Here is a 561140-nt window from a genome sequence, read left to right as displayed (position 1 = left end):
ATATAATTGGGATCTATTTAGTATTGTTTCTAAACTGGGTGTTTCAAAATAACTCACCTTTTCAAGGGAAGTCTTTTTTTTTTTTTTAAACAATTCACAATATATTTCAGTTGGAATTTCAGATGGTATTTCTCTTACCAACACATCACAATATCCATGCCAAATTGATCGACGAAATTATAGTAGATCATTATTTTTAGCAATCTGTAAACACTGACAGCCCAAACAACAAATATTTGTGGAGGAGGAGTTATTCCATCTTTATGCTAAAATACCTAAAATATTATAATCAAATAAGAACATTTTTCTGGTTTTCTTTTAAAAGCTATTTTGGGGGTGTCTGGCTGGCTCAGTTGATAGAGCATGTGATTCTTGATCTCAGAGTTTTGAGTTCAAGCCACATGTTGGGTGTAGAGATTACTATAGAATAAAATCTTAAAAAGAAAAAAAAGCTATTCTGAAAGATGCATCTTATTAAAACTCAAATAGTAGAAGTGCACCTTAAGAAAACTTGATATATGAAAAAAATTTTAAGATAAAATTAGGGACTTTAAGAGTTTGCAGTTATTTCTCCAGTGGAATTTAAAATAGGATTTGAGGGGTGCCTGGGTGGCTCAGTGGATTAAGCCTCTGCCTTCGGCTTGGGTCTCAGGGTCCTGGCATGGAGCCCTGCATTGGGCTCTCTGCTCAGTGGGGAGATTGCTCCCCCCTGTCTCTCTGCATGCCATCCTACTTGTGATTTCTATCTGTGTCAAATAAATAAATACAATCTCTAAAAATAAAATAGGATTCAATTGGGGCACTTGGGTGGCTCAGTTGGTTGCGTGTCCGACTCTTGATTTCAACTCGGGTCATGATCTCAGGGTCATGAGATTGAGCCCCCCACTGAGCCCTGCACACAGTGGGGAGTCTGCTTGGGATTCTCTTCTCCCTCTGTTTCTCCCTGACTCAGACACTCTCTCTCTCAAATAAGTAAAACTTTAAAATAAATAGGATTTTACTTATAAACAATTTTTCAGCACACTTTGTATGTTGGACATATCAGTGAGGTACTTCAAATCCTGGATTATGGTTAATTGAATTATATAAATGGTATTTCTTTCCCCTCACCCTTACTTTCTTCTTCCATATTACCCACAGCTAACATGATGTAAATTCTTTCTTCTATTCACTTCTGTTAACAGTGGTAAAATGAAATTTCTCACTGTTATTTTTTACATAAACATTTTTAAACTTCAGTGGCAGAACTAAGTTTTATTTGTATAAAAGTAGAATCCCCTCTTTAAGACACATAGCATGCCTCTGTGTTCATTTATGCAGTTTAGTCATAAATGGTCCAGGTTAGATGAGCAATCTCAGCAAATGCCTTATGTTGTGAACTGTCAACTGTAATAACTCTTAACATCATGATACATAGATTTGTTCTGTCTCACAACAAAAACAAAACTTCTAAACTCTTAAGGTTAAGATAAAAATCTCAATCTTAACTGTATAGTATCAAAACATTTACACCATTCCCCAACACTGCATGTCATTTGCAAATACTTAGTATCAAAACTACCTAGAATTAGAAATATTAAATTTCAGTAAAGCTAGATTACTACAATTCTTTGCAATTTGAGCAGAACTTTAGTTTATAATGTGTTTTCACATGTATCATCTCACATGATCATCAGAGCGCTGGGTGGTGTTGCCAATGAGGAGCCTAAGTCTCAAAGTCAATTAATTTGCTCAAGTTCACAGCTAAAAAGTTCCAGGACAGGACTTACGTATGCCTTGGTTTTCTGATTCACGCCAAAAGTTATTAACTTGCATGCTGTCTTTAAAATCATTACCCATCAAAGCCTAAATACACAGATCCTAAATTCAAAAATGAAAATCATGATGGATATATTTTCAACAAATAAGGACATTCTCCTTCATAATCATAGTACAACCATCAAAATCAGGAAAGTGACATTGATACCTCACTGCCATTTAATCTCAGACCCCAATGACGTCCTTTCAGCAAAAGGATCCAGTCCAGAATCACACGTTTCATTTAGTTTCATGTCGCTTTTGTCTCCCTCAGGCCAGAACAGGTTCCCAGTCTTCCCTTGACTTTCACGACCTTGATACTTTTGAAGATTACAAGTCAGATATTTGGCAGAATGTCCCTCAGTTTGATTTGTTTGATGATGAATTCCTCATGATTAGATTCAGGCTACATATTTTTGGCGATTATTGTGGGAATATTGCTGTGTTCCTCTATCTGGTAGAGCACAATCTGATTTTGTCCCATATTGATGTTAACTTCAATCACCCAAATAAGGTGGTGTCTGCCAGGCTTTCCACTGTCAAATTTCTTTTTTTATTAGTGTTTTGTAGGGAATGTTTCTCTGAGGTTGTGCAAATATCCCCTTCCTCCTCTTTTATTCATTTATTTTTTATGGATTCCTATTTCGTTCAGTGGACTATAATCATTAATTTTGATGCTCAAATCATCCCATATTTAGTCAGTGAGAGTCTTGGCAAGCTGTCCCTTTGACATGCCCCCATCTGTTAGAACACGTCCTTACTTTCTGAAGTAAAATGTTCAAGGATCATTTTGTACTTTCCCTGACACAGCCTTCCCTCCAGGAAGCCCTGGTTCCTTTTAGTGAATAATGTATTTAGAAACCAAAATTTAAGGGGTAGGTATGATCATTGCTACTGGGCTGTCACTGATCCCAAGTCCTCTCATTGGACAGAACAAAAGTATATGTGTGTGTGCGCACATCTGCACGTGCACGCGCACACCCACACACACACACTTGCATCCATAATTATTTCTCCATCTCTACTGTGAAAACTGAGTTCATACTAGTATCTCCAATTCTAACCCAACACTACAAAGTTCTCTCTAGTTTTCTGTCTATATACGTATAACCCCTCCTAGGACAATGAGAAACTTGACTTCCATTATCCTGAATACATTTACCTATTTGATCAGTGTCCCTGAAATGTGAGCAATATTTTACAGCTGCTGGTTTCCTTATCCCACTTGGGTCTGACACCTCATGCTGGGATTGTTTCCTGAGCGAATGCCCTTCTCACCTTGCTCAGGCTGACCACCTGTGTTGCGCAGTCACACCACCACTCTAGGGAGGCCTTCTCCACCACACCTGGGCTCAACGTCTTTCATAGGCCTCCTCTTTGCATGATTACCGCCCCCTCCTCATTTGGGCTGATAGAGTGTAGGCTTCTCCTATGTAATTCTTTTCTTCACTAAAAATTAGGTGTGTTTTAAACACTCAGTTAACACTGGGTGGTTTTAGTGACACCCAGCTCTGGGCCATGACAGCTTTTACCCCGCAAAGCACCACTTAATGGACTGAATTGCTAGGGAAGGGATGATCAGAAGGGGAGAGGATCAGGTTACATTCATAATTATAATTATAGCCTTAAAAAGCCATCATATTTTCTTAAGGGCAAAGTGAGGAAGGGGATTAGTAGTATAATGGGATGGGCAGAGCTTGGACAAAGAAAGCATCTTTCAAGGGAGAAACTTAAGTGTATTTTTTAAACTCTTTTTCCCAACCCACCATCTTTCCTGATAACTATTCCTTATTTCTTCTTTTAGGCTTTGTCTTCTTAACACAATGAACAAGAATCTGACACATTTGGCACATACCCCTCAATCTGCTAAATGCATGAAAATATATTGTATTTCATGTCATTCATCTGGCCTAGTTTCCCTCCATCTGAAGTATGAGTGATGCCATATATTTTTCCAAAAGCAAAGAAGTCCCCTGCCCCAATGCAAAGAACAACCAGATGGGATTGAGAAGACAAGCGCTCAAGTCCTTTCTCAGCAACTACCAAACTAAGTAACCTTACATAAGTCACTCAACTTCACTGGTCCCATCTCCTCACGGTAGTAGTAATATAACTGATGACAAATACTGGTATTTACTGGGTGCTTACTAATGTTAGGCACAACATTGCATGCCTTATTTTAAGCAATTCTCACATCAATCTTATGAAGGACACACTTCTATTTTTTATTTTCTAAGATTTAATTTTAAGTAATCTCCAGACCCCACATGGGGCTCAAATTTACTACCCTGAGATTAAGAGCTGCATGCTCCACTGACTGAGCCAGCCAGGTGCCCCCAAAGACACTTTTATTAGCCCCATTTTACAAATGAGACTGAAGCTTAGAGAACTTAATTTGTCCAAGGTTATGCAGCTAGTTTAGTAGACCCTAGAGCTCTAAGTCTCAGCTCTTAAACATGATGTCATAGTGCATTAAAAACATTTTAAATTGGAGGGGTTACATTAGATGATCTCTAAAGTCATTCCAGTCTAAAAATTCTGATTTTAAGAAATGCTTAAGGGGGGGCACCTGGGTGGCTCAGTGGTTAAGCCGCTGCCTTCGGCTCAGGTCATGATCTCAGGGTCCTGGGATCGAGTCCCACGTTGGGCTCTCTGCTCAGCAGGGAGCCTGTTTCCCTTCCTCTCTCTCTGCCTGCCTCTCTGCCTACTTGTGATTTCTCTCTGTCAAATAAATAAATAAAATCTTAAAAAAAAAAAAAAGAAATGCTTAAGGGATATTAAGATAAAAGAAACAAACTTTGCATTATAGTAGGCAGTAGGCATATAAAGTTGAGATTGGATCTTTGCCCTCCAAAAACATACTGTCATATTATAACACATAGAACGCAAAGGAAACAGGGGTGCTACTGAAACGGTTATTAAGAGAGGCTTTATGGAGGCAATATCACTTTAGTTCAGTTTTAAAAATAAGTTAGGTAGAAACATATGTGGCATTCTAGGCAAAGTCAAGTCTGTAGAAGTCATGGTTATCATGAAACACACTATGTATTTGATATGACTGCAGTGAGAATCAACAAGGGGAGGGAGTGTTGCTCGGTGGGGAATCTTTTTCTCCCTCCAAGTAAATAAATAAAATCCTTTTTGTTTTTAGGATTTTATTTGAGAGAGAGGGCAAAAGAAGGGGGAGGGGCAGAAGGGAGAGGGAGAAGCAGACTACCTACTGAGGGGAGCCTGATGCAGGATTCGATCCCAGGACCCCGAGATCATGATCTGAGCTAAAGGCAGATGCTTAGGCGCCCAAATAAATGAAATCTAAATCCCCCTCCCCCCAAAAAACCACACATCACCAACAAATCTAATGAATTTCTTACTCATACTAGCCCAAATCATACTTCTCAAATAACCACTGCCCTATGCGTAAGCCATTCTATTAATCAACATCTCTGTAGATTCTTCCTGTAGAAATGACTAAGATTAACCAGGATGGCCAATGTTGTTACTCTGATACATGTATTAGAAATTTTAAGATTATAAAAATGTTGTGGGATATATTACATATAGAGAATCTATAAAACATATTTACAATGAAAAGAACAGCCAAGTAATTACCACCCAAGTCAAGAAAAGGGTAAAATGAATGCCAGAGAGACAAAAACATCCATGTATCTGGAGATCAAAACAACATCTGTATTTAATTTGTAGTTTGTCCCTGAATTATGTCAAATTTTGTTGATAAAAGTAATATATAGCTTTAAAGCATCCAAACTGCTTTGTGAAAAGTCTCTAAACTACTGGGGGAAAGAAATCAAGTTTCTTATCAGATCTGACTCATCTCTCCCTCCTTGACTGTTATCTTACATACTATGGTTAAACTAATCTAATCTATGGCTCTACTTATAGCAACTGCAACAAAGGGACCATATTCCCTACAGAGGTTGAAGATTTTTAGCCTGTCACTCATGGTCTTCCATCATTTCACCTTAACGTTTTCATAGTTACGATAGGACTCCCCTTGTGTACACGTATTCAGTGCTTTTTTAACTGTTTGTTACTGATCTATTTTATTTTTATTTAAAGATTTTATTTGAGAGAGAAAGAGAGTGAGCACACACACACAGGCAGAGAAAGCAAAAGATTCCCGGCTGAGCACAGAGCCTGACTTGGAGCTCAATCCCAGGACCCTAAGCTGAAGGCAGACACTTAACTGAAAACCACCCAGGTGCCCCATCACTGGTCTTTTTAAATTATTAGGATGCAACTGATGTTTAATGTGTCAGTCAAGAGATATGGGCATTAGATTTCTTGTTAGTTTCCCTTCTTGGATTTAAAGGTTTAATAAAATGATTTATGAATGCTGAATTTGATCCTTAATATGTCTTTTCTAAAAGTCTTTTTTTTTTTAAAGAGAGAGAGCAGGGGGAAGGGCAGAGAGGGCGAATCTTAAGCAGGCTCCACATCCAGCACAGGAGCCTGACGTGGGGTTTGATCTCACAACCCTGAGATCATAACCTGAGCTGAAATCAAGTCAGACACTTAACCACTGACCCACGCAGGTACCCCCAAATGTTAAGTTTATTAAGTATATAAAGTAAGACAGGCTCTTAAATCGGCTACCTGAATCTCCTCCATCTTTTCACCCTTACCTAAAACTGACTGAAATAACATAACCAATTAACTTGACAGGGTTTCGGAATTAAAGTGATTTTTTTTTTTTAAAGATATATTTACTTGACAGAGAGACAGCGAGAGAGGGATCACAAACAGGGAGAGTAGAAGAGGGAGAAGCAGGCTTCCCGCTGAGCAGACAGCCGGATGCAGGGCTCGATGCCAGGATCCTGGGACCATGACCTGAGCCGAACGCAGACAGACGCTTAATTTAACAAGTGAGTCACCCAGGCGCCCCAATTAAAGTGATTTTTAAAAATTTTTAAAAAAGAGGAATTGCGGCATAAATGAGTGACATACTTTAAAAATAAACTATGTGCGTGAATTAAATGTACAAACACATCACTATTTTTATTTGCATTTAAGCCAAATGCGCTGTGAGATAGTTACTTAGGATATCTGATCCATATTTTATCCATTAACACAAATTTCGGAATGTAAAGTATAACAACAGTTTCTACTTTATTGTTCAAATCCACATATTTTTATCCAGAATACAGTATTTATAAAATACCTCCTGCAACAAAACCAACATTATTAGGGGGTTGTTTAAATTATTTTTTAATGGCTATAGTAGAGCCTACTGTCCTCATTAAGTAACTATAGGGATTTAACATTCTTTAAGTTGCTTGAATACAAACAAGAATGTGGTACTGATAATTAAATATGTATCAATTCATTCAAACATTCAAGATAAAAGGACTGATTTCTTTACTTAAACCAAAAATGAATTTTGAAAATATATTTAAAAATGCCGTCCCAACCACTGTTAACACACTCCTTTATGCCTTCACAAAGTATGGTCCAGGAGTTACGATTTTTGTGCTTCCACAGTTCTTTCTATTTGGGCAGTTATCAGTCATCTTCTTTCTCAATATATGTCTTTGCATTAACCCGTGCCATTTGCCTGGCCAGGTACCTGTCTCTAGCCGACATTACAGTTTCTGCATTGCTTCGCTTTGCAAACTTGTTCCCCACCTCAGGTGGTCTCTCTTGTTCTTTGCCCATCTCTTGGCTTCCCTCTGTGAGTCTGTGTTTTGCTCCTAGGGATGTTTCAGAACTGGAAGGTTTCTCTGGGTTTCTTTCTTTGTCCTTTTCCATATTTCTCATTTTACTGGATCCTTCCCGGTCAAGAAACCTATCCTTTGCCCTAGAATTTGGGCTGCTTTCTTTTTTGTTTCGGCTTCTTTCTGAAGATTGAACACTCACTTCCCGTTGTTCTCTATCTCTGTACTTATCGCTGTTTTCATATCTTTCTTTCCTTGTTTTCATATGTTCTTCCTTTTCTTTGCTTTTCTCTTCCTTCTCTCCTCCTCTCTCACTGTGTCGGTTGTGATCATTTCGTTGTCTATCTTTGTCTTGTTCTCTTGGGGAGTATTTCTCCCTGTCTTTCTCCCTTTTCCAATCTCTGTCACTTCTTTCTCTTTGGTCTCTTCCCCTCAGTTTATCTTCATATTCATGCCTCTTCCAGTGAGAATCTCTATGTTTGGCCTCTCTGTGCCTGTGAGACTCCTTCTTTTCTTTTCGGTAATCATGATCAGTGTAATAGTTTTCATGATCCTTGGATTGTCTCTCTTGGTGCTGATCTTCCCTTTTCTCATGAACTCTTGACTTGGACCTTTTTGTGTGGCATTTGGTACCATGCTCTCTTTCTTCACTAGAAGACCGTGAGTGCACTTGATTTCTCTGATGCTTGGAGTCACTCTCGGAGGTCTCTGTGACCTTTTTCCTTCTGCAGTTCACTTTATTATTTTCTTCCATTTCATCATTCTCCCTATTAGCATCAAAGTCACTGTCTGCATCTGGGTTTTCCTCTGCTTGTACAACAGTTTGGACACTGCTTTTCTCATGTGGTATTCTGTTCTCTGAACTTACTTCATCCGAATAACCTCTTGATTTCTCTTCCTTTATCCCAGATCTTAAAACAGATAATATAACACAAAATGCCAAACATTATCACTTTAGTAAGCACATGAAGTGGTCACGTAATTTTTCTCAATACTTAAACCAATATAACTACTAAATGCAAAAAGGTGCTATTTACCCTGTAAACATCTACAAACTAGTATTTTCCAACCATTCAGAGTATTTTCAGAAAAAGTTAGAAGTAAACAGAGCAAATTAGCCTTTCTGTATTGGACCACTAGAACCTTCAAGCATAAGTCTGTGTAAGGTCTTCATTTTTGTTCAGCATGATAAAGAATAATTGGGAATAGTAAGATATATTCCGGATCTAAGTGCTATTTTCACAACATGAAGTTCAAGTTGTAGCTTCGACAGATTCTTATTCCTCTCTTTTCAAAAAATTCAAGAATAGTCCTTGAAATAGCTGAAGATATTTCACAGCAAAATGGTAGCAAAATCTAACTCTAAATATCACTACATAATTTCTTATGATTAAAAAGGCATGAGCATCCTAATATAACCTCTGGCACCTATCACAACAAAATAGGAATACATGAATTCATCGGATTACAATAAAAACCACCAAAAATTATTTACATCACCTACATTTTCCCAACTGGTAAATGTGGCTAATTTATTTACATTAGCCACACATTTATTCTTACTGATTACATAGTAATAGTACTAACAGAACTGTGGTTCTCTGGGAATTGCTGGCAGAACTGTCTTGGCTAAAGGATTATTTAATAGCTAGGAATCCCATTATTAGACTCTGAGAAAAGTACAACTATAAAATGACATTATGGAATTTCATGGCTGGCCTCACAACTATTCCAGAAGAAACTCTAATAGAAATTCTAATTTTCTACTCAAAAATCTCTCTTCAAATACACTTCCTTAGACTCCTAATTTTCATCAGTTTTGTAATCAAACCCAGAATTTGGCAGGGGGAGGGAAGGTGGAGTATAAATCTAATTCTGGCTCTTCAGCCCTAATTCTATTCTTTCCTTTTCCTAGCAACACAGACTTAGATCCTCTAATCTCAATGTTTCTGTTCCAAAAAACCATTTACTCAGGTACAAGCTTGGGACAAATTCTCCCTTTTAACTTCAGCTTTATACTTATGATAGTCATTTCACCATTCCTACGATACCTTATGATTTTATCAAAAAACCCCTCCAATCCTTATTTTCTATGCCAATGCTAATGGGCGTATCTACAGAATGGTAATGTTCACATCTGCTCCATCTAATATGGTTGCCACTACCCAAATGTGGCAACTGAGTATTTGTAATGTAGCTACATATTAGGTAGTACATTTCTAGCCCTTGATAAGTGAATCTTCTGTTTTATAAAGGCCAAGTTCTATTTACGAAAATAAACCACTTCCCTTATATACTATTTGAATATACATGTAGGATTACTGCAGAACAGAAATAAGTAATCTGTGGGTTTTTAATTAAGAAAGTATAAATCCCTAACAATTTCATTAGGTCAGGTTTGGCTGACAACACAATATGCAATACTGCATTCCTTTATCTTTCAGAGGGTTAAAGTGATCCCATAATCACAGATCATGAATGGAATCTTTCGTCTACTATTCCATACGTCGCGTCTTACCTGGCTTCACGAAAGCTGCATGTAGGTACTTCCTCTTCACCAACTGCTTGATTTAACAGGTGTCTATAAAATCCACTGAGATCTTTCTGCTTGGTCACATCCAAACGTGCTAAGAGGAGGCAAGCAAAGTGAGAGAAATATATTCAACAAGGCATAACATAGTTCAGTTTTTCAGATACAGAGAAGGTAACACACATAGTGTATAAACTACTCTCTAGATCTAGTTAGCAAACTATAGCCTGCAGGCCAAATGTGGCTTACTATTTTTATAAATAAAATTTTATTGGAATGTAGACTTGTTCACTTATTGTTCAAGGTTGCTTTTGCATTAGAAAGGCAGAATTGAGTAGCTCCAGCAGAGATCATATGGTACACAAAGCCTAAAATATTTACTTATCTAGTCCTTCACAGAAAATCTGCCAACTGATATTCTATATAAACACATAATACATGCTTAGAATATTATAGATTTTATTTTCTTCTATTTAAAATTGATGAGCATCTGCTAATTAAGCTATTTATAAGTATACAATGCACTTAGGTCTTGAGAAATGACCATGAGCACAAAATACTGAAGTAAAGCATTAAGACATTCTCTGGCTCCTGCACATCTTTGTTCTTTCTTGAATTAACGTTACTATTTTTCTAAATGCCTACCCAGTTTCCCGAGTGATGTTACTTCAAGTTTTCTAAACCCAGAAAATATATAACTAGGATTTAAATCTTGGTTTATAGTGCTTCTGACAAATATTGTGGTATTATGACTTGTAATAAAGGTTTTTACATTTGGAATTATTTTCTAAGGCAATGACTTGTAATGGCTATAGTTTTCAGCAACAAAACGAGAGATATGAATTCCAGTAGAAGTAACAGTTACTAAAAGTACAGCTAAGTTTTTAATCATCTTTTCTCCATTTTATAATATCACAGACTATCGTATCTACACCTTGAATTCATATAAATGAGTACCACAACATCTAGAATCTAGAAGTTCAGGGACAGAGCAAATGGCGAAACCACAGGGCAGAATTCTGCTGCTTCTGTTTCCTTCTCCCCTCCTCCCTCTTCCAGTTCACCTTCGAGTGCAGCAGCCCTTTTTTCTCTTTCTTCCTCTTCAGCTCTCTCTTGAAGTTTTTTCTTATAGGCAGATGTCACAAATGCCTCCTTATCATCAAACTCTCCCTTTTCCATTTCTCGTTCTCTCTGTATTTTCTTTTCCATTCTCTTTTCCTGTTCCTTTTTTCTGATCTCAACTGCTTTTAGTAAGTTGTGAATATATTTGGGCTAGAGGAAAAAATAAGATAATTCAGGGAAGAATCAAAGATAAAAATTAAGAATATTCTGTTTTTATCATGAATTTATTAAGATAACAATGGCTAGTCCAAATAAGTGGGACTGTCATCCTCTCAAAAAATATAAATTTATTAGCAAGACTGAAACTAAAATTCTTTTCAATAAAAATTTAAGTGTAAAGACAAATTATTAAAAATGCTATTTTACTTTTTTAAAAATCTCAAACTAATTTTTCCACTATGTTTCACCCTTTTTACAGGTATTGTCTCAATACTTCAACAGAAAGTAAATCAGAAAGGTTCTTACTAGTTTTTCACATTAGTTGAAATATGGTTATTTAAAAGAATAGATGGGGGTGCCTGAGTGGCTCAGTCAGCTCAGGTCTTGATCTCGTGATTGTAAGTTCAAGCCCACCAATGGGCTCTACATGGAGCCTATTTTTAAAAAAAGCTGTTGGGGCGCCTGGGTGGCTCAGTGGGTTGGGCCGCTGCCTTCGGCTCAGGTCATGATCTCGGAGTCCTGGGATCAAGTCCTGCATTGGGCTCTCTGCTCAGCAGGGAGCCTGCTTCCTCCTGTCTCTCTGCCTGCCTCTCCGCCTGCTTGTGATCTCTCTCTGTCAAATAAATAAATAAAATCTTTAAAAAAAAAAAAAAAAGCTGCAATTTTACACCACCACCCTACTCGTACTACTATAAAATGTAAAGATCTTTAACAATCAGTCTGTGCTTGTGAAAGAAATAGAATGTTAGAAAATTTGGACTCGGGGAGCCTGGGTGGCTCAGTGGGTTAAGCCTCTGCCTTCGGCTCAGGTCATGGTCTCAGGGTCCTGGGATCGAGCCCCGCATCGGGCTCTCTGCTTGGCGGAGAGCCTGCTTCCCTTCCTCTCTCTCTCTGCCTGCCTCTCTGCCTACTTGTGATCTCTGTCTGTCAAATAACTAAATAAAATCTTTAAAAAAAAAAAAAAAAAAAAGAAAATTTGGACTTATATTAAGACCCCGCTCTCAATCATTTTTTTGAAACTAAAAATATGCTATGTGCAGATGATTCAGCTGTCAGCCTGAAAGCAATAAAGAAATGAGAAGATGATAAAACACAAAATATGAACAGGAAGAGTTACTAAACAAAGACTTTCTAAGGAAAAATTTCAAAAATTTATTTGTGGGGCACCTGCGTGGCTCAGGTGTTAAGCGTCTGCCTTCAGCTCAGATCACGATCCCAGGGTCCTGGGATGGAGCCCTGCCATCATGCTGCCTGCTCAAAGGGAAGCCTGCTTCTCCCTCTCCCACTCACCCCGCTTGTGTTCCCTCTCTCACTGTGTCTCTCTCTGTCAAATAAATAAATAAAATATTTAAAAACAAGACAAAACATAAAACTCTGTTTAAAAAAAGTTTATTTGTGAAGGTGATAAAACAAAAAATCAAAACTTAACTGTTTTTATTGTTAGATAATTTACTCGTTCTTATTAGGATACCAAATGTAGGGCTTCTTGAGTTCTAAATCAAATCTATGTTATCAGGAACTAGGGGCTCTTCACACTTCAAATACCCTTATAAAAGGTTTTCCTTAGGGGCGCCTGGGTGGCTCAGTGGGTTAAGCCTCTGCCTTCGGCTCAGGTCGTGATCCCAGGGTCCTGGGATTGAGCCCCGCATCAGGCTCTCTGCTCCATGGAGAGCCTGCTTCCTCCTCTCTCTCTGCCTGCCTCTCTGCTACTTGTGATCTCTGTCTGTTAAATAAATAAATCTTAAAAAAAAAAAAAGGTTTTCCTTAGATCATTCCTCATGCTAAGGAAGATTAGATATAAAATGCAGGTCAAGGGGTACCTGGGTGGCTCAGTCAGTTAAGTGTCCGACTCTTGATTTTGGCTTGGGTCATGATCTCAGGGTTTAGTGAGATCAAGTCCCACGTCAGGCTCCACAGTCAGTGGGGAGTCTGCTTGAGATTCTCTCCCTCTACCCTCCCCCCACTTGTACATTCATGCTCTGACTGTCTCTAAAACAATTAAATAAATCTTTGAGGTCAAAGAAATTTGTATTTTCAGCTACAAACCTTCCGGTCTTTTCCCAAAAGCAATTTGGGATTATTTTCTTCCCTTTTCTTCTGCATTTCATCATAAATACTGTCATATTCATATACAGTAGAATCTTCTGCAAGGGCCTTCTGGATTTCTAGTTTGGTCTAAAACAAACAAACAAACAAACATGTCTAAAAAAATATGAGCCGGCTGAAACATACCATAAAAATTCTTGGTTAACTTTTCTGAGAGAGGATCATGAATCAGATATATATTACAAAATTCAATTACATTTTAGACTAAAAATATAAACATCAGTCTGGAGCCAGGCTGCCTGGATTTGAATCCTGGCTCTGTAACTTATAGGCTACTCTGAGTAAGTTTGTGTAAAATCTTTTCTTGCCTCAGTTTTCATCTAAAAAAATTAGGAAAATAATTGTATCCACCTTCTAAGTTGTATTATCTGCTTTATATAGCTCATTCATATATGATTTTTAAAAACAAGCAACAAACACCTCAAACCAAGAGCAGTGAAATTCTGAACTTGGCTTCACAATATTTATTTACCAATGACCTAATGCAAATATTATAGCTAAGGATGACATTTAATAGGTTTTCCAGTGAAACAGGGAGTCGGATAATAACCATCGGTTCTGTGCACTTGAAGACCAGATAAAAGAACAGAAGGAAAAAAATTGTTGTCTGGCTATTAAAATAACCCATTCCTTAAAAGGAATCTGAATCAGCAAAGAAGTTACACTCTCACTCTTCGCAGATGATGTGATACGCTCTGTGGAAAACCCGAAAGACTCCACACCAAAATTGTTAGAACTCATATAGGAATTTGGCAAAGTGGCAGGGTATAAAATGAATGCAAAGAAATAGCTGCATTTTTATACACTTAAAGTAAGAGAAAAAGAGAAAAGGAATCAACTCCATTTACAACTGCACCAAAAACTGTAAGATACCTAGGAATAAACCTAGCAAAAGAGGCAAAGGATCTGAAAACTACGGAGCCCTCATGAAAGCTACTGAGGAAGACATAAAGAAATGGAAAAACATTCCATGCTGATGGACTGGAAGAACAAATATTGTTTAAAAGTCAATGCTACCTAGAGCAACTATACATTCAATGCAATCTCTATCAAGATAACAACCAGCATTTTTCACAGAGCTGGAACACACAATGCTAAAATTTATATGCAACCAGAAAAGACCTTGTATAATAGTCAAAGGAATGATGAAAAAGAAAACCAAAGCTGGTGGTATCACAACTCTGGACTTCAGACTACTACAAGGCTGTAATCATCAAGACAGTATGGTACTGGCACAAAAACAGACACACAGAATGGAACACAATAGAGAACCCAGAAATAGATCCTCAACTCTATGGCCAACTAATCTTCGACAAAGCAGGAAAGAATGTCCAATGGAAAACAGACAGTCTCTTCAACAAATGGTGTTGGGAAAATTGGACAGCCACATGCAGAAGAATGAAACTGGACCATTTTCTTACACCACACATAAAAACAGACTCAAAATGAATGAAAGACCTCAATGTGAGACAGGAATCCATCAAAATCATTGAGGAGAACACAGGCAGCAACCTCTCTGACTTCAACTACAGCAACTTCTTGCTAGACATGCTGCCAAAGGCAAGGGAAGTAAGGGCAAAAATGAACTACTGGGACTCCAGCAAGATAAAAAGCTTTTGCACAGCAAAGGAAACAGTCAACAAAACCAAAAGGCAACCTACAAAATGGGAGAAGGTATTTGCAAATGACATGTGAGATAAAGGGCTAGTCTCCAAAATCTATAAAGAACTTACCAAACTCAACACCCAAAGAATAAATAATCCAGTCAAGAAATGGGCAGAAGACATGAAAAGACATTTTCTCCAAAGAAGACATACAAGTGGCCAAAACATTAAAAAAATGCTCAACATCACTCAGCATCAGGGAAATACAAATCAAGACCACAATGAGATATCACCTCACACTAGTCAGAATGGCTAAAATTAACAAGGCAGGAAATGACAGATGTTGGCGAGGATGCGGAGAAAGGGGAACCCTCCTACACTGCTGGTGGGAATGCAAGCTGCTGCAGCCACTCTGGAAAACAGCATGGAGGTTCCTCAAAAAGTTGAAAATAGAGCTACCCTATGACCTAGCAACTGCACTACTGGGTATTTACTCCAAAGATACAAATGTAATGATCTGAAGGGGCACGTGCACCCCAAAGTTTATAGCAGCAATGTCCACAATCGCCAAACTATGGAAAGAGTCCAGATAGCCACTGAAATCTTGCCATTTACAACGACATGGATGGAACTAGAGGGAATTATGTTAAGTGAAATAAGTCAGAGAAAGAATTATATGACTTCACTCATATGTGGAATTGAAGGGACACCTGGGTGGTTCAGTCAGTTCAGCACCTGCCTTCAGCTCAGGTCATGATCCCAGGGTACTGGAATGGAGCCCTGAGTTGGGATCTCTGCTCAACTGGGAGTCATCTTCTTCCTCTCCCTCTGCCCCTCCCGCTACGTGTGCTCTCTCTCTCTCTCTCACTCTGCTCTCTCTCAACTGATAAAATCTTAAAAAAAAAAAAAAAAATACATGGGGGGTGCCTGGGTGGCTCAGTGGGTTGAGCCTCTGCCTTCGGCTTAGGTCATGATCTTGGGGTCCTGGGATCAAGCCCCACATCGGGCTCCCTACTTGGTGGGGAGCCTGCTTCCCTCTCTCTCTCTGCCTGACTCCCTGCCTATTTGTGATCTCTGTCAAATAAATGGATAAAATCTTTTTTAAAAAATGTGAAATTTAAGAAACTAAACAGAGAAGCATGGGGGAAGGGAGGGAAAAATAACACAAGACGAAATCACGGAGGAAGACAAACCATAAGAGACTCTTAGTTCAAACTATGGAAAGAACCTAGATGTCCATCAACAGATGAATGAATAAAGAGATGTGGTATATATATATACAACAGAATACTATGCAGCCATCAAAAGAAATGAAATCTTGCCATTTGCGATGATGTGGATGGAACTAGAGGGTATTATGCTTAGTGAAATAAGTCAATCAGAGAAAAAGACAATTATATGATCTCCCTGATATGAGGAAGTTGAGAGGCAACACGGGGGGCTGGGAGGTAGGAAAAGAATAAATAAAACAAGATGGGATCTGGAGGGAGACAAACCATAAGAGACTCTTAATGTCACAAAACAAACTGAGGGTGGCCGGGGGGAGGGGGTAGATAGAGGGTGGTGGGGTTATGGACATTGGGGAGGGTATGTGCTATGGTGAGTGCTGCGAAGTGTGTAAACCTGGTGATTCACAGACCTGTACACCTGGGGCTAATAATACATTATATGTTTATTTAAAAAATTATAAAAAATAAAAATAAAATAAAAAATAAATCAATTTTAGAAATGTGTGCATTAAATCATTTGAGACTGTTGAGTTACACGTTATATTCCAGTATGAAACAGATATTATCTTAACATTACTAAACTACGTAATTCTGTGCCCATTCTCCAGGGTGGTAGTAAACATAATGGCTAAAAGCGTGCACTTTGCAACTGTACTGCTTGGGTTGAACTACGAGACCTCATAAAAGTCACATAAATCCTTTGCCTTCATGTCCTCAACTACAAAATGAAGACTGTAAGAGTATCTATCTTACATAATTATTTTAAGAAATTAATTCTTAAAAAGTAGTTGCCATCTGGGTATTCTATAAGATTAAGGAATCTTGGGACGCCTGGGTGGCTCAGTGGGTTAAAGCCTCTGCCTTCAGCTCAGGTCATGATCCCAGGGTCCTGGGATCGAGCCCCACGTCAGGCTCTCTGCTCAGCCAGGAGCCTGCTTCTTCCGCTCTCTTTCTCTGCCTGCCTCTCTGCCTACTTTTGAGGTCTGTCAAATAAATAAATAAATAATCTTAAAAAAAAAAAAGATTAAGGAATCTTAATCTGACCTCCACCTCAGAAACCAATAATACATTATATGTTAATTAAATGAAATTAAATTTTAAAAATTTAAAAATTAAAATAAAAATTATTTTTGTTATGTAGCATTTCAAATAGAAAAAAATAGCATATACACACACCCACACAATAAAATGAACACTTAAGAATGTGTCACCCAGCTTAAGAACTAGAATATTACAAATATCTTCAAAGTTATCTATGTGTTCCTCCATGAATCCCTGTGCCTATTACAGAATTAAATAATATTCAAAATTGAATGCTTATTTTCTCCCCCCTCTTCCCCCATATATGTATATGGCTCTAAATAATGTACTGTATGATGTGCTATTGTTATCAGCTTTATATAAATTGTATCAGCTTCATTAAAAAAAAGTAGTTGCCATAAAATCTGGCACATTAGAAAGTGTTTAACAAATTTATCCTTATGCAGGATTCAAGGTAGATAAGGGAGAAACAGATGTCAAAAGTTAAAGAAAATGTGGAGGGGGGAAAAATTAAAATTAAAAAGAAAGGGTACCATGACATTGTTTAGTTTCATTATGTTCTACAGCAGCTAAATCTAAGATACAATGGGCGTAGTAGAAAAATCAGCAGACCTTCAGGCCTAGTTCTGTAACTAGTTGTGTGATCATGAGGGGTAATTCATCCTTTTGAAGTTTCAGATTTCTTAATCAGGACCATGGGCAGGTTTGTGAGAATTTTAAAAATGTAATGTGTGTACAAAAAAGTGCTTGCAAATATGACCAGAGCACTATACAAATATAAAGTATGAGGCAAATCTATTGAAAATTATCAGATATTCCCCATTCTTAGTAGATGAACTTCAAATATAAAATTATGAAACCACTTTGGTGTGAAGAGACTTTTTTTAAGCAAGTAGGCTCTCTAGTAAGAATTATTAAACCATATAATCCATTGTTAAGACTACTGAGTCATCTGAAAAGAGAAATGGGTTTAATCTACAACACAGCAATGAAGAGTTAATTCTTCATTGTGCTTTCTCCTTGAAAATTTATCACAAAAAACTGAAATATATGTAAATCAAGAAACATCTTAAACATTTTCAGAAAAGAAGGGTCAAGATAAAATTATTTCTTTACACACAACTACTCTGCTCAGTCTTAGGACATAGATGCCAAAACTCATACTGAAATACTTATCTCACCAAACACATTTAATTCACTCAGCCACCTTACCTGTTTCATTGCTTGTTTCTTAGCAGCTTCCCTCTGAAGGCTTTCACTCACGGAGGTCTATAAAACATAAAAATGTTGTCACTGTTTAATACAATTTAAAACTTCTTTTCCAGTATTCTGTTGGCAACTAGTTTCTTACTTATACGAAAAAACAGAAAAGTATTAGGAAAAAAATATTATAATTAAATTAACATTTTCAAGGTCTTTTACCAAAACCTAAGGAAACAAATGAGTTTTCTGGTAAATCAAGAGCATAGTCTGTAAGGTGTAAGAGAAAATAGAATGGTACGGGAAACAATAAGGCAACATGGCTTTTTATTTCCAACTTCACCACTAAAGCACTCAGTCTCTATGGATTTCAATTATTTTGTGTGCACATGTGAATGTGAGTGTGTGAGTGTGTATGTATTGACTGGGTGGGAAAGCACTGGTTCCTTCCATCATATTTAATGGTATGATTCCCAGCAACAAAAAGCACGTTTTTTTAATTAAAAAAAAAAAAAAAGCACGTTTTTTAAAAAAACATTCACCATTATATATAGTATATCAAGTTCTTAGTATATGCTTAAGGCTTGGGGCAGTCAGAACTATCTGGGGTTATAATCATTCAATAAATATGTACTAAGGCATTGTTCTAGTTCCTCTAGATAGTAGGGAAAATAAGAACAGTCTCTATCCCTGAGAGATAAATGGCCTGAGAGGGAAGACAAGTAACTAAACAGATAATTATAATATAGATGTGATAAGCTATATAATAAAGGAATTAAAAAAAAAGGGCTGTGGGAGCAAAGAATCAAGACGGCCTTCCTAAAAGAGATATGACATTAGACTCAATCAAAAAAATTTAAGACAAGGCAAGAGGTGTTTAGGAAGTGGTAACCACAAGGGCAAAAGTAAATATTCACAGCTAAGAAAAAAATATATAATTAAGCTACTTAAAAAATGCTTTCTCTTAGAAGTATAGGGTTTTGTAAATATACTAACACTGAAAAGTATACTTTAAAAGGGTGAATTTTATGTTATATGAATTTTATCTTAAATTAAGTCTGCTGATGAATTTATCTTTTATTGAAAAATATAATCCTCAGCCGTAGGACTATAGTTCTCTAGCCTATTGATATTTGCTGCTTTCAGCTGTACAGTATGAACTGGTGCTTCCTTTATTTTCCATGGCAACAAACCGAACAAAATAAATAAACCCAATTCTAGTTCCCTATGACCATGGAGATAAAGTTAATTTACAAAGGCCATACAAGTAATAGAACACATACTTAATCAATTAAAGGAAGTGGATAGGCAAAGAACTAAGGACATTTTAGGTGACAGTAAATGGACTACAACTAGACAAAAAGATACTGATTACAAAAACAACAAGAGCTAACATTTATTGAGCCAGGTGGTATGCTAAGTGTATTACTTGTATATTATATGTATTACTCATTTAATACAAATTCCTGTCATGTGATAAATTTCTCATTAGAATATCAATTTTAAACATTAAAATATTAAATACTTTAATAAGCATATCTCATGAATTCTTTCCAATCTATTTTTAATGTCTCAGTCTTTCTAATCAGCATAAATTAAGTATTTTTTGATCACTGACTTAGTAATGTTTTAAGGACTGACTAGAAAAGTCCCCAAACATTAGACTTCTACTTGTTTTTATTATTTTTTCCTATCTCTCCTCTAGTCAGTCATAGTTTACCTGCTGTCACTTTCAAATTGGTTGTTTCAACCTAAACTACTGAACTTAGAAAAATAAAACACAACAAGTACCTTTTAGACTCATATAATACAGAATAAACAGATTGGGAAGGGCCTTTCCAATGTAAAGTATATACACTTTGAGACATAAGTGGTTTTGTCTCCTTGTTTATAAATGTTTTGAAGGATGATGTCTGTCTGTGTGACCTTTGAAAAAATCAGTTATTACTTACAGGGTGATAACATAATGGAGGGAGTAATTTTACAAATTCTATTCAAGGACTTGTATTCCCGGAATTCTAACAGCATCATTAGTGGATAAAGAGGTAGTGGATAAAGAGGTGAACCTAAGCTGAAAAAGGAAGATTACCTCCTTTTGAAGCTCATTTGATTCTCAGTTTTCTAACTAAAGGAACTCTGACAATGACTATTAAAGTTTTCGGGGTGCCTGGGTGGCTCAGTGTGTTGGGCCTCTGCCTTTAGCTTGGGTTATGGTCTCGGGGTCCTGGGATCGAGCCCCATGTCGGGCTCTCTGCTTGGCAGGGAGCCTTCTTCCCCCTCTCTCTGCCTGCCTCTCTGCCTACTTGTGATCTCTCTGTCAAATAAATAAATAAAACCTTTAAAAAAAAAAAAAGGTTAAAGTCTTCACTAAAATCCCAACAAATTGAAAATATTTGGGCACCTGGGTGGTTTAGTGGGTTAAGTGTCTGCCTTCAGCTCATGTCACGATCCCAGGGTCAGTGGGGAACCTGCTTCTTACTCTCCCTCTGTCCCCCTCCCCTTTTGTGCTTGCTGTGTCTCTTGCATACACTCTCTCTCATATAAATACATAAAATCTTTAAAAAAATTGAAAATATTTTAAGTTGAAATGCATTTAATACACCTAACCTACCCAACATCATATCTTAGCCCAACCTACCCTAAACATGTTCAGATCACTCACATTAGCTACAGTGGAGCAAAATTATCTAACACAAAGCCTACTTTGTAATATAGGGCTGAATATCTAATGTAATTTATTGAATACTGTACTGAAAGTTAGTAACAGAATGGTTAAATGGCCACAGAATAGTAGTAAGTGAATGGAGTGTTCACCCGCATGATCACATGGCTGACTGAGATGTGTTTCGCCACCAGTGCCCTGCATCATGACAAGAGAGTACTGCATGTCACTAACCCAGGGAAAGATGGGAATTCAAAATTTGAAGTACAATTTCTACTGAATGCTATCACTTCTGCACTTACTGTAAAGCTGAAAAATCCTAGGTCAAAGTATTCTAGGTCGGGGACCATCTATGGTTTCTATAAAAAGGAAGGAGGAGCGCCTGACTGGCTCAGCTGGTACTGCATGCAGCTCGTGACCTTAGGATCATGAGTTCAAGCCCCAGGTATCACAAAACACTTTAGTTCTTGCCACAAAATATTCTAGCCTACAAATGGCCTAAGGAAAAATAGCTGTTACATAATATGATTAAGGATGAATGTGAGTGACCTAACCATAAAATAAGTCATTAACTGATTACTTTCAAAATTAGCAGGCCTGCAGACTTATCAGAAAGAAAAGAGAAAGGACCCAAATACATAAAATCATGAATGAAAGAGAAGAAATCACAACCAACACCCAAGAAATACAAACAATTTTAAGAACATATTATGAGCAACTATATGCCAGCAAATTTGATAATCTGGAAGAAATGGATGCATTCCTAGAGACATATAAACTACCAAAACTGAACCAGAATGAAATAGAAAACCTGAACAGACCCATAACCAGTAAGGAGATTGAAGCAGTCATCAAAAATCTCCCAACAAACAAGAGCCCAGAGCCAGACGGCTTCCCAGGGGAATTCTACCAAGCATTTAAAAAAATATATTTAATTTATTTATTTGATAGAGATCACAAGTAGGTAGAGAGGCAGGCAGAAGGAGAGAAGCAGGCTCCCTGGTGAGCAGAGAGCCCGATGTGGGTCTTGATCCCAGGACCCTGGGATCATTACTTGAGCCAAAGGCAGAGGCTTTAACCCACTGAGCCACCCAGGCGCCCCATCTACCAATCATTTAAAGAAGAATTAATTCCTATTCTCCCGAAACTGTTCCAAAAAATAGAAATGAAAGGAAAACTTCCAAAATCATTTTATGAGGCCAGCATTACCTTGATCCCAAAACCAGAAAAAGACCCCATCAAAAAAGAGAATTACAGACCAATATCCTTAATAAACACTGATACGAAAATTCTCACAAAAATACTAGCTAATAGGATCTGACAGTACATTAAAAGGATTATTCACCATGACCAAGTGGGATTTATTCCAGGGCTGCAAAGTTGGTTCAACATCTGCAAATCAATCAATGTGATACAACACATTAATAAAAGAAAGAACAAGAACCATATGATACTCTCAATAGATGCTGAAAAAGCATCTGACAAAGGACAACATCCTTTCTTGATCAAAACTCTTCAAAGTGTAGGGACAGAGGGTACATACCTCAATATCATCAAAGCCATCTATTAAAAAACCCACTGCGAATATCATTCTTAATGGAGAAAAACTGAGAGCTTTTCTGCCTAAGGTAAGAAACACGGCAGGGATGTCCATGATCACCACTGCCATTCAACACAGTACTAGAAGTCCAAGCCTCAGCAATCAGACAACAAAAAGAAATTAAAGGCATCCAAATCGGCAAAGAAGAAGTCAAACTCTCACTCTTTGCAGATGATATGATACTTCATGTGGAAAACCCAAAAGACTCCACTCCAAATCTGCTAGAACTTGTACAGGAATTCAGTAAAGTGTCAGGATACAAAATCAATGCACAGCAATCAGTTGCATTTCTTTACACCAACAAGACAGAAAAAAGAGAAATTAAGGAGTCTGTCCCATTTACAATTGCACCCCAAACCATAAGATACCTAGGAATAAACCTAATAAAGAGGCAAAGAACTGGTACTCAGAAAACTATAAAGTACTCATAAAAGAAACTGAGGAAACACAAAGAAATGGAAAAATATTCCATGCTTATGGACTGGAAGAACAAATATTGTGAAAATGTCTATGCCACCTAAAGCAATCTACACGTTTAATGCAATCCCTATCAAAATACCACCCAGTTTTTTCAAAGAAATGGAACAAATAATCCTAAAATTTATATGGAACCCGAAAAGATGTCGAATAGCCAGAGGAATGTTAAAAAAGAAAGCCAAAGTTGGCGGCATCACCATTCCAGACTTCAAGCTCTAGCACAAAGCTGTCATCATCAAGACAGTATGGTACTGGCTCAAAAACAGACACATAGATCAGTGGAACAGAATAGAGAGCCCAGAAATAGATACTCAACTCTATGGTCAACTAATCTTCCACGAAGCAGGAAAGAATGTCCAATGGAAAAGAGAGTCTCTTCAACAAATGATGTTGGGAAAATTGTGGACAGCCACATGCAGAAAAATGAAACTGGACCATTTCCTTACACCACACACAAAAATAGACTCCAAATGGATGAAAGACTTTAATGTGAGACAGGAATCCACCAAAATCCACAGGCAGCAACCTCTTCCACCTCAGATGCAGCAAATTCTTCCTAGAAACATCGCCAAAGGTAAGAGAAGCATGGGCAAAAAGTGAACTGTTGGGACTTCATCAAGATCAAAAGCTTTTGCACAGCAAAGGAAACAGTCAACAAAACCAAAAGACAACCTACAGAATGGGAGAAGATATTTGCAAACAACATATCAGATAAAGGGCTAGTATCCAAAATCTTTGAAAAACTTATCAAACTCAACACCCAAAGAACAAATAATCCAATCAAGAAATGGGCAGAGGACATGAACAGACATTTCTGCAAAGAAGACATCCAGATGGCCAACAGACACATGAAAAAGTGCTCCACCTCACTCAGCATCAGGGAAATACAAATCAAAACCACAATGAGATACCACCTCATGCCAGTCCGAATGGTTACAATTAACAAGTCAGGAAATGACAGATGCTGGCAAGGATGAGGAGAAAGGGGAACCCTCCTACACTGTTGGTGGGAATAAAAGCTGGTACAGCCACTCTGGAAAACAGCATGGAGGTTCCTCAAAAAGTTGAAAATAGAGCTACCCTATGACCCAGCAATCGCACTACTGGGTATTTACCCTAAAGATACGAATGTAGTGATCCGAAGGAGCATGTGCATCCGAATGTTTATAGCAGCAATGTCTACAATAGCCAAACTATGGAAAGAACCTAGATGTCCACCAACAGATGAATGGATAAAGAAGATGTGGTATATACAATGGAATACTATGCAGCCATCAAAAGAAATGAAATCTTGCCATTTGAGATGATGTGGATGGAACTAGAGAGTATTATGCTGAGCAAAATAAGTCAATCAGAGAAAGACAATTATCATATGATCTCCCTGATATGAGGAAGTTGAGAGGCAAAGTGCGGGGTTTAGGGGGTAGGGAAGGAAAAAATAAAACAAGATGGGATTGGGAGGGAGACGAACCATAAGAAATTCTTAATCTCACAAAACAAACTGAGGGTTGCTGGATGGAGGCGGGTAGGGAGAGGGTGGTTTGTTATGGACATTGGGGAGGGTATGTGCTATGGTGAGTGCTGTGAAGTGTGTAAACCTGGCGATTCACAGACCTGTACCCCTAGGGCTAATAATACATTTTATGTTGATAAAAAATTTAAAAAATTTAATTAAAAAATGGTTAAAAAAATTAGCAAACCTGCAATTATTCTAATTTTATGTTTGAAGACCAGTTGTTCACAAAATAATAGAAGGGAGTATTTATTAAAAGTGCCTTCTAATAAAACTACAAATTATTATTAGTTTCAAATGTAGGAAGATAAAAATTACTCCCTGTAAGGGCCTTCACCCCCCCCTTTTTTTAAAAGAGAGAGTGCAAAGAGACCAAGCTCGAGTGTAGCAGGGAAGGGCAGAGGGAGGAAAGGGAGAGAAAAAGACTCTTAAGATTTCAAGTAGTCTCCACACCCAGCGCAAAGCCCTACCAGGAACTTGATCTCACCACCCTGAGATCATGACCTGAGCCAAAACCAAGAGTCAGACGCTTAACTGACTGAGCCACCCAGGTGACCTGGGCCTATACCTTAAAGAAAACACAATTCAAGTTATCCATTGGCTCTTATGTAAGCATTCCAACTGCTAAAAGTGCAAGAACTGCTATTGTACTACACGAATCTTTCAAAAATAGGTTTTGTACCAAAAACCTCAGGGAAATAACCTTTTATAAAACCTGAAGTAGTAGTTCCTTGCAGATATTTCAACTTGATTCAACAAACATGTTCTGAGAGCCTACTATTGTACAGCACTCAAAGTGGGAACAGAGCCATATCTGATCAACATCTTAATTTTTTATGTCTAATCTAAGAGTTGGTAGGTTTCTTTTAGCTTAATTTCCAAATAAGAAATCAACATGAAGAGATAAAATGCCAGGTCCATTTTAGAGATACTAATTATAACAATACCCTCTCTCCACACACACACATGGTTATCAAGTATATAAACTGCAGAAGTAGGAAAAACACCGTGACTGGCTATTCTTAGTCTTTACTACCTCCCCTGGTTGTTTGTTTTGTGTAGAGAATAAGAATTAGTTAACTGGGTACCTGGGTGGCTCAGTCGGATTAAATGGCTGCTTTCAGCTCAGGTCAGGATCCCAGGGCCCTGGGATGGAGCCCTGCATCAGTGGGGGGTCTGCTTCTCCCTCTCCCTCTACCCCAACCACCAACCTGTTCTCTCTCTTGCCCTACACTCTCTCACAGATAAATAAAATCTAAAAATAAAAAAAATTATTTAATCTAATGTTTTATTGGGATACAGTTGGACAAACATGATCTAATTAAAAGGGAAATGGTTTTTAAAACCTTCACAATTAGTTCAGATAAATGCAAGAGAAACCACATGATTTTGCATTTCTTACATCACTATGCATGTTTGGATGGGTTGACTCCTGGGCTTTTGATAACTGCTAGAAGAGAAATAGCTTTATATGTATTACTAGAGCTCCTTTACTAATACATGGAATAGAGTTTAATGACACCAGGAAAAAAATAAGATACTGGACCATTAATTTATATTACTGAATTACCTTTTTTTAGTCACAAAAATTTTCTTTACAAAATGAAACAAAATTTTTTTAAAAAATAAAAATTCAGAAAAGGGTTTTGAATATTCTTTTTTTTTTGCAGAAATCAATCTTTTCCCATAACTAATAAGTCACAAATTAAAAAAAAAAATCATATACAGCCTTCTTTATTAAATAAGACATTTACCTATCCACTTATCCAAAACAGTTCTCAACTAAAGAAAAAACAGTTAAAGAATCAGTCCTTCCTCAAATGGGTTATGGCTATAATTTTTGGTTGTGCTCTGAGAACTCAGAAATGAAAAATTCCTGTTCTTTATTATTTTTCTTAACTTAGCAACAGATCATTTACTAAAGGTCCTACAACTCAGCAGTCTCTATTATGAGCTTTGTTTGTCCACATTCACATGATTCTCATTTAAGTACAAAGCTTGTTTAAGAGCTGCCAAAAATACACAAAATTTTTATTATATAAGCTCAGAATGAAAAAATGGACATGGCTATAAACAGAAAAATTTAGAAAATATAAATGACCATTAACTATATGAAAAAATATTCAATCTTACCAATAATTAAGGAGATGAAAATGAAAATAGTAACTTTTATCATTAATCAAATTGGTACAGATTTTTAAAGTTATATCATCCAATACTGGCAAGGTAATGAGTACACACTCCTATGCTGTGAAAGTGTGAAATGGTTCCAATTTGGCAAAATGTATTAAAAGCCTGAAAAAATATGTTTCTTTTGAACCAGTAATTATTCCACTTTCAGGAGTTTGTTGTATAGATTAAAAAAAAAAAAGACATACAAAAAGATTTAGGACCTATTATAGTCACTGTATTATATAATGGGATATCCATTCACATTAGTGAAAAACTTGAAGCAACCTTTCAACATCAGATCAGTTAAGTGAGCTGTATACTCTTCAACACCAAGTTCTGCAGCCATTTAAAAGCCTGTTTTCAACAACATTTAATGGTATGGGCAAACTTTAATGCTATATCCATGTTAGTCCATGTTCACTACTAATCATCCCCTCTCATACTATGGCCACACTGCTTCTTGTGTCTTTGACCTTGATTAAAACCTTCCCATGATGTCCTCTATAATCCCTGGATTCTCATCCTCTTTGATGAACCTTTATTTCCTTGACTGAAACTGTCTCTTCCCCAAAGATACCCTTTCTTCTGAGGCTGCTCATGGCTTACATACTTCACATTAGGAAGACACTGTGTCTCCTCCTGATTCTAGTGTCATACACTGTGGGTAAAAGTAAAACCTCTACTCCTTTGAAGTTCTTGCTTTATATATAACTGTTACCTTTATCCCTTTTTACTCTCAATTTATGAATCCTTTACTACTGTCTCTGACACCTTGATCTCAGTTTTCCTCTCTGCTTTATATCATGCCATCATCATCACAGATAATCCGTACAACATACTGATGTGACATTGTTTTCCTCAGGTCCAGTTATGATGGTTTCCTCTCCAAGTAGCTACCCTATCACTCTGTGACTGCTCCAGCTCTGAAACTATAAATCTGGACAACCAACCCAACAACAACCACTACTTTCCCACCAAATTTCACTGTATAGAAGATATACATTATTTCATATATTTATATTGATGAAATCAGGATACACTTCATACAGCAGGCATCATCTAACCACTGTTGAGCAAGAGGTATTCTTAGTAGTTGGTTCTACCTGCATGTGTGTAAATACTAAAACAGCATCAGCACCAAAACCTGCAGAATGAATATCATCAAGTGTTGGTAACATAACATTTCTTAAAATTATGCAATTACATAGAGATAATTTACTCTGGAGTCCCACTTGGGCTTACTACTTAACATGCCTAGTTCATTACCTACAAATACCCTCCTTATGACCATACTTAAGCTTGACGTCAGAAAGAATGATAAATTTAGAAAAATGCAGTCATCAATGAATCTGAGTGAAGAAATAAGTTCAAAAAAGACTGATTGATCATGACTCCCTCATATGCATTCCTTGGAAAATCTGAACAAAATGAGTGAGAATTTACTACAATCAAGAAAACAAACAAACAAACAAAAAAACCTCCAGATTTGAAAAAGTTTTAGGAACCCTTAACTAATTATTTTTATTCACATTTTGCTTTTTAATATATGTGTAAGAGTAACGAGAGGTAAAAATTTACATACTATTAAGTCTAAAAGAACTTTCAATATTGTATAGTAAATATATAATTAAAATTCTAACTTGTAAGAATATTATAGTTTAATTGGTAGTGTTTTGTTAATGATGCATAAAGTAACAGTGCAACTTACAATGCTTCTGACTTCAACAGAATATATAGCTCTCTTGCTCATTTATTTCCACTATCTTTTCTTTGCTCTTACAGGTGCCACTAATCCCTTGATTTTTCTATTTTTTATTAATCTTTTTTAAAAAATTTATTTGACAGAGAGAGAGAGATCACAAGTAGGCAGAGAGGCAGGCGGGGTGGGGGGGAAGCAGGCTCCCCACCGAGCAGAGAGCCCAATGTGGGGCTTGATCCCAGGACCCTGGGATCATGACCCAAGCCAAAGACAGAGGCTTTGCCCCACTAAGCCACCCAGGCGCCCCTATTTTTTAATTAATCTTTAAAGTAGTGAATCTTCCACTACTCTTGCCAATAATCTAAACCCCCATTGCCCATCTTTTCTACCTATTTGATAAACATGAGTCCTGAATCCATGCAACCACCTGCTTTTTATAGTAGGCAGCTAAACACTCCTAGAAAATATTATTTCTTAGCTTCCAACTGTAACTGGGTCCTAATGGTATTTACCAAATCTCCTCTTTTACTAATCAAGTCTCTCTTTTTTCTCTACCAACTATATTCAGGTCTCCTCTCTTTGTAAACCTCCTACACCCTGTCAACTTTCCCTACACATGACATTACCACTACCTTTAAAAGTTATTATGAAAAATTATCTACAAAAAGGATAAAAAAAAATAACATAGTACCTGTGAATTCATTACTCAGACTAAGAAATGGAACATTATCAATAGAGATGAAGTCAATATATATCCGTCCCTAAGTCTCATCTTCCACCCTTTCCACCCTAAATTTTGTTTATATAATCTCCTTGCTTTTTGTTAGTTTTGCTACATATGTATTAAAGGACTTCCGGACATGGCCACCCCAAAATATGCTCCATGGGCATACTGATTATTTTGAACTGAAGACACTTGAAAATTCCCATGTGAAAGGTGCCTTCCCAATACCAGAAGGAAGAAACAAACTTATCACTGAACATAGGGAGTCAAGGCCAAGAGAAATCGAAACACACCTTGTTAAAATAGCTATCTTCCTTAGTCTACACATATATTTTACTTTCCCACAATTTCTGCTGTTCAACCTAGTATATAAGCACTTAGGTCTAGTCACTTCTTTGGGTCTTCATTATTCTAGCAAGGGCTCCCATGTAAATATAAAATGAGCTTTGCTTTTCTCCTGTTATTTCGTCTTAAGTCACTCCCAGCCAGAGACTCTGTGATGATGGAGGAACAGTTTACCTCCCTTATTTTATGTCTCTAAATGATGTTAATTTTGCATGATCTGAACTTTTATACATACTTCCGCTAATGAATATTTATTTGGGTTATTTCCTTTTCTTTTTTCCCCAAAGAAAGCAGCTATAAACATCGTCCCTAAGTCCTGATACACATGTGTAACCATTTAGAACTGCTATGTTGCAGAACATTGACCTTTAACTTCACTAAATACTGACAAACTGTTCTCCAAAGTGGTCTAATTTCTATTCCCACCTACAGTGTATAAATTTCCATTACTTAATTCTTGTGGACATTTTATATAGTCCATACTTTGCTGTATTTTTTTCTAAGATTTTATTTATTTGACAGAGAGAGCGCAAGAGCACAAGCAGGAGTGGCAGCAGCAGGAGAGGAAGAAGCAAGCAGGCTCCCCACCAAGCGGGGAGCCCAATGCAGGGCTCAGTCAGCACCCTGGGATCACAACCTGAGCCGAAGGCAGACACTCCACCATCTGAGCCACCCAGGTGCTCCTTTTCTATATTTTCTAAATGGTCTAAAGGAATATGTATTTTTTATATACGCAGGAGGTTACTATAATTAAGTAAGCAGAAATTATTCTAATTTACTAAGTAACAAATTTATTAAGTAACTTTAAGATCCTACTCAGAACTGAAAGTAAATTATGCTTAGTATCTTGACCGGCTGTGGAATATAAAGTGCCACCTGCCTTTGTGTGGTCAAAGTTTCTAATTCTACACCTTCAGTCAGTTAGTACTTAATGTTTCCAGGTCACTCCATGCCAACCTTCAAAGAACTAAACAAATTAAACTAATGCCTTTATTTTTTTTAAAGATTTTATTTATTTATTTGACAGAGAGAGAGATCGCAAGTAGGCAGAGAGGCAGGCAGAGAGAGAGTGAGAGGGGGAAGCAGGCTCCCTGCGGAGCAGAGAGCCCAATGCAGGACTCGATCCCAGGACCCTGGGACCATGACCTGAGCTGAAGGCAGAGGCTTTAACCCACTGAGCCACCCAGGCACCCAAACTAATACCTTTATTTAACTAAAGAACAATTAACACCCAACTTAAAGCATTTATTCATTCACTGATGTACTTATTGGGCATATGCCATGTGCAATACACTATTCAAGGTACTGGCCAAAAAACAATAAACAAAAACCTTTGCCGTCAATGAACTTATAAGGGAACAAAAACAGACAAGTAAAATATATGTCAGATGTATTGCACTCTATGCAAAAAAACAATCAAGGAAAGGTACAGAGACTAAGGAGCAGACTGAATTTAAAATAAGACATTCAAGGAAGGTCTCAATGAGAAAGTGTCATTTGCACCAGGACCTGCAAACAGTTAAGAAAACAAGTCACAATGAGATATAGAGAACACTTTTTCAGGCACAGAGAATAGACAAGGGCATGGCTAACATGTCCAAGGAAGTGGCCATGGATCAAACAGAGTGAATGGAGAAATTTACTGCAGGTATTCAGAGGGGAAATCATGGTCTGAGAGAGTCAAAGTATCTATGGGGGAGGAAGATCTAAGCTAAATTTAGAAAGAAAGGTAACAGGAAAAAAGTTGTATTATACAAAGGAAACCCGATAAAAAAATACAGTGACGTAGGGGTGCCTAGGTGGCTCAGCATCTGACTCTTGATTTCAGCTGGGCCACACGAGGTCATGGGATCAAGCCCCACACAGGGCTTGGGCTCTGTGTGCAGTCTGCTTGGGATTCTGTCTCTCCCTCTTCCCTTCCCCAACTCATGCACTCTCTCTCAAAATAAATGGAGTCTTAAAAAAAAAAATACAATGACATAAACATGGCAAGAAGGAAGAGATCAATATGATTAAAAGCAAATGACTTCTGTATGGGTGCTAAGAACTAAAACTCAACTCAGACTACATTATGTAAAATAGAACCCTAAATGTGATGTGAAGACAAAAAAGAATTAACTTTTTTAAACTTAATAAAAAAGTCATTTAGAAAAATGATCTGCAATCAATGTAATATGGATAACAGGGAATTAGACAAAGGGCACTGAGGTTTTAAGACTATGGCACATGGGAATGGATAAATGGGATAAACTAGGTGATGCTCTAAAAGAAACAGAACTTGGAAGCAGATGGACTGAAGGAATGCAGAAAACAGGACCAAACATGGTATTAAGGTTTCTAAGCTTGGAGACTGCGGAAATAGTAATCAGAGGTAGAATCATACATGGCCTGCAGAGATCATTTCATCCAGAGCTGTGTTTTTATTTATTATTATTTTTTAAAGATTTATTTATTTGTTTTGATTTATTTATTTATTTGACAGACAGAGATCACAAGTAGGCAGAGAGGCAGGCAGAGAGAGAGGAGGAAGCAGGCTCCCCGCTGAGCAGAGAGCCCGATGCGGGGCTCGATCCCAGGACCCTGGGACCATGACCCGAGCTGAAGGCAGAGGCTTTAACCCAGGTGTCCCCAGAGCTATGTTTTTAGAATGATTACAAATTGGACAAAAAAATCATACTTATCCAAAAGATATGAATGTACATTTTTGAAATCTTATGACAATAATTCTTCATTGAGAACTCAATCTCATATATAGAACATGAGCCTCATAATTTCACTTCCTTAAAGTAAGTGGAGAACTTTCTGATTTATTGTACATTTTTTTCTAATATCTAAACATTTAGGTTTTGAAGAATAGGCAAAGAACCTAAAAATGTATTCACCTGAAACAATTCCTTAGGAAGGCAAGTTTTAAATCCATACAAATATGATAGACTATTTAATAAAATGATGCAGAAACAACTATCTTTTGAACGAAATATTAAAACTGATTTCTTAACGTACCTCTTTCCTTTTAGCAAACACCAAAACACATTCTAGGCATTATTAAACATTTAAATGTAAACACAGGTTGCAGAAACACAAGTTGAAAAGAATAAAATGTTTTATTAAAAAGTAAAATGACAACATAGCCATACAAAGGACTTACAGCAACTAGGACTCTCATATATCAGTAGTGGAAATGTAAAATGGTGCACCAACTTTGGAAAAGAATTTAGCAGTTTCTTAGAGTTAAATATACACCTACCACGCAATTCAGCCATTCCATGCCTAAGTATTCATCCAAGAGAAATGAAAGTATAGACTGTACACAAATGTTCACAGCCATTTTACTTTTAATAGCCAAAAACTGGAAACAATCCAAATAACAACAGGTGAACAGATAAACTGTAGTATACTTATACAACAGAATACTACTCGGCAACTAGAAAGAGTGGACTACTGAAACACACAGTGTGAATTAATCTCAAAGTAATTATGCTGAAAGAAGCCACCCACACCCCTCAACCAAAGTATATATTGCACGATTCCATTTATATAAATTCCTCAAAATGAAAACTATAGTTGTAGAATTTAGATCAGTAGTTGCCTAGGGGTTGTAGAGGGGATCAGAAGGGGCAAGAGGGAGGAACTACAAAGGGACATAAAGAAATTTTGCAGTGTGATGGATATGTTATCTTTATTGCAGTGATAGTTCATGGTATATACTTATGTCAAAATTTAGCAAACTGTGTATTGTAAATAGGTGCATGTATACATCAATTATACCTCAATAAAGGGTGTTTTCAAAAAGGAAAATAACATCAGGCCCTACACAAAAAACTGTAGACTTTTATCTGTGGTGGGTAATTTTAAATAAAAAACTATGTAATAATAACAATTTAAAAATAAAATGAGCTGTGGCTATTACAACTCAAAAATCTGGAAGAGGAAGAAGAGAGGATTTGAACCAGTGACAGGGCTGACCAGTGTTTTAGAAAATCAGTTGCAACACAGCCACAATGAATCACCTCAGGAAAAACAAAAGGGCATATTTAGAAATTAAAGCCAAGAACCAAAATATGTCAAACCAACTACATATAAGGACAGGTACAGAGCAAATTCAGAGACAGGAATCTAGTAGCAGAGGCAAATTATTATGCAACAGATGAACAGAGAGAGACAAGCTAAAGAGCATGGTCCAAGTATACAAAGCAAATCATTCCTGGAATGCATAAAAACACTAAGATATGAGGCTGATTTTAAGAACAGAAAGCAGGGTAGCCCACATCATACGAAGCTAGAAAATGTGTAGCCAAAAACAGGCCATAGTCAAATAGACTGCAGAACGAACAAAAGCTGTGCACAGGAAAAGGAGCCCACAAAAAAATTCTTCTCAAAGTACGGCGGGCTGTTCCATCTGGCTTTTTTCCCTGGTTGCTCAAAGAGAAATGTCCTTAATTCCAACAAAACACTCTTAGTAGCTTCTGAAATTTTAACTTCTCTCAGAAGTGAAGATATTTTAGTTTTAACCTGAATTATATATAAATTCACTTTCATAAAGTATTGAAAAGAGCTCCTTGAAAGCAGAGATCTTATCTTATTCAAACTTCTATCAGTGGTGCCCAGTACAATGTCTTCTACATATCCGATTCTTAAATAATGATACTTAAAAGTTCTGAACAAGGACCATCAAAAAAAAAAAAAATGTGCACTGAAATCTACATTATTCTTTTTCTGAATTAACATTTAATATTCCTAGACCGGCGGCACCTGGGTGGTGGCTCAGTCGGTTAAGCTTCAATCTTTGGCTCAAGTTGTGATCTCAGAGTCCTGGGATGGAGCCCTACATCAGGCTCCCCGCTCAGGTCCCTCCACCTCTGGCTGCTGGTCCCCCTGCTTGTACTGTCTCTCTCTCTAATAAATAAATAAATGAAAACAAATTATTTCTAGACCAGTTTCCTTCCATTGCCTAGGACCTCCCTTTGTTCCTTTCCTACTGTCAAGAGCATATGTGACCCTTAAATGGAAAACAACTAGTAAAAACTTAAATTAATAATTAGAGATAGTTAGAACAATTAATTTGAGGCAAAAAAAAAATCTCATCCAATCAAAAGCCGAATGTGCATAATTTTTTAAATTAGTCGTACTCAGGTTACATTCTTGATAAGATATTAAGACAAGCTCCCCTTGAAATTGTTCTACAAGTGAGAGGTTGGATATAAGAAACAAACAAAAAAGTGGTGAAAAATCTCTCGGAAAACAAATGCTGGCTTGTCTGGACAGAGGGAGGGAAGAGTAGCAACCCAGAGCTGAAGAGTATATGGCACACAACTGGGGGGCTGGATGATGGCGAGCTTTTCCAAAATGTCTCTCTCCAATCACCTTAGGCAAAAAAGCACAAGTGCTCTGAGGTAATCTCAGAGCAGCACTCCAGTTTAGGTGGGGTGGCAACCCCAATGTTCTCTCTGTTCGCTGAGCAAAATTCCACGGAACCTTGGTCTCAATAAAGAGCAAATCTCTGATGGAGTTAATAGGAAGGGTTTCTTGATGGATGATGCAACTGGGAAGTCCAGATATCCTATGATCCAAAATACCGTAGGCTCTCTGCTCTGGGGTTCTTCTTCCTTTCTCCAGACAACCTGACCACTCCTTTCAAACACAGTACCAGCTAACTTAATGTGGCTGAAAATCTCAATGGAAAATGTGTTCATGGAAAAAAATCAATCCATCAATCAAGCAAGAAAGCACTGAAGTATAAAAACTATCAAAATCTTTTTAAAGATTAAAAACAAATATGTTATATGTTAATTGAATTTAAATAATAAAAATTTTTAAAAAGATTAAAACAAAAAACTGTATACACATTAAAAAAAAAAACAAAATTAATGAGTTAGTTAGACTATAAATTTTATATGACCATAATACACATCCTCAGATATGAGAGGATGTGGGTTAATATGAAGTAGAAATCGTTTTTAAAAAAGAAACCATCTGAGGGGCACCTGAGTGGCTCAGTCAGTTAAGCATCTGCCTTAGGCTTGGGTCATGATCTGGCCCATGTAGAAGTCTCTGCCCGGTGGGGAGTCTGCTTCTCCCCTTCCCTCTGCCTGCTGCTCCTCCTGCTTATGCTCTCTCATTCTTGGTCGAATAAATGAATAAAATCTTTAAAAAAATAATACATAAATAAATAAAATAAAGGTGATTTGAGATTTAATTAAAAAAAGAAGTAATTTGAGATAATGTATATAGAAAACAGTTAAAATGAAAATATCAAGAGATGGGTGAATGGATTAATGGGTATAGCTGAAAAATGATTTAGTGAGTTGGAATTATTAGGCTAAGAAACACTTCTGAAACATTAAGAGGAAGGGATAAGAAAGATTTTTTAAAGGTACAAAGACATGATAGAGTATTAACTTTGTAAAAACAGAAGATACAGAAGATGTATAAATTAAACTGATTCCCAGAAGTATATGAATGACTGAGAATTTTCTAGAATTAAAAAAATGTCAAATTGAACAGCTTATGAGTGCCAGAGGATAAATAAAACACACACATATACATAAACAACACCTTGATACAATAAAATTTAAGAGAATCAAAGATAAAAAAAAAATTCTAAGAGCTTCTAACAAGAAGAGTAGTTTACCTAGAAAGGAATAAGATCAAAATGACATCAGATACCTCATTAGAAACACAAGATTTAAAGTAATTCTTAAAATTACTATGCAGAGTAATTTTAAAATGTTGACAGAATTTTGAACCAAAAAGTTTATATCCAGATAAACTATCATCAAAAGTAAAGCTATCTTAAGCATACAAAGTCTTAGAATATTTCCTACATTAAAGGCCTTCTTTGAAAATACTCATTAAAGGAACCATTCCCAACAAGAATGATGTTATAAAAGATACATGAAAGTGAATAAATACAGGCACCTGGGTGGCTCACTTGGTTAAGCGTCTGCCCTTGGCTCAGGTCATGATCCCAAAGTCCTAGGACTGAGCTTAGCATTGGGCTCCCTGCTCAGTGTGGAGCCTGCTTCTCCCCACCCCCGCCTCGCAATGTTTGTGCTCTGTCAAATAAAATCTTAAAAAAAAAAAAGTGAACAAATAATTTAGTAAAACTTACTATTACCTTCAAAAAGGAACAAAACATATAACCAAAACAATCTAGAGCCAAAAATCTAGGGAAGCTCTGTATAACAGAACTTTCTGGGATAACTAAAGTGTTCTACTTTTATCTGTGTTGTCCAATATGGTAGCCATTAGTCGCATGTGGCTATGGATAACATGAATATGGCTAGTGTGACTGAGGAACTTTTAAATTTTAAGCTTAAAGTTAAAATTCTCTACAACTAGTGGGTGTTATATCAGATAGCACAGATCTTAGCATGTTCCAATAAAACTTTACTTAAAAACAGATTGCTGGCACATAGGCCATAGTTTGCCAACATCTCATGTACTAGGTGATATAAATATAGTATGAGAAAAGGAGGCCAAAGTTTGCCACAGTACTTGCTAAAGGGAGGATGGTGATGTAGATAAAAATACTTAAAAAAAAAAAAAACCAAACAAACATAAATGAAAGTCTGGACTTATCTGGGCAATGACCAAAAATTTTTTTTTTTTTAAATTTTTTATTACTGAAGAACAGTTGACACAGAACATTGTTTTAGGTGCAGAACAGTGATTCAACAATTCTGTATGTTACACTACACTCACCCTACTAAGTGTAGTTACCACCTGTTACCATACAATGACCAAAATTCTAACTAAAACAGAGCAAAATGTGGAGCTTTCAAATTGGGAAAAACAAACAAACAAAAAACCCACAACCCAAAAACGAAAATTCAATCTATTAAATAAAAAATATAAAATAACGTGACAGGAAAGTTCTAATACAATGTTCCAATATATACATGTAAATGAGTTACACTCACTGATCTAAAGAAAGATTCTTAATATTGGATTTTTATTTTTTTATTTATTTTTTATTTATTTATTTATTTATTTTTTATTTTTTTTAAGATTTTATTTATTTATTTGACAGAGATCACAAGCAGGCAGAGAGGCAGGCAGAGAGAGAGGAGGAAGCAGGCTCCCCGCTGAGCAGAGAGCCCGACGCGGGGCTCGATCCCAGGACCCTGAGATCATGACCCGAGCCGAAGGCAGCGGCCCAACCCACTGCCTTCGGCTTAGGTCATGGTCTCAGGGTCCTGGGACAGAGGCCCACACCGGGCTGTCTGCTGAGCAGAGAGCCTGCTTCCCCGTCTCTGCCTGCCTCTCTGCCTACTTGTGATTTCTGTCAAAAAAATAAATAGAAAAATTAAAAAAAAAAAAAAGATGTAGGAATAGGAGATCAATAGGGATAGCCTAAGTCCAAAAAGGTACAGAAATGCTGAAAATAAATGGCTGGGAAATACGAAGGACAACTGTGAACCAAGAGCTTCACAGTAATTAGAAAATTTAAAAAAACAAAGCACAGAATAGAAAGCAAAAACAAATATAAAGGGGCGCCTGGGTGGCTCAGTGGGTTAAATAAGCCTCTGCCTTCGGCTCAGGTCATGATCTTGGGTCCTGGGATCGAGTCCCGCATCAGGCTCTCTGCTCTAGGGAGCCTGCTTCCTCCTCTGTCTCTGCCTGCCTCTCTGCCTACTTGTGGTCTCTCTCTGTCAAATAAATAAATAAAATCTTTAAAAAAATATATAAAGGAGAAGTAGGGTACTGTATTATATACTAAAGGAAAAACAGATTAAGAACTGGCAAACATAAACATTTATGCTTTTACAATGAATAAAACACCAAGACAATTCAACGGGGGAAAGAATAGTCTTCTCAATACATAGTGCTGGAACAACTAACTAGATACCTACATGCAAAAGAATGAAGTTGGGCACTTACCTCACACCATATAGAAAAAACTCAAATGGATCATAATGTAAAAGTAAGCACTAAAACTACAAAACTTAGAAAACACAGGAATAAATCTTTGTGATCACGGTTACACACTACACGACAAAATTTGTAACTTACCAATCGAAGAGTACAAGCGACAATTGAAAAAAAGGCACAAATTACATTTCAACAAAATTAAAAATAACTGTATTTCAGAGGACAGCATCAAGAAAGTGAAAACCCACTGAATAGAAGAAAATATTTGGAAATCATATATATGGTAAGGGATTTGTATCCTGAATAAATAATTCTTACAATTCAACAATAAAGACTAAAACCAATTTAAAAATGAACAATGGACTTGCAAACTTGGATAGACAATTCTCCGAAGATATATAAATGGCCAACAAGCACTTGAGAAGATGCTCAGTATCATTAAGTCATTACAGAAATACAAATCAAAACCACAATGAGATGTCATTTCACATCCAGCAGAATGACTAAAATAAAAAATAATAAGTGTTGATGAGACATGGAGAAACCGGAATCCTTAAATGTTGCTGGTAGAACTGTAAAATGGTGTAGCAACTTTGGAAAATAGTCTGGTAGTACTTCAAAAGGTAAACACAGAGCCACATAAAACCCAGCAGTTCCATTCCTAGTTATATACTCAAGAAAAACGAAAACAGGGGCGCCTGGGTGGCTCAGTGGGTTAAGCCGCTGCCTTCAGCTCAGGTCATGATCTCAGGGTCCTGGGATCGAGTCCCGCATCAGGCTCTCTGCTCAGCAGGGAGCCTGCTTCCCTCTCTCTCTCTCTCTCTCTGCCTGCCTCTCTGTCTACTTGTGATCTCTCTCTCTGTCAAATAAATAAATAAATAAAATCTTAAAAAAAAAAAAAGAAAACATCTCTATACAAAAATCCTATACATGAATGTTCATAGCAGCATTATTCTTAATAACCAAAAAGTGGAAACAACCCAAATGCCCATCAAGATGAATGGATAAACGAAATATGGTATGTATATCCATACAATAGAGTATCATTTGGCCATAAGAAGGAATGAAGTATTGATAAAGGCTACAACACAGATGAACCTGAAAGCATTATGTTATGCGAAAGAAGCCATGTTTTGTGACTACAACAGGCCACATATTATATGATTCCACTTACTTGAAACCCACTGAATAAGAGACAGAAAGTCAATAAGTAGTTTCCAGGGTTTGGGGAAAGGGGAGAAAGGAGAGTGACTGCTAATGGGCACAAGTGTCTTTTTGGGTTTTTTTAAAAAGACTGTTCTGGGGCGCCTGGGTGGCTCAGTGGGTTAAGCCGCTGCCTTCGGCTCAGGTCATGATCTCAGGGTCCTGGGATCGAGCCCCGCATCGGGTTCTCTGCTCGGCAGGGAGCCTGCTTCCTCCTCTCTCTCTCTGCCTGCCTCTCTGCCTACTTGTGATCTCTCTGTCAAATAAATAAATAAAATCTTTAAAAAAAAAAAAAAAAGACTGTTCTAAAATTAGGTAATAATAATAATGCACAACTCTGTGAATATATTAAAAACCATTGCATTTTATGGCATGTGAATTTCTTTGCAATACTGTTACAAACACATACACACGAAGCAACAACAATTTTATAGAGACATCAACAATTTTAGATGGCAATTTTAACTTACTCTTCTCTGAAACTAACAGAACAGGAAAAGATTAATTACAGAAAATACAAGTAAGTTCAAACTAACAAATATATAGACAACTCACATACTGTGAAAAATAAACATGCTTTTCAAAGACATAAGAAGCAAAAACTGTGCTGGCCACAAAGCAAACACCATATAATCGATGTTCTTTTGTTTTAACAATAAAACTAGAAATCCGTAACAACAACAAAAGCAACCAAAAACAAACAAATAAACAAACAAAAAACAACCTCCACCCATATGTCTAGAAACTCAAAAAACATAGTTCTAAATCCTCAGGTCAAAGAAGAAATTATAAAGGAAATTACAGGATAATTAGACAAGTACAACAATAAAAATACTATGTAACAAAGTTTGTGAGACAACTAAAACAATATTAAAAAAAACTAGATTTATGTGCTAATATAAGAAATATCGAAGTTCAACTCAAGTTGAAAAAGTATCTATAGAATAACTCAAAAGAACAAAGGAAACAAAGATATGGGCAGAAATCAAACAGAGTAGAAATAAAATGGAAAGATGAATAAAATCAAATGCTGATTCTTTGAAAAGATTAGTAAGCACACAAACTTCTGGCAAGATCATCAAGAAAAGTGAAGAGATACAGGTGATGATAGATGAGATTTAAAAGTACTATAATGGGGGCGCCTGGGTGGCTCAGTGGGTTAAAGCCTCTGCCTTCGGCTCAGGTCATGATACCAGGGTCCTGGGATTGAGCCCCACATCAGGTTCTCAGTGGGGAGCCTGCTTCCTTCTCTCTCTGCCTGCCTCTCTGCCTACTTGTCATCTCTGTCTGTCAAATAAATAAATAAAATCTGAAAAAAAAAAGTTTAAAAGTACTATCATAATGCTATAATATTTACATTTACAATATTACATTACAAAAGGTCATAAATACTTAAATAAAATCTTAAAAAAAAAAAAACAAACCTGTACAGACCAATAACCACAAAGACATCCTCTCCCAAACAGCCATAAACCCTGATAGTTATAGAAGCTAAATTCTCCTAAAATTTTCAAGGAGCAAATAATTCATTTTCTACAATTTGTTACAGATAATAGGATACAAAGAGAAATACCTAAAATGCTTTATACGGCTGACATCATTTTGATTTCAAAACTAGATAGTAGTAAGAAAAGAACAGATAGCTGTTTGTGTTTTCTTAGAATTTTTGTCTATTTGGCATCCATCCACCAGAAGGCCAATAACATTAACTGTATGTTCTTATTTCCTGTATTCTTGATGCTCTGGCATTTGTGACCTCACTGACTAGGGAGAAACTACCTCTCCCAGGGTTGGCCAATTCCTCAGAGATAGCAAAGGTTAGTCCAAGAATGTATTTTTCTTATGTAAACTGAAGAGCCCAAACTTCAAATCATCTCCTTTACCTGGCTGTTATACTTCAGGAGGCATTATTCCTCTGCCCTAAGCACTAAAGGTCAGATATTAGCAACTGGAGAGCACCTCTTTAAGTCCAGAGCCTGCCAACATTATTCAAACTAGCCAATTCTAGTGTTTCCCCCTTCCTTGCCTTACCCCTTGCTCTTGCTTTTGCTTCCTGACTACATCTGGTACTTCCCATGTCCTTGAGTAGAGTAGCATGCTCCCTTCTCTTGTGAACAGTAATAATCTTTCAATGCACTCTCTCCATGTCAATGTCACCCCCATAAATTAAAATCTGCAGGCACATTTTCAGATAATAACTAAAGGCCCATTTCATTTATGAACATAGATGTCTGAAAATCCTAAATGAAGAATTAGTGAATTGAATCTGTTAGTATATTAAAAATAACACATACTGTTCAAAAACAATTAACACAAAAAAATCAAGAATGGGGGCGCCTGGGTGGCGCCTTGGGCTCAGGTCATGATTCCAGGGTCCTGGGATTGAGCCCTACATTGGGCTCCCCGCTTGGCAGGAAGCCTGCTTCTCCCTCTCCCATTCTCTCTGCTTGTGTTTCCTCTCTCACTGTCTCTCTCTCTCTGTCAAATAAATTTAAAAAAATCTTTAAGAAAAAAAAAAGAAATTCAAGAATGGTTTAATATTTGAAAATCTATCAATGTAATCACATTATGGACTACAGGAGAAAATGACTATTTCAATAGATTCAGAAAAGGCATCTGATAGTTTTAATGATTTATTAAAAAATTGACAGTAAAGTATGAACAGAAGGAAAAATTCCTTAACTTGATAAAGTCTACATACTAAAAGCTAATATACATCAAACTTAATGGAAAACTTCAGAATCATTTCATTTAAGATATAGATAAGAAAAGATGCCCATTGAGGCTTTGTTCAACATATTACTGGAGAATATGGCTAATATAATAAAATGGGGGGAAGGGGGAAAAAACCACGGAATAAGGATTAGAAGAGATGAAGGAGATGATGTAGACAAATTATCATCATAAATGAGTTTAGAAAGACCGCCAGATACAATAAATCAACTTAAAAAAATCAATAGTGTTGCTCTGTACCAGAATAGTCATATGGAAAATAAAGTACCACTCAAAATAGTTATATGGAATATCTAGGAATTAACTTGAAGATAAGGCAGAGAACATTAATGGTGAAAAATCACCTCACAAAAAAGTCTAAATGAATGAAGAATTATACCACATTTACAGGTAGTTCCTTAAAGATTAATCTATAAATCCAAGACAGTTCCAGTATAAATCAGGAAGGTTTTGTTCTAGTTTTCAAGAAATTTCACAAACTTATTCTAAAATGTCTATGTAAGAATAAACACCTAAAAATAATTCAATCAAATTTAAAGAGAAGTATAAAGGGACTCACCCTACTAAATAGTATGATTTACTACTAAAACATAATAATAAAAAACTATATAACTGCCATAGCAACAAACAATAAACAAGAGAGCTTAGCAGATTCATGAATATATGGTAACTTGACATGATAAAAATGGCCAATAAATCAGAAGGAAAAGCATGCATTATCTACAGATGGTACTGGCAAACACCCATGCCATTCTAAGAAAAATAATGTTGGATCCCTACCTCACAACATGTATAAAGGTGAACTCAACATGACCTATATATAAAAGGTATTACAAAGCCAATAGTAGAGAGGAGAATATCTTGGAGAATAGCTTCAGAGCAGCGAATATCTAGACAAGACCTCTAAAGCACAAACTATATAGGGGGAAATTGATTTGACTACATTTAAGAGAGAATTTATGCTCCATAAAGGACACATTATAGTCAACTCTAAGCTTAATAACAAGTTAGCACTCAAATATTGGACTTAAGTTTAGGTATCTCTTAAATAACTGTTTCATGAGGCAATTCAGTTTGGCAAGACCACTGTTTAGTACACATGGTCATTCAGAAACCTAAGCTCTTTCTGGCTTGTTGCTCTGCCATTTGCTAGGGTATGGAGAAAGTTAGGTCATGGCCTAAAATAACAAACCTATCCATCTTCCAATTTATAACAAGGAAAAAAAGAAGCCCACATCATTTGTTTTGAGCTATTGAAGTAGAAATGCACATAACACTTTTGCCCATATCTGATTGCCCATAGTCACATGGCCTCAATTTAGCTAATGATAAAGTTAAAAAATGTAACCCCTGGGGCGCCTGGGTGGCTCAGTGGGTTAGGGTCTCTGCCTTCAGCTCAGGTCATGATCCCAGGGTCCTGGGATTGAGCCCCGCATCGGCTCCCTGCTCAGCAGAGAGCCTGCTTCCTCCTCTCTCTCTCTCTGCCTGCCTCTCTGCCTACTTGTGATCTCTATCAAATAAATAAATAAGTAATCTTTAAAAATGTAATCCCTAATTGAGCAGCTATGTGTCCAGCTTAAACTGTCTGTAAAGGTAAGAACAGATTTTGGTGAATTATTAGCAGTCTTCACCATAAGGACACAAAAAAAGTAACAGAATTATGTCTAAAACCAACAAGGGATTAGTATCTAAAATATATAAGGAACTCTTACAAATCATAAAAAAATAGAGACAGAAATACAACAGAGAAGTGGTCAGTAGACATGAATGAGAAACTTGAAGAATAAGGAATGCCTAACAAACACATGAAGAGATAACTCAGCTTCATAATAATCAATGAGGTACAAAATAAACAACTAAGAATTGGAAAAACTATAAGGTATTGATGAGTAAATGGAGAAATAGCGACCACCAATAAAATGAAATTGGATGTAAACTGGTATATGTATTCCAGAAACCAATTTGCCATGCTCTCTCTAATCCTAATCTTCTTCCTTAGTGAAAAATTTATTTATATACTCCCCAGTTCAGAAATCTCACTCCTGGATATATTCCCCAAAGAAACTCTTTTGTGGGACAGGCATGAGAATGTTTTTTTCCTTACAATATTGTTGTGGTAGGAGGAACAGAGGGTAATTTAAATGTTTATTTCTTTTTTTTTTTTTTTTTTTTTTTTTTTTAAGATTTTATTTATTTATTTATTTGACAGAGAGAGATCACAAATAGATGGAGAGGCAGGCAGAGAGAGAGAGGGAAGCAGGATCTCTGCCGAGCAGAGAACCCAATGTGGGACTCGATCCCAGGACCCTGAGATCATGACCTCAGCCGAAGGCAGCGGCTCAACCCACTGAGCCACCCAGGCGCCCCTAAATGTTTATTTCTTAAGGGAATAGGATCAGATAAAGTTGACACACACACACACACACACACATATATATATATACTGTAGTTAGAATGAACTAGCAGTGTTGACTTAAAAAGATCTGTAATACAATGGTATTTACATATATAAAACATACTCAAAACAACACAATATAAAAGGACACATCCTCAAGCATACCTATCAAATCAGGGTATGTTTAAAGGGGAATGGGAGAGGGGATTAGGGATGAAGAGGAAAACTAATAAAACAGGAAAAGAGCCTTGTCAGGCTGATAATGTAATTGTACCCCGAAATGAGGACTATGACTAAATTCCCTGCATGTTTAAAAAGTTTACTGCGTAAGTAACAGTTCCTTCCCTTGCCAAAGAGATATCTCAGTACCAGAAAGACAAACACACACAGACATAAAAATATGAAAGATGTGGGGCGCCTGGGTGGCTCAGTGGGTTAAGCCGCTGCCTTCAGCTCAGGTCATGATCCCAGGTCCTGGGTTCGAGCCCCACATTAGGCTTTCTGCTCAGCAGGGAGCCTGCTTCCTCCTCTCTCTCTGCCTGCCTCTCTGCCTACTTGTGATTTCTCTCTGTCAAATAAATAAATAAAATCTTTAAAAAAAAATATGAAAGATGCAGTTCTGAAATAATCTTGTTTTGTATGACAATTTCTCTATGATGAAAAGACATAGCAAGAAGTGGGAGAAGCATAAAAGGAGTGTTTAAAGGAGTGTAATTTTAGACTGCTCATAAAAAAAGGTATAGTTCTTTAACACTGTGCCAGATACAGATTTAAGGAAAACAAACTCAGAACATGGTTTTTAATATCCTATGCTGCATCAAAGAGTTGGAGAAAACATTTTATAAGATTTAGTGAAAACATATTTACTATAATTAATGACCTCTTCCTATTATTGCTTGACTCACTAATAAAAGGAAAACTACAATTTATTCCACTTAGAAACACAAACTTATTTTCCAAAGGGACATCATTAACTATGTTGGTAATAACTAGCACACTTATAATCAAGTCAAAGTTGTGGGGCGCCTGGGTGGCTCAGTCGTTAAGCGTCTGCCTTCGGCTGGGGTTCATGATCCCAGGATCCTGGGATACAGCCTGGCATTGGCTCCCTGCTCAGCAGGAAGCCTGCTTCTCCCTCTCCCACTCCCCCTGCTTGTGTTCCCTCCCTCGCTGTGTCTCTGTCAAATAAATAAAATTTAAAAAGTCAAGGTCTTGTTGTCCCCACACAGGCCGATTTTAATGAAATACACTTGGCAATTTTTTTTGAAAGACAAGCAACAGTTTGGCACCTAATATATAATCACAATGACCAAGTCAGGTGTACAGCATCCCCAGTACAGACTTTATTAGAGTTCAGTTCTAAACACACAATCTCTTGACACTGAAGATGTAGTTCTTGCAGATAAAGCCCAAAGGCAGGAAATGAATCTTCTCCCAAAAGCTGCTTCTTATCTTTAAAGTAACCTCAAATTATTACTAAACTAATAAAGTAATTTTGTTCCAGAAAGTGATCTGATCTATTTTATTTTCAGCTTTTGATAAATCCAAGAATGAGATGGAGGATTATTACTTTTTGTCTCACTATACACACTGAAACACAACATGAAAATAAAGGAAAACAAATTTTAAATGATTTTTTTATGGTCAAGTTGGAATAGGCAATAGCAAAGCCTGCCAATAGATGAGGAAGATGGGTATGGTTTCAGAAAAATAAAAAGCTAATTTTGTTATTTAACAGCATATTTGGAAGTAAAGCCTTTATTATCTTCTAATTAGAAACTGTTAAAAAATGAGTAAAAAAGGTACAATAAGATTGCAAACAATCAAACATAATTCAAAAATATAACTACGGTTATTACTACCTTCTGAATGGAATTTTTTTCTAATACAATGGCCCTTACCTAATGGCCACAACCCAGCATGAAGATCAAGATTCTATTAAAAAAGCAGGCTACCAAAATTATGACTGTCAAACACAACCTAACATGGAGATAGCACAAGAAAATTTCAGATGACCAATGATTAATGATGATTTAGTTTTACTGCACACACAGAAGATACCAGTTTCATTGTAGCAATCTGGGCACCATTCATTACACTTCCATTCTATGCCATGCACTATAGTAGGCATTTAATATCATAGCAATACAGGTACTATTTATTACACAGCTACTCTATGCCCCACACTGTATTAGGTACACTCTCTAATCCTTAAAATAAACTTTTAGATCATATTATAAAATAGAAGGTTTGCTGTTGTTTTTAATGTGGAACTGAAACTGAGAGATTAAACAATCTGCCCAAGATCTTAAGCTAGGAAAACAATGCAAGCTTCTGGTTTAAGGTGGCAAATTAATACATGCTGCAGCCTCCTTCTCCTGCTTCTCCTCCTCCTAATCCAAACCCTCAAAATGACAGGAAATCCACAATTATGCCAGAAAACAAGAAGGTGTACTTTTAATATACTGGAAACCTGAGGAAGATATAAGGCAAGAAACCAAACTGCCCATAGAGACTGAATGCTAGAAAAGGTGGGAACAGTTCCCAGGGAGCTACAAATTCTGAGGTAAGGGAGAGAAAATAGGAAAAGACAGAAGACAGATTAACTGCAGTTTCTGCATTAAAAGCAGCAATACGGGTAGATCTCTATATACCTCCTTTTTTGGAAAAGGCAAATAACAGAGATTTCATTTCTGCCCTTAGTTGGAAAGGGTGAACACAGAAACTTGAGTAAGCCTGGTAAAATTTTAGAATATCAAGGATAAATAAAGAGAAAAATCCTAAAACATATGAGAAAGGAAGTTGAGAAAGTGGATTACTCACAAAGAATTAGATAGACACCACACACTTCTATTTGCGAAGAGTGGATATAAAAATAAAACAAAGTATGATACTTTAAAAAGTTTCTATATGTAACCAAACTATCTTTTTTTTTTTAAAGATTTTATTTATTTATTTATCAGAGAAAGAGAGAGCGCACAAGCAGGCAGAGCGGCAGGCAGAGGCAGAAAGAGAAGCGGGACTTGATCCCAGGACCCTGGTATTACGACCTGAGTCGAAGGCAGAGGCTTAACTGACTGCGCCACCTAGGCGTCCCCCAAACTATCTTTCAAGTGTGAAGGCAAAATAAAGACATATGCAAGTCTGCAAGGATTCAATTATTACCCACAGATATACTCAAAAAGAATTACTTGAGAATATTCTTAACGCAAGTACAAGCAGCATGAAGTAACCAACATCAAAGAAACCAATAAATTCTAAATGATTCTTGCATTAAAAAAGAGATTCAAAACAAAAGTTATGAACTACTTTTTTAAAAAAAGTGAGGTCGGGGCGCCTGGGTGGCTCAGCGGGTTAAAGCCACTGCCTTCGGCTCAGGTCATAATCCCAGGGTGCTGGGATCGAGCCCCACATCCGGCTCTCTGCTGAGCGGGGAGCCTGCTTCCCCTTCCTCTCTCTCTGCCTGCCTCTCTGCCTAATTGTGATCTCTATCTGTCAAATTAAATAAATAAAATCTTAAAAAAGAAAAAAATGAGGCCACTAAAAAAACAAAGCTTATGACATGCAACGCAGAACTGTGGAAACATTTATAGCCATTAACAAGTTTCTTAGGAAAGAAAAAAGACTTCTCAGTAGAATTTAAAAGAAAACAAATTAAGAATAAAGAAAGGTTACAAGGGGACCCGGGGCTGGCTCAGTCAGTAGAGAGTGTTAATTCTTGACCTCAGGGTTTTAAGTTCAAGCCCCATGCTGGGTGTAGAGGTTACTCAGAAATAAAATCTTTAAAAAAAAAAAAAAAAAAAAAAAAAAAAGATTACAAGGTAATAATAAAGAAAAAAGTAATATAATAGAAAACTAAAAGAGTAGATGACCAGTAATCAAAAAGCTGATTCTTCAAAATGTAGTAAGTGATCTAGGCAAACTTTTGTCAGGTCTGACCAAGAAAAAGGAGAGAAAACAAACTCAGGAATAAAAATGAGACAGAATTACAAATTCAGAAGAGATTTTTAGAAAACATTTTAACTACTATAGAAATTCTCTACAAATATGATTTGAATCCTGGGGGGAAAAATGAGTGATTATTTCAGAAAATATAAATGGCCAACATTAGCTGAAAAGTAGAAATCTGAATAGTTAAGAACAAAATGCAACATATCACTTTGCAGTTTAAAGGAACATATTTTCTCTGTTAACTGAGGCAGAGATTCTTAAATAGTTTGGTCTCAGGACCTTTTTAAATACTTTTAAAAATTACTGAGGACCCAGGACTTTTGCTTCTATGGGTCATCCTATCAATATTTACCATATTAGATATTAAAACAAAATTTTATTATTTTTTTTTAAATTTTTTAAAGATTTTATTTATTTGACAGAGAGAGACCACAAGTAGGCAGAGAGGCAGGCAAAGAGAGAGAGGGAAGCAGGCTCCCCGCTGAGCAGAGAGCCCGATGCGGGGCTTGATCCCAGGACCCTGAGATCATGACCCGAGCTCAAGGCAGAGGCTTTAACCCACTGAGCCACCCAGGCGCCCACAAAATTTTATTATTAAGTCACTGAAAAACAACTATAAATTCATTCATGCTAACAACACTCTTATTAAAATAAATGTACTTTACAAATACATTTAGTAAGAGGAGTAGCATGTTTTATATTTTGGTGCATCTCTTTAACAGAAGATTGCTCAAATTTGCTGTGTTCAATTTGTTGCAATTCATCTGTAATGCAGCCTCTGGAAAACCCCACTGTACACTTTTGAGAAAGACAACAGTAAAAACAAATAAAGTCTTGTTATTATGAAAACAGTCTGACTTTGCAGACCTCATGAAAGGATCGTGGGGATCCCTAGGAGATTCCATATTACAACTTAAAAAGTGCTGGAGAGTGTGATGATTGCACAATGTGAATGTACCTAATGCCACACCTATAAACGGTTAAAAGAGAAATTTTATGTTATGTATATTTTGCCACAACAAAAAAATAGCAAACAAAACCCAGCTGCACATATAAAAGAATAAATACATCAAGACCAAGACATTTATTCTAGTAAAGCATGGTTTCACTTTAGAAAAATCTATCAATGTAATTCACCATAGTAATAGATGTTGAGAAAATGTGGTAAAATTCAATCCAAATGCCTAATAAAAATTTTTAGCATTCTAGATTGGTCAACTTCCACTAATTTATCCTGTGTTAACAAACAACATCAAAATCTCATGGCTTATAGCATAAAGATTTATTTCTTGCTCATGCTATGTGTCCATTACAGATGACTTGTAGGCCCATACTGTCTTCATTCCAGGTTGAAGGTAGTCTCTATCTGCAACAAGCTGTTCATATGGCAGAGCGGAAAAGCAACAGCTAAATCATGAGATGGCTCTGAAAGCTTCTGCTCTAATATAGCTTATCAGTTTCACTCACATTCCACTGGTTATACAAGTCTCATGGATAAGCTTAGTATCAAGAGCAGAAAGTGTATTCTCTCACACGGAGGATTATCTGATAGAGAATTCCGTAGAGATGGACCCAGTAGGCAGGATTACCCACTAATTGTAAACAAGAAGATTTAGAAATGATACACCTACAATAGAGGGCAACTTCTCCAATTTGAAAAAGGGTATTTACCATGAACCTAGAGCACACATAACTTTTGCAATATATCAGAAATAAACACTGAGAAAAATATAACAATAAATTTAAAAGATCCCAACCAAGCATATGAGCTATGAAGTCAATTAACTATGTGATCTTAGGCAGGTTAAACTCTCTGCCCATTTACTTCCTCAACTGTAAAACAAAGATGACAACATCCTATTTCAAATGATTCTACAACATATTTTTTCATATTTTAATGTCTTAGAGATTGGTGACATCTTAAAAATAACAGTTATCACCCAGGAGGCAATAATGATGTGCCAAATGAAAACCTTTCACTGACACTTTCTGATACCATCAAGAAAGCATCACTAACAAAGCATCTTAGGTTTAACAAAACATGATAATATTTAGTGGTACTGTGATGATTACATGAACTAATTAATATACAACACTTAGGGCAATGGCTAACAGCAAGTACTCAATAAATACTATTTTTCCTCATTCTTTGTCCTACTATATATCAAACCCAATTATAATGCTAAAGTAACTGAAATAAAACTGCACTGGAACAGGATTAGAGAAAGAAATTAATGGAATAGAACAGTCTAGAGAAACAGATCCACATATTTATGGGAATTTAAAATACAATAAATGAGCCATTTTACATCACTGGGAAAGGCACAGAGCGGCAGTTCTCAGTTCTATTACCAATACCCTTCTTTTATAGGGCCCTTTTATCTATATTGAAATGAAACACACAGAAAATAAACTTTCTACACACAATTTTTAAAAATTATATACACATTCCTTCTTTTTCATGAAGTTTTGGATACAAACATATATACACCCATAAAGAACTATAAAGAATAAAGGAAAGTAACTTATAATGGAATATAAACTCTATTTATATATGTAAATGCATAAGCACATCAGAAGACAGGATCAAAGTATCATTCTACCATGTAGACTCACTGTAATCACCATTAATGTTACAAATACAAATGCTGACTACAGAACTAATGACACAAATACCACCAAGTGACACTGGTGACAGTGACTGGATTTTCTTAAACGGTGAACCCTTTGTAAAAGTTCTCCCCACCCTCCATCCCCAGTAAAATTCTAAACAAAATAAGATATAATCTTCCCTCCATCTACAAGGCTGTCAAATTAGAGGAAATTTCAGCATACATTTTGCTATGCAAAAATAATACTTTCTAAAAGTATTTAAATTTTTATTTTATTAAAATCTATTTAATAAAAATGTACAAACCATATTTTGTGTTTATGTGCAAAAAGAACTTCAGTCTAGCCTCATAAAATTATAGTTTTTCATCTATATAAAGGTTCAGAGGGATCTTACCTATATGGATGGGGTCATGAGATACAGAGTATCTACATTCTCTGGCCCACATCAAAAACTGGTGTCAGTAATACTCTCAAAAACTTCAATAAGCAGGGGCGCCTGGGTGGGTTAAGCCGCTGCCTTCGGCTCAGGTCATGATCTCAGAGTCCTGGGATCGAGCCCCGCATCGGGCTCTCTGCTCGGCAGGGAGCCTGCTTCCTCCTCTCTCTCTGCCTGCCTCTCTGCCTGCTTGTGATCTCTCTCTATGAAATAAATAAATAAATAAATAAAATAAAATCTTTAAAAAAAAAAAAAACTTCAATAAGCAAAAGTCACTCCAAAAACTTCCTAATGCCCCTCTTCAAGTAGTGACTCCTCCACTGAAAACCCTTGGAATAGACTCTTCAAAAAAAAAATATTCTAGGGGCGCCTGGGTGGCTCAGTGGGTTAAAGCCTCTGCCTTCGGCTCTGGTCATGATCCCAGGGTCCTGGGATCCAGCCCTGCACGGGGGGTGGGGGGGTGGGGAGGGTGGTGTCGGGGGGTGTCTCTGCTCAGCAGGGAGCCTGCTTCCTCCTCTCTCTCTGCCTGCCTCTCTGCATACTTGTGATATCTGTCTGTCAAATAAATAAAATCTCTAAAAAAAAAAAATTCTCGACAACTGGATACCAACTTTGTTGACAATTAATAGCCCCATCTACTCAATATATTCCTAAGTCACCGCAAGACAGAGCTGTGTAATTTCATATGGTAAAAACCATGTCTTAACATAACTTCTATTTGTGTTCCTTTCCCAACTAGTAAACAGGATGGAGTCTTTGAAGTCTGTCTTATCTCTGGCCAGTCTCCCAACTAACCCTTTTTCTGTTGCTTCTGAAATCCATTCTCTCTTACTTTGAAAATTCCATTATAAACAACCTACCTCTCAAAGGGAGTACATTATAATGTTTAAAAGCATAGACTCTGGAATCAGGCAGATCTTCTAATTTCAAAATTCTTATTATTACCTAGGTACTCTGTGTGATACAGACCAATTTACTCTTTGACACCTTAGCTATATAAACTCTTCTTTTCCTTTAGCGTCTTCCCTTCCAGCTTAAACATGCATAAATCATTGCTACCCTAAGAAAACAACAAAAAGGAAGATTCCACCAACTCCACTATTATTCCTTAAAGTTATCATCTCTATCTCTTCTCTCTCTTTCCTGTCAAATTTCTTCAAAATAAGACCATCAAATTAAATCGAAGGAGTTACTGGGTGTGGTGCATAAACAATGAATCTTGGAACACTGAAAAAAATAAAATAAAATAAAAAATCAATTGATCAATCAAATGAGTTAAGAGTTAGATAATAAAACAATAAAAGGGATGGGAAGGGAGACTGCAGAGCTAAGAAAAGTTATTGAGAACTGAAACAATTATTAGAGATAATAAATAAAACAGCAAAAACCAGAAAAGACATAACTGAAATACTCACAAAGGTTTAAGATAATAATGGTTAATTCAGAGAAAAAAGACAAAAATTGAGTTTTCCCCAAATATCTGTTTAACTCTCTTATCCTACCTGGCTTTACTTTTTCTTGGTTCTTGTCACCTTCTAAATTAACATGTAATTTACTTATCTGTTAGAGTAACTATTACCTCTCTTCGTCCCACAAGAATGTAAGCTCCACGCCGGCCATGGCTTTGTTTTGTTCACTGGCACAGAACAGGAATCACTAAATATTTGTTGAGTGAAATAAAGAATAAATGCACAATGATATGAAAGATGATCCTCCAAAAAAGCCTAGTAAATGGATCAGAAAAAGTATAGATACGATGACAGCAAATTTCTGTGCAATGAAGAAAAAATTAGGTATTTAGATAAAAAGCAACAATTCATTCCAAGAAAAAAATTATTCAAAATAATTTGCACCAAAACACACTAAACTTAAAAGAATAAAAATAAAATATCCACTATTTGTCCAAGCCAATAAAAAAGTAAGTCATCTAGAAGACTTAAAAAAAAAATACAGTATTATACTTCCTCTCAATGACTAGTATCTATAAGGTTTTGAAATAAATCGTTATTCTAGAAGTAGTACACCTATTCAAATAGATATTTAGGTAATAAAAGCAATAAGCAATTATTCCTTAATAATTAAGAACTTCAGAAACAATGCCCTTATGAGCACATGCTAAAAAACTACTCAACAATGAAATTAAGCCGAAGACCTCAGAAATGGAAAGCACTGGTAAAAAGACTACTGAGTGCACCAAATCAGATTTAAAAACAAATCAAATATTCTAGGAATAAGGGGATGGCGATGGATTAACTTCAAAAAACTAAACAAATAATAAATTTATGCCGATGGATGTTAAAAAGATTAAAATTTAATACTTATTTATAATAATTCTTAGTACCAAAACCTTACAGCTCAAACATCACATTTAATTTTAAAACTTTATAAGCAACTCCCATTAAAGTCAGATGTGTAACAAGAATGTTTCTATCATTGTTTTCTATTTAGCACTATACTGTAGTTTTCATAGAATGCAGTAACGGCACACACATAATCACAGAAGAATAAGACATATCAATGAAAAGAACTAAAAAGAGACAAACTCAAAAGAAGTCATCAAGCTATAGATCTATACAGGAACTAGAATTAAATCAACAAAAAAACCAGAAGCTGTCACAGGTACTAGTAATCATAACTCACAAAAAATTCCCTTACACAACAGCAACAAAGGCTATAAAAGTACCTAGATAAATCAAAGATGTGTGTGACCTCAATTGAAGAAATTTTCAGACTGGACTCAAGGACATATAAAATACCTGAACAAATAAAGACATATGCCATCTTCATAAATGAAGACTAAAATACCAGACTATCAATTCTCTTCTAAGCTGACCTATAAAACCAATTCAAGTCCAATCAAAATTCCTCATTTTTTCAATATGTACCTGAAAGTGATACTAAAATTCACTTGCATGACCTAAGGTAATTATTTATTTATTTATTTATTTATTTATTTGAAAGAGAGAGAGCATGAGCTGGGGGAAGGGGTAAAGGCAGGTCGATCCCAAGACTCTGAGATCATGACCTGAGCTGAAAATGTTCAATTGGCTGAGCAACCCAGGCGCCCCAACCTAAGGCAATTTTAAAGAATCAAATAGGGCAGGGTAGTGGAAAAGAGGATGAAAAGAATAGTAAGATAATTGATGACTTTGTAGGTCAAAAATAAGATTTCTAGTCTCCATCCTAGGAGCAATGGGAAGTCAATAGTGTTTATAAAACCAGTACGAGGACTCTATCTGGAGTGTGCAAAAATGTACTGGAGACACTTAAAAGATAACCTGGGAAGTCACTCAAAATGGCAAAGCATGGACCAATAAAACTTCTCTTTTTCATACTGGCAAAAAATTGTCAGAATCAGTTTTTTTTAGAACTCTGGAAATTAACTAATGGCTTAAAGCTTTAAGTCTAGGGAGCATTTATTCAAGAACAGCTGAATCTCAGTAAGAACTCTGTGACATTTTTAACTTTCCAGATTTCCATCATCCCCTCCCTAGTGCCACGGTAGTCTAAAAACAACAGCCCACAATCATGGCAGAATCCAGCAATCTAGCAGCCACTAGAGAAGGCAGAATGGGGTTAGAGATCCTTCAAAACCCCTATCCCAGAGAATTACTGGATGTGTCTGGTGGTTCCCTTAAGACACACCACTCACAGGGCTGCCTTTATTTGACTTGACAGAGTGCCAAAGTAAAACAGACTTTTCCCTGGGGGTGTCTGTCAAAAACAATCATAGACAACTGCTGAACATCAGGGCTGCCTGTGGCAGTGCATAACAGTTTTAAAGGGGAAAACAACAGGCTAACCAAAAAGCTTAAAAAGAAAAGTTGAGAAATAAGATATTCAAGAAGAAGCTTTGAAAGCTTCCCATATCCAGGGGATCATGAAGTCCACATGCATATAAGACATTTGTGCCAGATCAGGAAAGACCTGAAACAGTCCTAAGCTCTCACAACTGACCCTGAGGCTCTTCAGAAGCAAAAAGTAAACGCTAAGGCAAAGTTGTAAAATGCCTAGTGGTGTACTGTAGACATACCCAACATGCATACAGAGCCCCCTTGGCAGACTGGAGACTTATTAGTTACAAGTATTTAAAGAAATCTCTATCAAATCATTAGCTAACCACTAAGCTAACCAAGCAACAACTCTAGTGGCCATACACAACAAAAAAATACATAAACTTCAAGAATTACTTCAGAAAAGTCACTACATAAAAAACAAAAACAGCAAAAAAACCCCAATAAACCTTGGAAAGACGAAAGACTCTGGTTTCCAGAGTTGCCACATTACAGTATTTTAAACTTCAGATCCCAACCAAAAATTAAGAGCCATGCAAAGAAACAAGTACAATCTACACACAGAATGTGTTCCAAGAATTAAAGGAAACTACATCTAAAGAACTAAAATCTGAGAACAATGCCTCACCAAAGAGAGAATACCAATAAAGAGACAGGAATTATAAAACAAAAAACTCTTAAGTTGGAAAATAAAATAATGCTTATGAATTATATTTCAGATCAAAGACTTTTTAAAAATCACCCATGTGCCAAAGTAAGTAAATTTGGCTAAAAATGCATAGATTTAAACATAGTATTCATAAATTAACTTTACACAACTACAAGGACTCATGATTAACCCATCATTTCCTTCCTAAAAAAGATAAAAAATTCCTACTTCATCTCATCCATTATCTGGGTTCTCTCAACTACTTCTTTAATGTTCTCATTCTATTGGAAGATGAAATAAGAATAGAAAATTCTCAGGGCACCTGGCTGGCTCAGTCAGTAGAGCATGTGACTCTTGATTTAAGCCCATACTGGGGGTAGAGCTTACTTAAAAACTAAGTAAGTACAGAATTTTCTTGTGATCTCTCCCACTGGTAGCAGAATTCTATCATTTAATACTGTCTTCTCTCCTCCTGCATTGTTTTTTACAAGATCCTATTTATTTATTTGAGAAAGAGACAGAGATAGCTATAGAGAAGCAAGAGAGAGCACAAGTGGGGAGGAGAGGGAGAAGTAAGGAGCCTAAGAGGGGGCTTGATCACAGGACCCTGGGATCATGACTTGAGCCAAAGGCAGATGCTTAACCAACTGAGCTACCCAGGTGCTCCGTCTTCTTCCATTTTCTTATGCTTCTGTTTCACTCGTGTATAGCAAGTCTAGGGATGCATTTTTAGCAAAACTGCACAACTACTTTAAATCCCTCATTGCCTATACTGCTGCTAAATATATTCAGTATCATGAATTCATCAGGAATTCATTTTAATAGTATGAGAAAAGTGTAAAAAAAAATTCTTAGTGATCATTAAAATAATATAAATTTTCTGCCAGTTCTATACATAATATGCTGTTATATTTATATAAAACTGTCCTTTTAACTGTATCAGACTATATCCAGAAAAACAGAAAATTGTATGATTATAACTGATGAAAAACCACAACTGAAACTTTATTGGTTCAGATGTACTACTATGTTGAGATGGATTAATATTTTAACTTTTTCTTACCATTAGCAAACCAAACCGGCTTTCAACTAAAATAGGATTAGTTTCTTCATTAGGAAAAACAGACCTATGAAGACTACTTCACTAGAAAATGCTTTTAAAAGACTGGAATTAAAGTGGAGAAAGATTAAAAAACAGTGAAAACACTGAAGTATATCATGTAACCCAGTTACTAATGTTTCTAACTTCAAGAATATACAATTATGGTTACCTTTTTTTTTTTTTTTTAAAGCACTCATTTCCTTCTATTCTTCAAAATTACAAAAATAATTTTTTTAAAAAGCCACAATGGGGTGCCTGGGTGGTTCAGTTGTTGGGCATCTGCCTTTGGCTCAGGTCATGATCCTGGGGTCCTAGGATCAAGCCCCACATTGGGCTTCCTGCTCTGCGGGAAACCTGCTCCTCCCTCTCCCATTCCCCCTGCTTATGTTCCCTCTCTGTCTCTCTCTGTCAAATAAATAAAAAATCCTTTAAAAATAAATAAATAGGGGTGCCTGGGTGGCTCAGTGGGTTGAAGCCTCTGCCTTCGGCTCGGGTCATGGTCTCATGATCCTGGGATCGGGCCCCGCGTCCGGCTCTCTGCTCGGCGGGGAGCCTGCTTCCTTCTTCTCTCTCTCTCTCTGCCTGCCTCTCGGCCTGCTTGTGATCTCTGACACATATTTATGAATAAATAAAATCTTTGATGAAAATAAATAAATAAATAAATAAATACCACACACTATCATCCAAAAAAATAACGGGTTTCATTTCTTTTTCTTTTCTTTCTTCTTAAAAAAATTTTTTATTTATTTGAGAGAGAGACAGAACATGAGCAGGGGGGAGGAGAGAAAAGAAGGTGAAGCAGACTCCCTGCTGAGCAGGGAGCCCAATGATGCACGGCTTGATCCCAAGCACCAACTGAGCCACCCAGGCGCCCCTCATTTATTTTTCTGTCTATACATACACATATAGCTTTCTATGATCATACATATTCAGTTTGGTATTCTGCTTATTTCACCTTACTTTATGCTTTTAAGTAGTTCCAGTACTGTCTCATTATGTCTTCTGTTGGATAAAATGTGTTATTTCCTTTTATATCTTACCATGATTTGAAATCTAAGTATCTTATGGAAAATGCTTATCAAATTCACCATTAATTTTTCTTAAAAAATATTTTTTCAGGGCGCCTGGGTGGCTCAGTGGGTTAAGCCGCTGCCTTCGGCTCAGGTCATGATCTCAGGGTCCTGGGATCGAGGCCCGCATCGGGCTCTCTGCTCAGCAGGGAGCCTGCTTCCCTCTCTCTCTCTCTGCCTGCCTCTCCATCTACTTGTGTCTCTCTCTGTCAAATAAATAAATAAAATCTTTAAAAAAAAAAAAAAAAAATATTATTTCAATTATAAAACTATTGTGGGAAATTTGGAAAATACATAAAAATATAAAAAACCACCACTCATCAGTACACTACACAAAGACAACTAATATTAATATCCTGAAATGCTTACAAAACCAAAAGGCAACTAACAGAATGGGAGAAGATATTTGCAAATAACATATCAGATAAAGGGCTAGTATCCAAAATCTATAAAGAACTTGTCACACTCAACACCCAAAGAACAAATAATCCAATCAAGAAATGGGCAGAAGACATGAACAGACATTTTCTCCAAAGAAGACATACAAATGGCCAACAGACACATGAAAAATTGCTCAACATCACTCAGCATCAAGGGAAATACAAATCAAAACACAGTGAGATACCACCTCACACCAGTCAGAATGGCTAAAATTAACAAGTCAGGAAACAAAAGATGTTGGCGAGGATGCAGAGAAAGGGGAACCCTCCCACCCTTTTGATGGGAATGCAAGCTGCTGCAATCACTCTGGAAAACAGTATGGAGGTTCCTCAAGAAGTTGAAAATAGAGCTACCCTATGACCCAGCAATTGCACTACTGGGTATTTACCCTAAAGATACAAATGTAGTGAAACAAAGGGGTACTCGCACCCCAATGTTTATAACAGCAATGTCCACAATACCTAAACTATGGACATCTAGAGTCTAGATGTCCATCAACAGATGAATGGATAAAGAAGATGTGGTAGGGGTGCCTGGGTGGCTCAGTGGGTTAAGCCTCTGCCTTTGGCTCAGGTCATGATCTCAGAGTCCTGGGACTGAGCCTTGCATCAGGCTCTCTGCTCAGCAGGGAGCCTGCTTCCCTTCCTCTCTCTGCCTTCCTCTCTGCCTACTTGTGATCTCTGTCAAATAAATAAAATCTTTACCAAAAAAAGAAAAGATGTGGTACACACACACACACACACACACACACACACACACACAATGGAATATTATGCAGCCATCAAAAAGGGAAATCTTGCCATCTGCAAAGACATGGATGGAACTAGAGTGTATTATACTAAGTGAAATAAGTTAATCAGAGAAAGATAATTACCATATGATCTCACTGATATGTGGAATTTGGGAAACAAGGCAGAAGATCATGGGGAAGAGAGGAAAAAATGAAAAGGGATAAAACCAGAGGGAAACAAACTGAGGGTTGCTGGAGTGGAGGTGGGTCGGAGGGATGTGGTGGCTGGGTGATGGACACTGGAGAGCGTATGTGCTATGGTAAGTGCTTTGAATTGTGTAAGACTGCTGAATCATAGACCTATACCCCTGAAACAAATTAATAAAAAATTTAATAAAAGTTAAGAAAAAAATTCTGAAATGCTTTACTTTCTTTTTTCCTTTGATTTTATCTATAACAATTTTGTATATATATAGCACCACACTTAATCATACTTTTACTATGGAAGGGTGGACCAGTTCTAAGTTTTTGCTATCATAAGCAAAGATTTTTAAATATCCATAAATCATAACACAAATTTCTGATAATTTCTTCAAGAGAGAATTTTAGAAGGGAAAATAAAGGCAGCTTGTCTTTGATACAAAATCAAGCTTTTAAATGTTTCTCACTTCAAGAATATTCAATTATGGATATCTTTTTTAAACATTCATTTCCTTCTATTCTTCAAAATTACAATAATAATATGTATAATTTTTTTCAAAAATAAAATAACCACATGCTGTCATCCAAAAAAATAACAGGTTTCATTTATTTATTTATTTGTTTATTTTTTTTTTAAGGGTTAACTTGACTTTTAAAGTTGACACAGGGCGCCTGGGTGGCTCAGTGGGTTAAAGCCTCTGCCTTCAGCTCAGCTCACAATCTCAGGGTCCTAGGATCGAGGCCCGCATCGGGCTCTCTGCTCAGCGGGGAGCCTGCTTCCCCCGCTCTCTCTGCCTGCTTGTGATCTCTCCCTGTCAAATAAATAAGTAAAATCTTAAAAAATAAATAAATAAAATAAAGTTGACACAAATTTGCAAAACTGCTTTCCAAAAAGGGGCATCAATTTACACTAACACAAGTGTGAGCACCCACTTCGCCAAAACCTTGCCATTACCATTTTTTTAATAGATTTTTATTTATTTGACAGAGAGATACAGAGAGAGCACAAGTAGAGCAGCAGGCAGAAGGAGAGGGAGAAGCAGGCCTTCCTGCTTATTGGCAGGGTATACGCTCCCTGCATATTGGGCAGGGAGCCCAATAAGGGGCTCAATCCCAGGACCCTGGGATCATGACCCAAGCCGAGGGCAGACGCTTAACGGACTGAGCCACCCAGGCACCCACCCATTACAGTTTTCTTTCTTTCTTTCTTTCCTTTTTTTTTTTTTTAAGGTTCTATTTATTTATTTGAGAGAGAGAGACAGAGCACAAGTAGGCAGAGAGACAGGCAGAGGGAGAGGGGGGAAGCAGGCTCCCCACTGAGCAGAGAGCCCGATGCCAGATGGATCCCAGGACCCTGAGATCATGACCTGAGCCAAAGGCAGAGGCTTTAACCCACTGAGCCACCCAGGCGCCCCATTACATTTTTAAAAGTATTTGCTAATATAGTAAAAAACAGCAGCTTACTGTTGTCCCAATTTACATTTCTTACTTATACTATGATGAAATATCTTTAGTGTGTATCAGATATTTCTCTTTCTTCTATATTTGTCTATAAATGTGTTTTCCTCATTTTTCTGAAGTATTAGTGTTTTTTTTTTTTAAAGATTTTATTTATTTATTTGAGAGAGAGACAGTGAGAGAGAGCATGAGCGAGGAGAAGGTCAGAGGGAGAAGCAGACTCCCCATGGAGCTGGGAGCCCGATGCGGGACTCGATCCCGGGACTCCGGGATCATGACCCGAGCCGAAGGCAGTCGTCCAACCAACTGAGCCACCCAGGCGTCCCATGTATTAGTGTTTTTATAAATGCTTTACATCTTATGAAAATGAATGCTTAACCTATGAAAGGATTATACCATGGCTTCTGAGAGACTCAAAGTACAAGTTATTGTTATCATCCACCACTTTCTGACATTTTTGATACATTTATGAAAAACTAAGTTAATAAACATTTGCTATCCAGTTTAACTTAATACTTCTGTGAAGAGATCAAAGAGTTCTGTATCTTCATCCAACCTGAAAATTGTTGCTTTTGGATAAAGACACAAACTGCAACAACTTTCAGGTTGTACCGATCATACTTCTTCATGGCATTATGAATTACTGTGCAAAAAAGGATCCTACAAGAATACTGCCTAGAAATAAGTATTTCAATTGCCAAGATTAAAAGGAAAAGTCACTGTGCTCTGCAAAATGAGCAAGTATTTAGTAGTAAGAAATATCTAAAAGGAAGTTTCTTGTTTAACCTGTCATGCAACACCTATTTTAGTCAATGACCATCCTGTAACATTTGCGAAATACTACTGGTTATCACAAGTGCTTCTGAGAACTGTGTAGACCAAGGGTCAGCAAGTTATAGCCAAATCCAGCCACCTCTCCTTTTGTAAATGAAGTTTTATTAGAATATGTTAATTAGTCATGATCATTCATTTACATATTGTCTAATGGCTGCTTTCACACGAGAGCAAAGTTCAATAGTTGGCCTGGCAAAGCCCAAACACCTACTGCCTGGCTCTTTACAATACAGACAACTAAAACATCCAAGTAAATAATTTTACTTTATAGTGCATGTATCAGCATAGATATCCAGATCCTAACTCATGGAGCTCATAAGCTGGTAGAGTGACAAGACTTGTATGCAAAGAACTTACATCACAAGGTATAAAAAGCTAAATGCTAAGAAAAGGAGAGTAAGAGAAAATGGATAAGATTGCTTCCACTGGCGGGGGACCTGGGTGGCTTAGTCGTTAAGTGTCTGCCTTCAGCTCAGGTCATTATCCTAGGGTCCTGGGATCGAGCCCCGCGTTGGGGTGCCTACTCAGCGAGGAGCCTGCTTCTCCCTCTCTCACTCCCCCTGCTTGTGTTCCTTCTCTCTGTCAAATAAGTAAATAAAATCATTAAAAAAAAAAAAAAAAGATTGCTTCCACTGGGGAAAATGAAGGAAGCACTTTTGCAATGGGTTTTGAAGGATGGAAAGACTTCTAGTGTGATGAAAAGCAGAGTTGCAAAAAAACTACACTCTGCACAGAGATGCACAGTTAGGGAACAAATGCTAGTAAGCATTTTGAAGCCAAAGCTAGTGAAGGCTTTCAATGTCAGGACTAGCAGTTTAGATTTTAAATATAATTAGGCTCAAAAGCAAGATAGTTACAAGTGAATAGAACTGTGCTTTAAAAGGATCAATCTGGGGGCACCTGGGTTGCTCAGTGGGTTAAGCCACTGCCTTCGGCTCAGGTCATGATCTCAGGGTCCTGGGATCGAGCCCCGCATCGGGCTCTCTGCTCAACAGGGAGCCTGCTTCCTCCTCTCTCTCTGCCTGCTTGTGATCTCTGTCTGTCAAATAAATAAATAAAGTCTTAAAAAAAAAAAAAAAAAGGATCAATCTGTCCATAGTATTTCAAATCAATTTAAGGAGACAGGTGATAAGGAAACTAGTTACAAAGCTATTAAAATAATCTAAGTGAGGAAGGTGGTGGCAATGACACTGGAAGAGGATACACTTGGAAAAATGGAATAAACACATTACTATCACAGCAAAACCACTCAAACACTTATGATCAGACAACACCATCTGGAAACAATATTAATCTCTTACTCATACACAGTAAAAACTCCCATCTCCTCTGCCTCTGAACAAACTAATTATTCCTAATTAGTTCTGATAATTTCAAAAGAGGAACCACTTAAATACCACTTTCCCACGTTTAAACTAACTCAATACAAACACATATTAAAATTGAAGTCATTTGCTAGGGCCGTCTGCCGGACCTCTGGAAGGAAAGTCTGATCTTAAATTTGGGTTCTTAAATGCTTCTGAATCCTGTAAATAACAATGGATTTGCTTTGCAGCAGCTCTTCTCCAGGTATATAATGCCCTCTTTTGGAAGAAAACCATAAAATATCTTTCTCTATATTTTCCAAAGCACTATAACTTTATTGTTGCTTAAATTGTTAAATTTTAAGTAAGAATTCTGGTATTCAGACCTCAAATATTTAAATATACTTAACAAAGAAATTTACTTCTCAATGCTGGAATTCATCAGACTCATCTTTTTATTGATAAGATGTTATAATGAAAAACTTTTATATTTGTTCACTAAGAACAAAGCTGCAGCTTTCTTGTCAGTTGGCTTCTGGCTGAGCTCTACCAATGGAAAACAAAGATGATATACTGGAAGGTGGGAGAAAGGGAAAAAACCAAGTATTCCTCTCTGCCTTTTTCTCTACCTACCTAAGACATTAATCTCCACAGTGGCTTCAGCTCCTTCTTAAAGACTCTAGTTCCCAGGTAACCCTAGCCCTTGGCTTCCAGGACCTATATGCTACCTGTATCCTTCCCTTTATCATTACTTGCTCTTACTGCTGCTGATCTCTGAGTTGCTTCACCATCCTCTTTTTGGTTTCTTAAGTCTTTTATTACTTATGTACCCAATTCTCTGCAAGAAATCCCCCTAGGAAAAAGAAGGGAAGAAGGAAGGGAAGGAGGGATAGACGGAGAAAAGAAGAGCAAACTGGCCTAGCCCTAGCTTTTCTGGTTCTAGTATACCCACTGCCCACCAGCCTCATTTCACAATGCAAAAGGAAGAGCAACAATGTACGTAAACTTTCTAGACCGCTTGTGTACACCCATCCTTCTCAAATATTTCGCTTTGTATTACATGAAACTACAGAATAGGCATGTCCATGACTGATGACTTTAAAAAAAAAAATATATATATATATATATTTTTTTTTTTAAAACAAATGACAAGGGTGCAGTCAATTCAATGGAGAACAGTCTTCCACAAATGATGTTGGGACAACTGGATACCCTATGCAAATAATAAAGTAGAACCCCTACCTCACACCCTATACAAAAATTAACTCAAAATGGATCACAGACCTAAATTTAAGAAGTGGAACTACAATACAGGCATAAATCTTTGTGACACAGGATTAAGGAGCGATTTCTTAGGTTAAGACACAAAAGTGTATAAACCTACTAAGAAAACTAAATTGGACTTTCTCAAAACTGAACTTTTGTGTTTTAAAGGATACTACCAAGAAAGTGAAAAGACAACCCACAGAATGGGAGAAAATATTAATAAACTGTATCTAATAAGGGACTTGTATCTAGAATATATAAAGAAATTTTACAACTCGTAAAAGCACAAATACTCCAATTTTAAAATAGGTAAATGATATGAACAGACATTTCTCCAAACATGATAAATAAATGGCCAGTATCACTGGCCATCGGGGAAATGCAAATCAAAATCATAATGTGATAGTTGTTCGGGGCGTAATGTAGGGAAGTAGACTGCATCTGGAGCCAATTTTTTCAACAGAAGGAAAGCAAAAAGCAAAGAAGTATCAAATACGTTCAATTACCTACCTATGCCTTATAAAATAATAAAAACTGAAAGAGAAGCTATCTTTCTGCCAGAACAAAGGAAGTACCAGATTAACAGACTGAAAAGTCTTTAGAAATACAGAAAATGACTCAAGTATTAGATAAGCATATACATGGGGTTGTTTCTGCTATAAGCTGTGGATTTCACAGGAAAACACTGTTTTGGCTGCTAAAATAAAAAATAACTCATATTAGATATTATTGTGGTACTACCAATGGTACTTTCAAGAACTACCATAATTATACCTGAGCAATTACATTTAGCAGACAATTAATAACCACAAAAGTAGTCTTAGAAGAAACTACTTCGCTAATAAAAATTTCTAGGCAATTGGTGACATCTTAATAGCTCATTTTCAGGGATCTTTACACTAACAATTTGTCACATCAGTATTAGCTCTCTAAAACAACTTTGTGTAACTGCTTAGAAATAACTGAAATTCACAACTTTAAAAAATCTTAGATTATCCATGTACCACTCATGAAAAAAAAAAAAAATCAGTGAGAAGTCTTTCTTTAAATATTCCTTTTGATAATTCTATAAATTATTTTATTATTCTGTAAATACCTAAGGCAAGAAAAGACATCAAATTCACAAGTTCAATTTAAAAAATTACATTTCTAACAATGCAATAGAAAAACATAGGTTCCCTTACCTCATCATCATCATCAGAATCATTTCCAAACACTGATGGTTTTTGCAAAACAGGGTGCAACTGCTGTGCTTTCTTTGGCAAAATAAGCCCATACCTGCATTTTTTTTTTGAAATAGAAATTACACCATTATACTTAAATGTTAAAAAATAATACATCCACTACCTCTTCCAGATGAAGCTACCAAGTCAAAACATGTCAAATAGCTTATGAACACATAAGATTTTTTCTGCTTTTCAGTGATCTCAAAATTCTAATGTCCATTAAGATTTTCTAAGTATTGCTTTTAAGCAATTATTTGCAGGTAAAGACCAAATTCAAATACCATATTAATCAAAGAGAATTAATTGAAGACTTCAGAAATGTTTTAGACGGTGAAGTAACAGTAATGTTTTAGAAAGAACACGTTAGTGGAAAGTTCAGTTTATGCCCACTAAAAATTAGAAAACACTCTAAATTATCCATGTGGTCGAACAAAAAAATATCTAGTCTTGTTTTGTTTTTCCCTACTGGATACTTACATAGTTTTAAATAAGTTATTGGATAATGTCACCCACGAGAAATTTTTAAAGATTACATTAACTGAGAAACCCAAGTAGCCATGGACAGATGCCCATTACACTCTATCGAACTCATGAGCATCTAAGAGAACCATGCCATCAGATCCAACTCATTTAGCTTCTCACGTTTTGGCCTTTAAAATGCCGAGATCACGGGAAGTAAGGATTATACATCAAAGGTAAAACTTCCAAGAACACACAATATTTGTCTCTCTTGCGGCAATGTATACCCCAATTCCCTATATGCCTACCCTTTTCTGAGGCTTCTCTGCACAACATTCCTAAAACAAGAAGGAAGGGCGGGAATCAGGACTTGAGCAGCCAAGGAGAACAAGGCCCTCTAAGGAAGCCAGGAATGGTCTCTCTTCTCATTGCCCATGAAAGCATCCAACCAGGGAGAAACTCAAGCGCGGGGTAGGAAGCAAGACTGAGGGGCCTCAGACCGAGCTTTTGGAAAATAGAAAAGTCTCGCTCTCTGCCCCTCAGCCTAACTTCCTTTATTTCCTCACAAGTTTCTCCCTCAAACTTCGGGCTTCCATCCTGGAAAATGTGTGGGGGAGGGGAATATGTTCCTCAGGATCTCTCGCTTCTCCCCGTCTCTATCCCTGACGGCACAAGCCCCTTCACTTCCAGCGCACTTTTTCTCCTCGGCCAAAGACAAAGTCGCCGTGATTTTCCATTCCCAGCCTGACCCTAACTCCCGGATCACTCACTGCCTGCCCGGAATCGCCATCTTGCTCTCGTCTCCGCTGAACGTGGCCGACGCCGACGTCACGCAGACGCAGACGCAGACGCAGACGCCGACGTCCTCATGTAAACTCTCGCGCGGATTTGGAAGGTCTGAACCGCTTGGATCCGCTGAGAGCCCGGCTTTTGAGCTGCTTACGCGCTGTAGGGGACCCAGTCCTACGGTCTTCGTCTTTGTTTGGAAACCAACTGGCTGTCTCGAAGTTAATGCGAGGAAAGGAATGACAATTCTAGGCCAGTAGCTCCCAAAGTGTGGAGCGTCACCCGGGAATTCGTTAAGAATGTAAATTCTCTGGCCCTTTCCCGGACCTACGGCATCAAATGCATCCCCATCCGGGATGCGGCCCAGCCATCTGAATTTTAACGAACCCTCCAGGGAACTGTGATAATCACTCAAGTTTGAAAAACACTGCCCTAAGGCTATCGATTTTTTTTTTTTTCCCCGCCGCGGTATTCAATGTGAGTATACCTGGCCCAGGGTAACTTGACAGAAGATAAAAACCTATACGTGAATACTGGGCATATGCTCATTGGACGAAATGATTCATAACATGGTGGTAATGCTGGGTATAGAAATCAAAATCATATAGGATCTATGTACATTTTTAAATCCAGTCACACTCCGTCTGTTCATTCACTAGCACTTGGCCCATTCCAAACTAGTCTTACAGCAGCCAAAGATACCTTTTCAATTACTGATAGAAGGATGTTAAAATCTCCAACTATAATTGTGGATCTATTTCTCCTTTTAATTCTCTTGTGTTTTGAAGTTCTGTTATTAGGTATATAAACATTTAGGATTGTTAGGTCTTCTTGCATTGATCTCTATACCGTTAAGAAATGACTCTTTTATTTCTCTCAATGTACTTTATCTGATATTTATACAGTCCGCTTTGTTAGCATAGTACATCTTTTTCCATTCTTTTACTTTTAACTTATTTTAATCTATTTGTGTCTTAATATTCAAAGTGGATCTCATGTTGATAGTATATTTTTGGGTCTTGCTTTTTTTGTCTAATAGGATGATTTCTTTTATTAGGGTATTTAGAACATTTTCTTTAAAGCGATTAGGAATATGGTTGCAGTTTTTCTATTTCCCCATCTGTTCTTTGTTCTCTAACCCTCCCTGCTTTTTTTTGCCCTCTTTTGGATTAATCAAGTAATTTTTATGATTGAGCTTAAGATTTTTATGATGCAAACTCTTTGTTGGCTTACTGGCCATACTTAATTTTTTAGGTGTTGCTTTGGAGTTTCTCATATACACCTTTAATTTATCTCAGTCCGTCTTTAATGATGACTATACTTTCCTATGTATAATTTAAAAAACCTTACAAAAGTATTTTCCTCTTAGACTTTGTGTTACTGTTTTCACACATTTTATTGCTACCTGTGTTATAAACATATAAATTATTTTTGCTTTAAGCAATTATCTTTCAAAAACATTTTAAAATAAGAAAAATATTATGTTTAATAACATATTTACCATTTATGTGTAGGTGGGATTTCTTCATAGTATAGCCATTCTTTTTTTTTTTTTTTTTTTTTAAGTGGGAAGGGTCTAGTGGAGGGAAAGCAAGAGACTCTTAAGTAGGCTACACAACCCAGTGCAGTGAAGCCCATTATGGTTTCAATTTCACCCTGAGATCATGACCTGAGCCAATATCAAGAGTCAGACGCTTAACTGACTGGGCCCCCCAGGCATTCTTTTTCAAACAGCTTTGTTGGGATATGGTTTGTAATACATTCAGGGAGTTGTGCTAGCATCACCGCAATCAATTTTAGAATGCTTTTAATGCCCAAGAAAGAAAGCATGTATCTATCAGTCAGTCATGTTACCCTATACCCTTTGACCCTAGGTAACCAGTAATCTACTTCTGTCTCTTTGGAATTGTAGTATTAATCTATTTTTGCTCCATGTACCTTGAAACTCTGTTGTTAGATGTATAAATGCTTAAGATTGTTATGACTTCTTAATTAATGGAGACCTATTTTTCATTATGAAATGACCTTCTTTATCATGGTAATATTCTTTACCCTGAAATCTACTTCGGGTGCTATTATTCTGGTCACTCCGCCACTCTTTTGACATTAACTACTAGGAAAATCAAAAGATGTTCAGAAAAGGAAAATAGTTGTAATTTACTACATGGCTAAGCCCTAAATAGCATACATAATCACAATAATGCAAACGCTGAAGATCAACATATTCTAATTTAAATTACAATGTAATATATTGGAAAGAATGGAGGAATGGGAAATGTTTATGTGTTTGTGTGTGTGTGGACACACATGCTGGGGAAGAAGCTAAATCTTTGTAATGCAAACTGGGAGGCTAATAAATATTGCTTAAGTCAGGAAAAAAAAAGTGTAGCCACACAGTTTGTTATTTCACACTGTGGAGGTACATGTCAAAACAAAAGCCAAAATAGAAGTTGGGAAACTTTTATAATTTTATTTATTCTTTTTTTTTTTAGATTTTATTTATTTATTTAACAGACAGCGATCACTAGTAGGCAGAGAGGCAGGCAGAGAGAGAGGAGGAAGCAGGCCCCCTGCTGAGCAGAGAGTCCGATATGGGTCTCGATCCCAGGACCCTGGGATCATGATCTGAGCCAAAGGCAGAGGCTTAACTCACTGAGCCACCCAGGCACCCCAGAGGTTGGGAAACTTTTTATGCCAAGGGTCAGATAGTAAGTATTTTGGTTTTGTGGGTCTTAGGGTCTTAGTACCTGTGGCAGGTATTCAGTTATGCCCTTGTAGTGCAAAGGCAGTCATAAACAATTGGGCATGGCCTTTCCTTCCCTCCACCTTACCTTTCCCTTTCCCCTTCCACGCCCCCCCCTTCCTTCCTTCCTTCCTTCCTTCTTATCTAGCTATCTATTAAATAAACTCTACGCTACATGTGGGGCTTGAACTCGGGACCCTGAGAACAAGAGTCACTTGGTCCACTGACTGAGCTAGCCAGGCACCCCTGGGCATGGCTTTTCTAATAAAACTTTATTGTAATAGGCAACTGGCCGGATTTAGCCTGTGGGCTGTGTATTAATTCCTGAGCTAAAGGAATTGAAAATAGTCGACTCAGAAATAAGAAAAATAGGGGTGAAGAGGGACTGAGAAAGGCTCTGGTCTTAAAAGTTATAATAGGATGACTCTTTAAACAATAAGTATCTGTTATTTTGCTTAAAATAAAAAAGAATCAATAAAGGGTAAAAATAAAGCCCCCCTGCCAAGACTGTCTGCCTCTTGCTTAAAGAGACTGAATGCAGAATTAGTTACACAAAATTACCCAGCTCAATATGCTATATATAATGTGAGCTTTTGAATTGCTGTATTGAATCCTGTATTCTCCCCTTGCCTTTGGGATGTTGCAGTGAAGCAATTGTGAGATTTTTCCCAAAGGTAGAACACTGACTTCTCAGATGCAGTGTTTCAGAGAGTTCAAGTTCTTCAAACCCTTGGCAGAGTTTGCAGCAATGGTGGTACCTGTAGCAGTGAATCAGAGACACAGAGAAGCCTCCTAACGTTTTGAACCCAAGTTTGGGAACTTTAATTGAAGGTGCTGAAAGGACAGAAGCAGGGTAAAGCCAATAAGAGATGGTATCATCACTACCATACTCCTGTTACACAACAAAGAATTCTGACTTAGACTTTCAGAAATAAGACCTCAAGAATAAAGCAGTTGACTAGAATTGGATCCAGGGTAACTGCAGGGTCCTTAGCACCCAAGATAATGGATGTTCCTTTTAATCTTTTGACATTAATGTTACTTATGTTACTTCCTTACTCTTTCAGTCTCTGCTGCTTTTTGTACCCTCTCTGCCTTTTTGTGCATTCTTGTCCCAAACCAAACTACCCATTCTCTAAACTTGTTCTCTGCCAACAATTTCTGCTAATTTTTACTGTCTGGAAGGCAGTTTGCTTTAATTGTTTAGGGCCTGGTATGACACTTTTTGGTCTCTCCTAATACTTACCCCCCTTCTAGCCACTGCTCCTATTACTGTTTCCCAGTTTGGTTTATCCATGGTTTAGTTACTTTCAATATTAGACCATTTCACAAATTGGTTTCCCTTTGAAACCAATTTGTGGTTGAAACCAATTGCCTTTGAATTACGGTCAACCCTAATTCAAAAAGCTGTGGCTGGAGAGTCAGGGCCACAGAGAACAAGATATGGCCACCAAGATGTGCCTTACTAGTTGTGGTTTATGGGCAAGACAGTCTAAGGCCAGGCAGTAAACTGAGGGACGGTAAGATAGAGTTATGGAGCTAATGACTAGGAGACAGAACACCCTCTGAGGATAATTACCATGTCTATGGACAAAGAAATAGGCAATATTTAATTTATTGATATTATCTATTAAGAGAAGTCTTTATAATAAAATCATATGGAGGAGAGTAAGAACACAGAGTTAATGATGTAGAGTGGGGTAAGGTGGGAGTAGCATTACATAAACCTCACATGAGAAGAATGAAAATTCCCTAAATTACCTGCAAAGATCTTTGGAGTCAGTGGATTGGAGATGTCTATGGAAGTTAAGGGTAGCTGGTAGCTTAATCATACTTAGATTAATGGGGAATGGGAAGTCAATCATAAGAAACCACATACTGTGTGATTCCATGCATATAAAATGTCTGGAATAAGCAAACCCATAGAGAAAGGAATATGAATATTTGCCTAGGGCTTGAGTGGAGGAAAATGGAGAGTGACTACTAATGAGTATGGGGTTTCTTAAGGGGGTGATGAAAATGCTCTTAAATTGATTTTGTAATGGTTGCAAGTTCTGTGAATACACTAAAAACCATTGCACTGAACATGTTAAGGGGGGGCATTTTATCTAAGTTGTATTTCAATAAAGCTGTTAAAAGAGGCAACAGGAACTTTTCTAAGATTCCTGAAAGAGTTTCTAAGATTCTAAGAATCTTAGAATTTCTAAGATTTCTAGATTCCTGATTTCATTGTCCTGAAAACTGATTGTTGTTCCTAGACCAAGGAAAGCCATAATTAAAAAGGAAAATGGTCCAGACAAACAGTCTCTCCTTTGCTGTCCTGGCCGCTCCTCCCTTGCAGTATATTTAATAAAGTTCTAGCTCCTTTGTTTCACCTTGGGGGAATTCTTTCATTGCCTGCACCACGAGCCTCCACCCAATCTGGAAGCCCCACATTTTGTGGCCCAAATGGAGAACCTCTGCCAGGTTGAGAGTCTTCCCAGATTGTTTTGGAATTTCTTGGGACTTTCCCTCAGTGGACCAACTCTAGTGCTCCTTGGGGGGACTGACAGCCTTGGCGAAGGTTACTCCTTAGTGAGGCTCTGAAGCCCCCGGGGGAACCCACCAGACTGTCCTTGCTGAAAGGGTGAGGGATTTCCCCTCTTGTCCTTGGGAAGGATCCTTCTCTCGCTTTCCTTTCTCTTTTTGGCTCTTCCACAGTCAAACACTAGTATTCCTCAGACAACTGAATATCTCTGGCCAGGACAGCTCCCCAGTTTGGTCTAAAGGTCTGAGGGCAGAGAGGTCAAACTGCCTGTGCCTGTGAGGGCGAAGGACCCCTTTCCTCTCCCCTCCCACTCCATCCCCCTGAGGTCTCTGTTCCTAACATGTGTGCAGTAAAAACTTGTCTAGGGGAAATCTGTACACATTATAGACTGGGCTGGGACCCTTTCCTGATACTGGCTGACTCAGCTGCCTTTGCTTCTTTTGCCCTCCACCCCCTTTTACCTTTGTTCTCTTGGATCCAGCTGCCATTCTGATCTACAGGCAAAATACGCTCCTATGTGCCTGAGTAAATCCAACAATTATATATACAAATAATGATTCCAGCCCATGCCATTGGAGGGTCCCCTCCCTCTAAATCCCATGGACCTAGCCACCAGGGAATCTCACTCAAATCTCGTATCAGCACAATATAATACCATGCTCTGGTCTATAACTGCATAGAAACTCTGATGGCCCCACAAGCTTAGGTAGGGAAAGCATGTTTCTCCCGATCCAGCGTGAAGCTGCTACTGAAGATGAGTCTTCCACTCAAATGCCAAAGACTTGTCATCATTGATCTGTCGGCGGGGGGGAATGTCGAGGCTGCTTATAGGCAACAGGCTTGAGGAATGGAAACCCAAGAAAGCCAAAAGGGCCCACAGTGACCACTGGGCTGAATGCAAACAGGCTCATTAAGCCACTCACCTCAAGACAGCCATAAGCCTTAGCTGACCAATGGGCTACTTAAACTGGACACAGTTACCAAAAAGGAAGACTCCATATGTTCTCATACTCCCATATGCCCCCCCCACTGATTTAGCCCCTGCCACTATGTCCTGGTAGACAGTCTCTCCTTGCTCACTGCTCCCTTATAGTGTATTCAATGAACTTCCATCCCCTTTAATTAAAAAAAAAGAAGAAAGAAAAAAGAAGAAGAAAGAAAGAAGAAAATGGCCTGCATGGTTGACACCATACAGTGTCCTCATTACCTATAAGCTATAGGAAAGAGCGCCAACAAAAAATCTAATCAAGTCTAACCTTCTGAAATTATATATATATATATATGTATATATATATATATACCACTGTAGGTAATTCAATCTATTCAAATGATTCAAATCAGCCTATCCAATAAATATATTTAAATATAAATCTATATCTAAATTTTGTCAAGTATGAATAACATCCTCTTTGCTAAAAAAGTAAGCTTCTGGTGTTATAGGATAGTATGTTACTTGAAAGATTATTAAATAAATCCAATTAGTCTTTCTTGTTGGTTGCTTTATTTTATTTTATTTTATTTTATTTTTTTTTTTGTCAGAGAGAGAGGGAGAGAGAGCGAGCACAGGCAGACAGAATGGCAGGCAGAGGCAGAGGGAGAAGCAGGCTCCCCGCCGAGCAAGGAGCCCGATGCGGGACTCGATCCCAGGACGCTGGGATCATGACCTGAGCCGAAGGCAGCTGCTTAACCAACTGAGCCACCCAGGAGTCCCATTTTAATTTTATTTTTTTTCAAAGATTTTATTTATTTATTTGACAGAGACACAGCGAGAGAGGGAACACAAGCAGGGGGAGCAGGAGAGGGAGAAGCAGGCTTCCCACAGAGCAGGGAGCCCAATGTGGGGCTCAATCCCAGGACCTTGAGCTGAAGGCAGACACTTAACAACTGAGCCAGCCAGGCACCCCAGTTGCTTAATTTTAAAGTAGTTTCCAAAAGACTGATAACATGGTCATTAGCCTGGTAAAGGTTGTCAAGTGTTAGTGACATATCTGAGGTGCTGGCAAAAATTAGGAAAGATGAATGCTAGGGCCCCCTGCTTACGAGCTATTTTGACCTAAGCAACTCACTCTTTGAGCCTATGTCCTAACTTATAAAGTAGAGATAATGATATTAGACTGATATTAGACTGACTACCTTACAGGATCAAATGAACTGTGTGTGAAAATACTTCAAACAAGTTAAAATCCAGGCAAATGTATATCTGTTCTCAGTTAAGCTAGATGCCATTTAGTTTGCTTAATTCCCATGATAATGGTTAAGAAGGTAGCATTCTGCAAAAATGTTCTCTCTTCACTGCCTAAAATGCCATTTGTATGCACAGTGGACTTGCCAAGCTTGTTCTGAAGCCATCAGGATATGTGGCTATCAGTTTAATATCTTTAAGAACACTGTTCCTAGAAATGTCGTTGCAAATGCCCTGAAAAGCCCTCTTCCAAATATGAAATAGGCTTACAGGTTAAAACTGGGCATCCAGGAGATGAGGACTGGTAATAACACTGCCATCTTATCAGAAAAGGTTAAGAAGGGACCTCCAATCTCAAATTATAAGATGTTTGGAACACATCACATTTTGTCAACCAAATAAAGAAAATGAAGTTTAATTTCCCAAATTTTTATTAAAAAGGGACTCTCATCAGATATCTTATTGCAAAGATGAGATCTCACAAAAGAGCAGCAAAGTTTGCTGTAATAAGCTTAAAATAAGTATAAATTCTTTTTGCAGTTCTTGAACTTGAGAGGTTTTTGTTATTAAAAAATAAAAAGAAAGGTGTTTGCTTTTTTCCATGAGTCATGGACATCTTCCCACAAGAATTTCTATTCATTGGAATAACCTGTCAAAATGAGTGGGGAGGAGGAGTCGGAGACGGAGAGGGAAAAGTGGGGGCGCTCACTTAAGTCTCTGAAAAATTAGAAAAACAATTCTCAGTTAATTTCTTAAAATCTTTATTATCTGGTAATAAATGTAAAAACTGCCATTTCCCCCTTAAATCTCAGTCTTTACTTTGTACCTTAAAAGAATGAAAATAATTCTACCCAATTAGCCACAATAGTGCCATGGCAGTTGCAAAGTTAAAACTAAAAAGAAACTTTTAAGCATATTCCATACATTTGGTTACAGCTACCTTGACTGGATATTTTTTAGATCAAATTTCTCCTTAGGTAGCATTTTCGTTTTAGAAAGTGCTGAGGTAACTGTCTAGGAGCAGAATATGTCTATGTGGCACTCCTTTCCAATTGAAAATATTTTAGAGTTAACAAAACTGAACATGACAAAAATATCCCAAGTACAGTACTAATTCATTAGCATTTCCCTGGCACGTTTCCCTTCGGCATCTTTGCATACACACAGGAGTCAGTCTTGGAGGGCAAGGGGGGAACAAGGGCACTACTTGGTTTTTTGTTTAGCTCCATGAGAGCTAAACAGATGTGTGTCCAGTGGTAGAAATATTCGATGACAGTATTACCAAATTCCCATACTTCGATTCGAGAATGATCTGTACCAAGAAAAAAAAAAGTTAGTGTGGATAGTTTTGCACTTTTGTTATTAAAATATAATTTTCAGTATAATGAGGAAAGTTCGTCAGATATGCTTTGAGTCAAAACCATAGCGGAATTTTGTTTATGCAATTATCAGAAAACAGATAAATGAATTTTGGTATATAGAGCGTTGTGGATAAATCTCAAAAACATATTATCACAAAAAGTAAGTTGTAAAATAATGTGTTCTTGGGGGCACCTGGGTGGCTCAGTCAGTTAAGCGTCTGCCTTCGGCTTCGTTCCTGATCCTGGGGTCCTAGGATCCAGCCCCACATGAGCTCCCTGCTCAGTGGGAAGTCTGCTTCTCCTTCTCCCTCTGCCCCTCTTCCCTGTACATTCTCTCCCTCAAATAAATAAACAAAATCTTTTTTTAAAATGTTCTTTTGGATACAATTAAAACACAATTTAAAACCCTGTAAAATAATATTATATTGTTTATGGATTCATAAACACGTAGTCAAAGCAAGAAATCATGCATAAAACTGATAAACATCAAATTTGTAATAGTGTTATCTCTAGAGAGGAAGAAAGGAGAATGAGATCAAGGAGAGGTAGAAAGTCTCAACAGTTTCTGTAATGTTTTATTTCTTTAAAAGTGTCTGACTCATACATAATATTAAGATTGAATATAGCATACGGCTCTGTAACCTCTATAAATTTCTAACTTCTTCTTCTTCTTCTTTTTTAAGTAAACTTTACACCCAACACGGGGCTCAGACTCACAACCCTGAGGTCAAGAGTCGTGTGCTCTTTGGGCTGAGCCAGCCAGTACTCCTCTAACTTCTATGTTTAAAATATTTCCTAATTAAAATATATTTTAGAATATGTAATGACTGCACAACATGATGTTTCATTTGTTAAACTGTAAACTATTAAACTACCAGATATAAAAGTTACTTTTCTCCAGGAGTCAATCACTAATATTCAGACAGAATGACCCAAATAAAAAAATACTGTGCTTTAAAAGTTGAACAGATCTGGGTTCCAGTCGTGGCTCTATACCAGCTAGTTCTGTGACTTTGAGCCGTCCACTTAATTGCTGGTTTCATCTTCCATAAAACAGGGATGATACCTCAGAACTGTTAAAAGTATTAATGAGAAAACATATGCAACAATCTGTTACAGAGTAGTTGCTAAAAAATATTAATTGCCTTCCTTCTTTCGGGTGACTCTCATCCTCAGCTCGATGTTTTATTCATTTTTGTTACTCCTATTGTCTGCCACAGTGCCTAACTCAATAATGTTTGCTAATTTGAGTTGAATAAACCATTAAATGATACTTATACTTGAATAAGAGTTTTAAAATATCATCTTCTATCCAATGGCTCATTAACAACAATGACAATTATGTCCCTCCTGGGTATCTATTAGGATGACAGAACATGTTTTATTTCCCTGTATTCTATCCTTTCTCTCTATGAAGGAACAAGATTCCCTGAATTAGATGTACCCTTTCTATTGTTTTGAAGTTTTGACCATGACAAAAGGTACAATATGAGACATGTAAGGCACATAAAAGGCGGGAAATATTCACGTCTCCATTTTATTTTATTTTATTTTTATTTATTTAAAACATAGGGGTCCAATTTTCAAAAATTCTTTTAACACTCACAGAAACACCGTCTTTCCTCTAAATTGTAATTGTTCAAGAAATGTTGAGACAACAAGAAATTACAGAAAAATTAAGTTAGGTTTTTCAAATGTTAAAAGTCTTTTCAGATAATAGCTCAGTATCATAAATGACAATTATGAATAAAAACAAAAACAGTTGCTGGTCATGAGAGCACATTAAAAATACCTGATCCATCTCAAGTTATGGGCAATACTAGACCAATGAACACACGTACTTAAAATACTGAGGTGCATTTGTTATAATTGATCCCTTTTTGTATTAATTAGCTTCCTGGAACCTTTACAAAGTAATGCTATAGGCTGCAAAAATTACTTTGATGATCTTAATGTTCCAATGTCATGAATCTAAAGTTTATCTCAGGTTTCATTCCTAAAATCAATCTTAACTCATTTTCTGAGCTATCAGCTCTGCTGCATCCATCAGTTTTTATTCTGCCCTTCCCAAATCCCCATTAAGAGCCGTGTTCCACAGATGCCTGTCACAGTGTTCTTATCTGAACATCCAAATGAAACAGACCCCTATCTGCAGCCATTATTAAGCTAGTCAGCCATCTCCACGGTGATTCCAGGACATGAGGATGGGGAGGGAGGCCTCTCCCTTTCACAAGCCCCTTTTGCTTATTTCCTGTCTTTTTGTTACCGGGAACAGAAGCTCTGGACCTATCTGGGCTGTGGTTCCTGTTTGCCCGCGTTTTCCAATGAGAGATTGATGTGTTAACAACTGGCTGTAACGATTTCTCTAATGAAGCCTCCTTGGCTCTGGAGGGGGTTTCCATTGACAACGGTTGAGCGCTATTGCCCTCTTGTGGTGGAGAGATGCCAGTTTATGCAGCTTGGCCGGCGACAGGGTGCACGGACGTGGTAACTCATTCAAGCAGATACACTACTTTTGTTTCTTTCCTAACCATAAGAAATTCTACATATATTTTTTGCGTTGCCTTGGTGAAGGTTGTAGTAGATTACCTGAAGACATCTCAGCTAAAAGAATGGCTGGGTCAACCTTTGAACCCGTTCATGAACCTATCAACTCAGAAACATTTGATGGTATTTTTGTAGGTTTTAGTTTAATCAAACTTACACAAGGAATTGATTTTGCTGAAGACATCGGGATGTTCTAGGGTAGTTCTAATTCAAACTCCCTTTATGGATCACTGCTTTCACACAAGATGAGTTAAATCCTTTGGGGGAATTACAATTAGAAAAATGGGTGAAGCAAAAATAATGATGTATTTAAGCATCGAGTTCCAAAGTTAAAGTGTAACTGCTCCTTTCAACTAGTAACCCAAGATTAGCAGTATTTCTTGAATGTTCCTCACCTTATTATCAGTTCTTAGTTTTCGTTCCTTTCTTTCTATTGTTTTGTATACCCTATCCCACCTTTTAACATTACTGCCATATGCAATGAGCTGAATGTCCAGGCCACGCTGTATACTTAAAAGGGCATGTGTGTGCATATTTCAGTTTTTATGTGGGTCAGAAAACTCATATTTGACATGGTAGTCGGGCACTTAATATGTCATTGTTAATTTAACATGGTCTGATATGCTGCTTCCAGCTTATCAGGAAGGACTCACTGGTAAATGGGGAGGTAAAAATACACGTTTTCTTGAATTATCTGAAGTTGGGTAGAATTTTGTTCCACGCGGAACACTGAGTTCTTACAGGTGTATTAGTTTAAAAATTTCTGTATGGTATATCACATTGTATTGGCTTGTTTTCATGATACAGCTATAAATCAAGTGTGGAGAATTGAAATCAATGCAATTTGCCATACAAACATTCGTAGTTTAATGCAGTGGCCTCTGAACTCTTTTGACTATGTGCCTCCATTAGTAACAAAGTTTGAGCATGAGCCCCGATATATATTTGTTTATGTTATTTATTTTGAAATATTTAAAAACAAAACATGTTAGTTAGGCAATGGTGGGATAAAATAATACAAATAAAAGTTCCACGATATTTTTCTTACACCCAAAGGTACAGGTATCAGTTATTTGCTCCTTCTGTTTTCTCCTTTTTGTCTGGAGCTTTGTGGAGAAAGCTTACAGAGGTCTCTATATTCAGTAAACATTCTCATGCTTTCCCCGTTTTCACTCTGGTATTCTCCATCTCGACTGTGTCTGATGTCCCCCAGCCCAGAGACCTACCGTGTTACCCTCTCTGAGAAACAAATTTCTAGTGTTGGAGAGAGGAAGTTGTCCAATGGTGTGTTGTAGAGATGAGATGCAGAGACCAAAACGCTAAAACAGAAAGAAAGGACAAACGACAGGGAAAAGAAAACTTCCAGAAAGAATTATCATTAATGCCCTCAGAGAGAGAAGATGTTGCACTCATGAAACATGAACAAGATGTTGTGTAAAGGAAGTATTTAGAGAACCAAGGCTCTTAGACCTTAAAACATGCAGAAACAAGAATTCAACAAGACTTGAAGATCAGGTTGACAGAATGTCTCGGCAAGTGAAACAAAGGGACAAAAGATGGAAAATAGGAGAGAAAATATAGGGAGTTGAGAGACTTCATCTAGGAGAGCCAATGTCTGAATAATAGGAGTTCCGAAGAAGGAACACAGAAAAGGGGGGGCAGGGTCACCACCACCTTCTGGGTCACCTTTATGTAAATGAGAAAAAGACACCTAGCATGGATGAATGCACTCTGTGAGCCCGGCTTGGTAAACAGAAAAAGGTGTGGAAAGAAAAGGATGCCCCTCCTCTAAGCAGACATAGTCTTAAGCTAAGGCACACATTTGAGAAAATGGAATCCTGGTTAGATTTCAGCCCCCAGCCACCTCCTCAGCAGGGCACCTTTGTGCAGTGCGCAGAGGGCACAGCCTTCGGTTGCAACAGGGATGCCATGGGAAAAATCACACGGAACTTAAGGACCTGAGTGTCACAAGAGAAAAGCCCCAGTGAATGCTCAGAGCAATGGATGCAAACAGCCGCATATCAAAGCATAGTCTTATGAAATTTCAGTCTTGAGGGGGAAGGGGAGTGATTCTCCAGCTTCTAGAAAGAAACAAAACAAAACAAAAACAAAGAGGTCACATGCACAGTGTCAGGTTTCAGAAAGACTTTAGACATCTCAAGGCAATCTTGGATGTTTTCAAGTTTCTTCAGACAATGTAGCTACTTCCTCCAGAAGTTAAACAGAGAGTTTCCATATGACTCAGCAATTCCACTCCTCATACACCCAAGAGAACTAAAAGCACACACTCCCACAAAACAAATGGTTATAGCAGCATTATATACACAATAGCTAGAAAGTAGGAACCACCCATATGTCCATCAACTGATAAATGGATGAATAAAATTTGGTATAACCATATAATAGAATATTACTCAGCCATAGAAAAGGAATAAAGTACTGATACATAGACCAAAGATGAACCCTGAAACATTATGCTAAGTGAAAGAATCCAGATACAAAAGGCAACCTATTGTATGACTCCGTTTATATGCAATGACTAGCTAAAAAAGGCAAATCTTAGAGACAGAAAGTAGACTAGTGGTTTCTAGGGGCTGCGGTAGAGAAGGGCCAGGGACAGTAACTGCTAATGGATTCTGGGTTTCTTTTTTTGGAGCAGTGAAAATATTCTAAAATTAGATAGTGGTGATAGTTGCAAAGCCTTGTGAATATACTAATAATTACTGAGTGGTACACTATAAGTTGTTGAAATTTGTGCTCTGTGAATTATAATCTCCATTTCTCAAGAAAGAAAAGGAGGCACTGCCTTTAAGATTATGTTCCCTGGCAAACTACAAATCAAATATGAGGGCTGAATAAAAACATTTTCAGACATGAAAGGGCTCAAAAAAAATTTTTTTTTTAATTTTTTTTTATTTTTTTCAGCATAACAGTATTCATTATTTTTGCACCACACCCAGTGCTCCATGCAATCCGTGCCCTCTACAATACCCACCACCTGGTGCCCCCAACCTCCCACCCCCCACCCCTTCAAAATTCTCAGATCGTTTTTCAGAGTCCATAGTCTCTCATGGTTCATCTCCAAAGGGCTCAAAAAATTTACCATTCACCTACGCTTTCTCAGAAAACTACTGGGGATCTGCTGCCTCTGAACAAGACAAAGTAAACTCCTATGATAGCAACAGAATGAATTTCAGGAAGGCAGCCGAGTAGCAGATTTGGGGTGGAGGAAGATCCTAGATAGAGAATTATGATCTCTAGAATGGATGTCTTGAAGAAAGAAAAAAAAAGGAACTAAAAAAGTCATCTGATAAAACTTTTCCCCAAATTTCCCTTTTGGGAAGTTAGATGGAAAGACATGTGGATGGGGTAGGAATTATCAAGAAATACCAAGACAATTCAGCAATTATACATATATATATGCTAATTATTTAATTCAGGATAAACAAAAAGTGAAAAAGGAGCATCCAAATATGTTATGGTGTTCAGCTATAGATAATATTTGCATAGGCAAAAATCATGTCAACACTGCATTTTGATTTAACCTCAAATGGTAATATAATTACTTGGGAAGATAGGATAAGAGAATGGTAGTACAACAGAACTAAATTTTCATCTGTAATAAGAGGAAGTCAATTGACAAGGTTGAAACTGTTGAATGAAAAGATAGCAATATTGTATAATATTAGAAATAAAGAAATGTGCCAGTGTCCGAAGAAACAGTCAAAAGTAGGTGGCGGGGGGGGGGGGGGGGGCGGGTGGCACCTGGGTGGCTCAGTGGTTAAGCGTCTGCCTTCAGCTCAGGTCATGATCCCAGGGTCCTGGGATCGAGCCCCACGTTGGGCTCCCAGCACAGGAAGCCTGCCTCTCCCTCTCCCACTCCCTGTGCTTGTTTGTGTTCCCTCTCTCTCTCCCTCTCTATCTCTCTGTCAAATAAATAAATAAAATCTTAAAACAGTGCGCCTGGGTGGTTCAGTGGGTTAAGCCTCTGCCTTCGGCTCAGGTCATGATCTCAGGGTCCTGGGATCGAACCCCGCATCAGGCTCTCTGCTCAACAGGGAGCCTGCTTCCCCCTCTCTCTCTGCCTGCCTCTCTGTCTACTGTGATCTCTCTCTCTCTGTTAAATACATAAATAAAATCTTAAAAAAAAAAAAGAAACAAAAGGGTCAGAAAGAATTGCCTCTGGTGAGGGGAACTGGGGACAGTGAGAAAAGAGAAGAGGGATGAGCTAGTTGTTGGAAGGCTTTTAGTTCTTTTTGACTTTTTAAAAATACCTTAATAAAAATATAATTTTTCTAATCCTTCATGATAAAAGATTATTTAATATCCACTAAAATGAAAAAAATGTGTCAAGGAAATCTTGCAAATTACATATGCCTTAAATAGAAAAGTGTTCTCATTAAACTGATTTTTAGCAGGCTTTATCAGATATTAAAGCATTAGTGATGGTAGCTAGACAAATAAAACCAGGTTGTTTCTCTAAATTCGATGACTATTGTTGGAAAACTTTAAAATTTAAAATCAAAAGGAATGGTAAGGAGCAGAAAGAGAATTCATTATTTGACTTTTTTTCTCCTTTCTTCTTTCCCCCTCGAGGACTTGGACTGGAAATGGAAGGGGTCTGCATGCATAGGAAATGGGTCAAGCATCAAGGCCCCAAGCCTTTACTGAACCACAAGATAGTTTCCCACACAGTGTGTGAATGAATACTTGTCCAATATCTTCACTAATAGGGCCCTTTAAGAGGGTTGGTTTTTTTTTTTTTTCCAGGACAAAAGGAATCTATTCTGAAACTGAATGAGATGTTTCCTCCTCTAGAGCCTGACATCTAGGAGCATTTCATAAAAGGCACACTCCAGGCTCTCTGTTAAACTCAGGTCTACTGTGATTGCAGCTTTCTTCCTACAGGTAGGAAAACATCAAAGCCCAGCAGGAATCACCATCCAAGAAACTAGGTCTAAGAAGGTAGTAGAGAACTGCAAATCCAAACCAGTGATAGTCTACAGAGGATCCAAATTAATAGGACAAAGCAATGTTCTTGGTATCTTTTTATCCAGTTCACTTTGACTCGTTTAAAAGAACCAGGCACGGGGCGCCTGGGTGGCTCAGTCAGTTAAGCATCTGCCTTTGGTTCAGGTCATGATCCTGGGGTCCTGGGATTGAGCCCCGCATCAGGCTTCCTGCTCAGTGGGGAGCCTGCTTCTCCCCCTCCCTGCCGTTCCCCCTGCTTGTGCTCTCTGTCTCTCTCTCTGCAAATAAATAAAAATCTTTTAAAAAATGAAAAGAACATGGCACATCCTCACAGTTGGGATTCAGTTCAGTGCTGTATTCATATTGATTATTTCTGGAAAGTGGGAGAATCTTGTGGAACACTCCTGTCTCATCTTCAGCCGTGGGGAATGGAGACATGTTCCACTCTTGTCATGGAGGGAGCTAGAGAGTAGCACTTCGGGAAAGATCACCTGGGGAAGGTGAATCTTGAAGACAGAGTTAATCAGGGCTGCGAGTCCGGCAGTCCTTTCTTCTGATGGTGGGATATCTCCCTCCATTGCTGTCTTTGGAGGATCATTGTGGTGAGTTTCTTTATAGATGGTAATGACACTGAGGCTCTGGCTGCTTTGACATAGGAGGAGCTCTAGGGCTCTTGTAGGGTAAGTGAAGGATTGGGGAATTCCTGCAGAGACCAGTGCCTGTGGACTTAAAGACCCTTGGATTTAGACATGGGGGAGAAGTATGGCCAGAAATACAGGCTCGAGACCAAAGTGATTCTGGTCACACTTGAAATGAGAGACAGTGTTTTTGCTTCTAGATCTGAGAACGTTTCCTGGTAGACAATGTCTGTCCAAACCCCCAGGGAAGGGAACATGGGAAAGGTATGGGAAAAAAGGTACAGAAAAAGCTGGCAAGGTTGGCAGCAGAGGTTCAAAGTAGAGTGAGGAGAATAGATCAGGTCAGGTCAGGTCAGGTCATGGGTCTTCAGGTAGAAGAGGCCAACTTCTGGGAGTGCTTTTGATGCATTATTGCACGCACAGCTGTCTGGGTCCTGGTCCATTGGTCACCTGAGTCACCAGGATCCCTATAGGCAAGTATGTCAGCAACATTCATGTGCAATGGCACAGCCTTGGGAAGCCAAGCCTGCTGGACAAAATTGCTCAATGCTCCTCCATAGATGATTGCCTCAATCTAAAGGTGGGATTCTACTGCCCGGAACTCCACCAGAATATAAAACACCCCTTTCTAGAAACGCAAATCAAAACCATAATGAGATATCATATCACCCCTGTTAGAATGGCTATGATCTGAAAGACAAGAAGTAACAAATATTGATGACAATGGGGGGAAAATAGAACCCTTGTACGTGGTTGGTGGGAATGTAAATTGGTAGAGCCACTATAAAAAACAGTGTACGTTCCTCAAAATATTAAAAATAGAATCACCATAGGATCCAGCAATTTTGCTTTTGGGTATATAACCAAAGGAAATGAAATCACTACCTCAAAGGGAATCTGCACCTCCGTTTTGTTTTTTGCAGCATTACTCACAAAAGCCAAGACATGTAAACAACCAAAGTGTCCGTCAATGGATGGATGAAGAAAACATGGTGTCCATATAAGCCATGGAATATTATTCAGTCATAAAAAGGAGGAAGTCCTGTCATTTGCAACAACATGGATGGGCCTGGAAGTCATTATGCTAAGCGAAATAAGCCAGACAGAGAAAGGCAAGTGCTGTATGATCTCACTCCTATGTGGAATCTGAAAGAACTGAACTCATAGAAACAGAGAGTGGATTGGTGGTCACCCGAAACGGGGGTTAGGCGTTGGGGGAAATGTGTGAAGATGGTCAAAAGGCACAGACTTCTGGTTATAAGATAAATAAATTCTGGGAATGTAACGTAGAGCCTTGTGATTATAGTTAACAATATTATACTGTATATTTGAAAGTTGCTAAGAGAGTAGTAGATCCTAAAAGTTCTCCTCACAAGAAACAAATCTCGTAACTATATGAGGGGATGGTTGTTAATTAAACCTATCGTGGTGACCATTTCAAATCATTATGTTGTACACCTTAAACTAATATCATGTATATGTCACTGTATCTCAATAAATCTAGGACCAAAAATTAAAAAATAATAAGTAAATGTGTAATGTTTTCTAAACATTAAAAATATATATTCCTTTCTAGAACTAGGATGTAGTAGAGTGAAAGTTGGCAGCAGAAGTCCTAAGAAAGTGTGGACACATCACCAGCCCCGATTTTACCTTCTTGGCAAAAATCCTTAGTTTGAAAGGTGTGGTGGGTTAGGAGCTATGTTAATAGTCCCTCTGCAAGATAGGCCAAAGGGACAGATACTGTTGGTATTTCCTGCTGAGTAGGGCTCTTGAATGGGGCCCGAGTTAACACTGCTAGAAGGCTCAGATACATTTTGAGCAACAAATTGCCCTTCCAGAAGGTTCCTGTTTTTCCTGTACAAACAGAAAGTTACCCCAATACGTTCCCCTTCCTTTCCTCAAATGGAGAGCTTAGAATTTCCTGATACAATTGCATCTGAAGGAGAGGGGGTTGGTATCTGGGTGGCCTGTGAGCTTTCTTGATTGCTGCAGAGACCATGACAACACTCAAGCTTTGGCCCAGGTGGTAGGGGAACCTCGGGGTGCGGGGGGGAGGGGGGGCTATTGAGTTGTGACTGAATCCACTTCTGTCAACTGCAGTTGGAGTTCCTGCCACCTGAGGACACTGTTGGAAAAGAGAAAGTGGTGGGAGCCTTGCCGATCCAGGCTGCTTGGGAATTGGCCAGCACAATTTAAAAGTGGGGTCAGGCAAAGGAGGCGGAAATTTGCATGTTTTCTCGAACAAAGGAGCGAAAATGAGTAATGAGAGGTGGTTCTGATAGGTAAGTCGGAGGTAGAACCTGCCTTGGGATGACGTCACAGAATGTTTCTGGGGATGAGGTGATTAAGGGCAGGACACAAATCCTGAACACACTTGCAAAATGGAGGGTGGAAGGGCTTGCTCCATATCCCCAGCCCCGATTCGACAGAAGGACTAGATTGTTCAGTTATGAGTGCCTGCGTCCTCGCCCAAGAATAGGAAACATCAGTCGGAGAGGACACAAGTGAGCCCAGCAGCAGGGTGTGGCTCTCAGCTGAGGGGCGGGTGCGTTCAGGGCGACCAAAGTGGAGCAGGGGGCTCAGGGAGAATGTCAGTTGGACCAACGGGTCTCACGTGGAGGGGGAGGGTGTTCTGGGGCTCATGGTGGAGACTGTATCTACTTTAAAGGCATTGACCTAGAGAATATTTCTTCTGGATTTTAAGTCTTTAGTGAATTGTGAGCAAACAAAGATGGAACGAGTAGAGACAGAGATCCAGTAAACAAGTATTAGTTTTTGTTGTGGCTGATATTACTGTTTCCCTTGAATAGCACCTTACAAGGAGCGATCCGTGTGACATCTGTGAATTAATTCAGAGGCTCCCGAGAATCAGCACAGAGTCCTGAAGGTACAGTAGGAATCACTCCAAATAGAAATTCTAATCTTTATTCATTTCACTCATGGTCCCCAAGAACTCATGTTAACTTTTCTCTGGACGTCATCTTCTCTCCTCTTCCCAGCACTCCCAAACTTCAGACAGTACCTTGCCTTCCTAGACCAGAAGATCTCTCTCCCTTCTCTGTCTGCCCCCGCTCACTGCTATTCCTTCCCCTGCCACAACCACCTCGAGGACTGTGGTGTCTTCCTCTGGGTTGCCTTTCCTGACCTTTTCTCCTCAGAGTCTCTCTGGTTCTGAGCCTCTTGACCTCGTATACATCCCAGAAGTCTAGAAACCCGTCTTAGTCCAGAGTCTCCATAGACAGTAGGAAAGGGGGAAGGGAAGGAAAGGGACAGGTTTAGCCATCACTTTCTACAGAGCCATTTTCCCAACTGATGATTAGTTTTTGCTAAGAAACAAAAAAAAGAAACAAATTTTAAATTTATTCCTTATTGGTCCATTCACACAAACGGCCTGAGATCTTTAGGGAGATGACATACACCCGTGGAGGAATGTATGCTTGTATAGGTATATTTACTCTTTAAAAAATTTTTTTTAAATTCTGGTATGGTTAACATACTGTATTATTTTAGTTTCAGGTGTACAGTATAATGATTCCACAATTCTATATATTACTCAGTGCTCATCATAAGGGTTCTCTTAATCCCTTCACTTATTTCACTCTGGATATTTACTCTTTTTTAAAAAAATTTTATTTATTTGAGAGAGAGAAGAGAGAGAGAGCACCGAGGGAGAGGGAGTAGCAGGCTCTCCACTCAGCAGGAAGCCCAATTTGGGGCTTGATCCCAGGACCCTGAGATCATGACCTGGGCTGAAGGCAGATGCTTAACCATCTGAGCCACCCAGGCACCCCTGGATTTTACTCTTATATGTGACCTGTTCTCTCTGGCCAAAGAGCTCATCACATTCTCCAGCTTGGGAGTCTCCCTACTCTTGATTCCTGCTGATTCTCCTTCTCCAAAAAGTCTGTTAGTAGTCTACAAAGAGTCATGATCTGTTCTTTTCTTTGGTTCTTCAATGAAACCCAAAGATAGTAATAGCTTTTCTTAATGTGCTTGTTTTCCATCCTCACTGAAGCCCCTATTCATTTCTGTTTGTTTTTTTAATAAATAATGCACATGTAGTCAATAAGTGGGAGATGGGTGTGATTCGGAATTCTCAAATGTGTGGCATGAACAGTCACTTTGGGGAATGTGGTCAATTATAGACAAGTGTCTTTAAGAGGACTACAATCAGAACTGTTTTTCCTAAAAATTGTATTTATAAGCCGCTTACTTAATTGTAATAAAAAAATCTGAATATCCAAATTGCAACTACGTTTTATCGCTGTTAGATTTGGACCACAATTAAGTGTAAACTTACCTCTGATAAGTTCACTGATGAGTTGTAAATTAACCTGCACATTTTTAGCAGTCGGGTCAAAGTCACAGATATTCACGACTAGGTAACTCTTAACATACTATGAATAAAAGAACAAAAGTCATGGGAGCACCAGCAAGTAAAAGGAGGGCACCCAATTCACCAGTTTACAGAATTCCATGTACGTAAATTTTAAAACAGGCAAAACTAATCTATGGTGTTGGAAGTCAGGAATCTGGTCTGGTCACTCTGGAGTGTATGTGTGTGTGTGTGTGTGTGTGTGTGTGGCAGGTGAGGGAGGGGAGAGGGTACAAAGGAAGGCTTCTGGGATGCTGCTGATGTTATTTCTTGATCTAGATGCTGGTTACAAATGTTCACATTATAAATTCTTGCATTTGTACATTTAGAATTTGTGCGATCTTGATTGGTAGACCTAAGCTTGCGTGGGTTCTTCTTCGATAAAAAAGAGTGTTTAAAGACAGAAGAAAACAGCTTACCCGTTTACACTTTTCCCAATCTCTGAAGTCACCTGATGATTCCAACTCTGGATGAATGAACAAGATCACGGCTGTCAGGAGGTCATGCACCAGCTTCACGCCGGCTTCCAGCTCCTGGGCCTTGCTCTCTGACAGAGACGAGGACTCTGGTGGGAGATTATAATCATAGAGCAGCAGTGACACAAAGTCGAGGGAGGTGAGCAGGCGGAGGCTTTCCTGCAGCTCTTGTAGCATGATCCGGAAGAAGAGAATCCCTGCCCGCGGGACTTCTCCTACATTTTCAATCTCTGAAACAATATCCCGCATGGTTGGTTAGCCCATAGGGTAGTTTTTCACAGCATTCTGAGCACAATACAGTAAACTTCTCCCCCCCCCCCCCCAGGAAAAAGAAGACCATATTCTATGGTTCTAAACAATCTGAGTTTCTCTAGTGATGAAATCAAAACGTGGAAATGGAATGACACCTGGTGAAGCTCACAGGAAGGGGCTTTGAGTAAAGGTAAAAACTGAGGTGTGAGGGTTGGACCTTAGTTTGAATGCCTACTCTCCCTCTTATTAGTTCTGTCTCTCTGAACCCCCTCTTCCTCGCTGTGAGCATGGGGCTGATCCCTACTTCCCTGGTGACCTGTGGGAATTAAATGAGATGATGTATGTAGTAAAAGCACTTAGTGGATAAGTACAGAGTGGATGCTCGAAAGACATGAATTTTCTTCTTTTTTTCTACTTAACCTACCCTGTCTAATGGCAAGAAACCTCTCAGATTAATCCCACATAACATTACTCTATTTATTCTAGGTAGCCAAAGGTTTCCATGCTTCCTTCTTCCCTCCATGATGCCCAAACTGCTTTTGTGTTGAGTAGCCTAGAGGGTATGGAATCACAAGCACTAGGGTCTAGTTTTAGTTCTGCCTCTAGCTTGCAATTGGGCCATGACTTTCATGGATGTTAGCTTCTTTATATGTAAAACAAAATGCTTCATCTAACTAATACTGTGCGAGATAATGGACAGAGCCCCCAAAGTGGGGTGCAAATCCAGGCTTCTCCACTTGTTAACTGTGTGATTTGGTGCAAGTTGTTTTGTTTCTCTGAATTTTACTTTCCTCACTGATAAAATGAGTTATCACCATTCACCCAAGAGTTATGGCAAGGACTAATGGAAATTACATACGTAAAGTGCTTGCTCCATAATGGGGCATTTAATAAATGCTAGTTCTACTTTGCCTTTATGAGTCCTCCCAGTTTGAAACCATATGATTCCAGCCAAGAAAATGAGATTTCTTACCCTTTGCTCTAATTTATAGACCAACTCATTAGCCCAAGACTGCATGAGGGAATTCCTTTCACATAGAAAGGGCCGTGTACTATAACAGTTCCTTTTAGGAAATGTACTGCAATCTGTGATTTCCCCCCACATTTATTAAACCCAGGAATTCAGATTGTTGTCCCATTGACAATACCTAGGACATAGTTTTTCTTTATTTCTCCAGATATTTCGCCCAGTATTTCGTAACAGGCAGCTTGGACCACCTTCATCATTTTCTGTAGATCTTTAAATTCCCGATACAACAACATTTTTCTCCTGCCAATGTTAAAATCAAGAACTCCCAGAGCTTTTCCTGTTCTCTCACGGAGTGGAATTATGATGTGGTTTTCTCCACAGACAGAGGCCAAAACAACTTCGGAACTGTCTGTACACTTGAAGAGGAAGTCTCTGAAACCCAAACCAAACGAGCCTAAGATCATAAAGCATCAGCCTGCTCACAACATTCCATCCGAACACACGTTGTAGCTCTCTTTCCTGCCAACCGTGCTCCCGCCACGCCAGGCCTTGTTTGACCTGCCTGCATGGCTCCACCCCGAGACTGCGCACAGCTCTCTCCCCCAGCTCGCGCAGCGCATCGGACACACAAGCCTCCTTGACCGAGAAGTATGAAGTCACTCTCCATCGTGAGGCTCTGCTCCGTTGTCTTTGCTACACATATACTTACCTGAAGGTATTTGGTTTTTGTTTATATACTGTCCCCTAAGTGTCGGTTGGATGGCGGACGGAATGAGGGCTGTGTTAGGTCAGGTTCCCTAGAAGCTGAGCCTGAGACAGGAATGCTTATGCAAAGGATGGACTGAGGGAGTGCTTTCTGGAGAAAGCTGTCAAGGTCTGAGAAAAGTAAAACATGGAAGGAGGAGAGACTAATTAAGGACGTGAAGGCTAATTTGCAAGGACGTGGATGGAACTGGAGGGTATGATGCTGAGTGAAAGAAGTTGGTCAGAGAAAGACGATCATCGTAGGATTTCATTCATATGTGGAATTTAAGAAACAAAACAGAGGAGCATAGAGGAGGGGAGGGAAAAATAAAAATAAAATAAAAGGAGATGACATCAGAGAGGGAGACAAACCGTAAGAGACTCTTAACCATGGGGAACAAATTTAGGGTTGCTGGAGGGGAGGGGGGTGTGGGATGGGGTGACTGGGTGATGGGCATTAAGGAGGGCACGTGATGTAAAGAGCACTGGGTGTCATATCAACTGATGAATCAGTGAATTCTACCTCTGAAACTAATAATACACTATGTGTTAATTAAATTAAATTAAATTAAATTAAATTAAAAAAGAATGTGAAGGCTAGTCTCAGTCTCATCTCAAGGGGAGCTCTGGAAGGCAAATTGTGCCAAAGAATTTGCCCCACCTTGAGGCAAGGGAGAGGTCTTTTACCAGTCATTGGCTCTAAGATGCTTTGGGTGTGTGTTTACATAACTCTGAGGTGCACCTAGTGAGGCTCCCATCACTCAAGGGCTCTCCTCCAGAGAAGGTTCCAGTTTGAGTCACTATCAGCTGTACCTGTAGCAGCTGGCAAGAGGTTCATTAGGGCTCTGGGTAGGGCATCAATGGAACTGCTCCCTCCAGAGGCCTGAGATGCTCGTTGAAACATAGTAGCTGCTTCCCTCTGTAGTGAGGTATAGACACATTTCTTCTCTCACCTTCCCAATCTTTTTTTTTTTAAATTTTATTTATTTATTTGAGAGAGAGGGAAGGCACCGAGGGAAAGGGAGAAGCAGACTCCCCGTTGAGCAGAGAGCACCATGCAGGACTTGATCCCAGGACCCCGAGATCATGACCTGAGCCGGAGGCAGACACTTAACCGACTAGCCACCCGGGTGCCCTCCCCCTTCCCAATCTACATTGATATTAAGATGTCATTCTTCTGAGGTATCTGAAAAATGTTGGTGCTTTGCATAGCCTCAAAAGGCATATTTATGGTTCATAATAGTAATCCCATAATGCCAGGTAAGATTACGTCCTTTTTTTTTTTTTTTTTGCTGTTACCACCCCTTCCTGTTGCTGAGCTACCACTTTTGTCCTAATGATAACCACAGTAGTGACGCATCACCCTAAACTTTCTAGGCACAACCATAAAGCTGATTGGTCAACAAAGTTCCTCCAAAGACACCTGTTCTAAGTTATGCAGAGGAATCAAAGGTTATGAGTCTGGGGGTTAAAAAGACTCTCCTAAAACTTTTTTTAATATATATATATATATATATATACATATATATTTTTTAAAGATTCCTTTTATTTATTTGACAGAGAGAGAGAGAGATCACAGGTAGGCAGAGAGGCAGGCAGAGAGAGGGGGAAGCAGGCTCCCCGCCGAGCAGAGAGCCCGATGTGGGGCTTGATCCCAGGACCCTGAGATCATGACCTGAGCCGAAGGCAGAGGCTTAACCCACTGAGCCACCCAGGCGCCCCTCTCCTAAAACTTTTGACCACAGCAAGGAATAACTATGTGGAAAAGAGATTAAACCTGAGTGAACAGTCAGGTATGAGGCCAAATTAAGATTTAATTAAATCTTGTATTTAAATCTTATAATTAAAACATGTATTTAAGTGTCAAGTCAGCCTCCTAGACGGAGCTAGATTACTTTCCACTCAGCTGCACTGACTTCTAACAAGCAGCTTGTCCTTTTGCAATATGTGTGTCCATCATTAAGATCTGTTTTGCACCTGTCCACAGTTTGTGCACCCTGCATCCCCCAGGTGAAAGGCATTCAAAGGAATCTGGACTGGGTACTTATTAAAGACCATATCCTCTTTTTTAAATAAAAAACACACGTTCACAGGCTTGTTAACATTAAGATGATGAGCTTTGATAAGTGATGTGGGTGTGTTTTTTCACAATCCTGGGGTTTTTGTTGAATTCCATGTTTATAAGAAAAGCGTAGAAAATAAAACACTATCATGCTTAAAAACAGGCAATATAAAATGCCAGTGAAATCTGTTTTCAAAAGGACTGGAAGGGAAAGGAGTTAACACATCCCACGCAGACAGGAATTTTTCCTTGAAAACCCAATTAGAATAGTATTCAGGTGTATACTAATAATAGGCAAATGCTGTGTCTCTCAGAGCTACTAACATGCTATGGGGATGTGTTTTGGCAGAAAGATAAAACAGACATGAAGATATCTTTCATACCTGAAGATGCATGTCTTCCTGAAGATTGTAGGCGGGTTCCTGTGGATTTCTGTTAGACTCAGGTGCCCAGTAACCATCATATTGCGTAAAACATAGTCTGAATCCTTGAAAAGAGGAGGAGATTTCAAACACGGAGAGGAATCATTAGACCTCATTTCCCATTAAAGGTTTTGGGAACAGAAAAACAGGAAAAAAATTGGGAAACTTTAGGTGATCTCTGGCTTGAAGTAACGGGACACCTTACTTAGTACCTTAAGAATGAGGCATTCATGAGAGAAAATTTTCAAATTACAACATTTTTTTAGATGCACAAACTTTTTTTATAATTGTGATAAAACCATATTTTTAATGTGAAGAGTGCATTATAAAACATTTGGAAAATACAGAAAAGTCCAAGGAAAATAAGAACAGTAAAAAATATTCTCCCCTGAGGTCTTTGTCTTTACCATCTCATCAAAACTACCTTGGTCAAGGTCACTAGTGACTCCCTTATTGTGAAATCCATCGATCAAACCCTAATCATCATCTTCTGCTGTAGCAGCATGTGACTCAGTGAACAATTTCCTTCTTGACATGCTTTATTCACTTGGTCTTTGGGACACCACTTGTCCCAAAGTGGGGACTCCTGGTTCTCCCCCAAATCACTTTTCTATTTCTTGCTGCTTCTTTGTCTTCCTCACCTCTAAGAGGTTTTTGAACTATAGATTATAACCTAACTATGGGTTATGAAAATATTTTAATGCCTCCCTTTTTTTTAAGAGAGAGAGAAAGCATGCGTGCAAGTAGGGAGGGGCAGAAGGAGAATGAGAGACTCTTAAGCAGCCCCCCTCCATCATGGGGGCTCCATCTCACGACCCTGAGATCATGACCTGATTCAAAATCAAGAGTTGGATGGTTAACTGACTGATTCACCCAGACACTCCATTTTAGTGCCTTTAAAAAACAGCTTTATTGGAGTATCACAGATATACAAAAAACTGCACATATTTGATGGATACAATTTGATGAGTTTGGAATGAGTCGTGACCAACTTTTTTTGGTAGAGATTATTTATAAGAAAGTAAGATTAACATATCCTGTAAAATATACTAAACTGTAGAAAAGATGAATTCAACTGGAAGAAATAAAAAGGTTTGTTTTTGTTTTTTGACAGAGAGAGAGCACAAGCAGGGGGAAAAGCAGGCTCCCCACTGAGCAGGGAGCCCAACATGGGGCTCGATCCCAGGACCCTGAGATCATGAGCCAAAGGCAGACACTTAACCGACTGGGTCACCCAGGAGCCCCTAAAAAGCGTTTTTTATGTCCACCTTTAAAAAATCCTTTGATTAAAAGGGAAACTGTGATAACAAGATCCATAGGGACAGCATGATGAATGGTGCTCTGGGGAACAACCGCTTCGTAGTGTGGAGCTTCCTCTTGTCATGACCTCAAGTGTTCACCCAAACAGTTTAGATGAAAAATGTTCTCAACAGAGAATCTGGAAAGGTTCTCTGATGTTGGCAATTCAGCATCTAACTTTTCCTAATTTATGTCTTCCATGACTCGTTATTGGGTGTTATATACACTAGACTAAGAGGATTTTTTAGAATCTCACTGTGACTATGTTCCTAAGTTTAAATCTTTAGTCCAAACTAGACAATTCCTCTCCTGTTTCCACCTCTTCCTCCCAAATTGTGTCAGTTCAGCCACTTCTGTTAAGACTGGGAACATAATACGATAATAAGGGCTTCATAAAGAATATGCCTCATAATAAGCTTTTAATTTACTTTTACTTGGACCAAGAAACTACAAATTCATCAAGTGCCTCAGTATTATTCAGTAGTGAGATACCCACTCTAGTCAAGATTTTCTAGGAAACTGTTTAGAGAAAAGGGCTGCGATGGTAGTATCCCCCATTTTCTTTCTTCTGCTACTGGCTTGTTATTTTTTTCCTCCTTACTTTTCCAATACAGGTTTGCCCCACTCTCTGAAAGTAGGAAACCTTTCATGAGCTAAAACAATGTAAAGTGAAGAAGCAGTTACTATTAATTTATACAGAAACATTTTTGAGCATTCCTGGACTCCCCAAATAACCTCTCTTAGGCCTTTCTGATACCTTACAACGCATCTTGCTAATGGATGCACAGAATAAATTGAGATAAAGCACAGATGCTCACAAACACAGTTCAAAGGTGTGGCGGCTAGATGCTGAGATGCTGAGTGTGGGTGGGGGTGGAGAGAGGCTAATGGGGCCTCTCTTCCGCTCTGGGGGCTCACTGCAAAACAAACGCTGGACCCTATTTTCACTTTTTACCTTTTTCATAAAAGCAAAAATTCTCATTGGATTTCTGTGAGTCAGAAAAAAACAGATACTAATGAGGGTCTTTTGTAAAAGAGAAGTGCCCAAACATGAACTTTTGGAAAGTGGGTATCCTACCATCTATTCATTCTCACCTCACGCATTACATATTATTTTGTATTTATCCTCTTGTGCTTTTTTTCTCTTTTGACAAACTTTTTTTTTAAAGATTTATTTATTTGACAGAGATCACAAGTAGGCAGAGAGAGAGAGGAGGAAGCAGGCTCCCTAACTGAGCAAAGAGCCCGATGCGGGACTCGATCCCAGGACCCTGAGATCATGACCTGAGCCAAAGGCAGAGGCTTAAATCACTGAGCCACCCAGGCGTCCGACAAACATTTTTTTTTTTTAAAGAATGAGCTAAAATAGAAGAGAAAGTATCCAAAAACATCACATAGTTAAGGTAGGTATTGTTTTGTAAAACTTCTATTTTAAGAGTGTACCCCTGTGTGTGTATGTGTTTGTCAAGGGTCAGGATACAAAAGGCAAAATATTTTTCATACAGTAGGTCAAAGTCAATTTAATTTTGAGCTACAATGATTCCAAACACTTGACTGTCTCAGGGCTTGGACTTCAGGCTTTTTTTTTTTTTTTTTCCTAGTCTCACTTATTCCCTTGGTTATTCTATCTTGTCTCATGGTTTTGGGGTTTTTTGGGTTTTTTTTTTTTTTTTTGGTTATTATGTTAAAATATACCTAGCATAATATTAGCACTTAAACCATTTAAAAGTGTACAATTTGGTGGCACGAAATACATTCATGATGTTGTATAACCCAATCCCATGTTTTGTTTTGTTTTTTTAAGAATTTATTTGTCAAAGTGAGAGAGAGGAAGAGAGAGGTTGAGCACAAGCAGGGGAACATCAGGCAGAGGGAGAAGCAAGTTCCCTTCTGAGCAGGGAGGCTGATGTGGGACTTGATCCCTGAACTCTGGGATCATGACCTGAGCCCAAGGCAGATGCTTAACCGGCTGAGCCACCCAGGTATCCCTCATGGTTTTAAACACTATTTATTTGCTAGGCTGGATTTCTTCCCAAACACTAGTTCATATATTCAACTATCTATTTAATATCTCCACTTAGAGTCTAAAAGGCATTTCAAATTATAGTTTAAAAATCTTTTTCAATTTAGTAGATAAAAGCTAACTTTTACTTAACTTTGTATTTATTTCATTATAAGAATGGAACATTTTTTCCATGTTTATTGAGCAGGCTTTAAAAAAAACTTTTTTTTTAAGATTTTATTTATTTGAGAAAGCACAAGCTGGGGGAGTGGGCAGAGAGAGAAGGAGAAGCAGGCTCCCCGCTGAGCAGGGAGCCCAGGACTCCATCCCAGGACCCTGAGCCAAAGGCAGACACTCAACCAATGGAACCACCCAACTGCACCACTCCAATTTTTTTTTAGTAGACTTGTATTTTGCTAATTTTTCTTTCAGATTTTTTTAAAAATCTTACTGATTTGTGTAGAACACTGTTATCCCTTTGCTAAATATGTGGCAATTTCCCCCTCGCTTTATTTAAAAAAACTTATTTTGTCTATAATTTCGGTGCAAGAAGTTCTACCTTATTATGTCATCAATGTAGCAGCCTGGATTTAATCGTTTCAACCTGTGGTGTGGGTTTAGCCATTCTTCCCCAGATCAAGACTGTAAATTCCCTCTCATTCCTCCTTCTCTCAGCTATGCTCATACACTTATTTATTTCTCCAGATGAAAATTAAAATCATTTGGTCAATTAAAATCATTTTGGGGCATTTGAGTTTTGGGACCAATTTAACTCATCGACATGAGCTGCTATGTTGTGAGTATAATAAGCAGGGGAGAAACGTATTTGGTGCGTCTGTCTGCTTCCAGACCATTCAGTTAGTCTTTAAGAACTAACATGCTGGGGCACCTGGGTGGCTCAGTCATTAAGCACCTGCGTTCAGCTCAGGTCGTGATCCCGGGGGTCCTGGGATCGAGCCCCACGTCGAGCTTCCTGCTCCGCGGGGAAGCCTGCTTCTCCCTCTCCCACTCCCCCTGCTTGTATTCCCCTCTCGCTGTCTTTCTCTGTCAAATAAATGAAGCCTTAAAAAAAAAAAAAAAAAGAGGAGAGGAGTCAAGATGGCGGAGAAGTAGCAGGCTGAGACTACTTCGGGTAGCGGGAGATCAGCTAAATAGCTTATCTAAAGATTGCAAACACCTACAAATCCAACGGGAGATTGAAGAGAAGAAGAACAGCAATTCCAGAAACAGAAAATCAACCACTTTCTGCAAGGTAGGACTGGCGGAGAAGTGAATCCAAAGCGACGGGAAGATAGACCGCGGGGGGAGGGGCCGGCTCCCGGCGAGCGGCAGAGCAACGGAGCAAAATCAGGACTTTTAAAAGTCTGTTCCGCTGAGGGACATCGCTCCAGAGGCTTAACTGGGGTGAAGCCCAGGCGGGGTCAGCGCGGCCTCAGGTCCCGCAGGGTCGCAGAAGGATCGGGGGTGTCTCAGTGTCGCAGAGCTTACCGGTATTAGAACGGGGAAGCCGGCTGCAGAGACAGAGCCGAGGAGTGACTCTCAGCTCAGGGTTGCCTTGAACCGGTCGCAGGCTCGGTCAGCTCGGAGCACGGCCGGAGGCCAGGGTGACGGGAGTCATTTGGCGCTGTTCTCTGAGGGCGCACTGAGGAGTGGGGCCCCGGGCTCTCGGCTCCTCCGGGCCGGAGACCGGGAGGCCGCCATCTTTATTCCTGTCCTCTGGACTCTACGGAAAGCGCTCAGGGAACAAAAGCTCCCGAAAGCGAACCCGAGCGGATGACTCAGCGCGGCCCCGGGTAAGGGCGGTGCAACTCCGCCTGGGGCAAAGACGCTTGAGAATCACTACAACGGGCCCCTCCCCCAGAAGATCAACGGGAAACCCAGCCAGGACCAAGTTCACCTACCAAGGAGAACGGCGGAATTCCAGAGGAGAAGAAAGCAAAGCACGGAACTCATGGCTTTCTCCCCATGATTTTTTAGCCTTGCAGTTAATTTAATTTTTTTTTTCTTTTTCAATTTTTTTTTCTTTTTCTCTTCTTCTGCTAAATTTTTTTTAACTTTTACCGTTTTCTTTTTTAACGTTTTTTAAATAGTTTATCTAATATATATATATTTTTTCCTCTTTTTATATTTTTTCTTTATCAGCTTTCTTTTTTTTAATAGTTTTTTTTTCTTTCTTTCTGAACCCCTTTTTATCCCCTTTCTCCCCCATCACAATTCAGGATCTCTTCTGATTTGGCTAAAGCATATTTTCCTGGGGTTGTTGCCACCGTTTTAGTATTTTACTTGCTCCTTCATAAACTCTTATCTGGACAAAATGACAAGGCGGAAAAATTCACAACAAAAAAAAGAACAAGAGGCAATACCAAAGGCTAGGGACCTAATCAATACAGACATTGGTAATATGTCAGATATAGAGTTCAGAATGATGATTCTCAAGGTTCTAGCCAGGCTTGAAAAAGGCATGGAAGATATTAAAGCAACCCTCTCGGGAGATATAAAAGCCCTTTCTGGAGAAATAAAAGAACTAAAATCGAACCAAGTTGAAATCAAAAAAGCTATTAATGAGGTGCAATCAAAAATGGAGGCTCTCACTGCTAGGATAAATGAGGCAGAAGAAAGAATTAGCGATATAGAAGACCAAATGACAGAGAATAAAGAAGCTGAGCAAAAGAGGGACAAACAGCTACTGGACCACGAGGGGAGAATTCGAGAGATAAGTGACACCATAAGACGAAACAACATTAGAATAATTGGGATTCCAGAAGAAGAGGAAACAGAGAGGGGAGCAGAAGGTATATTGGAGAGAATTATTGGAGAGAATTTACCCAATATGGCAAAGGGAACAAGCATCAAAATCCAGGAGGTTCAGAGAACCCCCCCTCAAAATCAATAAGAATAGGTCCACACCCCGTCCCCTAATAGTAAAATTGACAAGTCTTAGTGACAAAGAAAAGATCCTGAAAGCAGCCTGGGAAAAGAAGTCTGTAACGTACAATGGTAAAAATATTAGATTGGCAGCAGACTTATCCACAGAGACCTGGCAGGCCAGAAAGAGCTGGCATGATATATTCAGAGTACTAAATGAGAAAAACATGCAGCCAAGAATACTATATCCAGCTAGGCTATCATTGAAAATAGAAGGAGAGATTAAAAGCTTCCAGGACAAACAAAAACTGAAAGAATTTGCAAATACCAAACCAGCTCTACAGGAAATATTGAAAGGGGTCCTCTAAGCAAAGAGAGACCCTAAAAGTAGTAGATCAGAAAGAAACAGAGACAATATACAATAACAGTCACCTTACAGGCAATACAATGGCACTAAATTCATATCTCTCAATACTTACCCTGAATGTTAATGGGCTAAATGCCCCAATCAAAAGACACAGGGTATCAGAATGGATAAAAAAACAAAAACCATCTATATGTTGCCTACAAGAAACTCATCTTACACCCGAAGACACCTCCAGGTTTAAAGTGAGGGGGTGGAAAAGAATTTACCATGCTAATGGACATCAGAAGAAAGCAGGAGTGGCAATCCTTATATCAGATCAATTAGATTTTAAGCCAAAGATTATAATAAGAGATGAGGAAGGACACTATATCATACTCAAAGGAACTGTCCAACAAGAAGATCTAACAATTTTAAATATCTATGCCCCTAACGTGGGAGCAGCCAACTATATAAACCAATTAATAACAAAATCAAAGAAACACATCGACAAGAATACAATCATAGTAGGGGATTTTAACACTCCCCTCACTGAAATGGACAGATCATCCAAGCAAAAGATCAACAAGGAAATCAAGGCCTTAAATGACACACTGGACCAGATGGATATCACAGATATATTCAGAACATTTCACCCCAAAGCAACAGAATACATATTCTTCTCTAGTGCACATGGAACATTCTCCAGAATAGATCACATCCTCGGTCCTAAATCAGGTCTCAACCGGTATCAAAAGATTGGGATCATTCCCTGCATATTTTCAGACCACAATGCTCTAAAGCTAGAACTCAATAACAAGAGGAAATTTGGAAAGAACCCAAATACATGGAGACTAAACAGCATCCTTCTAAAGAATGAATGGGTCAACCAGGAAATTAAAGAAGAATTGAAAAAATTCATGGAAACAAATGATAATGAAAACACAACAGTTCAGAATCTGTGGGACACAACAAAGGCAGTCCTGAGAGGAAAATATATAGCGGTACAAGCCTTTCTCAAGAAACAAGAAAGGTCTCAGGTACACAACCTAACCCTACACCTAAAGGAGCTGGAGAAAGAACAAGAAAGAAACCCTAAACCCAGCAGGAGAAGAGAAATCATAAAGATCAGAGCAGAAATCAATGAAATAGAAACCAAAAAAACAATAGAACAAATCAACGAAACTAGGAGCTGGTTCTTTGAAAGAATTAATAAGATTGATAAACCCCTGGCCAGAGTTATCAAAAAGAAAAGAGAGAGGACCCAAATAAATAAAATCATGAATGAAAGAGGAGAGATCACAACGAACACCAAAGAAATACAGACAATTATAAGAACATACTATGAGCAACTCTACGCCAACAAATTTGACAACCTGGAAGAAATGGATGCATTCCTAGAGACATATAAACTACCACAACTGAACCAGGAAGAAATAGAAAGCCTGAACAGACCCATAACCAGTAAGGAGATTGAAACAGTCATCAAAAATCTCCAAACAAACAAAAGCCCAGGGCCAGACGGCTTCCCGGGGGAATTCTACCAAACATTTAAAGAAGAACTAATTCCTATTCTCCTGAAACTGTTCCAAAAAATAGCAATAGAAGGAAAACTTCCAAACTCATTTTATGAGGCCAGCATCACCTTGATCCCAAAACCAGACAAGGATCCCAACAAAAAAGAGAACTACAGACCAATATCCTTGATGAACACAGATGCAAAAATTCTCGCCAAAATACTAGCCAATAGGATTCAACAGTACGTTAAAAGGATTATTCACCACGACCAAGTGGGATTTATTCCAGGGCTGCAAGGCTGGTTCAACATCCGCAAATCAATCAATGTGATACAACACATTAATAAAAGAAAGAACAAGAACCATATGATACTCTCCATAGATGCTGAAAAAGCATTTGACAAAGTACAGCATCCCTTCCTGATCAAAACTCTTCAAAGTGTAGGGATAGACGGCACATACCTCAATATTATCAAAGCCATCTATGAAAAACCCACCGCAAATATCATTCTCAATGGAGAAAAACTGAAAGCTTTCCCGCTAAGGTCAGGAACACGGCAGGGATGTCCGTTATCACCACTGCTATTCAACATAGTACTATAAGTCCTAGCCTCAGCAATCAGACAACAAAAGGAAATTAAAGGCATCCAAATCGGCAAAGAAGAAGTCAAACTATCACTCTTCGCAGATGATATGATACTCTATGTGGAAAACCCAAAAGACTCCACTCCAAAACTGCTAGAACTTGTACAGGAATTCAGTAAAGTGTCAGGATATAAAATCAATGCACAGAAATCAGTTGCATTTCTCTACACCAACAACAAGACAGAAGAAAGAGAAATTAAGGAGTCCATCCCATTTACAATTGCACCCAAAACTATAAGATACCTAGGAATAAACTTAACCAAAGAGACTAAGAATCTATACTCAGAAAACTATAAAGTACTCATGAAAGAAATTGAGGAAGACACAAAGAAATGGAAAAATGTTCCATGCTCCTGGATTGGAAGAATAAATATTGTGAAAATGTCTATGCTACCTAAAGCAATCTACACATTTAATGCAATTCCTATCAAAGTACCATCCATTTTTTTCAAAGAAATGGAACAAATAATCCTCAAATTTATATGGAACCAGAAAAGACCTCGAATAGCCAAAGGAATATTGAAAAAGAAAGCCAAAGTGGGTGGCATCACAATTCCGGACTTCAAGCTCTATTACAAAGCTGTCATCCTCAAGACAGCATGGTACTGGCACAAAAACAGACACATAGATCAATGGAACAGAATAGAGAGCCCAGAAATGGACCCTCAACTCTATGGTCAACTCATCTTCGACAAAGCAGGAAAGAATGTCCAATGGAACAAAGACAGCCTCTTCAATAAATGTTGTTGGGAAAATTGGACAGCCACATGCAGAAAAATGAAATTGGATCATTTCCTTACACCACACACGAAAATAGACTCAAAATGGATGAAGGATCTCAATGTGAGAAAGGAATCCATCAAAATCCTCGAGGAGAACACAGGCAGCAACCTCTTCGACGTCAGCCGCAGCAACATCTTCCTAGGAACATCACCAAAGGCAAGGGAAGCAAGGGCAAAAATGAACTTTTGGGATTTTATCAAGATCAAAAGCTTTTGCACAGCAAAGGAAACAGTGAACAAAACCAAAAGACAACTGACAGAATGGGAGAAGATATTTGCAAATGACATATCAGATAAAGGGCTAGTGTCCAAAATCTATAAAGAACTTAGCAAACTCAACACCCAAAGAACAAATAATCCAATCAAGAAATGGGCAGAGGACATGAACAGACATTTCTGCAAAGAAGACATCCAGATGGCCAACAGACACATGAAAAAGTGCTCCATATCACTCAGCATCAGGGAAATACAAATCAAAACCACCATGAGATATCACCTCACACCAGTCAGAATGGCTAAAATGAACAAGTCAGGAAATGACAGATGCTGGCGAGGATGCGGAGAAAGGGGAACCCTCCTACACTGTTGGTGGGAATGCAAGCTGGTGCAACCACTCTGGAAAACAGCATGGAGGTTCCTCAAAATGTTGAAAATAGAACTACCCTATGACCCTGCAATTGCACTGCTGGGTATTTACCCTAAAGATACAAACATAGTGATCCGAAGGGGCACATGCACCCGAATGTTTATAGCAGCAATGTCTACAATAGCCAAACTATGGAAAGAACCTAGATGTCCATCAACAGACGAATGGATAAAGAAGATGTGGTATATATACACAATGGAATACTATGCAGCCATCAAAAGAAATGAAATCTTGCCATTTGCGATGACGTGGATGGAACTAGAGGGTATCATGCTTAGTGAAATAAGTCAATCGGAGAAAGACAACTATCATATGATCTCCCTGATATGAGGGAGAGGAGATGCAACATGGGGGGTCGAGGGGGTAGGAGAAGAATAAATGAAACAAGATGGGATTGGGAGGGAGACAAACCATAAGTGACTCTTAATCTCACAAAACAAACTGAGGGTTGATGGGGGGAGGGGGTTGGGAGAGGGGGTGGGGTTATGGATATCGGGGAGGGTATGTGCTATGGTGAGTGTTGTGAAGTGTGTAAACCTGGCGATTCGCAGACCTGTACCCCTGGGGATAAAAATATATGTTTATGAAGCTGTAAAAAAAAAAAAAGAAAGAAAGGATGAATCCCCAAGTTTTGTAGCAACATGGACGGGACTGGAAGAGATTATGCTGAGTGAAATAAGTCAAGCAGAGAGAGTCAATTATCATATGGTTTCACTTATTTGTGGAGCATAACAAATAGCATGGAGGACAAGGGGAGATGGAGAGGAGAAGGGAGTTGAGGGAAATTGGAAGGGGAGGTGAACCACGAGAGACTATGGACTCTGAAAAACGATCTGAGAATTTTGAAGGGGTGGGGGGTGGGAGGTTGGGGGCACCAGGTGGTGGGTATTGTAGAGGGCACGGATTGCATGGAGCACTGGGTGTGGTGCAAAAATAATGAATACTGTTATGCTGAAAAAAATAAAATAATTATAAAATCATTTTGGGATTTTTCTTGGAGTTTTGTTAAATTTGTGAATAATTTTTGGAAGACATTCTATGTTTAAAAAGTGGCATTCTTATTTTAAAAAATCATATGATTTTCTGTTTTGTTAAAAAAAAAACTGGGGTGCCTGAGTGGCTCAGTGGGTTAAATCCTCTGCCTTCGGCTCAGGTCATGATCTCAGGATCCTGGGATCGAGCCCCTCGTTGGGCTCTCTGCTCAGCGGGGAGCCTGCTTCCTCCTCTCTCTCTGCCTGCCTCTCTGCCTACTTGTGATCTGTCTGTCCAATAAATAAATAAAATCTTTAAAAAAAAACAAAAACAAAAAAACTTAGGTTCCTTGGCAATGTTTGTAGCTTGTTTCATGTAGGACCTAAAGGTGACACAGGGTGAAGTGGGGAGAATGTCCTGGGCAGAGTAACAGCATTTTTGAAACTGAGATAGAAAAAACTTGCTTTCTGTCATGTATGATAAGATGTGAAACATGACTTGTGGTAAGGTGTTTTTCTTCCTCCTGATGGTCTCTTCCTCCTTGCCTCTCATTCAAGCAGAAAGTCCATATTGCTTTAGAAAAGAAATGTGATGAAGTAGAAAGCAGCAATCACTGACTAATCTCTGGCATTTGCTTGTTTTCAAAAAGCCTAGTGATAGGACTGCAGATAACAAATGGGGCACACACATTAGCCATTTGTTCCTCTCAAGACCTCAGGGAAATAAGAGACTGAGGTCTTGGTTTCCCTGGTGGCTATTAGGTGGGGACTGCCCCTAGTTCCCACAGACCTTTATACATAGCCCCGCACATCTCAGAACCAGCAACAGGTGTCCTACCCTTCCCCCAATGCCATCTCTCTGGTTCCTTTTCCAAACTTGCATCTCTCAGGGACCAAAGCCAGACAAGGTTCTGTACTTTTAAGGACTTAGGTGATTACATTGGGACCACCTGGGTAATCCAGGATCATTTCTCTATCTCAAGACCTTTCATCTGAATCCCATCTACAAAGTCCCTCTTGCACTACAGTAACACATTCCCAGGTTCCAGAAATTGGGAAATGGATATCTTTGGGGGGGTAGCCATTATTCTGTTGATTACAGTTACCTATTTAACAAGTTTGGGACTGCAAAGAAATAGTAAAGCATAGGTGCTTTGGGGTTTATTATTTTTAAATAATAATCCTTATTATTGATAATAAATTGCACAAGTGTTACACCTAAGATAATTTGAATTTCCTCAGTGGTCCTCTTCTTCCCCACCTTGGGGAGGGTCTTCTTCACCTCTATAACATGAATCAGAAGGATAGTGACTCTGGTGATCTTGTCCACATCATTGTGACCATGGAAACTACATGCCCCGAGAGGCCATGCTTTTTGTTGACTGCTGTGGATGATTTTAACTTTTCTTCATGGTGCCCTAGCTATCATTTCCCTTGAGGCCCTAACAGGGCTCTTCTTAAGTGTGGACACTGGCCAAGTCAAATCCTCCCCAGATCCCACACTATGACTGTGGCCTATCAGACCTGGTGGTCTGCCCCAATACTAAATGGTCTTCAGCCTTCACCCCCACACACTGGGGTGGGGGAATACTTGGAGCTTCCCTTTCCTACCCCACCCCTGGAAGCAGCACCCATAACTGGGAGTTCTCCACCTCTGCACTCTGGTTTGTTCCACCAGAGAGCTCTGTGATTCTGCTCTTTGGCTGAGGCCTCATCAGCTTGGTCCAGCCACTCAGAGAAGAAAGGAGCCTGGAGAGAAGGGGAGAGGCACATGTGGGGGGCCAGCCAGGAGACTGAGAGACAACCAAGTTGCTGCCACCACATGATCAGGCAACATACTGGACTCTTTAGCCTTCTTAAAAGGAAGGTGCCTTTCCATCCATTCTCACCACATGCAAAATCCTAACATTAAAATGAAGTGTAGAGGGGCCTAGGTAGCTCAGTCCGTTGAGCGGCGGACTCTTGATTTCAGCTCAGGTCATGATCTCAGGGTCCTGGGACTGAGGCCCACATTGGGCTCCAGGCTCAGCGAGGAGTTGCTTCAGTATGCTCTCTTTCCCTCAGTACCTCCCCCTGCTCTCTCTTTCTCTCTTAAATAAATAAATCTGAAAAAAATTAAATAAATAAGATTAAGTATGGGGGGGCAGGAAGAGAGGCAAACCAAGAAATAGACTATTAACTATACAGAACAAACGATTGTTACTGGAGGGGGGGGCTGTGGGGGGGTGGGGGTGATATGCCGAATGGGCTAAACAGGTGATGGGTAGTAAGGAGGGAGCTTGTTGTGATGAGCACCAGGTGTTGTATATATAAGTGAGGAATCACTAAATTCTACACCTGAAACTAATATTGCACTGTATGTTAATGAGCTGAAAATTAAATAAAACCTTGGGGGAAGAAAGCGTAAAGAAGCAAAATAAACATTTGGTGAAGACTCATTACATTAGAGACAGGCCTTTTTTTAACTGGTGTGATGTCATTATGTCCTTCCAAACTCCAGAGCCTCCTCCCTTCCCACATCACCCATATGATTCAGGTGGGGGCTGCCAGTTACTGTAAACTCCTCCACCTCCCGCCCCTGGCTGGGGAGGTGTATCTCAGGATAGACTAAGAAGATCTCTCTTGGGTTTTCCAAATTGAAACAAGAAGGAAAGATTCTTTTTTAGTTACTTTTTTAGTTACTAAGCATCTGGCTTGCTCTGAGGAGAGAACCTATCTTAAGCTGGAAGGACCAAGCCGAAGTGTAGAGGGAAGCAGACATGAGGGCTGCAGAGAGGAAGAACACAAGAGAGCCCCGATGGTATCGAATTCCTGGTTCTGGCCATCCTGGAAGCCAGCCTGACTCCTGTCCTTCATTTTGGTCACATGAGTCAATCAATTCCCTTTTCTGCCCAAAGCAGTTTGAGATGGACTTTGCCATTCACAAGCAAGGCTCTTGAGTTGGGATTATGGGAAATATGTCCCCAGTTGGCTTAATAGCTAACTAAATATGTTTTTAAAAAAGATTTTATTTATTTATTTGACAGAGAAAGACACAGCGAGAGAGGAAACACAAACAGGGGCAGTAGGAGCAGAAGTGGGCTTCCCACGGAGCAGGGAGCCCGATGTGGGGCCCAGTCCCAGGACCCCCAGGGTTCATGACCTGAGCCAAAGGCAGACGCCTAACGACTGAGCCACCCAGGTGCCCCTAATTTTAAAATATTAGTAAGACGGGGGTGCCTGTGTGGCTCAGTTGATTAAGCATCTGCCTTTGGCTCAGGTCATGATCTCAGGGTCCTGGGATCGAGTACCACTCAGGCTCCCTCCTCAGCAGGGTGTCTGCTTCTCCCTCTCCCTTTCCCTCTTGCTCTCTCTCTCTCTCAAATAAGTAAATAAAATTTAAAAAAAATATATTAGCAAGACAAGAATATCTAGAAACACTGTTAGAGTTCTAACACTGCCCAACCTTGCTTACCTGCGTTGGGCCCGGCTCAATGAAGTATGTCGTGATCGTGGTAATGTCAGACGTGATGTCACAGAGCCAGCCAATGCCTGTGATCACAACATGCAGGATATGCTCCCTGCTGTGCACATAGTGATAGGCAGTGCTGAAGACATTGGCGACACCCTGTAGAGACAGAACATTTTCATTGTCTTTTCTTTTTTAAACTAACAAAGTAATTAAGGCATCAATTGGATTATCTTATAAAATTAATGATAATCTATTTCCAACAAATTACTCATTAGTTCTCAAAAAGCAGTGTTGCAGATTCTTTTTTGTTTGTTTGTTTTTTGTTTTTTGTTTTTTGACAGAGAGATCACAAGCAGGCAGAGAGGCAGGCAGAGAGAGAGGAGGAAGCAGGCTCCCCGAGAGAGCAGAGAGCCTGATGCGGGGCTCGATCCTAGGACTCCGAGATCACGACCTGAGCCGAAGGCAGCGGCTTAACCCACTGAGCCACCCAGGCGCCCCAGTGTTGCAGATTCTACTACACAAAAAAGATCTCAAGAAATCAAAGGTGTAAGGAGAGATCTACTGTAAGACCCACATAATTTATGTTTCCTGATAATCATCCAGTGAAATCTGTGATATGTATCGTCAGAGAACAGAGTCAGAAGAACAAGGTAAAGTTTGAAATGAAAAAAAATATTTAAAAGCCAGGAACTAATGCCAGCCTTGGGCAGATGGGTAGGAGTTCCCTTGATAGGATTTTTACATGGCTTCTGTCATCAGATTGGTAGTACAGGCTGTGCTCTGTTCCAAGGCCTGCAACATGTAAGATTATACAGTCTTCTCATAGACATAAAGAGAGCCTGTTCCACAGAGAAGGGATAGGAAGTCCTTAGAACCCATCTGTTATCTTGTTGTCAAGAGACTCTAGGATTTCTTTCCATTCAGTTTTTCCTCCCTTCCCCTATGGTCCTCTGCACAACTCCTTATGTTCCACATGAGTGAAAATGTATGGTTGTTGTCTTTCTCTGCTTGGCTGCTGCTGCTGCTGCTGCTGCTGCTGCTAATAATAATAATAATAATAATAACAATAGACTCTAGGAACCACAAATCCTTAACAACTATGTGAATTTTATAATAGGACCCAAGGCATCTCAGGGTAACCCAGGAGCTTTTACCTCCAGGGGCTGGAGAGTCTTTTTTTTTTTCCACATAATACTTTATTTTCACAATGCTCCTTCATTCTTGGCATGAAATGAAACAAAGTCCCAAACATAAATGGTCAACTACATTGACCAAGAGATCAATGTCACTCCTGAACATGTCTCGGTATTATATTGAAAGCATAAATGTTAACTCCTTACTCTGTATCAGAGGCACTGTGTCAATTGTTATGGGATACAACATCCCCCCCCCCCCCCCCTTGTACTTAGGAGAGCAGCAACAGTGTGTCCCAGGAGCTAAGTAGCACTATGAGCCCAGGCAGTGTAAGAGAGTCAATTTAAAATTCATTTTGAGGGGCGCCTGGGTGACTCAGTGGGTTAAGCCTCTGCCTTCAGCTCAGGTCATGATCTCCAGGTCCTGGGATTGAGCCCCGCATCAGGCTCTCTGCTCAGCAGGGAGTCTGCTTCCCTACGTCTCTCACCTCCTGCCTCTCTGCCTACTTGTGATCTCTGTCTGATAAATAAATAAATAATAAATAAAACCTTAAAAAAATTCATTTTGACATGTTCTCTAACAAGGCTATCTGTAATTCCCCCACTGATAACTCCATTCTCCTTCATCTTCTTTTGAATATCTTCACATCATTCTTAGGTCCAATGAGAGTAAATATTAAACAGATGTCCAGAGAAAAAGGTTCTACCACATTCCTCAATTATACATCCAGGAAACAGGAAGAGAAAATTTTATTTATTTATTTTTAAAGATTTTATTATTTATTTGAGAGAGAGAAAGTGTAAGCAAGGGGAGGGTCAGAGAGAAAGGGAGAGAATCTCAAGCAGACTCCACGCTGAGCCTCATGTGGGGCTTGATCCCATGACCACAAGATCATGACCTGAACCGAAGCTAAGAGTGGGACGCTCAGTTGACTGAGCCATCCAGGTGCCCCAGGAAGAGAAAATTTTAAATCCTGGTAAATAAACATAAAGAGGTAGGGGCTTAGAGGAGAATGAGTGATAAAAGCCTAGCCTGGTGGTGGGTATTAAGGAGGGCACATATTGCATGGAACACTGGGTGTGATGTATAAACAATGAATCTTGGAACAGTGAAAAAATAAAATAAAGTTTAAATATCCAAAAAAAAAAAAAAAAAAGCCTAGCAAGTTCCTGATTGCTGCTATATCTCAGATGATCGCCTCCGTAAAGGCTTCAATCTTCCTTCTCTGCAATTCCTATTCATAAAACCAAATTAAAATGCTTGTAGAAATGGTCCATTTATTGCCTTAAAAGTGCCCATCTTTTCTGTGATCTAATTAGAAAACATGCATACTCAAGACACATTTAGACTTTTTCATTCATTCTTCATTCTCAAAAATCATAACATCGCATCAAACCAAGAGCCATGGGAATGCATTTGTGGTAAGTAAAAGATTTCTAGGTTCCCCTATTAATAACACATAAATGTGTACCTTTTCAAGGCTCATTCCTACTTTGTGGGTCTTAATTAGTAGTCTAATGGTTGGATTTCAGTCCTACAGCATAAAATGCTGTTGCTATGATTAGTGCAGTGGGACACATATTAGCATCTCCCCAGAGAGACTGAGGCATAGACAGGCAACAGAGGCTGAGGGTTCTTCCATGTGTAATGGGGAACCTCTCTGAAAACAGATACACACAGTGAACAGGAACAGTAGGATGACACTATCTATATATACAGCTTTATTCTCATCTGGTTTTAGGTTTTGTTTTTAAAAATATAGAAGGAGAGGCAATCCTACCATTGTTCTTGAAGAATTCCTCCATGACTTACCTGATAGAATCTGATCTCATGAGGTACAAAGATGTTAATTTTTTGGGGATCTTTTAGGGTGTCAACAGCCATGACCCCAAAGATCCTCATATGTGCATCCTGAAGAGGCAGAGCCAGGAATGATCCATTTTGATCACTCTTCTTGACAGAAGTGTTCCAGAAAAAGATGTTCCCATGGTGCTGAACTTGGGGCACGTGTATTGGCTTTCCTTCATCCACTACTGTAAAGCTGAGGAATAGGAATATGGAGACGGTAGAAAGGCCCAGGAAAGGCTTTAGATGAAACTGTGCAGGAAATTAAATAAATTCTCTATTCGTAATTATTGGGATTATATGTCAGAGAAGTGGACTCATGAAATTGCTGGTTTGAAGAGTCTGACTTGAGAAAGAGACTTAAAAAATGAGCTTAGGTCATAACAGGGTAAACACATATAAACAGGATGCCGGAGATATAACTCATAAAGCAGGCAGAATCAATGCTGATGTTGTGAAGCAGAGTCCCTGAGTCCCAGAGTGCCTGGGAGTGAGTGCTAGAAATGACCAGGTGAAATTACTCAAGACTAACAACCCATCACCTCCCACTCCAGGAGCATGGTGACCTGAGGCATTTATCTAGTCGGCAGCTAACTAGGATTTCAATACTCATTTACTTCAGAAAGGGAATTATTATTTTAGAAGGGTAAAACCAACCTCCTCATAAATTCTTACCTGATTCCCTTCATGTCCCGGTAGAGTACTCTGTTCAGCACAAATGGAGCATCATCTAATGTACAAGCTACGTTCCTCAACAGGACTTGCCCTCTGTCAGGCAGTAGTAGGTTTTCTTCTAAGAGGGAAATGTGAGCACTGATCTTCTTATTCCCATGGGCTTCAGCGTCCTATGGCAAAATGTTTCTGACCACATATTTGCCAATAGCCAAAGAGCTATTATTTTAATCATGCCTCTTCATTAGCCTGTTTGAGCATCTGACCCCAATGGGCAGTGGGAAAAAGGCTGGCACCACAGCTGTCTCCCAAATCTGAGTCTTAATGAGTGGAATCAATTTATTTTATGTCTACTAAACTGGTTTACTTAAAAAAAAAAATAGGGGGGTGCCTGGGTTGCTCAGTTGTTAAGCATCTGCCTTCAGCTTAGGTCATGATCCCAGGATCCTGGGATTGAGCCCCACATCGGGCTCCCTGCTCAGCGGGGAGCCTGCTTCTCCTTCCCCCACTCCCCTTGCTTGTGTTTCCTCTCTCACTGTGTCTCTCTCTGTCAAATAAATAAATAAAATCTTTATAAAAAATCTCTCCTCTTACTCAAATTTAGAAGTTTAAAACTTGGATCCCTTTAAACTGTAGTCGTATTGTCTGGGCTTCAGTTAAAAGTATTTATTTTGGAGGACTAGGGCAAGAAGATGGCTTCATTTCACTCATATTTCTTGAGTAGATTTTCACCATCTACTATGAAGTGAATGTAGAAAAAAATGCTCTCAAGGAATTCTTAACATAGTTTGGCTATGACATTTGATTTATGTTGAGAAAAAATTTCTTGGGGCCTCAGATTGCAGACTTTCTGCAACTACTCTTTCGAATTCAAATATCTGAAAATTCTCTGTACCTAAGATATTACAATGTTATTAACAACACTATGTGTTAACACATATATTGAGCATGTCTATAAGTTGGGGACATGAAAGATGCTTTCCTTGATCTTTGTCTCCTCTTTCTATGTATTTAGGTCTGCTTTTCTTTCTTTTTTCCCCCCTCTGCCTTTATTCTGTCTTTTCTACATAAAAGATCTATAGAGTAACTAACAAAAATGTACCACAGATCTCTGAAGCAAGTTGGAGTAATAACCTCTTTTCTAGACCAGTCTTCTGCTCCTGGGCAAACCATTTCAAACTACGTTGGATAATTCAGCCATTCAGTAAATGAGTCCTTTAAGTGTTACAGTGTGACTCCAGGTTCCCTGGACTAGTGGAATCTGTGACATATATAGAAGACAGCCATGCTATTTCTGCCTGGGAGAAGCAGCCAGCTGGGAGTCTTGGAGAGGATGGCAAAGCTGTGGGCAGTGGTCCCATCAGAGGCATGTGTTTTAAGTGACATGATTCTATAAGATTCTATAATAGTACCCGTGTGTTTCTAGGCAGTGCTATGAAATATTGTGTGATGTTGGATCCTCCTTTATAATGATTTTATGATTTAAATAGTACCTTTTGAAACCAACTCCTGAAACATCATGCAAGGGAAATGTGGCTTGAAGTGCCTGCACATCTCCTTACGGGTATTTTTCAGTATTAGTCTATTTTCTGCTCTAATCTTATTTGACTCTCAGCACAAATGAAATTAGGAATCACAAGACATGATTCTGTCTTTTATACCTTTCCTCTCTACTTCTATGTTCCCAACCTACAATCCTTCCAGTTGCCTCTTTCCTAGGCTTTGTGTCATTGTGACGTTTGGGAATGAATGCAACTTCTATAGCAGTACCCAGTGATTTTTCAAGAGAATGTCAAGTGCTCCCTGTGAAACCATTGAGCACCCCCTACTACGAGGAGTTTCTCCTCTTATATATCACCTTAGGAAAACCTACCTGGGTGAGGGCATTAAAAGTCTCCGTGTACACTGGTTCCAAGGACACCCCACTTGTCTCTGCAGCACGTTGGATCTGGTATAGCCACTTTCGTCTGGCACAATTCCTCAAATTCTCAGTATGGCTCCTTTCTAAAGTATTCATCAGAAACTCCACAACACTTTCCAGAACATGATCTTCATTGCCTCTGAGTTCAGATACAACCAATTCTATGTATTTCTGAAACTGTTTTAAAGACAACCTCACTTCTTGGTCAGGGTGTGGCTTTGGAAATTGGATGTGTAGTTTGGCTAAAAGACATAAACGTAAAACCAAGAACTAACCAAAGGTTCATTTATCTATGGGGGAAATTTTCATTCCTCTTTTATAGCTGACTGAAGCCCCTGACAACTGCTCACCATGGAAAACCAGGTATCTCAAAGGCATCTCAAAGCCCAACAGAACCCCTACAGTGACTTCCTGTATTGAGCTCAAGATGTCCTGTGTCATCTTCCCTGTTTCTGTTTTGCTTTTTTAAAAAAAATTTTATTATTTTTAATTATTTTTTATTTTTTGAGAGATTGAGAGACAGAGAAAGAGGGAGAGGAGGGTGGGGGGAGGGGTAGAGGAAGAGGGAGACAGAGAATCTTAACCAGGCTCCACACCCAGCTGGATGTGGGGTTTGATCTCACAACCTTGAGATCATAACCTGTACCAAAATCAGCTGTTGGATGCTTAATCAACTGAGCCACCCTGGTGCCCCTCTGTTTTTTTTTTTTTTTTTAAAGATTTTATTTATTTATTTGACAGAGAGAGATCACAAGCAGGCAGAGAGGCAGGCAGAGAGAGAGGAGGAAGCAGGCTCCCTGCTGAGCAGAGAGCCCGATGCGGGGCTCGATCCCAGGACCCTGAGATCATGACCCGAGCCGAAGGCAGCGGCTTAACCCACTGAGCCACCCAGGCGCCCCTCTGTTTTGTTTTTTTAACTCTACCACACTCAGCAGTGGGGGAAACACCAGGGTCAACTTTGACTCCTCCCTACTTTTTACCTCCCATATCCAATAGGCCACTTAATCCTATCCTGTTAGCCTTTGGCAATATATCTTGTTTCCATTTCTCTCCATTCCTATTACCATAATCCCAAACCAGTACTAATCATTTTATACATAATTAGATTACTTAGAGTAAGGCTCAATACATATTTATAAAATTAAATTAAAACACAACTTGTGACCAAAAAAAGCATAATCAGACCTCTAAATACAGAGAACAAACTGATGGTTGCTAGAGAGAAGGTGGATAGGGGAATGGACAGAAAGGGTGAAGGGGAGTGGGAGATACAGACTTCTAGTTTTAGAATGAATAAGTCACAGGAATAAAAGGCATAGCATAGGGAATATAGTTGATGATACTGTAATAGTGCTGTGTGGTGACAGATAGTGGCTACCCTTAAAAGTGAGCATAACATAACGTATGAAGTTGGATCACCATGTTGTACACCTGAAACTAATGTAACATTGTGTGTCAACTATATACATAACATTTTTTAAATAAATAGATAACATACAACTAGAATGAACCTCAAAGGTAATAAGTCAAACTTAAGGCTTTTATTAATCATGGCACTTGAATAATCATAAACACACCCCCAACTATTCTAAACAATACCTATTAAAAAGATAGCAACAGGCAAAAATGAAACACAACTTGCATCATGCAATTCCCTGGTTCAAAGTCCTACCACATTCAGTGACAGATGACAGCTACACTTGAGGTGAGCATAGCATAATGTATGCAGAATCACTATGTTGTACAACTGAATCTAATTGCTCCACTAACTCCATTCTACTTATGGTCCTGACCATGCCTTGCACACTTCTGCATCCATACCTTTTATTTTTTTTAATTGTACAATTACTAATGTGTTACCACACCTGAACAATACCAATAGCACATCTATACCCTGACCTTGTTCCATCCCCTGCCTCCCCACACCCCAACCAACATCCTGAAGTTTTTTTTTTTTTTTAAGATTTTATTTATTTATTTGACAGACAGAGATCACAAGTAGGCAGAAAGGCAGGCAGAGAGAGAGAGGAGGAAGCAGGCTCCCCGTGGAGCAGAAAGCCCAATGTGGGGCTCGGGCTGGGATCATGACCTGAGCCGAAGGCAGAGGCTTTAACCCACTGAGCCAGCCAGGCGCCCCCATCCTGAAGTTTTGCTTTTGCTTTATTCATCCTTTCCTTTTATTTACCCAATAGTGTTATTGTGTATGTTTGTGTGTATATGCTTCTAAACAGTATACTTCTAAATTAGTTTTGTCTATTGGTAAACTTCAGAAAAAGGACATCATGCTATATGTCGTTTTCTGGGACTTACTTTTTTATTCCACATCATGCTACCAAATCCACCCATGTTGTTCTTCTGGCTGGGACTCATTCCTTCCACCACTACATAGTATGTCATTTTGTGAGCCTACTGCCATGGATTTATTCTCCTGTCTGTGGGCATGCAGGCTGTCTCCAGGATTTGCCCTTATGAGCAGTGCTGCAACCATTTTTATACATGTCTCCTGGAGCACATGTGTAAGTTTCTTTGACACTTATTATAAACTATATGTTATATATTATTATAAATAAATCATAGGGTATGTGCCCTTCTCATTTAAATTTTAAATTTCAAAATCTCTCCTTCCTGAAGAAGTCTTCTACCACAATTTCTCCTTCCCTTGGAAGACAAGCAGCCATTCTTTTTTTTTTTTTTTTTCAATTAACACATAATGAATGTATTATTTGTTTCAGGGGTACAGGTCTGTGACTCATCAGTCTTACACAGTTCATAGCCCTCACCACAGCACATACCCTCCCCAGTGTCTATCACCCAGCCACCCCATCCCTTCCACCCCACCCCCTCCCAGCAACCCTCAGTTTGTTTCCTGAGATTAAGAGTTTCTTATGTTTTGTCTCCCTCTCTGGTTTCATATTGTTTCATTTTTCCCTCCCTTCCCCTATGATCCTCCGTTCTGTTTCTCAAATTCCTCATATCAGAGAGATCATATGATAATTGTCTGTCTCTGATTGATTTCTTTCACTTAGCATAATACCCTCTAGCTCCATCCACGTTGTTGTAAATGGCAAGATTTCATTCCTTTTGATGGCTGCATAGTATTCCAGTGTGTGTGTGTGTGTGTGTGTGTGTGTGTGTGTGTGTGTGTGTGTGTACCGCATCTTCTTTATTCATTCATCTGTTATTGGACATCTAGGCTCTTTCTATAGTTTTGCTATTGTGGACATGACAAGCTGCCATTCTGTATCAGTCCCAATTTTCCCTCTGCCCTTAAGAAAATATATTTTCTTAAGAAAACAAAAATATTTTATAAATAAAATATCTTTTATTTATAAAATAAAAATTTATAAATTTATTTATAAATAAATAAAATTTATTTATCTGACATTATTATATGTTAGATAAATAATTTGACAATTAACAGATACTGCCTGGTATGTTTAGTCATCTTATCAATGAAAGCTTCTCATTTTTATAGTTGGGCTTTTGTTGATTATTGCTCTTTAGCATCCACACTCATCTTTCTCCTGTTGCTTGTATCCCAAATTTTGCTTTGTGGGAAACTACTCCACTCTCATCTCCCTTTGTGTGTTTGGATGGGATTTCACTCATGGTTCGAGAGATGCAGCAGGCATCGTGGGCCTAAACCAGTCAGGACATTCTACTCCCTCAGCTAGAGTGGTTGGTTGATTCCAATGCTAGACATTTTGCTTGAATTATTAGGAAGAGGACATTTTCCTTTTTACTCCCACTGGACTTGAATAAACCTGTGAGGCTGTGAGACTGGACCTGGTTCCCACAAGTGGAAAGGCTGTATGAAAATGGAGTCAAGGGGCGCCTGGGTGGCTCAGTGGGTTAAGCCGCTGCCTTCGGCTCGGGTCATGATCCCAGGTCCTGGGTTCGAGCCCCACATCGGGCTTTCTGCTCAGCAGGGAGCCTGCTTCCTCCTCTCTCTGCCTGCCTCTCTGCTTACTTGTGATTTCTCTCTGTCAAATAAATAAATAAAATATTTAAAAAAAAAAAAAAAGAAAATGGAGTCAAAACATAGAAAAGAGGAGAGGTGCCTGGGTGGCTCAGTGGGTTAAAGCCACTCGATCCTGGGATCGAGCCCCGCATTGGGCTCTCTGCTCATCAGGGAGCCTGCTTCCCTTCCTCTCTCTCTGCCTGCTTCTCTGCCTACTTGTGATCTTTGTCTGTCAAATAAATAAATAAAATCTAAAAGAAAAAACATAGAAAAGAGGAGGATCAGACTGAAAAAGACAAAAAGAAAGAAGCAGACACTTGTCCTAATGCCATTGTTTGAACTCCCAAATCTGGCTGTGTCCTGAAATTGCCCAGGACTTTTCCATCATATGAACCAATAAAGCCTTTTTTCATTTAACCACTCCGGGCTGAGTTTTCTATTACTTGGACTCAAAGGGTCCTGACTGATATAGTCTTGAATTAAATTAGAAGTAACTTGTGGGTTCTTCCTCTTCCATATCTTCTTCCTCTTCTCCTTTTATTCCTTTCCCTTCTTGAACAATTAAGTCCTAAGCCATTGGTAGGGCAAGACAAGGTAAGAATCTGCTCCTGATCAAAGCAAGCCATGGTGGCCCAGAATGGGGTATTTGAATCCAGTTGGGTAAGGATTGTTCAGGAAGTCACTTGGCATGGGCTGTCAGAGCCTGAATAGGTGAAGATGTTAACCATGAAAACTGGCAATCTTTAGCCTATCTGAGTGGAGAGCGTGGCCCTGCAGAGGCTGTTTAGCTTGGAGTATCAGCACCCAAGCTGGAAGAAGAGGATATCCATATGGGATATTTAGGCCTGAGCAGAGTGAAAAGGACATCCAAATGGAGGGACAGCTTGACTTGAAGTCAGAACCTAAACAGAGTGTGGAGGGTATCCATGTGGAGAGACAGTTCGGCATGGGGAATCAGGGCCCAAGAAAAATGAAGAGGACTTCCAGGTAGGAGGTCAGCTCAGCATAAGGAATCAAAAGCCTGAGTAGACTGAGAAGAGCATCTATGTGAAACGATGGCTTGCACAGAATGTTAGAACCTAAGGGATGTGTGAAGGACATTCACATGGAAGGGGGATCCGGTATGGGATGTCAGAGTCTGAGCAGAGTAAGAAGGGAAACTGTGGGAAGGGAAATTAATACAGGATGTTGGAACTTAAGTGTAGTAAGAAGGAAAACACATCAGTGTGGGGGAGAGGACAGTGGGGTGGGAGATTAGTTCCATATGGGAGACTGATCAAATAGATAGATAGATAGATAGATAGATAAAACAAGAGAGAAGGGAGCTACAAAAAAGGGAGAAAACTAGAATGAACCCTGTTATTATTTTGGCCTAGGAAGTATGGTTGTGAACTTATGGTTTTTAATATTAATAGATATTTAGGGTGCCTGGGTGGCTCAGTGGGTTAAGCCTCTGCTTTCAGCTCAGGCCATGATCTCAGAGTCCTGGGACCAAGGCCCGCATTGGGCTCTCTGCTCGGCAGGGGGCCTGCTTCCCCCTCTCTCTGCCTGCCTCTCTGCCTCCCTGTGACTTCTCTCTCTCTCTGTCAAATAAATAAAATCTTTTAAAAAATATTAATAGATATTTATAGAGGTATGTACAGATGTGAATGTTTACACACACACACACATATTCCCCAAGAGAAACTTGGGAGCAGTGACCTGGGAGAAATAAGCATGTGTAGAACCAAGATCTTGGCCTCTAAATACCATTCTCCACTAGGAGAACCAGGGTTCCTTGGAGAAATTTGTGATTCCTGGGTGGGTGCAGGGAAAGTATAAGATGAATCTAGAAGATCTCCTTGTTGAAAGCAGGGAGGGGCTCAAAGCCTGATAGATACATGTGAAAAGGACACAGGAAACCTTCTGGCAGTTTCTTAGATAACTAAAAATACCCCTACCCTATAAATCCTACTTAGGTATTTATTAAAGAGAAATAAAAACATATATCCACACAAAAGGTTTGTACAAGATTGTTTATAGCATCTTTATTCACAATAGCCAAGAACAGGCAACAGTCTAAATGTCTATCAGTTGGAGAATGGACTAACAAACTGTAGTATATCCATATAATGGAATACTATTCAGAAAAAAAAGCAAATTGTTGGTATATATAACAACGTGTAAGAATCTCCAAAAAAGTATGCTGAGTCAAAGAAGCCTTATGCAAACGTGTACATACAAATGATTCCATAAATATGGATTATATGGATTAGAAGGGATAAAACATATCTATAGTGGAAAACAACCAGAAGAATGGTTGTCCTAGTAATTTGGTGATGGGGAATGCATAAGAAAGAGGCATGAGGGAACTTTGTGTTCTGTTTCTTTTTTTTTTTTTTTTTTAAAGATTTTATTTATTTATTTGAGAGAGAGACAGTGAGAGAGAGCATGAGCTAGGAGAAGGTCAGAGAGAGAAGCAGACTCCCCGTGGAGCTGGGAGCCCGATGCGGGACTCGATCCCGGGACTCCAGGATCATGACCTGAGCCGAAGGCAGTCGTCCAACCAACTGAGCCACCCAGGCGTCCCTGTGTTCTGTTTCTTAATAGGGGTATTGGATGCACAAGTTATGCTTTGCCAAAACTCAGTGAATGTACACTTAAAAATTGTGTGTTTTGTTGTGTGTAATTTTACCCTAAAGGAAAAAAAACTGTTAACATATATCAAACTCTAATTAAAGATACACATGCTGAAGTGTTTAAGGAATAATATATTGATGTCTGCAGTTTCTTTTGAAATGTATCAAAAATAAGAGAAATGGAAGGACAGAGGGATAAAGAAATGAATAAATAGGTACTTTTTTTGAAATGTAGTAAAATGTTAATAGTAGACTCTAGAAATGAGTATATAGGTGCTCACTGTAAAATACTTTGAGCTTTGCTATATGTCTGAAAAAATTTTTTAAAATTTTTGAGAGAGAGAGAGAGAACAAGCGAACACGAGTGAGGGGAGGGGCTGAGGGAGAGATTGAGCAGACTGTGCGGACCCTGGCAGGGGGCTCAATCTCACAACCCTGAAATCATGACGTGAGCCGAAAACAAGAGTCAAATACTTAACCAACTAAGCCACCCAGGTGCCCCTGATATTTTTCATAATAGAATATAGGAGGGGGGTGCACCTGGGTGGCTTAGCTGGTTAAGTGTCTGCCTTTGGCTCGGGTCAGGATCCCAGGGTCCTGGGCTTGAGCCCCACATGCGGCTTCCTGCTTTCTCCCTCTCCCTCTGCTATTCCCCCTGCTTGTGCTCTCAGGCTCTCTCTATCTCTCTGTCAAATAAATAAATAACATCTTAAAAACAACAACAACAACAATGTTGGAGGGAAGAGGAGGGCATGGCCAGACTGAAAGGACTCCTAATCGGTCAAATCTGGGACAATAGGAACATTAAAATAAGTAGTGATAGTGTTGGATCACAGCCTATTGGGTAAGATAGGAAACCATGAATACATATTGTTATAATAAATGAACAAAAAGTTTGGCAAGAAAGGGAATGATTCTGGGGGGCCTGGCTGGTTCAGTTGGTAGAGCATTCAACTTGATCTTGGGGTTGTAAGTTCAAGCACCTGGTGCAGGGACTTAAAAATACTTAAAAATATATTTTAAAATTTACTTAAAAATAAAATCTTAAAAAAGGGGGATATTTCTATGGTTTCAAAGTACAACCACAAAAACTTGTTAATTACAAAGGGAAAAAGTAATTTTTAAATGGTAGAGACTGACAGATACTATTTAAAAAAAAATTCCAGTGTAGTTAACATAGTTATATTAGTTTCAGGTGTAAAATACAGTGATTCAACAATTCAGTATGTTACTCAGGGCTCATCAAGATAAGTGTACTCTTTAATCTCTTTCACCTATTTCCCCCAACCCCTCACCCACCTCCCCTCTGCTAACCATCCATTTGTTCTCTAGAGTCAAGAATCTGTTTTTTTATTCATTTCTCCCCCCCCCCTTTGTTTTGTTTCTTAAATGCCACAGATGAGTGAAATCATATGGTATTTGTCTTTCTCTGGGGGGCCTATTTCACTCAGCATAATACTCTCTAGGCCCACCCATGTTGTTGCAAATGACAAGATTCCATTCTTTTTTATGTCTGAATAATATTCCATTGTATGTATATGTGTGTGTATATATATCCCATCTTCTTTTTTTTTTTTTTAAAGATTTTATTTATTTATTTGACAGAGAGAGATCACAAGTAGACAGAGAGGCAGGCAGAGAGAGAGAGGAGGAAGCAGGCTCCCTGGTGAGCAGAGAGCCTGATGCGGGACTCGATCCCAGGACCCTGAGACCATGACCTGAGCCGAAGGCGGCGGCCTAACCCACTGAGCCACCCAGGCGCCCAATATATCCCATCTTCTTTATCCATCCATCTATCAGTGGACATTTGGGTTGCTTCCATAGTTTGGCTATTGTAAATGATGCTGTAATAAACATAGGGGTGCATATATCTTTTCGAACTAGTGTTTTTGTATTATTTGGGTAAATACCTAGCAGAGTGATCATCGATCATAGGGTAGTTCTATTTTTCATTTTTTGAGGAGCCTCCACAGATACCATGTTATTATCATGGCACTTCTGCTAAGATTCAATGAGAAAATACAGCGTCACTTACATGATATTTCTGCTAAAAGTGAATAATCTGAATTTAATCATGAGGAAATGTTAGGCCAAGCTAAAAGGACATACTAAAAACAACCAGCCTATAATCTTCAAAAATGTCAAAGTCATGGCAATCAAAGAAAGGCTGAGGAGTTTCTTAGAGATTCCTTGTTCCAGAGTGAAAAAACAGCAGTTTCTTTAAAAAAAAAAAAAAAAAACACCATGTGAGTTTTTCAATGAGATTTTCTAAATAAACATGGTTCTTAAATGTTCAAGATCTCTGGAATTTGGTGACAAAATAAATCACCAAAATGTTATAACTTTAAGAAAGTTAAATGTCCTACTTAAATGGAACTTACATAGGGGTGCCTGGGTGGCTCAGTTGGTTAGGCATCTAACTCTTGATTTTAGCTCAGGTCTTGATCTCAGGTCAGGAGTTCAAGACCCATGCTACGCTGAGGGTAGAGCCTACTTAAAAAAATAAAACTTATATATTGAGGCAGATCTAATAGAAAATTAAAAGTTGTATATATCCAACAAATGTTAATAGCTATTCCTTGGGAAATAATGGGGAAAGAGTTATTTATTCCATTAAATTCTACAGTAGAGGCAGATCATATGTTTTACAGCTTTTATATGCAATATTTCTTCTCAGAAGATTAGGCTGTATTAGGAATAAAAAGGGAAAATTGGCTAAAAGTTTCAAGTTGCCCCTTCCATATAAAAAAACTTGCATTTTGAGGATACCAGCAGAAACATTTATAGAAATTTCTAATTCTGTGGATTTATCCTATTTCTCCAATTTTTATTCAATTTTTAATCTTTGACACTGAAATAGATAAGAAGGATAGAGCAAAACAAAACAAAACAAAACAAAACCAACAAAGAGCTATTTGAAGATTTGCTGATCAGTTATTAGCTAATGTTTGAATTTAGAATTTTCTTCCTTTTCTAAGGAAGCTAAATCTGCCTTTCTTTTTCCATATGGTTATCAGCTCAGCAATCATCTCCTCAGGCCAGGTGGCTACCAATATGTGTTCAGAGAGAATCATTTTGTATAAGCCTACCCTTGGAGAGAATAATTTGTTCTTCCTGCTTGCAGAAATTTATTTTTGGCAGCAGATTCTGCCTCCTCATTACTTTCCTCCTTCTCATCTACTGGGATTAACCCATTACATTTTATGCTTTCTACCCCTATTGCTGTAATTCAGTCATATGTATTGGAATTTCCTTATAATATCATCCTCAGGTTTCTTAAATTCTAGAAATCATCATTTCTAACTCCTTCCTTTTACAAATGAGGACACCTGGATCTGTTGAGGTTCAGTAGCTTGCTTTTGGTCATGTGACCACTAAAATTTTCTTTTGTTTTACTTATTTATTTGAGGCAGAGGAAGAGGGAAAGGCCTACTCCCCGCTGAGTGGGGCACCTGATGTGGGGCTCCATCCAAGGACCCTAGGATCATGATCTGAGCCAAAGGCAGATGCTTAGACAACTGAGCCACCCAGAAACCGCTGGCCATGTGACCATTAAGTGAAAGATCCAGCATTGGAACCCAGCTCTCTTGAGCATTGTGTAGTGTTCTTTCCTCTATAGAACATGGTTCTGTATTATGAAATTTGCCTTCCTTTTAAGTGGAAACCACCTCACTGTGCCCTTTGAAGCTTCATTCTTTGGATGTAGTCTAAGACAAGTAGTGTAGTATAATGTAAAGTTTGGAGAAGACATAGTGAATGAAGAACACATGACAATTGATAAGCTTAGGTACACTTGAAGGTCAGTGAATACAGCAACTTTGAAAGGTTTGAAGAACTTAACTAACTCTGATCATTCTCTTCTGTCATTCACTGTATACTTTAAGAATTGGAAATCTAGTACGTAAAAGTCACCAGATAAATCTTTAAACCCAGTGGAAGCAAAATGGTTTATATTGGAATCTAATCAAATAAATGAGGAAACTTCTTATACTGGAATAAGAATTTTAGTAACTTTTGATTGGGAAGTATTGATCAGAAGAGAAAAATGTAGTATAGGAAAAGAAAAGTCATTAAGAAAAAAAGTCATTGAGGATAATTAAGTGGCTAAATTGTTAAATTCAGGAGAAACTTACAAACCAGCCCTACTTGAGAGGTGAAACAGACCTTGTACAGGCAAAGAGATACAATAAGAAGAGAAAATATGCAGAAGTGAAGAAATTTGGGGATTTTTTTTAAACCTTAAGAGTGAGGGTAGTTAGGTACACAGAGGGGATCTAAAAATGGAGAATTAAGGTCTTGGGAAAAGCACCGTATGATACATTCCACTCCTGATAGCTCTGTTTTCTACACTTCCCATTAGCAATGTGTGAAGGTTCTACCTTCTTTACATCCTTGACAACACTTAAGATTTTTCTATTTTTTAAAATTTTTATTTGTTTTTTAAATTTCTTTTCAGTGTTCCAGCATTCATTGTTTATGCACTACACCCAGTGCTCCATGCAATACGTGCCCTCCATAATACCCACCACCAGGCTCACCCAACCTCCCGCCCCTCACCCCTCCAAAATTGTTTTTGGATTGTTTTTCAGAGTCCACAGTCTCTCATGGTTCATCTCCCCCTCCAATAAAATTATAACCATACAACATAAGCAACAAAAGCAAATAAGTGGGAATACCTGAAGCTAAAAGTTTCTGCACAACAAAAGAGGCAAAAAAACAAAATGAAAAGGAAACCTGCAGAATAGGAGGAAATACTTGCAAATCATATATCTGATAAGGGATTAATCAAAATATATAAGGAACTCATACAACTAGACAGAAAAAAAAAGACATTAAAAAATGGGCAAAGAAACTGAATAGATGTATTTCCAAAGACATGCAGATGACCAAAAGGTGCATGAAAAGATACTCAACATCACTAACAATTAGAGAAATGCAAATCAAAACCACAATGAAATATCATGTCACACCTGTCAGAATGGCTAGTGTCGAAAACACAAGAGATAATAAGCGTTGGCAAGGATGTGGAGAAAAGGGAATCCTTGTGCACTGTTGGTGGGAATGTAAATTGGTATAACCACTAGGAAAAACATTATGGAGGTTCCTCAAAACATTAAAAATAGAATTGCCATATTATCTAGCAATTCCACTTCTGAGTGTCTAATGGAAAGAAATGAAATAACTATCTCGAAGAGATATCTGTACCATCATGTTCATAGCAGAATTATTCATGATAGTCAAGATATGAAAAAACCCAAGTGTCCATCAATGAATGAATGGATAAAGAAAATGTGATTCTTACACACACACACACACACACACATACACACACAGGAATATCATTCCATCATGAAAAAGATGGAGTGCTGCCATGAATGGATCTTGAAGCCATTATGCTGAGTGAAATCAGAGAGAGAAAGACAAATATTATATGATATTATTAACATAGTGAATCTAAAGCCAAACTCGGAGTATAAAATGGTGGTTCTTAGGGGTTGGAGGTGGGGGAGATGGGAGAATGCTGGTCAAAGGGTATAAACATCTTTTTTAAAAAAGGTTTTTAAAAATTTATTTGAGAGAGAGAGCATGCATGCAAGGAGGGGGAGAGGCAAAGGGAGAGGGAAAGAATCTCAAGCCGACTCCACACTGAGTGCAGTGCCCCACCTGGAGCTCATTCCTATGACACTGAGATCACGACCTGAGCAAAAACCAAGAGCTGGATGCTTAACTGACTGAGCCAGGCAGGTGTCCCAAAGGGCATAAACTTTTATTAAAAGATGAATATGTTCTGTGGATCTAATATACAGCATGTGATTATACTGTATTATATTCTTAAAAGTTGCTAAGAGAGTAGATCTTAAACGTTCTCAGTACAAAAAAGTAATCGTGAAGTGACAGAGGTGTTAATGCCACGGCGGTAATCATTTTGCAGTATATAAAGGTATCAAGTCAACACACTGTACACCTTAAACTTACACAATGTTCTATGTTAGTTATATCTCAATAAAGCTGAAAAAAAAAAAAAAAGATAGCCATACTAATAGGTGTGAAGTGGTGTCTTGTGGTTTCAGAACCAGAGTTTTAACTGTATATGTCATAGTACTGGAAAATTTGAAGCCAAGTTGTTGCCACAGCTTTAATAAGAAAATCCTTATCTTTTTACCTTTCTTCATAGATTCTTTTTCCATACCCTCCTTGTATGTGTACAAGACTTCATCAACTTCCTTCAGATCCAGGAAGCCTGAGCCATCATTGTCCCACTTCTGAAACACAGCCTCTAGGAGAAGTTCCCGTCGGGCTCTGGAAGCATTTTGTCTAGCCTAGAATAGAAACAGGATAACAGCAATGTCCACAACTATGGAAAGAATCTAGATGTCCATCAATAGATGAATGGATAAAGAAGATGTGGTATATATATACAATGGAAAACTGTGCAACCATCAAAAAACCTAAATCTCGCCATTTGCAATGACATGGATAGAACTAGAAGGTATTATGCTGGGCGAAATCAATCAGAGAAAGACAATTATCATATGATCTCTCTGATATGAGGAATTTGAGAGGCAGGGTGAGGGGTTGTGGGAGGTAGGGAGGGAAAAAATGAAACAAGATGGGATAGGGAGGGAGACAAACCATCAGAGACTCTTAATCTCACAGAACAAACAGGGTTGCTGCGGGGTGGGGTGCTAGGGATAGGGTGCCTGCGTTATGGACATTGGGGAGGGTATGTGCTGTGATGAATGCTGTGAAATGTGTAAGCCTGATGATTCACAGACCTGTACCCCTGAGGCAGATAATACATTATATGTTAATTTAAAAAAAAAGAAACAGGATAACAAAGCACAGGACACACTCTCCATCGTGCAAGCCTCCATCCTATGGTTATTCCCTCAAAAGTGCTGCACTATTTCTAAAAACAGCTTTATAAAAAAAGCTGGGACTAAACATGATAGAATGGGAAATTGAAGCATTTAATTTTTTTTAGAAGATTTTATTTATTTGAGAGAGGAGAGAACGTGAGGAAGGGGGGGAGAGAGAGAGAGAGAGAGAGAGAGAGCAGGAGCAGGAGGAGCAGCAGAGGGAGAGGAAGAAGCAGACTCCCCCACCCAACAGGGATCCTGATCCCTGATCGAGCAGGGCTCCATCCCAGGAGCTTGAAATGATAACCTGAGCCAAAGGCAAATGTAAAGCATTTAACTTGAATCCTCTAAATACCGTTTCTCTGTTTCACTCCTAGAACAAAAACACAAAACACAATAAAATAAAAAACAGGCATTCTCTGCATTGGACTAAAGCACATTAACTTAGGAAAGGGGTTACACTCCTTAAGAATCTTTGATTCATTCCTCTCCACTCCCTTGCTGGTCGTTCAGGAATGTGATAAACATACGGCATGCTCTACCTGGCTTGTCGGTGGGATATGCAGGGTGAAGGCAGTGTTCAAACAATGAAAAATGACTATGTTCAAAAATTATTTTTTGTAATTTATAATTTATAATTTAGCATCAATCTAACTTGACATTGATTTTATTTACCTTTCAGATTTTTTACCAGATTAATTATATCAGTCAGATAGTAACTAAATTATTATCCAGATAGATTTAATTGCTAAAAGAAAGCGAATATATAGCATTTGGTTAAATGGGGGAATTGCAACTGAGGAGGCAAAAGGGATATGAACTCTAGAATTAGGTTGAGAAGACTCATAAGGCTGCTGAGATGAGTGAATATGCCTGGTAATGTAAGCTACATATTTCATATAAGGGCACATAAGTTGTTTATATCAGCTAATGTGTATGCACCTATCATTCAACTACGTAGTAAGTTCTTACGAATATGTATCACCTGGATTCACATGAATAAAAAATACATGTACAAATCACAATTGTACCCCTAGGTATGTGCATTAGTAAATGAATTCACACAGCACTATGCATACAAATGCATTTTTTGCATATACACATATCTGCTCCTCAGAATCTGCTCTTCAAGCTTCAGAGGAGGAAAAAGAAAACTGCAATAAAAGATCTCCTGCCACCAGTGATCATGTTATTATTAGGAGAATGAATTCTCTGCAGTGTGATCTCGGAACATTTGACCATAAAATTAAATACTTAATGGGTATGCTCATTGAAATAAAGCAATTGGCTTGATCATAAACTTTTTTTTTAAACAAGCTTTATTTCTTTTTTATGTAGACTTCACACCCCTTGTGGAGCACAATGCAGGGCTTGAATGCACGACCCTGAGATCAAGACCTGAGTTGAAATCAAGAGTCAGATGCTCAATCAGTTGAGCCACCAACGACCTCTTGGTTATAAATTTTTAAAGGACCACATTAGGAGCAACTGAGGTTGAGAGCTTTATTAATAATATGACCCCACCTGTTTTATTGATAAACAATATTACTCACCTGTTCTAAGCCACTTATTTTCTCTTCTTTTGTTTCAACATAGCCTCTCTTAAAAAGGGATGTGAGGGTCTCACTGACACTCAAGGGGGTATCTTCACCAACAAATGTCTCCAGAAGTTGTACAAACTGGAGCAGATTTAAGGAAACTCCATTGAAAGCACTTCTACCTTTTATGTCCTTGTAAGACTGAATACTTCTGATAATTGAGTGTAGGTCTATAAAGCAGGAAACATACACGAAACAGTAAAGTGGACAATTTCTTAAAACTTAGAGGAAAATACACAAATACTTATTGTAATAAACACTGCTACTCTTTTCCTGTCAGAAACCCATGCTCCCTTCATTAGGAAAACATCTTTTCTCCTGTCAGCTTATATTTTTATTTTCATTTCACGTGTATCAACAGTTCATTTTTATTGCTGAGTAATATTCCATTTATAAATATATCACAGTTTTTTTATTTATTCTCGTACTGATAGATACCTGGAATGATAGATACCTGAATGTTTCCAGAAAGTTCAGGCTATTATGGATATACCTGGTTTACATATTCTTACATATGTTTTGTTGTTGTCATTGTAAACATGCTTTTAACTCTATTGGATAAATAACTGGGGTTGGAAATTCTGGATCATGGGTAAATATGTGTTTGGTTTTACAATAAACACACAGATATTTTCTGAAGTAACTGTAACATTTTAAACTCCCACCAACAATTCTGAAAACTTCCAGTTTCTCCACAATCTTGCCAAGAGTCAGTGTTGTCAGTCTTTTTCATTTTAGCCATTCGGGTCATATGTAGTGGTTTCTCATCATAATGTTAGTCTGTTTTTCATGATGACTAATGACATTGCACACTTCTTCATGTGTTCATTGCTCATTCTTGTATGTTTTATTTGCGAAGCATCTATTAACATGTTCTACTAATTTATACTATGTTGTTTTTATTTTTATTTTTGAGTTGTTGAAGATCTTAATATTTTCTGGATACCAGTCCTTTGTCAGATACAAATTTTACAAATAGTCCAAGTATTTTTTCCCTATCTGTGGTTTATATACATACTTCTTTAATGACATGTTTTAATAAACAAAAGTTTTATTTGATGACATCTAGTTTGTCATCTTATTCTTTACGGTATTTTTTTTTAAATGTTTCAAGTTTCTATTTAAATTCCAGTTAGTTAAGATACAGTGTGATAATAGTTTCAGGTGTACAATATAGTGATTCAGTACTTCCATACATCACCCTGTGCTCACCACAAGTGCCCTCTTTAACCCCCATCACCTGTTAACCACCCCATCTCTGCTCTGTTAACCATCAGTTTGTTCTCTATAGTTTAGAGTCTGTTCCTCTCTCTCTTTCTCATTTCTTCTCCTTTATTTTGTTTCTTGAATTCCACATATGAGTGAAATCATATATTAGTCTTTTTCTGACTTACTTCACTTAGCATAATATATATTAGCTCCATTCACTTTGTTGCAAAGGACAGGATTTCATCCTTTTTTATGATGGAGTAATATTCCGTGATATATATTTTATATATCTTTGTAATATATATATTTTTATGTAATACATTATATGTAATGAATATTATATGTAATTTTATATATTATATGTATATATTATATATAATATATATTATATGTAATTATGTGTGTATATATATATTACAACCTCTTTTCTTTTTTTTTTTAAGATTTTATTTATTTATTTGACAGACATAGATCACAAGTAGGCAGAGAAAAGCAGGCAGAGAGAGAGGCGGGGAAGCAGGCTCCCCACTGAGCAGAAAGCCCAATGTGGGGCTCGATCCCAGGAGCCTGGGATCATGACCTGAGCCGAAGGCAGCGGCTTTCACCCACTGAACCACCCAGATGCCCCCTCTTTTCCTTTTTTTAAAGAGACCTTATTTATTTGAGAGAGAGCGGGAACTCAAGTTGGGGGAGGGGCAGTGGGAGAGGCAGAGACAGGCAGACTCCCCGCTGAGCAGGGGGCCAGATATGGGGTTCTATCTCAGGACACTTAACCGACTGATACACCCAGGCACCCCTACACTACACCCAGATACCTTACACCCCTACACTACATTTTCCTTATCGATTCATCAGTCGATGGACATTTGGGCTGTTCCCATAATTTGGCTACTGTTGTTAATGCTGCTATAAACATCGAGGTGCATGTATCCCTTTGAATTAGTATTTTTGAATTCTTTGAGTAAATACCCAGTAGTGCAGTTGCCAGATGGTAGGGTAGTTCTATTTTTAACTCTTTGAGGAGCCTCCATACTGTTCTCCACAGTGGCTGTACCAGTTTGCATTCCCACCAACAGTGTAAGAAGGTTCCCCTTTCCCTGTATCCTCACCAACACCTGGTATGTCCTGTGTTGTTAATTGTAGCCATTCTGACACGTGTGTCGTGGTATTTCACTGTAGTTTTGATTTGTATTTCCCTGATGAGGAGTGACGTTGAGCATCTTTTCCTGTCTCTGTTAGCCATCTGTATGTCTTCTTTGGAGAAATCTCTATTCATGTCTTCTGCCCATTTCTTAACTGGGTTATTTGCAGGGGGTGGGTAGCGAGTTTGATAAGTTCCTTATAGATTTAGATGAATCTGGTGGCACTGAGCATCCTCCACCTTTGCTACAAGACCATGTGATATAGGTCTGGCCAGTGATTTCCATAGGACAGCAATGTAATCCCCTATATGTAGTGAGAATGAGCCCCAGAACTTTTGGGGGAACTACTGGGAACCAATCACTCTTTTAGTATTCTGATTCCTGAACATAGGATATAGACTTAGCAACACCCTTATGGACCTCTCTACCACAACATGGAGAAAATGACCTGAAACTGAAAGTTACATAGAGAGGTACAGGGCTGAGAGGCAGAGACAGTGTCTCATTGCTACTATTGAGCCCTTGTATTCATTTGTGCCTGAAGCCAGCTGTGGTCTGGATTTGACAGTTAAATAAATCTATAGATACTACTGCAACCTCTCCCCCAAAGAGTATTGACTAATATATTTATCTCGAAGCTCAATCTTATAATACAAAGCATATTTCACAAAATATCAGCCCAGAGACTTATGTTTGATTTATTCACCGATTCAATCATTCATGCCTTCCATATGAGATATGACTTGATCTAAAGATAATCACACATGCAGTTTTTCAAAATGGTAAGGCAAAACTGAAATAAAGACGTAAGACCAAGAGAAGAAGAACATGAACTAGCAGGCTATAGGAGCTTGACCAATGCCGTGCATTTTTACCAAAATATTTTGAGGATAGAAAGTTTGTTATTTGACCAAGGCTTAAATGAGAAAAAATTTGCAGATAGGAAGAAAATAATCCTAATATAAATAGTTCTACTACTTGTTGATGAAAAGTAAAATGATAAAAGAACATTGCAGTAAAATATGAGCTCTTGTTGGAACAATCATTGTTAAATACATGGTTTATCTCAGAGCTAAAATCTACTCTTTGCTCTCTCTGTTAAGTCGGTCTTTATAAGTCTTCAAAAACGAGATAGATTCAAACCAGTCTCACATATTGAGTTATGAAACTACCAGGGAGAGGAATCGCTGGAATGATTTCTATTGAGTTCTAATATCCGAGACCTGATTCCCTTTGTGTACCTGGATCATAGCTTCAAAAGAGTTATAGGGCCATGTAACGGTAAAAACAAATTGTATCCTAATGCATACATTTTAAAGCAGAAAAGCACATGCCTACAGGTACACTACCACCAAAAACATTCATCTTGTATATGTTTAGATCCATCAGCTCAGGGACAAAATAATGCAAAGATCACCCTGCCATTGTGTCTTAGCTAAGTTCAGTCTTTATCATGGGGCACCACAGTAAATTAAATTCATCAGTTGGACTGCCGTCTAGTTTTCCTAGTTTGGTTGCTAGCCCGTACCTGTGAACCTGGAGTCACTGAGGAGTAAGTGTGCCTGTTCCTCATCTTCACATTTGATATTATTCATCTTCCAGTTACAAGTCGAAAGTTCACCTACAAAATATACATTCCATAACATAGACAATTTAATTTCACTTTCATAATGTCTTTGTTCTAGAGTATAAATGAAAGGGGGATTAAATGAGGAGTCACCTGACCATGACTTTCCTTCTATTTCTTGGGATTTATGACAGGATGGATCTTTCTGATTTTCCATTTTTGTAGTTTCTAAAAGGTACAAAAGAAAGTGGCTATAATGAACTGGAATTTAAATAAAAACTTGAAAGAAAAAAAAGAAAACGGCTATAAATTGGATATTATATATTCTATGATACAGTCCTAAATTAATGAATGAGAAATATTCCTTGCATACAGAACACCAAAAACATTCTGTCAGGTTATTTCCCATCTATGTTACGTCACATTCAACTACAAAGATATCACTTAATAACTTTACTTGTTGAGAGCAGCTCCACGATGAAAGCTATTTGTTGTACCCAAATATGACCACTCAGCATGAGGGCTACATTTCCTAAACTCTGTCACAGCTAGATGTCACCAAATGCCTAAATTCTGACCAATGTGATGTGTGGGCAAGTGATGTAATGCCTATCTCTTCTCCTTCCTCCTTACCCTCTTTTTTTTTCTTAAGATTTTATTTCTTTATTTAACAGAGAGAGAGAGAGAGCACAAGTAGGCAGAGCAGCAGGCAGAGGAAGAGGGAGAAGCAGACTCCCCTGCTGAGCAACGAGCTCAATGCGGGGTTCGATCCCAGGACCATGAGATCATGACCTGAGCCGAAGGTAGATGCTTAACTGACTGAGCCACTCAGGTGCCCCTTCTCCTTACCTTCTGCTCTGAATCTGGATGTGGTAGTGAGCCATCCAGGACTATGTGGTTAGAGGAGACACAAGATAGAACTTGAGCCTCTGCTGATTTCAGGGGACTGAGCTATCATATTAGTTTTAACTTTTATATCAGAAGGAAAGAAACTCCTACATTGTTTAGACATTACTATTTTGTTTTGGTTTTATTTTTTTAGACACTGTCATTTTGTTTGTTTGCTTGTTTTAAAGATTTTATTTATTTATTGGAGAGAGGGAGAGAGAGAGAGAGCCCATGAGCGGGGGTAGAGGCCTAGGGAGAGGGAGAAGCAGACTCCCCACCGAGCTGGCAGCCTGGCGTGGGACTCAGTCCCAGTACCTGGAGATCATGACCTGAGCCGAAGGCAGAGGCTTAACCATCTGAACCACCCAGGCATCCCTAGACACTGTCATTTTGGATCACTGTTACACTTAACAAAATTAAGTCCTTACTAATAATATCTGATTGAATAGAATGTCACAATTTTTCTAGCTAGTATGTAAGGGGAACCAAAAATTAACAGCCCAATTTTATGAAGAACCAAACATAATGCTGAAAAACGAGATGTTTCCAATTAGTTACTGATAATGTAGAATCTAGAACATAGGTTACTCATGACTTAGGAGTTTTGAATAAGGATTTTCTTTGGGACTGTGGGACTTTAAAATTAAAGAGCAGATAAAGCTTCTGGAATGTTGCAATGGCATGATTGACAGGGTTTGGGGGCTATGTCTTTCCTGTACACGTGAACTCTTTTGGAACAGCTGAGGTTAGAGGATGAGCAGGAGTTTGGTTTTGAGCCACAGAGTTTCAGATACCCGCCACACACGCCTCTGCCCTATTTCACTACACATTCTTTTCTGCGAAACACATTCAGTGGTTGAGTGTTAAGTACTGTGGTTGAAAGAAAGGACCTGCTCGCCACCATCCACCCTCCTCTCTCCGTGTGAATCTCACAACAGCAGGGGCCATAGGGAGGAAGGTTGTCTCTGGTTCCTCTCACCAGGGAAATTACTTGGTGACCTGGTGGATTTCTTACAGCCTGGTTTCTCTGATAAAATAAAGTTGCTATAGGCACCCCCCCCCAAATTAAGTTAAACTAAATTAAAGACATTTATGCTTAACTGAGGTCTTAAGTGGTATTGAGACTGGCTCTCTAAGAAGTTAGAATTTTTTCAACAAAAAGGCATACATTGGCATAAGCCATTCAAAGGAAAAGTCTTCTGCAGAATAAATATTTGAAATGCAGGAGTTTTCTGTCTTAAATATAACTTTCAGAAACTTCTCTAGAACATACATCTTATATAACTGAAAAATGCAAGATCCATTTTATAGTTGAAGTTAAAGACATTTTAAAAAGCGGCTTCTAGGGGTGCCTGGATGGCTCAGTGAGTTAAGCCTCTGTCTTCAGCCTAGGTCATGATCTCAGGGGCCTGGGATTGAGCCCCACATCAGGTTCTCTGTTCAGCAGGGAGCCTCCTCCCACCCCCCTCCCGCCGCCTGCTTCTCTGCCTACTGGTGACCTCTCTATCAAATAAACATAAAATCTTAAAAAAAAAAAGCGGCTCTAATATGAGACACCATACTTAAAATGAAAGGGCTTCTGGGGCCCCCAGGTGGCTCAGTTAGTTGAGAGACTGATTCTTGTTTTTGGCTCAAGTCATGATCTCAGGGTCCTGGGATTGGGCCCTGCATCAGGCTCTGTGCTCAGCACAGAGTTTGCTTGTCCCTGTCCCTCTGTTCCTCTTCCTGCCTTCTCTCTGTCTCTCTCTCAAATAAATAAATAAATAAAGTCTTAAAAACAAAACCCAAAACGAAACCAATAGGGCTTCTACTGCCTTTTCGGGAGTCTAGTGAAATTTTTTATATGTAACATCACCAGATGGCTTCCTCATGAATGGGCTTCCTGTGCAAAAGGAATTCTAGTTAATTGACAATAGAAACATTCTGGTTTGCCTTTAATTGATTGTTCAAGGCCTAGACACATGTTGCAGAGCAACATATTTAAGTTCTGAATGATCTGGTATGCCAGAAAAGATCCTAACTAAAATGAGTATTTTCTGAAAAGACTTTTAACAATAACTCCACAAAACATGGAGCTGATGTCATAGGTGAACTGAGTTACTACCTGACAGACGATATCTTCTTCTTGATGTCGGGACTTCCTCTTGCAGTTCAGGATTCACAAACAGTCCTTCATATATTTTCTCCTGAGTCCTCTCTTTCTGTGGGGAGATTTTAGTGTGCTCATAGGAACTAGTCTCCCTAGATATATTACTTTCTCTGAAGGTACTCCCTCTTTCTGATTGTGAAGCTGAACCCTGTTGTCTTTCTGGAAATCCCCCTCTGGGTGGTTCTTGTTCTGCAGTTGACCCTTTGTGTGATCCTTGCCCTGCTACTGACTCTCTGTGTGATCCTGGTTCTGAGGTTGACCCTTCCTCTTGCCCTTGTGCTGATACTGATTCTCTGTGGAGTCCTTGTTCTGTAGCTGATTCCATGTTGACTCCTTGTTCTGACACTCGTTCTGGTGGCCCTTGTTCTATTACTGAGTCACCATGTGGTCTTTGTTCTATTATTAACTCTCTATTTGATCCTTGTTCTGGAGTTGACCCCGTATGGGTTTCTTGTTCTGTTACTGATTTTCTGTACAGTTCTTTTTCTCTACTTGACTCTCCGTCTTGTTCTTGTCCTTCAGTTGAAATTCTGCTTGGTTCTTGTTCTGCAGTCATCCTTCTCTGCTGTTCTGGCAGCGTTGACTCACTGTGTTCATCATGTTTCTGTTGATCTTCTGGAGTTTTGAATGATTTTCTTTGGATTTTGCTGGCATGTTTTTCAGAAAGTAATGCATTCATCTCTAAGAGAACTTTGTCAAAGTCTTCATAAATATGTTTCTGATTATCCATGTCTCCCCAGAACTCAGACAAATCTATCTCTTCAAATTCAATGAATGGCCCTAATGCAGAAAAAAATTTTTTCCTTAAATAATTGATGTTAGAATAAAGGATCAGAACTAGTAAATTAATGCAAAACAGTGTTGATCATCATAATTGTAACATGGGCCTATTGATTTAAATAAATAACAGTTACCTTTCCCTACAACACAATAAAAGCAAAAAGATATTCTAGGCAACATAAAAGATGCTCACTACTGTAAGTTGGAAATTATCCCTTCCTAAAAGGTGTGGCTTTGGAAATAAGCATGATTCTTCCTTTTCTAGTTGGAGAGTTGCTTAGACTGCCAAAACAGTAGAGTTTAACCACTACTTTTGGTCCTCCAACAATAAGCCTAGTATAGGGATGAGGAGGAGGACACATGTCTTCCACCTCAAATACTTTTTTCCAGTATCTACAGTATCAAAATAAAAGCAAGTCTCTGTCACTCACTGGGCTATGCTTTCCTGATATTCATTCCCCCCTTCCTTATTCTCTCCCTTTCTTTCTTCTTTATTCCTCAATTCTTTTCCTCCCAACTTATGTGAACACCTGTTTCAGAATTCTAGGGAAAGATTGGATGGCATTCACCAGAATCCACTCAAACAATAAAACAACAACAAAAACAAAGCAATTCTGGTGTCCAGGACTACTCTATATCACCCCCAGATTTTTAAGTATCCAACTATTTTCACAGAGAACTAAAATATTGACATTTTTTGGAAAACCCATCCATTCAAAGACTTTCTCTTCAAAACATAAAAATGGGGCACCTGGTGGCTCAGTTATTTAAACATCTGGCTCTTGATTTTGGCTCAGCTCATGATCTCAGAGTTTTGAGATCAAGTGCCACATTAGGCTCTGTGCTGGATATGGAGCCTGCTTAAGATTTTCTCTCTCCCCTCTCCCTTTGCCCCTCCCCCCTTCCTCCCTCTCAAAAGAAAAAAATAAATAAAAATAAAAACAAAACCCATAATCCTACTTGTTTTGGTAGTAATATAAAAAAGATTCTTTACTGTGTAATTTCAGTAAAGCCAGACAAGTAACAATGCTTGGGAGAAGGAAACATTTTTCTCAGAAATTTTAGAATTCTGAGTTGGACATTAAAACTGGACTTACCATTACCAACTTAATTTCCAAAACATTCAGATTGCCACTCGAGCACCTCTTCATTTGAATGAACTTAAAATTGAGTTCTAACTTGACCACTTTTAGTATTGGACTATAGTGAAAAAGACATCTAGTTGTGATGAAGAGTGAATCTTGTGGGGAATGAACAGTTAGATTAGCTATCATGATCTAAGGGAGATGTCCTGTGAAGGGATTCCATGGGAATACAATGACTTTTATCAGATGAGTATACTATGTCATTCTAGCTTGAGCATCTCCTTCTGAATGGCACTTACATTGTCTTGGGTTTCGCAGCAAACTTCTAAGCGTTTTTGAACTTTGGTCATAGAATGTTTCCAGCAAAACCAATGTCCTCTGCCGATCCAAAAACCCTACCTAAGCAGAAAGTTAGCAGTTAGTTGATACAGGAGATTAGATATTTTTATGTAAATGAATACGTTTAGTGAAGCTTTTATCATCGCCACCAGTACCATCATTATGTAAATAAAAGCTGCAGAGTCAAAAATCAGGAGAGCTATATCTTGCCTTTAGGCTTATTCTCTACTTACCCATCCTGTGACATGTGTAAATGCCCTGCACTTAATAGATGCTTAACAATAGTCACTGACTTAATTGCTAAAGCCAATGTATAATGCTCAGTTCTTATCCAAGTAGACCTGAGTACGGCACTTAACCACTCCTAACTTGTTCTTTTTTGCATCATTTCTGAGAAACATTTTAACTACAGAAAAATAGAGAAAATGATAAAACTAACACTTGTGTTCCCAACACCCAGAAATGATGATTGTTACTATTTGGGTATGTACTTTAAAAACATATAATTGATATCATAGTACAATATGTACTTCTTAAAGTTCCTTTTGTTTACTCAACATTGAGATCAACTCATATATGTGAAGAGATATATTTTGTTCCTTTTTTGCTGCTTGTTCTGTAATTAAAAAATTTTTTTTAGATTTATTTATTTGAGAGGGAGGAGCAAAGGGAGAGGGAGAGAATCCTCAAACAGACTCCCTGCCCAGTATGCAGCATTGTCCTAGGACCCTGAGATCATAACCTGAGTGGAAATCAAGAGTTGTCTGCTTCACCAACTGAGCCACCCAGGTACCCTCAAAACACTGTAATTTTTTTAAAATTTTTTTATAAACATATAATGTATTATTAGTCCCAGGGGTACAGGTCTGTGAATCGCCAGGTTTACACACTTCACAGCACTCACCATAGCACTTACCCTCCCCAATGTCCATAAAAAACACTGTAAACTTTCTTAAAGTTCCTTTATTGATGGGCATTTAGATTATTTCCAGTATTTAGATACTAAAATAATGCTGCAGTGGATATACTTATACACATTCCTTGCATACATGTATGAACATTTCTGTGGTTAAGTAATTAAAAGTGTTCATTTTTATCATGTTCAGTTAGCCAGCATATAGGATATCATTTATTTGTCAGAGATAGAGAAAGGGAGAGCACAAGCAGAGGGAGCAGCAGGCAGAGGGAGAAGCAGGGTCCCAGCTGAGCAGGGAGTCTGATGCGGGACTCAATCCCAGGACTTCAGGAACATGACCTGAGCCAAAGGCAGATGCCCAACCAACTGAGCCACTCAGGCATCCTTACTATGAACATTTTCAGCTTTAGTAGTTATTGCCAAATTGTTCCACAAAATACCTATACTTCTCACTATTATTGAATGAGAATATCATTTCTCCATATCATGCCAATACTTGATACTATTACAGTTCATGATTTTTTCCAATCTGATAGGTTAAAAATAGTATCTAGTTATTTTAACTTGCATTTCCCTGATAATTAGTGAGATTAAATATATTTTCATATATTTACTGTGTATTTATGTTTCCTCATCTATGGAAGGCTTTTTTTTATGTCCTTTTCCTCTCTTCTGTTGTGAAGAGTTGTCTATTTCTTATCAATTTGTAAATGTTTTTGAGAGAGAGAGAGCATGAGAGGAGAGAGGTCAGTGGGAGAAGCAGACTCCCTGCCCAGCAGGGAGCCTGATGTGGGACTCCATCCCAGGACTCCAGGATCATGACCTGAGCCAAAGGCAGTCGCGTAACCAACTGAGCCACCCAGGTACTCCAATTTGTAAATTTTTGATAATGATCATTCTGTTACCTATATAGCAAATACTCTTTCCCAGTTTAATCTCTTCTTTTTTCATTTAACTTTTGGTGAGTTTAACTAGATCAATGTTTTTAATTTTGAGGTAGCCAAATATATCGATTATTTCTTGAATGGTTTATGCTTACTAGAGGTATTCTCTAAGAAATATTGCCTATACCAAGGTCAAAAGTCATCCTCTATACTCTATATGTGTTCTAAAACTTTTATAATTTTGTTTTCCACATTCAGGTCTTTCATTAGATAGGACATATTTTTGCACATTATTGAGGCTCTAACCTAATTTTAATTTTTTCCCAATTGTCCCAACTTAGCATTTATTGATTAGTCTCTTATCACTGAATTATTTGCTACCTGTGCTATGCACTAAATCCTCACATACTCATAAATCTGATGCCAGGCCAAATATTGTTAATATAACTTTATTTCTAAAAAAAAGAGGGAAATCAGGGCACCTGGGTGGCTCAGTTGGTTAAGCATCTAAGTCTTAATTTCAGCTCAGGTCATGATCTCAGGGTCATGGGATTAAATCCCATGACTGGCTCCATGCTCAGTGGATTTTCTCCCTCTTCCTCTGCTTATTTTCTCTAAATAAATAAATAAGTAAACCATTAAAAAAAAAAAACGAGGGAAATCCTTCTCAACTTGTTCTTCTTATAATTGTTTTTGCTATATTTGGACCTTCATTTCCATAGAGGTTTTAAAAAGGAAATCTTTTGAAAAAATACAACATACATTCAGAAAAGTATACAGATAATAAGCAAATGGTTTTTGTCACAGTATAATCACACGCGGGAGCTGTTTCTCAAAGGAGAATAGTCAACATTAGTAGAGGGCATGATTTTGTTCTAAAAGTCAAGGAATCTACCCTGTAATTCTTCTACTGCAGCTTGCCATAGCATTTTAATTTGCCCCATACCCTTCAAATACCGTCAGATCGTCTAGGTAATAAGGTACAAGGCAAAGAAGAGTTTTTGCAGCCTACAAAGTCTACAAAGACTTTTCTTGCTCTGGGACTTAACTCTTGCAACTGACAGCTCAATTAATGTGTAAGAGCAGCACATGAGAGTAAAGTTGTTCCTAAAATAGGTCCAATAACGTCCAATAAGCATTGTGCCTCTTGGTGACGTGTGGCACATTTGCCTCGTATTTTGAGATATTCTATTATTCTTCAGACTACTAGACTGCTAAAACTTTTACCAAGATGGTAAGCCCTGATACTACATGGCTTTTATCTTTCCCTTGGACACATATGGGTTGTACCAAGGCATCTAAAGCATCTTCATGCTCAGCAGGTCCAATCACCATGATGGAAATCATTGAGGTAGTAGATCTGATGTTCTGTGGGATGTCTGCATAGTAGATTATAATAGAAAGAAAGAGGGCTGCCTTAGTGCTATGGTGAGGCATAAAAGTATAGTGCTGACAGGTGAAGTCAGACTTCTGTCTGTCCTTGTAAAGTCTCTGGAGAAAATAGTATTTGAAAATTCAATAGTTGTGAATGAGGGGGCTGTGTCAATGTGGTTCAATAAAGATTCCGCATGATGAGTAACAACTGCAAATGGAGTCATAGTAACCTACAAACATTTTTTTAAGCTCTACCTTTTGCATAGGCAAAAGAGCAGAATCAGACAAGAATGGATCAGGTACTTTTTCTGAATCCTTCACATCGTCCATGTATTTTTATATCTAATTTCTGTGGAATTGTTCTGTTTTTGTTTTATTTATCTACGTATTCATGTATGCTTGTATGTATGTATGTATGTATGTATGTATGTAGTTATATTTTCCGTTCTGGCAGACAGAGAAAGTTCAGGAGTTTCTATTTGGTCCTTCCTACCGTGATAGCCTTCAGCCCCCAATTTGTAAGGATGCTGTTAGTTGCTGACTAGGTCTATTCCAATTACACATTCAGGAACCAGAAATGAACATAGCTAAGGTCACAGATTAATTGGGGACCAAAATACTATTTATCACTTGATATCTATAAATTCTACTTTTGACCAGTGGTCCACTGGGGCATTTTGAGATTCTAGGGATTAGTATTAACTTGGAGTCAGTGTCTGGTAATCTCAGAAAGTCTGGGATATCTCCCTCATTCCAATATATTTCACTCTAGTAAATGGCTACAGGTCTTTTGAGGAACACTTCGAGTAAGATCTACTGTATTTGCTTGAGGCAGTCTTGTAGGATTCTTCTTCAAGAGACCCAGCCTCTTACTCTACATCAAAGAATTCTAGGTGTGTAAATTGGCTTAAGTCAGGAAACTGGATAAGAAGCTAAGATTCTCCATTGAAGTGTCTCAACTGTTTCTGGCCCCATAGTTAGAGCTTTTCTATAAAAAACTCTAGCAACAATTTAGTAGATATCCTATCTATTACCTATCTATTTAACCTCAATGGAAATCATGATCACCACAGAAAATCCATGTGGGTCAAAATTTTCAGATAGTCACTTTAATTCTTGCTGTTCATTGTGGTAATTCTAATTACATATTCAGTAAGTAGGTAAATAACTGTGGTGTGAGTCCTAGACAAAATGAGCCCATTATAATATGAGCTTCGACCTTGGGCAGCAAACCAAAATACCATTTATCTATGGTATTGATGAGCACTGATTTTGACCAGTAGACCTTATTTCTGGCAATTATATACCATGTCTTCTATCATTCTGGAATCCCATAAGAATCCCAAAATTTTTTTTTTCATTAAATTTTATTTTTTATAAACATATATTTTTATCCCCAGGGGTACAGGTCTGTGAATCGCCAGGTTTACACACTTCACAGCACTCACCATAGCACATACCCTCCCCAATATCCATAACCCCACCCCCCCCTCCCACACCCCCTCCCCCCATCAACCCTCAGTTTGTTTTGTGAGATTAAGAGTCACTTATGGTTTGTCTCCCTCCCAATCCCATCTTGTTTCATTTACTCTTCTCCTACCCCTTCAACCCCCCCATGTTGCATCTCCTCTCCCTCATATCAGGGAGATCATATGATAGTTGTCTTTCTCCGATTGACTTATTTCGCTAAGCATGATACCCTCTAGTTCCATCCACGTCGTCGCAAATGGCAAGATTTCATTTCTTTTGATGGCTGCATAGTATTCCATTGTGTATATATACCACATCTTCTTTATCCATTCGTCTGTTGATGGACATCTAGGTTCTTTCCATAGTTGGCAATTGCACTGCTGAGTATTTACTCTAAAGATACAAACGTAGTGATCCGAAGGGGCACGTGCACCCGAATGTTTATAGCAGCAATGTCTACAATAGCCAAACTATGGAAAGAATCCCAAAATTTTAATGGCAGTATCTACTACCATCATCTTCAGCCTAAGACGACAGCTACCAAAGACGCTAATGCTCCCTTCATTGACGTATTTCTCAAGAAAGTGCCATCTGGCCCCTTTGGGAGGATATGGTAAAGGTGCATAATAGGCAGGTTACATAAGAGAAATCAACTTCAGCAACCTTATAAGCCTTTGGATTTCTTCCTCTATAGCATGCCAAGAAGATTCTGGCATCTCAATCTCATTTAATATAGGTCTTATTTGGGTCAAAGTTTCAGTTTACCTACCAAGGGAACAGTTAAAACCATTCTCAGATACTAAAAATATTACAGCTAAGTAAATCTTCTAAGTATAACAGTATTGACAAGTTTGAGCCAATCCAAACTTACATCCATCTTTCTTAGTCTAAAAGTTTTGTACTCAATCCCCACACATATCCTCCAGGTTTTCGTTGTTATAAATGAGCAAAAAACTTGCTATTCTCTTGGAGTACCAACAGTAACTTCTCAGTTCAGATTGACTTGTCCTGATGGGACATGCTGAGATCTGACTCCAATTTTGGGTCTAAAGGCAATGAATGTTGTACAGGTGGACCTTAAGGAAAATAGACATATCCTGTAAGCTAATTGCCTTAAGTGAAGTTATTATAGAGACTCTAAGTGAAGAAAAGCTAATATTCTCAAATAGGAGAGGGATTGCTTCTGCTGCCAAGGGAGGCTTAGAGAGATTTGTAGCTCAAGTCTTAGCTTCCATCCAATGTAAACATTCTAAGTCTCAGGGTCTCTCTGTTTTTCAAGAGGCATGTTAACTTTCACATAACAGACTTGGCAGCTGTATGAATTCAACTTACATTTTAATCCTGTCACATTAAATTTGTGGGCTGATTTTTCATCCACATCTGTCCTGAATCTACAAGAAATAGATTCCTTCAAAGTCATCATGAAATTTTCTTGTTTTCTGACTGCAACTTGAGCTCAGAATGTAAAGCCCTGAGCTTGTTTTTTACTTTCTACAACCTCTCCAATGCAGTGAAATGAAGTCCATTCACTGAGAGCCCTTATAGTCAACAGTTACTGTGATTATGGTTAAATGCAGCAGCCACTTGTTCCCTTAAAGTCCTTCCTTCAAAAGGCACTCCATCCTAAACAACCACAGAGAAAATTTTAAAAACTTTTTCACTGAGGAATAATAGATATGTAATAAGGTGGGGGCATTTGGATGGCTCAGTTGGTTAAGCATCTGACTCTTGATCTCAGCTCAGACCTTTGATCTCAGGCTCTGTGCTGGGCATGGAACATTATTTATTTTTTTACATTTTTTTAGATTTTATTTATTTATTTGACAAAGAGAAAGAGAATACAAGCTGGTGGAGCAGGAGGCAGAGGGCAAGAGAAAGCAGGCTCCCCACAGAGCAGGGAGCCTGATGGGGGGCTCAATTTTAGGACCCTGAGATCATGACCTGAGCTGAAGGCAGAGGCTTAACCCACTGAGCCACCCAGGTGCCCCTACTTTTAAAAAATATAATACGGTATGCAAATCCCAAGCATTTAGCTCAATGAGTGTTTACCTATCTATACTCCATATGAGTACCACTCAGGTAAAGAGATAGAACGTTTTCATCATTGCCTGAAGACTCCTTCATGGTTTCTCTTAGTCAATAATTCCTCCAAAGGTAATTATTATTCTGATATTTTCACTATAGCTTGCTTATTTTTAAATTTCACATAGATGGAATTATACAGTACATGTCCTTTTGTATCTTCTTTTGTTCAATATATCCATGAATGTTATTCATCTTTCCTTTGTCTGTAATTTATTTTTCATGGTTACATAATATTCCATTGCATTAATATATAAACATTTATTTAATCTTACTATTGTTAATATATATTTGTATTGTTTTTAGTTTTTGACTATTACAAATAAAGCCATGAATATTCTTGTTTTTTTAAATTGACCTCAATGAAGTATAACTTACATTCAATAAAATGAGCCAATTTTAAGTGTAGAGTTCAATGGTTGTGACAACGTATACACCCATGTAACTACTACCACAATGAAGATATGAATTTTTTCATTAAACCAAGAAGTTTCCTTGTGTTGCTTTGTAATCAGTCCCCACTACTCATGGCCCCAGAAAACTATCATTCTGTTTTCTTTTTTTTTTTTAAAGATTTTTATTTATTTATTTATTTGACAGAGAGAGATCACAAGTAGACGGAGAGGAAGGCAGAGAGAGAGAGAGAGGGAAGCAGGCTTCTTGCTGAGCAGAGAGCCCGATGTGGGACTCGATCCCAGGACCCTGAGATCATGACCTGAGCCGAAGGCAGCGGCTTAACCCACTGAGCCACCCAGGCGCCCAAAGATATGTACCCTTCTTAATACCGACCACCAGGCTTACCTAACAGCTCATTTCTTTTTATTGCTGAGTAATATTCCATTGTATGGCTATACTACAGTGTGTTTATCCCTAAGTTGATGGACACTTGGGTTGTTTCTAGTTCAGAGTTGTTGTGAATTAGACTACTAAGAGCATTTGCATATAAGGATTTGAATATACATATATTTCCAATTTTTCAAATTTTGTTTCATTTCTTCTTGGTAAATACCTAGGAGTGGAATTGCTGGTTGCTGGGTCATATGGTAAGTATATGTTTAACTTATTAAGAAACTGCCAAAATGCTTTCCAAAGTGGTTATTCCATTCCTATCAGCAGCACGTGAGGATTCTACTTGTTCCATATCTTTGCCAATACTTGTCATTGTCAGCCTTATTTTTTTTTTAATTTCAGTATGGTTAACGTATAGTGTTCTATTAGTTTCAGGTGTACAATAGAATAATTCAACAATTCTGTACATTACTCAGTGCTCATCATAAGTGATTCTTAATCTCCTCTACCTATATCCTCCCATCCCCCTCATCCCTTTCATCTCTGGTAACCATTAGTTTGTTCTCTATAGATAAGAGTCTGTTTTTTGGTTTCTCTCTCTCTCTCTTTCTTTCTTTCTTTGTTCATTTGTTTTGTTTCTTAAATCCCACATATGAGTGAGACCATATGGTACTTGTCTTTCTCTGACTGGCTTAATTCACTGAGCATTAAACCCTCTAGATCCATCCATGTTGTTGGAGCAATCAATATTCAAGGAGGATTGCCTGAAGGATGCACAGACATTTCAGATTTTATAAAATATATTCCTCACTTAAACCAAGTTGGCAAGGATCTGAGAACCTAGACTGCAATATGTCAGCTCCTTTAAGAATTGTTTTTTCGGGGGTGCCTGGGTGGCTCAGTCTGTTAAGCAGTCGATTCTTGATTTTGGCTCAGGTCATGATTTCAGGGCATGAGATCAAGCTCCACACTGGGTGGGGAGCCTGCTTAAGATTCTCTCTCTCCCTTGGCTGCATTCTCTCTCTTTCAAAAAAATGTGTTTTTTTCTGAATTGTAGTCTTATGTGGTGCCATTTGTCTATATTTAAAGCAGTTATGAGAAAGTGTCCTAAGAAAGTGTTTCATTTCTTATAAGGCCATCATAATGAATGTTCCCTTCATTGCATAGGGCCCCTTAAATGAGCACTTCCAAGAGACACTCCCGACTGTACTTTGAATCCCAAATTTCTGTACGTCTTCTTTTTCTTTTTGGAGAGGGAGAGAGAGGAGGGAGAGAGAGAGAGATTGAGAATCTCAAGCAGGCTCTACACTTGGTGCAGAGTTCAACGTGGGTCTCAGTCTCACAACCTTGAGATCATGACCTGAACCGAAATCAAGAGACATTTAACTGACTGAGTCACCCAGGTGCTCCTGTACTTCTTCTTTAAAAAAAAAAAAAAGATTTAATTCAATTCCAGTTAGTTAACATACAGTGTAATATTATTTTCAGGCATAGAATTAAGTAATTCAACACCTATATACAACATCTGCTGCTTACTAAAACAAGTATCCTCCTTAATCCCCTTTACCTATTTAACCTCTCCCCCTACCTACCTTCCCTCTGGTAACATCAGTTTGTTTTCTATAATTAAGAGTCTGGGGGTGCCCAAAAACAGACACATAGATCAATGGAACAGAATAGAGAGCCCAGAAATGGACCCTCAACTCTATGGTCAACTCATCTTCGACAAAGCAGGAAAGAATGTCCAATGGAACAAAGACAGCCTCTTCAATAAATGGTGTTGGGAAAATTGGACAGCCACATGCAGAAAAATGAAATTGGATCATTTCCTTACACCACACACGAAAATAGACTCAAAATGGATGAAGGATCTCAATGTGAGAAAGGAATCCATCAAAATCCTCGAGGAGAACACAGGCAGCAACCTCTTCGACGTCAGCCGCAGCAACATCTTCCTAGGAACATCACCAAAGGCAAGGGAAGCAAGGGCAAAAATGAACTTTTGGGATTTTATCAAGATCAAAAGCTTTTGCACAGCAAAGGAAACAGTGAACAAAACCAAAAGACAACTGACAGAATGGGAGAAGATATTTGCAAATGACATATCAGATAAAGGGCTAGTGTCCAAAATCTATAAAGAACTTAGCAAACTCAACACCCAAAGAACAAATAATCCAATCAAGAAATGGGCAGAGGACATGAACAGACATTTCTGCAAAGAAGACATCCAGATGGCCAACAGACACATGAAAAAGTGCTCCATATCACTCGGCATCAGGGAAATACAAATCAAAACCACCATGAGATATCACCTCACACCAGTCAGAATGGCTAAAATGAACAAGTCAGGAAATGACAGATGCTGGCGAGGATGCGGAGAAAGGGGAACCCTCCTACACTGTTGGTGGGAATGCAAGCTGGTGCAACCACTCTGGAAAACAGCATGGAGGTTCCTCAAAATGTTGAAAATAGAACTACCCTATGACCCAGCAATTGCACTGCTGGGTATTTACCCTAAAGATACAAACATAGTGATCCGAAGGGGCACGTGCACCCGAATGTTTATAGCAGCAATGTCTACAATAGCCAAACTATGGAAAGAACCTAGATGTCCATCTACAGACGAATGGATAAAGAAGATGTGGTATATATACACAATGGAATACTATGCAGCCATCAAAAGAAATGAAATCTTGCCATTTGCGAGGACATGGATGGAACTAGAGGGTATCATGCTTAGCGAAATAAGTCAATCAGAGAAAGACAACTATCATATGATCTCCCTGATATGAGGGAGAGGAGATGCAACATGGGGGGGTTGAAGGGGTAGGAGAAGAGTAAATGAAACAAGATGGGATTGGGAGGGAGACAAACCATAAGTGACTCTTAATCTCACAAAACAGAGGGTTGATGGGGGGAGGGGGTTGGGAGAGGGGGGTGGGGTTATGGATATTGGGGAGGGTATGTGCTATGGTGAGTGCTGTGAAGTGTGTAAACCTGGCAATTTGCAGACCTGTACCCCTGGGGATAAAAATATATGTTTATAAAGCTGTAAAAAAAGAAAAAAGAAAAAAAAGGATGAATACCCAAGTTTTGTAGCAACATGGACGGGACTGGAAGAGATTATGCTGAGTGAAATAAGTCAAGCAGAGAGAGTCAATTATCATATGGTTTCACTTATTTGTGGAGCATAACAAATAGCATGGAGGACAAGGGGAGATGGAGAGGAGAAGGGAGTTGAGGGAAATTGGAAGGGGAGGTGAACCATGAGAGACTATGGACTCTGAAAAACGATCTGAGAATTTTGAAGGGGTGGGAGGTTGGGGGCACCAGGTGGTGGGTATTGTAGAGGGCACGGATTGCATGGAGCACTGGGTGTGGTGCAAAAATAATGAATACTGTTATGCTGAAAAAATAAAAAATTTAAAAAAAAAAGAGTCTGGGGGTGCCTGGGTGTTGTACAATCACTGAGTTCTACTCCAGAAACCAATATTGCACTGTATGTTAACTAAAATTTAAATTAAAATTTTTAAAAAAGAGTCTGTTTCTTGGCTTGTCTCTTTTCACCCCATGTTCATTTGTTTTGTTTCTTAAATTTCTTTAAATTTCTTAAATTCCACATATGAGTGAAATCATATGGTATTTGTCTTTCTCTGACTGACTTATTTCGCTCAGCATTATACTCTAGCTCCATCCACGTCATTGCAAGTGGCAAGATTTCATTCTTCTTTTTTATGTCTGAGTGATACCTAATAGTAAATCAATCTCTCTCTCTCTCATATATATATATATATTACATATATATATCATATGTCACATATTCTGTATCCATTCATCAATTGATGGACATCTGGGCTCTTTCCATAATTTGGCTATTGTTGATGATGGTGCTATAAACATCGGGGTGCATGTATCACTTTGAATTAGTATTTTTGTATTCTTTGGGTAAATACCTAGTAGTTCAATTGCTGGATGGTAGGGCAGTTCTATTTTTATCTTTTTGAGGCAACTCCATACTGTTTTTCAGAGTGGCTGTGTCAGACCTACCTCAGGATATAAGAAAAATCCCAAATAACCTAACCTTACATTTAAAGAAGCTAGTAAAAGAACAACAAGTGAAGCTTAAATCCAGCAGAAGAAGGAAAATAATACAGACAAGAGCAGAAATAGATGATATCAAAACTGAAAAAAACAATAGAATAGATCAATGAAACCAGGAGCTGGTTCTTTGAAAAAATTAATAAAATTGATAAACCCCTAGCCAGACTTGCCAAAAAGAGAAAGGACCCAAATAAATAAAGTCACAAATGAGAGAGGAGAACTAACAACTAACACCACAGAAATACAAGGAATCATAAGAGATTATTATGAAAAACTATATGCCAACAAACTGGACAATCTAGAAAAATTGGATAAATTCCTAGAAACATTTACACTACCAGAACTGAAATAGGGAGAAATAGAAAACTTGAACAGACTGATAATCAGCAAAGAAATTGAATCAGTAATCAAAAAACTCCCCAAAACCAAAAAAGTCCAGGGCTAGATAGCTTCACAGGGGAATTCTACCAAACATTTAAAGAAGAGTCAATACCTATTCTTCTCAAACTATTCAAAAAAAGAAGGAAGGAAGGAAGAGAGGGAGGGAGGAAGAGAGAGAGAGAAAGAAAAGAAGGAAGGAAAGAAAGAATGAATGAACGAAAGAAAGAAAGGAAAGGAAAACAAATCCATTCTGAGGCCAGCATTGCCCTGATACCAAAACCAGATTAAAACGCCCTAAAAAAAGAGAACTATAGGCCAATATCTCTGATGAACATGGATGCAAAAATTTTCAATGAAATACTAGCAAATTGAATCCAACAGTACCTTAAAAAAATCATTCACCACTCAAGTGGGACTTATTCCTGGGCTGCAAAAGTGATTCAATATCTGTACTTCCTCTCCCAGTTTACATTTATCTTACATACATTGTCAATAGAGTATTTAGTTATGTTTCCCTTTTCACGTTCACTGCTAGGAAGCTTAGATTCAAACTTGTTAATGACCCAGAACAAATATTTAGTCATATAGTATACATTTGGGGCTTCATTTAGTATCCTCTCATTTTTCTCTTCTCTCATCCTGCTTTTTATCTATCTATGTCCCTTTGTTGCATTTTATCTAATTAGTAAGCATCCTTAAATCTTTTCTGGAACATGGGGATACAGATAAATATTAAGTTCATAAAAATGTATTTTTTAAAAGATTTTATTTATTTGTCAGAGAGAGAGAGAGAACAATAAGGGGGAGCAGCAGACAGAGGGAGAGGGAAAAGCAGACTCCCTGCTGAGCAAGGATCCTGATGGGGTACTTGATCCCAGAACCCTGGGATCATGACCTGAGCCAAAAGCAGATGCTTAACTGACTGAGCCACTCAGGCACCCCACAAATATATTTCAATAAAGCTTGTATCTATTTTTACAGATCCATTTGGTATCCTGGCTTACTTGTACCCTTCCAAATACCATTCTTAGAAATACTTTTAGATATCAACTTTTCTTGTGTTAAGTAGCAGCATAAGAAAATGTGGTAAGCTTCTTATTCCCAACACCTCTTTTCTATAGGAAGTCACCAGCAAAGAAAGTAAGGAAAAACAGTCTTAAGTGCCCATTCATGAATGGGAAAGAGATTTAGAGACAAGATGTGCATTGTAAAATACAGTGAAATGGTAAGATGTAGTCTACATACAGGCTGGTACCACTCTGTGACAAAGAAAGGTACAGAAACTGAGAATAGTATCTAGACAATTTTACAACAACTTGAGAAAGTTAGCTGATAATAAATCATTATTATCATATATAATAAATCATATTTAAATCTGAGAATCAAAAAATGTGGACTGGGGCACCTGGGTGGTTCAGTTGAGAGTCTGACTTTGACTCAGGTCATGATCTCAGGGTTTTGGGACTGAGCCCCATGCCCAGCTACGCAATCAGTGGGAAGTCTGCTTATCCCCTCTCCCTCTACCCCACCCTTCCCGTTTGTGCTCTCTCTGTCTCTCTCTCAAATAAATAAATGAAATCTTTTTTAAAAATGTGGATTATATTTGGCATATGCATTTTCCCCCCTAGCAGTCCATCTTCATTTAGTGTCAGTCCACACTGGATTAGCAATTAAAAACAGCATCATCATACCAAACTACAACCTAAAAACTGGTCCTTCACAAAAAAAATAGTTGGGAGAAGCACTGCTTTAAGGTTCTTATCTTACCTTCCCATGGTCACAATCCAGGAAGAGTTGAGCAAACATTTGCCTCCGCATGTCCATTTTTATGACCTCCCGGAATTCATCTGCACAATGACAAAGGTGCTTAAGGAGTTTCTCAAACATTTCACTTTTAAAGTCTGCAATGTGTGAAGAGAGGTACTGCACAGAAAAAGAGGATAAATGAGTTGATTTAAAATAGGCTCTTTACTTGGATTTTTCCAAGGATTCAGTCAATGTACATCAAATTATTGGCTACAATTTTCCCCATATCATTTGCTTGTCACATAGATAAAAGCACTTTCATGTTAGTACTACTCTACAGCTGTGCTGCAGAGAGAGGTGACCAATACAATCCCCAAAACCACACACCAGTAAGGCTATTTTTGGAACAATTCACCTCTGGATCACATCAGCATTATATAAGGCAGACTTTTCACCTCACAGTATGAACTCGCAGCAGTTATAAAACGTTGCCTATACATTAATAGTTCTAAAAATTGAATATCGTTTTCCTTTTGATGTATGGCATATAAGACCATGCTTTTTCCAAGACTAGCTATGTTTAATGATTGGAGTATAAGAAATGGGGATTGTGGGTGGTGTGGTGCATAAACAATGAATTCTGGAACACTGAAAAGAAATTTAAAAAAATTTTTTTTAGAAAAAGGAAAAGAAATATAAATTTGGGTGCCCTACTCTAGACCAACTGAATCAGAAATTCTGGAGTGGGACTGAGAATCCGTTTTTTCTAAAAAGCCCTTCTGGAAGCAAAATACACTTCTAGCTCTTAACCAGGCTCCTTCCAGTCACAAGCGTGCAGAGTCAGAACAGAAAAAATATGAGATGTCACATGATCAGACCTGTTGCCCCCAGGATTCTTGGAGAAGGGAAATAATCTTTCTTTTCCCTCTTAAGGAAGAGATGGTGGGGGATGGGGGTGGGGTGGTGTGCAGAGACAAACCATAAGAGACTCTTAATCTCACAAAACAGAGTGTTGCTAGGGGGTATGGGGGGAGGGACAGGGTGGCTGGGTGATGGACATTGGGGAGGGTATGTGCTATGGTGAGTGCTGTGAAATGTGTAAGCCTGTTGATTCACAGACCTGTACCCCTGGGGCAAATAATACATTATATGTTAATAAAAAAAAAGAGACCCCAGTATATTTCCACTGTTATTCTTTCCTTATATCCCAACACTCAGAACTCTTGTGACGTTAGCTAGTGGGGGCATGTGGTTGTGGAAACCATGTATGGAAATTCAAGTGGGCTCCAGCCAAGGGGACAGGCAGACTTGGGTCTTCTTCCTCCAACTTTTATACATGGTAACTAGAAATAAATCCACCCTGGAGTCAATAAATAAATAAACCCTCTGGGTTATTCTTATGTTCACTAAAGGTTGAGAACCACTGAAATAGATGACATGGGACAACTGTCTTAATTGTTCCAGAATCCTAAGATCCTGTTTAATCCTTAATACATGAATTAAGCTTTTGGGAATTGACCACAAGGCTATTTGAGTTTTCTGGTTGTGGTAATCCTATTAAACCAAGGATTAGTTTAACTGTTTCTCCAAGAGACACTTCAACGTTCTGGATTTAGAGCCTATGGGTTTTCTGAATGACTGTGTTCTCTAAATGTGGGCGATAGGACATAAAGACTACCAGTTGCCAACTAACTACAGATCAAATTCCAAATAGAACAGTAACAGAAGTTTGCCGGTGTCTCTTGTAAAAACAGAGAAAGTGAAAATACAGGGCCTTTGTGTTTTCCTATCCTCCCATGGGATAAATCAGTTAATATCCACCAATCCTGAAATTATTGCTTAGATTAATTTAAGAATATAATGAACTATGAGTATCCTTCCACTTAATAACTCTGTGAACTGCTAACCATTTGAATTGTACTTAATCAAGCTATCTCCGTGTGCTGGGTCCCATTGTGATGAATTCTGGGCTGTTCCTTTCTGACTTGAAAACCAAAATTTTGAGAATATAGTAAATGTCACACTTAATAGCCTGGTATTTACTGTTAAGTTTTACAGCTCTGGGCCATTGGGATTCACACTTATTTAATTGTAGACATACTTGAGAGTTGATGAAGCAGGTAATATAAAAGCAATAGAAAGAAACTGTATTTGGAAATTAACTACTTTAGGTATTAACTTCCAAACTGCACTGGTAAGTCCTGATAGTAATAACATTTTCAGAAATACCTGCAAACAAAGACTATAGAATATTGAAATACACAGATGATACTGGCTATCCATCATTGAAAAAGTGTGTTCATATAGCATTTGGTCAGAAAATTAGATTTCCAGTCTCAGGGAACTTTTAAAAATAATTAATGCTAATTATATACTCAACAAAGCATAAATATACTTTAGGTCTTTTGATTTTTAAAAGTCAGAACCATTTGCTTAACAAATGAATTGAACAAAGGCCTTACTCAATATCCAATAAAAATAAAAGTGACAGATTGAAACACATGATTTTCCCCCTACTGTTGAAAGGTAGCTTAGGCAATGTTCTGGTACAGGTTGTGTCCCCCCAAAGTTCATACGTTGAAGGTCTAACCCCTAGTACCCCAGGATGTGACTATATTTTGGGACAGGATCTTTGTCTTTTATTTTTTAAAGATTTTATTCATTTATTTGAGAGAGCGAGCAAGAGAGTGTGCATGAGCAGGGAAGAGTGGCAGAGGCAGAGGGACAAGCAGACTCTCCGCTGAATAGGGGGCCTGACTTGGGGCTCCATCCCAGGATCCCAAGATCATAACTTGAGCCAAAGGCAGACACTTAACCGACTGAGCCACCCAGGTACCCTTGAGATAAGATCTTTAAAGAGGTAATTAAATTAAAATGAGCTCATTAGGGTGGGTCATTAGCTAATACGACCAGTGTTCTAATAAGAAGGGGAAATTTGGACACAGACATGTGCAGAGGAAAGACCATGTGAAGACACAGGGAAAAGATGACCACCTATAAGCCAAGGAGAGGGGCCCTCAGAAGAAACCAACCCTGCCAATACCTTGTCTTGGACTTCTAGTCTCCAGACTGTGAGAAATTAAGTTCCTGAGGTTTAAGTCACCCAGGACTTTGTTATGGTAGCCCTAGAAAACTGACAATTAGGATTTGCTGATCGGTAAACTCCTTTATGTATTTCTTATGGTTGAAGACCACCTATGAAGGCACACAGGAGGATAGTTTATCATAGACCATCCCATTTCCCTGGTTTAGAATTTGCTCATTTCACCCCAAGGCTTCCTCAGGCAGTGTTCACAGCACATTGCTGCTTCTACCTACAGCTCCCCTAAAGTCATCATTCTTCCTTCTTCTGTCCTCCCCTGCCATAGCTCAAAGCACAAGAGAAACAAAATAAGCAGAACAAAACAGCAAAAATTATAAAATGCAAATCACAAATAACAGAATAGAGAGCCACTTGGATACATTCCATTTTGGGGGAAATGCACAGCTTGGGTTGAGCAGAATACATTACAGGAAAGCCACAATCTTTGAGTAATTTGATGAAGCCTCTCTGTTTAAAATGTCAGCTTTGAGCCACATCAGTTTGAAGGCCTCAGACTGTATGACTGGTATAAAACAATTGAACATGAGAGTCTGATTATCTTGAAGCTGACCAGTGTGGAGCAAGAATGGACTCAGTCCCAGAGAATAGAATTCAGGCAGAGACATGGCCCTTATTAACCCCTGCACCGGTTCCTTAGTGTCACAGAATTCAAAGTTAATATCTGAATCCCACTAAATAGTATTTCTAGTTTTTGCATATAATTATTCCTTTTTTTTTTTTAAATTTGACAGAGAGAGGGAGCACACAGCAGAGGAAGAGGGAGAAGCAGACTCCCAGCTGAGTAAGGAGCCTGATGCGGGGACTTGATCCCAGGACCCTGGGATCATAATCTGAGCCAAAAGCAGACACTTAACCAACAGAGTCACCCAGGCTCCCCTGCATATGATTATTCTTAAGCCCATTAAAAAATCCAGATGCAGACTTTAGACCGCTTGAAGCCCAGGCCTGCTGAAGGATGCTCCTGGGAAACTGACCCTCGTTCTCCCCAGTCCCACAGTAAACAAGAAGGTGTTAGATTGCTTTCACTTGCCCCTGGTAGCAGGTGGATGTGTGGCCTGCATCTTCACGATGATCAGGTGGGGGATAAGATCAAAGCAAAACAAGTTCTTCAGTGAGGGTGACCACCTGCCTCAGGTTGCCTGGGACTTTCCTAGTTTCAGCACTGAGAGTCCCATGTTCTAAGAAACCCCCAGGGTGCGGGCAAACCAGGATGGTTTGAAAATCTAAACCATTGATCCATGTTAATGGTCTAATTCCTGTGGAAAACTTTGGGGAACCTCTGTTTGGAAGCCCGCTGTGTTGTATCCTGCTTTGTATATAACAGGACATTTCTGTGAATATTAAATCCTTTGCCTTAGGAGAAATTTTACAGCCTATAACTGTGTGTGAGGCATCTTTCCATTACCATCCCATTGGACAACCACACATGGGACAAATAGTACAAAGTTCTTATTCTATGGTATGCATTCATCCATTCTCAATCCACTTGCTGTATTTATAGACTCACACGATAAAGACTTTTGTCTGTAATAGATAACTGGGAATGACAATAAACACAAATGACAATTTGAGTCAGGATTCTGGTGCCTAGAGTGAGAAGAACTGATAAGCGGGTTACGTTGCCCTAGAGAATAGTCCTTTAAAAGACTTCACTCTGGTTTGAGAAAGCTATACTTTGTTACTACTTTGGAGGCAAGAGTTTGGGGAGTTAACCTTGAAATTACACCAGGGGAGGAATATAACCCAGGCCAGAGCCATCTGATACTATCAACAGAAACAGAAGTATGACAACCTCTGGAGCCCCCAGAGGTAGGGAAAGACAATCTGCAATGATGAGAGATCAGCCTCCCTCAATTCCTCAGTCTGGAGTCTTTGGAATTTCTCCTCTGCCTGAGGCCATCTTTACCCTTCACTCCATAAACTCTGCCATACTAAAAGTCTTGCATGTAGTTATCACTAGTGGTTTAGAGATAAGAACATTCCTTTCCCTGGTAGTGTGTTGTGATGCCTTCTCCAGATAGCATTTTCCACACAGAAATAGTCAAATGTGTTAAGAATTCCATTTCGGGCACATTCAAACCACAGACCCCTGGGGCACCTGGGTGGCTCAGTTGGTTAAGTGTCCAACTGTTGATCTCAGGTCTGCTCTTTTTTTTTTTTTTAAGATTTATTTATTTATTTATTTGAGAAAGAGAGAGAGAGAGAGAGAGAGAATGCACAAGCAGGGGGAGGGGCAGAGGGGGTGGGAGAAGCAGATTCCCCACCTAGCAGAGAGCCTGACACAGGGCTTGATCCTCGGACCCCGGATCATGACCCAAGCCGAAGTCAGACACTTAGCCAACTGAGCCACCCAGGCACCCCTCAGCTCAGGTCTTGAACTCAGGATTGTGTGTTCAAGCCCTGCATTGGGCTCCATGATGGGTGTGGAGCCTACTTTAAAAAAATAATACAAAAATAAAATAAACCACAGACCTCAGCCACTATATAAAATATTGCTTCTATTTGGAAAATGGGTACCAAGTTCAAAACAATCTACAGAAACTTTTTTTCCCTTTGGAGAGGAGCACACAGCCATTTGTGGGACTGTCATTTTAAAAATTACGGGCATTTTAACAATTCCAGGTAACCCATAAAACACTTACGACTCTGGTACCATTAAATTGCTCCTTTTGCTTATCCTAATATAATCCCAAGACAAAAGTAATCCCATACTTTTTCAGATGAAATATTATGTAGATTTTGAAACCAAACTTCCTGAGTACAAATTTGCCCAGCTTCACTAATTATGACACCTAGTGCAAGTAACTTAATCAATTTGCACCTTAAGTGTCTTCATTTATAAAAATAAAAATAAGGATTGCTGAGAGCATTACCTGAGTTAATATATGAATAGCTTAGGACAATACCTGGTCTAAAGGAAATGGTTTATAACTTTTAGGCTTCTTTATCTAAAATGCAATAGAAAAAGAAACTGGTTTTTCTTGATCTTAACTGAAGGTGTGAGTGAAAGTTTTTCTCACTTTCACATCATGAGTACCAATAATTGAAAGAAACTGTAAAATGCCTTTGATTATAAGATATACCCTAACTTCAGAAAAGTTAAAATAAAATAAAATAATATTTCATCTTAGAATAGAAATAAGTTAGTATGTTTTAACTTAATTCTAAGTTAATGTGTGCGTAATGCCCATGCAAAATAATTTCATTCAAATAATGAATAATGTAACTTCTTACTTCTATAAATTCCATTTTATTCAACCTTGGTTCCATTGAGTCAGCAATATCCAATTTTTGGCAACATGCTTCTAATTATGGAATAAAAGTTATTTGCTGGTTAGTTTGGTTGTAATACATTCATATTTCATATTCATCTTATAGCACTTTAGAAGAAGAACATAAAATTATTTCTTAATTAACATCTTAATATACATCAATATTTACAATAAAGCAAATGATATGTAGTTGGGTTAACATTCCAATTACTACACAATTATTACTTTTCCTGGCTTTTATTTGACCAAGCAACCCAAACCCTAAAATAGACAGGTCTACATTTTTAATGACCAGCTTGTGATAAAGCAAAAACAAATATGACATCAATAGTATAAAAAAGACTACAAGAACAGCTGTGTTGGTTTGTGCTAGCATTTACAGAAGCAGGTCCTAAAGTACAATACTTCTATAAACTTTCTTTTTAAATATTTTGTCTTTAATGTTTATTAAATGAACAATATACAAATATGTTCTTTTAGTAAAAGATGCAAATAGTACAAAAACATAAGCCGCAAAACTTGAATATCTCCCTTTTACCCTGCTGCCCACCATCATTCTCACTTCCCCTTCCCCACCGCTGCCCCAGAAGGAACCACTGTCACCCATTTGTTGACACCCTTCCAGCAACCTTTCTAGGTATTTTTTCTTATAGCATACATTTTTTTGTTTTTCTACCCATACATGTGAACATACTGATCCACAACTTTTTTTTTTCACTTCATCACTTACCTTGTAGATCTTTTCCTATAGGCTGGGAGCTCAGGGGGAAGGGTTGCCATAGGAATATAGACATACTGATGAGTCATCAGCTCAAGTCATGGGTTTAAATAAGAACCCAGGTAGTGTGTATAATGTGTAAAATGATAGTAGATATAAAAAGAAAACTGAAAACATCTAAGGTACAAATAAAAGAAGAACCAAGAAACAAAAAAGCTAAAGGCGATCAGTGATTGATGAAAAATCAAGAGAGAATGGTATCACAAAAACCAACAAAAAAAGGAGTTTCATAAATAACAGAGTGATCAATAATGGTAAATATGACAGTTAATTCCAATAGAGATTTTTTAAAACCTCGTTTTGATATGACAATTTTGTAATCTTTATTGACCTTAACAAAAACCAAACACAAACTGTATAAAAGTTCATGATGAAAGCACTGGCTTCCTCTCCTACTTCTAACCCCAAATCTTCCTGCCTGTCATGGGCTGGTACATATAAGATTCTTTACTCACTCTTAGTTTTTGTAACTGCTTATTATGAGATATCAGTTATTGTCATAAGAAGATTACATACACTTTAGTAAAAGCTTATGTACTAGATGCTGTTAACCTCATCCCAGACCTCCCCCCAAGCTCTGGAAGATTATGCAAGCCACACTGGTTTCTAATGGTAACAGCTCTTATTAAGTGTATGTGTCTGTCCCCTGGCTGGACTTTGAGGAACCTAAGGAAAGGAAAGATGCGTTAGTCCTCTTTGCATCCTCTACCCCATCACAGTATCTGGAACTAGGTGAGGGTTTAATAAATGTTGAGTGAATGAATGAATGAATGAATGGTACAGGAAATCTGAGGTATTATAGGAGGTGAGAGGAGAAAAAAAAATCACTGTCAACTAGAATGGTTTGGAATTTCTCTAATTTTACCACAGTCTCAAATAGAGCTCTCTTCCCTCACTCCTCTGTACTTTCATCAAAAAGTAAATAAATAAAAGAAGTTATCTCAAAGATTTTCTGAAAGAGGAGTCGAAGTTGTGCTAACTAGGAAGAATTCTAGATTTTTTGGATAGGCTGTGAACATGTGGGAGAAAGGGTTGTCAGCAAGACCCAAATCATGTTTGGGGACCAATGATCAGGAAGATGGAAAGCATATTTTATTTTTTAAAAGTGAAAATAGATTTCTGACAATCTATTGTTATCGATGTAATGGTGGTCAAAAATCAACTGAAAAAAAGTCATTTGATATAAATGATGTATAATTTCAGGACCTAAACTCTTGTGCTTTATTCTACAAGTCAGAATTTTTTTAAGTTTATTTATTTTTAAAATAATCTCTACACCCAATGTGGGGCTCCAACTCAAACCGCCAAGATCAAGAATCACATGCTTTTCCAAATGAACCAGCCAGATGCCCCTAAAAGTCAGAATTTTTTGCTTAATCTCATATGAGGAAACAATTCTGGAAATAAAAGCATCAAAATCTGTGGTTCTCTGTAGTTGTAGTACTACCCCCCTCTACCCCCAGTGAGCATGGTGGAAATTTGTAGTTTGAGTTTTTGTTGGCACAGTGATGGGGGGTAAGGGTAGGGTCAGAAATCCTGAAATTCCTGAGGCACCTGGGGGACTCAGTTGGTTGAGCGTCTGACTTTTGATTTTGCTCAGGTGATCTTGGGGTCCCAGGATGAAGCCCTGTGTTGGGTTCTACACTCAGCGGGAAGTCTGCTTGAGGATTCTCTCCTTCTGCCTCTGCCCCCCCCCCACCGTTCTTGCTCTCTCTCTCTCTCTCAAATAGTTGATAAATCTGCTTAGAATAAATTTGAGTCTAGAAACTATTTTACATATAAACACGAGTATATTTTTTATTGTTAGGTTTTCTAAGACTGTAACTACTATGGAAATTTGAGAGTAAATTGTACTTGCTTCCTTCTGAAACTTTACCAAGAGTTGTCCACCATTTCAGAAAATTATGTAATGAGAGATAATGTTGTGAGTTGTGTCTGAACTCCAATACAACACACCTGTGCCAGTCTGCATTTGTAACTCTCCTGTTTATGGGGAATATATATATAAATATATATATATATACATATGTATATATGTATATGTATATGTGTGTGTGTGTATATATATATATATATATAAAATTTTGCCCTTACTTCAAAACATAAAATACAAAGAAAATGGTCAATTGGATATAATTTTACTTTTCTTATGTCTAAACATTCATTATAAATAAGTACAAATGTCTGATACATTTGTCTGATATGTCTTCTAGTGAGGTAATAACCAAACATTTATGTATTGAAATACAGTGAGGTAATACCTCTAGTGAGGTAATAACCAAACATTTATGTATTGAAATACAGTCCATATCAGTTTCTTATGTCTTTCCTTGTATTTTTCCTTTATATCACAGTTAGGACATTATACCTCTCTTTTTAAAATTGTGTATGTATGTAATATTTTCTAGGAACTTGATGAGATGATAAAGGGATAATACAGAGTATTTACAATAAAATGGAGCACTCGACTAAAAGGATAAAAAATCACTGATTGCTTTTCTGTTTCTCTATATTCTCCATCTGGCAAGAGCAAAAGAAGCAAAGTACATGTATAAGAACTTTGAATAACATAAATCTCAATATTCACTCTTCATCTTAATCCAGCATCTGTCCCCTCACCTCCCTCCATCCTTATAAAAGAGGGAAAAACAGAAATACTAAAGAAATAGGCAAGTTTACCAAGATGGAAGTCTGGATTTTGAAAAAATTCATGAAGAACATTCTGAATCTGTAAATCAAAGAAATATAGATAAAATATAGATAAATAAATCAAAGAAAATAGACCATGTATTAAATTTCAATTGCCATATATTTAGTGTTTTAGACTAAAAACCATCTAGTGGCTTTCTGTTTAAGTCTTGAGTAATCCTTCTAAGCCAGGGACAGAAATAGTTAACTATATAAATAGTTATATAACTATAGTTAAATTAACATTTACTTCATAGACTACTTCAAGGTAGAGCAAATGTTTTTTCCTATATATCTTTATTGATTCCCACTGAGAATGTTCTATGTGGGAAGTAGGATACTGAGAGTGATCTTATTTTGTCCTCTCCAAGATCATTTCTAGCAACCCTCAGACACTGGGCATCTTTGGCAACCAGCTTGGCAATCCAAAGAATCCTCTATAATTCCTTGTTCTTCAGTTACTAAAAAACAAAATTCCTGAGTTCTTCTTGGTCCATTTTTTTAAAAATAGTTTTGAGGGGCCCCTGGCTAGCTCAGTTTGTAGAGCTTGCAACTCAATCTCCATGTCGTGAATACAAGCCCCACCCTGGGGATAGAGCTTACTTTAAAAATGGTAGACTTGGTGTGCCTGGGTGGCTCTGTGGGTTAAAGCTTCTGCCTTCAGCTCGGGTCGTGATCCCAGGGTCCTGGGATCAAGCCCCATACTGGGTCTGCTTGGTGGGGAACCTACTTCCCCATCTCTGTCTCTCTGCCTGCCTCTTTGCCTACTTCTGATCTCTGTCTGTCAAATAAATAAAAATCTTTAAAAAAAAGAAATTAAAAAACATTTAAAAGGTAGACTTGATTTTTTTAGAGCAGCTTTAGGTTCACTGAAAAACTGAGCAGAAAGTACAGTGAGTTTCCATATAATCCCTGCCCCCCCCCCACCACATACACAGCTTCCCCACTATCAATGTTCCCTACCACAGTGGTACATTCATTACAATCAATGAACCTCCATGAAACATCATCGCCCAAATTCCATAGTTTATGTTAGGAATCACTCTTGATGGTGTACATTTTTATGGATTTTGGCAAATGTATCATGACATGTATCCATCATTATTGTACCATACAGAATTGTTTCATCACACTCAAAATCCTCTTTGTTCTGCCTATTCATCACTCCTTCTGCCTTCATTCCTTCATCATTGCTCTTTTCACTGTCTCCACAGTTTTAGCCTTTTCCAGAATGTCATAAAGTTGGAATCATACAATATATAGCCTTTTCACATTGGCCCCTTTCACTTAATAATACACATTTAAAGTTCTTCTCTGTCTTTTCATGGCTTGATAGCTCATTTATTTTTATTTTTATTTTATTATTATTTTTTAAGCTGATTTCTTTTTAGTGCTGAATAATATTCCATTGTTTGGATGTACCACAGTTTATTTATCCTTTCAACTACTGAGGGAAATCTTGGTGTTTTGAAGTTGTGGCAATTACGAAAAAAGCTACTCTAAACACCCACATGTAGGTTTTTCTGTGGACATTAGTTTCCAACACCTTCAGTTAAATACCAATAAGCATGGTAGTTGGCTTGTATAGTAAGAGTATGTTTGGTTTTATAAGAAATTGCAAACTGTTTTCCAAAGTGGTTATACCATTTTGTGTCATCACCAAGAATTCCCACCAGTGGCTGTGCATCTTGGTCAGCATTTGGTGTTGTCAGGTTTCCAGATTTTGACCATTCTGATAGGTGTGTGGTGGTATCTCACTGTTTTAATTTTCATTTCCTTGATGACAAATGTGTAGCATGTTTTCATATGCTTATTTGCCATCTGTATGTCTTTGACGAAGTATTCGGGTCTTTTGCCCATTTTTTAAAAAAAGATTTTATTTATTTATTTATTTGACAGAGAGAGTCAGAAAGAAAGAGAAAGAAAGCCCACAACTAAGGGGAGCTACAAAGGAAGAGGGAGAAGCAGGCTTCCTGCTGAGCAGGGAGCCTGATGCGGGGCTCCATCCCAAGACCCTGAGATCATAACTGTTAGAATACAGTTGTTTTCTGACTCTAAAGACACAGGCTCTTAGTCTACAGAAGTGACTGTTGACCTACATACAAACAAACAAACAAACAAAAACAAAGAAATAAATGAAAGCTATGTCTATCCATTATGAAGAATTTGGGAACCTCAGCCAGAGTCAATATTTTAGAAATCTACCTAGAATCTTTTTCTTTTTTTTTAATGCTCAAGAAAAAATAGAAGAAATTAACTCTCATGGACTAGACAGGTCAGGAGTCAGCAGCTTACCTCAGCAAGACTGAAAATTTAGATGTGCATTTTTAGCACTCCACTCAATATTGCAGCAGTCATCCTCTTATCACCCACCCCACTTACCCTTCACAATATCCTCCTTTCTTACCACTGCCAGGGGAATCATTCCTTTGGGATCTACAATCCATTCACTGAACTGTTCCTGCAGAGCCTGCTTCCTTGTATTGGCCACCTGAACTTTGACTTCTGTTATGCATTGTCTTTGTTCTTGTTTCTGTTTAATCTTCTCCTTCATCTTGCTTATTCTAAAGGATGTTGAAATAAAAGACATATTGAGTTCAGACATATTCACATTGTTCAAGTGGCAGAAAAGAAGAATTCAGAGCCTCGAGAGAGGCCCCTGGATGGCTCTGTCGGTTAAACCTCTGACTCTTGATTTCAGCTCAGTTGGTGATCTCAGAGTCATGAGATCAGGCTTGCTTGGGGCTCCATGATCAATGCGGAGTCTGCTTAAGATTCTCTCTTCCTCATCCCCTTCCCCTCTTGCTTTTGCTCTCTGTCAAATAAATAAATAAATCTTAAAAAATAAAAAAACAAACTTTGTTCCTGTCTTTACTCCATGAGATCTTCCTTTTTTTTTTTTAAGATTTTATTTATTTATTTGAGAGAGAAAGAGAGAGCAAGAGCACAGAGGGAGAGGGATAGGGACAAGCAGACTCCCTGCTGAGTACAGAGCCTGATTCCAAGTTTGATCCCAAGACCCTAAGATCATGACATGGACTGAAGGCAGACTCTTAATCGACTGAGCCACCCAGGCACTCGCCTCCACCCTCCATGAGATCTTTCTTGATTTAGGCTTGAAGTGACCCTTCCTCCTCCCAGCACTTAACTGAATTTGGCTAAATCATAAGCTGTCTTCTAGTATTATTTGACTTTTTATAAAGGTGGGCCTTATTTTACTAACAAAATACAATACGTAAGAAATACTAAAAATAGCCCTATAAGCTTCCACATATACCTAAAAGCAAAGCTGAATGCACTAAGGCCTTGTAGTGGTGGGGCTCTCTCTTCTCAGGACACAGAAATCATCTGGAAAGATTCTAATTCCGAGCCTAGAGTGGAAGCCTAGAAGCTGCATTTATAACCAGCATTTTAGGTGATTCTGATGCCTCGGCTCAAACTTTTGATTTCTGTCTAGGAATATATATTTCCTTTAAACATCTAGAGTCAAACACTTTGACAGCCTCTAAGCATAATAGTTACCAGATAGAGCTACATCACCCAGGTTGGAAATGGAGAAAGTATCATGATTTTAATTGTTCCCATATTCATAATCCCTTTTAGGACTTCAAAACCCCTGACCTGGTTTTGATTGAAACATCAAAATAACTCAGAATAACCAAAATAGCTGCTGGTTTCAAATACAATTTGTTTGAAGCAGGTCTTCATCTTTCAAAGAAAAAAGACTAAGGTGATCTGACAGATTTAGAAATGCAAAAGACTTTTCAGTTAGGACAAGCAAATTGGATACCTCTAATAATCCAAAAGAATCAATCAAAATCTGTCATTTCTTTATTATGCCCATATAAGGCCTTCAAAATTCTCAAGGTAAACAGGCCTTCAAAAATAAACTTTGAAGCTTGAAAATAAAAATATGGAAGTGGCTTAATAGTACAGAAGGACCTGTTTCTGAGCTGCTGGAAGATAAATTGGGATTTTAAAGGAAGTGCTAAGTTTCTCTGATGCAAATGAGAAGCAGCCAAATCTCCACCATTGATCTCAGTTCCACCAGTCTCTTCTCTGCTGGCTCTCCAGTCCGTCCACCACTCTTTCTCCCTCTGCTGCCTTACCTATCTCTTCCTCTCCTTCTCCCTCTGTCCTCCTTTTCCCTCTTCCTTATCTCTATACAGCATTCTCCCCAATTTCCAACTGCATTCTTTAAAAAAAAAAAAAAAGATTTTATTTACCTGAGAGAGAGAGAGAGAGAGATCACAAGCAAGGGGGAGGAGTAGAGAGAGAAGCTGACTCCTCTCACCGCCACAACTGCCAAGCAGGGAGTCCAGTGTAGGCTCCATCCCAGGACCATGGGATCACGACCTGAGCCAAAGGCAGACACTTAACCAACTGAGCCACCAAGGCACCCACTCTTGTCATTCTTTTTTTTTTTTTTTAAGATTTTATTAATTTACTTGACAGACAAAGATCACAGAGATCACAAGTAGGCAGAGGCAGGCAGAGAGAGAGGAGGAAGCAGGCTCCCTGCTGAGCAGAGTGCCCGCTGCGGAGCTCGATCCCAAGATCCTGAGATCATGACCTGAGCCAAAGGCAGAGGCTTTAACCCACTGAGCCACCCAGGCGCCCCCACTATCTTCATTCTCGCATGACTTTCTATTCTTTGTCTGTACCTTTCTTCATTCAAACACTCAGTTACTCACTAAGTCAATCAGTTACTCATTCATTATGAAAACATTCCTTAGGTACCTGCTATGGATTGCCATTATAAAGCTTAGGGTCCAATGCAGAACAAGAAAAGTAAACAGTATTGCATAATAAGTACTGGGTATCTCCAAATTCTCATGAGTACCAATCAGTGAAATATAAAAATGGATCAACAAACCTGGTTTGAAACCAGAAACCTGGGTTTCTGTCATGTTTCCATCTGCCTAAAATACTTTTCTCCCTCTCTTTGTTTCACCAGATCCTCCACATCCTTTAGGTCTCTGCTCAGACATCATTTCCTCCCTCTCGTTAAGAAACAAAGGCTAGTTTGTATTTCAGGGCCACTGTACATGAGACTCCAAATATAATCCAAATGGATTTTAAGTTGATTATGTAACTCATTCAGGAGCGAATAAAATTCCTCTTCTGTGGTCTGCATTATCTCATGAGGATATATATGTACATCAATCAACAGAACTTTATAGCATTCGAGATTCTTTGCATAATGTAGGGTAGACATAAACTACAAGCAGATCTAAGTATAAATCCACATTTAAAACATGGTAAAATGCAAAAATGGTCACAAATTCTTTCCATTCCTGTGCACATGTCCATTTGTAGGCAACCTGATTTGCAGCTCCTCCCATTGAGAGATAGAATCTATTTCTGCATCCTTTGTGTCTGGCTGTGGCCAACTGACTTGCTTTGGCTAATGGGTCGTTAGCGAACATGATGCATGCAGAAAGTTGAAAAATGTTAACAATTATATCACAACAAAAGTGGGAAAAAAAAGAAAAGAAAAAGAAAAATGTTTGAACATCGGAGCTAGCCCTATTTTGTTGACCTTAGAGTACCTTCCACCACCATGTTGGCACTGGGCCTATGCTAGCCTGCTGGACGATCATCCAGTTATTGCCATTACTTTTGTAAACAGCCAACATCTTACTTCAGTGTATGAGTGAGTCCAATTGATACGATGTGGAGCAGAAATGAGCCATAAGCTCAGCCCAAAGTTATCAACCCACAAAATCATGAGCCAATAAATTATTATTGATTTAGGCCACCAAGTTTTGAGGCATTTTGTTGTGTAGCAAAAGCTAAATAAGAAAAGATTCCCCATCTTAATAAGTGTTTTTGAGATGTTTTAAAGAAAGGCACAGTATAAATCTAACTGATTACAAAATAGATGTAGGAACACTTGGGTGGCTCAGTCGGTTAAGCATCCGACTCTTGAATTGGGCTTAGGTCATGATCTCAGGGTTTTGAGATCAAGCCCCATGTTGGGATCCATGCTGTGCATGGAGCCTGCTTAAGATTCTCTCTTCTTCTTCCTCTACCTGTCCTCCCCACCCCCTGCTAAAAAAAAAAAAAAAAATAGAAGTAAAAATGTTCCCCATCCTAGTTATGATAATCCAAATTCTATTCATTCATCCAAGCAGTACAAGGAACACCTTCCTCTTAGAGCAGCATTTGCCTTTATTTTATTAAAACTGAATGTTGTATTTCATCAAGAATCAGTTCTAACTAGCTTATGTGAAGAACTGACCATAAATTTTGAGTGACCCCAGTATACCATCAACTGGACCTAATTGAAGACTCTTTTCGGACTGCTGAATAACGGGATTTGTTTTAATCAATCATGTACAAACCTATGGATTCATTCTGTCTTGTACAGTGTGATAGTTTTCCATTGTTATAAGTATAAACATTATAAATCTCTTTTTAAACTTTTTAAAAAACTTTTTAAAATTTCTAAATTTTCACTTTTTAAAACACTTTTTTAAATTTAAAAGTTTTAAAACACTTTTTAAAATTTCTGAATATCCCCCCCGCCTGCAAACTAGTCAGTGAATTCTTCATTGCTGTATATTGCCTTGCCTGGCAAGTTAATAAATTCAGTTTTTGTTTGTTGGTTTTTAAGTTCTGGTGATCTTAGTTTCAAAAAGCTAAACTGGACTTCTTGCCGTTGTTGGAAGATGTCTATATTATTTCTGTGATGAGTATTCCTATAAAAATCCATATATGACATGTGTCTACTTAATTATTATACTTACTTAATTCTAATATTTTGTATATTCAACATATATCTTATTAAGAAAAAAATAAGTAATCAATGATATTTGAACAGATTATACCTATTTAGAATTTTATAAAATGATGAAAAATATTTATCATAGCTTCCCCATTAAATACTGATAGTTAATTCCAAAGACTTCAAAATTAAATGCTCAATTACCCCAAATTAAGACATATTTTATAATAATCATATGTATCTAAAGACAAGAACAAAAAAGCAAAACACACATACAAAAAAGCTTTCATCATGAAAGCAAAAACAGGATTAGAATAAGTTGATTAATTCATTTAACAAATATTTATTGAGCTTTACTTACATAAAGCAACATTAGATACTAGAGATGTGAAGATGAATATGGCTTATAGTTCCTGGCTTACATTATAGCAGGGGAAACAACCATTACAACTGTGATCAATGCAGTAAAGGAGAAACACACGATGCAATGAGAGAGCATATAAGAGAACAATTTCACAGTGAAATGGTGTATGAGCCAAACCGGAAGGAATTGGTAACATAAAATGAAGAGGAAGAAGAAGAATGGTACAGCGGGAATGACATATAAAACCCTGATATGGAAAGAAGCATAATATGTTTGAAAACTGAAAGTAATCCTATGTGCCTGGAGTACGGAATGTGAGAAGAAGAGAGGCAGCAGCCAGGTAAGTTAGGGACCAGTAGGTAATACAAGGAAAGTCTTATAGGCCTCCTTAGGGATTTTAGTCTTTATCCTAAGAGTAAATAGAGAACCTTGAAAGTTTCCACATTTGGGAAAAACATGATAAGATTAACTTTTTAAAAATAATCTTTGTAGAAAACCCAAAAAACCCACCAAAAAATTGCCAGAACTGACACAAGAATTCAGCAAAGTCACAAGATATAAAATTGATGCACAGAAATCTGTTGCATTTCTGTACACCAATAATGGAGCAGCAGAAAGAGAAATCAAGGAACTGACCCAATTTACAAGTGCACCCAAACCATAAGATACCCAGGAATAAACCTAGTCAAAGAGGTAAAAAGATCTCTACTCTGAAAACTATAGAATACTTATTAAAGAAATTGAAGAAGACACAAAGAACTAAAAAAATATTCCATGCTCATGGATGTCTACACTACCCAAAGCAATCTACACATTCAATGCAATCTCTATCAAAATAACACCACCATTTTTCACAGAGTTGGAACACACAATCCTAAAATTTGTATGGAACCATAAAAGACCCCCAAATAGCCAAAGGAATATTGGAAAAGAAAACGAAAGCGGAAGCATCACAATTCTGGACTTCAAGTTCTATTACAGAGCTGTAATCATCAAGATAGTATGGTAGCGGCACAAAAACAGACATATAGATCAACAGAACAGAATAGAGAACCCACAAAGGGACCCTCAACTCTATGGTCAACTAATCTTCAACAAAGTAGGAAAGGATATTCAATGGAAAAAGTCTCTTCAACAAATGGTGTTGAGAATATTGGACAGCCACATGCAGAAGAATGAAACTGGACCACTTTCTTACACCACACACAAAAATAAATTCAAAATGGACGGAAGACCTAAATGTGAGAAAGGAAACTATCAAAATCCTTGAGAAGAACACAGACAGCAACCTCTGTGACCTTGGCCACAGCAACTTCTTCTTTTTAAGATTTTATTTATCAGAGAGCGAGAAAGAGCAAGTGACCACAAGTAGGGAGAGCAGCAGGTAGAGGGAGAAGCAGGCTCCCGGTTGAGCTGGGAGCCCAATGTGGGACTCCATCCCAGGACCCTGGGATCATGACCTGAGCTAAAGGCAGCCGCTTAACTGACTGAGCCACCCAGGCGTCTCAGCCACAGCAACTTCTTACTAGACATGTCTCTGGGGGCAAGAGGAAAAAAAAGCAAAAATAAACTATTGGAACTTCATCAAGATAAAAAGCTTCTGCACAGCAAGGGAACAATCAACAAAACTAAAAGGCAACCTACAGAATGGGAGAAGGTATTTTCAAACAACGTATTGGATAAAGGGCTAGTATCCAAAAATCTATAAAGAATTTATCAAACTCAACACCCCCAAAATTAAAAATCCAGTTAAGAAATGGGCAGAAGATGAACTTTTTTTAAAAAAGATTTTATTTATTTGAAGAAAGGGAACACAAGCAGTGGGAGTAGGAGAGGGTGAAGCAGGCTCCCCGCTGAGCAGGGAGCCTGATTCGGGGCTTGATTCCAAGATCCTGGGATCATGACCTGAGCCAAAGGCAGACATTTAATGACTGAGCCACCCAGGTGTCCCGAAGATTAATCTTTTTAAAAAATCACTTCAGGGGGCGCCTGGGTGGCTCAGTGGGTTAAAGCCTCTGCCTTCGGCTCTGGTCATGATCTCCGGATCCTGAGATCGAGCCCTACATCGGGCTCTCTGCTCAGCAGGGAGCCTGCTTCCCTTCCTCTCTCTCTGCCTACTTGTGATCTCTATCTGTCAAATAAATAAAATCTTTAAAAAAAAACCAAAAATTAAAAAAAATAAAAAATCACTTCAGTTATAAGCAATGAATAGACTGCAAGAGGACAAGAGTGAATGGAAACATTAATTAGGAGACTGTGGCAATAGCGAAGGTGAAACCTGATAGTAGCTTAGACTAGGGTGACGGCAGCAGGGAAGGTCGGAAATGAGAAAATTTGAGAGGAGGTAAAATCCACAGGACTTAATGATCAATGAGAAGTACATAGTGAGGAAGCAGAAGGTGTCAAGGTTCATCTCTTGGGTTTGGCCTTCAAAATCTTGATGCACAACCAAGAAAGACAATGACTTTTGAAACTGAAGTGCTTGTGAAATATCCAAGTACAGATACTAAATAGTTGCACATACTGGTCTGAAGCTCAAAAAAGGCATTTGGACTAGAGATATAAATCTAAGAGCATGAAGATATAGATGGTAGCTGAAGTCATGTGTTGAAATGAGAGCACTTAAGGATGATTTGGGAGTGACCGGAGAACCACGACTTCAGGAATCTTAATATTTGAAGATCAGATGGCAGAGAATGAGCCGGCACAGGATGTTGAGAAGGACTAAAAAGAGGTGGAAGGAAAATAACTAAAGAATAATAACATGGAAGGGAAAGGAAAGAGTATCTCAAGGAGGAAATGGTCAACATTGTTGAATATTGGTAAGAGACCAAGTAAGATGAGGATTGCAAACTTTCCATTAGGCCTAGAAACATGGAGAACATTGTGATCTCAGTAAGCAACATTTATTGAAGAGAGCCTGGAATGAAGGCCAGATAGAACAGATTGAGAAATGTGTTGGAAGTGGGGAAAATGTACATGGACACCTGCTTTGATAAATTTAGCTATGTTTTGTTATAGTTCTTCAACTCGAGTGTGTAAGTTCCTCATGACAAAAACCAAATTTTGTAATTTTTCCCTATAAGGTATGGCTCAACATGGAGCACTTGGTAATTATGCAACAAATACTGATTAACTGAGTGAAGACTCCTCAATAAATCTGTTATTAATTTATCTAACCAAAATTTGATATTTGTTAGATAACAAATATTATCATGCCAAGCATTGTGCTCAGTGTTGGAAACATAGATGTGATAGAAAAATAGTCCTTGTCTTCAAAGAAATTATGGGAAGGTAAATCAACAATTACACTGTAATGTGCCAAAGGCTGACACGAGCCTACAGGTGCTCCAGAAATATAAAGGAAGAGTAGGTAATCCAAAGCAGATGTGACAGAATGTATCCCAGAGGAAGTGATACTAGGGCTGATTCTTTTTTATTATTTGTTTGTTTGTTTGTTTGTTTGAGAGAGAGACAGGGCAAGGGCAAGCTCAGGGGTAGGGGTGGGGGTGGGGGTGGGGCAGAGAGCATCCTAAGCAGACTCTGAACTGAGCATTGAGCCTGATCTCACAATCCTGATCAGAACCTGAGCCAAAACCAAGAGTCTGACCTTCAAAAGTCTGCACCACCCAGGTGCCCAGATACTTGGGCTGATTCTTAAAGCACAGGAAAAATTGTCCAGCAAGAAAAAGGAAGGGAATGTTGTTCTAGACATAGAAAGCTTGCACTCTGGATTAGAGGAGAGGGTATCTGGCTAGTGGTTTTGATTAGTTGATATGTAAGAGATAATAAAATTGATGTACATAAAGAATGCCACCTATCTAGCCCAGATGAATGAAATCACTGCATGCTGGGTACATCAGATCTAGTGCCTGCAAGTTTTGAAGCTGGCCTTCATGGTGAAGATTTCTATTTCCAAATGAGGTAGTTGAGTTCCAACTGAACCACCTTCCTGGAAGAGTATGAGCAAGGCAGAGGGCATTTCCCCCTGGATGTTTCCCACTGGAGTCCTGGAGAGCATCTGTTTTGAAGGTATAGGACTGAGGTCAGGCAGAGGATGTAAAAACAAATGAAGCAGCCCATAAGGTCTTCAGTCTGTTCTCTTCTATAAAGAGAAAATGAATCCTATTTTCTTCTGAGGATAACAGTTACTGAATAGTTTCAGATGAATCAAAAGTTTTATCTGGCAAATCCTAGGAATTTATGGACAACTTGGACAATCTTACTCTAGGCACCATGCTCTCAGGCATTATACCAGATATCCAGCCCCAGCTATAGGAATTTGACTCAGGAACTTCATCTCAGTCTTTTTACATTAGGAATGTCCTATGCCACTGAAGCAAGACCATGGACCCATTCAACATCAGGTTATAGGATGTGTGTTTGTAGAATATTAGGATAACATCCAAGGAGATCATGATTTCTCAGCCAACAAGTACTTCAATTTCTAAGTACTTCATAATGGGATATATACAGATGCAACAAAGTGGTTTAGAGATAGATGTGAAACTAGCCCATGTATATACATTATTAATATGTTTCAGGTTGAATAAAAGTAGAACCTGTTTGATGAAGTCCTACCACACACCATTGGATAGAATAGTCAAACACTATTAAAAAAAGCATTTTCCTTATCTAGCCACTCACTTTTGGCATAACCTGTTTTACTAGATTGATAAGCTATGATATTCAATACAAATCAACAAAATGATTGATATTAATAATATCACCTGTGGGAGAAGCACCTTTGGGATTTCCTAGCATAATATAAGCACCAGGGTTTGGCTCACTAGAGAGGTGACATCTGGCGTGGAGTATGAGCAGACAGACATCTGTCTAGGAAGTCACTGTCTCCTGGCAACTGCAGAAGATCCATATCAAGGAAGAAACATTCCCTTACTCTTGCCAAGTCCTAGTAGCTGGTGTATTGTAAGCATAAATTAGACATTTGGGGGTTTGTTTGTTTTATAGAGAAAAATTATATTTAAAAGGCTAAAACTAGGGGTGCCTGAGTGGCTCAGTGGGTTAAAGCCTCTGCCTTTGGCTCAGGTCATGGTCCCAGGGTCCTGGGATTGAGCCCCGCATCAGGTTCTCTGCTTGGCGGGGAGCCTGCTTCCCCCTCTCTCTCTGCCTGCCTCTCTGACTACTTGTGTTCTCTGTCTGTCAAAATAAATAAATAAATAATCTTTTAAAAAAACAGCTAAAACTAATAAACGAGGTCATAAAAAATGAGAACTAAAACTCACCTATTATATCCATAGATGTAAATATGCTAAAGCCTGCCTATTAAAAGATTCTAATTGAATTATAAAACAGTGTTCTACACTGTATATTCTGTACATAGAGAAAGCACTAAATTAAGATTACTCAGAAAATTTGCAAATAAAAAGATGAACAAAAATATTCTATGAAAATACATATAAAAGAAAGCAGGGGTTGCAATGTTATTATCAGATGAGATTAAATTTTGGAAAATAATTACAAAGATGATACTTTAGAAAGAGTACAATATATAATGAAGGTTTTTACAATATGCCCAATTTATACATATAATTTGACCAAAATTGTTGAAAGTTGCACGTGAGAAGGGGGATGGAGTTTGTTTTTGGAAACACAAAGAGTAAGCACTTTGAAGTAAACTGGCAAAACCTTTGTAGATACCACATTCTAATAGAAACACAATGGATGTTGTCACATAGTCTGCATTAAGTTCTTTGAACGCAAAAAAAAAAAGTTATTTGAACGCTGTACATGAATTAACTTGTAGGGAATTATCAAGTTAAAAAATTAATTATTAAGTGAAATAAAGGCTTCTGTGTCTTTCTCTCTTAGTTTTTACTTGGTTTGTGTATCCTTAATGCTTAAGCATTTATACTGACTTATTTTTCTCCTTTATGTAGCTATGGAGGAGAAAGAAACTCTATGCAAAATTTTGTTGTGATTTTTTTCTCTTTGTGGGTTAAATGTTCCATTATTAGTCCATAAGGGTGATAAAGAGTTATCACAGGAAAAATGCCAAAAAGATATTTCAATGTGCAGCACAGACTCATCGAAATAAAGCAACAGATGTAGAGATCAGAGATTATTACCAAGCCAGAACCTGATAGGCATCACTAGAACTGCGACACAGGAAAAGATCCGAGTTGTTGCCTTGGGTCTAAGATCTACTTTTGTAGTTCATTTGAACTCTCATCTAGGATCAGGACTGTGTATCAGGACTGATGGAGAAAAGTGAAGAAATTTATAGTATAAGAGGCCCCACTTCTCTGGAATAGTGTTAAGTTCGAACATTAATAATAATAATATCTGTGATTTAAAATTTTTTTATTTTAATCCATTAGTAATTACATCTGTGTAGTTTTTTTACTGTTTAAATTTTTTATTTTTAAAAATATCATATAGTAAAATTGACCTTTTTTGGGACATAGTTGTATAAATTTAAACATATGTGTAAATATGTGTAACCACCACCATAATCAGTCTATTGAAAGTCTAATTCTGGGATGCCTGGGTGGCTCAGTGGGTTAAGCCTCTGCCTTCAGCTCAGGTCATGATCTCAGAGTCCTGGGATTGAGCCCCGAATCGAGATCTCTGCTCAGCAGGGAGCCTACTTCCCTTCCTCTCTCTCTCTGCCTGCCTCTCTGCCTACTTGTGATCTCTATCTGTCAAATAAATAAATAAAATCTTTTTTAAAAAAGCCTGTAATTCTATTTTTTAAAAGATTTTATTTATTTATTTATTTATTTATTTATTTATTTATTTATTTGAGAGAGAGAGAAAGAGAGACACACAGAGATATCAACAGAGAGTACAAGCAGGGAGAAGAGGGAGGAACAGTCTCTCCGTCGAGCAGGGAGCCCAACTTGGGCATCCATCCCAGGTTTCTGGGATCCTGACCTGAGCAGAAGGCAGACGCTCAACTGACTGAGCCACCCAGGTGCCCCTATAATCCTATTTTAAGAGCAAATACTTTCCAGAATGAGACTCTTGATCTCAGGGTTGTAAGTTCAAGCCCCATGTTGGGTGTAGAGATTACTTAAAAACAAAATCTTAAAAATAAAAATTAAAAAAAAGAACAAATACTTTTCTTTCTTTTTTTAAAGATTTATTTATTTATTTGAGAGAAAGCATGAGCATGGGGGTGGGAAAGAGGGACAAGCAGACTCCCCACTGAGCAGGGAGCCCAGTGTGGGACTAGACCCCAGGACTCTGGGATTATGACCTGAGCCGAAGGCAGATGCTTAACCGACTGAGCCACCCAGTCACCCTAACAAATATCTTTCATTATCAGTTCACAATGAGGTAGTTGTGACTTATAAAATATGCATTCCCAAGCATAGAAGGAATCAGGTTTTAGAGGGAAAAGATACTGAAATAGATGTTAAAAGAAAAGAAAATATGAACAAAATGACACAAACATAACCATATCAGTTTTGCAAAATTACATGTAAGAATTAAAGTCCACTTTAAACATTGGGGTACAGATGGCCCTCTTTTCACTACATCTGTATCTTTGGGGTAAATACCCAGTAGTGCAATTGCAGGGTCATAGGGAAGCTCTATTTTTAATTTCTTGAGGAATCTCCACACTGTTCTCCAAAGTGGCTGCACCAATTTGCATTCCTACCAACAGTGTAAGAGGGTTCCCCTTTCTCCACATCCTCTCCAACACACGTTGTTTCCTGTCTTGCTAATTTTGGCCATTCTAACTGGTGTAAGGTGGTATCTCAATGTGGTTTTAATTTGAATCTCGCTGATGGCTAGTGATGATGAACATTTTTTCATGTGTCTGATAGAACCAAGATGCTCTTTGACGGATGAATGGATAAGGAAGAGGTGGTCCATATACATTATGGAGTATTATGCCTCCATCAGAAAGGATGGATACCCAACTTTTGTATCAACATGGACAGGACTGGAAGAGATTATGCTGAGTGAAATAAGTCAAGCAGAGAGAGTCAATTATCATATGGTTTCACTTATTTGTGGAGCATAACAAATAACATGGAGGACATAGGGAGATGGAGAGGAGAAGGGAGTTGAGGGAAATTGGAAGGGGAGATGAACCATAAGAGACTATGGACTCTGAAAAACAATCTGAGGGTTTTGAAGGGGCAGGGGGTGGAAGGTTGGGGGAGCCAGGTGGTGGGTAGTATGGAGGGCACATATTGCATGGAGCACTGGGTGTGGTACATAAACAATGAATTCTGTTATGCTGAAAAGAAATTTAAAAAAGAGAATTAAAGTCCACTTTAATTCTTAATCTGTCATTCAGAAACGTCGATGAAAAGCAATAAAGGTATACTGCATATGTAAAACTTACAAACAACAGTGATATTTTATTTTTCAGACAAGCAGCTACCACTATAAAAATTGTCCCAAATCAGTAAGGAGTATCTTCCCTATCTATGGTTCTTAGACACCAAACAGAAACAAATCCCTTTTTATCCAGGGAAGTAGTCAGATGAAAAATTTTTGGACCAGGTTGAAGCAAAGGGATACTTTAACATCATCACAAGAGGATAAAGTCTTGACAAACCAAACAAAAATTTTATTCATCTTTTTCCTTGGATATAAATAAGAAAAACTCTCATTACTAATACAAATGGACTTCAAAACTCTCTAATGTACTAAAGATGACACAAACAATGATATAGTTCAGAGAATTTAAAAGCAAGACTACTTTAGCTAAGATTGCTATGTATCCGAGCTTTAAGTCAATAGATATTGTACTGTTGTAAAGTATCCCAGGATTTCTGAATATTCTGCAGATGCTTGACACTGTCATATGTTGATACACAGATCTTGAATTTTTGCCAGAAAGAGATCAAGCCCTAATCCTGACCATCCAGGCAAACAAAGCATCTTTGATTCCTTTAACTCTTGCATGAAATTCCTACAACAGCATTGCTCCAGTGGAAACTAGGGCACCTGGCCAGCTCAATCTCAAGAGTGTGTGACTCTTGATTTCGGGGTTGTGTGTTTGAGTCCCACCTGGGGTGTAGAGATTACTTAAATGAATTTAAAAAACTGAAAGAGAAAAGAAAGAAAAAAAGAAACTAGGGTTCTCATCAAGCTTCAAATGACCCTAACTATTCAAACTCCCAATTCAAGAAGCATCAGTGAAATAAACTAACCCTCCTGTGTCATGTCATTTGTTGGCAATGAGACCTAGACCAGAGTCCTAGTGTGCCAGTCACTATTCTTATCACAGTTATTGATAAATGCCTACTTTAATGTGCTGATTGAGATTTACACATCCCTAATAGGAGGAAGCATTTCTCAATGTATTGATATACAGCCTTAACATCAGTTCCCAAATTTTAAGTATTTTTATGGCACTAGGTCTAAACACAAATCTAATTTATTGCTCTGCAAGAACAGATGGTGGACAGAAATGTTCTTTAAGCTATTTATTAAATTTAATGACACTGCTCCCTGCTGCTGTTGGAACTTCTCATTAGTACTAAAACTCCTTTAATTTGGCTTCTCTGAATAATCGGTTTTGAAGCTTTTTTTAGGGTGCATAATAACCTCCTGTGGAACTTGTTCTCAGTGCATGCCTAAAGGTTCTGATTCAGAAGATCTGAGGAAGAAGCTAGGAACCTGCATTTTTAACCAAACATCCAGGTCATCCTGATTTCATTCATAGGCAACCACACTCTGAGAAAGACTGTTCCAATGGAAAATTAAAATTCCATGTCCACACATAAAATACATAAAATAAAACAAAGGAAGAGTTCTATACATATCTTTTGCTTTATTCTAGTGGTATATATGTACTTAATTTCAAAAGAATTGTTATTCTAAACTTCTGATTAGTTACTTACCCTATAGGAGGAACACTGAAAGAAATCATAAAGAATTTTACGTTCTTTTATAAATTTTAGCACAAGTATTCATGCCAGAAGATATTAGAAGGAAAGTATGAAGATTCAGGAAGAGAATCAGACATTCAAAGTGTCTTATTTTTGTCTTGTTTTGTTGTTTTAAGATCTGGAAGAGACCCAGATGTTATCTAGACTAGGGCTTAAGGCCCAAACTGGCCTGCTGCCTGATATTGTACCACTCAACAGCTTAGATTGGCTGCTACATTTTAAAATAGTTTTTAAATATCAAAATAAGAATAATATTTTGTGGCATAGTAGAAAATCTATGACACATTTTAGTATTCACAAATAAAGTTTTATTAGAACTCAGCCATGCTTATTCATTTACCTATTGTGTATAACTACTTTTGTACTACAACAACAAAATTGTGTAATTGTGACTCAATTTCTCAGGCAAAAACCCTTTAATTTTTATGTAATCAAATTTAGCAATAATTTCATAATTTTGAGCCATGGTTTAAAAGGTTTTCTCAGGGCGCCTGCATGGCTCAGTGGATTAAGCCTCTTTCTTCAGCTCAAGTCATGATCTCAGAGTTCTGGGATCGAACCCCGCATCCAGCTTTCTGCTCGGCGGGGAGCCTGCTTCCCCCTCTCTTTCTCTGCCTGCCTCTCTACCTACTTGTGATCTCTCTCTCTGTGTCAAATAAATAAATAAAATCTTTTTTAAAGAAAGGCTTTTCTCTGGTAATAAAGGAAATTAATCCCTGGTTTCTCCTAGTTGTTGCATGGTTTCATTTGTCATACACACATACTTAGAAGAATATGTTTCAGGACAAAATATCTGCAAATAAATCTAGTAGTTCTTTTATTGGGATTGTTGGTATTATTATTTTGAAACTATTTTATGTAAATTGTAGGCTAAGACAACTAATTTTGTCAATGTTGTTAGGAGCCAAGATTTTTAGGGGAAAAAAGAGATGTAAATATAAAATCAAGGAATTAGGTAAAAAACCTGAAATATTGTGTTTGATATGAAATTATCTAATATTTGCTCATACTTTTATTTTTTATTTTTTTAAGATTTTATTTACCTATTTGACAGAGAGAGAGACAGTGAGACAGGAAACACAAGCAGGGGGAGTGGGAGGGGAGAAGCAGGCTTCCCACTGAGCAGGGAGCCCCATGCAAACTCGATCCCAGGATCCTGGGATCATGACCCAAGCTGAAGGCAGACACTTAATGACTGGGTCATTCAGGCGCCCCTATTTTTAAAAATTATATTTGTTAGTACTGAAAGAGTCTAGAAGCAATGATAATACAATATTTATGAGCATTCCTAGCTCCCAGATGAGTGATTTCCTTTAAAAGTAGCTATGAATCCTTTTTAAAAATTGCAAGAATCTTTCAAAGACTAAAGGAGTAAGGTTGGAAGAACACAGGAGCCAAAGTTGGGTCAAGTTGAGGATCAAAAAGAAAAAGTAACTATAATGGATTAAAATGCCTTGAATATATATTAAAATCAGTGTGTCTACAATGATACTCAAAAGGAAACATCCCCCCAAAAAATGTTTTTTAAAAACATTTTTGTTTGTTTGTTTGTTTAAATATATTATTTATTTATTTGACAGGTAGAAAGAGAGCACAAGTAAGCAGAACAGCAGACAGAGGGAGAGGAAGAAGCAGGTTCCCCACCAAGATGACAACCCAAGGCAGGGCTCCATTCCAGGACCCTGAGCCAAAGGCAGATGCTTAACTGATTGAACCACCCAGGAAACCCCCAAGAAATCTTTAATTTGTTGTTCCTCCAGGCACCTATAGATAGAAGATAGATAAGTAGACACATAGAGACATAGAGATATATAATATTCTGAAAACTTGTAATTAAAAGGAAAGAATTAAACATTTATTTTGGTTTATTAGTAGGAGGCATATTTCAATGTAACCAAATACAAAGCAATCAAGCGGGAGTTATTCCAGGAATTTCCATAGCTCAAAATTAGGAAATCTATTAACAAAATTCATTATCAACAGGTCTAAGGTGAAAACCAAATGATCATCTCCACAGATGTTGAACAAGCATTTGACAAAATTAACAATCATTCTTGTTCTTTAAAAACTGGCTCAGTGGGTTAAGTGTCTGACTTTTGATTTCAGCTCAGGTCATGATCTCAGGGTCATGATATCCAGCCCCACATTGGGCTCCATGCTCAGCACGGACTCTGCTTGTCCTTCCCCCTTTGCTCCTCGCCCTACTTGCACACGCTCTTTCTCTCTCTCAAAAATAAATAAATAAATAAATAAATAATATCTTTTTTTAAAAAATCACTCTTTAAAGGGGTTAGAAAAAGAAGATCAAAACCCAAACCCAGCAAAAGAAAGGAAATAAAAAAGATTAGAGCAGAAATAAATAATAGAGAAACCAAAAAACTCCAATAGAACAGTTATCCTTTTCTCTGCCATTGCGGTGTATGCAGTTGAGGGTTCCTCATCATGTTTTCTCTAAAGATTTTTCAGGATCAAGTTATTCCAGGGCCAAATGAAGAGTCAGACACTTAACTGACCGAGCCACCCAGGTGCCCTGCACATTTTTTTCTAATGTAATAAAATACATCTTTTTCAGATCCAAATAAAGTAGAGTTATGGTATTAATATATAGCTTTAAAAAACTGCTCATGATGAGGCAATAATACAAAAATCATCCCTACTAAAGTCCGAAACAGGACAAGGATGTCCATATCATCATTATTATTTAACATTCATTGGAAGTAATTGCCAATATAAGGAGGTTAGAGGAAGACATTACAAACATAAAAATTGAAAACAAAGAAGGAAAATGCCTATTATTTTCAGATAAGGTTTCCTTTCTAGAAAAATCCAAATAATCAACTAAAATTTTTCTATAAATAGGGGCGCCTGGGTGCCTCAGTTGGTTAAGCATCCAATCCTTGGTTTTGACTCAGGTCATGATCTCACGGTCATGGGATCAAGCTCAGTGTCTGGCGCCACACCCAGTGAGGAGTCTGCTTCAAATACTTTCACCCTCTTCCTCTGCTCCTCCCCAATCATATGCACACTTTCTCTCTTTCTCACTCAAATAAATAAATAAGTCTTTTAATAAAAATAAAAAATACTTTTTTCTATTAATGATGGAACTCAGTAAGGGAGCATAGAACGAAGATTTTCAGAATTTTATAGTTTTCATGTATTCAAACTACATATAGATAGAAAATGTAATGAAAGAAAGTCCCATTTACAATGTCAATAAGCAATAATAAAGTAGGGGTGCCTGGGTGGCTTGGTGGGGTAAGCCTCTGCCTTCGGTTCAGGTCATGCTTTCAGAGTCCTGGGATTAAGCCCTGTAGCAGGCTCTCTGCTCAGGGGAGACCCTGCTTCCCTTCCTCTCTCTCTGCCTGCCTCTCTGCCCATTTGTGATATCTGTCTGTCAAATAAATAAATAAAATCTTAAAAAAATAATAAGGTAACTAGTAATACATCTAACAAGAGATGCAAGCTTAAATGAAAAAAAACTTTAAGGCAACAATGATGGATACAAAATAAGAGGAGCAAATGGAAATACATATGTTCTCAGATAGAAACACTTGTCATTAAAGATGTTGATTTTCCCTAAGTTAATAAATAAATTTAAACAAATTTCAATGAAATTCCTATAAAGTTTGTTTTGCTGTTCTCCTTTTTTTTTTTTCCAAGTAGATGACTCAATCCTAAAATTTATATTAAAAAGCAAAAACATGGGGCCCCTAGGTGGCTTAGTCAGTTAAGCATCTGCCTTCAGCTCAGGTCATGATCTTAGGGTCCTGGGATCTAGTCCCCTATTGGGCTCTCTGCTCAATGGGGAGTCTGCTTCACCCTCTCCCTCTGTGTGAATGCTCTCTTTCTCTCTCTCTCAAGTAAATAAATAAAATCTTTTTTTAAAAAAAGCAATAATATCAGAATAAAGGAGTAAATAATGGGGACCAGCACAGAAAATTATTGAAATACAGAGCTTCCTCAACTTATGATAGGGGTATGTCCCAATAAACCCATCATAAATGGAAAATATCCTAAGTAGAAAATGCATTTAATACACCTAACCCACTCAACATCATAGTTGTATTGAGCCCATTTAAAATGTGTTCAGAACACTTAAATGAGTTTACAGTGAGCAAAATCATCTAACAAGTACCTGTTTTATAAAGTGTAGACTATCTCATGTAATTGATTGACTACTGTACTGAAAGTGAAAAACAGAATGGTATATGGGTACAGAGTCACTTGAAGTGTGTGGATTTTGTGGCTGACCAGGAGCTGTGTGGCTCACTGCCACTGCCCTGCATCACAAGAGAGCATCATACTGCATTTTGTTGGTCCAGGAAAAGATCAAAATTCCAAATTCAGAGTATGATTTCTACTGAACACATACCACTTTCACACCAACATAAAACCAAAAAATCAGTAAGTGGAATCATTGTAAGTCAGGGACCGACTATATCTTTAAAAGCCTCCGTGATTAAACCAGTGCACTGTGGTGCATGAATAGGGAGATAGTCAATGGGATAGGATAGAAAAATGCAGACATACACTCCAAAATATACAAGAATTTAGTAATAAAGTTTCAAACAGCGGGGCAAAATAGACTATTTGACAATTGTCATTGGGAACACTACATAGCCATTTGGAAAAGAAAAAGTTGGATTCATATTTTACATCTTACATTAGGATAATGTAATTCCAAATGGATCAATACTTAAAATGGGAATTAAAATAATAAAAATTCCAGGAAAAAAATGGAAGTATTATTTTACTATCTTGAAAATAACAATAACTGGAAATCTAGAAACCATAAAATGAAAGTAAATAAATTCAACCACATAGATATAAAATATCTTCTGTATGACAAGATGTAAATAGCAAGTAAAAAACAGAAGAAAATATTTGTAACTCAGTCAGATGGTCTTATATAAAAGGAAGAAAATTTAGAAGCTATATTTGCATTTGCTTCTGTATGTATAAAGAAACTGGAAAAATCCACTGAAAATGAAGAATAGCCATTATTTATGGCAGTGGTCAAGTACTGGGTAGATGGATGATAAGAATGGGAGAGGAACTTCTCATTGTATAACTATATATTTTGACTTTTGAACCAAGTGAATAGATGGCCTATCTGAGAAGTTAAATTTTTAAAAAGTTCCTACTCTTATATAGCTTACTTTCCAGTGCAGAGAGACAGAAGATAAACAAATAAATATATACCTTAGATCATAGTGAGTAACTAAATCCATGAATTCAAGGAACTTCTTTAATATGCTTCATTAATCTTCATAGTGCCTTATAAATGGTGACACACATACTAGCAGCTCAATAAATACTTTCTGAATAATTACAAAATTATTTAAGCCCTATTTGTATGATTATGTTATTATTCTACTTGCTTTCAATGTAAGGATCTAGATCATCAACTGAAAATATAAAAAAATTTACCTGTTGCCAGTAGTGTTGGGAACATGAATCTTCAGGTCTTCTGTGACATCTCTCATCATCCTTTGATAACCAGACATTTCTGAGTCTTTGATATAATAAGGATTGTTTCTCATTAAGTATTCCCCCAAATGATTAATTGGATTAAACCTGGTTGTATTACCAACCTCTGCCCAAAGCTGCTTCTTTTCCACTTGCATTAACATTTTTTCCACTCCAGGAACTAAGGTAGGCAGAAGTTTGTCAAGCAAATATGCACGAGTGTTCAGTGTCATGTTGTCAGCATTAAACCACTCTTTGGCCAAATTATCACTGGGGAGTTTTTTTTCAGCCTTTTTTTCTTGTTCTTTCTTCAGATTATCCTTGTCTATTATTTTCTGTTGCATTGCCCGGGCTTTTGCTTCCAATCTTTCAAGACATTTTTTCTTCCATGGCTGTTCTAGCTTTGAATTCAGTGGGGCTGGATCTATATTGAAAATCACTTTTGCAGGTTTTCTAACCACCAAATTCTTTGAGGCCTTTATTGAACACACTGAGGTTTCTGTCTGCTCTTCCAGGTGCATTCCTGAGGAAGAAAAAAAAGTGAAATGTAAGAAATATTAGAAGTAGATTTTAATCTTTTACTTTAGAATATTGTTAGGAGAAAAAGTCCCATCCCACCCCCGTCCCCGGCCGGAGCAAGATGGTGGAGGAGTAAGAGAATTAAATTCCGTCGGGTCCCAGGAATTCAGCTAGATAGTTATCAAACCATTCTGAACACCTACAAACTCAACAGGAGATCGAAGAGAAGAAGAGCAGCAATTCTAGAAACAGAAAAGCGATCACTTTCTGGAAGGTAGGATGTGCGGGGAAGGGAATCTGAGGTGATATATGGGAGGAGAGACCTTGGAGAGAGGGGCCGGCTCCCGGGAAGCAGTACAGCCACGGAGCATAAAATCAGAACTTTTAGAAGTCTGCGCCACTAACGGACATCGCTCCAGAGGCTAAGTGTGGGGTGGAGCCCTCATGGGGACAGTGTGGTCTCAGGTCCCTCGGGGTCACAGAAAGACCAGGGATACCAGAGTGTGGCAGAGCTCCCAGGTATTGGAGCGGGGAAGCCAGCTACAGAGACAGAGCCGAAGAGTGAACTCTCAGCTCAGGGTTGCCATAAACTGTGATCTGAGGCACAGTTGGGCTACTACTCTTTGAGTAGGGTCCCCATAAGTTGCAGATCTGGAGAGAGTCACCTTCTTCATCCTCCAGGAGGAGCGATGCGGGAGTGCAGTGCAGGAATCTGCTGGGTTTGGAGACCAAACGGCGTCATGCGCACCAGAGATAGAAAAGCTTGGTCACAGGCTCGGTGAGCACAGAGTGTGGCTGGAGACCAGGGAGATGGCAGGGATTGACTGCTTTTCTCTGAGGGCGCACTGAGGAGTGGGGCCCCAAGCTCTCGGCTCCTCTGGGCAGGAGATTGGGAGGCTGCCATCTTCATTCCTGTCCTCCAAAGCAGTACAGAAAGTGTTCAGGGAACAAAAGCTCCTGAGCACGAACCCAAGCAGGTTACTTAGCTTGGCTCCTGGCAAGGGTGGCGCAATTCCACCTCAGGCAAAGACACTTAAGAATCCCTGCAACAGACCCCTCTCCCAGGAGATCAGCAAGAACATCCAGCCAAGACCAATTTTGATCAATGAGAACTGTGGAACTGCTGAGCTAGGGGAATACAGCACATAGAATTCATGGGTTTTTTTCCCCATGATTCTTGAGTCCCTCAAAGTTAAATTTTTAAAATTTTCTTTATTTTTTTCTTTTTCTACTTTATTTGAATTTTTCCTCTTTCCTGTTTTAACCAACATCTTATCTTATCAACACCTTTTAAAAAATCTTTTTTAATTTTCATTTTTATAGTCATATTCTATCCCTTCATTGTACTTAACCTTATTTTTTGTATATATATAAGTTTTTCTTTCTTTAAAATTTGAGGATACAGCTTCTTCTAACAGACCAAAATATACCCTAAATCTAGTATATGGCTTTGTTCTAGTCCCCCTGATCACATATTCTCTCTCTCCCTCTTTTTTTTTTAATTTTTTCTTTCTTTTTTTCAACCAACTTCTTATCAGTTCCTTTTTAAAAATCTTTTTAAAATTTCATCTTTACAATCCTATTCCATCCCTTCATATTTACCCTACTATTATTGTATTATTGTCAATGTGTTTCTTTGATTTTGTTATTAATTGGGTTATATAATTGGCTGCTACCATGTTGGGCATATAGATATTTAAAATTGTTAGATCTTCTTGTTGGACAGACCCTTTTGGTATGACATAGTGTCCTTCCTCATCTCTTATTATAGTCTTTGCTTAACATCTAATTTATCTGATATAAGGATTCCCACCCCAGCTTTCTTTTGATGTCCATTAGCATGGTAAATTGTTTTCCACCCCCTCACTTTGAATCTGGAGGTGTCTTTGGGTCTAAAATTAGTCTCCTGCAGACAGTGTATCAATGGATCTTGGTATTTTTTGTTTTTTGTTTTTTTTATCCATTCTGATACTTGTGTCTTTTGATTGGGGCATTTAGCCCATTTACATTCAGGGTAACTATTGAAAGATATGAATTTAGTGCCATTATATTGCCTGTAAGGTGACTGTTACTGTTACTGTTACCTGTAAGGTGACCTTTCTGGTCTATGTTACTTTTAGGCTCTCTCTTTGCTTAGAGGATCCCTTTCAATATTTCCTGTAGGGCTGGTTTGGTGTTTGTAAAATTCTTTTAGTTTTTGTTTGTCCTGGAAGCTTTTTATCTCTTCTTCTATTTTCAATGATAGCCTAGCTGGATATAGTATTCTTGGATGCATATTTTTCTCATTTAGTGCCCTGAATATATCATGCCAGTCCTTTCTGGTCTGCCAGGTCTCTGTGGATAGGTTTGCTGCCAATTTATTTCTACCATTGTATGTTACAGACCTCTCGTCCTGAGCTGCTTTCAGGATTTTCTCTTTGTCACTGAGATTTATAAGTTTCACTATTATATATTTTTATTGATTTTGAGTGGGGGTCTCTGTGCCTCCTGGATTTTGATGCCTGTTTCCTTCCCCAAATTGGAGAAATTCTCCACTATAATTTGCTCCAATATACTTCCCCCCCTTCTCTTTCATCTTCTTCTGGGATTCCAATTATTCTAATATTGTTTTGTCTTATGGTATCACTTATCTCTTGAGTTCTCCCCTTGTGATCCAATAGTTGTTTTTCTCGTTTTTCCCCAGTTTCTTTATTCTCCATCATTTGGTCTTTTATATCACTAATTATCTCTTCTGCCTCATTTATCCTCACAGTCAGAGCCTCCAATTTTTATTGCATCTCATTAATAGCCTTTTTAATTTCAACTTGGTTATATTTTAGTTCTTTTATTTCTCCAGAAAGGGATTCTCTAGTGTCTTCTATGCTTTTTTCAAGCCCCGCTAGTATCTTAATAATTGTTATTCTGAACCTTAGTTCTGACATTTTACTTATGTCCATACTGATTAGGTCCCTGGCAGTTATACTGCCTCTTGTTCTTTTTTTTTTTTTTTTAGGTGAGTTTTCCCATCTTGTCATTCTGTCCAGAGAAGAATAGATGAGCAAGAGAACAAAATACTAAAATGGCAACAATGACCCCAGAGAAATATACATTAAACAAATCAGAAGAGATTTGAAACTGAAAAAAAATTTAAAAGAAAAAAAGAGAATATAATGAGTCGCGTGAGCAGAATAGAGCAATACACTGGATTCTGCGTGTATTTTGGTCTTTTTTTTCCCCTTAGAAACCAGATTCCAAGATTGTCAAGAAAGAAAAACTTACACATGTACAAAAATAAAATCAAATACAATGAAAGGATAGAATGTAACTAAAAATTAAAGTTGAGACCAAAAAAAAAAAAAAAAGGAAAAAACAAGGAATATAAACAGAGATGTGAACAGAACAGAACAATATACTATATCCTGAGTGTATTTTGGTCTGTTTGTTAGAAAAAATTAAACTCCAAAATTGTAAAGAAAGAAAAACATACATATACAAAATAAAATTAAATACAATGAAAGGGTAGAATGTAACTGTAAAGATGAAAATTTTAAAAAGACTTAACAAAGGAAAAAGAAGGAGGAGGAGGTGGTGAAGGAGAAGAAAATGAGAATATGATCAGGCAAGTGAAGAGAACGGTCATGCACTAGATTCTGGGCATATTTTGGTCTGTTTGTTAGAAAAAACTGCATCCCAAATTGTAAAGAAAGAAAAATATATAGGTACAAAAATTAAATTAAACACCATGAAAGGATAGAATGTAACTGTAAAAATGAAAATTTAAAGAGATTTTTTAAAAAAATGAGTTGGTAAAATAAGAAATTGGTTGAAAAAGGGGAGAAAAAATTTCTTAAAAAGGGGGAGAAAAAAGTTAAAATTGAAAGACTAAAGAATTGTGGGGGGAAAAACATGAATTTTATATACTATTTTGCCTTAGCACTGGAGTTTTATAGTTCTCTATGATTGGTAAACTTGGTCTTTTCTGGATGTTTTTGGCAATGTGAGGTGGGGCATCTTGCATTGATTCCCAGGTGTCTTTGCCTGGGTAGAATTGCACCCCTCTTGCCAGGGGCCAGGCTAAGTCCTCTTCTCTGGTTTCTCTGTGTGGCTTTTGTTCATTGAAGATTTTCTGCACCCTTTAGAAGATGAGAATGAAAACAGCGGCCTCCCAATCTCCAGCTCTAGAGCAGAAAGCTCAGGGACTCGCTCCTCAGTGCGCCTTCAGAAAAAGCAGTCAATCACTCCTGTCTCCCTGGTCTCTGTCCACACTCTATGTTCACCCAGCCTGTGACTGAGCATTTCTATCTCACGCACATGACCCCATTTCGAGTTTCCAAACCCTGCAAATTCCTATGGTGTGCACCCACGCCACTCCTCCCAGGGGAGGAAGGGGGTGTCTCCCTGCAGTTCTGTTGCTTGCTGGACCCCTACTGGCAGAGCAGTCACCCAATCATGCTGGGGTTCATGGTATATGCCAACACCAAACTGAAAGCTCACTCCTGGGCTCACTGATTTCAGGCAGCTTCCCCTTTCCAATGCCTGAGAACTCTGTCCCGCTCAGGCACCCCCCACTCGCCCTGTGACCCCCAAGACCATACTGTCCCACCCAGGATTCTGTCCCACTTCACCACCTGAGTGCCTTTCAGGTAGGGATGTCCCTCACAGGAGCAGACTTCTAAAAGTTCCAATTTTGCGCTCTGCTGCGAAATCACTCCCTGCTGGCTTATGGAGGTTCTGTACCCCCCACAGCTTATCTCTCCAAATATCACCTTGAATTCACATCTCCACATCTCCTACCTTGCAGACAGTAATCACTTTTCTATTTGTAGAGTTGCACTTCCTCTTTTCTCAGATCTCCAGTTGTGTTTGCAGGTGTTCAGAATGATTTGATAGCTATCCAGATGAATTCCTGGGACCAGAGGAAACTAAGATCTCCTACTCCTCCACCATCTTCGTTGGTCCTCAGGTAAATCTTTTCATTTGTTTAGGACATCTTTAATGTCTTTTGGCAAAGCTTTACAATTTCAGTATTGAGGCTTTGCTCATTTTTGGTTAGATTTGTTTCTAGATGTTAAGGGGTTTTGATACTATTAAAATGGTATTTAAAATATTTTATTTTCTAATTATTTATTGCTAATATACATACATATAATTGTTTTTTTTTTCTTTCTTTCTTAAAACCTTTACTTTGAGACATGGAAAAATCTTACAGGTACACGTAGAAAAGTAAGACATGATCACAGTTAAAAAGTGAAGACCATATATCCAGAAAGCTTTAATGCTTGCCAGCAAATGTTTAAGCTAAAGTTCTGAGTGTGACAAACTACAGGGCTGAAAGGAATGGTAATTAGTATTCCTCCTTCTTCACCCTCTCCGTCAACAAAATCCACACCAACCTCCTTATACTCTTTCTCAAGTGCAGCCATGTCCTAATGGGGCTCAGAAAGCACTCCTCCCTTTATGCCTTCACCCGCATACTACTTGGCATACATTAGGTCAAACTTATGGGCCAGGTGAGCCCAGGCCTCAGCAATGGCTATGGTGTTGCTCAGCATACACACAGCTCACTATATACTTTGGCCAGATTTCTACCAGGTACCACAGTAGGAGGCTGGTAATTAGGCCAACTTTGCAGTCATTGAGGCACTGGTCCACAAACTGGTTGCTGCACTTGGTCTTGATGGTGGCAATGGCATTGACATCTTGAGGAATCATAGGCAGCAAGCCATGTAGTTACCATGCCAAGGATCATATTTTACTATCTGGCTGGCTGAACCAAAGCACGCAGTGGTGATTTCTGATACAGAATGCTGGCCATGGTAGGCTTTCTCAGCAGAGATGACAAGGGCATATGTGGCCAGAGGAAAGTGGATACAGGGATAGGACACCAGGTTGGTCTAGAATTCTGTCAGATCAACATTCAGGGTTCCATCAAATCTGAGAGAAGCAGTGAAGGAAGAACAATCTGGCTAATAATGTAGTTGAGGTTAGTGTAGTTTGGACATTTAATATCAAGGCTTTTTTTTTTTTTTAAGAGAGAGAGAAAAGGAGAGAGGGAAGTGCACATGTGCCTTGTAAGTGGTGGGGGGCAGAGGGAGAGAATCTTTCAAGCAGACTCCCCGGTGAGTGTGGGGCTCAATCTCACAACCATGAGATCATGACCTGAGCCAAAATCAGAGCTGGATGCTTAGCCGACTGAGCCACCCAGGTACCCCAATATCGAGGTTTCTGCGGTAGCTGTCATCGACAACCTTGTTGTCTACCATGAAGGCACAGTCAGAGTGCTCTAGAGTGGAGTTGGGAGTGAGGGCTCAGCTACAGCTATGTAAACCTGAGGGGCTGAGTAAATGGAGAATTCCAGCTTGGAATTCTTGCCATAATTGAAAGAGAGATGTTCCATCAGTATGGAGGTGAACCCAGAGCCAGTTCTGCCTCAAAAGCTGTGGAAAACCAAGAAGTCTTAAAGACATGTGCTCTGGTCACCCAGTTTCTGAATTGGTCCAAGACAAGGCCAATGATCTCCTTGCCAATGATGTAGTGCTCTCAGGCAGCAACTTCGTGCCTGGGATGAAGTTCTCAGGGTTAAAGTGCTGGTGGTAGGTGCCAGTCTGAACTTCATCAATGACTGTAGGTTCCAGGTCTACAAACACTGTCCTGGGCACATACTTGCCAGCATCCATCTCACTGAAAAAGGTGTTGAAGGAATCATCTCCTTGCCCAATGGTCTTGTCACTTGGCATCTGGCCATTAGGCTGGATGCCATGTTCCAGGCAACCGAGCCCCCAGCATGCATTGCCAACTGGACACTAGCCTGCCAGCGTAGATGGATGCACTCATGCATGGTAGCTACAGGTTAGCAGGCACAGGTAATAGGAGCAGAAACAGGGTCCCTGTTACCATCCCTCAATTAAAGTAAGTAATGCACTTATAAGTGTTTCTTATAAATTGACTTTGTATGCAGAAACCTTATTAAATTTATATTTGTTGCTTTATTCAATTATGTTATCTGCAAAAAAGAAACATTTCTACTTTATTCTTTATAATTTTTATAACTTTTATTTCCTTTGCTTTATTGCACTGGCTAAAACCATGTATTTTGGGGGGAGGAACAATCTATTTCTGACACACCTTCAGAAATTAAGACACATTAATACAGGGACTCTCTCAGTGGTTAGAACAGTGTTGGAAATATAGTAAGAACTCTTACTTGACAAATGAATAAATATTGTGTTAAAAATATTACGGACATTGGAATCATAGATACCAGGGGTCAAATTCCAGCTCTCACCTTTCCTAGCCCCATGCTTTAGAACAAATTACTCAGTTTAGACTCAGTTTCTATTTCTGTAATATGGAAACAATAATTATACTTTGCAGGTTAGTCATGAGAAAATTATGCATATATATGAAATTATATATCCTAAAACATCTATAGTTATTATTATTATTGGATGAGCTCACACAGAGAGAATGTCTATAGAGTGAGAAGAGGACCATGAAAGGAATCTTCTGCAACATTTTTTAAATAACAGACATGTTTATTAAAATAAGTTTTTGTAACAGACACATAGATCAATGGAACAGAATAGAGAGCCCAGAAATGGACCCTCAACTCTATGGTCAACTCATCTTCGACAAAGCAGGAAAGAATGTCCAATGGAACAAAGACAGCCTCTTCAATAAATGGTGTTGGGAAAATTGGACAGCCACATGCAGAAAAATGAAATTGGATCATTTCCTTACACCACACACGAAAATAGACTCAAAATGGATGAAGGATCTCAATGTGAGAAAGGAATCCATCAAAATCCTCGAGGAGAACACAGGCAGCAACCTCTTCGACGTCAGCCGCAGCAACATCTTCCTAGGAACATCACCAAAGGCAAGGGAAGCAAGGGCAAAAATGAACTTTTGGGATTTTATCAAGATCAAAAGCTTTTGCACAGCAAAGGAAATAGTGAACAAAACCAAAAGACAACTGACAGAATGGGAGAAGATATTTGCAAATGACATATCAGATAAAGGGCTAGTGTCCAAAATCTATAAAGAACTTAGCAAACTCAACACCCAAAGAACAAAGAATCCAATCAAGAAATGGGCAGAGGACATGAACAGACATTTCTGCAAAGAAGACATCCAGATGGCCAACAGACACATGAAAAAGTGCTCCATATCACTCGGCATCAGGGAAATACAAATCAAAACCACAATGAGATACCACCTCACACCAGTCAGAATGGCTAAAATGAACAAGTCAGGAAATGACAGATGCTGGCGAGGATGCGGAGAAAGGGGAACCCTCCTACACTGTTGGTGGGAATGCAAGCTGGTGCAACCACTCTGGAAAACAGCATGGAGGTTCCTCAAAATGTTGAAAATAGAACTACCCTATGACCCTGCAATTGCACTGCTGGGTATTTACCCTAAAGATACAAACATAGTGATCCGAAGGGGCACATGCACCCGAATGTTTATAGCAGCAATGTCTACAATAGCCAAACTATGGAAAGAACCTAGATGTCCATCAACAGACGAATGGATAAAGAAGATGTGGTATATATACACCATGGAATACTATGCAGCCATCAAAAGAAATGAAATCTTGCCATTTGCGACGACATGGATGGAACTAGAGGGTATCATGCTTAGCAAAATAAGTCAATCGGAGAAAGACAACTATCATATGATCTCCCTGATATGAGGGAGAGGAGATGCAACATGGGGGGTCGAGGGGGTAGGAGAAGAGTAAATGAAACAAGATGGGATTGGGAGGGAGACAAACCATAAGTGACTCTTAATCTCACAAAACAAACTGAGGGTTGATGAGGGGAGGGGGTTGGGAGAGGGGGTGGGGTTATGGATATCGGGGAGGGTATGTGCTATGGTGAGTGTTGTGAAGTGTGTAAACCTGGCGATTCGCAGACCTGTACCCCTGGGGATAAAAATATATGTTTATAAAGCTGTAAAAAAACAAAAAAAAACAAAAAACTATGGACTCTGAAAAACGATCTGAGAATTTTGAAGGGGTGGGGGGTGGGAGGTTGGGGGCACCAGGTGGTGGGTATTGTAGAGGGCACGGATTGCATGGAGCACTGGGTGTGGTGCAAAAATAATGAATACTGTTATGCTGAAAAAAAATAAAAAAAAATTAAAAAAAAATAAGTTTTTGTTGTTTAGGTCAGGATGTTATTGCTGGGATCGCTTCTCGGCCTTTTGGCTAAGATCAAGTGCAGGATGTTATTGCTGGTACTCAAAGGTCATGGTAGGACTTAAAAGTTTTATGGAACATTTTTAAAGAACAGGCAAAAAAAAAAAACCCAACAACACAGGAGTCTGAGAGTGACTAAAGAGTTGGGAGGAAAATAGGATGGGTTAGAATCACAGAAAGCACAAGAAGAGTTTCAAGAAGGATGTATTGGTAAAGACCCTTTCAATTTCAAGCAATAGAAATCCATCTCATATATCTTAAATTAAAAATGGAAACTATTAGTTCATATGGTGGGAAAATCCATAACTGTTTTCAGGCATCACTGAAATCCAGTTTCTAACTTCCTCTGTTGAATTAATTTTTAAACTGGTTGTCCTCACATGTTGATAAAAATGGTCACCAGCAGCATTAGATTTGCATAATCTTTATAATCATTGATTTTTTAGAAATCTGCCATTAAAATTTCAGTTTAAAAAATCTGGGGGAAAATCTGAGAAAGGTTTTAGTTGACTTGGTATAAATTATATGCCTATTTCTGAACCATCCACAGCATTGAAGGGGTGGTGAATATTCTGATTGATCAGGTTTGGATCACCACCTGTCCCTGGAAATAAAGAGGTGGAGTCAGCCACATGTAAACCAAATGGATTAAGTACAGAAGGGTGGTTTCCCAAGTTGGATGGACAAAATATGATCACTACAGAGAAAGTGGTCAACAGTGTCAAATGTTGCAGAGAAATCAAATGACGTAAGAAGTAGAAAGTATATATTGGATTTGGCTTCCAATTATTCTTTACTGACCTTAGGGCAATTTCTTCGATAAGAATGGAAGGAACCAAGACTTCAGTGGGTTGAGGAAGGGCTTGAAGGTTAAGTGCAGGGCTTGAAGGTTAGACTGGACAAATGGACAATTATTTCAAGGAATGTGATTGTGAAGGGAAGGATTTCTCTTCAAAGTCTTGACTGTATTTAGAGAGTGAAAGGAAGGAGCCAATATATAGAGGAAAACAGAAGCTACAGGGGAGAGATTAGATTATAGTCCTCAGGGTCTGAGGAGATAAGAGAGATTGAGATTAAGAATATGTAATCAACTCAGGGGCGCCTGAGTGGCTCAGTGGGTTAAAGCCTGTGCCTTCAGCTCAGGTCATGATCCCAGGGTCCTGGGATCAAGCCCCACATCAGGCTCTCTGCTCTGTGGGGAAATGCTTCCTCCTCTCTCTCTGCCTGCCTCTCTGCCTACTTGTGATCTCTGTCTGTCAAATAAATAAATAAAATCTTTAAAAAAAGAATATATAAAAAACTTGGATGAGGTGTTTCCTACACTTTACTGAGGGCATTTCCTCTAGCCTCTATTTTTCATGGAATAAAATAAATATTGCTAAAACCAACTAATGGTGGGATCATAGACTTGACTGTGCATAATGAAAGTTTGAAAAAATTGTTATGGGGGTGGAAAGGAGCAGACAACAAACACATAGATAGGTTTCCAAGTAATACAGAAGTCCATCTGAGATGGAAGATCATATATTTTTATTGGTGTTAGCACATGGAATTATATGACTTTTTCCTAGCATAACTCTAGGTTCCCAGGACCTAGCTAACTCAGGCTCTGAACAATAAGATACCAGATTTTATTTTCTTTTTTCTTTTTTGTATCCATGCTGAGGTGATTGGAATGAAAAACTTAATGGGAATCTTTTTTAAAAATTTTTTATTTTTTTAAATTAATATACAGTGTATTACTAGCCCCAGGGGTACAGGTCTGTGAATCACCAGGTTTACACACTTCATAGCACATACCTTCCCCAATGTCCATAACCTCACCCCCCTCTCCCTAACCCCCTCCCCCCGGCAACCCTCAGTTTGTTTCATGAGATTAAGAGTCTCTTATGGTTTGTCTCCCTCCCGATCCCATCTTGTATCATTTATTCTTTTCCTACCCCTCAAATCCCCCATGTTGCCTCTCACCTTCCTCATATCAGGGAGATCATATGATAATTGTCTTTCTCTGATTGACTTATTTCGCTAAGCATCATACCCTCTAGTTCCACCCACATCATTGCAAATGGCAAGATTTCATTTCTTTGGATGGTTGCATAGTATTCCATTGTATATATATACCACATCTTCTTTATCCATTCATCTGTTGATGGACATCTAGATTCTTTCCATAGTTTGGCTATTGTGGACATTGCTGCTATAAACATTCAGGTGTACGTGCCCCTTCGGATCACTACATTTGTATCTTTAGGATAAATACCCAGTAGTGCAATTGCTGGGTCATAAGATAGCTCTATTTTCAACTTTTTGAGGAACCTCCACGCTGTTTTCCAAAGTGGTTGCACCAGCTTGCATTCCCACCAACAGTGTAGGAGGGTTCCCCTTCCTCTGCATCCTTGCCAGCATCTGTCATTTCCTGACTTGTTCATTTTAGCCATTCTGACTGGTGTGAGGTGGTATCTCATTGTGGTTTTGATTTGTATTTCCCTGATGCCGAGTGATGTGGAGCATTTTTTCATGTGTCTGTTGGCCATCTGGATGTCTTCTTTGCAGAAATGTCTGTTCATGTCCTCTGCCCATTTCTTGATTGGATTATTTGTTCTTTGGGTATTGAGTTTGATAAGTTCTTTATAGATTTTGGATACTAGCCCTTTATCTGATATGTCGTTTGCAAATATCTTCTCCCAATCTGTCAGTCGTCTTTTGGTTTTGTTCACTGTTTCCTTTGCTGTGCAAAAGCTTTTGATCTTGATAAAGTCCCAATAGTTCATTTTTGCCCTTGCTTCCCTTGCCTTTGGCAATGTTCCTAGAAAGAAGTTACTGCAGCTGAGGCCGAAGAGGTTGCTGCCTATGTTCTCCTCAAGGATTTTGATGGGTTCCTTTCTCACATTGAGGTCCTTCATCCATTTTGAGTCTATTTTCATGTGTGGTGTAAGGAAATGGTCCAGTTTCATTTTTCTGCATGTGGCTTTCCAATTTTCCCAACACCATTTATTGAAGAGACTGTCTTTTTTCCATTGGACATTCTTTCCTGCTTTGTCGAAGATAAGTTGACCATAGAGTTGAGGGTCTATTTCTGGGCTCTCTATTCTGTTCCATTGATTTATGTGCCTGTTTTTGTGCCAGTACCATACTGTCTTGATGATGACAGCTTTGTAATAGAGCTTGAAGTCTGGAATTGTGATACCACCAGCTTTGGCTTTCTTTTTCAATATTTCTCTGGCTATTTGAGGTCTTTTCTGGTTCCATATAAATTTTAGGATTATTTGTTCCATTTCTTTGAAAAAACTGGATGGTATTTTGATAGGGATTGCATTAAATGTGTAGATTGCTTTCGGTAGCATAGACATTTTCACAATATTTATTCTTCCAGTCCATGAGCATGAAACATTTTTCCATTTCTTTGTGTCCTTCTCAATTTCTTTCATGAGTACTTTATAGTTTTCTGAGTATAGATTCTTTGCCTCTTTGGTTAGGTTTATTCCTAGGTATCTTATGGTTTTGGGTGCAATTGTAAATGGGATTGACTCCTTAATTTCTCTTTTCTTCTGTCTTGTTGTTGGTCTAAAGACATGCAACAGATTTATGTGCATTGATTTTATATCCTGACACTTTACTGGATTCCTGTATAAGTTCTAGCAGATTTGGAGTGGAGTCTTTTGGGTTTTCCACATATAGTATCATCATTTGCAAAGAGTGATAGTTTGACTTCTTCTTTGCCAATTTGGATGCCTTTAATTTCTTCTTCTTGTCTGATTGCTGAGGTTAGGACTTCTAGTACTATGTTAAATAGCAATGGTGATAATGGACATTCCTGCTGTGTTCCTGACCTTAGCGGAAAAGCTCTCAGTTTTTCTCTGTTGTGAATGATATTCACTGTGGGTTTTCCATAGATGGCCATAGAGGTATGTACCCTCTATCCCTACACTTTGAAGAGTTTTGATCAGGAAAGGATGCTGTACTTTGTCAAATGCTTTTTCAGCATCTCTTAATGGGAATCTTAAGGTTTTTTTCTGAGATGGCCATGGAGATGGAAGTAGTTTCAGGCCTTTTCAAATATTACCCACTAGTCAGTTTACTTCTGTGCTGAAAAAGATATCAGTGTCCAGCTGAACCACAATAGTATTAGGGCCATTTATTATTACTTTTTAAAGATTTTATTTATTTATTTGTCAGAGAGAGAGGAGCTAGAGTGAGCACAGGCAGACAGAGAGGCAGACAGAGGCAGAGGGAGAAGCAGGCTCCCTGCCAAGCAAGGAGCCCGATGTGGGACTTGATCCCAGGATGCTGGGATCATGACCTGAGCTGAAGGCAGCTGCTCAACCAACTGAGCAACCCAGGAGTCCCAAGGGCCATTTATTATTAAAGTCTTTTGCTTTTGTTATTTTGTGGATGCAGAAGAAAAGAAGAAATACATATGGAAACTATTTTTATAGTCATTATTTTTAAGATAAGCAGAAAGTAGTTATTGATTCATGCCTCAATCATTAATAACTCTCATTAAACAGTAATAGTGCAATAAGAGTGCAAGAGACCAGAACCTCCATAATATAGAGTAGTATTTTTAAAAAATTTTATTTATTAGTAAATATTTCAGACCTGTGGGTATAATGTTGACATAATAGGTAGCCATGTATCTAGTCTTAGTTTAAGAAAAAAATTACCTAGGGACACCTGGGTGGCTCAGAGGATTAAATGGCTGCCTTCAGCTCAGGTGATGATCTTAAGGTCCTGAGATTGAGTCCTGCTTGGGCTCCTAGCTTAGTGGGGAGCCTGCTTCTCCCTCTGCCTGCCATTCCCTCTGCTTGTGCTCACTCTTAATCTCTCTCTGATTAAAAAAAGAAGAAGAAGAAAGAAAAAAGAGAAAAGAAAAAAATTACCGAGATATAAAAACCTCCTACATGCCCCTACTTTGATAGAAACTCTATTCTAAATTTAATGTTTATCATTTCTCTGCATTTGTTTATATTGTAACTAAGAAGAATAATATTCTTCTTCTTGCTTTTGAATATTATAAAAATGTTTTATGCCATGTGTATTCTGTGGCCTTTTTAATACTTAGTTATTATTTTTGGAAATTCATCTCTATCGATAAGTGCTGCTCTATCTAGTTAATTGATTTTTTAAAAAATTTATTTTGATTCCACTTTAACATACAGTGTTATATTAATTTTAGGTGTACAATATAGTGATTTGACAATTCCATACATCATCCAGTGCTCATCATGACGAGTACATGCCTTAATCCCCATCACCTATTTCACCCATCCCCCATCCTTTCCTCATTTGTTTTGTTTTGTAAATTCCACTTATGAGTGAAATCATATGGTATTTGTCTTTCTCTGACTGACTTATTTTGCTTAATATTATACTCTAGCTCCATCCATGTCATTGCTAATGGCAAGATTTCATTCTTTTTGATGGCTGAGTAATATTCTGTTGTGTATCAATGCCACAACTTCTTTATCCATTCATCTATCATGGACACTTGGGCTGCTTCCATAGTTTGGCTATTGTAAATAATGTTGCAATAAATGTTGGTGTGCATGTATCCCTTTGAATTAATGTTTTCGTATTTTATGGGTAAATACCCAATAGCATGATTGCTGGATCATAGGGTAGTACTATTTTTAACATTTTGAGAAACCTTCATACTGTTTTCCTCAATGGCTGCTCCCAGTTTACATTCCAACCAACAGTGCACAAGGGTTCCCCTTTCTCGCATCCTCACCAACACCCATTGTTTCTTGTGTTGTTGATTTTAGCCATTCTGACAGGTGTGAGGTGATATCTCATTGTAGTTTTGATTTGCATCTCCCTGATGATGAGTGATGTTTGAGCATCTTTTCGTGGGTCTTTGGCCATCTGGATGTCTTTTTTGGAGAAATGTCTGCTCATGTCTTCTGCCCATTTTCTAACTGGAATATTTGGATTTGGGTATTGAGTTTTATAAGTTCTTTATATATTTTGGATACTAACCCTTTATTGGATATTTCATTTGCAAATATCTACTTCCATTCTGTAGGTTGCCTTTTAGTTATTGATTATTTCCTTCGTTGTGCTGAAGTTTTTATTTTGATGCAGTTTCAAGAGTTTATTTTTTTCTTTTGTTTTCCTTGCTTCAAGAGACATTATCTAGAAAGAAGCTGCTACAGCCAATGTCAGAGAAGTTACTGCCTGTGCTCTCTTCTAGGATTTTTATGGTTTCACATCTCACATTTAGGTCTTTCATCCATTTTGAGTTTATTTTTGTGCATGGTATAAGAACATAGTTCATTTTCATTCTTTTGCATCTTGCTGTCCAGTTTTCCTAACACTGAAGATATTTCTTCCCACTGGATATTCTTTCCTGCTTTGTCAAACATTAATTGACCATGTAATTGTGGGTTTATTTCTGGATTTTCTGTTTCATTGATCTATGTGTCTATTTTTGTGTCAGTACCATACTCTTAGGATTGCTACAGCTTTGTAATATAACCAAGTGGAATTGTGATGCCTCCAGCTTTGCTTTTTTTTTTTCAAGATTGCTTTGGCTATCTGGGCTCCTCTATGGTTCCATAATAATTTTAGGATTGTTTGTTCTAGGTCTGCGAAAAGTGCGGTTGGTATCATGAGAGGGATTGCATTGAATGTATAGATTATTTTGGGTAGTAAAGACATTTTAAGAATATTTGTTCCTCTACTCCATGAGCATGGAATGTCTTTATGTTTCTTTGTGTCATCTACAATTTCTTTCATCAGTGTTTTATAGTTTCAGAATACAGGTCTTGCACCTCTTTGGTTAGGTTTATTCCTACCTACGAATTTATTATTTTTAATGCAGTTATAACAAGTTCATTCATTTTTCACTGCTTCATAGTATTTCATCATATGACTGCATTGCAATGTATTTATTCATTCTCATTTTTGGTGGGGAGTTACCCACAAATATTTTAAAATTTGTTTTATTTATTTATTTAAAATTTCCCCTACGCTTATTGAGAATGCTCTTAAGAATAATTTTATATCCTACCTAGATAGTATCCATCTTTCTGCCCAGGAAAAAATTAAGTAGTGTATAAGGAAACTCTTGAAAAGCCAATATTTCATCTAAAGAATGTCTTATGTCCAATAGTGAATAATATTTATGAACCTCCTCCCAAGTTTTTATTTCCTCTTTGGCTAGTTCTCTTATTCCAATATGGGGGCAGTAAGGAGGGTAGTATAATGCTTTCCCTTACCACTCAGTTTGATTTGCCAACAAATTAGCCACATTTTTAATGGGAGGGGATGTTTCCACTCTGGTTCATCACAATGCTCATTAATATGCAATGATTTTGTTCTTGTTTTAAATAAGTGTGGGGCGCCTGGGTGGCTCAGTTGGTAGAGCAACTGCCTTTGGCTCAGGTCGTGATCCCAGAGTCCCAAGATCGAGTCCTGCATCAGGTTTCCAGCTCCATGGGGAGTCTGCTTCCCCAATGACCTTCTTCCCTCTCATGCTTTCTCTCACTCTCTCTCTCTCTCAAATGGATAAATAAAATCTTTAAGAAAAAGTAAAAAAAAAAACATAAGTGTGAAAGAGAGCAGTTATTTAAACTCTGCAGGTTCTAAGTTACTCTCTTTGCTTTCACCCTCTCCAGCATAACCCAAAGAGAATCCTCTCTTGCTTTAAAGGTAGTGCTACAGATATAGAGTAACTTAATATCTACCCCTCTGCCACGGTTCATATGTGCACCCACACATGAACTAGGACATTCTCTATCTTGCTGTAGACTACTAGTGCTTCGTTAGTGTGCTTGGCTATGATAGGTTGATAACCAATAACCCTAGTGTTTGGACTGATATGCAGAATGGAAGAAGATGTGTATTTGGTTACAACTCTAGGCAAATACTTCTATCTTTTTAAAATTATTTTATTTATTTGTCAGAAGGAGAGAGAGAGCGCGCACAAGCAGGGGGAACAGGAGAGGGAGAAGCAGCTTCTTGCTGAGCAGGGAGACCGATGTGGGGCTTGATCCCAGAACCCCAGGATCATGACCTGAGCTGAAGGCAGATGCCTAATGACTGAGCAGCCCAGACGACCCCAAACACTTCTCTCTTAGAGCCAAAAAACCAAGAAAAGAAAAGGAGGCACAGCAATAGTAGGATTAACAAATCAGGATTCTAAGCAAGCCTATCTATAGCTATCTTTTGATTGAGTGACCTCTGAGTTCAAGGATCATAAATTATAGCACTGCCCAAGGGTAAATTAATTCTGGGGTTCAGTTGAATATAGTTTCAGACAGGTACTGGATTTCTTAGCAGGTCTATGCTTGGACATCCCTAAACCTTTTACAGATTGATTGATTTGTTATATATTCACTCAATAATAATAATGCCTCATTTTTGTGGCAGGCACTATGCTAAGCACTGGAATTCTTTCTCAGGATTACCTTCCTAAACTCTTCATAGCATTAAAAGCCTTTCAAATTCTTCCCCAACATGTATACTTTCACTCCTATATTAATCCACCTTCTAAAATACAAAGACTACTTCGGGTACTTTGGGCATAAATGCTTTCAACTAAATAAGTAGGGGCACAAAAGAATTCCATATTCATATTTTGAAAGGTCCAGCCTTAAAAGTGACTTTTATCATTTCTTGCACTTAGTTCATGGCTCCCTGCTGGGTATGGCCTCCATACAAACCTATTTAAGGACATGTATAGGAATGAATTATTATCCACATTATAATAAGCTTTAGCAGATTCTTTCTCTACAAAAGAGCTTATAACATTAGTGGGACTGGCTGCTGATTAAACTGGTTCAAACTGACCCAGCAGGGCTATTCAACTAAATGTGTGATGTTCTCCTTAAATACAAGCCCTGTCTGAAACTCAGCTGACTTGATTCTTAACATTTGTACAGAAGGTAGAATGACTATAAAGGAGGAAAAGAAGCACTCTTAAATACTATTAAAATTAAGATTCAATAGCTATAGGAAAATGCATATTCCTACAAAACTGTTAATCTTAGGGTCATGAAATAAGAATAGAGTCTAGCAAACATATTTTCTTTCTTTTTAAATATTTTTTTTAAGATTTTATTTATTTATTTGAGAGAGAGACAGTGAGAGAGAGCATGAGCGAGAAGGTCAGAGGGAGAAGCAGACTCCCCATGGAGCTGGGAGCCCGATGCGGAACTCGATCCCGGGACTCCAGGATCATGACCTGAGCTGAAGGCAGTCGTCCAACCAACTGAGCCACCCAGGCGTCCCCTTTTTAAATATTTTATTTTTAAGTAATCTCTACACCCAACATGGGGCTTGAACTGAAATCCCCAAGATCAAAAGTCCCATGTTCTACTGACTGAGCCAGCCAGGCATCTTGAGCAAACATATTTTCAAAAAACGACTTCTCAAAATATAAGTTAAGCTCATACCCTGAACAGTATAATAACTAGGTAAAGAAATGAGGAATTCACATGTACACTTAAACACAATATTTTCTTAGCAAAGATATGTATTTGAGTGCATTCTGAGAGCTGCCAGACAGGACAACATCATTTTAATTTTGACAAGTATATAACAAGAATAAAGACACTTCCTCTGGTATTTTGAAATTGCATTAACAGTTCCTATTCTCACTTCTTTATTTTTTTAAGATTTATTTATTTATTTGACAGAGAAAGAGCACAAGTAGGCAGAGTGGCAGAGGGAGAGAAGCAGGCTCACTGCTGAGCAAAGAGCCCAGTGTGGGGCTTGATCTCACTGCCCTGGGACCATGACCTGAGTGGAAGGTAGATGCTCGACTGACTGAGACACTCAGGCGACACCTACTCCCACTTCTTACACACACACACACACAGTCACACACATACACACTTACAATGAGAGATTTAAAATACTAGGCTTAATAGTGACTGGTCACTGAAAAAATAAGTACATTGCATTGCAAGTGATATTGCAATAAGCAACTGCAATGTTTTCAGTAGATATCATATACTGGAATGAATAGACTTAAACACACTTCCCTTTACCATACATTGAAAAGCAACAACAGAAATTGGAAGTTCAAGAACAGGAAATACCACAAACTCTTGACTGATAAGTTTTCTGGAGAGGCAATCAATTACATGATGAAATACATGTGTGAAGTTTTGCATGTGCAAATTTTGTCACAACCTGATTAAAGTGAAAACCTAGTTAAATTTATAACAATTCTGTTTGACATGTTTCAAATTAAAGAGTTTGTTGAGAAACCTTGCTGAAGGGCACTGGGCTGGCTCAGTCAGAAGACCATGCGACTCTTGATCTCAGGGTCATAAGTTCAAGCCCCACCTTGTGTGTTAGAGATTAAATAAATAAATAAATTTTAAAATAATTATCAATATATAATTAATGTAATAATTAATAATCAATAAATTAAAATAAATATATAAATGAAATATAAATAAATTAAAAATGAATAAATTATAAATAAATAAATAAATAAATAAGCTTTTAAAAAAAAACCTGGCTGAAATGATTAAGGTAAAGTATATGTAGTGGTAATGGTGGTGGAGGGTGGGAGGAGGAAAAAATAAAATCAAGAAACTGGGGCTGGGAGGAGAGGCAGGTGGAGAGGGACTTTCCGAGAAACTGTTTACAACTTAGTATAATACAAGCTACAAAAATATTACAAGTTTACAATAAAAACAGAATAAATGTTGGAAAGTTTTATTCTTAACGTGTACATAGTATAATACATGTTAATAAGAAAAATAGTAAATAATTGCTTTTAATCGGTTTAAGAGACAGAAAACCCTTTGGAGAAAAATAAGCACCTAAAAGTTTCAAGTAGTATCTATATAGCAATTTATAGTTTAGAAAATGCTTTAATAACTATTATTTAATACTTATTATTGTAACTCAATCTTTCACAGCCTAGTACATCCTACACACTTAATGCTTTAAACCAAAGAGAAGCAAATTTCAATTAATTAAAATAGTGTCATATAGTGTCAAGAATTTTTATTGCACAGGATTTCACTAAGTATCTGAAGTTAGAAGAACTATAGTGAAAGGGATGACTGTCTTTCTCACTTGGTTTTTGTCTTTGATCCTATAAATTTCCAGTGTGCATAATCATGTGGGATTTGGGTTAAGGGTGGGTCTAGAAGTCAGAATAAATGTGTGGCCAAGAACAGAGGTAAAAAGGAGAACCAAAAAGACAATAAACCCACCAAATCACTTGTGTTCTTCATTTTACATTTGCATTAATGAGTATGTGTCAGTCAGCTCTCAGCTAAATTTTCTCTTTAAGCATGAGATGAATAAAGTGGCCTCAGAGGTATTAATAGATGGTGAGGGGAATACATTTTTTAACTATTTCCCAAATTGTATTTAAAATACCCCTGAGATTATATTTTTTTAAAGGCAAAATCATAAGAAATGTATCCCTGATGAAAATATAATTGTATTAAATTCCATTGTGTTGGGGAAAGGCTGGTTCTCTACCTTGGGATTTTTCTTCTGCTGCTGCTTCTGCCACATTGCTCTTGGTGTCTAAAGCAGAGCTGCCTGCTTCACTCTGTGAACTCTGAAAGGAGAAAACAATCATCGATTTCAAAATGAGTTACTTTTCCTCAAAGTTGGATCAACTCTCCCAGTTAAAGAATGCAGATAAGTGCCTTGTAGGAATTACCAAACATACCTGGTTCATTTTTCTAGAATTTAATGCTGTGTTAGAAGCAAAGGAGTAATCACAGTCTTACTGCATCAACAAGATAAAATGCATTGGTTCAACATGTCATCACAACTTCCTGTGGCTAACAAAGTGATATGCTAAGAATATTATTCCAGATGTACATTAATCCTCAAAGTATTGTGTAAGCTCCACAATACTTTCTAAAAACTAATTTGAGACCACCATACAGTGAAATTAGACTTTTGAAAATGCTACTGTTTTACTATTAGAATCACTTTCTATGTTTGTGGGGGAAAGAAAAAGATTTTATCTTAACTGAAGAAATTAAAGCTTAGTTTTATGGATAAATGGTGGCAAAATAGCTTTTTTGTGCTCATGCTGATGTAGTTTTGTTTGTTTTGTTTTCATGCTGACATAGTTTTAAAAGAATGATAATAGAATATTCTTAAGACTCATATTAGTGAATGTGATGGTGAATCATATTTTTAATTGCCTCTCCTTTTCTCTAGAATGTTCTTCCTCATTGAAGTCTTGTATTCAAATAAACACAAAGTTACTTAAAATATTAACATGGAAATTACAATTTCAGAACAAATAGTGAAGTTACCCTAAAAGCGGGTGGTTATTGTACTCAGGATAATAGTTCTGTTTTAGAAAGCACTCTTTATTTACCTATAATTTATAATAGCTTTTCACAAATAATTTACCTGTCCATGGAAGCTTCCTGCAACTGACTCAAATGAGTCATCTTTTTTTTTTTTTAAGGATTTTATTTATTTATTTGACACAGAGAGAGATCACAAGCAGGCAGAGAGGCAGGCAGAGAGAGAGAGAGGGAAGCAGGCTCCCGGCTGAGCAGAGAGCCCAATGTGGGACTCGATACCAGGACCCTGAGATCATGACCTGAGCCGAAGGCAGAAGCTTAACCCACTGAGCCACCCAGGCGCCCCTCAAATGAATCATCTTAATGATTAACATGAGTTTGCTCTTTTCCATTTGCCACTTTATCTTTTTGAATACCCACACATTTTCTTTTCCTTCTTCATAAGAAAATTAATTTGTCCAGTTTACTCTCCCACATTAACATCTGATTATTCATGAAAACTCTACCTCAGTAGGCTCTTTTACTTCGGTTGCTTCCTCTAACCCTTCTTTGTCTTCTTTTCCATTTTTCTGAAATGGAAACAGTGCCAGTAAGTGGTATCCAAAAGAAGCTAAAGATAAAACTAACAGCTTATACTCTAATATACCAAGATTTTTATGTAAAAAAAAATTATGTAATGGGCAAGTATCATAACAAATAAGTATTTGGTAGCTGTATTAACAAATTCAAACAGACTTGTTATAAATGCCAAAACTAGAAGCAGATTACTGTGACCCAACTATTATTTGACCCCCCCACACCCCTTTTTCTTAAGTAGACTACATGCCCAGCATGGAGTCCAACCAGGGGCTTGAACTCATGACCCTGAGATCTAGTCTGACCTGAGATCAAGAGTTCAGATGCCTAATAAACTGAGCCACCCTGGCACTCCTGACCCCCTTTTTTCCAGCACTTTTGTCACAACCTGATACAGAATACTTCAACTAAAAAGAGAAATAATTAAATGATAAAATATGATATTGCATCTCAATTTTCTCAAGAACATTAACTCTCAAATCCTCTCATAGTTAAGTGGTTAGAAACCTACGTTTGCCACATACCTGAGCAGGTTTGTGTTCCTCTTGAGATGCTGACTCACTCATCTGGGCCACTGAAAGTTATCACAAAAGGCAGGGAAAAGTATTACCAGACCAATATTAATAACAAAAAAGAAAGAAAGAAAATAGTAATAAACAACAAAAAGCACTAGAAAAGACCGAAATCACTCCCAACCCCCAATGCATCCCACCATTCTATTGAATGGTAAGTTCTCAACTGCTAAACTTTTCAAATTCTGCTACTGTTACTGCTGTTGTTACTGGCCAAAACTAGATTAGTGCTAGGCTAGTGCCCAGGGAGACAGGAAAACTCAACATTAATAATCACAACCATTATCATTTTAAAAAGAAACACACACACACACACACACACACACACACACACACACACACACACACCAGCAGCAGTAATGCAAGTGAATTTTTTAAAACATTATCATCCTCATTAATTTTTGAAATAACAATTCAGATGAGGTGGAATGAAACTTTGATGGCTACCCAATTCTCACTACAGAGCACTTCTTTTTTGAATGAGGAGTTCTGAGAGGAATATGGTTTTATCCTATTTATTCATATTAAGGAGTTAAAGTGGATAATTATCAGATCTTTACTTCACTGAAAATGACTATAGATTCAGCCACAAATTATCAAAATCACTGCTGTGCCAAAAATCATTTGAGAATTTGTGTATATTTAGGCTAAGTGCTATGCAAAAAGTAAATTTTATATCCGTGGCCTCTACTTCTAGGGCAGTTACAGTCTAGGGATTATTTAATTTGAAATGGTATCTTTATACAGTGCTAGAGTATTTGCATATCTTTTTATCAACACAGCACATGTTCTAGTTGAATAAACCAAAATTACTGCCTTTGGAGACAACAGATTCCAACACGTTAGAATAGCTGCCTTGAAGCCTTTTTGAAGCATTCATGAATAATAAATAATATAAAATAGATTTCTTTGGTAGGTCCCAATTGTACATGCCCACAGACTGCTTTCTTTACTTATGGTGTCCATCTCTTGAAACTGCTAAGAAGCTCCCTTCCATTTCTCTTAAAATCCATTCTGTTTGGATGCACCCAGATAAATCCAATGCAATAAACCTTTATTGGGGGCCTTCTCTATGCAGGCCGATATCAGGGTTGAAAAGATGAGTAAGACCTGTGCTTGGGGAGACAAGAAAACTTCCTTTGAAGAGTTCCTAGTTTAGTGATGGAAAAAGGGATAAACAGAGGCAATTTAATCTGCAAAGTGCCAACGTAGACGTGCATGTAAGATGCTAAGGAACACAGAGGGGTAAGCAATTACTTTTCTCAGGGAGGTCAAGGAAGTTCACAGAAATATTTCTTTTTTTTTTTTTCCTAAAGATTTTACCCATTTACTTGACAGACAGAGACCACAGGTTGGCAGAGAGGCAGGCAGAGAGAGAGAGGAGGAAACAGGCTCCCCGCTGAGCAGAGAGCCCAATGCGGAGCTAGATCCCAGGACCCTGGGATCATGACCTGAACCGAAGGCAGAGGCTTTAACCCACTGAGCCATCCAGGCGCCCCTACAGAAATATTTCTAAACTGGATCTTAACAGGCTAATAAGACATTTTTGTGTAAAGGAGGGGGGAAGAGTATTTGAGGGAGAAGGAGCAATACACACGTTCAAGTTCAAAAAGTGAAACACTGATCGAGCAGAGCGTACTTATATAAAAGAAAATGGCAGATGCGGCTGTAAAGGTCACTTTTCCATCTGTAAAGTTTAATCATGCTGAATCAAGGAGTTTGGACTTTACTCTGTGCTTTTTAAGCACAGTATAGATGTGATCAAGTTGATGTCTTTAAAAAGTTACCTCTGACAGCAAAGACTAGAACTATGGAACACTGGAGAAAGAGAACATGAAGGTAAATTTTGTACTGAAATGTTGCATCTACAGTAAATGGCCCTCACTCTAGTCTAGGTTCTGCCAGACATTGCCAATACCCTAACCATACCCCTTCAGCTTCACTTTTCAGTATATGTGCATGGTTTTTGACCGCAAGTGCCTGGAATTCTGAGCATTTCCTGCCAGTCCAAATGTGGGGAAAGGCAAGAAGGGCTTGGGAGTTGGTATCTTACAGGAGAAGCCCTCAGTCAGTAATGGATAGGAAGTTGCATAGAGTCCCATAGGTGGAACATTTCTGTCTCCCAGACTTCCCCAATGGAATAGAGCCTCAATTGCCTACAGTGCAATCTGCCCAATAATACAGGCATCCTTCATTTTTCTGTATTACTTCCCTACTCCATTACCATTGTTTCCTGGAACCGCCTCCCAGATGAGCTTGTACTCAACTCCTTGGATCAGGGTCTATTCTGTGGGAACCTAAATTAAAACAGATATGATGATCAGGATTGGGGGCAAAATTGGATCTAAAGAGTGAAAGAGAAATAATTGAGGTTCACGGAGTGAATAATATGATTTTTTCATATTTATAAGGCTGAGTGGATGATGATACCATTTAATGAAATAAGGAAAAGAGAGAACAAACAGGTTGGAGGAATGATAAGAGTTTGCGTTTGGAGGTGTTAACACGTTTACTATACCTATTCAGTAGTCTGATAGACATTTCCAGTAAGAATCTTAATGACACTGAAATATATTATGGTGCATTGGTAGGAGGTTGTGCAGAATCAAGTCCTTTGGAAAATGACAGAAGCACTGTCCAGTTTGAACAGTACTAACTTGCATTTTAATTACTCAAAGTGCATAGCATTCTGCACACCTCACTCTCCCACCCATGAGATTCTAGAGTCATTCTACTTAGATTATCAGCTATAAGACAGAATTTTTGTGAATCTGTTAAGAGACCTTTATATGGATTCCCAATAGATTTATAAATTGGTGAATTGCAGCATTTGGCATCTTGATTGGCAAGACTGTCAGTCATGTATGACAGGGTAGCCAGTTAACCCTGAGGAAGGGGTTTCCCAGTGTAAAAGAGAAATCATACATGATTCTGACTTGTCAGACTAATAGAAGATCAGAAATGTCATTTAGCTAGGTTTCATGATTCTTAAGCCCCTGGGTACTGACAGAAAGATGCATTTGCAGGAGGATGTTAGTGGAGCTCACCCAATAAGAATATCTTCTAGGAGAAGAAAAAAAAAATAAAGATAAACCCTTGCTGATGAATACTTAAAGGTAAGGCTAGGAAAGAAAAGCCAGGGTAAGAGAGAGATGGCTGCTGATAATGGCAGGAAATTCCTACAGCTATTTACCTGCATGCTGCTGGCTTTACTCCCATTATCAGCCTCTACCACTATGCATATGCCACAGCAAGCTCCTGCAGCCCCACAGGTATATGCCAACAGCCAAGGTCTATAAAGCTATTGGTGGATCTGGATTGAACCCTAACCCCTGTCATTGGTCTGCACAGCTCCACTCACTTGCAGTTAACCTTACAGTTGTACACCTGCAAGACACCAGCCCCAACTCTCATCACTGGCCTCCCTTGCCAAACATGTGCCTACAGTTAGCCCCTATAGTCACACATGTACACAGTGACAGCCAGAGCCACTGCAGCTGCCTATTTGCCTGCCCAGCCCCTGCTGAAGGCCCTAGACTTCACCAGCACACATCTGTTAACAATTGGTCCCTGCAGCCAGCCTCCTCAACTGGCCCCATAGCCAACTGCGTGCACACTGTCTGGCTATGGCCACTATCACTGTCTGGCATGGTCCCTAGCCAGTAGACTAGACGTTCTCTTAAAGAATCCAACAGTCCTGGGGTACCATGGTGGTTCAGTTGGTTAAGGGTCTGACTCTTGATTTTGGCTCAGGTCATGATCTTGGTGCCCTGGGATCAAGCCCATATCTGGCTCCATGCTCAGTAAGGAGTCTGCTTTAGGATTCTTTCCCTTTCCCTCTGCCCCTCCCCCTGCTCACGTGCACTCGCTCTCTCTCTAAAATAAAATAAAATAAATCTTAAAAAAATAATCCAACAGTCCTTGCAGCCATTGTGCACTGCCTGTAGCTGTCACCAAGTATCATGCAGTTGTTGATTTCATGGATCATAGCTTCCTGAGCCAATGAGACACCATGTCACCCCCACCCTTCCCCATCTATAGGCCCTACATGTCCTCACACTTGGCATCCTGCAACACTAGACCAAGGGTCACAGCATGTTCCAGCATGCCTCCAACTACAGTTGAAGGTCTTTCCTTACCAAAGTCATTCCATAAGTCTGGAAGAGCTGACTCTTCTTCAAATGCACAAACATCTACAAAAGTGACAGGGATCACAAAGAATCAAGGAAACATGACACCACTAAAGGAACATAGTAAACTTCCAGTAATAGACCCCAAAGAAGTAGAGATTCACAAATTACCTAACAAAGAATTCAAAATAATTATTTTAAAGATGCTCAGAATGCTGCAAGAGAAAACAGATAAACAGTTTGATGAAATAAGGAAAATAAAAAAAGAATGAAATGATAAGTCCCACAAAGAGAAAAACACAAAAAGGATGCCAGAAATTTTAGAGCTGGAGAATACAAGGACTGAAATAAAGAATTCAACGAAGAGCTTCAATAGCAGACTAAACAAAGCAGAAGAATCAGTGAATCTGAACACAGATGATTTATTATTATTATTATTGAAGTATAGTTGATATACAATGTTACAGTAGTTTTAGGTGTACAATGTAGTGATTTGACAAGTCTATACACTATGCTGTGCTCACCACAGGTGTAGCTATCATCTGTCACCTTACAATGCTATTATAATACCATTGACTATATTCCTTATGCTGTACTTTTATCCCTGTGACTTATTCATTCCATAGCTGGAAGCCTGTCTCTCCATCTCCCTTCACCCATTTTGCCCATTCCTTAATTCTCTCTCCTGTGAGAGAGAATTTTTGTTCTCTATATTTATGAGTTTGTTTTTGCTTTTTGTTTATTTGTTTTGTTTTGTTTTTAGTTTCTACATATAAGTAAAATCATATGGTATCTGTCTTTCTCTAACTTATCTCATTTAGCATACCCTCTGGGTCCATCCACGTTGTCATAAATGACAAGATCTCATTGTTTTTTAATGGCTGAGTAATATTTCAGTTTGTGTGTGTGTGTGTGTGTGTGACATCTTCTTTACCCATTCATCTATTGATTGACACTTGGGTTACTTTCACATCTTTGTTATTGTAAATAATGCTGCAATAAACACATGGGTGTATATATCTTTTCCAATCAGCATTTTCATTTTTGGGGGTAAATACTCAGTGGGAACACAGATCATTTGAAATGATCCAGTCAGAGAAAAGGAAAGGGAAAACAATGAAGGAGAATGAAGAAAGCCTATGGGATTGATGGGACACCATTAAGATAAACTATGTATTATGAGAGTCTAAGGAGAGGGAGAGAGGATCAGAAAGCTTGTTTTAAAAAATATGTCTGAGGAGGAGTCAAGATGGCGGAGAAGTAGCAGGCTGAGACTACTTCAGGTAGCGGGAGATCAGCTAAATAGCTTATCTAAAGATTGCAAACACCTACAAATCCAACGGGAGATTAAAGAGAAGAAGAACAGCAATTCTAGAAACAGAAAATCAACCACTATCTGAAAGGTAGGACTGGCGGAAAAGTGAATCCAAAGCGACGGGAAGATAGACCGCGGGGGGAGGGGCTGGCTCCCGGCGAGCGGCGGAGCAACGGAGCAAAATCAGGACTTTTAAAAGTCTGTCCCACTGAGGGACATCGCTCCAGAGGCTTAACTGGAAGCCCAGGCGGGGTCAGCGAGGCCTCAGGTCCCGCAGGGTCGCAGAAGGATCGGGGGTGTCTGAGTGTCGCAGAGCTTACCGGTATTAGAACGGGGAAGCAGGCTAAAGAGACAGAGCCGAGGAGTGACTCTCAGCTCGGGGTTGCCTTGAACCGGTCGCAGGCTCGGTCAGATCGGAGCGCGGCCGGAGGCCAGGGTGACGGGAGTCATTGGGCGCTGTTCTCTGAGGGCGCACTGAGGAGTGGGGCCCCGGGCTCTCGGCTCCTCCAGGCCGGAGACCGGGAGGCCGCCATCTTCATTCCCTTCGGAACAAAAGCTCCCGAAAGCAAACCCGAGCAGATTACTCAGCGCGGCCCCGGGTAAGGGCGGTGCAACTCCGCCTGGGGCAAAGACGCTTGAGAATCACTACAACAGGCCCCTCCCCCAGAAGATCAATGGGAAACCCAGCCAGGACCAAGTTCACCTGCCAAGGAGTGCAGTTTCAATACCAAGGAGAGCGGCGGAATTCCAGAGGAGAAGAAAGCAAAGCACGGAACTCATGGCTTTCTCCCCATGATTTTTTAGCCTTGCAGTTAATTTAATTTTTTTTTCTTTTTCAATTTTTTTTCTTTTTCTCTTCTTCTGCTAAATTTTTTTAACTTTTACCGTTTTCTTTTTTAACGTTTTTTTAAATAGTTTATCTAATATATATATAATTTTTCCTCTTTTTATATTTTTTCTTTATCGGCTTTCTTTTTTTAAATAGTTTCATTTTTTTTCTTTTTTCTTTTTGAACCCCTTTTTATCCCCTTTCTCCCCCCTCACAATTTGGGATCTCTTCTGATTTGGCTAAAGCATATTTTCCTGGGGTTGTTGCCACCGTTTTAGTATTTTACTTGCTCCTTCATAAACTCTTATCTGGACAAAATGACAAGGCGGAAAAATTCACAACAAAAAAAAAGAACAAGAGGCAGTACCAAAGGCTAGGGACCTAATCAATACAGACATTGGTAATATGTCAGATATAGAGTTCAGTATGACAATTCTCAAGGTTCTAGCCGGGCTTGAAAAAGGCATGGAAGATATTAAAGCAACCCTCTCGGGAGATATAAAAGCCCTTTCTGGAGAAATAAAAGAACTAAAATCTAACCAAGTTGAAATCAAAAAAGCTATTAATGAGGTGCAATCAAAAATGGAGGCTCTCACTGCTAGGATAAATGAGGCAGAAGAAAGAATTAGCGATATAGAAGACCAAATGACAGAGAATAAAGAAGCTGAGCAAAAGAGGGACAAACAGCTACTGGACCACGAGGGGAGAATTCGAGAGATAAGTGACACCATAAGACGAAACAACATTAGAATAATTGGGATTCCAGAAGAAGAGGAAACAGAGAGGGGAGCAGAAGGTATATTGGAGAGAATTATTGGAGAGAATTTCCCCAATATGGCAAAGGGAACAAGCATCAAAATTCAGGAGGTTCAGAGAACCCCCCTCAAAATCAATAAGAATAGGTCCACACCCCGTCACCTAATAGTAAAATTGACAAGTCTTAGTGACAAAGAAAAGATCCTGAAAGCAGCCTGGGAAAAGAAGTCTGTAACGTACAATGGTAAAAATATTAGATTGGCAGCAGACTTATCCACAGAGACCTGGCAGGCCAGAAAGAGCTGGCATGATATATTCAGAGTACTAAATGAGAAAAACATGCAGCCAAGAATACTATATCCAGCTAGGCTATCATTGAAAATAGAAGGAGAGATTAAAAGCTTCCAGGACAAACAAAAACTGAAAGAATTTGCAAATACCAAACCAGCTCTACAGGAAATATTGAAAGGGGTCCTCTAAGCAAAGAGAGACCCTTAAAGTAGTAGATCAGAAAGAAACAGAGACAATATACAATAACAGTCACCTTACAGGCAATACAATGGCACTAAATTCATATCTCTCAATACTTACCCTGAATGTTAATGGGCTAAATGCTCCAATCAAAAGACACAGGGTATCAGAATGGATAAAAAAACAAAACCCATCTATATGTTGCCTACAAGAAACTCATCTTAAACCCGAAGACACCTCCAGGTTTAAAGTGAGGGGGTGGAAAAGAATTTACCATGCTAATGGACATCAGAAGAAAGCAGGAGTGGCAATCCTTATATCAGATCAATTAGATTTTAAGCCAAAGACTATAATAAGAGATGAGGAAGGACACTATATCATACTCAAAGGAACTGTCCAACAAGAAGATCTAACAATTTTAAATATCTATGCCCCTAACGTGGGAGCAGCCAACTATATAAACCAATTAATAACAAAATCAAAGAAACACATCGACAAGAATACAATCATAGTAGGGGATTTTAACACTCCCCTCACTGAAATGGACAGATCATCCAAGCAAAAGATCAACAAGGAAATCAAGGCCTTAAATGACACACTGGACCAGATGGACATCACAGATATATTCAGAACATTTCATCCCAAAGCAACAGAATACACATTCTTCTCTAGTGCACATGGAACGTTCTCCAGAATAGATCACATTCTTGGTCCTAAATCAAGTCTCAACCGGTATCAAAAGATTGGGATCATTCCCTGCATATTTTCAGACCATAATGCTCTAAAGCTAGAACTCAATCACAAGAGGAAATTTGGAAAGAACCCAAATACATGGAGACTAAACAGCATCCTTCTAAAGGATGAATGGGTCAACCAGGAAATTAAAGAAGAATTGAAAAAATTTATGGAAACAAATGATAATGAAAACACAACGGTTCAGAATCTGTGGGACACAACAAAGGCAGTCCTGAGAGGAAAATATATAGCGGTACAAGCCTTTCTCAAGAAACAAGAAAGGTCTCAGGTACACAACCTAACCCTACACCTAAAGGAGCTGGAGAAAGAACAAGAAAGAAACCCTAAACCCAGCAGGAGAAGAGAAATCATAAAGATTAGAGCAGAAATCAATGAAATAGAAACCAAAAAAACAATAGAACAAATCAACGAAACTAGGAGCTGGTTCTTTGAAAGAATTAATAAGATTGATAAACCCCTGGCCAGACTTATCAAAAAGAAAAGAGAAAGGACCCAAATAAATAAAATCATGAACGAAAGAGGAGAGATCACAACGAACACCAAAGAAATACAGACAATTATAAGAACATACTATGAGCAACTCTACGCCAACAAATTTGACAATCTGGAAGAAATGGATGCATTCCTAGAGACATATAAACTACCACAACTGAACCAGGAAGAAATAGAAAGCCTGAACAGACCCATAACCAGTAAGAAGATAGAAACAGTCATCAAAAATCTCCAAACAAACAAAAGCCCAGGGCCAGACGGCTTCCCGGGGGAATTCTACCAAACATTTAAAGAAGAACTAACTCCTATTCTCCTGAAACTGTTCCAAAAAATAGCAATAGAAGGAAAACTTCCAAACTCATTTTATGAGGCCAGCATCACCTTGATCCCAAAACCAGACAAGGATCCCAACAAAAAAGAGAACTACAGACCAATATCCTTGATGAACACAGATGCAAAAATTCTCGCCAAAATACTAGCCAATAGGATTCAACAGTACATTAAAAGGATTATTCACCACGACCAAGTGGGATTTATTCCAGGGCTGCAAGGCTGGTTCAACATCCGCAAATCAATCAATGTGATACAACACATTAATAAAAGAAAGAACAAGAACCATATGATACTCTCCATAGATGCTGAAAAAGCATTTGACAAAGTACAGCATCCCTTCCTGATCAAAACTCTTCAAAGTGTAGGGATAGACGGCACATACCTCAATATTATCAAAGCCATCTAAGAAAAACCCACCGCAAATATCATTCTCAATGGAGAAAAACTGAAAGCTTTTCCGCTAAGGTCAGGAACACGGCAGGGATGTCTGTTATCACCACTGCTATTCAACATAGTACTAGAAGTCCTAGCCTCAGCAATCAGACAACAAAAGGAAATTAAAGGCATCCAAATCGGCAAAGAAGAAGTCAAACTATCACTCTTCGCAGATGATATGATACTATATGTGAAAAACCCAAAAGACTCCACTCCAAAACTGCTAGAACTTGTACAGGAATTCAGTAAAGTGTCAGGATATAAAATCAATGCACAGAAATCAGTTGCATTTCTCTACACCAACAACAAGACAGAAGAAAGAGAAATTAAGGAGTCCGTCCCATTTACAATTGCACCCAAAACTATAAGATACCTAGGAATAAACCTAACCAAAGAGACTAAGAATCTATACTCAGAAAACTATAAAGTACTCATGAAAGAAATTGAGGAAGACACAAAGAAATGGAAAAATGTTCCATGCTCCTGGATTGGAAGAATAAATATTGTGAAAATGTCTACGCTACCTAAAGCAATCTACACATTTAATGCAATTCCTATCAAAGTACCATCCAGTTTTTTCAAAGAAATGGAACAAATAATCCTAAAATGTATATGGAACCAGAAAAGACCTTGAATAGCCAAAGGAATATTGAAAAAGAAAGCCAAAGTTGGTGGCATCACAATTCCGGACTTCAAGCTCTAGTACAAAGCTGTCATCATCAAGACAGCATGGTACTGGCACAAAAACAGACACATAGATCAATGGAACAGAATAGAGAGCGCAGAAATGGACCCTCAACTCTATGGTCAACTCATCTTCGACAAAGCAGGAAAGAATGTCCAATGGAAAAAAGACAGTCTCTTCAATAAATGGTGTTGGGAAAATTGGACAGCCACATGCAGAAAAATGAAATTGGATCATTTCCTTACACCACACACGAAAATAGACTCAAAATGGATGAAGGATCTCAATGTGAGAAAGGAATCCATCAAAATCCTCGAGGAGAACACAGGCAGCAACCTCTTCGACGTCAGCCGCAGCAACATCTTCCTAGGAACATCACCAAAGGCAAGGGAAGCAAGGGCAAAAATGAACTTTTGGGATTTTATCAAGATCAAAAGCTTTTGCACAACAAAGGAAACAGTTAACAAAACCAAAAGACAACTGACAGAATGGGAGAAGATATTTGCAAACGACATATCAGATAAAGGGCTAGTGTCCAAAATCTATAAAGAACTTAGCAAACTCAACACCCAAAGAACAAAGAATCCAATCAAGAAATGGGCAGAGGACATGAACAGACATTTCTGCAAAGAAGACATCCAGATGGCCAACAGACACATGAAAAAGTGCTCCATATCACTCGGCATCAGGGAAATACAAATCAAAACCACCATGAGATATCACCTCACACCAGTCAGAATGGCTAAAATGAACAAGTCAGGAAATGACAGATGCTGGCGAGGATGCGGAGAAAGGGGAACCCTCCTACACTGTTGGTGGGAATGCAAGCTGGTGCAACCACTCTGGAAAACAGCATGGAGGTTCCTCAAAATGTTGAAAATAGAACTACCCTATGACCCAGCAATTGCACTGCTGGGTATTTACCCTAAAGATACAAACGTAGTGATCCGAAGGGGCACGTGCACCCGAATGTTTATAGCAGCAATGTCTACAATAGCCAAACTATGGAAAGAACCTAGATGTCCATCTACAGACGAATGGATAAAGAAGATGTGGTATATATACACAATGGAATACTATGCAGCCATCAAAAGAAATGAAATCTTGCCATTTGCGACGACGTGGATGGAACTAGAGGGTATCATGCTTAGCGAAATAAGTCAATCAGAGAAAGACAACTATCATATGATCTCCCTGATATGAGGGAGAGGAGATGCAACATGGGGGGTTAAGGGGGTAGGAGAAGAATAAATGTAACAAGATGGGATTGGGAGGGAGACAAACCATAAGTGACTCTTAATCTCACAAAACAAACTGAGGGTTGATGGGGGGAGGGGGTTGGGAGAGGGGGTGTGGGGTTATGGATATTGGGGAGGGTACGTGCTATGGTGAGTGCTGTGAAGTGTGTAAACCTGGCGATTCGCAGACCTGTACCCCCGGGGATAAAAATATATGTTTATAAAGCTGTAAAAAAAAAAAAAAAGAAAAAAGAAAGGATGAATACCCAAGTTTTGTAGCAACATGGACGGGACTGGAAGAGATTATGCTGAGTGAAATAAGTCAAGCAGAGAGAGTCAATTATATGGTTTCACTTATTTGTGGAGCATAACAAATAGCATGGAGGACAAGGGGAGATGGAGAGGAGAAGGGAGTGGAGGGAAATTGGAAGGGGAGGTGAACCATGAGAGACTATGGACTCTGAAAAACGATCTGAGAATTTTGAAGGGGTGGGGGGTGGGAGGTTGGGGGCACCAGGTGGTGGGTATTGTAGAGGGCACGGATTGCATGGAGCACTGGGTGTGGTGCAAAAATAATGAATACTGTTATGCTGAAAAAATAAAAAATTAAAAGTGAAAAAAAAAAAAGTCTGAGAACTTCCCAAATCTGTGGAGATATTTGCACATCCAAGTTCATGAAGTTCATAGGTCTGCAAACAAATTCAACCCAAAGACATCTTCCCCAGGACACATTGTAATAAAACTGTCAAAAACCAAAGATAAGGGCGCCTGGGTGGCTCAGGGGGTTGGGCCTCTGCCTTCGGCTCAAGTCATGATCTCAGGGTCCTGGGATCGAGTCCCACGTCAGACTCTCTGCTCGGCAGGGAGTCTGCTTCCCCCTCTCTCTCTGCCTGCCTCTCTGCCTATTTGTGATCTCCCTCTGTTTGTCAAATAAATAAATGAAATCTTATTTTAAAAAAAAACCCAAAAACCAAAGACAATGATAAATCTTGAAAGCAGCAATGGAAAAGAAGTATGTCACTTACGAGGGAATCCTGTAAGGCTACCAATATATTTCTTACCAGAAACCTTACAGGCCAGGAGAAAGTGAGGGTGATATATTTAAAGTAATCAAGAATACTCTATCTGGCAAAATTCTCCTCAGAAATGAAGGAGAGACAAAGTCTTTCCCAGAAGGAGAGACAAAGCTTTTCCCAAATAAAAGCTGCCTTACAAGAAATATGAAATTCTTCAAGTTGGCACAAAGGGACACCAATTATTAACATTAAAATATAAAACATATTGATAAATAGAACTATAATGTCAAATTCAGAATACTTCAATACTGTAATATGGTAGTGTATTAATCAGTTAATTCCAGTATAAAGATTAAAGGACAGAAGTATTAAAAATAACTATAGCTACAATATTTGCTAATGGATATACAGTATAAAAAGATGGAAATTTTGGCATCAAAAACAAAATGGGAGGGTAAAAAGGTAGAGCTTTTGTATGTAGTTGAAATGAAATTGCAATCCACTTAAAATAATTATTATAATTGATGTTTCATGGTAACCACAAAGCAAAAACCTACAATAGATGCACAAAAGATATAAAGAATGGCATCAAAGCATACCACTATGGAAAATCATCAATTCACAACGGAAATCAGTAAAAGAGGAAGAAAGAAAAAAGGAACTATGGGACAGTCAGAAAATCATTAACAAGATGTTATTATTGAATTTTCCCTATTGATAATCACTCCAAATGTGTATGGATTAAATTCTCCATCAAAATGCATAGAGTGGGGGCGCCTGGGTGGCTCAGTGGGTTAAAGCCTCTGCCTTCAGCTCAGGTCATGATCCCGGGGTCCTGGGATCGAGCCCCGCATCGGGCTCTCTGCTCGGCAGGGAGCCTGCTTCCATACCCTCTCTCTCTCTGCCTGCCTCTCTGCCTACTTGTGATCTCTGTCTGTCAAATAAATAAATAAAATCTTTTTTTAAAAAAATGCATAGAGTGGATGGGTGGATGGATGAAAAATAAGACCCAACTACATGTTGCCTAAACAAGAGACTCATATCAGCTTTAAGGATGCACAGAGGCTCAAAGTGAAGGGATAGAAAAAGAGAGTACATGCAAGTGAAACCAAAAATAGAGCAGAGGTAGCTATACTTAAATCAGACTTTGAAATAGACTTTATGCCAAAAGCTGCAACAAGAGACAAAGAAAGTCATTATACAATGATAAAGGGGTTAACTCATCAAGAATTATGGGTTGCAGAATTATAGTATTAACTGAATTCACATCCCAGCCAAGTTACTCATGTTAAAATTGGGGCACTGATTGCATGGAGCACTGGGTGTGGTGCAAAAATAATGAATACTGTTATGCTGAAAAAAATTTAAAAATTAAAAAAAAAAATTGGCGCACTGATTAGGAAGAAGGACCTCATTCCAAACTTCCAGCATTCAGTGGGACTAGGAGACTAATAATCTCAAACTTCTGAGTCATTCTGGGTCTCTCTTGCCAATGGAGGCAGTTTGTTCTCCTGTATTTTGGAGACTAGCCTTCACTAATTTGAAAACCTTGCAGTAATTTCTGGGGCAATTGCCTTACTAGGAGATGCCCATTTTCCTCAAGACTCATCACAACCACCTCTTACTTCTAGGAGACTCATAACTAAAATCAGAGTTAAAATGCTCTAGCAGGGCGATTACAAAGAATGACCAGGAAAAATAGTTTTTATAGCAAAAGATTTTCACGATTTGCATATATAGTAGCATAAACCCAACGAATATGCATTAGAGTATATCATAAGGGAGTTAAAGATAGGAGCACAGAATATGGTGCTGAGTTGTTAGAATTTGTTAATATGGATACACTTATCAGAAATTAAGGACTTCAGGTCATAGCTTCTAGAGCTGGAAGTGATGTAAGAAGAAATCCAAAGGCTTAGGGAGATAGGAATGTTGGAGCAATTTATTATGTATTGACCTGCACCTCCACTCCCCTCCCCAGTACATCTTCTGAGAGGATTCTGAGGAGATTCCTTTACTAGAGCATTGAAAAGTGTATTAACAATGGGAATACTTGCATCCTTGAAAAGTTCTATAGTGGCTTTCTTCTATAGGTTAGGCAGGTGGGATGACCCATTTCAGAGTAGTAGAGGCCAAATATTGGTGTTCAACCACCAAAGACGAAGTAGGCACATTTACCATAAAAAGAAGTAGAAATAGAGTGGTAATCAGATGTTTTTTTTTTTTAACTCTCAGCATTATTTGTGGCTAAATGATTATGGTGGGCCTAGGAATAAAATAGATGGTCAGCCTACTGAAATGGTCATCCATATATATATAGGATAAAAAATCCATATATGGTGGCCAAAGATATGGCTCTAGTCACCACCATGGAGAGTTTTGACCTCTCACCAGTTTCTAGGCCTAAGCCCCATAATGAAGGCAAAGTTGGATCTCCTTGAAGGAGGATACTATAGCACTGTCATTAGTATATACTGAAAATCTTCCAAGTCTTGCCCACACAACCTGTGGCCATCTCCTAAAATGACATATGCCAGGGGAAAAAATATCCTGGTATTACACTGATGTTAATTCCTGGGAACTCTAAGTGCCACTACAGTCCACCAGTTTAAGTATGGGCTTGTGGTAGAAGGTGAGAAATTTAGTCTTTTTTTTTTTTAAATGTAACAGCTTAGGATCCTTTATTTACAGTTCTCAGTTTAGGGGCTTATGAGTGTAGAATGTAGAGGTTGCTACTAGCTCCAGGTCTAGGGATAGAAATTTCCAGTCTTCCACAGTTAAGGGGACCTGTTGAAGTAGAGATTAGAGCCTTATACTCCATAGCGAGTGTTGTAGCTGACTTTAGTCTGGTGGGGGCTGTGGAGTCATGAATGGGTGGGGAGGTATAAGAACCTGACTGTGGTGTCCCTAGAGTTGGTCCATAAACAACTGGAATTGTCTGTATCTTGTTTATGAAGGCATTGTATGCTAGAAAGACAAAGCTGTTGACAACAGCATCACAAAGAGGATAAGGAGGACGGTCTAGCCAGAACCCAGGAATTTCTGGAGGACACCTGAATCTTCGCACTGATTTTTCTCCATGCTGAAACCTGCATGGACTTTGAAGACTTCACTTGCTGGGATGTCTAGCAAAGTATGGCACAGTATGAGGGTCTCATGAAGAAGTATTGCTGTAATGGCCAAGGCCTGACTTGGGATGCAGGATCCCGTAAGATTAGCACTATTTCTTCCAGTGGCGATAAAAAGCCAGAACACAACTGAATTGGGGTACTGATGAGGTAGGTCTTGAGGTCATAACTGAGTGTTAATCTTGATGATGCATTGACCATCTGGTTTCCCTTGGGGGAAGAAATCTGAAGAGGTTTTTGCTTTTACAAAAAAAAAAAAGGCAAAAAGTAAAAATAGCATTCAGCATTTGTTTCACAGTAAGCTGTTATAGAGGCAGCATATACCCTAAGCTCCTTCCCCAGGAACCATATTCACTAGCTCAGCCTTCAGCAACTATAGCTTTGAATTGTGTCTGAGCATTTGTGCTTCATCTCGATGTATTCTGTGCATCCGTTAGCAAGATGTGTCCTAAGAAATCAGAAAAGCCTAAGAGATTTGATTTTTTGCATCCAGGAATGCTCAGAAAAATTTTCCATATAAATAAATGGTAATAGCATCTTTGCTTTACATCATTCTGGCTTACATACAGTCTCACGGGAATGTCATACTTTCAGATAGTGGGGGAAACCTGTACTTTCTTCACTTGGCTTCCAGGATAACAATATCTGAGTTTTTCTCCCACCTCCCTAGTTTTTTATGTTTCTCTTGTTGGTTACTCTTCTTTTCTCATTGTTTGTAATACTGGAGTGCTCCCAGAGCTTAGTCCTTGCACCTTTCCTTTATTTTTTTAAAGTTCTTATTTTAATTCCAGTTAGCATTTAGTGTGATATGAATTTCCAGTGTACAATATAGTAATTCAATAATTCCAAACATCACCCCGCACTCATCACAAGTGCCCTCTTAATCCCCACTACATATTTAACTCATTCCCCACTGTCCCACCCCCTGAGAAATTGAGTCTTAACTTAAGTTTGAGTCACAGTAGATAAAGTAAATCCATAGAACCACCCTACAGTGATTTCATCAGTTCCTGGATGTATAATTAAAAGAGATACGTGGTAACTGGCAGAATTTCCATATTGGCTTTCTGATCCTGAAATAAGGAGCCTTATAGTATGACAGGCCAAGTTGTAGCCCTTGGGAACTCCCCTCTCCCACATACACATATACCAGGAGAGTAAACAAAAATTATTGTTTTCCTGGGGTGGCAGAATGGGCAATTACAGAGATTAGTAACACCAATAAAGATTTGGAAGAAGCAGGGGGTGATGAAACCTATCTCATGCCAATTTAATTTGCCTGTTTGGATGGACTTTGGAGAATGACTGTAGAGTATTATAAATTTAATCAGGTGATGTCTCCAGTTGCCTTCCATAGGTGATTTCTTTATTGGAGCAAATCAACAATTCCTGCCACCTGGTATGCAGCTATTGCCCTAATAAATGCTTATTTCTCCATACAAGCTGGGAGAGAACACCAGCAGCTATTTGAATTTACTTGGCAGGCCAAAAATATAACTGCATTGTCTTGCCCCAGTGCTACATCAGTTCTCCTGCTCTCTACCATAATGTAGTCCACAGAGATATTGAGCATCATGACCTTCCAATCAGCACTGAGTTGGTCCAGCACATTGATGACATTACAGTCATTGGATCTGGAGAGTAGGAAGTAGCAAGTCTTTAACTGTCTTCATTATATATATGAAACTAATATAAAATATATGAAACATAAAATATACCAAACTAGGGGATGAAAGATAACCTCCATTTCTGGTATCCATTTCCATATCAGTCAAGTGCAAGTTACTACATTATTATCTCAGCTCTAAACTCACCCTTTTGTATTCTTCTTTGATGCTGGAGCTGGGACTCTGAAAACCACATTTCTTTGCCTTGCCCGCTAGTTCTGTTAGGCTCTGCTAATTGGTGGCACTAGAGGGAGACCCCAAGACTGAAGAAGGATGAGAGAATTGCTTCTTCCTGTCCACTGAAGACTGCTTCCTGGGGCACCTGGTGGCTCAGTCATTAAGCATCTGCCTTAGGCTCAGATCATGATCTCAGGGTCCTAGGATAGAGCCTCGCATCAGAATCCCTGCTAGGTGGGAAGCCTATTTCCACTTCTCCCACTCCCCCTGTTTGTATTCCCTCTCTCGCTGTCTCTGTCAAATAAATAAATAAAATCTTGTCAAGCAGAGTCAATTATCATATGGTTTCACTTATTTGTGGAGCTTAACAAATAGCATGGAGGACAAGGGGAGTTGGAGAGGAGAAGGGAGTTGAGGGAAATTGGAAGGGGAGGTGAACCATGAGAGACTATGGACTCTGAAAAACAATCTAATGGTTTTGAAGGGTCGGGGGGTGGGAGGTTGGGGGAACCAGGTGGTGGGTATCAGAGAGGGCACGGATTGCATGGAGCACTGGGTGTGGTGCAAAAACAATGAATACTGTTACGCTGAAAATATATTTAAAAAATTAAAAAAAAAAAAGAAAAAGAATAAATAAATAAATAAAATCTTAAAAAAAAAAAAAGACTGCTCCCTGTGAACTTTTGGTTCCTGTATGCTTTACCTCTGCAATGCTTCTATATCCTGGTAGCAGCATGTCCTTTCTTTTTTAGATTTTTTTTTTTTTATTTGACAGATAGAGATCACAGGTAGGCAGCGAGGCAGGCAGAGAGAGAGAGGAGGAAGCAGGCTCCCTGCCGAGCAGAGAGCCCGACGCAGGGCTCGATCCCAGGACCCTGGGATCATGACCTGAGCTGAAGGCAGAGGCTTTAACCCACTGAGCCACCCAGGCGCCCCGCAGCATGTCCTTTCTATAGCAACAACTGAATCCAGTTTGTAGTCTTTCTACAGTTCTGCACATTTCATTGACTCAAAGACACCAACACCAGCCAGTGTTTTTTCCTGTCTGGGTCCTATGCAATCCCTCCTTTAAGCTCAAAGACACCAATACCAGCTGAGCAGCGTCTTCTCAGTGATCTGAGTTTCAGCTCTGTGGGGGTTACTCCGTTAAGTTTGTAAATTTTTTCCTTTGCTTCTTCTTTTCTTTCCCAGCTCTAGGTGCAGTAACAGTTGCTCCCACTCTCATACCTCAGATGTCTCTTTTTAGCTTTGCAGTCATCTACTTAACTTTATATCTAACAGTTCTTGTTAAAGCATCTATTCAAATAACTGGTGTGATTTCTATTTCCTATCTGGACACTGATTATTCAAGTTAATAAAAGATTGTTAAATTTTATTAAAAATTACAACCAAGTGAAGGTACTATATGACTCAACCATACTCCAGCCATTATATATGCTATCTGTACTAATTAATATAGCCATATCACTTTGTAATTAGTCATTTCAAATGTAAGGAACTGGATTATTAAAAACAGAAACTATGATTCCCCCCCCCATTTTTTATAGGGGGAAAATATATTTTTATATTTTAGCTATATAAACCATAGTCTTTCAAGTGACACACTTCATTTAGTGTGTAATAAATGTAAATGAGTTACAAATGTGCTGCAAAATAGTTATCTATTCAGCCCTAAGTAGCCTGAAATGACTGGGTGGTTGGTGCCTCTATGTAATTCACCTCTGGCCAGAAGCAATTTGTTCTAAGGATTCTCAGAGAGTAGCCCAAAGTAGTCAGAGCCTGATGATCCACCCTAGTTTCTCCCATGGCCCCCAAGGAGGCAAGCACTTTATTAAAGCACGTATTCTTTAATAAAGAAGCAAAGCCAAGGAGTCCTCTATTACCAGCTCATTACTTTCCAAAGCCAGTTGCAGTGAGAATTGCTGCTTGTCATAAACAATGAGCCCTGGAGCAATCTGCACGTTCTAGGTACTTAAGGGGCAGGACTCACAACCCGAGGTATGGCCAGGAAAGGCAGGGGGACCTGCTGGATACTTCTTATGGACTCAGCTCCCAATCTCTCTTTTCACGTATTTGAATTCCTCCCTTTGTTTATGGCTGATGTGTCATTTTAGTTACATCCAAATTGGCTGCAGAATTTTCTTCATAACAACATAGTCATACTCTGCAAATTAGAGCTTCATTATTATTTTGTAATATATACTTGATATGAAAATATACTTGGATATTCTAAATCCAGTCATGTAATAAGATATTGCCATATTACATTTGCCAGTGAGAAAAAGAACTATTACAGTCAAATATAATTTATACTTGTAAGTTCTTAATTGTTGTGAAAATTGTTTTAAATTTATCACCTAGTTGCTTGAATTATAGTCTCATCAATAACTATATTCTCATCAATAATGATCACTGTTAAATTGTCTTGTTCAGGAATTTCATGCAGTCATTTCAATCATAAAACTCTACATTTCTTATAAGACTGATTTAGTGGTGATGAACTCCTTTAATTTTGTTTTTTGGGGAAGCTCTTGACCTCTTAAATTTTGAATGATGACTTGATATGTTAAAGGGAATTCCTTTTTTTTTTTTAATGCTTTAAATTTTATTTTTTATAAACATATATTTTTATCCCCAGGGGTACAGGTCTGCGAATCGCCAGGTTTACACACTTCACAGCACTCACCATAGCACATACCCTCCCCAATATCCATAACCCCACCCCCTCTCCCAACACCCTCCCCCCATCAACCCTCAGTTTGTTTTGTGAGATTAAGAGTCACTTATGGTTTGTCTCCCTCCCAATCCCATCTTGTTTCATTTAATCTTCTCCTACCCCCTCAACCCCCCATGTTGCATCTCCTCTCCCTCATATCAGGGAGATCATATGATAGTTGTCTTTCTCTGATTGACTTATTTCGCTAAGCATGATACCCTCTAGTTCCATCCACGTCGTCGCAAATGGCAAGATTTCATTTCTTTTGATGGCTGCATAGTATTCCACTGTGTATATATACCACATCTTCTTTATCCATTCGTCTGTAGATGGACATCTAGGTTCTTTCCATAGTTTGGCTATTGTAGACATTGCTGCTATAAACATTCGGGTGCACGTGCCCCTTCGGATCACTACGTTTGTATCTTTAGGGTAAATACCCAGCAGTGCAATTGCTGGGTCATAGGGTAGTTCTATTTTCAACATTTTGAGGAACCTCCATGCTGTTTTCCAGAGTGGTTGCACCAGCTTGCATTTAAAGGGAATTCCTTTTGTTTGTTTGTTTGGTGTTTAAAAGGAATTCTTTTTTTTTTTTTTTTTTTTTAGAGAGAGCAAGAGAATTGGGAAGGGCAGAGGGAGAGGGAGAGAGAGAATCCCAACCAGGCTCCATACCCAGCTAGCAGCCCAATGTGGGATTTGGTCCTATAACCTGGAGACCATGACCTGAGCCAAGAACATGAGTCCGACACTTAACCAATTGAGCCACCCAGGAGCCCCTCAAGGGAATTCTTTAAATGGAATGAAAAGAACATAACTAGAAGAAAACTATGAAAAAATGTCACTGGTAAAACCAAATATATAGTTAAAGTAGATTAATCACTTATAAAGCCAGTTAGGAGGTTATAACACAAGAATAGTAAAAATCAGTTATATCTATAAAAATTAGTCAAGGGATACATAGAATTAAAATGTAAACTATAGGAGGAGTCAAGATGGCGGAGAAGTAGCAGGCTGAGACTACTTCGGGTAGCGGGAGATCAGCTAAATAGCTTATCTAAAGATTGCAAACACCTACAAATCCAACGGGAGATTGAAGAGAAGAAGAACAGCAATTCCAGAAACAGAAAATCAACCACTTTCTGCAAGGTAGGACTGGCGGAGAAGTGAATCCAAAGCGACGGGAATATAGACCGCGGGGGGAGGGGCCGGCTCCCGGCGAGCGGCGGAGCAACGGAGCAAAATCAGGACTTTTAAAAGTCTGTTCTGCTGAGGGACATCGCTCCAGAGGCTTAACTGGGGTGAAGCCCAGGCGGGGTAGCGCGGCCTCAGGTCCCGCAGGGTCGCAGAAGGATCGGGGGTGTCTCAGTGTCGCAGAGCTTACCGGTATTAGAACGGGGAAGCCGGCTGCAGAGACAGAGCCGAGGAGTGACTCTCAGCTCGGGGTTGCCTTGAACCGGTCGCAGGCTCGGTCAGCTCGGAGCGCGGCCGGAGGCCAGGGTGGCGAGAGTCATTTGGCACTGTTCTCTGAGGGCGCACTGAGGAGTGGGGCCCCGGGCTCTCGGCTCCTCCAGGCCGGAGACCGGGAGGCCGCCATCTTTATTCCCGTCCTCCGGACTCTACGGAAAGCGCTCAGGGAACAAAAGCTCCCGAAAGCGAACCCGAGCGGATTACTCAGCGCGGCCCCGGGTAAGGGCGGTGCAACTCCGCCTGGGGCAAAGACGCTTGAGAATCACTACAACGGGCCCCTCCCCCAGAAGATCTACGGGAAACCCAGCCAGGACCAAGTTCACCTACCAAGGAGAACGGCGGAATTCCAGAGGAGAAGAAAGCAAAGCACGGAACTCATGGCTTTCTCCCCATGATTTTTTAGCCTTGCAGTTAATTTAAATTTTTTTTTCTTTTTCAATTTTTTTTTCTTTTTCTCTTCTTCTGCTAAATTTTTTTTAACTTTTACCATTTTCTTTTTTTTAACGTTTTTTAAATAGTTTATCTAATATATATATATTTTTTCCTCTTTTTATATTTATTTCTTTATCGGCTTTCTTTTTTTTAATAGTTTTTTTTTTTCTTTCTTTCTGAGCCCCTTTTTATCCCCTTTCTCCCCCCTCACAATTCAGGATCTCTTCTGATTTGGCTAAAGCATATTTTCCTGGGGTTGTTGCCACCCTTTTAGTATTTTACTTGCTCCTTCATAAACTCTTATCTGGACAAAATGACAAGGCGGAAAAATTCACAACAAAAAAAAGAACAAGAGGCAGTACCAAAGGCTAGGGACCTAATCAATACAGACATTGGTAATATGTCAGATATAGAGTTCAGAATGATGATTCTCAAGGTTCTAGCCGGACTTGAAAAAGGCATGGAAGATATTAAAGCAACCCTCTCGGGAGATATAAAAGCCCTTTCTGGAGAAATAAAAGAACTAAAATCTAACCAAGTTGAAATCAAAAAAGCTATTAATGAGGTGCAATAAAAAATGGAGGCTCTCACTGCTAGGATAAATGAGGCAGAAGAAAGAATTAGCGATATAGAAGACCAAATGACAGAGAATAAAGAAGCTGAGCAAAAGAGGGACAAACAGCTACTGGACCACGAGGGGAGAATTCGAGAGATAAGTGACACCATAAGACGAAACAACATTAGAATAATTGGGATTCCAGAAGAAGAGGAAACAGAGAGGGGAGCAGAAGGTATATTGGAGAGAATTATTGGAGAGAATTTCCCCAATATGGCAAAGGGAACAAGCATCAAAATCCAGGAGGTTCAGAGAACCCCCCTCAAAATCAATAAGAATAGGTCTACACCCCGTCACCTAATAGTAAAATTGACAAGTCTTAGTGACAAAGAAAAGATCCTGAAAGCAGCCCGGGAAAAGAAGTCTGTAACGTACAATGGTAAAAATATTAGATTGGCAGCAGACTTATCCACAGAGACCTGGCAGGCCAGAAAGAGCTGGCATGATATATTCAGAGTACTAAATGAGAAAAACATGCAGCCAAGAATACTATATCCAGCTAGGCTATCATTGAAAATAGAAGGAGAGATTAAAAGCTTCCAGGACAAACAAAAACTGAAAGAATTTGCAAATACCAAACCAGCTCTACAGGAAATATTGAAAGGGATCCTCTAAGCAAAGAGAGACCCTCAAAGTAGTAGATCAGAAAGAAACAGAGACAATATACAATAACAGTCACCTTACAGGCAATACAATGGCACTAAATTCATATCTCTCAATACTTACCCTGAATGTTAATGGGCTAAATGCCCCAATCAAAAGACACAGGGTATCAGAATGGATAAAAAAACAAAAACCATCTATATGTTGCCTACAAGAAACTCATCTTACACCCGAAGACACCTCCAGGTTTAAAGTGAGGGGGTGGAAAAGAATTTACCATGCTAATGGACATCAGAAGAAAGCAGGAGTGGCAATCCTTATATCAGATCAATTAGATTTTAAGCCAAAGATTATAATAAGAGATGAGGAAGGACACTATATCATACTCAAAGGAACTGTCCAACAAGAAGATCTAACAATTTTAAATATCTATGCCCCTAACGTGGGAGCAGCCAACTATATAAACCAATTAATAACAAAATCAAAGAAACACATCGACAAGAATACAATCATAGTAGGGGATTTTAACACTCCCCTCACTGAAATGGACAGATCATCCAAGCAAAAGATCAACAAGGAAATCAAGGCCTTAAATGACACACTGGACCAGATGGACATCACAGATATATTCAGAACATTTCATCCCAAAGCAACAGAATACACATTCTTCTCTAGTGCACATGGAACGTTCTCCAGAATAGATCACATTCTTGGTCCTAAATCAAGTCTCAACCGGTATCAAAAGATTGGGATCATTCCCTGCATATTTTCAGGCCACAATGCTCTAAAGCTAGAACTCAATAACAAGAGGAAATTTGGAAAGAACCCAAATACATGGAGACTAAACAGCATCCTTCTAAAGAATGAATGGGTCAACCAGGAAATCAAAGAAGAATTGAAAAAAATTATGAAAACAAATGATAATGAAAACACAACAGTTCAGAATCTGTGGGACACAACAAAGGCAGTCCTGAGAGGAAAATATATAGCGGTACAAGCCTTTCTCAAGAAACAAGAAAGGTCTCAGGTACACAACCTAACCCTACACCTAAAGGAGCTGGAGAAAGAACAAGAAAGAAACCCTAAACCCAGCAGGAGAAGAGAAATCATAAAGATCAGAGCAGAAATCAATGAAATAGAAACCAAAAAAACAATAGAACAAATCAACGAAACTAGGAGCTGGTTCTTTGAAAGAATTAATAAGATTGATAAACCCCTGGCCAGACTTATCAAAAAGAAAAGAGAGAGGACCCAAATAAATAAAATCATGAATGAAAGAGGAGAGATCACAACGAACACCAAAGAAATACAGACAATTATAAGAACATACTATGAGCAACTCTACGCCAACAAATTTGACAATCTGGAAGAAATGGATGCATTCCTAGAGACATATAAACTACCACAACTGAACCAGGAAGAAATAGAAAGCCTGAACAGACCCATAACCAGTAAGGAGATTGAAACAGTCATCAAAAATCTCCAAACAAACAAAAGCCCAGGGCCAGACGGCTTCCCGGGGGAATTCTACCAAACATTTAAAGAAGAACTAACTCCTATTCTCCTGAAACTGTTCCAAAAAATAGCAATAGAAGGAAAACTTCCAAACTCATTTTATGAGGCCAGCATCACCTTGATCCCAAAACCAGACAAGGATCCCAACAAAAAAGAGAACTACAGACCAATATCCTTGATGAACACAGATGCAAAAATTCTTGCCAAAATACTAGCCAATAGGATTCAACAGTACGTTAAAAGGATTATTCACCACGACCAAGTGGGATTTATTCCAGGGCTGCAAGGCTGGTTCAACATCCGCAAATCAATCAATGTGATACAACACATTAATAAAAGAAAGAACAAGAACCATATGATACTCTCCATAGATGCTGAAAAAGCATTTGACAAAGTACAGCATCCCTTCCTGATCAAAACTCTTCAAAGTGTAGGGATAGACGGCACATACCTCAATATTATCAAAGCCATCTAAGAAAAACCCACCGCAAATATCATTCTCAATGGAGAAAAACTGAAAGCTTTTCCGCTAAGGTCAGGAACACGGCAGGGATGTCCGTTATCACCACTGCTATTCAACATAGTACTAGAAGTCCTAGCCTCAGCAATCAGACAACAAAAGGAAATTAAAGGCATCCAAATCGGCAAAGAAGAAGTCAAACTATCACTCTTTGCAGATGATATGATACTCTATGTGGAAAACCCAAAAGACTCCACTCCAAAACTGCTAGAACTTGTACAGGAATTCAGTAAAGTGTCGGGATATAAAATCAATGCACAGAAATCAGTTGCACTTCTCTACACCAACAACAAGACAGAAGAAAGAGAAATTAAGGAGTCCATCCCATTTACAATTGCACCCAAAACTATAAGATACCTAGGAATAAACCTAACCAAAGAGACTAAGCATCTATACTCAGAAAACTATAAAGTACTCATGAAAGAAATTGAGGAAGACACAAAGAAATGGAAAAATGTTCCATGCTCCTGGATTGGAAGAATAAATATTGTGAAAATGTCTATGCTACCTAAAGCAATCTACACATTTAATGCAATTCCTATCAAAGTACCATCCATTTTTTTCAAAGAAATGGAACAAATAATCCTAAAATTTATATGGAACCAGAAAAGACCTCGAATAGCCAAAGGAATATTGAAAAAGAAAGCCAAAGTTGGTGGCATCACAATTCCGGACTTCAAGCTCTATTACAAAGCTGTCATCATCAAGACAGCATGGTACTGGCACAAAAACAGACACATAGATCAATGGAACAGAATAGAGAGCCCAGAAATGGACCCTCAACTCTATGGTCAACTCATCTTCGACAAAGCAGGAAAGAATGTCCAATGGAACAAAGACAGCCTCTTCAATAAATGGTGTTGGGAAAATTGGACAGCCACATGCAGAAAAATGAAATTGGATCATTTCCTTACACCACACACGAAAATAGACTCAAAATGGATGAAGGATCTCAATGTGAGAAAGGAATCCATCAAAATCCTCGAGGAGAACACAGGCAGCAACCTCTTCGACGTCAGCCGCAGCAACATCTTCCTAGGAACATCACCAAAGGCAAGGGAAGCAAGGGCAAAAATGAACTTTTGGGATTTTATCAAGATCAAAAGCTTTTGCACAGCAAAGGAAACAGTGAACAAAACCAAAAGACAACTGACAGAATGGGAGAAGATATTTGCAAACGACATATCAGATAAAGGGCTAGTGTCCAAAATCTATAAAGAACTTAGCAAACTCAACACCCAAAGAACAAATAATCCAATCAAGAAATGGGCAGAGGACATGAACAGACATTTCTGCAAAGAAGACATCCAGATGGCCAACAGACACATGAAAAAGTGCTCCATATCACTCGGCATCAGGGAAATACAAATCAAAACCACCATGAGATATCACCTCACACCAGTCAGAATGGCTAAAATGAACAAGTCAGGAAATGACAGATGCTGGCGAGGATGCGGAGAAAGGGGAACCCTCCTACACTGTTGGTGGGAATGCAAGCTGGTGCAACCACTCTGGAAAACAGCATGGAGGTTCCTCAAAATGTTGAAAATAGAACTACCCTATGACCCTGCAATTGCACTGCTGGGTATTTACCCTAAAGATACAAACGTAGTGATCCGAAGGGGCACGTGCACCCGAATGTTTATAGCAGCAATGTCTACAATAGCCAAACTATGGAAAGAACCTAGATGTCCATCTACAGACGAATGGATAAAGAAGATGTGGTATATATACACAATGGAATACTATGCAGCCATCAAAAGAAATGAAATCTTGCCATTTGCGACGACGTGGATGGAACTAGAGGGTATCATGCTTAGCGAAATAAGTCAATCGGAGAAAGACAACTATCATATGATCTCCTTGATATGAGGGAGAGGAGATGCAACATGGGGGGTCGAGGGGGTAGGAGAAGAGTAAATGAAACAAGATGGGATTGGGAGGGAGACAAACCATAAGTGACTCTTAATCTCACAAAACAAACTGAGGGTTGATGGGGGGAGGGTGTTGGGAGAGGGGGTGGGGTTATGGATATCGGGGAGGGTATGTGCTATGGTGAGTGTTGTGAAGTGTGTAAACCTGGCGATTCGCAGACCTGTACCCCTGGGGATAAAAATATATGTTTATAAAGCTGTAAAAAAAAAAAAAAGAAAGAAAGAAAGGATGAATCCCCAAGTTTTGTAGCAACATGGACGGGACTGGAAGAGATTATGCTGAGTGAAATAAGTCAAGCAGAGAGAGTCAATTATCATATGGTTTCTCTGATTTGTGGAGCATAACAAATAGCATGGAGGACAAGGGGAGTTGGAGAGGAGAAGGGAGTTGAGGGAAATTGGAAGGGGAGGTGAACCATGAGAGACTATGGACTCTGAAAAACAATCTGAGGGTTTTGAAGGGGCGGGGGGTGGGAGGTTGGGGGCACCAGGTGGTGGGTATTGTAGAGGGCACGGATTGCATGGAGCACTGGGTGTGGTGCAAAAATAATGAATACTGTTATGCTGAAAAAAATAAAAAAAAATTAAAAAAAAAATGTAAACTATAATATCACATATATAAAACACAGAGGTGGAGTAAAAATTTAGTGCCTTTAGAATGTGTTCTTCAGCACACATGTGAACTTAAGTGACCATCAACTTAATACAGACTGCCTGTATATATGTATATATATATATATATACACACACACACAGATATATATATATACACAGATATGTATATATATATTATATATATATATACACACAGATATATATATACACAGATATGTGTATATATATATATATATATCATATATGAACCTCACAGTAGCCACAAATAAAAAACTTGAAATAGATACACACACACAAAAAAATAAATAAATCCGAGAAGGCCATCAAGCCAGAAGAGAAGAGAACAAGAGAAAAAGAAAGGAACAAAGAACTACAAAAACCACCCCAAAACAACAAATTGCAATAAGCACATACCTATCAATAATTACTTTAAATGTTAATGCTCCAGTCAAAAGACATCAGGGGACTTAATGGATAAAAAAACAAAATGCATCTATATGCTGTCTATGAGACTCAATTCAGACTTAAAGACATATACAGACTGAAAGTCAAGGGATAAAAAATGATATTCCGTGTAAATGGAAGTGGGAAAAAAAGCCAAGGAAGCAATACTTGTATAAGACAAAATAGACTTTAAAACAAGGACTGTAACAAGAGAAAAAGGGCATTACATAATGATAAAGGGATCAATCCAACAAGAAGATTAACATTGTAAGTATCTATGCGCCCATAAAAAAAAGCAAATATTAACAGATACAAAGGGAGAAATTGACAGTGTACAATAACCATAGGGGATTTAAATATGCCACTTACATCAACAAATATATCACCCAGATCCAAAAAATCAATAAGGAAGGAGTGGCTTTGAATAACCCATTAGACCAGATGGATTAACAGAGTATATATAGAACATTCCATCCCATAATAGCAAAAGATACTTTTTTTTCAAGTGCACATGGAATATTCTCCAGGATAGATCACATGTGAGTCCACAAAACAAGTCTCAATAAATTTAAGACTGAAATCATATCAAACATCTTTTCTGACCACAAAAGTATGAAACTAGAAATTATAAGAAAAAAATGGAAAAAACACAAAAAAACTGAAGCTAAACAACACACTACTAAACAACCAATGGTCAACAAAGAAATCAAAAAGAACATGGAGACAGCCTTGCATATGCCCCCACCCTGGAGCTGCCCATGCCGCCAGTCATCAACCCCACCATGTTCTTTAACATTGCCGTGAATGGCAAGCCCTTGGGCCACACCTCTTTTGAGTTGTTTGCAGTCAAACTTTCAAAGTTAGTAGAGAACTTTCATGCTCTGAGCACTGGGGAGAAAGGATTTGGTAACAAATTTTCCAGTTTTCACAGGATTATTCTGGGATTTACGTGCCAGGGTAATGACTTCACAGGCCATCATGGCACTGGTGGCAAGTCAATCTATGTGGAGAAATTTAATCATGAGAATTTCATCCTGAAGCACACAGGTCCTGGCATCTTGTCCGTGGCAAATACTGGACCCAGTACAAATGGTGCCCCGTTTTTCATCTGCACTGCTAAGACTGAGAGACTGGATGACAAGCATGTGGTCTTTGGCAAGGTGAAAGAGGGCATAAATATCTTGGAAGCCATGGAGCACTTTGGGTCCAGGAACGGCAAAACCAGCAAGAAGATAACCATTGCTGACTATAGATAAATCTAATCAATTTGACTTATGTTTTATCTTAACCACCAGACCATTCCTTCTGTAGATGAGAAAAGCATCCCTTCACCCCCATCTGCTTGAAATATCCTATACTCTTTGTGCTCTCACTGCAATTCTATGAGTTCCATATTTTCCTCATTCCCCTCAAAGTCTAGCTGGTTTGCAGAGTTAAGTTTATGATTATGAAATAAAAACTGAACAACAACAAAAACATGTAGACAAATGAAAATGGAAGCAAAATGGCCCAAAATCTTTGGAACACAGCAGAAGCAGTTCTAAGAGGGAAGTTTATAGTGATATTGGTCCACCTCAAGACAAAAGAAAAATCTCAAAACAATGATGTAATCTTACACCTACCAGAACTAGGAAAAGAATGACAAAGCAACCCCAAAGTTAGTAGAAGAAAGGAAATTATAAAGACCAGAGTGGAAATAAATGAAATAGAAACTAAAAAAAATAAATCAAAAGATCAATGAAACCAATAGCTGGTTCTTTGAAGAGATAAACAGAATTGATAAACTTATCCAGATTCATAAGAAAAAAAGGGAGGACTCAAATAAATAAGATCAGAAATGAAAGAGGAGAAATAACCAACATGACAGAAATACAAAGAATTATAAAAGGAAACTATGAAAAATTATATGCCAACAAATTAGACAACCTAGAAGAAATAGATAAATTCCTCAAAACATACAGTCTTCCAAATGGAATCAGGAAGAAATAGAAAATGTGAACAGACTGATTACTAGTAATGGAATTGAGTAGGTCCTCAAAAAACTCCCAACAAACAAGCGCAGGACTGGATGGCTTCACTGCTAAATTCTACCAAACATTTAAAGAAGAGTTAATACCTATTCCACTCAAACTATTCCAAAAATAGAAGACGAAGGAAAACTTCCAAATTCATTCTAAGAGGCCAGAATTACTCTGATACCAAAGCCATATAAAGACATTGCAAAAAAAAGAAAACTATAGGCCAATATCCCCAATAAACATAGATGCAAAAATCCTCAACAAAATATTAGCAAACCAAATTCAACAATACATTGAAAGGACCATTCACCACAATCAAGTGGGATTTACCCCAGGATGGTTCAATATTCACCAACCAATGAATGTGATATATCACATTAACAAAAGGAAGGATAAAAACCATATGATCGGGCACCTGGGTGGCTCAGTTGGTTAAGTGACTGCCTTCAGCTCAGGTCATGATTCCAGAGTCCTGAGATCAAGTCCCATATCGGGCTTCCCCTACTCTGCAAGGAGCCTGCTTCTCCCTCTCCCTGTCTGCCACTCCCCTGTAGTCTCTCTCTTTCTGTCAAATAAATAAATAAAATATTGAAAAAAAATATGACCATCTCAATAGATGCATAAAAGCATTTGATAAAATACAAAATCCACTCATGATAAAAACTCTCAACAAAGTAGGTTTAGAGAAAACATACCTTACTAACATAAAGGCCATAAATAAAAAACCCACAGCTAATATCATACGTAATGGTGAAAATGGAAAGCTTTTCATTTAAGATCACAAACAAGACAAGGATGTCCATTCTCACTATTTGTATTCAACATAATACTGGAATTCCTAGCCACAGCCATCAGATAAGAAAAAGAAATAAAAGTCATCCAAATCGGTAAGGAAGAAGTAAAACTCCCTATTTGCAGATGACATGATAGTTTATATAGAAAACCATAAAGGCTATACCAAAAAACTATTAGAAGTAATAAACAAATTCAGTAAAGTTGCAGGATACATACTTAACATACAGAAACCTGTTGCATTTCCATATACTAATAACAAAGTAGCAGAAAGAGAAAATTAAAATACACTCTCAGTTATAATTGCACCAAAAAGAATGCCTAGGAATAAATTTAACCAAGAAGGTGAAAGACCTATAATATGAATAATATAAGACATTATATTGAAAGAAATTAAATTATATATGAAAGAAATTAAAGATAACACAAGCAAATGGAAAGATATGCCATGTTCATGGATTGAAGAATTAATATTATTAAAAATGTCCCTACAACACAAAGCAATCTACAGATTCAATGTAATCCCTATCAAAATACCAATAACACTTTTCACAGAACTTGAACAAATAATCCTAAATTTTGTATGAAACCACAAAGGACCCTGAATAGCCAAAGTAATCCTGAGAAAGAAGAGCAAAACTGGTGGTATCACAATCCCAGATTCCAGGATATGCTACCAAGTTATAATATCCAAAACAGGTTATACTGGTGCAAAAATAGACACATAGAACAATAGAACAAAATAGCCCAGATATAGACCCACAGTTATATGGTCAAATTAATCTTTGACAAAGAAAGCAAGAACATACAATGAAGAGTCTTTTCAAGAAATAATGCTGGGAAAACTGGACAGCTACATGCAAAAGAATGAAACTGGACCACTTTCTTATACCATGCACAAAAATAAACTCAAAATGGATTAAAGACTGAAATGTGAGACCTAACACCATAAAATTCCTAAAAGAAAACTCAAGTAGTAATGTCCTGGACATTGGCCTTAGCAACATATTTATGGATATGCCTCCTCAAACAAGGGAAACAAAAGCAAAAATAAACTACTGGGACTACACCAAAATAAAGAGCTTTTGCACAGCAAAGGAAACCATCAACAAACCAGAAAGGCAATATACTGAATGGGAGAAGATATTTGCAAATGATATGACCAAAATGAGGTTAATATCTAAATTATACGAAGAACTTAATACAATTCAACACTAAAAAAAAAAAAAAATAATAATCTGATTAAAAGTAGGCAGAGGTCCTGACTAGACATTTTTCCAGAAACATACAGAGGGCCTACAGATCATGAATAGATGCTCAACATCAATAATCATCAGGGAAAGACAAATCAAAACTACAATGAAATATTGTCTCATACCAGTCTTAATGGCTAGTAACAAGACAAGAAATAACAAGTGTTGATGGGGATGTGGAGAAAAGGGAACCCTTGTGCACTGTTGGTGGGAATGTAAATTGGTGCAACCAATGTGGAAAACTGTATGGAGATTACTCAAATAATTAAAAATAGACCATGATATGATCCAGTTATCCTACTAGGTATTTACCTCAAGAAAATGAAAACACCAATTTGGAAAGCTATATGCACTCTCATGTTTATTGCAGCATTTATAATAACCAAGATATGTTAGCAACCCAAGTATCCATTGATAGATGGATAAATAAAGAAGATGTGGTAGATAGATACATAGATAGATATGAATATGTATATGTGAATATTAGTAAAAAAGAATGAAATCTTGCCACTTGCAACAACATGGATGGGCGTGAAGAGTATTATGTTAAGTGAAATAAGTCAAAGACAAATACCATATGATTTCACTTACATGTGGAATCCAAAAAACAAAACAAAAAGCAGAAATACATTCATAAATACAGAGAACAAACTGGTGGTTACCAGAGGGGAGGGAAGTGGGGGTTCAGCTCAAATAGGTGAAGGGGATTATGTGGTAGAAACTCCCAGTTATAAAATAAATAAGTCATGGAGCTGAAAGGTACAGAAAAGAGAATAGTCAGTAATATTTTAACAATGTTTTTAAAAACCTACATAAAAAATGTTATGTTTATAGAAGCAATCTCAGGTTTTTCATTTAATTTTTGAGAAGACTATTCAGAATCTCATACAAATTCAATATTTAATATCATCCTTAATATGTTTCTTTTTCTCACCATATTATATAAAATGTTTTTTTCACCAAGCCCCATACAATTGCCTCCAAATCCTCTTTAATTTATCCCAATGCGCTATACAAATATCATCATCTCTATGGATGTCATGATGCGAAAAAAGGTTGAGAAGAACTGCTTTAGCCCCAGATCAGGATTCCTCTCTTTTTTTTTTTTTTTTTTGACATTTTTATTCTTTTAAACATTTTTAAATTTTAAATTCAACTAATTAATATATAATGTATTATTGGTTTCAGAAGTACAGCCCTGTGATTCATCAGTCTCATATAATACCCAGTGCTCATTATATCACATGCCCTCTTTAAAGTCCATCACCAAGTTACCCCATTCCTCCATCCCTCTCCCCTCCAGCAACCTTCAGTTTGTTTCCATGATTAAGAGTCTCTTATGGTTTGTCTCCCTCTCTGGTTTCGTCTTGTTTTATTTTTTCTTTTTTTCCCCTATGAGTCTCTGTTTTGTTTCTTACATTTCACATATCAGTGAGACTATATGATAATTGTCTCTCTGATTGATTTATACCACTTAGCATAATACCCTCTAGTTCCATCCACGTTGTTGCAAACCAGATCACAATTCTTAACCAGAGGCCTCTCAATGGATTTCAGTGAGTGTGTGAAATGTGCAAGCATATCTTTTTGGAGAGAGAGTTAATAGTTTTCACCAAGTTCAAAGCTTAAGAACCAACTGATCTCAAGAATTTCAAAAGTTTCTCTATAATTTCACCCCTGAAGAAGTGAAGATACAAGTCAAGGGTTAAAGGAATTCCAATAGGACAAGTAGGCCTCCATTATCACAGGTGGGAAGAATAAAGGTACTATAAATAGAACTAGGAGGACTTCTGTCTCTGGCTCCCTCTTTTGGGAATCCTGCTCTTGGTCTCTCTCTCTTCTCAAGTTCAACTAATAAACTAAGAGAATTCTAGGGCTTTTTTCTCTATTAGAAGTAGATACTTCCTCCCTCACATCACCAGAAGACCAAGTAGGAACCAGGGTGGAGCCTAGGGAAGAATAGGTATAAATGAGGCAGAGAGCATAGATTTCAAATGTTCACATGTGATCTAGCTCTGCAATTAAAGCCTGAAAGCCAGTATCATAAAATGCGCATTTACCCAGACCTCTTCCTCTGTGTTTTGAAAGAATTTTGTACATATTTAGGCTTCTCCTATATATGTAAACTTCTTGGGGGCCCATCAAAGTCACCTTTGATAGGCCCCCAAGAAGTGACAGTACCACTTTTCCTTGCTAATAGGCTTTGAGCTCCTGAAAGATATACTTTTATTTTGTTCTTAAAATATAATACATACTCAATATTTTCTCAATTAATGATGACAAATGAACATAAGATTTCCAAATCTAAGCTTCCTCAAACGGTTATATACCAGGAAGAGCTATTCCCTTTGTAAATTATAAATTAACTTCCTAATACAAATAAGTTTAATGTGAATCTGGGTACTTTGTAATTCCAATTTTTTAAAAGATTTTATTTATTTGAAAGAATGATAGTGAGAGAGCACATGAGCAGAAACAGACTTCCCTGGTGAGCTGGGACCTTGGACCCTGGGATCATGCATGACCTGAGCCCAAGGCAAGTCGCTTAACCCACTGAGCCACCCAGGTGCCCCGAATTCCAATTTCTTTTATAATCCTAATTTTGACCAGGATTTTATCACCTTAGATATGTCCAACAAAGATCTATTATATCTGCCTATAGATGAGACTTATCTTCATCGCGCGTCTACTTCTCTTACTATTAAGAAAAGCATGTGTCATGTCCTTTTAAGTCATTTTTATTCCCTTTTTGCTTGATGCTATTTTCTACACATAGGGTACACTCAAAGAAAGCTGACCGAACTTGGAACAAACTAGAGAATAATAAAGTTATCTTAACTACATACAGGGCTTTATAGTTTATCTTGTACTTTACCATGCATTATCTCATTTGATCACAGGAATCCTGTGAGTTAGTGATCCATTGTAGAAACCAATGCTCAAAAAGTTTAACCCATTTGCCTAAAGTTTCACAGAATTGGAGTTAGAAGCCAATAGGTCTTCGGACTCCTATAGCAGTGATCTTTTCCATTGTAAGATTAATGGAATTAAGTCATCTGTCAAAAGAATTTCTTAATATTATGTTGCTACACAAAACTAGATAATCAGCATCGCTATCCCTGAGTTACTAAGAAAAGTAACATACTAGTACATTAGTAAGACCTGTTGATTTGAATAATACTTTTTCTAGAATACTTTGATTTCTTAACCACGTTTGTTTCATTTATCTGAGTTCATTCAGCTTTCAGCTATGTATATTTCTTAGCTATGCATATAACTTCCTGTTTGGTCTTCTAAGCATTGTTTAAAGTTCTTATTTCTGAACTTTGTCTTTTCTTCTCCTGTTTACTACGCAGCTCCGGGAAAGAAAAACAAAAACAAAAACAAAAACAAAAACACAGATTGTTTAATCGGTGAACCATACATCTTTGTTTAATTTTGTCTCGCAGGCACTCTTGACCACCACCAGGGGGCAAAAGCCTACCAGCTGGCTTCTCTGCGATTCATTCTACACAGGACTGTACAGTACAGGGACCCTCAGTGTCTGATTCTTGATGGAACCTCCCTGCTAATTATTTCAACCGCAGGGCCCCAGGGAGAGAACAAAGGCTCAGCACAGAGGGCTCTAGTGGCACTTAACCATACAGCAGCCAGAAAGAGCTCATGACAGCCCTGTCAGTTGAAAGAAAGCAATGAGATCCAAGGGAGTTTGAGTGACAACAGGAGGAGGAGGCTTTAATAACTGCAAACTCCTTAATGTGTGTTTTCTACAGCTTTGAGATGCATGGTGGTATCTTCCAGAACATCCACTCCAATTGAGAAATAGCTTTGTCAACTCTTTCTCTGTGTAAATAATCAGTGGTATTTGCATAGTGAGATTCCCCCCCACCCTTAATCTTGATTTTCCATTACTTTCTTGGTTTATAGTCTGCTGACGGTTTATCTTTCAGAAAAGTATTCCTTTAAAATATTTAATAATCTACATTTCACATATGTCTATGCAATCATGAAATCTAGAGCCGAAGGAGAAAAAAATCTCAAGGAGCAAAACCTATTTAAGAGAATTTCTTCCCAGCGGGAAGCAAGTGGGAGGTAAACAGCAGGTTGGACCCTTTTAACTCCGTGAGCCCAGCCTTCTCGGCCTCCCGGGCTGATGCAGCCTCTCTCCACCTTAGGAATAATGAATGAGTCCTTAGAGGCCAGGGTAGTAGAGGAAGCGTGAGGGGTACCCTGAAGCTTGCCAGGGTATAAAATTAAAAACCTTTCTTTCTTTCATAAAGTCTCATCATGAAACATGGGCTCTGAGACAGAGGGTGGTAAAGCTCAGAAAAAGCCCCCGAGAACCGGGCCAAAAGGGGATAAACTCGCCTCTGGTCTCGCCAGGAGGGTCTCCAGTCCATTAAGTCTCACTCCGGCCCAGAGAAAGCCTTTGAAACCCGTCGGAGCCCTTTTCCACCAGACAACATATTTGCCTCAGGATTTTCACCTCAGTTTCCTTTCATTAAGATCGGTTAAGCTGTGCGCCCCCACCTCATAAAATGGTCGTCTCTCAGGAGTGGGGATTCCAGAGCTCTCCCCTCTCCCCGGCCCGGGGCCCCTCCCCCCAGCCCACCTCCCTGCCTCTGGACGCGGGCAAACCGCGCGATTCCAGGGCAAAGGAGGAAACCCAGGAAGGGGCGGCGGCCGGAGACGCAAACACTTAGCCGGCTTCCGGCAACTCAAGGGTTACGGCGAGGCGGCGGCGCGCGCCGAGGGGAGAGGCGGTTGCTGACAGGTGGCGCCTGCGCACTGGGAGCGCTCATTGTGCCCCGCTGCTGCCGAACCGCCCGCCTGCCCGCCCGCCGCCCGTTCCTCGCGTCAGTAGGCGAGAGTCCGGTGTTGGGTGCGGAGCCTGCGGTCGTTCCCGCGGCCTCCTCCTCCTCCCCGTTCCCCTCACCCCCATCCCATACCCCTTTCCCCATCCCGGCTCCGTCACCCTCCCGCCCCCCACACTCAGGACAAGAATGCCCTGCCCGGAACAACCTAGCAGCGCCTAGATGGCTTTGGTCACGGTCCAGCGGTCGCCTACCCCCAGCACCACCTCCAGCCCCTGCGCCTCGGTGAGTCCCACCCGGCGGCCGCTCCGCTCGCTTCTGTCACTGCGGCTCCGCTTTGCCTCAGCGGGTCCCGCCGAGCGCCACTGCGCACGCGCCGCGCCGCTTCCCAGGCCTTGGCACTCGGCTGCCGCGAACCCCCCCCCCCCACACCCCATCTTAAAGACGAGCTACGGGAACTACGGGACGTTGGGGTTTGCCCCCATCACTGGGGGCACCTGGCTCTCCCAGTCCTCGCCCCGAATCCCCCCCCCCCCCCCGCGGCATGCTTTCCTATGGCTTGAACACTTCCTTTCGGGAATGAGTCATTCTTGCTTTTCACCCTCCCCCTTCCTTGTACCCTCTGTTGCTCTGCTGCAGGGAGAGGACCATGGGACTCCTGCGTTGCCCCTTACACACACCACAGCCGTTTTCCCACACCCATCTCTTGGACTCGTTCGGTATTCGCATACTGGAGCCCCTTCTTCAGGCTCTCCGCGGTGTGTGCCTTCCCTCTAGTCACTTGCCGTCCTTCTTGTGCTCTGGTACTGTTCGGGCTTCATTGGACTGCTGAGCTGGTAGTTACTCCTTGGTTTCTTCCCTCTTTCCCTCCCGCAGAGGGTGGCCTTGGTCTCTGCTTCTTGGATCTCTTACCTTTCCTCTAAGAGGTTCTGAAGCAGCTGGCGCTGCTTGATGACCAGTGCCAATTCATTTACATCTTACAGACATTAATGCCTTACACTCATTGCTCATGATCGTTCTTGTTCTTGGATCGTGTTTGTATGGTTCCTTACTTCAGATACCTATAACAGTGAAGCATGCTTCCAGAAGTAAAATACCCAGTAACCAGCGCTTTCCTGCTGGCCCCTTCTTTGACTTCCCTGCTAGCCCCACCTCCACTCCTTTACACCCCATTCTTTTAGGCTTTATTCTTGAATATATTTATTTAAAAAAATATTAAAAATAAATACGTAAAACATTGCACCCATGGGGCGAGGTGGGATCTTGTAAAAACACACAGATGTTTTAGAAGGAAGTAGAATGAAAATATGAACAATTGAAAAAACCGTCTTGAACTTCCTACAGAATTATAATTTTTAAAACTGTGTTGGTGGATTTAGTAGTTTCAGTTGCCCAAAGGTATTCGGTGAACACTGTAAACATCAGGTTTCACTGTAAAACATCAGGTTATTCTTAGTATTCGTATGTCCACTGAGGCATGCGGTTTGATATCTCGAAAATATGGTGGCTTGTGATTTCAACATAGTTTGATGAATTTCAAAATTTTGTCGTGTCCTGAGCTTTCTTCTGCATTTTGTGTGACCAAATTGACAATTATATCCTAATTCTAGAATTGATTATATTTCAGAAATTAACTTGTATTGTTCCAGAGAGCAGAACTATGATCTTTGGGTAAAAGTTCAGGGAGGCAGATTTCCAATGATTGTAAAGAAGAATTTTGTAACAGTGAAGTGGACTGCCTTGCAAAAAATAGTGAGTGTCCATTGCTTCAAGTATTCAAAGAAGGGCTTTTTGCCTGGAATTTAGTATAAGGAATTCCTTCAGTGGGGGACTTCTAAGGCTTTTTCCAACTCTTAAGATTTTGAGATTTGAGAATAGTTGCCCTTCAAAGGTGGTAAAATGTTTTAGGGTCTTCTGAAGATAAGTGTGATATGGATAGAAACTTAATAAACTAATTTTTATGTTGTATTTGATGCTAGTTCTTGGAAAGTTAACATTCCATCAAACCACCTTACTTCTCTCTACTGATAAACCATTTGAGGATAGTGGTCACCAGACCTGATTTTGGCTGAGAATGCAACTATACTAAGTTTCTTGAGTTGAATGATTAGTATACAGTAAGGCTGTATCTACTTGATATGACTTACTTAGCCAGACCTTAGTTATTAGAATATTGAGGTATGTTAATAGCCACTTTTGAGATAGGTAATTAAATTGATCATGTGGTAAGCTCAGTTGTTGAGCTAACTGATTGATATTTCTACAGCTACTTGCTATAGTAGCCTGGTTATTTCAGTTGTTTATATGTGGCCCTGGGTGTAAAGGAATCCTGGGACTGGTGTGTGTATGGGTGTGGGTGTGTGTGTTTGTATGACTGATGAGCCAGTTACCTTTCCCCTTAAGTTGTCTTCCTATTTCACTTCATCCAGAGCTATGTTCAACTGAGTAGTCTTGTGGTTCTTGTGTTCCAATATTTGTATGCTGTCTGACCTGCATATATTTGCTATTGTATCTCTTGTTGCATGAATAGGTTGAGTTGTTTGTTTTAAAGGTAAAAGAGAGAAAACAACAAAGAAAAAGTCTAGAGGATCATGAAAGGAGAGATTTAATTTTGTGAGACTGGAAATTTAGATTTTTTTAAATTAATAACTTTAAGCATTTTATTTTACTTTTTCACTATAGGTGTATAGGGCATTTTAATACTGTCAGCTCTTCAATATTCATTCACTGGGGATTAAACAAATATATTGATCATCTACTGGGTATGAGTGATTATTACAGATAGTAAGATGTATAAGACATCAATCCCGTGTATCGGTATCATGTAATCTTGGGAAGGGATGGGAAGAAGAACAAATGTGAGATGAGAGGGTAGAAAAAGAGAGTGAGGGAAATGATACTGTATGTACATGAACACTTAGTTTGTTTGTAATGGCCATAAATATTGCTGAATTCAAATTAAGATAAATTCACTAATGGCAAGAGTAATAATAACAATATCTAACATTTATTTCTTGGGTTTTCGTCTGTGCTAGGTGTCATGCCAAATGCTTTACATGGCATTTACTCCTCACATTATATCCAAAGGAAATTGCTATTATCCCTGCCTTACAGATGAAGAAACTGAGGCAAAGAGCTATTAAGGAATGTGCCCAGTGTCACTCAGCTGTTGAAAATGTATTTAACTTTAGGATCTTCCATCTTTTCCTTTGTGGTAATCAAAGAGAAGTACATATAGTAGGTGGACAAGATTCAAACTCAGCCTTGACATATGGGTACAATATTTATAGACTGGAGTAGGGCCTGAGAAATAAAGAGTATTTCAGGTGGAGAGAAGTTGTATTACCAAAACTTATAGGCCAGAAAGCACAAGACATATCTGAAGGACTTAACTAAACCAGTTTGAGGAAGGATCTCTTTGGAAGAGTAGTAAGAGATAAAGGTGAAGAGGAAGCTGGGACTACACAGGGACTGCTGAGTTTAGGAGTTCGAACTTGATAGGGAAGGTAATGGAGAATCTCAAGAGGTTTTTGAGCAGATATTATCACAGTGGTGTTTTAAGAAAATTGATTGGGAGCTATTGGCCATAGGGATTTGAGAGAGGTGGAGGGAGGCCATGAGTGCAGCCAGTTAGAGGCCATTATGGAAGCCCAGGTGTGAGATAATAAAGGCCTAAACTGGGGATATGAAGTGGTAATGGAAAGAGGGAAAGATGTGAGGGATTGTGGAGAAGACACAAAGGACCTGGGAACTGGTTGGATATAGAGGAGGAGAAATCAGAGATGCCAACTTTGGAAGGTATTGTTCTTCTAAGGTAATAGATGTTTCTTAGTTAATAGACAATTTAAGAATTATCTTTTTCCTTCTGTTATGAATTTTCTGAATGGATACCTGTGTTGATCCATGGTCATATAAACACATTGAAATAACAAGGAAATATTTTACTCTTCTGTAATGCTTTGTACTTTTCAGAGTGTTTTTGTGTTTGTGTTCTAATTTAACTCTAGGGCAGCCTCATGAGTTATGCAGGACAGGTACCAAGGTTAAAAGACTAGCTGAAGGTCACAAAACTGGTTAGTTTAAAACCTACACTAGAACTAAGTTCCTTGGCTCCTGGTCCATATCTCTTTCCATAATGTGAAACAGCATATGAGTTTCTGATCCTGAGAACTGATCCTGAGAACTGCCCATATAGTAAAGGAACCAAGACTTGAGATATAATCAAGAACTCATACTCTTTGAAGTTAATGTATATTGTAACCTTAACTAGAACAGAATCATCTAGATCTGTGCAGATCATTTTTAGGTGATACCCTTATTTGAAGCCTGTTATCTCTCGGTTTATACATAATTCTTAAAGCTTGGGTATTTAATTTTTCTTACTCTAAGAAGATAATCCACAGCAAAATAGGAATGGAAAGTGTGGCAGGTGCTGCTAAAGACAGGCTGCTTTCAATTCTGGGAAATGATAGCTGATGGTTTTATAGCAAGGGAGGAAGAAGAAGATTTATAAATAGCTGGCATAAGAAAAATTTAGCAGTTATGGTAACATACTACTTAATGTAAGGATCAATCTCTCTCTCAAACCCGGTGGTCCCTCAGAGCTACTATTATCTGGTCATAATGATCACCCTGAATAATCATAATATGGCTTCATCTTGTTTTGTCTTCTTTTTAAGCAGTCAGGATTGAGTGAATTGTATTTTAAGATAGAAATCCATCCAAGTTTCATGGAAGTTTTGAGGTGTAGGATGCACATTTTAATTAACTGGGGAAATTCATTTCCATATATGATGCTGGATAAATAAGATACTATTGAATTATATATGTATTTTATATATATTCAAATATGACCACACCTTTCTCTCAGAGAAAATAAAACCATAGCAAATATGCAATTGATTTGTCTGAAGTATAAATACTTAAAAGTGATGCTTTTTAATTTTTTGAAGACAGCTTTAGAACTTTTTTACACTACAGAAATAATACATGGTCATTGTAGGAAATTTTGGGAAATACGGAAAAGCACAGACAAGAGAATGAAAGATATATGCTCTACAGTTGCATGTATATTTTACATAGCTGAAATGCTGCTATCTATATAATTTTGTATATTTGGTTCTTTTAAAGTTACTACATATCATAAATATATATCTATGTGTCATAGCACTTAAATGGCTACGTAGAGCACTTATAACTCATCCTAACCATCCCATTATGGTTGAACATCTGGGTTTTTTCCAACTTTTTTTTTTTTTTTTGCTATTATAAATCACATTGCAGTGAACATCATTGGGCATAAATATTTGACTATATTTTGGAACATTTATTAAGATTTCAAGAAATATAATTACTGGATCACAGAGTATAAACAATTTTAAAACTCCTCTTGCATATTTATACTTTCTAGAAAGGTTGTTCCAGTTAACATTTATTTCAACCAGCGTAGGGTAAGAATACTCTTCTCCTGGCCTTATTAACACTGGATATCCTCATTTCATATTTAATCATTAGTAACTTTCAAGGATAAAGAATAGTACCTCATTGGTCTTATATAAACTTTATTACTAGACAAGTTGAACATTTTTTAGATGGTTAGACATTTCTGTTAACTTTTTAAAAGATAGCTTTATTGAGGTATAGTCTACAAAACCTAAAACCCATTTTCATAATTGTATAATTTAGTGATTTTTAGTAAAACTTACAAAGTTGTGCACCCTTCACTACAATTTTGTATTTCCATTTTAGGTATTTGTTCATTCTTTTCAACTTGTGTATCCTCTTGATATATTATGATTATTGACTTATTTATTAGAACTAATTGCTTTTTAATTTTTTGTATTGCCCTTAGAATACACTCCAGAGTTTTGCTAGCAAGACTTTTAGTGAGCAAACCTTGCTTTACCTCTTCATCCTCTTCTTTTCCCAAGTTCCTGCCTTGCACACTGCTCAGTCAAGCTGACATGCCATGCTCCCTTTGATCTCTAGGCTTTTGCACATGCTGTTCCCTTTACCTGGAACACTTTTTCTTCATCTCTTTACCTGACTAATTCCTGCTCATCCTTCAGGTCCCAGCTTAAATGTCTCTTCTTCTGGGAAGCTTCCCTGACTCTACTCTCAGACTATGGTAGGTGCTCTTTCTATGTGCACCATAGAACCCTGTACTTACCCATTATGGCTCTTATCTCCTTATTGCACTTGATTATTTGATTGCTTATCTCCCAAGCTAACCCTTAAGCAGGGACTAGGTTTGTTTTCATAATTTTGTATCGCCAAGGTCAACAATATTGGACATATGGATCAATGGATGATGAATCGATGAATATGGTATTATTTAGCAGACTTTTCCATTTTGAGTTCTTCCATTGTTTTTAAACATTTTTATTTCCAGAAGCCTGAAGAGTGTAAGTATTTAGTAGTATATACTGCTAAACTGTCCTCTAGAAAGATTGACTCAAACTTCGTTGACAAACTGTGCAATATACCAGAGGTCAAGTGGATAAAAATACCGGTTCCACTGCACCCTCATCAGCCCCGAGTATCATCATCATCATCTATTTTCTTTATTATAGTAAGAGCTATTGTTTATTGAACACTTACCATGTACCAGGCACTATGCTGAGTACTTTATGTGCATTATGTTATTTAATTTTTATATCACTCTTTTGGTTTAGGTATTATTATTATCTCTGTTCTAAAAAATTGAGAATCAGGGATGCCTGGATGGCTCAGTCAGTTAATCATTACCCCTCCTTGCTCAGTCTCTCTCTTATGCGCGCACGCTCTCTCTCTCTCTCACAAATAAATAAATAAATGAATAAAATCTTCAAAAAGAAAAGAAAAGAAAATTGAGGCTCAGAGAAGTAAAATGAGCTACCCAAGATTATAGGCCTGGTGTCTAACCTCAGAACCCTTTCTCTTAACCACTAGTATTTTATCATTTTAATTTACATTTTTTTCAGAGGTTTAAACATTTTTTTCAAATATTTGCTGCTACATGTTTTATATTCCCTGTTTTGTAAATCATTCATGTGATTAACTCAACTTTCTCCATTGATAGCTATTTTTGCCGTATTGATTTGTAAATACTTTTTAAAATAATCTCTACACCCCGTGTGGGGCTCAAACTCATGATTCCAAGATCAAGAGTTACATGCTTTACTGACTGAGCCAGAGATTTATCATGATCTGATTTATCATGGCCTGAGCCAGAACGAAGAGTCCAACACTCAACTGATTGAGCCACCCAGGTTCCCCTTGTAAATATTTTTTATACACTAAGAATATTAACCTTTTTCTGTTATGTTGGACGTTTGCCTTTGTTTTTCAGTTGCCATCTTGTTTTATTTGGTTTGTTTTATTCATGGATATATAAACATTTAAAAGATTTTAATGCCATAAAAAAATTTAATACCATCAATCCAAAGCTGTGTGTGTATGTTTTTCCATTGTTTTTCTATTTAGTTCAGTTTTCCATCAACAGAGATATATTCACCTATATTTTCTTAAGTTTTTTAATAGTTTACTTTTATATTTAACTTCAATCATCTGAAATTGATTTTACTACATGGTATGAGGTAAATATTAAACTTACTTTGTTCCAAAGAGTTAACAACTTTTCTTAGTTTATTTTATGAAACAATCGCTTCTTTTTCTAATGGTGTGTAATTCTACCTATGGGAAATACTAAATTGGAGTCATAAGCTAAAATGTGTTCCACTGATGATCCATGGCTAGTCCCACAGGAGTTTAGTTAGTTTAACACATTATTACTTAGTATTCATTTAATTGCACGGATAGACCATAAACTTCAACTAACTTAGGTTTTAAAATTTGACTCAAGAGCCCCTGGAAGTCCAGAGTAAGAGCAGTTCTTTGGTAATCAAAAGGTATCTTCAGGTCTCTTGTCATTTCTATCTGGCTTTAAGTGAGAGGGAGCAGGGGTGCCTGCATGGCTCAGTGGGTTAAGCTACAGACTCTTGATTTCGGCTCAGGTCATGATCTCAGGATCCTGAGATGAACCCTTCTCCCCCAAATCCAGCTCAGCTGGGAGTCTGAGATTCTCTCTCTCCTTCTCTCTCTGCCCCTAACCCCGTCAAATAAATAAGTAAATCTTAAGAAAAAAGGAAAGGGAGCAGATTCTAGATTACGCCGTGAAAAAGGCAATTTGCAGGGCACATGCTGCCTTCCTATATAGCACCATTAAATACTATTGCTGATATCAGTAACTTCAGGCTTTACTGTTTTCCATTAAATGTCTGCTGTTTTGCTGGCTACACATCGCCAGGCCCATTGTAGGCATTCACATGTCTGTGGTTTTCACTAATTTGTTCATTCATTCAAGAAACTTAACTATAGTAAGGAAACTCTTTCTAATTTTAAAAACCCCACGTGATTATCTTTTTAAAGTGATTTTTAAAATTTATTTTTTAAAATTTAAAATTTTTTTAAAAATTTATTGTCAGAGAGAGTGCACACAAGCAGGCAGAGTGGCAGGCAGAGGGAGAAGCAGGCTCCCTGCTGAGCAAGGAGCCTGAGGTGGACTCGATTGGGATCATGACCCAAGCTGAAGGCAGCCGCTTAACAGACTGAGCCATCCAGGCCCCCTGACTCCGTGTGATTATTGATAAGACCTGTTATCCACTCTGAAATCTGCTAGACCTCAAGTGTATGTGGGAGAGACGCAAAGATTCTTGTTAATCAGCAAATATTTAATGAGTGCTATTTTGTTCAGGTAGCTCCATGCATTCTCTTCCTCTGGTTCTCAGCACTGAGTCCTTTTCAGATACTTTTACAAAGTGCCCTGCATTTTCTCGCCCAGCTTGAGCAGCACAGCTGCTGTTCACAGTGCCCTTCCTTTTCCTATTTGTCAAGAGAAAGTCTGGTGAGGTGTTCTTGGCTCTGAACTGTAGTGAGAGGTCCCATGGTTCCCAAGATTTCCTGAAAAATGGGAAATATTTCACTGATTGAGTGGGAGAGAATATGCTTGGAAACAAATGGTAGTATACTCTGTTCTAGCCTAGTTTTTATGGAGCTGTTTGATATAATTTTTTTTTAAAGTAATTTAGTACCTTTTTGTATCCTGTGCTATACCCAGTCCTGGATATATCTATTTATTTATTCATTCATGCCAGGATTGGAGATCCAGCAGCCAGTTAGTCCCTGGCCTCAGGAAGCTTTTAGAGTATAAGTGAAAAGATTGGTATTAAAAAAGTAATTAGAGTACAGTGTAGTAGTCACAGATGATATAAACCTTGAGGAAGAGAGAGGAGGCCAGCAAGGATTTCTTAGTTAAGCCTTAAAGAGTGAGTGGGAGTTAGCCAGCAAACAGAGGGCTGGTTAGGGTGAGTAGCAGGAGTGAGGAAAGCATTCTTTTTTTTTTTTTTTTTAAGATTTTATTTATTATCTCTCTTCAGAGAGAGGGAGTGCAGGAGCAGAGGGGAGGGGCAGAGAGAGGGAGAAGCCAACTTCCTACTGAGCAGGGAGCTTAGTGCAGGGTAGGATTCCATACCAGGACCCTGGGATCATGACCTGAGCCGAAGGCAGACACTTAACCCACTGAACCACCCAGGCACCCAGGAAGGAAGCATTCTTAATCATGAATTTAAAGCACAGGGATTAGAAATGACAGATGTACACTGAGAACCACAAGCAGTACAGTGCTGATGCCTTGCAAAGTACAGAAAATAGGGCTGGAGAAGTAAACATAATTTTCCTGAATTACAACATCCGTGGTTACTTTTACCTTTCATGTAGTGTATATGTTCTCTTGGCTTTCCTTTAAGGTGAATTTGTTAAAATTTATGAGTAGGGGCAAGAAACCTTAAAGTATAACTGTCCTAATAGCTACCTAATGTTTTAAGTATTTGCTGTGCTATAGACACTAAGTTCAGTGTTAAATGGGCAACACAACAACCATTTGAAAGAATATTATTATTGTTCCTATTTTACAGATAAAGAAACTGATTTTCAGAGAGCTGTCTAGATTCCCCTAGCTTGGAGTGGCAGAGATGGTATTTAGGTTTTGATTGTCATACTCAAAGACCAATTATTAGACTAAGTTATCTTCTGGGTGTGAAGAGTTAGTCTCTCTGTCTGGGTGCTGTTTGATTTCTACCCCCCCCCCTTTTTTAACTCATTTTGTGTCATGTTTGCCCTGCTTTAGTTTGAATCACTATGATTTGTGTCATTTTGCTACGTGTGCCTTAGTAGTTCATAAACTCATCTGAGAACCTTCTCAAGCTCTGTGGGATGATATCAGGCATTATCCTTGTCTTAGAATTTACAGGTATAGTGGGGGAAGGTAGCTATAAACTAAGCATGTATAACCAATAAAAGTAGTATAATGAGTACAATAGGAGTGGCAAAACCAAGTTTGTGTAGGGAAGAAGGTGAGCATTTCCAAAGGGGATAATGGATAGGAAATGTGGAACAGAGTAATTGGGAAAGATGGAGGAGCAAAAGATCTTTGCAACTAAAAAAATGAAAGTTATGTTATTTACTTCTAAATCTTAATCCCTTTTGGTCCGATTCATAATTAGAAGCCAATTTTTTTTTTCTACAGGGTTATTATTGTAAGACATTGCTATGTAAGGCATGGTAGCCAGATACTCAAGCTTCTATCTTTGGAAAACTTGTGTTTGTAGTTGTTACCTTGCCCCTCACCTATTCTTCCTCTCCCTGCTCCATACGTTGCCCTAGTTAAGGAAAAAGAAAATCCAGCCTCTTCTTTACAGTGCTTCAGACAGATAAAGGAATGTATGAAATTATATTTATTGCAGTTTAAGGAAAGAAATCTTACTTATTGGAGCAGTGATTCTCCAATTATTGCTGCAGACATTTTTATAGAAACACCAACAACTTGGGAGAGCCCTCTCTTCGTAATTATGTTACTTAGCATATCTCAGGCAGAAATTAAAATATACCACATGTTAGCATCTCATAATGTATCTTAATCTATTAAGGAAGTTTACTGATTCTTTGGGGTTTGAGAAAGCGATTGTGGTTTCAAATAAAAATAGTATCTGCCAGTGATTCTAATATAGACCATATGGTGGGGAAGCCCTAATAGTATTTTCATTTCTCTCTTCTTAGGCTTCAAATATCTATAGCAACATGAAGCAGTCCACTATAATGGTTAAGAGTGTAGGGTCTGGAAAATAATCTTCCTGAATTTGAATCCTGGCTGTACAATGTACTAGACTTAGACAAGTCATTTAACTGTTCTATGCTTCAGTTTGCCCATCTGTAAAATAAGGATAACAGTATTTCTTTCACAGAAATAAGCATTAAATGAAGAACGCCTTAGCATTCATAGCCCATGTCTGGCACCAAATAAGAATGCACTTGTGGAGTAATTGTTTTTATAATGATAGTGATTTAGGGTTGATATTTGTTTATTAAGCAAATTTTCATTAGAACACACATTTGGTGGGGAAGATACATGCTTTATGATAATATAACTTTAACAAATAGCCTACTTCATAGGCTATTTCATATTTCATATAGCCTATTTCATAGGCTCTCCACATCTTTTTTCTTTCTTTTTAAAATTTTTTACTCAATAATAGCTTTATTTTTAAAATCAAGGATTCCCAGTCTCCACTGCAAAGTATGTTGTGGATGATTTGTGATGACCCTGGAGCACCATACAGAATGATTAATGCAACTGTAATCTTTAAAAATATCCTTCCCTTGAGAGCTTATCAATTCACTAGGCCATGCTTAGTAGCATATTAATCTATGGGATGTTCTGCTATATGGTAGGACAGATAATTGCAAGTGGTCATCTGAGTTTGTGTAGTAAAATAATAGACTGAATGCATTGCTGTTTTTAGTGATTGAGAGTATAAATCATGTGGCAAAGTAGAACAGAAATTTATAGATTTTTTTTAAATATAGAGAATCTGAGGACATTGAATGTATTCATGGGTTTAAATATATCTTTGTACTTGGGGCGCCTGGGTGGCTCAGTGGGTTAAGCCGCTGCCTTCGGCTCAGGTCATGATCTCAGAGTCCTGGGATCGAGTTCCGCATCGGGCTCTCTGCTCAGCAGGGAGCCTGCTTCCTCCTCTCTCTCTGCCTGCCTCTCTGCCTGCTTGTGATCTCTCTCTGTCAAATAAATAAAATCTTTAAAAAATAAATAAATAAATAAATAAATATATCTTTGTACAAAGAAACAATAGGTAAGAAGAATGAACTGTCTAATTCAGCTATACCAAACAGTTGGCAGTTGAAATTGAATGCAGCTTTTAGAAAATGCAATTCTAAACCAACTGAATGAAGTCACATATGATATAACAAGAGATCTTTGGTTCAGACTTGGCTACATTTTGATTATAGTTTTTATTATTGAACCCTGTTAGAAAATACAAACAACCTATTTCTTCCTTGAGAGAGTACTGAAAAAAATTGTCCTAATTTTTTATGAGCACAATATTTTGATTCGTCTTCTTGATCTGTCATATACAAGCTGCAACTTTCTCAACTCTAAGCATTTTTATGCTGATTCTGTGGTTTTCAATTAAACTTCAAAGGAAACTATACTGACTGTAAAGGAAGTCTGGTTAGGCAAGATGTGGCTGAAAAATCTAGGAACTCCTCCACTTGCTTACAAAACATTTTTGCAGGATATAGAATCTTGAAAATTAAATATTCAGCTTTTAGGAGAAAGAAAATATTAGATTTCTGTTTAAGCACTGCTTTACAGAACTTTAACCCAGAAGATTTTTAAAATTAAAATGATTTTATTAAAACCACTAAGTCTTCTTGTGTTTTTGAAATTGTCTTATAGAAGGTGATAGTTGTCTCTATAGTTAAGACACAGGAAGATTTGGACCTCTGTGCTGCATGAACTTGTTCAGAATGCCAGTTAGCCGAAAGTTAGAAATGGAAATGTTGCTCACCACATTAGTCTTTGCTTTGTTTCCAGCTGTCATTTCAGGTGATTCAAGGCACTTAGAGGAAGACTGTGTTTTAACAGGTTGCAGACATATTCTTTCTTTTTCTCAGTAGATTTTTTTTCCATTTTATTGGATTGCACCATTTTGTTGGATTATCAAGTCCCACTGTGCACAAGACTTTATATCATTTAGCTACTAGTACAGTCTACCCTTTTTAAAACAAGTTGCCTTTTTCTTTTACAAGTTGCCTTATCTTGAACATGTGATTTAGAAAATAAGATGATTGAGGTCCTGTGTTTTATTCTTTCTTCATTCTTCTGATATACTGAAATATCCCATTTGATTTTGTACTTTTTTATTCTGTATTTTATTTGTGGCTCACAGTTCTCAAATAACCATATAGTGATTCTCTAATTAGAAATAATTTCTGTAGGGGGCACCTGGGTGGCTCAATGGGTTAAAGCCTCTGCCTTTGGCTCTGGTCATGTTACCAGGGATCTGGGATTGAGCCGCACATCAGGGTCTCTGCTCAACAGGGAGCCTGCTTCCTCCTCTCTCTCTCCCTCTCTCTCTGCCTACCTCTCTGCCTACTTGTGATGTCTATCTGTCAAATAAATAAATAAAATCTTAAAAAAAAAAAAAGAAAGAACTTCTGTAGTAGTTGTGTGGACTCCAAAGTGAAACCCTATATAGAATTAGATCATATGTGCTCCTAAATTCAAAGATGAAGGAAAAATTATTGAAATGGACACTTGCTTTTTGAAAATATTTGAATACACAAAATGTTCTTGGAAAATATATGGGTCAATAGTAGAGAAAAATGGCTTGTAAGATAGTTATTTCTTAACCCTTCCCTAAAATTACTAAGTTCTCTTTCCAAACATTTTGCTTTTTGCCTACTTTACTTCATTTATTACTGACTTTCTGAAATACCATTTTGGAAGTTGAGAGAAGAATTGCTTTAAGATTATTAGGTAATGTGACAGTGATATTGAAATAATGAGCCTTTTTTTTTTTTTTTTAATGCTGCTAAACCTTTCTTGATTATATATTCCTCTGAAGAAAAACTATTTTATATACTGGCCCTCACTCAGGAAACTTTTCTTTTCTGCCAAATCTGGACCCAAAAGGACAGTTTCCCTCTCTGGCTAATTTAATAATGATTTTATGTTTTACAAACTTTTTCTCAAGGAAGTAGGCTGCATTATGGCATAGTGGCTAAATTGGCTTTAGGTTCTAGACAGATTCTGGAGTTAAAATCCCAGCTCTTCCACTTACTAAGTGTAGACTTCAGGCAAATCACCTTTCTAAGTTTCAGTTCCCTTATCTTACAGAATAATTTGTTGGCTTTTGTGAAATAACTGAATGACTACCTAGCACAGTGTCTAGCACTATAGCATAGTGGATGTTCTGTAACTGTTGGTGATCACTGTTGTTAAGTAGATTTAATTCTTTGCTTTTTGCACAGTGTTACATACATACTTAATTTTAAAAGATTATGATGGGCGCCCCTAGGTGGTGAGTTGGTTAAGCATCTGTCTCTTGATTTTGGCTGAGGTCATGATGTCAGGGTCTTGAGATCGAGCCCTGCATCCAGCTCCATGCTCAGCTGGGAGTCGGCTTGAGATTCTGTCTCTCCCTCTGTCCCTTCCTCTGTGTGCACTCTCTCTCTCAAATAAATAAATCTTAAAAAAAAAAAGATTATGATAGTTTGGTTTCCAAAGTGTGTTTATTTTTGGTGATATATTTTCATCTTTACTGTATTGTGTCCAGTATACACTACTCTGAGTTGTGTTACTTTATGAGAAGTTATATACCTTGAATTCAAATGGACGCAATCATCTTTTTATGGTAATAATGTATAATGAAGTACATTTGAAGATAGTGAAAGCTGTAGTTTGTGGTTATCTATAATTACCATTAGAACTATTAAAATTCTTTTCAGATAAAGATACAGTGAATTTTGCACTGAGGGTATGTCTAAATTTAATGCTTCGTGGGCACAAATGATTGATATTTAAGAATTCAGCCTTTGTTTATATTATTTTCCAAAGAATAACTGTCTTTTGGCAGTTGATATGTGTATCATTTCTTGGAACTGCTTCTAGTGAAAAGCTACATTGTTTAGGTCTCCTAAATGACAGCCATCTTGAAATGTCCCACATCATCATTCCCCCCTGTGACTTCTGAGACTTTTGTGAGATTCTGGCTTACTTGCTTTGGATGTTGGAACCCTAATGTTTTTTCCCAGTAATGTGCAGTAGTGATGCAAGCTTACCTTGCTATTAAGACTGCAAAATCACAACCCCAATTTCTTGTTTGAGGGATCTTGCTACTGCTATGTAAGAAATGCAGGAAGTTTCTTGGACTTTCGATTACTATCAAAATTTTAGGGTTTATTCATAAATAATGCTTCCTAGGGTTTCACAGAATTCAGAACTGGAAAATTGACTACTCTAACTTCTTATTTTACTGTTAAATAGTTTCTAGAGTTTGACTTCAGGGATAAAGTTTAGAATAACTCATTTCTTGAGCAGCTTCAGGAGAGTTTTTGCTATATTTAAAACCCTGTATTGTATCTTTGGTAGTGATTGATTGGAGGATTTTTAGGATGCTAGGCATTCAAGTGGCTACCTAGGTTCTAGGCTAGATATACACTGAAATGTAATGCAGAAGATCACACATTTAAATGTGACAGTGGGATTAAGCAGATGAACAAAATTAGTGTCACTGGCCACATGGGGCCTGTGGTAATTTAGAGACTGAGAACTCCATCGTTAGGGGCTGCAAGTTGTAACCAAATGAGAGTGTAGACCCAGTGTTTCCAGAAAAGTCTTCTAGTTCAAGAAACACTAGTGATGCAGATTGTTATATGAAATCTCCTGATTTTTATAAATGTTGGCAATTGAATTGGCTAGAAATTATTTTGGCTGCAAGTAACAGAAGACCAAGTTTGAGCCATAAGAATATTTTTGGTTTATCTAACAGAAGTCCAAGATACATGGTCCAGGACCAACTCAGTAGCTCAACAATATCATAACCCCAAGTTTGAGCCATAAGAATATTTTTGGTTTATCTAACAGAAGTCCAAGATACATGGTCCAGGACCAACTCAGTAGCTCAACAATATCATAAGGATTTAAGTCCTTTATAACTTTGTGTTCTGCCGTTAATGTAATGATTCCCATTTTTATGTTTGTCTCTCTATAAAGAAATTTCTGTTAGCTCCAGCTAGTATATCCATGTTCAATGCAGGAAGAAGTAAAATGTACAGTGCCAGGAATTAGCTATACCTCTGATTAGGAGTACATAAGTTTTCCTGGAAACAAACCCCCCATTCCTAGAAGACTTCTCTTTTAGTCTCTGGCTAGACCTAGATTACCTGATTACCCCTTGGTGCAAGAGAGCCTAGGAAGGCCAGTATATGACTTTCCATCTTAATCATTGAGTGGCAACAAGGGAGAAGGATCTTTGCAATACCTATTGTCAGACTTTGTCTATCATAACAACTAATGAAGATTTAAAGGAATGTTTCTTGAGGACTAAACAGAGCTTATCTGTGGCCCAAATTTATTTTGTGGGCCACCAGTTTGTGAACACTTTATAAAAGTATTTTTCCCCCATTTACTATGCATTTCTGGCTTCTAACAGTTATTTTATTAGGTTTCTAAGATAACCTGGTAGAAAAGAGACAATTTTTTGTAATGTAGAAAGCATGTTGGACTTAAAATGAGAAAGCTCGAGTTTATGTCTTGGTATAAAGACTTACTCGTAGAGTGATACTGGACCAGTTTGCTTAAACTTTCTGAGCCTCCCATGCCCCATCTGGAAAATGGGCATATTGCAATATAGCATAGTAGTTGAATGCGGAAACTTTGGATTCAGAAAGACCCAAGTTGGAAACTTACCACTGCAAAGCAAGTTGCATGATCTCTCTACCTGTTAAGTCTTTTATAAAATAGGGTTAATAGTTGTACCTACTTCACAGAGTCTTTATGGACACCAAATGAGACAAAGTTTGGTGCTAACTTAGTAGGGTTCTAAGTTAGCATATAAGGCAAAAATTAAATTATAGTCAAAATTATCTCTGAAAAAACTCTTAAATCACCCATGAAGGACAATATATATGGTTTGGGGCATCCAATTTGTAACTGAGACTGTCTGAGGGGATGCAGTTTCTTCCATATCATACTCACTTTGTGACATGTTGTTTGTGACACTTTGTTGAATGTAATTGCAAGTAAAATCATGTGCACGATAACGTAACTTATATTTTCATTGACATTTACTCTCTTCTAAACACATATAATCAAATTAGCATAAATGAAATGTACATTTGATGCAACTCCAGAATTATTTATGGGATACTCATCATAGAACCTGGCCCTTTTAAGCCTTCAATAAATGGTAGCTGTTAATTTTACCATCGGTACAGCATATGATGTGTGAGGATGAAGAACTGAATTTGTCCAGGGCTCATCTAGGCTCCTGATGTGCAGCATGGACCAATGATAATTTTTTTTCCTGTTACACCAGCTAAAACTTAGACAAAGGAATAATGTCACTGTTGAGGATTTAAGACAGAGATTATCAGTTGTATTTCAAGGGAAAACTCTAACATACCTGCCTCCAAATATAGGCCAAAATTAACATGACCTGAAAAAATATGCTAATTTCTTCTTTTATTTAAATTTTGAAGTATATCATTTATACAGAACATTTTTAAAGAATATTTTGATTTTGCGGACGCCTGGGTGGCTCAATAGGTTAAGTGTCAAGTTCTAGATTTTGGCTCAGGTCATGATCTTAGAGTCCTGTGACTGAGCCCCTCTTTGGGCTCTGTGCTCAGCGGGGAGTCTGCTTGAGATTCTTTCCCTCTCTCTCTGCCTCCCCCTACTCGTGAATTCTCTCTCTCTCAAATCTTTAAAAAATATATGTATTTTTTTATCTGGGGGCACCTAGGTGGCTCAGTCAGTTAAGTATCTGACTCTCGGTTTTGGCTTGGACTGTGATCTTAGGATCCTGAGATATCGAGCCTTTGTTGGGCTCCCCATTCAGTCAGGAATCGGCTTCCCCTCTCCCAGCTTTTGTGCACTCTCTTTCTCTCTCTCAAATAAATAAATCTTTTTTTTTTAAAGAATATTTTGATTTTAATGCAAAATTTTTTTGCTTCCTTTCAAATTTATGATGTAAAGGTTTTCCAAAGACAAAGTGATATTAAGTGGAATGCAAAATGTTAGGAAACCCTAATGGTAAAATTTGTCTAGGAATCGTTCATTAAGATGCTAACCATTTTCAACTAAAGCTACACTGACCCACAAATAGTTACTGGTGATATGTTTTACAGTGTTGACACATATGTCCAATAAGATCTTATATCACTGGCAAAAAGTACTTTTTCATACTTTCATTTGTTGGCTAAAATACTTTGGGACTTAAGTTGCTTGAGTCAGATTGTAACATTCAAATATATTGAATCATGTAGGGTAAGGTATAAATATAGTTTAAGAAATTGCCATATGGGAAGACAAACAGAATCCCCCCTTTCTCTGAAAAAAGTATTTATTTTGCAGGTTACAATGAGCAGCGATGCAACCTTTGAATAAGAGGTTTTTTTTTTTGAGGATCCAAAATTATATAGTAAGAATAAGAGTGTTAGGGGCTTCTGGGTGGTGCAATGGTTAGGCATCTGACTCTTGGCTTTGGTTCAGGCGGTGATCTCAGAGTCTGCTGGAGTGAATCTCCGTCTCCCTCTGCCTATCCCTCTCATGCTCTCTCTCTCTCTCAAATAAATAAATCTAAAAAAAAAAAAAGAATAGGAATGATAGTAAAACTAAGAGCAATAATATGCTTTTTTTCAAGTGCTGTCAAGTGTTTTCTACTGAATGTAAAGTTGTCTAAACTTGTATCTTATCACTTGTTGCTTGGTATGGGGTTGTCTTGTTTTTAAACAAAGGAGGAAAATCTTGTTTTAAGGTGACTCATATAATGATGTAGTATGTTAGTAACAGGGTGGTGTTTCTTTGCTCAGTATGAGCACTCGTAATAACAGATACTGGCAACTCTCCCATAGAATTTAATTCGTATTTGGGAATTCTTAGGAATCTGTGTATACAGGGTCCAGGTTCCACAAATTCTTAATCGTAAGAATGGTTAGGTATCACTGCTATGTGATCATGGGAATTTAAGGTGTGACATTCATAATAAATGAGCTATAATTAGCTTATGCTTTTAAAACTTTAAATATCTCTCAATCTTTTATCTGTGGTTATTTTTCTCCTACTGTCCTTTGAGACCCATTCATTTATGATTGGATGATTTATCCATTTACAGTTAATTAAATTCAGCTACCGATTCTTATTCTATTTTTTTTTTCAAGATTTTACTGTGGTTATGGAACTAGGTCTAATGGAAACTTGATTTTTCTATCTTTGTAGTGGTAGAGACATTCCCATGATACCTGGAAATACTGTTTGCTAGTAAAAAGGGAACAAGTATGGATAGCTGGAAAGATATATAGACATTTATTTTCATAGTTACAGAGATTTAGAGATTTTTCTGATTTCCTGTAAGAGAAGTTATGTTGAAACTTAAACTCAAGCCATTTTACAGTACAAAACAATATAGTTTTTAATAATAACCTAAAACTAAGAGAGGTTTGGAGAAACTCTTAATCAAAAACTTTGGGAAAGGATTGAAACATGATTAAGATTTTGGCAAGATTAATGCATTTTGACTGTGATTGATTGGCAGTCTTAGAGAGTTTTTAAAAGTAAGAAAGTGTTTAAGAGCAGATATTGATGAAAAATAGCAAATTTGGTTGGACCTCAGTTTTTTTTCTCTATTTATTTGGAAGATTTCAATTAGTTAAGGAGTTCTAAGATATAGGGTAATAAGACTAGTTCTGTTGATAAACATAACAGAGCTTGTATATTTGAAGCGCTGATGTCTAGTCCCTAAAGAAAGTAGACAACACACTTGTGCAAATGATACAATATTTACTTAGCATTTGGGGAGCTCCTTTTTTTGGCTTTGCTCTCAGTTCTTTTGAGTATCTCTAAGGGTAGCAGTTCTTCCTTTGAAGGTAAATTTGATCTTTGGCAATAACCAGAAAAATTTGTTTCCATATCTGATGATATTAATTAACCAAACCAAAACATCTTAATTGAGTGTCTTTTATATTTCTGGTCCTAGGGGTACAAGAATATCTGAAATAATCTGTCCCTGCCTTCAGAGCCGTGGGACAATGTTTGATGCATATCTTGGGGCAGATAGCATATCTGTGCTTGTCTGACTTGTTTAAGGGTTTTGGCCAAGAGAAGCCATGGAACCTAATTCAAAAAATTAATAATTTCAGTAAAAGAAAGAAAGGAAAAAGGGGCGCCTGGGTGGCTCAGCCTCTTAGGCGTCCAACTTTTGATTTCTGCTCAGGTCACGATCTCAGAGTTGTGAAATTGAGCTACTTCCCCTCACCCTCCCATCCCTATTGGGCTTGCATGGATCTTGGCATGGATCCTGCTTAAGATTCTCACTCTCTTCCTCTCCCCGTTGGTCTCTTCCTCTCTAATGAAAGGAAGGAAGGAAGACAAGAAGGAAATGAAAAATAGGCTTGTCTACAAGATAATAAGATAAATTTTTGTGAATCAGGAACTGACTTAAGCATTGTTTCCAAGCAGATATTCCCAAAATGTGTCAAGTAGTGGGATATTGTAGGACCTCTTGAAATGACTGGAAAGAACTTTCATTTAAAAATATACATTCTGGTTTTCTTGGTTTAAAAAAGAGACTTTCATTAGTTTATTATTTTATTTTATTTTTAAAGATTTGCTTATTTATTTATTTATTTATTTGACACAGAGAGAGAGATCACAAGTAGGCAGAGAGGCAGGCAGAGAGAGAGAGGAGGAAGCAGGTTGCCTGCTGAGCACAGAGCCTGATACGGGGCTCCATCCCAGGACCCTGGGATCATGACCCGAGCTGAAGGCAGAGGCCTTAACCCACTGAGCCACCCAGGTGCTCCAGTTTATTATTTTATATGTTTAAGTTGAATTCTTTATTTTTTACCTTGAGACACATTCTCAAAAACTATTCACCATGTAAATTAATATAGATTTTTGTCTGTTGTTTCCAGTCTCTCCTAGATGCCTCTACCACTTACTTTTTTCTTCTTTTTAAATTTCTAGGCTAAAGAAGACAGTCTTCTTTCTCAGCAAATATGAGGGGGAGGGAGGGAGAATGAGGTAATAAAACTGAAAAATATTTTGAGCTGATCCATCTCAGAGATAGAGTAGTTAAAATTAGATACTTTTTCCCCCTAACAAAGTTAAATGATAGATACATCCTTCAGAATGGAAAGAACAAATTATTGAGGTTGTTTTTAGGGAAACAGGAAGAAGATGATAGATAAGGTGAGCTTATAGTTTATTATTCAACCAGGAAAATAATGAGAGTGAAAGGAGTGCTAATAATCATTTACTGTGTAACATATGTTAACTGGAATGTGCATATGAAGACATGTGGTGACCCTAATGATAGAACTAGAATTTACCTTGATATTATTGGGTGAGTTTTCACTGAGCAGGGAAATAGTTTATTTGGAATTTTTTTCCATTATATTATTTTGAAACCACCTCACCTAAGTTAGTTATTTCTTAGTTTTCTCTTAGAAATTTTGCATACATGCATACACACGACACATATATATGGCATTATATTGGGGTTATTGGTTTAAGGGTCAGCCTACCTCAGAGGTCAGAAGCTTTTCTTGCTCATTTTGTGATAGTATATGGAATATAAAAAATATATATGACTGTGAAGGAATGTTAATTTTATTTAATTATAGACTTCCTAATTAATAAAATAAGACCGTTCCAGGGCTGATAATTTTACCTAACCAGGTTGAATGTATTGCTTCTATTTTATAGTATTAAAGAGGTTGAGAATGAATATTTAAATTTATAGGCTGTGTTTTACATTTGTTATAGGGAAAATTTAAAGGCTGGGAATGAAATAACATATAATTAAACTCATGAAAAAGACCATTTGGAACCAGCAGTAAAGTGGATAGGAGTGTGGTTGAACTGACTTTTTGAACAGAAGAATAGCATGTGCAAAGGCAAGACATTATCACCTTTTGTAGAAATAGAGGTGATTTGATTTGACTAGAGTGGAGCATATGTCAGGTTGGAACATGGAGGGAGATGAGATATAAGATACCAGATCATAAGGAGCCTCACATGATATGTTAGGAGGTTGAATTTTACCCTGAAAACCATGAGGAAATACTGAAGAATTTTAAGCAATGGAGTAATGTGATCAGATTTTGCACTTTAGAAAGGTAGCTATCTGGAAATATATTGGAGGGAAGTCAGATATAATTAGTAAGTTGGTGGGCAGAGAGATGAATGTGAATGAGTATTGCTTCAGTATTGCAGGTTTGGGCAGCTGGTTGGAGAGTATTGTTCACCAAGCTAGAGAGTAGAGGGACCATTTAGATGGTAGGATTAGAGGTGAACATCTTGAATTGATGGTATATATGAAATAACCAAGGGAAATTCCTAAGGTAGATAGATATATTTGCTGCTCAGCAAGGAGCTCTAGAGCTGGAAACAGAGAAAATGATTGTGACCATTTATTGAACTTTTGTTTAAATGTGTAAATACGGGTGCCTGGGTGGCTCTGTGGGTTAAGCCTCTGCCTGCCACTCAGGTCATGATCTCAGGGTCCTGGAATCGAGCCCCACATCAGGCTCTCTGCTCAGCAGGAAGCCTGCTCCCCGCCCCCCAGCCTGTTCCTCTGCCTATTTGTGATCTCTCTCTGTCAAATAAATAAAATCTTTTTAAAAAATAATAAATAAAAAATTAAAAAATATAAATGTGTAAATACTTTGAAATGTTTAAATACCTGTGGTAGATACTTTATGTATATTATGTCATTTAATCCTTATGGATAGTTATCATTATTCCCATTTTATAGATTAGGAAACCAAGATCCAAGGTTACGCAGTAAGTGGCAGAGTCACTTGTTGACTCTAATGCCAGGTTAAAACCACGAGGATGTGACTGAGTGATTAGGATGAATTTATAAGGTGGAGATAAGTGGAGGACTGGGAGGTGACTAAGGCATGAAATGAGTGAAGCACTAAAAGTGGAGGACAGTAGAGGAAGAAAATCTTGCTGATAAGACTGGAAAAGAACATCAAGAGTAATGTTACTCAAATATGTTCCTCAATTAATTTGTCATATAAGATGTTATATGGGAGGGAGGGAAGGGCTCTAGAGTCAAGTAACTTTGGGAAACAATGCAGAACTCCATCTTGTAAGAGTTATAATGAACACCAATATTGATATGAGAAATCTGAGAAATCCTGTAGTTAGGAAATCTGTTTATTTTATTTTATTTTTTTTTTAAGATTTTATTTATTTATTTGACAGAGAGAGATCACAAGTAGAGAGAGAGGCAGGCGGAGAGAGAGGAGGGAGCAGGCTCCCTGCTGAGCAGAGAGCCCGATGCGGGACTCGATCCCAGGATCCTGAGATCATGACCTGAGCCGAAGGCAGCGGCTTAACCCACTGAGCCACCCAGGCGCCCCAGGAAATCTGTTTAATTTAATACCACATTTTCCAAACCCAATTGATCATGAGCCTCCTCCCCCCACTTTTATTTGCATACATCCCATTTGCATCCCAAAACTGAAGAATTCAAGTTAGTGTGGCATCACAGACTGTAAGCAAAGAGGGAGTTTCAGGAAGGAAGTGGTCACTGTTGGATCATATGTCTAATAGAGGTCAACAGTGGAAAAAGAGTAGGCAGTCGGTTGACTTTGGGACGTAGGGCCCTAGTGACCTATGTGATAGCAGCTATGGTGGAGGGGATGGTCAGAAGACTGTTGTGTTCCAGCAGGCTAAAAGAGAAATGAGTGGTGAGGAAGGGGAGGAAGCAAGCAGAGAACGTTCTTTCCAAAACCTTGTCTCTGAAGGAAAGGAGAAGAAAGTAACTAGAGGAGAGTGTGGGTGAAAGAAGGGCTCTTTTGTGTTATTTGGGAGAGATTTGAGAATATTCCTCTGCTGAGAGGAAGGAGTCCTTCTGCAAGAAAAGGGTTCCAGGTATGGTAGGGAAGAGCAGATGATTCATGGAGCAAGATTACAGAGGAAATGGGAGGAGAGAAGTTCAGAGGACAGATGGAGAGATTAGCTTTGGAGGGGTGGAAGTATTACACTGAGTTCTCATACAGTAATGCCCTTAGGGGCTTCTTTTCCAAGTAGGAATGTGCCCTTGGTGTTTGTGTTCATGTCTACTTTTTATAGCTTTAGTGAATCTCCTTCCTTATTGTCAGCTGTCACTTCCTACTGTCACTGTGCGTTCCTCTACAGTAGTTTTTTACTTCTACTAGTTTGCCGCTTTATATCCTCTTTGAACTAGAAAACCAGAAAATCGGGCACCTGGGTGGTTCCACTGGCTAAGCGTCTGCCTTTGGCTCATGCCATGATCCCAGGGAGCCTGCTTCTCCATCTGCCTTTCTCCCCGCCCCCCCCAACCATGAATAAGTAAATAAAATCTTAAAAAGAAAAAGAAAACCAGGAGATCAAGCTTTGCAGGGTTATGTAAGAGTAAATAAACTGAAGGTCTAAAAAGCATGCTACTCTCTTCCCCCAGGGGTTGTTATTTTTAAACTTTGGAACATGTCTTTTTTTTTGGGTGAGGTGTTAGGGTAGAATTGCTTTCAAATTTCACAGATAGATAGAAATACCAGATAAGAACTTCTAGTTTTTTTAAAAATGTAATATATACTTACTATTAAAAATGTCTAGGGGCACCTGGGTGGCTCAGTTGGTTAAGCGACTGCCTTTGGCTCGATTGTAATCCTGGAGTCCTAGGGATCAAGTCCCACACTGGGCTCTCTGCTCAGCAGGAAGTCTGCTTCTCCCTCTGACCCTCCCCTTCTTATGCTCTCTCTCATTCTCTCTCTCTCTCTCTCAAATAAATAAATAAACAAATCTTTAAAAAAAAAGATGCCTACTATCTCTTTATTTCTCTATTTTTTAAAATTTTAAAAGCCATTTTTTTCATTTGAAAAAGCTTCTTGATGGTAGATATCTTCAAGCTATATATTGCTCATACAAAATCTCTTCAGTTTAAAGTTGTTTTTTTTTTAACTAGAATCTAGATAAGTAATGAGATGAACAGGACAAAAAGTATTGAATTATAACCATTAAAATGTGCAAGAGTAAATATTTTTCAGTTAATACTGCCTGGTATTTATGGTCTATTACTGAAGCCTTTTGATTTAAGTGGGTCACTATATAACAATGCAGTCCTGTTCTGTGCTTTTATGGCTACTTATAGTTCTTTTGTCTACAGCTGGACATGCCTTTCATTCAAATGAGAAGTCTAGAAATCTGTAGTTAACCTTTGTCAAAAGTCATAGGTTTGGAGGCTATTTTTTTTTTCCCTATAGCTAGGATACCTGTTCAACATTTTAGAATTTATGCAGAATTGTAGATTAGATCAGCATAATGCAGGGAAGTGTTTGTCTTAATGGGTTTTAGGACTGTGTGTTGTCAGCTCTTGGGTGATTCTGGTAGGCACTAACATATGAAAACTGCTGGTATGGGGAATCCATCGTATGATTAAGTCTGACCCAGCCTGGTTCTTACATTGAATGTGGCAAAAGTCTCCATGGTTAGAACCTAAATCAGATGAGTACATGTCCAGGTGTTTTTCGTAGGATGATCTTTTAAAGTTTTATTAAGACTTATGTGTTGAGGGTGCCTGGGTGGCTCAGTGGGTTAGGCCGCTGCCTTCAGCTCAGGTCATGATCTCAGGGTCCTGGGATCGAGTCCTGCATCGGGCTCTCTGCTCAGCAGAGAGCCTGCTTCCACCTCTCTCTCTCTCTGCCTGCCTCTCTGCCTGCTTGTGATCTCTCTCTGTCAAATAAATAAATAAAAATCTTTGAAAAAAAAAAGACTTATGTGTTGAAATACAATTCACACTGTACAGTTAACACAGTTAAAGTATTCAGTGGTTTGTGGCATATTCATAGATATGTGCACCTATCACCACAGTTAATTTTTGAACAATTTCAATACCTCAGAAAGAAATCTTGTACCCGGGCACCTGGGTGGCTCAGTGGATTAAGCCGCTGCCTTCCGCTCAGGTCATGATCTCGGGGTCCTGGGATCGAGTCCCGCATCGGGCTCTCTGCTCAGCGGGGAGCCTGCTTCCCTCCCTCTCTCTCTTTCTGCCTGCCTCTCCGTCTACTTGTGATCTCTCTCTGTCAAATAAATAAATAAAATCTTTAAGAAAAAAAAAAAAAGAAATCTTGTACCCTTTAGTTGTCACCACCTTCTATTTCCCCTCCCCCAACCTTAAGCGACTGCTAATCTACTTTCTGTCTCTATAGATTTCCCTATTCTGGACTTTCAAGTGTATGCAATCCCATGCTATGTTGGTTTCTCTGACTGGTTTCTTTCACTTAGCATAATATTTTCAAGATTCATCCATACTGTAGCAGGTATCAGTACTTCATTCCTTTTTATAGCAGAATAATATTTCATTGTATGGATATAACACATTTATCCTTTCTTCCACTGATGGGACATTTAGTTTGTTTCCATCTTTCAACTATTATGAATAATGCTGCTATAAGCATTTATATTTTGGAGATATGTTTTCATTTCTCTTAGGTATTTACTTAAGGAGTAGAATTGCTGGATAGCTCTGTTTAATTGAGGACCTGCCAGACAGCTTCCCAAAGTAGTGGCACCATCTTACATTCCTTGTAAACGAACTTAAGTGTAGAGGGTTCTGATTACTGCATGTCCACATCAGCACTTGTTATCCGACTCTTTAATTCTAGCCATCTTTTTGAATATGAAGTGTTATAGCGGGTTTGGTTTGCATTTTTCTGATGGCTAATGATATTGAAAATCTTTTCATGTGCTTCTTGGCCATTTGTATATCCTCTTTGAAGAAATGTCTATTCATTATTTGAAGATTGGGGTTTTTTTTCATTTTGGACTTGTAAGAGTTCTTTATATATTCTGGACACAAATCCCTCATCAGATACGTGATTTGAAAATGTTTCCTCCCATTTTCTGGGTTACTTTTTCACTCTCTTTAGGGTATCCTTTGAAGCACAAAAATTTTTAATTTTGATGATGTATAATTTCTTCATTCATTTGCATGTGGCTATCCTTTTGTCTCAGCACCATTTCTTTGTTCTTGTTAAAAAACCAGACTCAATTTTTATATAAAAATACTTTTCAGGAAGCCTGGGTGTCTCAGTGGGTGAAGCCTCAGCCTTCGGCTCAGGTCATAGTCTCAGGGTCCTGGGATTGAGCCCCACATCAGGCTCTCTGCTCAGCGGGGAGCCTGCTTCCCCCTCTCTATCTGCCTGCCTCTCTGCCTACTTGTGATCTCTCTCTCTCTCTCTCTCAAATAAATAAATAAAATCTTAAAAATAACCTTTCATTCTTTTAAATTAGAAGGATGGAAGTTACCTATGAAAGAATATATATGAATTATTTCAATTTTCTTTCTTTGTAGTCACTTTCTCTACTATTTATGTGATTAAGATTGTTGCTAAGACTATAGAGGTACAAACTATTAAAATATTTGGTTTGTAAAAATTACTAGATTTTTATTTTGCATTCATATACCACCCCAGAGTGTTGCCTAATTTCTAAGTTGTCTCTGCCATGGAACTGAATCTCATCTGATGTATAAAGCTCCAACTCTTATTTCTTGGATTTTGGAGGGAGAGGAATACACTTAATGTCTGGTTTTCTCCAGAGTCCTTTCTAATCATTCCATGGGACCATGAACACTTCCCACTCTTGAACTTCAAGGAGGTAGGCTTTTTCTTGCTGCTATCTATCAGTTTCCTTGATGGAGTCAAGTGCAATCTCTAATCACAGTTTTCTTCATTAACTTCGCATATACTAGCCTATAAAGCTATTATGCGTTTTGTAGGATTATCCTAATTTTGAAATTGAAAGATAAGGAAGGAAATGTTTTTTTCATGTTAAATCATAAAGCTGAAAAGACTTCTTTTTTTCCCTAAAATTACTATTTAGTAATAGAATCCCCTAACCTCCAGTATAGATGACCATTTATTTTATTTTATTATTATTATTATTATTATTATTATTTAAATTCCATTAGCCAACATATAGTACATCATTAGTTTCAGATGTAGAGTTCAATAATTCATCAGTTGTGGTGGTGGGTGAGGTGATTGGGTAACTGGGTGATGGGCATTAAGGAGGGCATGTGATGGGATGAGCACTGGGTGTTATAGACAACCACTTAAAAATAGGTCTTATTCCCTGCGCTATAATGACCAGAAAGTTTCTCCTCTCCAAAGATAAAGAATTAAGAACAGTAACATTTACTGAGCACTTTACCAGGCACTGAGCTCTTTATAGGTAAGTTGTCCTTACAAAGAGCCTTCTGAGGATAGATACTGTTATCACACGTATTTTACAAATGAGGAAACTGAGGCACCCATAACAGGTAGACAAGGGTTAGAATCCAAGCATTCTGACTTCAGAGCCTTAACAGCTGATGACAAAAGATTGGCCTCCCTTATCTTTCTTGTCTTAAACTCCAGTCTTGAATTCCATATCATTTTTGGTGGCCCTAGGAGAGAGGATCTAGGAAATACACCTGAAATGCCTTGTATTTGTTTTTCCGGTTAAGCTGAAGCTTATTCTCCATCATTCCTCATTAAACAATTCCATAATGATAATATCCCAAATGTACAAAAGTCTCCATTCTTGTTCCAAGACTTTATGTTAGTAAATGTATTTTATGGTTATAGCTTAATTTTATACTACTATTTAATTACTGATGGTGGGTATTACTTTAAGTTATTATTGGAATATCCATAGGGATATTATCAAGTAAAACAAATGGCCTCAAAGTAAAATGAATTGTATGATGTGGAAGAAATAACATTGGCCTGATAGGAGAACCATTCATTTGGCTTTGCTACCATGTAACTCTGTGGCCCTGGCTAGTCTCTTCATCTACCTGGCCCTAGTTTTCTCATCTGAGAAATAGAAGTTGAATGATTCCCTAAGGTCCTGTTCAGTTTTAGCATTCAGAGATACTATATACTCTTGGCAAAGTGTTTTCAGACCCATGGAATAGAAGTTGAAGGAATACTATAATTGGGTTTTATTCCTTAGTCTTTATGGTAATTATAGGCAGGCATGCAGAATAGGTTGAGAGATAATTCTGTTAATTGACCTCTGGATCCATGGGGTAGAAACTCCTTCTCTGCACAGGAAGTGTGATTTATATGCTATGTCTTAGAAATGTATTTTTAGATGCTCTTAGTGTTTATAAAGGATCTGGCCAAAGATTGTTAGAGGCCTAAGTATACTCTCTAATGAGTTAATACATTAGTGACTAAAATTAGAGTTTTTAAAACTTGGTTTTAAAATAATTCTTTAAAAACGGACCTTTTAGGACAAGGGGAGATGGAGAGGAAAAGGGAGTTGAGGGAAATTGGAAGGGGAGGTGAACCATGAGAGACTATGGACTCTGAAAAACGATCTGAGAATTTTGAAGGGGTGGGGGGTGGGAGGTTGGGGGCACCAGGTGGTGGGTATTGTAGAGGGCACAGATTGCATGGAGCACTGGGTGTGGTGCAAAAATAATGAATACTGTTATGCTGAAAAAAAAAATTAAAAAAAAAAAACAACGGACCTTTTGGTACAGTGGTAGGAATAGGAAGAGAGATTTGGGATGAAGGACAATTTAGGATCCAGATTAGTTTGGGCCTGGGAAACTGACAGTGGCTTCTAAAATATGCTTCCTTGTTTATTCTTCAGTATACTATAATCAATAAACCCTTAATAATAACAGTAACTACCATTCTTGCCTACTGTGCATGGCAGCATTGACAAGAAATCTGCAAGACCTATATGAAACCTATTGAAGGATATAAAAGAAAACCCAAGTAGAGGTTTATTCATGTTCCTTAAAAAGAAGACATAATATTACAAAGATGCTGTTTCTAACCAAATTAATTTATATCTTTTTTCAAATTTAATTTTATTTATTTATTTTTAAGTATGCTGTATGCCTTTCATGGGGCTTGAACTCATGACCCTGAGATCAAGAGTTGCATGCTCTACCTACCAGCTGGCTGCCCCTAATTTATATTCAGTGTGATCCCAGTCAGTATCCCAATAGGCTTTCTCTTGGAACTTGATAAGCTGATTCTAAAATTCACGTGGAAGAGAAAATGCTCAAGAATAGAATATTTTTAAATAAGAGAGTGAGAGAAGATGTATGCTGGCAGATATCAAAATGCATTTTATTTTATTTTTTTTAAAGATTTTATTTATTTATTTGACAGAGAGAGAGCACAAGTAGACAGAGCAATAGGCAGAGGGAGAGGAGAAGCAGGCTCCCTGCAAAGCAGAGAGCCCGATGCGGGGCTCGATCCCAGGACCCTGAGATCATGACCCGAGCCAAAGGCAGAGGCCTAACCCACTGAGCCACCCAGGTGCCCCTCAAAATGTATTTTAAACCATTACTAAAGCAGTATAGATTAATGGAATAGATACAGATCTGCATGTATATTTGGATAGAAATGATGTTTCACATCAGTGGGGATAGGAAGAACTACAACTGGAGTTGGTAATAAGCTTTCTAAAAGGTAAAAAGTAGAGCCCCACATTACCCCAGTCTCAAAAATAAATTCCAGATGGATGATAGCCTAAACATTTTTAAAATATATAAAGTTAATAGAAGAAAGATAGAGGAAGGTATGTTTATGATATTGAGAAAGGAAAGATGTTAAGATCCAAAACACACAAACCCTAAAAAAAAACTAATAAATTTGACTATATCAAAATGTAAATTTTAAAATAATGAAAGATAGCACAATTACATTAGAAAAAAGCAGTAATTGAGAAGTATTTCTACATATATAGCAGATGCTTTGTATTCGTGATATATAAAGAATTCCTACAAGTAATTTAAAAATACCTTATAGGAAAAATAAATCATAGAAGAAATAAAAATGACCAATAAGAAAATACATTCAACTTCATTAGTAATTAGAGAAATTTTAAAATAAGATAAAATTTTCACTCTTGGCTTAGGAAAAATACTTAATGTAAAAACATATAGTGTGGGGCGCCTGGGTGGCTCAGTGGGTTAAGCCGCTGCTTTCGGCTCAGGTCATGATCTCAGGGTCCTGGGATCGAGTCCCACGTCGGGCTCTCTGCTCAGCAGGGAACCTGCTTCCTCCTCTCTCTCTGTCTGCCTCTCTGCCTGCTTGTGATCTCTGTCTGTCAAATAAATAAATAAAATTAAAAAAAAAACATATAGTGTGATGAGGAAATAGGGAAAGACATTTTCATAAACAGTTTGTGGACATTTAAATTGGTATAGGTAATTTGGAGGGCAATTTGGCAGTATCTATTAAAATTTAAAATACCTGTACCTCATGACTCAGCAGTCCCCTTTCTTGGAATCTAGTCTAGAAAAACTTCCTTAAATGTAACCCAAGTGTCTGCCACAAGAATGATTGTTGTAGTGTTGTTGGTAATAGCAAAACACAAAACCAAAAAAACTTAAATATCCATTAATAGGCGAATGCTTAAGTAAACTCTTGAACACTATGCAGTGCTTAAGAAGAATTGGATAAATCTACATGTATTCAGATACGCTGAATATATAATGAAAAAAAAAGTCCAATCTTATTCATTCTTTAGACTTTTAAGGTCAGTTGATAAATCCTTGATTATTTCAAATTTGTTATATTCATTTGATGGTAATGATAGTAGGAGAAAGAAACATGGCATATCAAAATGGATTTACTGGGAAAAAGGCAGTGAGCTTTTTAAAGGATTCTGGCAAGTGGGCCAAATTGCTTTCTAGGAAGGTTGTATTGTTTACATTTCTACCAGTGGTGGCAGTGAGTATGCTCCAAACATTATTTTCTAAAAATTAAAAACTATATTTTCATTTTAGGAAAAGTTAAGAAAATTGGCATTGTATAGCTCTTCAGGTGACAGGCAAAGTTGATAGCTATGTATTAAGCTCTGTATGTCCTTGGAAGCCCCCAGCTACTGAGTTCTATAACCAAAGTTCATCCTACACATCTTAAGCCAATTAAATAATCTGTTTCTAAGTGGAAATGTTTAATATTTTTTCCCATTGAAGCCTTTAAAAGTTTGAGTTCCTTTTTCAGTTTTTAGGGAATTTCAAGTTCTAATTTCATTTCCCTGGTATACTTTTCATAATTATTTTGTTATCAACAAAGATATTGGGAAAATAAGAGCTGTAGATGGTTTATGATTTCCTAATTCCATTTAATATAAGAACTTTATTTCTCTTTTTCATTTTAAAACGATCCTACTATTTTTTGGTTGCCAATTGACAGTAAACTTACTTTATAGCTATGATAACTAAGGTTTGGAAAATCTTTAGCACTTCACATGTGCGTACATTTTGGCAGTGCATTATTTAATTCTAATTTCTAGTTTTAAACTAAAAAAAGTGTTTCAGGCCACCTAGGTGGCTCATTTGGTTGGGCGTCCCACTCTTGATTTTGGCTGAGGTCATGATCTCAGGGTCACGAGATGAGGCCCACTTCAAGCTCCACTCTCAGTGTGGACCTGGCTTCAGATTCTCTCTTTTAGCCTCTGCCCCTCCCTGCTCTCACTTGCAGTCTCTGAATGAATGAATGAATGAATGAATTTAAAATTCAGATTAATAAATACTGTGAAGGCTATGCTGAACACTTCTGTAGGCAGGATTCTTTCTGAGAGCCTCTCAGGTAAAGGAAAGAATGCTGGACCCAGAAATGAAGTCCTAGGTCTGCCATTAAGTAGATGAGCAGTCTTGAGCAGTTCATTACAACTCTCTCAACCTCATGACCAACCTGTGTAAGTTGAACTAAATCCATCTTAATGACCCTTCCAGTTTCTGAGAATTACTTTCTTTTATGTTAAGAAGCTTACAGTCTGGGGAGGGAAAAAAAGGAGCTTATAGTCTGGTGGTAGCAAACTAATTCACCTGAGTGTATTTTCTGTCTTACTATTTCACCTCCCAGGAATTTGTTGTGTCTTATCTCTCGCTAGGTTAGTAAGGTTAGGCCGTAGATTGGAGGAAGCAAAGAATTCTGTGATACTTGGTGGAATTATCTTAGTTTTATTCATTAGATTAACCAGAGCAATTTTGGCTTATGCAGGACTTAATAAGGAGAAACTAGGAAAGAAAATGTAATATGTAAATTTATTTTCTGCCTTTTAAAATCCAGGAAAAGAAACTTCCTTTGAGAATATTACTCCTTTGTACATATTAATTACTTCTCACAAAATTCCACCCGGAAGGAAGGTGATTCTAGCTCTATTTTACAGTTACAAGTGGGAAACTCTCAGCATTTATGAATTAAGTGGGCTGAGTTAATACCAGTATTATGGACTCCAGGATGAAGCCTGGATTCCATTTAACCCCTCTACAGTATTCAGCCTGCCTGCCTCCGCCCAGACAGAATGGACAAGTGCACTCTCCTCACATTTCCATATATATATTTTTGTGTGTGCAGGCCTGGTTCCAGCACTTCTCCTCCACAAAGCCCTCCCCAGTCCTTGAGCAGAAAGTAACCTCTCCTTTGTACCTTCTAATTATTTTTTCCTTCTAGTACTAAACTGAAGGCTACTTAAGAGTGAAATCCATGTTCGATTCATCCTTATATACCATGCAGCAGAGTGTCCTTTGTTTGTTTGTTTTTTTAAAGATTTTATTTATTTATTTGACAGTCAAATAAATTTTGAGTCTCAAAAACATTAAGTTTTTGAAAATATCCTTCATTTTTTTAACATTCTGTTCTCTAATATCTTTAGGTGTCAAAATTTGGAATATCCAACATTATATTTATGGCATTGCTTTTACCAGCTTTATTTTCATGGGCCTTGGTTGGGACTTGGAAACAATGCATCTTGTTTTGATAACTTTCTGATGGACCAGAGGCCTCAAATGGATGTCACATGCTGTTGGATCAGATTATAACAAAGAAAATGACAGTTGTTTCAAGTAGTGTCTCTCACACTCCTCTCTCTCCTCTTTCTCTCTTTCTCATTAGGTTTAGTTTAATTCTGGAAGTATTTGTTTGCTTTAAGGACAAGTTGTGATTTCTTTTCTAATACCATTTAATTATAATAGCACATAGTAGATAATTAATATTGACATAAATCAACAGTGGAAAGCATTGTAGCAAAGTGGGAACAGCATGCACCTCTCAGTAAGAAAAGCCCATTTTGAAAATTGATCCTAACTCTTATATTTATCTTGGGTAAATTCCTTGAGACCTGTACCCTTATTTGTAATATGGAAATGATAATAATTATGGATTTTTAATACTCTTAGTTTTAAATATTCATCAATGTGCATTCTGATTTATTTTTGTTTGGAAAGCATAGTCATCATATTTTAATTTTTAGACTTTTTTTAAACTAGATACTTCTGGAAAAAAAAAAAGATACCCCACACATTTGAAAAAATAAAATGTGTAGACATGAAGTTTAGGGGACATTCATGTAATTTAGCCACCACTTTGTACAATTTGTATAACTATGAAAAGTAACACCAAATGTACACATTTCCTTTTCCATAGAAAATCTTAATTCCTATGATTAACATCAGAAAATCAGCCAGTCAGAATTTTCAATTGTTCACTTGCTGCTTTGTGCTTATTTTTCTACGTAATCATAATTTATGTAACTCAGATCATCGAGATCATGAGTATCCTCACCATTAATTTGTTTGCTAGTTATAATCATACAATATACTTAGTAGGATACGGCTAGATTTTATCTCATCTTTTCTTGCCTATGCCTTCTCTGATCCTTATGGTTAGTAATTCATTTAAGATGTAGTATCTACTATAGTAGAAATCTGGAAGAAATAATGAATGCTGAGTAAGGTAGTATGATGTATTGCAGCCCTGATTTTTTTGATCTTCTCCTTGTTTCCATGTATTTCTCCAGCTCCTTTGAAAAAATCTTTACTTGTTTGTTTGTTCTAAAAATATGTATTGAGCATCTACTATATGTCACATACTATTGCTAGGGCAATAAATATGTATTGACGAATAAATAAAGCAGACGTAGTTCCTTCTCTCATGAAGCTTTTTCTGCATGGTAGTGAGGATAAAATTAAGCATGTACACAAATGTATAATTACAAACTGGTAATTCTATGACTGAAACAAATAGAAAGTAGTGCTTAGATTGGAGGTTAGGAAGGGCCTCCCTGAGGAAGTCAAGCTTAGTGAGGATGAAGAATGAGTAGAAGTCCATAGGAAAACAAGGAAGAGGGTGGTCTAAACAAAGAGAATGACATGTTCAAAGGTTCTGAGGTAGAGAAAGTTTGACATATTTGAGAATCAGGAAGGCCAGTGTGGCTGGGTCAACATATAGTGGGGCAGAATGAGGAAACTAGAGAAGTGCACAAGGGCCAGATTATGTAAGAGTTTATAGAACATAGAAGTTTGGTTGTTGATTTCAGTGGTTTTTTTTCTTTTTTTTTTTATTGTTTGTTTTTGTTTTTTCTGAGCAATATGGAGAAATTATTGAAAGATTTTCATCAGGGTGAGACCATATTTATGCTTTTAAAAGATGGCTTTGGTTCCTGTACAGAGTACAGATTGTAAGAGATAAGGTTGAAATAGATCAGCAGTTAGGGAAGCCATGGCTGGTGAGACAAGCAGTGGATAGATTTGAGGTAGAACCTGTAGAGCTTCCTGATAGGTTGGATAGAGGGCTGAGGCAAAAGAATACATCAAATTTAAAAAAAAAAAGAAAAAAAAAAAGAATACATCAAACACGACTCCATCTTTCTTTCTTTTTAAGATTTATTTATTTATTTATTTATTTGAGAGAGCTCGTGTGTATGAGTAGGAGGGGCAGAGGGAGAAAAAGCTCAAGCAGGCTCTGCGCTAAGCTTGGAGCCAGACGTGGGGCCCCATCTCACCACGCTGAGATCAAATTTTGACCTGAGCTGAAACCAAGAGTGGTTTAACTGACTGCGTCCCCTAAGTGCCCCCTAGCTTTCTGCTTCTAGCTGCTGAGGTGTATGTTTGCACCATTATCCAAGGTAAGGAATTCTAGTCCAGGGTGGATTTGGCAGAGGGAGTGGGAGTTGGACTGGGGAGTTTACAGATGACAGTGAGATCCCCAGTAGAGATGACAAATAATTGAATATAAGAGTCTGGACCTTGGAATAGAGGTTTAGACCTAGAAATATGCATTTGGAAATCTTCAGTGAACAGTTGATATTTAAAGTCCTGTGACTAATGAGATCACTTGGTTGGGGAGAGTTACAGAAAAAGAAAAGAAAGCTCAAGACCAAGTCCTTTATCTTTTGAGAGTTTGTAACATTCTAGTTAACTTAATTTTCTGGCCAAGTTACATGTCTGACAGTGAGAATTCTACATCTCTGTGTTCTCTTTTCATAACTCATGAAGCCAATGAATAAAACCCAACAATGAATTTTTTTTTAGTTAAAAAGTATTGATCTGAAAATTCCTTTTAACTAAATATCTTTCTTTAGTATATTCATAAACTTTTCTGGAAAGCAGCCATTATTTTGAATACTTCTCTTTAGAGGGAGTATAGATGTGGAAAGTGGAAGAAACTGGGCCAAGTATGAAATTCCTGGAGAACTTTTCCTAGAAGCTTGTTTATAAATCAGTCCATTTGTGTTCTTGTTAATAACCACTTATAAAACCAGAACATAAAGGGCATGGGGTGGAGAGAATCCTTGAGTTGGAGTTTCCAACTGTTTTAAATTTGCTCTATTCAAGTCACATGTCTTATACTAATTGTAGAAGTTGATTGACGTTTGCCTGGGTAGGTAACGATGAAAAAGCGCAGCTTTTCTTCTAAATATGTGACTTTGGTTCTTCTTTCTTTCTTTAAATATTTTTCTTGGGATACCTGGGTGTCTCTGTCGGTTAAGCATCTGCCTTCAGCTCAGGTCATGATCATGGTCCCAGGCTCCTGGGATTGACTCCCGCATCGGGCTCTCTGCATCTCCATCTGCCTATCTCTCTCTCTCTCTGAGAAATAAATAAAATCTTAGTAAATAAATAAATAAATATATATATATTTCTTATCTCTATGTGTTGGTTCCACATATTTCTTTAGAGGTTTTTGAGCCAGTTACACATTTTAGACTGTTTATTTTAAAGATTATGTTAAAAGCCATCCTACTCTATTTCATTTCTCTTGGGTTTTTTTAGGTAGCCATTAGTAAGTATGGATATTTTGTTTTGCTTGCCTGTTGGCTTGCTTGCTTGTTTTTTTTAACCCCGTAGTTGTGAAACTCACCAAAATTATTGAAATTCTTTCAAACATGAAGTATTTCAAAGACTTGTTACTTGCACTTTTCTATGCCAAAAAATGCCTTTTAAGCCACCAAGAATTTTCACATGCCACTGTAAGCCCTCCTGTGCTCCAGTCACTCTGTTAAGAGAACACTAGCCCACCCCCTTTTTTTAATCTGGTCCTGTACCCACCTAACCTTGTGTAAATATCATTAAGCATTTTTTTGGGTAGGAGGGAGATTTGGCCTTTCTTTTAACATGTAGGATCTAGGGATAAGAATGCACACTGATTTTTATTGTTGCTATTGTATTGCTTATTGGATGGGAGCCAAGACTTGGTGCTAATGTTATACTGTGTGGGTACTAATAGTCACCAATTCTAATTGTGAGTGTTAAAACAAACTTAAAGATATAACTCTCAGTTTTCAAGAATCAGAGCTGGAATTAGTCTAAAACCAACATTTACACAATTCAAAAGAAATAATTTTACCCTTCCATAACTTTAAAAACCAAAAGCAAGCATATCTAATAGACCACTGCTTTCCATCACTGTTTTTCTGTTTTAAAAAATAATTTAGACTTATTAAAGGATTTGGCTGAAATAAGACTCCCTGTGTTTTACTAAGATACTCATTTTAGTGTGTTATAATTTAGCTGTTTACCTATTGGACATTTGGGTTTCATTATGTATAATTCTGTAGGGAATATTTTGTACATAAATCTTTATATACATCTCTGATTGTCTCTTAACGATGAATTCTGGAATTTACTGAGTTCAAGATAATGAGCATTTTCAAAGTTTTTGATACAATGTCATATTACTTTTCAGAAAAATTTTACCATTTTTCACTCCCAGCCATTCGTGTGCAAATTCCTCTTTTTCTTTTCTTTAATAGCTTTGGAAACATTTATAGTCTCTTATCTTTGCCAGTCTGAAGGATGAAAATTGTATCCTTTTCTGTTTTACATTTTTTAAACTAATGGAGTAAGACATGTTTATTCTCTGATTTCTTTTTAAAAAATCAAATGAATCAGAACACAGTAGTATAACTAGAATAGTATATCTTTATTCCACACTGGTTTGAAAAAATTTTGCTTACAAATGGCTGCAGGAGAGTATATTTTCAAATCTTATTATCTTGAGAGAATAGATGTATACTTTCAATTCTGCTAGAATATCTCAAGCTCTAACCAGTGTTCAGTAGAACATTAACATTCTGAATCTAGTATTCCAGAACATAAATTTGCCAGTTCTCTGAAAACACTGGAACACAAATGGAAAATTCAATAGCCCTACTTTAGTGACTTGCTTGTGATAGACCAATGGGCAAAATGCAGGCAAGACTGCCAGCTGCTCTACATCTGCAAACATTTGTGCAGAACTAATTTTAATAACAGATGTTGGGAATATTTAAAAAAAAAAAAAAAAAGCAGCTCCCCTCTGAGAAAGTCAGACCTATCCCGTGACTTCTCAGATGCCCCATAACCCTGTTAGCCAGAGTTTCATTCCTAAAATTCCTTATTTTGCTTCCCTTCTTTCTCGTGTGAGAAGTTTTAGAAATGCTGAAGGGAATCTCACAACTTCAGAAAGTCTTGATACTGCTTTGGTTGTTGTCTATTTTGTTGTCATGTTTAGAAGCCTGTATATAATTAGGGTTTACCCTTGGAAGATTCTGTTTTGACCTTTGGGGATGACCTTTTGTGTTGAGATAAAAGTTACAGGTAATGAAGAGAAACTTTCAGGGAAAACTATTATTTTTATCAAATGGACAATAGTAATTCCAGTAGGAATTTGCTAAATCAGTGTCTGAATGATGGCTCATACAGATTTTGGGTTTATGATACCAGTATTCCCTGTCATTAAAGAAGCCCATACAGGCCCAGATAGGTGCCTCTGTGACATGTCAGTATCCTCACTCAAATGCTTAATCAAATTTTTTTTTCCTGTGGTTAGCTTATGCTGAAAGGCTAAGTAAATTTTTTTCATTGTTATTATTTGATTTTTAAGTTTTTTAAAAATTTTAATTCCTTAAATGAGATTGTACACTCATAAGATTCAAAATTAGAAAAGTTGTAAAGAGCATGCAGTGGAAAAGTCTCCCTCCTCCTGTTTTCCAGCCATCCAATTCTCCTTTTTACATGCAACGAATTAACTACTGTTAGTAGTTTTCTGTGACTCTTTTTAGATGTACTCTATGCATAGATAAGCAGTGTGTATGTGTGTGTGTGTGTGGCTCCTCTTTTACAGTAATAGTACCACATAACACATAATTTTTTTTCCACTTAGTCTAGCTTAGAAATATTCCATATTAATACATGAAAACTCCCTTGTTTTTATTCTTCCTAGATAGGACTTTATTGCATAAATGTACTGTGATTAATTAACCAGTGTCTAAACTTTTGTTATTAGAATAAATGCTGCAATAAATAACATAAGAAAAAATGTCATTTCACATAATTACAATAAATTTCTAGAAACATACTTGCTGGGCCAAAGGGAAAGTAGTTTTAAGTAAACATAAAGCTTGGATGTGAACCAGGGATTCACTCTTTTTTTTTTTTTTTTAAATTTTATTTATTTATTTATTTGAGAGAGAGAGAGCATGAGAGGGAGAGTCAGAGGGAAAAGCCGACTCCGCACAGAGCAGGGAGCCCCATGTGGGACTCGATCCCGGGACTCTAGGATCATGACCTGAGCGGAAGGCAGTTGCCCAACTAACTGAGCCACCCAGGCGCCCCCAGGGGTTCACTCTTAAAAACCAAACCTGAATAGAAATAGAGATCATATAGTTAGCTGACGAGAGAGAATTTTAAAATATTTTTCTTTATGTGAGTTAAAAATGGCAGTGAAAATGCTGAATGATTATTTTCAGTAATGATTGGTTTTCAGTGATGGGCAATAACTCTAATTCAGCATTTTAAATTATTTCCTTATTTCTATTGGTAGTTCAAGGCAATTACAGGATTCTAAGGAGTTCATTTATTCAACTTGCTACCATCCTAAATACTACTCCGCATTTTTTAAAACATTAATGTTTGGGATTTTAAATAACTTCGTGATTTTCAACTCTCACAATGTACCAAGTTTAAACATTTATGGGGTTCCTATTCTATATCCTTGTCCTCAAAGAGTTGACTAAATTAGTAGTTTATAATCTGGGCAAAAATTCAGAAAAGATTCTTTTCATCTTTTAATGTTATATAATCTGTGCTTTATATCTTCATTTTTCCTTCAATACGGTATACCTAGCTGCATCTTTTCATGTGCTTGTTTGCTGACTATATCTTTTCTTGGTGAAGGGTCTGTTCAAATCTTTTGTCCATTTTTTATTTTTCTTACTTAGTTGTAAGAATTCTTTACATATTCTGTATACAAATACTTTGTCAGACATATTTCATAAATATTTCTTCCCAGTCTGTAGCTACTTTTTGTTTTTTTTTTCTTAAGATTTTATTTATTTATTTATTTATTTATTTGAGAGAGAGAGCAAGAGTGAGGTGGGGAGAGAGAGAGAGAGCGCTTGCACGCATAGAGAGAGAAGAAGCAGACTCCCTGATGAGCAGGGAGACCGACATGGGTCTCAAGCCCAGGACCCTGAGATCATGATCTGAGCTAAAGGCAGATGCTTAACTGACTGAGTCACCCAAGTCCCCTACTTTTTGTATTCTTTTTTAAAGGTTATTTATCTATTTGTTTTTATTTGAGACAGCGATAGAGGGAGATAGTGCATGAGCAAGGGGGAGAGGGAGAAGCAGACTCCCCACTGAGCAGGAAGCCTGATGTGGGGCTTGATCCCAGCACCCTGGAATCATGACCTGAGTCAGAGGCAGTCGCTAAACTGACTGAGCCATCCAGGTGCCCTACTTTTTGTATTCTTAAGTGAGTCTCTCAAAGAGTAAGTTTTTAATTTTGTTGAAATCTATCTTACAGATTTTTTCTCTTATGGTTCATGCTTTATTGTGCTATTAAAAAATCTTTGCTTAACCCATTGCCACAAAGATTTTCCCCTGTATTCTACAAGTTACACCAATTTTTTTAGTAACCATTTATAATTGTCACAACTGGTCTTGGCAGTTGAGGAAACTAGACTCAGTGAGGTTGAAACAATTCATCAAAGGCCAGTTAGCCTTTGTGTTTCGTGCCACTATGTTTCAATTCCAAATTAAGTGCTTTTCCCACTCTAGAGGTCTGTGCATATTTTGTCAGAGTATGTACATATAGGGGCGCCTGGGTGGCTTAGTGGGTTAAAGCCTCTCTGCCTTTGGCTCATGTCATGATCCCAGGATGCTGGGATCGAGCCCCGCGTCGCGCGCTCTCTGCTCTTCGGGGAGCCTGCTTTCTCCTCTCTCTCTCTGCCTGCCTCTCAGCCTGCTTGTGATCTCTGTCTGTCAAATAAATAAATAAAATCTTTAAAAAAAAAAAAAAAAAAAAAAAACCTCTGCCTTCAGCTCAGGTCATGATCTCAGGATCCTGGGCTTGAGCCCTGCATCGGGCTCTCTGCTCAGCAGGAAGCCTGCTTCCCCTCTCTCTCTGCCTGCCTCTTTGCCTGCTTGCAATCTCTGTCTGTCAAGTAAATAAGTAAAATCTTAAAAAAAAAAAAAAAAGAATATGTACATATATAATAAGATGATAGGCCTCTGTTGATTTAATATATCCTGGGGGTGATCATTTAATTTGTTGTTTCCCAGGGTCTTGCCTCTCTTATTTCCTGCTGGGATCTACCAGTTGTTGAGCATATCAATTAGAGGGTATGTGAAAGAGGAAGTAAATTTACTAACGAAATGTCATTTTTGTAGTGCCTTCATAAAAGATATTTTCTAATTACTTGGGTTCAATCCAAATTTTTATTTATGGAACACAGTATTAATAATATAAGAATGCATATTGAATAGTCAGCCAACAAGTAGTTCTTGAGTGCCTATTGTAAGTGCCAGGCACTGTGTGTAATTTCTGGGTATATAGTAATGAGTGAATTAGATACACTTGATCTTTTTCCTCTTGAAATTTGTGGTGTAGAGGAGTAGGTTTCAGGTTCTTGTGGTGGAAGTCCACATGTAAGAAATATGTTTTATATGATGACTTGTTATGCTTGCGTAGGTGCTTGTTTAGGTACATACATATCTAGAACAGAAGTTTCATGAAACAGTTCTTCCTCTTCCTTTATGCAGTGTACTGATATTTTTCTTTCTATTCAGTTAAAAAAAAAGCTATGTTGCTGCAAACCACTAGATATTTCACAAGCTGTTCATGGGTCTTAGCCTGCAGTTTGAAGAAATGAGTGGGTGCTGGTTGATTACTGCATTTAGGGGAGACTTTGAAGCACTGTGGTTTGTTACTGAGGGTCTTGTTGGGAGAACCTGAATATGGTGTCTGCTTTTTGAAATTCCCTGCTGTCCATTGGCCAAGCGGGACAGGGAATATAACTACACATTCCTCCCAAATACACCAAAACTTTCAAAATTTCAAAGGAAATTTTAAGATTCTGTAGTACTGTAAAGGAAGGACAATGTTTCTTTATTTATTCTCAAAATTAGGGTGCCTGGGTGGCTCAGTTGGTTAAGCGTCTGCCCTTGGCTCAGGTCATGATCCCAAGGTGCTGGGATTGAGTCACATCGGGCTCCACCTGCTCAGCCAGGAGCCTTCCTCTCCTGCCTGCCACCCCCCCACCCCCGCTTATGCTCGCGTTCTCTCTCTATTTTGTCAAATAAATAAATAAAATATTTTTAAAAACAAAACAAAATTATCAGGCCTATTATAGATTTAGAAGTAAATAGGAAATAACTAGCTAAGGACATTTGTCAAACACTAATGCTAAAACGTACACAGAAACCTGCAAAACTGTTTCAGTAAGAAGATTAGAAAGTATCTTCATTTGATTATTTGGTATTGAGGAAACTGGGCATACTAGTGGTATTACTTGACTAGGTGTCAATTATGAGCAGTCTTTGGAGAGAGGACTTTTATGTGGCCTAACCGCAAGTGATCTTTTTGTCAAAATATGAAACTGTTCCTTATCCTTCAAGCAAACAATTTAGAGCTTCAAAACACAAGAAGGGTCTACCCGTTCATCTTAGTTTGCAATTAGTTGAGGATTAATGAAGAAAGGACATTGCTTCAGAAATTGGAAACTAGACACTTTTCATCAGAGGAAGTTTTATTCTGTGGCCCTGTATAGCTTGATTTCTACTCAATGCGGGTCTTAAATGTTGGGTTTCGATAGTGGAGGTTTTCTAACTCCCAGTGGAAGTGTGACTATTACAGTAGGGTGATTTTTACTTTGAATCTTTCTAACCACCTTCCTTTGACAAATCTACATGAGCCAATGACAGTGATCTGAACTCACAGACAGTAGGTTCCAGATTTAAAGTGTCTGGAGGGTGCAGGGTTCTATTGCACTTCCTGACAGGTTGGTCCCCTTCCTAATGGAATTATCTTGATGTGGCAAAAGGATGAGAGTAAATTATTGTTTGTTTGGTTTTTGTTTTGTTTTGTATTTCTGTGCATGGTGGTGGAGGGCGGGGGAGCACAGGGGAGAGGAGGAGAGAGAATTCTAAGCAGGCTCTATGCCTAGTGCAAACCCCATGCAGGGCTTGACCACATGACCCTCAGATCAGGACCTGAGCCAAAATCTAGAGTTGGATGCCTAACCAGCTGAGCCATCAGGTGTGCCCTACATTATTGTATCTTAAACGATAATTTCCGGAGATGCACATGGTCTAATTACCAACAAAGAATACCAATGTTGTTCTCATACCAATATTTGTTCTCCATCTAGACAGTGGGAATAGTGAGAATAACAGAATGAGCTAGTACAACTCCCAAGTCAATAGATTTTCAGGTTTTGTTTTCTTCTTTTACCCCAGTTAGAAGAAACTAGTATATTTTGAAAGACTTTTCTTGGTTATGAGAAACAGAGACCATCCACTTCAGAGGATATGTTTACATGAGAAAGATCTAAGATTTGTCTCCATATGTGATGAGCATTTTCTCTCAGAGAAATTATCCTCATGGGAGGGGATTTTCTGCTAGAACATACAATTTCTGACAGTTCTGCTCAGGCTCAGACAGCTTTGCCTCTCAGTACCTGACTGATGTCTGTAGGACATGGCACTTGTCACTGCTTCCTCAGGGGCATTGCTTGGGCCTGGAATGTTTCCTTGTGCTGACTAATGTTGTATGCAAGAAATCCATGTGTAAACTCCAGGTTTTTCTCCAGGGTCAGGACAGTAGCAACCATAAACTCCAGTGCTTTAGTGTCTAGCCCTGCTGCTCATGAAAACAATTCTGATTTCTACTGGTCCTGTGTTTTAGGAAGAGACTGACATGGATTTTGATTTCTGCAGAGGAACTTCCTGCATTTTGCTGTTGTTCTAGAGAAAAAGCCACTGTCAAAAGCAATTTATCATTCTCTGAAAGTTTTTTTTTTTTCAGAGGAACTCCTCTCTGTGACAGTCATCAGTTTGTTCACAAGGGTCTCTACTGACCCTGGCCTGACAGAGTGGCTCTTCCCTTGCAAGTTCCAGGATTCTGCATCCTCCTTGATCCTCTCCTCTTTTGGGTCTCTAATATCCTTGCTCTTGTTAGTTGGGAATACCGTTGACCCATGACCAATATTTGATAGGGAACCTTCTTAAAATTCTTTGGTGGAAATTGATATTTATGTGATCACCCTGTCTCCTACCAGCATGAACATTTCCCCAAGGAGTTTAGCAATCTCACCATCATGTCAGCCCCTGAATTGTGGGTGACTGCGGAAAAGAAGTCAGACTCGGGCAGATTCTGTAATTGGACTTTTCTCACCTTTAACAGTTTTATGAATTAAAGGATTTTGAGGAGGAAGCCCTACCCCCACCAGACCCAAAACTGACTGTGATTTTTAGTACATGTTGAAAGTGGAATCAGGGAAGGAGATCTCCAGAGAGGTGTTCAGATGATATTCCCCTCAGATAGTTTTAACGATATTCCCCTCAGATAGTTTCTCTTTCTCCAGAGAATAGGGAGTGAATTTTCTGGAAAGATTATTCCTCAGGTTTACAACCTTTTAGCTCCTACTGGGCAGTTTCTCTCATCATAGTCCAGGCAATTAAATCAGAAAGCAAAAATGACCTTTCTGCAGTATGAAGAGATCATGTAGTCAAAATAGGAAATTAATTACAAGTACAAAATCATCACTCACTTTATGCCCCATTCAGTTTGTTAGTCCTTAATTTTAAGTGTCTCCAGCCCTCCTTGCTAATCAACCTGAACTCCTCCTGTGGTAGTAGAGCCAGTCTTTCAGTTCTCTTATTGAAGAAGGAATCAAGCTCTTTAACTACTGAGAAATAGGTCTAATCTTTGGTTCTAAGTAAAAACCTCTTTTCACAATTATCTGAAACCTGACTTGGTAATGCCTCAGGACTCTATCTCAGTAACAGCAATCTTTCTGCACTTGTCTTTCTTTCCTGGCACACATACCCAGACAGTTGTCCAAGAGTCTTTTCTCTTCTTTCTTACTCAGTGTCTTCTTGTCTTCAAATTCTTGTTTTCTGAATTCCTCCAGTTTCTCTAAATAGCCTTCTCTTTGCCCTTCAAACCTGCATTCCCTGAAGGAATAACAGAGCTTCAGTTCTTTGCACATTCTACAGAAGCATACAGTGGTCATATTACATGGTATACACATTAGTATCTCTAAAACCCAGTTTACTTCAGAGCCCAGATTCCAAACAAAGCTACACAAAAAACATTTTTTAAAGGTGTTTGTGTGTCAGGGTTTGGGGCTGATTGGTGGCCACAGTTAGCTCTCATACATTAGTCTGAAAAGGGAAACTAGAAGAATTAGAAGTCTAAGATTTTAATGACCATAAAGATAACATGTAAGATGATTTACTGCATAAATGGGGGTCAACCAGAATTGTATGTTTTCAACAAACATTAAACTTTCTGTATCTCCTTGTTTAGCTAGCCTGCTGTCAGCTCTTGAAGTTGACAGAACAGTTGTGTTTTTTGTATTTTTTTTAAACTCCTACACAGAACAGGAGGGAAGTAAGCAGCTAACTTGTTAATAGCAGAAGCCTAACCCCAAATGGAAAATAATAGATTATTTGGTTTGCCTAAAATGAGACAAACAGATAATCTCTCTATGGATTATCAGTTTTGAGCCACTTAATTAGCAACTAAAGAGAAATCCAAAGTTTTCTTTTGTATTTCAAGATTCCAGATCTAGAAGTTCTGAGTTGCTGCTGCTATTTTATTCTTTCTTTTTGTGAGAGTTCAGTGAGGGTTGAACACCTACCACTGGCTTCTTTGCTTCTTCATATGTTTATGAACTTGCTTGTTACTTGTTTATTAATTTTTTTTTCTTCTGTGGATGATTACTTTTCAGAATCCACATTGGTATCTTAGTTACCTATGTAGGCATTCATTAAATACAGGTAATGCCTCTTTATGTAAACTGAATAATCCATGTATATGAATGACTGCTTTTACATCTCACTGGCAATTCACCACTTTCCTTTTGTTGGTTTTGCTACAGAAAGCTAGTCTAGGACTGATATGATCTCACCGTTCTGGTTCTAAAGCCATGATTTAAGTGTTATCTATAGATGCAAATACTTCAGACCAGTGTATCTCAATCCTCAGTGTTTATCAGAATCACCTGTTGAGCTTGCTAAAAACACAATTCTGGGCCATACTCCCATCCCCAATTTTCTGATTTGGTAGATCCAAGGTGGAGCCTTAGTATTTGCATTTCTAGTAAGTTCCCAGATGATGCTGTTGCTGGTAGTATGGGGACCACATTTTTAAGAATCATTGCTTAAGGATTTTTCTCCTATTTCAGAAACATGCCTTTGTGGACAGATGGTTGTATCAAAAAAAGAGAAGGGGGAAAAAAAAAAAAAACCCTAAACCTCAAGGAGATGACAGGGTTTGGTGGGCTTTTAAAAAAAATATTCAAATGATCTCTGGGTGAGGGTGTGAATTTGCTATTACAAGTAATGTAGCATTTGTATAGGCTCTGAGATACTATCATAAGTGAATATTCAAAGAATTATGAAGTAAAATCTCCAAAGCGACAAATACTCTTATATCAAGTCATTATGTTGTATACTTTAATATAATGTTATATATCAATTATATCTCAATAAAATTAGGGGAGAACTTCTAAATCTTATCACTGTTGTTTGGGATGAAAGACTTAGAAGAGGAGGGGAGGTGAAAGAATAGGGATGTTGGTATCTAGGAGGTCTCAATTAAAATCCTTGTTTTGCCACTTACAGTTACAGTTACTTACAGTTAGTGAATGATTTTACAGTGTGTAACTTCACTAGGTTGTTTTTGTACTAAATGAGATAACATGTGTGAAATGCTCTGATTATTGTATTATTTGTCCATGGGTGATTTTCATAGCTTCTATGAAAATCCTCTGTTGCTTTATACACTCAAGAATCTTTTCTAACTCCATGGGTGGTAAGTTTTATCCAAAGTATTATTAAATAATCAGATCCCAACATTTGCAGCCCTGTAGATGCTATAGAAATATAGACAAGATATGGACCGGGTTCTCTATATAAAATCTACTTAGAGAGTAAGGGTCCTTTTCCTTACCATTGAAAGTACCAAACTACTATGTTAAAAATGGGATAAACTGTGATCTTTTAAACATAAAAAGCCCAGATGTGGCCAACTGGGTGGCTCAGATGGTTGGACATCTGCCTTTGGCTCAGGTCATGATCTTGGGGTCCAGGGATCGAGTCCTGCATCGGGCTCCCTGCTGCTTGGTGGGCCTGCTTCTCCCTCTTTTCTGCCTCTCTCTCTATCGCTCATGAATTTAAATAAATAAATAAATAAATAAAGCCCAGAGAGGTAAGGCAGTGGCTCAGTGCAGTTCTCAAGATTCTGGATTCATCTTTTCTGCTCTGCCATACTTAGCATGTTGCTTTTTGTTTTTGAGCCTCTCCTCTCAAGGTCACAAAATGGCTGTCACAGCTGTAGACCTCATATCTTCGCACCACTATAGCCAAAGGCAGAGAAAGAGCAGGGGTTTTGTTGTTGTTTTTCTCAATTCCCCTTTATCAGGGCAGAAAATCTTTCCCTGGAGCAGACTTGCCCTTAGGGCAAGGTCTTAGGCCCTTAGACAGGACCTAAGACCTCATCTTAGGTCCTGTTAACCAGGATTAGGATATATGACTGTGTGCTGGTCTGCAGGAAGGCTAAAAAGGCAGACATGTGGCTTTTCAGCTTCAGTGGTGGGACTGGTAGGTAGATGAGAGAGTTGAGAGATGACTGTTGGTAGACAACAGGGAGAGTCTACCAAGGGGAGCTAAGACTATGATCCTTAAAGATTAGAGACAATTCTAGGCAATTTCTCATTAGGCAGAATTGTGTGCTCTAAGGCAGGCATTGGCAACCTTTTTCTGTTAAAAACCTGATAGTAAATATTTTAGGTTTTGCTGGCCACAAATGGTCTGTGTTACATCTTCTTCCTTTTCTTTCTTTAAAAAAAAAAAAAACCCTTTAAAAATGTGAAAATCATCCTTAGTTTGCTGGCCATATGAAAAGAGGCCATATAGTTTGCCAACCCTGCCAAGGCCATTAAGGCTCAGAGGAAAGGGAGATGAGTAAGGCTGAAGTCATGATTTTGAAGCTTCCTGAAATTCTGGAATTTGAGTGGTGTTTGAAGGATGGATAAGATTTACACTGAGAAATCCTATTCCTTCTGAAGGGAAGCAGTGAGTGTAGAAACATGCCTGTGATGCTTACTATAAAATAGCTACGTGATACCTGCAGAGCGTGAAAAGCAGCAATACCCCTGCAGGTGAGATGGGCTAAATTGCAAGCCAAAGTTAGAGAGTACTGTGGTATGAGTACCTGGACCGCGTCAGCCACTGACAAGCCAGCTTTCTAAGTAGCTCTAAGAAATGAAGATGCCCTTTTGGCTTAAAGCCTCCATGCTGACTTGGGTCCTAAGGCAGACGGTGTCTCATGTAACAGTTGGCCCTTCAGTAGGAGCTGTTGCTACTGTGACTAATTCAAGGACAGACATCATGTGTTTGGAGAAGACTATTGGTCTCTTAACCATAGCTATACACAAAGATTATAACTCATCTTCAATTTGTGTGATTGTTATTGACAATAGGGAAGAATTGCACCAACTAGTAGTAAGTTACTCATTCACTGAACATTTATTGAATGCTTAGTGTGTGCCAGGCCCTAGAGATACAAGTTGAGAAACTCACAGTCTCGAGGGAGGGAAACATATATAGAAATAATTACGATAGAGTGAGATAAGGGTTAGAAAATATGCATACAAGGAACTGTGGATGCTGAGAAGAAGGAACCACCAATTCATCCTGATTAAAGCTTTCTAGGTGACTCAGTCTTAATTATTGCTGTCCTTCAGTGGCTATCCTTATTGCTGTCCTTAATACTGGCCTATTATCTTGTGGATCTGTACCATTGGTGACAAAGAGTCCTGTGTGAGATACTGTGGTTGAATCAAATCCAAATAATCATCCAGAAAAAGCAATTTCAAACATTCTACTGCTGCTACCAAGTTTTTAGGATCCTCTTTCTGTGGAAAGTATATAGCTTGTAGTGTTTGTGCTTCTCACTATATTGGTATGAATATTAGGATCTATAGAACAATTGTTTTCCCCAGTAAAATTTACAGAAAAGAAGATTCTGTGGTAGGCAGAATCATGTCCCAAAAAGTCCTCATCTTAATCAGATATGAACCTGGAAATATATTATGTTACATGATAAGGGGGGGAATTAATGTTGCAGATGGAATTAAGGTTTCCAATTAGATAGCTTTAAAATAGGCAGATTATTCTGGATTGTTGGAATGGGTGGCAGTGTAATTACCAGGGCCTTTGAAAGTAGAAGAGGGAGACAAAGAAGAGGTTGAATTGATAAAATATGAGAAAGACTCAACCCATCTTTACTGACTTTAAAATGGTGGAAGGGAGTCCACAAGCCAAGGAATGCAGGTGGTCTCTAGTTGCTGGAAAAGGCAGGGAAACAGATTCTCCCTGTATTAGTTTGTCAGGGCTGCCAAAACAAGTACCATAGACTAGTGGCTTAAACCACAGAAGTTAATTTTCTCATAGTCCTGGAAGCTAGAAGTCAGAATTTAAGGTTTGGCAGGGTTGATTTTTTTTTTTTTTTTTTTCCTGACATCTCTCTCCTTGGCTGGTAGATGTCTGTCTTATCTCTGTCTTTACATGGTCTTTCCTCTCTATGTGTCTGTGCCCTGATCTCCTCTTATAAGGATACTAGTCATATTGTATTAGGAATTAGGACCTACCCCAATAAATGTTATTTTAATTTAATCTCCTCTCTAAAGACCATATCTCGAGATACATTCACATTATGAAATTCTAGGGATTAGTGTGGGGGGAGGGAGACTGTCAAACTCACCTAGATCCCCCAGAAGGAACACGGGTCTGCCACCACTTTGATTTTAGGACTCCTGACCTCTAGACTATAAAGATAATAAATTTGTGTTAAGTCCTCAAGTTTGTGGTATTTTGTTACAGCAAGTTAGAAAATGAATACAATTACAAGTAATCTGAGTCTGCTAATAGGAGAGTGATTGGAATAACAGTAATCAAAAATATTAAAATAAATATCTATTGACCAATGAATAGATAAACAAAATGTGGTGTGTATGTATACAATGGAATATTATTCAGCCTTAAAAGAGAAAGAATTCTGACACATACTATGATATGTCTGAACCTTAAAGACATGCTAATTGAAATAAACCAGTCACAAAAAGACAAATACTGTGTAATATCACTTATATGAAGTATTTAGGGTAATCAAACTCATAAAATAGAAAACAGTTTTTTAATGGACATGGAGTTTTAGTTTTGCAAGATGAAAAAGTTCTGGTGATTGAACAACAATGTGAATATACTTAATACAAATGAACTCTATACTTGAAAATGGTTAAGGTGGTAAATTTTGTATTATATTATTTTAAAATACTGAAACAAAGATAGTTTTAAAAGGCAATGACAGAAAAATAAGTGTAGGGTGTGTTCATTGTATATATTGAGAGAAAGGATAGGTATATATCCTTGTATATACACACAATATCTCTGAAAAGATACCCAAGAAACTCACATAGTGATCATTTCTGGGAATGGGGTTGTGGAGAATCAGGAGGTGGGAGGGCAGGGATGGGAGGAAAACTTAAATACTCCTTGACACCTTCTGAATTTTGTTTGCCACATGCATATATTATGTATTGAAATCATGGTCAAGCTCATAGACACAGAGAACAGATTGGAGGCTGCCAGAGGTGGAGGAAAGCATGGGTAAAATGGGTAAAGGGAGTCAAAAAGCAAAAACTTCCAGTTATAAAAGTAAGTAAGTCATGGGGATGTAATGGAAGGAAGAGAGGAAAAAGGTTTTTAAATGTGTAATTGGGGTTAGGGACTGCAGAGAAGGTTATTTCACTTAGGTCATCATTAGGCTGTGAAATCACTTTGTCAATCCAGGTACACGTGTCAGGATAAGTAAGACCTGCTTCTTGCCTTGGCCTTTAAGGGGTTAAAAGCTTAGTCCCAGAGAGTTCACTAGGCTTTAAGATACACACATATTTTTTGGTTTGGTGTCTATTAGTTTATTGTCAAATTCTCTAGTTTTGTTTTGTTTTGTTTTAAGAACAGCTGAAGTGTGTTCACTTAGAACCCCCCCCCCAAAAAAAAGTTGGGGGAGAAAATATAAATGAAAAAATAGGGAGATGCAACATAGGGGGGTTTGGGGGGTAGGAAAAGAATAAATGAATCAAGATGGGATCGGGAGGGAGACACGCCATAAGAGACTCTTAATGTCACAAAACAATTTGAGGGTGGTAGGGGGGAGGAGGGGAGGGAGAGGGTGGTGGGGTTATGGACATTGGGGAGGGTATGTGCTATGGTGAGTGCTGTGAAGTGTGTAAACCTGGCAATTCACAGACCTGTACCCCTGGGGCTAATAACACATTATATGTTTATTAAAAATTTTTTTAATTAAAAAAAAAGACATGTAACAGTGTTTCCTGCTTCTTAAAATCATATAAACTATAACAAGAATAAAAGACACGTAACAGTAGCAACAGGTTTTGACACTTGCAAGATTATTTCTTAAGACTTCTACTTGCAAATTGTTGGGTAACTGCACAAGTTAGATTTTAACACTCTTCAAAACATCCTTCTTAGCACATGAGTCCTTGCATCATACATACCATATAAAGATTGCAACATTTTATTACTATAATTGTTGCTTAGAAGCTGTTCTGGATTGAGACTTCTTTTATATATGGATGTGTTTTCCTTAGCAGCAATCTTAGCCCCTGTTTTTCTCCAAGCAATACTTAGCCAAAGGAGCCTATTTCCACAGAGCTATATCCTTATTTTTGTGGCTTTTGCATCCATAAAAAACAAAAACAATTCTGGAACCTATTTGGTTTTCTTTCCCTTTTTGTTTAGAGTTTTACTGTAGCTAATTCAGCACCCAGAAAATTGCTTAATTCATATTAAGGGTACGATAAATTTTAACGAATGACTCATCATGAGCTCAATACTTCAGGGTTATATAGGGAATACAAAGTTGTCTCTAGAAGTGAAACACAATTTTATAGAAGCAAAATTTCCCTAGATAGCAGAAGTTTCTTTGAAAGAGAATTTAATGCAAATTTATAAGCCTTTTACATCTAGTTGAGAGATTATTATTACTATCATATTACTAAGAACAGCAGCAGCAGCAGTAGTAACGTCAGTAGGCAAGTCATGCTAAGTGCTTTTCCCAGATTATCTCAAATGTAATCTTTCCATTGACCCTATTAGATAGATGCCATTATTGTGCCTATATTTATGGGTCAGGAAATTCAGCTTAGAGAGATTAAGTAATATGTTCAATATCACATGGCTGGTAGGTGGCAGAACCAGGATATGAACTTAATTAAGATTTGGACTTGGCACTTCTAAAGCAAAAATATGACTTTGACATTATCATCTTCAAAATTCCTACTGAAATGGCTAAAGGGACATTTAAGAAGGGAGGAAGGAGGGAAAGAAGCAAAAGAAAAGAGAATTGGTATCTGCATTACAAAGTGGGATCCTCAGGCTAGAAGAAATACTGGAAGGTTTAGTTCAATATGAAATTCAGTTAAGGCCAAGTTGAGCTGAGGGCCTACCAACTTGAGTACTACGTATATATTAAAGCCCACCTAAGGAGTGAATAAAAGAAGCATCTTATATTCCTACTTTACTAAAAACATTAATTTGATCAAATACTTTTTAGCATCCATTTAGATAATCTTAGAGTTTTTCTCATTTGACTTAATGTGCTAAGTTATATTAATAGAATTCCTACATATTCGTTCATTCTTGGAATAAGTTCTTCATAGGTATAAGCAGGACAGTTCACGCTGCAGAACCCAGGAACAATTCAGGAACTGGAATTACCAAATACCCCAGAAAGCAGAGAAAAGAACTTGAAAAATCTTTTGTCTTCCTTTGGATTAGAGTTTAATTTGGAACTAAATATGTTGTTTGCAAGTAAATACTTGTTCCATGAACCAATTTTTTTTAATGCTATGAACACACGTAAATTGATACCTTATATCTTAATGAATTAAATTGCAATTAATAAGTATGCAATAAAATCTTAAAATAACTTTAGGAGTGCAAGTCATTACAGGACCTCCTTTTTAGACGCTATTTTAAAAGAACTCAGGTAGACATGCTGAAATATTTACTGGAATGAAAATTTTAAAATCTTAACTAGTATAATTTGGATTAATTGTATACACTGTGGCAGTGACAAGCCACTTTTTTTTTTTTTTAAAGATTTTATTTATTTATTTGTCAGAGAGAGAGAGAGTGAGCACAGGCAGATAGAGTGGCAGGCAGAGGCAGAGGGAGAAGCAGGCTCCCTGCTGAGCAAGGAGCCCGATGTGGGACTCAATCCCAGGACTCTGGGATCATGACCTGAGCCGAAGGCAGCCGCTTAACCAACTGAGCCACCCAGGCGTCCCACAAGCCACTTTTGATATGCTTAATATTACCTATGTTATCATCTGTTGTGATATGAGAATTTGGGAGAATTGAAAGCAGTTTTTTATCTCTGCCTTATTAATTCCTTCAGATATTTAATTTATTTTTTTATTATGCCTTTAGCTTTTCTGATAAGACTTTTAGAACTAAGTCTTCAACTATTTTGTATACTTTTGAATACTTTTTAAATTTTGAATACTTTTAAAAAACACAAATGGAAAGTAAATGTTTTTTCCCAGGTCTGTGTGTCTCAGTTGGCTAAGGGTCTGACCCTTGATTTTGGCTCAGGTCATGATCACAGGGTCATGAAATTGCACACTGGGCTCCATGCTCAGTGAGGAGTCAGCTTGAGATTCTCTCCCATCCCCACACTAAAATAAATAAATCTTTTTAAAAAGACGTTCTTATTTTCTCTCCCCTCCAAAACGCAAGGGTATAAGAAATAAAGAGATTTTGCAAATGCAGGATTTAAAAAGTGATTTTAAATATTTGGTTTTTCTGTTTATTTTCTAAAAGAGGAAGAGGGAGGGATAATGGAAGATGAGAATTGGTTGTGAGAAGGAAAAACCAAAGTAGGCAAAGGATCAGCGTAGGAAAAAAGAAGGAAATAAACCAGGAGAAGGCAGTTATCAGGAATAGTAACTCTGAGCTTTACTTTCATTTATTTGTACTCTAAAACTCTTAATCTCTGCAGGTATTCAATGGGTTGAGACATAGTTTTAGCTTTGAAAAATCAAAGTAGGAGTCAACTAGGATAGCCAGAGTAGATATATATAATTAAGTTTCAGCCAGTAGTAGTGAGAAGTTTTTTTTGTCATTAAGAGCTTTATTGAGATATAATTGATAAACAAAAAACTGCACATAGTTTATATATACAGTTTGATGAGTTTGGACATATGCACACACCTGTGAAACCATCACTATAACCATCACTAAATATGTTTAGTTCATTTTGAACCTCCAGAAATTTCCTTGTGCCTCTTTGCATTTTTGTTGTTGTTGTTGTCGTCTATTTGTTTTGTGGTAAGAATATTTAACATGAGATCTGCCCTCCTAACAAATTTTAAATGCACAATAGAGTATTATTGTTAACAGTAGACACTGTGTGGCACAGCGGATCTCCATAACTTTTTCATCTTACAATACTGAAACTTTATATCCATTAAACAAAAATCTCCCTTAGCGGCCCCCCCACCCCCACCCCGACAACCACCTTTCTACTCTCTGCTACTGTGAGTTTGATTATTTTGGACACCTCAAATAAGTGGAATCATGTAGTATTCATCCTTCTGTGACTGGCTTATTTCACTTAGGACTTCCTTTTTCAGGCTGAATAATATTCCATTGTATTTATATATCACTTTTTCTTTAACCATTTGTTTATTGTTGGACATCTGGGTTGATTCCATTATCTTGGCTATTGTAAATAATGCTGCAACAAACATGAGAGTACAAACACTTCTTCTAGATCCTGATTTCAGTTCTTTTGGATTTATACCCAGAAGTGGGATTGCTGGATAATATGATAGTGAGAAGTTTTGATGACATAAACATCTACATCTCTATGCAGGGACAGCTCAGTTTCCAGCAGCTGTTACTCAAATAGCAGACATTTGGATAGGACTTAATGGGTCAGAGTTAGAGCTTTTTTTCTTCTCTTTTGTGGTGGTGTTAGTCATAAGGGAAAAATACTCTTGTGTTACCAGCTAATTGTTTCACTTCTTTGTCTCCTTTTCCTTATCGGTCTTCTAGACAGATTTTGAAAAAGAGATTGGATAGTGGAAGAAATGTTTTAAATTATTTTCTGGCATCTGTCAGGGGGACTTGGGCAGGGCATATCTTTTGGCTGTTCTTATAAACACTTGTTAGCAGAGGGCTAATGAGGCTAGTGGTTAGATACCCCAGTCATGTCCTATGTTATATTCTAAAGCCTGACTCTAAACAATCAAATCAAATATGTACCTTTGGATCTGAGGATAAATGAGCACAAACCTACCCCATTCTGAGAAGTATACAGAGTACATACCATACAGGGTTAGTAGCACCATCTTTACAGAAAAGGGACACCCCATTGCCCAAATTGGAAATCATGGAAGATGCTTCAGCTAATCAAACATTTCTCAATCAATTTTCCAGTCACCTAACCAATCAACTTGTTGGCTGTATTCTCTCCAACATAGCCGTCACTAATCGGAATCGCAACTTCTCACCTCTGAGCTAACATGACTCAGTGATTTTTGCTGGCTTTTCCCTCATGCTCATGGCCCCCGTTCATTTGGATCTCTGAAATGATGTTGTTTATATTACAGAGCTCTCATTTGGAAGACAGTGAATCAGCAGTGTTACTTTGCTGTGAATGTGAAGAATCAGATATCTTTAGTGGTTCCAATGTACGTAGGTATATGTTTTTATACAGCCTTTGGTATTTCAAGTGAGCTTTTTGGGTAAATTTGGCTCTTAAATGCAACTGAGATAGTGCCTATTATTTCATCTATTTGGCATCACTCAGTCAAATACATAGTTTGTGAAAGCAAATATAAATATAAGTGACTTGGAACGAACGTCTTTATAAATAATATGACATATACGGATGCATAATCATCTCCACTCAAGAGGTACCTATGAAATAGAGAAATGTTGTGTCCTGGAACTTTAGAGTGCATTCTCCCTCAATAAAAAATGATTGTTTTGTGGGTTTGTACATTTTTAAATTGTCAGTAGTTTCCCTTTCTTCATAGCAACTGCTTGGTATTGGTGCTGACACTGGACCTTTATTCTCCATGTACATAGACCTAACACATCCTGGCTGTTGATATTTTAAGCTAAATAATGTTATAATTACCAGGTCATTTCAAATGTGGAGCTATCTAACTACTATGTTATAAGTATGTTATAAATTTGTTTATCTTACCTGATCCCCAACATAATTTCTTAATATCTTTTCCAACAGGATAACTGCGTTTGCTCTAGCCATGGCTAAAACTAGGTTCTGCAAACCTTGATGATAAAATCTGGATTCTATTTTGGGATGTTTACTGTACATAGTAGGCACTCTGTAAATATTGTTAAAGTTTCACCAGTTGAAACTCTGTCTCTGGAAGTAAGCTGTGCCTCTTAAGTATATCACTATAGTACTGCCAACTCGTAAACTGTCTTTATTTCACCTTCATTGAACAAAGAAAGTGATCACTGTTTCAGGACCTCATTCAACTATTACATTGACTTGCACTTCATTCATCATTGACGATGAGTATGGAATGGCAGGAAGTTCGTTATTGTGACTCACTCACTAATAGCTGGAGCTATGCTCCTTTCCTAGTGCTTGAGAACATTAACTGAGGAATTCACATGAACACTCATTTATTATCAACATTTTGCTGATGACAGACTGAGGGTGAAAAGGCTATATTCTTCCCGATATTGTGTGATAAGCAGGAGCAGTGCTGACGTCAGATCTCCGCTGCCACCCATCAGTGATCTCATTATCAGCAGACAGCATCATCATTGATGAAATACATACAAAGCCTCTTTATATAGTTTCCACAAGATTTATTATTTTGTTCAGTGTGCATTGGCATCTTCTGGATTAGACTGGCTTATTTTTTTGACTGATTTTGTCTTAAAGAGGCCAGTGCATGACAATCTGTATGAAGAATATTTTTATGAAGTTGTACACACGGGGAGGAAAGATGACTCTAGTTTTAATGGTTTCTGAGAAACAATTAGTAGGGTATATGCATTTGCAGATTATTCTGGATTGCTTTATTTTATTGCCAGAGCTTTTATTCATTTAAGTCAGGTTTGTTGTCTTTTCCTCTTCATAAGACAAAAATGGTTACATGTACTGGCTGGCTTCTAAAAAGTATTGGATTCTCCTCCTGTTTTGTTGCTTGGGAAGTACTTCCTATATGTTTTTTTCCCTTAGCTCCCCCATCCCCACCCTCAAAAGAGTTTGAAGAGCTCCTTCCCAGTGTGAAGGCTTAAACTTGAAAACAAAACTGTTTGGAGAGTAAACTAATAGAAATCCCCAGTTTGAATTTTCTTCAAAGGAAATGGTATGATAACTATTTGAGGAAGGAAATGTATCCAAAGGAATGGATCTTGATAACTATTTGATAATAGAAGTTCACTATTGTAAAAAAGAGTAGGAGACAAAGTCAGTCACTGAAGAATTTTCTCTTCAATCTGAGGATAGAAAAATTATGAACTTCGGTTGGCTATATTTATTAATTCACTCACTCATTCATTCATTCATTCATTATCCAAGCATTGATTGACTGTCATGTACCAATTGCTGGTCCCAGGGCTACGGAAATTAGGTGTAAAGTATAGAATCTACCCTAACAGCAAACTTTCAGCTATACGATGAATGAAGTCTGAAGATATAACATAAAACATGGTGGCTATAGTTGATAACATTGCATTTTATAATTGATATTGCTAAAAAAGCAGAACTTAAATGTTCTCATACACAAAGAAGATAAATATGAGAAGTAATGAATATATTAAGTAACCAGATGGGGGGAATGTTTTCATAATGTATATAGATGTCAAATCACCATGATGTACACTTTAAAATCTTAACAATTTCATTTGTCAGTTATACCTCAATAAAGCTGATTTTTTTGGTAATTTACCCTTAGGAGAATTGTATACTCTATGCTTAAACAAGTTCATTTTATGGATATTCATGGAAAGCCATGAAAAGGAGAGGAGAAAATAATTTATCTGCCGTATTTGGGGAGAAGAAATATGCGGATGAGTGGAAGGAAACTTGGCTAGAGGCAAAGAAGGGGTAGCTTTCTCTGGAAGAGGGCTAACTCCCTTAGATCTCCTGGGGCTTTCTTGGAAGAGAGGGGAGGAGTGTAGAAAGGCTTCTGCCTCTTCTCTGGTCCTGTTCAGCTTCCATGGAAACCAGATAAAGGATAGAAGCAGTTTCTTGTTCCCTTTGCTGTGCACAGGGTTGTTGGATGCCTCCATAATGAGAAAAGGGACTGGTCTGCCTCAGAGTAGGATGACTGGCAAAGGTCACAGAGGAAGAAGATACTGGCTCTAGCTGCAGGAGTTTCACTTCGGCTTCAGATAGGAAAGAATGGAGGCATTCCTGACTAAAGCAGGTTGGGGTACTGGTGGCTGCAGTAGCCACTGGCACTCCTGAGCGTCCTCTCCACTACCCATCCCCATACCTGTTGCTGTCCTGCCTTAAAGGAGAAAAAGCTCTGTGTGAGCTGGAGTTCCAATTATCATGTTTGTGGGAGTTCAACTAGAAACAAGTGGATTCATTACTATTGCAGGGTTATATCTTCCCCAGCCTGGAGGTCAGGAAATTCTTGTTACATTAGTTTATTTCCTATAAATACAGCAATTTCTTTCTCTCCTTTCCCTTCTTATCTGACCCCACTCCCACCCTACCAAACAGGAGGGACACATGTAGGTGGTCATACTACTTTTGTGGTCTGTTTCATTCCTTTGCTTGGATATTAAATCCTTGCAGGGAATGCATTTTCCTTCCATGTAATCAAAACATTTTGTTTGATTAGTCCAGTGAAAGGAAGGAGTGTTAGCCTTTTGTTATTAAAGAAAGAAAAAAAGAAAAGCCTACCCTTTGATCAAATATGGAGAAAGCAGACAGAAAGGAAAACCTAAAATGTAAGAATTATTTGGTTTAGCATACTTTACATTTTTAATTTTTTTTATTAATTTCATTTAGCCAGTATATAGTACATCATCAGTTTTTGATGTAGGGTTCAGTGATTCATTAGTTGCGTATAACACCCAGTGCTCTTTACATTTTTTTAAAGATTTTTTTTTATTTATTTGACAGAGATCAAAAGTAGGCAGAGCAGCAGGCGGGGGGTGGGGGGGGGGTGGGGAGCAGACTCCCCACCCAGCAGGGAGCCAGATGCGGAGCTCAATCCCAGGACCTCGAGACCATGACCTGAGCCAGAGGCAGAGGCTTTAACCCACTGAGCCACACAGGCACCCCCTTTACATTTTTGACTGTAGATTCTTTTCTAGGGCAGGACAGGTGTCTCAGAACATAGCAGTATCCTTCTAGATGGTAACTTCTGTGGAAGTTTTCAGATGTAGTCATTTTGTGGAGTGGGAGAATGGCTTTGGAGAGAGAGAATGTTTAACCTCACTTAGTTTAAGATAAAGGATTTAAGAATTGTAAAAAGTTATTAGTGTTAAGATAAGCAAGCCCTAATTCAAGGCCTGCTGTTGAGTAGCCAGCCTATCTATGGGTTCAAAATAGAAGGGACTTTAATCTTTAGAATTCTTCTGAAGCAGCTTGTTTTTCTTGTATATTTTAAGTCTTGGAATGTGGTATATGGGATGATCAAAACAATGATTTATTAGCTCAGAAAGTAAAACTATATATATTTTTTAAAGATTTTTTTTATTTATTCGACAGACAGAGATCACAAGTATGCAGAGAGGCAGGCAAAGAGAGATGAGGAAACAGGCTCCCTGGCTGAGCAGAGAGCCCGATGCGGGGCTCGATCCCAGAACCCTGGGTTCATGACCAGAGCTGAAGGCAGAGGCTTTAACCCACTGAGCCATCCAGGTGCCCCGTAAAAATATATTTAAAAGGAAAAACTACTATTGTCGTTAAATCTCCTTCTGTAAGACTCTAGAGATTGTGAACAGACACACTGAACTGGGTGTTGTGGATCAACCTACCGATACAATGATAACCAGAGTAGCAGGCAAGAAGGTGGTGATGGTATGGAGGCCGACAGTATGCGCATCTGGTCATTTCTGATTATTTGTATTTACCTTCTTTCATTCAGCTCTTAGCACTGTATTTTTTCCCTTTTTTCAGGCTCATTTGCAGAGATATCATTTCACTGGACAACATACACAAATAAAAAGGGAAAAAAATGAAAATTTGTTGCTAAGAAGATGTGAGTTTTATTATGCGTTCCAAATGACCAGTTAGCCAGCAGGAAACAGCTGTCCACCAGAGCTGAGGATTATTTGAATTCTTCTGCGTCACCTCTGCTGCATAGCAGAGCAATTTCTGATTAGGGCACCTGGTCAGAGAGTGGGATAAAAGTGTTGCCGGTGGCAAAAACATAGTTATTTTTCCCTTGGAAGGAGTCTGATTTAAATGAATAAATTGAGTTTGGTTTGGTTTGGGTTTTTTTTTTTTGGGGGGGGGGTTGTTTTTTTGCAAGTGAAACTGCGGGTAAAATTTAAAACAGATTAGATATAGATGTATAGATTATAGATATTTCAGAGCTGACCAAAAGAAGGTAAACACTGCATTGGAGTATAAGATATTTCTATTTTTCATGAACTAAGTTTATAATGAATGAGTTTCTACAAAATATGAAATTACAAAGGACAATGTAGCAAGTGATCATGAAACAGCTTGCAAGTACAGAATATAAAACTGTAATGAAATATTTTCCAAAGGTGACCCACCTACAAAACAATTACATTAAAATGATGTACACATTTAAACAGATATCCACTACCACCTCCCATGAATAGCTTAATTAATCATTATAAAAAGAAAAAACTCACTGCTTTCTCTGGAAAGGGAGAGTCACACCCTAAGCAGAAGAAATTCGAACAAGAATTCGCAAAAGATTATCATGGGTATGAGTAAATGAATGACTTGGAATGATCTCTATTGTGGTCACCATTACTGAAGAAATGACACAGAGATCTACCTCCTATGATGTCAAACTTATTTTTCTTCGTTCCAGAGTAAGATATAATCAGAAAGCAAAGCTTAACTGTTTTATCTTAGAATAACAACTGAAAAACAATTTTCAACTTTTCTGAGTAGAGAGCCCGATGCGGGACTCGATCCCAGGACCCTGAGATCATGACCTGAGCCGAAGGCAGCGGCTTAACCCACTGAGCCACCCAGGCACCCCTTTTAGAGAGGAAGGGAAGCAGGCTCCCTGCCAAGTAGAGAGCCCGATGCGGGGGCCGATCCCAGAACACTGGGATCATGACCTGAACCGAAGGCAGAGGCTTTAACCCACTGAGCCACCCAGGCGCCCCAATTTTCAACTTTTCTTTTAAAAAAATCTTACCCTCGGGGGCGCCTGGGTGGCTCAGTGGATTAAAGCCTCTGCCTTCTGCTCGGGTCATGATCCCAGGATCCTGGGATCGAGCCGAGCCAGCCGAATCGGGCTCTGCTCAGCAGGGAGCCTGCTTCCTCCCTCTCTGCCTGCCTCTCTGCCTACTTGTGATCTCTGTCTGTCAAATAAATAAAATCTTTAAAAATAAAAAAAATTAAAAATAAAAAAATCTTACCCTCTTGAGCGACTTATCTGCGGAAAAATGAGATTTGTAGTAATCTTGGGTATACAAAGGCTATTTTACGAATTACCCTTATCATTTAACCCACTAGTTCTCATGGTGTCTGCAATTAGAATCACCTGGTGAACTTTTAAAATAATTTAATGAGAGTCTCACCCAGTCCAGTTAAACCAGGATCTCTGTGAGTGGGACCCAGGTATAGGTATTTTTTTAAGTGGTCTCAGGATTATTCTAATGTGAGTGAGGGATTAAGAACGACTGTTTTAACTAGCTATGCTAATTTTTACACCACCTGAAGCAGAGCTCCAGTTTGCAATGTCTGTAACATGTTTCCTTGAAGAATGGACAAAATAAGACATCGACCAGAATCCTAAGAGTTGACTTTGCATTTGATAACTCAGTTACAATGCATTTAACTTTTTTTATTCAGTGAAATTCCTTGGCTAGGCTTCTGTTAAAAGAGGAGCGAGATACTGAAATTTGGTGATCCAAATCCTCAGTGAACCTGTGTCAATTAAGGACCAGGTTTTCCATGAAGTTATGAAGACTTATTCTTCCTGTGTCAGTAACGCTGGGAGCTAGCATAAACACAAAATATTAAAGATCACCTTTAGACTTTGTATATTGTATTTTTTTGAAATAAAATATACATATAGAGAAGGACATTTATCTTGCACTTTTATGTATATCTTAAAGAATTTTCACATACATCAAAAAACTGTATAGCCCATACCTAGATCAAGAAATTGAATATTACCACTCCCCTCCACCAATTCCCCCTTTTGCCAACACCCCGCTTTCTCCCTTTTAATCACTATTCACCTTCCCAGCCATCATCACCCTCAACCCACAAGGTAACCACTATCATGAATTCTTGACCATATGATTTTGATGTGAGCATGTGCCTGTGCTCTTTAGATGACCCTCTTTGGCCCCCAGAATCAGGGCTTAGCATCATGAAATAAAGAGCTCAGGTGCAAGGTTCAGACAACCTGGGTCAGAGTCCCAGCTCCACTACTTCCTGGCTTTGTGACATCACTTCTCTAAGCCTCACTTCCCAATCTGTAAAATGGGGATAATCATAATACCTGTCTCAGAGAGTTGTTAGAATTAAATGAGATGACTTATGTAAGGTACTTAGAGGGCCTGGCACATTTTCTGTGCTACATAGAGAGCAGGGGCAGATGTAGGATTCCCTGGTGTCACCAGCTCTTCCATAGAGCCAGGACAGTGCCACTGTTGTCCATGGGCACAATTTAAGTTTATTGTCCAACTCTGTAGGGGAGGAGGAGGAAAAAATGGACTTCTTGACCATCTTTTCTTTACTATCCTTTACTTGCCTTGTGGCATGAGTAACTTGCGGCCACTTCTAAAATATATTATTTAGGGGTGCCTGGGTGGCACACGTGGTTAAGCCTCTGACTCTTGGTTTCAGTTCAGGGCATGATCGTGAGATCAAACCCAGCTTTGGGCTCCATGCTCAGTATGGATTCTTTTTTTTTTTTTTTTTTAAGATTTTATTTATTTATTTGACAGACAGAGATCACAGGTAGGCAGAGAGAGGAAGGGAAGCAGGCTCCCTGCTGAGCAGAGAGCCTCATGTGGGGCTCGATCCCAGGACCCTGGGATCATGACATGACTTGAGCCGAAGGCAGAGGCTTTAACCCGCTGAGCCACCCTGGCACCTCTCAGCATGGATTCTAATTAAGACTCTCTCTGCCTCTCCCTGCTGCACACGCTCACATGTGCGCACACGCTCTCTCTCTCTCCAATAAATATTTTAAAAATAAATAAAATATATCATTTAAATTTGTAAAATGGTCATTGAAGGGCCAGAAATGTTTTCTTATACATTCTTGTATTCTCCACAGTGCCTAGCGTAGTGATTTGCAAGTTGCAGATATTTAATGCCTTGGGTAGCGGAATCTAAAAATGATGCTTCGGGCACACCATGCTTTCCCCTGTGCTAGATTTATATTGGTTCAACTTCTGGTCCTTCTTTTGACCAGAGACATATTTTGGAGATACCTGGCACAAGGATACAGAATGTAGCAGTGAAACGATCACAGGCAAACACCAAGAGGTTGGCCTGATTTATAAAATGAACCAAATAAAAGCTCCGACGAACTGAGTTATCCTGCTTTCATAATCTGAGGCAGGACCTGTTCAGGTGTAATTGTCCCTTATTTTGGTTTAGGAAAGCAAGAAAATAAGAAGATGGCATGACTTACAGTTGTTGTTTTTTTTTTAATTAATAAAATTATACAGACTACAAATTTTTTTTTAAAGATTTTGTTTATTTATTTGATTGAGAGAGAGCACAAGTAGGCAGAGGAGCAGGCAGAGGGAGAGGGAGAAGCAGACTTCCTGCCGAGCAGGGAGCCTGATGCAGGGCTCGATCCCAGGACCCTGGGATCATGACCCCAGCCGAAGGCAGATGCTTAATGACTGAGCTACCCAGGCGCCCCCAGACTTTTTTTTAGATTATAGTTTGGAAATAATTTACCCTTTGAAAGGTGAGCAAGACAGTCTATTTAGCACTTATTATTTGCCAGACATTCTAGGTGATTTTCATACAAGTTAGTGTTGGATCCAAGTCTTTGAGGTTAAATACTTTTAGTATTTACCATTTAAAGCTGAAGAAACAGAGGCTTGCCAGAGGTATGTGACCATGCTGGTAGTGACAGCTGAGTCTGCCTGACACTCTGAGCTTTTATCCTTATGCTGTATTGCCTTTGTCCTTGAATGGAATTATTGTTATTCTGGTGCTAGGAGATCGGGAGCAAATGGAATAGTGGTTCTCAGCTCTGTTTTTGCAACCAAATAATCTTTTTGAACATAGAGAGACTCAAATCTCACCTTAGCAACTTTCCCATTCAGTGGGTCTTGGACATCTTTATTCTTTACAGAGGTCCATAGGTGGCACTTCATGCAGCCAATGTTGAGAATCATGGTTCTTAGAAATTCTCTAGGGAGGAATTATAAGATTACAAATCTGGGGGCATCTGAAGACTGAATTTAGGATATTATAAAGACACACTGTTGACAGAAGTTTAGGGAAAGAGGAGGTAGCTTAGTAACAATCAAGTTATGTTTCAACAGGTTAGATAGTACATATCACCAGCAATTGGATATATCACTGGAGTCTTTTACAGCCAGACTAATTCTTCATTCTTTCTATAAATTTCGGGAGTGCTGCCACTGTTGTACTCAAGCACAATCCTTCACAACCCTAATTTGCTTTCCCAAGTATCTTCTTACTCAGTGGTTGGGGTGAAGTCCTAGTGAATTTGCAATTTTGTACTATTGGGCAAGAACTGCTAACCCTGGAGAGAGCAGTGGGTGGTCCTGATGGAGACAAATGTCATGGGAGAGTTGTAAATTTAACAAACTCTTAATCTTAATGGATCCTATCTTCTGAATTCCTCCTAATGCCTTTTGTTTGTTTTGTGTAATTTTACAGCATACTTTGGCAGTAGAGAAGGGTTAGTAACTTTTCCTTTCACTTTACAGTTAGGAAAATTGAGCTAGACAGGTCATGCTAAGAACTATAACTAGAATAATGGCTAACATTTGTTGAACCCTAACCATGTTCCTGATTCTGTAGGAAATGTTTCTACATGTCTTATCTCATATTACATTTCTGATGTGAATAATGTTTTAGGGATAATGAAAGTGAGCTCATTTATTCTAGTTATTTGAGTCTACTCTTTGGCAGGTACCATGCTAGACAATGAGTATCCGGTGGTGAACAAGTCAAACCCCATCCTTAATGGAACTTACAGGGGAACATACTTAATACAAAATAAGTATTCAATTGTAAAATGTGACAGTGCAATGAAAAATACAAATGAGGAAATAATAATAATAACAAGGCAGAATAGCCATTTAGATAAAGGATGGTCAAAGGGCCTCTCTAAGGGTGATATTTTAGTTCAGATAGTTCAGGGATTTGCTTAGTGTCACACATCTATTAAGTAGTGAAGTTCAAGTCTGATTTCCAAGGCTCTGCTCAATAAGCTATACTGCCTGTCAGATATGTGCTTGGAATCTACCTCAGGCTTGTGACTCTCCTATTTGGTTTGACAAGCATTCCTATCATGGCACTGTACCAAATTTCCAGGAGCATCATAAAATTTATGATTATGAAATTATAATAATAATTCTTTCCTCCTAAAATGCCCTAGAAGGCAGCAAGGAGAAGGGGTATTAAAAATACTGCAAGCAGTATATGAATTTCAGCAAATGAGAGAGAGACATAGCCCCAAAGATCTGGAAATCTCTGCTATAACTGTACTAGGTACATTTGCATGAGGAAGTGCTCTCTTGGCATGCATGGGCTGGAACTGGAATTTCCACTTTGGATCAACATCGTATTTCCTGGCCTTATGTGAACTTAAAGAACTTGAAGGGCTGATCCAGGAGCCAAGCAGAAGACATCTAAAGGAAGAAGCTGACTGAGAAATGTTACATGGTGGCTAGAACCTCAAGATACTTGGGGAAAATGTTGGAAGGAAGGGACACTCTGCTCTTGGGAAGGGAAGGAATGAAGTAAACAGTGAAATACAGCCTTGAATTTAAATGCTGCTGTCTTCTTTTCACTCTACTGCGATGCTTAATTTGCCAAGTTACTTTCTCAGAATTTTCCAGCAGAGTCCTCTTAATTCCCCCTTTGCTCCAGAAGAATTTGTCCACTTACTCTTTTTCCTCCCAGGAAATAACCAATTCTTAGGCTTGTCAGATTCTGTAGAAGTGTGATGCAAATTCTTAAACCCTGGATTATGAGCCTAACTGTAGATTTGAATAGTGCTAGTATAAATTTATGTTTGCAAAAGATCTGTGCATGATATTCATGTATATATCTTAACTTGCTGATTATATTGGTGAAGATTATAAATCCTGGCCATCTAACAGTTCAGTCAAAAGTTATAATAATGTCCAAACTCTTTGACATAGAAATCTAATTCTTGAAAACTTCTTCTAAAGAAATTATTTTAAAAGAATAGTACTAAAATTTTAATGAATATATTTGATAATAGGAGAAAAAGAATGGTTAAGTAAACTATGGTAATATTAACTCTGAAGCCTTTAGACACAAAACCCAGAGACCATAAAAGAAAACATTAATAAATTCAAATACATAAAGCCAAAAATTCTACTTTAAAAGATCCTATAAACAAAGTCACAAGACAACACATTGGAAAAAGCTTTTCAACACATGTGATAAAGAGCTAATTTCTATAATACATAATGTGCTCTACATTTTTTTTAAAGATCAGAAACCTAACAGAACAATGTGCAAAAGAAATTAACAGACTTTCACAGAAAGAATACAAGTGGCTCTTCACCATGTGCAAAAACATTCCGTAGTCCTCTTAATCAATACCATTATTTACCCATCAGATTGGCAAAGATCAAAAAAATGTGATTTTATGTTGTACTGGCAGGGACAGAGGGGAAGCAGCAATGCTATATATTGTTGGTGGACTGTAAATTAGAATGACCTCTTTGGAGGACGTTTTGGAAATATCTTTCAAAATTCTGTATGTCCATAGCATTTGCTCAAGAACTTTCATTAGAAATTTATCCTCCAGAAATTTTCCTATATATGTGAAATTTCATTTATTCAAGGATATTCATTACAAAATCATTTGTAATAGTGAAAAATTCAGAATATCCTAGATGTCCCATCAGGGTGTTTCCATATGAATTACTATGGAATTATCTCCTGTTGTTAAAATACCAAGCACATGACTCTTGATTTCTGCTCAGGTCATGATCTCAGGGTCCTGGGATCAAGCCCTGAGTCAGGCTCCACGCTCAATGGGGAGTCTCCTTAAGGATTCGCTCTCTCTCCCTCTCCCTATACCCCTCCCCATCTCTATCTCTCTTTCAAATAAATAAATCTTAAAAAAAAAACAAAACCATGATGCAAATCAGTATGTGTGTATCATTTGTATGAAAAAAAAATTAGAGGGAAAAGAATATATTTAGATCTTTAAATATGCCTAGATTGTATCTGGTAATATATATAAAAATTAGAAAGAACAGTTGTCTTTAGGGAGAAGCACTTGTTGGCTCAGGAAACAGATGTGAGATGGAGACTTATTTAATGTTTATCATATTACCCTTTTTTGAATTGTGTATCATATGCATGTGTGTACCTCCTTTAAAAAAAATACTAAAATAAGGCACCTGGGTGGCTCAATTGGTTAAGGGACTGCCTTCAGCTCAAGTCATGATCCTGGAGTCCCAGGATTGAGTCCCGCACTGGGCTCCCTGCCCAGCAGGGAGTCTGCTTCACCCTCTTACCCTTCCCCCTCTCATCCTTTCTCTATCTCATATAAATAAATAAAATCTATAAAAGATTAAAAAAATTAGGGTGCCTGGATGGCTCAGTGGGTTAAGCCACTGCCTTCTTCTCAGGTCATGATCCCAGGGTCCTGGGATCAAGTCCCGAATCGGGCTCTCTGCTCAGCAGGGAGCCTGCTTCCCTCTCTCTCTCTCTGCCTGCCTCTCTGCCTACTTGTGATCTCTGTCTGTCAAATAAACAAATAATAAAAAAATCTAAAAAAAAAGATTAAAAAAATTAAAAATACTAAAATAATTAAAAAGAGGGGTAGAACAGAATTTCATAGTCACCATTCATTCATTCCACAATTGTCTTAAAAGAAAGAAGAGGGAGCGTGCCTGGGTGGCTCATTCGTTAAGTGTTTGCCTTCAGCTCAGGTCATGATCCCAGGTTTCTGGGATCAAGCCCCGCATCAGGCTCCCTGCTCCTCGGGAAGCCTGCTTCTCCTTCTCCCACTCCCTCTGCTTGTGTTCCCCCTCTCACTGTGTTTCTCTCTGTCAAGTAAATAAATAAAATCTTAAAAAAAAAATAAAGAAGGCAATCACTTTCCTTAAATTGCCCACAGCCTAGAAAAGGAGACATATCTAAATAAGATTATTGGGGTGCCTGGGTGGCTCTGTGGGTTAAAGCCTCTGTCTTCGGCTCAGGTCATGATTCCAGGGTCCTAGGAGCGAGCCCCTCATCAGGCTCTCTGCTCAGCAGGGAGCCTGCTTCCTCCTCTCTCTCTGCCTGCCTCTCTGCCTACTTATAGACAAATAAATAATAATCTGTCTGTCAAATAAATAAATAATCTTTAAAAATTAAAAATTTAAATAAGATTATCAAAATGTAGTATAACTGGAATAATGGAGATGGGTGTGCTAGGTACAATGTGGCCCAAGGAGAGAATAATTCTTTCCTTTGCTTGATATGACAAGTTTAAAAATGAACAAAATTTGGGGTGCCTGGCTGGCTCAGTCAATGAATCATGTGACTTGATCTCAGGGTTATCAGTTCAAACCCCATGTTGGGGGTAGAGATTACTTAAAAATAAAACAATCTTTTAAAATAAAAATTAACAAAATTTACATGTATACTCTGTAACTATGTAAAAAATATATAAGTAAATACCAAAAAGAGGAATTAAAACACACAGAAAAAGCCTTAAATATAAGGAGTTTCATTCAAACGGTGAGGATATGAAGGGCTTTTGGAATATCACAATTGTCTCATCCATATTTTAAAGACAGTGGGTTTTTAAAAATTTACTTTCGATTTTTCAAAATCAAGTAATCCAGTACCTAGCTAAGCTAGGGTCTCTAGGGTCTTTTACTTGTAGTCTTAAAGATGAGAGGATAGGAAATACTCTATTTGCCCTAAATTAATATGTGGGATAAAAAGACTCCTTATCATATGCACCTTTTACCTTTCTGCTCCATTTAAGCCTGAATTTCTCCAGGCTAATGTGAGGAGCCTTGGAACTGATTAGTGTACAGTTTATATCAGTGAAAGTTCTCAGTGATCTTCATGGGGGGTGGGGGTGTCTTTTCAATTTTTGGTATATAACTTTTTTTTTTTTTTCCTTCTCAAAGAGCTTCTTGAACACTAGCAGACCTCCACCAGGGCCATTTTAGATGTCTTAAAAGTGAACTACAGAGCAGTCAGGACTATATTAAGCAATTCTGGAACTCAGAATTTATGGCCCTTCCTGTTATGAGCTACATATAACAAGTAAATACCAATTAAAAGCCACATAATCAAATATGATGTTGCTGTGTTGTAATAATTTAAATTCTACCATGTGAGTTAGGTCCAGGTCTTATGATCAGCTCCATCTCTCATTAAGTATATTTTAAAGCACTACTGCTTCATTTTCTTCTTCATTCATTTCCTTCTTCATTTCCACTGGTCTGGTTCTATGGCTCGACCTTGAACTATTTAAACTAGCTTAACCTGGTACAGCGCTAGGCACAATACCAAAAGTGGAGCAGAACTGGCCTTGGTACTTCCTTCTCTTGACTATAGTCACACTTACTTGCCTGACCCCTGTACCTTAAAGGCATGACCTTAGTTTCCATTTCTTGTGTATATGGTTACCTTTCTCTCATTATTCTTTCAGCCAACAAATATGTACAGAATACTTCCTATATGCTAGACAGTATGCTGGTTGTGGAGCTATAGTGATGCTTAAGACAAACATGGTTCCTCCCTTTGAAACTTACATTCTAGTAGAAAAAGTGGCATTAAACAGCTAATTAGGCACTGAATTTTTAAATTATAATTGTGATGGATTCTGAACAGAGGAAAATACACCATACTGTGAGAATCTAGCAGGCTGGGACCTGACCTCCTTAAGGGTTAGTGGTCAAAAGAGGGCTTCCTCGGGGAACTAGTGTTTTGAGTTGTGCTCTAAAAGATGAGTCAAAGTCAGCTAGAGAGTTGGGTGGGGAAGGAAATACTTAACAGATGAGGAAACCTATGGCATATTCAAGGAACCAAAAGAAGGCCAGTAAAGTTGGAACACAGAAGATAAGGGAGGAAATAATTCAAGATGATGCTAGTGAAGTCAGCAAAGGCCAGCTGGTAAAGACTCTTGTTAGCTAAGTTAAGGATCTCGGTATTTATTCCCTGGACAGTAGGAAGCCATTGGAAAGTTCAGCTGGGGAGTGAACCAGTTAACATTTTAAAAAGATCTGCCTGGCTGTACTCTTGAGAATGTACAGAAAAACAAAGTCCCAGCTGTCTATGGCATTTTGTTTTTCTGTGATTGGATTTGATTAACTCGTTTGTTGGGGGATGGAACTCTTAATAAGAAGAAAGTTGATAAAAAGTCAGTATGGTGTAGTGGTGAAGAGTGTCTGACCCTGGATAAGTGGCTTTCCATCTCTAAGTCTCAATTTTCTCATCCAAAGAATGGAGATAATAAATAGTATACCTGCCTTGTGGGGTTATTGTAAAGATTAAATGAGATAATGTCTGCTAACACTTAGATTAAGGCCTGGCATATTGTAAACCCGTAATAAATGTTAGCCACTGTTATAATTTAGCAGCCTTGCAAAAAGGTTCATCTGTTCCTCTGAGAACCACCCACTCTTGGTGGTCCATGAAGCAGCTTTCCATCCAAAAGTCACAGGTGGATTTGCCTATTCATCACCACTGGACTGTAGGAATCTGGCCTAGTCAACTGGTAAGGAAACATTACGCTTATGGTTTGCTTTTACAAATATCATTTGAAGATGATGGAAATGGAGGCTGAGGAATGGTTGTTTGCTTTAACCCTAGCTATGGTTTTGCTTTGAAGCTGGCTTTTCCACAAATACCAGTGATAGGGTCTGACACAGGAAACTCAACAGAATGTAGTTAGTTGCCTGGAAACATCTGTATTTCTTTGTTTCCCACAATGCTAGGTAACCAGTGTGTGTAATTAGACTGCTGAGCAAAGCTTCAGGTTGATCAAGGTTAATTGTTGACAGTATTTGAGATGTTAATAATGTCTCCCCCAAAACTGTTTTTCCAAAATAGATTGTTCCAGCGCCACAAAAGAATTAAATGCCATTGATTTCTTCATTCAGTGAGGTGTAATTCTAGGCCTGGAAACTGGAATCTTCCAATTTAATATTGTCTAAGAAATTAGTACACAGAAAATGTGTTTTCTTTTTCACTTTAAAGTTTGCCGTTCTCACTGCCTGACTTTTGCTATCTTTAGCCTATTCTCTAAAATTATACATTTCTGCCTATGATCCATTTTGTGAAACTAGGGAGAGCGGCTACATGTCATTTTTCCTAAGAATCTTGGGGCGTTTGGGGTAGATGGGAATCTATTCTAAAAGTTTACAGTGAATCCAGACCCTGCCCAGAAAGTCTTTATGTCTAAATTTGCCTTCTAGCTTGAGAACATAGGAGAGCAAGATTTTTGAAGGGAGTTTTGTTGCCAAGTGCTACAAAAGAAAAAATTGAACATTTCTTATGCAGTCAATGAGAGTTCACTGCAATCAAGTTTACTTACTGAATTTGTCAAAGACTTCCTGTGCGAGATGGTTCACAGATGGTGAATAATTCCACTTTAAAAATGAAAGTGAGCTTTGTTTCTCATTCCTTCTCTTGTCCAATGTGGTGGCTCTACCTGCATAGCTTTTTTTTTTTTTTTTTCCCTGTTCCTCTGTTGGGTCATAAAGACAGACCCAAAAGCACCATCTATATCGTTCTGGCAGTGAAGAGGTGTTGAGTGAGAAGGGACTGGCCAAAAACAGGGCTTTACCAGCTATTGCAGGAAGATAACCAGAGGTTTTACCATATGTAACTACCTTCTTTAAAATTATTAAACAATGCATTATATAGCATTACTGCTAAAACCTAAAACAGTGTGGACTTATGTTGATCTAGAAAAATGTTCATATACAGATGCTGTAACAATGTTGATTTTTTTTTAAATTTTCTCTTTCATTCTGTTTTGTATTCCTTGTCCTTGTTTTGAGTTTGTCCGGCTCAACTTCAAGAAGCTACATTGAGGAATGTACCAAGTTGCAAATGTGTATTACCTGGAACTTCCTGGAAGCTGAGCATTTGATTTCTGTAGAAATTTGTTTACCCAGATTTTAGAAGAATAACAATGAGAAAACTAAGTTTATTTTATTTCTATTGACTATTACTTAAAATAAGAAAAGGAACTTAATCCTCACACTTCTTATCAACCACTTAGTATATGCCACATATTGTTCTGGATGCTCTAGATCTATCTGTGAACCAAACCAAAAAGCACTGCCCTATAAAGCTTATAGTCTAATTCCTGACCATTTCCCCTTCTGCCTCTGCCAAGAGAAATGCTGAGTTCAAATCCAGTACAACTAGGTTATCTGTGACCTTGGGAAGTCAGTTCCCTTCTTTCACCCTTTAACTTGTAAATGTAGTAATCATGTTGTCATGTTATTCATTTGGGTATCTCAAAAATCATCCATTGCATTCGTTGAATAAGAGTAAATTTTCTTGGGGGCGCCTGGGTGGCTCGGTGGGTTGGGCCGCTGCCTTCAACTCAGGTCATGATCTCAGGGTCCTGGGATCGAGTCCCACATCAGGCTCTCTGCTTAGCAAGAAGCCTGCTTCCCTCTCTCTCTCTCTCTGCCTGCCTCTCCGTCTACTTGTGATCTCTCTCTGTCAAATAAATAAATAAAAAATCTTAAAAAAAAAAAAAAGAGGAAATTTTCTTGTTAATTGCTTGGATTTACATACACTCAAAGAAGCCTTATGCAAAATAACCTAAAGAAATTTTGTCCCAGGATTTACCAGTATGTGTATGTTTTTGCAATGGATCTGGCTTAACATCAGCAATAATTTATAGTATGAAAGCCAAGACCACATGAGTTTATGTTTATAGAATTTAATCTCGCGTATGTCATCACAGTTTAGGGGAATGATGAAGGAAATGAAATAACAGAGTTCTCTCACGAGATAGCTGCTGCTTATTTGGTATGGTCTGCTTTTCTTTTGGGAGCTTGTCTGTTCTACTCTGTATGATTCCATGGTGCTGACAACCCCTTTGCCCTGCTTTTCTACCACTAGGACAGCCATATGTCCCTAGACCCATGTCAGGCTGGTCAAGGTACCCACTTTGCCTAGATTCCATGGTGGATTCAGAGTAGCATGTGAACCAAGCGGGGCCAGTCAGGGTCATGTTAAGAGATAGATACAGATGCTTGCGGCAAAAAGGATTAAGTTCTTTTTTCTGGACTCTCTGATTAAGAGGATGATAATGTGCTTGGCGTGGTTGGTGGTCATCTTAACTACCACGTGGAGACAGTCTGCCTAAGATTAAGAAGGAAACAGAGTCCAAAAAGAGAGAGGGGAAGATAAAGACCTAATGACACTATTGCATTTCTGAATCTCCCACCCTCCTTAGATTTACTAGTTATGTGCACCACTACCTAATATGTTTTTCTTATCTACAATCTACAGATTGCTTGTAACCAAAAGCATCTTGTATAATACAGTATCCTTACCTATTATGATAGTCATTTGTGTTTGCTAATATTTCTGGTTCTCCTTATTCTAGATAATGGTGGGATTATACTTCCCTTGGGAGTTGGGAATGCTTACGTAACTACTTTGGCAAATGAAATTTGTGACTTTTGCCACTTCTAAGTGGAAGGCTTAAGAGCTGATGCATGATTCTTTATATTCCATTCTCCTTGCCATAGTAACCAGTCATGTCCTTGGTGAGTGAAGATAACATGGAGTAAAATCTCCACTAATCTAAGATGGACATGTAGTATAAATGAGAAACTGTTACTATTTTAAGCCACTAAGACTTTGATGCTATGTGTTATTACAGCCCATCTGATTTGATATTTGTATGAAATACATTTTTCTATGTTAAAATTTTCTAAATATTTCAGGTGAAGAAATATTTTAGTACAACATCTAAAAACACTAATGTCCACAGAATGAGGTTATTAAAATATTTAGTATACATAGTTATTCTAGTTTGGTAGTAACATTACAGGCTAGAAGTAAATAGCAGTGTTTCCTGGTTTACCATACAGGAGTTAAATCTGCTTTTAAGGCTGTGACCTCTGACCAAATTATAGTTGCCTTGTTTCATATTATATGGCAGGACAAAGTCTATAATGACAGATGTTTAAAACTCAGACACTATGTAAGCACTCTGGCCTTGCCCGTGACAACTTCTCTTATGTGGCCTGAACAGTAGGGTATATCCCTTAACCAGGCCTTGCTCTCTGAAAATAGAGAAACCAGACAAGTAGGAGGAAGTGGTTTAAGGACAGATTGAACAAAAGCTTGATTTGCAGGCTTGTAGGATCAGTATGAAACCCTTGAAATTAACAGAGGCCTTGGTTATAACCATCAGGGAAGCTACAGTAGTTGCAAAATGTATAATATAGGTAGCTATGAGCTCTGTAAACATGAACATTTTGAGTCATGCCTTTTTGAGGCAATGCCGTTTGTTCATGCTACATAAAACATGCTGGTGGTGGGTATTAAAGAGGGCACGTATTGCATGGAGCACTGGGTGTGGTGCATAAACAATGAATCGTGGAACACTAAAAAAAAAAAAAAAGCCGCAGTCCTAGACTTTAAAGGCAATTGTATAACATTTTTTCACCAAAATATTGGGGAATATTTTGCTATTAAGAAAAAAATTATACCCACACACATGTACACATATTAATTTATTTATTGCAATCTTCAGTATCTGTGTTGGACTCTCCATCTTGTGTGAAGAATGAAATATTCTCACAGGCAGAGCACATTGAGTTATTTTTCTACCTGTAAAATGGAAATAAAATTTTTTTCCCTTTCGGAGTATCTTGGTGGCTCAATGGTTAAGCGGCGAACACTTGATTTCTGCTCAGGTCATGATCTTAGAGTTGTGAGATCAAGCCCTGTGTCAGGCTCCCCGCTAGGCATGGTGCCTGCTTAAGACTGTCTCTTTGCCTCTTCCCCTGCTCCTCCCCCTCCAAAATAATAATAATAGTTTTTTTTTTTTCCTTTTCTTACTTCTCCTTGATTGTGCACATGGGGAAATGTGGTAAATAATGGTATGTGGTAAATAATGTATTTGAGGTAGTAGCATCTTTGAATTCAGAGGACAAGATGCATTGAATGAAAGGGCATTGGTGATTCTGGTTCTATCTGTGATCTTTCCATTTACTTAGCTACAAATTTGACCCAGGTTATTATTTAGCTCTTGTTTCCAGTTTCTTATCACCATGAATTCCAAAGTTTATTAGGTATAACACATTTAGGTATTCTTGGGTTATTATTGCCTTGGTCGGCTAATTATTTGCTTTATGTCCTTATTGCTATGTAATAGACCAGAATGTTACCCTTCCATGGTTTTTTCATTTTTGTGAAGTCCATCTTATTCATTTTCCCCTTCCTTACCTAGAAGCTTTTTTTCATAATTTGCTTTCATGTTTTACTCAGTAAATATTTAGAGTATGTATTAGGTCCTTTAGTCTTAATTAATAAGGATAAGTTGTGAATATATGTAATTATAATTGAAGAAAGAAGATAAATGCAAGAAGAAAGAATAGGACTTTAGGAAAGGAGAGCTCATACCCAATCGAAGGAGATCAGAGACTTTAGGATTTTGTATGATTTTTCTTCCTAAAAAGCAGGAACATAGTACTTGATGTAAGAAGGTCAAAGCAAAATATGTTTTTGACTAAAGCATATCCCTAGGGTAACTTGAAGTGGTTTGAATTCTGAATGGACTCTTTCAGATGCTTGTAGATGGTATAGGAGAAGAGAAAAATGAAAGTGCCTGGAGTTCTTATAGTTGATGGTTCCCCCAATAGCAGAGGCAGAAACTGCTGCATAGTCCAAGGACCAGTTGGAAGAGAGAGGTGGCAATGGGCTGAATTCAGTCTAATTTGAATTTCATATCTGTTGTAATTTTTTAAAAAATTTCTAGCTAGTTTTCCATAGGCTTCTTTATGATTTAAAATCCAAAGTCTACATTAATAGCCTGTGAGGTAGTCTCCATGACAGCACTCATATCAGAAATTCGATGGAAATGTTTTATTTAAATTTGTTTTATTCTGTAAATGAATGATGAGGAATGGAAGAAGCCTTGAGGAATAAGTGTTAGAAGGGAGTTAGGATTTTTACTGCAAACAGCATAAAAGCTGGGACCTAGGATGTGCCGTCAGTATATATACATGATGAACACCATTAATATTATTTTATTTCCCAAATACTTGTAGTTACAGTTTATTTTTGCTTATTTGCTTCTGATTATTTGATTGATTACTTTATCAGACTGAAGCAGGGACTGTATCTGTTTTATCCCCAACACCTGTACTTGGAGACTAGAGTGGCTTATGAGACAATTCTTTTTTTTTTTTTTAAAGATTTTATTTATTTATTTGACAGACAGAGATCACAAGTAGGCAGAGAGGCAGGCAGAGAGAGAGAGGAAGGGAAGCAGGCTCCCCGCTGAGCAGAGAGCCCGATGCGGGGCTTGATCCCAGGACCCTGGGATCATGACCTGAGCCGAAGGCAGAGGCTTTAACCCACTGAGCCACCCAGGCGCCCCGAGACAATTCTTAAATAAATGGGCATGTATGTCTGAAACATCATGTCCTATATTTCTGTGGTGGGTTCATTTAGAAGAATCTAAGAATGTCAAGAGTATATAGAAACAGATTTTGCTTTTCTCACACAAGCTTTCTGAAGTATGGAAATAAAGTTGAATATTTACAACCTTGGCCTCTCTACATTATAAATGTAACTGTTATTGGCATTGGTGTTTATTTTAATCAATATAGGGAAAAGAACCATAACTTTTGAATTAGTTTGCCTAACCAATCCCCTGATGTGAAAATGTCATGGGACTAGTTCATATAAAATAGAATAGTTTAAGAAGTGGAAATATGTTTAATATTTCTTATATTTTACTTATGTGAAATTGTGTTAAACCCTTGACTTATGCAGGCCAAGAAATAAGTATTTATGAACCCACCATTGATTACTTATTAAGTTATCAATGCAGTGCAGTTGTTCTGCAAGCTGAGGATCAGATCTGAATATATTACATAGCTTTCATAATTGTCACAGTTAACTATTAATAACTGTTTACTTGCCATTGGATTGTGCATACTGAGTATTCAATTATGTGACTCCTCAAAACTATGAAAATTGGAACACCTGGGTGGCTCAGTGGGTTAAGCCTCTGCCTTCGGCTCAGGTCATGATCTCAGGGTCCTGGGATAGAGCCCCACATCGGGCTCCCTGCTTAGCAGGGAGCCTGCTTCCCCCTCTCTCTGCCTACTTGTGATCTCTGTCTGTCCAATGAATAAATAAAATCTTTAAAAATAAATAAATAAATAAAAATCTGTGAAAATTGAAAATGATCACTTTATAAAAATTCAGTTTCATGGTCCAGTCTGTGGAAGCACTTATTTGAGATTGGTGATGACTATGTACATGTGTTCATATCATATACATAGATAAAACTGTAAGCCACCATTGATTTTCTTCAAGACCTATTTTTTCTTATGGTTGGTCTCTTAAATCTTGCAGAATATATAGCATGGACACTTTTTTTTTTTAAGATTTATTTATTTTTTTGAGAGAGAAAAAGAGTGCACATGTGAGTGGGGGATGAGGGCTGGGCAGAGGGAAAGCATTTTCAAGCAGACTTCCCACCGAACATGGAGCCCAATTTAGGGCTCATCTCACAACGCATGAGCTCATGACCTGAGCTGAATGAAACCAGGAGTCTGATGTTCAACTGTTGAAGCCACCCAGGCACCCCAGCATGAATGCATTTCTGTCTGCCATCTCAATTTACTTCGATAGCTTGAGAATTTTTTTAATCTGCAGTATACTTTATAGCTACTATTTTATTCCATATTTTATTGCATAGTTTTGGTTGACTCTAAGTTATATGAAATAGTAGCTTGCAATATTTCATCTTACCAGACCTTACTCAGTAGTCTTGGGTACCTTTTTCATGGGATGTTCAAGGAAAGTTATGTTTCCAGGAAATTAGGGAAGTAATAAATATTTCTTGTTGGTTGCTTCAGAGTGTTTACTGACCAGGATACTCTCTGGGGACTGTCTTTTTAAAACTGCTTTTGCTTCCATGAGTTGTATTCTTATGGCATTGCTGGTGCTTTTTACTGGTTTCTTGAATTTTCACATATAGCTAAATCCTTGTTGGGGCTGTACTAGTTTCTCAAGAAGAAATATATAATGACAGTGAGAATAGATGTTTTCAGTTAAGCTTTTTTCTACTAGAATCTGTAAATAAGGGAAGGAGCTTCCTATCAGGTATGCCCATCTTGCCTTTTATGGTTTGCCTTTTTAATCTCCTGTTTCCTCCCCACTACTATTCAGTTCTGAGGGGAAAATCTAGATCGAAGAATACATTACTAATAGATAACAGGATAATTTGTTGATGATTTGACTATATCATCACAGACTTCCTGTAGTTACTTGTCTTCAATTGTCAGAATTCTACTGAGCCAAAACATCACTGATAAGGTTTATCCCTAACTCCCTGTAGATGGAAGAAGAAAAGGATTATATTGAAAAGTTGGTTTTAACTTAAGTTTCTTAAGTCTTAGACTGTTAACTGGTGAAGGGATGGTGGAAGAGATGCATCAATAATATTTTCCCAGAATTTAGAATATAAGTATTTTCTAAAGTTATCTCAAGGTATAAAATTCAAGTACCAAAGAGAAAACTCCTTGAGGTTTATGCAAAATGGAAGGGAAAAATAGATAGGAGTCTTAGGGAAGTAAAAATGAGACTAGAAGGGAAAATGGGGAGACATTTTTAATGAAATGAAAGACACATTTAATGAAAAACAATAGACACATAAGAATGAGTAACCAAGAAGCTTCTGAGGTGGGTTAGATAATCTAAAAATTGACAATACATGATTCTGATGTTTAACAAATTAGAGGGGAAATTTAGATGACTGAATAGTTCTCTCTCATAAGATTTTACCTTTCTCTTAAACAGTGTTTTGTAATTATGCAGTTCTAGTTAGACTTACATTAGTGGGGGAGGTGTTCTTATTATAGTTGAGTTGGTGGGTTGTCAAGGTTAATGGGGACTGTGAGTGTAATTAAAAGCTTCCTGCAATAAGTTGCCAATTTTTTTCCCTCTGTCATTTATTTCCATTAATAAAATAAAGCCAGGGATGCTTTAACTGTGGAAGACTATTAATTAATAATCGGATTCCTTATGATACTCACTGTATTAGCAAGGATCACTAGGTAGGCCTCACTTATCTTGGGAATTAGATCACATTCTGATTTATAACTTCATATTTTTTTCTTCACTTTAGTACCTCTGTTTTACTTCAAGTAAGCTTGGAGGCTTTTGGGTAGTTTAAGTACTCAGTCGGCTTTTTTACCACTTTCGTTTTTCAGTCTTTTGTTTTTGGACACCAAATGAAGTTAAATGGTCTGCCCTGTAGTCTTAGAGGTCGAATCAGGAATTAGAATAAGGAGTCATTAGCATCTGACCTTCTCTTCATATTTATTAACTGACTATACTCCCCAGAATTTAATTTATATGTTAATTACTCAATATTAGGCACAAGCCTTATTTTATTTTTTAAAGATTTTATTTATTTATTAGAGAGAGAGAGAGCACAAGCAGGGGAAGGACAGGCAGAGGGAGAAGCAGGCTTCCTGCTGAGCAAGGAGCCCCACACAGGACTCCATCCCAAGACTCTGGGATCATGACTTGAGCCCAAGGCAGATGCTTAACCTACTGAGCCACCCAGACGTCCCACACAAGCTTTATTTTAAAGTTACACACAGCAAGGAGTGCCTGCCTGGCTCAGTTGGTAGAACATATGACTCTTGATCTCAAGGCTATGAATTCAAATGCCACATTGGGTGTAGGGCCTATGTAAAATACATACATGCATGTATGCACACATACATACATAGATACATACATAAGTAAATAAAGTTGCACACGGCAGTCCTCTGTAGTACTCCTCAAATCTTTCCACCATAAGTTTCTCTAACAGCAGAAGAGAGTGAATAGGAAATCTCTGACAGTCTGGGTATACAGAGTTTAAAGGAGTCTATTATAAGCCCGAGATTTATTTGAATTTTCATGGTTTACTTCAGATTTCTTGCTTATATATCTGTATCTCTGTTGCTACAAAAATATTAATTACCATTGGGTTCCCTAGGTGGCTCTGTTGATTAAGCATCAGACTCTTGATTTTGGCTCAGGTCATGATCTCAGGGTTGTGGGATTGAGCCCCACCGGTAGACCCTGCTCTGGGTGTAGAGCCTGATTAAGATTCTCTCTCTTCCCCTCCCTGCCCCCACGCTTAAAAAGAAAAAAGATTTTAAAATATTACTTCCAATCAAGTAAAACTGATGCCCTGAGAATGTGATTTATATTCATCCTTTGATTTCAGTTAATTCCTACCACACTGAGGCATGACCCTGGAGTACTTGTATCCCAGTTTAAAAAGCATGGCTCTAGAGAAAAAGAACGTTGAATAGGAAGAGTTGTGAACTCGAGCTGAGTTCACATGGCTATAGCAGGAGAAGCTGCTGTTCAAAGAGGAAGAAAAGAGCATGTCATTTACTCAGGTAGCCACCTGCCAATAGAGGCTTTTACTGGTTGATCTTCCAACTTATTAATTATGTCTCTTTTAAAACATTGGTTTGATGATATGTGTAATCTTCCACCTAATATATCAGAAGACATCTAATTAAGAAAAGAAAAAGAATAAGAATCTGTACATTTCTCCCATGCCCTTACTCCACATTTTTAAAGTTTTTTTCTGATTATAATACATGATCATTGTAGAAAGTTTAGAAAATATAAATGATTATAAAGAAGAAAGTTACCACATATAACCCACATCCCATTAGAAATCTTTTTTTTTTTTTCAGTAGTTCTCACATGCTGATCATGTTCTCATTTTAAGTAAACAGTATAAATTTAGGTCTTAATAAAATTCTCTTGTTTAGTAATTTCTTAATTTACCCAACTTCTCCTGTCTTTGTACATTTAAGGTGGCTTACAACTTGTTTGCTATTATGAATACTCTGCATTTGGTATCCTTGTATACAAATCTTTGGGGATATTTCTGTTTTATTTTTGGTTTTGGTAGAATACATTTCTAGACATGAAACTATAAGGTCAAAAATAGGAACAATTTTAAAGCTCTTGATAGAAAGTGCCCAAAAAACCCTGCCCATTTTCATGACCTCTTGACAATATTGCACATTATTAGTTTTATCTTAAATAATTTAGTAGAGAAAATACGGTACAACATTTTATTTGAATTTTTGTGTGTTTTTTTTTTAATTTCAAGCTAACCATATTTTTACTTCCTTTTCAGTCCATTTGTATCTCTTTTGTGAATTCTCTTTGCCCGATTTTCTGTGGGGGTTTTTGCCCTTTTTTGTTGATTCTTTGGAATTCTTTGTTTATTGAAACTATTAATCCATTTTTTAATATATGGTGAAACTATTTTTCTCAGTTTGTTACACTTTTTTAAAATTTTACTATTTTCCTCTCTGTGAATATCCTTTTATATTTGAATATATGGCATGGTTTTAAAATGTGTGCCACATACTTAAGAACATACTCAACCATGTGAAGATACTGAAAAATAGGTGAATTGTATGGTATGTGAATTATATTTCAATAAAGATGTTTACAACAACAACAAAAACAAGACTATGTGCCAGGTATTTAGATATAAAGAAAAAACATGGTCCCTGTCTTCAAAAAGCTCACAGTTTAATGAGCCTTTTTATCCTTTTATTTTCTGTAAGGATTAGAGATAGGTATTACCACTCCCAGAAAATAAAATAAGTGGAATGCATTCCTAAAAGAAGGGAATGATCATTAGTTCACTAATTCCTGTTATTGAGACATTGCCCCATTCATTCTTGTTTCTATCAGAATTGTTATGCAAGCCTCTGAAATGATTAACCCTGTGAAAATATGCAACAGGTATGGCTATGAATATTCTTGTGCTAAGAATTTTTACTACATTATTGTATTTAAATTATATATAGTAAATAATGTTTGAAGAGTGAATCTACAACATGGAAGATGGGACATCTTTGTTGAAGGATCTGTTCCACTGTACTTGAGTAGAAGTAAGCAAGGGAAGAGGAGAATGAAGGGAATTATAGGCAGAGAGAACAGTATACAAAGTCTAACATGCACAGTGGCCTGGCTTGTTGAAGATACTACCAGAATTTCATGATAGCAAAATTTACCTGTGGCTGAAATACCTAATATCTGAAACCAAATGTTATCATTTTCAAGACACTAACTGCTGTCATTTTCCAAGGAAAAAGAAAATACTTGTGATACTAGCATTGATCAAGAGTGGAAGAAAACTACTTCCAATTAATGACAGAAAGTCAACCTACTACTGCCCTTGCATCTTTAATGACAGACATTTTGCAAGAGCTCAAAACAGAAGAAGTGTTCAGGTACTTTGTAAAATCGAGTCTTAGCATCTAAAAAGTTTGATGGCTTCTCATCCCTTTTATTTGGAAGTTAATATCGATGCTATGTTAGTGAGACCTGAGGACTCCCACCAACACCCCCATATGACAACCCTTCAGCCTAATAAGTCAAATGTACATGTAAAAACCTCTGTCTGGTTAACTCACCTCACTCTGACTTTAAAGGGATGAGTCCTTAAGACCAAGCACATCTTAAGTTGACCAAAAGGAGAACCTAGATTGAAGTCATGATCCAGCTGATATATACCTTGTTAGTCATTGGATGAGTGGTGGTTAGGATGTGCCTAAGATGGGAGGGGAAGCTTGAGGTAAGCTAGCCATTGATGATTGCTGCTGTTGGCATCCCAGCTATGTTTGTGATGAATAAGCACATGTCCCTGACAGCTAAGCCAGGTTCCTAATGTATAACTTCTCTTGGTCCATTTTGCAATTAAGAAGCATTTTATACCACAGAAGGCTATTCTGTGAAAGACTTATATACTAGCTAAAGGCTCTGTTCAGGTTTGAAAGCACTGAAAATGGTCTTTAAACAACACAAGATGTTTTCTCAGTATTTTCTGTGGATGCAGTGTCTCTGGTTCAACCACAGAATAAGCCTTGACTTGTCTGCCCTCTAGTGGAGATCTGTGGTTATACTGAGCAATGTCTTTTGGCTTTAGGAAGAGTAGTAGTACCTCATTTCTCTTGATTAGCATTCCAAATTTTGACCTCTGCTTCCTTAAAGAATTTTTATTACCACCAAAGCAACATATTTATAATTTTGTTCTATTTTCTAAGACGCTGATATATACCTTCCCTAGCGTCCCCATGGGATCAGGCCTAGATCACTGCCTTTTGCAACTCACATCAAGGCAAGCCCTGGGTTTCAACTCAGCTGGTCTGCTCACCACCACTCCCAACAGTGCTAAATGTAGTTCTGTTTTCCTTCCTTTTGCTCATGTCTCAAATGCCCTGTCTCTGTGCCTCTTCAGATCTTATGCTTCTGTCAAGATTGGACTCCTAGCTCAGTTCCTATGAACACTGTACCCACCATGAGATCTCTCTTCTGAACTTCTGAAATATACTTCCTGTGCCATGCATTTACATTGTACTTGTTGTATACACTTATCAAATATAATAGCCAGATTAACTCCTTGACTATGGTACTGTCTTACATTTCTTTTTGTCCCCTGTGGACTCTAGCAGCTTTTAGTGAATATGTTGATTTGCCAAAGATATCCCATATCCTGACTCTGTCTTTTCCCCTGTTAATGACTGAATAGCTAATTGTCTAGACTTAAATATGAGTACAAACAAAATGGCAGTGCATTTCCCACTAACCAAACTAGTCTTAGCAGTACATCTGTGTCTTAAATATTCTAATTTCTTTTTGATCAGAGTCCTGACTGTATCAGGACTTGGTTTATCAACTTGGTTTGAAAATGACTTTGGAAAACTTGAAAAAATTATGCTGTTAGCTCAGTAATATTTGGTAGGCAATCAGTGTTCATTACCCTTCTGCATGTGTTCTTTGGCTGGCTGGCTTGCTTGCTTTCTTTTTGAAGTATAGTTGGCATATTATATTGCTTTCAGGTGTATAACTAATGATTCTCCAGTTATATACATTATGAAATGCTCACCAGATAACTGTAATTACCATCTGTCACCATACAAAGTTATTACAATGTTATTTGTACTTTTCTTCCCCACTACTTATTTATTTTATAACTAGAAGTTTGTACTTCTTAATCCTCTTCACCTATTTCACCTGTCACCCCACCCCCTTCCCTCTGGCAACTTCTAGTTTTTTCTCTATGTTTGTTTCTCTTTATTGTTGTTGTTGTTGTTGCTCATTTGTCTGTTTTGTTATCTCTAACTTATTTTATTCAGCAAAATACCCTCTAGGTCCAACCATGTTGTTGCAAATGGCAAGATCTCTTTTTTTTTTTTTACAGCTCAGTAGTATTCCATTTTACATCTGTATCACATTTTCTTTATCTGTTTGTCTACTGATAGACACTAGGTTACTTACATATCTTGGCCATTATAAATAACACTGCAATAAACGTAAGTCTGTATTTATCTTTTCAAATTACCACTTTTATTTTCTTTGGAAAAATGCCCAGAAGTGGGATTACTGGATCATATAGGACTTCTATTTGTAGTTTTTTGAGGAACTTCAATACTGTTTTTTCAGAGTGGTTGCATTACTTGACATTCCTACCAACAGTATACGAGGAGGATTCCCTTTTCTACACATCCTTGCTAACATTTATTTCTTATCTTTTTGATACTAGCCATTCTGACTGGTATGAGGTTATGATCTCATTGTGGCTTTGATTTGCATTTCCCTGATGATCAGTGATGTTGAGCAAATTTTCATGTATCTGTTGGCCATCTGTAAATCTTTTTTGGAAAAATGTCTATTTAGGTCCTCTGCCCAGTTTTTAATTGTATTATTTTGGGGTGTTGAGTTCTGTGAGTTATTTATATATCTTGGATGTTAGCCCCTTATTGGTTATGTCATTTGCAAATATCTTTTTCCATTCAATAGGTTGCCTTTTCATTTTGTTGATGATTTTCTTTGCTCTGCAAAAGCTTTTTGTTTTATGTAGTCCCAATTGTGTATTTTTGTTTGTTTCCCTGGCCTTGGGTGACATATCCAGAAAAATATTGCTAAGGTTGATGTCCAAAAGATTACTACTCTCTGTTTTAAGAGTTTTATGGTTTCAGGTCTCACATTTAGGTCTTTAATCCATTTTGAATTTATTTTTCTGTATAGTGCAAGACAAGTCTGGTTTCAATTTTTTGCATGTAGTTGTTGAGTTTTCCCAACGACATTTATTGAAGAAACTTCAATATTATATTGTATATTGTTGCCTCCTTTGTTGTAGGAGCACATTGACATTTTAATAGTAGGTTTATTTCTGGGCTCTCAGGTCTATTCCAGTGATCTATGTCTCTGTTTTTAATGCCACTGCCTTACTGCTTTGGTTACTATAGATTTGTAGTATAGTTTGAACTCTGGGATTGTGATACCTCCAGCTTTGTTCTTCTTTCTCAAGATTTCTTTGGCTTTTAGTGTTTTGTGGTCTTATCTCTGAATAATGTTTCAGGTTGTAACTTTGGTTAGTTGTATTCTAATTCTTTATATCCATAAACAATTCAAATGTGTAATATTAAGAGAAACTTTAATAATCAGATTTTACCTAGCCTCCCCCAGATGTTATCAGTGCCTTTTCTATTTTTAAATTCCTTGGGGAGGCATGGTAATCATATGTCACAGAGGACTGAAACTAAAACCAGAAGGCAGTCTAAGCAATTAGAATGTGGCTAGCAGGATGCGCGCGCGCGCGCGCGCGCACACACACACACACACACACACACACGAGAGAGATGATATAGGTGAAAGGGGCATGCAGGCATTATTTCCAGGGTGAATCTAAGACAGAGCTAGGAGTTTTAAATCAAAGTTTAGAGCACAGAAAAGATTTGCTGTAGGTGAGATGATATTCAAAATATTTAGCAACTAGTATGGTACATTTATAAACGAATCAGAATAGGCAGGAGGAAGACCCCGAAATCCTCTGCTGTGCCAGCCATCATCGTGTTTGTTATTGGATCTTGAAACATTCTGAGAGGTGATAGAAATCTACTATTTATCATCTGGTATAGAAGTATTTCAACATTTAAACAATACAGTTGTACCACTATATCCTGGCTGAACATAAGACCATGTGTCCATATGGAGGGCTCAGGCTACAAAGAAGGAAATGGACCAGTGGTGGTGAGTGAGATGTGGATTTTCATTTGAGTAGGAGGGAACAGGATTTGGACAGGAAGAAAACTTAAAGACAAGGTCTTAGGATCAGGCCCCTATCAGTGCGCCCAGTATTCTTTTGATACAAGAGAAGCAGCTTGTTCTAGCAGAAGATACATTTGACCTTATCGGACAGAATCTTGACTCTGCTGCTTACTCTTAGGTTACTTTGAACAAATTATCACACTTTCATGAGGTAGTTTCTTCAGATGAAAAGTCTCTAATCACACCTGCATAGCATTTACCCCAGGGCGGCTCAAATGAATAATAGTCATGAAAAAAACATTAAATTATGGAGACCCAAAAGATGGCGGAGAGGCATAGTCTTATTACCTTATGGTGGATGCTGCTCACTTTCCACCCCATTTTAAGAAATCATCTTGGACTGACAGACCAAGGGGATATGGCCAATAATTTAATGGAGATGAGGCATATATTGAAATTAGCCTAAGGTTTATTGATATATGGAAATTAGCCTAAAGTTTATTCCTAATTCTGCCACTTACTAGGTTGTGATACCTAGTTGTGATACCAAGGTTATGATACCTTTGACAATATTTATTAATGCATCTAATATCTCCTGAGCTTGACTGTCACTATGGGAACATTGTGCTCCCCTTATAGGCCTTACAGTTTAGGAAGAGGGACAATAGATGCTTTCGGAGAGCTGAGTTCCCATCATCACTGATCTCCCTGGTACCTAGCACTGTTACATTGAGGGAGTCGTAGCTATGTGTACCACAGGCATTTTAATGTTTTTTCCCAACATGTAAGATAAAGGTTTTCAAAATAAATAAATAAATATATATATATGGGCGCCTGGGTGGCTCAGTGGGTTAAGCTGCCTTCAGCTCAGGTCATGATCTCATGGTCCTGGGATTGAGTCCCGCATCGGGCTCTCTGCTAGGCAGGGAGCCTGCTTCCTCCTCTCTCTCTCTGCCTGCCTCTCTGCCTGCTTGTGATCTCTCTCTCTGTCAAATAAATAAAATCCTTAAAAAAAAATAAATAAAGGTTTTCAATCTTTGTTAGTTATGTATGAAGCTTTTTAAATGTACACATTCTTAAACTACATACCTCATGGTGTACTGGTAAATGTTTAAAGACCTGTTCTCTGGGTGGGAGCTGTTTGTAGTATTTTCTGGTTTTCCTGCTAAATATTCCCACCATGGGCAATTTCAAGTTACCAATGTGTGAATGTCACAAGATTCCATAACAATTGGCTCTCATGAGCCTACCAACCAGCCCCAGCACACTACTGGCCCCACCTCAAAGCTAAGGAATAAAAATTGGTAAGCTTGAGATCTGGAGATTATTGTTATTAAAAAAAATTGTAAAGGGAGCCAGAGTTAAGAACCCTATAAAATTTTCATTTAGTGTGCTTGTCAGATATAACAGCTTCAGAACACAGGAAGACTTGTTGCTTTTTAAAACCAAGTAGCCTCAAGTGTATGGATAATATATTTCAGGAGTCTGTATTTAAAAGCATACCTATACTACCAAAGTAATACATACTTCACTTTACTGTTTATGTAAATACTTTTTATTGTTAAGCAATTTTTTTTTTTTTTTGCTTTCTGGTTAATACATCTTGGAGATCTTCCTCAACACATTGAGTTCTTCAGTCTTTTGAACTGCTGCATATATAGTATCCATAAATGAATGTCGTGTAATTTACTTAGCCAGGTCCGTGTGTATAGATGTTAGTTGACTTCAGAAATATTTACTCTTCCTTTGGTTATTATTGACCACATTGTAGGGATATTCTTTATATGCATATTGTGCCCATAGTTGAATATTTCTTTTTTTTTTTTTTCTTTTTTTTTTTTTTTTTTAAAGATTTTATTTATTTGTTAGAGAGAGAGAGAGCATGAGCACAGGCAGACAGAGTGGTAGGCAGAGGCAGAGGGAGAAGCAGGCTCCCCGCTGAGCAAGGAGCCCGATGTGGGACTCGATCCCAGGACGCTGGGATCATGACCTGAGCCGAAGGCAGCCGCTTAACCAACTGAGCCACCCAGGCGTCCCATAGTTGAATATTTCTTAAAGGTGATACGTGTAAATGTGATTTTGATATGAAATAATAGGTATATATTTAATATTAATATTTCCACATCTCCCACCAAAGTACCTCTCTACCAATTTATACTTTCAGTAGCTGTGTGTAAGATGACTATTTTCCTGCAAATTTCAAAACAACTAATCTTTAAAAATGTGACTTGCTAATTAAATGTATGAGATATATATTAAAAAAATAAAACCAAATAACCTCAAAGAGTTGAATCTCTGATGATAGAAAAGACAATGTAGCAATTCTGAAATTTTCACAAATGGGTGAGTTATTAAATAAATTTTGGGGTGCCTGAGTGGCTCAGTTGGTTAAATGTCTGCATGTTCTAGGTCATGATCCCAGAGTCCTGGGATTGAGTCCCACATCAGGCTCACTCCCCCTGCCTGTGCTTTCCCTCTCTGTCCCTCTCTCTCTGACAAAATCTTAAAAAAAAAATTTTTTTTAAAGGACTGTAGATAGACAAAAGACACCCAGCAACAGCTCCCAATGGTAACCCAAAAACAGAACTGGGTGGTATCACAAGAAAGATGCACAGTGGGTACCTGAGTGGCTCTGTGGGTTGGGCCACTGACTTCAACTTGGGTCATGATCTCAGGGTCCTGGGATGGAGGCCCATGTTGGGCTCTCTGCTTGGCGGGGAGCTTGCTTCCCCCTTTGTCTGTCTGCTTCTCTGCCTACTTGTGATCACTCTGTCAAATAAATAAATAAAATCTTTAAAAAAAATAAGAAAGAAAGATGCACTGTCAAGTTTGGAGGGAGACAGACAGCCCATCAGGTGATTTAAAAAAATGTCATGAACTTCAGGCATTTGAAACCATCTTTCAAAGCTGGGGAGGGATGTTGGGGGGGAGGGGGGCTTTCCGCGTTCATGAAACCATGTGGACAAAGGAAGTTAATAGGTACCTTTGAAGTATAATGAATGAGTCCACTTGGATTGGAGAATATGGAAAGTGTAAAAACATCTTAAACAATAAGGTTTGAGAAGGCACTTAACACCATCTAGTGCAGTGTTTTTCAAGGCTAGCAGTACTTACCTCTCGTCAACCTACTCATCAACGAATATCACTTGGGTGCTTACATTTTTCCAAACATCTTTTACTTAGCAACCTACTTTTATGCTGAGGTAGTAGATTCATAAGAATGCATTTATCTTTCAGTTCATACTTAATGGTTCCTGAATACCTAAGATTGAATGCACATTTAGAATCTCATACCATATTGCTTGTAAGTTGAATTTTTCTTAAGAGCATCAAGTATTGGGTGCCTGGGTGGCTCAGTGGGTTCAGCCTCTGCCTTCAGCTCAGGTTGTGATCTCAGGGTCCTGGGATCAAGCCCCACATTGGGCTCTCTGCTTGGTAGGGAGCCTGCTTTCCCCCTTCCTTCTCTCTACCTGCCTCTCTGCCTACTTGTGATCTCTGTCAAAAAAAATAAATAAAATCTTAAAAAAAAAGAGCATCAAGAACTAATTATTTAACAATAGGACTGTGCAATATAAAAAGAGCAACAAACATGTATTTAGTCATTTAATTAATTAGATCTCTTCCTTACACATTAGAAATGATTCTGTTCACTAAGAAGAAACTAAGAGCTATCTCTATACTTTTCTCCTGGTTTTTCTAATGTTCTGAGCAGGTTGACTATTTGGCTTTTTTTCTTTTTCTTGACAGTGTGTGAAGTTATTTGACAGGTAGTTTGTTATATCTGTCATATGAACTTGTTAGAATAGAATAGTAAGCATTCTACCTTTAGCTACCATTTAAATGCCACTATTCAAGATAACTGCATGACTTATTGAATAAGCAGTGTTTTATTTTTGCTTTTGTGGCAGTGAATTCTACTGGAAGAAACATAATTGAGCATTTTCTTCATTCCTTTTAAATCCATTTTACTCTAAGGCCTATATATACATATATATATACACACACACACTAATATATACTAAGTTGTTTTTTTTTCTTTTTCCAAGTAATAGCAGTGAAAAACAAATTGTTCATTACCCTTACTGTTGTAATAGTAATCTAAGAAAGGAAGACAAAGTTGAGGATCTTGTATTAGAAACACTATTTTGACTTGCTTTTTTTGTGAGTGCCAAAGGAATTTTCCATTCCTTTGGCATTATTTTAAAGTATAGAAGTCATAGAGGAAAGATGGCAAAGGGTATTATTTTATTTTATTTTGTTTTATAAGCCATGAAAAAAAGAAATGGCTTTCTTTTGTGGCTACCTCCCTACCTGCTATCTTTGGATATAGGTATCTTAGTTTAGAGGAAGCTAGTTATAACAGAAAGATAGACCTGAATTCAAATCCTAACCATACCACCATTGTGTCCTTGAACAAGTCTAATTAAGGTGCATATGCCTCTGTAGATATAACTGATTGGCTGTCTGTGCCCATTAAGGAAGCATCATGGGTGTTTTTGCTTTTTACTTCCCCATATACTCTCATCACAATTCTCAAAGGTATAAAAATCCATGGGTGTCTCAGTTGGGTGTCTCACTTGGTTAAGCATCAAACTCTTGATTTTGGCTCAGATGATGATCTCAGGGTCGTGGGATTGAGCCTCACAATTGGGATTGAGTCAGGCTCTATGCTCACCAGGGAGTCTGCTTTGGATTCTCTCTGTCCCTCTCCCTTTGCCCCCCACCACACACACATTTTCTCTCTCTCTCTCTCTCACTAAAATAAATAAATAATTAATTAAATAATTAAAAAGAAAAGAAAAATCTACCAAAGAGCTGAAAATAATTTGAATTATCCCCCTTTTGGTCTGTTCCTTTTAGATACAAGGGGAAGGACATGAAGTTAGTAATAGGCCATAAACATAAAAGGTTGCTCAACCTTATTAGTAATCAAGGCAAAGCAAATTGAGACCATTGCTAAAAAATAAAAATATGATGATTCCAAATGTTGGCTAGAATTTAGATCAACTGAAAGAAACACTTTTCCCTGGTGGGCGTATAAATCAGCACAGCCTCCTTGGAAAATAATTTGGCACTATCTTGTAAATGTTTTTTTTTTTTTTTAAAGATTTTATTTATTTATTTGACAGAGAGAAATCACAAGTAGGCAGAGAGGCAGGCAGAGAGAGAGGAGGAAGCAGGCTCCCCGCTGAGCAGAAAGCCCGACGCGGGGCTTGAACCCAGGACCTGGGATCACGACCTGAGCCGAAGGCAGCGCCTTAACCCACTGAGCCACCCAGGCGTCCCTATCTTGTAAATTTTAAACTTTATTTGTGACCCTGCAGTTCCACTGCTTGGTATATATCCTGTGTTGACACTCTTTTTTTTTTTTTTTAATTTTATTTTTTATAAGCATATATTTTTATCCCCAGGGGTACAGGTCTGTGAATCACCAGGTTTACACACTTCACAGCACTCACCATAGCACATACCCTCCCCAGTGTCCATAATCCCACTCCCCTCCCAACCCCTCTCCCCCCATCAACCCTCAGTTTGTTTTGTGAGATTAAGAGTCACTTATGGTTTGTCTCCCGCCCAATTCCATCTTGTTTCATTTACTCTTCTCCTACCCCCTTAACCCCACATGTTGCATCTCCTCTCCCTCATATCAGGGAGATCATATGATAGTTGTCTTTCTCCGATTGACTTATTTCACTAAGCATGATACCCTCTAGTTCCATCCACGTCGTCGCAAATGGCAAGATTTCATTTCTTTTGATGGCTGCATAGTATTCCATTGTGTATATATACCACATCTTCTTTATCCATTCGTCTGTTGATGGACATCTAGGTTCTTTCCATAGTTTGGCTATTGTAGACATTGCTGCTATAAACATTCGGGTGCACGTGCCCCTTTGGATCACTACGTTTGTATCTTTAGGGTAAATACCCAGCAGTGCAATTGCTGGGTCATAGGGTAGTTCTATTTTCAACATTTTGAGCTGTGTTGACACTCTTATACGTGTAGACCAAAAGACACATACAAGAATGTTTATAGTGGTATGGTTGATGTCACCAAAAATCAGGAACAATCTATATAAGTAGAATGAATAAACTTTTTTTAAAAAAAGATTTTATTTATGTATTTGACAGACAGAGATCACAAGTAGGCAGAGAGACAGGCAGAGAGAGAGGAAGAAGCAGGCTCCCTACTGAGCAGAGAGCCCGATGCGGGGCTCCATCCCAGGACCCTGGGATCATGATCTGAGCTGAAGGCAGAAGCTTTAACCCACTGAGTCACCCAGCCACCCCAATAAACTTTGATATATTCATATAATATAGTCTTTTACCTCATTAAGTGGATGTAATAAGTGGATGAATCTTGTTTGCGTAATACTACTATTAAAAAAGCATATTGTGGGGCACCTGGGTGGCTCAGTGGGTTAAAGCCTCTGCCTTCAGCTCAGGTCATGATCCCAGGGACCTGGGATCGAGCCTCCCATCGGGCTCCCTGCTCAGAGGAGAGCCTGCTTACCCCCTTCTCTCTTCCTGCTTCTCTGCCTACTTGTGATCTCTGTCAAATAAATAAATAAAATCTTTTTAAAAAAGCATATTGGGAAGACTACATACATATGGTACAATTTTAAATTGACCTACAAAGCGAAGGTCAAGCAAAGCTTTATTTCGCACCAAGCATCGAGAATCAAACTGACCGGCCAGCGACGTCTCTTGCAAAGAGCCGACGACCCTCTGCCTTACAGACTAGCTTTTAAGGGCAAAGGCCATGTGGTTGGGCCTGGCCACGCACAGGTGGCCAATGAGATTGTAATACAGAGAAAGCTGCACGGCCCTGCTAGGTTACACATAAGTGACGAATTGAATTACAATTTACCCTATAGTAGATATTTGAACTAGCCTATCACCTTGGTCAAAATGAGCGCCCAAAAGACAGCCAAAGGGCGGGGCCCATACTCCTTGGTAGCTAGGGAGACAGTATGTGCCCCCACTGATTGGATACCTCCACCTGGCCTGACCCACCCTTGTATTTGGGCTTTGTTACCTGGGACTGGTTTCTGGGACTTGTTTTTAAGTAAGTTCCCTGAAGGGAGAGTGGGCGTGCAGGGTCAGGATAGAGTTACTCTGGCTAAATAGGCCCTTACAAAAACTAAATGATATATTGTTTAAGAATATAGATGTCATCAAAAAGATAATGGAATTTAAAAATAATGAAAAGCGGTAGAACCAGTAAATAAAAATGAAATTCTAAAAAATATTCAAATAATACAAAAGAATACAGAAAAGGAAGAACAGGGGAGTAAAAATAGAGGTGACAAACAAAATAAATAGTGACGTTATTGACCCAAATCTGTTTCAAATTACATTAAATGTTTATGAACTAAACACTACAATTAAAAGGCAACAATTGTCACAATAGATAAAGCAAGATGCAACTTTATTTATTTATTTATTTTTTTAAAGATTTTATTTGTTTATTTGACAGACAGAGATCACAAGTAGGCAGAGAGGCAGGCAGATAGAGAGAAGGATGGAAGCAGGCTCCCCGCTGAGCAGAGAGCCTGATGTGGGGCTCGATCCCAGGACCCTGGGATCATGACCTGAGCCGAAGGCAGAGGCTTTAACCCACTGAGCCACCCAGGTGCCCTGCAACTTTATTTTTTTAAAGATATATTTATTTATTTCAGAGAGAGAGAGTGTGTGGGAGGGTGGAGAGGCGCAGAAGGAGAGAGAATCTTAAGGAGACTCTGCACTGAATACAGAACCCAGTGTAGGGCTGGATCTCACAATCCCGAGACCATGACCTAGCTGAAACCGAGTCAGACACTCAACCAACTGTGCCACCCAGGCTCCCCAAGATGCATCTATATTTTGTTTATAAGAGACAGTCTTTAAAATATAAAGAGATTGAAAAATGTGTCTTGTAAGCTGCATAAGTAAATCTGTAGTAGCTATATTAATATCAGATAAAGTATAGGTTTAAAGACAGAAAGTCTTACTAGAAGATAAAGCAATCTTGAAAAAGAAGAATCAAGTTAGAGGATTTATAGTTCCTTCAAAACTTACTATAAAGTACAGTAGTCAAGATAGTGTAATCCTGGCATAGAGACTGACAAATAGATCAATGGAACAGAATAAAGAACCCAGAAGTAGACCTCACCTATACAATCATTTGATTTTTTACAAAGGAGCCAAGTAACCCAATGGGGAAAAGAAAGTCTTCCACAAATGGTTCTTGAAATTAGATATCCATGTGGAAAAAAATGAACCTCCTACTCACACCATACACAAATATTTTTTAAGGATGGTTCATAGACCTTATATATAAAACCATAAAGCTTTTTAAAAAAATATGGTAGAGTAGGGGTGCCTGGGTGGCTCAGTCAGTTGAGCGCCTGACTCTTGGTTTCGGCTTAGGTCATGATCTCAGAGTCTTGGGATTGAGCCCCGATTCTGGCTCAGTGCTCTCTAGGGAGTATGCTTCTCTTCCTCTCTCTCTGCTCCTGCCCCCATTCATGCACGTACTCTCACTCTCTTTCTGTAGCTCAGATAAATAAAATCTTTAAAAGAAGAAGAAGAAGAAGAAGAAAACACCTTGTACAACATTTAAAAAATACAGCATTTTTGTGACTAAAGGGTAAGTGAAAGTTTCTGAGAACATGGAAAACAATAACCATTGGAGAAGAAAATTGCTAATTAAAATGTTGATAAGAATAAAGTGTTACAAGCACTTTGGAAAAAGGCCTGGCAATTTCCTATGAAACTTTTCATGCATCTATCCCATTACCCCAAGAGAAACAAAAACATTTCCACCAAAAAAACACAAAAGAGGGCTCCTTGGTAGCTCAGTCAGTTAAGCCTCCAGCTTTTGGTTTCGGCTCAGGTCATTATGTTAGGTCCTGGTATCAAGCCCTGCATCAGGCTCTGCTCTCAGCAGGGGAGTCTGCTTGAGATTCTCTCCCTCTTCCTCTGCCCCTCCCCCCTGCTCGTGTGCACTCTCTCCCTTTAAAATAAATAAATTCTTTTTTTAAATGAAGGATTGCCCATATAACAGCTTTACTCATAATAGACAAAAATTCAAACACCCCAAGCCTGTGTATCAGTAGGAGATGAATAAACAAACTGTGGTGTATTCATACAATGGAATCCTCAGGAATAAAAAGGAATGAGCTCCTGTTAAATGCAACAACATGAATGTATCTCAAAACATAATGCTGAGTAAAAGAAGCCTCGCACAAGAGTACATACTATATGATTCCATTTATATGAACAGTGGAATCATATGCTATGTGCTAACTTGGGGAAAAAGTTGTGGTAGAAACATCAGAACAATGGTTGTCTCTAGGGAGTGGGTGGTGCCAGGTATTGACTGAGAAGAGGTACACGAAAAATTTCTGAAGTGATAGAAATGTTTTGCTTCTTGATAGAAGTTTTAGTTACACAGATATATACATTTTCAAAACTCACTGAATGGTGCACTTAAGATTTGTGCATTTCATTGTATGTAAATTTTACTATAAGAGGGAAAAACTGTAATACTGAATTCTAATTAATTATACACACTTAATGGCATGTGTACTGATGTCTGTAACCTAGTTTAAAATGCATCAAAAATATGATGGATTGATGGAAAGGCAAACAGATAAATTAATATGCGATACAGTAAGTATATAAATATTAATGGTAGAATGCATATGGTGAATATACAGATTTACTATATGGTTTTTCAACCTTTTTATATTTGAAATTTTTTTATAGTAGAGTGAGAACAAGAAAATTATAAACTTAAAATTCAAAATAGTTGTCACATCTTGGGAGAAGGATAAGAATGGGAGATGGGGGGGCGCCTGGGTGGCTCAGTGGGTTAAGCCGCTGCCTTCGGCTCAGGTCATGATCTCAGGGTCCTGGGATCGAGCCCCACATCGGGCTCTCTGCTCAGCGGGGAGCCTGCTTCCCTCTCTCTCTCTCTCTGCCTGCCTCTCTGTCTACTTGTGATCTCTCTCTGTCAAATAAATAAATAAAATCTTAAAAAAAAAAAAAAGAATGGAGATAGGTAATAAGCACACAGGTACAAAGGTTTCAGTACTAGTCTGGCTCTTTTTATTTTAAGGGTTTTGTTTTTTTTTAAGATTTTATTTCTTTACTTTAGAGTAAGAATGCGAGCAGGGTGAGGCGCAGAGGGGGAAGGAGTATGAAGGGGAAAGAATCTCCAGCAGACTCCACGCTGAGCAGAGCCCAACATGGGGCTTGATCTCACAACCCTGAGATCATGACTGAGCCAAAGCCAAGAGTCAGATGCTTAACCAACTGAGCTACCCAGGTGCCCCAGTACTAGTCTAGCTTTTCAGTACTAGTCTATCTGTTCAGTGTTCACAGTTACTGTATTATTGTATTATTGTGCCTCTTAACTTAAATTTACCTTAAATATACCCTTTATGTAGTTTTTCATACAATTAAAAAATACTAGAATACATCAGAAGTTGAGTTCAATTAACCAGTGATAACAATAATGAAGCATTACTTGTTAAATGACATTCCAAGAAATCATTTCTCTATATTATAGTTCCCTGGACCTCAAAATCTAACATTCACATTTGCTTATCTGAATCTGTTCATTTTCTTTCTTGCAAACTTTCCAGGTTCTGACTCTAGAGACAATCAGTTCTTTTCCTTTTAACACCTTTCTTTTCAGTCTCTAAAGGGGGTACTTCTTTTTTTTTTTTTTTAAGATTTTATTTATTTGACAGAAAGAGGGATCACAAGTAGGCAGAGAAGCAGGCAGAGAGAGAGCGGGGAGCAGGCTTTCTGCTGAGCAGAGAGCCGGATGTGGGGCTCGATCCCAGGACCCTGGGATCATGACCTGAGCTGAAGGCAGAGGCTTTAACCCACTGAGCCACCCAGGTGCCCCTAAAGGGGGTACTTCTAAACCTAAAATCTCCCCTACAGGCAAATAGTTTAGCGCACTATGACATTCAACCTGTCTTCTTTCTGTGGGTAGAATCTTTGCTGCGTTCTTCCCTTTATGGAAAATAGTACGCATGCCTGAAATCAATAACAAAAATAAAAGAATAAAAGTTGTAGAGTTTAAAGTAATAGTAGCTGACCAGGAATGGAGATAGAATGATATAGAGGTGAATGGTTTTGGTTCAATAAACTAAAAAATGTAGGTGGCTCAGTGGCAAATAGTACACATACTGTTTGAAATTATTTTTGTCCTCCAGTTTTTATGTTCGCCCAATAGAGCGAAGTGACCAAAAGCAAATATAAAATATCAGGGAACAAACTTAAGGAAAAACTTAGCACCTTAGTATTATTAATTCTCACACCTTTTCTCACTTTTCCTTTATGTCAGTATTCTTGTGTACATGAAAATCTGTGTAATAACTTATAAGACCTAACCTAGGACAGGAAGGAGTAAATGGTGGGTTCTTCCATGTGCTGGGAGGCAGTATTTTATCAGTTTTAATTCTAGCTTCACCATATGAGTTTCCTTGGGAAACTTACTTAGATCCTCTGTGAATTTCATCTGTAAAATCCATATTTCATTGAATCTAAATTGCCATGTTATAACACCCTCAATTATCTTATGTGCCACTAAGAAAAAAGAGATACTGCAATTAAACTATGATTCAATGCTTTTTTATTGATTGAATATATTTATGCTTAGCTCTGTGTGTGTGAGAGAATCAGTGAGAAATACAGTACTATCAGCCTTCTGAATTATTTTTTAAGATTTTATTTATTTATTTATTTATTTATTTATCTGTTTATTTTAGAGAGCACACAAGCATGGGCAGAGGGAGGAGAGAGAGAATCCCAAGCAGACTGTGCGTTAAGCTTGCAGCCCACTGCTGGGCTCAATCTCACGACCCCAAAATCATCACCCAAGTGGAAACCAAGAGTCAGATGCTTAACGAGCTCAGCCACCCAGGCATCCCTCAACCTTCTGAACTTATAAGTAATAAGTAGAACAATGTACTCGAAGTGTTGAGCAAGGAGCCTGGCACATTATAAACACTCAATAACTAGTAGCCTTTGTGTTGAGGGCGATATTATTTGTGATTTGGTCATGATTGCTTTGTGAAGTGGTTCATTGTTTAGGTTGTTCTTTGGGGAACAGAATTATTAATACAACATCTTGGTGAGATTTGTTGGTGGCAATCAGAATGCCCACTCATTTTGAATCTGAAGTAGCATAACAGTAGCACAACATCTTTAGTTGGTTTTCAGAGGTAATTCTTCTAACTATTAGCAGTTGGTTATCAATGAAATTTGTTGGCTATTGTTGACGTTTCCTCCAGAAATAAATTCTACTGATACATATCAATCTTCCCTGTTGGTTGAAGTTGCTATTTATAGAGAGAATTTGTTCAAGTGCACAAGATGAGGGGCGCCTGTGTGGCTCAGTCAGTTAAGCATTTGCCTTCAGCTCAGATCAGGATCCCAGGGTCCTGGGATCGAGCCCTTCATCAGGCTTCCTGCTCAGCAGGGAGTCTGCTTTTCCTTCTCCATTCCCTATGCCCATGTTCCTCTTGCTGTCTCTCTGTCAAATAAATAAAATCTTTTTAAAAGCTTAGTAAAATTGCTTTGTTGACACTATATGAGACCTCAGGTTTTAAATTATTTTTTTTATCATTTTCCTTTCTATGCAGGAGGCAGACAGTGGGGAGGAGGAATGCCGGTCACAGCCCCGGAGGTATGTTTGTTCATTGTATTCTATAGCATTTCTGTAGTTAATGTTTTTTCTCTAATTCTTAGTCTTGTCAGATTAGCTTACCTTGGTTTTCCAGGAAGATTAATTGGTTTCTCAAAAAGGGGTTGTTTTAAGAATCCAGTTACTGACTCAGATTTAAAATGGTTAATTGCATTATGTTGTACACATGACACTAAGATAATGTTGTATGTCAATTATTCATCCATCCATACATACATATAATGGTAGATTGCTTTAAGAAAGTGCAGATATGCCAATACTGGCCCAATTTTTACCCAAATCTGGAGAACTATCTTGAGTAATAAAAAAGTAAATTTTCATTACCTTTTAGGAAAATATCAACTGAACATTTCAGCCTTCAGTTTTGTACTTAGATTTGTCATTCATTTTGATAGATATTTAAATTCTTCTAGATTGGTCAATATTTCACTTCCTAAATACAAAAGATACAGTAACTTACCCAATCCTTTATATACAATGACTACTCACAGAGTGGTGGGCATATTGTTAAAAGGGTACCAATACTTGCTGCTGTTAAAAGAAAAAGATTACGAGAGATATTTAAGAAGTATATAAATGTTTTTGTTATCTCATTTAAATGGCTTTATAAATCAACTTTTTTCCCCAAGAAACAGTACTGGTAAGTTCAGGATGGTCATTTAAATGCTACCAAACTTTTGTCCTCCAAACTCAATCACATGAGCCATTCTGTATGATACAGAGGAAGTATACAGTAAGCATGCTCAAAGTGGAGAATCTGGCTAGAAGGAATGTTCCTTAATGATAAATTATCAAGTGTTTGTTGCTGTATACCACTCTTGCAAACTATACGTTTTTATAAAAATCATTCCTTTTCATCGTAACTGAGGCTTATTGACAGTATTTTTTCCTGTCTTCGTTAGTATGAAAATTTGACTTGAAACTTTATTTCTCACTATCTATTGGGGAAGATCTGAGAGTGAAGTGTCATCTTTTGCATAGGGCTAAGAGAAAGAAACCCAGAAAAAAATGTTAGCCGAATGATTACCAGAGACATCATAACCTTATTCCCATTAGAATGAAAAGAGGATTCCAAAGGATTCTGAATTTTTTACTAGGCCAGACGTAAAGATCGTTGGGTTAATTTCAAGCTTTACATATTGACTTGGTATCTACTGGGATGATTGTTGTTCCAAATATTACATAATGAGGCAATGCAGGTTTACTCTCATTAACAGTCCTGAATTGTCAAGCCATTAAGAACCATTAAGACCACTGTTTTTGAAATTGTTGACAATAAATTATTAATATGACTAGCAGAGGGTTTTTGTAGGCTTCTTCTGTTTACAAGAAAAGGATCATTTATACAAAGAAGGAATGAAGAAAAACCTGGTAGTACCCTTTTTTAAAAATCAAACTTTATTTGCCTGTTGTAATTTCTTACATTCGATATGTTTCCCAGGCTATTTCTAAATCTAATTGCTTTAGTCTGACTCAAAGCAAAGAAACTTCTCTTAAGTCCAGTTGAATACCCCTTGTTGCTAGATGGTATGTAAGAGGTTGATTTTTTGTGTGCTTGACTACTACAGATTATTCTGGCATTCCCTATCACCTACCACAGAATAAACCAGCACTGAGTTAGCATCATTTCACTGAGCATGCCTGAACTCATCTTTTCAGTTTGAGGGTTCAGTTGTGGTTTGTAGTAGAGAATTGAGTAGAGTAAACAGCATATTATTAAAACTAATACCAATTCCACATAATAAAAAAGATGTTTTAGGGGTGCCTGGGTGGCTCAGTGGGTTAAGCCGCTGCCTTCGGCTCAGGTCATGATCTCAGGGTCCTGGGATCAAGTCCCGCATCGGGCTCTCTGCTCAGCAGGGAGCCTGCTTCCATCTCTCTCTCTGCCTGCCTCTCTGTCTACTTGTGATCTCTGTCTGTCAAATAAATAAATCAAATCTTTAAAAAAAAAAAAAAGATGTTTTATTAATTATCTCTTATTTTAACCAAATGTCATTTATTGGGAAAGTCTTAAAAGTAATCATTTAATATAATTAGCCCAAACTATGAAGTCTTTAAAAACCGATGTTCACAGGCAACAACAAAAATAAATAAATTAGTCTACATCAAAATTTTTGTAAATCATATAGCTGATTAGGGGTCAATGTCCAGAATATATAAAGAACTCTTACAACTCAAGTACAATAGAAAAAGAACAACCTGTCTTATTCAGCTCAGACTTCTATAAAAAATACCCATAGACCGATTAGCTTAAACAACAGGTGTTTATTTCTTACAATTCTGGAGGCAGGGAAATCCAAGATCCATGTGCTGGCAGATTTGGTTCCTGGTGAGAGCTTTCTTCCTGGCTTTCAGACAGCTGTGTTCTTGCTGTGGCCTCATGTGGCTGTGTGAGAGAGGATGCGCTGGTTTCTTCCTCATATGTAGACATGAATCCTGTCATGGGAGCCCCGTAACATCATCATGACATCATCTAACCCTTATTTCCTCCCAAAGGCTCCCATCTCTAAATACCATCACATCAGGAGTTAGGGCTTCAAGATATGGATTAGCAAGGTACACAAACATTCAGTTCATAACATTCCACCCTGTGCCTCCAATTCATATCCTTCTCACACAAAAAATATATTCATTCCATCCCAGTAGCCCCAAAAGTCTTAACGCATTTGAGCATGAAGTCCAAAGTCTCATCTAAATGTCTCATCAAAATCATGGGGCACCTGGGTGGCTCAGTCAGTTAAGCATCTGCCTTTAGCTCAGATCATGATCCCAGGGTCCTGGGATCGAGCCCCATATCAGGCTTCCTGCTCAGTGGGGAGTCTGTTTCTCCCTCTCCCACTTTACCTCCCCCTGCTTGTGCTCTCCCACCTCTCTCTCAAATAAATAAAATCTTTTTAAAAAATCTCATCTAAATCAGATACAGGTGAGATTAGAGACAGAATTTCTCTCCAGCTATGAACCTCTGAAACCAGGTAAGTTATGCACTTCAAGACACGGTGGTAAGATAAGCTTAGGAAAACATTCCCATTCCAAAAGGGAAATTAGAAAGAAAGAAGAGGTGACAGTTAATCCAAAACTTAGCAAGGTAAATTCCATTAGATCTTAAGGCTCAATAATAATGCTCTTTGGTTTGATACTCTGCGCTGGGGACCCACTGGGATGGTTGTCATGCCACCACTGGATTGGTGGTGTCATCTCCGCAGCTCAGCAAGGCAGCCCTGCACCTTTGGCTCCCGTAAGTGCCACCCATCTGGCATTCTGCAAGGGCCCATCTACCTGGCATTCTGCTGGGCAGCAGAACCAGTGTAAAGGTAGACTTGCCCTCAGCCCTTGCACTCTGGGTCTATAGTTGGAGTAGCAGTCCTAATGATCTCTGAATCTCCTTTGGGGTCCTTCTTTCCTTTTCTTGAATGATAATGTATGTTCACAGCCTTCCTTCATTCTGTCTTATTTTCTTTGGTTCCTCCAATTCCAGCTGGCAGTGTTTCTGCTAGTATAAATCCCATCTCTATTCCTAGCTTCTGTGGAGATGGCTGTAGAGAGGTCTTTGGTTCACGCCCACTTTAATCACCACACCATTGGTGTTTTCTTCTGAACATGCTTTCTTATTTTTTACAATATAGACCCGAGAATTTTCCACATCTCTAAGTTCTGTTTCATTTTGCTTAACAGGTACTTCTTCAATTCATTTCTCTCTTCTCATGTTTTACTATTTACAGTTGGAAGGAAGTAAGCTGTTCCTTCAATGCTTTGCTTAAAAATCTAAGTTATATATCTAATTTCCTCACAATTTATGCTTTTCACAAGACATTAGAACATGAACCTAATTTAGCTAAGTTCTTTCCTACTTTATAACCAGTATTGTCTTTTCTCTATTATCCAATAACATGTTTCTTATTTCTGAGACCTCACTGGAATGGACTTTACTGCCCATATTTCTGTCAACATTCTGTTCATGATTATGACGTATTCTTTAAGAAGATGGAGGGCTTTTTCTCCAGCCCTCCTCTTTTCTTTCTGAGCTCTCACCAGAATTGCCAATTAACACTCCCTTCATGACAGTCTTACCTTTTTCAAGCATATTCCTCAAAATTCTTCCAGCTTCTAGTCATTACCCAATTCCAAAACCACTGCCACATTTTTAGGTATTCAATATAACAACACCCCACTTCTCAGTACCAAAATCTACAGTTGAGTTTTCCAGAGAAAATAGGAAATATATAGATAGATTTAGTATAAGGAGTTGGTTCACCCAATTATGGAAGCTGGGCAGTCCCCAAGATCTACAAGTTGGAGACCCTGGAGAGGTGATGGTCTAACTTCCAGTCTGAGCCTGAGTCTGATCAGGAAAAGACTGATGTCATAGCTCAAAGACAGGCAGAAGGAGCAAATACTTCCTTGCTCAGCCTTTTGTACTATTCAGGCCTTCACTGGAATGGTGAAGCCTACGTACATTGGGAAGGGCCATCTGTTTTACTCAGTCTACTGATTTAAATGTTAATCTCATCCAGAGACACCCCCAGAATAATGTTTAACCAAATTTCTGGGCCCAGAAATCTGTGGCCCCGTCAAGTTGACACATAAAATTAACCTTTGAACAACTCAATTTAAAAAAATGAGTAAAGAACATTTCTCCAAAGAAGATATACAAATGACCAATAAGTATATGAAAAGATGTTCAGTATCACTAATCATTAGGGAAATACAAATCAAAACTACAATGAGATATATCACCACACTCATCAGGATGGCCACTGTCCAGAAAAGAGAAAATAAGTATTGGTGAGGATGTGGAGAAAATGAAACCCTTGTGCATTGTTGGTGAGAATGTAAAATGGTACAGTATAGCAGGTCCTCAAAAAACTATAATTACTATATGCTCCAGCAACTCCATTTCTGGCTATATACCCAAAAGAATCAAAAGCAGGGTCTTGAGAAATTTGTACATGCATGTTCATAGCAACATTATTAACAATAACCAAAAGATGGAAGCAACCCAAGTGTCCACTGGCAAATAAATGGATGAATAAATATGATATAGCCATATAATGGAATATTACTCAGCCTTTAAAAAGGAAGGAAATTATGGCAAATGTTGCATGGATAAATCTTGAGGACATTATGCTAAGTGAAATAAGCCAGTCACCGAATAATACATATTGTATGTTTCCACTTACATGAGATACCTACTATAGTCAGAGTCTCAGAGACAGAAAATAGAATGTTGATTGCCAGGGCTGGGGGAAGAAGAGAGGAGTTATTGTTTAATGGATACAGAGTTAAAGTTTTGGAAGAGAAAAAAGTTCTAGAGATGGATGGTGGTGATAGTTGCTCAACAGTGGGAATGTACTTAATGTACACTTACAAATAATTAAGATGGCAAATTTTATTTTATGTGCATCTTACTATAGTTAAAAAATGATGTAGGGGCTCCTGGGTGGCTTAGTTATTAGGCATCTGCCTTTGCCTTAGGTCATGATCCCAGGGTCCTGGGATTGAGCCCTACATCGGGCTCCCTGGTCAGCGGGGAATCTGCTTCTCCTGCTCCCACTCCCCCTGCTTACATTCCCCGTCTCACTGTCTGTCTGTCTGTCTGTCTGTCTCTCTCTCTCTCTCTGTGTCAAATAAATAACAAAATCTTTTAAAAAAATACAATGTATTCACACTACACTGGCCCCTTTTTATGACAATTCTGGCAATACTTTGTCTTTCTCAAAAGATAAGCATGAAAAGATAACATGATCACAGAGCTAAAAACCAGGTTGTATATTATTTTTGGTAAAAAAGATAAACAGATGACACTCAATGCCAGTCTTCCTTGTGCATGTTTATGAAGGCACTGCTTTGCTGATTGTGTGATGACCCACCTTGCTTCATTGGGAACAACCAGGAAGGTGAGTATAAAACTAAACCATACAGCAACCAATAGTCAACAATTTGACCTATAAATGGCTCTCTCATATGAGTTAACTAATAAAATTATAAGACCATAAATAAAAATGAATAAAAGAAATATCATTGAAATCTTTGAAATCCCAAAACAGTAGTTGTGGACTTTAGATCTAAATTTAGAAAATAAGTATTTTAATTATAGTAGAGCTCTTCCATTCCTGTGTGTACCAACTTAAGCTAAAAATTGTATAAGTAAGGAGTAAAGAAATGACCTTTAGGAAATTATTTGTAAGGTCAGAAATTTATAGTATTGTACAATAATATGGCTTCAGAAATCCAGAAATTGTGTCATTTTTTAAAAAGGCAAATGAATATTTAAGCCATTCAGGATAGTTTTTATATTTTCCCCAGCCAAGTCAAGGAATACATATAATATTTGTTACCAATTTTTGTTTATTTGTTTCAAAAATTTTTGTCTTTTTTCCCCCAAGAATTCGGTTTTATTGACTTTAGAAGTGTAAACACCATGAGTGAATTCTACAGGTTGACCTTAATGGAATAGAATGGTGGTCTGTAAAAAAGGTGACTTTTTAAATTTTATTGTAGTTGACATACAATATTATATTACTTTCAGCTGTACAACATAGGATTCAACATTTATATATATTACAAAGTAATGACCATGATAATTCTATGTACTATCTGTCACCATACAAGTTGTCGCAGTATTATTATCTCTTTTCCCTGTACTGTCTGTACATTGCATCCTGTAACTTACTTATTTTATAACTGGAAGTCCGTTTCCCTTATTTCACCCATCCCCGCAGTCCCTCCCCTTTGGCAACCAACAGATTGTTCCCTGTATCTATGAGTCTGTTTCTCTTTTGTTGTTTGGTCATTTTGTTTTTTAGATTCCACATATAAGTGAAATCATACAGTATTTATCTTGCTCCAGCTTATGTTACTCAGCGTAATACTCCCTGGGTTCATCCATGACACAGAAAGCAAGATTTCGTTCTTCTTTATGGCTGAGTAATAGTTTACATATTCCACTGTGTGTGTGTGTGTGTGTGTGTGTGTGTGTGTGTGTGTGTACATATATCCGTGCATACTTATATGTAGACTTACATCTTCTTTACCCAGTCATCTGTTGTCGGACACCTAGTTTCGTTCCATATCTTGGCTATTTTAAATAATGCTGCAGTAAACATAGGGATGTATGTATCTTTTTGAATTCAAGTTTTTGTATTTTTTCAGATAAATACCCAGAAGTGGAGTTGCTGGATCATATGGTAGTTCTATTTTCAATTTTTTGAGGAATCTCTGTACTATTTTCCATAGTGGCTGCACTGCTTTGCATTCCCACCAACACTGCACAAGTCCCTTTCCTACACATCTTTACTAATACCTGTTATTCCTTGTCTTTGGGTACTAGCCATTCTCACAGGTGTGAGGTGATACCTCATTGTGATTTTGATTTGCATTTCCCTGATGATGAGTGATGTTGAATATCTTTTCATACATTTGTTGTTTGTTAGCCATCTATGTGTCTTCTTTGGAAAAATGTCTATTCAGGTCCTTTGCCCATTTTTAAATTGAATTGTTTATTTTTTTTATGTATATTGGATATTAACCCCTTATTGGTTATATCATTTGCAAATATCTTCTCCCATTCAGTAAGTTGCCTTTTATTTTGTTAATGTTTTCCTTCCCTGTGCAAAAACTTTTTGGTTTGATATAGTCTCGTTTGTTTATTTTTGCTTTTGTTGCCCCATCTAAGGAGACAGATCTGAAAAAATGTTGCTGACACCAGTGTTCAAGAGCTTACTGCCTATGTTTTCTTCCAGGAGTTTTAAGTTTTCAGGTCTCACATTTAGGTGTTCAATCCATTTGAGTGTATTTTTGAATATGGTGTAAAAATTGGTCCAGTTTCATTCTTTCATCCAGTTTCCCCAATACTATTTATTAAAGAGACTGCCCTTTTTTCAATTGCATATTAATGCCTCCTGTCAAAATTAATTGTATAATTGTGGGTTTATTTCTGGGCTCTCTACTGTCCCATTGAACTGTATCTGTTTTTATGTCAGTATCATTACTGTTTTGGTTACTATACCTTTGTACTATAGTTTGAAATTAGGGAGTGTTATACCTCAGCTTTGTTCTTTCTCAAGATTGCTTTGGCTATTCAGAGCCTTTTGTGGTTCCATACGAATTTTAGGATTACTTGTTCTAGTTCTGTGAAAATTTCCTGTTGGTATTTTGATAGAGATTATGTTGAATCTGTAGATTGCTTTGAGTGGTATGGACATTTTAACAATCTTAATTCTTCCAGTCCATGAGCATAGTTTATTTTTCCACTTATTTGTGTCAACTTTAATTCCTTTCATCAATGTTTTTGAGAGTATAGGTCTTTTACCTTCTTGGTTAAATTTATCCCTAGGGGGGCACCTGGGTGGCTCAGTGGGTTAAAGCCTCTGCCTTCAGCTCAGGTCATGATCCCAGGGTCCTGGGATCGAGCCCCACATAGGGCTCTCTGCTCCGCAGGGAGCCTGCTTCCTCCTCTCTCTCTCTCTCTCTCTCTCTCTCTCTCTCTCTGCCTACTTGTGATCTCTGTCTGTCAAATAAATAAATAAAATCTTTAAAAAAAAATTTATCCCTAGGTATCTTATTCTTATTAATATAATTGTAAATGGTATTGTTTTCTTAATTTCACTCTCTGATAGTTCATTATTAGTGTATAGAAATGGAACAGATTTATGTATACCGAATTCATATCTGGCAATTTATTGAATTAATTTGTTCTAATAAATTTTTGGTGGAGTCTTTAGGGTTTTCTATATATAGTACCATTTAAATTGCAAATAGTGACAGTTTTAACTCTTCCTTTCCAATTTGGATGTCTTTTATTCCTTTATCTTGTCTGATCACTGTGTCTAATACTGTGTTGAATAATAGTGGCAAGAGTGAGTATTCTTGTCTTATTCCTGATCTTAGAGGAAAAGCTTTCCGCTTTTCACCATTGGATATGATGGTAGCTGTGGGTTTGTCATATGTGGCCTATATTGTGTTGAAGTATGTTTCCTCTATACCCACTTTGTTAAGAGTTTTTATTATAAATGGATATTGAAATTTATCAAATGCTTTTTTGGCATTTATTGACATGATTATCTAATTTATATCCTTTTTGTTAATGTGGTGTATCGATTGATTTGTGAATTTTTTTTAAAGATTTTATTTATTCAACTGACAGAGATCACAAGTAGGCAGAGAGGCAGGCGGTGAGAGACGAAGGGAAGCAGGCTCCCTGCTGAGCAGAGAGCCCGATGTGGGACTCGATCCCAGCACCCTGGGATCATGACCTGAGCCGAAGGCAGAGCTTTTAACCCACTGAGCCACCAAGGTGTCCCCGATTTGTGGATATTGTGCCATTCTTGCATCCTCAGAATAAATCCCACTTGGTTATGGCATATGATTTTTTTTAATGTATTGTTGAATTCAATTTACTAATATTTTGTTGGGGATTTTTGCATCTATATTCATCAGGGTTATTGGCTTGTAATTTTCTTTTTTTGTGGTGTCTTTGGATTTTGGTTTTAGAGTAATGCTGGTCTTATAGAATGATTTTGGAAGCATTCCTTCCTCTTTAGTTTTTGAACTAGTTTGAGAAGGATAGGTGTTAACTCTTCCATAAATATTTGGTAGAATTCACCTGTAAAGTTGTCTGGTGCTGGACTTTTGTTTATTGGGAATTCTTTAATTACAGGTTCAATTTCATTACTAGAAATTAGTCTATTCAGATTTTCTATTTCTTCTTGATTCAGTCTTGAAAGAAAGATTGTTTCTAGGAATTTATCTATTTTTCTAGGTGTCCCATTTGTTGTCATATAATTATTTGTACTAGTCTCTTATGATTCTTTGTATTTCTGTGGTATCAGTTGTAACTTCTCTTTCATTTCTGATTTTATTTATTTGGGTCCTCTCTTTTTTCTTGATGAGTCTGACTAAAAGTTCTTCAATTTTGTTTCGTTTTTCAAAGAACTACCTCCCACTTATATTGACGTTTTCTATTTTTTACTTTACTTTCTATGTCATTTTTTTTCACTCTGATCTTTATTATTTCCTTCCTTAAACTAACTTTGGGCTTTGGGCTTTCTCTACTCCTTTAGGTGTGATGTTACATTGCTGTCTTGAGGTGAACCTGTATCACTCTCAACCTCCTTTTGAGAACTAGCTTTGCTTTGTTCCATAGATTTTTGGACTGCTGTGTTTTTTTTTAAGATTTTATTTTATTTATTTGGCAGAGAGAGACATAGTGAGAGAGGGAACACAATCAAGGGGGGTGGGAGAAGGAGAAGCAGGCTTCCTGCTGAGCAGGGACTCTGGGACCATGACCTGAGCTGAAGACGGCTGAGCCACCCAGGTGCCCCTGGACTGTTGTGATTTTATTTTCATTTGTCTCTAAGTATTTTTTTTTATTTCCTCTTGATTTCTTCATTGACCCATTGGGTGTTTAATAGAATGTTGTTAAGCTTCTACGTGTTTTATGTTTTTCCCAGTTTTCTTCTTGCAATTGATTTCTAGTCTCATAGTGCCGTGGTTGGAAAAGATGTGTGATATGATTTCAGTCTTCTTGAATTCACTGAGACTTGTTTTGTGACCTAAGGTGATTTATTCTGGAGCATATTCCATGTGATCTTGAAAAAAAAATCTATTCTGTTTTATATGGAATATTCTGCAGATATTTATGAAGTTCTTCTGGTCTAATGTGTGATTTAAGGCCAATGTTCTTGTTGATTTTCTGCCTGGGTGATCTAGCCATTGATGAAAGTGAGGTGTTAAAGTCCCCAACTATTATAGTATTACTGTCATTTTCTCCTTTTATGTCTATTAATATTTGCTTTATTTATTTAGGTGCTCCTATGTTGGGTGTCCTTTTCCCTTGGGAATTGGTGATTTTCCTTAGTGTTATGTTTTACTTTCTCTTCATTTTTTTGTGGTTACCATGAGGTTCATATATAACATCCTACATATATAGCAGCCTATTTTAAGTCAATGATTGCTTCAATTCAAACACATTCTAAAAGCACTACATTGTTACTTCCTCCTCATGTTTTATGTTTTTTTAATAGAATTTTTCTTTTATTTTAGTAAAGTTTTGTTTTTGTTTTGTTTTTTAAGATTTTACTTATTTGACAGTTTGACAGAGAGAGACACAGCAAGACAGGGAACATAAGCAGGGGAGTGGGAGAGGGAGAAGAATGCTGCCCCCCCTGAGTAGGGAGCCTGAGGAAGGACTGGTCCCAGGACCCTGGGATCATGACCTGAGCTGAAGGCCGCTTAATGACTGAGCCACTCAGGCGCCCCATGTCTTATGCTTTTGAAGTCGTATTTTTATATCTTATTATTTTGTGTATTCTTTGACTAATTATTGTAGATCTGGCCAGTTTCACTAATTTTGTATTTTAACCTTCATGCTAGTTATGTGTGCGTAGGTGGTTGATCCACCACCTTTCCTATATGTTTACTTTTACCAGTGAGATTTTTCTTTCTTTCGTAATTTTCCTAGTTCTAGTTATGTACTTTTGTTTTCCATTTAAAGAAGTTCCTTTAATATTTATTATAGGGCCAATTTTGTGTTGATGAACTCCTTTGTCTTCTGCTTTCCTGGGAAATTCTTTATCTCTCCTTTAATTTTGAGTGATAACCCTGTTAGATGAGTATTCTTGGTTGGAAGTTTTTTCCTTTATCATTTTTAAAAATTTTTATTTATTTATTTATTTGACAGAGAGAGAGAGAGATCACAAGTAGGCAGAGAGGCAGGCAGAGGAGGAGCAGGAAGCAGGCCCCAAACTGAGTAGGGAGCCCAATGTGGGGTCAATCCCAGGACCCTGAGATCATGACCTGAGCCGAAGGCAGAGGCTTTATCCACTGAGCCATCCAGGCGCCCCTCCTTTTGGCATTTTGAATATATTATGCTACTCTATTCTGGCCTGTAAAATTTCTGCTGACAAATCAACTGATAGCCTTATGGGAGTTCCTTTGTACATTGGTAGTTGTTTTTTTCTTGCTGCTTTTAAGATTCTCTCTTTATCTTTAACTAATGACACTTTGATATTAATATGTGTTGGTGTGGGTCCCTTTGGGTTCATCTTACTAGGGACTCTTTTTGCTCCCTCTACTTAGATGTCTATTTCCTTCATCAGGTTAGGGAAGTTTTTGGCAATTATTTCTTCAAATAGTTTTTCTGCCCCTTTCTCTCCCTCTTTTCTCCTTTTGGGAGCCCTATAATGCAAATGCTTGTTTGCTTGATGTTGTCCCAGAGGTCCCTTAAACTAGCCTCATTTTTAAAAAATTTTTTTTTTTTTTTGCTCTTCTAATTGGGTGATTTCCATTACCCTGTCTTCCAGATCACTGATCCATTCTTCTGCATTCTGATCTGCTGTTGATTCCCTTTAGTATATTTTTCATTTTAGTTATTGAATTCTTCAGCTCTGATTAATTCTTTTTATATTTTCTGTTTCTTTGTTGAAATTCTTGCTGCGTTCATTCATTCTTCTCCTTAGTTCCCTGAGATTTTTTTTAAAGATTTTATTTATTTATTTTTTTATTTATTTGACAGAGATCACAACTAGGCAGAGAGGTAGGTGGGGGAGGGGAGCGGGGAGAGCAGGCTCCCTGCTGAGCAGAGAGCCTGATGTGGGGCTCAATCGCAGGACCCTGAGACTATGACCCAAGCTGAAGGCAGAGGCTTAATCCACTGAGCCACCCAGGCGCCCCAGTTCCCTGAGATTTTTTAATGACCATTACTTTGAACATTATTCAATAGTTTATTTCCATTTCATTTACTTCTTTTTCTGAGATTTGATCATATTATTTCTTTTGGAACATATTCCTGTCTTTTTATTTTACCTAACTCTCTATCTGTTTTTATGTATTAGATCAGTTACATGTACCAGCCTTGAAAGACTGGCTTTATGTAGAAGTCACCCTGTGGGAAAAAAAAAAAAGTCACCCTGTGGGGCCCAGTAGCACAAACACCCCGATCACCTAAGCCAGGTCCGTCAAGTATTTCTATTGTAGGCTCTATATACCTTCCTGTTGTGTCCTGGTTGTAATTGGTACAATCTCATTGGAGGGTGGGGTTGGCCACAACAGCCATAAGTATGCTGGTGGGCTGGGCAGCCCTCTGGCAGAGTTGATGGTCATGTCTGACTGTGACTGTTGCAAGCATTCTAGGTGCAGGCTTGGCCCTTCAAGGCAGGAGCACTTAGGAATGGCTCTAGTGCTAACTGACTGTGCCTGTTGCCTGTGGAATGTGGTGGATCAGGGCTTAGGAGGGGCTATGTGGGCAGGTTGGATAGGGCTAGCAGTACTAGGATAGTAGATGGAGAGTATCAGAAATGGTACCTGCTAGGGCCAGGAAAACCAGGAAGAAAGGAAGTAAAAAAATAAAAAGTACCTGCCAGCGATTCTGCCTCCAGACAACATTACAACAGGTCACTGCCCCTCCAGCACACACCACAAAATTAGTCAGTGGATCTCCTTCATGTGGGAGGAGGTAAGCTCTGTATCTTCTTACTTTACCATCTTGATCCCACCTCTAGAAAGTGACTTCTAAGGTTACATAGCTGTTAGTGGGGAGCCAGTTATATCCAAAATATGACAAGCAGGAATCTGTTGCCCTCTGGAGGAATCCAAAATAATGGGGGCTTGGAAGTACTGACCCTTTTCTTCTTAAATTAATCAATATGAAGTTATTTTTATTTTTATTTTATTTTTTCCTTTCCTTTTTTTTTTTAAGATTTTATTTATTTATTTGACAGAGATTACAAGTAGACAGAGAGGCAGGCAGAGAGAGAGGAAGGGAAGTAGACTCCCTGCTAAGCAGAGAGCCCAGTGCAGGGCTCGATCCCAGGACCCTGGGATTATGACCTGAGCCAAAGGCAGAGGCTTTAACCCACTGAGCCACCCAGGCACCCATCTTTTTTTTTTTTTAAGCAAGCCCTATGCCCAGTGTGGTGCTTGAACTCACGACCCTGAGATCAAGAGTTGCATTCTCCACCAACTGAGCCTGCCAAGTGCCCCTGTGAAGTTATTTTTCATGTTCAGCCCAAAGCCTCTTGTGTTTTTAAGCCTGGTTTCTTCCTTTTTAGTCATTGATAGACATAAAGAATTACTCATCATCTACTGAGAAATTTCTTCACCTTTGAAAACATGTTATTTCCCCCAAGGTACTTCAGACCTAGCAATGAACAAAGTTTGCAGCAGATGGGATAAGGAGTATTGTGGGCCAAAGGAATCTTAGGAAATCTCTTAGAAGACCTGGATCTTGAATGATTGGGATTTAGATAGAACAGAAAGAGATCATTCCAAATATAGGAGGATGGAGAACAGAAAGAGATCATTCCAAATATAGGAGGATGGAGAAAGTAGAAAGATATCCTCAGAAGTCTGGAAGTAGGTGCTAATGTGTTTCAGGGACAATAAGGAGATAATTGTCCGTATCTTTTTTTTTTTTTTTTAAGATTTTTATTTATTTGACTGAGAGAGACCACAAGTAGGCAGAGAGGCAAGCAGAGAGAGGAAGAGAGAGGGAGGAGGAAGCAGGCTCCTTGGCCAGCAGAGAGCCTGATGCGGGACTCGATCCCAGGACCCTGAGATCATGACCTGAGCCGAAGGCAGAGGCTTAACCCACTGAGCCACCCAGGCAGCCCCTAATTGTCCGTATCTTAAAAGCAGAGTTTTTATTTGATAAATCTTTGTCTAAAAAAATGACATGATTACCAGTGTATGGTGGTGGTAAGCAGTCTGAGAAGAGGCAAGAAAACTATCCAGGAAGCTGTTACAGACAAATGGCTAGAGGTGGGCAATCTCCTCCCCATCTAACAGCAGCATGAAGGCAGGGGCTATGCCTTTTATCTCAGTATCCACAGCAATTAGTATGTGGTTGGCACTTAGTAAATGCTTGAGTGAATGTTGAATGAATAAATGAAGCTAAAAGAGTGTTGATACCTCTACTAAAAAATGGAGTTTAAAAAAAAGTTTAAAAAAAAGTGAGTTAACCTTTGAACACATAAACTATTGGTGCAATAGTCAAATGGAGACCTTTTGAAGACAGTTTAAAAAAACAGAATCGGGGCATATCTTTATGTAAGTAGAGTTTCACAATGGCACTGTGTTACCAGTTCATTCAATTGGTGGCCAAGTCTTTTCTCCAAATCAGGTTTTTAAAATTTTTTTTTAAAGATTTTATTTATTTATTTGACAGACAGAGATCACAAGTAGGCAGAGAGGCAGGCAGAAAGGGAAGGGAAGCAGGCTCCCCGCTGAGCATAAAGCCTATCCCAGGACCCTGGGATCATGACCTGAGCTGAAGGCAGAGCCTTAACCCACTGAGCCACTCAGGCGCCCCAGGTTTTTTAATCTTATATTTGCTCTGTTATTTGTACTTTTGGGATATGTCTTCATTTAATTTCAGTTTATTTGGGGAAATAATTTTGGTATGGATTTAAATATCGTAATAACAATAAATGTACTACATTGCCCATGAGAAAAGGACAGATATACTTCCACCTCAGTATATCTTCTAGTAAAGACTATATTATCCTAGAGAATAAGTGTATTGTACTTAAATTAAAAAAAGAAACAATGTAGGAAAGAAGAAAAATCTAATGTAAACCTGAGCTGATGGTTTAATCCTCATTTTTATCATTTTTAAAATTTCAGAATTATCTCATCTTTACAGAAATTTGCAAATACAATACAAGGAATTGTTTTTTCTGAGCCATTTGATAGTAAAATGTTCTATCACCTTGCTTTTCTGTTTTAAGAAATAGAATGATGATAACATTTCACAGAGTAACTGAATATTTATTGAACTTATAACAGTATGTGTGTGTGTGTCTGTGTGATTTATTTGCTTACAAACATAGAACTTTCTGTATATTAAAAATTGGTTTTAATTGATCACCATTGAAGCCCATACATCTTTTGCTATTGACTCTTCTGAAGTTTGAATCTCTGCCACCCACCATGCAGGTTATTCTTGTAATCCAGAGAACTTTCAACTGTTTATAAACATTTGGGTATGGCTAACACAGGGTGTAGTGAGCTGTCCTCTCATCCTGTTTAGTTCTACCACTGTATGGAGCTGCCCATTTAAATTGTTAAGTGCACACTTTTTTTTTTTTTTAAAGATTTTATTTATTTATCAGAGAGAGAGAGGAAGAGAGAGCGAGCACAGGCATACAGAGTGGCAGGCAGAGGCAGAGGGAGAAGCAGGCTCCCTGCCGAGCAAGGAGCCCGATGTGGGACTCGATCCCAGGACTCTGGGATCATGACCTGAGCCGAAGGCAGCTGCCCAACCAACTGAGCCACCTAGGCGTCCGAAGTGCACACTTTTTAAAGAATATATTTATTTTAATTGTGGAAAAATATATATAACATAAAATTTGCCCTGTTAACCATTTTTAAACATACAGTTCTCTGGCATTAAGTTCACATTGGCTCTTTTCCTAGTTTCTTGACAAGAGTGAGAATTTTCATTTCACTGAAGTATTCTTTGTTTCTGAAGAATGTATTCACAGATATTTTATATTTATCTGGCATGTTCTGCTTCTGGTAGCTATGAAAGACATTCTTTTAAAATCTGATTTGAAAAGCAGATCTAGGGGCACCTGGGTGGCTCAGTGAGTTAAGCCTTTGACTTCAGCTCAGGTCATGATCTCAGGGTCCTGGGATCGAGCCACGCATTGGGCTTTCTGCTCAGCGGGGATCCTGCTTCCCCCACCCTCTCTACCTGCCTCTGCCTACTTGTGATCTCTCTCTGTCAAATAAATAAATAAAATCTTTAAAACACACACACACACACACAAATCTAATTATTGCATCCATGATGAAATTAGGTATATCTTTTAAAGCTAGCTAAATAATTTTACTTATATTCCAGATGTTATCCTTCATGGCATTAACAACAACAACAAAAATGTAGATTTCCCCTCAGTTCTTGACTTTTACAAACTAAGTTTTAGAAAAGTTATTTTCTTATGTAAATATATAGAATTATTGAACTATTGTATTGATTGTATTATACAGAAACTAATATGACACTGTATGTTAATTACACTTCAATTTAAAAAAAGATTCCATACAGAAAGAAGATATAAAGAATCATTTATGTACCTAATGACAAACCATCAAAATGTATGAGGCGGGATGCCTGGGTGGCTCAGTGGGTTAAGCCACTGCCTTCGGCTCAGGTCATGATCCCAGGGTCCTAGGATCGAGTCCGGCATCGGGCTCCTTGCTCAGTGGGGAGCCTGCTTCTCTCTCTGCCTCTGCCTGCTGCTCTGCCTGCTTGTGTTCTCCCTCTCTCTCTCTCTCTCTCTCTGACAAATAAATAAATAAATAATCTTCAAATCGTATGAAGCAAAAACTAACAGAATTGAAGGGAAAAATAGATATTTGTATAATAGTTAGAGACTTTAATATCACACTCATAATAATGGATAGGACAACCCGACAAAAGATAAGCAAAAAAAAATAGAAGACTTAAATAAGACAATAAGTCAACTAGATTTAACAAACATGTACAGAACACCATCCAACAACACCAGAATATACATTCTTCTCAAGGGCACATGGGATACTTTCTAGGATAGACTGAACGTTAGGCAACAAATTAAGTCTCAATAGATTGGCTATTATACAAAGTATCTTCTCTGACCACAGTGTAATGAAGATAGAAGTCAATAATGAGAGGAAAACTGGAAAATTCATAAAATATTAGAAACTAGACAACACACTTTTAAACAACCAATGGTCAAAGAAACCACAAGAGAAATTAGAAAATACTTGAAGACAAGTGAAAATAAAACACAACATACCAAATTTATAGGATGCAGCAAAAGCAGTGCTAAAGGAAAAATTTATAGCTATAAATGCTTACATTAAAAAACAAGATTGGGAAAAAAAAAAACAAGATGGGGCAGTGGGGTGACTCGGTTGGTTGGGTGTCCAACTCTTGATTTCGGCTCAGATCATGATCTTGGGCTTGTGGGATCGGACCTTGTATAGGGCTGCATGCTCAGTGCAGAGTCTGCTTGGGACTCTGTCTCTCCCTCTGCCACTCCCTCTGCTTACTATAAATCAATCAATCAATCAATCAATCTTAAAAAAAAAAAAATCTTGGGGCACCTGGCTGGCTCAATTGGTTGATCTTGGGGTTGTAAGTTTGAGCCCCATGTTGGGTATAAAGATTACTTAAGCATAAAATCTTTTTAAAAAATTAATCTTAGATCTTAATTCAACAGCCCAACTTTACAGCTCAAAGAATAAACTAAATCCGTAACTAGCAGAGGGAAGGGAATAATAAAAATTAGAACAAAGATAAATAGAGAATAGAAGAATAGAGAAAATCAATGAAACAAGAAATTGGTTTTTCAAAATGATCATTAAGGCTGACCTTTAGTTAGATAAACTAAGAAAAGAAAAGAGACTCAAATTATTAAACCAGAAATGAAAGTGGAGACATTACTACTGACTCTATAGAAATGAAAAGGATTATAAGAGTATACTATGAATAGTAGTACACCAACAAATCAGATAACCTAGATAACATGGATAAATTTCCAGGAAAAAACTGCCAAGACTAAATCAAAAAGAAATAGAAAATCTGAATAGACCTATAACTAGTAAGAAGATTAAATCAGTGACCAGAAATCTCCCAACAAAGAAAAGCCTTGAACCTGATGGCTTCACTGATAATGCTACCAAACATTTATAAAACTAATAATACCAATCCTCCTCAAACGTCAGAAAAATTGAAGAGGACAAAACACCTTCTAATTCATTGTGAGACCAGCATTACCCTTAGACCAAAGCCAGACAAAGACACTCTAAAAACAAACAAACAAAAACAAAACAAAACAAAAAACTACGGACCAGTATTTCTTACAAATATTGATGCAGAAATTTCCAACAAATTACTCACAGAATTCAACAACATGTTAAAAGGACTGTACACTATGACCAAGTGGAATTTATTCCTGGAATGCAAGGATAGTCCCCATATGAAAATCAACCAGTGTAATATGCCACATCAACAGAATAAAGGGGGAAAAACATTCATTTCAATTGATATGGAAAGTGCATTTGACAAAATACAACACCCTTTGATGCGAAATGTGAAAGTCTGAAAGCTTTTCTTCTAAGAATAGAAACAAGGCAAAGGTATCCATTTTCACTACTTCTATTCAGCATAGGAATAGAAGTTCTAGCCAGAGCAATTAGGGAAGAAAAAGAAATAAAAGAACATCCAAATTGGAAAAGAAGAAGCAAAATTATTTCTGCTTACAGGCAATATGATACTAAGTCAGCATACAAAAGTCAGTTACATTTCTGTACACAATGAACAATCTAGAAAGAAAATTACAAAAACAATTCCATTTATAATAGCATCAAAAAAGATACTTAGACATAGAAACAATCATCAGAAATTATTATCAACAGTTATATGCCTATAAATTAAGCAACCTAGATGAATTTGGTTGCACTCCTGGATGGATCCTGGAAACCTATAAACTTCCTGGATGCATTCCTGGAAACCTATAAACTTCCAAAACTGAATCAGGAAGAAATTGACAACCTGAATAGACCAATATCTAGTAACAAAATTGAAGCAGTGATCAAAAACCTCCCAAAAAACAAGAGCCCAGGACCTGACAGATTCCCGGGGGAATTCTACCAAACTTTCAAAGAAGAAATAATACCTATTCTCCTGAAGCTGTTTCAAAAAACTAAAGCAGAAGGAAAATTTCCAGACTCTTTTTTTATGAAGCCAGCATTACCCTGATCCCCAAACCAGGCAAAGACTCCACCAAAATGGAGAATTTCAGACCAATATCCCTGATGAACATGGATGCTAAGATTCTCAACAAGATCCTAGCTATTAGGATCCAACAATACATTAACAAGATTACCCACCATGACCAGGTGGGATTTATCCATGGGATGCAGGGATGGTTCAACATTCGCAAATCAATCAATGTGATAGAATAAGAGAGAAGAACCACATGGTCCTCTCAGTTAATGCAGAAAAAGCCTTTGACAAAATCCAGCATCCGTTCCTGATTAAAACACTTCAAAGTAAAGGGATAGAGGGAACATCCTCAACTTCATAAAAGCTATCTATGAAAAACCCACAGCAAATATCATTATCTATGAAAACCCACAGCAAATATCATCCTCAATGGGAAAAAGCTGACAGCCTTTCCATTGAGATCAGGAACACGACAAGGATGTCCACTTTCACCACTCTTGTTCAACATAGTATTAGAAGTCCTAGCAATAGCAATCAGACAACAAAGAGAAATAAAAGGTATTCAAATTGGCAGTGAAGAAGTCAAACTCTCTCTCTTCACAGATGACATGATACTTTATATGGAAAACCCAAAAGACTCCACCCCCAAACTACTAGAACTCCTACAGCAATTCAGTAATGTGGCAGGATACAAAATCATTGTACAGAAATCATTTGCTTTCTTATACACTGACAATGAAAATACAGAAAGGGAAATTAGAGAATCAATTCCATTTACTACAGCACCAAGAACCATAAGATACCTGCAAATAAACCTAACCAAAGAGGTAAAGGATCTGTACTCAAGGAACTACAGAACACTCATGAAAGAAATTGAAGAAGACACAAAAAGAAGACCATTCCATGTTCATGGATCAGAAGAATAAACATTACTAAAATGTCTATACTGCCTAGAGCAATCTATACTTTCAATGCCATTCCAACCAAAATTCCACTGGCATTTTTCAAAGAGCTGGAACAAACAATTCTAAAATTTGTATGGAACCAGAAGAGACCCTGAATTGCTACGGAAATGTTGAAAAAGAAAAACAAAACTGGGGGCATCACGTTGCCTGATTTCAAGCTTTACTACAAAGCTGTGATCACCAAAACAGCATGGTACTGGCACAAAAACAGACACATAGATCAATGGAACAGAGTAGAGAGCCCAGATATGGACCTCAACTTGATGGTCAAATGATCTTTGACAAAGCAGGAAAAAATATATAGTGGAAAAAAAGACAGTCTCTTCAATAAATGGTGCTAGGAAAATTGGGTAGCTATATGTAGAAGAATGAAACTTGACCATTCTCTTACACCATACACAAAGATAAACTCGAAATGGATAAAAGACGTCAACATGAGGCAGGAATCCATCAGAATCCTAGAGAACATAGGCAGTAACCACTTTGACATCGGCCACAGCAACTTCTTTCAAGGTATGTCTCCAAAGGCAAAGGAAACAAAAGCGAAAATGAACTTTGGGACTTCACCAAGATCAAAAGCTTCTGCACAGCAAAGGGAACAGTCAACAAAACAAAGAGGCAACCCACGGAATGGGAGAAGATATTTTCAAAGTACAGACAGAGGGCTGATATCCAAGATCTATAAAGAACTCCTCAAACTCAACACACACAAAACAGATAATCACATCAAAAAACGGGCAGAAGACATGAACAGACACTTCTCCAAAGAAGACATACAAATGGCTAACAGACACATGAAAAAATGTTCATCATCACTGGCCATCAGGGAGATTCAAATAAAAAAAACCACATTGAGATACCACCTTACACCAGTTAGAATGGCCAAAATTAACAAGACAGTAAACAACATGTGTTGGAGAGGATGTGGAGAAAGGGGAACCCTCTTATACTGTTGGTGGGAATGCAAGTTGGTACAGCCACTTTGGAAAACAGTGTGGAGATTCCTTAAGAAATTAAAAATAGAGCTTCCCTATGACTCTGCAATTGCACTATTGGGTATTTACCCCAACGATACAGATGTAGTGAAAAGAACTGCCATCTGTGCCCCAGTGTTCATAGCAGCAATGGCCACAGTCACCAAACTGTGGAAAGTACCAAGATGGCCTTCAATGGACGAATGGATAAAGAAGATATGGTCCATATATACTATGGAGTATTATGCCTCCATCAGAAAGGATGAATACCCAAATTTTGTGTCAACATGGATGGGACTGGAAGAGATTATGCTGAGTGAAATAAGTCAAGCAGAGAAAGTCAGTTATCATATGGTTTCACTTATTTGTGGAGCATAAGGAGTAACACAGAGGACATGGGGAGATGGAGAGAAGAGAGTTGGGGGAAATTGGAGGGAGAGACAAACCATGAGAGACTATGAACTCTGAGAAACAAACTGAGGGTTTTGGAGGGGATGGGGGTAGGAGGTTGGGTAAGCCTGGTGGTAGATATTATGGAGGGCACGTATTGCATGGAGCACTGGGTGTGGTGCATAAACAATGAATTCTGGAACACTGAAAAGAAATTTTTTAAAAAAGATACTTAGGAATTAACCAAGGAGATGAAAGACTGTACAATGAAAACTATAAATCATTGCTAAAAGAAATTTTAAAAGACATAAATGGAAACATATCCCATTCTGGTAGAATAGAAGACTTGGTATTGTTAAAATGTCAGTATTACCCAAAGTAATCTACAGATTGAATGTAATCCCCATCAAAATCCCAGTATTTTTTGCAGTAGTAGAAAAAACCATCTTAAAATTCATATGGAATGTCAAGGGACCTCAAATAGCCAAAATAATCTTGAAAAAGAGCAAAACTGGAGTGATCAAACTTTCTCACTTCAAAAGCTACACCAATCACAACAGTGTGGTATTGGCATAAAGACAGACATACAGACCAAAGGAACAGAATAGAGTCCAGAAATAACCCTCCCATATGGAGTCAAATTATTTTTGACAAAGTGCCAAGATCATTCAATGGAGAAAGAACAGTCTTCAACAGGTTGTTCTAGGAAGACTGGATATACATACAAAAGAATGAAGTTGAACCCTTACCTAACACCAGGCACAAAAATTAACTCAGAATGGATCAAGGACCTAAAATATAAGACCTAAAACAATAAAAATCTTAGAAGAAAACATAGGACAAATGCTTTATGACACTGGATTTGGCAGTGCTTTCTTGGATAGAACACCAAAGGCACAGATTTTTTTTTTAAAGATTTTATTTATTTATTTGACAGACAGAGATCACAAGTTGGCAGAGAGGCAGGCAGAGAGAGGAGGAAGCAGGCTCCCCGCTGAGCAGAGAGCCCGATGCAGGGCTTGATCCCAGGACCCTGAGATCATGACCTGAGCTGAAGGCAGAGGATTTAACCCACTGAGCCACCCAGGCGCCCCCCAAAGGCACAGATTTAAAAAAAAGGGGAAAAAAAGGCCAAAATAGGCTTCCTGAAAATCAAAAAGAAATATGCATCAAAAGACATTATCAACAGAATAAAAATGCATCTCACAGAATGGGTGGAAATATTTGCATATCATATATCAAACAAGGGATTAATATCCAGAATATGTAAAGAACTTTTAAAACTCAACAACAAAAAACAATCCATTTCAAACATGGGCAAAAGAATTTCTCCAAAGAAAGATATATGAATGGCCAATAAGCACATGAAAAGATGTTCAACATCAATAATCATTAAGGAAATGCAAATCAAAACTACAGTAAGACATCACCTTACACTCATTAGGATGGCTACTATCAGAAAGACAAAAAGCAAAATAAGTATTGGTAAGGATGTAGAGAAGTTGCTCCTCCCCTCTGCCCCTTCCCCCACTCATTCTCTCTTTCTTAAATAATAAATCTTTTTAAAAAATGGTTAAGATGACTAATTTTATATGTATTTTACCACAATAAAGACAAAAAATATCTATCACTGCTGATTATTTAGTAATAACAAAATCTTTTTAGCTACATGTCTTTTTTTTTAAGATTTTATCTATTTGACAGAGACACAGCGAGAGAGGAAACACAAGCAGGGGTGTCGGAGAGGGAGAAGCAGGGAGCCTAGTGTGGTCGATCCCAGGACCCTGGGATCATCACACGAGCCAAAGGCAGATGCTTAACCACTGAGCCACCCAGGCACCTGAAGCTACATGACTTTTGACTGCAGATTCCTGTGGACTGCATCCTGGAAATGAGTGAATAAGAGATTTTCTTTTCAGCTGGACTTTTTCTCTCATTACCAGGACCAATATTTGGCAGAAATTCTCTGTTCCAGAGTGAAAAGGTCTGAGGCAGAATTCCTCCACTAGATGGGAAAGAAGCTGTAGATATAGGCAGCTGTGCGAGTGGCTTCTACCTTTACCCACCATTCAAAACACTATACATTCCATAATTCATTTCTCATCAAAGAAAACTAAAAAGTGTTAGAATAAATAATCTCTTCATCAATGCAGTATTTTTTTTCCTGCTGGGAAAGGACAAATGGGGAAGAACAACAGCACAATCATACCAGAAGAGGAAAAAGACCGTTTCACAGGTAGAGGAAAGAGCTGACAGTCAAGAATTATTGAGCAGTTGAGAGAATATGGTTCCTATTTGCTGTCCCCTCTCCCTGGCAAGCTGGACAGACTATAAGGAAGAGAAAGGTGTGGCAACAGTGGCCTCTAACAACAGAGACCCTTCAGATCAACCAGTGGCTGTAGAAAGAACTGTTCATAATGAGATTCAAATTCTCCAAAGACAAGGATTGGTGACTGGAAGATTCTCTTTCCATTGGTACCCTTTATAAAATGAATGTAGGGGCCAGGGAATTGTGCTTTTTCAGTATTCTGCCGTACTGTATGTTATTAGATTGTGCTTGAGTAATATTCTTTTTTAGTTTTATTGAGAAATAATTGACAAATATAGAATTATATTTTATAGGTAAATTTTGAGGCCTTAATCAGGAAAGTCTAGCTAGATGCTATAAGTTATAAGATTGATTAACTATTTACTAAAATAAATAAATTTTAATGATAATAGCAATGAATTTTTAATCTTCATCACTATCCATTATGAGATTTCTGTACTTTTTTGAATTAAGAAAAGTCAGTAATAGCAAAATACTATAAAAAGATTCTTTTCTAAAGTTAATCCTTTTAAAAAAGGCATTGTCAGGGAGCTGTAAGAGAGAGTCGAAGCCACAGCCACTTTTATTATCTGCAGTGCTCCACACGTGGTACAATACCTCCATGGCAGCCATGTGACAATCCAGATATGCCTCTTCAGCTGAGTGGACTGCAACTTCTTGTGTCAGGGTCTGTCCATCCCATCAAGATCCCAAAGATCCAGGACAAAGACCACAAACCAGGCCTTGGAGATTTATTTAAAAGTCAATGTCATAAGACTGGTAGGCAAAACAATTATTGGTTTGAAATGAACCAAATTAGAGTGATCTTTTTTTTTTTATCAACTAGGCCTTTCTATGGTGAGTCTATAGAACACAACTTGAGTGTCTTTCACAATAGTGGCTGTTAACCTGGAAAGCCTTCATTGCATGGCTCTTAATGATCATAGCCCTCTAGAGAAACAGTTTGAAATTGATGGTGAATCCTTTGAGCTTAAGGACTGCGCTTTGGGGCATGCCTCCTAGAAGTATTTTTCTTGTGTCCTATAAGGAAGGTCTTGAGACCTATTCATTTCACAGGTCCTAGGTAAATCAGAAGTATCAGAGGAGGGGTGCCTGGGTGGTACAGTTGGTTGGGCATTGGACTCTTGGTTTTAGCTGGGGTCTTGATTTCAGGGTCATGGAATCAAGACCCACCTCAGGGTCCGCTCTCAGTGCTGAGTCAGCTTGGGACTTTCCCTACCGCTCCCTATGCCCTCCCCATCCCCCCACCCCCACATGTGTACTTGCACGTCCTCTCTCTCTCTCTCTCTCTCAAATAAATAAGTAAATCTTATTTTTAAAAAAAAGTATCAGAGGAATAGTGTACTCCAGAGGTGTTATCACCTTTGATGACTGATTAAATTGTGGCACTCTCAAGGAGCACCTTCAATAATTTTGTACTTTACACAGACCACATGAAAAGAGCCAACCCTGGGAAATTTCTGCCTTTGCTAAGACAACCAAAGGAAACTTCCTCATTGCTGAACTGGCCCTCAATCCTCAGGGCCGTAGGGCAGCAGTGCTCTAGGGGATCTGGGCAGAAACTCTGCCAAGCTGTTGCCGGACAGTATCTACAGAGGCAGATGTGTGGATTCTACTAACCAGAGCCTGATCCGAGGAGCTGCTCATGATCCAAAGTCCTGCTAGATCTGCTGTCTTCCTTTTACCGTAGTTTTTGAAGCATTTGAAGAGCTTTTTCCAGATTATGTTTAAAATTAAATCTAAAGCCTTGTAGTAAAGAGTTCAGGGATAGATACAGAGTACTGATGACTTGTGGTGCCGTTGCCAATTTAGCAAAATGAGCAATTGGCATTGTCTCAGGATAAAGCTTTATCCTACAGACAAATCAATATGGCCAAGGAAACTCAGGGAATGACTTTTAAGGCATATATCCAAGATAGGAGAGCCACTATATTAAGGACTTTCTTTCCATCAACAACAAAAAAAGCAGAACATATAAATAAAAGACATACAGAAAATAAAAGCAGAACATACAAATATATATATGTATATGTATATATATGTATATATGTATATGTATATATATATATATATATATATATATATACATATATATATATGTTAGTCCTGCTTTAAAACTGCTGTTTTAAAAGAAAACTGCTGTTAGTCCTGCATTAAAACTATGTTGTATTTTACAGGTCTGTTCTATATTAATTTGATTAATAAAATTAGCAGTGTAAGTTCATAATAATTCACAGATCTTTCTCTAGGAAAGGACTTCAGTGTTCACAGTCTTGTTTGTCTCCCCTTTAGGCTCTCAGCTCCCATGCATTCCTTGTTTTTGCATTCCCAAGATCCAGGCCAACTCCTGGCAACTAATAGACATGAATTATTACCTAATTGTTAAATTATGAATAAATTAATGATAAATGTATTAATTGAAACTGGGGAAGCTTGTATAGCAGTAAGCATCTTGTAGCTTTAAAAGTAATTCGTGACTGGATGATTAACTTTTTATAGTGCTATTACCTTCTCCCAAAATGATTTTCCCAATTGAATGAAAGGTGTAATTAACTTCATTAAAAAAAAATACCTTACAAATAAGAACCAAAGATTTGCTTAATCTTCTCTATCCTCCTCTTCCAACCCCCAAAATTAGAATCTCATCTTCCTCCAGGAAATATTCAGGGACCTGAAAAAATTAATAAAGTTAATATACTTTCCTTCTTGTTTGCTACAAGTTATTTGTTTCGGATGAAAGGATAAGAGGCTATTAGGAAAGTTTTATTCTGAATACTTAATTCAGAACTGCTGAGTTCAGTATAAGGTTAAGCTTTTTTTTTTTCTTCTGATATTCTTGTGCTGTGGATTTACAGTATAAACTGTAGGAACTCCTGATAATACATTTTTTTTACCCTGAAGCGTATATACACGTGTGTGTGTGTGTGTGTACACATGCATATATATACACACAAGTATATATCTCAGGTTAAGAAAACTATATTGTGTGTGTATATGTTTAGTTTAAATAAGGAAGTAAGTACTATAGAAGGATTTCCTATGATCACCCAAATGAACTCAAACTGCCATCATCATCAAATTCCGTATCACTTCAACATTCATACTTAATTTATCTCAAAAGATGCTTAAACTCTCTGATGGAGATTTTTTACAAAGTGAAATTAAAAAGCATTTACTGGAACTAATATGTTGAATATTAGTATTTACAGAATAGTAGTCTTCTGAAAAGACACTTCAGAATGTTTGCTATATTTTCATCTTCAGAAAAAGATTTCTGAAAAACAAAACATTTCCCAGGTAACAGTAAATTGGATTACAGCAGAAACATACATAAATGTATATAACTTATAGGCACACTGTTTCTATCATACCTGTGTAATGGCAGGAAATTGGACTATGTTATTATTTTTCTATCATCATTATAATATTATTTCTATAACAATTAGTTTGTTTTAGCCTTCCTATCTAGTTAGATAAAACTCAAAGTCTATAGTTTATTTGCTTTTCTTTTTATGAATATGAAGCGGTCATCAAAGAAAGTATGGGTATCCAGCAGTGTAACAGAGGGAAAGAGTGGTGAAGTAAGAGTAAGAAGACCTAATTTTAGTTCTGTCTCAGCTCTTACTGTGCTAAGCCTCAGTTTCCTTATCTATACATGATGATAACATCTGCCTATCTATCCTCTAGTTCTGTTGAAAAAGCAAAATAGGGTATAGGAAAGCCTTACCAAATATTAAGCATCCAATATTACAGCAAGATATAAAACTGGTGGTACTTTCACTAGTACTTGTCTAAATTCTTTTCCATTTTAGTTTCACAAATTCACAGCCTAATTTCTGTGTTTTGACTGACACCCTTTACATCATATAGTGTTGAGATAATTGAGGAAAAACAAGAGAAGTTGACAGACTTTAGATACCAATAAAATTCTTACTTAGTATAAATCTAGTATTGAATTAGAAATGGGAGCTTCCCATCTCTGGGTCAGGAGTTGAAATCTGATTCAGCCTGGATGATAAACCCAAAGTCCCAGCTATTGGATGCTATTTGGAAATCCCTGTTTAAAGGTACTGATCATCTTGTTTTATTCATTCAGTGAATATTAAACAGAGACTCATCTACTCTCTTCTCTGACTCACTACTATTCCACTGTCCTGAGGCAGAAAGAATATTTTAATAAACATAACTGGCAGACTGTTCTGGTGTTAATTATTCACTGGGAATTTCCCCAAACCAAGCAGTCATTTGGAGAGAGAAGAAAGGATCTGTTATTGATTACCTAATCCAGCCCTAAAACAGCTGTTCCGCTGAAACACCAAACAAAAGGTCAGAAAATTTAGAAACTGTTTAAAACACATTATTGGTTATGAGCCATCTTGCTTACAACAATCCATACTCTTCAGTAGAAAAATTCACACTTTGTGCTCTAACAGAACTCTCTGCTTCCCTTTTGACAACACTTCTACCACTGTTGTTACATATTACTTGTTGTCTCTTCTTGCCACTTAATCACTGAGTAAAGACAAAAGAATCTCTATCTTGTTCATGATTTTATCCTTGAATTCTGGCACATGGAAAGTACTCAGTAACTCTCTATAGAAGTAATGATTAAAGTACCATACTTTTCCTCCATTTTCAGGCTTTGGGAAAGATATTGGGCTCTTTGAGCCCATTTCCTCAACTCTGTAATGGAAACAAAATATTTTAGTTTTTCTTAAGGTTTTTCAAATGATATGAAGGTTAAGTAATAGGTACTCAAAAAGTAGTAAATATTAGTATTATTTTTATTGTTTTTCCTTTTTATCATTATAAACTGAGTTCTTCTCAAAGTAGGATCATAATTTTTTCCATAACGAATAAATCTTCACAGTATATATTTCAGAAACCTTCAAAATCACTACAGCCTAGTTCCTTGGGGGTTGGGGAATAAAAGCAGTTGATTTTAAGGTTAAAGCTTTTTTTCAAGGTTTTATCATTTAGTTTTGTTTTTCTTAACTATCCCTCTTCTTAACAGCTGAAACATATAATCAATGAAATAACTTTAAATATTCAACTGAGTTAAATGGTGATTGTCTTAGATAGGTTGGTATATGAATTGTATAGAATGCCAAATGACTTAATTTTAAGTAAACCAAACTTTAGGCTTTCTATAAAAAGGATGCTCTAGCATATGTACATTACACACACAAATCACACTTACATATATATTGCTGCCATATCTTTAGCCCCATAAAATATTAAATATAGGCCATGTAGAAGATAAGAAAGGCATATTTGGGAAGATTGCAAAAAATTACATGTAAAAATATTATCCCAAGAGGAAGTTCCTGCATGTTACTATTTTTAAGTTGGACTTTTTATCTGTGTTTGAGAAGAGGAAATGGTCATCATTGTTGTTGCTTTAAATAACCTGTTGGCTAGAAGTTACATATGAAATTCCAAGTTCCTTAATTAAGGTAAGGTAATCATGCAAGAGCTCAAATTTTTAGAGTACGGATTCCCATGCAAAGCTTGCAAAACTGAATTCTCCCTCCCCACACATACTGATTTGGTATTTTATATATACTGTAGTTTATTTGGGGTTGTATTGAACCCAAAAATGCCATACATCATGCAGGTAGGGTTGTCCTGTGGAGTTTAGGAACTGACTTGCAATTGAGAAGGTCCTGATTACTTAGCAGCATTGCAATAGTGATATTAACTAAATGACTGGTTGAGATTCACATACACACACACACACACTCACAAAATTACATTTCTTTGTCACTTAAGAAATTTCTGGAAAATGGCTGATAAGCCAACTTGATATGGATCCTTGAGGTTCAAGTGTGTGAATACATTTTGAAAAGTGAATCTGCAAAATATTCTAATAATCTTAGAATTATTTTTAATTTTCTTGATTTCTTGGTTTCTTGGAGTTTAGACTCTATGAATAGTATATCCTTTAAGTTAAAGATGTTTGCATAACAAGATCAATTTTTGTGACAATGTTCTCCTTTGTCATCGGGTTAGATATATATTTTACCTTTGTCAACTGGCTTGTTTCCCTCATCTTGTCAATGTGGTTGGGTCTTTTCAAACTAAATGCAATTGAAATATAATTTTAAAATATCATTCCATAGCCTTGCTTTCATCTCAAACTACAATTTTGTTTTGATTTTTTTGAAGGATAGTCTGTATTTAATGTGTCCTTTGTCCACTCCCATTCACTCTTCAACCCATGAAATCTAGCTTTTACCCCTTCTACCACTCAAATTGCTGCTCTTGTTAAGCTCACCAGTGAATACTTTTTGTTTCCCATCTTAAGGGGCACTATAGACCTTTCTTCTCTGCAGTTTTTAACCTCCTTTGGCTTTCTTGTCATCATTCTTTGGTGGTTCTCCTTATGGCCTCTGTCCATAGCCTCCCAATTGGTTTCACCAGCAAGTCTTCCCATGTTTATCTCTTAAAAGTTAATTTTTCCCCAGAAATCATCCTTACCTCTCTTTTACTTTAGAGCAACATTTTCAACCTTTTGGGGAACATGGAATCATTTGAAAAGTTAGTTAAAACGCTAGGCCTTTTTTTTTTTTTACGCTAAACCTTTTCAAAAGAAAAATGTGTGCATACAACTTAATTTTGCATAGAATTTCAAGAGTGCTGATGGCTTCCCATTCTCTGCTCTGTATGTTGTTATCCACCCCATTCTTTATGCCCATGTGCCAGGAACTTTCAAATTTATGTATTCATGGGCACCTGGGTGGCTCAGTCATTAAGCATCTGCCTTTGGCTTGGGTCATGATCCCAGGGTCCTGGGATTGAGCCCTACATCAGGCTCCCTGCTCAGCAGGAAGCCTGCTTCTCCCTCTCCCACTCCCCCTGCTTGTGTTCCCTCTCTCACTATCTCTCTCTGTCAAATAAATAAATAAAATCTTTTTTAAAAAATTATGTATTTACCTAAGATCACTTTTTTGAGCTTTAAATGCTTATTTCTAACTGCCTCCAATCTCTTCTGGTTGTCTTTATAGTATGTATGAAATTTGTTTCTCTTACAAAGTTTCTTCCTCTTTTTCTTAAGGACCCCACAGTCCACTTACTAGTTTAAGCTAGAAATTTCATATTTATCCCTGACTCCACCCTATGCCTCCATATTCAATAAATCCCTAAGTCTGTCACTTCTACCTCTTAACTTCTTACTGATGAAAGAACAAATATGACAAGTCATAGACTGAAACAAGAACTTAGTACAGACAAAACCATTTTAAATTAGTGAAAATAATTTCTTTTTTTTAACTTCAGTATAATTAATGTACAGTGTTATATTAGTTTCAGGTGAATCAGCAATTCTATACGTTACTCGTTCATCATGATAAGTGTACTCTTAATCCGCTTTACCTATTTCACCCATTCCCCTACCCCCACTCACCATGAAAATAACTTCTTGAACAAATATCCAAGTAAGAAGAGTAAGCATCGGGTTTAAGGTGGATTTAGACAGACTGATCCTTTTATTCTGGGATGATACTACAGATTTTATTATCTGGGTATTCACTACCATTTGGCAAGACCTATTTTAATCAAATTTTAAAAGCTTGCATAAGATAATACAGAATTTGTTTCAGTGGTAGGATTTATGTTAATAGCTTTATAAAGGACTTTAATTCTGTATAGAATCAAGGGCAGAAGGGGTAACATAAAATATACATATATGTTTTTATGTATGACTTTTCTTTTTCTACTTATAGGCTCTGCCTCAACCTTAGTCTAGGCCCTTTTCTTATTTGAATTATTGCCTCCTAACATGATCTCTTTGCATCTAACTGATCCTCATGCTGATATATCCTTTACCCACCTTCAGGCATGACTCCGATTTATTCATGTCACTTTCCAACTTAAAGTCTCCTAATATTCTCTGTTGCCTATAGAATGGTCTAGACTTCGATATGGCATTTAAAAAAAATTGACCCCAGTTCAACCTTCCAGCCTCACCTACTGCCACTGAACCTTACACCCTTTATTCGGGCCTTAAAGAGCTATGCTGTCTTCCATAAACATGCCATCTATCCTCTCAAAGCTAATTTATATGTGACTTCAAGCACCAAATTAATGCTTTATATTTATTATCTCATTTCATCCTACTAACAGTCCCAGGGAATTATTGTCCATTCTTCAGATGAGGAAGCAGAGACGCAAAGAGATTAGCGACTTGCTCAAATCATACGGCACTGAATTTAAATTCAAACTTAGTATATCTTCACTCTAACTAATGCTGTTCCTTATCCCCCTTCTAGAGTGCCTTCTCCCATCTTTTTTCTGTCTAGTAACATTCCATTCATCCTTTAAAGTTTATCTCATATCACCTCCCATTGAGAGTCTTCTCTTGTTGTTCATTGATCATGTAAACTTTTTTTTCCCCCTGGGTGGGTGTGAAGCCCAGTGCAGGGCTTGAACTCATGACTCTGAGATCAAGACCTGAGCTGAGATCAAGACTCAACTGAGTGAGTCACCCAGGTGCCCCTATCCTCTAAACTTTGAGCACTTTTTGAGTATTGGTTAAGAATCTGGATTTTAGAATTAGATGAGATGTGGATTGTCCTGTTTTTCTGATACTCTGATTTCTAGGGGGTTTTTTGTATAATCCAACCCATCATGAAAGCATTGTCTTTAGTTTCCTGTTTTGATTTCTTTAGAGTGAGAACTTATAGATAATTGTTAAGAGTTAAGTACAGAATCCTACTAGAAATTTAGAACTTTCCTTCAATCTTTTACAGCTCTCTTAGCCATACCTAATTTAACAGCGGTTTTTAAAGTAACTAGCCCAGAGGGAGATAATCTCTAGCAGACTCCCCACTGAGCACAGAGCCTGACAAGGGGCTTGATCTCACAACCCATGAGATCATGACCCGAGCCAGAATCAAAAGTTGGACACTTAAGGCACCACCCAGGCGCCCCACAAGTGCACAGAGTCTTGATAAGCATGCAACTTAACTGGTAAAAGTAGAAGTGAATAGGAATTACTAGAGAGGAGCGGCCTGTTAGGAGCATCTCTGCTACTGTGACCATATGCTTTATAGAGACAATGGAGACCGTCATTCCCCTAAGTCCTTTAAAAGTAGAAGCTGATTAGAAATTCTCACAGATTGCTGTGATGATTAAATGAGATATAATTCATTTAAATAGTTTGTCATAATGCTTAGCACATAGTAAATGTTCAAAAAATGTTACTCACTATTACTCAGAAACATTATAACCTTTATAGAAGAGGTCTGAAATAAAGCATTAACCCGACAGCTTTGGGCAGTGATGAGAGGAGGGGAGGAATACATTTTTCAAATGGAGACCAGTAAAGAGCACACAACTCGGGAAGAACACCGGGTAGTTTGGTGAATTGAGGGCCAGTTTTTCATGTATCTCATCTGTGTCCCCTGCTTTACTGTGGACTGTTTACCATATAATTATATATTCTCGTACTTTGAATACCTAGCATTAACACGGTGCCTGGCAGAGTTGTTATTCATATTTTGGCATGCTTCTGTTTATCCATCAATAAAATATGAACAGTAATTATCATGTATGTACAAATATGAATTAATATTTGAAGGGACTTTGAAAGCCCTGTTGTAAAGATTGAATATTAGGAATTTACTATTCTGTCTCCTAGCATTCTGTTTTTATTATTACAGGGTTTTTCTTTCAAATATCAGCACTTACCAGTTCAGTAATTACCCTTATGTCCATGGAAAAATGTAAGCAGCTCTTCTTCTGTAGTTAATGCTTTAGTTTGATTGACTCAAGCTATCTATCTTCTGAAATTTTTTAAGAAAGGGTCCTTGGGGCAAACATGTTTTATGTTTTTTTGGGATGCAGAACAAAATTTGAACTCGTTGAGAAATGTGAACCTAATGTTTGGTAGAACATATCCATCGTTCAAGCAGTATCACCCTGTATAGTCCAGTATCAGTGTGGACCTTTGAGATGGGGTGGCTGTGGAGAATTAAGATACCTAAGCAGAGATTGTGTTTTACAAAGAAGATGAAACTTAACAGCCCACCAGGGTGGGTGTTTGTGTGCTTTTGTTCTCTTTTTCGTGATGGAATTTCTTCTTACAGGAATTATGTTTAAAATGTGTATTTAGGTGCCACTTTCGATTCCATTCAACTATAAAGAGTTTCAGAGTGGGGAATTAGGGAGCTATGTTTTTGTTACAGTTTAACTGACTGTTTAATCATCCACCTCTGTTCCAGTAATATCTAGAATAAATTACTCCTGATAATAATGTAAGAGGAAAATAGCTTTCTTTAATTGTAATTCATTCAGTGTTAGCTAAAGCTGTCACCAGCCTCTCACTCAAAGGCCCAAATTTATTTTCTATGACATAAAAAAGGACTATAATTATAAGTGGTTTTCAGCAATCAATAAATTTCACTAAGGACTTTATTTTTAACAACTACTTATTATATCTTCCTATTTGCTCAATTTAAAAAATCAGCTTGGACATATTTTTAAATTTAATTTTAACGTAAATGATTAATTTTAATAAGTAATTTTTCTTTAAAAATTTTGTTAGAAGTTGGGTTAAGGCAGAGCAATATACCTCATTTCCCAAAATTGTATTGCTATTTTTAACTCAACACAACCCTTTTCCTTGAAGACCTCCCTTTTGAAAGGCAGTATTCTGCAATTGAAACAGTCCACACTCAAATTTATTTTTCTCTATATCTATTATTTTACCTATAAAATTATGAAAACATCAGCCTCAAGGAGTAATTACTATTTTATGTTAGACCACTTAAAGTGAAGTACCTTACAAACAAATAAAAGTAATGTAATTTCTGGTAATGTAGTCATTTTAAAACACTAAAGCCAAATGTATCTTCCATCGTTTTCAATTATGTAAAAAGAGCACTGGTATTGGAGTTAGAAGATGTATGTTTGTATTGGTTGCATCACCTTAGATTCATTCTTTGAGACGCAGTTTCTTCTTTAAAAAAAATTAGCATGCTTATTATGAGGCATAAATAATATAGAAATATGAAAAAACCTCAAATAGGCAAAGTACTGTTACATAAATGTTTTATCATAGAGGTATTTTCATCATTAATGAATCTCTTATATTTCTTCTCATGGTCAGTTTGTAATAGAACATTTTCCTAAAATAAGTTTTATAGAAGGTTTATAAGGGGAACTACAAAAACCTTTTAAAAACTTCTAGGAGTTGGCATGCCTGGGTGGCTCAGTGGGTTAAGCCCCTGCCTTCGGCTCAGGTCATGATCTCAGGGTCCTGGGATTGAGTCCCGCATCAGCAGGGAGCTCTGCTTCCCTCTCTCTCTCTCTCTCTGCCTGCCTCTCTGCCTACTTGTGATTTCTCTCTGTCAAATAAACAAATAAAATCTTAAAAAAAAAAAAAAAAAAAACTTCTAGGAGCACCTGGGTTGCTCAGTCAGTTAAGTGGCTGACTTCAGCTCAGCTCATGATTTCGGGGTCCTGGGATCAAGTCAGGTATTGCAAAGGGTCACTCTCAGTGGAAAGTCTCCCCATGCTGAGTGTCTTTCCCTCTCTCTCTCTCTCTCAAATCTTTAAAACAAACTTTTAAAAGTTTTCTCTTTTAGTTATTTAATATACTCATTTTATTTGGGTTGCCTATCAACCATAAATAGTTTTCCAGCTCTGGGCTTAAACCATGTTAAGAAGGGGATTATAAAATCATTTGAAATCATTTCGTGAACTCCCCAGAAAAGGATGGAAAAGTCAAAGCTGAAATAACTACTTTACAAGAAGTGACTATTTGAAGATAAATTTTAAAGGGACTGGTCTTTTCTCTTTTTATCCGTTAGATACCATAAAGCAAGAGCTTAAACAGTAATTAGACTATCAAGCCTAATTATTGTTTTCTATAAGTATACCAGGTTCTTAAGTATCTAAAACCAGTTGATATTATTCCTCTCTGAGGTTTTTAGACAAAATAGGAACTAGGGGTTTTGTTTATTTATTTTTTTAAAGATTTATTTATTTGAGAGAGAGCGTGTGCATGTTCGCATGAGCTGGGGGAGGGGCAGAAGGAGAGGGAGCGAGAATCTCAAGTAGATTGCACTGAGTGGAGCTCCTGAGATCAAGACCTGAGCTGAAACCAAGAGTCAGAGGTTTAACCCATTGTATCACCCAGCACCCCTGTTTTATTTTTCCAACATTTTATTTTTTAAAAAAGTAAAAAAGCAGACAATTGAAAGAACTGTACAGTAAACACCCCAATACACACCCTTCCTGGATTCACAGTTAGCATTTTGCGCTCTTGAATTTATCACATATCTACTCACCTATCCACCCTGGACTAGAAGTTTTAAGCAGGAAAAATTTTTATGTATTCTTTTATATCTAGTTTATGTAGTACTATGTAAGAAATATTTTAAAGGATTTACAAGCTACAACTTTCTGAATGAATTTTACATTAAAAATATGTTGTGGGGGGCGCCTGGGTGGCTCAGTGGGTTGAGACGCTGCCTTCGGCTCAGGTCATGATCTCAGAGTCCTGGGATCGAGTCCCGTATCGGGCTCTCTGCTCGGCAGGGAGCCTGCTTCCTCCTGTCTCTCTGCCTGCCTCTCTGCCTGCTTATGATCTCTCTCTGTCAAATAAATAAATAAAATCTTTAAAAAAAAAAAATATGTTGTGGGAGCCTGGGTGGCTCAGTTGGTTAAGCAACTGCCTTCAGCTCAGGTCATGATCCTGGAGTCCTGGAATCGAGTCCCACATCAGGCTCTCTGCTTAGCAAGGAGTCTGCTTCTCCTGCGGACCTCTCTCCTCTCATGCTCTCTCTCATTCTCTCTCTCTCTCAAATAAATAAATCTTTTTAAAAATATGCTCTTTGCATAGTATAAAATATAATATAAAAACACGAATGGAAAGATGAACATCAAATTTAGGAAGAATACCTACATGTACAGACAGGGTGAAAGGGTTCACAAAAGGCTTCAATTGTGATGTTTTATTTCTTTAAATCCAAAGAGTTTATGTTAGAATGTGATAGTACTGTCTATTGAGTATCTGGCTATTTGTTATCCTCTCTGTTCTTTGCTGTATGTTTGAAATATTTTGCAATTAAAAATTAAAATATTGGGGCGCCTGGGTGGCTCAGTGGGTTAAGCCTCTGCCTTCAGCTCAGGTCATGATCCCAGGGTCCTGGGATCGAGCCCCGCATTGGGCTCTCTGCTCCGCAGGGAGCCTGCCTCCACCTCTCTCTCTGCCTGCCTCTCTGCCTACTTGTGATCTCTGTCTGTCAGATAGATAAATAAAATCTTTTAAAAAAAATTAAAATATTTGCTACTTCGTTTTCTTTTCCCTTGGCAAAGTATTTTTCACTTTACTTAAGATCCATTGTCTAGATGGCCTTCCAGCTGAGGTGGATTAAATAGAATCTGACAACACCATATCTTTGCTCAGTTGGTGCACTAGCTGAAGAATGATACAAAATACCCCCTTTCTACTAAGCATTGAGGAGTATAACTTTTGCATACTTCTTAGGTTTTGCCTAACCCAGAGACAAGAACTTCCTGTATTGTACTTAAATTCCTTGAAGATACTTGACTTGCTTTTTGAAAAGGGTATAATTGTGTAAGTATGGATTTTGCATATTCACCTGATTTTAGAAAAGAAAGACATGGAAAGTGAAATATGGCCAGGGAAGCTGATACATGAAAGCTCGAGGAGATAATGATGCTGTTCAGCCAGGACGGAGAAACTTGACCAGTCTAAACAAACTGCATAGTACTAAATTGCTTGTGAAAGGGCTGAATCAATCCTGCTGCGATTTGAACTTTTGGCTCCTGAAAGTCTAGGACAGGCTTGAAAATAAAAATAAAGCCCTTACCTAACTGGGTTGTATTCCAGGCCTTCTACTGGATTCTCTGTGTGAAGGAGGCATCTATCTATCAGAAAAGAGAGAGCAGGAGAAAAATGAGGCAGTGAAAAGGAGGCTTAGGGGCCACTCCTTATACCAGCTATGAGGGAGATCACTAATGTATTGATTCCTTCAGAAAATATTTATGTAGAACCCTAAGAAAACTATAGTAGGGTGCAGTGTAAGGGATCAACCAAATATATTTAATGCTTAAGACTTGCCTAGCACTGTGCTAAGGTCTGTGAAGTTTACAAAAGAGAGTTACTGTGTCTGATTTGCTCCCACCAAGAGATGCGTTATATAGCATAAAATGGAGAGGAAAACCTTGAATAATAATATAGATTATAAATTCTAAAGGAGTCAGAAAAGTTTCCTAGCATACTATAAACAAGGAATTGATCATTGGACTTAATCAGAAGATGTAAGTCCAAATCCTAGCTCTGACGTTTGCGTATAAACTTGGGCAGGTTCCTTTATTTCTGAGCCTCAGGTTCCTCATCTGTAAAATGAAGCTGATAATCCCAGCTAGTTCTGCTTACCTGTACACAGGATTGTAATGAGAATCAGTGAGGATGAATGTGAAAACACTATAGGGTTTCTAATTGTTGAAAGACCTGAGAATTGAAACAAGGCCTTGCGAAATATGTTCTACATGGATAACTTGAAAGGCTAGGTAAAAGTGGTCTCAGAGAACAACTTGAACAGAGAGGAGTATGATACTCAGATACAGGAGAACAGTATAAAAACCTAGTTATAGCAAAGATCTGTCTTGGGAGAATGGGTAAAAAAAATAGTTATACTGATTGTTTTGGAGAAGGAATGGAATTGAGGGTAATATGCCATTAGGACTGGACTATAGTAGGATTTAAATTATGGAGGATCTGAAAGCTAGAAGTGAAAGTTTGGGCTTGTTCTGAAAGAGAATAAGGGACTATTTGGGGATTCTGAGTAAGGAATTATTATAAAAGTATTCAGTGTCATTTTAATAGTATCTTAGAAAGTGCCTGGTGTACAGGTATTAAAAATTAGTCCAACTGAGTTCAGTCAATCTATCGACAATATATAGGATGAATTAGACACATCTGCACCTAGAGTCTGAGCTTCTTATCACCTAGATTATTAGTGTGGTTCAACTTTTTCTTTACCTGCCTAGCAAGTAGGTTTATTTCAAACATCAAATAAGATGATGATGCCACCATTATCCACAAATACATTAAATGCTTCCTTCACAGAGGATGCTGTGTAAAGAAACTAGGGAAACAAACAAAAAACTATAGCCACAAACGCCTTGGGAAATGTCTTGTGATGAGTATTAGCTTGAAATGCCGAGTTCTAAGGGGTTTGGTAGCAAAAGGCTGATATACAACAGCCAGAAGATCTTAACTGCTATATTTAGTACTGGGTTAGGTCCCTATTACTGTCCTGGACCTGCCAGGCATAGCTAGGATCAAACAGAGGAGAAAATACTAAGTGCTGTAAGGTAAGTAAGGTCTCCAGTTCTTCCTGTTGGCAGTAGAACTTTTCAGACTTAACCTGTTCCATAGTGAACCTCCATCATCATGAAGACAGTGTAGAGTACTGGTTAAGGAAACAGGTTCTGGAGCCAGTCTAACTGGCTGGGGTTGTAATACTGTTATATTACCTTAAACAAATGATTCAACCTCTCTGAGCCTCATAAAGATAAGAATAGAATCACAGAGCTGTTTGTGAGGATTAAGTGAGATACTGCATGCTGGTGCACCATGAATGTCAGCTCGACAAATGTCAGTTATTGTTTTTATTTTCAAAACCTTCTCAGTCCCTCTAGCCTCCACTTTTTCATTAATTCCAAATTAACTTTCTGTTTTTCTGTCTCTTGTCTCACCCCATTCAGGACATTGAAAGCTACATTTGGCTCATTTACCTATAGTATGTTCTAGAGAATTAGCATCAAACAAGATCCTAAAATATCTTCTGAATTTAAAATTATATTATCTTCAAAGTAGTTTAAGTATTACATATATTTGTTATAGTCTAAGTAATTCTTTGAAATCAATGTCCATAGTACAGTTTTTCATTTTTTCTTTAAATTAAGTCTATTTTTCTAGTTTCTCTCCATAAGCATGTGTCATATACATACATACATATATATAAATATATATATATACATATATATATTCAATGTAGTATGTAAAAAATGGGGTATAGAAGAGGATCTTGGGGGCACCTGGGTGACTCAGTGCGTTAAAGCTCTGCCTTCGGCTCAGGTCATGATCCCAGGGTCCTGGGATCAAGCCCCGCGTCGGGCTCTCTGCTCTGTGGGGAGCCTGCTTCCCCCGCTCCTCTCTCTCTGCCTGCCTCTCTGCCTACTTGTGATCAAAAAAAAAAAGAAGAAGAGGATCTTGGACGAAGTTAATTTAACAGATCGCAGGATAAGAGGCATTAAGATTCCATGGGAAAATTAAAAACTAAACCTTTCAGGAGGACAGTTTAGCCCTATCTAACAATTCCTAAGATGTTTAAAATAGTTTAACTGCCAGTTCCACCTCTAGGCATAAATCCTAGAAATATATTCACATGCATGCATAAAAATTGCATGAAAGTATGTTCATAATGATATTGTATGTAATGGTTAAGACTGTAAGCATCTTAAAATGTCCATCAGTAGAAGACTGTTTAAATAAAGTATATATAATTGTAAAATAGAACACTATACACTCCTTTAAAAGAATGAGGGAAATCTATATAAACATAGGAAAATGTCTAAGATGTAGTGATAAGTGGAGGGGAAAGCAAGAAGCAGAATAATATGTATAATGCATATAATATAATTCTATGCATATGTGCATGTGTGTTTCTTAAAAGGCAGCTACAATATATTAATGTTTACATATGCACAGAAAATTTCGGGAAAAATTAACAGTCATCCCTGAGAGTAGGATAATGGGGATAAGAAGAGTGACTTTTTTTTTTTTTTTTACCTTTATGAACACTGGGGGGAAAAAAATCATAAACACATTTTTTAAAACTGGCAAAAAAAGTTTTAATCATTCAGCATCTGTTGCTTTTATTTTTTTAAACTAGGAGATTAGGCTAAGTGAAATAAGTTAAGCAGAGAAAGACAGTTATCATATGGTTTCACTTATATGTGGAACATAAGGAATAGCATGGAGGACATTAGGAGAAGGAAGGGAAAAACGAAGGGGGAGAATTCAGAGAGGGAGACAAACCCTGAAAGACTATGGGCCATGGGAAACAAACTGAGGGTTTTGGGGGGTGGTGCGGATGGATGAGCCCAGTGATGGGTACTAAAGAAGGGCACCTATTGCATGGAGCACTGCGTGTTATACACAAACAATGAATCATGGAACACTACATCAAAAACTAATGATGTACTATATGGTGACTAACATAACTTAATAAAATTAAAAAAGAAAAGAAAAAGAAAATGCAAAAAATAAATAAAATATTAAAACAATTTTAAAATAAATAAAATGTTAAAAGAGATAGAATAGAGATTAAATGGTTAAATGTTTTATAAGATGAGTTGGATGTGAAAAGTGATCTATAAATGCCTATTATTTTTACTAAACAATAGCATGTGGGACTTTTGTAACCTGAAGAAAGCAGCATTTCAGCATCTCTTCCTACTGGAGCATATGGTGGTTAAGACCATGGGGGATGAATGCCTTAGAGATTGCCTCTCCTGGAGTTGATATGCAGATCTTTTCAGTATTTCCCATTGCGCTTATGGTGGAAAGTTCCATGGAAAGGACTACAAGGGTTCAGTGTCATTGTTCTATCCAGTGTTTAAAACTATTGTCTGATACTTTTTTTTTTTAAGATTTTTATTTATTTATTTGACAGAGAGAGATCACAAGCAGGCAGAGAGGCAGGCAGAGAGAGAGGAGGAAGCAGGCTCCCTGCTGAGCAGAGAGCCCGATGCGGGGCTCGATCCCAGGACCCTGAGATCATGACCTGAGCCGAAGGCAGCGGCTTAACCCACTGAGCCACCCAGGCACCCCTGTCTGATACTCTTTTAAATAAAGCTATTAGCCACATGGTGATTACAAAATGATTGCTTTTAAGAGCCTTTGTTTACAGAGTTTGGTTTATTGTATTGTATGAAGAGTGCCTTTGACTAAGTGTAGTGAGATACCTCTTGGTGCTGTCTGGGCAACAAGTTAGCAACTTGGATATATTATCTTGAGAGTTTCATCCTAGCCTTTTACAGATTAACAGGAGACAGAATGTTGTGCTACTCCAGGTAACAGGCTTTTTGTTTTCTAACTCTTTAAAGTGTTGGTTTTCTCCCTTTTGACACTCAGGGAATTAATTTACTATTTATTTCCGTAGATTATGCCCTTGGAGAAAACATAAAAATACAAATAGGCAGATATAATCATATTTTCTTATGACTAGGTATTTTTAAAATAAAGTTATATAAGTTAATACTATTATTTAAAAGCTTGTAAATACAGGGGCACCTGGATGGCTCAGCTGGTTAAGCGTCTGCCTTCGGTTCAGGTCATGACGGCCCTGGGATCGAGTCCCTTGACCGGCTCCCTGCTCGGCAGAGAGCCTGCTTCTCCCTCTTCCTCTGCCATTCCCCCTGCTTGTGCGTTCTTGCTGTCTCTCTCTCTCAAATAAATAAATAAAATCTTTAAGTAATAATAAGAGCTTGTAAATACAAAAAATCCAATAAACACTACAGATCTCACATTACTACAAAATCCAATATTAAGTCAATATAATTAATTGCCTGGCAAACAATAATGGTGAATACTTCCTGGATGAATTGGGATGGTACATTAGGGAAGTTTGTATGTATTTTAATTTCCATTCATTCATCAACTTCTCATCCCAAATACAAACAAATACAACTAGCTTTCTGTTACTGGAAGCTGATTGGCCAATTTATGAATGGTAATAATGAGAATTTCACACTGTCTTGTTCAAAAAGCACTTATGTAAAACTAAAACTGTGAGGTAAATGTTACCATCCCCTCTTGAAGATTAAAGAAACTGAGGGGGCGTCTGGGTGGCTTAGTGGGTTAAAGCCTCTGCCTTTGGCTGGGGTCATGATCCCAGGGTTCTGGGATCGTGCCTGTATCAAGCTCTCTGCTCCGCGGGGAGCCTGCTTCCTCCTCTCTCTCTCTCTGCCTGCCTCTCTGCCTACTTGTGATCTCTGTCTGTCAAGTAAATTAATAAAATTTTTAAAAAAAGAAACTGAGGCTGGAACAGATTAAAATTTGCCCATAGATAAAGTAACTAGAATCTAGAACTTCTGCTTTCAGACTCATTGACATTTCAGTGTTGCCTGCTTTGGCTGTTTTTCAGATTGGTGGAAAGAGCATGGAATATTATTTCTAGTCAACATCTTAACTTCTTCAACAAATGCATTAAAATGTACAGTCAACTTTACTTCAGGGTTGCCAGACAAAGGCCCTTGCCTACCCCCAGCATACACACAAACATATATACACTCAGCTCTTAATGACCTGAAGAAAGGCACATGGGTTTTTTTTCCCCTATTAAGAGTTTTTACCGCAAAGAAACAGTCAAAAGATAAGATGAATGAAAAAAAAAAAAAAAGATGAAAGGAGGAGTTAGAGAAGCAGAAAAAAATTAAAATCAAAAGATTTAAGGGCACCTGGCTGGTTTAGTTGGTAGGAACATGTGAGTCTTGATCTCCGGGTTGTGAGTCCAAGTCCCACTTCGGGTGTAGAGATTACTTAAAAAGCCAAAATCTAATTAATTAATACATTTATTACAGTCATGCACTCTGATCTAAGATACTTCTTTGGAGACTCCCAACTTTCTGATTTTATTTCTGAAGGGCAGTCTCCCCAACTTTTCTCTTAACTCTGTTGAACTGACAGAGCCATTAAGTCCCAAGTATAGATTTTTGTGCCATACACTCTTTCTAAGTACTTTAAGTCTATTAACTTATTCCTCATAGTAACTTCATAAATTTGGTACTAATAATAAGCCACAGATTAAGCGACTATCCAAAGTTCACAGTTAATGGTGACACTAAGATTCAAACCCAGCCTAATAATTCCAAGGCTAGGATTTTTTTTCAAGTATAATTAACATACAGCTTTATATTAGTTTCGGGTGTACAATATCATAATTCAACAATTCTATACATTTCTCAGTGTTCATTAAGATGAGTGTACTGTAAACCTCTTTATCTATTTCACCCATGCCCCCCCACCTCCTTTCTGGCAACCACCAGTTCTCTGTATTTAAGAGTCCAGTTTTTTGTTCGTCTATTTTTTTTCTTTGTTCATTTGTTTTGTTTCTTAACTTCCACATATGAATGAAACCATTGATATTTCTCTCTCTCTGACTGACTGACTGATTTCACTCAGCACTATACCCTGTAGGTCTGTCCATGTTATTGCAAATGGCAAGATTTCATTCTTTTTTATGGCTGAGTAATATTCTATTTTCTATATAAACCAAAGTTAGGATTTTTAACTGTTCAACTCTACTGCTTTGAACTAAATGACTGTTTATCTTAAGTAAATTAAATGCATTTTTTCAAGATTTCTAGACTGAATGAAATTCCTAAGTGCCCGACTTTAACAAAAAAAGATTTAAGGACCTTTCCTTGGTGTTTTATTATCCCACTTTACAGATAAAAATCAATGACTTAGGGATGCCTGGGTGGCTCAGTCATTAAGGGTCTGCCTTCAGCTCAGGTCATGATCTCAGGGTCTTGGGATCAAGTCCCACACCAGGGCTCCCTGCTCAGTAGGGAACCTGCCTCTCCCTATGCCCTTCCCCCTGCTTGTTTGCATTCTCTCTGTCTCTTTCAAATAAATAAATAAATAAAATCTTTTTAAAAAGAAAGAAAGAAAGAGAAAGAAAGAAAATAAATCAATGACTTAGCCAAAATCTTAGTTTAGTAAGTGGCATGTTAGAACTAGAGCTTAGATCCTCTGGTTTCTAGTCTACTGCTTTTGGCAGTTTAACACAATCACATTTTAGCTCATTAGCTACCTTCCATTCAAGTGATCCACCCAGGTTGAAATTTTGTTCAGCAGCAAAAACATGCCCACTTCCTTCATATTTAAGGGCACTTTCCTGTCTGTCCTAGAATTCCATTTGGTCAGCAAGTAAGTCTCTGGTTTACAGTGTTTACACCTTAAGGAGAGACACATGAAGACATAGTGACAGACGCACCTATGGATACAAGGGACATCTATTAAAAGCATCTAATTTTTTTAAAATTTTTTATTATTTTATAAACATATAATGTATTATTGGCCCCAGGGGTACAGGTCTGTGAATCGCCAGGTTTACACACTTCACAGCACTCACCATATCACATACCCTCCCCAATGTCCATAACCCCACCACTCTCTCCCTATCCCCCTCCCCCTGTCACCCTCAGTTAGTTTTGTGACAGTGAGTGTCTCTTATGGTTTGTCTCCCTCCTGATCCCATCTTGTTTCATTTATTCTTTTCCTACCCCCCAAACCCTCCATGTTGCATCTCCACTTCCTCATATCATATCATATCATATGATAGTTGTCGTTCTCTGATTGACTTATTTTGCTAAGCATAATACCCTAGTTCTATCCATGTCGTCGCAAATGGCAAGATTTCATTTCTTTTGGTGGCTGCATAGTATTCCATTGTGTATATATATATACCACATCTTCTTTATCTATTCATCTGTTGATGGACATCTAGGTTCTTTCCATAGTTTGGCTATTGTGGACATTGCTGCTATAAACATTCGGGTGCACGTGCCCCTTCGGATCACTACATTTATATCTTTAGGGTAAATACCCAGTAGTGCAATTAAAAGCATCTAATACTTTTAACATATAATTCTATAAAAACTTAATTTGGTCATAGCTAATGCTGTGAAGAGCCAAATAACATTTTAAAATATTCATATTTCTGGGGCTCCTGGGTGGCTCAGTGGGTTAAAGCCTCTGCCTTCGGCTCAGGTCATGTTCCCAGGGTCCTGGGATCAAGCCCCGCATCCGGCTCTCTGCTCAGCGGGAAGCCTGCTTCCTCCTCTCTCGATCTCTCTCTACCTCCCTCTCTGCCTACTTGTGATCTCTGTCTGTCAAATAAGTAAATAAAATCTAAAAAAATAAAATAAAATCTTTAAAAAAATAAAATATTCATATTTCTGAGCCTTGAAATGGTCATTAAATGACATGACATGTATTTTAAATCTTCTAACTCAAGCAAGAGTATGAAGATACGCAGCAATTTTTCTTCAGGGCCTTTGTGCAGATTTTTTAAAACCCCTTCTGACTTCATGTGGAGTAGAAAAATAGCTTAGTTTATTTCATGTTGCTCAGTCTAATTTGGAATCATTTTTGAATTCCTAGATGCTTGGGTACATAGAGCTTGCTCCCTAGAGCCTTGTTTCCTGACAGTGGAGAGTAAAGGATTAAATTGAGCTGAAACTAAATTGATTGACATTTTGACACTCTGCAGATCATGAAAAGAAAGGGAATTTGTTCAGCTTTTTAAGACAGTAGCAGAAAGAACTGTTCCCTTAAAAGTACCCCAGTTTGCAAAGATGATTTAGTTTTTTTCTTAAAAAAAAAAAAAAATTATGAAGCACGTTCTAGCACTTTCCCAATTTCCTATCTTACAGTTCAAAGCGAGAATTTAACTTTGAAAGCTTTTGAAAAGGCCTGGATGGGGTGTTAAAATAGACTCCGCTGAACAGGCACTGGCAGAGGTCTTTTGAGGGGAAACAAAAGACTATGCACTTCTGGGGTGTCACTAGAGGAACCTATCTATAAAAGACAAATATACATATTTATGAAATCCTTATCTTTAGCGTTTTGTAAATGCCAGAGATATTAAGTGCGAATTGAGTAAGATACATTTCCTGCTGACTTCTTTTTCAGACAGATATAGATGATTATTACCATTCCATCATTTTCATAAACAGCATCATTTAGTACTGACTTCAATAAAATCCCATTTCTGCTGTCATGAAAGGAACTGGACTCACCTTAACAGTGCTCTTCTAAACAGTCTGCTGCCTTTTTTTGATCATTGCCAGGAGGCTGTAATAAATTACAGCCTGGAAGAAGTTTGCAACTGGCAAGTTTGCCAGATATTTAAAGCAATTTATTTTGGGGTGTATCAGCAGATTTTTTCTTATACTGCCATTTGGGTGCCTGCTGACACAGCCTGAATAAATCTTTCACTTTCCTTACTAGAGATGGATGAAGATGATGATGCACTGGACTCCAGACCTTTCATTAACTCTTCACTTGCCAACTGGTTCTCTTCTGTTACCAGATCTGTAGGAAACTTAGATCCCTATTTCCAGCATGTGTTTGCAATATTTCATCAAATCTCTCAGTGCCTTGGCAACAACTTTAAGTTTTATGGAACGATAAACTAACAAAAGAGTTTCTGGTTTTAGGCATAAAATGTATAATTTAGATTGATTATTTCCTTTCTAGTATTTAGAAAATTGCCAAATTTCCCAAAAGGAAAAGAGATCTGAAAAGTTATATAAAACAAAGACCTGTTTCTTCTTGATTCTAGTGTATGTTGAGTCTTAAAGTGACTTGTTTCTAATTTTAGTCTCTTGTCTTATAATAGGATAGTGAAGTCATTTTTAAAAATTATTACTAATTCTGGCTCTAGGTCCAAAGACAGTTATTGATATATAATTTAGTCAGGTATTCAGAAAACCATAAAATGCACATGCCTAAAAATTTTTGTTCTGATGAGACTGGAAGGGCAAGAGATGAGGGAACCAACTTTTACTCAGTACCTGCAGCATGCCAACCCGTTTTGTAGACCACTGTATAGGATGCAGGAGAGACACTGAAGAGATTTTCATTTTATGAAGAGTTAGTTCCTGGTCAGGTGAAAGGCATTGCTCAGTGAGCTGTTAGGAACATGATAAAGCTTAATCTCATGAAAGTATCAGGGTATAGGGCTTGGTAGGAAAAGCCCCACCTAAAACAGAAGTCATAAAACTGGGGTTCATATCTAGTGATGTCACTTACAAGTGAGGTCATCTGGCTGGACCCTGGATATTTATTTCTACATCTGTAAAGTGCGGATATACTCTCTAGCCTGTCTCTTTCTCTCCTAGATCATTTGGCACAATAGTAACCAACCATGGCGGTACATTGCAGTCACCCAGGGAACTTTGAAAAATACTGATGTCTAAGATCTCAAACTCAAGAGATTCTGATTTGATTGGTCTGGGGTGCAGCCAGGCATTGGGATGTTTAAAATCCCCACAAGTGATTCCTATGTGTAGCTAAGGCTGTGAATCCTTGGTTTGGAAAATCGTTGGGAAAGCCCTTTATAAATTTATTTGCAGAGGTCAGTAGTTGTTATGGACAATGTAAATAGGATTATTCCCCTTCATAGCTTAAGCTGTTTTGCTTCAAAAAAACAAAACAAAACCAGAGACCCCTTCCGTGGCTCTTTGAGTTAAGCCTCCCACTCTTGATTTTGGAGCAGATCATGATCTCAGGGTCAGATCATGATCTCAGGGTCGTGAGATGAGCCCTGAATCCGGATGGGGTGGAGCTTGCTTGGGATTCTCTCCTCTCCCTCTTCTCCTGCCATCCCCTCTCTTAAAAAAAAAACAAAACAAAACAAAACAAAACAGAACAAAAAAGCTTATCTCTGAATTTCCCTGGCCTTAGTACATTGAAAACCGTTGGTAAGTATTCGTTACATTTGTGAATGAACGGCCTTTCGAAGTTTTAAGAACACTTGAAAAATGGGGTTTCAATGTGTAGAGTTGTTCAAGAAGCAGGACCTTACTTACGGAAACATTCCCAAGAAACGCTGGCCTTTCTTGCCCACCCCAGGCTCGCTTCAGTCCTTAACGCGAGCCGCAATGTCTTGGTGCCCACCCTTACCCACAAACGGAGGTGCACGCAGCGGTATCCGGTGGGTGCCCCGAGGTTGGGGGCGGAGCACCCAAAGGGCCGACCCTTTGGGCTCCTGCGACTCTCCCCGCCCTCTGGGCCGGCCCGCCGCAGCGCCCCGCCCCGGACGCGGGTTGGGGCAGGCTGCTGGCGGCGCCCAGCCTCCCAGACTCCAAAGCCGAGCCCTAGGGCTGCGGCGACTGCCTCTGCGCGACCCCGAGGGCCCAGTTTGGACGCGGGGAGCCCGGGCTGCCCGCGCCTCTGGCCCGACGGAGCCCAGCGCGAGCGTCTTGTGCCGGAGCCAGGCGGAGGCCAGGATGCGGAGCTGTGCGCCCTGAGCTGGCTCCATGACCCTGAGTACGTTGGCCCGCGAGAGGAAGGCGTCCCCCGCCTGCACCTGCAGCCTCGGTGGCCCCGACATGATCCCTTACTTCTCCGCCAACGCGGTCATCTCGCAGAATGCCATCAACCAGCTGTGAGTGCGCCGCGCGCCCTCCCGCCCTCCACGAAAGCTGGGAAAGTTTGCTTTTCAGCAGCCGCTTTCCCCAGCATCCTGGGGAGCAAGCAAAGAAGCGAGGGCGAAATCGCACCCTGCGGGCTTAGTGGTTTCGAAGTGTCCGGGGGTATAGTGGGGGGGAGGTGTGGGATAATTCTTGGAGGCAGAACGTGTCCCCGGGGGTTGGGCGGATTGAAGAACCATTTGCGAGAATTTCTGGTAAACTTTTTGAGGGAATCTGAAAGTGTAGTCGTCCCTGGGAAGTTGTCTGTGGTGACCGAGTGACAGTCGAGCTGGAGACTCCAGAGGTGGAGGGCCGTCTGTAGCTCCTGAAACGCCGCCCGGAAACGCTTGGACTCCCAGTCGGGTCCTGGTGTGATCAAGCTCTCGTGTTTGTTGTTTGGGGGTTTTTTGTCGTTGTTTGAAATAAGTTTGCGTGTGACTGTAGGTTTCTGTTGCAAGCCGCTAACACAAAGGAAGGCTGTCCATTCTTCACTCCCGCTGGTTGTAGTCTGGAATTATTTCAGAAAATTGGATTTCAGTAGTTTGGCTGTTTTACTTTTAGTCTACCCCTGTTGTAGTACAAGTCTGCTTGCACGTCTTCATTCACGAAAGTGCAAGATTCAACACATCTTTAAATCGTCGCTGTTTTTGATGTCTCTTGGAGTTGTCCTTCCCTTCCATTGTGGTTTAGCTGTTTTTGAGAAGTGTGTGCTGAAGCTTGTGATTAATCACGCCTCGCGGTTATAAAGCGCCAAGTAGAGGAGCTCCCATCTATTCAAGCTGCATCCTTAAACCAGTGGAGTGCTTTAGGGTTACTTTAGGTAGCAGCAGTTTTGGTCTTTGTAATGATTAGTACTCACTCCCGAGTGGCTACTGAGGTTTTCCCAGATTAGCCGTACTTAAGCAGCACTTCTCGGTCCTTCCCAGGTCAACACTGAAAAACATTTTTTTAATGTCCAACAACAGAAACTTTCTATTATCTCTTATTAAAGGTGCCAAGATTATCATGTTAAGTGATTTATAAATAACCTTACATCTAATTTATTGTTTTAATTAATGGTTTGCTCTCCCACCAAATCAAATTAAATTCACTTGTTTCAGCTTTTTTCCTTTGTGTTGATTCATGGTAGAGCTTCTACAAAAAATAGCCACACACAAAAAAGTGGTTTTATTCCTGTGAATGTAAACTCCATAGAATTAAATCAATCACTTACACTTTTTTCTTAAAAAAAAAAAAAAAGGAGTAGAAGAGAAGGAAAGAGGGAGTAATCTGAAACTGGATAACCAATATCAAAATAATAGTGTTAACAATAACTTTATAAACTAAAAAGAAAAAAAAATGGAGCAACCCCCATGTCTATCAGTAGATAAATGGGTACAACAAAACAGTATATGTAATACAACTGAGTATTATTCAGCCTTAAAAAGGAAGGAAATTCTGACAAATGCTACAATATGGATGAATTTTGAAGACATTATTCTAAGTGAAGTAAGTTAGTGACAAAAGACTAATATTGTGTGATTCCCCTTATATGAGGTACCTCAAGTAATCCCCAGGAGTTGGGGGAGGGGGAATGAGAAGTTTGTGTTTAATAGATTGACTTTGATTTCAGAAAGAAGAAAAAGTTTTGAGGATGGATGGTGATGAAGGTGGCGCAACGATGTGACTATATTTAAAGGCACTTTAAATTGGTTAAAATGGAAAATTTTATGTTGTGTATATTTAACTGCAATTTTAAAAAGGATTAAACAATTTAAAAGGCAGAGCTTCTAAGCTTTTGGGAGGAAAAGGAATTTTGAGTTTTAGTCCTAGTAGAATCACATTAAGCCCAAATTTCTTTTCCTACTAATTACTGTCTTTGGGTAAATCATTTGATTTCAGTTTCTTCCACTATAAAATGAGATTCCTACCCCAGGGGATCATAAGAGATTATATGTGCCAGTAACACTTTGCAAACTATAAATCCCTGCACAAGAAAACGAGTTAATTGAAATTAAATGATAACTAATAGCTTCCATTTGTTGACTGCTTTTCACTGTGCTAAGAGTTTAAAGTATACTGTCTCATTTAATCCTAACAGCAACTTTATGTTTATTTAGATGATGAAACTGAGACTTAGAGAAGTTAAGTAATTGCTTATGGCCATATAGCTAGTAAATGACAAAACTCTCCTTAGAAAATCCAGATCTGTTTCCCACACTGGTGCTCTCAACCACTGTAAAAATTATATTCTTAGTAGTTGCAAGGCCACTTTTGAAACTTAATCTTAGGAAATGCCCTTAACTGCTGACATTTTCACTTAGTGAAAACCATATTTGCTACACTAAGATTTGCTAAGGTGGACAACCTTTTAAAGAATTTGCAGACTATTTCTCTTTCATTTTTGTCTTTTGCCACTTATTTTTTTTTCTTACAAGAGACTTAATATCCAAATTTCACTTCTAAAATGTATCCATTAATATTAAGTTAGCCATCATTTTTATTTTGCATTTATAGTGTCACTGAGTTCATCATCATTTAAAAAACCTTTAGGGATAATTCTGATAAAAATAAAACCAAAAATTTTGTTAAAACATGCATTTTGGGTACATAATGCAAAAGTTTTTAATTTAGGGTCCATGGTCACCCATAGTTTTATGAATTGGCTTTAGGAAGTCAGTAAACACCTTGAGATTGTATGAAAATGTTGTGCAGATAAATATATTTTTAAAACAAGATTCTGAAAGGTGATCTTATAAAAAGTTAATCTCTTTCCTAAAAGGAAGTATTATTTCTAATGCTTGCTACTGTAAAGCTCAACTGGTGTGAGCATATCCCTGTCATGCCAGATGTATAAATAGCAGCAACTGGTGGGAGCAACTAAAAGATTTAATGATTTAGGATCCTAAGTGAAGACTGACTGAAAAAAAAATTTAAGTGGATGTTTGCAGAAGGGGGTACCTTGACACATGACTAGTCTTAACCAGATGTTTCTCTTGTCACTGCTGTGAACCCACTCATAAGAACTTATTTTATTCTCATTTGCTACCTCAGATTTGCTGTAGGTTTAGAAACCAAGTAACAAACCCTATGAGATCTCTGTCAAAGGAAAAAGGCTGGAGTAGTAGAGTGAGATCCTAGGGGGCTCTCCTATGGAGAAAGTTCATGACCTTTAGAATGTGGTGTTTAGACACCTATTTGGTGATTTCACAGGCTCACTCTAATTTCTGGACTTTCAGCTGCTTTATATATAGATGAAATTAGAGAATAGCGGGGTATTCCTGTATTTTATTGGAGATTATATCATCATTATTAGATTATGGACTCCCTTTGTCATTGCATAAAACTCACCAAATATGGAGTTAATTTTGAAGTATCAATGAAGGACATTAAGAAGTGATTAAAGTCACTCCAGAAACTAAGAATAGTTACTGTCATAAATTTAAGTCCTACTAGAAAAATATGCGAGCAGCCCAGAGCATCATGTAATCAAGTTTCAGGGGTCTTAGATCAGACTACTCAAATAATCATGAAAAGTTCCATACCCTTTAAGAGTATATACACATACTTTCTAATAAAATAGAAATCAGAATTTCTGAACAATATGGCAGCCTGTCTTGTTTTTAGAGAGCCAGCATTCAATCCCTGAGAAATGGCCTCTAAGCAAGAGGCCTTCTAGTGATTGGTATATGCCAAGCAGCTTATCAAATAGGTGGCTATTTTTGTGTCCTACAAAGTTCAGAGAAAGATCAAGAATTATTAGATAAAATGCTGGCATAGGCTGCCATTAAAACGGAAATCATAATTTCCCATTATGAAAACCTCTGATCAGAAATCTTAGAATTTAAGTGCTGGGGCCATTGCTTGATTTGTTAAACAGGTTATGTTGAACTTTTTATCCTTGACCTAAAATACGTATTTATTACTGGATTTCATATATGAGCTTGATTTCCTAGATTCATTTCAAGGCTTTTTAAAGCTCAAGCTTAGCACCAGGAACATATCCAGATGATTATCCAAAACATAACTTTTTGTGAAACTGAAAGGTGGAAACTATTTTAATTTTTGTGTCAAGTAGTATTAGTACTAGTACTCTTTCCGTTCTGCTCTGTAGTTATCCAAGTGACTTCATAAGTGCTCATTTCTGAACTTAAGCTTGTATTAGAGTCACGTAGACAACTTATTAAAACACAAATTGCTGTCTGGGCACCTGGGGAGCTTGGTCAGTTAACCATCTGATTCTTGGTTTCTGCTCAGGTCATGATCTCAGAGTGGTGAGATCAAGCCCTATGTGGGCCTGGCCCTGGAGCTTGCTTAAGATTCTCTCTCTTACTCTCCCTCTGCTCCTCCCCACCCCCAAAAAAAAAACAAAAACAAAAAACCACAGATTGCTGCCCACACCCCCAGAGTTTCTGATTCAGTAGGTCTTGGGTGGGATGGATAATTTGCATTTCTAACAAGTTCCTAGATGATGCTGGTCCAGGAACTAACTACACTTTGAGAACCACATCCTTAAAGTATTCCTCTGAGGCAGATTGGGCAAGTCATCATCCCACATTTTGTGGAGTAATAAACTAACAAAACTAAAATGGTGAAGTGATTTTTTGCATAGCAGTTATGATTTGTTATTGGTAGAACTGAAACTAGAACCAGCATTTCCTGTCTCCAAATACAGAGCTTCTGCAGTTCTACACTCTACTGATATCTTCGTATACATGTGGGACCATTTCTTTAGATAAATTTCTAGCAGTGGAATTTCTGGGTCTGATGGTATGTATGTGTTAAAAATTTGATGCATACTGCCAAACTGCCTTCTAAAAAGGCTTTGCCAATTTGCTCTTAACAGCTGTAAGACTATACCTTCGCCAACCCTGGTAATATTAATAATAATATTAAATAGCAATTTTTTACTCTTACTATGTACAAGGCATTATTTTGAATACTGTTCATATTGTCTAATTTTTTCTTCTTATGAGTTAGATACACTCAGTAACAGATGGGAGGCACAGAGATGTTGAGTAACTTGTCTAAGATAATACAACCAGGATGCAAGCACAAGCAGTCTGACTCCAGGACCACTGCTCTTAAATATTTCTCTATTTACAATTTCCTCATTATTATAGAGGTTTAAGTATATTTTATATTTTTTATTAGTCTTTTTCATTTTCTTATTTACATGTTTGTACTTAGGACCATTTTTTTTCTGTTGGTATTCGTTTCTTTTTTATGTACTCTGTATGTCCTGAATATATGGCAAAAATACTTCTGCCAGCTTATTGTGTGTCTTTTAACTTTGCACGTTATAAAAGTTTTTAATTTTTATGTAATAAAATCCTAGGACCCTGAGCCACCCAGGTGCTCCTATTACTTTTTATATTTGCTTTTGTATCAGACCACCTTACTGAACTCTTGTGTGGTCCTCCTATCTGGGAGATTTTTAAATTGATTTTCTTCACTTTTCTGGATAGATGATTATGTCACCTGTAAATGAGTTTTGCCTGAATGTTTATAAACTCATTGCTTTGGCTGGGGTCTAATATAATGTTAAATAGTAGCAATGCTTATGGTCATATCTTGTTTTCCATTATACAAGGAATGTTTTTTATGTTTTGTAAATAGGTGTATTGTGTGCTGTAGGTTCTGGCATAGACATTTATCAAGTTGACGACATTTCCTACTGTAGTTGACCCTTGAACAACATGGGTTTTATCTATGTGGGACCACTTATAAATGGGTTTTTTTTTTTAATAAACAGTACTTCAAATGTATTTTCTCTCCCTTAAGATTTTCTTAATAATCTCTTCTCTAGATTGCTTTATTGTAAGAATATAGTATAATACATATACAAAATATGTATTGGGGCATCCGGGTAGCTTCCTTGGTTAAGTGTCAGCCTTCGGCTCAAGTCGTGATCCTGGGGTGTGGGATAGAGCCCTATGTGGGGCTCCCTGCTCAGTGGGGAGTCTGGTTCTTCCTCTGCCCCTTGTCCCCTTGTGCATTCTCTCGCTCTCTCAAATAAATACATAAAATCTTTAAAAAATATATGTATTATTGACTGTTTGTTATTCGTAAGCCAGAATTCTGGTCAATAGTAGACTCTTAAGTTTTTGAAGAGTCAGAAGTTATTTGCAGATTTTTTACTTCCTATGGGCTTGGTTCCCCTGACCCCTACATTGTTCAAGGGTCAACTGTATACCTAATCAAACATTTTTATGCATAGTTATTAAATTACATTAAATGCTTTTTGGGCATCTATTGGAATGATTTAACTTTAAATCATCCTTACACACTGTTTGTGTTACTTGTTAACGGATTGCTGGATCTGGTGTACTATTTTTTTATTTTTTTATTTTTTTTTAAATTTTATTTATTTGACTGAGACAGACACAGCAAGAGAAGGAACACAGGCAGGGAGAGTGGAAGAGAAGAAGCAGCTTCCCTTGGAGCAGGGACCCTCGATGTGGAGCTTGATCCCAGGACCCTGGGATCATGACTTGAGCCAAAGGCAGATGCCTAACAACTGAACCACCCAGGTGCCCCTGGTGTACTATTATTTAAGATTTTTGCTTTTGAGTATTTGTCGAATCTTTGGTGCTCTCTTACTCCAACTTATGTCTGATTTGTAGAATAATTTAGGTGTAGCCTTCCATGTTTTTCTAGATCTGAGACAGTTCTTTAGCAGAATATGTGTTTTAAAAGCCTAGAACCAAGAGGTCCTACCCACAGTGTTACAATTTTATACATTTTTTTTCCTTTGCCTTTCAAATTTTTTTTTAAGATTTTATTTATTTATTTGACAGACAGAGATCACAAGTAGGCAGAGAGGCAGGCAGAGAGAGAGAGGAGGAAGCAGGCTCCCTGGTGAGCAGAGAGCCCGATGCGGGGCTCGATCCCAGGACCCTGGGATCATGACCTGAGCCAAAGGCAGAGGCTTTAACCCACTGAGCCACCCAGGCACCCCGCCTTTCAAATTTTTAAATGTCTGTTCTCATTGAATAAGTGTAATTATTATCCATGATACTTTTTAAATCTAGATCTTGTCCTTTACAGAAATGGGCAAACATAATTGAAAGCAGGCATTTATTTATGATTTAAGGTCTTCTCTTTGATGGGTAAGGAGACTAATACTAATATTTAAAAGAGTCATTAGGTGTTTCTTTTTCTTTAATTTTAAATTAATATTGTTTCTGTAGTTATCTGATTCTTACATAGAGGAAATAGCCTTAAAAAGTAGACTGTCTTTTAAAAGATGATCAAATAAGTTTATATCAGTGAATCTTGTAGGTGTTAGGGCCTTCAAATATGAAGAGAAGGTTAATGATCTGTTGCCAGAGTATAAAGGTGCATTATGTTTTCATTAGTGGTGATAACTTTATGTGGTTTCATCCACACTTGTATTTGTTTAGAGTCAGAGCAGTAATTGGCTTGGAGCCAAGGAGGAAAAAAAAGAACTCTCAACTTTGGCCTTATTTAAATGATGTTTAACCAAGTTAACTGAAGAGTAAATCTGCACAATGAAGATGAACAGGAATGGTGAAGTTGTGATATCTTCACGTCAGAATTTCTTTTTGATTAACCTAGAGTGGATTTTTTTCCCCTTAAATTACTACATTTTAGCTTGTGTAATCACTCCTAAAATTGACCAATTTCTTTAGACGAGTACTGAGAAACCACTGCCCAAAGCTAAATAATTAAGGATGTTTTCGTTCTCTGTTTCCAAGAGCTGTTGGACCTTGGAGTAATAGAGGGGTCCAAACTCTTCCTATCATGTTGCTCACATCTCTTCTTGGGTGTCTCCCGTAAATGTGAGTCCTCTTAATTACCATATGTTAAACTGCCTTGGGGCTAAAGAACAGTGGTGTAGATGCTATCACATAATGTTTCTGAATTTCTAAGGTGAAAGAAAAATAATTGGTATCCTAACTACTTTAAGATAGGGCTAAAGTTAGCTTTGCATTGTTGAATGATGCAGGATGTTGCTGCCACTAATATAATTAGATTTAACCTGAAGAAATGTGCTAAGAACATCAAGGCCTTTTAGGTGTTCCTGTGATTTGGGAAGGATGTAGCAAATGATTTATAAATAGATGGCCTGTGTTGCACACCAAAGGGCAAATTCGGGCTTACTTCCTTTTTTGCAGATTTGTACAAATTGAGCAACTCTTCTTTTCTGCATTAATCTGTTTTTAGAGGGGTGTGATCCCTCTTTTAGTACCCTGAGGGTTTTGGCATTAGTTATGTCTGTTAAAGCCACAGAATCCAGAAGCTTGAATTACTCTCAAATAAAGAGAAACTTGTGTTAGCCTATTTTAGAGTGTTGTGGTTTTTTAAGTTGTAATGGTTTTTAGATGTGGAAGACTTAGAATTACAGTTGACCCCTGATGAAGCAGGGGTCAGGAGCCTTGACACACACCCACACAACCCCCCGCCCCCACCAGGCATAGAAAATCTGTGCATAATTTTTAACTTCCTCAGAATTTAACTAATAGTCTGCTATCGACCAGAAGCCTTACTTATAACATAAACAGCCAATTAACATCTATTTTGTATATGTATTATATACTATAGTCTTTTTTTTTTTTAAGATTTTATTTATTTACTTGAGAAACAGAGAGAGAGAGGGCAGAGGGAGAAACAGATGTCCCACTGAGCAGGGAGCCCGACATGGAGCCTGATCCCAGACCCTGAGATCATGACCTGAGCGGAAGGCAGAGGCTTAACCATCTAAGCCACCCAGAAGCCCTTATACTATATCCTTATAATGATTTCTGACTTTCTATGCACATGATTCATTTGTGATTTTCTTCAAATTGTTACAGATTTCCAAAGTATTTTCCAATATATTTCATGAAAAAAATCTACATGTAAGTAAACTCATGCAGTTCAAACCCATTTTGTTGAAGGAACAGTCACTTATGCTATATTTCTCCTAAGGTTAATATACCCAGTTTCCATAAGCACCAAAATATTTTCATTTTCTATTATTGTTAATTTTTAATTTTCTATTACTTTTTGTGGGGAGCTGTAGTTTGAAAAGTTGCAGCCTCTATAGGGGATGTAAATTCTCAATGTATATTTCTGTTCCTAGGAGATGAATGAAATAGGTCAAATAGTATGTGAAACTGAACTTCTTTGACATCCCTTTGACCAAATCCCACCTCTGTGATGCTCATCCATCTCCAGTAAAATTTCACAATCAATTCTTAAAGCATCTCATTCCTTAAATAGTCTCTTTAAAAATTCTTAAAAGGTCTCATGGGTCACATATTCAGAATCTTACTTGCCATTTGTTCTTGTTACTAATAGTAATAGTTTGGTGTTTGGAATGAAACAAACCTGGGGTGCCTGCGTGGCTCAGTGGGTTAAGCGTCTGCCTTCGACTTAGGTCATGGTCCTAGGGTCCTGGGATCGAGTCCCACATCTCGTTCCCTGCGTAGCAGGAAGTCTGCTTCTCCCTCTCCCTCTGCCTGACACTCCACCTGCTTGTCAAATAAACAAATAAAAGCTTTAAAAAAAGGAAAAGAAAGAGAGCAAAGAAATAGACCTTAGTCCCATTCAGAGTTTCACCACCTATGAGCTGTGTTTCCTCATTAATAAAGGGGAACTTAGAATACCTGTTTGGATTAAATGTGATTATTTGTGAAGTACTGCTAATAGCACTCAGTAAATGGTAGCTAATATTTTTGCTCTTTTGACATAAGCTAAAATATAGGGGAAAGAATGAGAATACAGAGTGGTAAGCCAGCCTGATGGTAAAATTCTATCATTTGCATGATTGTCATAATTGCACCTATTCTGGGCAAAGGGTGGGAGATTCAAAGAAACATAAGACATTCTTGTGTTCTTATAGTCAGGATGCTCAGTCTGTTGAAGATATAAGACAGGTCAATAAAAAAATAAGAAAACAATTTAGCACCTGCTAAGTGCCAGATGACTGGTGCAAACAGTGCTATAAGTATTCAAAGGACAGAAAGGTATTGTAAATGAGCCAACTAGTAAGGTATTACAGAAGTAGGATTTGAGCTGTGACTCTGACCTTTATTTCTCCCTGTCTTAAATGTCTTGATTTGTATAAACAAAGATAAAGGGTACTTGAGTGGTGAGAGAAAAGGAAGACGTTGTGGCAGATGTTATGGCCGTATTACCAATAGTTAATTTTCAGTGAGGGACTATTAATCATTTGCGATAAAAAGGAGAATCCAGAAAGGCTTTTGTGTAGACTGACTGTGTTCTCTAGGGTATTGCTGTGAGCATATTTCTGTATATCATGGGCAGAATTTATCAAGTTTTATTGAGTACCCACTGAGTACACAGTGCAGTAACTAACATTTGCAGACTTTACATAGCTTATTCAGGGAGGCTGCCAATTTTACAGCATTGTTAATGAGTCAGGACCAGTGGCTGGGAGCACAGTGTGAAATCCCCACGGGCAGCGTAAGAACAGAAATCATTAAACTATCTGTTAGTGGGTTTATGGTTAAAAAAAGAGAGAGAGGGACGCCTGGGTGGCTCAGTTGGTTAAGCAGCTGCCTTCGGCTCAGGTCATGATCCCAGCGTCCTGGGATCGAGTCCCACATCGGGATCCTTGCTCGGCGGGGAGCCTGCTTCTCCCTCTGCCTCTGCCTACCACTCTGTCTGTCTGTGCTCATGCTCTCTCTCTCTCTCACAAATAAATAAATAAAATCTTTTAAAAAAAAAAAAGAGAGAGAGAGAGAGAAAAGAAAAAAGCATATTAAAGTAATTCAAAGCAAAAACCTCCTTCTCTGCTTCCTCTAGGTGCTTAGCTCTAGATATTATTACGTCAGCATCATGTGGTAGGCAACGTGGTTCCCATGGCACAGAGAGCTTGTAATATTTACAGTAGGGTGAGCTCTGAGGGGCGGAGTGTGCTGATTACTATTTGTCCTTGTTCTTATTGGCTTGGTTACCCGTTTAATGGTCTGGTTGCCTATTAACGGCTTAACTTATTTAGCGTTCTATAAGCACTGGACAGGTCCTTAGTTTCTAATTCCAGCACGCATGGAAACCATGCAAGTGGACCTGGATCTTTTACACACATAGTAAGGCTACAATTATACATCAATTAATAAAGATCAAGAACTATATAAATGCTATGTCACACTAAGCCCAAATGATAGTTTACTGATATTGATTCAAAGAAGAGTAGCCACAACGAAGTACTAAAACTTCTGCACATTGTTCCTTATACTCTAGTGCACTGGGAGAAGATGGCAGACTGAGAGCATGTAAGAGAAACTTCACGTTTGTGTCCACTTAGTGATTCCAAATAAATACATTTAAACCCAGAGTAATTTTTTTTCAAAATTAAAAAAAAAAAAAAAAGTAAAACTAAAGATTGTAGACTGGCTAGTTATCATCTCTCTTAACTTAAAGATGAAAAGCCATTGTTGTTTTAGTCATACCTTTTTATTACCTCCTTGGAAGTACTTGAGTATATCTGTTGAGAACCCACTTCAGTCCTATCAGTGAGTTGGGGCTTGTTCACTTCTGTGGCTCTTCTGCAGTCAGTCTCAAGTAACAATTCCCACACTACTGGAATTCTCTGTTTTGTTGCCATTCTGATGCCTGAAGAACTTCTCAACAAGACCATATGCCCTGTTTGTCAGAGACTGTTAGTGTCCCAAGATGTTTATTATGCTTTTAAAAAAAGTAAGTAACATCTAGTCTCTTCCTCAATTAAAACCAAAATTAACAAATATTGAATACCAGTGCTGTTCTTTATGGCAGTCTTACAAATCACTTTGGGGGAAATTTCCAAATGGAAAATCCCTTTTGCTTTAAAAACTTACCTACCTGATGTACATTAAAGTTGGTAATATCTCACCCTTTACCACCCACTCAACTTTAAAGCAAACTTGTCCTAGGTGAGTGATTTTTTTTTTAATATGACTTGTCTTACTGATAATTTAAAACTGAGCAAAAAGTATTGGTTATTTTTCAATATTTGCAGATGAGGCACATTTATTATAGAAAAAAACAAAGTACTGACGCACTCCTTCTCCCCACAAAAAGCATTATTCTCATTCTTATCTCCCAAAGGTATTTACTATTAACATGATCTAGGCTTTTTCTTTATATGTATATATACAGAATTTTTAAAATGGGATTATCCTCTATCTACTGTTTGGTAATCTGATTTTTTCACTTAGCATATTGCGAACATCCTGCCATTGTCCTCAAACGCATTTCTCTCATATCCTTTTTAAGAGTTGTTTGTTTTCCATAGAACTTCAAATTCTGTTGTATTGCACATTCTTACTATGTCCAGTTTTTCGCAGTTATAAACAAAACCTCAGTGAATGAATATCCTGTGCCTAAATCTTTGCACAAGTCCATAAAAGAAATATTCTAAAGCTCAACTCTGGGATTGTTAGGCCAAAGGGTATACCTAATTCTGGGGCTTTTGATAGATTGCTAGTTTGTTCACCAAAAATGTACCAGTCTCAATCCCATCAGCAGTTTTAGTAATTCATTTTCATAGCACTCCTGAAATGATTAAAAAGTAAAATCAAGGTAAATACAGTTTTATTCTTTAATTCATCTGAACTGCTTGGAGAGCCAGAAAAATTGATCCTCACATGTCTTTTCCTACCAGGAAGCTATTTAATACCTAAGCACTAATGCAAATTTCTTTAATTTGTGAACTATTTGAGTAAAACTAGTAGATGAAATAATATTGATAAGTTAAGCTACATTTTGAGATGTTGTTGAATATATACGTAGTGTTTATGAATTTGCTTGCGTCCTACTTTTTCATTTTATTCTAAAATCATCACCATTTTTTGACTTAGAGAATTTTAGATCCAAAAGGTAAACAGACTTACCCTAGGGTCCTGCAGCAAATTAATTCAGATCTTGAGCAATATTTTGTGGTTTTCTGTTTAGGAAATGTTAGGCAGCATTGAGTTTTCCCATAGAACCATCTTAACTAAGGATAGTGAAATTTAAAAAGATGATTAGGGGGTGCCTGGGTGGCTCAGTGGGTTAAAGCCGCTGCCTTCAGCTCAGGTCATGATCCCAGGGTCCTGGGATCGAGCCCCGCATCGGGCTCTCTGCTCAGCAGGGAGCCTGCTTCCCTTCCTTTCTCTCTGCCTGCCTCTCTGCCTACTTGTGATCTGTCTGTCAAATAAATAAATAAAATCTTTAAAAATAAATAAATAAAAATAAAAAGATGATCAAATACATTAGTTTGTTAATGGTTCTAACTAATGAAGTTAGCGTTTCCTGGTCCGAACTATAGGAAGGAGTGGGTATATTTCTCCAAGTTGAGGAGGTTAACTTTTTCGGGGAACGAGCTGTTAAATTCTTGAGACAAAAGTTTCCATCTTTGAGATTATGTGAGTATTGAGTATTAGAGAAGGGAGAAGGGTGTGTGTATTTCCTAAAGCTCTTAAAGCATCTTACTTTGAAATCTTAGTCACTGGCAAGTCTAAACAGTAACCAGAGTGGTCCTCTGGCAGACCTTAAAAAAAGAAAGATGGGAAGGAAAAAGGAGTGTTGGAGTGCAAATCCCAGTTGCACACTGGTTTCAGTAGTGGTGGTTGCCTGTCTCTATCTGAAATCCAGCTGCTTCCTTAATGAAGGTGTATGTTTTAATCACCGGGAGAAAAGAATGCTTTTAGGTGAAGTTTCACTTTTTGTAGTGGCAGCAGTCCTGGACATGCTGCTAGAACACAGAAGGTGACTTCAGCACCTTCTCTTCAGATTGTTATCTCTGGCGGCAGCTCATCTCTTTTACATAGCCAGCTTTTGTTCATGGAGAGTGGACCTCTGTGGGTTGGCCTGTCCTACCACTGTCAGAGACCTAAGGTGACTGATAAGGAGTCCAAAGGTCAAAATGGACTAGTAGAGACTCAGTCTGGATTTCAGGGGAAAAGGCATGTTTTGGGCCAGCAGATACCAAAAACTGAATTGGGGCCTGGGAAATGTTCTGCTCAGCAGCACTTCAGTCAAAGAAAAACCACCAACTGTCTCTGCAGTCAGCAGGAGCAGAAATAAACAGAACGTTATTTAAAGGGTGTGATTTAATTGAATTGGGTTACGTTAGGGATTTCACTCCAGAGATGATTTTGGTGGCGATATCACTTTGCCTACTGTGAGACAGCAGATATCAAATCAAAACCAAAGATAATCCAGGATCATAGGATCTTTCATTGGGCTTCAGAATGGAAAGTCAGTTAAATTAGATTCTGGTATTTCATTTACTAACATCACCTTTTGGCCCACTATTATGATCACAAAGATAGAAGAAAGGCACGTGTCATTTGCATTTCTAATTGGAGTAATAGGGACTAATGCTTTTTTTTTTTTTTTAAGATTCTATTTATTTGAGAGAGAGAGGAAGCATACATGCACACTCCTGCTCATATGCATGACGGGGGGGGGGTAAGTAGAGGAAGATGGAGAGAGAGGGACTCTACAGCTGACTTCCCGATGAACACTGATGAGCACCAAGCCCATGGCAGGGCTCCATCCCTCAATCCTGAGATCCTGACCTGAACGGAAAATCAAGAGTCAGGTGCTCAACCAGCTGAGCCACCCAGGCACCCCAGGACTAATGCATTTAATTAAATTGGCTTTTAAGAAATATTTTGCTCACTTCAAAATTCAAGTATTGCAAATGTGTGATCCACCAACCTGTTTAAAGGTCTCCTTTTAGTGACTGTCCTTTAAGTTAACAGGGACTCCTATACACACAGTCATTGAGCCTGTAAACTTGCCCTCTAGTCTAGTGGAAAGACTGTGAGCAAGACCAGCTAAGTAATTTTCAGGGCCTGGTGCAGAACAAAAATGTTCAGAAAGAATTAAGATTTTGAAGACCACAGTAACAGAGCATTCAACCAAGTATAGGGCCTTTCCAAGTAGCCACCCTATGCATCTGCACAGATCACACATCCATGAAGCTGGCCCTGCCTGTCAGATTTGAAATTAAATAGACCTGAAATTGATGAGAACTTTCTACTTATTCAGTGTCTTTCTGAACAGTTTTCTTTTCCCATTCCATATCTTCCCATTCTATCATTTTCTATTGTGTTCTGTCCTCTCACCAAAGTTGGACAACCTGCAGCAAGAATTGGAAGTATGTATACTGTCTGTAGTCTTTGTGAGAACATTCTTGAATAATATTACCTTTCCGTTGACTGGAGGAACAAACAAGATTAGGATTTTCTTTAAGGAATGACATTAATTGATTTCAATAAAAACATGCTGTGCATTTTATTTTTAGAGTGCTTTCACAATTAATGTAACATTTGAATCAAACAACTACACTTTTGAGGTAATATTTGCCCCTCATTTTACTTTTTTTTTTTTTAAGATTTTATTTATTTATTTGACAGAGATCACAAGTAGGCAGAGAGGCAGGCAGAGAGAGAGTATGGAAGCAGGCTCCCTGCTGAGCAGAGAGCCCCCGATGCCGGGATCTCTTCCAGGACCCTGGGATCATGACCTGAGCTGGAGGCAAAGGCTTTAACCCACTGAACCACCCAGGTGTCCCTGCCCCTCATTTTACAGATAAGAAAATTAAGCATCAGAGAGGTTAAGGGATTTTCTCAAGGTCAACCAGCTGTTAAGTGAGGCTCAAGCCCATCTCTTCTAATGCTATGCTTTCTCATAACTTCTCCCTCTGCAATCCTCCAAGACCAAGGATAAGGTGACTTGAGATAACTTGCTTTCTCAGGATTGATCTGTTTTACAGAATTCTCTGCCAATTTCGCAAGAATAACTCCTGGGATATAATTATGAATATTTGCAACAAGTTTTTACTTATGTTATTTTCTATAATCCTTGCAGTAACCCTGTGTAGTAATATTTTAGCATTATTTTAAAGGAAGGAGATTGAGGTCCAAAGAGATTAAATGACTTGTTCAAGGTTCTATAACTAACAAGTTCAAGAGCAGTGACTGAAATCCAAGTCCTGTTACTTTATATCCCATGCTTTTTTACTGTGCTATGTTTGGCTCTAATTAATTTTAAACCTCTACTTAGTAAATATCTATTCATTCATTTATTGATCACCTACAATATTTTAGGCACTGGAAATGCATCAGTGATCCCAAAAGACCAAGTCTCAGCTCTTAGAATTTACATTCCATCATGTAAATAAATGTTATAAGTAATCAGCCAATGATATGGCTGTAAAGAGAGAGAACATAAAGCAAGACAAAAAGATGGAAAATAAACTGGGAGTAGGTAGGCAGTGCCATTTACGAAAAAATGGTCAGGAACCTAATAAATTGTTGTTTGAGCCACAAACTGAAGTGTGGATATTTGGTGGAAATGTATAAATCAATTTCTAGGTACAAAAAAAAATAGCCTAAAAAAACCTCACTGCATCTATGGACATACTGGCAATAGGTGAGGATTGTTAACTGTAATAAACTTTAACCTTTATAGTAACAGTTACACTTTGCATTTAATCTCCTTTCCCATGTAGCATAGATTATAAAATCATAAGATGAATAAAGCTCTAAACCTAGTCATTTCCTTCGTGATGAATCACTTACCGTATAAAGCAGTGTTTAATGTGTTAGTGATCTTAGACTGCTCACACTCCTAGAAAATAAGTACTGTAATGGCATGTATGCCACATTGCATGCTCTGGACAGCTGTTAACATTTCTGGAGTATCTATCAGGTTTAGGAAATGTAAAATCTCATTTGCTGGTCTGCTTTAATATAATGAATTTCAAAATCTTGTCTAAAATTCTCTATTTTACGGAAATTCTGTTATACCCAGTACTATAGAGCTTCAGTAACTGAATTTTCACCTGCTCCTTGGGGATATTTGTAATAAACATGTTTATTGTAGAGGGATTTTCAGAAATGGAGAGAGAAGTGGGCTACATAATGGGACAGGTGGAGGATTTTCTCATAGGATTTGCCTGTTGTGTGCTTTAACATGGTAGAGTCCAAAGTATTAATTAAAAAGCCCCTTTGAGGGGCACCTGGGTGGCTCAGTGGGTTGAGCCTCTGCCTTCGGCTCAGGTCACAATCTCAGGGTCCTGGGATCAAGCCCCACGTGGGGCTCTCTGCTCAGCGGGGAGCCTGCTTCCCCCCGCCCCCTGCCTACCTCTCTGCCTACTTGTGAGGTCTCTCTCCGTCAAATAAATAAATAAATAAATAAATAAATAAAAATCTTTTTTAGAAGCCCCTTTGACATGGCGGTTCCTCAAAAAGTTGAAAATAGAGCTACCCTACGACCCAGCAATCACACTACTGGGTATTTACCCTAAAGATAGAAATGTAGGAATCCGAAAGGGCATATGCACCCGAATGTTTATAGCAGCAATGCCCATAATAGCCAGACTATGGAAAGAACCTAGATGTCCATCAACAGATGAATGGATAAAGAAGATGTGGTATATATATACAACAGAATACTATGTAGCCATCAAAAGAAATGAAATCTTGCCATTTGCAATGACATGAAGGGAACTAGAGGGTATTATGCTGAGTGAAATAAGTCAATCAGAGAGAGATAATTATCATATGATCTCTATGATATGAGGAATTTGAGAGGCAGGGCAGGGGGTTGGGGGGTAGGGAAGGGAAAAATGAAACAAGATGGGATCAGGAGGGAAACAAACCATAAGAGACTCTTAATATCACAAAACAAACTGAGGGTTGCTGCGGGGTGCGGGGATAGGGATAGGGTGGTTGGGTTATGGACATTGGGGGGGGGTATGTGCTATGGTGAGTGCTGTGAAATGTGTAAGCCTGATGATTCACAGACCTATACCCCTGGGGCAAATAATGTATTATATGTTAATTTAAAGAGTTTTAGACTAGAAATTCATTGATACAGTAAAATCATATGCAGAAGTGGGTTTGTATATGATTGCACATTTATTTTATTCGAGGAGAACAGCTTTCATCAAATTCTCAAAGGAATCTAGTGACCTTCCCTCCCAACCCCCTCTCACGCCTCAGATTAAGAACCTGGAATAGACTGTTTCAGACATTTGACTTAGAAATTAAGTAAACTCTTTTTAAGCTTTTTGACCTTACCAGCAAGATTCATTTTTCCATTTTTAGACAATCACTCTTAATTTCCCAACACTGAAAGATTCTGAACTAATATTTTCTATTGAGAAGAATTGTACAGCCTTTTGAATTCTCTCTCTCTCTCATAATAATTTTGGAGTAGATACTCCAGGAATGGAATTTGCTTAAGGAAAACTCGGAATATTACTGTAAAGCTTGAGTATTTGTGTTCCTCAACAAATAGTCACAACCTTTGTGGTGAGTGTAAAAAGAAACAATATTGGATAAAGAATTTCTGGTGCTTTGAACTATATCCAAGGAGGCAAAAATGACTTAAAGTTGTTACTTTGAAGAAAAAGTTATGAGAGGAATTTGAATTTCTAATTGCATTTAATCCAAATACTTACTAAGTTAATTATAAAGAGGTTGTTAGGAGGTTTGGGAGACCACTGCCCTGGACATAGACATTTAGTGTAATGAATATGCTGTTAAACTCAGTTGTACACTGAAGCTTAAGATTCTCCAAGCCATTAAAACATCCTAAATTTTCAAAAGTGCAACAAATCAAGTTTTATGTACCATTTTTGCTTTCTTGCCATCTCATTTATTTATTTAGGCCTTAGTCCAATGCCCATTTGCTTTGGCAAAAAATTCTGGGTTTTGTATATAAAAAGCCTTGAGCAAACTCAGACTAACTCTCAGAAATTTTAACTCTCAGAAATTAAACACCCTATTTAAAAAAAAACTTTATCTTAGAATTTTTTTTCCTCTAAGAGGATTATTTCAGTATTCAGTGTCAATTGAGAATATGTAGATACAGGTATTTTTCTTTAAGTAGGGTTTGATGCAGAGGAAACAGAAAATGGGGTTTTTCAAAATTCACTCTTTTTGAAGTACTGAATTATTTATGTAGCTTTTAGTTTGGAAGCAAATACTAGAAAATGAAGATACAAGTATAACATATAAACTGTATGTTTAGTTATCTCTTTGGTAACAATTGTTTAAATATGTCACTATAGAAATGTTAAAATACATTATGAAGAAAAAAAAACATTCAGAATGTTGTCTTTTTAGCATTAACTGTTAATTGAGAAAATGTAAAGCAGATTTCATAAACCTCTTCAGTGACACCAGAGAAACTTTGGGAAAACATCCAACATCTGCTTATCTTTCCTACAGTGGAAATGTTCATATTGCAATGTGCAGTTTCCTCTGAATGAAGATAAACAGATTTCTGTTTATTATACTTATGTTTTAGAAGTGTATTTAGTGCATTCTTTAAATGTATTTAATTTTTTCCCCTGACAGTTGGGGAGATACCAAAACATCTGATTGTTATTGGGGTTTTCTTAGCTTTCTCTTAAGGGCAATTGTATTTTTCTTTAAGATATTTTCCTCCCACTTTTTTGATTCCAGATTTAGGAGCCACTTAAGGAAATATGTTTAGTCAAGCAGGTTCCCTGGTTACCTGCACTACCATGTCTCTGACTCAGTTTAATACATTCTTTGTTACAAAATCCATGTTCCATAATCTATTTCTCCCTTAATTAATTAATTAATTAATTAATTTCTTCCTTTCTTTTTTGTAAATACATAAGTCAGCTTTGCCTCCATTTGGTTCCTCTTTTGTCTGATGCTGGGTCCTGGTGGCTGTCAGCTGGATGCTGCTGGAGGGTTCTACCCAGCTGGACCCTGGTGTTTTGATATAATAGTGATTCCTGGGTTGAAAACCTGTTTGTTCCAGTTCTCAGGAGACCAAACTGTTGAAATGTTTTACCCTGTTGACCTGAGCAGCTCTGTCTCTGGCTAAGACATAGCAGGCAGTCCTGGCAAGTGAGTTACCTAAAAGATATTCACAGTTTTGCTTTAGTTATTCCCAGAGTTTGTGGTAGAGATTGCTCTGTGCATACTAGACAGTATATGTCTGCTCAGAAGGAAATCAAATTGAGCATTGGTTGTTCTATTGGTAGCTAAAGAATGCATCATTACAGGCTTTTTTTTAGTGACATCCCCGCTCAACTGAAATAAAACCCCACTGCTGTGATCCTACGCATAGGTCTGAGTCTGTCTTTCATGGGATAAGCATATCTTGTCTAAATATAGCGAGGTGTAGACTTGGCCAATATGTAGAGAGTCAGTAGAATGACCTTAACTGGTCTTCAATACTAGTGTTACAATTAAATTTAAGGAAGTGGGGACACTGATCTAGTTTTGCTTATAGGCTGAGACGCTCCTTCCAGCTGCTCAGCATCCTTAGGTAAAAAGTTGTCTGCACTAAACCAATAAATTGTTTTAAGAGCTAATGTGAGTCACTTCAGAAAGAAGCCAGAAGTTCATGCCATATGAAAACATGCCTAAAGAATGATTTCTTTTTCTTTTTTTTTTTTTAAAGATTTATTTATTTATTTGACAGAGAGAGATCACAAGTAGGCAGAGAGGCAGGCAGAGAGAGAGAGGAGGAAGCAGGCTCCCTGCTGAGCAGAGAGCCCGATGCGGGGCTCGATCCTAGGACCCTGGGATCATGACCTGAGCCGAAGGCAGAGGCTTTAACCCACTGAGCCACCCAGGCACCCCATGATTTCTTTTTCTATTTAATTGACCTAAAGTTAACCTTTATTCAGGATGTAAAAGGTAAAGCCTAAGGTTTATGTACTTCAGAATAAATTACATTTAGATAGTCCCAATATTTGCAACTTTCTAGAAAGCTTACACAAACTTTTGTCTACTAAGGAGAAAGGATACTTTATCCCTAAGCACGTGAGACAAGGTAGATGTATCTAATCCTGTTTTACAGATGAAGAAATTCGGATAAAGAGAAGTACAGTGATTTTCTAGAGGGCTAAATGATCAGTAATATGGCCAGTGCAGGTGACTTCAGTATACCACCTATTAGCTCAAGCAGCCATCCACCACCCTCCTTTATGAGTGTAAAACAACCCAGGCAGTCTTCCTATCCCTATTTTTTTCTTAAGTAGCCAACACTGGGGGTGGGAGGTATAGGATTCCACTTGCATAAAGATTTTCCAGTGGAAGCTTGACTTCAGTAAACAAATTAACTGTTTGGTTACTGAACAGGAATCAGTAGGATTTAAGTCACGTTTGCAGAATAGTCTGTCCCATTGTGACATAACTTTTTAGAGCATTCTTTAAGAAGTATCTCTTGTGCTATGAAAAACCTAGTTGTATTTTTTTAATTGTTTAATAACTCTTGAAATATGGTGATGATTTCATCTTGAAAAAATGGAGTGCTTTTAAGGTTCGTAGTGATAATCTCTTAAAAATCACAAACGTGGGGAGTTTATGTTCTATCAGGAAACTGAGATCCAGTTGTCTCACCTGATATTAATGTGATTCATAATGACAGAACAAGAATTCCAGGCCACCTGTCAGTTCCATGCTTTTCTCTCTACCTTTCTGTGTTTCCCTGCAAGAGGTGAGACACTAACACGTGTTTCCCTGACCTCTTTCGTAAAGTGGAGAATCTGCCTAAAGTGCTAAAACAGACTCAAAAGCATTCAGCCATAGTTCAAGTGAGATTAGAAAACTCTGAACAGTGGAGTCCTCACCAAGTGTGCACCTACTGTTCATGTTTTCACTGACTTGGGGGAAGCAGTAATCTGAGAACTGGAAGTCTATTTGTGGAAAGGTTTGATATAGCCACCTTATCATATTTTCCATTCTCTTTCACTCAAACATCTTGTTTACTGTTATGATCTCGTTTATAGAAGAGAAGTAAGAAGCAAAGATAGCTGCTTATTATAACATGGCAACTATACTGTAATTTAGATCCATATTGAATCAAATGCTATTCCCCAGACTCACCCTGTCCTTCCTTCTGGATAGCCTGTGTGTGGTTCATCTGTAATATAAATTCTTTTAAAATTCCCCAATAGCTGTATTTTACACAAGCACTGATTTTAGAGGTAGGGAAATTATCTATGAGAACTGACTTTTAATAGTTTTTTTTTTGTTTTGGGGTTGTTTTTTTTTTTTGTCTTTTAATAGTTTTTAATAACAGGTATTGTAATTTAGCTGACAACCAAAAAGATTTAGCCCTGCTCACTTAGCAGTTCTTCACTAATGTTCTATTCTGATGTAATACAAATGAATTTATGAAATTCACTTGCCTTCCTTTGATGGAAGCTAGTTTCAGATTTCTGATTATCTTTTGCTTATTACTATGTTCAGACAACTAAGTTTGCTGTCTTTTATGAACAGTTTAAAATGATGGTTTCAGAATTTACCTGCATTATCTTTCATTTAAACTTGAGCCCTCACTGTATCATCAGCATGTTGTCATATCCGTTTAATGGGGGAGAAGAAAGGAGGGAAGTCCTTTGTGTAAAAACATTCTCCTCAGCTGTTCTTCCTTGATGCTGGGAGTTTGGTGCCTGGCAGGAAATGATACAGACATGTGCGATAACAAAGTGACATGAGGAAGAATTGCCTGTAAGGTTCTCGGACTTGTCCAGGATGATGGCTGTCAGCTGGCAGAAAGGTAGGGTAAGGCAGATTTTAGCTCAAAATCTGAGGGTTAACAAAGTATAACCGAAGAGAAAGAAAGCTAGTTCGAGAAAAGTTTGGTCAGAGCAGGTGGTATGAAAGCTAAGAGCCATGTAAATACACTTGTTTCTTTGACCCTCCTGGGTGAGAGTCTTAAAGCATTGGAATTTGTTAAAGGGAAAAAATGATCTGTCTGAAGAGCCAGGAGTTACAAAGAAAAAGACATTCTTTGAGGGCAAGGAATTTGCGTAATCAAGGCTTTTCTCTCTCAGGTTTTTCGGACAATTTGAATTTTTTTATGGAACAAATCTTCTGTTTGTACCAGGAAGTAAGATAGACAGATATCCCACAAGATAGCTTTCTTCATTCCCTTAGCCCAGCTCAAACCACCCTTGTTTCTCACCTGGAATACAAAGTAACATCTATCTCCCTTTTTCTAAGTTTTTTGGGTTTTTTTGTTTTTTGTTTTTTTTAAGATTGTATTTATTTGAGAGAGAGTGAGAGAGAGCATGAGAGAGGAGAAGGTCAGAGGGAGAAACAGACCCCGACCCCGCCCCCCCCTTGGAGTCCGATGCGGGACTCGATCCCCGGGACTCTGGGATCACGACCAGAGGCGAAGGCTCAACCAACCAACCAACCCAGCTACCCAGCCGCCCAAACACTTTCTAATCCATTCTCCATGCTGTAGTTGGAGAAATCTTTCTGGAAATGCAAACTTCGGATTGCTGTTATCCTCAGAATAAAGTCCAAATTCTTTGGCAAGTCGTGTAAGACCTTTCAGATCTGTGCCCTGCTTACCTCTCCCCATCTTTATTGCAGCCCTTCCTCTACTTTTGCACAGTATAGTGAGATTAGATTTACAGTTTCGGTAGCTTTGTCCTAACAAATTTACATAAACCTACAAATTATCAGCTCCATTGTCATGATAGCAGTAAATGGAGCTTTTATAGGACCTAGCAGAGGTTCCTGTGCCTGAACAAGGGGTGTCTAAAATCTTTTGCAGTTAACTTGCCCAGAAGGCAGATATAGGACAGTAACCCACATAACACACCCAACTTCTCAGAAAGGGGAAGTTCAACACTGAACGCTAGACAGAACTTTGTGAGAACTTTGCAAGCGAGTGGAAAGTTCTTTTGTGAGTAGAAGTTCCCCACTCGCATCAGGCATGATTGAAGGCTGCAAACAACAAAGAGGCAGCCTTTTCCTGTAGTCTGTGTTGCAGACATGTGGGCTTAGGCACTTGCTATGTGAGCACCAGAAAAGAGGTTTTACACCGTGACTTTCACACTGTATTATCCTCCAAAGTGCGCTTGAGTCTTCAGCACTGGCCCTGTTGTCATTTGCAGATCACATTTTACTAAACACTTTGTACCCAGCGTTAGACTGGGCACTATGTAAAGCAGGACAAAGGCACTGCCTTACATGGGAAAGTGAACAATATAGACCTAGGAGTATTCATCTTGCTAAACAGAATAAAATTTAATAAACAAAAGCAAGAGAATGGGAACAGGTAAACTATTATCTTTGCTTTTACATGAATTCTTTTGTGCATAATAAGCATTTTTATTTGGAGTTGGAACAAGAAGGGAGGAGTAGAGCATCTTGCTTCCCACTCAGATTTTTCCGTAGAAGATTGTGCCCTATCTCTCTCGCTACAGAGATAGGCCAGCACTGCGAAGAGCTGAGTGGCCCTGCTGCTAGAGCCTCAATCTCTGGCCCGGAGACATGTGGGCAGCTTGAGTCCTCCTTGTCTGAGTAGCAGACATTGCTGAGGGCAAAGCATTTGGGCAGAGAGGTGGCTCATAAATGAGGAACTTCATCTAAGAAACTGTGTGTTTTTCAGCCCTTAGGGTTCTAATTGCTGGTTTCTTCACAGCTCACTTTCTCTCAGGCCCCACCCCTCCTCACTTTGGAGAACTTGTTGACAACAGCTTTACTTTTTCAAGTCTTGCACAAAGGCAGATGTCTCTGAAAAGCAGCTTACGCAAAACATCTGTGTGCTTGACTCCGTTCCCACGATGTGTTTTCCTGTTCTGCTGTCTTCTTTTGGAGGGGGGAGGGGAGGCTCCATTTTAAAAATTGAAAACACAGTATAATAACATCATTAAAGAGAGATTTGCAGAAAGAGAAAACCAGCACCCACAATGTCACCTTCCTTTGCTAATAGCTATTTCCACTCCTGCTTATTACCCTCCGGTTCTTCACATGCATACTTTTTTTTTTTTTTTTTTTTTTTTTTGCCGGATTATGACCTTTTTCTTAAGCGGAAGTCCAGGTAATTTGTTATACAGCCACTTCCCTTTTTTTGTTTTCCCCTGACTCTAGCAGAATTTGGTTTTGGGTCTTGAGTTACCGAAAGGGCATTGTGACTTTATCAGCATTTTGTCAGTGAGCTCTAGTTTTTATTTTCCTTTCCTACACCCAAGTATCCTAGTTTTTAGAGTATGGCTGAGACCCAACCTTTATTTTTAAAAGTAAGACATATGTATGTGTAGGATTTTTCATTTCCTTAACACTTAAAAACTGGTATTTTAAATTACATTGATTTTTAAGGCACATTACTGGGCCTACTCCAGGACAGCCTTATTTAGAAAAAAACACGTCTACAATGTGAAACTATTGATTTGCTGCGTTACATTTACTTATTAAGGTTTTAAGATATGCATGTTAAGATAGAAGTAGAATGTATTATTTTTTACCCTAATAGATGACAGAAAATAAAAAAATAAAAGCAACGTAAATAGAAAACATAAGTTAGCATACGCAGTAAATATAAATAAACTTACCAACTCATACAGCCAAAAGAAAAAAATGTTTCTCAAAATCTTTTGCCCTTTGTGTGTGCAAGCCTTAACTCTTCACTTGACTAGTCTGGGAAGCCGTGCTTCACTTGTAACTGGTTGTTTAGCCTTATCAAGCTGTCTGTAGTATCACCTTTTGTTCTCTAATGATAAGGCCATATCCATGTCTCTCATTATTCTTCCTTTCTTGTTTTACAAAAAAGAATGAAATGGACCATATCTTCTTGTTTTACTAAAATGGAATATCTTCCCACCTTCCTTTTAGAATCTGTGGTCCCCTGTGCTTAGATATTTAAAGGATGAATCTCTGGAGTGTGTAGGGTCTTCCGATGACAGAGCAAGTCTACGAGACTCACATAGAGCCTCACTAGCTGCCTACTACCATGTGAGAAAATGGTAGGATTAGGATTGCAGCTCTCCTTCCAGTCATTGTGCAAAAATTTTGCCTTTGGCGGTTAAAATCATTTCCTTTTGTTCCTTATGTTTTTCTGTGTCTTGAGTTGCCATTTGGGAGCTTATAGGACATTGCTCAACCAGTACCTAAAACCAGTCTAGGTATGGGATTGTACTGCAATGTCTGTTGCTACACCAGAGCAAATATGTGACTTTTTTTTTTCTTAAGATTTTATTTTTAAGTGATCTCTACACCCAATATGGGGCACAAACTTAACAACCCCAAGATCAAGAGTTGCATGCTTCACTGACTGAACCAGCCAGGTGCCCCGAAAATATGTGACGTTTTAACTTTTTTTCTTTAAAACACATATGAAATTGTAATTTACACTTGGATCATTTTGATTGGAATATCTTTCTTTTTTTCCAAATCCTAACTAAAATGTTTGGAATTCTCATTGCTTCAGATTGCACTCTAGAGTATTGCAAAATACTACTGTGTGATCTCTTTGTCTCTAGCTTTCTGATTTCTTATGAATAGTATTTGGAAAATAGAGAAGGAAGTGCCTTGGTTCATTGCTTCTTCATAAACTGATCTAAAACGTACATTTAGTAAATTTGAAAAATTAATTATTAAATATTAGATCAGCCATCGAGAAAACTCAAGAAATTAAATTTGCACGGAACCCCAGTGGGGTAAACTTTTCTATCTCTAGTGGTGGTGCAATCTATGCTGAGTCTGTAAAGATTAAGGAGGAAGAAAGTAGGAAGCAAGGAACATTGGATTGGTTAAAAACTGTGAGCTAATTAAGGCCTGAGACTGCTATTTGCTTTCTTTTTCCTTTTTTTTTTTTTTTGACAACTCCTTAAATTGTCCTTTGAACTTTGCTTTTTGCTATTTTTCTTTTCTCTTCTTCTTCCTTCTTTTCCTCCATCATCATCATCACTATTTTACAAAAGTTAACTGTTTTTAGGTGTCAGAACCTAAACCCCGGCAACAGTGTTCCTCTTGGATTTTATTGTGTGTTAGTACAGGGCCAGGGTGATCTGTAATATGCATTAAAATAGTTATAAAAATAAGGATTTGCCCAAGGACTTTAAAGTCAGTGTGGTGATAATAAAGAAAGCCAGGCAATAGATTTAAAAGACATTCAGCGTATTTTGCCATGCCTTTCTCTATTCCCCTTTGTTTTTTATTTAAGAATTACTATTTTGGGGACACCTGGCTAGCTCAATGGGAAGAGCACGAGACTCTTGCTCTGAGCATTGTGATTTGAGCCCCACATTCGGTGTAGAGGTAACTTATAAAGATAAAATCTCAGGACGCCTGGGTGGCTCAGTTGGTTAAGCAGCTGCCTTCGGCTCAGGTCATGATCCCAGCGTCCTGGGATCGAGTCCCACATCGGGCTCCTTGCTTGGCAGGGAGCCTGCTTCTCCCTCGGCCTCTGCCTGCCATTCTGTCTGCCTGTGCTCGCTCTCTCTCGCTCTCTCTCTGACAAATAAATAAATCTTTAAAAAAAAAAAAGATAAAATCTCAAAAATACATATTTTTGAGGGACTTTTAAGAGTGTATTAGCAAATTATTTCATTTTCTTAACCTAATAAGGCAGAGAACAACTTAAGAGAAATGGTTTGATAATGAAAATTGATAGACTAGTGTTTTACAGACTGTATTAAATGTTTGTGGCCATGGAGTTTTAAGAATTACTTGTAGGACTGCAATAAAGTAACACTGAACACTGGACTGACTCAATTTAAAAAGAAAGAAATAAACCAACACTTGGTTTTCTGATGTTTGAGAAATCTCATTTAGAACCCAATTGCTACCCTGGTGGGTAGGCTACAATGGAACTTCATTGTGCAGAAGAGGCAAAGAACTCAAACTGCTAAAGAAGCCATGGAATGGAATTAAAAAAAAAAAAAAAACCAACTTGGAAATAGGCCTAAATTTTTATCCTTGCTCTATCCTACTGATTGCATAATTGGTAAGCTTAGGCAAGTTACTCTCCTCTATGCATCGTCATCTATGAAATGGGGAAGAATGACTTCCTTTCATAGAGTTGTTGTGAGGTAGTGATATAAAATCATGCCTAACACAGGGTGGGTATTCAACAAATGATAATTACAACATCTTCTTTAAGTTTATTTTATGATATTCAGTACCAACACCTAACTACTTCCACCACCGTGACACAACTCCCAAAGAGAACATTTTGGTGGATATGCCATTGTTCCAGATTGCAAGTTTTCAAATAAAAGTTTGTGAAATAATGGCAAAGTTGTCATTACTATCAACAAAAAGCTATCTAGTAGACAGTTGATTGTATAGTTATAAGGCTCTGGTGATCTGAGCTACAGAACCAGTGTGGAAGTTGTAGCAACCAGCTTTCATGATGGTTCCCTTTGATCTTGACTTGTGGTATTTACATCCCTATATATTCTCCCTCCTACATTAAATATTATTGATGTGTGTAACTAGTAGTGTGTTGCAGAAGTTATAGTGTGTAGGGGCACCTGGGTGCACCAGTCAGCTGAGCGTGTGACTCTTGATTTCGGCTCAGTTCATGGTCTTAGGGTGGTAAGATTGAACCCTGCATGGGGCTCTGTGCTCAGCAAGGAGTCTGGGGATTTCTCTCCTCCCTCTGATGCTCCCCCTGCTTGCACACACACTCGTTCTCTCTTTAAAAAAAAAAAAAAAAAAAAAAAAAAAAGAGTAAATCTTTAAAAATAAATAAATAATCTTGAAAAGAAAGAAATTATGGTGTGTAACTTCCAAGGTTAAATCATAAAACATTGCACTTCTGCCTTGGTCTCTCTGGATCACTTACCCTGGGGAAGGACAGCTGCCCTGTCCTAAGAGTACTCAGCTAGCACAGTACAGAAGTTTACATAGCAAAGAACTGAGGTCTCGGATCAGTGGCCATCTGACTGAGCCATCTTAGAAGCAGATCTTTCAGTCCTATTCAGGGCTTCAGATGCCTGCTGCATCCTGATAAGAGACCCTGAGCCAGAACCACCCAGCTAAGCTGCTCCTGAATTCCTAACCCACAGAAACTGTGTGAGATAATGAAGGATCTTTATTGTTTTAAGCTTCTACATTTCAAAGTAACTTGTTATTCAGCAATAGATAACTAATCAGAAGTATCTATATATAAGATAAAGTGGCCAGGAGGGTGGTGAAAAGAGTGAACACAGGAGAGTCACGAGAGAGGGGAGGATAGTCAGAAAGTGGGAGTTTGGTTTCTAAAATCAAATCCATCAAGATCTGATGCCTTCCAAAAGGGCTCTGGGAATAAGAAATCTAAATGGAGGGGCGCCTGGGTGGCTCAGTGGGTTAAGCCTATGCTTTCGGCTCAGGTCATGATCCCAGGGTCCTGGGATCGAGTCCCTCATCAGGTTCTCTGCTCAGCAGGGAGCCTGCTTCCCCTTTCTCTCTGCTCTGCCTCTCAGCCTGCTTGTGATCTCTCTCTCTGTCAAATAAATAAATAAAATCTTTTTAAAAAAAAAGAGAAATCTAAATGGAGCCCAGGTGAAGGTCTTTGAATATTAAGAGATGAGAAATTTGGGGGAAAAACTGCTGGATGTTCATCTATATGAACAATGTAATCTCTTAAGATTAGAGTAGAAATCAGAGTGAAAGGAGAGAAGATTGAGCTAGATGAGGGGTATTAAATAAAAGATAGTGACAAGGATATCAGAAGGTGATTGCAGCAAAGAATAGAGGATGGTCTCAGTCTCTTAAGAAGCTTTGCATTAGGGCGCCTGGGTGGCTCAGTCAGTTAAGCATCTGCCTTCAGCTCAGGTCCTGATCCCAAGGTCCTGGGATCAAGCCCTTTGTCAGGCCTCTTGCTCAGCATTCTCAGGTTCCCCCAGTCATATTCTCTCTCTCTCTCTCTCTCTCTCTCTCTCTCTCACTCTCACACACACACACACACACACACACACACACACACACATAAATAAATAAAATCTTAAAGAAGAAGAAGAAGCTTTGCATTAGAGTGAAAGAGAAATCTGAAAACAGATTTGGGTTTGACGTTTTGGCCAAGTGCTTAAAAGTCCAGCTTGCATTCCTTCTGCAGGTGTGTTTTAAATACCTGGAAAGACATTTGTTGAATCATGCAAATGAAGTGATTTTTCAAATGCTCTACAGTTTCTGAGTTAGTATCCTTTTGTTTGTCTTGTTTTGTTTATTCCCACCAACTATTTTAAATTTGGTCCCTAGTTATATTGGTCATGTCTTGGTAACCAATACATCTGGCTATTTAAATACTGAGAAAGAACTATTCAGGGCATTTGCTTTTTGGTCCAAACAGTTTTTAAGCTTTACCTTTTGAAGGAGAAGTGTTAAAGTCCAGAGTTCTCAGCCACAGGACTGAGAAACTTTTAATTCAGCCTATAAAGGAAATGGGCTCTTTGAGCTGAGGCAGTTTCTCCTCTCCTTAGAAGAGGACCTTCCTGAGAACAAGATTCTCACTCATATATGGCCTTTGTTATATTGAGGTCTGTTCCCTCTAAACCCACTTTGTTGAGAGTTTTTATCATGAACAGATGCTGAATTTTGTCATAGGCTTTTTTCTGCATCTACTGAGATGATCATATGGTTTTTATCCATCATTTTGTTAATGTGATATATTATGTTGATTGATTTGCAGATGTTGAACCATCCTGGAAGAAGAACCACTTGATCATGGTGAATGATCCTTTGAATATGTTGTGGAATTCTGTCTACCTCTATTTTGTTGAGGATTTTTGCATCCATGTTCATCAGGGATAGTGGCTGTTAGTTACCTTTTTTTGTGGAGTGTCTTAGTCTGGTTTTGGTATCTGGGTAATGCTGGCCTCATGGAATAAAGTTGGAAGTTTTCCTTCTTCTTCTGTGTTTTGGAGTGGTTTGAGAAGATTAGGTATTAACTCTTTAAATGTTTGGTAGAATTCACCTGTGAAGCCATTTAGTCCTGGACTTGTGTTTGTTGAGTTTGAGTTTTTTTATTGCCAGTTCAGTTTTATTGCTAGTAATTGGTCTGTTCCAATTTTCTATTTCTCCCTGGTTCAATTTGGGAAGATCGTATGTTTCCAGGTATTTAGGTATCCATTTCTTCTGGGTTGTCCAGTTTGTTGGCACCTAATTTTTCATACTAGTCTCTTCGAATCCTTTATATTTCTGTGATGTCAGTTACTTCTCTTTCATTTCTGATTTTATTTATTGAGTCCTCCCTCTTTTTCTTTTGCATCAAGTTCTTTTCTCATGTAGGCCTTCTTGCCCTCCTTCCTAAGCCCCATCTAGTTTTTTATGTATTTTTTAAGCAATGTTTAATAGTCAACAAACATTAAGGAAAAAAGGAAAAGAAGCAACTTTAAGAAATAGTGTGAAAGTATCTGCCTCATGGGAATGTGTCTAAACTTTTCCCCCCTCGAACCTGAACTTTGTCTTCAGGATATTGTGAAAAATAGAACAAATATCACACCAGGCTTTGCAGTAAAATCCTGTCTTTGTTTTCTTTAGATGAACTGACCAGATGTGTTTTTAACTGCTGGTTGCTTCAAATTATTAGGCCCACGGTATGTCCTGTTGTGGGAACATCTACCTCAGGATAAAGGGTTAAAAGTGCTGCCCTGAGTGTCAGATGACATGGGGCTCAGTCTAAGGTCTAACTAACTAGCTGTGTGACATGTGACAAGTCATTAAATTCTTTGAACTGTAATTTATATATCAGATTCTCTGTTGCAAGTTCAGAAATGAATTTTAACTATCTTTACCAGAATATTTGTTAGAAGGCAGTCAGAGCTCACCTAATAGACAGGAGGCTTCAAGAACAGGTAGGAGCCAAGGGCATTCAGGGAAGTCCAGGGAGTAGGAACAGACTGGTCTATACCTTTTTCTTCCCATGGTGAATGTGACCATCCCCCACTCTCTCTACTCCTTTGGATAACTTGTCTTAAGATTTGGGGAGGGGGCACCTGGGTGGCCTCAGTTGGTTGGGCAACTGCCTTCGGCTCAGGTCATGATCCTACAGTCCCAGAATCGAGTCCCACATAGGCTCCCAGCTCCATGGGGAGTCTGCTTCTCCCTCTGACCTTCTCCCCTCTCATGCTCTCTCACTCTCTCTCTCAAATAAATAAATAAAATCTTTAAAAAAAAAAAAAAAAAAGATTTGGGGAGCATTTCCAGCTAGCCAGGCCTAAACCACATGCCAAGTTCCTGCAAGGCCCCTTACAGTTCCAGAGCTGGGGGCCACCAAGACCATGCACATTTGGGGGTATTCCCCAAATGGAGACCAGAGGGAAATTAGGAAGGATACATCTGTTGCTGGACAGCCAAAAATAACAAATGTCAATTCAGATGTACCCCAATCTGTAGAAATTGGAAGGTTGAGTTATATGGCCAGTGGTAAAATTACTGATTCTATATTATGTTTCTGAATATTTCTAAGATGCACATCTTTGAGGCAAAATGGAATCATCACAAGATCTTACCAAGTAAATGAGCATCCAAAATGAACAAAACAAAAGGAATTTTCTGCGTTTGTTTCTTCTGTTTATGGTTTATAGGGAAAAGATCGGGATGGTCGAAGGAGTTTGTCCCTCAGCCTTCAACAAGCACACATTTGCTTTTCTTCTTAGATTGTAGAAAAGTAGGAAAGGGGGAAAACAAACAGCTGTATCTGAGGACAGTTGTGCTGGACATTGTGCAAGAAAGTTTAAGTGGAAGATGAGCTGGAACTAAAATGGTCTGATGGTTATAGTTAATGAGTAACAACTGGAGTCCTAAGTTCTTCTTTACTTTGCCAATAATTGGTCTACTCATGTACCCCAACCTCTGCTTGTCTGCCTATGAGGAGAGAAATAATCCTACTGCCTGCACGCATAGGCGTGTGTCTGGAGTTTATACCTGGGGAGGGCTCCAGGTATTGATTACTGTTCTAATACTATCATTCAGAAGTATGGCCATGCAAGGGTGGGGTTGGGGTGGGAATGTTTAATTACAGAGAAGAGTATGTATGATATTTGGATTTAGACTTTCTCCCATTATGGTCTAGTCCCTAAGTTCCTTTAGGATTATAGAATCAAAATTTTTCTCACTACTCGGAAATATGCTTTTGACTTTTGCAGCCGTGTTTCCTTCCTGATATTTGGAGTTAGCCAAACTTTTCAGTAGGCGGTGGTATTGATAGTTCTGTAGTCTTTTGGCCTCTGGTCTGTTATTTTTTATTTCGAAATTTCCTTTCTATATGATACAGTCACACCAAGTAGGGATATGAACTCCTCTCCAACTAAGGAATTGACAGAAGCTGCCCTAGTCCTCTGAATCTGAAAAGTAGACAAATAATCAGAGAACACTTATTAAGAAAGGGAGAATGTTATGGTAGAACATGGTTTTTTTTGTTTGTTTGTTTGTTTGTTTTTAATTTTTTTTATTTTTTTCAGCATAACAGTATTCATTATTTTTGCACCACACCCAGTGCTCCATGCAATCCGTGCCCTCTACAATACCCACCACCTGGTGCCCCCAACCTCCCACCCCCCACCCCTTCAAAATTCTCAGATCGTTTTTCAGAGTCCATAGTCTCTCATGGTTCACCTCCCCTTCCAATTTCCCTCAACTCCCTTCTCCTCTCCATCTCCCCTTGTCCTCCATGCTATTTGCTATGCTCCACAAATAAGTGAAATATGGTAGAACATGTTTGAAACTTACCTCTAGATGAATATTCCTCAAGACAAAAGTAAAACAAACAGTTCAGATTGTGTGTATTTTAGTTTTATATAAATGGCAGCCATCTCACTTTGTGCAATTTATAAGTAAAATGTAATTTACCTATAAATTTTGGCTTCGACAGAAATACCAAACATCACAAACACATGAAAATCTACTTCCTTAATTTTAATATTGAAGTAAAAGTATTACATCCACTCTCTGAAACCCAACTTCCCATAGTAAATGATCCATCTCTTCATGTTTGTTGTATGCAAAATAGAAGACTGTGTACCCAGCTGATACTCTGCAATTTGGCCTGGTGTGTTGTTGCTTTCTTTTGCTTCCTTAGCCTTTCTGCTGGTCATGGATGATCACGCTGGCTACATTCTTCAAAAATTATTCCAACCTCGGAACGCCTGGGTGGCTCAGTCGGTTAAGCATCTGTCTTCCGCTCAAGTCATGATCTCGGGGTCTTGGGACTGAGCCCCGTGTCTGGCTCCCTATTCAGCAGGGAGTCTGCATCTCCCTCTCCCTCTGACCACCCCCGCCCCACTTGTGCTCTGTTAGGTTCTTGTGTTCTCTTTCTCTCTCAATAAGTAAAATCTTTATTTTTTTTTTAAATAAATAAAATCTTTAGAAAAAATTCCAACCTCAGAACAGTTAAGTATTTTCTTCCATTGGTTGACCTTTTCCTCTACACTGTGCCTGAGAATAAACTGCCAGTTAAGAAATTTCATGCTCTAACAAATAGCATGGAGGACAAGGGGAGATGGAGAGGAGAAGGGAGTTGAGGGAAATTGGAAGGGGAGGTGAACCATGAGAGACTATGGACTCTGAAAAACGATCTGAGAATTTTGAAGGGGTGGGGGGTGGGAGGTTGGGGGCACCAGGTGGTGGGTATTATAGAGGGCACGGATTGCATGGAGCACTGGGTGTGGTGCAAAAATAATGAATACTGTTATGCTGAAAAAATAAAAAATTAAAATTAAAAAAAAAAAAAGAAATTTCATGCTCTAGGAAGTGATTTTGATCAAGAGAGATTGGCACAGAGTGCTTCCCCAGATCTGTTTAAAGCAGAGTAATCTTTCCTCCATTTTCAAGACTGAAATGCTACTGTCATTCCCAACAGAACTTACAGTTCTTTTCTCTCCAGCCCATCTGGATTTATCTCTCAGCCAGATGTTCTTGATTCCCCTTAGTATAGTCTTTCTATTCGTGCCCTTGATAAGGGGAAAAAAAAAAAAAAAGGCATGAGAAGAGTTGAGATCTGGATTTATTTCAGTCCTTTTCTTTCACTCCTGTAGTCTACTTTTAAATTCAGTTCTGTTGAAAGCTCTGTGGGAAAACATTGTATTTCATTTTACATAAACTATATCATAAAACTGAAACAGCATAGTAGAGAGTGATTCAGAGCATGAACTTTCAAGTCAAATCTTGGTCTGAATTCTTGCTCTGAGGATTACCAGATGTCTGATCTTGGGCAAATAACTTAGAAATCTCTTGAGTCCATCAGTCTCTTATGTGTAAATTGGGGGTAAAAAATAGTACTTACTTCATAGGATTGTTGTGAAGATTAAATGAAATAATGTCAAGTGCTCAGCTTAATGCCCAGCATACTCTGGGTATCCAGTCAAGTTAGTTAGTATTAGCTATTCATATGTCTAACTAGGAATGATTTTCTCTCTGTCGAGCAAGCAGTCTTATGGCAAGAGAGGAAATAGATGATCTTCAGTTGTATTCTGAAGTTGGTCACTGTGTCATTTTCTTATCAAGATGATCCTGTGTCATTTTCTTATCAAGCAGCTAAATACTCTCCATCTTTAGACCAAAAAAGCTTTTGGGTTTGTGTCTAATTTAGGCAACTGACTGTAATCACCTCTGAGTGCTCCATAAAATTTACTGGAGAAGTCCTGTTTCTGGTCCAGAATTGGTCAACTCAAAAAATGTGTAAAAATTTTCACTTGCTCTCTAAATTTTTAAGTAGAGACCAAATCTGTATTGATTAAATTTTCAGGAAGACCAATTTTTACATAAATTAATCTCTTGCTGTTATAGCAAAGTATACTAAGCTTTTACCTTATGCTGGAGCACATGTGATTAAATTCACATATAATATGATCATATATCAGATATGCAAATAAATCATTTAATTTTCAAGTTCAGTTTGAACCACCTAACTCTGTTGGTTGTGAATTTCATTTTTTCACTTCCACACCATCATACTGCTATCCTATTTTTTTTTTTAAGATTTTATTTATTTATTTGACAGAGAGAGATCACAAGTAGAGAGGCAGGCAGAGAGAGAGGGGGAAGCAGGCTCCCCGCTGAGCAGAGAGAACCCGATGTGGGGCTTGATCCCAGGACCCTGAGACCATGACCTGAGCCAAAGGCAGAGGCTTTAACCCACTGAGCCACCCAGGTGCCCCTGCTATCCTATTTTTGATAGTATTTATAGAGCTTTGACTTTTGCTCAGTGATGATAAGGGATTTTTGTAATCAGCCACACTTTTATTCCTGATCCCTGTAACCAGCAGTATATGCCACTTTCACGATAACTGGAGAGTCCTAATCTGGGACCACAGAATAAAGAGAATTGATTCTATCATCCAGAGTGTGTCTGCCATGACTCTCTGGGAGCCAGTACTGTACCTACTAGGGCAGTCTCCTGACCCAGGTGTATCTGCTGTGCATTTTGTTGTATCAGAAAAGTTCACTGAGATTTGTGTCAATGATTCAAATAGAAAAACATCTTTTCTCTTATATTGTATGTGAGTTTGACTCCTGATCTTTCTTTCACCATCAGGAATTTTCCAGGTAGCTTTGAATTAACCAAGGGTCCTTGGTTCCACCCTAACCTGGTGTGAAAGCACTACACACATTTTAAAGAACACACTTAGGTTTGCTTTAAAGCATGAGCAACAATAAATGTATCAAACTAGGAAGTTTGTTCTTAAACTAGTGTTTGTCAAAGAGAAACTACTTCTGTCTCACAAAAGGAATGACTGAAGTATGCTTGGTTGTTTTAAGCTCTCTACAAATACACTTCTTTTGTGGATGTTGAGACCACTTTGCTTACCGGAAACCAAAGTGCACACAGCTGTAACTTTGTCTGGTGATAGGTAGAATATTAGTCTGTATTTTTTAAATATTTTCATTTGGTAAAGCAGACAGTTGCTGTGTTGGCAGAAGTGTGAATTTCATTTCCTGTCTGTGGTGTACCCCACTCATCCTGTCACTCAAGACATTTTGTTTTAGGTTGTTCCCGTAATGTGACTGAAACAGAGTGACCCACAGCAGGGTGACATGTGCATACCACGAACGTAACAAGAGACAAGACTTGTGCAACAGACCACAAGAGCGTAATGCTTTATTTAAAGATGAAAACAAAACAAAATAAAGGCGGCCCCTCCCAGCCAGCATGCAGATTTTTAAAGTGGCATCCATGACTTCTTGTATTTGTTTTTAGAAGACATGTTCCAATCTGTTTGGCAGGTTAGTTCAAAAGTTTATCAGCTTTATGCCTCTTAATTAAAGGATAAAGTTGAGTCAACGACTGACAATATTATAGAGGTGATTTAATTTTATTTGCCAACTAATGTATCATCAGACATTTGTATTTACAATCCATTAATCTGCCACATATATTGAGTTCTGTAACAATTATTTTTTACATGTGAAATTACAGGATTTCTGTTTCCTTGTCCTAAATTACATTTCCTGCTGCAATGACAGGACAGATAAAACTGTGTGGGAAGAACTCTGGGATGAATTGATTCATCCTTAAATAGCTATTGAGCACCTAATATGCATTTGGCACTATTTCCAATGTTGAGGATTATGTACTGAGCAAAATAAAATCCTCGCTCTTCATTGAGCTTATATTCTATCATAAGGAGATAACCACAATCAAGTATACAAGTAAATAAGTGTAATTTTAGTATATGATATATATCCTGGAGGAAACACAACCGAACAGCAGGATAGAGTATGACTGGGGCAAGGAAGAGGTGATGATACTGGAGCTGTGGCTTAAATAGTGACAGGCCAAGAGAAAATTATCCCACATAGAAAATAAAAAGCATGAGGTGCCTGGGTGGCTCAGTTGGTTGAGCGCCTGCCTTTGGCTCAGATCATTATCCCAGGGTTCTGGGATTGAGCCCCTTGTGTCTTGGGCTCCCTGTCAGCAGGAAGCCTGCTTCTCCCCCTCTCTCTGCCCCTTCCCTGCATGTTCTCCCTCTCTCTCTCTCTCTCAAATAAATAAAATCTTTTTTTTTTTAAAAAGAGAAGAAAAAGCACAAAGGACCTAAGAAGGGGCCTGAAATACGGAAGAAATAAAAGAGACCAGTGCAACTATAGCAAGTGAACAAAAGGGGAGATAGTACAAAATCAGAAAAGTAATGTATTATTGGATGTTACAGGGCCTTGAAGTCTAAGCTAAAGACTTCAGCTTTTCTCCGTAAGTACAAAGGGAAACACATGCTATATCTGTGTATTTTGTATATATAGAATCCCTCTGGTTGCTCTTTGGTAAGTGGATAGCAGCAGTGCAGAAGTGGTTGCAGACAGGCTAGTTAAGAGACTTTTTGCTGATAGAATGTCTGGGATTAGTTTCACTTCAGGGACAAGGTAAAGAGATTAAGGACGTAGAAGAAACAAAGATTGGCCTTGGATTAAAGCTGAAATGTGAGAGAATGTGGAGGTTCATTATATCATCCCCTCTATTTCTGTTTATGTTTGTAATTTTCTGTAATAAAAAGCTTGAAAAAAAAACCTTTAACAGTGATCTAAATTTTGAAAAATGACGGTGCCATGGACTTTGTCAGAGTAGTAATATAACAAAGTGGGCAGATTCAAGATACATTTGAAAGTATAGCCCCCAGGTCTTGCTGATGAATTAGGATACATATAATTGCAGGAAAAAAGAGAAACCAAGGATGACTGTCAAGTATTTGGCTCAAACAATTTGGGTAAGACTAGGGATCAGGTTTGTAGGGACTCCAGAGCTGTTTTGGCAATGTAAATTTGAGACACCAATTGGATTTCCAAGCGGAAATGTTGAGTAGACAGCGTAATTTACAATACATTAGCTAACTCTGCATAAACATACTTATAAGCAAACTTGGAACCCTCCATTATATGTTTCTAAATTTTGACATTAATGTTTTGGAAGTTCTATCCTTTTCAAAGTTTGTGAATAACATTTATTTTTTTTTTAAGATTTTATTTATTTATTTGACAGAGAGAGAGAGAAATCACAAGCAGGCAGGCAGAGAGGGAGAGGGGGAGCAGTCTCCCTGCTGAGCAGAGAGCCCAATGCGGGGCTCGATCCCAAGACCCTGAGATCATGACCTGAGCCAAAGGCAGAGGCTTAACCCACTGGGCCACCCAGGCACTCCCCTGTGAATAACATTTAAAAGGCTTAGTCTGTTGGTATGAAATAGTTCCAATATATTTTCTCTTTTCTGTGGATATTTACTAGTAATTATATCACTGCTATGCTGAACAGTAAATCTCCACCTCTGTTGAGCTGTCATTTACATGAAGAATGGTGTTAACATGGCAAACTCCATAGGTTAAACCCATTTCCTGTGTCATCCTTTCACTGCATGTGGGAATGCAAGTCAGTGAAAGTAAAGTTGTGAGTAACACTTGAGCATGGTGTGTGTGTATTTTAAACAAAAATATTTTGGCAAACTTTGAGTCTATTATTAGTAACTAAGTGTTGTAACATCATTTACATCTGATTAGAACCTAATCAGATGCTGTTATGATAGTCATAGACCCAGTAACAATAACTAATATTTGTTAATGACACCACTTTTTTTTTTTACACTGTGTAATTCCTTCATTTTCTGTGTATTAGTACTTTACCAACACTATAATCATAAAGAACACAATTCCAAGTACTGTACTTTTTAGTTTAGAGAGATCACAGTCTATAGACACATTTACTTATATTAGACAAGATTAATCTCATTCAGAACTTACTGCAGTTTGTAAATTCTCATAAATACAGAAATTGATGCAATTAAACAAAAACTTCAGGATCTTATTTTTTAAATTCCTAGGTCATAACTTTTTCCGTGGGCTGCAATTACCTGCTCTCTGATCACTGATGGTTATGGTTCAATTTAACTACATAAATTATCCACCTTTTATATCCTTAAAGAAAATGTAAATGAAAATTACAATTTCTTACCAAAAAGCTTAGCATTTTCCAAATTTCAAAATTTGTTTCCTCCTCCCCCCTTTAGCTAGTCATTTCAAGTAAACTAAAAATAACCACATCTCACCTGCAACATTTAATAGCAGTCATTTGATGTATAAAATTTTAACTATGCTCCCAGTTATTTAAAACACACAGAAAATGGCTGCCTATCAATCTGTCTGTCACAAGTTAAAAATACTACATTTAAGAATTAAGATGAGGGACTCCTGGGTGGCACAGTCAGTTGAACGTCGGACTCTTGGTTTCAGCCTGGGTCATGATCTCAGGGTCATGGGATCCAGCCCCACAGCCGGCTCTGTGGTCAGCATGGAGTCCGCTTAGAGTTTCTCTCTCCCTCTGCCCCTCCCCACCATTCTGTCTCTCTCTTTCTCAAATATATAAATCTTAAAAAAAAAAATAAAAAGAAAAAGAATAGAGATAAGAGGGGCACCTGAGTGGCTCAATTGGTTGAGTGCCCAACTCTTGATTTTTGGCTCACATCATGATCTCAGGGTCATGGGCTCCCCTCCCTCATCTACCTCCCTACTTCTGTGTGCACTCTCTCTCTCTCAAATAAATAAATCTTTAAAAAGAAAAAAAAAAAAAAGGGTGCCTGGGTGGCTCAGTGGTTAAAGCCTCTGCCTTCAGCTCAGGTCATGATCGCAGGGTCCTGGGATCGAGCCCCGCATCGGGCTCTCTGCTCAGCAGGGAGCCTGCCTCCTCCTCCTCTCTCTCTCTGCCTGCCTCTCTGCCTACTTGTGATCTGTCAAATAAATAAAAATCTTTTAAAAAAAAAAGAATTAAGATGAGGGTTTCCAGTTTCCTCCAGTTTAAGCATTTATACCTTTATGCTTGTCTTGTCTAAAGATGTTTACAGGTCGCCTGGGTGGCTCAGTCATTTAAGCGGCTGCCTTCAGCTCAGGCCTGATCCCAGGGTTCTGGGATTAAGCCCCAAATAGGGCTTCCTGCTCAGGGGAAAGCCTGTTTATTTCTTTCCCTCTGCCTGCCATTCTGCCTACTTGTGCTATCTCTCTATCAAATAAATAAATAAAATCTTTTTAAAAGAAAAGATGTTTCTATAGTATTGATATTTGTGTAACCCATGTTTATGCACCTTAAAATGCAATCATTTTAAACACTAAGAATTAAATTCATGGTAGATCTTTGGGAGTTTTAAAAGCAACTAAAGTGTTCTTAGATGTGTCTGCCAGCTTCATTTCTAGAGATACTACTAAAGCAAAACTGAGAGTTTTATACCTTAGTTGCATTTTGAATTCAAAAATCCCTCTGCACAAGGGCATTACTCTAAGAAACTGTATCTTTGTTGACTCCGCACAATAGCTTCGTTTTATTACCTGTATTTTACCCATAAGGAAACTTAGGCCACCTAAAATTCACTCAGGTAAGAAGTAGCAGAGCCAGGATTCGAACCCAGGTGATCTGGCTCCAGAGCCATTACCCTCTTTTTTGTTTCCTGAGCCTTTATTCTTAACTGCTACCATGTGATATATATAGAATATTGTAGGTTTCAGAAAAACTGTCTAGACTATATGGGTTTGTGTAAATAAAAGGGTCTCTCTGGATTTTATTTTTACTTCATCCCATGAAATTGGAACTTTGGAAGATGGAAAAGAGAATAATCCCAAAATGTATCTCCATCATACTCTGATTTCCTTCCTTAAATAATCCATTTCCTTTTAACTTTTTCCCTTATAGCATCAGCGAGAGCTTTCTAACTGTCAAAGGTGCTGCCCTTTTTCTACCACGAGGAAATGGCTCATCCACACCAAGAATTAGCCACAGACGCAACAAGCATGCAGGTAAAGTTCCACATATACCATTCTTTTCTTGGTTTCTTTGCCTTTTGTTTTGTTCTAAAAGGCTGACAACCTTATCTCCATTTCTTCAACAGTCTTGTAATAGTGAAAGAAAGCATTGTATTGTGCTATAGTCACTTGTCTTTTACTCTCTTTTTTTGGCACTTAACAGAATGCATTATATATGTAGTATGTGTTCAATAAATTTGTGTTGGAAAAATAATACGGTACAATAATACTCTAATGAATTCTTATGTGACTTATCACTTAAGGTTTTCCAGTTGCAAATTCCCAGTTTGCTTACCGGCAGTACTTTTCACCACTAACAAACCTGAGTTTCCACATACCCAGCTCACTAAGAAGCCTTACCGTAGGGAGAGGGCTTCCTGACTTTTGCCTGACCTTCCAAGAAGCCAGGTGGATCTTTGGGCCAATAACACTTGGAGTAGGGTCTTACGTCCACTATTTACCTAGAAATGGCTGTCCTCTACAGGTTCTCCATCCTAAAAATCTTCTCTTAGGTCGTTTGTATTGATAGAACAGAAGGAATCTTAATTTTTAAAAAGCCTCAGCTGCTTAACTCAATTATAACATGTAACTTAAGTCACTCTTCATTGTTTACACCTAACACTCTGTCTCCCCACACTGGTTCTTTTTCTTTTTTTACAGTTTTATTGAGATATAATTCACATACCATATAATTCACCTAATTTACCCATTTAAAGTTTGCATTCGTTGTTGGATTTTGTTGTTTATTTTTTTTCATATGTACAGAGTTGTACAACCATCACTGTAACTTTAGAACATTTTCATCACCCCACAGAAGAAACTCACTTACCCATTAGCAGTCATTCCCTATATCTTCCACCCTCCCTGCCAATCCTAAGCAACCACTAATCTATTTTCTCTCTATATAGATTTGCCCATTCTGGGTGTTCCATATAAGTGGATCATATAAAAATGATCTTTTGAGGGACGCCTGGGTGGCTCAGTTGGTTGGACGACTGCCTTCGGCTCAGGTCATGATCCTGGAGTCCTGGGATCGAGTCCCACATCGGGCTCCCAGCTCCATGGGGAGTCTGCTTCTCCCTCTGACCTTCTCCTCGCTCATGCTCTCTCTCACTATCTCTCTCTCAAATAAATAAATAAAAATCTTTATAAAAAAAAAAATGATCTTTTGAGACAGGCTCCTTTCATTTAGCATAATGTTTTCAAGGGTCATTTACATTATAGTATATGTTAGTACTTCATTCCTTTTTATGACCAAATAATATTCTAGGGTATAGATATACCACATTTTATTTTTCCATTCACCAGTTGATAGACATCTAAGTTGTTTCCAATTTTTGGCTGTTACAAATAATGCTGCTGTGAATCTTTATGTATACGTTCTTGTGTAAACATATGTTTTCATTTCTCTTGGTTTTATACCTATGAGCCCATACTGGTTCTTACAAATGAGACTTACATTGTGTCTCTGGGTTTGAAATGTGCTAGAACAGACCTGACCAAACATGATGATTCGCCTTTTTAATTTTGCAAGTTGAAAGATTCTGCAGTAATGGAATTGGTCAGAAGCCAGCATTGAACTGGAGATGGGGGTTGGGGGAGGCAACCTTCTTTAAGAGAAGGAAAGGGTTGGGGGAAAGGAGAGGCTTTCAGACTTGCTGACCCTTTAAACAAGTATCTGTTCGCTAACCTACTTTTCTTTCTTCCTGCCCCTTACCACGTCTTGCACATAATAGTATTTCATCTCACAGTTAACAGTTGAAGTTATATGGAGGAAGATTTTGTATGTAGATTTCAAGACGAGTGTGAGAACAGGTTCAACTGGCACCTGTGATCAGGTGGCTATGTCAGTCACTTTAGACTATTAAAGAGCTGGACCTGGGTGGGCATGAATGACGTTTTTTGTTCTCGGATTATCATCATTTATAACAGTATGTTATCTAATTATCTTCTACTAGCCAAAGCCCCAGGTTTTCTAGTATAGAATAAGGAGTATGAGAAAATCTATAATACTTTAATACAAAAAAATTCAATTTAGTTTTGGGGAATGTGTAGAAACAAGTATGTATTCAAATAATGATTGGCCACATTAAAGGACCTAACATTAGGTTCAGTGGAATATTTATTTCTTGGGACCCGCTATATTTAATGAGTACTCTTTCTTGAAAATCAGCCACTAATATGGAAATCATTTTAAACCACTGACATTATTCTAAGGGGAATCTAAAAATCTTCTTAGGTTAAGTGCAACTGAAGTTTTACAGAAATAAGAATGGCAAAATAGTTAGCTTTTTTTAAAGTTAGAGGTAATTCTAAACCCATTCATCACACTTTTCAGTATTCCCTCCTTGCTGCCTTTAGTGGGCCTGAAAGCACAGCCCAACACATCTCACCATTGCTTTCATCAACATCCACGATAGTACAAAACTGATACTGGTTTCAAATGTATCTTCCACTGGACAAACAAAGCAAATTTTAATGTAGTATAGGCTAAAAGTGAATGTATAGAGATGCAGTCTACCATTCTGTCTTTCCACTTAAAGTTAATAATTATATTAAGACACTTAATTTCTGTGTCTAATTATAATCGTTCAGTGACCCAGAACTTTCTTTTATACTGGTTAGTAACGTAGAAGGAATCCTCTCTATTAGCATTACAATGCAGAATAATTATTTTTTGTTTCATAAATTTCACCAGGTGATCTCCAACAGCATCTCCAAGCAATGTTCATATTACTCCGCCCAGAAGATAACATCAGGCTGGTAAGTTAGTGTTATCATTGTAAGTCTTACTCAAAAGACTGTCTAAGATGGCAAACATTAAGCAGTCATTATTATGTCGCCACAGAGTGCTGGGAGCTATGTGGAACAAAAAAGAATAACATGTCCGTACCATCAAAGAGCTTAGAATGTCACTGGGAATATGAACTAATGTGAAATTATGTGAAATAATTTGATGATTCAAGGCTGTTGATAAGCACCAGTTTGTAGGTTACTGACCATAACAACAACTGAAGTTCAGAAGAAAGAATACTCGAAGACTTGCCCTAGTTAGAAAGGTTTTATGTATACAGTAGAGCTTGAGCTGGGTCTTAAAAGATGATGAATTTAGATTGGCAGAAAGAAGGAAGTCCATCCTTCTACATGAGGGCCTGACTGAGGCAAAATCACATGTAAAGTTGGACAAGGAGAGAGTAAAAAGGTCAGGGATTTGTGCTGGTCTCAGAGAAAGGAGACCTGGGCTTAGGCTTTTGCTAATCATGTGATGTTGGACAAATTGCTTAGTTTGTCTGAGCCTGCTTTCTCATCTCCTTTCTACGTCTCACGGTTGAGAGGATCAACTGGACCTGAAAGCATATTGAAGAGTATAAAATGCTGCCCAAATCTGGGGATTATTGTTACTATAAGGAAGATAAGATACCAGAAAACAGGGCATTTAAATAGGGATTTGATGCTCCAAACTAGAGGACTCAAAATGGCAGATATATTTTATTTGGACCACAGTGGTATTGTTTTTCACTCCAAGCCAGAATTTTAAAGTTGAATGATTTCACATAAAAATCCATACTTGGAGCTTGTCTTCAAAAATCTAAAACTCCGGCAACACTGGGACCTTATGCTCACCTGATAAAACTTGCTAGACCCAAAGGGGCAGGCATGGGTATGGCCTGGGTTCTTAACTTACCATAATCTCCATATATTCTATTGTCTCCTGGACTCTAAAGCCAAGTGTCTCCATTTATCATCATTTTTTCACTGTTACTTTTCTTATAGTAGAACATTTAATTAAAATAGGAAAACAGGGGCGCCTGGGTGGCTCAGTGGGTTAAGCCTCTGCCTTTGGCTCAGGTCATGATCTCAGGGTCCTGGGATCGAGCCCCACATCGGGCTCTCTGCTCAGCGGGGAGCCTGCTTCCCCCTCTCTCTCTGCCTGCCTCTCTGCCTACTTGTGATCTCTCTCTCTCTGCCAAATAAATAAATAAAATCTTTTTAAAAAAAATAAAAATAGGAGCACCTGGGTTGCTCAGTGGGTTAAGCCGCTGCCTTCAGCTCAGGTCATGATCTCAGGGTCCTGGGATCGAGTCCTGCATCGGGTGCTCTGCTCAGCAGGGAGCCTGCTTCCCTCTCTCTCTGCCTGTCTCTCTGCCTACTTGTGATCCGTCCCTGTCAAATAAATAAAATCTTTAAAATAAATAAATAAATAAAATAGGAAAACAGATGGTATGAGTATGTTTCTTCATGAAAAGTGAAGAGCATTTCTACCCATTTAATAGTCATATGGCCTACTGTACTCATTTATATTCCCTATCTGACCCTCTATATTAATAATAGTTGGAGGTAGTACCTCTACCTGTTCAGTTAGCAGTAGTGTGAAACATTACAAGGTTTGGAGCAACGAATTATGTGGAATAGCTACAGTATTTAAGAGCACCTGGCTTGCTCAGTCAGTAGAGCATAGTAGAGTATCCAACTCTTGATCTCTGCATTGTGAGTTTGAGGCCCACATTGGGTATAGAGATTACTAAAAAGGAAAGAAAGAAAGAAAAGAAAAAAGAGCAAGAGAGAGATTCTTCAGAAGCTAATACAGAATAGTGGGGAGGAGGAAACCACCTTAAGTCATGGAGATCTGCTAGGTAGTTATTGCAGTCATCTAACCATGTGGTGATCGGCCCTTCTAGGTTGGGGTGGTAACTTGGAAATTGGGTTTCTGTAAGCATGTTAAATTCAAATGGTTGATCTCTATGCTCTGGACAGGAAGAGAAATAATAAGTAGAATATAAGAATGACTGTAAAAAATTGATCAGGTCTCTGAATTCTGTGGTAATTAACTGATTTTTCATTCACTTAATCATTCTGTGTTCAAATTCTGTCATTTTTTTCTCTCAAATGCTGCCTCTATCATCTTCTTAAAATGGCCACAAATTTTTGTTGAGTGAGAAACAGCATTTGAAATTTAAAGAACATGAAATAAGAAATCTTTATATAATTATTTTATATCCTAATTTGAGAGTCACATCATGCATTTATGTAAATCTTGTCTATATTTTTATATACGTCTATCTTAAACACTTCTTTATAAGTGAACAAAGGTGCTGTACAGTTCTTACAGCATTCATATTCTCATGCAGGGATACTCAACCTTAGAGTACATCAGAATCACCTGCAGAACTTTGTTGAACTCCCCCCACCACCACCCTTTGCTGGATTCCACCCACAGTGTTTGATTTGGGGAGGGGGAGGTAGTAATTATTTGCATTTTTAACAAATTTTCCAGCCATGTTGATGCTGCTGATCCAGGAGTCGTGCTTTGAGAACGCCTCCTCTAAAACCCATAGTAATGGTCACTTGCACACACTTGGTGTCCGTCAGATCCATGTATATAGTTTCCCCAAAATTGTGTGGTTTTGTAGAGTTCAAGTCGAGGTCTGTCATCACTTTATCTTTTTCTCCTTGATAACCTGGAATTTAGATTGCACTTCTAAACATTAAAATAATTTTAACCACAGGAGAGCATTAAGGAAGCAGTTCGGGAAGGCAGAGTTGGCAATTAACTTTTTTTCTTGCCCTGCTAAAATATGCAGCTTCAACTTCTTTACATTTATAAAATATAAATTCAGAAAATGTAACTGATGCCTCTGAATTAATTCAGTTTAAATGACAAGCCATTTTACAGTTGTTTTGAATTGTTACAAACACATAGTCATTATGTTTCAGATTATTGAGTGAGTCATCTTCAAGAAAATGAGTGAATACATTGTGTGACTTTGGACAAATTAGCACTTTTCTAACTGAAAGGAGCATTTGTAGACTCAAAGCAAGGCCTTTTGTTTTGAGTTAAATTTGGAATGCTAAAATTCTTATCCTGGGGCTTGTACATAAGGTTAAAAGTTTGATAGTCAACTGAAAGTCCTGCCCTTATTTTTTTAATAACCCAACAACAGATAGTGGCACCAAATCCCACATTTTGCTTTAGCATTGAAAATAAGACTAAACCATTTTTTCCTCTAGGGAAGCTTTGCATTCCAAATACATGCATTAATACTTAATAAAAGCATTAAGTTCAGTACTTAGGAAAGCCGTAGCTGGTAAAATGAAGACCATGGTTTTTTTAGTTATTCTTGCACATTACCAAAGGCCCATTTAATTAAAAAAATAAAAAGGACTGGGAAATAAAAAAACTTTCCTAACATTTGAAGTAACTTTTATATTCTTAAGTAGCGTTAAGGTGCTGAAAAGATACAAAGAGATGTTTTTCAAGTACTTTGCAGGAGAGTTTAAGAAAATAAGGGCTTTGGGGACACCTGAGTGGCTCAGTTGGTTGAGCGGCTGCCTTCAGCTCAGGTCATGATCCCAGCGTCCTGGGATCGAGGCCTACATTGGGCTCCCTGCTCAGTGGGGTGCCTGCTTCTCCCTCTGCCTGCTTGTGTGTGTTCTCTCTCTCTCTCTCTCTCTCTCTCTCTGACAAATAAATAAATAAAATCTTTTGGAAAAAAAAAAAGAAAAAGAAAAGAAGGGCTTTTTTGACTTTGTTTTTTATGGTATGTTGATGTTTTCCCAAAGTGAAAATGAGTATTTTTTCTAAATATAACATTTTTTAAAATCCTACAATATAGGAAGGTGTAAGGAAGAAAGTAAAAATCACTTTGTATCCTATATTCTGAGAAAATCATTCTTAGCAATTTGGATAAGCATCCTTCCAGTCTTTCCTGTGTGCATGTGTATATGTGTGTGTGTGTATTTGTAAGAGTATGTCAGATTCTCTGACCTCTGCTCTTACTGAAGTGGATCAGTGATTAAATTAGCCAAATTTGAGGGTGCCTCGGTGGCTCAGTGGGTTGAGCCTCTGCCTTCAGCTCAGGTTATGATTATCGGGGTCCTGGGATCGAGTTCCACATCAGGCTCTCTGCTCAGCAGGGAGCCTGTTCCTCCTCTCTCTCTGTCTGCCTCTCTGCCTACTTGTGATCTCTCTCTGTCAAATAAATAAATAAAATCTTTAAAAAAAATAAAATAGCCAAATTTGAGTATCAGAAGACCTACTAGTCTCCCCGGTTGATCTCTATATTTCTGAGAAGCAAAAGTATAAAGCATCAGGCTCCACAGTCAGTGTGGAGTCTGCTTGTCCTTTTCCCTCTGCTTCTCCCCCAACTCCTCTCTCTCAAATAAATAAATAAAATCCTTAAACCAATAAGACCTATGTCTGGGGGGTGAGGAGGGGTGTTTGTGTGTTTTTAAAAAGTGGATAACTGAGGACTTGCTTGTGGATGAATGAAACTGGGGGAAATGTGTACATATGAAAGGCTAATAATCAGTTTTGAACAATGATAAAAAGGTTTTACTACTGACCTTTATAACTATGAAGGTTTCTACTGAGCTCAGAATTGAGTGGAGAAAAGAGTATATGTCAGCACCTTTTTTTTTTAACAAGAATGAGATAAAAATATAAATGCTGACTTATAACCAGCTTTCTTCACACTTTATTTTGAATATCTTTTCATGTCAACAAGTAAATCTGTTTTTAATGGCTACGCAGAATATAATACAGAGATTTTTTTAACTTAAGAATATCATAGAGATAAACCAAAAAAAAACAGAATCCTGAGACTCCCTCAAGCTCTATTGCTTTTGAAAACAGTGTTCTTTAGTTTATTAGTGTCACATCTGAAGTCTGTTTTAATTTTAGATAATGACTTTGCTTTGTTCTTTTGGCTAGAATTTAATATTTACATACTTTTGAAACCTTTCTCTCTGATGGATGGGGTGAGCTGCCTGTCTAGACATTGGGACTTTGTAATGTGGCTTCCTTAAGGATAAACATTGCATGCAGTAGCATGATGTAAGACTTGGTGAAGAGAAATTAAAGGCAAAGGTGCAGTGTAAGCTTAAGGAGTAGGATTTCTTGAAGTTGGATGCTGCTGAGGACAGAAGTTGTTTTATCAGGCGGTGCTTGTGAAATGCCTGTAATCAGATTATAAGCATCTAAATTAGTTACTGAGAAAAGTTTTGTGTGTTTTTTGTTTTAAGATTTTATTTATTTATTTGACAGAGATCACAAGTAGACAGAGAGGCAGGCAGGGGTAGGGTGGGGAGCAGGCTCCCCACTGAGCAGAGAGCCTGATGCGGGGCTCAATCCCAGGACCCTGGGATCATGACCTGAGGTGAAGGCAGAGGCTTTACCCCACTGAGCCACCCAGGCGCCCCTGGGAGAAGTTTTAACATCATTCTTTAGTAGATGAGCTTTGCAAACAGATTGTGTTCTTACCAGAAATAAAGAAGAGGCATCTGAGTTCTCAGACCTCTCAGTCCTCAGATTGCTGAGTGGAGTCCACCTGACACTTATAATAGGATCCAAATTTAAGCAATAAATGGGCTTTCTTGGAATAATTTTCTCAGTTGCTATTGTTGTGAAGTTTCAAAATTCAAAATATTGTTTTGGCTGGATAAGTAGAATAAACTTCATTGGTATCCTTTTCAGTGAGAACTGGAGTTAGTCAGAGGCACCCGAATTATTGTCTTATTTCAGTCATCTATTCCAGATTCTCCAAAATTTGGAGACTGAGGAAACACTGGAATTGCTGCCAATTCTAATATTAGGGTATTATGTACAAACTGCCATTTTAAATTACATTTCTCTGATTAACTTCATGAATTAAATTAGATTATTAGATTTTATCAGTCTTCTTCCTAACGGTGGAATATGAGATAAACCTCTAACCCAGGTGGGTGCTAGGTTTTTCTTTATGTTATGGCTCTTAAAATTTTAATTTCATAACCGGGGCGCCTGGGTGGCTCAGTGGGTTAAGCCTCTGCCTTCAGCTCAGGTGATGATCCTGGGGTGCTGGGATTGAGCTCCGCATCGGGCTCTCTGCTCAGCAGGGAGCCTGCTTCCTCCTCTCTCTCTGCCTGCCTCTCTGCCTACTTGTGATCTCTCTGTCCAATAAATAAATAAAATAAAATCTTTAAAAAAAAATTTTAATTTCATAACCTTGAATCTTGAAGCCTTAAAGAAAATTTGAAACCTCAGGTCCATCCTCAGCGTTGCTGAATTTGTTCATTCGTTCATTCATTCATTCTTCCTTCCTTCCTTCCCCTCTTTCTTTCTTTTAAAGATTTTTTTTCTTTTTTTTTTGAGAGAGAGAGAGAGAGAGCGTGAGAGAGAGAATGAGAGAGAGAGAGTGCACATGAGCAGGGGGAGGTGCAGAGCAAGAAACAGACTCCCTGCTGAGCAGGGAGCCCCATGCAGGACTTGATCCTGGGAGTCCAGGATGCTGACCTAAGTGGAAGGCTAATCGACTGAGCCATCCAGGTGCCCCTGCAGAGTTTTTTAATAAGAAATTTCATCTCAACCTTCTTTAGGATATAGGTGTTGAGGATTACTGTCATAACTTTTTACCCCCTGATTAAAGCTCCACTTCCTTTTAGTAAGGATTAATTGAGGCACCTAGCTGACTCCATTGGTAAAGCATGAAACCCTTGATCTCAGGTTTGGAAATTGAAGCCCCGCTCTGTATGTAAAGACTTCTTAAAAATAAGATCCTAAAAAGAAAGAAAAAAAGAATTAGCAATTACAAAGTTTACTCTCTAGAGGTCCATGATCAAGTCCCAGGACCTCTAAGTGCCTTTCTTCAATATAAGAAGCTTGGAATTGAAGAAATCCGAGGTGCACTTATTACTCAGTCCTAAATTAGTGTAAATGACTGGGACCTTTCCCATTAGGTTTGGGGTCTGAAATTATGATGATATTAATAAGGAAAGGAAGATATAATGTTTGACATGCTCTTGATATTATGAGTAAATAAATACCTCATTTTTTAAAAAGAGACAACTAGTGTTTGCCCTGAATATCCCAAAGAAATGCTTGCTGCCCACCTGCTAACTTAGCCTAATAACTTGTATGATGGGTAATATTTGTGGAGGTTATTTCTTTTTTCCTTTTATCAGTTTTAGCTTAGCCAACCAGTTGCCACTATTTAGTGTAGAAGCTGTATATAAATTATCAGGAGCAGAGTTCAGCTGTTCCAATTCCATTGTATTTGAGCCTTGACAGAGAATAAAAGAGCCTCTAACATATTCAGGAAACTGAACAGTTAGCTCAGAGCTTGCTGAGGCAAGCCCAAGTTTAGATATGTAATAATATCTGAGATTTGATTATAAAAAATTCTAGTTCAGTATGTGCTATGGTGAGTGCTGTGAAATGTGTAAGCCTGTTGATTCACAGACCTGTACCCCTGGGGCAAATAATACATTATATGTTAATAAAAATAATTTTAAAAAATTCTAGTTCACTTGCACTGGGTTTCTGATTAATATTTTAATTTAATTCCTAGAATCAGAGAGTCCATGTTATCTTCCATTCCTCCTTATGTGCATTTATTGCTATCCATAGCTATATCCATAATGTTCATTTAGCCCAGCCCACTAGGGTTAGACCTTCATCCATTTAATATTAGTTTTTCTTAGAGTCTCACAAATGAATTCGGTTTGAAATGCTCCATTACTTTATGGAACATAAAGTTAGTAATACAGCTCTCTACCTGTGTACTTGAAATCAGAATGGTCAGCATTACATTCTTGTTTTATCAGCTTCTATTAGAAACAAGTTTTAATGTAGCCAATTCTACCTTTTGTGCTTCCCTAGCTTTTCCTAGGAGTATCAGAATAGAACCAAAAAGATAGCCACGACAGTCTCACCTCTGCCTTGCTAAGTGGCTCACTTAAGCTGTGTGACTGCGTCTCTTTTTCTCTTCACCTGGCTACTTTGGGATTAGTGACAGAATTGAGGGAGAGGAGACTCTGAGAAGCACTGAAAGAATCCCAATTAGAAATTGCCATCAGGGGGCACCTGGGTGGCTCAGACTTCAAGCGTCTGTCTGCCTTTGGCTTGAGTTGTGATCCTGGGGTCCTGGGATCGAGCCCCACATCAGGCTCCCTGCTCAGCAAGAAGCCTGCTTCTCCCTCTCCCACTTCCCCTGCTTGTGCTCTCTCTCTTGCTGTGTCTTTCTCTGTCAAATAAATAAATAAAATCTTAAAAAAAGAACATGCCCTGGTAGTTGCTATTATTATAAATTATGCTAGTAGCCAATATTTGTTGAACTTTTACTATATGACAAGCACTATGCTCTATAAACATACACTATTTCTTTTTCTTTTTTTTTTTTTTAAGATTTTATTTATTTATTAGACAGAGATCACAAGTAGGCAGAGAGGCAGGCAGAGAGAGAGGAAGGGAAACAGGCTCCCCGCTGAGCAGAGAGCCTGATGCGGGGCTCGATCCCAGGACTCTGAGAACATGACCTGAGCCGAAGGCAGAGGCTTTAACCCACTGAGCCACTCAGGCACCCCTAAACATACACTATTTCATATGATTCTTATAACCCAGTGGGATAGGTATTATTGTATCTCCCTCTGATTAATTTAGTAACTTACTGAAGGTTTCATAGTTAACACATGAGCTGGAGTTAGTCTTCCTGAGCATGTTTTAAGATGCTGATGTAAAAAGAGGTTGAATGATCTAAAGCTGACCTTCTACATTTCCTAATACATCTGTTGTCTTTTAACTTCCAGGCTGTAAGACTAGAAAGTACTTACCAGAACAGAACACGCTATATGGTAGTGGTTTCAACCAATGGTAGACAAGACACTGAAGAAAGCATCGTCCTGGGAATGGATTTCTCCTCTAATGACAGGTATGGTACCACAAAAGGAAGGATGAGAAAACTCCTTTTTAAATAACTATTCCAGTTGCCTTTTGAGTTACTACAAAAACATCTTATGCTATTCTACTCTTAAAGTTCAATGCCTAAAACCAGGGAGCACAAAAGTATCTTAGTCATACAGTCTTGAAAGATGAAAATGATCAATGAATGTCTTTGGTTCCTAATTTATCACTATTCCTTACCTTCCTCTCATCCTTAGATGGTAATGAATATAAATGATTTAAATTGTTTAAATATAAATGATTTAAACTTATATCTCCAGGAATAAAAAGCTGCCTTATCTTTGTAGTTAATTTATTTTAAGCAGTAATGATTCACTTTGCTGATTCTAGGGCACGTACCCTTTGTGATAGTGCACCAGTAGATTTTGGGTTCAAAGAGAGCCCACTTTAGCTCTAATCTCTTGCATTTATTCATGGCCTTACACCTTGGCTTTTACCAAATGTTTTGCTTCCTTTTTCCTTCTGAGTTAAAAGGGAGGGGTAGGAGGGAATTGATTTTTTTTAACTCAGAACAGAACCTTTTATACTCCTGCACCTTTGGCTTTAGCAGCACTTTGCATCCTATAATTAAGGGTATCATACCACACTCAGAACCTGGCTCTTTTGTGTGCCTAAAGTTTATTGCTCTCCTTTTTTATTTTCCCACTTCTTCTGGAGAAACCTTGGGAAGACTGTGGAATGTGGCTAAGCAGATCTTTGCACTCTAAATAATAAGCTGCAGGAAATCCTGCCAGATGTCTCAAAGCATTTGACTTCCTGGTTTGAAACTAGAATGGAACTGTGGAGTAGTAGCTAGCAGTGTGACCCAGGCCTGGGAGAATTTAGCCACAAAGAAGAGACTAGGAGTGATTCTAATTGTCATGATGATGGGAGGAAAAGAATCACACTGTCATTAGGTTTCCCAAACAAGTGTTTACCTAAGCTTGTATAGTCAACCTGAAAATTATTTGTGGTTTCACAAGGATCACAAGGCCAGAGTTGTTACCTTGTATAACTCTTATAGCCTTTAATTGTATGCTCTGAAATTGCACAGGCTTGTAAACGATATTTAGGTTTTCTCCTGCATGGATTTAACCTCTGGTGTTGGCTAAGCAATAGACCTTTCAGTAAGCATTTATCCTTTAAGAGCACCTATCTTGCCTATATTCATTAGTATTTTAAGGCCTCTGATTTAGATTTTTATCTCTTTAGATCTATGCTATCCCATTCAGTAACACCACATGGTGACTATTTAAAGAAGTTAAAATTAAAATTTAAATTTCAGTTCCTCAGTCACAACTAGCCACATTTCAAGTACTCTAGCTATATGGGACTCGTGGCTACGTTAATGGACAGTACATATATAGAACATTTCCATCATTGCAGAAAGTTCAGTTGGACAGTGCTACTCTGTATCCTATTTCCTTTGGTTTTTCCTGACTCCTCCCTTGGAAACCCCATAAAACAGGAACAGGGACTGCTTGGAAACTTCACTTGAGCCTTCCCCTAGAGATACAAAGCAACAACTTCAGATTCTTCTGACCCAGGATGTAAGAAATCAGATGTGTAATCTTATCTCTTTCACTTTGTTGTAAACATTCCCAGAAATCATAAAGAATGTTTACTAATACGGGTGCTCAATAATTTATCCTCAGTGAACTGTGTCTGTCTTCAGTAATGGTCCTGCCTGAATCATATCTAACAAATGAAAATTTTATTTTATGGAAGACAAAAATGTGATGTGAAAAGCTATAGAAACTAGTTTTCATTCTGTTTGGTGAACTTCGTATTATGAATTCCCATCAATCTTCTGTGAATGAGCTCCTTGGACAGTTAAGAAAAGTGCTGCCCTCACCAGAATACTGGCACTCACATAATCTAGTATCGTTTCTAGCTCAACTGTTTTTGAAGGAGTTTGTATCATTTTATATCTGAGAATATAAAAAGTTGATGTTTCAAAACAGTACTAAGCCAAAGTAGAACCCAGATTGTTTATGACATTTCTTCCCAAATAGTTATCAAGATATGATACACAAGTTCATTTAGCCTTTTTATAGTATTTTTAAGTATTGTGTTATATTTCAATAATAATTTTTTAGTATTGTGTTATATTTTAAGTAATAAATTTTTAAATATACAATGTAACCTTGGCATCCAAATTGCACTGAATATATTTCAAATCATAAAATAATATTTTTGTGGTGGTGCTTTATAATTTTTCTTTGTACCCCCAACACCTTGAAATGTCTGGTACGTATAGGCACTCAATAAATATTTGTTGACTGGGATGAGTATCTACTAAAATAAGTACCTATACTTTAAAGGAGAAAAATCTCATGAAACTCAAGGTAAATTAGATAAAAATTATAGATGTGCCTAATTCAGGCCTCTTTTTCCTGTTGTGTGAAAAAGCTACTCTGTGTAAAGAAGCAGCCTGACCTGAGTATAAGCTGAACATGTGATATTTGGTTCCTGTATATAGCTGTCACTTGTCCAAAGTTGAACTGGAATCTGATCACAAGCTCACAGATCACATTCTTTTGGACTGTCTGTATTTTCTTCTATAGTTACTTAATTTCAAGATTTGTCACCAGGCTGTAAACCCTTCATATTTATACCCAAACTATACTTGTTGCTAGGAACCTGGCTAAGCACACATTTTAAAAAAAAGAAAGGAAGGAAGGAAAGGAAAGGAAGAAAAAGGAGCTACTCTGAAAATAACCCCACTCCATTTTGGGAAGCCATCTTCAAAACAAGTTTTCCTTGTGCTTACCTCATCTACTCAACAAAAATAGTGGTGGAGCTGTCTTCCTCCCTCTTGGATTCTTGCATGATAGTTCTGCATCTGGAATTCAGGCCCAGCCGTTCAATGTGGATAACCTGTTGCAATCTTGATTTGATTCTCTTGAATTCTGGACTCTCTGGTGGAGCACACAGTGTTTGGTGTTGAGTAACACAGGACAGCGAGTACAGTGCAAAGCATTAGACACAGCCCACCTAGGGAACAGCCTTCGTTAGCCCTGCAGTGACTCTAGTAGCAAAAGCTTGGTATTCCTCATGCTGTTTTCAATGCATTTTCATGATGTCCCTCCCCCTCCCCATACCCCAAGTCAGTTTTAGTTGTATTAGAGCACTCATTCTAAAAATTCATATTCAACATTTGTTTTAAATGACAACACATTCATATGTATTGTTTCACTTTAAAATATTTATGATATCCCTATGAAAGTGGTTTTGTTAACTGCGTTTTAAGATGAAGAAATTAAGGATGAGAGAGGGTAAATAACTTTTCAAAAGGAATTGAAATAGTGAAGAGGATCAAATCCAGATATTTTGACGAAGTATAACTGCCCAATAAGTGGTAGTTATTATATGTTTGGTTCTGTTATATACATTTCTTACTGCGTTATGTAATTTAATCTTCAGAAACATTCCAGTCAAGATAGTATTTTTTTTTTAAGGTTTTGTTTATTTATTTGACAGAGAGATACAGCCAGAGAGGGAACACAAGCAGGGAGACTGGGAGAGAGAGAAGCAGGCTTCCCGCCCAGCGGGAGCCTGATTGGGACTTGATCCCAGGACCCTAGGATCATAACCTGAGCTGAAGGCAGAGGCTCAACAACTGTGCCACCCAAGCGCCCCTTATTCGGTTTTAAGATTTTTTTTTTTTTTTGACAGACAGAGATCACAAACAGGCAGAGAGAGAGGAGGAAGCAGGCTCCCCACTGAGCAGAGAGCCTGATGCGGGTCTTGATCCCAGAACCCTGGGATCACAACCTGAGCTGAAGGCAGAGGCTTTAACCCACTGAGCCGTTCAGGCGCCCCCTTATTCGGTTTATAGATAGGGAAACTGGAGCATAAAGCAATTAAATACTTTGCCTAAAATTATATAGTTAGTGCCCGAACCCAGGTTCCAGAGTCCATCTGATTCCAGAGCCTGTGCTCTCAACCATACTTTGCTGTTCTACCTCCCATGTCTGAGGTTCCTTCTACTATACAATGCTGCTTTTCTGTATACATTGGCAAGGAGAGGTTGTCAGAGCCTTTGGGAGACTGAGTGGAAAGGGAAGACGGTTTATGGCAGCCTTAAGGAGAGAGAGTGGCAGGGGTCTGGGGTAGATTACACTTGTCCAGAGGGGTGGTGTGATAGAGACACTATTTCCCAATTGGTGTTCAATAAATATACATAAACCTTAGAGGTCTTCAGCAACCAGCAATAGTTCTTGGCATTAGAAATTATTTTTGGAGTTGAGTAGGATGCTGCGACCTTGGGGTGAAACCTGCCAATCCAGGTCAGTAGCAGTCACCTGGATTTTTTAGACAATGGCCATTCTTGAGATAGCAATACAAGGAGCTCAGTCAGTAAGTTTTCTTTATTAATTGCAGAAGGACCTGACTAACCACCTGTCTGATACAGCTACAGAGCACATGCATTAGACTGATAGTTATATGATAGAAATTCCTTCATTCTAACATGCCAGAATTTAAAGTTTAGGGCTTTATCTTTGTGCTGAAAGAGTTAATCAAGAACTGCTTCCTACAATAGCAGGAATTAACCTTTGGACTATTTCTTCTCTTGCAGTAGCACTTGTACCATGGGCTTAGTCCTGCCCCTCTGGAGTGATACCCTAATTCATTTGGATGGTGATGGGTAAGAGCTTTCCCTTTTTATTCTCCTTATAGAAGGCCAAGGGGTGGGGTTCCATCTTAGTGCCCATTCATTAAGCTCAGTGGGAGGCCCATTGTGCCCAAGTAAACTGTCATGTTAGCAACTCAGTGAGTCCTGTTTTGTAAAGTGGAGTTAAAAATACGACTTGCCAGGGCCTCTCACTTCTCTTCTTCTAGGCTGACTATGGTAAGAATCCAAACAAAGAAAAACTAGTTTGTTGGCTCACTCTTTAATCTGAGCATGTGGGACTGTTGCAATGCTCTCCCAGAGGATGATATGTTCTGTTTCAAATAACCTCGTGCCGCCTCTGCCAGCTGTCAGCCTACAGTATAACCCCTTTCTTGTGCCAATTCCTTCCAGTGACCCTCCACCCCCACCTCCTGGTGTTTTTAGAATGTGTCCCCAAGAGACCAAGATGTTTGCTCCAGTTTATAAAACCAGGGTCAGGTTTGCTAAGAACCCACAAGACTTCCAAACAGAAATATATAGCAGAACAGTTTGTCTGCAACTACAGCTGGGAAACTATATAATTCCCTAACTCCAGTGTAGGAGTCCATTCATTTTGCTTGGTAGATAAAATCAGACAATTTGTTGAAGCTTTTCAGTCAAGCCCTATACTCTTAACTTCTGCATGAAGTGTCTGATGATTTCTTCTATTGAGCCAGCAGTTACTAGTCTGAGAAATAACCTTGAAAACTCAGAACTGAAGTAACCTACTCTCATTTGTGGATTTTTATCTCATTCTTTTTTTTTTTTCCCCTTAGTGGGTTCAGTGTATCAACGGATAACAGAGTGCACATATTCAAACCTGTATCTGTACAGGCAATGTGGTAAGAGGACTTTTAATGTCTCTATGAAAGGTTTTTTTCCTATGAAAGTTTTAAATATATTATTGGGGCAATATTTTGTGAGTAGTAGTATTTGAAATAGTACAGTTCTCTATGAAAATGCTGTATGACCTGTTTATGTGTTTAAGATTTTGTGTGATCTGTTTGTGTGGCCCTCATAGTTAAAGATGTCCTGGAAGTTCAAATTATTTCAAATTATCATAGTGGAAGACCTTAAGCCTTGGTGAACAAGTGAGATTCAGAGGTGTTCTTAGACTCTGGAAGATACTTAATGAATCAGATTGCTGGCTGGAACAATTTTATAGGGACACATTGACTAAGTTAGCCCCAGTCTAGAGCCAAATCTAGAACATCACACTACTACAGTGCAATTCAATTAGTACAGTTCAATTTCTTAGGGTAATCAGGGATATTATTGATAGATAAGTTTTCGTTAAAATTGCTAATGACTGCAAGACTGCATAATGCAAATAAAGCCTAAACATTATAGATGTTAATAATCACGAGCTGGTGTGCTAACACTTTGTGGCTACTTAACTATGTGTCAGATATTGTGCATTACATGGATTATATCTAATCATTACACCAACTCCCTCAAAATAATATTATTAGCTCCTTATCAGTGATAAGAAAGCTGAAGTTTTGGAGAGATTACATACCAAGCCTGAGAACATCTTTTCCATTTAGGCAGAATAGACTCTTATTCTCTTACTCTAAATTATCTAGAAAAATGATTTAATATTACTGGGGAATGGTGTGACTCCTAAGATTCAGAGTCTATCCCTGAATTAAGGATTTGAATTTCAGTTTCTCATTCAGTTGCCTGCTCTGTAGTAGAAGTCCTCATGAGGAGCAGAATGGACAGAACAAAAGACAAACAGGAATAAAGGAGCCTGAAAAAGAGACTCCAGGGAGCTCATTTGCCCTTGAATAATAGGCTTGATAGGCTTGAGATGGGTGCCTCATAAAACAGAGTCAACTGAACTTAAGAATCTTACCATTTCATACAGTAACTGAGGTGGGAAGAGTTACAGGTCATGTGTTTAAACCAGATTTTTAGTTTTAGGGCACATTCCACAGATAAATAAAAGTTTTCTCATGGAAAACTTTTACCTTCCTTGACTAAGGCTCCTTTAAAGGTAACTGACATGTCTATTCCCAGGTACCAAGTAAAACCAAACAGCCTAAGTCCCATAAATGACAGTGTTTTCTGTTATATTTTGAGGAAGAGTACAAAGCATTTTCTTAATTCTTGACACAAGGAAGATTCAAGTAATAAACTGGTTCAATCTTTGATATTCTAAAGCAAACTGACTAGTCCTACTTCTGTTAGTTTAGCTTATTCAGAATAAACTTTTGGGGGTACCATCTGGAGAGCAGTGAACTTAAAGTCACAGGAAAAAAGATGATCTATGGATCAAAGTAGCATTTAGACCAGGTGTTTCCTTCACAGGAAGGTAGTTACTGTAGCCTCCAACTCCCATATGCAGCTGAAGTATCTGAGGTAGCTAAGCCTTGAGTGTATTTTAGGGATCTTGCCCCAGACACATGTGGCATGTGCTTTTGAAGCACAGTTTTCTCGGCTGAAGACAACATGCACTGACTATCCTCTACATTGCATTTAGCTGGACCTTACCTTTAAATCTATGTAATGAAACTGAAATTCACAGAGAATTCTCTGAGAATTTGATAAACTTCTCTGAGAAATTAGCTCACTTTGAGTAATAGAAGGCATCTTAAAAGAATCTGCAACTTTGTTTTGTTTTTTTTTTTAAGGAAAAATGTTTCCCTGATAGAAATGGACTGAAATGTTTTTCCATTATCAGATTGCTAATTATCTTATGTTTTAATTTACATTATACGGGATTGACAAGGACTCAAGGAACAGACATTGTCATTTGCAGTTGGTGGTAGAATAAACTGGAACAACCTTTCTTGAGAACAATTTGCCAATATGCTTTACCATTTTGCATGCCCTTTTGACCCAGTAATTTTAGTTCTGAGAATTTATCCTAAGGTAATAATTGTGGATATGTGCAAAATTTTTAACTATAAGAATGTTTGTCAGTGTTGTAATAATAGCAAAAAATGGAGAACAATTTAAATATCTGAAAAACAGGAATTAGTTAAATTATGGAACTGTTAAAATAATCTAGTTGAAGAATATTGACATAGATGTTGACAAGAAGATGTAAACTAAAATCAAGTTTAAAATGTAGGTAGAGGGGCCCCTGAATATCTTAATTGTTTGGGCGTCTAACTCTTGATTTCGGCTCAGGTCATGATCTCAGGGTTGAGATCAAGTCCTGTGTCAGTCTCTGCACCCAGTGGGGAGTATGCTTGAGAGTCTCTCTCTCCCTCTGCCACTGCCCTGCTCTCTCTCTCTCTAAAATAAATAAACAAATCTTTTTTTTTTAAGATTTTATTTATTTATTTGACAGACAGAGATCACAAGTAGGCAGAGAGGCAGGCAGAGAGAGAGAGGAGGAAGCAGGCTCCCTGCTGAGCAGAGAGCCCGATGAGGGGCTCAATCCCAGGACCCTGGGATCATGACCCGAGCCGAAGGCAGAGGCTTTAACCCACTGAGCCACCCAGGCGCCCCAATAAATAAATCTTTTTAAGAAAGAAATAAAATGTGTACGTAGAATGTGGTCATATCTTTATTATAGATCTATGCATAGACAAAAAGACTGGGAAAATCTCTACTAAAACTTTAACAGTAGTTATTTCTCAATGGTCAGACTACAGAATATTTCTGCCTTTTACTTAAGGTCCCTAAATTTCCTAAAGTTAGTATGGATCACCTTTGTTATTGGTGGGGGGGGGGGGGATTAAACGGCATTTTTCAAAGAAAGATGTAAATGGATTGCATATAGAATTCTCTCATAATATCCTCTTCCTGTAGGAGAGAGCCTTTAGCTTTTAGCTAATAAGACATTTCATTTAACAAATAGTGACTGTGCTCCAACTATGAACTAGGCATTCTTAATAGGCACTTGAGATACATCCATAAACAAAATGTAGAATGATCCTTGCTCTTATGTAACTAATTTCCTAACATTTCTGGCTTTAGCTTTTCCCAAGTATATAACTGAAAAGGTTCTTCTCAAATAAAAAAAAGAAAAGCCAAAAAAAAGGGGGGGAGGGGGTACTTTCAGTTTTGTTTACCCTTCTTGGGTTCCTGAGTTCATGGTCAGAGATTTAATTAGTATAACCAGAGCTATTCTTAGAAAGTAGCTCAAGTATATGAATAAATGGTTTAAGGAGACTGGGAGACTAAAGCAGCAAGAATGATAAATGTCATTAGATTAGTACTTCTTGGGCATGAAAGGACATGTCCTCAAGGCTTAGGGACATCTATCTATGTGATCTTTGTGGACCCTCTAAGAATCATAGGAAATATACACTGTAAGATGATTCTGTGCCAAGGGAAACAAATATTTATATAGTAAATGGTTGAGATCTTTAGTTCTGTAGTGATACAGCATATCCACAGTGTGGTTTCAACGACAGAATCATGAGCTCCAGAGGTACCCAGACATGTTTTTCACTGGTGGGTTGTCCGTTCTCCTGCCACTGTCTACCCCCGTCCCTAATAATGCATCAGCAAGAAGTGTCTAGCCAATTGCTATGAATAGGTAATAGAATCAGAGAACCTTAAATTCCAGGGAATAGATTCTCCAGAGGCCAAATTCTCTAAGATTTAAAAATTGAAAGAGTTTTGGGTACACATGGATTATTGGCTTTTTGATGTCTCTACAGTTCTACAGTGCTCATTTCCCAGCGTATCTTTCAGGTCTGCACTACAGAGTTTACACAAGGCTTGTGAAGTGGCCAGAATGCATAACTACTACCCAGGCAGCCTGTTTCTCACCTGGGTGAGTTATTACGAGAGCCACATCAACTCAGATCAGTCATCAGTCAATGAATGGAATGCTATGCAGGATGTGCAGTCCCACCGGCCTGACTCTCCAGCTCTCTTCACAGACATGTAAGTCAGCTAACTCAGGATCACTGAAGTGTTCTCTGTTATATCCTGGGAGGTTGTAAGCAACATGTTCCTCCCTAATCTCTCCTCTTGGAGAATTAATCTTATCCAGTGATATTAGTCAATGTCTGCACTACACATCTGCCACACAAAGAACCCTATTCTTTCTGTTGTCTGCAAATGCCTAAGGAGTTTCACTCCTGGGCACAATGGAATCTCCATAGTAAAGAATTGCTATACCATAAAATCCCATTCAGATTCCACCAATTTGACATTTGAGTTTAAAGGGAGTTAGGCTGAAGTCTGCCTTTGCATTATCTGTAAAAGAAGCATTTGGTAAGCAAATTAATGACACAGAAGCTTTTTTGTTTTGTTTCGTTTTAAGATTCTATTTTTAAGTAATCTCTACACCCAATGTGGGGCTCAGACTTACAACCCCAAGATCAAGGGTCACATGCTGTACTGACTGAGCCAGCCAAGCACCCCGACATATAGAGAAGCTTTTAAAGGGATGTTTCCAATAATTAAAAAAACAAGATGTTTCCAGTCAATTTAAAAGGCTGTCTAGGATAGATACTATGCTAATTTTAAGCTGATTTCTGTTCACATATTTTTAAAAAATAATTTATAATTCAAGTGTTTGACTCAGCCCCACCGTTGCCTTGTTGGGTCTTTGTCAGTGAGATTTTATTAAATCTCCCTGGTGTACTGTGAGTTGGATAAAGGCCTGAGGTGGAGTTGATGTTTTTTCCTTTTTAGGTCTATGTGTTGAAATTTATGTGACTATTTTCAAAATTAATCAGGATGTTTATTTCGCTCTGAATTGATCTTTCTACACTTCCAAGGTATTCTATAGCTGGGAAAGAAGAGTAGCTACTTACTATCTGACCATACAAACCTTCACCTTCAGATTCCTAAATGGATACCAAAACAGTTCACTGGTTTTTTTGTGTTTTGTTTTGTTTTTTTTTAAGAAAATGCTTAGTTTGGATAATAGTGTAAACTTATTTTTACTAGAAAAGGTGAAATTTCCAAGAATTGTGTGAACAGAGCAAGCAAAAAAGCAGTGGAAGCTTTTTGCATAGGGTGTTACTGATACTAGGACATCCTTTTCATTAGCCCTAGTCCTTTGAAGATCCCACAGTAAAAGATAAGGATTAGTCTGGCTTTCAGAATCTTGGGAAATGTTACTGAGTTCATGCTTTATAGCTGGTTGATGGGTATCAAAGAAATGGATGTCTCATCTAGCTCAAAAATGGACATTCTAAACCAGATTTACATGAGACAGAGAAAACCCTTCTTTTCATTTCTCATGATTTTGTTAAAGAAAATTTGGATATTACATCAGAAAGAAAGAAAAGGAAAGGAAATTGGCTATAATCTGTCTCTATCCCCAGGCAATAAGAATGATGTAAAGAGTAGTCCCTGGTGCATAGTAGAAGCTCATTAAATGTTACCTCTTAGTATGTACCATATAACCTGGATTTTAAGGTACATTTACTAACCAAATGTCTGTCACAGAAAAACTGAAAAGCTGTAGGTCATAATATTATAATATTATCATAAAATAATAATATCATAAAATGATAATCTCTGATGCAGGGATTTTCAGTGATTTTGGTTTTCTTTGTATTTTTACATATTTTCCAGATTTTTGTCTAGTGAAATTGAGCAAGAAAATGTATTTGTATTGTAATGTTTTTTCCATTCCTTCCTCCTCCCTAAATTGACTAGAAAAGCCTAAAAAACAAGGCTGAGCATACAGGGAAAATGTGTGCCAAAATGGATTTAAGTATTCTACTGCAAATAAAGTTTGTATTTTGAAATACAAGGAAGAGGAAGAGGGAACATAACGTGTATAGTGTATGCCTCCAGTGTATGTCAAATATTATGTCAAGCATTTCATACATGATACCTCATTTAATCCTCATAAGAACCTCATGAGGCAGATATGATTATTATGAGGTGATGTGATTCTTATCCTAATTTTAGGATTAAAATTCCCTTTAGAAAGGGAAACCCACTCAGAGAAGGGAAGAAATTTGTTCAGGGTCATACCACTGGGAAGTAGCAGGACTGTGATTAAAACCCAGGTGTGTCTGCTCCCAAACCACTCTGACCCAGAGAAGTATTGTGAAAGATTAAGAGAAAGATTGCTAACTAGGGAATCTAACTCATGCACATGGGTGGTAAAATTTGTTTCTATCAGTATTTTTTATTGGAAGACGGATATGTATCACTTTCTGTCACTAGCTATGTCTAGGGAAAATGGTGAGGAACATGATTAAGAATTATAATCCTGTCAAGACAGGGATGCCCTGGGTCACCTGGGTGGCTCAGTGGGTTAGGCCGCTGCCTTCGGCTCGGGTCATGATCCCAGGTCCTGGGTTCGGGCCCCACATCGGGCTTTCTGCTCGGCGGGGAGCCTGCTTCCTCCTCTCTCTCTGCCTGCCTCTCTGCCTACTTGTGATTTCTCTCTGTCAAATAAATAAATGAAATCTTAAAAAAAAAAAAAAAAAGACAGGGATGCCTTGGCAGATAGGGAAAAGGCACAGGCATTATCTGTATTCTGCAGGGCTCATGAGAAACTATGAGCCCAAGTGGTGGGGAGCCCCAAGGTTATGAGGTCAGAGCAGCCATCTTTGGAGATTACCAAAGCTATTTTTGCAGCCAGTGATAAGGCGGTAGGCAGCAAGGGCAGGCAGGATGCCTGAAGGCTTAGTCCATTTCCATCTCCAAATAAGGAGGTGCAGAGCAGATACCTTTCTTGAGTAGGTAAGAGGGAAAGATGAGACAGAAAGTCCTTTTTGTCAGCCTCACTCAAATTCTGCATAATATGAAATAGTGCTTTTAGAGAGAAGCATCCAGTTACAATGAACCAATACCTTTCTAGTAATTGGAGAGTCGACTTCGTAGTTTAATTTCTATTAAAATTCCAAGGGTAATTTTATTTTTAAGAGTCAGAAGATTAAGGGAAGCAACATAATCCTGCAGGTAGAGTGTTAGGCTGGGCTGAGAATGCTGGTTCTCCTGCCAGTGTATGTGATCTTTGGCATGTCATTTAACCTTTTAGTTGTTTATTTCCTTTATCTGTAAAATGGGGATAACAGTTTCACAGAGATGTTATGAGAGCTTTTATGAAAAGAAACACATTTTAGATGAAAGTACTCTGGGTACTTAATCCTTAAAAACCCATTTTGGAGTGAATTTGCCTCAATGAAGAAGGCAGAAATCATTCTTTTGTCTTTCCTGTCTCCTAGAACGATAGTAATGAATGGTCAGCATTCGGTGGCATATTAAGCTACTGAAGACCCAGTTCCATCAGTGGGTCATACCACTGTTCTACTCAGCTTGGTATTCTAGCTCGACGAGTGGTAGTCAGGGATACTTGATGAAACAGTATGGCTGTGATTCTGCATTAAAGTGGTATACACAATATAGCTTTTTGTCTTTATTCCTTCATAGATGGATGTGGATATATTTTAAGGGCTTTTAGACATGTACATCCTCTTCAAGTAATAATTTCTACACATTTACATTCTATGCATTGTGAAAAGAAACTTTTTTAAGTATTTTTTTCTTTTTCTTTTACTTTTTTTTGCCATGCCCCCAGAATATAAATGTTTGAGAGTAATAGAGGGAAGGTCTGCCAATTTGGAAGCATAATCAAATGGCACATTCATTAACCTAGTCAAATTCCTGCCTAAGAAAAATCACCATTTCTCTCCTCAGACCAACTGAACGTGAGCGAACAGAGAGATTAATTAAAACCAAATTAAGGGAGATAATGATGCAGAAGGATTTGGAGAATATCACATCCAAAGAGGTAAGAGACCTTGAGTTCTCCTTATTCCAAGGCTTGGAGTGTGGAATAACAGTAGGTATGGAGTTAGAAATCGTGAGTGATTGAAAGCACAGAGATACTTTTCAGAGATTAGTAAAACATGTCCTCCTTGTTTCAGATACGAACTGAGTTGGAAATGCAAATGGTGTGCAACTTACGAGAATTCAAGGAATTTATAGATAATGAAATGATAGTGATCCTTGGTCAAATGGATAGCCCTACCCAGATATTTGAGCACGTTTTCTTGGTAAGTCTTAGAGCCACTCACAGTGCTGTGCCGAATCTAGTCCATACTAGCTCTGGAGGAGCAACTGTTAAATTTTAGTATATTTAAAATAAAATGTAACTTAAAGACAAAGGTAGTAAGTATTCAAACCTCATCACTTCCTAGTTTTTTACTACATTTAACTGTTATCTGTGCTCTTAGGTTATTCACATGTATTATATGGTGGAAATGTTAGATAATGGTGTGCTTCTGCTCGTATCTTCCCAATTCCTTATTTGGTGATGTCAAGCTGATAGATTAAAATTGACTAGTGGGAAAATTTACACCAAGGAAGTAGGCAAATGCTACAAATCAGGCCCTTCCCCTCCACCATGGATTGTTAAATATCTCATCTGTTCTTCATGACAGTCAAAAGTCAAAAGCAGACCAGTTCACAATAGTTTTTTTTTTAAGATTTTATTTATTTATTTGACAGACAGATATTACAAGTAGGCAGAGAGGCAGGCAGAGAGAGAGGAGGAAGCAGGCTCCCTGCTGAGCAGAGAGCTCAATGCAGAGCTCGATTCCAGGACCCTGAGATCATGACCTGAGCAGAAGGCAGAGGCTTAACCCACTGAGCCACCCAGACACCCCCGCAATAGTTGTATACAGTGTATACAAATAGAATGATACTTTGAGGTCATTCTTTCAGATTTGCCAAATTTGCCTTAAGTCTTACATATCTGAGTAGAGCCGGTGGGAACTACTTATGACTGAGAGACTATTGGACTTTTAAACATTTGGAACTTTATAGCTAGCTACATTTTGAGTCCCCCAAATACTTTTGTGTTTGCTAAAATTTCAGTGACTTAAAATTGTTCTTCATGGTTTCCGAACATTCAGTGACCTGAAATTAGCCCAAGGACACCTTTCTAACTAATGGATTAGGAAAGCTTCTAAAATCCCATTTTTCTCCCAAATATTAAAGAGTTTTAGTTTCCATCTGTACATGGTAGTAGGAATAAGGTTAAAAAGGATAATTAAAATCAGTGGGAATGTCAGAACTTTGTTTTGCTTCCACTTCCCACACACTTTGACCAAAAATGCTAACAAGGAAATAAATTGATTGGTTTGAATTTCGCTTCCTTTCTCTGGTGAGGACATTTGTGAAATGATAAGAAGCTGAGAAACAGGAAACAAGAGGAATAAATACACAGGAACTGACTAAATTGGATCATCTTACCCCTGAATATTCAAGAGTTTGTATCACCAGACAGTCAGATTTTATGCCATTGAAGGCTTGTGCCCTGAATTAACTTTATGACAGTCTCGAGTATGTGTACTTGCACAGTGATTCATAGCGCTGTATAGCTATGAAATTACTCATGAAAAGCCGTGAGCTGGAAAGGGAACTTTTTTCCCATTACTTTAACTTGACCAATGTGTGTTGCCATTTCTGGGTGTAGATCATAATGCAAAACTATCATTGACCTTTCCATTTATAAAGCACTTGGCTTTGTTGTCTTTTGCGTCTACCTCCACAAGGGTTCAAGTATTCCCTGCTGGTGTATTGTTGGAAAGAATTTTTTGTGTTATCTATAGAAAACTTATGAGTCACTCATTCAAATGGACCCTGCCCCCAACTGTGTCTGTGTAACATGACTAATTTTTATGAAGGGCAAGTGCCTGTAGCCAAAAATAGCTCATGTTAGAAAATGATCAGAGCTATAAACTCGGAAGTCACTTTTGCATTAGCTTGTATTTTAACACCAAAAAGATGTGGACATGATGAATATTAAATACAGTTACTGTCAGACTGTTCAATCTGTTTAATTTTGGGCTTACTTCCCCGTGTCTCTGGTACCACACCCCTCAAAAACTACCTTCTTTCTTCCTCCTGAAATGATATAATTTAGAACATATAGAGAAATTTTAGTGGTACTCTTAGCAGAAAAAACAGTCCGCTTCTCCCCAGATTAGTCTCTAATCAACTACAAATTAATTTGAGTATTTGTACCAGTATATTCATCCTAATATTTCATAATTGTTGGCATAGTCTTCTTTCTTGGCTTTTTTACTTATTACAAAAATAATTCATGTTCATTAGAGAAAGCTTAGACAATTTAATTTTTTTAGTGAGCTACATGAGGTCCATTCCTTTCTATTTATTTTTTGATTGAAGCATAATTAACATACAATGTTATATTAGTTCCAGGTGTGCAATGTAACGATTCAACAATTTTATACATTACTCAGTGCTCATCACAGTAAGTGTAGTCACCATCTGTCACCATACAATGTTATCACAACATTATTGACTATATTCCCTATCCTGTACGCTTCCATCTCTGTAATTTATTAATTTTATGGACTGGAAGCTTATAACTCTTAATCCCCCCCACCCAGCTTTCCTCTGGCAGCCACCAATTTGTTCTCTGTATAGAGTCAGATTTTACTTGTTGATTTTTTATATTTCACCTATAAGTGAAATGATATGGTATTTTTCTTTCTCTGACCTATTTCACTTAGCATGATTCTTGGCATGTTCTTCTGTGTTGGGTTATTTATTACAAAAATAATTCATGTTCATTGTAGAAAGCTTAGTTTCAAAAGACGGTAACATTTAATCGTCAGCAAAAGAGATAAACAGTGATACCTTTTGTTATATAATATGCCAGTCTTACTTTTTTAACATGTGCCTCTATATTTTTGAAAAAGGGAAATCCTACTCTGCTTCAGATATAATTCTCTTTTTTAGAGAATGGATATGTTCTTTCCATTGTGAATATTTTTCTTATTTGGGAAAAACTTGCAAACTGGAGAATTCTGAAATTTAACTCTTATCCAACAAAGTGAGTGCATGAACACTTTTTCATCAATGGCTTCCCCCTTTGTTTGCACCAGCATATCCTATATCCAAACCCCTATCTCTTCCCTCTGTGAGTCTGTGCTCTGCTGGCTTTCCTAGCAATTGACACGGAAAAAGAGGTCTTATTCAAGCTACAAGCAGTGGTGTTAATTTTCTGCAAAGTCATTTCATCTTGTGTGTAGCTGCCATGCCTGGAGTGCAAGCAGATTGTGTGAAGGGAGGCAGCAGGATTTTTCCCTTCCTTTAGAAGAATGCTCAGCTCTGCAGTGCAGTGCACAGAGATGTTTATTTTAAAAGGTGTCCAGCTGGTATGGAGAAGAAAAGTATAAAGCATAGTTTCAAGAAAATCCGCAGCAAGAAGAGAGGAATGATTGGTTGGAAGCCAGGGTATTTCCAGAAGAAGTTCTTCCACACCCTTGAGAGTGTACCACTTCTCTGAGCTGGAAGCCTTTGCCCAACCAAGTCTCAATATCAACAGTTCTCCTGGAGGTTGTCCAGTTTGGCTAAGAAAAAGCCAAATGTGAACAGAGACCCTTTGCTGAAAGGCAGGCAGCTTTCTTAGTTGAACAAGGGAAACACGGGAATATTGGACACAGCCAGTAATTTTGTTCATGAATAAAAACGAGTGGATTTTTATTGCTGATGGTCATCTTTTTTAATATTTTTACATTACAGAATAATATTTCCTTTTCAAAGAAAAATTAAGCCTCAAATTGGTAGTTACTTCTGCAGGTGCAGAGAAATGAAGGATATGTGAATAGATGAGACTTAAATCAAATGGGCTGTTTTAATTATTCATGATTTTGGTCCATCAGCTGGAGATGTGTAGCATGAACTTTTCTCAGAAGGAAAAATGAACAGAAAAAAACTCTTATTCCTGGTTGCCTTCATAATGTGACTCACAGTATTGCGGCTGTAGGTATGGTAAGTTGAAAAAGATTTGGACAAGGCACCAGCCCTTGGAGATTATATCAGGTTATATTGATCCTAGCAGAACCTGAATACAGTCCTCCTTATTTGCTATGAATGTGCTCTCTTCTCTTTTGCTTGGAGCATTTGGACCCTCACAAGGCTATTTCTAAGGATAGTATTTGAAAAGAAATTAGTCATTGGGGGTGCCTAACTGGCTCTGTCAGTGGAGCATGCGACTCTTCATCTCAGGGTCATGAGTTCAAGCTCCACATTGGGCATGGAGCCTACTTAAAAAATTTTAAAAAGAAAGAAAGAAATTAGTCACTTGGGCCTCTGGGCTATGGCACAGTGTAGGGGAACCAGAGTGAAAGATGGAAATGAACTTACTTAAAAATGTATTATAGTCCCAGGATTTCATTTTACACTTTAGTAAGATTTGAATGTGCTTTGCATAATTATATAGAACATAGTGAAAAACCCCATGGAATTGTGTCATTGTAAGCCTGAGAAGCATGGAGAGGGGGGAAAAAAAAGAGTCTTTGGAGGGCTCCAGGGGGCTAATATGCATAGTATTTATATTGAGGGGAAAAAAGTAATTACACCATGTTGACTGCAGTTCTTCCTTTCAGGTTGAACCCAAGCACAGTCCCAAGTCATGTTATATGGACTTCACTGAGTCAGTAGCCAAAGCTTTTCTTTTATTTTGTTTCTGGATATGTGCCATTTCAGATTGTCAGGTTGAATTTTCTCTGGACAGGTAGATGAAAACCATGAACTTTTCCCATCATGTAAGGGTTATTTCCATCTAGCTGGACAAAGTTCCACAGAGGATTTAGACTTCTAAATTAAGAGGTGGAGTGGTCACATTTCCCTGGCTACGATTTAGCCTCTCAACCCTTATTGCTTGGCTTCTGTCTCCTTGAAGTTCTTTACAGTTCTTACCTCTTTCTTTGGTGTGGCAGCTTGTTTTCAAAGGTTAATAAGCACAGAGTCTTCAGAACCTCCCTATTTTTTTGAAAGCAACTCAGCTGAGCTCTCAGGTCTGTAGAAAAGATCAGTTGCCCATCAGTTACTGTCCTTTTCCTGAATGGAACTTCACAGCATCCTTGATGTATATCTCTCAGTTCAACAGCCCAATTAAATAACGTATCACTTGTCTTGTGATGATAATGCTTACATAACATTTACAGTTTTCAGAGTGCTTCATTTGCTGATCTTATTTGATCATTCATTCAATAAACATTTGTTGACTCTTTTTTTATGCCAGGTGTGAGGCTAGATACTTGTCCAATCTGATCTGTTTCTATAAGGAGAGAGTAATGAACCATATCAGATATTCATGGAATGCCAGGGGATAAGCCATGGAAGACCCCCGGAGTAGATAATTAGAAGTGGTCATTAGTAACACTAGCAAGAGTGATGAGGGCAGAAATCACAGTGCTGTAAGTTGAAACATATGGGAAATGAGAAATCAGAGGAAGTAATAGATTTTATTTCTATGAATATTAGGAAGGGAAGGGAAGAAATGTCTAGAAAGAATGTCTAGAAGAGAATTCAGGATAGAAAGAAGGTTTTTGTACTTTAATATGGGAGAAACTGGATTTTTTTTTTTTTTTTGGTCAGGGGTTGGGGGTTGGGATGGGGACTTATAAACAAACTTATTTCTCATAGTTCTGTAGGCTAAAATCTGAGATCAGGGTGCCTGCATGGTCAGGTGAGGACCATATTCTGGGTCATAGACTTCTTTGTATTCTCACATGGCTGAAAGGATCAGGAAAACTTCCTATTTGTGATTTGAGAAGGTACCCATTTAGGTATATAGGACTAGGGTGGGAGGAGTATCCATTTTACAGGTAAGGAGAGCAAAGACGGAGAGGTTAGCAATTTGCCCGGTGCCCCACAGCAGTGTGGGAAGTTGGGATTTGAACCTGAGTCTTCTAATGCTAAATTCCATTTAATGCATAATTCTAAAATAGATAAATTCCTACTTTTAAATGTTTGCCTTTTCAAAAGAGATGAACAGATAGTCCAAAGATAGAAAATGGACCTGAGGGGCGCCTGGGTGGCTCAGTTGTTAATCGTCTGCCTTCGGCTCAGGTCGTGATCCCGGGGTCCTGGGATGGAGCCCTGCATCGGGCTCCCTGCTCAGCAGAAGGCCTGCTTCTCCCTCTCCCACTCCTCCTGCTTGTGTTCCCTCTCTCACTGTCAAATAATTTGTCTCTCTGTCAAATAAATAAATATTTTTTTAAGTGGAAAAAAAAATGGACCTAAAGCAATGAAAAGTTGTTAACTTTTACTTTTAAGAGAAATGCAAATTGAAATTACACTGACATACATTTCATACCTATCAGATTGGCAAAAATTCAGAAGCTTAACCACACATTTTGTTGGCAAAGCTGTGGGGAAAGTGACACTTTCATACATTGTTGGTGGGAATGCAGAATTGTTTCAGCCTATATGGAGGGGAATTTAGCAATGTCTAACAAAACTATGCATTGGCCCTTCACCCAGCAACCTCACTTCCACAAACATGAAACAACATTCATAGGAGACTAATTGAATAAACTATTCTATCACTATCCAATGAAGTGTTATATAAGTGTAAGAAAGAATAGGGAAGATCTCTGTGAACTGTGATAATGGAATGGTTCCGAGGACAATTGTAAAGTGAAGCAAGTTAAGAACAAAAGTATGTGTAGTATACTACTTTTATGTAAGAAGTGGTAATAAGGATATATTTGTTGTTGTTATTGTTGTTGTTTTCAAAACAGACATAGATAGAATAAGCCAGAAACTAATGAAAATGGTTACCCTTGGAGATTAAAGAGATTGAAGTGAACTGAGTGAGACTTCAAGTTTACTTTTTAATAAACTTTTGACTTTCAATCTTATGAAAGTTTTGCATATTCAAAATCAGATGGAAAAAACACACCTTAAAGTTGAATGCAAACAGGAGCAAGTGAACCCAAATGTGTAGCAAATGGATAACTTCACAGAAGGAAATTAATTTGGGGTACCTGGGTGGCTCAGTAGGTTAAGCGTCTTGATTTCACCACAGGTCATAATTTCTCGGTCCTGGGTCCTCCGCGTGGGGCTCCCTGCTCAAGTGAGGAGTCTGCTCCTCTCTCTCCGTCTGTGCTGTCTCTCGCTCTCACCCTCTCTCAAGTAAATAAATAAAATCTTTTTTAAAAATTATTTTAAAAATAGGGGCACCTGGGTGGCTCAGTGGGTTGGGCCGCTGCCTTCAGCTCAGGTCATGATCCCAGGTCCTGGGTTCGAGCCCCACATCGGGCTTTCTGCTCAGCAGGGAGCCTGCTTCCTCCTCTCTCTCTGCCTGCCTCTCTGCTTACTTGTGGTTTCTCTTTGTCAAGTAAATAAATAAAATCTTTTAAAAAAAAAATTATTTTAAAAATAAAATAATTACTTTAAAAAGAAGGAAATTAATTCAAATAAGTTTTGAGCATAATATTCTGAATGAACCTCTTCATAGGAAGAGAAAAGAACTGCAAAGAAAATTTGAACTTGATAGATTTGTATTTGATTATGATATTGGTGTAGTAATGTTGAAGTTATTTTGTAAATAGAGTTAATGAGTTGTTGGAAACCAAGGTTATCACTGTGAAATAGATAAAAATGATGACAAAGGGGCAAGAAAGAAAGGGAGAACCTTGTGGTGTTAACTTTGAATTGGAGGTACCTGTGTAAATTCAATTTTTTTAAAAGATTTTATTCATTTATTTGAGAGAGAGCATGAGCAAGGAGAAGGTCAGAGGGAAAAGCAGACTCCCTGTGGAGCTAAGAGCCCAATGCGGGACTCAATCCCGGGACTCCGGAATCATGACGGGAGCTGAAGGCAGTTGCTTAACCAACCAGCCACCTGGGTGCCCTCAATTTTTTTTTTTTTTTTTTTTTTTCAGGAGGCTCCACACCTAGTGTGGAGCCCAAGGCGGTAGGGGGGTGCTCAAACTCATGACCCTGAGGTCAAGAACTGAGCTGAGACTAAGAATTGGGTGCTCAACTGACTGAGCCACCTGGTACTTCTGTAAATTCAATATTTTTTTAAAAATATTTCCTGGGGAGCCTGGGTGGCTCAGTGGGTTAAGCCGCTGCCTTCAGCTCAGGTCATGATCTCAAGGTCCTGGGATGGAGTCCTGCATCGGGCTCTCGGCTCAGCAGGGAGCCTGCTTCCCTCTCTCTCTCTCTGCCTCCATCTACTTGTGACCTCTCTCTGTCAAATAAATAAATAAAATTAATAAATAAATAAATAAAAAATATTTCCTGATCTGTCCACTGAAATTTGGAAGCAGTAACACCCAATATTTATGGGCATATCTAATTAATGTCCAGGTTTTTATTGCAAAATATCATTCTTTGCTAAAAGAAACCAGGGCTCCTTGGAGAAATCACTAATTCCACTCACGAAGTAAATCTGGAACAATTTCTTATGCCAGAAAGCAAGGAAATACTCTGAAACTAGCAGGGTCATATCAAAAAGAGCTTGCCTGCTTGAAGAGAATTCCCACTGATCAAATTCAGGACAATTTGAGTGTCAGGAAAAAAAAAAATGGTGATGGATTGTATAACATTTTAAATATAAAAAGAATTCAAGAACTCGTAGTGGCATTCAGAGTGGAAGGAATGACTAGGTGAAACTCTCTTTTACAAAGAAGAATGCCAGCTCCCATGCAGAAGGAATAATAGAATTAGAAAACCACCATTTTGTCAATGTCCAGTAAGATAGATTTTTTGGACAAGGTCAGCAGTTAATGCTAAAACCATAAGGTAAAAGATTTTTGTGAAACAGGATATTCACCTGACTTTAAAGATTACTAATACCTAAAGATTACTAATTAATTGTAAAGAAACCTTTACAGTACAGTAGTGGGATGTGGCAGATACAAAGGTACCTACCGGGGCGCCTGGGTGGCTCAGTGGGTTAAGCCGCTGCCTTCGGCTCAGGTCATGATCTCAGAGTCCTGGGATCGAGCCCCGCATCGGGCTCTCTGCTCAGCAGGGAGCCTGCTTCCTCCTCTCTCTCTGCCTGCCTCTCTGCCTGCTTGTGATCTCTCTGTCAAATAAATAAATAAAATCTTTAAAAAAAAAAAAAGTACCTACCAAGAATTCAGGTTCAACCTGGCAAACAAGGAGACAAACGGACGTTATGTGCCTCAAGATTTGATGCCATAGGAAATACACAATACCAGCGTTGTATTATTCTCGACAAGAATTTTGATCTGAATCTAATTATCAGGAAGCAAATCAGACAAATCCAGATTGTGAGGAGTTCTCCAAGATTACAAACCTGTAGTCTACAAAAATGTCAATATCATGAAAACCAAAGTAAAGTTGGAGTACAACTGTCTAAGACTAGACTGAATGAGAAAGAGACATGGTGGGGGTGCGCCTGGGTGGCTCAGTGGGTTAAAGCCTCTGCCTTCAGCTCAGGTCATGGTCCCAGGGTCCTGGGATCGAGCCCCGCATTGGGCTCTTGGCTCAGCAGGGAGCCTGCTTCCCCCTCTCTCTGCCTGCCTCTCTGCCTACTTGTAATCTCTGTCTGTCAAATAAATAAATAAAATCTTTAAAAAAAAAAAAAAGAAAGGAAGAAAGAGACATGGCAACTAAATGCAAAGTATGATTCTTTTTTTTTTTTTTTTTTTTTTTTAGATTTTTATTTGTTTATTTGAGAGAGAGCGCATAATCTGGGGGAGACACCTTTCCAGCATGTGATCTTGAGCAGAAATTATTTGAATTATATGAGGGCTGGTTTTCTGATCTGTAAAAATGAAGCTTACTTTTTTGCCCTATCATTTGTGAAAATTAAATGCGGTCATGTATAAAGTACTGGACCTATAGAAGGGAACCATGATAGATGTTGTTGGTTCTGCTTCTTCCCTTATAGGACTCCTTTTCGAGTATTGTATTTTGTTCATTTGCTAATACTCCCTAACCTTGTTTTCCGTTGTTGTTGTTGTTGTTGTTGTTGCACAGGGCTCAGAATGGAATGCCTCTAATCTAGAGGATTTACAGAACCGAGGGTAAGCACACATAGCAATTGCTTTTATCCCCTTGATATAAATCACTGTTCTTTTTTCCTTTTTCCTGTCAAATAGGTGTCCATGAGTAACTTTAAGCCTAAGAGTTGCTTCCATTTGATTCTAATCAGGTGTAATCTAATAAAAAGTTAAGTGGGCATTCTCCCACTCTTTCATCCTCCCCCACACACATCTCCCAGAAAGAGCACTGTTTCAGAGGAAAGGCTTTCCAAAATAAATGTGCATGCCTTTCCTGCTCTTTAAAACAAATGTAGTTATTGGTTGCTTTTGTTTGTTTTTAGAACAATTTAAGGTGCACAGTAAAATTGAGCAGAAGGTACAGAGATTTCCCATATGCCTCTGCCCCCACGCATGCATAGCCTCCTCTATTATCAGCATCCCTGCCAGAGTGGTGCATTTGTTAGAACTAATGACCCTACACTGATACGCATGTCGTAATCATGCAAAGTCCATATTTACATTACAGTTCACTGTCGGTATTGTACATTCTGTGGCTTTGGACAAATGTGTAGTATCATGCATCCATCATTATGGTATCATACAGAGTATTTTCACTGTCTTAAAAATCCTGTGTTCTGCCCATTTATTCCCACCCCCACCCCCTGGCAACCGCTGATCTTTTTACTGCCTCCACAGTTTTGCCTTTGGTTCCTATTTCCTTGTAAGAGTACACAGATCTGCATATGTCGGGTTCACAGTTATTCCCTCAACATTTACTGACCATCTTCTGTGGGCCAGGTTCAGTGCTAGATACTAGGGATCCAAAGAAAAATAAGACTCAAGTCTGCATCCTTTTTTAGTAAGGTGCTTGAAATCTAAGTAGGTTATAAATGTAAAATGGACAAGCTTCTGAAATTGAACAAGAATACCTACTTTGTATTAAGAAATGTGCCCCGAAGCAGCATGGTTATTGAGTTTGATTGTAGCTGTTGAGAACACCATCAACGTTCAGCAAGCAAAAAGCTGCCATTCCTCTTCCCTTTTGACTTCTTAGCTAATGCCTAAATTTTTCATTGAACTTGGCCATGCTAACTCTTAGTTGTGCCCAGCGATAAGACCTACTGACACCCAGAAGTAGGGAATGGCTAATTCCTGGCCGCCTGTTTTCCCAGCTATAAGCCAGCCTTCTGGTTATCTTTAGCGTAATTAGTTGCATACTCCCTACTTTTCCTTCGAAAGAAAGGTATGTCATAATTGCTAAAATGAACCTGGAACAAGACTTAAGCCAGAGACTTATACAAAGAGTTCTTGGGGTAGAGAGAAGTGGGGAGTGAAGCTGGTTACTTAATTTAAGATATGAAAATAAATAGAACTTGGAAACTTTAAATTGATTAGGATTGAGTCTAGAGTTCTTGAAAATAGAGAGTGTATCTTGGTTTTACGTAAAACATATATCTACTTAGCTCAAAGCTTTATACCAAGAGGGTACTCAGTAAATGTGAAGGGACAATAGAAAAACTGACAGTGACTTGCCAGAAACTAGCATGTAGATACAGTGTTTAACATGAAATCTGAGCTTTGATATAGCCAGTGCTTGCCAAATGTATTGAAATTACATTGTGCATATATACACTTTGACTTATAACACACACACACACCCCCACTGGAGATGATACCTGTTCATCTCATTTACTATTTATAATGCTAAATTATAAAACACAGAGGTATTTGTCTTAAAAGACAGTATAGGTAGATGGTCAGACATCTACTTAGATCTTGTTTCATAAATTCATTGGTTCTTAAAATCTTGTGGATTAAGAATTACAGTTATAAAACATGTATACTGCCCCTTTTGGATTTAGGGGATGATTTTGGGATTTTCAGGTCTAATTTTGGCAATAAGGCCATTTTCACCCAGTCTACTAACCAGAACCCCAAGTAAAGTGCCACTCCATATAGAGATGTCAAAGAAGTTTCGAGGCGTGCTAATTTTTTTTAATTTTATTTTATTTTTTCAGTGTTCCAAGATTCATTGTTTATGCACCACCCCCAAAGCCCCATGCAATATGTGCCCTCCTTAATGCCCACCACCAGGCTCACCCATCCCCTAACCCCTCTCCCCTCCAAAACCCTCAGTTTGTTTCTCAGAGCCCACAGTCTCTCCTGGTTCGTCTCCCCATCTGATTTCCCCCAACTCACTTCTCCTCCTTCTTCCAATGTCCTCCGTGTCATTCCTTATGTTCCACAAATAAGAGAAACCCTATGATAATTGACTCTCTCTGCTTGACTTATTTCACTTGGTATAATCTCCTCCAGTCCCATCCATGTTGATACAAAAGTTGGGTATTCATCCTTTCTGATGGAGGCATGATACTCCATTGTATATATGGACCATATCTTCTTTATCCATTCAAAGGAGTGCTAATTTCAATTGGTAGTGACTGCCTTGGGGTTATGTAATGAATAGGATTGGGAAGCCTTGTTCTATCATAATTCATTAGTGAAGTATGGGATTAGAGGTGGGAAGTTATTCATTTTTATTTTAATTAAGAGAAGTGTGCTTTCCTTTTGACAGTTTCATTGAGATATAATTCACATATAGTTCACCCACTTCAAATGTACACTTTAATGATATTTATTATTTTTAGAGAATTATGCAATAATTAATTAGAACATTTTTTCAGCCAAAAAGAAAATTCTATACCCTTTCAGAGTCACCCCCATTTCCCTTCTGCGACAGCTTCTAGAAACTACTAATCTGCTTCCTGTATCTACAGATTTTCCTATTCCGGACATTTCATTTAAATGGAATCATATAATATGTGCACTTTTAAGAAGAGTTTCTTTTACTTTATATTTTCAAGGTTTATCAGTGTTGTAGCATGTGTTATTACTTCATTCCTTTTTTTTTTAAATTGCCAGATAATGTTATTTTGTTTGGAAATAACACTTTTTATTTATTCATTCATCAGTTGGTGGACATTTGATTTGTTTCCACTTTCTAGCTATTATGATTACTGCTGTGACCATTCATGTACAAATTTGGGGGTAAATTTATTTTTCATTTCTCTTGGGTTTATACCTAGGAGAGGAATATTCTGGGTCATAGAGTTACTCCATGTACTGTTTTCCACAATTGCATGTGCTTGCTTTTTAAATTAAAAAGAAAAAAAAATCCTTTCTAGTAATGGACTTTGATGCAAAGTTAAAACATTCAAATCATGTTTCAGAAAAATTTTGGTCTCTTGACCTTAACCACAAGATGGATCAACTCTGACTCTCCCTTTCTGTAGTCATTTCTCTGACTTCAGAGACTGGGTTTGTAAGATCCCTATGTGTAGTTCCACAAAGGAAGCAGCTTCTGCAGAGCAAAATAAGTGAGTCTGTGTTGTGTTGTTGGAGTAAACTCCAGTGACGTCCAAGTCCACACAGCACTGAGAAAAGATAACCATTTGGCAAATTAAGCCTAAGCATTTACTGAAATTGTACAGTGAGAGAGACAGCAGAAGATATTTGTGATATAGAAAGCCTTCTCTATAAGCCTCTGGGTTATGTGAGAACTCTCAGACACATCTGCTGTGACAGCCAAAACTGCAGCCGAGAGAGTTACGAGAGTTTTAGGTCCAACTTAACTCTGACCCTCCCAGCCCTTGTCTCCTTTGCCTTTCTTATAGTTTACAGAGAGTAACAGAGCAAAATCTAGCATTTAGAAAGAGGAGGGAATATTCCCCTTCCCTCTTTTGTTGTTTTTTGTTTCTTTTGAGGTAGACGTTAATAGTCTGATTTAACACAAATGACTTCCAAAGAATAAATTAAGTTTCTGGTAATTTTATTGACTAAAGAGAAATGGTCAGATCATGGACCTTAGGTTGATTCTTTGAAGTAAAATACAAGGCATATTTTCAAAAGACTATCAAAGATGAGACTGTGTAACATAACTGAGAATGGAATTTAGATATTGAACTTGGTAGACAGCTTTTCTCCCAGTAATTTGTTGGTGCCCAGGTATGTCCTGGATTCTGTTATTATATGGTTTCCGTACCAAATTAGTGTATAGCCTCTTTATTTTTTAGCTTTCTTCAATATTTTAGTATTTAATTTCAACCTAAGGAGTAAACTATAAGTAAGAACAGTGCTGGCATTGGATTTAGCCTGAGTAGTAAAGCACACATTCTCCCTTGGTCCCCTTGCAGGGTGCGGTATATCTTGAATGTCACTCGAGAGATAGATAACTTCTTCCCAGGAGTCTTTGAGTATCATAACATCCGAGTATATGATGAAGAAGCAACAGATCTCCTGGCTTACTGGAATGATACCTACAAATTCATCTCTAAAGCAAAGTGAGTAATGGTCCCACATACATGCTCTGACCCATGTCCCCCCCCCCCCCACCACACACGGCTGGGTCCTGCGAGCTGTAGACAGCTTACTGTCTGTACTCTGGGAGAAGGAATTAAACAAAAAAAGGAGACTGAGGTTCCTTAATCCTGGGGAGAATTTGACCGGTGATTCCATACTCCCTGTAAGTAGATGAATCCCCTGGACGAAGATAATCTATTGACTGTTCGCACTGAGCCTGAGGTGAGGGAGGGCAAATGGAAGATGCTGCAAATGCAGTAGGAGTGAGAGAAGGAAGACGTTCTGAAGGAAGGGCTGAGTTGCCAAAGGGGATGTGGGAAAGCTAGAGAACAGAGATGACTCCAGGTGGGTGGGATACTGAGTCGTCCTTTCTGAAGACTAAAAGGGAAACTTAGCCTTGGAACTCCTTTTTCATTCTTCTCCTTTACCCTTATGGGACACTAAACAGTGAAATTTTCCTCTGGCCCTCCTGTTCATGTCATCTTTAAATTAATTGGTCCTTTTAGTGAAACTAATAGTATTAATTTAATGTTTAATGTTAATTAGTATTAGTATGTCAACGCTGGTTGTTTTTTTTTTAAGTCCCTGGGGATTTCCTTGCCAATCCTATATATTCCTTCAATAGAAGGAACCATAAATGAGCATGTTGGCCACGCTGCCCCTTTGATGGGACCACGTTCAAATCATCCCTGACAGATGAGAAGCACTTCTCATTTTTAAAGTCCTCCTACAGCGGTGATTCCATGTCTTTCTGCAGAACCTCCATAGTCAAGAAGTTCTTCCTCTTAGTTACCCTGAATCCTCCTACACTAGCTTTGAGCCCATACTCTCAGTCCCTAGCTAGCACCTGGAAGAGTGTTTTATATTCTTGAAGCCTATTACTAAATAGTTCTCAGTAATACCACTCATGGCATGCTTACTATGTGCCAGGTACTTTACACTTTATCCTCTCATGTAATATTTTCCAGAACCCAGAGAGACATATACCGTCATCCTTTTGTACAGATGGGGACAGACTATAGAGGTGAGGTTCAGAGAAGTTAGGGAACAAGTGGTGAAGATAGGACTTAAACCTAAGATCGTGTCTTACTTCCGTGTCCATCCGATATTTAGGAATAGTCTAGTTCCTTAAGGAAGGGAGACTGGAAAAGACTGAGCAAGTGGTGAGGATCACATCCAAAGAGGCTAGAGTTCAGGTGAGGCCCCAGTCCCAGTGAAAAGAAAGGCCAGTTTCAGCCCTGAGGTGAGATATGTGAGGCATGCGGGGTACACATGAGCGGGCAGTCGGGCTCTTGCTTGGGCTCATGCGAGTGTAGGTCAGCGTCTGAGAGGGAGCACCTCCTTAAATGGCACCCCAGGCACCTCATGTGTTTCCTCCCGATCAGGGCCCTGAATTCCAGACTCAACCTACAGATGGATGGGTTTAGGATTCCTGAAGGAATACCAGGCTTAATCTAGACAACCTAGCATGGGAAAGGGCCAGAGGGGTTGGGGGGTGCGTGGCTGAAACTGAAGACGAAATTGGATTTTCCGAACTGACTTCAGATCCTTCAATATGTGAGTTAGAAGCCATCCACTGAGAAAGCCCCATTCAAAATGAAGAAATGCTTTTATGGGGGTGGATTTCATAACTGTATGTTTCTTAAAATTGTCCAACTTTGAGCACCTTCCATGCCTGCAGGTATAGACCTGAAATTTGAAGTCAGAGCTTGATGGGGAAATATAGAGCACATGTCTGAACTTATATCTGAGGCATTCTGCCCTGTAGTCTAAATGAAAACCCTGTGGTGCCATAAACAAAACGAAAATGTCCTAGTCATTTGTGATCAGCTAAGCACACAGAGACACAACCTGCACCAACCTAAAGACTCCAGAATTTCGCATCTAAATTATGGGTAGGAAGTTAATCTTACCTTCCTTCTGAGACTATTTTGGTTATTGCAGATCATTCTCTGAATTCCTATCACTTATCTGGCACATAACCTCATTCCTATCATTTTGGCACATAACCTCATGCCTTCCTTGCATTGTACTTAACTCTTTCGTGTGTGTCTGTCTCCAGCAGAAGTGTTATAAGCCTCTGGAAGGAAGCTTGTGTACTGTAATACAGTGAGTGAGTGAATGAGTAGTTTTTCCCTATTAGGCTGATGTACATTTTTTTTTATTTATCAGAATAGCCACATGGGAAGGATTTTTAGCCCAGATACACTAGTAACCATTCTTTTTTCCAGATTTTGAAATATTTCTGCTTCCAGCCGACAGACCTAACAGCAGATCCATAAGTTTATTCATATATTTAGTAAATATTTGAAGGCTTACTTTGTGCCAGACACTGTGTTATTAGCAGAATTAGCATAGCAGGACTGAGTAATGTTCATATCCAAAGTAAGGAGCTCTGGCATCTTGAGACCACACGGTTTTGTTTGTTTTTTTACAGTCACTTTATGGTAACTTTGCTTTCTCTTTCTTCTGCCCCATTAAAACAACAACAGGTAGTGATTCATTCCATCCTCCTCACTGAGAAAGCCACGTGGTGCATCACATGGTCCCATCCAACTCCACGGATTGTCTAGCCAGTCCCTAGACAGAACACGGTGGTGGTGTTGTGAAAAGTGATAGCAAGGGCTACATCTGAGTAAAGAGGAGGGTTAGTTTCATTTGGTTTGTACTCTCCTCCAGGGACAGAACCCTTACTGGAACTTGAACTGGAAGCAACTCAGAACATTTGGATAAAGCAGATGAATCACCGTCACACTTGTAACTCAAGAGTGTGCCAGCCTTAAAACATGCCCCTGCAACTGTAAGGGCACTAGCCTCCAGACACGCAAAATGGGGTCCCGTCTCTAACCTGAAAATTCTCCCCTTCACACTCACTGCAGTTACCATTTTACATTCTAATTATCTCTTTCTCCCCCTGAACCCTACCATTTAGTGAAGATTTACTTTTCTTTGCCTCCCAGTACTTTGCACATTGTCTTACATACAGTGGTTGTCTGGTAAATGTTTGCTGAATGAATTTAAAAGGGTTAATACCAACACTGCATATTGTTTGAGTACACCAGGGTTGCCTACCCTCCCTGCACATTTGACGATAGATATATACAAATACATTAAGGTGGGATGGTTTGAAAGAAAATGGAAGGGCGAGAGGAGACCTGGGAACATTTAGAACCTAACTTTTAAAATGTACTCACTCTTGTGCTTTTTCCTCCTTACCTCAATCCCCCAATGTAGGAAACATGGATCTAAATGCCTTGTGCACTGCAAAATGGGGGTGAGTCGCTCAGCCTCCACTGTGATTGCCTATGCAATGAAGGAATATGGCTGGAATCTGGACCGGGCCTATGACTACGTGAAGGAAAGGCGGACAGTGACCAAGCCCAACCCCAGCTTCATGAGACAACTGGAAGAGTACCAGGGGATCTTGCTGGCAAGGTGAGTCCCTTCAGTGACTTTCTCAGATTTTCTCTGCGTTATGCTCCCTGGGGCAAGATAAAATGTCCTTCCCTGCAGCTAGCTCTCAGCCTAATTTGGATGTGTGATACATTTTGAAAGTTGAAACCTCTGTCAGTCCAGTTTTTTCAAAAATAAGTGCAGGCATTTAAGAATAGTATGGAAGAGCAAGCATTTAAACTAAAGACATTTAAACTAAAAGGTGGAAATACTGTTTTCTTACTTTAATTCTCAAGTAGGTGCTGATTATCAGAAACATTTCCCAACATCTTCTAAAGCCAGACACTGCTGCCTTATCAAAACGGATACTTACTGCTCCCAAAGTAATGCTAAGCATAGATGAAGTTCTTAGAAATTTTTTCAGCCCATTCTTTAAAAGAAAAAAAAATTTTTTTTAAGTACTGGGTGCTGTTTTAGTCATTATTTTTTATCAGTGCTTGGTTTCAGTGAGCCTTCTCCAAAATTTTTGTCATGTGAAAAATCAAATTTGGGCTATGAAGGCACTTCCCGAAAATAACTCTCTTCTTCTTCTTTTAAAAATCTTTTAATCTGGTTATATATGTGTGTATACACACACACACACACACACACACACACACACACATGCATATATATATATATATGCTTTACAGAAATGCAGAAAACACAGAAAGAAAAATCATTTATAAATTCAGTACCCACAGACAGTATTCGACATTATCTTTCATTTTTCTCCAGATCTGACTCTTACCATATATATTGATGGTTATTTTCTCACAAAAGCTATTCTTCAGCCCCCCTCTTCACCCAGTAACTGGTCTTCCATTTTTTTTTTAACTATAGCAATGTATATTGAACAGTTACACTGCAGTTAGCCCTCACTTAACCATCCTTCCCCCCGCCCCCACCCAGCTTTACTGAGATAGAATTGTCATATAACATTGTGTAAATTGATAGTGTCCAGTGTGTTGATTTGATGCATTTATGTATCACAGACGATTATCACCGCAGCATTAACTAATGCTTCCATTCCTTCACATGCTGTTTCTTTTTTCATGATGAAAATATTTAGGATCTCTCTTAGCAACATTCAAGTACATGATATAGTATTATGAACTATAATCTCCATCTTCCATTAGATCCCAGAACTTACTAATCTTATAACTAGAAGTTTATACCCTTTGACCAACGTCTCCCCATTTCCCCCATCCTCTACCCCCTAGTAATCACCACTTTATTCTCTATGTCTCTGAGTATGGCTTTTTTAGTTACACATATAAGTGATACCATTCAGTATTTGTCTTTCTCTGTCTACCCAATGCTAGATCTTGAACATCTTTCTGTATCAATAAGAACTACTCATTTCAGCATAATATAATATAATATAATATAATATAATATAACCTTGGTAATTGGTTATAAAATGAGTAATTAATTGTTTATTATTTTACCTTGGTGGTGGTGAAAGCCACTTTCAACTGCTCTCAAGGAAAGAGATTTGCATATTAAACTGGGTTTAAGGGTCAGTTTCCTGAGATACCAGGTGCTGAAGTTCTGTGGAGTCTAGATTTTGCTTTGATTTTTTTCATGTGTGCATGTTCTAGGTGGTTTTGTTCAGATGAAGGCACGGCTGCCTAGAAGCAGTTGGGGCTGGTGCCAGAGTTTGACTCCAGTGAGTCTTATGACTTGGTCTTGACTCTTGAATCTGGGCTGTGTTTCCCCCGAACAAAATGTTAAATAGCCTTCCAGCCTATCCAGGCAGAGGGACCACCCTCCCACCCCCGAAGTCTGGGGAAAATGTGGCCACAGCATAGCATTATGGTTTCCACTAAAAAAAAAAAAAAAACCCTCCCGTTTACTCAGTACTTGGCATGATTTCATCTGAGCCATTCTTTTAGGAGGCAGGGAGGATACTCACTCAAGTCTCCTGCACTTAAAAAGAATTTAGAGGTCTTTGGGGCCAGATTTTGATGACATTTTTAGATTAGATCAGAAGGTAGGACACTGCAGTTCTTTTTGGCACTAGAAAGAGGCATCTGAGGGTCGGATGAGACATAAATATTGTATGTTTCCAGGCACACACATGACGGATGTTAGGCAGTATCCTCACGTGACCCATTGAGAGCAAGGATACTATGTGTCCTGCCAATTTCAGTATTTATTCTGGAATCTCAGGCTACTGCAAGCTGTTGGGTTGGGTTTTTTTAGAGTATGTGGTTTTTCTTAGATGTTAAAGGAACTTCAGAAAAATCGTAGATGAGGATAAGAAGGGCAGCATAACCCACAAATCACACTGCCTCTTCCTTTCCCTTTTGGTTCTATCCTGCCTTCCTGGGCTTGATTCATGGAGGGAGGAGCAAGCCCTGGGGAATGAGAAAAACCACAGAATTGGAGTCAATAGATCTGGTTTCCATCTCTGGTTCTTCCTCTTGCTGCAACTTTGAGGAGTTACTTCACAGTTCTGATCCTTACCTGACCCCATTTGTAATTTGAAAATCAAGAGCCCTAGGTCACACTGAAACTAGTAATACAGTGTATGTTAACTAAATTGAATTTAAATTTTAAAAAAAAATTTTAAAGAACTCTATGTCACAGGGTTATTTTAAATAAAAATGTGTATAAATAAATGTATACTACAAGGGCACCTGGCTGGCTCAGTCAGAGGAACCTGCATATACCTCTTGATCTTCAGGATTGTAAAAAAAAAACAGTGAACACTGTATACTGGTAAGGGTTATTCTAATGTGGTTCTCATCATCTTCTTTCTCCAGGGTCACCCAGAAACACACACATGCATGTGCCACCTATTCCCTCCTCCTTCCTCCAACCACTGCCTTCCACCACCCACAGGCACACTAACTCCATTAGAAACTAGAATGGGAAGTGGTCCTGGAATTTCCTGTACTGTGATGTTTCCTGGATGTTAACAACTAGAATCTAGTGCTAGGGGTATTGCTTAGGCTGCTTTCAGGTGCAAATAATAGAATACCTCCATTGATCGGGATCTCAGCAAGAAACAGCATACTTGGATTAGGATGATTTGAGGAGGGCTTTACAAAGATGTGGGATTGTAGTAGAATCAAGGAACTTGTATCAGCAAGAGCTGTTCGCTAATAGCTGCGAGGTCCAGAGGGAGCCAGCTCGTAGAGCCTGGAAGGAGATTCCTGGAGAAAGAGGCCCCGTCAGAGAGGAGAAATAACCTTCAGTCAAGGAACGCAGTCAGCCTGAAGTGACCCTGTGGGGAGAAAGCTAGGGGAGTAAGTGGCCTGCCTTTACATTCCTCCCTCCAGACTGTCTCCTCCTGGGGCTCCCATGAAACAGTGAATACCCAAATCAAATCAGGTCTCTGCCAGTTAGGAGAAAGAGTGGGAGTGCCTGCTGTGTATACAATCATTAGGGTCTGCAGTCTCCGATGTTTTCGTTTTAAGAAACAGACTTGTAGGCTATTGCCAAACTAGCTGCCAAGTGGACTGGGCCCAGAAGATTCTTGCCCAGCCCTAGAGCACTACTTCAGGGTCTGCCTGCTCAGAAAAGCAAAAACAGAAAAGCCCCAGACTTCTGGAACTGTCGGAAGCTCTACAGCTTAGGTAACCAGAAGAAAGTCCTTAGAAAAATCCCACTCATTCTGTTTGCAAAGAAATCCATTTCCTGTGGAGGTACTTCAGTCTTGTATGCCAGGAACCATGGGGTGGTTCTCCCAAAAAGATAGAGCCTGATCCTAGCACTCTTTAGCCCCCATGGTTGTCTAGTGGCACTGGGTACTTAACTTGAGGTGGCAGCCCTCTGAGGGTATTAGCTTGGGGCCTTGACGTCTTGGTAGAAGAGGAGTTTACCAAAGTGATACCAGGCCTCTGTAAGTGATTTATGAATTGGTTACAGTCTCTTAATCAGAATGCGAGGCCATGGGCCAAATAGTGACCACCTGTCTGAAATGCAAGGGACTTTTTGCATAGTTCAGTATGTCTTTAAGAGCCCAGGGAAGGCTAATATTTAATATAACCCCTTGGGCCTAAAAAGGAGGTTACCATAAACCCACTGATACTATTCATATCTAATTTTATTTTTTATGTTTTTATAGCTGGGGATGGGGGTGAGATAGGAAGAGGGTGTGTGTGTGTGTTTGTGTGTGTGTGTGTGTGTGTGTGTGTGTTGAAACCTTCCATTGAACTCCCAACAGCCATGTTCGTTATTCTGTTCTCTGATCATGCAGGTATCTGGCAGATTTTTGTTCCATTAGACAAGTTCAGATTTCAGGCATTTGCAAGCTGGACCATGTGTCTGTGATACTAGGTTCCAATGTACAAGGGGCAGAGAAGAAACACTGGGTGGTAGCCAGGGAGAATTCGTGCCACATGTCTTCGTAGATGTCAGTTTTGATTCTTTGCACACCCCTGTCACTAGGGCCAGAGGAGGCAGAGGTGTCTGTTACACTCTCCTGCTTTGCAGGTGGAGACATCCAAGTCTGGTTCACTGGTGCACAGTGGTCAGCCAGCAGGAGGGAACCTGATAATGAATCCGCATCGTAATTGAGAGCACTTAGGGACCATGGACAACACGTAGAAGATGCTCAATTGTTGCTTTTTCTTTCTTCTCCTTTATTCCGGCTGTCTAATGTCCTCTAAGACATAGTAGCGTAAACAGTCTGATTTTACTATACAACTGATACTCCATTTTTAGCAATATTTTCCTCTATGTAACTTTCTCAGACCAAGATGGTGCCTTACCAAGCATGTAACAAGGAGAAAGAAAGCAAATTGGAGGCAAGAGAATGGGATATCATGTGTCATTTAGATTTCTTTCTTGTTCATTTTTGAAGTAAAAGGCCAATATCAGGTCTGAGTTCACTCAAGGGAGGAAAGAACCTGAGACTTCTTTGGATCACCCAGGCCACAAACCAACTCTGAAGTTCTTTTTGGCCACTTGTTTACTTGATGCCTACCTGACATAGGGGGAGGGAGTCAGTTGGATTTAAACATTAACAATTTAAAATAATAAATATGATCCAGTGTCCTACATCCATCCCTGACAGAGCATCAGGCTAAACGGACGCAGGGAAAAGCCGCACTGGAAGGCAGGTTGGTGTCACTGGGTGAAACTGATGGCGTACATGCACCCTGTGACCCACCTTCTCCGCTCCTGTATATGACATCTTTTAGAGACTAGAATATCCACCAAGTGCAAGAATGCCCTTGGCAGTGCTGTTCATCGTAGCCAGACCTGTTCATCAACAGGATGGGTAAATAAACTGTGGTATATTCATCACACTCTGAAATTACAGCTGCACATATTGATGAATCTTTAAAACAGTGTAGGCAAAAGGCAGTTGTAGACGAATATATACATAGAGTATGATTTTATTTATATAAGTTCACAACATGCAAAATGAAACAGCATCTTAAGAACAAAACGATGATGACATTATGAAGAAAGAAGATGATAAACACAAAATTTAGGACAGAGTTTACTAAAACCTCTGATTTAGGAGGAGGGAGAGGGAGAACAGGAAGGGGCACCTGGAGAAGCAGTGCGTCCAAGGCCACGGTAATGAGTGTCTTGATTCTATGGAGGAGCTAGCTGCCTACCCCTCTTCCGGCTGCTCTTGCTGCAAAAACGAAAGAGGCAACAGAATCAGACCTATCTTTAGATTGGGATTTTTCTTTCTCCTTTACAAGTAAGTGTCAGTTTTATTCCGAGCCCTGACCTAATATTTTCTGATGATTATCTCCCCCAGGAAGAGAAGGAAATCCCTGCTGGGCAAAGGAGCTATAATGGCAGCCACTTCCTCTGAAACATACACTGTTGTTACCTGTTAGCATAATTTCGTTCTCATTCCCTCCTAATGGATTAGTGATTTGTAGGCAGTTTTTAAAAAATCATATTTTGGAAGGTTCTTGGGATCATGAAAAGTCCCATTTGCCTCTTGATTGGTAAAAAAAAGCTGTTCTTTTACATTTTTAGAAGGGTGAGAACAACTACCTGAGATGTCTTCCCAGTCCTTTGCATCATAGGAATTGTCCTGCCTTGGGGGCTGAAAGGAGTTGGTGCAGGTCTGAACATCCTCATGATAGGCGAGGGTTAGAAATTGGAGAACACAGCCACGTGTAGGTCAGGAACCAAGAGTATCTAGTTATAAAAGAAACTTTAAAGGGAAGCATGTGGCCTGGGTTGATCACTGGGTATGGTTCAGGCCCCACCTATGCAACTATTCAGTTTGCCCCTCCCCACAGTCACTCTCGTTTGGGATGTGTGATATGTTGTCTCCTCCTAGGGGTGACTGGAGTTCATGCAGCTTGGAACAGGTGAAAACCCTACCTTCCTCCCAGCTATTGATTATAGCTTGTCTTCATAAACAGAATGACCTGTTCCCTACCCGGAAAAGTGCCCTTCTGCCGTGCGGGCCTGAGTCAGAGAGAGCCCCACCCCAACAGCAGACAGACAGGGGGAGCTGAGAGCAGGTGCAGAGTTGAGAACAAACAGGGGTTCACATTAGTGCAGGCGCATGACTCGGCAGAGACTCACAGGCAGGCGTGGCCCTGAGCCTGCGGGAAACTGTTTTGGGCTATTTCCCATTACACTCTGCAGTTAGGTGATTCTTCATCAACTTGTGAGTCGTGGAAACCACACCCCTAAGTGCCACATCTAGGGACCTGTTTCCTGGGTACCTGATCTGACCAGCCACAGGGCCACATTTTTCTTTTTGGCTAGGGCTTTGGGAAATGTGCTCCCTTGTTACATGGTTTGAAATGAAATCTCATCCCATCAGAACTTTTCTCCATGGGCACCTGGGTGGCTCAGTTGGTTAAGCATCTGCCTTCGGCTCAGGTCATGATCTCAGGGTCCTAGGATCAAGGCTTGCATTGGGCTCCCTGCTCAGTGGGGAGCCTGCTTCTTCCTCTCTCCCCTGCTCGTGCTCTATTTCTCACTATCTCTCTCTCTCAAATAAATGAATAAAATCTTTTTTTTTTAAGATTTTATTTATTTATTTGACAGAGAGAGATCACAGCAGACAGAGGCAGGCAGAGAGAGAGAGGAGGACGCAGGCTCCCTGCTGAACAGAGAGCCCGATGCGGGACTCGATCCCAGGATCCTGAGATCATGACCTGAGCTGAAGGCAGTGGGTTGGGCCTCTGTAGGCCTCTCTGCCTACTTGTTATCTCTCTCTCTCTATCCAATAAATAAAATCTTAAAAAAAAAAAAAAAAAGAATCTCTACAATTCACATTCCTACCAGCTGTATATGAGAAGACTTGTTTGACCATGCCATCATCAACACTAGCTGCTAGCAACCATTTTAAGCTCTTATCAGTCTGGTAGGTAGAAAAATCAGATCCCATATTTGTTTTTATTGTTGTTTGCTTTGTTTTTGCTTTTTGCTCTTAGTTAAATTGAGCATCTTTACAAATGTTTATTGCCTACTTTTTGCATTGGGTATTACCAAGCATTTTGCAGGTTAAGATTTAAATTTATCTGGGAGCGGTTTCTTGGGAGGGTGTTGACTGATTTCACAAACCTCAGAGTAAGGCATTTCATGTGTATGTCCTCCACAGCAAACAGCGGCATAACAAGCTCTGGAGATCTCATTCAGATAGCGACCTCTCAGACCACCATGAACCCATCTGCAAACCAGGGCTAGAACTCAACAAGAAGGAGATCACCACCTCAGCAGACCAGATTGCCGAGGTGAAGACCATGGAGAATCACCCACCCATACCTCCCGTCTTTGTGGAACACGTCGTCCCACAAGATGAAAATCAGAAGGGCCTATGTACCAAAGAAAGAATGATCTGCTTGGAGTTTACTTCTAGGGAATTTCATGCTGGACAGATTGAAGATGAATTAAACCTAAATGACATCAATGGATGCTCATCAGGGTGTTGTCTCAATGAATCAAAATTCCCTCTTGACAACTGCCATGCATCCAAAGCCTTAATCCAACCTGGACAGGCCCCAGAAATTGCCAACAAGTTCCCAGACTTAACAGTAGAAGATCTGGAGACAGATGCCCTGAAAGCAGATGTGAACGTGCACTTACTGCCTCTGGAAGAATTAACATCTCGCCTGAAGGACCTTCCCATGTCCCCTGATCCTGAATCACCGAGCCCCCAACCCAGTTGCCAGGCTGAAGTCTCAGATTTCAGTACGGATCGCATTGATTTTTTTAGCGCCCTGGAAAAGTTTGTAGAGCTTTCCCAAGAAACCCGGTCCCGATCTTTTTCCCACTCAAGGATGGAAGAACTGGGTGGAGGAAGGAGTGAGAGCTGTCGACTGTCAGTGATGGAAGTAGCCCCTTCCGAAGGGACAGCTGATGACCAGAGAAGCAGCTCTTTGAGTAATACTCCCCATGCATCTGAAGAATCTTCAATAGATGAGGAACAGTCAAAGGTAAAAACTCTTTATAGTGGTTCTCTAGCTAATGAAGTTCTTTTGGAAGACGAAGTATTTGGGATTCTGCTGTGTTCATTTTATTTTCGAATTCCTAAAGATTTAGGAAGGCAGTATGGGAGAGACTGTGGCTGAGACTTTCCTTGAAAACTTAAGGTTTAAAAATTTTTAAATCCATTGCATTTTGAAGAATTTATCTTTCCAAGCTTTTGGTGTCTTTGGAAGCACTTCTGAGAGGGGATTTGGGGGTGGGGGGCAGATTAGCCAAAACAAATGTCCTGCCTGTACAAGGAGAGGTCCCCTCACTGGACCTCTGTGATTCAAATCCGTTCTTACCAATAATGAAGTGCCTGGGAGTGATACACTGTCTGTGTAAGACCTCTGTCTCTCTGAGGAGATGGGATTTGTTTGGGAAATTCTGTCTTAGAAAATTCAAAGACTAGACATGTGTAAATGGTTGTCAGGGTAGCAACCCATGCTGAGTTCTTGCTATTAATAATGTTTCTGGATTGGTCCTCATCTCAGATCCGTGGTATCCAAGACTTCAGGGATAGTTTTGGGAAATGATTGAGGGCAGACAGACTGAAGATTCTTCTCTGTGGCATATGAGCACTTAGGAGCCATTTCAGACCAGGGAAAGAACTGTGTATCATCAATTCTAAGACTCACTCTTATTCTTATTTTGATATTTCTGAAATCGGGATGCATCAAAACATACCAAAACAATGGTATCTTAGATCAGTATAATATAGTAGTTAGGAAGTAAATGGTGACAGATTTACTTAATGATTTCAGTGTAGGTGACTCCATTTTTGCATTTCCTGTTACTTGTCTGGTTATATTTACCACCTTGTCCATGACTTACCTTTTCTCTCTAACTACCCTAGGGCAGTCATTGCCTCTGCTTCCGTCTTCTCTCCCCAAAGGTTATGTCTTTGCTTCATTTTGACTGGGAAATCAGAATGCTTGGACCAGTGGGTATAGCTCTGACAGAAATAGCTTTTCTGCAAAGTCCCTCATCATATGAGCACTCTCTCCACAACCTATGCACACACTAGGCCCACTGGGCTTCTCTCCCAGTCTTGGCTAGTTTACTTCTGCCTAATGTCCCAGGAGATTTCTCTTAAAGGTGTAACTGACCTTGTCGGTTTGTATTAGCTCTGACTTTCTTTTGAAGGAGAAAGATCAGAACAATTCCTAGGGAAATATTACACTTTGAAGGCTTATAAAAATGTTAAAGTAGGGGCATCTGCGGGGCTCAGTCAGTTAAGTGTCTGCCTTAGGCTCAGGTTATGATCTCAGGGTCCTGGGGGTCCCCGTTCAACAGGGAGTCTGCTTCTCTCTCTCTCCCTCTGCTCCTCCCCTCTGCTCGTACTGTCTCTCAAAATAAATAAATAAAATCTAAATAAGTAAATAATGAATAAAATATTAAAGTAGATTGATGGTTGTCAAATGCCACTTTAAGAAATATCCAAAAGCCATTTTCAGATTTTGAAATTCTTATCTTTTTTTTTTTAACAATAGGACTTTGTTTTATATTGGCTAATTTTCTTTTGCCTCGTCCTGAACGCATCTAGGAATTTGTAACTGGTAGAACACTAATACATCAGAGAGTCACAGTTTCTAAGTTTGCTTAGGCATGTGGCTCCATAAGCCAAGTAAACCTTTCCCAGAAGGAGCCATGTGAAATCTGGAAATCGTGTGATCAGGTACAGAGTGCCCTCAATGCTGGAATGCTACTGCCAAGAGAATGCCAAGAGTGGGAGGGTAAGGATGAAAGCTGGCAGGACAGAGGAGAGAAGAGAGCAGTGAGTCTCCAAATCCGACATCAGATGATAACCTCATTCATCTTGCCCTAACACTGGGCATATTTAAGGTGGTCACTAAGTCCTTGAATGGAACTCTTCCCCTTGAACTTCCCCTTGAACTAGGTTAGAATCAAACTGGGAGTTGATAGGCCAGAGAAGAAAAATCTCATCTACCCCAGTATAGCCCAAGTATACCCCAGTATAGCCCAAATTCTGAAGGCTAATGGTCTTAGGAAAGTAAAGATTGGGGCACCTGGGTGCTCATTCTGTTGGGTGTCTGTGTTCTGCTCAGGTCCTGATCCCAGAGTCCTGAGATCAAGCCCTGCATCCCGCTCCTTGCTCAGTGGGAAGTCTGCTTCTCCCTCTGCCCCTCCCCTTCCCCATCTTCCTGTGTGCACTCTCTCTCTCTCTCTCTCTCAAATAAAATCTTAAATTTAAAAAAAAAAAGGGGAGGGCGTGCCTGGGTGGCTCAGTGGGTTAAAGTCTCTGCCTTCGGCTCAGGTCATGGTCCCAGGGTCCTGGGATCGAGCCCCGCATTGGGCTCTCTGCTCAATGGGGAGCCTGCTTCCTCCCCTCTCTCTCTGCCTGCCTCTCTGCCTACTTGTGATCTCTCTATCAAATAAATAAATAAAATCTTTAAAAAAAAAAAGAGAGAGAGAGAATTATAGGAACCTCCAAGACTATCCGCTATGCATTTTTGGAGCAAGGGTTGGAATTCTGTTTTGAGTAAACAGAACAAAAGTTTAGTAGACAGTGATACAAGCTGTAACAAATTTTGTATGTCTTCCTTTGATGAATCTGTTTGGTTTTTTTTTCCTTTTATGACAACACAGATGGACAAAGGACAGTCCCAGGTACTTGACAATTTGTGTCCTCATAGCCAGAAGGTTCTCCCAGATTAGATGATTAGTAAACAAAACATCTGGCATTTTTTATTAGACCATGGTTTGCCATAACCATCTCACTGTTTTCTCCCTAGGCAATCTCAGAACTGGTCAGCCCAGACATCTTCATGCAATCTCACTCAGAAAATGCAATTTCAGTCAAAGAAATCGTTACTGAGATTGAATCCATCAGTCAAGGAGTCGGACAGATTCAACTGAAAGGAGACATCCTGTCTAACCCATGCCATACGCCAAAGAAGCATACCATCCATGAGCTGCCCCTTGAGAGAGCCCAGGCCCTGGAGAACAAACCTGGAAATCTGGAGCATAGTGAGGGTTCCTACACAGCCCAGCCTGAACTAGCCAAAGACTCAGGGAAGTGGGACCTAGAAGGCTGCCTAACCACACACTCATCCACTGCAGAGCTGGAAGACGAGGAACCAGCTGAGGAGGAACAAGAACTTTGGGGCCCTGGAATGCACCCAGGTGCCAAGTGGTACCCTGGGTCCGTGAGGCGAGCCACCTTGGAGTTTGAAGAGCGCTTGCGACAGGAGCAAGAGCACCATGGTGCCGCGCCTGGTTGTGCCTCATTGTCCATTCGCAAGAATTCCAAGAATGATTTCTCTGTGGCAGACCTAGCACCAAAAGGGAAGAGTGATGAAGCTAGCCTTGAACTTTGTTTTGTCCCCAAGGAACCAGAGATTAACAAGGGCAAAGGGAAGTGCAGTGGGTCCGAAGCTGGCTCACTACCCCAGTCTGAGCAAGTAGCCTTTGGTCCAGCACCTGAGCTGCTGCAGTTTCAAGAGCGCCCAGGGTCAGACACTAGAACAAAGCAGGAAGGAGTCCTGAAGGAGCAGAGGACTGTGGTTTCGTGCCAGGGATCTGAGACACAGGCAGCCCCTCTCTCCCTTCCCAAGAAGGTGGAAATCATTGAGTATCCCCATGCGGTTCCATCCCCCAATCATCCTGGGCCAGGGGGTGAAAGAGCCACCAGCATAAAGAGTGGGGAGCAGGGACTGAGGAAAGCAAAAGTAGAGGACTCCGTCCCTATCCTCTGTGCACTGGATGAAAATCTGAACAGGACTCTGGGCCCCACCCAGGCTCCTCTGCACCCCAACGTGCTACCTCTGCCTCATTCTTCCCCTCCTGAGCACGACAGTCCCACTGACCTGACCTCCACCCTGAGCAGCCCTGAAGCCTGGGACGACAGCCTGTCGACAGCCCCGGAAACAGGAGCACCTTTTGTCGGTCGCACAACCCATGTACCATCTGCCAACTTGGATCACGCACATCCCCAGACTATAGTTCATCTGGAAGGCTTCACAGAGCAAAGCAGTACCACAGACAACGAGCCCTCTTCAGAGCAGGGTAGCTGGGAAGAAAGTCAGGAGGGCCCCTTTTCCAGTGGCAATGAAGTGCCATACAAGGACTCCCAGTTAACTAGAGAAGACCTAAGCCAACTCGGTAACAATATTGAGGAGTTACAAGAAAAACCAGACCCACTTCCTGTAGCCTGTCAACTCCCACACAGCTCTAGTGGTGACAGCATAAAGGGTCTCAGCCATAGCCCCGGTGTGGTGAAGGAGCGCACTAAAGAAATCGAGTCCCGAGCGATTTGCCAGGGAGGGCTCACCAAACCATCCCAAATGAGGCATTCAGCTTCCCTCGCCAAGTTAGGTTACTTGGACCTCTGTAAAGACTGTTTATCGGAGAGAGAGCCTCTCTCCTCTGATCCCCCTCATCTCAAGCTGCTTCAGCCCTTCAACAGAACGGACACAGGCATGCACGCCATGGAGGCCCAGGAGCCCTCAGAAAACCCAGATGCCCCCCAGAACCTAGAACCCACCAAGTATTTTATAGAACAGCTCAAAACAACGGAGTGTATCGCGCAGAGCAAGCCAGTGGAGAAGCCCATCGTACAGTATGCCAAAGAATTTGGTTACAGTCAGCAGTGTTTGCTCCCCAGGGCAGGACCCAAATTGACTAGTTCTGAAGGAGGCCTTCCTTTGCCACAACCCCAGGGACTGCAGCGCGCAGGCCCAGCTCCAGCGCTGGCTGTGGCGCCCCGTCAGCAGCACGGCCGAACTCACCCCCTTAGGAGACTTAAAAAAGCAAATGATAAGAAACGGACAACCAACCCCTTCTATAATACCATGTGATTCTGAGCCTACACGTGTGACTTTCTGAAAGAAATGTTTGTAAAAGGGGCAGGTGTAATATGTAAGGAACATGCACTTTATGGGTTAATTTTATAATATTTTGGTCATTTTACTGTTCCTGGCGCATGCAGGGTTTGGGTTGGTTTTTTTCCCCCCTCTGTGTACGTGTGCGTGAAAGAGGAAAAGAGATTGATTCAGACAGCAAGACCATTTTAGCATTTTTTTATTTTTAGAAAACTCAAACCTCAAAAAATACTCATTTTCAAAGAGCACCTTTATCAAAGGCAAATTGCTGTTTTTCAGTCAGCTCCCACCTGCTCCTCATTTGCCCTCCGAGAAAAAGCATGCTTGCTTACTTGCTTGAGGAAGGAAGTAGCTGGAGAGGGTGGGGATGAAGCTGGAAATCGGAAATGCTCCCCTGGGCCTGTGTGATGATGGTTTGGGCTTCAGACCTGATGCATGGGACTGAGCTGAAGGGCCGCTGCAAGTCCACGGGCTCTCAGCCTTGGGCCCACTGAGAGTTCCCAAGGCGGGCAGGTTCTGCTTTGCCCTCAAAGGGGCGGGGGGGGTCTTCCAGAAGCCACTTCTTCTGGATTCCTGAGTCCATCATTACCGAAAGGCAGGATAATGGCTGGCTTTGTAAACTTAACAAGCAAATAGGTCCCCCCCACCCAGCACATGATTTTTAAATTAAAAGTGAACCCCAAATGAAATCTGAGAGATCTGTGTCGAGGAAAGCATATGAGGAGGAGGAGGCAAAGTCTGCAGAGGCTGCTGCCCGGTGTCTTCCGGGTCAGTATCTTCCTGCACATGGGCGGTCACCCTGGCCCTCCCTGTCAGGAAATGTGCTCTGCAGCATCCTTTCAACTAAAACAGAACGGGGACAAGTTTGAAAAACAGCAATTGAAAGTCAGTGTGTTCTTGTAAAATGAATACGTACGTAGGGTTTTAACACTTCCATTACTTGAATAATTCTGTGGGCCTTCTGTGTTTAATGGCCATATATTTTTCCAATTTACTTTTCTCCCTCATGCTGTTTCTCCCAGTGCTGCCCTTTTTTAAAAATTTCATAGATGATATCTGAATTGTTACATTACCTATGTATAACCTCCATTGAACGCGAAGTTTTCTTACCGATGTTATCACTGTTAACACTTGACATGGGTTGTTTTGTTTTTTGTTTTTTCCTGGAAGATTTGTCATTTCTCTAGTTTATACACAGTATTTATGTACATAATGTCACTTTCTTACAGTGTTTTGTTGTTGATGTCGTAGGATCTTTTTTATTTAATCTTTTTAAGAAGGATAAAGCTGCAACTGGAGAAAACAGACACCACAGAAATAAAACTGATGGGTGTTGGTAGGAATCTGCAGAGTATATCGATGGTGGTTTTAATTGTTAAGATGGAGACTTCTGATCGCCAGCTCCTGCCAAATTATGTGTTAGTAACTTCCTCCTCAGAGAAACCCCTAAAGGCTCCCATTAGATCACAGTTTGACTGAAAGCTGATTTCTCTTTGAGACTGAAATCCCAGAGCGGGTTGTTTGCCAGGAGCTGAACCACAGCCAGGGAGTGTATGTGAGTGATACCGCTGCCCAGGGCGGAAGCTTCCGATGGATTGGGCTGAAGGTTCATGGGCAGGCAGGCCCCCCACCAAGGGCAGGCACCCACTATTGACTCCATTTAGGATGCTTTTGCTTCGTTGCTATTGTGCAGCTCCTTAACACAGGAGCACTTGCCATAAACAAGCCTATTTGGGCTTCTTACAGAAAGCATTTAGCCTGGAATGAAATACCTTCTGCAGCTCATCAAAACTGAAGAGGTTTGCAAATTTGCTTCCTGTTTGCTTTGGTTGATGTCCACGTGGCTGAGAGGTTGACCAAGTACAGACTTGGGCTTTGGTTTTTGGCTCATCACAGCACTGAGAGGAAAGACAGATACCCAGACTGTCAAGGCGATTGTCAGAGGCCAGAGTTTGGTGGGGGGCAGATAGTGGGGTGACCTCCAGGGGAGAGAAAAGGTGGCCCGAGGCCATTCATAGGTGCTCCAGGGGAGCCGTGAATCTGGGTGCTGTGTGGAAGTTGGTCAGGTCTCACTTCGCTGCCAGGTGGTGGATTGGACAGAAACCTCCTGCTCTAAGTGTCTTTATGATGTAGTAATTATACGTACCTGTGCTGTCTTTAAATAGTTTCCTTGAATGTTCGAATGTATCCTCCACACACACGGCTTTGTGGTTCCTGGATGTTTAATGTGTTGTCAAGTGTTTTTGTTAGTTGGTGTGTACAGTGCGAGGAGGCTTGCAAGACAGAGTTATGAATTTCCAGGGCTCATCCTGCTAAACAGCCCTGCCTTGTTGAGCCAGTTCCACCACCACCAATACAAGAGGGAAAGGACAGGAAATTGTGGCAGGGGCAGGGAGAGAACGATTTGCACTGAGGTGAAGAGAGCGGTGTCCCCTCATTAACCCTTTGAAATGGTGACATCCCTCACATAGAGAATTATAAGCAGGATGGACAGTATTACACTGTTCTCTCTCCTCCCCTGCAGCGGTGGTTCATGCTCACCATCCCTGCATTAAGTAACAGCAGCTGTGGGGAGATCTTCTAATGCTGTGAAGAAAACTTTTTTTAAAGGAAAAGGAAATAGTCTTGCTCTCGCTTCCTTCTTTTAAGTAACATTCTTGGTTCTCATTTAATTTACCTGCCTCAAGAAACATCCTCCATTCAGGGTCTGTAATTCACCCATGCTGTGGGGTTCCTGCCAGCCTCTCAAACCCCCGACAACTGAGGGTTCTTGTGTTATTTGCATAGCTGAGCAATGTCCAGGGGAAGTACATGATGAGCCATCAAGGACTTCTCAGACTTTCTTGTCCTCAGACTTTTTGATAATCTCAGGTGGCCTATTTCCCTTTTCTGTTCATGGAAAGCTCAGACCCAGAACTGCAGGTCCGGTGGTTTGACAGAGATGAGTAGGAAAAGTCTTGACCTCTTGCTCAGTGCCTCTCTTTATTTTGAAAACCACCGTAGTCTGACTCTCAGTTACCCTGGAGGAGAGAGAGAGAGAGAGAGAGAGAGAGAGAGAGAGAGAGAGAGAGTGTGTGTGTGTGTGTGTGTGTGTGTGTGTGTGCATACACAGATACACGCACACCTGTGCAAAAATACTTTAAAAAGTAATGTTTTGGTGCATGGGGTAGAAGCCCCAGGAGCATGCAACTTTTGAGCTGTAATCTGGAGGGTTACCTGGTGAGTAGGAAGGAGAGAGACTTCAACCCTTTCTTGATTTTAGAAACACTTAGGAGTAGTATATACTATAGTAGACCTATAGTACTGTATTATAGTAATAATCATCTCTCCTCATTTTGGTTGCCCTTCAGAGTCTTAATGTTTGGGATCATTCTTAGCACCCTAGCTTCTTCAAGCTCTTGAGGTAGCATTTTCCTGGTTCTGTACCTGTATCCCAACCCTATCTCATCTGGGGAACTACAAAGAGCTCCAAGGACAGCCTTGAGAATGAAAGCCCAGGCTCTGAGGTCCCCTCTTGCTCAAGGGCCCCAGACAGAGACTTTTGGATAGACCTGAAGTTTCTCAGACATAGCCACTCACAAAAATCTTCATCTGTTCCATCTGAGGATTTCAGTTTTAAAGTGATCTAGGCATGTTTGGTAGAGAAGTTTCTATGGGAGTTTTCTTTTTTTCTTTTACGAAAGCATTATGCAAAGAGGGCCAGTTTTTAAGGGCATTTTAAAATTTTTAAATAAAGCCATTCTTTGGCTCTTTTTGACAACTATTTGTGGATACTTTGTTTACATTGTGATAATTAAAACACGCATCCTCTTGACAGCCGCTCCTCCCTTCCTCCAGGCACACGGCCCTGGCTGTCCTGTGAGTCCTCTCACAGAGCGAGGCCGAGGCCTCCGTGGTCAGCCCTGACTCACAGGGGACTGGGGGGATGACCCGGAGCTGACTTCCATCTGTGTCCTGCACTCCCTTTCAACACTCTGTGTGGAATTAGCCCTTTCCTCAGTCAGTGATGGTGTGTCTTACAGTGATGGTTGTAACGGTGAATGGCTAGTGTCCTTTTTGTCTCAGTTTGTTTTGCTTTTTGATGGTAGATGAAATTTTAGCTCTTTCAGCACCAGTCCAACTTGAAGGTATCTTGGACTTTGTTTTCCCTCCCAGACTTAAAAGATCAAGGCATGTATTAGGCATAAATATATTTGCTGCCTCAACTCATCTGACACCCAGATTAGGAAACAGCCTGTCACCAAAGCAGGAAGCTGCACACTCCTAACCCCTGTCCCAGGCCTCTGGGGTCCCTCGATGCCATGCAGAGCTAATGCAAGGTGCTTGTGTACTTTCCCAGCCTGGAAGTGAAGGGTGACTGGCCCTGGCTCCTGCTATGAAAGAAAACCAGCATCATTTTCTCAGTGCCCCAGAGACCTAAGACAGGATTTCTAAACTGGAATCATCCCTCACTGGCTTGAAGATGCCTCAGGGGGTATATGACTAGTGCTGCCCTCTGGGTCCTCACAGACACTGGTGGCTTTGTCCTCTGTACACATGCAGAGCTAATACCCAGGGCTTCATTCAAGCAGATGACCCAATCTGGAAACTGGGCAACTGGCCCTGAAATGATTCTCCGCAAACAGGCCCACAGGGAATTGTTTGGTTTTTGTGGTTTTTTCGGATTTTGGTTTGCCTGGCATAGCTTAAGGTGCCTTTTATTTTTTTTTTCTTTCTACTTTATTTTGTAGGACTTGTTCTACATGTAGAAAACAAGTCCAAAAAACTCTCCCACTGACTGTTACCTTTGCCCCAGGCCAGTCCAAACTTTTATGCTCACATTTTATTAAATAAAGCAGGTGCTCCCTGGAATCTCTGGGACCTTTTTGAGGCATTTGAAGCAGAATATAAAGAGTGGTCTCATCTCCTTCCTTAATCTTCCTGGTGGTTGGGATGTTCCACTTGTATCATAGATTTTTTTTTATTACTGATGTGCTCTGCTGTTTTTAAATGTGAACTTGTGCGCAAATGTGCAGATTCAATGTTCTTGTTACAGATTAAATAAATTTTTATTTTGAAGATGAAATGTGTATTTGATCAAGTGCAAAAAGGGGGGGGAAGATGGTGCTAGAGCAGGTGGAGGGATTGGAAGAGGACACTGATGAGCAGTAGGAGGCACATGGAGCAATTCTCCTTGATCTCCCTCATGCTTAAGTGCTAGCTCGTGGCGGGGGGTGAGGGGGAGCGCCTGGGTGGCTTAGTGGGTTAAAGCCTCTGACTTCGGCTCAGGTCATGATCTCAGGGTCTGGGATCGAGCCCCACATCGGGCTCTCTGCTCAGCGGGGAGCCTGCTTCCTCCTTTCTCTCTGCCTGTCTCTCTGTCTACTTGTGACTCTCTCTCTGTCAAATAAATAAAATATATTTTTAAAAAAGCTCTGGGGGGAAAAAAATACAACTTTCTTCCTCCCACAAAATAAAGGCTGAGTGGGAAATGGGATAACCAAAGATTATTTCAGACTTTGTGGCTCCAATAAAGTGACCAAGCTGGGAACTTGCCTGGTCAAAGAAGCTCTTGCCAAAGCCACTACCTGAATGTTAGGAGAATGAATAAGCAAAGGGACCAAACTTCCTCTGCCATGTGTGGTACAGAGTGACTGCTCTGGGACAACTGCTGTGACCTGCCCCAGCAGGGACTAGATTTCTTGGGTGGCTGACCTCTCTGGACATTAGTGAGGTAGAGCTCACAAACTTTCAGCACAAGCCCTCTCAGCTCACTGATTTCTAGAAATGGGGCATGACTTTCTAAAGAAGTAAAAGCTTTTAACCCTCTCTTGCTGTTAGAAGAGAAGCATTGGATAATGGTGGAAGAAGGGAGATGGGTTGCGGGGAGGACGCCTGGATGCCTCTGTTGGTTAAGCATCTGACTTCAGCTCAAGTCATGATCTCAGTTCAGGCTCCTGCGATGGTGCCCTGCACCCGGCTGCCCTCTCAGTGGGGAGTCTGCTACTTCTTCCTCCTCTTTGTCCCTCTCCCCGCCCCCCACCTCATGCTCGCATTCTCCTTCTCAAAGTCTTTTTTAAAGTAAATGAATAAAATAAAATTTGATTGCCAAAAGCCTGTGGCAGCTGCTTCTCCTTGAACGTGGTGTTCCCACGCGTTCAAGGTAGATTCACTTCCCCACCGAGTCTTTAATCTGCTTTGCGCCCTCCTCCATGGAATCCTCTCTATCGGGTGAAATGCCTAGCTACAGTGCCAACGTTTTAGGTTCTCAAGTGGTCGCCATAGCCATTAATAACAAGAACAGGGACATTCACAGCCCCCTGTCGGGTACCCTCGAGCCGTCCAGGGCGAGCCTAGGCCCTCATCCAAGGGCTGGGAAGACTCCCTAGAAGCATCTTCTGGGACCTCTCCCCAGGAGGGTCTGGACGTGCGTGCAGTCCCGCCGCCCCGGCCCTCCAGCGGGGACAAGCTAAATTGGGAGTGCGATTGCAGCAGGAATGCGGCGCGAAGGCACCTGATCTTGCGTGGCTGCCGGCTCTCCCTCTCCGCGCCCAGCCTGGGTCTGGAAACCTGGGTCTGCGAACCTGGATCTGAGAACCTGGGTCTGCCCAACCCACCCCGGAGGCACGGAGGGTGGGGAAGGCGTGCGCACCACCCGCCGGGACACCCTCAATTACTTTTTTTTTTTTTTTAAAGATTTTATTTATTTATTTGACAGAGAGAGATCACAAGTAGACAGAGAGGCAGGCAGAGAGAGAGAGAGGGAAGCAGGCTTCTTGCTGAGCAGAGAGCCCGATGCGGGACTCGATCCCAGGACCCCGAGATCATGACCTGAGAAGAAGGCAGCAGCTTAACCCACTGAGCCACTCAGGCGCCCCACCCTCAATTACTTTTGACAGTTCTTTGAGCCCTGCGGGCTGGCTGCGCAGAGTCAGCGGCGCTCGACTTTCCCGCCGCTGGAGGGGCGGGGCACCTGTGGCCCCGCCCCCGTCATAGGCCCCGCCCCCGCAGTTTGATGGCAGCGGCAGCTGGGACTGCAGCGACGTCGGGCCCCGGAGAGCCGCAAGCAGCGGCCCGAGCGCGCAGAGGAACACCCGGGCCCCAGACGCCGCGGACACCCGGAGAGGCAGTTCCGGCGCCCTGACTCCCTCGGCCCCCAGCGCACCCCTAAACCCCTCCGCAGAGGAGTCGCAGCGTGAGCGCCCCTCGGCCCACTCAGGACCAGGTACCCCCCCCATCCCACGCCGCCACCGCAGCCACCGCAGCGGGCGGGGTCTCTAGAGAGGGCAGAGATCTGCGCCCCCTCCCCCGCGCCGCCAAATTCGGTCCGGGCTGGGCGGACTTGGTGTCTATATTTGGCCGGACAGCGGCCCGCGCGCCTGCACGGCACCAACACCTCGTCTCCTAAGAACGCAGTGCCGGGGCAGAAGGCCGGAGGAGGGTGCCGGGAGGCCGGGGCCTCAGGCCTGGGGCTGCAGAAGCGGCGTGAAGGGCACAGGGATGCCCGGGGCTGGGGAGGGGCAAGAGTCACTGGATAGGGCTTTGGAAAAGCCCGGTGAGTCCCCTGGGGAAGAGCATAGCACAGACCCTGGCTGAAGAAAAGGCACTCACCCTCCCCACTCCAGCAAATCTGGCCGTAGCGCGGGGATTGAGGACCCCACCCCAGGAGAGTTCAGCAGGAAAGAGCACCCATAGGAGAAATGGAACGGAAGTATGGTAGGCAAAAGCCAGACCATGGTTAGGACTTCTTGGAGAGGCCAGTGAAAGGGGAGTGGAGAGATCCACCTTACACTGTGTCCCCCAACAGGATGGGATGAAATTGATGAAAACAGTAGCAGGAAAGATTCAGGTTAGCTGGCAGGAGGAACTTGCCCTTGGCAAAATTTTAGAAAAAGACAAAAGCCCGTCTGCCCAAACTACGTTACAGATGCAGAGTTCAGGATCTTGAGGGGCTGCAGTCTTAGCCCCATAGCTGGCGTTGAGCCAAGATCCCAAAACCACGGCCTCTGATTCTGGGCAAGGTGCAGTTAGGAGAGAAACCACTTCCTGAAGAGATGCTCATCCAAGGCTAGCCATCAGGAGGGCAGCCTGCACTGAGGCTCCTCCCCAAACCACTTCAACTTCCAGGAAGCTTTCAGGCCCAGGCAAACTCCACTGTCCCCTGCCTGGGTCTCAAAGAAGTCAGGTACCAAATCTCAGCCCCTTGAATTAAGCAACATTTTATAGGTGGCAAAGACCTTTCACATACTTTCATCACCTGGAAGAAAGCTCCCTGTTCTAGGACCTGATTCATAGCCAGATAACCTTTCTCACTCGCCACCCCCTCCCTGCTCTTTTCCCTCCCCCAGTTCACAGGACTAAGGACCAAAGGCATTCCCGGAACTGAGATCCTCCATTTCTACCCACAGCCATGAGCCGGCGTGTGGTTCGGCAGAGCAAGTTCCGCCATGTGTTTGGGCAGGCGGCAAAGGCTGACCAATCCTACGAGGATATCCGTGTGTCCAAGGTCACATGGGACAGCTCCTTCTGTGCCGTCAACCCCAAATTCCTGGCCATTATTGTGGAGGCGGGAGGTGGAGGTGCCTTCATTGTCCTGCCTCTGGCCAAGGTGAGGGATTCAAGGAAGAAAGCAGGTGGGAAGACACTAGCTGTGGCCCCAGGGGATCCCTCCTTCAGTTGGGAGGGAAGTTTGTGTCCATCAGCTGCTCCCTGTTCCCCAAGTCCTTGGGGACCAACTCGGAGGCTCCCTCACCCTGCCCAGAACAGCAGCAGCACAGTGGCCTGCACACACGCACAGCCGGTCCCCTTTTCTGAGCAGCACCCTTGTCACCAGCAGGGACAAGAAGGGTGTTATGGAGATAGCTGGGAAGTGGTGGAGCCAGGGCCTGACCCAGATTCTGTTCCTGTCTCTCCCGATGCCACACCCCACTCATGATCTTTCTCCCCAGTGCATGGTGACCATTTGATTAAATCACACCCCAGAGCACCAGGCTGAGGACAGGGTCAAGCTCTTTCCAAAGAGTCCTGGTCACCTCCCCACTGTGGTTCTTATAGCAAGACAGAATGAGAACAAAGGGCAGGGGTACATCACACCTAAGGCCAGAGCCCTCCCAACCCCAGGGATGGGGGCTGGGCAATTACCTCCCCCTTGCTGAGTAACCTCAAGCCCCTTGGAAATCTCCACCCCCCAGGATGGCCACCCCAAGTCATGACCTTGATCTGGCCCCTACACCCTGTGAAGGGAGACCCCGCAGGTGGCAGGGTCAGGAAGAGGCCTGACAATAGCCAGTGACTCATTCCAGGACAATGCAGACATCACCCAAGGACACCATCCCCGGGGGCTCAGATTTCAACTGCAGCCACCTCCTCACCCAGGACAACTGCCATTCCCGTACCACACGGCCACCCCCTCCCCTACTGCCCGCTCTGGGCTGATGCCAGTCTCTGCAAAGGTCTCAGAGCCCCCCATAAAAAGCCCATAACAACCAAAAGTAGGTGAGCCCCAGCTCAGGTTGGGAGATAGCAGGCACCAGGAGTGGCTGCTGCTGGTGGTTCCAAGGTCAAGCTAGTGACGGTGGGGGGAGATCTGCCAAGGTTGGCTAGGAAAGGACTGTTGGCCACTGCATTGCCTATGACCTACTTCACCTTGACCTCTTCTACCAGGGGCTTCCTATAGACATTCTAGCTGGGGAGGACGGGCCCAACAGCAGCCTCCTCCAAGTAGGTGTTTTTGCAAGAGCACTGGACTGAGAGTTCAGGTCTCGGCTCCCCCAGTATCTTGCTGCGTGTCCTTGGCTAAGTCATCACCTCTCTGTGTCTGATTCCCTGATATTAAATGGCTTCCACTCTGTCTGCCTTTAGTGGAATATAGGAAGTAGTTGCATGGGGTTGGAGGTTCTGAAAGGGGTTCGCAAAGAGAAACTAGGTGATAGAATATTGAGATGTAAACAGGTCCGTGGCCCACCCCCAAAAAGCACACAGGAAATTGACCCCAGAGCTCCCTCTCTGACCCCTCCAGACAGGACGAGTGGATAAGAACTACCCGCTGGTCACCGGGCACACTGCCCCTGTGCTGGACATCGATTGGTGCCCACACAATGACAACGTCATTGCCAGTGCCTCAGATGACACCACAGTCATGGTAGGAACCAGGTGGATGCTGCAAAGCAGCTGGGCAGGGGAAGGGGGGAGGACTGCCTCACCTGCGCTAGGGGAGGTGGTAAAAGGGGTGCTGGGTCCCAGGGCCCTGCCCAGCCCTGCCCAGCTCCCAGGCTATATTTAGCCACATGCCCACCCCCTCCCAGGATGCACTTCTTAAGGCTAATTATAGCCATGGCCAACTTGAGGCCTGAAGAGCAAGGGGCAGTGTTCTGAAGTCTCCTGGCTGGGGTGTAAAGAAAGGTCCCTGGAGAGCTGGCAGTGTCTCCTCCTGGCTCCCAGCTGCTTCTGCCCGGGGCAGGCATCATTACATCTTGTCTACATCTTGTATTTGACCATTATCACTCAAGAGAGCCAGTAGGGTTCGGGGTGGGGAGGGGGCAATGTTGGGGAGAAGAGAGAGACAAAGCAGGTTCCTCATCCCACTCACCCCATGCCTTTTCCTCCCTCCCAGGTGTGGCAGGTTCCAGACTACACCCCAGTGCGCAACATTACGGAACCCATCATTACACTTGAGGGACACTCCAAACGTGTGGGCATCCTCTCCTGGCACCCCACGGCCCGGAATGTCCTGCTCAGTGCAGGTCTGGGGGCCTAGGGAGGGGTCCCTACTGCAGATGTGGTGGGGGAGGATGGCACAGGCAGGACCCAAGTAACCATGACTGGCTGCTTTGGGCAGGTGGTGACAATGTGATCATCATCTGGAATGTGGGCACGGGAGAGGTGCTCCTGAGTCTAGACGACATGCACCCAGATGTCATCCACAGCGTGTGCTGGAACAGCAATGGCAGCCTGCTAGCCACCACCTGCAAGGACAAGACCCTGCGCATTATTGACCCCCGCAAGGGCCAGGTGGTGGCGGTGAGTGCCTGGCTTTGCTGTTCCCCAGCCTCCACCCCAGGAACCAACTGTCAGGCCCCAGTGCCCTTGATCCTCTAAGTCCCTAGTCCTGGCTCTCGCCTCCTCCACTCTAACCTGAGGCAGTACCCTCCTCCCAGTGTCTGCAACCCTTGCTTCCAGCCTTAACGAAGCCCACGAGCCCACGGCCCACAGTCTTCTGTCCCGCTCCTGTTCCCTGTTTTCCCCAGCACCTCACAAGCTCAGAGCAGTTCCCCTGTGAGGTTCCCCAGCACCTCACAAGCTCAGAACAGTGCTCTTCGGGTTGGAATTGAGCAGCGGAGACGCTGCAAGCTCGGTCCTTCCACCAGAACTTGCATGACACATCCCGGACCCCTCTCCTCTCGGCCAGCACCCCGCCCCATCTTGCAGGGTCTGGGGCCCGCCACCGGCTCTCCCTCCGGGTAGGCCCCTTCCTGCCCGTGTCGACCCGCTGGGCGAGGGGGAGAGGGGACAACCCTCGCGCCTTGTTAGGCCTAGCTCGTTTCCCTGAGGGCGGCGGCCCCTGCCTCCCCGCCCTGACTCGGACTCGGGTGCGGGTGCACGGGGCCCGTGCCTGTCCGCGCCGCGAGCGCTCTAACCCACTAACCCCGCGAGCAGGAGCGAGCCCGGCCTCACGAGGGCGCCCGCCCGCTGCGGGCCGTCTTCACGGCGGACGGGAAGCTACTCAGCACCGGCTTCAGCAGGATGAGTGAGCGGCAACTCGCGCTCTGGGACCCGGTAGGCCAGGCCGCGCTAGGCGCGCGCGCGCTCCTCCGCGGGGCCAGCCCGGAGCGCCCTCCCAGGCCGGGGCCTCGCTGGGAAAAGCCCCTCTGCGGCCGCGGGGAGCCGGCCGACTTCCCCTGCTCTCGGGATCCGCCTCTGAGGGCGCTTAAAGGGCTCGGGACCCGCCGAGAGGCGCGCACCTCCCGCTCCCGCCGGTCGCAGACGCTCTCCAGGCCTGGGGCCAGCCGGGGCCCCCCAGGAAGCTGAGTAGTTAGGCGCAGGCAGCTGGGTGACGCCTCTCCCTGTCTCCCCCCACCCCAGGAGAGGTTTGCGGCCCACGAGGGAATGAGGCCCATGCGGGCCGTCTTCACGCGCCAGGGTCATATCTTCACCACAGGCTTCACCCGCATGAGCCAGCGAGAGCTGGGCCTGTGGGACCCGGTAACGCAGCTGGAAGCTTGGGGTGTGTGCCCTGGGGACTGGCATCACGGGAGAGGGGCCAGGCGCCCCCACCCGCAGGGCATGCCCACCTGGACTGGGCTGGAGGCTGCTGCCCCCTTTGCAGCGCCTGCCATCCCCACACCCACCCCTCCGCCCAGTTGTGCTGCGTCGCCTGAAGGAGCCCACGCTGGCACCCCCATCTGGTGATGCCGAGTCCCTGGGGGTGGTTTGCAGTGACTGCATGCGGCGGCGGCGCAGGGGATCTATGTGCGGCGGCCCTGGGACTGATGTGTCCATGGGCGGGACCCACAGCTCGGTTCGCCAGAACTGCCTTGGGCACGTGCGGGGCTTGGAGCGGGTAGGAAGGGTCAAGGGGCTTCAGGGGATCCAGCAGTGGCACGGTGGCCGGGACAGGGCTGGTCACGCCTCCTGTGCTCGGGCAGAACAACTTTGAGGAGCCAGTAGCGCTGCAGGAGATGGACACAAGCAACGGGGTCCTACTGCCCTTCTACGACCCCGACTCCAGCATCGTCTACCTATGCGGCAAGGTGCCTGGACGGCAGGGGAGGACAGGGACGGGACAGAGATATTGAGGGTCCCACCTGAGAATGTTTCTGAACTGATTGGTTTTGCAGGGCGACAGCAGCATTCGGTACTTTGAGATTACCGACGAACCACCTTTCGTGCATTACCTGAACACGTTCAGCAGCAAGGAGCCTCAGAGGGGCATGGGTTTCATGCCCAAGAGAGGGCTGGACGTCAGCAAGTGTGAGATCGCCCGGTCAGCAGCCATTGCCCTTCTCGCTTGCATGTCTGTCCCCACTTGCCATCGGAGAAGACACAGGGGCTTCTCCCATAGTGTGATCTTTGGGAAGGAGTGGGGGTATTTTGCGGGGGAGGGGTTTTGGTCGGGGAGAAGGGAGGGTCAACCTGGCTTGTTTCCGGGCAGCCCCAGCGTTAACATTCTCTAAACTTCAGTTTCCTCAACTGTAAAATGATGATAAACACCCCATCAGAGATGTTTTACCAGCTGGACCCATAATGTGTTTTGAAGTGCATGGTACAGGCTCAGCAAGTGTTGGTCTCCAACCCCTTGGTCCCCTGCAGAAAAGCGGGTGGGAGCCGGCGGGGATGCTGAAGCCCGCTCCCTTATAGGTTCTACAAGTTGCACGAAAGAAAATGTGAGCCCATCATCATGACTGTGCCCCGCAAGGTAAGGGGGCGCGGAGAGGTTGGGAAGAGAGGGCTCCGAGGCGGAAGGAAAGGAGCAGGCCCGGCCTTCTGCTAACACTAGTCTTCCTGTCCCCCTACCCCCGCAGTCAGACCTGTTTCAGGACGACCTGTACCCAGATACTCCGGGCCCCGAGCCGGCCCTAGAAGCGGACGAATGGCTATCCGGCCAGGACGCCGAACCCGTGCTCATCTCTCTGAGGGACGGTTACGTGCCTCCCAAGCACCGCGAGCTCCGGGTCACCAAGCGCAATATACTGGACGTGCGCCCTCCCTCCGGTCCCCGCCGCAGCCAGTCGGCCAGCGACGCCCCCTTGTCGGTAAGATCCGGCTCGGCTCCGGCCCAGGCCCGGTCTACACATCCCCCCTCCCGACCCCTTCCTGACACAGCCTCTTCTGTCCTCCGCGCGCCGGCAGCAGCACACTCTGGAGACGCTGCTGGATGAGATCAAGGCCCTTCGCGAGCAGGTGCAGGCTCAGGAGCAGCGCATCACGGCTCTGGAGAACATGCTGTGCGAGCTGGTGGACGGCACGGACTAGCGCGGCGCGCTGGGGGCAGCTCCGAGCCTGGGGAGCAAAGCCGGGCGGGGTGCAGGACTCGGCCCCGCCCCGGCTTTCTGTCCGGAACTCCGGACCCCGCCCTTCTGGGCGGGGTCCGGGGGCTGGACTGGAAAGGGAACTCCATCCCCTCGCGGGAGTCCGGGACAAATCGAGCGTCGCCGAGACTCTAGTCTGCCTGGCACCCGCCTGGTTACGTGCCTCGCCCGGGACTCAGCAGGAGCTGGCCTTGGGAGGCCCGGGGTGACGGGGACCTCAACAACGGTGCTGCACGGCGAGGCGGTGTCCCTTCTGTCTCCCGCCTAGGGCAGGGGAAGTGCTTAGTATTAGCGCTATTCTTGGGGATATCGGGGAGCTTGGGCTTGACCTCAAAGGAGTAGCCGTGCAACGGGTCTCGCCAGACCAAATGGGGAAAGTTATAACGCTTCTCCCTCTAATCGGCTCACTTGATGCCACTACCCGAAGTGGTAAAACGGATGGGCTCCACCCCAGATCTACAGACATACATAACCCATTGGCCGCAGGGCCGAACCCACCAGTTACACCCAGCAGTCTGTGGCAGAGGGCTGTCTTCCTTCTTTTCACCGGCAAGGGAGAGGGCGGCTTCCGCACTGCACCCCCGCCAGAGAACTAACCAGAAAACTGGCATGGAAGCAGGTTCACACCCCTCTTCCCGCCCCCCACCCCCACCAACTGGCCCCAGCCCTCTGATGTGGCCTCGGCTCTAGGAGGAAAACAAGATTTACTGAATGAAATATTTTACTAAGTGCTGGGTCTGTGCCTCCTGCCTGCTTGGGGGTGAGGGGGCCAAGACCCACGGCCTCTGCAAATGCTGTATCCCCAGGCTTGCGGGGGTGCTGACAAAGGTTCAGGACCCACCAGGCATTCTTTTATCTCAGAGCCCTCCCCACCCTGAGGTTCAGAAGGAACCCCCCTCAACCCATAGGTGGGCGTTCTTCCCCCAGTAAAGCCAGCTAGGAAAAGCCTCGGGTTTGAAGCCTCTTTTATTTGTGCCTCAGAGTCAGTCTGGTGCCCCTGACATCAGGGAAGGAGGTGAGAGGAACAGTTTCTCTTTGTTCTTTTCTTCTATCCCTTTTTTGTCCCTCCTGAGCCTCACTGGCTGAGCCAGGAAGGCCAGCCTGAGAGAAGGCGGACAAGGGTGTGCAGTGGGCCCCTGCCCCTAGCGGGGTCTGTGCTTCTCTGGGTGGGTGGGGTGGGGCAGGGGAGAGCCGGGGGTTAGCACCATTGGATGAAGGGTTTGAGAGTCAGCCCCTGGCTGGGGGCAGGTGGGACACACGACCACAGAGGGCTAGCAGCAGCTGGTGGGAAGGGGTGGGTGGTGGTGCCAGGGCCCTGAGCCAGTGAGAGGGCTTCAGGGTGCACCTGCCCATAAGCAGGGCCAGGGGACAGGGTCTAGTGCTCGCCCCCAGCACAAATATTGTCCCCCATTTGCCAAGACATCATGAAGGAACCAGGCCTTGCCCAGGCCCAGGGGCCCACCTTGGGCACCCTCCCTGATCACAAAAGCATGCCTTGGGGATGGGGACGCCAACCTCTGGCCACCCAAGGAGAAACTGGGACCACCCTGAGACCCGGGAGGGTGGGGGGGGGCTGGGGAAGCCGGGCACCCCGCTAAGTGCACTTGACGCTGAAATGCCGGGGTGAAGGAGGAGCTGGGCCCTTGACGTGCTGGTTTGTGTCTGGGACAAAGCAGCAACACAGCACGTGGGGAGCTCAGCTGCCCCCCTGGGGTGAAGAGCGGAGATGCAAAGGCTTCACGGACAGTGTCCTACAGTGGGTTCTGTGAGCAGAAAAGGAGGACTGGCCAGAAGGAGCGAGGGTTGGGGGACACTGCTCCTCTGAGGACCCGGCTCCCCTTCAGGACGGCCTGACCCCCTCGGACAAGTCTGAGCCCAAGATAGAGTGGTGGGCATCAGGATACAGCAAAGCAGGGGGACCGGGGCGTGCGAGCTGCCTCCCGGGCCCTGGCCGCGACAGGCATCCCGCGGACGCGCCGAGGCCCTCCCGGTCCTGTGCCAGGGGCGCCTCTCCGGCCCGCAGGCCTCGGCTCTAGTCTATGGCCGCAGCCGGGCGGGCACGCGGGCCCGGGCGAGTCCGGTTCCCGGGCGGGTTACGCGGGGCAGCGCTGATGGGCCCTGCAGAGGGCGCTACTGCTCGGTCAGCGAGAGCCGTAGGATACGCTCCAGCTCCTCCTCCTCCTGGCGCGCGCGCCGCCGCCGCTCCTCCTGCTCCTGCGCAGACAGCTCCATGGCCAGCCGCAGCTGCTCGTCGTAGCTCCGGAACACGTGGCCGCCCGGGCCGGGGCGCGGGCTGGGCCGGGGGCTGGGCACCGAGGCGGGGGGCCCGGGCTGGCGCTGCGGCGTCGGCGGGGCGCTCCTGGGGGCGGGTAAGATACGTCGAGGGTCCCGGGGCGTACCTGCCCATAAGCGGGGCCGGGAGACAGCGTGGCGGCCCCAGGACAGAGGAGGCCTCGTCCCCATCCTGTGGCGGCGATGAGTCCTGCATCACCTCCCTGGCTCCGGCCCGGCTGTGACAGAGCTCATCCCCTCCAAGCCCATCCTCCCGGTGGACACCAGACCAGCGCATGTGGGCAGCTTCTAGAATGCCAGCTCTAACATCCTGCCAGGTAGGGGGCTGAGGGCCTTGAGGCCGCTTTGGGAGTGCTGCTCACAGTGAGGAAAGGGTGGGGGTAGAAGCCTTCTGCAAACCAGTAGCGGCCTTACAGAGGGAACCACAGTTTCTTGGGGCCTTGGGGGGCTGCCCAGCCATTGGTATCCTCGCCCACTGCAACAGGGTCCCGAGGGACTCCGTGCGTGTGTTATTTCGGGGGAGGAATGCTGGGTCAGGACTAGAGGGCACTGACCTGTCCTGTCGGCGAGCCTCGTAGGACATGGGGTGAGTGCCCGGCTTGCTGTTAGTTAGCGCCTCCCAGATAGTGACCTGGAGGGAGCGACGGGGACCCGTTGGCTAGGTTGGCACTGCAGTGCGCAGTTTGGTGGGGCGGCGCGGTGCGGCGCGGCGGGGACGCACCTGGTCATACTCACTGCCCGCCTCTAGCAGGCTCTGCTGGATGGCGAACTGCAGCAGGTCATCGTCGTCGTCGCGGGTCGCCGCCTCCCGCTGGCCGCCCAGCACACTGTAGCCGCGTGGGGCCTCGAACAATGCGGGGGAGATCTCGCAGCCGCGGCACGAGGCTGAGGGCAGCAGGCTGGGGGTCAGAGCGCGGCCGCGGCCCCCACTCCGGCCGACGGCCCGGAAAGGGAGAGGGCCAGAGCTCGGTGGGGAGGGACGTGAGGGCAGACGCGCAGATGGGAAGGGTCTCACTGGTGGAACTGGAGCTGCTGACGCTGGACGAGTCGCTGCCTGGGGAAGGGGTCTCACTGCTGGGGCTGCCTCGCACGGACGGCACGGGCTCATCACAGCCATTGAGGTTCCCGAAGGTGATGCGAGCGTTGAGGATGTGGAAGATTGGGATTTCTGAGGATAGAGAAACAATCGGGTGCCACTACCTGGCTTCTCACACCTTAGGCACCCCCAAACTTTATCTTATCTAAGCCCTACCCACCGCCCACACAGACACCCCCCCACACATACACACACTAGCGGCTTAGAGGAAATGGGGGTGGGGTCTCACCAATCTTGACTGGGAAACCAGGCGGCAGGCGAAGGGTAATGAAATCCCGGAGCTTGGCGAAAAGCGCATTACTGACAGCCATGAGGTCAATGATGGGGGCCACCTGCTCACACAGGGACAGGGGATGCTCCTCACACAGCCACAGCTTGGCCTTGAACCTGCCCCCCCCAGATCCCAAGGGGTGAGGGGCATAGTAGAAGCCATGGCCTCCCAGTACCTTCTGGAGACCCCGCCCGGCCCTGCCCGGCCCACCCCTCCCCAGCACCATCAGGGGACCTCACTTCTGGGTCTTGGTGGTGAGTTCCATGGGGCGGCCCATGTCCCGGTTGCCAAGCTCAAAGTTGGGGTTGAAGTACTCTTCTGCAGTGATGGCAGTGGGGTTGGCTTGGCTCAGAGTCTGAGTGATCAGGGTCTGTACCACATGAGGAGGAGCCCATGAGCCCTTCTCAGTCTCTGATGCTAGGCCAACCATTTGGGATCCTGAGCCCCAGAGCCTTACCCCTCCCCCAAACTGGCCCACCGTGCAGCTCACATGACCCTGGGCAGGGTGGAATGTGGACCCTCACAGGCTGTGCTTGGCAGGACGCCTCCCAGGCTGCCTCCTGAGCCACAGCCACACCCTTCCACACAAGGGCACCCCTGGCATGCACTCACCCCATTTTGGGGACCCCCATGCTGCTCAGCAATTCCCAGGAAGGACTGCAGAGGTGTCTTACAGCCTACAAGAAATGTGGCGTCTCAGAGGACACTGCGACCCTCTGCAGTGCCAGCCCCCGAGACCTCCGGAGTAGGCTGGTTCCTGGTGGGTGGGGAGGACTACTCAGCCACGCCAAACGCTCGGCACCTGCATCTGAAGGTGACTGAGGACTCCAGGGGACAGGGACCAGGACCACTATGGCACAGTGGGAATAAAAATAGGCCTGGGCCTCAGGAAAAGCTTCTAAAAGGGTTCAGGTTGGTGACATTGGACAAGAAACACCTGCCTCTGGTGAGCAGTGCTGGGATATGCGGGTGTCTGTGTGTGTTTTCCCTCAGGCACTTGCGTCTTAATGACCTCATCCAGTTCTCCTGTGAGGTAGGAACCGTCCTTCTACTCTAGGTAGACTCGCTGATGCCCAAGAGTCACGTGTGGTATCAGGAGGCACAGAGGAGCAGTGGCAGGCCCCCGGGCTTACTGCCTAGGGTATGTACTATGACGTGACGGCCGATGAAGAGCACACGTGACACTTCCACCCCAAACCCAATGCAGAGACAGCAGTTACCAGTTGTCACGTTCCCTCCCAGTGAGCTCAGATGCTGCCCAGAATCTTCTAGCTGCACTCTAGGCAGTCACTCTCAATTATTAGCACTTGGCACTTGAAACTGAACCGTGTTTGTGTGAATAAGTGATCCTCGCCTTGGCTGGGATGTCACAGGGAATACTGATGGAGGGACTCGAGTGGCCTGGCTCTCTCACACCTCCCCCCCTCCACCTCTGCTTCATTACCTTTGACCTTGCCCTTGTGCTGTTCTGAAAGATGCTCCGTCCGTGTCCGGGTGATGAGCTCCACGTTGGATGCCCCATACACCTAGGGACAGATAAGGAAAGGGCTCAAAGACAATTCCGGTACTCTAGCCCCTGCCCGTAGGGCATTATGAACACTTCCTGCATGGGAGGGAGGGCCCCCTGGGGGCCGGCTGTTTGCTCCAATCTCCCAGCCTTTGGACAAGTAAATATATGAAGTCATTCATCCATTCTCTTATTCATTCAACAAACATTTTGTGAGGAGCCTTTATGTGCCAGACTCTGAGACATGCATCAAGGGTACAGTGCTGAATGAACATGACTGCAGATAATCCCCACCCTTTTGGGGTTCATACACTAGTTGAAAAGACAAAAAAAGGGACAGTTATAACGTAGTGTGAGACCCTCTCTCATGGGGGAAGCACAGGGCTGTGGGAACCAAAAGCAGAGGCCTTAGCCCAGCCTAGCAGGCCAGGGAAGCCTTCCAGGAGGAAACCATGACCCCACGGAGTTGACAGGGGCCCCAGAGGGACCAACACAGTCTCCTCAGGAGTGAAGGCCTGGCTTTGGGGGTCAGGTAGCCAAGGTCTGAACCTCAGCTCTGCCACAGATAGAGCTGTGCGACCCTTTATAGATCCTGTAACCACTCCAAGCCTATTTGCTTGTCAGACAGTGGGCCAATACCCTACTCCACAGTCATGGCCAAGAGGGACTGGGACACTGTGGGAAAGGTTCAGTAAACATCTGTAAAACAGGAATAATAATAGCACCTTCCCAAAAGGGCTGCTGAGATTAAACAAGGGTGTATGCGTGTATGTGTGGGTGTGTATGCTCACACATGTGCACGCACATGTATTCATACATACGTACAAATAAACATGGGGACAGTGCCTTGAATGTGAATGTAGTAAGTCCTCAGTAAACTCTGGCCTCTTAGTCTAGTGCCCTTTCCTCCACACAGCATTGCCTCTGCACCTCCAAAGCTGAGAAAGGGTAGTCAGGACAACCCGCCCAGTTCGCTGTAGGCCAGCGTTAGGGGGGCTCTGGGATCAGGGAGCGGCGGCCTCACCTTGGCTTCATACCCGTTCACCATCTCTGTCTTCTCGCTGCGCCAGCCCAGGATGCCAGTCTTGTTCCTGGGGAAGCAGAGTCATCCAGGTGAGGGCCCCCCCAGCAGGCTGGCTCAAGGGTCCAAAGGCTGTGCCCACTCACCTCTCGAAGGAGATGTTCTTGGTGTCAAGCTGTGTGGTGACGACGGGGGCTGTGAGCCGGCTGAGCACCTGCTCTTCAGTGGGCTGGGCGGCAGCAAGCAGCAGCTCACGGTCCTGCCCGGCCAGGGCCAGGGTCTCCGTGTACACCACCCGGCGGTCATGGTCAATCTCCATGACCACGGCGCTCGTGTCTGCCAGCCACAGAACAGCACGGGGTGTTGGAGGGGGGCAGAGGGGTGTCCCCAGCCTTCCCACATTGCCACACCTCCTGCCTGCCTGACCTTGGCCCCTGAAGACGAAGCTGCGGTTCCCTCGCTGCCACGTCATGTGGTCAAAGCCCAAGAGCGTGGTATCGACCCGTAGGTTCTGCCCACTCTTCCACACTTTGTATGTGTCGCTGGGGCAGATCTTGGACACCAAGGGCACTAGGTGGAAGGGAAGGTCAGAGGTGGCTTCAGTTTGCCTGGCCCACCCAAACTGGGCCACCTTGGGGCACAGGGGTCAGGGTCAGCAGTGTGGCCAGGAAAGGAGAAGAGAACTCCCCAGCTCCCCCTACATGAATGTAGACCAGTCACTCCGACGTGAGCAACCTGCAGCCAGAGACAGGAAAGTCCTGGCCATCAGCAAGTCCCTAGGAGCCACCATTCACTAATTCACTCACTCATCTTGCATCCCATCCTCCAACAAATATTTGTTAACCACCTACTGTGTACCAGGCACTATTCTCATCACTGAAGATACAACATTGAAGAAGACAGGACCCATGCCCTCTGGGAACTCACCTTCGAGCAAGGAGTGACAAGTAACAAACAAATGAGCAAATAATTATAAAGTAAAGGACGTGATAATAATGGAATCCCAACAGCATCTGAGGTCTAGCTAGGGAGGTGGCACTGAGCTGGGAACTCAACAATGAGAAGGAGCCCCAGGAAGAGCAATGGCAAGAGAGCTCCCCGCCTGGGGGGAGCAGCAGGTGCAAAAGTCCTAAGGCAGGCAAATGCCAGGAGAGGCCCCCCCCTGCCCCCTTACCCCAGCTAGTGAACTCCCATTTCATCTCCACGTAGAAGTCCTGGGCCTGGAGAATGAGAAGGACAGTGCCTCAGCCTGTGCCAGAGACAGGGCTCGAGGGCCGCGGCGGGGAGGCCAAGCGGCGGGCCCTCACCTTGCGCAGCTTCTCCAGGAGCACAGGGATGCCCGCCAAGCGCTTCACCACGCGCTGGTAGTCCCGGTACCGCAGCACCAGCTGCACCAGCTCCAGGTCCCGGGTGCTCACAGCCTCCTGAAGCACTGGGGGACAAAGACGCAACGTCATGGGGTAGAACCCTGCCTGGGGGGCCCCCTCCTCGGCTCACCGAGGAGGAGGACGTGAAGCTGGGAGACCCTGGCCATGGGGCTGGGGTGAGCAGGGGCGCCCACCTGTCCAGCCACTGCGGTTCTCCCTGCCCACATCTGCGCCGTGTGCGAGCAGCACACGGGCACACTCGAGGTGTCCCAGTGTGGTGGCCAGGTGCAGGGGGGTCCGCCCGCGGGGATCCAGCTGCTCGATGTCCACCTGGAGAAGGAAGCGAAGATGGATCCCCGGTCACTTCGGAGGCAGCCCATCCGAGCCCAGCAGCCTCCAGGCAGGCACCAGCCACCTGGCCGCCCAGCCTTGCCCACCTCATCAGGCAATGGAAGAGACAGACATAAGGCGCGGGGGATCAGGCGGGTGAAAAGAGGCCTGCTGGACGGGGCAGGAAGCACCTGTGAGAAAGGGAGGACCTTCCCCCTTTCCGGTCCACCGAGCTTCCCTGACTGGGTTCACTCTTCCAAGGCTCCCAAGTGGGCTGCCTGGGAAGAGTAAGCCTTGGGTTCAAGGGTAGCCTAGACAGGCTGTTGGCCAAGGAGGGCACTTGAGGCAGGACCCAGCCTACAGGGCCAAGACCACAGCTTCAGGGTAGGCTATCAGTTTAGATCTCTGGTGTATCACGGAGTGAGGTTTAACAGCAGCTGTAATAGATAGATGAGAATGAAAGAGTATGTTCATGGTATCACTTCAAACCCATGGTCTTTGCCTGTGAAACACTATTAACTTTTTTATTTTCTTACAAATCCTGTTATTGCTTTGTGAATAGCATGATTAACTGTATGAGATTTTTGTCGGATGATGAACACATGTCTGTGAAACATAAGTATTTAAATATCTTTCAGAAGTCTGAGGTCTCTAGGTAAATACAATCAATGACCACATCACATAACTCCTCCTCTCCTTCCCCAAACTTGATTAAAATGCCAGTCAAAAGGCTTCTACTGCAACCATGATGAGATAAGCTGAAATCATCCTCCCATAAACAGAATAAACTACTGCTTCAAAATATGTGAAATAATTGTTTTCAGACAGTAGGCCGCAGGTAGTCCAGGACTGTGATCCCTGGAGTAAGAGAAACAAACAAGGCAGGCCCTATGATTGCTTAGATTTCTACCTGGAGGAACATTCTGGATAGCAGTTCAGGCAGGGGCATCTCTAGCAGAGCATGGTAGTCTTGCTGAGGTGTTGAGGAGACAGAGAGAGGCTGAGTTAGCCAGAAGTTGCAGGACAGAGTTCTAGGAAGGAGTGAGCTGTGCAAACAACGAGCTCCAGAAATCTGCACGGGGCTTCTCTGAGTCTTTGCTGAATACTAAACTCCCCTGCGGAGAGTGAAACTCAGCAATGCAGGACAGAAAAGGAGCAATAGGGTGGTAAATTCTGAGCAGTTCTCATGTCTCAGAGCAGGGAGACATTCAAGCTCCAGCCTGCTAGAGTGGAGAGTCCTTGCTGTTCGCCCAGGGCCTTGCACAGACACCCAAGAATGGGGATGCCTTAGTAGGAGGGCTAAACCATCCTGAGAGAATAGGCTCATCTAAATCTGATCTAATAAAGATTAAAAGTAATCTCACAAGGATCAAACTGATTTACAAGTAACCTAGCTTAGTTGGTCAGAACAAAGCCCAATACTCTTTAAAGGAAGAAAATAAAATCCACATGCTTAACATGACAACGTCTGCAACATCTAATGCCCAGTTACAAACTATGAGGGGAAAAAATTACTAGACATGCAAAGAAGTAGGAAACTATGACTCATAATCACGAGATACTCAGAAATGATAAAAATGGGGCACCTTGGTGGCCCAGTCAGTTAAGTGTTGGACTTTTGGTTTTGGCTCAGGTCACGATCTCAGAGTTGTGAGATTACACACCCCAGTCAGGCTTCCTGCTCCACATGGAGTCTGCTCGAGACTCTCTCTCCCTCTCCTGTCCCTCCCACCCCCACATGCACTCTCACTCTCTCAGATAAATAAATCTTAAAAAAAAAAAAAAAATGATGGGACGCCTGAGTGGCTCAGTTGGTTAAGCGGCTGCCTTCGGCTCGGGTCCTGATCCCAGCATCCTGGGATCGAGTCCCACATTGGGCTCCTTGCTCGGCAGGGAGCCTGCTTCTCCCTCTGTCTCTGCCTGCCTCTCTGCCTGCTTGTGATATCTCTCTCTCTCTCTCTCTCTGACAAATAAATAAATAAAATCTTTAAAAAAAAATGATAGGGGCGCATGGGTGGCTCAATGGGTTAAGCCTCTGCCTTCGGCTCAGGTCATGGTCTCGGGGTCCTGGGATCAAGCCCCCCATTGGGCTTTCTGCTCAGCAAGGAGCCTGCATCCCCTCTCCCTCTGCCTACTTACGATCTCTCTCTGTCAAATAAATAAATAAATAAAATCTTTTTTAAAAATGATAAAGATGATGAATGGCTCAATGTGCTTGTGAGTTTACAGAAACACATGAACACAATATTCATGGGGAAAGAGAGATTAGTATAATATCGGAAATGAAAAATTCATTGTATGGAACTAACAATAGATTAGACACTACAGAATAGAAAAAAATCAGTGACCTTGAAGATATAACAACAACTATAGCACACAGAACAGAAATAGAGCACAGAGGAGGCAAAAAGCACTGAAGAACATTCAGAGATCCTCAACAATCTGTGAGACACTATAAGGCATCCTAACATATGTGTAATTGGAGTCCCAAAAGGATAGGATAAGGAAGTAGGAGAAATAGGAAATTTAAATAGATAACATTATCTCTTTAAAATTTTAAATTTAGGGGCGCCTGGGTGGCTCAGTCAGTTAAGTGTCTGCCTTCAGCTCAGGTCACGATCCCAGGGTCCTGGGATTGAGCCCCACATCAGATTCTCCCTCTGCCCCTCCCCCAGCTCATTCTTTTTTTTTTTTAATATTTTGTTTATTTATTTGATAGACAGAGATTACAAGTAGTCAGAGAGGCAGGCAGGGAGAGAGGAGGAAGCAGGTCCCCGCTGAGCAGAGAGCCCTATGTGGGGCTTGATCCCAGGACCCTGAGACCATGACCTGAGCAGAAGGCAGAGGCTTTAACCCACTGAGCCACCCAGGACGCCCCTCTCCCAGCTCATTCTCACGGTCTCTCTCTCTCTCACTCTCACTCCCTTGCTCGTGCTGTCTCTTGAATAAATAAATAAAATCTTTAAAAATTTTAAATTTATATTTAAAGAGATAAATTTAAAGAGAAATTGAAATTTAAAGAGATAACATTAAACATTTTTCCCGTTTTTTTTTTTTTTTTAAAGATTTTATTTATTTATTTGACAGAGATCACAAGTAGGCAGAGAGGCAGGCGGGGGCGGGGGGAGGGAAGCAGGCTCCCTGCTGAGCGGAGAGCCCGAGGTGGGGTTCAATCCCAGGACCCTGGGACCATGACCTGAGCCGAAGGCAGAGGCTTTAACCCACTGAGCCACCCAGGCACCCCTCCAGTTTTTTTTTTAATTACTGTAGGGGGTTGAATGGTGGTGTCCCCCCAAAATATTTGTACCCTAACCCCAAGAACCTATGATTATGATCTTCTTTGGAACATGGGTGTTTCTGGGTTTTTTTTAAGATTTTATTTATTTATTTAATTATTTAATATTTTATTTATTTATTTGACAGAGAGAGACAGTGAGAGAGGGAACCCAAGCAAAGGGAGTGGGAGAGGGAGAGGCAGGCTTCCCGCCGAGCAAGGAGCCCCAGTCAGAGCTTGATCCCAGAACCCTGTGATCATGACCTGAGCTGAAGGCAGCCACTTAACGACTGAACCACCCAGGCACCCCAAGATTTTATTTATTTGAGAGAGAGTGTGCACATGCATGTACATGAGGGGTAGGGTGGATGGGGAGAGGGAGAGGGACAAGCAGACTTTGCACTGAGTGTGAAGCCTGACACAGGGCTCAGTCTCACAACCCTGAGATCATGACCTGAGCAGAAACCAAGAGCCGGGCATTTAGCCAACTGAGCCACCAGGCACCCTGGAACATGGGTCTTTGATTTGAAATTAAGTTAAGGATCTCAAGAGGAGATTAGCCTGGACTATCCAGGTGGGTCTTATATCCAAATAGATGTCTTTGGGGAGATCCACGAAGGGAGGAGAAGTTCCATGTAGAGAGGAGTCAGAGAATGAAATAGAATGAAATCGTCTGTGTGTCAGACTATTTGCTTTTTAAAATTTTATTAAAATTATGTAAAATTGCATTTTTATTTCCAGGGGAGGAAAAAAAAAACATCAAACAAGCAAAACATCTAAATTATCCTTTCTGTTCTTTTTTGTTTTTTAACCACTTTTGGGTTTTCCCCTTGCAGAAACTACAGAAATATTCCCTTAGAATAAAATAGTATATTTGTATTTGAAAAAAAAATAATGCTTGAAATGCTTGGAGACACTGGAAGCTGAAAGAGGCGAGGTAGGATTCTCCCCTGGAGCCTTTGGAAGGAGTGGGGCCCTCCTGACTCCTTGAGTTTGGACTTCCACCCTCCAAAACAATGAGAAAATAAAATTTTGTTGTTTTAACCCACCCAGTCTGTGGTAATTTTTTGCACAAACTAACACAATGATAAACGCACAGAACCAAGAAAACTCAATGAATCCCAGGCAAAGCAAACACCCAGAAAACTACACCAAGGCCCGTCATAATCAAGTGCTGGAAACTAGTAGTAAAAAAGAAAATCTTAAAATCCTTTTGAGAAATGAGACAAACTATGAAGAACACAGGAAATACGGAATACTTCTCAAGGGAAACCATGCAAGCTAAAAAACAACAGGAAGAAATGTTTAAGTGTTGGGGGGGAAAATGTTGACTTAGAATTCTTTATCCTGTGGAAAAATATCCTTGAAAAATAAAGGGGAAATGATTTTTGTGGACAAACAGAAAAAGCTAAGAGAATTTATCACCAGAAGACATGCTAGAATTGTTAAAGGAAGTAATTCAAGTGGAAGGAAAATGTTAACAGATGGAAACTTAGATCTGTACAAAGGAATGAAGAGTGCCCCAAAAGGAAAATTTGTGAGTAGGTATAAGAATGTCAATAAAATATTTAAAACCGGGGCGCCTGGGTGGCTCAGTGGTTTAGGCTGCTGCCTTCGCTCGGGTCATGATCTCAGGGTCCCAGGATCGAGTCCCACGTCGGGCTCTCTGCTCAGCAGGGAGCCTGCTTCCCTCCGTCTCTCTGCCTGCCTCTCTGTCTACTTGTGATCTCTCTCTGTCAAATGAATAAATAAAATCTTTAAAAAAAATATTTAAAACCCACAAAAATAAAGAGAAGAGATATTAGCAGATGAGAAATGTTAACACATCTTAACGTGGAAAGTGGCTGGGGCCTTGCAACTGACTTAGGGGAGCAGAGGGTCCTAGAAGCCAAGCATTCACATAGGGAACCCCAGTGAGTGTCGGGCCAGATCACCCTTAAAATGTCCAGAACACGCAAGCAGTGAGGGTGGCAGAGGTGTGAGTAAGGCCCAGAGCTTTTAACCCAGAGCTGGTTAAAATTCAGAACCCCTGGCCCTCTCCCCAATCTTGTAAAGCTGGGAAACGGTCCCCTTCCCTTCCACAGTATGCTGGGAATTCATTCTCCATAGAAACAGAGCCTGAGATGCACTGGATTTGGGGACACTGGCCTGAAGATGAGGTCATGGGGCTAAAAAGTAGTGAACGTTGAAAGACCAGTCCCTTTCCTGCCTCCACACCACTGCCCATGATATGCATAGCAGGAGATTGGAGAATTCTTCTTTGGAGACACTAGAGGCACCAAAGACCTCTGGTACAGACATCTGGGGATCCTACAATAAGCCGGCCAGCTTGCCAGCCGGTCGTTACATAGTAGTACCACCCACGCATCAATAAGTTCCACATCACCATTCTTTTTTTTTTTTTTAGATTTATTTATTTGAGAGAGAGTGTGTAAGTGGGAGGGGCAGAGGGAGAAGGGCAGAGAATCCCAAGCAGATTCTGCACTGAGCGTGGAGCCAGACATGGGGCTCAATCTCACAATCCCGAGATTGTGACCTGAGCTGAAACCAGGTCAGACGCTCTGCCACCCGGGCGTCCCTCCACTTCCCCATTCTTAAATAGGCCCCAACAGCCAAGGGTGACTGGACATTTGAGGAAAGCCACTAACATGAAAGATACCAAAAACGTATACCAAATAGATGCTAAAAACCTAGAGGAAACACTGTCAATGCAGGAAACAGGAGAAAAGTTTCTGGAGGGAAAAGAGTAATTGGCATCCTCAGAAATATCTGAAAAGATAACTGAATTCATGAGACAAAATGGGACATCCCGACTTCCCGTGACATCTCCTCTTTCCCTGGCCTTCACTCCAGCCATTCCTGGACAGCTGCACCTGCCCCAATTCTCCCCTCATAGGAAATATTACCTCCATTCACCCCCTTTTTTGGTAAAAACAAACAAAACTTTTGTAACCATCTTTCTCTCTTCCTTTTCTCTCACTTTCTGTATTTAATCCATCAGCATAGACCTGATCTCATGGGCTCTACCTTCAAAACAGATCCAGACTCTTCTCAGTTTTCATCACCTTGAGACTACCATCCTGGTGACAGCCACCCTCTCTCTCACCTGGTGGCCTCCTCACTGGTCTCTTCACTCCTCTCTTGGCTTCTTAGGTCTGTTCTCCACACGACCCACTGTCGCCTCCATCATCCTGTACCATGGTCCTCGGGTCCCGACACCCTTTAGCTCAAAACCTTCCCAAGGTGTCCCATCTTGTTTGGAATGCAATCCAATAGCCAAAAGCCTTGAAGTCTTTGAACTCCTGTGCTCTCCCATCTCTCCTCCGAACTCCACTCTGTCGATACCCTAGGTGGCTACAGTGCTCTCTCTCTCTCACTCCATTCAGGTGGCTGCTCAAATGTCACCTCCTCCGAAGGTCTGCCCTTACAACCCATCTTAAATGACACTTGCTGTGTATCTCTCTGTCGCCACTAATCCTGCTTTAGTCCTCTTCCCACATTAGATTGCTTGTTCATTTTTTCATTGTCTCCCTCTCCTAGACTGTAAGCCCCGTGGAGGGAGGGTCCCTGTGTGTTTTGTTCAATGCCACATCCCCAGGCCCTAGATAGTGCCTGCCATGTAACTCGTACCTCATAGGTATTTGTTCGACAAATGCATAAATGACTATATTTAAGAGGCCTGGGGAAGGGAAAGTAGTAACATGTAGAATTGACAAACAAATAAATAGTCGTAGACGTATATTGTTTATAATTACAGAGGTAAATAACAGAACAGTCTAGAGTCCGAAGTGGTCGGTCGCCTCCAGGGAATGAGAAGGGTGGGGAGAGCTGGAGTGAGGACTACCGCTTTTTCCTGACAAGCCTCTAATAACAGCTAAATATGTTTTAAGACATGAGAATGAACTCCATTGTCAAAAACAAAATATTTTAAATAATTTAAGTAATTTTTATAATTCTCATAACCCTGTGCTGGCATTTCTTCATTGTTTAATTTTGTAAGGAGGCTCCACGCCCACTGTGGGCTTGAACTCATGACCCTAAGATGAAGAGTCACAAGCTCTATCCACGGAGCCAGCCAGGCAGACTCATTTATTCATTTTTAAATATATTAGGAACCTTGGGGAGCGGGGAAAGGTAGTGTGCCTGGCCCGAGTGGCCCTGTGAGCTCTGGCTTAGAGATCAAGGCGCTACCCCCAACCCCCATTCTCCTCTACACCAGCTCCCCACACAGGAGGGAGAGCACTATTTACTTTTTCCCTATTATGGGATGGGCTGAGGCCCTGGGCGTCCAACCTAGGTGGGCCCTGAGTCCTAGGGTGGGAGTGAAGGAGCCACAGCTCCCAAGCTGGGGAAGTCAGGAGGAGTCCTCCCATGAGACTGCAGCCGAGCCATCTCGGAGTCCCACTAGCCCTGCCCCAGATGCCGCTGCCCGGCTGCTGCTAACAAGGCCCCAGGGAGCGTGCAGGACACCCCGCCCAGCCCCAGAGTCCCAGATGCTGCCTGCCACCCTCCCTGCTCAGGTGCCTCACCTCGAGTCCCCGAGAGAGGCTGGTACTGCTAGCTGGACCAGGCTGCCCCTCCCTCCCTCCACTCCTCAGGGGCTCTGCCCAGGGTCCCCAAGGCCCTGCTGTTTGCCAGGGCTGGTGTAGGCCCCGCACCCACCCAGCCAACCCCCCCCCAAAGAAGCTCCCCCACCCTGCCCCCAGCAGGGCCTACAGTGGAAGTGACACCTTGCCGAGGCCCAGGTGGGAGAATTCATTACTTTCCCCAGCAAAGGCCTGCAGCTATTTCACTGCTGGAATGAAGAGAGTTCCCAGGAAACCTAACACCCCGCCCTCCCCACTTCGAGAAGGAAACTCTGCACCCCAGCCGGTCTCCACTGGACAAAAGCGGGGGCGGGGGGTTCTCCTGAGCTTAGGGGCTGGGGCTCCCTGGGCAGAGGGATGCCCTGCTTCTACTCAGGCCTCCACCTAGACACGCACACACATGAAGAGGTGTCCTAGGAAGACCCAGTCCTACTCCTTTTGCCTCTACACTCAGGGCCCCTGTACTGGCCGAGGTGTACCAGCACCTGCGTACTCGCTGCCCTCCGGACCTGCAGGTGTCTACTGACGCATCCTACACAGCCTGGGGCCAGCAGACTTGTCCAGTGCGTAACCCCTGAGCCCACGGGCTGCTAGCAGCGTATTTTTCAAATTTGTTCCACATTAGTAGAAGCCTTTGGTTAGATGGACTCTGACAAGGACGCACTGCTGGAAGAAAAGGTGAAGGGGCCCTGAGCACAGAGCCTTCTGCATGCTCAGACTTGGTCTCCTTCCCCTGCTCCTCACCCTCCCCAAGCCCCAAGGAGGACCACCAGAGGCTGGGGTGGTCACTGCTTCCTAGCCTTCCCACCAGGTAGGTGGGAAGGGTCAGGGAGGTAGGATGCTTCCTTGAGCTGAGCTGGGTGGCTGAGGGGGGCACCTGCGGACCCTCCTCCCACGCTGCCCCTCCCCTGCTTCCCGGACATGTTGATGCTGGCTCTCTGGGCTTTGTAGTCCCCCCTCTTGAGCTTTTCTACTCGTCAGCTGTGGGACTGCCTACTTTAGGGGGAGAGGGGGGTCACAGGTGCTCTGGGACACATCAGGTACCTCGGGTGGGGTAGCCTCTGTCCAAGCATTTGGGCCCCCACAATCCATCTGACCTAGGCCTCTAGGTCAGGAGGATGAACTGAGGAGATCGGGGAGGGGGCTTGGTGGCGGGGGGGGGGGGGGCGGGGGGGAGACCATGATGGAGCCAGCCCGGAGGAAAGAAAATGTTTCCTTGGGAACACAGTCTGGCCCCGTCCAGAGTGCCCGTTGCCAGGAGAGGAACCCTGCTCTCCTTGGCCCTCCCACAGGGAGCTTTGCAGCCTAACCTCCACCTCCCACCTCCCGGGGAACACCAGGGACTTGTGACTCAAGAACACAGCCGGCTGAGCCAACCTCAGGACCTCATCAGCCAAGGGGAAACTGGCCTACAGCCCCCTGCCCCCTTGCAACCTGGCCAGGCGTGCATGTGACGGGAAGCAGGACACCCAGCAACCATCACCCTGCTGGGTTCCGGCTGGGGGTGGTCATGGACCCTTTCCTTCACCAAAACCCCTGATGAGCACCTCCCACCTCCCCACCAGGCTCAAAGAGCTCAAAGAGCTGTGGGGTTGGGGGACACAGAGCAAAGCCACTGAACCTGCTCTGAAGCCTGCCAGCGATGCCAAGCCTGTCCCTGGGAGGGCCTCTGTGGGGCTTTCTTGGAGCGCAGAAGAGGCAGCTATGCCAAGTGAAGACCAGGGAAACCCAGCTGCTGTGTGCTTGAGGAAAGCCGGGATGTGTTCTGGGATAGTGGGGGCTACGGGGACCTAGCTGGGATGCCTAGGGTCTACAGGCTTTAATTATGATGTTAGGTGGGTGCCCCCAGGTCCATCCCTGGCAGGAAAGGGCTGGGTGGGGCCCCTTGGGGTCTCCCTGGGGGCCCCCATGCCCTGAGGACTGAATAGTGCACTTTCTGGAAGCAAGGGTCACTCTGGGTCAGTCCTAGAGCAGAGACACATCCAGGAGCCTCTCTCACCAGGACTGACTGGCATTCCCCTTCTTGGCACCCCCGGAACAAGGGAGAGAACTGCCCTGACTCCTCTGTGGCTGAACAAGGGTTAACTTCAACCAGTACCCTATATTCCTGTCTCCCCCCGAGAGAGGGTGAAGATAGGGCTGAATCTGGTGCCTAGTTTCTGTGGCAGCTGGAGGAGAAAGAGGAACCCACTCAGCAGCCCCAAAGCTCCCCCACAGGCAGCGGGTTCCTGGGCTCCCCACCCTACTTTCACTCCAGCAAGATGGCTGACTTGAGTACTGGCAGTCAGAGAGGCCTAGGTGAGAGTCTTTTCTTCTAGTGCATTTTGCCTCTCTCCAGTCTCAGCAAGAAAAGAACCCGCCACCCCTCAGACAAGGGAGCGGGACTGAAACCTGGAGATTCAGCCACTCGCCTTCTGCCCAACAATCCTTGGACCAATCATCAATCACCCCATCAAGAAGTTCCTCTGGGATCAGATTTAAATCCTTCCAGCTGGAACCTGTGTCAGAAGCCTATCTTCTTTTGCCCTCAGGGGTCAGAAAACAGGAAAGAGTCAGAGGAGACTGGAGTGTCCTAGCGCCCAGCACCTCGTACTGTATTTCCCTGTTCATGCTCACACCGCCAGAACCAGGTCTCCTTGAGAGCAGGCGATGTGCCTGGTTTGTTTGTCTTCGTCCCCCAGGACCTGCCGCTCAGTCCTCACTTCCTTCGTCAGGGCTCTATGGTGGCAAACCACTTCCTTTATGATAGATAAACAGAGGCATGGTCTGAGGAGCAACTTGGGAAGTGCCCTTGTTTAAGCAGAGGTAGAATGCAAAGTAGACACCCCAACCAGGCATGGAGGCTCAGGTCACCCCAACATTTTCTAGGGCTGCTCTGTGGAGGTGGAGGCTTTGCTGCTCTGAGGGCTCAAGGGTGGACTTCACTCTCTGACCCTCACCTTGCTCTCCACCTCACTTGTCCTTTGGGAAGCAGACAGCTCCTCCAACTGAACTTCCTGTGACTCAGGAAGTGGCCCTCAAAAGGCATGTTCCCCAAGGGGACAACTCCTGAACTGAACCACTCCCATGCACCCAGATTCTGAGATCTGGGCCAAGTCTGCGGGTCTGCAGCCTGAGACAAACCAGGGCAAGCTGGGCCCAGCTCTGGCTCCGACTCTCCCACCCTGGCGGTTGAGTTGCCCACACCCCAAACACCCATATGTGGCCTGGGGAACCAAAGGCAGAGTTGGGAACTACCTGTAAACTGTGCCTGCCTTGGTCCTGAGGAATGACCCGAAGACCCCATCCCTTACCCCGTCCTCTGGGAGGCCACCGCCCAGCCGAAGGTGGCTGACCCACCCGTTCTCACTGACTGGCAGGGGCCAAGGAGCCGCTCTGTGTGCAGAACCTCAAATCCTTCCTGTGCCCATTGGTCCCTAGCTTCCTCGGCGCCTGGAAGCCAGGCCCCAGCACCAGAGGGCAGGAGAGCTCCTTTCAGCACCTGGACAAGGCCCTTCAGGGCTTCCCTCTAGAAGGTGGTGGCGGGGGGGTCTCTCTTTCTCCACTCGGCATTCCAGAGCCGCCGCCGGGGTCTGAGGGATCCAGAGGCTCTGGCCAATCCGAGCAAACAGATGCAGCGCTCACCCGTGAGGGTAGAGGGCACTGGGTGGGGCTGGGATGCCCGGGAGTGTCAAAGCCTATTCTCTGCTCCTTGACCTGTGACCCCCGCCCCACGCAGGCCTTGCCCACCTCCGCACACTCATGCGGGAGGTGTCGCCGCTTGGCTGCTAGGCGGACTCTGGCACCACATGGAGCGCAGACCAGAGCCGGCAGCCCCTCCCCGCAGCCCTCCGTCTCGGCTGAGGAGGGGCACGGCGTCCCCGACCCCAGCCTGAGAGGGTCCCGGAGCACGTGCGGGCCGTCCGTCCGAGCCGGAGGGGAGCGGGTGGGGACCGCTCCCATCACCCTCTCCCGGTCAACAAGCACAAAAGCCGCGGCCACGAACAAAGAAGCGCTGCAAACTCGCCGGGGAGGCGGGACAGCCCGCGCCGCGCCCCCTCCCCACACCCGGCGGGCGTGCCAGGCCGTGGGGGTCCCCGCGGCGCCCGGACGGCGCTCGTACCTGGCCGGCGCGGACCTCCTTCTCCAGCTCGCGGTGGCGGTTGTGCCACACGAGGTAGTGCAGCGGGTACTTGCCCTCGGGCCCCTTCCTGGCGGAGGCGTTGGCCGGGATCATCGCCCGCTCCTCATGCCAGGGCCGCGGCGCCCGGCCGGGGACGGGGGACGGCGCCGGAGCCGGGGCCCGGGGCCGCGGGGCGGGGGGCCGGCGCTGCCTGCTCGCCGGGCTGCGGCTCGGGCATGTGCGAGCAGCGCTGGCGGGCGGGGGCGGCGCGCCCGGCGCTGTGCGGGCGGCGCGGGCCGCGGGCGTCCTCGCGAGGCGGTGGCGGGCGGCGCGGAGAGGCCCCCACCCGCCCGGAGAGGGAGCGGGCGCTCGGCGGCGCGGCGCGGACTCGCGCCTCACCTCCCACACCCCCGCACACAAAGAAGCCGCTCGGCAAAGGGAGCAGGCGCCCGCAGCGGGCGCGGGGGCGCACGGGGCGCGAACCCCGGGGACGCCGCCGCAGGGACGCGCGCCCGCCGCCCCCGGCTCCCCGCAGCTGCATTGCCCGGCCCTCAGCCCGAGCGGCCGGCGAGTGATGCGGGGATGCGGGGGAGAGAGGAGGGGGCACCCGGGTGCCCGGGGCAGAGCTTGCTGTAGCTCGGCCCCGTGGCATCATGGGGCATGTAGTCCGCCTCATAGAACTACGGGTGGCGGGTGGCCGGAGAGGGTCCGGCACTGTCGCCCCTGGTCCTGTGAGCGGGTGGGGAAGAAGTCAGGCCCAGCGGGACAATGTCCTGACGCCGGTGGGCCGGGACGCATCCCCACCCACGGGCGTTTTGCCTTTTGCTAGGCAGGAAAGGGGCTGCAGGCCTTGCTCAAGGCTTAGAGGGCGCGGGAAGGTGTGGCCTTCAGGATTGAATTGGGTTCCCAGTGGAACAAGAGGAGCAATCCAGAGTCCAAGGAGTTACTGATGGGGGGAATCCTGAGAAAGGTGCGGGACATTAGTACCAAAGGTCTTTGGAGCAACCAGGGATCTGGCACTTGAGATATTATGTAGGAGTCGTCCCTGCCCTCTTAGAAAATCACATTCCATCTTCCACACTTGACTTTCTAAAGGGAATGACCGTTAAGGCTAGAAGGGCAGTCCTCTCCCCCCATTTGCTGTCCTCTGCAAGGACCAGAGAGGGGCTGGGCAGAGAAAGCAGCAGGTGGCAGCTTCCCACCTACACTCAGTGTGGTTCCCTCAGGAGAGGAAGTGACTGATTCCAAGAGACCGGCTCCTTCCTGCATAACCCCGGGGCAGAGGTCCTTCCAGAAGAGGCCCAGCCGAGGCAGTGGTAAAAGAGGCTGCCTATTCCAAGGGCTGCAAAGACCAAGAGGCGTGGCCCAGTCCCTGGAGGGTGGAGGGAGGAGGGATTGGGATCTTAACAGCCGAGTTCGAATTCCTCCTTACTAACCACCTGACCGTAAACAAATTGCTTAAATTTTCTGCTTTCGCAGACCACTCACCTCTAAATGAGACTCTAAACACTACCTACTAGGGTGAACTAAGGATAGTAACTGCCCTGGGAAATGGCGCACCCCGCCCGCAAGCGGGCTGAGACAGGTGGTGGGACCGGGCACAGTGCCTTCTCGTCCACCTTAGAACAGGACAGGAATTAAGGATTCCATACCAGCCCTACTTAGAACAATCCAAGAAGTGTTTGCGTGGGAGGTGCTAGCAAAAGCTTGCAAACTCTCTGCGCCTCTCTCAGGTTTCTTTGTGTGGTCTTCTCTCCTTCCTCCTCCACACCCTGCGGTGCCAGGCCCAGGCGGGAAAGGATAAGGGAGGAGTGGACTGCCTCGCCCCTTTCTCCAGCCGGGGAGGAGCCAGCTGGCGTCTCCGGCAACCCGGGACCGCTGCCCACCTCTACCACGAGGGGTCAGCAGAGTCTTGTGGCTGCCGCCGGAGTTGGGGAGGGGGCTGGAGGGGGGAGGGACGGCTACGAGTGGCCGGGAGAATGCCTGTACATTTCCTCATTAAATTGTAGAACCTTGTCTGAGATTTCTCTTTTACTGTCCTGCTTCCTGAGGTGGCGACGTCTCCAAAGGGAAATCCTGCAGCCCTTTTATCCCCAGACCAAGGCCCCGAAGCTCCGCAGCGGCGGGGCTGGGGGCTTCCGGAATAAAGTTTGGAGAGTGTGGCTCTTTGCCTGGGCCACTCCCAGGTAGTCCCCGGGCCGGCCGGGAGGTGGAGCTGGCGGGCGGGAGGGGACAACAGGGGGAATCATCCTTCCCCCTGGAAAGTGTTGGGGCTCTGGGAGAGGAATAGCTCAGCCTGGACTGGGGGACTTAGGCTCTTAGCAGCCTGGCCTCTTTGCCAGGCGGCCCTATACCAAACCCAGGTCGCTCTTTCTCCGGTCTGCGCGCTCCAGCTGCCACGTGCCCGAGACGCGCCCACACAGAGGAGAAACAAAGACAGCCAAGCGATGGGGCTGCCAGTGGCCGCCTCGACATTTAATAAATGAAATTCCATAGCTGGGAGATCGGGGGTGAACGGGCGGCCACCGCTCGTGGCATGTGCGCCGGTGGCCGCTCCTTTTCGTCGCCCAGCCCGGGGCCACCAAGCCCACAGACTGACTCCTTGGTGCGGCAGCAGCATGGTGCGGCAGGTGGTGCTCCCCGCCCCCGCCGCCGGCGCCCCCCACCGCCACCGCGAGGTATCTTTGCTCGCAGAAGCCCCGCCAGCTGAGCGGCTGGCTGTGGGGGGAGGGGAGGCCTGCAAAAAGATTTTTCTTAAAGGTGCGATTATAAATATACCCCGTGGATCGCGATTTCAAACAAACTTGTCAATCTGGGCTGCAGCTAAAGGCGATGGAGGCAGCTTTGCTTGTATTTCGGGTGGTGTGACTCATGAGCATTACTTGTCTCCCCCAGGGAAGCAGTCGGCCCACCCACAAGTCACTGCTGCTCCGGCACCACTGGGATGAAACCAATTCCCAAACCCCTGCCGAAGGACTCCCCTCCCATCTACACCCCACCCCCCCACCCCCCTTGTTACTGAGGTCTCCCTGCCCCTCAGGGAATCTTCGCTTCATTCAGTCACCATCGCCAGACCCCCAGGCCTGGTTTGGGCCACCCCTGCCCTCTCCCTACAAGCCAAGTGCTCTGGCATTTTGCTGCTGCAGGGATGGGGGCTGGGTGCACGCGGGGCACACGTGTATGGGGAAGCATGCTCAGTGCAGGGGTGCACCCACGTGCGGCCTGCGCCTCCGCTTCCTGTCCCCCCACCTACGCCGTCTCCGTGTGAAGTCTAGGAAGAAAGGCCACCGTAAGAAAAGATCCCTGTATGTTGTGTGCTCACGCCTTGGACACACAAAGCTGCGGTGGCCCAGAAACACCGTGGAGAGAGACAAGGCGGATGCAGAGTGGTTATTACGGCACACAGGCACAGTGGTCACTCCTCGGGAGGTCTTTAAAAACTACCAGATTCTTTTCTCTCGGGATGGAAGCATGGATGAGGTATAGGTGTATTTTTAGCTGGGAGGCAGGGGAACACCTGGGCGTCCATATTGTTGGCGTTGTGCGTAATCAGCAAGGGCGTGACCACACGCACACCTGGACACTTAGATGTGGATACACGGGGGACCAGGTCGTACACCTCACCTCCGCCAGACATAGGCGGGCACCCCAAACCACAGCCCTTTGACGAGGAAGGGAGCCTGGGCCTCCAGCTCCTTACTCTCTTCCGTGTTCCCCAAGGGTCACTGTCCCCGGATCTGAGCCACCGGGCCGCCCTCCACCTGGAAAGCGAAGGGGATGGGGCTGTGAGGGTAACTCACACTGCCGCGAGGCCGGGGAGCGCGGGAGCCGAGCCCAGGGCCCCAGGCGACGCCGCACTCTCGGGTCTGCCTAACTACGGCCGCTGCCCCTTTAAGCGCCCCCGCCCCCTCCCGCCCGCGCTGCCGGCTTCCTTTCTCCGGGAGGCGCGGCCCGCAGGGCCGGGCGGCGGGGCGGGTGTGCGGGCCGCCCCTCCCCCGGTGGGCAGGGCCTGCGCGGTTTCCTGCAGGAGCGGCCGGGAGCCGCGCAGGGGGCGGAGAGAGCGAGCGGCGAGCGGCGGCGGGGCGGCGCGGGGCGGCGCGGGGCGGAGGGCGCCGGAGGGCGAGCGGGCAGGCGGGCACGGCGGGTTCCGGGCCAGCCCCGGGGGCGGACGGTTGGCCGGGCGCGCGGAGCCTAGCCGGGGCCTTGCCGGAGCCGGGCCGGGCAGCAGGGGCCGCCGCCGCCCGGGCCCGCCGCCCGCGCCCCCCACGCTGGCCCAGAGGGCTGCGGCCGCGTCGCCGCTGAGGATGTCCCGGAAGGGGCCGCGGGCGGAGGTGTGTGCGGACTGCAGCGCCCCGGGTAAGCGGGGCCGGGCCGGGGGCGGGACCGTGCGGCGAGGCCGCCGGGCGGGCGCCGGGGCCTGGCGGGAGCGCCGTGCGGGGCCGGAGGGCGGGGCCGGGCCGGGGGGCTGCGGCCTCCGGCCTGGGCCCCCGCCCAGGCCACTGCGGAGCCGTGTCCTTGGCGGGAGGGCCGGCTGGGGGGCCTCGGTTCCCTTGCGTCCGTGGACGAGCGAGGAAGGACATTCTCGGCGCCACCTCCCACCCCTCAGTCTGAGGGAGGCAAGCAGCTAGCTGCCCCCCCCTTCTGTCTCTGTATCCCGACGGAAGCGCCAGCCTGGGGTGGCGGGAGGGCTGTGGCGGAGGCCAGCAAGGTTTAGGAGGTGGGGGCGAGTGTGGTTTTGTGTCATCTCAGTGCCACCCCCGCGTCTTGCACCTGCTGCTCGCATGGTCTGCGCGCCCGCTGAGGTGGCGGAGGTCAAGGGGCAAGAGAGCTGGGCAGATGGACCAGGAGGGGCCTGGATAGTGTTTCCTCGTGAGCAGACGAGGGGTAGCTGCTCCGAGGACTCCCTGCCCCTGGTTACCAAGGCCGGGGCTCCTTGCAGGGCCTGGTGTTGAGGGCCAGTACAGCCTGGGCATCTTCCTCGGAGGCATCCCCAGGCTGCCTGGTGACTATGAGCAACTAGACTCAGCTGTCCCCGTGCCCTGTGAAGGCCTGCTTGAGAAGGTGGGCTGAGCATTGTCCCAGCTTGGACACTGACCCCTCCTGCCCCTGTGGCCCCCTCTGGCCAGAAATGGGCAGGAAGCAGTACCCCTGCGTTGTCTGGATTCCCAGGACCGGGCTGGCTTCCTGGCTGTATTTACTGTGGTGTTTCCCTTCTTCCCAGCACGGTAAGGTCCAGGCTGATGTGAAAGCCCCCGGAGCTGCTGAGGAAGTGAGGAGCAGTGACCTGAGAGGCTGCTGCTACCTGCTGTTGTGGGAGGACACTGCCAGTGATGGGGCTCCACAGCTGGCCTGGGGAAGGAAGCCCTGGCTCTTGTCCATCTTTTTTAGAAAAGGAGCTATCTCGCTGGGAGACCTCTGGGCAGGCTCAGGGTGTCTCTGAACTCCAGGGGGACTAAGAGCACAATTAAGTGTGAGAGTGGGAAGTTCCATGGGCTCTAACTTCCAGCCACCCTTTGGACAGGCCCAGGACCCCAACAGGTTGAGAACCATAGATGCTCTGGTATTCTAGCATGAGGAATATTGGGTAACTGTGGGGGCTTGGCAGAGGCAGGGTACTCTGGGTGGCTGTGACCCGGGGCTCCTCTCAGGGCATGTCACCATCTGGAGGCCATGAAGAAGCTACCGGGGCTGATGGATCCTTACCCTGATGAGCCAGAGACTGTGATCCCCTTCTCCCAGCTGCAGGCAGGTCTGGGGGTGGGAGGGCTCAGATTAGAGCTTGCCCTCTCTGCCTGTCCCAGGCTGTTCCATACCTCTCGGGGGTGGGCATAGCATGGGGGTGAGGGTGGAAGATCCAGAAGGACTGGGAGGAAGGTGCTCAGCAGACACTCATCCTAGGCCCTCACTGTGACCCATGGCAAGACTTTCCTCACTCTGGGCCTCAGTTTCCTCAATTGTGAGGCAAAGAAGTTGGAGTAGAATGGTTTTTGAAGACCATCCCATCTTCAAGTCTGTGCTTCTGATACTCAGCTAAAGGGACATAGGGCAGAATCAGCAAGGCAGCTGTCCTTTCTCCACCACGTTTGACTGTTTCAAGTCTCTGGATGCCGAGTGGGTTCAGGGAGGAGGTGTGTTATCAGATGTCTTGGACTGCTTGATTCCGGTCTGCAGTCACTGTTGCACAGGGGCACAGGTGCACCAGGTACAAGTTAGGGTAAGGGTTAGGGCCCCCTGATCCAGGACACAGCTCCAGGAGAGGCAGGTGGTGGGGACACTGAGGTAGGCAGGGTACTGACAAAGTCTTGGCCCTCACCCTACCTCGGCGCCTTGCATGGTGTCTGGCACATGACATACCAGGCACTCCCTGAGTGTTTGGATGCTTGTTAGGACTCCAGCTGGCCACTTGGGGCTACCCCATTCTCCCACTGTCTGATGCAAGGAGTGGCGCTCTCCGTGTGGGAACTGGAGCAGCCCAGGTACAGGGCTTGAGGGTAGTCAACTGTTGGGACCCCACTGGCCTCTGCCTCTTACCCGGTCATAGGCTCCTTTCGCTGTGAAAGGGCTTCCAGCCCTAGGAGTGGGGCCGTGGCCTTTTTGTGGCTGGTTAATGGGGGGAGGCTGTAGGGGTGAAAGGTGAGGTTCAGGCTGACCGCAGATGTCCTCCCTCCATTTCCAGGCCCGGGCATACATGTGACAGGTGTATTTTGTAAGGCGGCTGGACATGCCATGACCGCTGTGGCTGCTGGTGCCCCCTTGCCAGGTGCCACATGTGTACCTGCCTGTCCTGGGAGTCCAAGGGAGGGGCAGGAGTCCAGGCACTCTGGAGAATGTGTTCTCCCTGCTTCCTTCCCCTCCACTCCCTCTGCCACATGGTCCCGGCCTAGCCCACAGACCTGTTCCTCATCCCAGGGTCTCCATCTCAACTCTCCCACCTTGGCAGCCCAGGTCACAGGAGTGAAGACCTTGGGGTGCCTGCCCTATAGGCTCTTGGGTGAGCAAGGATGCTACTGGCTAGGGACATTTGGAAACCCACAGGCTTATATGGATTGCAGGGTGGGAGTGAATGGGGGCTTTCTTCCACTTTTATTGAGATTGAAGTTACGTACAGCCGAGTTCTTGCACCTTCCAGTTTAAGCCGCTAACCCGTGTAACTACCACTCCAGTCAAGAGGTAGAGCATTCCTGTCGCTCTCTGGGCCTTTCTTCTGCCCCCTCCCAGTCAACACTGCCCCCCAGAGGTAACAGTCATCCTGACCTTTATCCCCATGGATTACTCTTACCTGCTTTCAAGATGGCGGGCTTCTCCCTTTGTTTAGGGAGGCTCTGCTCAGGAGACCCAGGCCTTTATAGCAGACCTGCTGCCCCTAGAGGCTGGTCATGGCTTTGGGTGGTGACTTGAGTTCACCTTAGCAGAGGCCTTCGTGGTTAATGTCATCCCAGGATCCCTCCTAAGACCCCTCCTACCGCTTGCCCATATATTCCAGGCCCCCTGTCCTGAGGCAGAAGCCCTGGGGGAAGGTTGGCAGGATGCTGAGGAGGTTACCACTGTCTCCTAAACCAGATGTTCCCTGGGGGTGCTTGGCTAGCTCAGTCAGTAGAGCGGTTGACTCTTGATGTCGAGAGTTCAAGCCCCATATCGGGCCGTTGGGCATGGGCCTACTAAAAACAAAACACCTTATGTCCCTGTCCTTTCTACCCCAAGTTTGACCTAAGGGGCCTCTTGGGGGCAAGGGTCCCTTAACCTTAAACCACCGTAGTCATTTGACTTACAGAAACCCTTCTGGCCTGACGAACTGGCCTAAGTGAGGTTTAGCGGCTCCAGCTTGAGTAGGCCCAAAGCCCCTTGGGCATTTAAGAAGTCGGTAGTAGGGTTAGGGTGGGCTTTTCATCTGTGTAATGAAGAACTGAGCTGGCCCCAGTGTTCCCCCTGCCAGGACAGTGTCCCCAGCTCAACCTTCCTATTTTAGGTCACTGTGGAGGAGAGGTAGGACCCCTCCTCCAGGCTAGGTGAGTGCCGAACAGAGCCTGGGACCCAATTCCCCAAATCCGAATCTCTTGGTCACTGCCGTATTTAGAGGCTCACCATGTCTGGCCTGGCTCTGGAGATCTGTGCAGTCCTCTCGGGCCTGGCTTCTCCGGTCAGCCCGGGGGCCTGGGGTGGAGGCCTTAGGGCAGCCCATTTATGATCCTGGCTTGGGCGGCTCCCCACTTACAGGAAACCCCACCATTTCAACAAGAGGAATTTAGGCTGCGTCATTTCCAGCTTCCTGCTTGAGCTGCCGGAGGTGGCTGGCGGGCAGACCCCTCACCCAGTGGTGCTTGGGAGTGGGGGGAGGGAGTTTTCCATGTGCCTCACTGGGGTCCCTCCCTGTTTGGGTAAAACCAACAGAGTGTCCTAGGGTTCCCCCTGTTGGTACAGGCAATGGGTCCCTGGGATCAACTCCCAGAAAAGTATATGGCAGGCACCTTGTTGCCCTGTATTTTTGTGGGACACTTAAAGAAGCCCAGACCCAAATAGCTGAACCCCCTCTTTCACTTCTTGTTTCCTCCCTGTCCCCATGGAGGGGATACTTGCTGTAGGCAGAACTCAGGCTGCTGCCTGACTCAGTCTCCTTACGATTCTCTTGGGAACTTCTATGGAAGTCCTTGAAGGGAAGGGTCTGAGAATTGCCTTCTGGTTGGAGAGTTTCTCATTACCCCAAGTCTGACCCTCCCCTGGGGGGCCCATGCCCACCTCAGGACTCCCTGAGCACTGCCAGGCATGCAGAGAGCCAGTCCCTCACTCTCCCCCCAAAAAACAGGGCTTCCTGACATTGGGGCAGGGGGCCTGGGCAGAGCACAGTGTCGTGGGAGAGAGGCTCCCTGCCCCCGCTCTCTTGAGGCACACAATGGCTGCTTTCTCCCCCATGACCTTTCCACAGCCTGAGCTGTATACAGCTGTCTCCTCCCCGCTTCCCAAGGGGCCCTGGATGGGTGGCATCTCCTCTGCCCTTGAAAAGGACCCCAGGAGCTCCCACCCTCTCCTGGCCCCTCCTTCTTATCTCCAAAGTTTGCTTCTCCCCATGGAGTGGGGAGTGGCTTCCAGGGCCCTTGCCCACTTGGGGCTTCCCCCTTAGGGGCAAGAGCAAAAGGGAGAGCACTGGGTGTGAACATGGCCCAGTGTCTGGCATCTCAGAGCCTGGGTCCACGTCCCAGCAATTCCACTCGTTAGCTGTGTGACCTTGAGCAAGCGCTCTAACCTCTCTGAGCTGCTGTTTCTAATTGGGAAAGCAAGGATAGCATTTCCTGCCTTGCCTGACAGTGGTGAGAGACAGTGTGTGTACAGGTCCAGCTTGTACGTGGTGGGTATCCAGCATTAGTTCCTTTACCCTCTCCGGCCCTATTTAAGAGGGGCTCCCGCTCAGCCCATCAGTGATGATAGTAGAAGGCTCAGCATGAAGAGGCCTCCTTCTAGCTAAGAAGAGAGTGGAGGCAGGACCCTGTAGAACGGTGGGATGGGTCAGGTCAGAGAGCCTGTGGGTCCCACAGAAGCCTGGGTGCAGGAGGGATGGGGCCCTGCCCAGACCCAGGAGGAATGCCTAGGGCTGTCTAGCAGGTCCCCCGTGAGGGAGGTCTGGGCCAGCTGTCTTGTTCCCTGGGAATGGCTGCAGGACAGGAAGCCATGCCCATTGAGTCGGCCTGGGGACCCCCTCCCCCCAGACAGGCCCAGGCACAGCTCTCAGTCTGCTGTGCACCTTAGGGGAAATCCCTCCTACACCTAGCTAGGCTTCCTCATGGGTAGGTAACCTGTGTGTCCCGATGGTCCTCTGTTCCCTGGGCTTTGGGAAGCTGAGTGAGGGACTGCGTCAGCCTGGTGTGAGCCCACAGCAGGGGCACAGGAGACAGTGGCCCTGATCTGGGCTTGGCTGACCCAGCTCCCACCCCGCAGACCCCGGCTGGGCCTCCATCAGCAGGGGCGTGCTGGTGTGCGACGAGTGCTGCAGCGTGCACCGGAGCCTGGGCCGCCACATCTCTGTCGTCAAGCACCTGCGCCACAGTGCCTGGCCTCCCACACTGCTGCAGGTACGTGGCTGTCCAGCTGGTCCCCCGGTGCACGCGCCCCCGCGCACACCACCCTGGATCCAGCAGCTCCCAGAGGGCAGAACCCAGCCTGTTCTTCTGGCCTGGCAGACACAGGTGCTAAGACTGGGGTCTCCCAGGCCGGGGCCCTCTCCCCTACCCTGCCATGTCTTAGCTTGACCATGTAGCACCAAGCAGGTCGCTTAACCTCTCTGAGCTGTGGCACGCTTGCCGGGCGACCCGAAGTGCTACAGGGGACCTACGTGCTCAGGCAGCCTGACTGGGTGGGGTGGCAGGGTGCTGGCAGCAGGCACATGGGAGACCCCCTCAGTCCTGTCTCCGGCCATGCCGGCTGTGGCCAGCGCTGCCCCCCCACCCCCCTGGTAGCTGGCGCACAGCGGGCACCAGCACTTGGCGCCTCTTCCCTGCAGATGGTGCACACGCTCGCCAGCAACGGGGCCAACTCCATCTGGGAGCACTCTCTGCTGGATCCCGCGCAAGTGCAGAGCGGCAGGCGCAAAGCCAACCCCCAGGACAAAGTCCAGTGAGTTGGGCTGGAGGGCTGGTGGCAGGGGCCTCGCGGCCTGGGACGTGGATCCAAGGGTGGCCGGGTGACTAGCCTCTCCCGCTCTCCTCGATGCGCCCCGTGTGCCCGCCCAGCCCCATCAAGTCAGAGTTCATCAGGGCCAAGTACCAGATGCTGGCGTTCGTGCACAAGCTTCCCTGCCGGGACGACGACGGGGTCACTGCCAAAGACCTCAGCAAGGTTGGAGGGGCCCCGGGGGATGGGCGGGCCTCCTCTCTTGACACCTGCGACACCCTGAGGGCCCGCTCCTTCGTCACCACAGAGCCTGAGGCCCCAGAGGCGTTGGGGTCAGGCAAGAAGAGTGGGCGCAGCAGGGAGACAAGACTGCATGGTCAACGGCATGCAGCTGAGCCCCTTAGCTCCTCCATGGACACCCCAGGGCTAAAACCCCACCAGCTGCCATCCAAAACCTGGGAGAACTTGGGGCCGTTTCTTAGCTCCTCTGAGCCTTAGTTTGCTTGTCTGTAAAATGGGAAACAAATCCCAGCATCTCCCTGACAGACACCATCTGTGTCAAGCAGTGCTCACGGCACAGGTAGATGTGACTGACAGCCAGGCCGACCTCTGTCCTCCCTCACAGCCCAACTCCAGCTGGGCCCCTGGGAGCCGGTGGGAGGCCCAGCAGCTGCCTTATGTGGTGTGGCTGGAGGAGGGGAGGGGCCCCACGCACACGTCTGCTGCACACTCTGCTCCTTTCGCAGCAACTGCACTCGAGTGTGCGGACAGGCAACTTGGAGACGTGTCTGCGCTTGCTGTCCCTGGGTGCCCAGGCCAACTTCTTCCATCCAGAGAAGGGCACCACACCTCTGCACGTGGCTGCCAAGGCGGGCCAGATCCTGCAGGCTGAGCTGCTTGTAGTGTATGGGGCTGATCCTGGCTCCCCCGATGTCAATGGCCGCACACCCATCGACTATGCCAGGTGAGGGCCGGGTGGTGGGTGAGGCTGGGCTGGGTGGGCGTGGTGGACGGCCGTTGCAGGGCTGAGGCATGCCCCCTCCCCACAGGCAGGCGGGGCACCATGAGCTGGCGGAAAGGCTAGTCGAGTGCCAGTATGAGCTCACTGACCGGTTGGCCTTCTATCTCTGTGGACGCAAGCCGGGTGAGCGGAGCTCGGGGCGGGTCTGGCTGGGCCAGGCAGGTGGGACCCAGACACACCCCAGCAGCAGGTGCCATGGTGACAAAGCCGGCTGGGAAACAGTGTTGCTAGGCAACTGGCTCCTGTGAAATTGATGCAGGCTCTGGGCTCCTACACGCTGGGATGGGGAGTGGGGGTGGGCCTAACTTCAGTCCGCTCCCAGGGCGCTTGGGGGTGGCCTGCCCTCCTCCCTGTCCCCTGACACTTCTGGGTGCCACGCCCCGATCATGGCAATGAAGTGGGCTCCCAGCTGCGAAGGCCACCCCGCACCAGTGACTTGGCATTTTTATTTTTGTTCAGATCACAAGAATGGGCATTACATCATCCCACAGATGGCTGACAGGTGAGTGCCCACCTGATGCCCCTTCCCAGAGGCTATCGGCTATCCTTTGGGTGTCTGGGCCTCAGTGCCTCCACCCCTCCCTCTCCCCAGGCTTTAGGGTCCCCCACCATCTGGGGGCTGGCAGTAGAAGCATTTCTGTCCAGTCTTCATTCCCCGATGCTGGGCCCCAAGGCAGGTGACAAATGCCAGCTTGGCTCGTGACCAGCACAGCCCGAGCCCCCCGGCTCTCCCGCACAGGCTTGAGTACCAGCAACACCCCTGGGAATGGTGGATTGCTGCCTTCTGCTTCCAGTGGCACTCACCCCACTAGAGAATCTTTAGACAAAAAGATATGGGCTCCAGGGATTTGACTCACTTTGGGACTATTGACCAGGTCTCTGTGGCGTGCTCAGAAATTGAGTGGGGCTGGGGGCAGGGCACAGCACCACTGAGGTGTTTCTGTCTGTGATCAGCAAAGCCTCTGGCGCCTAGGCGTGGGGGACACTCCCTTGGCTCACAAGATGGTTGCTGGCGCCACCTGCTGGCCACCTCTGCTGGCCAAGTCTTGCCAAGCTTTGCCTGCAGGCCTGGATCTCAGAGAGAGGAGGCTCCCCTCCCTCTCCAGTGGCTAGCGTGGGCAAACAGGGATGGTCAGGCCTAGGCACCTTGGATCCATGAACCCAGACCTTCTCTGTTATGAGACGCCGAGACTCGAGACTCCCTCCTACTTCTCTGGTCTTATTCTGCGCCGTGTGTGTACCTGGATGCTTCTGGTGTGTGTGTTACAAACACATCTGGGCGTGTACTCAGGGAAATGGTGACAGAACACCTTCCTGGTGCCGGCCGCTGTTCTTGGCCCTGAGACACAGGTGACTCAGACAAGATCTCTGCCTTTAAGGAGCTTACAGTCTAGAGAGTGAAGCTGCCTAGTCAGACAGCTCTAGTTCGGGGGGCGGGGGGGAGGGCAGCGAGAGAAGTAAAGGCAGAGATGGTATAAAGGAGCAAAGCCGTGCTGGGCACCGCGGGCAGTCGGGGCAGCTGGAGCACCGTGCAAGGAGCAGGGAATCCCAGGAGCGGGACCGGAATAGAAACAGACGAGAGAACGGCCCACCCTGTGAGCCCCAGCAAGAGGAGACAATGTATGGAGTCAGCTCTGCCATGTGTTGGGTGTTTGACTTCAGACAGGCTACTGAACCCTCTCTGAGTCTTCGTTACCCCCGGAAAGGAGTTCAGCAGCACCTACCTTTTTGGGGCTCTTGAGAGGATTAAGTGAAATGATGCATGCTAAGCACGGAGCATATTTTTTAAGTGAGCTTTTTGTTGGAATGCGGCTGAAGTATGCCGTACGTATCTTTGGTCATTGAGTTGTTTTAAGGCCAGGGGTAGAGTGGTCCGATCCCCCGGCTGCTGGCTGGAAACAGGGATTGTGGGGACGAGCTTGGAAGTGGGAAGATGGGTGAAGAAACTGATTCGAAGGCCCAGGGATGAGGGACTGATGGTGGAACCCGGGGACAGCTGCCCTGGGGCTTGAGGGTGAGGGGATCTCCAGTGCCCCCTGCCACCAGGAGCAGACGCTGGTGTGGGTGAGTGGGGCTCGGAGGGACAGAGCAGGAGGGTGGAGGAGCAGGTTAGGGTGGGGGGAGATGAGTTCCGTGGTGTGCATGGTGTCCATGGGTGTGCGCCTGTCGCCCTGCTCCCGGGTAATTGCTGCCTCTGTCCTGTTCTTTCCTCTGCTGCCTCTCTCTGGACTTAGATCTCGGCAAAAGTGCATGTCTCAGAGGTATATGGTGCCTGCCATGGGGGCAAGCTCTGGAGGTTGGGCTGGGGGCTGTGCTTGGTGTACAACATCTAGAATGTTGTCTTCCCTGGGTCCTTGCATGTTCAGGCGTCACCGGCAGGGGCCTGGCCACCTCTCATGTCTGCCCGTTCCCATCTCCCTCTATCCACAGCCTAGACCTGTCCGAGTTGGCCAAAGCCGCCAAGAAGAAGCTGCAGGCGGTGAGTCCCCTTGGATAGACAGGCTCTAACACTAGGAGCTGTCCGCATCTCTGACCCTCCACCCCTGCCGTCACTCCCCCTCCTTCCTCTGACCTGGTATCCTTTTCCAAGTCTTGTGCCTGCCCCTCACTCTTGCCTTCCTGGCTCCCTTCCCCCTACCTCCCTGGCTTTTGTCTTCGACCCTGGCTCTGCCCTCTGCAGGCTCCAGGGCCCTGGCTTCACCTCTGACCAATCTGATCTGGTCTCCCTCCTGTCCTCTCCCACTGTGGAGCGTGACAGAGAGACCCCTGCCCCAGTTTCCAGTTCTGAGACTACAGGGATTGGGCAGCACATGGAACACAAGCCATTCCCCACATCTTAGGACCTCTTGCTTGAGCTGGCCTTGTCAGTACTGGGGACCAACTGATCTGACAAAGCCTCTGTCCCCCTCTTTGTCTCTAGCTCAGCAACCGGCTTTTTGAGGAACTTGCCATGGACGTGTACGACGAGGTGGATAGAAGAGAAAATGACGCCGGTGAGCGAAGTGGGCATCAGAGGTCATGCATGGGTAGACGAGATGAGGGTACCTGCTCACCTGCTGGGGAAGGGCTAGGCCCTGTTGTGGTTCTCTGGTCCTTTCCTGGGGACTGAGAGGGGCTGCTTGGGGTTGGTTCGCTCAGCAGCTCCACAGAGCCGCCCCTGCTGGCTGTGAGTGGCCGTTTCTCCTCCCCCACCTCTGGACTGGGGCTCATCTCGGCTCTGGCTGCCTCCCACTTCGGCTCACTCCCCAGTCCCACTCCGTCCCCCTACACCACTCCTTCCGGGCCACAGCCAGATTCCAGCCCAAACTCTGGGCTGGGCCTGGCAAGAAGGAGTTGCCTTGTTCTGCTCGTCATCAGCCTCGCTGGCCTCGCCCAGCCTTGCCCTGACTGGACCCTGCTTCCGTTGTCTGAAGACCACCCCTGTTTTGCACACCAGCACTTGGTGGGCTTGGGGAGGGGCGAGGAAGGCTGTGCTCAGCACTTCCTCACCTCTGCCCCATGGGCCTGGCCGCATGGACACTCTGGCTGACGTGCTCCCTGCCCTTCCCCTGCAGTGTGGCTGGCCACCCAGAACCACAGCACCCTGGTGACGGAGCGCAGTGCCGTGCCCTTCCTGCCTGTGAACCCCGAATACTCGGCCACACGGAATCAGGTGAGGGGCCTGGGGCTATCTCCTTCCCTCCGGGGGTTGCCAGCTCTGTGGGCCCTGCCCTTGCTCCATGGCTGCCGCCTGGGCCTGCTCTCCTCTCCCGGCCTAGGCTTCCCTCAGGGCTCTGCCCGTGCTGGGCTTGGGAAATGGGAATGAGGCTGGTTTTGAGCCACTTGCTGAGCAACTTCCAGGGGGTAGGGGGAGGATCCCAGCCTCAGGAGCTCCCCATAGCACCCAGAATCAGTGTTATCCCTGACCCCCCCTGCTCTGGCCATGAGCCAGGTAAAAGGGGACTCCCTTGCAGCTTGGTTCCCCCTGCTCTGTCACCTAGAAGGGGCCCCATCTTGCCAGCTGGGTTCTTTCTGGCTTGTAGGGGCGGCAGAAGTTAGCCCGCTTTAATGCCCGAGAGTTTGCCACCCTGATCATAGACATTCTCAGCGAGGCCAAGAGGAGACAGCAGGGCAAGAGCCTGAGCAGCCCCACAGGTGGGAAGGGCGTGAATAGGGCGGTGGGCAGTGGGCACTTTTCAGAATATTCTCTTTCATGGCTCCCTTTTGGGGTGGCATGGTGGAAGGGTTGTGTGGCTGGATCCTGAGTGATGGGACTGTGTCCTCAGACAACCTCGAGCTCTCTGCAAGGAGCCAGAGTGACCTCGACGACCAGCACGACTACGACAGTGTGGCCTCGGATGAGGACACGGACCAGGAACCCCTGCGCAGCGCTGGTGCCACTAGGAACAACCGTGCCCGGGTCTGAGCACTGCCCCACCCCGGGACTCCACCAAGGCCCAGCTCTGTTCCCTTAGAGCCTGGGGCTTCGGGGACAAGTGGGCTGGTTACGGCCTTGAGAAGAGCCTTCTGTGGGCATTTACGCCCTGCCCTGAGGGCTGATGAACCTCTGTCTCACTCTGCAGAGCATGGACTCCTCAGACCTCTCTGACGGGGCCGTGACCCTGCAGGAGTATCTGGAGCTGAAGAAGGCTCTGGCCACCTCCGAGGCAAAGGTGCAACAGCTCATGAAGGTCAACAGCAGCCTGAGCGATGAGCTCCGGAGGCTGCAGAGGGAGGTAGGGGCAGCAGCGCTGATGGGGGGGGGGGGCTCCCAATGTCCTGCTTGGAGGATCCCCACTCCCAGAGGTGGGGTGCTGCCTGGAGCCCCTGGAGGTTCTGACACCCTGTGCACTCTCAGATCCACAAGCTGCAGGCAGAGAACTTGCAGATCCGGCAGCCGCCAGGGCCAGTGCCCACAGCCCCGCTGCCCAGCGAGCGGGCAGAACACACATCGATGGGGCCTGGCGGGAGTGCCCACCGCAGGGACCGCCAGGCCTTCTCCATGTATGAACCAGGCTCCGCCCTGAAGCCCTTTGGGGGCCCACCTGGGGATGAGCTCACCACCCGGCTCCAGCCTTTCCACAGCACTGTGAGTTGCTCATGGGTGTCAAGGACTGAGGGAGACAGGGCGGGAGCTGCCATGGGGCCCTCCGTGATGCCTCCCGTGCCATCTCCCAGGAGCTGGAGGACGACGCCATCTATTCAGTACACGTTCCTGCTGGCCTTTACCGGGTAAGCAGGGCCTGGGGCACAAGGGTCCATGTCTGCAAATGGGTTCTGAGCCCCAGCAGGTGTGGCCTTTGCGTTGATGATGGCTGGGCACGGGGAGGACCCGCGCTGCTGGGAAGCTGGAAGGCGGGGTGGGGGGGCAGAGAGGAAAAACTGACTCCAGCCCTCCTGGGTTTCAGATCCGGAAGGGGGTGTCGGCCTCCGCCGTGCCCTTCACTCCCTCCTCCCCGCTCCTGTCCTGCTCCCAGGAAGGAAGCCGTCATACGGTAATGTGCCCATCCCCGTTGCAAGGGACAGGCCGAGTGAGGTGTGCACGTGGAAAGCAATGGGCTGTGTGGGTCTGTGAATGTGTACGTCATCTACTGCCCCTTCCCCGATCCTCCAGAGCAAGCTTTCCCGCCACGGCAGCGGTGCCGACAGCGACTATGAGAACACACAAAGTGGGGACCCACTGCTTGGGTGAGGCACCCCGGGAAGAAGGCTGAGTGGGCCCTAGCATGTCTGTGAGGGTGCTGGCAGGCAGCCTTAAACCACTGGCATGTCTCTTTCTCACCCTGGCCTCAGAATGGAAGGGAAGAGGTTTCTTGAGCTGGGCAAGGAAGATGACTTCCACCCAGAGTTGGAAAGCCTGGATGGAGACCTTGACCCTGGGCTTCCCAGCACAGAGGATGTCATCCTAAAGACGGAACAGGTCACCAAGAACATTCAGGAATTGTTACGGGCTGCCCAAGAATTCAAGCACGACAGGTACGGGGGTGGGACGTGAGGCTCCTAGGGGCCCGTGGGTATTGCGGAGGGGAGGGGTCCCACCGGTGTTCCATTGTTCCTGCGAACCCTAATTTTTACCCTCCCCTCCCCCCAAAGCTTTGTGCCCTGCTCAGAGAAGATCCATTTGGCTGTGACCGAGATGGCCTCTCTCTTCCCAAAGGTACAGGGGCTGCACTTGATCTTAGCCAAAAGGCTGAGAAGCTATAGGTACAGGGGCTGGAAAGAGGAGCAGGATCGGAGGGTCTCCGGGTGGGACAGGTGCAGGAAATGGGGACCCTATCTGAGTGCAGAGGACGACACACCGTGGGCCACATTCATGGCTCATGGTTTGAAGTCCAAGGCCCAGCTCCCTCCTCCCCTCCAGAGGCCAGCCCTGGAGCCTGTGCGTAGCTCGCTGCGGCTGCTCAATGCCAGCGCCTACCGGCTGCAGAGCGAATGCCGGAAGACCGTGCCCCCGGAGCCGGGCGCCCCCGTGGACTTCCAGCTGCTGACTCAGCAGGTGATCCAGTGCGCCTACGACATTGCCAAGGCTGCCAAGCAGCTGGTCACCATCACCACCCGAGAAAAGAAGCAGTGACCACCCTCCCTGCACCCTCACCTGCACCCTGGGACCTCACTGGCCATGGGAGTTGGGCCACTCCAGACACTAACCCCCACTAACCCCCACCCCAACAGAGCCGCTGGCGCAAGTGCCCTTAGTGCTGCCACTTTCCCCTGGCAGCCAGGCGCCCTGGTGCCCGCCCCCCTCAAGCCCCCAAGGATGGGGAGGTGGGGTGGCAGGAGCTTCTGTCCCCCACATTCCATGTACCTCCCCCTGTACATAGCATTCCCCTCTTCCCCCTCCCCCAGCGTGCAGGGGCCTGTAAGGCATCACTCCCAGCCCCTAGCCCTCGGGGCACCCTCAACCAAGGGTCGGGTGGGGACACTCCGGGTGGGGACACTCCAAGTGGGGCCATTCCCCCTCCAGGCACCCCACCCCATGAGCCAGTTCAGCCCTATCGGGGGCTGAGCGGGGACATCCTCTCCTTTGTACATAATCTCTGGATGTCCCCGCCCTGTAGCCACCAGCCCCCCTGCTGCTCTCCTTTAATGCCAAACGGCCCCTGTCCAGAGCACAGGCCCCAGCCTGTGTTCCCAGGGTCCCTAGCAGCAAACACTGGAAACTTTTTTTTCTTTCTCCTCTTCCACTCCTTAATTTTAACAATGTGGTAACTGAGTGTCCCTGCGTGCCTGTGTGTGTGTGCGGGGCGGCAGTGCCGTTCCGGAGGCCTGGCCCATCTGGAGTTCTGTGAAGGGTGAGGGGACCAGAGCAGCAGGACCAGTGTCAGGGGTCAGCCCCCCTTCCCCATTCTTGGGGCCAGGGACTGCTGGTAACCAGCTGGGGTCCAACCCGTTGCCTCCCCTCATCTGTCTCCCTGATTCATATCCCTTTCTCTATGAACTTAACAAAAACCACTTCCCTTTATCTCGCCTCCACCTCCTCCCTTGTGGAGGGGGATGTGCTGGCTGGGGCAGAGAACTGAGCATCTGAGCCCGGGGCTGGCTCCCCGGAGTCCCTGACTCAGCTGAGAGCCCCCTCCCCATAACTTCTGAGAGGCCAGCACCTACCCTGCGGTATCTGGGTATCTGGAATCTGGGCTGTGGCCTGGGAAGGCTGGAGAGGCAGATGTCCGTGCCTACCGGCTCTCCTCCCTGTCCTGCCTCTGTCCCAGGGGCCAGGCTCTACCTGTGTGGTGGTAGGTGGGCTGACTGTCAAGACGTGTGTCATGTACATTTGTATCAAAAATAAATAAGTGACCATGTGCTGTTGCTGACGCTAGAGAATGGGGGGGGGGGGGGGGGGAGACTGAGGAGGTGGCAGATGTGAGGGAGAAAGACCAACCTGTTGAGAACATGAAGCAAATGAAGATTCCAGCTGCTCCAGCCCTGAAACTCAGAATGACAGCCTTTGTGTTCTAGAAAAGGAACTGGGAAATAAGGTTTCCCTAACTAGGGCCACCTCCCCACTCCCCACCATGGCGGCAGATCCGGCTCTATCAGGCTCCTAAAACTATGGCTAAGGCCAGGTATGGGGAAGAGGTGCCTAACTTGCTGTTGTAAACACCCACTTCAAACAAAACCTGAATGGCCTCGGCTGGCGTCCTGGGTTGGAAGTGTCTGTGTGGCTGCCGCACAAGTTCAATCCCAGACTCTACCAAAATAATTTAATTAGAAACACAGGCAAGGGAGGCGGAAAGGGCCCCTTTCCTCACCGGAAGAGCGGAACACACCACAGGGACGAGCCCCTTCGCAGTGCTGAGGCGGGTCTGCTCCGTCTGGCCACCAGGGGGCGACCCTGCACAGGGTCCACGTGGCAGAGGTCGCGGCCTCCCGGGGGACAAAGCAAACCTGCCACGGTGGCAGGGCCAGGGCAGGTCAGTCGGAGCTGTCCCCATCTGGGCCGCTGTCCGGCGTAGGTGGGAGCAGGGGTCTCCGGCGGGAGCGCTTGACCCGGCGCGGGGGCATGAGCAGCCTCCTCTTGAGCACAGCTACGGGCAGGGCGGGGACTGGTCAGAGCACTGCAGCGGGGCCAGGGCGGACCTGGGCAGGCAAGAAGGGCAAGTGCTCACCGGCCACCGTATCCTGGCTGTCGGCCGTGGGCTCCCAGTAGATGCTCTCCCCCCGTCGGAAGTTTCGATGCAACCGAGTGCAGAGCGTGGCCAGAGTGAGCAGCACCAACAGGAAAGTCAGGGCCATGGCAGCCCAAGCGGCCTCCTCCGTGCGCGGGGTGGGGCCCCGGGCCACCCGCGGAGGCGCGGCTGCCTGAGGGGCTGGGGAAGCCTCCCCTGGACACGTGCAGCTCCCTGAGCTGCTCTGCCCTTTGGGCACTGGAGCCTCTAGCCTGGAGCTGGCATTGCCTCCAAGCCCCTCAGGCAGCATGGGGGGAGTGGGCACAGATGGCGCCTCACCCCCGGCAGCCCGGGCAGCCAACATTGGCTGCCGGGGCCTCTGGCTCTGCGGGGAAGCAGAGGAGAACCTCGGGCCTGAGGGGGTGGGCCGGAGACCAAGGGCAGCCCGCAGCCCCCGCCTCTTGGCACCACCAGGAGACAGGTGCCTGGGCCCTCTAGTTGCCTCCTCTGCACCAGGGGGCCACCATCTCCACAGAGTAAAGGCCAAAGCTGGAGCCTGGGGACAGAAATAGCAGTCACCTTTTACCCTGCCCAGGTAACCCAAGGACCCCACCACCAACCAAGCCCAGCACCCCTCACCTGCACACACCCTCTCCAGCACAGCCTCCCTCTACCTGGCCTTGGCACCAAGGACCCAGAAAGCCCATCAGAGCAGAGCCACGCCTTCTTCCTCTGCCTCCGCCACCACCTCCTCTTCAGCAAGTGGGCAGCCTGGGCCGGCTCTATCCACGCCATCTCCAGCACCACGCCCCATGCTGCCAACACCAGGGGCTAGGAAAGCAGAGCTTGGATGAAGGTGGGGAGCAAGCAGGAGGAAGTCTCCGCATTTTCCTTCCCCTGCACACAGGGCTACCGCCTCTGCCAGAGGCAACCACCTTTCATAACCACTTACCCGCTCCTGAGTAAGGCTAGCGTCAGCGGCCAGTGAGGGCTGGGCCACACAAACGTGGGCCAGGAGGGCAAGCTGGAGCTTCAGCCAAGGATGTGCGCAGGGGTGGTAGAAGAAGCGGACATCCTCGGCCTAGAGAAAAAAGCATGGAGACACCACTCCAGGCCCAGGGCACTCTGAGAATCCCAAGGTCTCCCATCCTGGGGGTGGCCAGATGACCCACCTACAGGGTTCAGGAAAGGACAAAGAGCCCTGGGTGCTGGCAAGCATTCCTTCCTGCCTCTGAGTGTTCCTCTCACCCCTCCTCCCCATCAGGTGCCACCCCTCGAAGCTCACAGCTTCCCTGACAGCAAGCCTGGTTAACGCTGTCAGGCCCCACCGTTTAGCTGTTATTCCTCTGCGCCTGCAACAATGGCTCCACAGGTCCCCGGTCTAGACTAGAAGCATCCCCCCACATGGAGACCAGGTCTTCCATTTATTGATTCTATCTATATATTCAATCTCCCCGCCAAATATCCAAATACAGGACACTCAGGCAACAGGTGCATGACCCCACGACAGAAACACTTCAACTACTATTAATTATTCTTTGATTGAGCTGGCCTGACGCTCAGATGTTATAGGAGATGCCAAAAGACAAGTCCTGGACTCTGCAGGGAACGTAAAGGAAACTCAGGGCAACAGAACCAATGCAAATGAAAGAGCAAACTAATAAAACTCAAAGTGAGTAGTGGCTCAGTTATAAAAGCTAAGTAGTAAGCATTACATGAATTTGGAAAAGGTGATGAATAAGGGCTGGCGTGATCGGGCATGTTCTCGAGAAAGCTGACTCTTGCACTGGGCTTTGGAGGTGGATGGGATGAATGGCAGGAGGGCTGGGCGCTACCCACTTCAGCTTCAGGTGAGAGGCTGGTGTGGAGAACAAGCAGCAGCAAAGGTAGAGCAGTGGGAATGAGGCTGGAACTCACGTGTAGTGAGCAAACCAACACAAATGGAGGGGGAACCAAAGATCTGGGGATGTCAGATGAGGCTTATTTAGGCAGGGCCCGAAAAGCTGGGGGTGGCAGGTGGGGAGAGGCATCAGAAAAAAAAGCCACTGAAGTTTCTGAACAGTGGAATGATTTAATGAAAGGGTGTTTGAGGGAAGGAATCAGGTAGGTGGCATGAGGTTTCTTGGCCTGGAGCTCTTACAAGGTTCAAAAAAGAGTTAGATGTGGGGCACCTGAGTGGCTCAGTCATTAAGTGTCTGCCTTTGGCTCAGGTCATGATCCCAGGATTCTGGGATCGAGCCCCATTATCAGGCTCCTTGCTTGGTGGAAGCCTGCTTCTCTCTCTCCCACTCTCCCTCCTTGTGTTCCCTCTCGCTGTCAAATAAATCTTAAAAATAAATACATAAAAGTTAAAGATGTTTCAAAAGGAAAAACTAAAGGGTCAGGGAAGCTATCTGACCACTGTCAATGAAACAGAGGTGGCCATGCAAGATGAACCCAGGTTTTCGTGCCTGGTAACCCTGGGCGCACACATACAGCTTCCTGCTGTACCAAGTACCATCACACACAATTCATTTAGGCCTCGGGAGTAGAGACATTACTCACACCCCCTCTTAAAACTGGGTCCCAGAGGCACCTGAGTGGCTCGGTGGGTTAAGGCTCTGCCTTCTACTCAAGTCATGACCTCAGAGTCCTGGGATCAAGCCCCCCCTCGGAGGGGGGGGGTGTCTCTGCTCAGTGGGGAGCCTGCTTCTCTCTGCCTGCCTCTCTCTGCCTACTTGTAAGCTCTGTCAAATAAAATCTTAAAGAAAAAGGAAGGAAAGAAAGAAAGAAAACGGGCCCAGAGAAGTCAGGAGAGTTCCCACAGTCACACAGAAGAGTGGGGGCATGGATCGTTTCTTTTTGGTCAGAGTTCCCCTTGCAGCCTCCTGCCGATGGGCAGACAGCTAGGTGAGCAAACCAACACAAATGGAGGGGGAACCAAAGATCTGGGGATGTCAGATGAGGCTTATTTAGGCAGGGCCCGAAAAGCTGGGGGTGGCAGGTGGGGAGAGGCATCAGAAAAAAAAGCCACTGAAGTTTCTGAACAGTGGAATGATTTAATGAAAGGGTGTTTGAGACAGCATTCCTGACACAGCACTGACAAGGCAGAGGCCCACGGTTCCCTGTCCAGGGACTGAGAACACGGTCTCAGTGGGGAATGGAACTGGAAAGCAGAAAACGCGGAGCAAGGCTGCAAGGAGCTCACGGTCTCCCACCAAGGAGGGCTCCCGCCTGTACGTACCTGCCATCGGCTCCTCCTCGCGTAAGTCACTCTCGGTGACACCTGTGCACGGAGGGGAAAGAGGACTTAGAGCAGCTGGGGGACTCCGTGCGGAGGAGGGAAAGGGACAGCAGGCCCCATACCGCCGGCTGGGAGGGAGACATTGGCAACTGACGGCCAGAGGAACTGGCAGAGGTCCTCAGAGGATGACTGTGGAGGGCGCAGCCCGGCCAGAGCCGGGCCGGGTTGCTCCTCCGCACCCCTCTCTCCCACCCCACCATCAGGCTCCTACCTGTGGCGGCAGAGGCCACAGGCCCTCGGGACAACGGGCTCCCACTTCCTCCTCCGGCTCGGCCACCACCTGTGGGTCCAAGGCCCAGAAGAGCTGGGGCACTGGGCTTGGCGTGGGCCCTGCCCTCCCCTCCCAGGCCCAGCCCGCCGGGGGTGGAGGGGGTTACTCTTAGTTCCCTCCACGCGCCCCTCCTTCCAGGACGAACTTTCGGCAAAGCGCTTTGGGATCCCAGGCCGAAGCCTGCTCGGCAGCGCGTCGCCTTACCTCACTAGGACCTAGGAGCCCCGCAAGGGCTGCCAGGAGAAGCAGCTGGGGGGAAGGCGGAGGAGGCGCCATCCCGGCCAGCCCGGGAAGCTGGCGGCCGCCTGGCAAGCCAGGGAGCGCGCGCCCCTGCGTCGCCCCCCGTACTGCCCCTAGGCCCACGTAGAACCCGGGCGCGCGCGCTCGTCGTCTCGCCCTCGCCCTCGCCCTCGCCCTCGCCCCCACCCCCAGGCCGCGCGCCCCGACGCTCCAGGCTCGCGCGCCCCCACCCCGCCTCGCCCCGCCCCCCGCAGCTGCGAGCTACTCTCGCCCCGCCTCCGCCCCGCCAAGGCCCGCCCACAACCGCGGACTTGGCGCGCACGCGCCCTAAACTCGAAGCCGGAAAAGTTTTGTGTAGGTTCCCCGGCCTGAGTGGACTGTGCTGCCAGACCCGCGGGGAATCCCTCCTTCGCCCGCGCTTCCGTCCCATCGCGTCTCCGCGGCCTGCAGCCTGGGTGGGATCATGGAGCTGGGCGAAGGGCGGGAAATGGGATCCCAGTGAAGCGAGTGGCTCCGGATGTACGCTCCTCCCGCAAACCCGCTTCAGACACGTCAGTATGACCTGCAACTAGAAGAGGGGCAGAATCAAGAAGTCCGAGCTGCGAGAGGAAGAGAGTCCCCGCTCTAGAGCTTCACCTTCAGTCCATCCCACCCGTGCCCTCGCAAAGAGGGCCCGAACCTAGCCAGAGGAGCTTCGAAGGGTCTCGGGCCTCTACCCTCCCCAGTCCCAGAAGTCCCAAGAAGCCGAAGCCGGGCCTGGGGCCGCTTTGCTCCCCCACGCCCGCCTCCCCTCTTGTCTTCGTCTGTTCAGCGATGGCCGGCATGCGCTTAGGAAGACATTTGTCACCGTGAGGTGGAAGACGCAGGGGGGAGAAGGGAGAGCCGGCTCGGCTACCCTCTTCCCAGAGCCCTTCACCTTGGCCTGGCTGAGGATTGAGGAAAAACGGGAACTTGGGTGGAGGGTGAAGGTTGAGATGCCCAGCCTCAAACTTCGAAGTAGAGCAAAAACGGGTTATTACGAAATAAAGAAAGAACGTGACTTACAAGAGGGTTATTTACCCATCCCTCCCTCGTTCCCCTGTAATTGCCAGCTACTGAAATGATGAAGGGACTGCAACCCACCCCCTGCCACGGCCCCATCGCAGACTGACAGGCATCCCCGAGCAGGACGTCTGAATGCATCTTTTCCCCCAGCTTGGGGCTGCTGCTTCTGGGGAAGCCCTGCTCAGGGAGCGGTGTTGAGGATTTCCATTAGCTGCAGCCAGGCTCCTGGGAGCACCATGCTCCCGGGGTGTTGGCGGTGGGGGGCGGGGGTGTCCGGACGGCGCGCTAATGCAGCGCGGGCATCAAATCCGCGGTCGGACGGGACGCTGGCCCGGAGCCGGACCCCCCGCCCGGCGGGGCTCTAGTGTAGTTGAGGGCGCCCGCAGGGCCGAGACAAACATCGAGGTCAGAGAACACGTCGGAGCCTGCGAAGGGAGGAGCGGCTAGTTGCTCCGGCTGCAGCTGCAGCGGCCCCGCGGGAGCCAGAGAGCCCGCGCCCGGTGCTGGGGTTTATTCACTTCTTTTGCTACTTCTCAGCTGCGGCCCGAGGACGCAGCGACTCATCGTCTCCCCCCAGCAGCTACACACTAAGCGGGGCCGACGGGAGGGGTCGTGGGGGGGTCTCTGATGCTTATCCCGTGCCCCGATCCTCGGTCTCCGAGTGTCCCCACTCTCTGCCGCCAACACCCCACTCCTCGGCTCGCTGCCCTCCCCACTCCCTTCCGGCTCGCCCGCGCGTCCTCGCTCCCTTTTTGTGGCCTAGGCTCCTTTCACCTTCTGCTCCAGCTTGTCGCAATCTCTGTACAAAGGGCCTGGGGCGGGATTGGGGGCGGGCGAGGGGAGCCGGGCCCGAACTGGCTGCCTCTGCCGGGCCACGGCCAATCCGGAGCGCCCACCGCCCACCCCCACCCCCGCGCAGGAGAGCCCTGGGCAGCCGCCCGCGGCCGGGCGGAGTCGCCCGCAGAGTGGGGAGCTCGCCGAGGGGACGGCCCCGCCGCCTGCCGCCCTCCAGCCGCCGGGGGCTCTGCTACCTCGCCATGCCGCCGTGGGACGCCGCCCTCGCCCTGCTGGTGGCCGCGCTCGCCCTGCTTGGCCTGCTGGCCCCGCGGCTGCGGCGCGCCGTCGGAGCGAGGACTGTGCCGGCGGCCCGCGGCCAGGACCACGAGGAGGAGACGGGCGGCGGAGGTGCCGCAGACCAGTTCAGCGACGGGCGGGAGCCACTGCCCGGCGGGTGCAGGCTCATCTGTAAACCGTCGGCGCTGGCTCAGTGCCTGCTGAGCGCCTTGCGACGCTCGGCAGCGCTGGAGCCGCGCCCGCGCTCCTGGCTCTGCGGGCCCCACCTGCAGACCCTCTGCCACTTCGTACTGCCCGTGGGGCCGGGGCCTGAGCTGGCCCGAGAGTACCTGCAGTTAGCGGACGACGGGCTGGTGGCCCTGGACTGGGTCGTGGGACCTTGTCCCCGGGGCCAGCGGGTCACCAACGCGGGGGGCCATCCCGCGGTGTTGCTGGTAATCCCCAATGCGTGGGGGCGCCTCACTCGCAACGTGCTCGGCCTCTCCCTGCTCGCCCTGGAGCGCGGCTACTACCCGGTCATCTTCCACCGCCGCGGCCACCACGGCTGCCCGCTGGTTAGCCCCCGGCTGCAGCCTTTCGGGGACCCGTCCGACCTCAAGGAGGCTGTCACTTACATCCGCTTCCGACACCCGGCGGCCCCTCTGTTCGCGGTGAGCGAGGGCTCGGGCTCCGCGCTCCTGCTGTCCTACCTGGGCGAGTGCGGCTCGTCCAGCTATGTGACCGGCGCCGCCTGCATCTCGCCGGTGCTGCGCTGCCGCGAGTGGTTTGAGGCCGGCCTGCCCTGGCCCTACGAGCGGGGCTTCCTGCTCCTCCAGAAGATGGCCCTCAGCAGGTGGGTGACGGAGGCCGCAGACCCGCAAGGAAGAGGGGGGCGTAGGGGTCTTGGGCTGACGAAGAAACAGCCCTGCCTGGTAGCGAATCACATAGGTTTAGGGCAATTTGGGCAGGGCTCTCCGCACACGCTTTCCGAAGCTATCCAAACCCACTAGACAGAACCAGGGAAACAGGTTTAAAGGCCATGGGCGGACTCAGCATCATTATGGTAGAACAGGGACACCTGCCCTGGGGCCCCATGGCCTCGTGTTAGCCCCAGAGTGTCCTAGCAACTGAGCACCTACCTGCCCCACCTGTAAGCGAGGCAGCGGCACACGTTTACCACTTAACCCACAGCTTGTCGAATCAGCAAAGAGGGTTCTGGAAGCAATTAGGACTGATTGTCTGCCCGGAATGTTTCCTTATTAGTCTTATTAGTCTGTGCCTAGAGGTGACAGGAATCAGAAATTTGGTGGTATGTAATTTATTAACATTCTCTGGATTTGCATATTCCTCGATATGGATCCAAAAATGTAAAGAATATGTCAACATACTTTTTAAAAAATCTCCAAAAGGAGAGCAGTCCACCCCTAGGGTGACAGGTGAGGCTTTGGCACTGAAGAGGCCAAGCGACATTCCCACAGCGAATGGCCAGGACTCAGCTTGCACTGCTGCCTTCCTAGGAGGTGGCAAAATGGGGTCAAAGACATTCAAGCAGAAAGTGTGGTGTGGCAGAAAGACCTGGGGTGTGCAGGCAGACTCACTTCAGTTCAAATCCTAACACTGGGTAGGTGCTCAAAAAGTGATAGCAATGGTAATTTCTCTTCCTCTCCTTGCCCTGTTTTGTTCTGAGGAGGCCAAACCCTGAGCTCAACAATGGCCCCAGGAGCTGTCATGGCGGCCCAGAACTTCTGGGCCTCCGAGGCAAGGTGTTCTCCTTTGGCTTGATTGCCAGTTTCCATTCCCAAATAACCTCAGTTATTATTCAGTGCCCCGCCCCCACCCAGTGCTGACTCGGGGCACCTGCTGGAGGATAAGGGGAGGGAAGGGAGAGGAAATCTGGGCCTTTAGCATCTGCCCTGCCTATAGAAGTTCGGGATGGAAAACTCAGGGCAAGCCTCTTTGGATGTTTGCTGGAGACACACATCCAGATTCAACTGGCTAAGTCTGGATTGATATGCCCAAAGCACTGAGCTGCCCATCCCGGCCTCCGAGTCAGGGTGCCAGGCTCTCTCCACGGAGGTTGAAACAGCAGAAATGCCCCTCTTCCCCAGAGCAGTGGCTCTCAGGCTCCCATGTGGGAACTTACCCTGTAAAGTAATTATACACCTGGCCGCTTCCTCAGCTCTTTCTAGGAATACCTGTACCACTGCTCAAGATTTGCCTTTATCTGGACAGCATGTTAGCTTGTAAAAACTAGACTAATATAACCTGAAGAAAGATGTTAACAGTGGAGGGGGGTGTCACCTGCTGGTTTGGATAGTTTGAGCCAGGGGGTTCTAGCAGGGCTTCAGGAGATGACGGTTCAGAGCAGGTTGCCTACAGAGGGTCAGGAGTTGAGGTCAGGAGGAGAGCTGTCACAGTGGATCAGCTGCTGTGAAGTCACTTGCTGCCCCCAGGGTGAGGCAGGCTAATGCCATGAATGCAGGCCTGGTAGGAACTGTGACACAGCAGGAGAGAAGAAATGCCCTGAATGCCTGCCCATGTTGCCAGACCTTTCCCTTTCCTTAGAGAACCCAAATATCTGCACTTTATATGACATCTCTAGGTTTTCAGTGATGACAGTGGGGCACCGGGCCTGCTCAGTCTGAAGAGCATGTGACTCTTGATCTCAGGGTTGTGAGTTCAAGCCCTGCACTGGGCATAGAGTTCACTTAATAAAATCTTTAAATGATGACAGTGAAACGGAAGTTTAAAAAAGTGTCATACGGCCAAAGGATGTCTCTGGGGCCAGAATCTGGCCTGTGGCCTGCCTCTCTGGCACGCCTGTTGTCAGTTCATTTCCTCATGCTTCCCTCTCTTTCCTACCCTCCCTGCCCCTCATCATGCTGCCAGGTATGCCTCGGCCCTGCAGGACGCCGTGGACACCCACAGGCTGTTCAGGAGCCGCTCCCTTCGAGAGTTTGAGGAGACCCTGTTCTGCCACACCAAGAGTTTCCCCATCAGCTGGGACACCTACTGGGACCACAACGATCCCCTCCGGGATGTGGATGAGGCCGCGGTGCCTGTGTTGTGTATCTCCAGTGCTGACGACCCCGTGTGCGGGCCCCCGGACCACTTTCTGCCCGCGGAACTCTTTCACAGCAACCCCTACTTTTTCCTCCTGCTCAGTCACCATGGAGGCCACTGCGGCTTCCTGCGCCAGGAGCCCTTGCCAGCCTGGAGCCACGAGGTCACCTTGGAGTACTTCCGGGCCTTGACTGAGTTCTTCAGAACAGAAGAGAGGATGAAAGGGCTGAGCAGGCACCGGGCTTCATTCCTGGGGGGCCGGCGTCGCTGGGGGACCCTGCAGAAGAGAGAGGCCTCTCCCTCTTCCAATCTGGAGGAGATCTTTAGCTGGAAGCGATCATACACGAGGTGAGGGCCTGCCTGAGAACAGAGCTGGGCATGCAGAGTCCTGAACCAGCTGTGAGGACAGAAGGGGGGCCTGCACTCCAGGGCCTTTGTGGCTGATTTGGCCCCCTCTCTTCGACTGGTCTGTGGAAGAAGGAACTTCCAGCAAGCTGGTGCTCACTTTACCCTGAGAACATTCCTGCCCCAAGCTTTGCTCAACACATTCCAGCTCTTCCTGGTCCGCAGCTGGGCTGTCACTGTCATGCTGTCTCGTCACCGACCTCATAAGCCAAAGAAGAGCCCCCTTTGAGTCTATGGACTCTTGAGAAAATGCTCTGTGACTAGCAAGGGCTCTAGAAAGAATGGGTGTATGTGTGTCATTGGAAAGCTCTGTCTCACATAAATCATCAGCTCTCTGACCCTGATTCTTGAGCTGGAGCCACTCAGTGTCATGAGGACAGGATGTTTGTGTCTCAGTACCACTTCCCTCCTTTGGTTCTGTGGCTGTGGCACTCTGCTGACTTCAGAGCGGTAGGGCTGCGTCAGTCTTGCGTGAGTGTGGGAAAGGCGGCCGAGGCAGCAAGTGCTGTGCTGAGACTGGGCTGGTGAGGACGACGAGGTAGAGAGAGCATGTGTCTGTCATCTGGAAGGCTGAGGTCCCGTCTTCCAGACGAGTCCTGCAGGTCTCTGTTGGGCTGATCTGGGCCTTCAGGCTAGGACTTCAAGCCTAGGGAGATCTTCAGGATGATTTTAGGAAGAGGGAGTCCTCAAACACAGGGCCTGCCAGCCTCTCAGGCACGCTGGCTGCTCCCTCCAGCACCATTCCTGGGGATTACTCCAGAAAGTCCCAGCCAGAGGTGTTTTTCTCCTGAGATGCGGGCTTCTTCTAGGTGGTGAAGAGTATAAACCTGCTATCTTTGGTGTTTTCTGGTTCGTTGCCTTCTTTTCTGACACTACTACCAGCCTCTTCCCTTCCAGGGCCTGGAGAGACATCTGGGACCAGAGAAAACAAAAGTTCCAAGAGGTTGGCTAGCGCTTACTCAGTGATTTACGAATATTTCACATTACCACGCTTTTTCTGCTCCATTTATTCAAAAGGCCATCTGTGTCGATGTAGAAAAAGCTTCTTCCTGGAGTTGGCCACTCACTGGCGGGTTTTATGGTGTTTGGTTTTATGAGGAATAATCCTGAAGATCAGAGTAAAGCAAAACATGCTACAGATTGATCCCCACATCCTGGTTTAAATTAGGCCATTAAACAATATCATAGGACATCTAGTTTTATGTGTGGCTATGAACTTTGCCCCGAAGTTTTATTTTAATTTGTTATCGAGAAAGAAGACACCTGTTTTGACAGGAAGCCCCCTCCTGGCCTCAAGCCAACAAACCAATTTTAAAGAGGAGAGAGGTTTATCAAAAGCCCCGTCCTATGGCTCAGTATGAGGAATTCCAGGGATCATAATTTCAGATTTGGATCATCTTAGTCCAGCTGTGTTCTAGATCAAATTGGAAGAAACTCTGAACTATCCTAAAATCTCACCTGAGGTGCAGAGGACACTCAATTATATCTGAGGCACATTATCCTGTCATGAAAAAAATCACTTCCCTCCTTCATTTCTTGCTCCCCTCCTCCACGTTCCCCATCTGATAGTCTTTCACCCTTTCTGAGCAGAAGTAACGAGGAACTGAAATCTAAAGCCATTCCGCTGCTCGTTTACAGCCCCTGTAGAGGGCTTGCTGAGGAAGAATTCCTTACATCTGGCCACCACCCCCTCCCCAGCATCTGGTATAGTAAGGATTTCAGTTAATTAGGGTGCTGCAGCTGCCCCACCCCCCATGCAGAACCTCAGGATCATTCAGAACTGACTGCAAAATGGAGAGCAGCCCAGTAGGTTTTAACCTGTTGGGGCTTATGGGGCCCCAAGGGCTGAGCTCTGGATTGTTCTTCTAGGCCAGATACCATGGGACTCTGGTTTTTTAAGGTAATAGCTTTTGGAGAAATTGTGGTTGGTTTTCTTTTCCTTTTTTATAAGAAAGCAAGCCTGGAGGGGTGGGGTGTGGGTATGTACACGTAACATTTTTCTTTCAGTGACAGCCCCAGCTTCATTCATTTCCTTGGACCCACAGCCCTAGTACCTAGACCCTAAGGTATTTCTCCTCTGTGTCCCCTGCGCCCCCTGTGCTTATAACCTGTCTCAGGAAGCCACTTCTTTCTCATCTTTCCATTATTACTTTTTCAGCAAAATTTGCCAAGAATGTGCAGTTCCTGTTCAAGTAGGTTTGGGTGACCGTGACTTTCAGTCTAACTGAAGGAATTGCCCGTATTCACTCAGCTTTGGTGAACAGCTGATCAGACAAAACCAGTGGGGAGAACCCCAGGCACACTATTCTGAGACAATATGTGACCTTTGAACAAAATCCTAAGTTATGCGTTTGAGGAAACAAGAAACAAACAACAAAATAAAACTAAGACCACCCAAAGAAGTACCACTGAGTTGGTTTTCCAGGTCTCTTAAGAGCCTTAAGCGATCCTCACAGGCTTCATTCACTTGTTTGCCTTCCTTTGGCTCTCTTCAGTATTTCTAACCACCTTCAAGTCTTAAGAGACAAAAGCAGCCCCAGCCCCCAAAACACAATGGCTTGGAGGAGGTATGATGGAGTCCTCAGTCTCCCTCCACTGGGTCAGAATGCAGGAAGCAAAGGACTGCCTCTGAAGGCTTCTGATCTCTAAGACCTGACACTGTGCTTGCTATAACTTCATTCTCCTAAGAGAGTATTTTATGTTCTTTATACATAGGTTTCTAGGGTGGCTTGGCCAGAGACGACAGTATACAGAATGAAGCCCCAAATCCTCACTTTGAGGAGATACCATCTCTGTTTCGAGTGAAGGTATCCTTCCTATGACTTGAGTACTGTTAAAAAAAAAAAAAGGCCTTGACACAGGAAGTATCAGTTTGGCTTTAGACCTCAAAATTACCCCCGAGTCAGAAGCTCCTCTCTACTTATCTTCCAGCCAGACTACAATCTTCTGTCAGTCGGCCATCCCTGGTGATGCCCAGGTATCTTCCTTTAGAAATGAACTTAAGCATGAATTCCTCTCCCTGCTTAAATAAGCAGATACAATTGGCCACTTGGGTAGAATTTGGTAACAATGCCAATGAGTATTTGTGATTCTTTCACAACCCACAAAGGATGGCATCAGAAATCTTCCCGAGTTCTCATCACTGGCAGAGACAAGATTGAGAAGTTATACACAGGGAGTGCCTGGAGACGGAGTGAACACCTCAGGAAGCAGGAATTCCCACATCACTGGTGGGACACGCAAGCTAGACTACTGTTTGGCACACATCATGGTGTGGACGTATGCCAGGAAATAAGGGTGTCCTAAATGAGTTTCCTTTTTTCAAGTAAGCTCTATGCCAAGAGTCACATACTCTCCTGACTGAGCCAGCCAGGCACCCCAAGGGTGGCCTAGATTAGGTAGAAGGTCTCTTCTCATTTGGGGTGAACCAAAATGATGCAGATGAGCTTGATGTGTTGTAAAGACTTCTGGTTGGCTTGAGGATAAAGGAGATCACAGACCTGATCCAGATTCTGGGAGTTGGGAAATGACATAAGATTTTAATGAAAATTGGGCCACCCAGGCACCCCAACAAATAAAATCTTAAAAAAAAAGATTTTAATGAGAATAACCTTGCCAAAGTGACCAGAGGATGTTTTAAAATGTCCAGGAAGAACTAAGAGTTTGAAGGAAAACTCTTAAAAGACACTACCAAAAATAAATGTCTCTAGCCCCTCCACCTCCAGCCTTCCTGTGTAATGACGTAATACCCTAGTATTTACCACTACTGTGGTTGAACAAAAACTTCTCTCCAACTTGTTTGCTTCTGAATAATAAATCGCAGTCTCCCTGCAACAATGGAATGTCATTATTTTTTAAATCTCCAGAAAACAAAGGCACTGTTTGTCTTCTGAAGTCCTCTGTGTACTGAGCCATACATGCTTACCTACCTGCAGAGTGAACAGAGCCTCGGTGTACATTCTCTATTCACCGGCTGTTGCTTCACTTCTGTACATATCTAGCTTTGTGTCTCCCCACGCTAACCAGTGGCAGCTCTGTTTAATCAACAACCAGGCCTCCTGTTCTGGGCTAATAATTTCCCAGCAAGCTCAAAATTCCCTGATCATCAGTGGTACCCACATAGAGATATTTTCCACCGAGCAATTAGTAATTTGGGCATTGAATACAGAGTACTGAAGTAGCTTGGAGATGTGGGTTCCAGTTTCTACTTTATCTGTGAACTGTGTGTCTTTGGGAAAGTTATTTTACAAGTTGTTCCATATGAAAAGATGGAGACTATAAATAGGCCCTAATTTTTAAAAGATTATTTATTTATTTGACAGAGAAAGAGATCACAAGAGATCACAGGCAGGCAGGGAGAGGGAGAAGCAGGCTCCTCGCTGAGCAGAGAACCCGATGCAGGGCTCGATCCCAGGACCCTGAGATCATGACCTGAACCGAAGGCAGAGGCTTTAACCCACTGAGCCACCCAGGTGCCCTAGACCCTAATTAAAAAAAAAAAAAGATTTTAGAGAGTGAAGAATGTGGGGGTGGTAGTGGAGGGGGTATAGAGGAAGGAGAGACTCCCCACTGAGTGGGGAGCCCAACATGGGGCTCAATCTCAGGACCCTGAGATCATGACCCAAGCTGCAATTAAGAGGACGCTTAACCAACTGAGTCACCTAGGCGTCCCAATAGGCCTTAATTTAGGATATCTGTTAGGATATAATGAAATAGTAAAAGTAGGTGAGATCCCATTTTCTAAGTCTACTTAGTTCATCAACTGGAACTCAAAGATAAGGTGGCATCTGCTTTCAGATCAAAATGTATTCTCCAATTGTTCTAAGGCCAAGAAGTTCCAGTCATTCCACTGCAAATTTGGGAAGGGCCTACATGAGCTGGGTCCTGGTTGTCCAGTTGAGGGCAGACTCGCCCCACCCCCTTTTCAAACACGTGTACACCTACACATACTCAATAACCTTGTTGTAGCTAACAGGGTTCACACTGGTTCATCTGTTCTGCTGGCCAAAACCCATTTTCCTAGTTCTTATAAATGATGGTCAGAGAAGACATGGCTTTCAAATCTCACCATTATTAGTGATGCAGCTAAAGACCAGAACCCAAACCAGTGTTGTTTATGCCATACTTTGCCTTCTCCTAATCCCATCACTGGCTGAGATGACAGTAAATAATGCCCATTTTAAACTTCATAATGTAAAGGATGATAACAAAAGGGGAAAGAATTTGTCTTCCAAGCTGCTCTAGTACTCACCTCTGTGCGGAAGCCATGCACATTAATCTAAAAATGGAAGCTGTTTATTGCATAGTCCCAATGCCCTCTTCAACTCTGTCTCCCTCTACTATTAAGAACATGTATTTGCAGACATAGTAACAATTAAAGTCACTCTACGACACATAGAGGAAAACACTGTCCTGCAGCTGCTTCTCTGAGATGTAAGTGATAGCACGGGTTTATCACCGCTGGGGCTGTGGAGCTACCAAATGCTGTGGCAAACTTTTATTTATATTCAAATTTTTTACAGTCAGGATAGGCTTTGACCCCTAATTTAACTCCAGGCATCTTTGATGCATTTAGACAATGACAAATTAAACATTTGTTTTGGGTTGTTGATAGGGGATACAGGCTTAGAAGTACAAGTTTTACCATACTTTCCTTCCATGATAGTCTGAAGAGCCCAAATGTAGGGAACAAAGCTGAAAGAAATCTTGTTTCTTAAACCTTTTTTGAGTTGCTGCAAATTCAAGGTAGGATGTTGGAAAGGCTGGCAATAGGCAATGTGGGATCTAATCTTGGCTCTCCCACCTGCCTGCTTAACCCAAGCAAATTACACTACATAACATGTTAATCTCAAAATAGCTCAGTATCACCACACTAGGGAGTTAAAAAGCTATGTTAAAAGGTTAAAAGTGCTTTTCCAGAAAATATTCTATTCAATGAAACAGGCAATACTTTTTTCAAAATGACATTTAAAAACTTTCCCAATTAAAAAAACATTAAACTCCCTCTCCCCAAATTAGCCTTCTTACAAAAATAGTCACTTTAACCGTGTTTTAAGCAATGGGCCTAGATTAGATATTTGTCCCATACAGGGGCAGAAAGTATGATGATTTTCAAATCATCAAAAGGTGAGACCACCTTGTGAAGTTTTTACAAGGTTCAGGAACTGCATACATTCACGTGTCCATGCGTGCGGAAGAAGCTGGAG

The 561140-nt window shown here is 40.5% G+C and overlaps 9 protein-coding genes, 1 long non-coding RNA gene and 3 other non-coding genes across 33 annotated transcripts; 8 read left to right on the top strand and 5 right to left on the bottom strand.

Moving 5' to 3' along the window:
• Window positions 1-6787: 6787 nt before the first annotated feature.
• On the bottom strand, window positions 6788-67214 carry NSRP1 (nuclear speckle splicing regulatory protein 1). 4 transcript variants are annotated; one of them, XM_047706873.1, is made up of 9 exons: window positions 67162-67190; window positions 66700-66729; window positions 65891-65984; window positions 21275-21319; window positions 18473-18529; window positions 13327-13455; window positions 11064-11271; window positions 9988-10096; window positions 6788-8380 (listed from the first exon to the last, which is right to left on the bottom strand). In XM_047706873.1, the coding sequence occupies exons 1-9, from the start codon at window positions 67179-67181 to the stop codon at window positions 7318-7320; spliced, it is 1755 nt and encodes a 584-aa protein (XP_047562829.1). In that variant the 5' UTR covers window positions 67182-67190; the 3' UTR covers window positions 6788-7317. The 4 variants fall into 4 exon arrangements, with proteins under 4 accessions (XP_047562829.1, XP_047562830.1, XP_047562831.1 ...); XM_047706874.1 differs by lacking the exon at window positions 66700-66729 and having other exon boundaries at window positions 67162-67214; XM_047706875.1 differs by lacking the exon at window positions 21275-21319.
• Window positions 28263-28343, top strand: LOC125088239 (small nucleolar RNA SNORD116). Its single transcript, XR_007123637.1, has one exon. It is a non-coding gene; the product is annotated as a small nucleolar RNA SNORD116 (small nucleolar RNA).
• Window positions 67215-75069: 7855 nt separating the features above from the next.
• EFCAB5 (EF-hand calcium binding domain 5) lies at window positions 75070-211026 on the bottom strand. 2 transcript variants are annotated; one of them, XM_047709027.1, is made up of 24 exons: window positions 211003-211026; window positions 206816-206865; window positions 206222-206284; window positions 204922-205003; window positions 183726-184287; window positions 163731-163887; window positions 161315-161363; window positions 157820-157890; window positions 151504-151659; window positions 137700-137799; window positions 135491-136315; window positions 132652-132726; window positions 132460-132552; window positions 128536-128750; window positions 126286-126442; window positions 113496-113785; window positions 111626-111795; window positions 110918-111146; window positions 107975-108127; window positions 93412-93515; window positions 90401-90654; window positions 88944-89230; window positions 88450-88546; window positions 75070-75941 (listed from the first exon to the last, which is right to left on the bottom strand). In XM_047709027.1, exons 2-24 carry the CDS (start codon window positions 206855-206857, stop codon window positions 75748-75750), a joined length of 4425 nt encoding a protein of 1474 aa, XP_047564983.1. In that variant the 5' UTR covers window positions 206858-206865; window positions 211003-211026; the 3' UTR covers window positions 75070-75747. The 2 variants fall into 2 exon arrangements, with proteins under 2 accessions (XP_047564983.1, XP_047564984.1); XM_047709028.1 differs by lacking the exon at window positions 211003-211026 and adding an exon at window positions 78695-78794 and having other exon boundaries at window positions 75859-75941; window positions 206816-207028.
• A 24885-nt stretch (window positions 211027-235911) lies between these two features.
• Window positions 235912-236620, top strand: LOC125087572 (peptidyl-prolyl cis-trans isomerase A-like). The gene has a single exon (XM_047708016.1). The coding sequence runs from the start codon at window positions 235912-235914 to the stop codon at window positions 236407-236409; it is 498 nt and encodes a 165-aa protein (XP_047563972.1). The 3' UTR covers window positions 236410-236620.
• A 7404-nt stretch (window positions 236621-244024) lies between these two features.
• SSH2 (slingshot protein phosphatase 2) lies at window positions 244025-496576 on the top strand. Of its 7 annotated transcripts, none has more exons than XM_047708143.1 (16): window positions 244025-244315; window positions 327747-327891; window positions 344359-344402; window positions 435339-435442; window positions 438147-438211; window positions 447011-447132; window positions 451726-451794; window positions 452577-452642; window positions 456457-456651; window positions 460381-460474; window positions 460611-460739; window positions 470467-470513; window positions 474665-474811; window positions 478065-478265; window positions 485809-486643; window positions 489431-496576. In XM_047708143.1, exons 5-16 carry the CDS (start codon window positions 438173-438175, stop codon window positions 491492-491494), a joined length of 4008 nt encoding a protein of 1335 aa, XP_047564099.1. In that variant the 5' UTR covers window positions 244025-244315; window positions 327747-327891; window positions 344359-344402; window positions 435339-435442; window positions 438147-438172; the 3' UTR covers window positions 491495-496576. The 7 variants fall into 7 exon arrangements, with proteins under 7 accessions (XP_047564099.1, XP_047564096.1, XP_047564098.1 ...); XM_047708140.1 differs by lacking the exon at window positions 327747-327891 and adding an exon at window positions 300624-300704 and having other exon boundaries at window positions 244111-244315; XM_047708139.1 differs by lacking the exon at window positions 244025-244315 and adding an exon at window positions 300688-300704.
• On the bottom strand, window positions 289647-317039 carry LOC125087641 (uncharacterized). 2 transcript variants are annotated; one of them, XR_007123475.1, is made up of 3 exons: window positions 316935-317039; window positions 309457-309563; window positions 289647-289869 (listed from the first exon to the last, which is right to left on the bottom strand). It is a non-coding gene; the product is annotated as an uncharacterized LOC125087641 (long non-coding RNA). The 2 variants fall into 2 exon arrangements; XR_007123474.1 differs by lacking the exon at window positions 289647-289869 and adding an exon at window positions 307011-307175.
• Window positions 442443-442519, top strand: LOC125088256 (small nucleolar RNA U2-19). Its single transcript, XR_007123653.1, has one exon. It is a non-coding gene; the product is annotated as a small nucleolar RNA U2-19 (small nucleolar RNA).
• LOC125088255 (small nucleolar RNA U2-30) lies at window positions 442763-442824 on the top strand. The gene has a single exon (XR_007123652.1). It is a non-coding gene; the product is annotated as a small nucleolar RNA U2-30 (small nucleolar RNA).
• A 1928-nt stretch (window positions 496577-498504) lies between the features above and the next one.
• Window positions 498505-506471, top strand: CORO6 (coronin 6). Of its 6 annotated transcripts, XR_007123426.1 has the most exons (12): window positions 498506-498722; window positions 499846-500105; window positions 501516-501638; window positions 502110-502239; window positions 502335-502516; window positions 503579-503698; window positions 504142-504246; window positions 504334-504479; window positions 504854-504911; window positions 505018-505248; window positions 505346-505547; window positions 505582-506471. XR_007123426.1 is itself a non-coding variant. In XM_047707688.1 (11 exons), exons 2-11 carry the CDS (start codon window positions 499908-499910, stop codon window positions 505466-505468), a joined length of 1413 nt encoding a protein of 470 aa, XP_047563644.1. In that variant the 5' UTR covers window positions 498505-498722; window positions 499846-499907; the 3' UTR covers window positions 505469-506471. The 6 variants fall into 6 exon arrangements, 5 of the variants coding, with proteins under 5 accessions (XP_047563644.1, XP_047563645.1, XP_047563643.1 ...); XM_047707688.1 differs by having other exon boundaries at window positions 498505-498722; window positions 505349-506471; XM_047707687.1 differs by having other exon boundaries at window positions 499906-500105; window positions 505346-506471.
• A 1-nt stretch (window position 506472) lies between these two features.
• ANKRD13B (ankyrin repeat domain 13B) lies at window positions 506473-525619 on the bottom strand. Of its 3 annotated transcripts, none has more exons than XM_047707684.1 (15): window positions 525371-525619; window positions 513273-513408; window positions 513019-513143; window positions 512886-512931; window positions 512138-512281; window positions 511858-512047; window positions 511715-511781; window positions 510628-510709; window positions 509796-509860; window positions 509423-509553; window positions 509142-509299; window positions 508832-508984; window positions 508538-508701; window positions 508371-508447; window positions 506473-507988 (listed from the first exon to the last, which is right to left on the bottom strand). In XM_047707684.1, exons 1-15 carry the CDS (start codon window positions 525482-525484, stop codon window positions 507655-507657), a joined length of 1986 nt encoding a protein of 661 aa, XP_047563640.1. In that variant the 5' UTR covers window positions 525485-525619; the 3' UTR covers window positions 506473-507654. The 3 variants fall into 3 exon arrangements, with proteins under 3 accessions (XP_047563640.1, XP_047563639.1, XP_047563641.1); XM_047707683.1 differs by having other exon boundaries at window positions 506473-507923; XM_047707685.1 differs by having other exon boundaries at window positions 506473-507883.
• A 3816-nt stretch (window positions 525620-529435) lies between these two features.
• Window positions 529436-543835, top strand: GIT1 (GIT ArfGAP 1). Of its 2 annotated transcripts, XM_047707231.1 has the most exons (21): window positions 529436-529726; window positions 535298-535431; window positions 535860-535972; window positions 536089-536194; window positions 536716-536933; window positions 537019-537113; window positions 537450-537492; window positions 539225-539251; window positions 539421-539469; window positions 539911-539983; window positions 540545-540642; window positions 541013-541124; window positions 541256-541389; window positions 541553-541705; window positions 541828-542058; window positions 542148-542201; window positions 542378-542464; window positions 542584-542657; window positions 542763-542945; window positions 543063-543126; window positions 543331-543835. In XM_047707231.1, the coding sequence occupies exons 1-21, from the start codon at window positions 529675-529677 to the stop codon at window positions 543541-543543; spliced, it is 2313 nt and encodes a 770-aa protein (XP_047563187.1). In that variant the 5' UTR covers window positions 529436-529674; the 3' UTR covers window positions 543544-543835. The 2 variants fall into 2 exon arrangements, with proteins under 2 accessions (XP_047563187.1, XP_047563186.1); XM_047707230.1 differs by lacking the exon at window positions 539225-539251 and having other exon boundaries at window positions 529536-529726.
• A 1318-nt stretch (window positions 543836-545153) lies between these two features.
• On the bottom strand, window positions 545154-549538 carry TP53I13 (tumor protein p53 inducible protein 13). 2 transcript variants are annotated; one of them, XM_047707233.1, is made up of 7 exons: window positions 549256-549538; window positions 549070-549138; window positions 548799-548840; window positions 546528-546656; window positions 546215-546406; window positions 545576-546131; window positions 545154-545494 (listed from the first exon to the last, which is right to left on the bottom strand). In XM_047707233.1, the coding sequence occupies exons 1-7, from the start codon at window positions 549403-549405 to the stop codon at window positions 545382-545384; spliced, it is 1251 nt and encodes a 416-aa protein (XP_047563189.1). In that variant the 5' UTR covers window positions 549406-549538; the 3' UTR covers window positions 545154-545381. The 2 variants fall into 2 exon arrangements, with proteins under 2 accessions (XP_047563189.1, XP_047563190.1); XM_047707234.1 differs by lacking the exon at window positions 549256-549538 and adding an exon at window positions 547291-547433 and having other exon boundaries at window positions 549070-549134.
• Window positions 549539-549726: 188 nt separating this feature from the next.
• On the top strand, window positions 549727-555787 carry ABHD15 (abhydrolase domain containing 15). Its single transcript, XM_047707232.1, has 2 exons — window positions 549727-552319; window positions 554356-555787. The coding sequence occupies exons 1-2, from the start codon at window positions 551451-551453 to the stop codon at window positions 554879-554881; spliced, it is 1395 nt and encodes a 464-aa protein (XP_047563188.1). The 5' UTR covers window positions 549727-551450; the 3' UTR covers window positions 554882-555787.
• Window positions 555788-561140: the final 5353 nt, after the last annotated feature.

The sequence above is a fragment of the Lutra lutra genome, chromosome 16 (genome assembly GCF_902655055.1).
Source record: "Lutra lutra chromosome 16, mLutLut1.2, whole genome shotgun sequence".
NCBI lineage: Eukaryota > Metazoa > Chordata > Mammalia > Carnivora > Mustelidae > Lutra > Lutra lutra.
Note: the sequence above shows the minus strand (reverse complement) of the source record. Positions and strands in the feature narration are given on the sequence as shown.

Bases quoted from the DNA above. Each gene is read 5' to 3' on its own strand.
- NSRP1 (XM_047706873.1), bottom strand. From the start codon at position 67,181: ATGGCGATTCCGGGCAGGCA. The intron at 21,320-65,890 runs GTAAGGGAACCT...TCATGATGCAGG, and splicing joins ATTCTGATGATGATGATGAG to GCACTGGTGGCGAAACACAT. The intron at 10,097-11,063 runs GTGAACTGGAAG...GCCTCCTCTTAG, and splicing joins AAGGGCTGCTGCACTCGAAG to CACGTTTGGATGTGACCAAG.
- EFCAB5 (XM_047709027.1), bottom strand. From the start codon at position 206,857: ATGAGTGAGTCAGCATCTCAAGAGGAACACAAACCTGCTCAG. The intron at 205,004-206,221 runs GTAGAGTTTTCA...TTCTCCTTTCAG, and splicing joins AAGTAAAAGAGCCTACTGAG to AGTTCACAGAGTGAAGCAGG. The intron at 113,786-126,285 runs GTAAAAAGATAA...TATGTCTTTTAG, and splicing joins AAAAGAATCTATGAAGAAAG to CCAAACTACACATCCAATTT.
- LOC125087572 (XM_047708016.1), top strand. From the start codon at position 235,912: ATGCCGCCAGTCATCAACCCCACCATGTTCTTTAACATTGCCGTGAAT.
- SSH2 (XM_047708139.1), top strand. The intron at 344,403-435,338 runs GTATGTTTGTTC...TTTCCCTTATAG, and splicing joins TGCCGGTCACAGCCCCGGAG to CATCAGCGAGAGCTTTCTAA. The intron at 470,514-474,664 runs GTAAGCACACAT...GTCCCCTTGCAG, and splicing joins GAGGATTTACAGAACCGAGG to GGTGCGGTATATCTTGAATG.
- CORO6 (XM_047707687.1), top strand. From the start codon at position 499,908: ATGAGCCGGCGTGTGGTTCGGCAGAGCAAGTTCCGCCATGTGTTTGGG. The intron at 501,639-502,109 runs GTAGGAACCAGG...CCTCCCTCCCAG, and splicing joins CAGATGACACCACAGTCATG to GTGTGGCAGGTTCCAGACTA. The intron at 502,517-503,578 runs GTGAGTGCCTGG...CCCCCACCCCAG, and splicing joins GCAAGGGCCAGGTGGTGGCG to GAGAGGTTTGCGGCCCACGA.
- ANKRD13B (XM_047707683.1), bottom strand. From the start codon at position 525,484: ATGATCCCGGCCAACGCCTCCGCCAGGAAGGGGCCCGAGGGCAAGTAC. The intron at 512,048-512,137 runs GTCAGGCAGGCA...TGTGGCTGGCAG, and splicing joins CTTCGTCTTCAGGGGCCAAG to ACACGAGCGCCGTGGTCATG. The intron at 509,300-509,422 runs GTGAGGTCCCCT...TGGGGGGGGCAG, and splicing joins CTCACCACCAAGACCCAGAA to GTTCAAGGCCAAGCTGTGGC.
- GIT1 (XM_047707231.1), top strand. From the start codon at position 529,675: ATGTCCCGGAAGGGGCCGCGGGCGGAGGTGTGTGCGGACTGCAGCGCC. The intron at 535,432-535,859 runs GTACGTGGCTGT...TCTTCCCTGCAG, and splicing joins GGCCTCCCACACTGCTGCAG to ATGGTGCACACGCTCGCCAG. The intron at 537,114-537,449 runs GTGAGCGGAGCT...ATTTTTGTTCAG, and splicing joins TCTCTGTGGACGCAAGCCGG to ATCACAAGAATGGGCATTAC.
- TP53I13 (XM_047707233.1), bottom strand. From the start codon at position 549,405: ATGGCGCCTCCTCCGCCTTCCCCCCAGCTGCTTCTCCTGGCAGCCCTT. The intron at 548,841-549,069 runs GTAGGAGCCTGA...CTCCGTGCACAG, and splicing joins TGTGGCCTCTGCCGCCACAG to GTGTCACCGAGAGTGACTTA. The intron at 545,495-545,575 runs GTGAGCACTTGC...CCCTGCCCGTAG, and splicing joins CAGCCAGGATACGGTGGCCG to CTGTGCTCAAGAGGAGGCTG.
- ABHD15 (XM_047707232.1), top strand. From the start codon at position 551,451: ATGCCGCCGTGGGACGCCGCCCTCGCCCTGCTGGTGGCCGCGCTCGCC. The intron at 552,320-554,355 runs GTGGGTGACGGA...TCATGCTGCCAG, and splicing joins CAGAAGATGGCCCTCAGCAG to GTATGCCTCGGCCCTGCAGG.